General features: G+C 40.1%; 30 protein-coding genes, 3 long non-coding RNA genes and 1 other non-coding gene across 59 annotated transcripts in view; 18 read left to right on the forward strand and 16 right to left on the reverse strand.

The window, feature by feature from the left end:
* Positions 1-65,797, forward strand: part of jarid2b (jumonji, AT rich interactive domain 2b) — a 117,396-nt gene extending 51,599 nt beyond the window's left edge. For 2 of the 3 annotated variants that reach the window (XM_053638294.1, XM_053638296.1), the window contains exons 2-18: positions 6,317-6,452; positions 13,335-13,458; positions 30,141-30,310; positions 40,225-40,392; positions 44,792-44,985; positions 49,821-51,045; positions 52,357-52,832; positions 54,869-54,958; positions 55,132-55,250; positions 56,055-56,125; positions 56,258-56,372; positions 57,310-57,415; positions 60,165-60,347; positions 60,537-60,667; positions 60,966-61,143; positions 62,935-63,042; positions 63,558-65,797. In XM_053638294.1, the coding sequence (XP_053494269.1) occupies positions 6,317-6,452; positions 13,335-13,458; positions 30,141-30,310; positions 40,225-40,392; positions 44,792-44,985; positions 49,821-51,045; positions 52,357-52,832; positions 54,869-54,958; positions 55,132-55,250; positions 56,055-56,125; positions 56,258-56,372; positions 57,310-57,415; positions 60,165-60,347; positions 60,537-60,667; positions 60,966-61,143; positions 62,935-63,042; positions 63,558-63,734 (3,771 nt within the window). In that variant the 3' untranslated portion in view covers positions 63,735-65,797. Of the gene's footprint in view, positions 1-6,316; positions 6,453-11,657; positions 12,767-12,876; positions 13,459-30,140; positions 30,311-40,224; positions 40,393-44,791; positions 44,986-49,820; positions 51,046-52,356; positions 52,833-54,868; positions 54,959-55,131; positions 55,251-56,054; positions 56,126-56,257; positions 56,373-57,309; positions 57,416-60,164; positions 60,348-60,536; positions 60,668-60,965; positions 61,144-62,934; positions 63,043-63,557 lie in introns of those variants that run through there. The other variant, XM_053638295.1, reaches the window with a different exon arrangement.
* A 1,211-nt stretch (positions 65,798-67,008) lies between these two features.
* On the reverse strand, positions 67,009-108,983 carry dtnbp1b (dystrobrevin binding protein 1b). 3 transcript variants are annotated; one of them, XM_053638298.1, is made up of 4 exons: positions 108,849-108,983; positions 77,716-77,874; positions 70,519-70,653; positions 67,009-68,031 (listed from the first exon to the last, which is right to left on the reverse strand). In XM_053638298.1, the coding sequence occupies exons 1-4, from the start codon at positions 108,886-108,888 to the stop codon at positions 67,781-67,783; spliced, it is 585 nt and encodes a 194-aa protein (XP_053494273.1). In that variant the 5' UTR covers positions 108,889-108,983; the 3' UTR covers positions 67,009-67,780. The 3 variants fall into 3 exon arrangements, with proteins under 3 accessions (XP_053494273.1, XP_053494272.1, XP_053494274.1); XM_053638297.1 differs by having other exon boundaries at positions 70,519-70,662; XM_053638299.1 differs by lacking the exon at positions 108,849-108,983 and adding an exon at positions 81,347-82,992 and having other exon boundaries at positions 70,519-70,662.
* Positions 108,984-128,682: 19,699 nt separating this feature from the next.
* On the reverse strand, positions 128,683-133,458 carry LOC128616079 (tripartite motif-containing protein 16-like). 2 transcript variants are annotated; one of them, XM_053638579.1, is made up of 3 exons: positions 132,799-133,458; positions 130,740-130,793; positions 128,683-129,384 (listed from the first exon to the last, which is right to left on the reverse strand). In XM_053638579.1, the coding sequence occupies exons 2-3, from the start codon at positions 130,777-130,779 to the stop codon at positions 128,855-128,857; spliced, it is 570 nt and encodes a 189-aa protein (XP_053494554.1). In that variant the 5' UTR covers positions 130,780-130,793; positions 132,799-133,458; the 3' UTR covers positions 128,683-128,854. The 2 variants fall into 2 exon arrangements, with proteins under 2 accessions (XP_053494554.1, XP_053494555.1); XM_053638580.1 differs by lacking the exon at positions 132,799-133,458 and having other exon boundaries at positions 130,740-131,380.
* Positions 133,459-138,262: 4,804 nt separating this feature from the next.
* Positions 138,263-166,075, forward strand: LOC128616073 (NACHT, LRR and PYD domains-containing protein 12-like). Of its 2 annotated transcripts, XM_053638567.1 has the most exons (13): positions 138,263-138,522; positions 142,669-142,811; positions 143,348-143,464; positions 143,753-143,869; positions 145,022-145,075; positions 145,286-147,112; positions 147,396-147,611; positions 148,002-148,175; positions 149,750-149,923; positions 150,663-150,836; positions 155,906-156,079; positions 163,677-163,850; positions 164,741-166,075. In XM_053638567.1, exons 2-13 carry the CDS (start codon positions 142,759-142,761, stop codon positions 164,760-164,762), a joined length of 3,276 nt encoding a protein of 1,091 aa, XP_053494542.1. In that variant the 5' UTR covers positions 138,263-138,522; positions 142,669-142,758; the 3' UTR covers positions 164,763-166,075. The 2 variants fall into 2 exon arrangements, with proteins under 2 accessions (XP_053494542.1, XP_053494543.1); XM_053638568.1 differs by lacking the exon at positions 143,753-143,869.
* A 2,901-nt stretch (positions 166,076-168,976) lies between these two features.
* On the reverse strand, positions 168,977-175,144 carry LOC128616077 (tripartite motif-containing protein 16-like). The gene is made up of 6 exons (XM_053638576.1): positions 174,545-175,144; positions 174,037-174,132; positions 173,672-173,914; positions 172,196-172,382; positions 171,718-171,774; positions 168,977-169,635 (listed from the first exon to the last, which is right to left on the reverse strand). Exons 1-6 carry the CDS (start codon positions 175,142-175,144, stop codon positions 169,103-169,105), a joined length of 1,716 nt encoding a protein of 571 aa, XP_053494551.1. The 3' UTR covers positions 168,977-169,102.
* Positions 175,145-181,674: 6,530 nt separating this feature from the next.
* LOC128616071 (NACHT, LRR and PYD domains-containing protein 12-like) lies at positions 181,675-210,341 on the forward strand. 4 transcript variants are annotated; one of them, XM_053638563.1, is made up of 13 exons: positions 181,675-181,780; positions 185,963-186,811; positions 186,955-187,071; positions 188,309-188,362; positions 188,604-190,430; positions 190,802-190,996; positions 192,617-192,790; positions 200,210-200,383; positions 201,943-202,116; positions 203,546-203,719; positions 205,545-205,718; positions 207,180-207,353; positions 208,240-210,341. In XM_053638563.1, the coding sequence occupies exons 2-13, from the start codon at positions 186,780-186,782 to the stop codon at positions 208,247-208,249; spliced, it is 3,279 nt and encodes a 1,092-aa protein (XP_053494538.1). In that variant the 5' UTR covers positions 181,675-181,780; positions 185,963-186,779; the 3' UTR covers positions 208,250-210,341. The 4 variants fall into 4 exon arrangements, with proteins under 4 accessions (XP_053494538.1, XP_053494539.1, XP_053494540.1 ...); XM_053638564.1 differs by having other exon boundaries at positions 185,963-186,082; XM_053638565.1 differs by lacking the exon at positions 185,963-186,811.
* Positions 210,342-215,390: 5,049 nt separating this feature from the next.
* LOC128616081 (tripartite motif-containing protein 16-like) lies at positions 215,391-220,112 on the reverse strand. 2 transcript variants are annotated; one of them, XM_053638581.1, is made up of 3 exons: positions 219,463-220,112; positions 217,457-217,510; positions 215,391-216,092 (listed from the first exon to the last, which is right to left on the reverse strand). In XM_053638581.1, the coding sequence occupies exons 2-3, from the start codon at positions 217,494-217,496 to the stop codon at positions 215,563-215,565; spliced, it is 570 nt and encodes a 189-aa protein (XP_053494556.1). In that variant the 5' UTR covers positions 217,497-217,510; positions 219,463-220,112; the 3' UTR covers positions 215,391-215,562. The 2 variants fall into 2 exon arrangements, with proteins under 2 accessions (XP_053494556.1, XP_053494557.1); XM_053638582.1 differs by lacking the exon at positions 219,463-220,112 and having other exon boundaries at positions 217,457-218,254.
* Positions 220,113-224,928: 4,816 nt separating this feature from the next.
* Positions 224,929-292,741, forward strand: LOC128616074 (NACHT, LRR and PYD domains-containing protein 12). 4 transcript variants are annotated; one of them, XM_053638570.1, is made up of 15 exons: positions 265,789-265,951; positions 266,957-268,248; positions 268,360-268,536; positions 269,858-270,000; positions 271,135-271,251; positions 272,422-272,475; positions 272,717-274,498; positions 274,869-275,063; positions 276,602-276,775; positions 277,587-277,760; positions 279,319-279,492; positions 280,092-280,265; positions 283,321-283,494; positions 288,638-288,811; positions 289,686-292,741. In XM_053638570.1, the coding sequence occupies exons 4-15, from the start codon at positions 269,948-269,950 to the stop codon at positions 289,690-289,692; spliced, it is 3,252 nt and encodes a 1,083-aa protein (XP_053494545.1). In that variant the 5' UTR covers positions 265,789-265,951; positions 266,957-268,248; positions 268,360-268,536; positions 269,858-269,947; the 3' UTR covers positions 289,693-292,741. The 4 variants fall into 4 exon arrangements, with proteins under 4 accessions (XP_053494547.1, XP_053494545.1, XP_053494546.1 ...); XM_053638571.1 differs by lacking the exon at positions 266,957-268,248; XM_053638572.1 differs by lacking the exons at positions 265,789-265,951; positions 266,957-268,248; positions 268,360-268,536 and adding an exon at positions 224,929-225,169.
* LOC128616076 (NACHT, LRR and PYD domains-containing protein 12-like) lies at positions 225,176-253,217 on the forward strand. 2 transcript variants are annotated; one of them, XM_053638574.1, is made up of 11 exons: positions 225,176-229,511; positions 230,083-230,199; positions 231,449-231,502; positions 231,744-233,615; positions 233,900-234,115; positions 234,509-234,682; positions 236,866-237,039; positions 237,759-237,932; positions 239,648-239,821; positions 246,715-246,888; positions 247,775-253,217. In XM_053638574.1, the coding sequence occupies exons 1-11, from the start codon at positions 229,459-229,461 to the stop codon at positions 247,785-247,787; spliced, it is 3,195 nt and encodes a 1,064-aa protein (XP_053494549.1). In that variant the 5' UTR covers positions 225,176-229,458; the 3' UTR covers positions 247,788-253,217. The 2 variants fall into 2 exon arrangements, with proteins under 2 accessions (XP_053494549.1, XP_053494550.1); XM_053638575.1 differs by lacking the exon at positions 237,759-237,932 and having other exon boundaries at positions 247,775-253,216.
* LOC128616078 (C-type lectin domain family 6 member A-like) lies at positions 254,182-262,336 on the reverse strand. 2 transcript variants are annotated; one of them, XM_053638577.1, is made up of 5 exons: positions 259,283-259,384; positions 256,153-256,366; positions 255,435-255,589; positions 255,210-255,319; positions 254,182-255,004 (listed from the first exon to the last, which is right to left on the reverse strand). In XM_053638577.1, the coding sequence occupies exons 2-5, from the start codon at positions 256,325-256,327 to the stop codon at positions 254,848-254,850; spliced, it is 597 nt and encodes a 198-aa protein (XP_053494552.1). In that variant the 5' UTR covers positions 256,328-256,366; positions 259,283-259,384; the 3' UTR covers positions 254,182-254,847. The 2 variants fall into 2 exon arrangements, with proteins under 2 accessions (XP_053494552.1, XP_053494553.1); XM_053638578.1 differs by lacking the exons at positions 254,182-255,004; positions 255,210-255,319; positions 255,435-255,589 and adding exons at positions 259,567-259,665; positions 259,759-259,824; positions 259,934-262,336 and having other exon boundaries at positions 255,708-256,366; positions 259,283-259,372.
* Positions 292,742-294,284: 1,543 nt separating the features above from the next.
* On the reverse strand, positions 294,285-300,306 carry LOC128616351 (C-type lectin domain family 4 member E-like). Its single transcript, XM_053638957.1, has 10 exons — positions 299,867-300,306; positions 299,692-299,757; positions 299,500-299,598; positions 299,217-299,306; positions 296,326-296,388; positions 296,186-296,248; positions 296,035-296,106; positions 295,322-295,476; positions 295,124-295,236; positions 294,285-295,029 (listed from the first exon to the last, which is right to left on the reverse strand). The coding sequence occupies exons 1-10, from the start codon at positions 299,931-299,933 to the stop codon at positions 294,867-294,869; spliced, it is 951 nt and encodes a 316-aa protein (XP_053494932.1). The 5' UTR covers positions 299,934-300,306; the 3' UTR covers positions 294,285-294,866.
* Positions 300,307-315,988: 15,682 nt separating this feature from the next.
* On the forward strand, positions 315,989-323,141 carry LOC128616200 (C-type lectin domain family 4 member F-like). The gene is made up of 7 exons (XM_053638747.1): positions 315,989-316,408; positions 318,380-318,487; positions 320,571-320,660; positions 320,884-320,912; positions 321,584-321,646; positions 321,758-321,870; positions 321,965-323,141. Exons 1-7 carry the CDS (start codon positions 316,372-316,374, stop codon positions 322,107-322,109), a joined length of 585 nt encoding a protein of 194 aa, XP_053494722.1. The 5' UTR covers positions 315,989-316,371; the 3' UTR covers positions 322,110-323,141.
* A 153-nt stretch (positions 323,142-323,294) lies between these two features.
* On the forward strand, positions 323,295-329,956 carry LOC128616201 (C-type lectin domain family 4 member F-like). Its single transcript, XM_053638748.1, has 7 exons — positions 323,295-323,714; positions 325,680-325,787; positions 327,871-327,960; positions 328,184-328,212; positions 328,888-328,950; positions 329,062-329,174; positions 329,269-329,956. The coding sequence occupies exons 1-7, from the start codon at positions 323,678-323,680 to the stop codon at positions 329,411-329,413; spliced, it is 585 nt and encodes a 194-aa protein (XP_053494723.1). The 5' UTR covers positions 323,295-323,677; the 3' UTR covers positions 329,414-329,956.
* Positions 329,957-330,928: 972 nt separating this feature from the next.
* On the forward strand, positions 330,929-360,634 carry LOC128615917 (asialoglycoprotein receptor 2). 3 transcript variants are annotated; one of them, XM_053638318.1, is made up of 13 exons: positions 330,929-331,673; positions 331,916-332,038; positions 332,137-332,199; positions 332,540-332,638; positions 336,296-336,385; positions 355,575-355,658; positions 356,243-356,305; positions 357,667-357,729; positions 357,955-358,017; positions 358,785-358,847; positions 359,014-359,165; positions 359,269-359,381; positions 359,529-360,634. In XM_053638318.1, the coding sequence occupies exons 2-13, from the start codon at positions 331,963-331,965 to the stop codon at positions 359,689-359,691; spliced, it is 1,092 nt and encodes a 363-aa protein (XP_053494293.1). In that variant the 5' UTR covers positions 330,929-331,673; positions 331,916-331,962; the 3' UTR covers positions 359,692-360,634. The 3 variants fall into 3 exon arrangements, with proteins under 3 accessions (XP_053494293.1, XP_053494292.1, XP_053494294.1); XM_053638317.1 differs by lacking the exons at positions 330,929-331,673; positions 331,916-332,038; positions 332,137-332,199; positions 332,540-332,638; positions 336,296-336,385 and adding exons at positions 344,639-345,316; positions 352,939-353,061; positions 353,184-353,246; positions 353,479-353,586; positions 354,570-354,659; XM_053638319.1 differs by lacking the exons at positions 330,929-331,673; positions 331,916-332,038; positions 332,137-332,199; positions 332,540-332,638; positions 336,296-336,385 and adding exons at positions 353,074-353,246; positions 353,479-353,586; positions 354,570-354,659.
* LOC128615919 (C-type lectin domain family 6 member A-like) lies at positions 337,152-338,595 on the forward strand. The gene is made up of 3 exons (XM_053638322.1): positions 337,152-337,359; positions 337,463-337,575; positions 337,723-338,595. The coding sequence occupies exons 1-3, from the start codon at positions 337,159-337,161 to the stop codon at positions 337,883-337,885; spliced, it is 477 nt and encodes a 158-aa protein (XP_053494297.1). The 5' UTR covers positions 337,152-337,158; the 3' UTR covers positions 337,886-338,595.
* On the forward strand, positions 340,770-344,525 carry LOC128615920 (uncharacterized). The gene is made up of 3 exons (XR_008387316.1): positions 340,770-340,974; positions 342,016-342,077; positions 343,303-344,525. It is a non-coding gene; the product is annotated as an uncharacterized LOC128615920 (long non-coding RNA).
* On the forward strand, positions 345,307-350,124 carry LOC128615918 (CD209 antigen-like protein E). 2 transcript variants are annotated; one of them, XM_053638320.1, is made up of 9 exons: positions 345,307-345,681; positions 345,776-345,838; positions 346,212-346,310; positions 346,889-346,978; positions 347,464-347,526; positions 348,520-348,582; positions 348,736-348,887; positions 348,996-349,108; positions 349,263-350,124. In XM_053638320.1, the coding sequence occupies exons 1-9, from the start codon at positions 345,606-345,608 to the stop codon at positions 349,417-349,419; spliced, it is 876 nt and encodes a 291-aa protein (XP_053494295.1). In that variant the 5' UTR covers positions 345,307-345,605; the 3' UTR covers positions 349,420-350,124. The 2 variants fall into 2 exon arrangements, with proteins under 2 accessions (XP_053494295.1, XP_053494296.1); XM_053638321.1 differs by having other exon boundaries at positions 349,277-350,124.
* Positions 360,635-365,361: 4,727 nt separating the features above from the next.
* On the forward strand, positions 365,362-366,927 carry si:dkeyp-92c9.2 (uncharacterized protein LOC571482 homolog). Its single transcript, XM_053638827.1, has one exon. The coding sequence runs from the start codon at positions 365,386-365,388 to the stop codon at positions 366,346-366,348; it is 963 nt and encodes a 320-aa protein (XP_053494802.1). The 5' UTR covers positions 365,362-365,385; the 3' UTR covers positions 366,349-366,927.
* A 14,489-nt stretch (positions 366,928-381,416) lies between these two features.
* On the reverse strand, positions 381,417-423,758 carry myo1g (myosin IG). The gene is made up of 22 exons (XM_053638047.1): positions 423,024-423,758; positions 419,738-419,946; positions 418,728-418,821; positions 417,101-417,266; positions 416,338-416,391; positions 415,202-415,297; positions 414,329-414,445; positions 413,263-413,469; positions 412,385-412,530; positions 411,261-411,375; positions 410,773-410,943; positions 409,539-409,609; positions 403,546-403,620; positions 403,125-403,257; positions 402,215-402,381; positions 401,764-401,971; positions 400,732-400,955; positions 400,249-400,393; positions 398,087-398,191; positions 397,538-397,651; positions 394,982-395,139; positions 381,417-382,067 (listed from the first exon to the last, which is right to left on the reverse strand). Exons 1-22 carry the CDS (start codon positions 423,251-423,253, stop codon positions 381,908-381,910), a joined length of 3,165 nt encoding a protein of 1,054 aa, XP_053494022.1. The 5' UTR covers positions 423,254-423,758; the 3' UTR covers positions 381,417-381,907.
* A 3,564-nt stretch (positions 423,759-427,322) lies between these two features.
* On the reverse strand, positions 427,323-431,813 carry si:dkey-154b15.1 (uncharacterized). Of its 2 annotated transcripts, XM_053637564.1 has the most exons (4): positions 431,666-431,811; positions 429,821-430,011; positions 429,639-429,724; positions 427,323-429,525 (listed from the first exon to the last, which is right to left on the reverse strand). In XM_053637564.1, the coding sequence occupies exons 2-4, from the start codon at positions 429,996-429,998 to the stop codon at positions 427,783-427,785; spliced, it is 2,007 nt and encodes a 668-aa protein (XP_053493539.1). In that variant the 5' UTR covers positions 429,999-430,011; positions 431,666-431,811; the 3' UTR covers positions 427,323-427,782. The 2 variants fall into 2 exon arrangements, with proteins under 2 accessions (XP_053493539.1, XP_053493538.1); XM_053637563.1 differs by having other exon boundaries at positions 429,639-430,011; positions 431,666-431,813.
* A 727-nt stretch (positions 431,814-432,540) lies between these two features.
* On the reverse strand, positions 432,541-434,971 carry LOC128615455 (uncharacterized). The gene is made up of 6 exons (XR_008387204.1): positions 434,881-434,971; positions 434,617-434,770; positions 434,407-434,491; positions 433,994-434,087; positions 433,745-433,795; positions 432,541-432,716 (listed from the first exon to the last, which is right to left on the reverse strand). It is a non-coding gene; the product is annotated as an uncharacterized LOC128615455 (long non-coding RNA).
* Positions 432,792-432,925, reverse strand: LOC128616389 (small nucleolar RNA SNORA9). The gene has a single exon (XR_008387438.1). It is a non-coding gene; the product is annotated as a small nucleolar RNA SNORA9 (small nucleolar RNA).
* Positions 434,972-436,274: 1,303 nt separating the features above from the next.
* LOC128615452 (class I histocompatibility antigen, F10 alpha chain-like) lies at positions 436,275-443,321 on the forward strand. Of its 2 annotated transcripts, none has more exons than XM_053637568.1 (6): positions 436,275-436,813; positions 437,464-437,718; positions 438,269-438,556; positions 440,093-440,365; positions 442,050-442,154; positions 442,335-443,321. In XM_053637568.1, exons 1-6 carry the CDS (start codon positions 436,747-436,749, stop codon positions 442,370-442,372), a joined length of 1,026 nt encoding a protein of 341 aa, XP_053493543.1. In that variant the 5' UTR covers positions 436,275-436,746; the 3' UTR covers positions 442,373-443,321. The 2 variants fall into 2 exon arrangements, with proteins under 2 accessions (XP_053493543.1, XP_053493544.1); XM_053637569.1 differs by having other exon boundaries at positions 442,350-443,321.
* Positions 443,321-446,081, reverse strand: LOC128615456 (uncharacterized). The gene is made up of 4 exons (XR_008387205.1): positions 446,025-446,081; positions 444,753-444,796; positions 444,390-444,450; positions 443,321-444,156 (listed from the first exon to the last, which is right to left on the reverse strand). It is a non-coding gene; the product is annotated as an uncharacterized LOC128615456 (long non-coding RNA).
* A 1,665-nt stretch (positions 446,082-447,746) lies between these two features.
* LOC128615454 (mamu class I histocompatibility antigen, alpha chain F-like) lies at positions 447,747-452,554 on the forward strand. Its single transcript, XM_053637572.1, has 6 exons — positions 447,747-447,868; positions 448,651-448,799; positions 449,601-449,888; positions 450,591-450,863; positions 451,488-451,592; positions 451,907-452,554. Exons 2-6 carry the CDS (start codon positions 448,655-448,657, stop codon positions 451,918-451,920), a joined length of 825 nt encoding a protein of 274 aa, XP_053493547.1. The 5' UTR covers positions 447,747-447,868; positions 448,651-448,654; the 3' UTR covers positions 451,921-452,554.
* A 160-nt stretch (positions 452,555-452,714) lies between these two features.
* LOC128615453 (patr class I histocompatibility antigen, CH28 alpha chain-like) lies at positions 452,715-458,986 on the forward strand. The gene is made up of 6 exons (XM_053637571.1): positions 452,715-453,194; positions 455,078-455,332; positions 456,135-456,422; positions 457,040-457,312; positions 457,936-458,040; positions 458,355-458,986. Exons 1-6 carry the CDS (start codon positions 453,113-453,115, stop codon positions 458,366-458,368), a joined length of 1,017 nt encoding a protein of 338 aa, XP_053493546.1. The 5' UTR covers positions 452,715-453,112; the 3' UTR covers positions 458,369-458,986.
* Positions 458,987-459,093: 107 nt separating this feature from the next.
* On the forward strand, positions 459,094-466,391 carry LOC128615451 (class I histocompatibility antigen, F10 alpha chain). 3 transcript variants are annotated; one of them, XM_053637567.1, is made up of 6 exons: positions 459,094-459,631; positions 461,529-461,783; positions 462,571-462,858; positions 463,471-463,743; positions 465,428-465,532; positions 465,728-466,391. In XM_053637567.1, exons 1-6 carry the CDS (start codon positions 459,550-459,552, stop codon positions 465,748-465,750), a joined length of 1,026 nt encoding a protein of 341 aa, XP_053493542.1. In that variant the 5' UTR covers positions 459,094-459,549; the 3' UTR covers positions 465,751-466,391. The 3 variants fall into 3 exon arrangements, 2 of the variants coding, with proteins under 2 accessions (XP_053493542.1, XP_053493540.1); XM_053637565.1 differs by having other exon boundaries at positions 465,713-465,795; XR_008387203.1 differs by lacking the exon at positions 465,728-466,391 and having other exon boundaries at positions 463,471-464,078; positions 465,428-465,502.
* Positions 466,392-527,927: 61,536 nt separating this feature from the next.
* si:ch211-195b13.1 (STKc_SGK domain-containing protein) lies at positions 527,928-535,825 on the forward strand. The gene is made up of 13 exons (XM_053638151.1): positions 527,928-528,552; positions 529,915-529,990; positions 530,603-530,684; positions 531,016-531,059; positions 531,171-531,228; positions 531,318-531,401; positions 531,511-531,642; positions 531,753-531,865; positions 531,981-532,104; positions 532,205-532,300; positions 532,395-532,550; positions 533,479-533,568; positions 534,222-535,825. Exons 1-13 carry the CDS (start codon positions 528,483-528,485, stop codon positions 534,387-534,389), a joined length of 1,293 nt encoding a protein of 430 aa, XP_053494126.1. The 5' UTR covers positions 527,928-528,482; the 3' UTR covers positions 534,390-535,825.
* Positions 535,826-536,297: 472 nt separating this feature from the next.
* On the forward strand, positions 536,298-548,375 carry eya3 (EYA transcriptional coactivator and phosphatase 3). Of its 4 annotated transcripts, XM_053638016.1 has the most exons (20): positions 536,298-536,396; positions 538,873-538,954; positions 539,107-539,237; positions 539,370-539,419; positions 539,499-539,587; positions 539,698-539,769; positions 539,883-539,949; positions 541,441-541,550; positions 541,764-541,901; positions 542,971-543,050; positions 543,207-543,387; positions 544,902-545,035; positions 545,125-545,208; positions 545,412-545,501; positions 545,580-545,638; positions 545,781-545,941; positions 546,214-546,328; positions 546,432-546,553; positions 546,674-546,774; positions 547,573-548,375. In XM_053638016.1, exons 3-20 carry the CDS (start codon positions 539,205-539,207, stop codon positions 547,651-547,653), a joined length of 1,767 nt encoding a protein of 588 aa, XP_053493991.1. In that variant the 5' UTR covers positions 536,298-536,396; positions 538,873-538,954; positions 539,107-539,204; the 3' UTR covers positions 547,654-548,375. The 4 variants fall into 4 exon arrangements, with proteins under 4 accessions (XP_053493991.1, XP_053493989.1, XP_053493993.1 ...); XM_053638014.1 differs by having other exon boundaries at positions 541,441-541,901; XM_053638018.1 differs by lacking the exon at positions 541,764-541,901.
* A 2,842-nt stretch (positions 548,376-551,217) lies between these two features.
* Positions 551,218-556,317, reverse strand: LOC128615716 (XK-related protein 8-like). Its single transcript, XM_053638019.1, has 3 exons — positions 555,362-556,317; positions 553,511-553,701; positions 551,218-553,395 (listed from the first exon to the last, which is right to left on the reverse strand). Exons 1-3 carry the CDS (start codon positions 555,667-555,669, stop codon positions 552,656-552,658), a joined length of 1,239 nt encoding a protein of 412 aa, XP_053493994.1. The 5' UTR covers positions 555,670-556,317; the 3' UTR covers positions 551,218-552,655.
* A 59-nt stretch (positions 556,318-556,376) lies between these two features.
* Positions 556,377-558,178, reverse strand: LOC128615717 (XK-related protein 8-like). Its single transcript, XM_053638020.1, has 3 exons — positions 557,871-558,178; positions 557,403-557,593; positions 556,377-557,319 (listed from the first exon to the last, which is right to left on the reverse strand). The coding sequence occupies exons 1-3, from the start codon at positions 558,176-558,178 to the stop codon at positions 556,592-556,594; spliced, it is 1,227 nt and encodes a 408-aa protein (XP_053493995.1). The 3' UTR covers positions 556,377-556,591.
* A 3,493-nt stretch (positions 558,179-561,671) lies between these two features.
* LOC128615881 (XK-related protein 8-like) lies at positions 561,672-566,370 on the reverse strand. Its single transcript, XM_053638262.1, has 3 exons — positions 565,453-566,370; positions 564,218-564,408; positions 561,672-564,128 (listed from the first exon to the last, which is right to left on the reverse strand). The coding sequence occupies exons 1-3, from the start codon at positions 565,758-565,760 to the stop codon at positions 563,374-563,376; spliced, it is 1,254 nt and encodes a 417-aa protein (XP_053494237.1). The 5' UTR covers positions 565,761-566,370; the 3' UTR covers positions 561,672-563,373.
* A 1,810-nt stretch (positions 566,371-568,180) lies between these two features.
* LOC128616275 (XK-related protein 8-like) lies at positions 568,181-571,297 on the reverse strand. The gene is made up of 4 exons (XM_053638853.1): positions 570,833-571,297; positions 570,685-570,707; positions 570,104-570,361; positions 568,181-570,007 (listed from the first exon to the last, which is right to left on the reverse strand). Exons 1-4 carry the CDS (start codon positions 571,141-571,143, stop codon positions 569,187-569,189), a joined length of 1,413 nt encoding a protein of 470 aa, XP_053494828.1. The 5' UTR covers positions 571,144-571,297; the 3' UTR covers positions 568,181-569,186.
* A 713-nt stretch (positions 571,298-572,010) lies between these two features.
* The window catches only part of xkr8.3 (XK related 8, tandem duplicate 3), a 5,080-nt gene continuing 374 nt past the window's right edge, over positions 572,011-576,716 (reverse strand). Inside the window, exons 1-3 of the mRNA XM_053638263.1 lie at positions 576,141-576,716; positions 575,228-575,415; positions 572,011-574,500 (exon numbers count right to left, since the gene is read on the reverse strand). The exon at positions 576,141-576,716 is cut by the window's right edge and continues 374 nt beyond it. Coding sequence (XP_053494238.1) covers positions 573,767-574,500; positions 575,228-575,415; positions 576,141-576,469 — 1,251 coding nt within the window. The 5' untranslated portion in view covers positions 576,470-576,716 and the 3' untranslated portion in view covers positions 572,011-573,766. The remainder of the gene's footprint in view (positions 574,501-575,227; positions 575,416-576,140) is intronic.

The following is a 576,716-nucleotide window of genomic DNA, read 5'->3' on the forward strand; positions in this document are numbered from 1 at the left end:
TGTGTGTTCCTGCGTGCGTGTGCATCTCTCATAGGTGTTTATTGGTTCCATGCACACCTTCATTTAGAAGTAATTGAAGTCGATCGGAGGGTTTAACAGGTGTTGAGTTGGCTTTGTGTTTTGTGGAGGAAATGCCATTATTACACACATCACACACACACTTCTGGATAATGTACATCTAGTTATACTTCATTTGGTCCTTACGTGCCTGTGTAATATATCACATATGAACGACTCCAAACGTGGGTGTAATAGTTGCTTTATAAACCGATCAGTTCCGTGTTTATTCGAATCGTGTGCGATAACGTCAGGTATGTACATGTGTGTAACTAAACATCTACGCTTTAGCCAGTCCCTCAAGGGTCTAGCCATTTCCGCGTGCGATCGCAGACGATAACGCAAAATCAAGGAATCGAGGAAAGACGCCGTGTCGGGAGGAGCGCGTGGTTTTCTAACGTTTCGCATCCGGGCCGTCACGTGACGTCATCGCGACACGAAGGCCTCTTAGATTCACGCGCGCCGAACACGAGTACAGCTAAAAGGTCACGTTTACCCACAAAAACCACACAAAACTATCTTGGCCGCAGCGATCACAAAAAAAAAGCTCTGTGAAGTCCTGTACGGACTGGTTTAGCTGTAGCGTTGGCCTGTTGCTATGGCGATAAGGGGAAAACTATGATTTTTTTTTTTTTTGTTCAGATAAATCAGCAATCAGACTAAAGATGAATAAAATTCACATAGCAGGAACATAAAAACCGTCTAATTGCGGTTCCTCCTAACTTTATGTCGAATTCACAAGTTTTACGAGCCAATAGGAAACGAGTGGGCGGGGCTGTGGTCTCTTGCTAAAAGAATAGAGGTGCTGCTTATTATTAAAGTACTTTTGCCTCGCTGTTTTCTTACTTTTGTGGGGAAAAATTTTCTTGTTAGCGAATGTTAGAACTAATATGTTTGTGTGTGTGTGTGTGTGTGTGTGTGTGTGTGTGTGCGCGCGCTGTGGCTTCTATCAAAACCTCCCCTTCGTTCCTTCTGTGTGTTACACGAGATCGGAGTTTTAGCATCCTGGAGGACATCTTTTACGAAAGAGGCCGTGTTTGGATTTGCGAGTAGGATCTGCGGCTGAGCGCGAGAGAGTGGTCGCGAGGAGACATGATATGATTGATAAGATATTCACCGGGTTTTTGCGGATAATAATGTTGTTGTTTGTTGTTCAGGCCGAGCTCGGTGATTTCTCACAGAGGAAATGAACACGCTCGTACTCTCATCTTGGCAGCTTGCCAAAAAAGGAGAAAGCAAGACACTTGCACGCACTTTCCTGATCAGCTGCCAGAGTTCAGAGCAGATTGTGTGTGTGTGTGTGTGTGTGTGTGTGTGTGTGTGTGTGTGTGTGTGTGTGTGTGTGTGTGTGGTTTGCCCAGTGCCAGACCATAGTGTGGTGAGAGGGGGGTAGAGGAAGTGTGAGGTAATTGCTCCATACCTGCCAGCCTGCTGCACTATGCTCTGGGGATCCTGTCACAGCGTCACGCTTTCAAGGGTTTTGACACACACACACACACACACACACAATTATAACTGTCCTCTCAAGGCTCGTGCCATTCAGCATTAGAGCAACGTGGTCCATTCCAAAACCTGCCAGATTGTATTGATGCATATGCCATTGTGTGTGTGTGTGTGTGTGTGTGTGTGTGTGTTTGTTTGTTTGCGTGTGTGTGTGTGTGTGTATGTGTGTGTGTGCGCATGCCCATGGGGGTGTCTAATGAGAAGACCTGGTGGTTTTCACACTCCTTGCACCCAATCAGCTTCTGTCAGGTGCTCTGTGTGTGTGTGTACATGTCTGCATGTCTGCTGGGATATGTAAAGCTCACCTGTCAGTGTCACCCCCCCTCCCCCCCAACACACACACACACACACACACACACACACACACACACACACACACCTTTTGTTTGCCCAGACCCCTCCTTCATAACCCCCTCCACATATATAACAGTGAAACATGTCTGATGGCTCATAGTTTATTCAGTGCTTTGGCGCTGTTTGGAAATTTCTAGGCTGAATCTCAGTTCTGAGAGGGGTGTGTGTGCGTGTGTGTGTGTGTGTGTGTGTGTGTGTGTGTTGGACTATATAACTTTTTTCTATTTTTGGGAAACCAGTCTTATGTTCTCAGCACTGAACGTTTATCTAGCGTTATTGGAAGGAGTCTCCCGTGTCAGCACTTTAGAACAGTCAGACGTAAGTCTCAATTTTTTCAAACCTACCGCCGATTTCCCGCAGATTCGGCCCGAAAGCCCTCTTCGACTCACCTGTGTCGGACGCGAGTACAGCTAAAAGGTCTCGTTTACCGACAAACAATTCCGTGCGAGTTGCGAGTTCGCCAATGCGAAAAAAATCCACAAATTGCATCGCTAAATAAATAAATAAATAAAAATACAGCAAAATTGAGCAAAAAATAAAAACACAACACTGACTGTAACTATAAACGGATAAAAAGCATGCAGTGTTCTTATTTAATACATAAATGAGTGTGAATATTGGTAAGTTGCTGTGGTATATGAGGAATAAAACACTCCGGATGTTAACGCTTTACCTGCGAAATCCCCCTTATAATCATGCCATGACGATTACTCCACCCCTGCCGTGTCGTTTATTCCTTACATGGCACATCATCATTTGAATACTTTCTGCAAACGTTCAGAGATCATATCCAGGCTGTGCTTTATTACCCATGCTTTTTATTTTAAATGTAGTTGTTTTATTTTATGTATCTATTTATTTTAACGTGGCGTCTTTATTGTGAACAAGTGGCGGTTTATCCAATTTCTTATCCACCTATATGCTCGTATCCTGTGATCCCGACGTGCTAACCCCACGCGCAGGAAGCATGTCCGGATGTCTACGAGACGTTGTTTTAAGACTTAAAATACGGTGTCCGATTGTATTGGTACGTTCTCCACACGGCCTTCGTTTACAGTTTGTTCTCGCGTCTTTTTCGCGTCTGTCGATTCTAAGATTAATTCATCTTACGGCCGTCCCTCACGGCTTTTACCGCGTCCTTTATTGTGCGGATGGCAGGTTTAAAAGTAAATAATAAATTCTCTCTCGGTGGGATGTTACAGTTTGAGAGAAGGGTTGGGAAGTTTTGTAGAAAACAAAAGCGTCCCGTGTGCAGACCGCGGCGCGTCTTCGGGATATCGGTTTAGTCGGTCGAGTCGAGAACGTTAACGTCTGTCCTTTTCATCGTTCTCTTTGATGTTTTTTTTTCCGACACTACAAACCTCGCCAGCGTTTTCTACAAGACCTGGCAACTCTTTCGTGACGGGCCGAATATGAATCTCACTTACCATTTATTGCTCTTTTGAGTCCACACACACACACACACACACACACACACACACACACACGCTTAAATCTGTCTCAGATGTGTCTGCAAACTGCTGGCTCTTTTGCTCTCTGGACGATTTGAGTGTGTCAGAACGCTAACCGCTAATGAGGCTTGTTTAATCCTTGAGCTCATCAGTGCAGTGCCAGACCTGGCTGAAAGTGTGAGTGTGTGTGTGCGTGTGCGTGTGTCTCACACCTCTCTAATCTCCTTGAGCCCTGTCGAGTCTTCTGCTCTCTCCTTTCATTGCCAAACGTTCGTTTTCATGCTCGCTTTATGAGCCTGGCGCTTGCTAATAGATTCCTTGCACTGTTATCTCCACTGATAGCATGGCAGTAATTATTTTTACCCTGAGGTGAAAACCTTTTAGCTTGACTGAAGGGATTTATTATTATTATTATTATTATTATTATTATTATTATTTCTTTCTCACTACTGGAATCATTTAACTTGTGTCCCGAACACTAGAAAGTCATTTTTACTTAGCATTCTGACTAGAATGGCAGCCATTTTGAGAGACACAAACACTGGTACACAAACTCCAGTCTGTCCTTATTCATGTTAGTCTGTATTGTTTTTGTTTTTTTTTTGTAACATTAAGCTCAAAGTTTTTTGTTTATCATCCTACTGCCTTCTGTCAGGATTTAGCAGAGTAAACAGAACCGCTAGTCAGATGACTAGCGTGCTCTGAGCTAGCGTCTGAATAGTTTTTTTTCCTGTTCTAGAATATCTGTGTATGTTATGTTTGATTTATTTTAGTTTTCTTGCTCACATGCTCATATTTAATTATTAAAATAAAAAAAAAATTAACCAACCTACATGCCCGGCCCGTCGTACATCGAGCTCCAAAGCTAACAGACATGCTAAAGGATAGAATTTTTTTTTAAAAAAGACTCGTTTTGAAGAATGGCTATTCCACGTTGTCCTCTTTTATACCTCCAAAGTCGTCTTCATCGTCTTTTAAGATGTGTTTTCTCTTGGGACCCCATTTCTAGGATCATCATGACCGTAGTTATCTTCTTTAACTGCAGTACTATTGTTGGAGGATCTTCCTCGGGTATTCTGGTACGACTGTTATCGAGTTCAGCCAAGAATTTATTTGGATCATCGTGTACACCGTGAAAAGTAACTTCAGTAATCTTGAGAGCGCTGACGAAAAAAAATAAAAAAATAAATAAAAAAAATCATCACACCGTGTAAAACCAGCTTCAGTCTGACGGAGGCTTTAGGCGCACGTAGCTACGTCTTTCTGGTACAATCTGATTTTAGATCGGTCCGACACACACTGATGCCTTTGTGTTGACGTTTTTAGGTTGTTAACAGCTGTAGGTTAAAACCAGGCACTTCCTCTTGACACGTGTTTTTGTTTTGCCGTCGCTTTCTCACAAGCCACGATGAAATTATGTTCGCTTTATTAGCGGACATCTCAGTGCACGCTGCTTAATTAGCCTTGTGTTACGATGCTGGTGGAATTGCTACTTCTTGGAAGACGAAGTGATTATAAAGCTCCTGTTCATAGGTTTCAACACTTGGAAATGCATCAAAGATGTTATAAACGTCACCAGTTATTGGATCCCGTTCGTCAATGGTTTTATTTCAAGTCCAAAAAAAAAACCAAAAAAACATACATGACTGACTATCAGGAATTCAGAAAATACGACTCCTCTGGTGTCTCATGACCTTTAGTTAGAACGAATATAAACATATGGCTCCAAATGGCTTTTGACGTTAAATTAGATTAGAGTTTCAGTGCTTGCCAGTCATATTAGGCTCAAAGTAATGGACACCTTCAAAACAAACAAACATCAGACCCCAATTAGGCTATATCTTGGCTGATTGGCTATATTAGCTCAACAACCAAACTTGATATAAAAACCATCATGAACTTTCTTTTGCTTTCACTCTATCCGTTGTTACCCAGATGAGGACGGGTTCCCTTCTGAGTCTGGTTCCTCTCAAGGTTTCTTCCTCGTATCATCTTATGGAGTTTTTCCTCACCACCGTCGCCACCGTCTCGCTCAATAGGGATAAATTCACACACTTAAAATCCGTATCCTGTGTTTATATGTTTCTGTAAAGCTGCTTTGAGACAACGTCCATCGTTAAAAGCGCTACACAAATGAATAAAATAAAATTTTTGCTAAACTTTTACTTGCTGCATCGTATCCGCCGGAAACCCGTTTAAAAATACCCGAGGAAGTACCCTGACTCGTTGCTTCCTCAGATCTATGCTTGTTTTCCAAGTCGCGTTAGATTAGCCCATCTGTCAAACTGAACGACTCGAGTCATGGTAGCTGGATGCGACTTCATTTTACTCCATCTTTCGGTGATGATCTGTGTGTAACAGGAGCGCCAATCCGATGTTGGTAAACAGAGTCACCAGGTCGTGGCTTGCAGATTAAAGAGAAAAAAAAAACCGGTCTCGTTTCTCGTCGCGTAGCCGCTCCGTTAATGAAAGACACTTTGTACATGTAAACAAGTTGGGAGACATTTTTCCATGAACCGTGTGCCATATCGGCTCCGCCTCCTCTTGTTGAGCGCGATGACACGATCACGTGTTCATGTTCACGGCGTCTGTGGAAAACGCTTCATAGTGAGAATCTTTACGATCGCTGTCGTGGTGCTTGGAAAGGAAGTGTGTGTGTGTGTGCGTGCGTACAGATGGGAAGTTGGCATCAGGATTCTGTTCCCTTTTAGAAAATAATGTGTCACTTTTTATTTCTGTGATTTTTTCTTAAAAGAACAGAAAAAGGAATAATTATAATTCTATATAAAGTCTGCAGGGAAGCTGCCCAAAATGAAGCCATATTTGGTCATGTTTGGTATTAGACGGATGATTGGTTCAGAATATGTATGAAATCTGTTTACGCTTCTGATTCCAATTCTCCTTGACTGTTAACTAATTTATGGTCGGTTTTTGTTTTTGTTTGTTTGCAGGACGACAGCGATGGGATCCCCTGGTCGGAAGAGCGAGTGGTGCGGAAGGTCCTCTATCTGTCGCTGAAGGAGTTTAAGAGCGCGCAGAAACGCCAGCTCTGCGACGGCCTCAGCGATGGAGCCAAAAGCCCAAACGGTCAGCTGACGCTCCTGTCCAATCTCCCTACTATTATTATTCTCTAGAACTCTAAGATCGGACTCCCAATGCGATGGCGCTCGCTCCGTCGTTCGCGTAGTAAGAACGTACGAAATGTGCGTACACCGTTGAACGTTCGAGGAGACGTTTAGTTAGCGTGGGCTGGGGAGGGGGGGGGTGTTCTTTTCGTTTCTTTTCTTTGGGGAAGGCGTCGTTGTGTAACGTTGTGTAACGTTGAAGGTTTCCATCATGGGGAAATTCGTCAGACTTTTCTCTGTCTTGGTGATGTTAAATTCAAGAGAGGAAAAACTGAGGACCTAAGTGATATCAGGAACTATCTCGAGTCACTCCATGATGATGTTCCACCACATTAAACTGATACCAATAGCTATAAATGGGCTCTTCTTCCACACTCCAAAGTTTCATTCCTTACTGATTGCTTTCCTCCATTATCTTCATCGTCATATATTTACATGAAGCACATCAGACCGATAGAACTCCATCAGACTCCATATGAACGTTCAGCCTTATTATTATTGTCTTTATTTTCGCAGATCGTACGAATTACTGTTAATTAAATACACACGGCGGCGGTAGTGACGGTGCCGATGTGCTCGGCTCCATCAGTCAGCCACAACCAGGCGGCATCGTGTTAGCAGAGGATCAGTGTCAGATCTGATTTCCTCCCGTGTCGCCGTAGGCTAAGCCGCGGAAATATAATAACAGGGTTTCACCGAGATGTCCTCCCACTGCTCTCGCTACCGAGCGCGAGCGTGTGTTTAAGAGGGGGCGTGGCTCAGTGGCAGGGCGCAGACAGTGATCGACAGGCGCTCCCGTGTTGTGTTTTTTTTTTTTGTTTTTTTTTTGGCGAGAGTGGAGAGGAGCAAGTGCTACGGTGGCTGTCACTCTTCATTTCCGTTTTCACTGCGAGTCCTGCACTCGACCTGTAATCTCTTGGTCCTGCTCTGCCTCTCAGCACGTCTCTGTCTCGCTTCCCGTCCTACACATTCTAGCCATTATTTTTTTTTTTTTTTGCGACTTTCTCAAATCTGTTGTTCTTCTTTAGGGCTCTGTTTGACTCTCGTTCGATTTTTTCTCTTCCTGTTCTTCTTCCTCTTTCGGCAGAATTAATGCGGAAGTGTCTCAGTCGGTCAGTTTCTGCATTAGTGACCAGAAGGTTGTGAGTTCAAATGCCAAGACTGGTAGAAATCCTTCAGCTACTTGGATTAGCTTCCTCCTCATTTGGACAATAAAAACACCGCATCAAGTCACACTTGAACTAAATGTTTGTTGTTGTTGTTGTTGTTGTTGTTGTTGTTGTTGTTCCTCTCATCTAGACAGGTTAGGGTTATTGTGGTCTGAGCAACGTGGCGCTGGTTCTCATTCGAAAACAGTGTGAAGGACACAACAAATATAACTTGTTCTCGTTCTAGTACAACTTTCAACTCTTTCTTTTTTTTTTTTTTATTCTTTTAGGCCGCAGTGTTTTAAAAGATCGTTTGAAGCAGCCGTGTAGAAGAAAACATTTTTTATTATGAGCAAAACCACTTGTTTTAATGAGCCTGATTTAATTGTTTATTCCCTTGGCACAGGATTGTCAGAGAGCCGGTTTCTGGTTTTCAGTGGTAAGGTGTGTGCAAGTAGGGCTTGTGTAAGGATTGGCAGCGCTGACTGAGCAGTTAAACATGCACGTTCAGTTGCTCGAGCAAGCTCCTTGACCCTGAATTGCTCAGCTCTAAGCTCGGATTGCTGTGAATAAAAGGGTCTGTTGAATGAATAAATGACGAGGATGTATTCGGTTACCAGTGTGCAAAGCAATCAAGCCAAACGTAAACAATTTTAAAGGGTTTCCCTTGTGGGGTCAGCGTGGGTCCTCTAGCCGTCCTGGGGGTTGTATTTCTAAACCTTCCAATCACTAGCTGAGGACATGCACTGATCAGGCATACCATTAAAACCACATGCCTAATATTGTACAGACTGGTTGTCCTTCCTTGGAGCGCTTTTAGTAGGTAGTAACCACTGCATACTGAGAACACCCCTCAAGACCTGTGGTTTTGGAGATGTTCTGACCCAGTCGTCTAACCATCACAATCCGGCCCTTGTCGAAGTCGCTCAGATCCTTACGCTCGCCCGTTTTTCCTGCTTCCAACACGTCAACTTCGAGAACTGACTGTTCTCCTGCTGCCTAATAAATAAATCCCATGTGTTGACGGGTTCCATCGTACTGAGATAATCAACGGTATACACGTCACCGGGCAGTGTCTTACTCCTCTGTAATTGGCTAACAATGAGTAACGTGGCGAGGCCGATGTTCACTGGGCAAGGTTCCAGAACCTTCTGAAGCACTGAACACTCCCAAATGAACTACATAAATCCTCGACAGTGTATTGGGTTCACGTTCGAGACCGTGGTGGATCCTGAACCTGTCCTAGGAACACTGGGCATGAGACAAGGATAGTGATAATGAGTCTTTATTAATCACATATGCATTACATCCATCCATCCATCTTATATATCCTTCCTTCAGGGTCACGGGGGAACCTGGAGCCTATCCTAGGAAGCATCGGGCACAAGGCGGGGTACGCCCTGGACAGGGTGCCAATCCATCGCAGGGCACAATCTCTCACACACCCATTCATACACTACGGACACTTTAGACACGCCAATCAGCCTACCATGCATGTCTTTGGACTGGGGGAGGAAACCGGAGTACCCGGAGGAAACCCCCGCAGCACGGGGAGAACATGCAAAGTCCACACACGCAGGGCCACGGTGTCGAATCCCTGACCCTGGAGATGTGATGCGAACGCGCTAACCACTAAGCCACCGTGCGCACATATACGTTACGGTACAGTGAAATTATTTTCTTCGCGTATCCCAGCCTGGGATGAGGTTGGAGTCAGAGTGCAGGGTCAGACATGATACAGCGCCCCCTGGAGCAGAGAGGGTTAAGGGCCTTGCTTAAGGGCCCAACAGTGCCAGCTTAGCCCCAGAGCCCTAACTGCCAAGCCACCACTGCCCCGAATACACCCTGGATAGGACTCTAGGGTCCGTTTAGTGCACCAAGCACACACATTCACACCAAGGGCCAATCCACCATATCCAATTCACCGACTGGGATGTTACTGGGATGTTACTGGGATGTCAGAGGAAACCCACGCAGACATGGAGAACATACTAAACTCCACACAGGCACTCACTCGGTCAAACAGGAAGTGACTCTGGAAGTGTGCTTACACAAAAACGTAGGATGGATTTGCAATTTTGGTATACGGTTTAAAATAAATAAATAAATAAATCCAATGAACATGGAAGTGATTGACGTTGTTAGGTTATTTATTTTTGTATTTTTTTTTTTGCCTTGTAGAGTAAACGAGGTTAACAATAACATTTTAGTTCATGAGTAAGATTTATAAGATAAGATAAGATAATACTTTGTTAATCCCCAGAAGGAGAAATTAGGGATTATTTATAAAACGCATTCATTTATAAAACTCGCATTAATTCAAGTGCTGTACCTCGAATACAACGGTACAAGAAATAATATAACCTAACACAAAAAAATATAAAACGATAAAGCATTCAAAATAATGATTAAAAAAAAAAAAACCCACTACACACAAGCTAGCTGGATTTAGCGCAAAATGTTTTTGCACTTCACGACTTTTACACCCTCTGAACTCTCGTAACGTTTATTTATTTATTTATTTATTTATTTATTGTTAAAGACAATGGAAGCGTGGCAAAAATGTTCTTTGCTGGTCGTCCCATGCCACTGATCTAAAGCTAACAGCAAGGTTTAGTACAGTCAGCTCCACTCAAGCACTTCCTGCTCTAGAGCCAGAAATAAAATCTAGGATCAGTTTGAAAAAGCGAGACATAAATCTGAATTAGAGTGCCTTAAAGACTGGCTGACCTGCCGTCTTACAAATTTATACTCTTCCACTGTTTACAGTCGTAACCGCTCTCTCTCTCGCTCTCTCTCTCTCGCTGTCTCTCTCTCTCGCTCACACACACACACTCTCGCTCTCTCTCGCTCTCTCTCTCTCACTCTCTCTCTCTCTCGCGCTCTCTCGCTCTCTCTCTCACACACACTCTCTCTCTCTCTCTCTCTCTCGCTCACACACTCTCTCTCTCTCTCTCTCTCTCTCTCTCTCTCTCTCTCTCTCTCTTGCTCACACACACACTCTCTCTCTCGCTCACACTCTCTCTCTCTCTCTCTCGCTCACACATTCTCTCTCTCTCTCTCTCTCTCTCGCTCACACACACACACTCACTCACTCTCTCTCTCTCTCTCTCTCTCTCTCTCTCTTGCTCACACACACTCTCTCTCTCTCTCTCTCTCTCTCTCTCTCTCCACACTGACACTGTGCAGTCTGATATAAAAGCAGCTGGTGCAAGCGCTGTTCTGATTGTAAGGCATGCCCAAGTCTTTTTTTTTTTTTTTCCTCTCTCCTTTTCTTTGCTCGGTCTTTAGTAGGCATTTTGACTCGAGTGGTTGTGCTTTACTGCATGTTTAGCCGAAACGTTTTGTCCCCGGAGAGTGGAGAGCCGCTCCGGCCCGGTTTGAAGTGCGGCCGCGGTGGTCTCGTCTTTTTACAGCCTTTCATGGATGTTTTACAGAAAAGCTTAATGTGATCGCTCTCTTTGACTTGTTTGTTTAAAGGCTGACTGATGAGTTGAAAAAAGGACGGGGGGGAGGGGGAGGGGGGCTAAGTTTGGGTTGACTGAAGCGAACGCTAATCTCTTAGAAAAACACATCGGGTTGAGTGGTGATGACAAAATAAAGCCATTCGGATCTATGATTCATGTCCTCGTTCAGAGTGCTGAGAGTTCCTGTATATTTCACACACACGGGGCTTCGTATTTCTTTTGCCCGAAAACATCAACAAAATTGGACATGGAAAAAATATGAGCGTCGTGACGCTGAAGATGATACAGGCTGAAAGTGACACCGTTTCTTGCTAATGTAGATCGTGATATCGTTATGATGTGCAAAGTAGAATAAAGTTGACATCAAGCGGTCGTGTGTGTGTGTGTGTGTGTGTGTGTGTGTGTGTGTGTGTGTGTGTGTGTGTGGCCTCTAGAGACAATCGACACACTTTAGCTGATTCCATGAGCCAGATGCTATTATATGAAAGACCACAGTGATGACAGCCTTTAATGCGCATGTGTATGTGTATGTGTGTGTGTGTGTGTGTACGGGTGTGTCTGAAGCTCCAGAGACCCAACCTACCGCAGCGAGGTCCGGGTGTGTGTGAAGGCTCACGATGACACACTGCGGTTTTGCTCTCTTCGCAAACAGCCGGTTGTCTGGACTTGCTTCCTCCGCTCTTCTTTATTCTCTACAAACAGGTTCTCCGTCAAGGCGGCCGCTTAGAACGACCGACGCTGCCGTCCTGTCTGTCTCTCCCTCATCCTCTCCTGTTATTTACCTGCCATTTGCAGTCTCGTGGCTTTTGCTTCCTGCTTCCTGGTTCCTGTTGTCGTATCTTTGGTGTGTTGGTCACGGACTGGGCGTGGTGTTTCAGTGTCTGTCGATTCGAACGCCGACGCTGCCCCGAGGCTGCGTCCACGTGAATCCGGATAGATGTGAAAACGCATCTTTTTTCCCCTCTTGGTTTTGGCCTGGTTTTTTCGAAAACGCTCTCCCAAGCGGATACATTTGAAAACGCTGTTTTCCGTGGTGTCGCGTGGACCGAGAAAACGGAGATATTCCAAAACAACGATGTATTTGTAGTCACGTGATGCAGTCACGTGACCCGTTCAACTCGCAACGAACAAGATGGTGGACGGGGTAGTACTGCGGTTGTAGTGTAGCTTTGTTAAAGAATAATGTCACTACAATATACCACCTTCAGACCAGAGCTTCTAACGTTGTCTACGCATGCGCAGTAGACGGAGAGCGTTTTAAAGCGAAAACGCAGTTTATAGATCTATCCGGATTAACGTAGACATAACCTTAAATAGACACCTGCGGTACGTCATCGTCATCATCATCGTCATCAGCATCCACCGTCTTGTTTGTTCAGAGTTGAACGGGTCACGCGACTAAAAATACGTCGTCGTTTTTTGAACATCTTCGTCTTGTCGGTCCACGCGACACCACGAAAATAACGTTTTCAGTTATCCACTTGGGAGGGCGTTTCCGGAAAGCTCCGTTTTTTTCGCCGGACAAAACCGCCGTCTCGGTGTGCACGGAAGGACAAAACGTAGAGGTGCGTTTTGAGATTTATCCGGATTAACGTAGACGTGGCCTAAAAAACTCCAGTGCTTTTCCTCGATATCACCGCGTCAATTCAAACACACGGAAGGTAAATAAACGCCTACGCGTAGGAATAGGGATGCGAGCGTACTCGGACGTTTCTGCGTGGACGTGCGAATTTATTTATTTATTTGTTTGTTTGTTTATTTATTTGTTTAGCGCCAGCGTAGGCCGAGTGTGTTGAAATGAAAATGCAGTCTTCGGATCTATCCGGATTAACGTGGACGCCGCCTGAAGAGAGAAAGGAACAAACAAAAACCGAGGACATCAAGTGGTGTCTAAAAGTCACAGTTTGACAAGTTTCAGCTCCGCCCCTTTAACTTAAAAGGCAGCTTATGTTATCGGATCTCCTCCTGAAGACTTCCTGCATCAGTGTTCTGAAAAAAAGTTCTGACACTGGAGACTCCTTCCAAAACTGAACATCTCCTAACAGAAAACTTCGCCATGTCAATGAATACACACTTTTTTTTTATTGTTTTAATTTTATTTATTTTAATTTTTTTAAGTCAGTTTATGTGGAGAGTTCAGTGTACAAGTCCCTGTGTTGGATGTTATTCACCACCTTCTGTGGGGCTCTAAGGGCAGTTCTGTGACGCTCTCTGTCTCTCTTTCTGTAGGTTCTCTGTCGAGTGTCCAGCTCAATGGTTCTGGCTCTAAAGGAGGACGTAAAGAGGACGACTCTCGCTCACAGAGCACGGACGGAGGGAGCGAGTGCTGGGAGGATGGACCGGCCAAAAAGAGGTGAGAAAAGTCTCAACGCACACATACACGCCCAAATCAGACTGTATTCATACATCTACACCCCCCCTCCCCCCCATCTTTCTTTCTCAATGCGTGTCAAGTAGTGAGTGTATAAGAGCAGGGCGTGGAGTGTGTTACAGAACAAAGAGGAGTAGCGTGACGTGACGCGGATCAATCAGGCGATTAAATCAGTATCTTCACTATATAAAAGATACCGAGAATTAGCTCGTAAAATCCGAATCTCGTCGAGAAGGGAAAGCCGACAGCGAGGACGCGGGTCCTCGCCGTGTGACCCGTACGTTCCTCCCATAATTCCTTTCTTTCGTGGCGATCGGTTCTGATAGCCGTTTGGTACTGCGCACCGTGCTTATTAGCGAGATAATGATTACGCGACCGCTTCCACAATAGAGTTGTCATTTGGGTTGGGGCGGGTGGTGCTGGTGGTGGGGGGGAATCAGAGGGCTTTATAATAAGCACTCATTCTTTGAAATTAATTTTCGTTTCTTGTCACTTTTAATTAGTCTCTCTTAAGCCGTGCTTAGTATTTGTTTGAATTAATAATTAAAGAGGAAGGGAAATGAGATGTGATATGTACAGTGCGCAATTAACTCTTCGCCATGTTTAAATTATATATTTATTTATTTTTGTAGCGCAAATGCGCTAAGCCACTTAAAGGGGCGAAAGCAATTGCCTCAGACGAGACGTAGCGTGTTTTTCTTTCTTAATACCCACAGGCAAATAAACAACAAGCACTTTAGGTGTAGTGTGTCTTTAAAAAAAAAAAAAAAAAAAAACTTTTGGAAATCGTTTGGCCCGAGCACCGGGGCGATGCAGTCTCTATTCATTTTAATAGAGTTATTTTTCAACTCAATTGATCTTGATTTATTTCAAGCCATATCCCGTGCGACTTTTCAATGATTTGTGCGGTGTCGTGCTGTACAACCAGGATAGTGAAGCTGAACGTCTGAAATAGCTCAATGACAAATCCCCGGCTCAGAATTTCTCTCACGCTCAGGAACGTAATAAAATACGATGCTGACTTATGAAGCTTTCTTTCTTTATTTATTTATTTATTTATTTATTATGGCTGTGTTTGCAGATGACTTCCATTCAGATTCTCTCATTCAGCATTTACGCGTGTGTACACCCAGGTGTGGACTAATGAGGAGACATTTATTAGCTAACCCATCAGGCAAATGAAAGGTCCAATGTACCGCCCAGACTCATGTTGTGGTTGCCAGGCTAATACAATTTCACCCCAAACTACTTATCAGATTAAATCCATTAGTGTCAAATAATGAAAATCAGTCAGTACTCAAATTCCTGGTTCGAGGAATTACGTGTCGACGTGGTCCTCATACTCTGCTGATCATGCCTTGTTTTGTTTTTTTTTGACTAGAATGCGTCTTCACTTGACGCTTAGGGTAGTGCACTAGGTGGAGAGTACCACGCGATAGTAGTGTGTTGCTCCACGTATGAAATGACTTGAACGTATCCAAGACAGGTCACGGAGTGTAAATATCCAAACGAACTGACCCCCGAACACAACCGAGCCGTTGTCCTGTACGGAGCTACCCTGTGGAAAAGTCTATCCCTTTTTTCAAGGCTTATCCTTCATGCCCTTCATTCACACACCTGTGTTCGTCCTCACGTGCTACAAGAGCGGAACTGTAATATACACCAGGGTGTGTATATTAATGTGGTTCCCATGAAATCCTCAGAACGCTCAAAGAAATATCTTTCGATTCCTTTTTATGTGCTCGTCCTTACTTGCCGTAATGTAACTCAGAAGCCCAGTGGAGCTTTAGTTATCTTAGCTAGACCTGCATTGGAGGTAGTACAAAGTTCTTAAGGATGTATTCGCACCCTTCCTGGTCTTCAGGAACAGAAGGAGTTTTTCTTTGATCTGAGCTTGTGTACACTCGGGCACGCTTATCTCGGAGGAAAGCCCGTAGATGAAAAGAGTCGGCCTCATGAAGCACCCATTCATCCAGGACTCTCTGTATATCCACACTCACACACACACACGCACAAACACATGCAGCGAACACCCAGGCCCAGTGAAGTGCCAGCTCTCCCTCTGAAGAGGGCTGAATCGATCTCCAGAGGGGCTGCATAGGAACAAAAGTACCACAAACTGACACCGAATCAAAGGCAGCACTGGCCAAAACACACACAGCCGTCCAGACTGCAGCAGATGTCCAGTCCGGCCCCCTCCTGGAAATCCATTCACCACTGCTCTGTGTGAGTGTGGGTGCACTAGAGTCTATCAGGTAGCATGTACTTACTTGTGGGTATAAGCCAGGCAGTGTATACGGTTTGTCTGGGCGAGGATCAGCGTGCAACACCTGCCTGCAGTCTTACCTGTCATTTAATACAGCATGGCAATCTTTAATCATAGCTCTGCCCTCTAGACACCATCATTAAAACGGCGGTGAGAAGGAGAGACAGATCGAGAGGTGGGGAGAGGAAGAACGAGAGACGGAATGGGGAGGGAGAGAGAGAGAGCGAGCAACCGAGCTGGGATTTAAATAAGCACAAAGAGAGTGGGCCTCCATTGCCACACTGTCAACAACAGCGGCTTTTTGCTCTCGAGTTCCTTTCTCTGCCTTTCATTAGAGAGGCAGCTCTGCTCAGCCCTAATGAGAGACCCGCTCACTTGGCACCGTGCGCCCGTCTGTGCTTTTACCACTTTTTTTTTTTGTTGTTGTGGCCACCATGTGTTTGCTGCAGTTCTTCTTGGCTTGGCTGTGTCCGATTGAGGAGGTGCCAGCATCTCCTACACCTGGCCTGGGTGGTGAAAAAAAACAGGAAAGGGAGGAAAAGCGGGATGAAGAGAAGGGGAGTGGTGTGAGCACATCAAGGTCCAGGTGCCAGGGTACCAGGTTGCGGGGAAAGGCCAAGGCGAGGCGGATGAGATCAGCGCTGTGTTTGCGTTCCCAGGCTTCTAAGAGATGCAGATCTTGCAGAAACTTTAGTTTGTGCCAAAAGGCATAGCTGACATTGGACTCGGGGCACACGTGGTACCCATCGGACTGGCGGGAACCCTGCGCCAAGGGCTTCTTTTGTTTGTCCTCGCTAGTTTGTTTGCCCACTTGAAATTCCCTCTCATGGTGAACAGTACTGGTATGCTTGATCGCTTTCACCGTGTAGCCGGTGCCAAATCGTTTCCTAGTAGTTTGCCAATTCCAGCTCTCTTCCCTCTGTGTTCCTCCTCCTCAATTCTGCAGTTTGGTTTGTTTTTTGTCGATTCGATGCACCCGTTCAAGCAGGCGTGCAGCCATCGCCTGTTTCTATAGCTTCACAATGGCATTATTGATTTTGCCGATCAGTGCGTTGAACGGTGTCAGGAATCGATGCTGGCTACAAAGACAGCGATTAGGTGTGATTGCTCACTCTCAGTGGAGTAATGACTTGTGTGTTTAGCATGCAGTGGGTCTGCATGTAGCGGAAGAGGGAAGGGGGCAAGGGGTAGAGTGAGAAACTGAGATCCAGGTATGTTGTTTGATTCCACAATCCAGTTGAGTCATTGCCCAGGTACGGCTTTCTGGCTCCAGGGGATTGCTGAGTCACCGAGCAGAAATGTCCTTTGGTCGAGGGCTTAACTGAAGTGTTTGCTCTCGGGAGTCAAGGCTGCGGGGCGTGGCTGATCTTTATTGGATAAGGAGGGAGTGGAAAAGGGTGTATTTAAGATTGATATGACACTGACACACGAGGTCATTTCAAAAAGATTTTTTGGTTGGTTGAAGATACATGGACACCCAGTTGAAGAGGATTCTTGAGCAATAGAGATTAAAAAAAAAAAAAAACCCTTTCTTTGTCTTGGCGTTCTAATGGTATCTAAAGCTACCATATGCACAGGTTTAGTCACACCTGTATACGCTAAGCCTGACCAAATTTCTCCTTTTGAGTGGTAGGCGTATATACTTTGTGTAAAAGAAATCGAACATGGTTCCTTTGTTCAGTTCACAATCGGAGCAGGATGTGACTCATTTGGCACGATACAAATGTGTGATTTCCTTGTGTCATTGAAACGATTCCTTACTCTGTTTTGGTTGCAAACAGTATTGCATATGAATTGCTCACTAGTCTACAGCAGTCCAAGATCTCTCTTGGCACCTTTCTGTCGCGTTATTGTCCCGACAATGCGTGTGTTACACTCCCCAGGGCCTGGAAACACAGGGTAGCCTAGAGCTGGATCTTTGTCTGCTTGTGGAAGTTATTAGCTAGCTAGTGAATCTAGAGACAAGGCCAAGACTGAAAGGCTCGAGTGGTAGCACCTGTCTGATCTGTGGTGTCTCGTTTCATCATTAAAACACACAGTCTGTTCAGTCCATGGCCTATAAACAGTGATAGACATCTTAAAAGGGGACGGGGGGGATGGACACGGACGTTTATAGGCTTATTGGTATCTCTTGTGCTTTATTTTTCTCCTGTTCTGTCTGTTCTACAATCCCCCCCCCCCCAACCCCCACCTTTGTCATTCTCACAGCTCTAGGTACTGTTCCACAAAGTCAGCAAAACAAAATATGCATCTTTGTATGTTCCCAGCATCTACTGTTTTTTTTTTTTTTTGCACATGTTCAGAAGAGGGCACAACAAGATGATCTAATCAAAAGTGTGCTAGCCAAAAACACAGTTCTGGAGACACTGGAACGTGTACTCACTTAGGTCATCATTTATTTGAAAATATGAATCGTGTGTGAACCAAATGACAAAGACTTGCGTATGTTTGGAACAGCCATGCGAAAGTCTACAAGCATTCCCTGCCTCTGACTTCAGCTTGCCCTACCACTTTCCTTCCATCGTGGGTGAGGACACGGTGTAGGGGGAGTTACTGTGGGCCACCATATTTTATAAATGCAGGCACGAAGGCATGGCGGTGGTAAGATTGATCTTGTCCGAATAGGTGTGTTGATAAAACCAGCGTTCAAAGCCATTATTGAATAGTTGCTCGAATGCTTCTTTCCCCTACTCTTGGAACACATGGATAACACACATGGTCTTACACACCTGTAACGTTGAACAAGAGTGTGTGTGTGAAACCTGGCTGCTCAGTTTTGCTTGCTCTTTGTGCTCACCCCACCAATGTCCTAATATGTGGCAACGGGAGGGGGATGGGAAGTAAGGGGTCAAAAAAAATGGGGTCATCTCTGGTGGTCCCGTTTGCTCAGACAGACAGAAAAGCAATAAACACTTCAGCTCCGGCAGCTGTGTTTACATTAAGCATCCACAGTCGGGTTCTCCTTGGGGAATGGTGTTAAAGTCACACTTATTTATTTCCAAGCAGGAGGTCAGCCTTGCTTTCTGGCTTGTCATGACTGCATCAAGAAGAAATGTCTGTCCTGGGTCCTTCTCGGCACCCTTTTTCTCCGAGGCGTGGATTTGTGATCGCGACATCAATCGTTACTGCTTGTATTCATGCATTTTGTCTTTGTGGATCGTTTTGTTCTGTTCTGTGTCTTAGATAAATGCGTTGTACCCCACATTATCTTGAGGTTACTGAGCATAAAGCGCACATTACCGAGTCAGGGTTTTGGACCTTCATTATCCAGTACAGTGTTGGGTTTGCTGACCCTGCTGGACCAGCTTTGGGGGATTTTGACACCTTACAGAAGCAGGGATTTGGGTTTTCATGTCCCAGCACATGGTTGGTGGGTACTTTTAAACCAGCAACCTCATACCATGTTCGGCTAGCTGGCCTAATAATCTGCTCAGGGTTTTTAATTTTTTTTTTATTTGGACTTTAATGAGCAAGTACCATGTTCAAGTTTCTAGTCCATGCTGATTGATCCAAGAGTTCCAGGTTGTAGTTTTTTTTTGACATTCCTGCCCCTCTATAATGTTATCAGGATTCCCCAATGGAGTTCAGGGTCTTCTCTACCTCCCCAGCACTGAACTGCTCTGCACGTGTGTTTCTGGCTGTGTTTTGTGCTCCTATGAGCCAGCTGCTCTGTACTGGCAGGCAGTGCAGGGAGAGTTTATCATGAACATGTGGCCCATCTGGAGCTGTTTAGCGTTAAAGGGGGGGAAAAAGAAGGAAAGAAAGAGAGAAAAAGAAAGGCAGAGAAAATGAGAGCGAGAGCTTGACTGAGAACGTCAGCCAGTAGCCGTGAACAAAATTTGTCGCTCTCCGCACTCGGAGACGTTTGTTGTCTTTTGGCCAATCGCCTATACGATTAACTGGATGTCAGGACAAGTGTAAACAAATCTCTCGTTTTCCATAGTGATGGTGTATTTTAAACTGCACGCCAACACAGGCAAGCGAGCTGTATCAGGGACATGTCTTTCACGTGCTAGCATCATATTAACTATTCTCATGTGCATTTTAATAAGCTTCTTCTATATGACGCTTGTAACGTGATATTAATTGGTTTGCTGATACGTGCCGTGAGGATTAGAGATTCTTGGTCTGTTCTTTGATGATCATTTATTTCCAGAAGCTTCTTTACTAATACTACTACTATGTTTTGACCATGTTAATGACCAGGCTGACTTGGTACAGATGTGCAGTTTACCCCTTGTCCAGGATGCCTCAGATGGGTGCATGATCCTTGGGGTGGGGGGGGGAGAAGCAGCAGCTCATGTTAACACTGAAAAGAGGTTCGGCAATTCCCACAAAGAATTTAAGCCATTGCCAACCCTCCCTCTCTGAACCTCAAATAGCTTCACCCCCTAGGGTCGATCGGAGCCTGCTCTCTCTTCATCGCATCATCCATCTACTCGCTCCACTCATTCATCTCGCTCTCCCTCCCTCCGAGGCTCACCCCTGCTCCTCTCGTCTGCCGCTGAGATTAGGAGCGACTCCTGCCGATAAGGAATGCTTTGATACCCTGCGGCTGGCCTGGAAGGGTCACACTGTTTACTCATGGTGCCTAAGCCAAGCTTTTGTTTGCGGAAGCGCCCTTCCCCCCTTGCCCCTACCTCTATCTCATGCTCTTTTAGGCGAGTGTTAACCTCTGCCGATGACAGACGAGCACACTAGAGTACCTTTGTGTGATTCTCTCCATCCTGCAAGTGGAAAGCTTCAGAGAGAGATTACATTACCAGAGATTTTGAGGTCTCGCCAGGAACCTGCCCGTGACCCCTTCTATTGACCGGTAGGGGGTCAGTAGGGTTTGTTTGTGTGTTCTGAATGGAGAGATCACCTTTAACCCATTTAAAAAGGAACCAATAGAATGAAGAGTTAACCTCCACTACGTAGCAATTTTCAACAACACGTTTCTTCGTACACGCGTTTAAAAGCACGGGATTGTGCGTGTCTCGGTGTGCTAGTGATGTATACCGGTGCATGCGGTGAACCGGCTTTGGGGAAAACCTCAGATCACAGCAGCTGTTGCTTATAAAGCGAGGTAACGTGAAGGTTATGAAAGCATTTCCTCCTCCTCCCCTCCTATCCTGTGTTTTTTAGCCGAGCGAGTCTGGGCCGAGCCGCTGTAGTTTTCCGGCGGGACCGAACTCCTGCTTTTCGCTCCTGCCGCTACTCTCAGAGCTAATCAGTGATACAGAACAGCAACACGTGTAGAAACATCAGAGCGGCGGCACTTTGAAGGCTGAGGTGGAGGAGATTAGACCGGGATGAATAGGGACATCCTGTGGTAATCCCCCCTCCTCTGCAGGTGCTCACCCACCTCTCTCACGATTTTCCCTTTCTGTATTCATTCCCTTCTTTCTTTCTTTGTCAGAATATAAGGCCAGAAAGTTTCTTGTTCTTTGCTTCTCATTCTTTCTCTTCCCCTCCTCCTATCTTTCTGGAATCTTGGCCAGCTCTACTGAACTCCAGAGAGCGCCATTAGCCCTCTAACCCCATATCTCAGCCTCCCGATGATAAGGTTTTAGTCTTTTCAGCCTCAGCAGGACAAGATAGTGTGACGGCGGAAAAGTAACGAGTCAGGCATGTATACACTCGCAAGAGCACCTTTGTTTCCATTTCTCTGGTGTAGAAATGAGACCGGGCGCTCTCTCTTTCGCCGATCACTCGTTCTTCCCTGCTGTCTTTCACCCAGCACGGTCATTCTCCTCTGCTCTCTTTAACCCGGCGCTCTGCTTTTTCAGGACTGATTGGCGCGTCGGGGTAAGGGGATCGGCGCCCTTCCCTCCCCCCGTGATGATTTCAGCCTATTGTGGGTTTTTATCAGTGTTGAATAATGCATGGCCCTTGCCTCCCATTAAAACTCGCACCATTGTGAGAGCCACTATCTGCCCCATTAAGGAGCACACAGGCCAGGAAGCTCAGTGGGGTTATTGGGTTTCAGGATCTCTTGCTCAGGATGGAAGGGAGAGGAAAGCTCCGACGGAAGCGGGACGTCTCGAGGAGCCGGTCGTTGGCTCCTTTAGTTCCGCTTCAGGGCCGAGTGGGTGATAGAGGAGAGGAGTAGAGGATGTGGTCAATATGGAGTGCACCCTCCTCCTTTTTTTAGTCTGATTTATAACCATATTACCTCCAAGCAGAGCCAGAGCTCAGTCTTTGCAGCACTCCAGCAGCGTTCCCTGGCGGCTTAGCGTCGGTGCCGACTTACCATCTGCTGACCGAGCGCTGAGGAAAAAGCGCACACGGCTGATTCAGTTGAACTGTGTATGCCATGGTTGAACAGTTTGTGATTCATGAGCTTTTTAAACACTGCCAGAAAAACCAAAAAAAAAAAAAAAAAAAACCACATGCATGATTAACTCTGTGCAAAGAGTAATGGGTAAATAAGTAGGACTTCGACATGCCACCTGCATTTCAGGCCTGTGTGGAGTCAGCTGCGCTAATCTGTCAGAATCATCCGTACACTCCGAGCGCTTCATTTTTCTAGCGGTGAAAGGTGTGCCCTCGTACCGCTGCGTCTTCCAGCAACGCTCAGGTTTCTGTTTCTCAGCTTTTTCAGAGCTTCAGTTTGAAGCCAGTGGGGGTTTCTTGTTCCATCTGCTTTTAATACACTCTGCATACTCAGCGTTTGAGTCCCGTAGATGTGGTCCGGGGTCAGAGTTGGACGTCTTGGGGATATCCCTCCTCCTGTGACTTGTCTGCAGGTGCTTGCTTGCCCGTTTCTCTATTTCGGTATGTTTCCCAGTCTATCCGTGTTGCTGAATGCTTGAGAACCGCTTATCTATTCATCGCATCACTGCGATTACCACAACAATAATTTAACCACATGTGACCTGTTTACTTATAACTATAAACACAGCTAAAACCATTAACCTCTAACAATAAAGGCAACCATGGGAAGCTGTCCTTATGCGGTTCTTACTTTAATGTACGGTACGAAGTATTTCCACTCGCTTGCATCGTATCCCTGCGAGCTCAAATACCGTGAATGCGTGACCACAAATTCTTCAAACGTGTTACATATAGAGTTTGATGTATGAACTTTTTTTTTTTTTTTTTTTTTTTTAACTGAGGACTTACAAAAAGATGCGTTTTTGTGTAAACCTTGACTTCCTCGACAGCTCCCCTCGGAGTTCTGAGTAAAATCGGCTTCATTTTTTTTTTCGGTACAAGCAAACATTGCACGTTCACTACAGATGCAGTTGATGGAAATTGTGTTGAAACGACTCTAAACAAATACAGCAAAGGGTTCTGTCGTAGCGGACCATCACCGTCACCGTTTTATTTCATTTAACAGCTTTGTCCTGTCTCGTTCGGTTTGACGCTCGGTTCTTTTGATGTCCCTTGAGAAATTGCACGCGTTGCACCTTTTTTGCTTCTTGGACATGAAGCGTTGAATTAGATTTGAAACCATCGTGGATTGCAGTCTTAAATGTTGTTGAGATGGGTGATATTTTATTAAGGCGCATGGCCTCTGGCCCGGGTATGTGGGGATGATTTGTTTTGAAGTGTTTATATGTGTGTGTTGGCTTGCACTTCAGCTCAGCTCAGTTTCCCCAAAACGTCTCTGACATTGTGATGAACTGTCAGTCGGCGTGTAATCTCTTGTGAAAAATAGCTGCTGGCTTTGTCCCCAGGGAAGATTTCTCTTCTCTCTCCGCCATTTGTCCACATTCCAGTCTCTGTCAACAGCCCAGGATTCTTCACTTATCCAACCTGCACAGCTGTGAGTCTCTCTCTCGCGCTCTCTCTCTCTCTCTCTCTCTCGCTCGCTCTCTCTCTCTCTCGCTCTTTGTCACGTCGTCTCTATAACAAGGCAGCCGAACATATGAAGCAAGGCCTCCATTATCAGCTGGATGGAGACGCGGGATTCTGGGCTCTGTGTGGTTTCCGTCATCTCTTGCAGAATTCCCGAGCATGTTTTGACTTTAATTTGTGCTGGTCAATGCCGAGCCTGAGGCTCACGACGCCCTGCTGTGTTTGGGTGCTTCGCCCAGAGCGGTGTGTGAGCGGATTTTTCACAGTAAAAGTAATAGTCGGGAGGAATTTGGCATCTGGCAGGTGATAGAGGAAGGAATAAAGCTATAGAGCTGTGTGTGTGTGTGTGTGTGTGTGTGTGTGTGTGTGTGTGTGTGTGTGGCAGTACAGCTCGTTCAGGGATGCCACTTTATAAATGAAGCCGTGCAAAACCCTGGGTGTTTGTCTTCACAGAATTCTCTCTCTCTCTCTCTCTCTCTCTCTCTCTCTCTCTCTGACTTGGTTCAGTTTGTGAGGCTTTTTATTGCTTATGGTTGCCAAAGGAAAGAAAAATGGTAATTGCACAAATGAACCAAACAATACTATAACTAAACGTACATGATATAAATATACAGCGGGGGGAAATAAGTATCGGACGCGTCAACATTTTTTTTTTTTTTTTTTTCAGTAAATATATTTCCAATGAGGTTATTCACATGAAATTTTCACCAGACATCAGTATTCACTCAAGAAATCCGGATATATAAAGAATTCACAACATTAAAGTCCATAAATAAAGTTATGTGTAATAAAGCGGAATGACACGGGAAAAAAGTACCGATCACACTAACTGATAATACTTCGTGGAGAAGCCTTTGTTTGTAATGACAGCCTCGAGACACTTCCTGTATGAAGGAATGAATGGGCCGCAGTATTCAGGTGTGATTTTGGCCCGTTCTTCTTAACATATTGTCTTTTATACTTATTTCCCCCACTGTATATCCATAGAATCCTGGATAATAGATGATAACCTAATATAAAACACCATAAAATGTGCTCAATATGCAAATGTATAATAATGTATATATATTACGATAATAACGTATATACAAATTCACATTTATTTCATAGCTGTACGAACTAGCCAGGTGTTTATGCAATCGATGAAGCACAATGGAAAGTAATTAATGAAGGAGTTACAGATACCACCCTGAAGTGGATTATTTTCCTGTGATTGCATCGTCATGAAGTGTTTTACTGTTCTTACACCAGAGCAATTTTCCAAAGCTAATGTGTTGTGGGGTTTTTTTTTAATTTTATTTTTCTCCTCATTATTATTAAAGAAGGACACAATTTTTTTTTAATCCATTTATAGCCGCATTTAGTGTTGTGGAATATATGCGAATCCGATTTTACCACGTTATAGCAGCTATTCACTCTCCTACCTTAATTATTATTATTATTATTATTATTATTATTATTATTATTTTTATCTCTCCCAAGAAACTGCGAAGCCGGAAAACTTAGGAACGGCTTTACCGCTGACTATCCGGCCCTGTTTACACTAGTGCGTTTTCGTTTTAAAACGGCGTCCACGCTGTCATTTCCACTGCGTTTCAGAAACGATCTACACTACACGACCGAAAACGCATGTCACATGACCATTTGTGCACACTGGGCATGTGCATAGAAGTGTAAACAGGAAGTCGGATGCTAGTCCATCCCGGCGTTCCATGTAGGGCTTACGCCGCTTGAAATGAGCTTTGTTTTCGATCGCTCTAATCGTAGCTCGCCTCTTGCTCATGTAGGCAGCTGCAGTATTATAAAATACACAGTTGAACTGCACAGTGGCTGCTAAGAATTACGACAAAGCCAGCAAAGCTTGCGGTTCAGTCTCCGTGTTGTTGTGTGTACGGTCATGGTAGCGTAACGGTCATACGGTAGCGGCTTGACGAATCAGGGAAGGATACCCAATGATCCAGAAGACCCAATCAGGGGACGAATGTGGGCGGGGCCACGCCTTCGTTTTTGTTTATTTACACTGAAACGCGAGCCCGGTGTTTTCAAACTAAAGCGGGGTCTTCCGCGTTTCCGAAAGTCTCCACCGGAGTAGTGTAGACGGCAGGCGTAACCGTAGCAACAGTTATGTGTTTTAAAATGAAAACGCGCTAGGGCTTTAGAAAGTGCTCGCACTTAACATACCTTCCAAAGATTCCTCCGATTTCTCCTAAAAAAAAAAAAAAAACCCGATAGATTGCACGTTTTTAAATCCGTATTCGTGGAGTTTAAGTACAAGTAAGTAAATAAGTCTGTAAGTAAGGCGTTACTATAGAAACAACAGCGTATTCGAACGAAGACGTTATTATAAACCGTAAAGCTGGAACTACTGTCAGAGCTGCTGTTCTAGATAATTAATCAATGCCTTCTGACTAATCGGAGTAAAGAATTCGATAGCACTGTGCTATAAGGTGGTGTAATGTATAATAGAATATCTAATAAGCTCAAGTATTGATCCAGACAAGCACTTCCCTGATATATTCCCAGTAGTTCCTCCCCCCCCTCCCCCTTTCCATCATATTCTCCATTAGTGATCACAGACACTCTTTATCTCCCTCTGTCTCGGGCTCTTACTTCACCTCTGTCTATTTTCTGTTATTTACCGTCATTTAGTCGTACAGTCGCTCATCAAAGCCGAGCCACGTTTCACAGGGAGCGGTAGGTTTATAGCGGCACGTTCTTCTCATTTTCTGCCAGCGCAGGAAATGGCCTTTGCATATTTCATGCCGTTCTCTGATGTTCTAATATTCACACGCTTATTTATTTATTTATTTATTTATTTATTTTAAAAGCTTTTGGGGTGATGTGGCTTTCTTTCAGTGCTGCCTCTCAAGCACATCATGTGACCTCTCTATAGTGTAAATGGGCAGGCTGGATTGGAACAACGGTGCTGTTCACGGACACGCAGTTATGTATGCAGTTATACAGACCACGGTCGCGCGGAGTTTTCACCTTCCTGCGGGAAAAATGCCCTCGTTTACCGCCGTTTCATTCTGCTTGGGAAATCTTAACGCCTTCCTTCACGTGCAGAGGCAGCAGGAGGAAGCAGCATCCTGAGAGGATGGATGTGTCCGACGAAAGAACGGCGCTAGTCGGAATCGATTAGCGGTGCCGTCTCGCCGAGAAATCGCGCTAACGGGCGTCTGATTTTGAACGCGCGATTCATTTGTACGGCAGGAGGTCACGTTTGATCTTTTTCTCTTTCCCCTGCTTGTTCGGTGCGAAGCGCGCCTTAAGAGCCGAGGGCCGCGATCCACGTCGTGACGACGAAATGGTGCCGAAAAAATGAATACGTGCGCACAAAGGATGACGCTGTCCTGTTGTTACACAAGGGCGGCAAAATAGATACGGCACAAGTATATCGTCGGCGTATTTTTAAAAATGTCGAAAACAGTGTCAATGAAGGAGGCGTGGCCTCCATGCAGTTTGGTCAGTGAAAGGGGTGGAGCTTCGGTGCCTGTCGGTGTCAATGAAGGAGGCGTGGCCTCCATGCATGTTGGTTGGTGAAGGGGGTGGGGCTTCGGTGCCTGTCAGTGTCAACGAAGGAGGCGTGGCCTCCATGCATATTGATCGGTGAAAAGGGTGGAGCTTCGGTGGTATTGTGAAATTGCAAGTGGAAATTGCTAAATAAATAAATAAAATAAATAAATGAATCGATTTTAACATCTAATTGTTCGCTTTTTCGAGTGGATCAAATCGTATTGCTTTTTGGCTAGCCCTATACACTATTTGGCTAGCTTTAGTCTCTCTTTTACCTTTAGGACGCAAATATATGAAGATGACACGTCACTTCTGCTGATCTTTTCACCTCCTTCTGTTCCACTGCTGTAAATTGATTGATTGATTGATTGATTGATTTTTAAATAAAAAGGGCTGATCGGATCCTTTCCAGATTCACAGTGGTGTTATTATGGTCGCTAGGCAGAGACTTGAATTGTACACCATTTTAATATCCGGGATTATTTACTGCATTAGTTATTATTTAGGGCATTTTCTTTCTTTCTTTGTCTTCAGATTTCTGCGCTTTTTTCCCCCCCCAAGTACTGAATTTATAAGCGTTCTGACCGTCAGATCCGTCTTAGTAATTTATTTATTTCTTTTGCTCAACTTGGTGTGTCCTTGCCCTTGCTTCTCACGTTTATACCCTGCCGACATTTTAGCACTCGGTAATGAAACGTCATTGAGGTTTATTCACATCGAAGCGCCTTCCGTCCCGTGTTTTACGAGCATCATTCGAGTGAGAGCGAGTGAGAGCGACGCGAAGCAACCAAGGAGTGTGGGGAAAACGACCGAGTTCCGTGACTCGAAGCAGCGGACCAATCGGATCGTTCGTCTTCTGTGGTACAGGAGTCGTCGTGAGTGCCGCCATTTCAATGATGCGATATTTAACACAAAAAAACGCACATTTAACGCAACAGACGTGGATTCGGGATGTAGTTACGTTTCAGAAACCCGGGAAGAAAAAAAAAAAAGATGGCCGATTTTAATATGAGAAAAGCCAAATCCTGTCCCTTCACGTCACTGCAGTGTGAACTTTCTATTGATTTATTTATTTATTTTAGTAAAGTTGTCTAACATTTCCCATTTTGAGTAAGACTGTATGATTTTATTTTTTCTTCTTCTGTCTTACGCCATGGTATACTCGCCTCTTAAACCTCTAGACTCTCGCATATGAAACGACATCTGGAGAGTTCTGGAAAAGAATGGCGTGTATGACTGCTCCTCGTATTCACCAGCATGACCAGCAAGTTTCTAATCAGAATAAATATATATATATATTTTTAGAGAGGAAAAGGATAAAAGAGCAGAGGGTCCAGGAGAATCAAAGCTCCTAGCTTTAAAAAGTCTGCCTGCAATTTGATGCATCCTTTGTACTTCTTATCACTCCTCAGCTGCAGCAGACGCCTCGGCGGCGTTTAACCGAGAAACTTAATTACATTTCAGGGCCGTGACACGAATCAGGATTCGGTAATTACGAGGCAGCCGGACGGCAGCTGGCAGGTGCTGCTCTGGAACAGAGCGAGGGGGGAAAGCAGAGCACCCTCGGCCCTTCTCTCCGCTCTGACACTCCTTGGATAATAATTATACGAAGCCGGCGCCATGGCCCGGGCCGTGCCGATCCGATCCAGATTGACTGAATTAGTTGCAGCAACAGTGAGAGCCAGAGTCACGCTTTAACATTTCTGAGAGCAAGTACAGCGCGAGGAATTTATAGCCCTGTGTAGAGTTATTCGAGACGCACTGCTTAAGAGGGGGATTTGTTTTCATAATGTGGCCATAAAGACCAGAGTGTATATGTAATCCATGTAGTCTCTCTCGTGCGCTCTCTCTCTCTCGTGCGCTCTCTCTCTCACGCGTTCTCTCGCTCTTTGTTTTGGGGAATTTATTTTAGCTAACGGTAGCTTTTCTGACAAGACTGTATCGAGGAAAATATTACCAATAGAGGTATTTCAGGTATTTAAAAAAAAAATGATTCCTTTCACTGGCATGAGCACGAACAATTCATGAAAAGAATCTGAATCATCATGAAAACAATATCCAACCCGTTAGAGGTGAAGGGGCGTGGCCTCTGAGACTGTCGGTTCCAATAAAGAAGCGCGCATCCTCTGTGCCTGGGTGAAGGTGACTGGGGCATGGCCCATGTACCTGTTGCTTAAAGAAGGCGTGGCCTCGGTTCGTCTCACTCAGTGAAGGAGGTGGAGCCTCGGTGTCTGTCAGTTTCAGTGAAGTAGGCGTGGCGTTAGTGCATGTCACTCAGCGGAGGAGGTGCAGTCCCATTTGAAGGAGGTCGTGGCTGCTTTGGTGCATCTCTCAGTGAAGGAGGTGGAGCCTTTGTGTCAGTCTCAATGAAGAAGGTTTAAGGCTTTAGTCCATGTCACTCAATGAAAGTGGTGCGTGTCAGTCTCAGTGAAGGAGGCATGGCCTCCATGCATGTTGCTCAGAGAAGGGGGTGTGGTATCTGTGCATGTCAGTCTCAGTGAAGGAGGCATGGCCTCCATGCATGTTGCTCAGAGAAGGGGGTGGAGCTTCGGTGCCTGTCAGTCTCAGTGAAGGAGGCATGGCCTCCATGCATGTTGCTCAGTGAAGGGGGTGTGGTATCTGTGCATGTCAGTCTCAGTGAAGGAGGCGTGGCCTCCATGCATGTTGCTCAGAGAAGGGGGTGTGGTATCTGTGCATGTCAGTCTCAGTGAAGGCTTCTGTGTCTCGGTTTCTGTGAAGGAGGCGTGTCTACTGTCCACCTTAGTATATAAGCAGTATATACTTAGTATATACTAACACTTAGTATATAATTTCTCTTTTTCCTTAATTTTTTCCCCATTCCAGTAAAATATAAAAGGCATTACATATTATCATCTATATCACTTATATCATTTCTATATCACATAGAAATTCATTGCTAGCTTTGCATGTATGTGACGTGTCGGCTTGTCGATCGTCTCAGAAGGCACTCCATCCTTTCCCCGTACGGTGTGAGTGTATGGTCACGTCAGGGATCATCGGTGTTTGGTGCTACACATTTTGTAGTCAGTTTGTTCTAAATCCAGTTTTATTAATCGTGTTTCTTCATCTCTGTCAGACCCAGACTGCAGGCCCAGAGGAAATTTGCTCAGTCTCAGCCCAACTCTCCCAGCAGCACGCCGGTGAAGATGGCCGACGCGTCACTGCCCACGCCAGCCACGCAGATCACCGATCTCTCCAGACGCAAGCCCAAGACCGAGGACTTCCTCACGTTCCTCTGCCTCCGAGGTAGTGTTTTTAAATGTAATATCCTATGTATTTTACCTCACCTATATAAAGGAATCAGGTTTTAAGGATTCAGTGGAATTTATTTTCCTTCTGCAGTATATTCCTTCTTCTCAGGGTTTGGGATTTGAGTCTTGTTCTTGTCTTGATTCAACCCACAGTGGCTCTTTGTTTGATTTTATAGCTGAGGTGTGAGATTTGACCCCCGTGAGATACTGAAGGATAGTGTTGTAATCGAAGAAAAGCCGAGTGCAGTCACGCGGCACGCAAAGGCTTCTGGGACACAAACACAAATAGGTCCATTAGTCAGATTAGGTATTACTATTAACCCAGACCGGCCCTGTAAAGTGGGTTAAAAAGCAGTTCCAGAGCCACACAGGAAACAACAAAATCCGCCCTTAAGGGATGAGACACACACATACACACACACACACACACACACACACACACACACATATACACACACACACACAAACACACAGATACACTAAGGATCCAAAGGCCCAGCCCATCCTTCCATGCTCATCACACTTCATCACATGGTAATAAAAGTGACAGAGGGCCGTTTGGCAGCTCCTCTCTGTATCAAATGCATTTTCATAATGCACTTCTAAATGAGAGAGGCTGGGCCAACACACACACACACACACACACACACACACACACACACAATTTCAAACGATCTGTCTATCAGCCCAGGAGGTTAGCTATCCATTGTGTGTGTTTCTGCACGCTTGTCTGTCCTCCTCTGTCTGTCTCTATCTGTCTGCATGTCTCTATCCCTCTCTGTCTCTATCTGTCTGCATGTCTCTATCCCTCTCTGTCTCTATCTGTCTGCATGTCTCTATCCCTCTCTGTCTCTATCTGTCTGCATGTCTCTATCCCTCTCTGTCTCTATCTGTCTGCATGTCTCTGTCCCTCCCCGTCTCTATCTGTCTGCATGTCTCTATCCCTCTCTGTCTGCATGTCTCTATCCCTCTCTGTCTCTATCTGTCTGCATGTCTCTATCCCTCTCTGTCTGCATGTCTCTATCCCTCTCTGTCTCTATCTGTCTGCATGTCTCTATCCCTCTCTGTCTCTATCTGTCTGCATGTCTCTGTCCCTCCCCGTCTCTATCTGTCTGCATGTCTCTATCCCTCTCTGTCTCTATCTGTCTGCATGTCTCTATCCCTCTCTGTCTGCATGTCTCTATCCCTCTCTGTCTGCATGTCTCTATCCCTCTCCGTCTCTATCTGTCTGCATGTCTCTATCCCTCTCTGTCTCTATCTGTCTGCATGTCTCTATCCCTCTCTGTCTGCATGTCTCTGTCCCTCTCCGTCTCTATCTGTCTGCATGTCTCTATCCCTCTCTGTCTCTATCTGTCTGCATGTCTCTATCCCTCTCTGTCTCTATCTGTCTGCATGTCTCTATCCCTCTCTGTCTCTATCTGTCTGCATGTCTCTGTCCCTCTCTGTCTCTATCTGTCTGCATGTCTCTGTCCCTCTCTGTCTCTATCTGTCTGCATGTCTCTGTCCCTCTCTGTCTCTATCTGTCTGCATGTCTCTGTCCCTCTCTGTCTCTATCTGTCTGCATGTCTCTGTCCCTCTCTGTCTCTATCTGTCTGCATGTCTCTGTCCCTCTCCGTCTCTATCTGTCTGCATGTCTCTGTCCCTCTCTGTCTCTATCTGTCTGCATGTCTCTGTCCCTCTCCGTCTCTATCTGTCTGCATGTCTCTGTCCCTCTCTGTCTCTATCTGTCTGCATGTCTCTATCCCTCTCTGTCTCTATCTGTCTGCATGTCTCTGTCCCTCTCCGTCTCTATCTGTCTGCATGTCTCTGTCCCTCTCCGTCTCTATCTGTCTGCATGTCTCTGTCCCTCTCTGTCTCTATCTGTCTGCATGTCTCTGTCCCTCTCCGTCTCTATCTGTCTGCATGTCTGTCTGTCCATGTCTGTCCCTCTGTCTCTATCTGTCTTTGTCTGTCTCTATTTGTCTGCATGTCTGTCTATATCTATCTGCATGTCTGTCCCTATCTGTCTGTCTGCATGTCTGTCAGTCCGTCTCTCTCTATCTGTCTGTCTCTATCTGTCTGCATGTCTGTCTGTCCTTCTCTGTCTCTATCTGTCTGTCTGTCTCCATCTACACATCTGTCTGCCTGTCTTTTTGTTTGTGTCTATGTCTGTCTGGCTGCGTATCTGTCTCTGTCTGTCTCCTCGTGTCTCTGTATGTCTGTTGCTGTCTGACTCAGTCTCTATCTGCCTGTTTACTTCTGCCTGTCAGTGTGTCTCTGTTTCTGCACTCTGCTTTTCTGCTTTTTCCCCGTCTGTGTGTCTGTGTGTCTGTCTGTCTGCCTGTGTCTCTTTCATAATGGAGTAAGCTGTTGTAAAAGAGTCCGGGCTAAGCTCTGAGGTCTGCTCGAGGCGTCTGGGTGTTCACGGTCTCTCACTCGCACAGTCCTGTGTCTTTACTCCTACACACACACACCCAGATGCACTGCCCGCTCAGTCGGCAATACACTGGCACTATTATTTATAGATCAGACACTCCTGCTGAGATCAGCCCTGTGTGTGTGTGTGTGTGTGTGTGTGTGTGTGTGTGTGTGTGTGTGAGTGAAAACTCCCACATCTTATACAGCTGTAATGCCATTTTTATACAGCTCATGCCCGTGTGTAGTAAAATGAAGATGGACTAGTGTGTGTTTTAGGCTGGGTGTGTAACATGTACAGGGCAGTGCTTTAACTCTAAAGTATTTCTAGTGTGCACAAACCTCCAATTAGTATTTTATCCTTCCCATTTTAGTCTGCAGAGGTGTGGGTGTGTGTGTCTCAGAGCCGCTCTGATCTCTCGCTCCGGCTGTTGATTTTTCAGAGAAAGCGAGAGTGTGAGAGGCGGGTAAATGTTTTCTCCTTTCTGAAACGGATCGATGGTGTCCCGGCGAAGGCCGCCGAGGTCACGGGGCCGTGTGCGTGTGTACGGCGGCTCACGTCCGAGCCGAGCTTTAGCTTTATCTTCGAAATCCAGTTAGGCCAGACGGCCGTGTGTGGCACGAAAGCACCGCGCCGAGGCTTGTGCTTAACAGCGTTGCTGTAATCATTCACAGGAAGTGCAGGGAACAGCCACGAGGAGTTTCTGCACCAGCGGAGTTTCATCGTCCTGCTGTGATGAGCTCCGATTTTTAATCCTTAAACGTGGAATGGTTTTTAATCTCCTTGGGGAGAGCTTTAATTTATGATGCAACGTACAGTAATGTGACAGACACGCACACGAGCACCCGTGTACACTGCTTTATATTCAAGCTTGGGTGGGTATTTATAACCGTGATTGTGTGTGTGTGTGTGTGTGTGTGTGTGTGTGTGTGTGTGTGTGTGTGTGTGTGTGTGTGTATATGTGTTTTTATATCCTGGTGTGGATCAAATGTCCCCACAAGGATAGGAATATCTGACGCTTTCGGCTGGTCCTTAAGAGGGGGGGGGGGGGTACCGAGTGTATCAAGTTACTGCACTTTCCAGGAGGTCATTGTTAGTGATGTCTATTCTGCTTTATCACTGCATGCGCACACATATATATATATACACACACACACACACACACACACAGATAAAGTGGCAGTGTGTTACATAATACGCAGCTGTAACTATAGTCCCTTTGAGCAAGCGCTAAATTCTGCTTGAAATCGAATGTAAATGCGTGTGATCTGACGAACGTCACAAAAGGCTGATGTATTTTTGAGTCGCGTGAGAGTGTGCGCCATTAAAACTCATCCGAGGAACAAAGATGGCCGGTGTCAATTTAATTAAGTGCGTTGTCGTGTGATGTTACACCTCAGAGGTGCTTGCGTGAGCATGTGTGTGTGTGTGTGTGTGCACGTGTGTGTAGGCTGATTGAATTTGCCCAGTGAGTCCTCAGGCTCAGGGCAAACTGGGTTAATGGATTCGCAGACATTCAGGAATGTAAATTAGAGGAGATTTAATCCGTAATCCTGCCTCACTCTGCAGTAGAGATGATGGTATTAAAAGCCATCCCCCGCTTTCCATCCCCCTTCCCACCCCCCCGTTGTGACGGGAAGCGTGTGTGCACTTCACTCTCCGACATCTGCGGCCAGGACCTTTAACCCCGCCCGATAGGGGATCTATTAACCCGATGATCTCAGGTGTGTAATTGGCTCTTGGCGTATTATCCCGGGATTATTCATGTTTCATTTCTAATTATTTGTCATTACGTAGTTGCTCTGTTGTGTTAAGCCTCCGGAATACTTGGTTGTTGTTTTTTTTTTTGCACGTACGCTAGCACAGTCGTACACACAGCCTTTCAAAGTATACTCCAGTTGACATGTACACGTACACAGCCGGACAACTTGCACTACCCCTCCTGGCCTACAGGAGTCAGTACCGAGCATTTAGAGAATTTACTCCTACGCTTTGGATCAATGAATGATCCAAAGGAATGTAGGAATGATGTTTTTTTTTTTTTGTGGAATTCTGTGTTTGGTTTACTCCAGATGTAACGGGACTCCTGTCTTCCATACAGTTCCACTTTCGACTCATCAATCCACAGAACATTCTCCCAAAAGGTTTGAGGATCATCAAGGTGTGTTTTGGCAAAATTCAGACGAGTCTTAATGTTCTTCTGGGTTAGCAGTGGTTTTCACCTCACCACTCTTCCCTGGAGCCATTTTTGCCCAGAGTCTTTCTGATAGTGGAGTCATGAACAGTGACCTTTATTGACGCGAGAGAGGCCTGTAGGTCCTTTCATGTTGTCCTTGGCTCTCTTGTGACTTCCTGGATGAGTCGTCGCTGTGCTCTTGGAGGAATTTTGGAAGGTCGGCCACTTCTGGGAAGCTTCACTACTGTCCCGAGTTTTTCCATTTAGAGATAACGACTCTCGCTGTGGTTCTTTGGAGTCCCAGAGCCTTTGAAATAGCTTTGTAGCCCTTCCCAGACTGATGTATTGCATTCACATTCCTCATCATTTCTGGAATTTCTTTCAACTTTGCCATAGTGTGTTACTGGGTAAGACCTTTTAACCAACTTCATACTGTTAAAGAAGTTCTGTTTAAGTGTTGATATGATTGAACAGGGTTTGCAGTAATCAGGCCTGGTTGTGTCTAGTCCGGCTGAACCCCATCATCGATGCAGTTTCATAGATTTGAGGAATTAGTAACTACGGGCGCAAATACATTTTCACACAGGACCAGTTGGTATTGGAGAACTTTCGCTTCAATACATAACATTATCATTTAAAAACTGTATTTTGTGTTTACTCAGGCTGCCTCTCTTTTATCTTAGATGTTATTTTAATTTCTGAAACAGTTTAGTATGAGAGACAGACAAAAACAGAAGAAATCAGGACGGGGGCAAATACTTAATAAGGACAATATAATAATGTTGTTGGCACATTTATATACCCCAAAACATTTTCTTTTCTCTTCCTTTTATTTCCCTCCCTTGCAAGTAGTTTTCCAAGACGTAGCAGCAAATTAATTCGTCCACATGATCAAGAAATGTCATTAAATAATACACGTGACCTGGATTTGATTAGATTAGATTAGATTGGATTTTATCTGAAGTGGCTAGTGTTTTGATTCTTGCTTAATCCTCATTTCTTAATTTAAAAAAAAAAAATAAAATAATAATAATAAAAAATCCCCTAATGAAATGGGTTTCATATGTAAAGAGGCTATTTGTAGATCTGAGAGTTCAGACGCAGGGCAGACGCAGATCTCGATCAGCACTCTTTAGTCTGCGAGGCCTTGTTAAAACCCCGGCTTGGCCGTAATTAAGCCACAGAATCCATCCGCTAACCGCTTTTCGAGGCAACCGGCCAATCAGAGCGCGGGGTTTCTCCGGGCGCTCGTGCCGGATTGGCTGTTTAGCTCTGTTCAAATAAACCTCACTCGCTCCGTCTTGATCCCATAAAAAGAACAAGGCCTATAAGTAGACAGTTTTGCTTGTAATTATGTCTGCGCATGGTTTAAAACTGACGATCGTAATGAACGCCTTCACCCTTAATTATGATTTGCGTCAGCTCGAGCACAATATGAAAGCGTGTGTAATTGGAGCTCTGTTGGGGGGGCTGGGGGGAGGCCTGGCTTTTATTTTCCACTCCGTCTTGAAGATGACAGCGCCGCAGCCGGCGCCACAGACGGAGCGAGCCCAGGGTGGAGCAAACCGGAGCGAGAGGCGCTCGTAGATCTGGCCACGATGACACGAGGTGCTCTCGCGATCACAGTAGGGGATTGTCCTGCGCTCGGACGCTCTGCCTTCGAGGCTTTGACCTCTCACCTCGCTCCGAGGAGGAGGAGCTCGGCGTAATCGCAGCCATTTCCTCAATTAGCTGAGTCATTTGCTGCTGATTGCGAGTGGCCCTCGTTTGGTTTGTTTACTCTCTGTTCGCCCGTCGTTTGAGGAATTAAGTCGTTTGGGAAAGGGGAAAAGCTGATACAGATGTGCGCAGCTGTCGCGAGCCTGGTCGATGTCTCTCTGTCTCGCACGCGCGCACACACACACACACAGCCTGGAAGAACGGAGCTCTTGAGACGCAGTATTGTGTTGACTGGCTATTAAATCTATAGAGGAGTCGTATGTCCTTAAGCACATTCCACACCTGCACGTCTCTCCTTTTTTCTTCTTCTTCTTCTTCGTCTGATTTAGCACGAGGCATTTAAAGTATCAGATAGTCTGCGAGTGAGTGTTTTATTCAGCTACAGCGATCATCTTACTGCCTCTGTAAGGGTGTCTGTGCGAGCGTTTGATCTTTTAAGCCCACACTTAGACCGACATAACATTTTTATGTTTAGATTATTAGATTATATTTGATTTTTTTTTTTTTTTTTTTTTTTTTTCCAGGTCCAGACACGTGATGCATGCTCCTGACTGGCTTTGAACTTTTATTTACTTGTTTCTTTATTTATTTTTAATCCTGTGGCGGTTTTAAAGATCGGTTTAGTGAGGCTGAGATGGAGATCGGTGTTACTCGGTGTTACTCAGCCGCGTTGACGTCACGACGGAAAACTTCCCCGTCGAAAGCATTCACGCGTTGTACTTCTGTAGCGTTGTGTTTTTATCCGACGTTTGATCTAGTCAGTCGGACGTAGCGCAGATCGTGTTAACTGTTCGCGCATCTCGTCCTCGTTGTTAACAATGCGGAAGCCGAGCGTTTTGTTTATCGGTTCGTGATGTTGAACCAAATACAAACATCTTTTCAGGAAGTGGAAATTTTTATTATTGTTCAACCGCTTCTTATTATTATTATTATTATTATTATTATTATTATTATTTATATATTTTTTGTTTCGTTTCTATAATTGTTTTTAGTTTACTTTAGATTTTATTTTTAGGGGGCCAAGCACCGAAGGTCTGTCAGCATCCTATTGTTATTCTACCTTTTCTTATCATCTTTTATTAAGCGTAGTGTAGTTTTTATAGTTTTAGTTGATTTTAGCTTATATATAATTATATTTTTTATTTTATTTAAGTTTAGTGTAGTTTGTTTTTTTTTTCAGTTTATTTTGGCTTATATATTTTATTAATTTTTTTTTTTTAGTCTTAGTGTGGTTTATATTTTTTGTTTATTTTAGTTTATATATTTTATTGAGGTTGTGTATTTTAGCTTGTATATTATTTTATCTTTTATTTCATTAAGGTTTAGTGTGGTTTGTATATTTCTAGCTCATTAAATTCAGTTATTAATTAATCAATTAATTTATTATTATTGAGCTATTATTTAGTGAATTGCTTGTTTATTGTTCTCTAGCAGTTGCCGTGATTTATATAATTATCACACTGACTTAATTGTAATATTCCATTTGTGTGTGTGTGTGTGTTAATCCTTCTAGCTCACTCTATATTAGACCATACATAAGCTTTACAATGAGCTCTTTGTTTCCTGTGACCCTTCACCTTTAACCCCACAGACTAGGCTCTGACCTCTGCCCCTAGAGGTCATGCTGTGACACTGCACACTCTCGCTCTGAACTAATGTTCAAGCAGCTGCGCTCTTTATCGGCTCTGTTTGAATGAACAGAACCGTGAGGTCGTGTTAAAGGTCTCGTTCAGGTTCAGTGTACTGATGTTTGAAGAGAAACATGCTCTGTGATCATCCCGATCGCCGATGAGAACCTCTCGGACGTCGTGTTTATTTGTCGATGTGGTTTCAGGTCAGCCCTTTGTGATATCGAGGAGAGAATAAGAGAAAATGAAGCTGTGTTTGTGTGTGTGTGAGTTACAGTACAGGATTTTCTGCTCTGTTGCCCTTTAGCATGTGTTTATATATTGAAATGAAGCTTCTCTCCGTGTTATAAGCAGCAGATACGTGACTAAGGTAATTATTATGTTCATAAACTATCAGCGCTTTAGGTGAGATGTTCATACACGAGCTGCCACTGCACTGTACACACCCGATAAATGAATATGTCTGGGTTTATATGTGATGTGGACTGAGACACAATGCATGTCTTCGTTCGTTTGTTTGTTTGTTTTTTGTAAGCGAACAATCACTCCTCTGCAATTTCTAATCTAATCTGGGAAATAGTCGCTTTATTGTTCGGAAAACGTATTATATAATGTATTCGATCGTCTTTAAACCTACATGAAGATTTCTCCAACAGTTCCAACGTTTGTGTGGTTCAATTAATGTATTTCTTAAGTACTCGGTACCTTCGGACCAATCGGATTTGAGAGTTCAAAAGCGCTGATCAGAACACTTCGCAGCAGCAGTCTTGGTGCTTGGACCCCTACTCTTTCTTCCACCAGAATTAGAAGCGCTTCATACGGAGTAATCAGGAACCCAGTCTCTCCTTTCAGCCCCTCCTTCTCCCTCATCCCGTGTCTCTTTAACTCCTCTCTCGCGCTCCAATTAGCCGAGCAGATCCCAGACCTGCCAGTCCATATGCTGGGAGAAATGTCTCATTCCCTCTGTGATTCAGTTAGCGCCGCGAATCTGAAGCTGCCTCGGAGATATGCCCCTGAGATATGCCCAGGCGCTCGATCGGACGTTGCATTATTTGTGTCTGATGTTAATGTGCATCCTACATCCCTGATCTCTTATAGAGTCCATGTGTATGACACGCTTTTGTTTGTTATAGGCCATTTATGTGAGTCTGGTATCTTTTTAAACTGAACTGTGCACAACTCTGTACATCACCGATGTACTATAACGTGATGGGATTAAATCATTCGATGTTAACTGAAAAAAAAAAAAAAAAAAAGTTAGGCTTGAAGAGCAGGAGGCCACGCCTCTTTCACTGTGACCACGCCTCTTTTACCAGGACTAAAAGGTAGAAAGGCCGTGACTCCGTCAATGGGACCGACAGGAATGCAGACCTGTGTCTAAGGAGGTAGATTTGATCGTGTTTCTTTCAAAAAATGTGCACCACTTATTTATTAATTTATTTATTAATTAATTTATTTATTTATTTATAAGTCTCTCCAAGATTTTGCGAATCGCAGAAATGAATGCAAAATCATACAGTGTTCTGAGGAGCTTTCAATTATAAAAAAAAAATCAAAATTACCGCCGATATTCTGCAGATTTGGGCCGAGACGTGTCATGTGTAAGTGTAAGTAAGTATATGTAAATCGCTCTGGGTAATGGCGTCTGCCGAATACCGTGAACGTAAATGCGATTTCGCAGATTCGAGTAGTTCTCCACAAAAAAAGGCACGAAAAAAATGCGCAAATTGCATCGCAAATTAAAAAAAAAAAAGGCAGCAAAATCAAATCGATCATAAGTTTTTAGCGACAGTCAGGAAAAAAACACCACAAAAGTCCTGTAGGGACTGAAAGATTGCTGTGTGGTATCCGTTTGATTCAGGTGTAATTTTGAGGACAATTTTCTCAACCTTAGGTCTTTTAATCTTCTTATGTGTCTCTGAGCTAACTCTCCCTCTCTCTCTCTCTCTCTCTCTCTCTCTCTCTCTCTCTCTCTCTCTCTCTCTCTCTAGGCTCCCCGGCTTTACCCAGTAACATGGCCTACTTCGGCAGCTCTCAGGATGAGGACGAGCTGGAGGACGATGACGAATGCGAGGAGGAGAAGCCGCCCAGCGTGGCATCCACGTCATGCCAGTCCACACCACGGAAAGGCAAACCTCCCGGCAGACTCAACGGACAGGGTGAGACGAGAGCTCTGAGAGCCAGGGGCTACACAAATGTGTACGTTTTATTGTGTGGAAAGCTTTAGTGTGACGCAGTCAGGAACCACCTCAACCTGGGGGTCTAGTTTAACCTTCCAACAGATTTCAAATTTCCTCCATGATGATGACGGATATACAGATCCACACTGTGCAAAAAAATACATTTAAAAAAATTCAAATCGGCTCGCACTTCACTTATAAGCACCACGTAGGATCAGCTCGATGAGCGATTTCTGTTCCTTTCTGTCGTGGTGTAGAAACCGGCGTCCCGTCAGCATTGAACAACGATTTTACCCGTTAGTTTTAGGTACCAAATACATGGACCCTTTGGTACTTAATCTTAAAGCACAGATCAAGCTGTAGTACCGTGCAGTGGAAGAAAATATTGGTTGCGTTTTAACAGTATGAATGTAAAGGTAGGGGGGTGTGTGTGTGTGTGTGTGTGTGTGATCACTGGGGAACTCGCGTGGGAGCACGGTGCGACGCTTCATCTCTCCTCTCCAATTATCACTTAGTGGGAAAAGCGGTAACAAGGTGTTTATGTATTCAGCCGACAGCTGTGCAGAGGGGCGCTGTAGGCTCTACACACACCCCTGAGCACCTCCTACACACACACACACACACACACACACACACACACACACCTTACACATGCTGTCTCTTTGTCTCTGTTCTCTCTCACACCTGTGCGGTTTCTTTCTCTGCTGTCCGTCTTTCAGCACTACACGCTTGTGTGTGTGTGTGTACGTCGGTAGAGCCGGGTGACGCGTCAGGAGTGTGTATTAATGAAGCTCCGTGTTAAGAACGCACCAGCGTGTCAGTAGTAATGAACGTTACGAGCTGACAGGTCTGTTTAATTGCACCTCCGTGTTATCAGTGGCAGATGCCTCACATCGTGAAGTGTGTTTAGTAGCAATAAAAGCAGCACTTGGTGGGAAAGGCGGTTTGCCTCACGAGCGCACACTTTCAAATTCACACACAACATACACGAGCGCCCGTTTGCGTTACCGCCGCTGTAGGAGCTAAGACTCCGATCCCCGGGGTGATGCCGGATTCCAGCGGCGTGAAAACGCCGCGTTCCGATTGGCTGACGGGCGTCCGCCGATAACTGCTTCAATTGAGGACTGATCAATAGAAACAACTCTGAGGATTTGCATTTGAGGTACGGAATAAAACACTCGGAGGCACAGTACACCTTACTGAAGAATTTTCCTGTGTTGGGAAAACTTAAAGCGGAGACTCCTTCCAAAAACATCAGCAAGCTTCACCTTATCAACAGTTGCATGGTTTATATATATATATGTATATCTGTCTTCATCCATCCATCTTCTATACCGCTTATCCTTCTCAGGGTCACGGGGAACCTGGAGCCTATCCCAGGGAGCATGGGGCACAAGGCGGGGTACACCCTGGACACGGTGCCAATCCATTGCAGGGCACAATCACATACACACTCACACGCCCATTCATACACTACGGACACTTTAGACACGCCAATCAGCCTACCATGCATGTCTTTGGTCTGGGGGAGGAAACCAGAGTACTCGGAGGAAACCCCCACAGCACGGGGAGAACATGCAAACTCCGCACACTGTTCTCCGCACAGAGTTTGGAGAACATCCAAACCCTGACCCTGGTGGTGTGAGGTGAACGTGCTAACCACTGAGCCACTGTGCGCTATGTGTGTGTGTGTGTGTGTGTGTGTGTGTGTATATAATATATATATGTATGTGTGTATATATATACGTATGTATATATATGGAAATACAGGCAGAGTTGCTGTTCTAGAACATTAATCAACACCTTTTGACTAATCGGAATCAAGCACTTAAATTTAAACGTGTCAATTAACAACCCGTCCTCTCTAGTTTTCAGTATCGTTATCCTAAAACACTTTGCTATGCGAGTACACGCTGCACAATCATGACATTGTTGTGGATTTATAAATAAATAAATGAATGCAACAGGATGCACGAGCTTGTGCGCCGTGCACTCAAGGGCATGGACTCTGTTGCGGATTGGAGGTCGCACAATGCAATCGCATGGTATCGTTGCTCCGTATCGGGTCGCGGATCATATTGAACGACTGGCTGCTTCACGGCGTCTTTTAGTCATGGGATCGTGAATCATTGATCGAGATGGGCATTGTGTCGTCTCCGAAGGTGAGGCGCACACCTCTAGTGTGTAAGAACTTCTGCCGTGTCTGAATGCGTAACCGGGAGTAGAACCGGGCGTCTGGCCAGTCAGTCACCCGATCTTCGGTTCCCGCTGAAACCATCCGAGGTTTCGAGTTCCCTCGCTAGACCTCCACGCCGGGGTCAGGCACACGGCTGACGCTGGGCCGAGCTCGCTCCTGTGTAATTTTGTCTCCTGTTTCCTGCTCTTTATTTTCCTCATGTGCACACGGCTCCATTTTTTTTTCTTCCCCCCCCGTCTATTGATTGCTACATCGAGTTTAATTCCACTCACTTGCTCGAGGTGGATATCGGATCTTCGTCCTCTGCTCTCTCGTTCGCCTCGTCTCTCGCTCTCCCGAGCTCTGTCTCGAGCACGACACTTTACGATGGAAGCCATGTGTCTGCGAGTGTGTCTGTGTATAAGACCCCAGTGCTTAGCTTTCACGCTCTGTACCTCAGTAACCAAGCGGCGTGTTTACATTTCTAAATTAAACACTCTTTATTAATCCCAGGCCTCAGTAGCTACTCCAGACTCACTCCTGTGCCTGGAATCAAACCGAGCTCCAGCTGGCGCTTTCCCAACGACGTCAAGCCTGTTGGTATTAAAACCCTAGTTAAAATAAAGTCCGCCTGCCATCAATAAAGAGAGCAGGCCAAATATGTGTTAATTAGCATCAGTCGGGTTTGATTTAAGGGCAGAGGGTGATGTAGAGTAAAGTGAAACAGGACGATGATGAGAGCCGACTGGTTGGACTTGAGAGATCATGAGTAAGTCTATAGTAGCCTTAAATCTCGCCCATTTGTCTTGGCTGGTCGCTTTGTGTCCACCAACTGGGGCTTTTTCAATAAGGTACATAGTTTGGACTTGGTGAAGAATGTGGGCTGCTAGCACCCTGCAGACACCCCACTGTACTGTGACTCCAATTTCCAACTGAAGACTATTATTATAGGCACATTTCCCAACTCAAGAACTTTAGACACATCTACACCAAATGATTCTTTTCAGGTACTCAAGAACTTTAGGTACATTTACACCAAATGATTCTTTTCAGGAACTCAAGAACTTTAGGTACATTTACACCAAATGATTCTTTTCAGGAACTCAAGAACTTTAGGTACATCTACACCAAATGATTGTTTTCAGGAACTGGAAACTAGCATGAAGCTAGCATGAATTCCTTAAAGTCGATAATGGACGGGCAAAGCACGTAAAGTTCCTGTAAAGATTTCTGTGATGGAAACTTGCACGAGCTTCCCAAGTGTCTGCGAAGGTGTCTGTACTGGTGATTCAGCTCAAGTTTCGGAGCTCCTGAAACGATTCCTGGGATGGAAAATTTGCACAATGCTCCCTGGTTCCTGAAAAGGATCCTGCACTGGCAAAGTGCCTAAAGTTCTTGAGTTCCTGGAAAGGTTTCTGTGTTGGCACTGTGCCTAAAGTTCCTCAGACCCTGAAGAGGTTTCTGTGATGGAAATTTGCATGGCATTCATGAGATCCTAAAAAAAAAAAAAAAAGGTGTCTACAAGAGCCTAAAGTCCTTTAGTACAGAAACCTCTTCAGGAACTCAAGAACCTTAGGCACATTTCCACCATGTTGCATTTTGAGTAACCAGACACCTTTTGTGGAATATCATGCAATTTTCTTCCACTAGAACCTTTTCAGCATTCTCAGGTACTTTACACAAATTTCCAGTGTATGAACAAGAACTCTAGCTCCAGTCTTTTTCAAAAATGCACATTTCCACCTCAAAACTCTTTTTCAGGATATCTGGAACTCCATATACGCTTCCACCACAGGAACCTTTTCAGCAACTATGGAACATTTTAGGTACCTTTCCGCCACAGGAACAAGGGCCAGAATCCAGAACTATTTAGCTCCTCAAAAGTGAGAACACGTCCAGTGTAACCATAGAGTTGTGCAGTTGATGGTGAAAGGTCTTGCTGAAGAACCCACTGTTTCCATGACCGTCCTGGACATTAGTAGAGCTCAGGAACCATTGAGTCAGGACTGCCTAAAAGGAGTAATAAATTATTTATTAACTCTCTCACTGACCCAGGTGTTGACTTTCCTCTGAGAGTGTGTCCAAGGGTTAGGGGTTTAGGGTTTAGGGTTAGGGGTTTAGGGTTAGGGTATCCTGTATTTAGAGGTCACTTGTGTTACAAATGGAGTGGAATGACTCTCCCTTGTTCCCTTCTGTGTGCAGTGTTTAATGGCCACGCTAAGCTGATGAAGGAGAGGGAGAGCACGCTGAGGCCCAAACTCAGAGAGTCGTCAATCGGGAAGGAGCGCTCGGAGCGACTGGAGGAGTGGAGAGACGTCCCACAATCCACCACAAGCAGAACTCACACCTCCAATGGAGTCGGCATTAAAGGAACCACAGAGGAACTACGCAAGCAGGTAGGATAACATTCTTCTTCTCTTCTCGTCACGTCTCATCGTCCTCTCCTGTCCTCCTATTTTCTTCTTATCTACCTTTCTCCTCTCCTCTCCTCTCCACTTTCCTCACCTTTGTGGAGGAATGACTGTGCAGCACCCTCAGGCCTCAGGCTGTGTTTAAGGGCTTCATTAAAAGGAATGATTCTTTGCTGATCACAAAAAGGAAAGCGCAGGAAAGCGCAAAGACCCCAGATCGTCACAGCTTCTCATCCTTTGTTCCATCCTCTGCCTCTTGCTCTCTTCGATCTCGCTTACTTCTTACAGGAAATGGGCGTCTGTTACTTTCACGTCGAGTCGTTCTTCTGTAACATGAAGACAGCGGAAAATGCAGTCATGTACCTGTAGAATAAGCACAGGAAATGTGGGGTCTGAAGGGGGTAGGTTAAATGGATGAGGTATACGAGGTGTGGACGTGTGTGTTGTGTAGTTTTGTGCAAGAGTATTGCGTTAAGAGGGTGTGTGAGGGTGTGTGTGTGAGAGAGAGAGCAGCAGTGAGAGGGTTAATTTGGTTCATTTTTTATGAGCTGCTGTTCTGCAGACGCACTCGGTCAACGCTTCATGCCATTGTACAGCTGGCCTATAGCGACACATGATGTCATCTGGACACACACACTTAAAGCTCACACTGCACTTATCAAACTCTCTCTCTCTCTCTCTCTCTCTCTCTCTCTCTCTCTCTCTCTCTCTCCCTCCCTCTGATGTTTCCCCGTCTTTTTTTTCCCCTCAGCTCAGCTGTTTAACAAGTCTATCCTCAAACCTTCCATCAATCTTTGTGCTGTTGCATATTCCCTTTTGCTCTCTTTTCTTTTTTCCTCCGTCTCTCCCTTCTGCTCTCTAAATCTCTATCTGTCTCAATCGTTCCAGTCTTCTCTCTCCTGGCTGTTTTGCTCGGCTGGGCACAGTCTGGTGACAGGCAGTGCTGCTGTGGTGGCTTCTCTCTCGCTCTCTCTCTCTCTTACTCTCGCTCTCTTTCTTACTCTCGCTCGCTCGCTCTACTCCGCCTTCCTTCGCCGTCTCTTCAGGCAGACTAAACAATCCCAGACAGAGTGTGTTTGTTCTCACGTGCACAGCGCCTCAGGAGAATCTTGGTAACGGAGTCTGTGAGCCCTCTAGTGGCCGCATCACTCGCTGCAGGTGAAAGTTAATCCCAGGGTGCTGTACTCGGTGTGAACACACAGGCAAAGTACGCCAGGGAATGGACGCTAAGTGGGATTGGCATTGCACACACAGACACACACACACACACACACACAGCTGCGCTCTCGCAGCTTTCTGGCTGTCGGCCTTGTTTCAAATGGAGCACAGAGGATGGTGCTGTTTCGAAAGAAGCCTGGCACTTTAAATAGGCACGCGGGTGGGTGGAAGAAGGTGGTGCTGCTTTTAATGGAAGATGAATGTGAGAGGTTGGTGGATGGTAAAGGTCAATAGTTGAATGTGTCGATGAGACAGGGCGCACTTTTAGATGGAGGAAAGGCTGAGATGACGGTGCTGTTTTCAGCTGTTAGATAGGGGACCATGGAGAAGGCGATGCATTTGTAGGTGTTTCTTGAGGCCTGAGAAAGTGGTGGTGTCTTAATGGCTAGAGAGTGGTTTGAGATGGTGGTGCTGTTTCCAATAGAAGACAAGAGGGTGCTTGAGAGAAGCTGGTGCTGTGGCTAATGGAGACCAGAGGGTGGTGCTGGTTAATATGGTTAAAGGCTGTGTGGGAAATGGTTGCCCAGTGGAGGAGTTAGGATGTCCCCTCACTCAGGAATGAGAAGGTGGTGGTGTCTCATAGGCAAGAGAGTGTGGTGGAGAGGGTTGGTGCTGTTGTAGATAGAGGACTGCGAGTGGTTGTTGGAGGTGGTGCTGTGTTTCATTGGATTCCAGAGGGTGTTTTAACAGAAGGTGGTTCCATGTGGGTTTTGGAGGACAGAGGTTGGTGCAAGTCCGTAGCACATAAAGGCTGGATGGGAAACTGTGGTGTTCCCAGGTCGAGGAGGAAGAAGGGGTTTCTGGAGCTCAATTGGCTAGAGAGTAGACTGGAGATGGTGGTACAGTTTCAGATACAGGACAGAGGGTGGTTTAGCAGAAGGTGGTGCCATGTGGCTTTTTTGGAGGACAGAGACTGGTGCTTGTTCATATGGAAATGCTGGTGCTGTTTCAAACGAGGTATTGTTCGGGGACGTTTTGGTGTTTCAGGTGGTGGTTAGAGACAGTGTTGTCTTAATGGCTATAGAGTGGACTGGAGATGGTGATGCGGTTACACATAGAATACCGGGGGTGGTTTGGAGAAGGTGGTGCTGTGTCAACCGGAGACCAGAGGGTGGTGCTGGTTCATATGGATAAAAGGCAGGACGGGAAACGATGGTGCGCTTTCATCTGGACGACAGACGAAGAGTCATAACCGAGTCGCTTTACACCTGCTGTGCTACCTGCCGAGAGCATCGATCATCTGGGCCTCAGAGCTTTGTGTAGAAAGGGTCTAAATTTTCTCTCCCTCCTCCTGTGCCCTTCTTCCTCCCCTTCCCTCTGCTTCTCCTTGCGTGACGAGGGTGGAGCGACAGATGAAGGCGATCACATTTCACTCCCCCTTATCTTTTAATAGCCTCTCCTTGTGTTTGGCTGCGCCTGATAGGAATACAATACAGGCCGTGTCGACTGGCTCGGCACGCTGATGGATCGCCGAGGCTCAAGCACATTTCACTTAACATTACCGCCAGTGTGGAACACACACACACACGCACATGCACACATCTACATCCACATGCATGGGTACATAGAAACAGAATGGCTGACCATCCCCTGAAGGGTCTGCATGTTAGTGACCTCGAATCCACAGTCCATCCACACCTCTTAAGTTTCAGCTGTAAACTTTTTTTTTTTTTTTTAAATTTGATTTAATTTCCTGGTGCTCTTGTGAAACGATACCCGAGTCCGTAACAGAATACGTCAAGTAAAACGGAATAAAAGCGTTAGCCTATTGAGAAGAGACGACGCAGTCTAATATTCCCATAACTGCGCTTAACCCAGAAGAATTCGTGTAACCGAAACGTCGTCTGCTGCGGCAGGAACCCACAGGGGCTCTCCGATCCGCTGAGAAACACCAGACTTTTATTTGAAGCGTTTAGGCAGAATTACCGAGCTTAACGAGACCACTCCATATCAGACTGATTATAATGTGCTTTCGCTATAAACTATATTCCGGGAGTCATTTTACCACCAGTAGCTGGCACCGAGCGCCTTTCTCTCCATTAGTTCCTCTCTGTCTCTGTCTGTTCTCATTTTCCCTGAGTTAATTATGTCCTACTGTAGCTGCGGTTTCGGTTTTCCTGTCGAGATAATACATAATACAGATCAAGATAGCTGACGGAGGGCCGCTAACGGAGCCACGAATCCCAGGAAGTGTCACCGATAGATTTTGCGTTCGTTTATTTTTAAAGGTCTTTTTTTTTTTTTTTCCCCTTTCTGCAGAAATCAACGGATGTTTGATTTTTATTTATTTATTTTACCAGGAAGTCCCATTGAGATTGAATTATCTCTTTTTACAAGAGAGCCATGGCCAAGGTAAAAGCCGTGCAACCCGCAATAAAAAAAAAAAAAAAAAACACGACACGTACAACACGTATTTAAACACCGGAACATTTTACCAAAAACAATTACACATATAAGTGCATTCAGATTTAAATCTTTTTTTTTTTGTCTTCTGCAATTTATGTTTATCGATTTGGACTAGAAATAAACCCAAAGTCTTAACACCCGAGTCCATAATATACTGTTACCTGTAGTTACTAATGCACGTGTAAGTTAAATCAGGCTACGCTAGTGATTTGTTTGTTTGTTTGTTTGTTTGTTTGTTTGTTTGTTTGGGTTTTTTTTTTTTTTTTGCTAAACTAGCATAGCTATTGTTACCCAATTTGTCTAATAATTGTTGCAGAAACTCTAGACTTAAAGTACAGATTCGTGCATAGACTGTTAGTTACTGTTCCTAACTTTTAAAGCAACGAAATAAACTTTTTCCACGATAAGTATGGTGGCTAAGTGGTCCCACATGAGTCTCCAGCCATCTTGATCACTTTATTAACTGTGTATTAGGGATTGTAACCTAATACCAGTCCGTGTTCAGACTGAATAGATTATCTGTTCTCTGTATTGTTTTCAGACAGAAATAGGAAGCACTTTTTTGTGTGTGTGTGTGTTTTGTTTTGATTTTGGGGAGGTCAGAAAAGTTCAAAGGGCATGTGGTTGAGATAAAGGTCTCCATTCCATCCATCCATCCATCCATTTTCCATACTGCGTATCCTACACAGGGTCACGGGGAGCCTGTCCCAGGGGACTCGGGCACAGGGCAGGGGACACCATGGGTGGGGTGTCAACCCATCGCAGGACACGAGCTGGGACCCCGTGTGGTGCGATATAGATACACGAGCAGGAGGTTTTGATTTTCATTGAACTGTCAGAGCCCTCCTGTTTAGACCACGCATACACTTCAGATTTAAATCTGAATACTGATACAGAAATTTACAGCACTAGACAGATACTGATAGTAGCATCGTATTACACTCCTACTGTGTATATTTATGGATTAAAGCACATTTATTTCTTGTTTATGCTTAGAAGGTCTCGAAGTGAGCGTAGGTGTGTTAAAACAGCCGAGTCAGCATTGACACAGAGGCTTCAAAAGGGCGAGGTGGTATAAACACTGAGGTCACAAACTTGGATAGATTTTTAGATTGGAGTGGAATAGACTGAAAATGATCTACAAGATGTTTCTACTGGTTAATTTTGTCTTTTTCCTGATCTCTGCTTCTGTACAGGTCATTAAAGTGAATGGCTTTTCGCAGCCAGCTCCTGCGAACGTGGCCACTGCCAAAAAGTCAAAAGACTGCCGCCTACCCTCCAGAACTGTGAAGTACACGGCCACCGTGACCAAGGGCCACGTCACCTACACCAAAGCGAAAGGAGAACTGGTAAAGAAAGCCAAACTGAACCACAGCAAACATTCTGCTGCTGCTGCTGGCGGTAATCAGCATCCAGCCAGCAACGGGCATGGTGCCCAGCCCCCTCACTCAGGGAAAGCCCCAAGTGGCAATGCAAAAACCCGAAAACAGGTGCTGTTATCAAACGGGCTGCATGGTGCAGCCAATGGGGGCGCCAGTGTTCGCTTCAACGGGAAGGTCAATGGACTCCATGGCTCCAAGGAGGAAGAGTTGGAGAACGAAGGCCGGCAGGGGCGGCATGGTCTGCGCAATTCCAAACGCAGGATGGATACAGGATCGGAGGTTATGGAGCCGAAGTCCAAGGTCTTGTTCTCAGAGGCTAAAAAGCCTAAACTGGCGTCACTTCCTGTAGTGGAGACGCGCAGCAAGAAGGTGCTAAACCAGGACAAGGCTGCAGCTGCCCTTGCTAACGGGCACAGCATCACGGAAACAGCTGCCTCACCCACACCAAAAACAGGCCCCACCCCTGCTCCAGCCTCACCAGCTGCGCCAGGCTCCGCTCACCAGAGCCCAGCCAATCCGGAGCCGGCAAGGCAACGGCCCAAGCGTGCCACAGCCGGGAGGCTGATGTTCATCCATAGAGTGCAGCAGAGGACCAAGAGCTGGCACGCTAACTCTAATGCTAACACTACCTCAACCAGCAGGCTCTTGAGAGGGTCAGAGCCTCAGAGCACACCTCAGCGGGTGGAGCGGGAACGTGAGAGGGAAAAGGAGCGGGAAAAGGAGCGTGAGAGAAGCCGGGCAGGCCTGGCAGCGCTGTCTGAGGTTCCCGTATTGAGGCCCAACTCACGGGAGTTTCAGGATCCACTGGTGTACCTGGACTCGGTGCGAGAATGCGCAGAAGCGAGTGGGCTGTGCCGAGTGGTCCCGCCTCCCGACTGGCGTCCCGAGTGCAAGCTAAATGACGAGATGCGCTTCGTCACACAGGTGCAGCGGGTGCACAAGCTCGGCCGTCGCTGGGGCCCCAACGTCCAGAAACTCGCCTGCATCAAGAAACACCTCAAATCTCAGGGCATCAGCATGGAGGAGCCACCAGTCATCGGTGAGTTTTCCAAACTTATCCCGTGCTCTTAAATCGGTCCAAATGACCCAGCTGCTCCAGAAAAACAGGAACCAGGGCTTAATATTGACATTTCCTAAGTTAAAATAGTGTTATTCCTCTATACCACACGAACGGTACACCATATAAGGAACATCACAGGCTAATCACGTGACTTTACCTCAGTAACAGCACGTGCTAAGATACAAGACTGCTGTCAGCTCTTGTTAGGAAGCAGTAACTCACTTAAATTGCCTGCCTTTTTGGATTTACCCGTGGCATGGCTGCACGTTTATAGGCTCCAGAAAGCTGCCCATAGACTTTCGTTAATCAACTACCGTGTGTAGTTGCATGCTTTTGATATTTTTTTCAGGATTTCTTGGGCCTCCCGGTTATTTCATTTAGTTGACATAAGGAATAAAACTTTGGGGGTTTTTTTGGTTTTTTTTTTTAGAAAATCATTCAACCACATCAATTAACATGCAGTGACAATTTTTTTATTTGTTTAAAAAATGACACGTCTTATACCTTTTATCCATTTCTAGCTAGATTTAGCTTTGTGGAATGCATGGAAACAAGCTACTTCTGGTTATCGCTCGTTTTTTTTTTCTTTCTTTCTTTCTTTTTCCTTTTTCTTGAATTTAACAAGGATATCGATTGCGGCTCGTCATTTAACCGAGAAACCAGAAAGCCCTCTGTCCTGAAGAATTCGGGCGGAGGTTATAGGTTTACCTCTTGACCGTTTTACTGTTTTTGTATATGTGGTATGCGCGAATTGAAGTGTTTAAGATAGAGTCTAAAAATGTTTGAGTTGCGTTCTAGAGGGTTCTGTAGGGTTAATGTGTTTTCCTTGTATTGGTTTGTTCGAGTGATTAATATTAGCTGCTCATGAATAATGGGGGGGGGGGGAAACTCGCACATAATGAATGCTTAGCAGCAGTAAGTCAAGGTGACCACTTTTAATCATGAAGACGTTTTGCAGTAGGAGCTTCATTAATTGTGATGAGTACGGGTGTGCACTTAAAAAGAGTAAATCTGTGATGTAGGTTTTCAGTCAGGATCAGTTTCAAAAAGCTTATTAGTAATAGGAGGTCAGTCAGATTGGACTTGTCTATTATTATTATTATTATTATTATAAGATCATATCTTCAAGATTAATCTCTAAGTTCACTTTCTCTATAATTAAAGAAGAACACGATTGAAAAGAAACCCCTGCAAGGTTTAAAAAAAAATAAAAAGGGAAGGGGGGGGGCTTCATTTATAATGACCTGCATGATTAAACCCTCACACAAACGTCCTTCATTCCCTACACAGGAGGCTGTGAGGTGGACCTGGCACGCTTCTCTGAGCTGGTCAGCGACATGGGTGGCATGCAGCGGGTGATGGATCTGAAGAAGTGGAGCCGTTTGGCGGATCTGCTCCGGATCCCGAGGTCGGCCCAGGAACGGCTGGCCAAGCTCCAGGAGGCCTACCTGCAGTTCCTGCTGTCCTACGACCAGCTTTCTCCGCACGAGCAGCGACGCCTCGAGCATGAAGTGCTGGCCGAGAAGGAGACGCTGGAGCGCCGCCGGGGGCCCCTGGAGGGTCACTCGGAGAGCGGGAACGGCCACGCCCTGGCACTGCCACGATACGAGCCCAAGAATGGGCTCCACGGACCGGGCAAGGAGACGGAGACGCCGCGTAACCCCGGACGCCGTCGACTCTTCTCTCACGAGAAGAAAAAAGAGGGTCGAGTAGAAGAGGAAGGAAATGACGGGGTTCTCGGCGACCAACACAAGTGTATTTATAAGGTAAGAGTTAGTTCGCTAATTTAGTAAGTTTGTTCTGTTGGCTAAGTTTCTTTCCCGTTTTTGTTTTTTTAATTAATGTTCAAATATTTGAATAAAACTTTGTCCTCTTCCGTCTCTACAGTGTAAACAGTGGCGCTTGTGTGTCATGAATCATTTTACAAAGGCAGCTTTTTGATAAACTGGTGTTTGTTAGCTCCAGTAACACTGTATACACTGTATACACGTATATACGCATCACACACGCTACCATGTCACTGAATGCACACGATCCAAATACTATTCACTCAGTGGGGGTCGGTGTGTGTAGATATTTAATATAGTGGTGTGCGTGCGTGTGTCAGTGTCTCACAGACACACACACACACACACACACACACACACACACACACAACACATACACTCAAATACGTACCATACTGCTTTAGGAACCCACTGGGCTTTTATGTAGAGGTGTGTGTGTGTGTGTGTGTGTGTGTGTGTGTGTGTGCTCCCTCTACACTGTACCTGGCTTCCATTTTTAACTCCCTTTCCCCTGTTGTTCTAATTGAAACCGTATGCCTGCTGCACTTTCATACACCGAGTGACACACACACACACACACACACACATACACACAGGCAGCATTTACAGGGTTTTTATATCCAGCTCGAGTGCAGGCAGATTTATAGCGCCTTCTATTTTCCCCCGAGTGCGTCTCATGGAAGGTTTGTGTTAAGGGTGATCTCTCTCTGTCTGTGGGTCTGTCTCTCTCTCTCTCTCTCTCTCTCTCTCTCTCTCTCTCTCTCTCCCCCTCTCTCTCGCTCTCTCTGTTTCTGTCTCTCTCTCTCTCATTCTGTCTCTGTCTCTCTCTCTCTGTCTCGGTCTCTCTCTCTCTCTCTCTCTCTCTCTCTCTCTCTCTCGCTCTCATTCTGTCTCTGTCTCTCTCTCTCTGTCTCGGTCTCTCTCTCTCTCTCTCACTCTCTCTCTCTCTCTCTCTCTCTCTCTCTCGCTCTAATTCTGTCTCTGTCTCTCTCTCTCTGTCTCGGTCTCTCTCTCTCTCTCTCACTCTCTCTTTCTCTCTCTCTCTCTCACTCTCTCTCTCACACGCGCACACACACACACCCACTTGCGCATGATCGTGACTCCAGTTCTTAGGGCCCATGCTGGTTCCATCTGTTCCACTACTTCACTATCTGATCCATCTCACACGACACACTTCTCAAGTCCAGCATCATCAAACCTATGGATTAAAGACATGTGTAGACACTTCCACAGAAACAGAATGAGTTTTTTTTTTTCTCTTGCACTTAAACCCTTTGACCTAACCCTGGAAAAGAATTTAAATGAAGCCTTGTCTTTATTTATTTATTTATTTATTTATTTATTTTACCCCTATATAAATACACCTGAGATTAATATAGATCTCCTGTAACATGGATCTTATATGATTTGTGCAGCACTTAAATCCACACTAACGTAATCCCGGTCTCATTTATCGACAAAAATCCAGCATTCTTGGCCACAACGATCACAAGAAAACGCCGCAAAATCCTGTACGGACCGCTTTGGTTGTTGCGTATTACTGATTCGGTACTGCAGATGGCGCTATTAAATTTGATGAGGATTTCCGTGACTGAATGGAACAAGGTTTTTGAAGCGAATGGGCTTGGGAATGGCTCGTTTGTAATGACTATTCGGAGCCTTGGTGAGGAGGGTGCTGGTGGGCGGAGTTAGCCTCGGTGCGAAGACTCCACACGTCATCTGGTTGCTCTGATATTATTTCCTCTTGCTGAGTGATGGCAGTGTGATGATGTTACTCTCTGGACTTTTACCGCTGACGAAACGGTGGTCTGTCATGCGGCACTCGAAAGAGCCGAGCTTGGCTCCGATAGGTTCCCTGAGAACCAATCAGTGAGCCTTCTCTCTAAATTTATGCGAAGTGAAGAGAAATCTAAAAAAATCTATGTTTAAATGAGGAAGTGTTGCTCTGATGATGTATTCCTGACTGTGTGTGTGTGTGTGTGTGTGTGTGTGTGTGTGTGTGGCCGGCCTTCCAGGGGCGATCAGTGTCTTTGACCACCTTCTACAGAATAGCCCGGAACGCGATGATGTGCTTTAATAAGGAACCCGGAGCATCAGAAGTTGAGGTATTTTTGTTGTTGCATTTTTCAGTGATTCTGCGCGAGCTCTTAACGCGAGTAATTCTCTCTAATCCCGCTGTGCGTTTTATTACTGCAGAGTTAATTGTGTGATTATTGGATCGCACAAAATGTTTTTTCTGCTGTAGCTGCGTTTCAGTTTTTCCACTCCCCTCTTGTAGCAAGAGTACTGGCGAATAGTGGAGCAGAGGGACTGCCACGTAGCGGTGCATTATGGGAAAGTGGACACGAGCACGCACGGAAGCGGCTTTCCTGTGGGCAAGTCCGAGCCGTTCTCAAAGTAAGAGCCTTTCCACCATTACTGCCTGGTGATTCATCCTGGTAATGATCTGAAGAGAGAAACACACACACACACACATAGAAAGTCAGATGCACAGAGAAAGAGAGACATGCATAGAAAAAAAAAAAGAGACAGCAAGACAGAGACAGACTGAGAGTGAGATGCAGAGAGACAGTCTGAGAGAGAGACGCATACAGACTGAGACAGACTGAGTGTGGGATACAGAGAGAGACCGACTGAGAGAGAGACACATGCAGACAGAGGGACAGACTGAGAGAGACATGAACAGAGTGAGACAGACGAAGAGAGAGACAGTGAGACAAACTCGGAGAGACACATGGACAGAGAGAGAGACACATGCAGACAGAGGGAGACAGTGAGACAGACAGAGACACACACACACACCGACAGAGTCGGAGACAAACCGAGACAGTGAGACCGACTGAGATGCAGAGAGAGACAGACTGAGAGAGAGACATGCAGACAGAGAGGGAGAGAGAGAGAGACACCAACAGAGTGAGAGACAGACTGAGGGAGAGACACTGACCGAGTGAGAGAGACAGTGAGACAAACTCGGAGAGACACATGGACAGAGAGAGAGACATACAGACAGAGTGAGAGACCAGTGGAGACACTGAGACAGACTGAGAGTGAGATGCAGAGACATACAGACCGAGAGAGTGACATACAGAGAGAGAGAGACATACAGACGGACATAGAGGGAGAGACACAAAGAGAGAGAGACTCCACACTGGATTGGTATGTTTTGTGTCGCCTCTAAATTTTTCCCCCCTTTTTATTCAGACACGGATGGAACCTCACTGTCCTCCCTCACAACTCCGGCTCCATCCTGCGCCACCTCGGTGCCGTGCCCGGTGAGTCTGCATCTGCTGCTGCATGCCAGAGGACCAGGAGTGTGTTCACACCACAGACTATTTATCTGAATTTTCTCTCTCTCTCTCTCTCTCTCTCTCTCTCTCTCTCTCTCTCTCTGTCTCTCTGTGCAGGGGTGACTGTTCCCTGGCTGAACATTGGCATGGTCTTTTCTACCTCATGCTGGTCCCGAGACCAAAACCGCCTTCCATATATTGATTACTTACACACTGGTGCTGACTGCATTTGGTAAGTTCCAGCGTAAAGAGCAGATCAGAGAGGGGTTTTTGTAAATCTAGCACGAGCCATTAAAGGGTCGGTTTGTCATTTTTCGAGCCTTCCGCCATGTAGAGGGGGTTGAATTCCAGTTGCAGGGAAAATATCGGCACTCCTTCCTGTTCCCCAAAAACACTACCGTTTCGCCTGTTGAAACTCCTAAATGTGGTGTTAACGACCTTTTTAAGGAGCTCATTTCAGGGCCAGAATGAACATGAACCAGAAGCTTTATTGGAGGGGAAACTGTCCAGGAACCTTTCTGACCCCGAATTGCGAAATCACACTTCGTTATAGTGACCTTTTAAAACGATGTGAATGTTTCTGGTTTTGGGACACGGCTCAAACAATACAAACTGCACCTTTAATGTTGATATCTTAACAGTATTAGTATTACAGTGGTGCTAGAAAGTATGTGAACCCCTTTTTTTTCTTTTTATTTAATTTTTATATATATATATATATATATATATATATATATATATATATATATATATATATATATATATATATATATAAATAAATAACATCTGTAACCTGTGAAACTTGAAATGGAAATCGAATCATACTCGCGGTAGACGACGTTCGTTATGTGAAATTAGAGTTCTAGATTTGGTGTACGGGTTCAGCGGGACAGCTGTGTTGTGGATCGTTTATTATCGAGTCTAGCCTTGCTGAGGAACTGAGAGGAAGCAGGACTCGGTGTGAAAGTATAACTGATCACAGCATGTGCTGCTCCTGTGAGACTGTGTGTGTGTGTGTGTGTGTGTGAACTGACTCATCAAATAAATAAAATAAAAAAGCTAGTTGCTATGGTAGCACACAGCTGGCACAGGAGAGCCTTTTCTCTAGTGACTCGCGCACACACACTCTCGCACAGAGCTGACGTAGGGTTTCTCGCTGTGCTGTTCAGGTATTCGATTCCTGCTGAGGAGAAAGCTAAGCTTGATAATGTAGTGCACACGCTGCTGCAGGCCAACGGCACACCGGGACTCGAGATGCTGGAGAAGAACATAATGGTGAGAAAATCACACTCACACACACTCACACTATTTAATAATACAGACTACACACACACAGAGCAAAGATACAAATTTCAGAGAAGTGCAAGCAAACTCATAAATACCCAATTTTCCATCATTCTCTTGTTCCAAACACTCACACTCTGGTCCACACACTGTGTGTGTGTGTGTGTGTGTGTGTGTGTGTGTGTGTGTGTGTGTGTGTATATGTATGTATGTATGTATGTGTGTGTGTGTGTGTGTGTGTGTGTGTGTGTATGTATATATATATATATATATATATATATATATATATATATATATATATATATATATATATATATTACACATATACATACACACATATATACATATACATATATATATATATATATATATATATATATATATATATATATATACACACACATGTATATATGTATGTATATATATATATACACATATATATATATATATATATATATATATATATATGTGTGTATATATATATATATATATATATATATACACATATATATATATGTATGTGTATATATATATACACATATATATATGTGTGTATATATATAATGTGTGTATATATATATATGTATATGTATATGTATATGTATATATATATATATATATATATATGTATATATGTGTGTATGTATATGTGTGTATATATATATATATATATATATATATATATATATATATATATATATATATATATATAAAATGTGTGTGTGTGTGTGTATATGTGTGTGTGTGTGTGTTAATGTTGTTAATATTTTGTCTTCTGGGAGACATGTAACTGTTATTTAGCATCTGAAGGTCAGTACTAAAAAAAATAAAAAAAAGATCTTGAAACAAAATAATTTACACTGATCATCCTGTTCAAAAGTTTACACCCCCCTGGCTCTTAATGTAACGTGTTGCCTTCTTGAGTATCAGTGAACGTTTGCACCTTTTGTAATAGTTGTGTACGAGTCCCTCAGTTGTCCCCAGTGTGAAAAGATGGGTCTCGACATCATATAGTTAATGTTGGAAAGTAGTTAAATATGTAGAAGATGCTGGAAAAGTAAAGAACGTGCAGGACCTGGAGGATTTTTCTGGAGAACAGCGGGCAGTTTAACTGCTCAGGACAAACAAAGGACTCGTGAAAAACTATCACAACAAATAAACACAGTCGTTGATCATCCAGGTAACGACACACGGTATTAATAATCAAGCGTGTGTAAACTTTTAAATGGGGTAATTGTTTATAAATTCAGCTATTATCTTGTCTTGTGGACTATATGTAAACCTCTGTTATGTGAAATAGCTTCTTCAGGACAGGACTAAATAAACAACAACATGGGGATTTTTATGATCATTCTTATTTTGTTAACAGTATTAAGATGTAGCAGATTCTGCAAGGGGTGTGCAAACTTTTGGGCACAACTGTATATATTTAAGCAATATTAGTAGAAACAATAATAAACAAAATTCTATTACCATTATACAAATAATACAGTCTAAAAACTGTTCTTTATTATTTTTGTTAAACATTGACTAACCAAATGCCAATACCATCGTACTAATAACATACCTATAGACAGTCATATTCTGAGAAGTGTGTGTTTTTGTTTTGTTTTGTTTTTTATCCGGTTATAGTTACATTTAATGTTGTGAGTTAGTTCCTGTTACAAAATGCTGAAACTGGACATGCAGAAAACCTCCTCATATCGACATTAAAGAACAACACGCTTTATCACATTTAATGTTAAACGTATAGGATTGTACGGCGCTTCGGCCTTGCGTGTCGCTGTGCGAGTCGTTACTATAGAAACGATAACGTATTGGAACGAGCGACTGTGATTCGCCTTTTCATCAACGGCGCTGTGGTATACAATTACAATAGCTATATCCATAGACCGTAGTGATACGCTAATGCAAAAATATTATACCGATAGCAGTGCGAATATACTAATAAACAATATATTAGCAATGATACCCATAAATAGCTCTATGATAACTATTAACTTCTAAAAGACGTAAACAAAATAACGTAGCACCAGTACACAGTTTACACACACAAATAAATATGAATATTCCGTAACAATAAGAAATAATAACCATATACTAAACCGTACTAATATAATAATATTTAGTATTGTCATTGTTATGCATTTAAACATTAAAGAACCAAAAGCTCCATAAGCAATACAATAACAGTATGTATATTATCTTCTTCCTAAACAATATAGCGATTAAACCACTTAACAATATTAATACTACCGTACTAAAATATACTAATAAACATCATTTCCCCTTTCAAGTCTGACTTAGTATTCAGTGATTCCGTGTAAAGCTGGTTATTCAGCACCTCCTGTGAATAGTCTCCATAATATAAATAATTATACTATGCAACATCGATTATGCCGGACCTTCAAGCGGCGACGAACCGAGCCGTAATATTAATCTACTGACAAAAGACGATCTTTTACGAATGCACTTTATGAATATACAAAAATAGTAATGGTGGTATTAGAAATGGTATTGTTATGCTAATGATTAATAATACAGTATACAAAAAAAAAAAACAACAAACCAAACACGTGTAATAATATTTCACCACCAATGGATGTAAACAGTACTAAGTTTTCTGTAATGTTAATAATAAATAATCTTGGAAATGTGTGTGTGTGTGTGTGTGTGTGTGTGTGTGTGTGTGTGTGTGTGTGTGTGTGTGTGTGTGTGTGTGTGTGTGTGTGTGTGTAAGATCTCTCCGGAGGTGCTGAGTCGCGAGGGGATTAAAGTTCACCGCACGGTGCAGCAGAGCGGACAGTTCGTGGTGGTTTTTCCCGGCACATTCGTCTCCAGAGTGTGTTGTGGGTACAGTGTGTCGGAGACGGTGCACTTCGCCACGCCCCAGTGGATGAACCTGGGCTACGAGGCTGCCAAGGTGAGATGCGCATCTCTGCCCCTCTGCTGCCACCTTCTGGACTGATGGATTACAACTACAACAGTTTAACTTCCTGCTCTGTTTATTCATTATATTCACTCTTGCTCTTTGTGTGTGTGTGTGTGTGTGTGTGTGTGTTTGTTTGTGTGTGTGTGGATTTCTTATTTTCTTCCCCCCTTCCTGGATCAGGATCTGAAATGCAGGCGCATCGCTAAGCCCTTCTCCATGGAGAAGCTGCTGTACCAGATCGCCACGGCCGAGGCCAAACGAGAGAATGCACTTCTGCTGAGTACAATCTCCTCTCTTCTCAAAGATCTCAGGTCTGCACCTCACACACGTTCGTTTTGAACTCCCAGCTTGCGATCTGATTGGTCAGGAGGTTAACTGAGAAGTAATCATGGGAATGATGATGGGTGGGGGGAAAAAAGGAGACGTTTTGTAGAGACAGAGTGAAAAGTAGCCTTATTAAACTGACTTATTAGTACAATTTATTCAGTTTGTGTGAAAGAGGAAAGCTAGCGCATTGTCACACACCTCTGGTGACTAAAAGGTCGAGAGTTCCTGGTTTACACTTGTGGATAGTAGGACTGAAGTATGTGTGTTTTTGTTGTGTTGCAGGAACATAGAGATGAGGCAGAGGCAGGAGCTCTACGAGGCCGGTCTGCTCTCCTCCGCCCGCTACGGCACTCACGATAACGGGCTCGCAGACAACAGGAAGAAACCACGCAAGTGGCCGGCGCTTGAGTCGTCCGAGAGACGCTGCCAGATGTGCCAGCACCTCTGTTACCTGTCCATGGTGAGACCGCAGTCATATGTGTGTGTGTGTGTGTGTATATGTATATATCTACTTGAACAACACCTTCTACATGTTAGTGAAAAGGAATAGTATAATACATCTTAATAATAATAATAATAATAAAAACCCCTGTTTTGATTCAGACACGTATTATAAAACGATTCAGATTCTATGTACGAAGCCGCTTCTCAATGTATATTTTGAATAAATGATTAAGGACGCTGTACGTGATGAATTTAAGACCGAGAGCACCCTGTATTCGGACAGCAGATAATTCAGTAAGTCGAGAGAATTGAGTAAGTCGGTTATTATACACCGGCTGTTGGATTCTCGATTCTGATTGGTTGGAAGGTCTTGAGACACTTTCTGTGAAGGCAGCTCTGACGGTAGTCCCGGCTCAAGGCAGGTCACAGGATTATATTAATGCGCTCGTCCGACGGTGGACTAGCATGCTGTGAGTGACGGCTTACACAGGAAGTTGAAAGGAGTCTCGCGTGTCAGCGCTGGTGCTGTTCGTTTGGTAAATGAGACTCGTGTTCGACGCGTGTGAATCGAAGAGCGCTCCGGCTGAATCGTTGCGATGACGTCATATGACGCGTCTCGGCCCAAATCTCCTGAAAAAAATGCAAGCTGCTCCCTATATTAGAGTTTGTGTGATTTTTCAGTCATTTCTGCGATGACAAAAACACTAAATCCTAGTGCAGTGGTTCTCAACCCGGGGGGCGCAAATTATTTTCAAGGAAAAACACAGACAGGGAGTCATTTGGGTTCTCGGTGTATTTTATTGCTTTTCAAATAGAATGTGTGTAAATGAAAAACGCCACGTTCCCCCTCCCTCTGTATTTTATTTTTGCTAGGAAGAGGCGGAGCTTAGCCTGCCTTTTATCTAGCTGTCAGTGCAGACCAGTAATGCCAACTTAGCGACTTTTCAGACCCCTTTAGCGACTTTTCAGACCCCTTTAGCGACTTTTCAGACTTCTCAGACTCCTTTAGCAACGTTTTTGCGGAAAAAAAAAAAAAAAAAAAAAAAAAGGCTCCTTGTGACAAATCTAGCGACTCTTTTGGACAAACCTTACCGAATGTCGCCAGTACTGTCCTGCGAGCGCGAGGTCTTGCTTTCCCGCCGCACTCCCACCTCTCTCTGCGTCTGCTCTGTTCAGTGAGTGTCTGAGAGCCGGAGATTTAACCATGTCGTGGATAACGAGACGCGCCCTTCGTCCCAGTTTACATCGTTCGCACGCGAATGTCTTTAGAACGCAAGACGAACGAAATGCGACATGTTTTACATGTAAAACAGTTCACGTTATCACAGCCTAGTTCTCTTGTTCAGAGTAGTTACAGTGTTCAGAAACATTTTTAATCATTCATGTTCCACACCTGTCTGTTTATGTACTTTTATAAAAGTCATAAAAAGTAATTTAGCAGAAAATATCTATCTGTCAAAAACAGATTATAGATTATATACTCTCTCTATATATTTTTATATAGAATAGATCATCATTATACCTGGTCTCTTCCAATATTTGGGGGGGGGGGTGATTGGCAAGGCTTGGGGGAGGCTTTAGTTACAAAAGATTGAACCTCTGTCCTAGAGGGACTGATGATGATGATGATGATGATTATGTGAGTAGTGAAAGTGTACAGTGCATCATTTTAGTACAGTTTTAATGTTGCTCCCTTGTGCCCCTGGTCTCTAGAAATGAACCCCTGTGCTTTAATATACGTGCGTATGTGTGTATGTACACGGCCCGTATAGACGGAACTGAGGACTGAATGCCGTCTGTGTTTCAGGTGGTGCAGGAGAACGAGAACGTGGTGTTCTGTCTGGAGTGTGCACTGCGCTATGTGGAGAAACACAAATCCTGCCGTGGCCTGAAGATGATGTACCGCTACGACGAGGTAAGCCTCAGCAGTAATGCGCGTTGAGTTAAAGCGAGCCTGCAGGGGGCGCCACTGAGCCACGTTTGCCGCTCGTGACGCTGACTGTGCTCTTTGTGTTCCCTTCACGTCCTTTTGGCTTCAGGATGTCGGTTACATAACGACCGCCAAGATGTCACTCGTGTCTTTCCCTTTCAAATTCGGATTTGAAAAGAAAAAAAGAAAGAAAGAAAGAAACCGGAGCACTCGGTCATAAAGCGAAAGATTTTTCAGTGTATTAAGAAAGCAAACACGTCATCTCTGACCAAGCTAACGTGGAGAAAACGTTCTCTCATGCAGACGTGACCCGGATGTGACCGGCTGACACTCGGCACGCTTTCCGCTTTCCCCACTGAGAACAAAGTATTGGCACCCTCGGCATCGTTTTGGCCGCTTTCCACCGTTACTGCTACTTTTGCGTCTGGGCTCAAGTGTGTGATGATGACTTGCTCTCTTCTCTGTTCTTACATCCTGTGTTTCTCCTCATCTTCCTGCAGGAGCAGATCAACAGTTTGGTGAATCTGGTGTCCTGTAAAGCCATGAAGAGTTCAGCGGAAAGCTGTAACGGCTCCAGTCCTAACAAAACCCCGACCAAGCGCCGCCCGAGGAAGAGCGCCTCCTTAGAGCTGACTCTCACCCGCTTGGGCAAAAACGCCACCGTGGTCGTCTCATGAGAGAGAAAGAGAGAGAGAGAGAGAGAGACGTCCCGCTCTGAGCTCCTGAGATCTGCTTTTAACTAATCACCTCTCTCTCACCCTATCTCCGTCACGATGTCTCTCTCAGACACGGATCTTCTGCCTCCTACAGTACAGCGAAACTTGCTGTGTGCGAGCGAGCTGCCTTTTTTGCACTAGAGCGAAAGAAGGTTTTCTTTGGATTTGTTTTTTTTACATATATATTTTTTTATTTTAGTTAGCATTAAGCTCCATGCTCCCCAGTCTGATTACTGGAGCTAGACAGATGTCGTCCTCTCGCACGAACCCTTTTTTTTTTTCTTTTTTCTTTTTTCCTCCTCATCCTCGGCCCTGTCGACTGCATACACACTCAGCCTGAACTGTGAATTGAGACACGTTGGTGCTCCTCTTTTTGTTATTTTTTTATTTCTGTGTCAAGATTCCAGAGACGCAAATGCCGTTCGCTCGGCCTGGACTGCTTAGTTCTGTTTTTGTTTGTTTGTTTGTTTGTTTGTTTGTTTGTTTTTCTCTTTTTTTAAAAAAAACAACAAAAAAACAAAAACTGTTTTTAAACGACTGAGTTTGACCTCTTTGAGTTGGATGCAAAGGCGAGGTAACACTTGAAAGCGAGACTTGTTTTTATTTCGTTTTTTAAACATGGGATGGTTTTAATTCGACGGGTGGGGACGTGACGAGCTCCTGCGCTGACACTATCTTACCCGTGCCTGATCTTCAGCCGAGGAGCCTCCCGTCTGATTCTTTGGTGCTGTTTTATTTTTATTATTATTTTTATTCGTTTTTTTTTTTTTTTTTTTTTAACATCAATACACAAAGCAAAGGTAAATGAAAACGCTGCCTTCGGTGGCTTTCCACTTCGACATGTGCAATCGTGTTAACATTCCACACTTCCTGACTTATCATTTCATCTGCACCAGTTAACATTAATTATTATTATTATTATTATTATTATTATTATTATTATTATTATTATTACTGTAATTATTATTATTTGTGTTTTTTGACCATTATTTCTTCCACATTTTGGATGATCTCAAGTAGAGCCACTAGGCAAAGAGTGTATAATGTGAAATTGATTTTCTCTTCTTCTTCTTCTTCTTCTTCTTCTTCTTCTTATTTTTGTCTTATGAGTGATTTCTCAAAGGATCCCATAGACTTTTTTTTTTTTTTTTTGTACATAATCCTGTAAATGTCTTTAAATACTTGAGCCGCTGCGTCGAGGTGCCAGAAAGAGGAAACGAAACGAAAAACACGTGATGAAGAAACAGCCTTACCTTTCCGTTTCTTCATCCGACCGGTGTGTGTGTGTGTGTGTGTGTGTGTGTGTGTGTGTGTGTGAGTGTGAGAGAGAGAGAGAGAGACGCGTACAGGGTTCCTCTGGCATTGTGGAGAAAATCTGAAGTGCTGCTTATATCGCTGATAAATAAGATATGGAGTAGCGATGCCCCTCCCCCTCCCCCTCCCCTTCATCCCAGGTTACTTGGTTTTGTTTTTTAGCTTTACTTTTTTAAAGAAAAGGGAGAGAAAAAAAAAAACCTACAAAAAACAAAAAAAAAAAAAGGTTTTTACATTTTCATTACTGAAAATTCAATGATGATGTAGCTACTCATGTTGCACTGAGCTTGCCAGTGGTGACTGTCAAGGAAAAAAACAAAACAAAAACCCTATAATCCAGTTTGATGGTTGTCGTCCTTTCCAGAAGACTGAACTGTTTTAGGACTATTTAATGAAAACAAAGTCAGGTTTGTTTGTTTTTTCAACAGGAATAAAAACACGGTTGTTGAGTTTGTATGGCCTTACGATGTATTTTATTCACTTTTTTGCTGTTTGTTTTGGGGTTTTTTTGTTTTGTTTTTCCTGAAAGGTTGTATGAAAGATTTGCTAAGCGTCTGGCAAAGTTAATTTATTCTCACAGCGTCTCAGCCTTTCCACACACGGGAAGATTTCATGTTTGTTATATTGTTTATTTTGTTGTTTGTTTGTTTGGTTTTTTTTTTTTTACTTTTCAAGTTTGTACTCAAGGTTTAATAAAAACGTATGGAAAATCTGTAGGCTTTTCGATTTGTCTGTGGAATATTTGAACGGGATCTTTTCGTCTAGACTAAGACTTGCTTCTCCTAGGGTCATGGCTGTTTACGTTATATGTTTATCTGTAAGCAATTTTTTGTTGTTGTTGTTGTTTTTTTTAAACATCCATGAGTTAACTCCTATTTGCGAGGAGGTCTGGGGTGCGGTCGATGTTCCAGTTCATCCTGAAGGTGTTCAGTGGGGATGAGGTCAGGGCTCTGTGCAGGACACGCGAGTTCTTCCAGTGGAATCTTCACACACCGTGTCTTCGTGGAGCTCGCTTTGTGTATCGTCATGCTGGAACAGCTTTCAGACCTTCAGTTCCCGTGAAGGGAAACTGTAACGCTACAGAGCGTACAGACGATCTAGACGATCGTGTGCTTCCGACTTTCGAGAACAACCCACACGCGGTTGTGATACACAGGTGTCCACAAACTTTTGGCCGCGTCGCATATAAACGTCATAAAACAGTACAGGATTTCAGACTGGTTTTTTTTTTCTGTGCGTGATTGTTTTGAAAATGCTTGATTATGAAAAAAAAATGTGGGAAAGTACTCGACGCGGCGAAATCACAGGCGTTCGCAGCGATGTTTGTCGGTAAACGAGCCCTTTCAGCTGTACTCGTGTTCGCACGTGAATCGAACGCACGTCGTGATGACGTCACGCGACACATCTCCTCCCGAATCTTCGGGAAAATCTGCGTTGAGTTTGAAAAATTGCTCGGACCTCAGAATATTCCGGATCGTGAAATCCTGAATGGACTGATAAAATCCCACAAAATGGCAATCGTTACTAGCTACGTTCCACAACTCGAGCTGTTTGCCTTAAAGTCTCAACATCTAAACGACTCGAAAAGCTCTAGATGCGTCCCAACACTCTTCCTAGCGTACCTACCAGCGCTTAGGGTTTAGACCGATGAGGGTACAGTTCTGCCATGTGCTTTATTGTCCTGCTCCGGATGCTGATCGGACACCGTGAATCAATCCCAGTCAGTTATTTAAACGACTCTTCAATGTTATACAAACGAAGCTCTTTCTGTTCTGTAGAGCAAACGTGGGGTTTTTTTTCTTTTCTTTTCTTTTCTTTTCTTTTTTTTTGCGGCCATCGAATTGTAAAATGAATTCCATCGCCGTCCTTCAGCACGGATTTTAATCCGACTATTCAAATACGAGGCTTGTTAATTAAACGTGTACAATGGTATCCTGGTGCCGTGGAGCATTTTATTCCTCTGACGGAGCGGGTTATGTCCATGTTGACCGTACTAGTTTTTGAGTTTAGGATTTAACCCCGTGCAATTTAAAAGAACAATCGAACGGAGTAATAACTCTATAATAGGAGCTCCATTAATAAATATATTAATGACGATGTTGGGTTGGGATTTCCACCACTGAAATTTTTAAATCATAGACCCCTTGGAGATGCTTCGTGAACCCTGCTTTGAGAAGCATCGATTTTTAACAGCGTGTTTAAAAAGTAAATAAATAAATAAATAAATAAATAAAAACCCTGTTTTTATTTCTAGCACATTCCGTACAGATTTCACACAGATTTAAGTCTGTATAGTTCTTAAAAACCACCACCAAATGGGAGAAAATCGATACATTTTCACAATAGGATCTTTAAAGGTGCACTTCAGGGCTTCTGGTAAGTCCTGGGACTTCATGAGCAGGACACGAGGTCACACAAGCTGCAGTTTACCTTTACTTTTTTTTTTTTTTTAAATAATGAACGATGATGGAAGTCAGACTGACACAGCGCAGGTGATGGTAGCTTTATATAAACCGAACAGGTGGAGATATTGTTATAATAGGAGGACCGGATTGATGCTGCATGGCACGTAGCAGGGGATTTCTGTACAAAACCATCATGAGATCATAAATTACCGGTTACGAACAACACTTGACACGGTCACACACACCGAGGGCGGGGCGCACGGTTTTAAAAACCGTATACTCGTTCATCTATGTGGACGAGTCACGAGTTACACAGTTCTTGGACGACTGATCTTGTGCTGCTTGTACGTCAGCATGGTGCTTCTCCTTCTCGGCCCTGACTCCGCCCCTCTCGTCTTCATCCTCGCCCTCTTCTTCCTGGGTGTCCTGGCTGGCCGAGTCGGTGCAGGTGGAAGAAAGTGAGGCGAGTTTGTGCCTCAGCTCGGCCTGTGTCGGGACCTGCAGTGTGATCTCGGCTCCGAATGACTCCGTGTCCGCTTCTAGCACACGCAAGATAAATAAAAATAAAACAGAGAGAGAGAGAGAGAGAGAGAGAGAAAACTCGATTAAAAGAACGTCTAGCAGGAAGGACAGGAGTGCTTTTCGGTCGCGTGAGGCCATGTGGTCTTCTGTTAATCCCTTTATGTAATTAGTACTAATTGAAAAGCCTGTTTGTGCCTCCTCTCCCATCCTCCCATCCTCCCTCCCTGGAGCCGGATCTTCTCGGAGCATTGTAAATGTCAGCTCTGATTTAGAGGCTGAGAATGACGAACGTCAGCGCCGGTGCACCTTCAAGGATGTGAGGCATCAATAGAGAATATCTGAACTCGGCGCAAACGTGTGTTGTGCAGGTAGAGAATGCAGCAGGGTTTCATCGAGAAACCTAGGAGCTGCGTCTAACCTGCTAGAAGAAACACAAATAAATCAAGCGTAATGTGTGCTGCAGTGTGTGTGTGTGTGTGTGTGTTCTAGCCCAAACAGGTTATAGAGGTAATATGTACACCATTAGCTGTAGCTGTAGCCGATTGCAAGATATTTTCCTACAAATTCATTTTTAAATGAATTTTAGAAGTATTAGATACGTTCGCACGGTGGCTTAGTGATTAGCACGTTTGCCTTGCACCTCCAGGACTGGGAGTTCGAATCCTGCCTCCGCTCTGCGTGTGCGGAGTTTGCATGTTCTCCCCACGCTTCAGGGGTTTCCTCTGGGTTCTCCGGTTTCCTCCTCCAGTCCAAAGACATGAGTTGTAGGCTGATTGACATCTCTAAATTGTCCGTAATGTGTGAATGGGTGTGCGATCGGCCCCCCGTCCAGGGTGTCCCCCGCCTTAGTGCCGGGAGTTTCCCGGGATAGTCTCATGGCTCCCCCCACCGTGACCCCGTGTAGGATAAGTGGCACAGAAAATGAACAGATGGATGGATGGATGGATACATTTCACTTTAAAGTTGCAAACCACAATTAAAACACCTGGCAAAAAAAAAACATTAATTTTAAGATTAATTCCATGAGATTTCATTTCAGGGTTAAAGGAGCGGTTTGTAACTCTTTGGAGCCCTCTGCTGTCCGTAAGACAAACCGCAATCACGATGAATGAATGAATAATCCTTTCCTTTCTCCAGCTGAAAACAGCTGTCTCACAGCTGTTAACACTACATGCTTTTAACTAAAGAGGTAATACTAAACAGCTCTTTTTGAGATGAGGGTGGAGCTTATTTCAGGGTAAACTTAAAGTTCCATTTGAAAGAAAATCGCAAGATGTTGCTAATGAACCCCATTAGGAATAGGCATCATGTAAAAAAAAAAAAATTGTTTTAGAATAAATATTTCCATGGTACATCTGCATTATGACGTGTAGGTTTGCTAACAAAACAAGCCACAAATATATCTATTTTTGGGGGAAAAATCCCAGAGATTCTTGTTTTATATTAGTTTACTAAACCGAAGCTTATGAACTGATATATATATATATATATATATATATATATATATATATATATATATAAGATAGGCTATCTTTACCTTTATATGCCATATATTTTGCTCAATCTCTAATGTACACTGACAGTCATATGTTTGTGAACACCCTATTTTTCTAAATTTCAATGACCTAATTTACTCTCTAAATAATTATTCTGATATTCAAAAATCTAATCAAGGAATATTTATTGTTAATTAAGTGTGTGCTGAGCTGAATAGCATTCAGGAGTTGGTTTGGTGTCAGTAAAGAGTCGTTCAGGAGTCAGTAAGGAGTCGTTTGGGAGTCAGTCAGGAGTTGTTCCAGAGTCGGTCAGGAGTCATTCAGGAGTCAGACCAGAGTTGTTGAGGAGTCAGTCCTGAGTTGTTCAGGAGTCAGACCAGAGTCGTTGAGGAGTCAGTCTGGAGTCTTTCCCTTGTCAAGAGTCATTAGATAGTGAGATACTGTGATAGTATGTGTGTGTGTATATATATATATATATATATATATATATATATATATATATATATATATATATATATATATATATATATATATAATCAGTTCAAAAGCTTCGGTTTAGTAACCACAACCAGAAGACAATGCGTCTTTCACGTTTCCCTTTCCGTGAATCAGCTTTTCTGCACGGAGATTTTTGTTTACATTCGGTCTGACAGCTGCTTAAGCTGAAAAGAATAAAAGCATCATTTAAAGATGTTTAAATCACCTGCCAAACGCCATAAAATGTACATGTAAATGTACATTCACTATAGCAAGGGGTCGAACAATGTAACTGCGACGGCTAAACTGTACACGCCGGCACTTCTTTCACACGTGTATTACTTTGTGAAACCGTACGCTCTGACAACAACAAGGAGTAACATAATAACACAAAACCTAGACCACAGATGTGTAAAGGAGGTCAAATGTATGTTTTATTATTTAGAAATATCTGATATGACAAATTAGTGTGTGTGCGTGTGTACGTGTGTGCGTGTGTACGTGTGTGCGTGTGTACGTGTGTGCGTGTACCCAGTAAAGGGGAAGCCACGCTATTGTCCTCTGCTCCCGAGTTGAGGAAGACGTCCAGGGCCTCGTGGTCAGACATGTCCATCAGGTCCATCTGCTCGAGCATGTCCACATTCACCTCCATGGAAGACATGCTTCCTATTGGCTCTGCGAACCACAGGAAGGGTAAACATCATCATTTCCTCTTCTCTTTATTTTCAACTATCTCACCATTACACTTCCGCAAGAACAGTACGGGAGTCCAGTTATCATTTTGTTTAAAGTTATTTTTGTTGTTGTTATTTTTTTGTATTTTATTTAGTGCTACCCTTCCCAGAAGAAAAAATACTAACAATTTACACTGATCATCCTGTTCAAAAGTTTACACCCCCCTGGATCTTAATGTATCGTGTTGCCTTCTTGAGCATCAGTGAACGTTTGCACCGTTTGTAATAGTCGTGTACGAGTCCCTCAGTGGTCCTCAGTGTGAAAAGATGGGTCTCATCATCATACAGTTACTGCTGGAAAGCAGTTAAATATGCAGAAGATGCTGGAAAAGTAAAGAATGTGCAGGACCTGGAGGATTTTTCTGAAGAACAGTGGGCAGTTTAACTGCTCAGGATGAACAAGGGACTCATGAAGAACAATCACAAAACATAAACACAGTCGCTGATCATCCAGGTAACGACGCGGTATTAATAATCAAGCGTGTGTAAACTTTTGAACTGGTTCATTTGTGTACATTCAGTTATTATTGTATCTTGTGGAGGATGTGTAAACATCGGTTACGTGAAATATCTTATTCAGGACAGGAGTAAATAAAAAACTCGTACAGACGAGGCATTTTACTTTCTTTCTTTCAGTTAAATCATTGGTCTAGATGCCATCGAACACACAACTGCATGGAGTCCTCTTGGTGGAACTTTTACAAACATTCATGTAAAAAAAAAACAAGCAAAAACCTTTTACAATAGTTTTACCATTGTTAAAGAAGAATTAAAAATATCTCGAATCAGGCTGACATAATTCATGCATGAAAAGTAACATCCATTAGATGGTACATCACAGACAAATCATCTCAGTCCATCAGGTTTAAATTCAGTTAAATGAGTACCAGGTGTATTTTCAGTGCTAGTGAATTAGCTGACATTTCATAATCCGTATCAGATAATTTTTGTTATATATATATATATAAATATATATTTTTAGTAAATAGTTCATAACCAGGAGTCAAGGGAGCAAAATGGACAATGTTCCCTGGGTGGGAGGGACGACATACGGTCTCTCTGGAGCCTATCCCAGGGAACTCGGGGTACAAGGCAGGGGACACACTGGACAGGATGCCGACCCATCACAGGGCACAATCACACACACATTCACGCACACACAACGCAGACAATTTCGACACGCCAATCAGCCTACAACTCATGTCTTTGGACAGGGGGAGGAAACCGGAGTATCCGGAGGAAACCCCTGAAGCACAGAGAGAACATGCAAACTTCGTGCACACAGGGTGGAGGTGTGAATTAAAACCCCAACACCGGAGGTGCGAGGCAAACGTGTTAAACATTAAGTCAGCGTGCTCCCCTTAGTATCTGTATCTAGTATCAAAGCAACATAATGTAGGCTCAAGGATTAACTGTGTGGTCCTTAAGGTCAGAAGAAAATAACTTTTAACGGTTTCTTACATTCGTTTGTTCCCAAAAGACATGTTTGTACCTTGAAAGGTGCACGTTAGCACGTGGTAAATTGGGCCCAGAAGAAAAAAAAGCCTAGCTATGTTTTTAGTTTGCATTTGAGCACCATCTGATATGTGTGTTAACGGTTCCACACTGTCGGTATGACTACAGTTACAGTTATATAGTGCTTTTCTAGACAATCAAAGCACTTTACATTGTATGGGGGGGGGGGTGTCTCCTCAACCAGCACTAGTGTGTAGCATCCACCTGGATGATGTGATAGCAGCCACAGTGCACCAGAACACCCACCACACACCAGCTATTACTGTAGAGGAGAGAGTGATGTAGCCAATTCAGAGATGGAGATTATTATAGATGGGGGCCATGATAGAGAAGGGCCAATGGGGGAATTTCGCCAGGACACCAGGGTTACACCCTTACTCTTTACGAGAGGTGTCCTGGGATTTTTAATGAGCACTGAGAGTCAGGACCTCGGTTTAACATCTCAACGCATTAGGACCCACACAGACCACAGGGTGAGCGCCCCCTCCTGGCCTCACTAATACCACTTCCAGCAGCAAAGTTTTCCCTAGGAGGTCTCCCATCCAGGTACCGGTTAGCATCTTAGCTGCTTAGCTTCAGTGGGAAACCAGGCGAGAACTGCAGGGAGATATGGCTCTGGAATACGACTACCAGTATTGCTGTTAGTTAAGTTATGCTGTTAATGCAGACATCACATACATGAAGACGGATGACCATCGTGTGTATGTATGCGTGTGAGTGTGTGAGGGACGGAGACGGCGGCGGGGACAGCGCAGAGCTGCATACCTCAGGGATGAGTTAGATCAGGGCAGCAGGAGGAAGGCGGGGAAGGACAGCAGAGAGAAAGAGAGAAGGGAAATGTTAGCTAGGTTTACACACACGTGTGTTCCTCCACAGTGTGAGGTGTTCGGATTTAAAGAGCAGCTGCAGGTGCTTGACGTCAAGGCATGGCGATCTACAGGCTTCCAGAAGCTTCTCAGCATGACGTGACATGGCTGAGAGAAGCTTTCCACCGAGCTTTCCACTGACTCCCGATTATTTAAGCTCGGAAAATAAAGATACGGCAGTTCATAGCTACAAAATAAGCTTTCATTTTGGAAAGACATCATAAACATGTGGCTCAAAAGGACTGTTTGGAAAAGGAGCTCAATTATTATATTGTATGTTTAGCATTTTTTTGTTTTGTTTTGTTTACCTGTTATTGAATATTTTAGTTTGATTTGTTGAATTCTCCATTCTGATTGGTCAGAAGGTGTTGATTCATTTTCTGTAACAGCAGCTCTGACAGTAGTTTGGACTTTCAAGACAAAATCACAGGTTTCTAGTACTGCATATTAATGCGCTCCTTCTTATATGTTATTCTACGTGTAATTGGTGATATAGTTTTCTGTAAGCAGGCATTTATTTGCGATGATTGGAAGGAGTCTCTAGTGTCAGAGCTTCGTAACAGTCTATAAGGTAAGTGATAACAGGAATTAATTTGTTTCATGGACATTACATAAATATAAGTGTAAACCGATACATTATGGCATGTTCTTTAATTACTGAAAAATTGGGACACTATTTGGGCTTTATCTCTTGTAGTATATTACATTTCCAGAATGATGTATTGCTGCATGCCAGGTCCACCAGGAAGTGAAATCTTTTCAGCTATGGCCGAGTGAAATTTCAGTATCACCTGCTCCAGTTATTTCCTCTGAATGGTTTATATTGATTTTTGAAATACATTTTCTTGAGTGACCCTGTAACCTACAGTGCTGTGAAAAAGTATTTGACCCATCCTGATTTCTTCTGTTTTTGTGTGTATCTCATACTAAATTGTTTCAGAAATTAAAATAAAATCTAAGATAAAACAAAGGCAGCCTGAGTAAAAACAAAATACAGTTTGTAAATGATCATGTTATTTATTGAAGCAAAAAAGTTATCCAATACTAACTGGGCCTGTGTGAAAATGTATTTGACCCCATAATTACTAATTCCTCAAATCTATGAAGCTGCATTCATAATGAGGTTCAGCCGGACTAGACGCAACCAGGCCTGATAACTGCAAACCCTGTTCAATCACATCAACACTTAAATAGAACTTTTTAAACAGTATGAAGTTGGTTAAAAGGTCTTACCCAGTAACACACTACGTCAAAGTTGAAAGAAATTCCAGAAATGATGAGGAAGAAGGTGATTGTAATACATCAGTCTGGGAAGGGCTACAAAGCTATTTCAAAGGCTCTGGGACGCCAAAGAATCACAGAGAGAGCCGTTATCTCCAAATGGAAAAACTCTGCACAGTAGTGAACCTTCACAGAAGTGTCTGACCTTCCAAAATTCCTCCAAGAGCACAGCGACGACTCATCCAGGAAATCACAAAAGAGCCAAGGACAACATCAAAAAACCTACAGGCCTCTCTCGCGTCAATAAAGGTCACTGTTCATGACTCCACTATCAGAAAGACTCTGGGCAAAAATGGCATCCATGGAAGAGTGGTGAGGTGAAAACCACTGCTAACCCAGAAGAACATTAAGACTCGTCTGAATTTTGCCAAAACACACCTTGATGATCCTCAAACCTTTTGGGAGAATGTTCTGTGGACTGATGAGCTGAAAGTGGAACTGTTTAGAAGACAGGAGTCCCGTTACATCTGGAGTAAACCAAACACAGAATTCCACAAAAAGAACATCATATCTACGGTCAAGCATGGTGGTGGAAGTGTGATGGTGTGGGGATGCTTTGCTGCTTCAGGGCCTGGGCAACTTGAAATTCTGGGAAACATGAATTCTGCGCTCTATCAGAAAATCCTAAAGGAGAATGTCCGGTCCGTAAGTCCGTAAGTTGAAATTTAAGTGCAACTGGATTATGCAGCAAGACAATGATCCAAAGCATAGGAGTAAATTCTAGTCCAAGAAGTAAGTGAAAGACTGATCTCCAGTTATCGGAAGTGTTTGGTTGCAGTTATTGCTGTTGAAGGTGGCACAACCAGATTTGAGGTTTAAGGTTATCACATGGGTGAAAGGTGTTGGATATTTTTATTTATTTTTTTGCTTCAATAATAATAATAAAAAAACCTGTATTGTGTGTTTATTCAGATTGCCATTGTTTTATGTCGTATTTCATTTGAGGATCTAAAACTGTTTAGTATGAGATATACACAAAACCAGAAGAAATCAGGAAATACTTTTTCACAGCACTGTATTTTTCCCTCAAAAAACAAGCAGACAGGTTGCCTCGAACTGCAAGGTATAGAAGGTTTATTGAGCTGCTATGTTGTTATTTTCTCATTATTTCAAGATATGATCTTGTTATTTTAATTTCGTAACTCATTAATTCTTAGTAACTCATTATTATTCTGACTTAGGAACTTGTTATTTCGACATTATTCCGAGATAGTGTCTCATTATTTTGACTTAGAAACTTTTTTTCAAGGTATTATCTCATTGTTTTGACTTAGTAGCACATTAGTATGACTTATTAACTCATTTTTCTGACAATAAAAAAAAAAAAATTGGTTTACTAACTCAATATTTTGGCTTAGTAATTTGTAATTATTCTCTCACTGTACACCATGCCTTGTTTTCCAGCACTGACCTGTTCAGCTGCTTTCTTACACACAAGTGACAAGGGGAAAAGTGCACAAGTGACAAGGCAATGACACTCAAGACAGGGCCAGGATAAAGGGTTGTGCATCTTATTGACTTGCGTGCTGAGCTCCAGGCAAAACTCATTCTCAGTACTGGCAGCTAAGAGCTTTAGAGAGCAGTCTCTGAAGAGCAATCTTCCTGAAATATAACGAGTTCTTCTCATCCAAACATCTGGGTACACTACTGAGAAGTGTAATTTCATCAGTTATGAATATATTGTGAAATGCATTACTAATACAAGTCCCTTAATGACTGAAAGCACCGAGGACAATAACAAATAAGTCATAGAGATAAACAGTGAGTAATAGTCATTTTTAAGCAATGACATTGCTGTGTTCGAATTGTGTACACTGCCAGTCAAAAGATTTTTGCACCCCTGGAGTTTTATTACAGTTTAATCACTATTATTGCTATAGAACAACAACCAAAAAAAAATTCAGAATAGCAAATAACATTAAGCAATGAGGAAAGCTAAAGATTTGTGGAACTTATTAACTGGTCGCTCTCAAATCCCGATGTGACTCTACATGAGTGATTTATTAAAGGCATGGACGCTCGGTGAATAAACCTGTTTAACCTATAGGTAATAGACAGTGCTAATGTTAACGGTAAAACATAACTTGTGGTGTGTAATGCGCTCATGAAGAGTGATCAATATTTGGGCCTTTCTAACATTTCTCAATTTCTTCTCCACACAGAAACTCTACACAGACAGTAACCCAAGCTCAGGATCAGACTGGGGGCTGATCCTGTGAGGAGCTGTGAGTCTCTGAACTGTGAATCTCTAAGTCATTGTAAGTATGACATTAAAATATTTGATTATGGATTGAGGGTTCGACTGAAAAATATAGATCATTCCATGCACAACTCCAACCTTAGTAAAAATAACATCATACTAATAAGTGCACATCAAACATTGAGTCGCGAAATGATTCCTGACCAACTCCTTACTTAATCCCTTACTTAATCCAGACTGCTGACCAACTCCTCACTTACTCCAGAATGAATGCTGACCAACTTCTGAACGACTCGGTGCTGACTCCCGAATGACTCTTGACCGACTCCTGAATAACTCTAAACTGACTCCTGAATGACTCTTGACAAGGGAAAGACTCCTGACTGACTCTTGCTTGACCTCTGAACAACTCTGGACTGACTTCAGAGCGACTCCTGACTGACTCCTGAACAACTCAGGACTGACTCCTCAATGACTCTGGTCTGACTCCTGAATAGCTCAGGACGGACTCCTCAACAACTCTGGTCTGACTCCTGAATGACTCCTGACCGATCTGGAACAACTCCTGACTGACTCCCAAACGACTCCTTACTGACTCCTGAACGACTCTGGACTGACTCCTGAAAGACTCTTTACTGACGCCAAACCAACTCCTGAATGCTATTCAGTTCAGCACACACTTAATTAACAATAAATATTTCTTGATTCAGTTATACCTATTCCTTGATTAGATTTTTAAATATCAGAATAATTATTTAGAGAGTAAATTACGTCATTGAAATTTTGAAAAATAGGGTGTTCACATGACTGTCAGTGTACATTAGTGTTTCAGCTATATATATATATATATATATATATATATATATATATATATATATATATATATATATATATATATATATAAGGGTTTATTTCACTTTTGAGTTGAAAACAATGCATCCATGAGTGATAAACTATTACCTGAGTAGAATTTTGCATTCATTTGTCATTAAGTGGTGAAATAAACACAGTTTGTGGTAGTGGACTCTAACGTTTGGACCCTGTACAGCACATCTACAGTATAATATAATTAATAATTGTGTGTGGATTTTTTTTTCTCTCTCACTGCATTCCCTCTATATGTTTTGTTCACCTCTCCTCTCGGCAATCTGCAGGTAGCTGGTGGACAGGTAATGCTCCATGTCCTGCTGAAATGCCTCCTCGAAAAACTTCTGCCTGTCTTTCAACTTCACCTGCTGCTGTCCTGACTCCGCCTCTGGGACCTTCTGAGCATGCTCCGAGTCAAGCTCCGCTGTGATTGGAGGAAAGATGAATAAAGTGCAGAGGTAAAATAACACTGACAACAAACAACAAACAGCACAAAAGTGAAAGTTTCTGTCCATGAATCAAATAAACAAAAATATGTAAAATAATAATCTAAATAAATAAGAAAATAACTATATATATATATATATATATATATATATATATATATATATATATATATATATATATATATATATATATATATATAAAGCTATAAGTAACTATGAATTATCTACTATAGCAGCACCACAGAGGGTACTTTCATGGGGCTTTGGCATAGCTTACCATTCAATTTTGTAACAAAAGGTTTACATTCGAAGTTGTAATTAAAATGACATTTAATAGGAGAAAACATTTACATTAAATGTTAATAAAATGATAATTGTTGTGATACAAGAGAAGAAATGCACTTCAAGATGTGCTGTCATTGGGAAATAATCAACTTCATCATGTAACAGCTGGGCCACCCATGTCGTTGATTATTCCCCTAGAGCAGCGTTCCCCCCCAAATGATTTATCATTACATAGGACTACACTGGAGGGGAAAAAATCACTGTAAAGGTATAATGTACTTCAGTAATTTGCTGTTTATATACAGTGTATGTATAATGATAATGAGTATTGGTCACAGTACAGTGAAATTCTTTTCTTTGCATATCTCAGCATGTCAGGAAGCTGGGGTCAGCCATGATACAGCGCCACTGGAGCAGAGAGGGTTAAGGGCCTTGCTCAAGGGCCCAACAGTGGCAGCTTGGCAGTGCTGGGGCTTGAACCCCCGACCTTCCAATCAGTAACCCAGAGTCTTAACCACCAAGCCACTACTGTGATAAACGACAATAATTTATCCCAATCTTGAGGAAATATTAAATATTATCTGATATTTGCTGGAGTAGCATGTCTCCCAGAAAACACTAACATATGGGCATATTAGAATGATTAATTTATCCATTCTTCTTCATTTCATCCCGGTCATGATCATGGTGCAAGATAGGAATACACACTGGAGGGACGCTAGTGCATTACAGATACAGCATGAATGCAATAATAATGAGACGATAATGCAATTTACAATAATATAACCGTGATGAGAACACTGTACACATCACAGCACCAGCTGGAGAGCAAGGACGCAATGATACAGTGTTAAAGGCGGTCTCTAACTACCTCTGTACAGGATACAAAGCCTTGAGGGTTCATCACACCTCCAATTATGTCTAAGGCACACAACCTCTAATTAACACATTGTGCTGTGAGAAGGTGCAGAGCCTCAAAGGCAGTTTGCTTCTTCATACCACCTGAAGGCTAAGACAGCATAAGAGGCTGGACATGTGGTTACAGTCTGTAGACCTGCCTACAGACACACATAATCAATCACACACACACACACACAGTCACACAATATCAAATCTCAACACCACTCTGTCACTGATTACAGTCAGAGAACAGAGAGGACTGTGGAGGAAGATTGAATAACAGTACAGACAAGGAACAGTGAGCATCCTCATTCACAGTCTCCACACACACACACACACACACACAACTCTTATTCTCTCATCCTTTGTCCTCTAATCTCACTTTCCTCTCTCCTCCTGCTCCACTCTCTCCTCTCCATCTGTGTGGGCTACTGCGACTGCTCTAATACGTGACAGACCCGAGGGGCCGTCCGCCAATAGCCTCTGCGTGTGTGTTTTGTGCCTTAAATAAAACATCAGCAATTGGACTGAGCTCCATGTGGGTGGAAATGTGTGTGTGTGTGTATATATATGTATATATATTGTCATTTGGGCGAATGTGTATTAGATTACAGACAATCTCGCTTTTCCAATTTAGCGAGAATCAGATAGAAAAAAAACACAAGGATTTCCATCTGCCAGCTAAAAATGAAAAGATCCATTGTAGGTGAAACTAAATAACTGTATAAATAAATGCTCTACATGCTTGTAAGTATTAGAAGATATTGATTATCCCCTTCACGGCAATGGTATTCCCTAACGGCAGTGGCCTCTTTCAGCAGGATAATGCGCCCTGCCACACTGCAAAAAAAATAAAAGTTCAGGAACGGTTTGAGGAACATGGCAAAGAGTTCAAGTGTTGACTCGGCCTCCAAATTCCCCAGATCTCAATCCGATCCAGCGTCTGTGGGATGTTCTGGACAAACAAGTCTGATCCATGGAGGCCCCAACTCGCAACTTACAGGACTTAAAGGATGTGCTGATAACATCTTGGTGCCAGATACCACAGCACACCTTCAGAGGTCTTGTGGAGTCCATGCCTCGAAGAGTCAGAACTGTTTTGGTGGCACAAGGGAGAACTATACAATGTTAGGCAGGTGATTTTAATGTTATGGTTGATCGGTGTATATGTAAGACAAAAATATGTGATTATTGATTGATGCTTTTTTTGGAAATAAAGGTAGGTCATTCCATGTACAAGGTTGAACAAGGTTATCATACTGTAAGTAATAATCATAACCTTGGTAACAGTACAACAGTATCAAATCCTGAACAATTCCTAAATGACTCCTGAGTCCTGAGTGACTCCTGAATCTCCTAAATAACTTCTGACTGACAGGTGAATCACTCCAGAACGACTCATGATTGATTTCAGAACGACTCCTGAATGTTTAGTGAATGTCAGTTGTTTAGCAACACCTGAACAACACTGGATCAGATCCTGAACGACTCATTAACAACTAATGAATGACTCATGAAAGACGCCTGAATGACTCCTGAATAACTTTTGACCAGCTCCTGACCAACTCCTGACCAACTTCTGTTCAACTTCTGAATGACTCCTAAACGACTCCTGAATGTTTAGTGAATGTCAGTTGTTTAGCAACACCTGAACAACACTGGATCAGATCCTGAACGACTCATTAACAACTAATGAATGACTCATGAAAGACTCCTGAATGACTCCTGAATAACTTTTGACCGGCTCCTGTTCAACTCCTGTTCAACTCCTGAACGACTCCTAAATGGGACCCAGTGATTCCACTACTGCATGGTCCTAAGGCCCTGTCTTAAATAATACCCTAATCCCTGTAGTCCTCATCCAAGTCCAAACTTTAGTGAGGTTTCAAGGTTCAGACTTGTGATGGACAAATCCCAAAGGGTGCAAGGTGGACCATGACACATCTTACAGTATGCCATGGTACAACATGGTGCTTTTTATTCATTTATAGTTCCATTTAATGTTGTGGAACTGAACAGCAAATACAGTTAGTTCCTGTTGTCCTGCAAACACATAGTAGCAGCTATAAACATGTAAACAAATCACATTATTATTATTATTATTATTATTATTATTATTATTAGTAGTAGTAGTAGTAGTAATAATAGTAGTAGAGAATCTAGCTTTAAGACTAGCTCTTCCTGTGTAACTGACGACTTCTCAGCTTCTCTAGATTCATGCGAGAGGTGTGAAATGGCTAAAAGACAGCCTAAAACAGAAATTACCTGAATCTGTGTCTAAATGCATCCTGGTGTAGTAATGTAGAGTGAATCAGCACAAAGTCTGTGGAGTGTGTTTGGGAGAATCCAGACTATCCAGTGTGTGTGTGTGTGTGTGTGTGTGTGTGTGTGTGTGTGTTTGACTTGTCTGTGCTGTGTGTGCAAGGTTGGGATGTGCTCTGCTGTAGTAGAACACCCCCTGTCTTTCAGAGTTTTGTGGTTTTCATCGAAACTGTGTGTGAGTGTGTGTGTGTGTGAGTGTGAGTGTGTGTGGGCGTGTGGGCATGTGGGCTATAGATCTGCACTTCCTGTGCTGTACGCGGATGAGATACGTGAGCTGATGGACAAAAAAGATACTTTCATACAGAAAGAACCACCTACAGGAAAAACTATTCATAGCTCTGGAACAAAAAAAAAATAATAAAAAAAAAAAAAACAGACGGGAAAGCTTCCAGCCTGGTGCGTGGCTCAATTCAGTTGACTAAGTTTTCTGTCAAAGTTAAAGAAGGAGTCGAGACGGACACTAGGAGTGAACATCAGCCACTCTGACACATCAAATCGAAGAGTATTAATAGTAATAACACTACACGCGTGAAGTTATATGAAACAAGTATTCATTAAGCATTAACGGATGTTACAGAATAGAGGAATTATTAACGATGAGTCACTGAGTAGGGACGGGTGGGGGCAGAGGGCTTAGGCATATCCAGGGTTGGGGGTTTAAATCCCGCCCCCCACCCTGTGTGCAGAGCCTGCATGTTCTCTACATGCCTTAGGGGTCTCCTCCGGGAACTCTGGTTTCCTCCGGCAGTCCAAAGACATGAGTTGTAGGCTGATTTCCAAATTGTCTGTGTGTGATTGTGCTCCGTAATGGGTTGTGTCCCCCGCCTCATGCGCCGAGTCCCCTGGGATAGGCTCCGGGCTCCCAGTGACCCTGTGTAGGATAACCCTTACAGAAAATGGATATAATGGATGGCGTTAGTATGTTGCAAAGTGTTTTAGCAACGCTAATTGTTTGTATTTATTTATTTATTTTTAAATGACTCATCATACTTTTTTATCCATTTATAGATGTTATAGAATGGTGCGGAACCTTCGGGGAACTATTTATCACTTGCATTTGATCGGCTATGAACACCAGCCTCTTGTTTCTCTCTCTCTCTCTCTCTCTCTCTCTCTCTTGAAGGTAATAAAAAGAAAAAAAACATGCAGCTTGTCATGTTACCGAGAAAGAAAGAAAGAAAGAAAGAAAGAAAGAAAAAAAAACCCAGAAAGTCCTCTGTCCTTGAAGACTCCCCTGTGTCGGACAACGTTACAGCTTTGCCTCCGACTGACATTGGAGACTCCTTCCAAAAATACTGCCTATTAAGTATTATAGTAAATAATGAATGATAAATTCTTAATACACTGAATGTAGCAGTACAGTGCTCTGTATTTTGTCATCTATTCCTTCCAGTCACGCTAGAGGACGGTGTATAAGCAGTGTGTGTGTGTGTGTGTGTGTGTGTGTGTGTGTGTGTGTGTGTGAGTGTGTGTGGCACTACAAAGCCAACAATAATCTTCTTCTGCATGTGTGCATGTGTGCTTCTGCAAGTGAACTGATGCTGTGCCTAGAGCCAACTTGTCCCGGAGACATCTGGACTCTTCGTGTGTGTGTGTGTGTGTGTGTGTGTGTGTGAATGCTCATCTTGATTCATTCCAGCATTTCACTAAAAAGTGACCCACCCAGGTCGTGATGTTTTAAGCTGATTAAAACCGACTTTCTGGATAATAAGCTAAGATTTGCGTCTCACTCCGTCGTAACTCGGCACATTAATTGGCACGATGATGTCCACTAGCAAGCTCCTGCCAATCTAGAAAGTTCTTAGCATCCGACAGTTGCTGGAATTAGCTTCGGTAGTAAGCAGTGAGGCGTTTTATTTTAACGAAAAACAACCTCGTCTGCTCCCATTCTATCGGCAGAGTGCGAGAAAAGGCTTTCAGGCTTGAGACAGCAGGATGTAAATGCTTATTAGTGTGCATGTGGGGAGTACTGGGCCTGTTCATGTGTTAAAGAAGAAGTATATTTAGCTATTCAGCCAAGCCGCAAATAAACTATGGGGAAGCTGGTGTGTTATCAGTGTCAGAGTTTCCTCTCTTACCCACACCTGTGGACTTGTTGATGAAAAATCAAGAGTCTCCTAGCATGCACTTATTTTCGACAGTATGTTTTAGGTATTATTCTAGGTCTAGGTTTAAAAATGACTTTTTAAAAATTTTTTTTTTTAAATGACGCCACGCACTTATTATACATTTCGTTATCATGTATTGTCATCTTTCTGCTCTTTAATGCAGACTTACGCAGTCCACTACAAATCAGTGGACGGATAAAGAGATAAACCATCTCAACTTGACGCTGCCACCACCATGCTTCACTGCACAGATGTTTATATTAGTTCTGATTTATTTGGTGCCTTTTTTCAGGACAGTTTACGTAAGTCAGTGTTCCATCAGGCTCGTCAGACTAACGTCACACGCTGATTTGGCTCTATCCCTGTTTTTATGGTTATTTTCTTCTGTGTACATGCACAATCTATTAGCATTGTACAATAAGACGCTGCTATTAGACTCTTTTTTTAATCCAATTTTTTTTTCATATTTTTATGACCGCACTCAGATATACCTTCTGTTATCGTTTATCGTCACCTTTCTGTTCTTTTATGCGGACATTGTTAGTGAAACCAAAGGTAGACGGGCGCTTTTTAAATAAATACCAAGTTTTCCAAGTGAAGCATGAGTTGCAGCTCTTGTCTCACGGCTACATAGCATGCACATTTTGGCCAGCTGTTATCTCAGACGTCTGGTGGAGATACGGCTAAATGGACTTGGGTCCATAAGTCTGCGCCATATACATTTTTCATAAGCATACCTCTGTACACCACCAGAGTGGATTTGAAATGAAGCAAGCAAGATGGGATCGAAGTGTAGACGTTCAGCTTTAAGGGGTTCAAGGGGTTTAACGGAAATAAAAATTTCGCATTAACTGTTTATTAATAACAGCCATTTTCCGCGCCGTTTTTACAGGCTCAAACGTGATTGGACAAACTAACCTAATCGTGAATGTTAGGATTATCGTTAATACCTTGCAGTGAACGACTGCCCGAAGTCTGGAACCCATGGACAGCATCAAATTCTGCGTTTCCGCCCTTTGAGGTGCTTTGCCAGGCCTTTATTGCATCTTAAGGCGACTTGTGTCACTGTCCAAATACTTATGGACCTGACTGTAGCGTATATCTGAAGCAGCTAGAAGCCTTTGGGTATGACACGCCTAAAAAAATTCAACCCGCCGTGTAAAAGTAAAACAATCTGATCTTAACAGTCATCTTAAGTAAAGACACGACAGGGAGTGCTGTTATAGGAAAATGATCAACGATGGGATGGTGTGATGCGGATCGACTTAAAATGACCGTTACCGTTAGAGTTACTGCGGTCATTTTTCAATAACACCACACCCTGACATATTTTATACCACAAAGATTTGCCAATGATTACTTTGTATTTATTAAAGAATGACACGTGTTTTTTTTATTTTATTTTTTTTATCTGTTTATAGTTACATTTAATGATGTGGAGCAAGTTCCTATTTCACTATAAACATTAGTTCTCACCAGTCTCTCTCTTGAAATTAATAAGCCATAAGAAGCCATCAAACCCTCTATCTTCATGACTTTCCCAGGAAAAGGTACAACTAGCATGTCGCAACTAGCAACTACAACTAGCAGCTAGTGTGTTAGCGTGTTTTCCTCCGGCTTTTAGAAAGCACTGCGACTGGACACTCGTTCCAGAAATGCTCAATAAGTTGATAGTAAATGACTAAAAATGTTTCCATGCTTTGCCAACTGCAGCCACAATTCCACTGGCTGGAGCGCTGGTCTGACTGATGTCTGGGGTTAAGATCCAATCACCTGGGGGAGTCTGATCACCTGATCAAAGACCTGTTTTTAACTTCATCATCTCTGAAAGATAATAACAAATTTGGTCATATTCTTTACTCAAAAATGATTCCATCCTGACTTAGGAACAATGTTTTTTTTTTTTTTTTTAAATTCCTTGTATAATAATAATAATAATAATAATAATAATAATTCCTTAGATTTATATATCATTTTTATAAACACTCAAAGCACTTCACAGTGTATGGGGAGGGATTTCCTCAACCAGCACTAGTGTGTAGCATCCACCTGGATGATGTGATGGGAGCCACAGTGCACCAGAACACCCACCACACACCAGCTATTAGTGTAGAGGAGAGAGTGATGTAGTCAAATCAGAGATCGGGGACATGATAGAGAAGGGCCAATGGGGGAATTTCGCCAGGACACCGGGGTTATACCCAAGTGTCCTGGAATTTTTAATGAGCACAGAGAGTCAGGACCTCGGTTCTGACGTCTCAGCTGAAAGACGGTGCTGTTTTTACAGTATAGAGTCCCCATCACTATACTGGGCCATTAGAACCCACACAGACCACAGGGTGAGCGCCCCCTGCTGGCCTCACTAATACCACTTCCAGCAGCAACCTTAGTTTCCCCCAGGAGATCTCCCATCCAGGTGCTGGCCAGGCCCAACCCTGCTTATCTTCAGTAGGAAACCAGGCGAGAACAGCTAGGAGATATGACTCTTGCCATAGTTATGTTTAATTCTGTGAAAAATCAGTTTTCTCTTCAGGTTTAAACTTGCATCCTCAAAGATAATAGTTTTAATAACTATCATTAGACATGTAACAAAAAAAAACAACACCAAAACCCAAACCCCTCCGTCGAGCCGTTGAGACAATACGGAACATCTGACGGTGCACCTCTGAGCAGTGCTAATGACACGTAATAAAACACAAACAGACGTTCGTTTAGCGCAGGCGTGTGTAGTGCGTGTAACTGAGTGATTGAAACACTTCTCGCGGGGACAGCCGAGCTCGTTTACCGCCTTGCTGTTCTTACTTCAGTAATCGTGACTGTCTTTCTTCCTCCACAGCTCAGCGAGCTTCTTTTTTCTTTTTCTATTTTTTTCTACCACATGTCTGCAGATGGATCTGGAAAGTGTGTGGTGTGTGAGATATACAGAGTGATGGAGAGAGAAACGTCACCGTCAATTCATTCTCCCGAAATGAAATCGACTCAACTTTATTTTATTTTATTTTATTTTTTTGGCGAGCCTGACAAAATACAACATTGCCAAATGCTGAGAGGTGATAGCAGAGAACTGACTGAATATCTCTCTTTATCTTTCCCTCTCTCTCTCTCGCGCCGTCATATTTCTCTCGTAATGAAATGAAAATCTTGTAAATGTCCGAATTACGCTGATAAAGCCATGTTAATTCCATTAGGAGGGAAACAGGATCGTAAGAGAGACGGTGGGGGGGGGGGTGTACGATATTAAGTCAGTTCTCCATTAAAAACAAAACTGGAGCTACAGTGCCTTGCATAAGTATTCACCCCCTTGAACTTTCCCCACATTGTGTAGTGTTACAACCTGGAGCTGAAATGGATTTAATTGGGAGTACATGTCATTATTCTACACACATGATATAGTTATTTACAAAATCATTTCCATACGGAGTTCACCTGTGGGTGTGTGCAATTAAAGCGTTACACGATCTCAATATAAATGCACCTCGTTAGAGAACATGAACATGCATCATGAAGACCGAGGAGCTATCCATCACGGTGTGATTATAAAAATATCCCAAACATCCTGTGGAGCACTATTAAATCTGTTATTAAAAAACTGTAAGAATACGGCCACGAGCACATCTCTGCTTAGAGGAGGCCGTCAGCTAAAATCGGTGGACGGATAAAGAGGGGATTAGTCAGAAAAGCAACCGAGACAGCGTCTCAACATGATGCTACCACCACTATGCTTCACGTCACTGATGTATTTATTGATTTTATTTCATCCCTAATACTCGGTGACGCCTCCCTTTATGGTCTGCACTTATATAGCGCTTTTTAACCTTAGCGGTTCTACAATGTGCTTTACACTGGTTCTCATTCACACATTCACACACCAATGGGAACAGAGCTGCCATGTAAGGCGCTAGCTTGCCATCGGGAACAACTTGGGGTCTTGCCCAAGGGCACTTCGGCATGTGGAGTCATGTGGGCCGGGAATCGAACCGCCAACCCCTTACGATTAGTGGACAACCTGCTCTACCACCTGATCCACAGCCTTCCCAGCTTTACCTTAATAACAGTTTCAATCCAGCCACACAAAGATTTCACCAGTGTCTTGACATACTTCCTGTCGCTCTTTTACTGACTGGGTGTAATTCATCTGGAGTTGAGTTTGATATTCCACACGCAGTTCCAAATAATCCAACAAATCTTCTATGATATCCGAGTCATTTTTTTTCAGGACAGTTAATCCATCAGGCTCGTCAGACAATAGTCACACGCAGATTTGGCTCTGTCCATGAACACTGGCGTGTCGTTGTTGTGTTCTGCTTCCACCACCTGCCTTTATGGCCATTTACTTTCGTACACATGCACAACGCATTAGCATTGTACAATAAGGAGCTGCTATTAGTAGATGTCACTTTTGATTTTTTTTTCATCCAGGGTGCTTATATCATAGCAATATAAAGAGATTGAAGTGGTTTCTTATTTACTGTTTACTATTCTAGAAATTTCTCAGTATTTCAGTATTAAGGTTAAAGCTTCCTCCCAGAGTGCAGTGTGTACTTTATGAGTCGCAACCAAGGAAATGCATTATTCATTTATTCGGAGAATCTCCTTATCATATCTCTTTTTCGATTTACATTTTGGTAAAGAAGACGAGAAAATCTGCTTTATCTTGTACACTCTTAGGAGAAAAATTGCCATCTAGCACTCTTAAAGGTTCCTCTGGGGTTTTTTTTCCCCTTAAAATAAAGCCTAATTTCCTTTCAGGAAATGAAAATGATATTCAGCTATGATTTGAATGTTCCCCCCCCCCCATAGCATTTGGTATGAAGCCGTTAAACATTACAGGGGCTAGCACTTTTAGGATTTCATGGCAGTTCATATTGAATTGAAATCATTGTTTGGATTTTATTACTGATTTTGGATTAAAGTACAGTATGTAAAGGCCCAAATATGTAAGACTGCTTATATCTGTTTGTTAACAACTCTTGGAAATGTTTAAAGGAGCAGTGTGAAATTCTCAGCGCCCTCTGCTGCCCGTGCGGCAAATTGCAATTGAAATCAAACCACTGATAAGCCTTCACCTTTTTTATACTTTCTACATTTTATACTTTATACCAGATCATAATTTCTATCAGATTCATGGGCAGATTTTGTTTATTAATTTATATATTTATTAACTTTCTCTCTCTTTAATTGTCACCTCCTTCTCACTCTCAAAATGAAATTAGCATAACTGTAATGGCACGACTGTAATAAAATGCAGGAGAAAAACAATCACGTTAATTGATGGGATAATGGTAATAATCTCATATGAACTGAATAATCTCTCTCTCACAAACACCCACACACACACACCCACACACACACACACACCGCCCCCTTGTGCACCTTGTTTAATGTGATGAGTGTGTGTTGTCATGCGTTACACACTGTGATGAGCAGTGTAGGAGTGTGTATCTGTGGGTGGACTGAGTCACGCCGCCCCTGTCACTGCCATTCAGCATCCTGCGCTCACAAAATGGGTCATATTTACACACCACAACTCTCTCCGACCTCAAAACACACACACACACACACACACACACAGATGACTGACTCGGAAGACAACGCCTACAGTAAAGAATCCACTATCACCATCTATGTTCATTTTATCAGTTATTAGAAATCATTCTTACTTGGATGGTCGTTATTGGTCAAGAACATGAGAGAAATATTTTAGCTGTTCATGAAAAAAAAAAAATATATATATATTTTATGAAATTAAAATATGGCTGAATATCCAGATCACCATTTTCTTTGATTGTAGTGTGCCAGATATGTGTGGCGAAAAAAACCATCAGAGGTCGCTATGGCTAAATTCTGGAAAATGACCAAACCCAAAATTGGCTTACTATCCATGCATCCATCTTCTACACCGCTTATCCTTTTCAGGGTCACGGGGAACCTGGAGCCTATCCCAGGGAGCAGCAGGCAGAAGGCGGGGTACACCCTGGACAGGGTGCCAATTGGCTTACTATACTCTGACAGACAAATCTATTTTACCAAAATTATGTGGAAATATATATATATATATATATATATATATATATATATATATATATATATATATATATATATATATTAATTTAAGCTACTTTCTAGCCTTGTTTGTCATTTATAGCATGCATACAAAATATCATTTACCACATGAATACTTTCTATATACAGTGTCCTTCATTTGTTTTTGCTGTAGACTGAAGACATTTGGGTTTGAGATCAAAAGATGAATATGAGGAGAGATAGTTTAGAATTTCAGATTTCATTTCCTGATATTTATATACAGACGACATATATCAAACTGCCCAATTTGCAGGTGACAAAAATATTTTAACATGTGACTGACAGGTGTTTCTTGGTACCCAGGTGTGTCCTGTTAGACTGACTGTTTAAACAGTAAATAGCTCTGAACATCTACTCATGGTTTTAACCTTCAGTTTCACCTGTGAAGACTTCATTTGCTGTTAAAAAAAAAAAAGCTGTACTTTTGCTCGCCAAAAAATTGGGCGGTCTGTTACAAAATGTTCTATGTTCTATGTTGTTTAACACGTCTACGTGTAAATACCTGAAATCCTAAACTCTTGTCTCATCTCTGTCTTTTGATCTCAAATGCAAATGTCTTTGCTGTATACCACAAACAAATGAACTGGCCTCGCCGTTCCAATACTTCTGAAAGGGACTGTATTTATTTTTGCTCATTCTCATGAAGAGTGCCGATAATTCTGGAGCACCCTGAAAATATCATTAGACGTAACTGTCAAAAAGGCGTCGAGTTTTTGCGTGGATCCTTGTTCGATACTGACAACACTGAATATAGAAGTTCATTTGAGTTCAGATTGCAGTAGACGGAAATTAAAAGAAGCCAAAGAATCTCCACACAGGCGTTGTTGCCATGGTTTCCACCTCTTAACGCTGTTGGATGGTGGTTTGAAGGTACGAGTGGTACACAAACGCGTAGGGGAAGATGCATATACACCAAGCCAAACAAGCAAAGAACAGTGCACGAAGAGAGACGTGTGTGTGTGTGTGTTCCATGGCCTTCTCCACAACACTCTATCTCGTCATCCACCGTGCTCGCCTCCAGCTCTCTCACACAGGAACCAGACAGCTCTCAGACAGAACACACGCACACACACACACACACATACACACACACACACAAAAAAAACATTTCAATTAGCTGCAGTTACTGATATTGTGGATGATTGATCCATTTCATTTTCCAACAATATAAGGACATAAAATCCTGAAGGGGTTACAGAACGAACCTCACTGAAATCATGTCATGACATCATCAGTAAGTTCAAGACTTATATTTAAAAAAAAAAAAAAACATACAAAACTTACATACTTGTTGTCTTGTAGCATGCTAGCCTATCAGTTAGCAACTACAGTAGATAGCATTCTCAGCTACTGCAGAATCTTAAGCTAGTTATAGCTAATGCATGCAGGCAGGATGTGCTACATAAGGAATAAAACACGTCAGGACATGCTGTTACATATGATGCGGTGGTGCGATGTGTGAGTTGATTATTTTCAGCACATCCCAAAGTGTTTTATTACAATTTGCCAATGCTACATTTAGAATGACGTTTAATGTTGATGTCTGTGAAAAAAGTTAGTTAGTTCCTGTTATCAGGTACATTTTCTGCCCTGGTTTTCTCCATTATTTGGTCTTGGCCAGTTCCCATCCGAGTGAAGGCTAACACAGGAAGTTCCTCCACATAGAACTGCATCTTCTCATCTCATGTTACATCACTGAGGAAATCGCTTTCTACCCTCTTCCACAGACACGACCTCACCGACGCTCACGAATGTCTAGTATCGCTGTGATTGACAGGGGAGCGAGACAGAGAGATACTGTGTCTCACTTCGCCTACTTATACTATGCACTAAAAGTATGTACTCTTTTTGTGAAGAGCGTGTACCAAAAGAGAACGCACGTACCGGGACACGCTAACACGTCACGTCACGGAAGAGAACGTTGTTGCCTAGTTACGCACGCCGTCACCGTAAAGCGACTCCTCGTTGCATTTCGGCATTTCTTCATTCATTATTCCTTATATAACGTACGCTATATCGTTTCCTTTAACGTTCCCTTGGTTTATTTTCCCACGTTTCATTTACTCCTCTCTAAAACGCGTCCTTGAATTTTTGGCGAAGCAAACCGTCACAAAGCTCCTCCTCCTTTACGCAAGGATCATAGGCGAATTAGGATGCCGTTCCTCCCACCCAGAGAGCACTTCTTCATACAGTAGCAACAAATTTTCTTTAATATCTTTTATGTGGCGTATCTGCTATAGAAGCCCCAGTATAAGTTATGACACCATGTTAGAATGAGTGTATTAATATACTGTACATAAATCTGCGAATTGAACCGCAGCCGGAACTGCTGTCAGATCTGCTGATACAGACAATTAATCAAACATAGAACTTAGACTTTAGCAGCCCAGTGGAATAAGTCGCTTTATTATAGAATATTCTTGGACTATCGAGATTTCTAGCTGAACGCATTTAACTAAAAGATTCGCAAGTGTTCCTTAAAATCGCATTAGATCCGAGGGGAAAAAAGTGTTTCCTGAGTGGTGCACTATCGTCAGGAGATTGCGAGTTCCAAAAGTATGTGCACACCTGAGGACCACACTCATATGCAGATCTTAGCCAAATTGTTACCACGATGTTAGACTCAATGTTAGACAATGTTAAAGCTCACAACTGTATAGAATAGAGTCTTTGTATGCTGTAGCGTTACAGTTTCCCTTCATCGCAGCTAAGAAGCCCAAACCTGTTCCAGCATGACGATGCACAAAGCGAGCTCCGTGAAGACACGATGTGTTAAGATTGGACTGGGAGAACTTGAGAGCCCTGACCTCAACCCCACTGAAAACCTTTGGGATGAACTGGAACACCGACTGCACTCCAGACCTCCACACCTAACATCAGTGCCTGACCTCACTAATGCTCTTGTACAGTAGATGAATGAACACAAAGCACAAAATCTAGTGGAGAGCCTTCCCAAAAGAATGGAGGCTATTTTAATAGCTGGAATCAATCTGGAATGCGATGTCCAACAAGTGCAGATGGTCGCACTGGTGCGCACAAACTTTTGACCATACCATGTATGTAAAAGATTGAGGTTAATTTGAACAATGTTGTAGAATTCCTTTAAACATTCACGACTTTTGCGTACGAGGTGAATTTTTTTTTTGCTTGGGAATTTTTATGACATGACACCGGGTGCATATTACTGTTGAGATCTTATCTTCGTCTATGTAATTCAACACACAAGCATGTGTATATTAAACCAAATATGAATACGAATGGCGCCAGGGGTGTAATTTGCTGTAAAGCATATGAGTTAGCATTAAGTCGCAGAACAAATAATAGGACTAAAAAAAGAACATTGCTTGAGGGTGTATACATGAGTTTGTTTGGGTTTTTTTTTTTTTTTCCCTCCCTTCCATGTTCAGTTTTCAGTTATGATTAGCGCAGAAGTCACAGGAGCTGATCTGGCTTTTGTGTTGAGGTAAAATGAAAGCCTGGTGAACACGTGCTGGCTTCAGGGCAGCAGTCACATTTGCGCATGTCATCTTCTGAAATGTTTTCGTGCTCAGAACAGCAGGAGGTGGCTGCCTGCAGGAGGTCAGCTATAACCGACGCTCTTACATAGCTGTTCATATGGAAATTCTGCACTGTTGGTAATAACAGCATTATCATTTCTGACAGAAAGCTACTCACACACAAACACACACACACACTCATCAAACACCAGTATAAATATCTGCAAATAATTTATGAGCGTTTCAATCATCAGTAGCTCAAATTCGTCTCCGAACGCCTCATCGGTGCTTCCGTAAAGCCGATACCATCCACAAGACTGGAAACTGGACATGTAGTGATGGAGGAATTTGATCGGGCTGAGTTAAAGCTCTGTATTTAGAACGTGGTTATCTAATCATAGCTTTCTTTCTCTCAGACATGAACAGAATACTATAATTGTCCTCGTATCATATTTCCCGTGGTAGGAAAAGTGCTATTTATAAATTTATCAATAGAGCTGACACTGATAAGGAAGGCAGATTTACTATAATCTGTACATTCACACACTCCTATGTGGACACTGCAGTGTGTCCATAGCTCACAGGGTTTATAGTTAAAAAAAAAAAAAAGAAGAAGAAGAAGAAAAGATTACATTTTACGCAAACATAGATGTTAAGCAATCTAAAAGAGGCTCTTTTCCTGGGAATCATGAAACTGATGATGTTTATGTCTGTTTATTGTTGATTGAAAAGGTCTTGCAATGGCGGTGTTGGAAGCAGAGAACATAGGAGAAAGAACAACAGAAGTAAATACAATTACAGTAGGAACACATTAAAATAAATTCTATGTGACCTACATAGAAAATGGAACGGTATTTAAAAAGTTGCACTTTAAAGTGCACCTATTATGGTTTTTTCAAATATTACCGTTCGTGTAGTGCGTTATATATAGAGCTGTTTTTGAATGTAAAAAAGTCTGCAAAGTTTCAAAAATCAAAGCGCAGGACAAACGGAGTTATCGACACCCAAATGAAGGAACCGACTCTGAACAGCTGAATCGAGTCGTTAGTGATTCCAGACTTTACTTTCTGTACTAACCTACGTAGGTTTGTAACTAAAAAACCCCGCCTCTGGTCTTCATCGGCTGCTCTCGAACAGACGGAGCTGAAACTCGTTATGGTAGTGGACGTTTCCTGTTCGAAACATGCTGACAGCGGTAGACCATTCACAACAGACTGGGACATCTGACCAATCAGAGCAGAGTATGCTCTCCGAAAGGAGGAGTTTAGAACGAATCCTTTAGAACGAATCATTTAACGAGTCGTTTGTGACACTGGGGGGAAAAAAGTAACGCTGCAGTTTAAATTATGAGCACGTTAAAGTGTTTGTTGACCTCGGATGCACCTAAATCTAACGTATGAGACCTTTAAAACACAATTAGGTACGTTTCAAAACCATAATAGGTGCGCTTTAAAGACAGGAGAGACATTGGGAGTGAAGAATGAAGAGACAGCGGGCCTCAATTCTCATTGTATTTTTGCCTGATTGAAAAAAGTTTCGGAAACGCCGATTTTCTTCTTCTTGTCTAATGTTAATCAGCCGTAATGTGCGAAGAACCTTTTTGGCTCATTTGCATTTAGTGACCCCCCCCCAGCACCACCACCATCACCACCACCACCACCACCATCACCACCACAAAACTCCGTAAAAGGTCAAATGCACAGAAAGCTACGAGCACAAAACGAACAATCAGAGGCTGAAAGGCTGAAGTGGATGCTATTTTCATTGGTTAGTTTTATTTGTCTTAATTTTATTAATTCCAATAATATAAAACAGTGTAAAAATATGTGATGGTGCTCGTATATTTACACACCCTCAGAAACACAAGCGGGATATGAATGTTTTTCCAAATTTATGGAATTTTCATGAATGCCAAATTTCTTGGGTAAATTCTCCTAAGAATTATTTATGAATCTGTTCTTATCCAGTTTGATAAATGAGGTCCATTGTCAACACTTTCACATATGAATAAATGAAAACAGTAAATAAAATGAACCCTTGGATTATACATGATTTATAACTTTTATCTAGTATACTTTGGTTAATTATCTTCAATACTTTAAACACTGCACTCCAGCTCTACCCAGACTCCTACAAGTATTTCCATTAATTAACCTAAAAACAGGGTTGCCAGGTCTGTGTGACTGAATGACCCCAATGGTCAATATTTCCAAAACTCACAATCAGACCCACCCAAACCCTGTATTAAAACTCCAAAATCATACCGTCATCTCCAAACAGACTGCAATATTTACCAATCTAACACATACAATATACTTTTCTAATGAAACATCGTTAAACCGTGCAGTTTTCCTAAACAAATCTTTCATCGATGTCCTAAAACGGTCTTGATGGGATTATTACATATATTGTCATATTGTCATAAATAAGGAGGAGAATGGGAATTAGTCAATCGATTCACTGATGCACAGCAAGCACACGCACAGAGTAAAAGTAGTTTACTGTCTTTCTTTTCTAAGCTTAAAGAGCTGGATTCAGAGTTAAGTCTAAAAGTTACAAAAGGAAAGTGATTCGTATTCAGAGTCAGGTTACACAGCTCTTGAGTTTCTCGGCTCCTCGTTCAAATTATGCAAATTACCCGTGTGCAGTTAATGTCCCTGCCAGATTTTTCTTGGGTTGAGGCATCCGAGATGGAGTTTTTAAAAACCACCTTTAAAAACAACCAACTTGCCCTTAAGCCAGAAATATATATATATATATATATATATATATATATATATATATATATATATATATATATGTGTGTGTATTTGTTAAGCCAATGAGCTCTCCTGCTGACAGTTTGAAGGATAAGCTGACCAAGCAGCCATCTGTTACACTTACAACTCACTTCAATTTAGTCCATAACAATACTATTAAATGATTGTCATTTATTTAATATTATTTAATAATGATAATAATAATATTTTGGCAAAAAACAACCCTACGCACAAATCTCACACAACTGTCTGAGTTTAAGTTTGTAGTCAGCATTCTATTTTAAACATCTTGTTAATTACAGTCCTTGTAGCAGCCATTTTAAAGCCAAAGCTGTTGCAGAAGGTCTACACTATGTAATAAGACAGAATGTAAAATAAAAAAAGAAGAAGAAGACTTGCACATCACTTTAAATGTAAGTCAAAGGAATGATGCAACCTAGTGCAAGGACTGTGTAGAAGGTAATGTCATGGGGGGGGCGGGGGGTGGGGGGGGAGATAAAGAGAGCGAACAAAAGAACTTTACATTTCTCTTCTGTACATCAACAAACTCTTTTCAAAGGTCAACACAGTAGTGTTGTCAGTTTATAATTTCCCAGGGCTCAGCACTCTCATAACTATAAACCTTTCCAATTAGTTTTGCGGTGGTTACACAATCATTTACAGTTCTTAATTCAATTCAATTGAATTTTATTTGTGTAGCGCTTTTAACAATGGACGTTGTCTCAAAGCAGCTTTACAGAAACATATAAACACGGGATACGGATTTTAAGTGTGTGATTTTATCCCTATTGAGCGAGCCGGTGGCGACGGTGGTGAGGAAAAACTCCCTAAGATGATATGAGGAAGAAACCTTGAGAGGAACCAGACTCAGAAGGGAACCCGTCCTCATCTGGGTAACACCGAATAGAGTGAAAGTAAAAGAAAGTTCATGATGGTTTTTATATGAAGTCTGTTTGTTGAACTAGTCCACTGTTCACTAAAGGAGACCTGAGTGCAGAACTGTATGTGGTAATTGCAGTCCTAAGGCCATCGCAGCAACCGTAGTCCCAGCAACCACAGCGAGAATGTTCTTATGAAATAATACGCTTTGAGACAACCCATTGGATTAGCTCTGTTGGTGTTTTCTATAAGGTAAGCTCTTCAGGACAGAGGGGTTTGGCAGTTTCTCGGTATAATGACACAAACAGAGAACATTATGCGAATGTTTAGTAATGTATATGACAAAAAAGAAAAAGGCTGATCTGTGACGTTACAAAAAACTATTTTTAGAGTGTTGCTTACACAACATTTTATACACAGTTTAACAAAACAAGCATTAAAGCTGCAGTACTGAACTTTTGCCTCTCTATCACCATCTCTGTTTGAAACATAAAACTGCAAGTTACTTGCGTAGGTGTTTTTTTTTTTTTTTTTGTAACGTGGGTGGAGCTTCGGCACTGCCCCTCTGCGCGGATGAATCTGATGGTTTGAGGTGTTCGTACGTGTTGTATATTAGCTCCAATAGTTGACAACGGAGGTGGTGGCGGATACGGTTTTCTTGGAGTAGAGGAGAGTTGCTCTCTCTCATAGCTAGTAGAAAATAAGTGCAATTTACCACACTGACTATAGCAAAACAAAACAAAACAAAAACAACATAGGAAACTCCATACCTATCATACCGTATCAGATAACGTAGCAAGGTTAGCTAGCTCCTCTACAAACAAACATTATCTAGACTATTTATTTGACAAAACACAAAAAAAGACTCAAATTTATGAGTGTCTTTTACAAGGTCAGTGTCATTGTTTTATCATTGATGATGCTTGTTTTTTTGTTATTTATTATTTATGAACTGTTTTGACATGCTCTGAGGTGACAGATGGTAAGAAAATCTATTATTTACCTAGCTAGCTAGCATTCACAGCTGGTGATGAAACTGGGGAAATAGCTACATCTAAATATACATAATATGTAAACAAACAAGCGTACAAGTGTAAAATTGCTATCTAAACATACAAGTGTATTATTTATTTCTTGGGTTCGACGTAAGTGATGGGAAGCTAGGAAGCCATCAGTGTTCATAAATCAGTAGGTGAGAAATACCCGGATGACCTCCTGCTTCCGCCTTGATTGTGCAGTATGGAAGCACTGGACACTGCGGTTACTGTGCTATCCCATAAGACGACGAGACTGGTGCAGAAGACCTGTCAGAATCCGTGCAGCGTAGTACGTCCGGATTGTATTCATGCCTTCCACTTATACCGATCAGTACATACAGTACTGCATCAACGGCTGAGCAGCAGGTACTGAATCGAATGCAGTAGGTCCTGTCACAGTATGCGAGTTTTTGACGCAGCCACAGTATTAAAGATTTTACAAATGAGCTCTGCTTTTTTTAACTACACTAATGAATCCAATGTTACCAGTTTTTGATTAAAAACAACAACAACAACAAAAAACACCTTTACACACAGTGGCACAAGCCCTTTAATTCCAGTCCTCTTCAAACAGCTTAATTATGGCTCGATCTTTTGAATTTGGTGTTACAATACATGTACAGCCCTGCTATTATGTTATGGGTCAGTGTGACTCATTTCCACATGTATGATGTCTGAAATACTAGTTAATCTCTCTATTACTTTTTTAATTTTTTTTTTGACTTTCCTCCTTTAGGGTCATGAGCTTACATGCAAATATTTCTTCTTACGGCTCGTCTCGGACACGATGTAATAAAGGTTTACCGTTTTAAGCTGTTCTTTGCTGTTTTTTGATGTGCATATGTCATTTTGACCCCTAACATAATGGATGTAACTTTTCCCCCTCTGCATAATAGGAGGGTTAAATAAGGAGAGCTAGCCTTTTAAATTCCTGTCAGTGTGTAATCCATGCACCAAACTGTAAACTATATCCAAAAGAAAATTCGAGGGTCGCTTTAATTTGGTTGGTCTGGGGTAAAGGAATTTAAATGTGATGCTCCTTTACCAGTTTTTCTTCTAGTGTGTTCTAGGGTTTTCTGTGAGAGATTACATGTGAGTGATTATATAACTGGTGTATATAACCAAGTGCCTCTTCGGTTCGGATGTTAAATATTAAATCAAGATTTTGGAAAAACTTTATCGTATTATCTGATTGGCTGTAATGCGCACTTCATGAGCTTTAATTAGGGTTAGGGAATGGATCACTGAGTAATGACTCATTCCTGTGCACCTGCAAATAAGCTCCAGTCCGTTCATATTAGGCTCTGTGCGTGTCTGAAATGGCTGAGACTGCAGAGCTTGTGTGAGCAGATGTGTGCGTTGGATGTCCATGCGAGATAGGTATGCATGTAGAAGTTTGATTGGCAAGTGTGTATGTGTGTGGATTTGCAAATGCACGCTGGCAGAAAAGACACGCATGTCTAGGGTTGGTGCTGGTCTTTGGGTTTTAATGAGACAGTGAGAGATAATAAACATGTATCTGTGGAATTAATGATTAGGACCATTTTCTGAATGTCATGCCGTTGCTGGATTTCCAACGTCAATGACTAGAGTGTATTCTTTTTGTCACGGTTAAAACACTGTTCAGTTCCATAAATATGTTATATCAAATCTTATTTCCTGAATGTACAGCTAATTTGTGATGTTCACTAAACACATCTTAATATCGCTCCACTTTATTGATCAGAATCTCAGCATGTTTCTTTGTTGCACTTTCAAAGCTACACACAGCTACATACCATGTATGGTTAGTTGTGGGCGTGTCTGTATTTAAATGAGCAGTGATATGCACACACACAGCAGCTACGGACATTTTGTTCATTATTAAGCTCTGTTACTTGATATGCACGCTCACGTTCGAGGAATCCCAATTTGATTTAGCATACGAGACTTCAGAAACAATTTGACAAATAAGTGCAATCAAAAGGTGATAGCATCCTGTCTGTGTTGCCCCCCTTACCCCCCCCCCCCCCCCCCCCGAGGGCATATCAGTCACCACAGTGCTTCAGCCATAGCTCAATTATTAAGAGCACTGTTATCCTCAAGGCCCACCATTTTCTAAACAGAGAAGTGTGACATTGTGTGTGTGTGACAGTCTCATGAACAGTATTTCTTTGTTCTGAAGTCTCTGGCTCATCACACCGCTCCATGGTCAGTGAGTGGGCGAGGCGCAGGTGCTCATATCCATGTCTTTACACATTCTTATGACTCATTATCAACATTACAGCTCCCTGTTCACTTCCCTGAACTTTCTACATTCAGGTGGGAGGTTAATAATGGGGGGGTCGGTTGGGGGGGGGGGGCAGTATTGTTTTTCTGCTTCGTGGAGGTACAAAATGGCGATGATTTTATGAGACACTCAGCATGGTCATGATGTATTCAGCGCTATCTCAGGAGTTAAGTTCTGGCTAGTGATCAGGTTGTCAGGTCAAAGAGTTCGCTTGTACTCTACACATTGTTGGATTGGATTGTTGGATTTGTTTATTTGCAGACAAATAAATGTAAATGCATTCACGCATAACATTATTTAGAGTACATGCACAAGTGCTTCTTAAGCTAAATTACTAAAACATTACATGCTGTGCCAGTTGTTGATGCAGAACAACAGTAAAATTCTTCCTGCTGTTGTAGCACAAACAAAGACCTTGAAACCAGACCCACAGGGTGTGTTGTAAGAAGTGGCAGATATATGGATCTGAAGGATCTCAGCCTTGAACACTCATGTTTTTTATTTCATTTCAAGCGGTCAGTAAATCAGAAACTTCCCAGAGATTTTCTACTCTGCATAGCATCGATGTAGAGCAGATGAGCCTCTAAAGAGAGATGGAGGCTATCATTGGATGGAGGTTTTCTTATTTGTTTTGTTTTGCTTTACATTAATTTTGTTGTTTTTTTGCTTTTATATGCTTGACATTATCCTCTTAAATAACAAAAATAGTTAAAAGACCTGTATTATCCCAATATCTATTTACATTATATCTATTATATATATATAACAGCCATCCATCCAGCCATCCATCCAGCCAGACAGCCAGCCATCCAACCAGCCAGACAGCCAGCCATCCATCCATCTATCCAGCCATCCATCCAGCCAGCCACCCATCCATCCATCCAGCCAGCCATCCATCTATATCCATCCATCCTTCCATCCATGCATCTATTAATCCATCTATACATCTATGCAGCCATTCATTCACTCATCCATTAATCTGTCCAATCATCAATCCATCCATCCATGTACCCATTCATTCTACCACTGATCCACCCATCTGTCCATCCTTCCCATCCTCCCCTATGTCCATCTATACATCCATATATCCATCCTTTCATCAGCTATCATGACAGCTCATGTCCATTCATATCTATCCAAGCATCCATTTATTCATCCATCTTTTCATTCGTACACCTATCCACCTATGCATCCATTTATTCATTCATCCATCCACTCATCCATCCATTAATCCATATGTCCATCCATTCATTCATCAACCCATCTGTCGAGCCCCCCACCTGCCTATCCATCCATCCAGACATACATACATGCATCCACCACTCTTTCCTTACATCTATCCATCCATCCATCCAAGTTACTGTGACCGTCCTGGACTCTCCGTAATCAGTGACTAAAAATTGTTCCGCTGTTGAGCAATCAGGTATTTCACTGCAATTGTCAATTATTTTGAGAGAACCCTTTACCAAAAGTCCCAGTTCCTTAATTGTTGCCATACATGCACATACATGCACAGCAACACTAAATCAATATAGCAGGCGACTATTCATTTTCTGGTGACACTTGTGGATAATCAACACTGTATGAACTCAGTCAGACAGAAAGGAAGGAAATGGAAAAATTGAGGTAGAGAAAGACAGATGAGGACATCTATCTGTCTGTTTCAATTTTATGCATATTAGCAGTGATGCAGCAAGGCTATGACTCTAAATAGCTGGCTCCGGTAAATGGCACAGACCAGTGGTCTGGCCGGGGCTAAATTATGACTTCCTTTTTCATTCCCTTTTCATTTAGGTGGTTTGGTGCGTTAAAACTTCGTTTTTAATGGAGTCGATTTCACTGAATCTGAACAGAATGCCGGCCAGCTAATGATTAATTGTACTATTATTGATCAAACATTAAAAACTATGTATGATGTATGTATGTGTATATATAAAAATATCTGGAGTTACACAAGAGAAAAGGAGCTTACTAGATGTGTTCTGACCTGTGTGGGACTAATTTCCGGGCCAGAAAAGTGTAAACGGATTCCTGGAATGAATAAAGTAGCAAGATGCCTTTTTTTCTGAGATATCTTTGTAATAATATAATAATTACAGGTCTAGAAACACTTTAGAATATTACAAACTGCACCTTTAAACATGGAAATATTTACAAGTTAGTTAGATATTTATAAGTCAGTGCAAGGTAATCCATATAATACATCAATGAAGAAATCATGTGTGTGTGTGTGTGTGTGTGTGTGTGTGTGTGTGTGTGTGTGTGTGTACGTGTACATATGGTTAAGATGGTACATGTGTGACACGTCCAGGCTGAAATGTAACACACTAAATCTCATTAAACCGCACAATAGTTTTTGTACTTTACTGTCTCTCCCTTCTCACTACTGCTAATTGCGTTCTCGTCTTTAGTAAGACAACAAAGTGCAATTCGGCAGCCAATTAAGGTAATCGCAGGAAGGAAGGCAGATGCGTATCTGGCAACCCGGTGATGGATGAAGTACTGATGCTGCTCCAGTGTGTGCACTGCAGATGTATTCCCATGTCATCCTGTGAGTTCCCTCTTGCAGTTTTTCTTGGGTGGATAGCACCGAAAATGTGTCCTTAACAGTTTTTGGGTTAACCATGGTATGTTTTATTTGATCAAAGTGCTGGAAGGATCCTGAACTTCCCTTTGACCAGAAACACTACCCAATCTATCTTTCTTAGCGTTTTACAACCAGCTTATTTAAAATCAGCAAAACCAAAAACACAACAGCAAAATCAACATTAGCGAAATCGAAATCTAGTCTCTCAACACGCATGTGAATTTCAGTAAGGACCTGCCCTTTAATGCTGTGAGTTGACGTTGATGTGTTTTCGGATTTGTTGGTGCATTTTTTGCTTGTTAATGGGTTTTGCACTGTTTTTAAGGAGACTGACGACTCTATTATTGAATTACTGTGACATTAATGCAAGTACTCCATTTCCCAGAGTTCTCACCCAAACAGCCAACTACAAACCCAGTCACGATCGTCACATGATCCACTACCTCGGCCTACTTCCCCAGATTTCTGATTACAACCACCTGTTCCCAATTAGCACACTGCCCATAAATACCCCTGACTTTCTGTGACTCTTTGTTTTGCTACTAGCGCACCGCTATTGGCATTAATGGGCTGTTTATTTGTGTACATGCTTTTCTAGTATTGACCTTGTCTGTTTTGGTTGTTGAGTTTTGCCTAGCCTAGTTACATCTATCTGCTGATAGACGTACTTTGCCTGTCTATTGACGGATTAGTCTGTTTCTTCAAAAGAACCCTGCACTTGGCTTGAAACCCTCTCCAGGTCTGACAAACATTCAATCCTTAGTACATTGATTGCTCCTGACTGGTATAGCATTTCTGACGCCTTCATCTTTAGCCATGGTGGTCTAGTCTTTCCACCGCTGTTTACCAGGGGCCAGTGGTCAATCTCACACCAATGAACAGTAAGTTTACCTGTGTTAACATTGATGAATTAACCTACTGTACATATAGGTTCCATTTTTGCTCCTCAAACAAGCTAACAGTAAGCAAATCAGTTGGGACATATAGATTGGAATAACACGGAGGGCAAGTAAAGCATTGCAACGGAATACTGTTAATGTTTGTTTAGCAGATTTCAACTCATTCCTATAGCTAGCATTTAGTTTTTCTTTCTCTAGCATCAAAGCTGTGTTTGTGAGGTCAGCTGACACTATGGACCGTCTAGCTAGCTAGCTAACCTAATCACCAAGCCAACAAGCTACATTTACACACCATCTGATAAACTTTAATTAAAGGTAAGATTATCGCATATCATTACATGAATACGGACAGTTAACTCATGAGCGCTCTTAAAATCAACTTGACTTGAAGTGTTCATGAGTATTTATGTTTAGCATCAGATTCCACTATGGACAGTACACTGGGTGATTTTCTTTTCAGGATGAAGCATGACTAGCTCTTCCTTTTTTTTTCTTTTTTCTTTTATTCACTGTGGAAAAACTATTAGACATTATTGTTTCTGTGACACACTGACCATGAGTTTGGTCCCTACTGTCCGTCACGCCACACGTACAATCTAAAAACTGTCATTTGTACCCTCTCCGAGGTACTGAGAGTGCCAGAACACTCTTCCAGATCATTCTGGGTCACTTTAACCCCTGCTCGTGGCTACTTTTCATCTTTGTTAGTACACATCACTGCCAGCTCCTTATATATCTCAGTACTCGGCATTCTCCCAAAAGAGCGTTGTCTCATGCGCTCTCAACGTCGTCTCAAAGAGATCGCAGACTCTCCGTCTTTGCAAATGAACCGTGTATGTGATGTTCATATCCTCCTTCAAACATTAGTATGTTTAATAGCATGTCTGAATTACTGTAATTACCAGACGGCACCTCCGAGATTCAAAGCCGTTCATCTCTTCGGACTCTGAAATGAGTTGTTTCTATGGCAACACATGCACGCACACACACCAGCCAAAACACATGCTGATCAGAGACACTGATCACGATGATAGCCAGCAGTTAATGAAAATACAGTATGCAAGTATATTACACACTTAATATAATGAAAAATTGCTGTGAGCTAAAACAATAGGCTGCGGAGATATATTGTATTTATGACGAGGTAGTGAAGACTTCAACAACTCGATAAGTCCTCGTAGTAGTCGTTCAATTTTGGCCTTACCAATTCTTAGATGTTTATGCTTTTTAATGCATCAGTTTTGAAGATGAGTGCATTTTTGTTTTTGCTAGCAAACTTTCTAGCACCAGTGCTGAGGGGGGGATAAAAAATTAGAGAACAGTTCTGCTTGGAAGTACTCTTGGATTAAAAATGTCCAAAAAAAAAATAAAGTAATGCAAATATAACAAGGACCTTTTTAACATTTTATTGTTTAGTTGCTATTTTTATTTTTAATAAGTGATAGCTATGATTTGTGCTAAAGAGCTGCAGCATCAGCTAGCATTTCTGACTAGTTCATTTCCTGCTGTCTCTCTTTCATTTAAATTTTACTTCTACATTAAATCTAGTACCAGGGCTTTACTAGCCCCATATTGGCATTAGTACATATTTGCATAGCATAAACATTATAATGTGTGATAAAGTAACATTAACACAGTTTTTAATGTACAGAACAGACAGACTTTGAAGGAGAGGTGTGACTTCTAGGTCTCCATGTGGTCTGAGATTCAGGATTTTCCCTTCGATTTAATCCGATCCAAAGTAACTAGTAACTTGCTACTTGACTAGTCTTCTCATTGGATGCTTTATTACTCTTACTCAAGTAATTATTAACATTTACTACTTTTTCTAAGTACTTTTACTTGTGTCTACTCTACCCACCTCTGTCCACAGCGCCAGTGAATTCTTGATTCTGATTGGTCAGAAGCAGAAGGTGTTGACTTGATTTTCTATGATCTGCTTAAGGTCGTTCTTTCTGAATAAACCATTCCTATGGCACATGAAGAGAAAATTCTTTGTTCAAAATAATGTCTCATATTTTTGCAGAGACGTAACTGTTTTTTTTTTGTCCTTAAAAAATACCGTTTAACTAGTTTTAATCAAAATCGCTTCCTCTCATTTCTCCACAGACTCACCACTTGTCGTTTGTGTGCATGCACAAATTACGGGCCTCTGAGCGAAATTCATGCCCCCCGCTGTCAGCACTGTGAAATAATTACGGTGTGAAGAACACAGTGTAATGTAGGAGACCCAGATGGTTAGGAGAGTAAAAAACGAGACAAAGAAACTGAGAAAGAGCAGAGCAGATGACTCGGAATCCAGTCTCGATCCATGCAGTGCTCATGATGGGAATCGCTGCTGTCCACTAACTACAACATTATTAATATTTAAGACAAATCTGAATGAACTTGGCAATGCACGTGCTTTTATAAAGAAGACTCATCACAGTAATCGTTTCTCAGAGACTCTGGGAGAATGACAAGCTCCCATCTTTCCCAATCACTTACTTAGGGTCGAGCATCATGCATGAGGAAGCCAAGTACTGTGCTGACAAACGGTACTAATGACTGAAATGTTTCCTTGACCCCTGTATCATAACACTGACATAACCATGTACTGCCAGATTCCCTGACACGTCACAAGGTGTCATGATAGTTTACATCCAATAACACGAGTGACATGACATGAGTTGTCAATTGAAAATCATTTCATAACTTGTTGCCATGACTATTAAATCTCGTGACATTGATGTAATGTCATACTCTGTTATAAGCTGTCGTGTCATGAATAATTTCAAGTCATAACCTGTCATAGAATGTCAAGATATGCAGTGATATGATTATCATCACACACCCTGTCATGGCTTATCATGACATTTTATGTTCATGGATATAATAGTGTCCTGTCATACCCTGTCATGAGTCGTCATGACAGTTTATGTCATGGTATACCATGTCACAAATTGTCATGACTGTTTACATCCAGTGATAGGAGTGTCATGTCAGAACCTGTAATGAGTTGTCATGACTATTAAATCCAGTGAAATTAATGTAATGCCATACCATGTTATAAGCTGCCACGACTGTTTACATCCAGTTTACATTTAATGTCAAGTCCTAACCTGTCACAACAGTTTATATCCAATGATATGAGTGGCAATTCATACCCTGTCATTGGTTGCCATGACATTTTACATCCAATAAGTGTCATGCCACTCTTATTATTACTCTTATGTTATGAGTTGTGAGTAATCCACTACAGATTACTACATACTACTTTAAAATTGCAGTCTGATTACATTACTGATTACTGCATGTATTAATTCATCAGATTACTAATTACTTTACTTTCAAGTTACTTTCAAAACCTATCAAACCTGCAAAACTACACTACAAAGTGAAACTCGTAGTTATTTCAGTAATTTTAGCGCACGTTTTCAGGTGATTCATTAAAGCATGTACTCCTTGCTCATTAACTTACACAGCCGCCAGGGGCGTTAGATGGACTGTTAATCTTCCGGGGCTGAGCCCAGAGTCTTCTCCATGCATTTTTCCAGCTCTGCTAGTAGCCGAAATTTTGTTTTATGGACCTGAGGTAACTCGGCTGTCAATGTATGACATGATCAGTAAAAGGTGGATTTATCATAAAACTTGCCTCTTGCCTTCTAACTAGGCTAGTTTGGTGTCGCTAACCAAGGGGAGGCACAGCTAAGCTATCACTGTATGGGTTTAGCTGCTACAGCGCCATGCAGAGTACATTATCTTTACTTATGCTCTGCTCATATCATGTTCATGTAAACTGGAACTCATACAGACATTTACACATCTTGTTTTCCTGCTCAGCATCAGAGGATGTTACTGTTTCAGTTTCAACCCCTTTACTGGTTTAAATATATCAATTTTTCCTCACACTGTCTGTAGGAGCTAGCGTTTGGCAGAATTGACAGCTGTCAGCCAATAAGACATGAGTATTCCGACATAATTTCCTGTAAACCCTGTCTGATTGGCCTCGTTCACTGAAGATACAAAATGACAACACCGCCATCTTCTTACGTCTTACTGACGGTCCAACGTCTTACTGACATTCAGTTACGTAGTGACAGACCGCTTGACAAGTCACAAGTGGCAAGTGAAGAATTGTTCGGGGCTTAAGAAAAAAAACCAAAACAGGTTATGCCCCTATCAGCAGCACAAAAACGTGATTTAACTTAAAAATGCATTTTACTTAATATTGTTTTCTTAACAATAAATTTGTAAGGCAATTTTATTGACGTCAGTAACTGTAATCAAATTACATACATTTAAAATGTAATGCCTTACATTACTGCGTTATCAGAGAACGTCATTAGAATAGAGTAACGGTTACTTTGTAACATGTTACACCCGACTCCGGTCATGACAGGTTCAAATTCAGTGATATGAGCGTCATGCTATACTGTGATGAGTTGACATGTCAGTTTACATAACATCCAGGGATACAGGAGAGTCGTATCACACCCTGTCATGAGTTGTCATGACCGTTTATGTCCAAAGTGTTACGGTCATGAGTTGTCATTACAGTCCACTTCCAGTGATATGAGTGTCAGGTCATACCATGTCATTAGTTGTCATGACCGCTTACATCTAATAACATAAGAGTGTCATGTCACCCCCTGTTGCGAGTTGTCACGACAGTTGACATCACGTCCAGGGATATCGGAATGTCATATCGTACAGTGAAATGAGTGTCCGGTCATAACCTGTCATGAGACGTCATTACTCTTAAGTCCGGTGATATAACAGTGCAGCTTTCCATGACAGCTTTTGTCCAGTCAAATAGGAGTGTCAAGTCACACCCTGTTGTTAGCTGTCATGACAGTTTACATCCAGTGACGTAAGAGTGTCAGGTTGTCCCCTGTCACAGACTGTCGTGCACAAATGAAAGACCAGCCGACAACTGAAGCCATGGCTTCCTCCGTCATAATAAACGAGTAACGGACAGCAACTAGCTGGAAACTCGGGTTTCAGAACTTGTAATTAGGACTTTTAGGCTGGTGAACTTTACCGTAAATCTGCTGGCACGTGAAATCGGTGTAAGTTTTCACAGGGTGTGGTGATGTCACCGTTCTTGATGAGATTAAAACATTCAAAGCATCACAAGTAGCTATTAAACTGCAGTCTAACATCCTTATCACAAGTGTCTTAATCCCCCTCCCCCCCATGCACCCACACATCTATCACACCCAAAGAACACTTTACTGTGCTCAGACTGTACACACGATCCCACGTTCACACCCACACCCACCCACACACACACACACACACACGTGTTCAGCTGAGAGAGAAGTTACATGGAGGAGACACTTACAGGAATTCCTCTTGCTGCTGCTGGATCGTGGAGAAGACATGCGGCTGGAAGATGAAGCACGCCGAGCTCTCGATGAAGGGGTGTGCAGGGAATCCACTCACAGCACGACTCTGCTGCCGCTCATCCTGACACACACACTGGCTGACCACCACACACACGCCTTCCGTCAGGAAGCGATGCTGCAGTGAGAGGTGCTGTCAGAGACGGCGTGTCTGAGTGTGTGTGTGTGTGTTTGTGTGTGCTCAGCCTGTCTGATTGACTGGGAGGCAAACCTAAGAGTGTGTAGTAGCTGGGAACATACCACTCAGGATGATGGGGGGGTGTGGGTGATGAGTGAGGGGAGGTGTGGAGAGAGAGAGAGAGAGAGAGAGAATAGAGACAAGGAAACAGAGGAGAAGTGCAGAGCATAGGAGAGAGAGAGAAGATAGAATGGGGAAAGGGAGAGATGAGATCTCAGAGATGGAAAAAGATTTAGTGGGAAAAATTGAAAAAGAAGAATGAGAGAGAGAGAGAGAGAGAGAGAGAGAGAGAGAGAGTCATAAGTCACCATTTCCTAAATGTGTCATCACATATGTCATACGCTGTCATAACAGTCCGTGCCTGTTCCTATGGTAGTGTCATTAATATTACCAGTTATTGCTAATGCCAAACTGTCTGGTTTAAGTATTTCACAAAGTGCTGATCTCCTGATATTTTCACACACAACAGTCTCTAGAGTTTATACAGAATAGTGCAGAAAACAAAAACATCCAATGAGAGGTGTGGGTGAAAACACCATGTTGATGAAATCTCATTGGATGTTTGGAGGTCAGTGAAAAATGGCCGGTTAGTTTGAGCTGACAGAAGGCTACAGTAACTCAAATAACCACTTGTTACCACCGTGGTGAGCAGAAAAGCATCTCAGAACATGACAAACCTTGAGAAGGATTGGCTACAACAGCAGAAGAGTCACCAAAACTGGACAGCTGATAATGAAGAGTATGAACCTTATCTGAAGTTCTTGTTCTGTATCTGCGTTTGATGCATTGCGCTGGTGCCACATGATTTGCTGAAGAGATAATTGCATGAATGAGCGGGTGTACAGGTGTTCCTTTTAAAGTGAGTCTATGTGTAGCACACTAATAAGCCATAACATTAAAACCACCTGCCCAATATTGTGTAGGTGCCACAAAAACAGCTCTGACCCATCAAGGCATGGAAGCCACAGGGCCTCTGAAAGTGGTAAGTTGCGAGGTGGGGCCTCCATGGATCGGATTTGTTTGTCCAGCACATCCCACAGATGCTCGATCGGATTGAGATCTGGGGAATTTGGAGGCCGGGTCAACACCTTGAACTCTTTGTCATGTTCCTCAAACCATTCCTGAACTATTTTTGCAGTGTGGCAGCGCATTATCCTGCCATTAGGGAGTACCGTTGCCATGAAGGGGTGTACTCGGTCTGTTGTTAAACAATGTTTAGGTAGGTGGTACGTGTCAAAGTAACATCCACATGAGTGCCGGGACCCAAGTTTAGCAGCGGAACATTGCCCAGAGCATCACACTGCCTCTGCTGGCTTGCCTTCTTCCCAAAGTGCATCCTGGTCCCATCTCATCCTGAGGCAAGCGACACACACGCACCGAATCGTCCACATGATGTACAAGAAAACATTATTCATCAGACCAATCCACCTTCTTCCATTGCTCCATGCTCCAGTTCTGACGCTCATGTGTCCATTTGTAGGTGCTTTCAGTGGGGTACAGGGTTCAGTATGGGCATTCTGACCGGTCTGTGGCTACGCAGCCCCATAAGCAGCAAGCTGTGATGCACCATGTGTTCTCACACCTTTTTATCATAGACAGCATTAACTTTTTCAGCAATTTGTGCTACAGTAGCTGTTCTGTGGGATCGGACCAGATGGGCCTTCACTCCCCAGGTGCATCAATGAGTCGTGGACGCCCATGACCCTGTCGCTGGTTCCCTGGCTGTCCTTCCTTAGACTGCTTTTCGGAGGTACTAACCACTGCACAAGACCATCGTCTAGCCATCAAAATTTGCCCCACGTCATGTTATTCCCTTCGCCTGTCAGTGGTTTTAATGATATGGCTGATTGGCGTATATTTCTTTCTAGAAGTTTTATGTACATTCATAGTGATATTATCTTTTTGTATAAAATTGGATGAATAAATGGAAACGTCAACCATCAGCAAAATGCCGAACATAGCTCAAACGATGTTACGTGGAAAATAGGATTACAGTAAGAAGATAAAGAGATGGGGTTGGGGAGGCAGGCAATACAATTAATTGCACGCATTGGCTAATGAAGGTGAATAGTAAGGACAACACTAAGCTTCATACTCTAAACCTAGGCTCTGTATTTTATATATTGTCACTGTGTGACCATCATCATCATCATTACCACCAACCCAGTATGTCAGAAACATTGCCACAGAAGAATGATGCTGTTCTCATAAGGTGTTATTTAATAAGATAACCCCTAACGGCTTGGCTGTTGGGAATTTTGATTACCTATCTATTCTGGGTTAATGAATTTAAAAAATGCTTAGCAATTTGTGCTTAATTTGTTGGATTTCCTGGGAAACATACATTAACAGAACATTTATCTGCTTAATAACCATAGCAACCAATAATCAACTAATTGCTAATCCAAAGAGGATGATGCATTCTGGTGCTCTGTGGAGTTAATTGAAAATCATAGTGAGGATGTGGAGCCGGTCTGATTAAAATAGGATTACAGTCAGCATTTGGTGCTGCCTGTGTGCAACTATAAAACTCTAAGCACAGCAAATTCTTCAGTCCAGACCTCTACACACTCTCTATGTGCTCCATAATGTGTTCATAGGGCATAATACAGATTGTTGAAATCACTTATGGAAATCCATTACACTTTATAGCAATGTTTAATATATGTTGTGTAATTATGTATGTTACAGGAAATTAATGAATCAATAACAAGGTGGTGTGATTCAGCCTGAGACAAGTTACTGTTACCACACCAAAATTGATTACGTTCTAACAACAACATGTCCTGAAGTGTTTTATTCCTCTTATATAACAGCAATTTGCTGATGATTACACCCATCCTTTTATTTTTCATACCGCTTATCTTATCCTATCCAAGGAAAGTCGGGGCACGGGGGCAGGGAATACCCTTCACAACCCATTGCAGGGCATACTAACACAATTTAGATATGCCAAACAGCCTACAATGCCTGTGTTTGAAATGGTTAAGGGGACTGGAGTACCCGAAGGAAACCCCCGAAGCACGGGGAGAGCATGCAAGCTCCGCACACACAGGGTGGAGGCAGAAATCAAACCCCCCAACCTTGGAGATGCAAGGCAAACCTGTTAACCACTAAGCCACTGTGCCCCCAATAATTACAGTTAAAAAAAATGAAATAAAAATTTCATTTATAACGCTGTAAGCGCGACAAAGTCATTCCCTCATCAACGTCTCTGTTTTTTTAATAAGAAAAAGAAATGCAGCTTGTTACCAAGAAACTGCAACGCCCACTGTCCTGAAAACTTAACGTTACAGCTTCAGCTCTGGCTGTTACAAAGCACTGACACTGGAGACTCCTTCCAAAAAATGCAAAAAAAATCTCCTTATCGAAAACTATACAAAACCACCAAAAATGTATTACTCACTCGAAAATGTTTTTAAAAGTCTTTAAAGTTTTCTGTCACAGAGGAGTTTACACTTTGTGGTAACATGACAAGCTTTTGTCTTCAGAACTGTGTAGGATAAGCGGTACAGAAAAAGGCATGGACTTACACACATGTACACGTTTGTGTGGTTCTTATTCATGTTAATCACTGTGCTATTTCACTGAGGCTAGCATTATCAGGAGGGATACAGGCTTGTCCTGGCAATCAATCATCAAGTCAATACTAGCCTTGGTAACTCTCAGAGTAAACTCATGGACCCTTAATGGCCCTTCAATAAATTCAGCTGTGACTGCGTGGAGAGTGTCGTGAATCATTGAATCATTATGAATCATTTTTCACCAGACCTGAGTCTTTGAGCAAACACTAAACTGAACAAACACGTCAACAAAACTGATATATTGTGTTAATCACTGTGCACTTTACAGTAGAAAAGCTTGATCTGGATGGGAATGTGTTTATGTTAAATTAAAATGAAACTTCGAATGCTCGCCTATGATGTGTCATGCTGTTCACAGGCACCATTTACTAAAGGTAATGAGATTTAAAATGTCACCAATTTATTTATTATCCATATTTTATACCTGGATTTCATGAATATCTTAAGGCCATCCATCTCCCACCAGGATAGTCGAGTTGTGTATATCATATGGAGTGAAAGTAGCTAATCAACCCCACAGTGCCTCGAGGGAGAGCTCCAATGTCTCTGTACTCTAGATCTCATCGAGCTTTTAGTTTCAGGCAAACGAACCAACCTACAGCCTGAAGAAATCCCCTAAACACACTCTACACACCTGCTCTGACACTGAACACTCACACACTGGATCTGGATCTGTCGGTGTGGCTCGAAGCGATGGCCAGCTCTAAAAGAAGACGTGGGATAAAATCAATATAATGCGGAGATTAACCAGAATTGAGTCTTTTTCATTGCTCTGGGGAAAGATTATAACACACACGGATATGTAATCACAACTTTACGTATATATACACACCGATCAATCTGGAAGGAAAAGCAGACCTATTCAAAGCAATCTGTAAATCCTCTCTTTCTTATATGCATGAGTTGCTGGAACTTCAATTCGGATTGCATTATTGCAAGGCACATTCCTCCATTGAATTCCATCGGGGACTGAAAATAAATAGAGATTCTTGAAATATCATCAGCAGGAAGTAAGTATCTGACAAATTGCACTGTATTCAAATAATACAGGCTATAAACGTATAATAGTGAGGACTATAAAGTCTGTCTCTCTCACTGGAGATAAGGTCCGCTTCCGAATAAGCTGCTCCTATTATCTATATTACCACATTGACTTTAAAGCTTGTTCCTTAAAAAATAAAGCATAAAAAAAATAAATTTTTTTAAACGTTTTCCCAATGTAGCCTATGCAATAGCCTAGTGACTAAAGTAAATGCACATGTGGAGTGTGTGTCTATAATAAGTACACATGTGGAGGGTTTCTGTAATAAAAGCACATGACCGCAGCTAATATGTGCTTAAAAATTGAAGCTAATGAGCAGAAATAACTGCACACACACACATACACACACACACATTCATGCAGTGTGAGATCTGTCAAAACACAGCATACACACAACTAGTTTTGGGGCTTTCCGCTGATCTAAATGCTGTTTATTTGACTTGAGATCAAATCAAACAAAATCCGCAGGAAAAGCTTGCCACTCTGAGACAAGCTGACAAAGAGGTTTTTGATGTAGGTTTCAAAGAGTTGCACCGAGTGCTGGATTGATCTGAGAACAATACGGCCTCTCGCAAAACCCTGCCAAAAACCATTTTCAGGAGGTTATGACCGTTTTGCTTTGATTAAAATACTTCTCAAGCTGCCATCTTGTTTAGCCGTGTGTTCTTCTAGCTGCATACCACTGTGTACATAAATAGTAGGCCAGAGATTCATGGACCAATTTCAATCCAAGAAACATTTGATGTAGATCAATACAGCGTATTTGTATAGCAGCTCATGTAGAATATATTATAATGAAGCAAATCAAGACCCTTGAAGCACATGAAGCCCCTGCAATTCACATATCGTCCCAACCGCTCAACAGATGATGCCATCGCCACCACCCTACATCTGGCCCTGGACAAAAAGGACACCTACATTCAAATGCTGTTCATAGACTTCAGTTCAGCATTCAACACAATCATTCCTCAGCACCTGATTGGAAAGCTGAGCCTGCTGGGCTTGAACACCTCCCTCTGCAACTGGATCCTGGACTTCTTGACTGAAAGACCTCAGTCAGTCCGGATCGGGAACAGCATCTCCAGCACCATCACATTGAGCACGGGGGCCCCTCAGGGCCGTGTGCTCAGTCCACTGCTGTTCATTCTGCTGACTCACGACTGTGCAGCAATACACGGCTCCGATCACATCATCAAGTTCAAAGATGACACGACTGTGGTGGGTCTCATCAACAAGAACAATGAGTCAGCATACACAGAAGAGATGCAGCGGCTAACGGACTGGTACAGAGCCAACAACCTGCTAATAACAATGTGCACAAAACAAAACAGATGGTTGTTGACTTCAGGAGAGCACGGAGCAACCACTCTCACTCATTGAACATCGACAGCTCCTCCATGGAGATCGTCAAGAGCACCAAATTCCTTGGTGTTCACTAGCGGAGACCCTCACCTGGTCCCTCAAAACCAGCTCCATAACTAATAACGTCCAGCACAGTGTGTCTACTTTCTGCAAAGGCTGAAAAAAGCCCATCTCCCACCTCCCATGGAACTATTGAGAGCATCCCAGGCAGCTGCATGGCACTGCACCGTATCGGATCACAAGAACCTGCAGAGGATAGTGAGGACAGCTGAGAAGATCACTGGGGTCTCTCTACCCTTCATCATAGACATTTACACCACACACTGCATTCGTAAAGCCACCAGCATTGACCCCACACACCCCACACACAAACTCTTCACCCTCCTGCAATCTGATAAAAGTTATCGAAGCCTTCGAGCCCTCACGGTCAGACTGTCTAACAGTTTCTTCCCCCAAACCATCAGGCTCCTCAATACTCATAGACTGGACTGACACACACACACTCATACTGAGCTGAACACCATCCCACTCCCCTTGCAATTTTTACACATTTCTGTACTGACTACCTGTACTTTTGCTGCTACTGTACTTATACAAAATATTATGTTTAACTTCTTGTCACAATTAAACTCTTTACCTGGCTGCTCCCGCAAGAACTGCTATGTCCACATATGGTATAAGCTGAATACTATGTCACAGTATGTTGTGTTTATATTCACAGGATTTTTTGCACTACCTGTTATATCGGACACTTTCGCACTAGAACTGTGTACCGTTCGGCGCTACACTGTCACCTACTGTGCCTATTGTCCTGTTTTAGCAGTACTGTACTGTCTTGTGTTGTTAGCACATGTCTGCACGTGCACTTTATGTATAAATGTGTCAATCTTATTTAGTACCGTGTCGTCCCGTGTGGTTAGTGTGTTGTTTTACGTAGCACCGTGGTCCTGGATGAACGTTGTATTGTTTCACTGTGAACTATACCAGCTGTATATGGGTGAAATGACAATAAAAGCCACTTGACTCCTGTCAGCAGGAAAATAAAAACACACCTTTTAATTGGGTCCCACAGGATTCCAGCACTGATACACTCATCTACCTGATGATCTAATTTGGCCTTGCTTTCATTTTTTCTTCTTCTCCCCATCACTGTAAAATTTGATTCTGAAATGTACATGTGCACCCATTGTTTCAAGCCATAACACATATACTGTAGCATATTACGTTTACTTTATCTCTATCGAACGGACTTTTGCCATTTTGGAAGTTTAGAAACCCCAGGCTAGGAATTAGACAAAGGTTGAGAGGCGCCAAAAGATGAGAGGAAGCAACAGACAGGCGTCCCCGTGGAGTCCGCAACTTTCAGTTAAGCTAGCAGAAGGCTTTATATTATACTTGAGGTAGGAGGCTGTTGCTAGGTGATGGCAGGCTCCAGGCGGTATTCAGATTTTGTAGTGAATCGCAGCTCCTGTGGCCCTTCAATACAATCAAAGCTGTGTGTCCAAGGTCTCACAGACACTGCTGGAGGTAAAACTAGCACATTACGGAGAATGTATTGAGAGCAGGTATAACAAGTCGTGAAGCCTTGAACGGAACTGAGGCAACGTTGCTTTACACGAAGGACGATGATGTGTCTCCCATACATATAGTGTCGTCAGTCGGGATTACACTCTTTCTTCGTGACTGGAAGTGCTGTTTTTTTCAGACACACAACCTGATTTGAATAAATAACAGACATTGCTGGGGCAGAAAAAGAGCTGCTTAAGTTATTGGCATGATAATCTGTCTTTTCACAGTTTTTATTTATTTATTTATTTTTTATTATTCAGTGTAAGCTCAGCATAAAATACTGGTTCTACGTAGCTCCACAATAAAATCCCACAATGTTTGGTCAGAAGGCTGTTAATTCTCTATAACAGCAGCTCTGACTGTAATTTGGCTACGGGGAAAATCACAGGATTATAATAATGTGCTTATTTTTAACATATTATCATTCCTACACCAGCAGTCTCAGGGAAAAAAAAAGTTATTAAACTGTACCTTTTCTTGTCACTAGGGTAATACCTTCAACGGTGCATCTTTTGTACTTTTAATATTTATCTTTTACCTACAACGTTGTATACAATGTAGCTTTAAAGCTACTCAAAAAGCTAATTACGGTCCATTTATGTTAAATCTTTTCTAAAGGTGTACTACATCCACATCCAATAAACAAATGAAAAACATGTTATTTAATGAAGAAAAACATCAACGGTGACAACAGCTACGTGTCCATCTGAGGATTTTTGCCAAAAACTGATATAGCTGATGGAAATGCAAAATATCGATTGAAGTATCAATCTTTTCTTGCACATAGATTCTATGTCAATACTTCAAATGTTGCAACAAAAAAAAAATCATTTGGAAACAGTTTTTGTCACATGATAATTCATGGAAATTGATGGAAATCAGCTTTCGGGTCTTGGAACCGGTAGTCGGAGGCAACCTGCGATGTGTACAACGTCAGGACCAATTAATTGGCAAAGCATTCAATTCAATTCAATTCAAATTTTATTTGTATAGCACTTTTAACAACGGACATTGTCTCAAAGCAGCTTTACAGAAACATTTAAACACAGGATACGGATTTTAAGTGTGTGAATTTATCCCTATTGAGCGAGCCGGTGGTGACGGTGGTGAGGAAAAACTCCCAAAGAAGATATGAGGAAGAAACTTTGAGAGGAACCAGACTCAGAAGGGAACACGTCCTCATCTGGGTAACAACGGATAGTGTGAAAGTAAAAGAAAGCTCATTATGGTATCTCAAACATGGTCCATGACTTTCTAAAATGTTGCCGCCAGAGACTTTCTGTGAAGTGTCTCTCCACCACTATCTCCCAGACCCATGGGCTTCATCACATAAGGGCAGGCGCTCTATAAAATGAGCAACTGCTTCATTCTGAAGTCGTCTTCTGATATTTCGTGCAATTCTTTGTGAAATGAAAATGACTGTAAGGTAGTCAATTTCATTTAATTGTCTCGAAACTCTCTCCATTTTACAAAGATTTGAGGGCATGTGCGACGCAGATGGTACATAATTAGCGATTATACACAAAACTATGAATGGAAGCGGCGGAAGGGCAGATTTGTTTTGTGCCACAACAAAAGATGTTTTTTAAAGGATGATGTCATCACAGAGGAGATATTTGTTTATGGAAGGCGTCTCCAGTACAAGCACTTTGTAACAGTTAAAGGTAAAGCTGTAACTTTAAGTGTTCAGTTTCGCAGTAACATGACAAGTTTTGGGGGTTTGTTTGTCTTGTTAACTTCAAGAGAGAGAAAAAACGGAGGAACGACGCGAACGACTATTAATGCAAGTGAGAACTTGGTTTTTGGACATTTCACAACATTAAATGCAACTATAAGTGGATATGTGTTGTTCATTACATTCACGGCAATTGGCAGACGCCCTTATCCAGAGCGACTAACATTCTTCTCATTTGTACAACTGAGCAGTTGAGGGTTAAGGGCCTTGCACAAGGGCCCAACAGTGGAAGCTTGGCAGTGCTGGGGCTTGAACTCCTGACCTTCTGATCAGTAGTCCAACGTCTTAACCACTGCCCTATTAAAATATTAAAATGTTTTTATTTAAAAATGTCATCTTTGGCAAATTGCTGTTATATGAAAATATCCAACGTGGATTATTTTCCTATTACAGCATGCTCCCAGATATTTTTTTACTTCTTACTTATCTAAGGTACTTACACACTTCTTTTTTGTTTCTCCACACAGCTACATAAGAGCCACCTATAAGCAATTAACCATGCTAGATATATAGTATGAACATAAAATAAGTGCTTAAAATGACGGAGAGCTAATGAAGCGATAAACAATTAGCGAACCCACTTCCTCATTAGGATTGGCTGAGGATTAGTGATGTTATTATGGGTACCGATTGATTTATTTCAGATGTAATGTGCCGGAACACCATCTACAGTTCAAACTGTGTAAGTACTGTGTAGAAACATACTGAATGCTGCAGAAACAGAGAAAGAAAGCATGGATACAAGTGAAAAGAAATACATCTTGGACATGCAGCAGATGTTCCGTCTCATCGCCAGGTGTCTCATTTTCTCCAGATTTGGATTTTTTTTGGGGGGGGGGGGGGTGGGGGTGGGGTGGGTTATGTGGTTCTGGGTGTCCATCAAATAAAGTGTCCGTTTGAGTGTAAATATAGAAAAGCGTCTATGGAAAACAGGCACAGTAGGAGGCAGCAGGTGGGAGAGTCAGGTTAGCCTGATGTCAAGCGCTCAGCAGCAGGTGGTCACACTTCCTCAAGAAGTACTTGAGAAAGAATCAAACACACACACACACACACACACGCACACACACACACACACACACGTGCACATTTTCACTTGCTGCTTGTTGCCATATCTCTCATGCAGGCCATCTGTTCTTTTCCCGAGCCTCTTGAAGAGACACAGACATCGTGTCATTAAGAAGGCAATATGGTGCCCACATTCACCGCTGTGGCTCCAAATTTCAATTTGAAATGAGATGGTGGGTGAGCTAAACAACTTGTTTTAAAGCAGCTTCTGACGAGCTGGTGATTTCCAGTCGTGAAGAGTGAGAGAGAGAGAAAAAAAGATCTAACCGGATCTCACTGTAAATCCGTGTTAATTTTATAAGCTGTCAGGGTTGCCAGGTGTTAATAAATGCACATTTATTTTGAATGTGCTTTGTTTACGATCATTTCTGTACGTCAGGAAATACTCCGAAGCACACACTTGGACATCTTTAACGAAGTCATCTGTGTTTTTATTCTATTTCTATGTAAGACCTGAACCCTAATTATTAAAGTGCTGTGTAGTTATTTCCCCTTAATATCTCATTATTCCAACTTAATAAATTGTTATTTCAATTCATTCGACTTGGCGTCTTGGTAGTGCAAGATAGTACGTCATTATTTTAACTCGATGTCCTGTTTGACTTAGTGCATCATTGTTTCAAGTTACATCAAACACTTCCGGTTTGTATTTCATTATTTCGACTTGATTACTCATTATTCCAAGATGTGGGTACATTTATTTCAAGTTATCTCATTGTTTCAAGATATTATCTAGTTCTTTTTCAAGTCGAAGTAAGGACATGCCTTGAAATAACAAGATCACGTGAAATAATGGTGTAATATCTTGAAATAAGGAGATCATTTGAAATAATTGCACAACATCTTGATACAATGAGATAATAACATGGTAACAACTCGAAATAACGTAACATCTTCCAATAATGTGTTTGCTTGAAATAACGTCGAGATATCTTGGAATAACGAGATAATTGGAAATAATGGCACAATGAATAAGAAAATGATAGCTTGGAATTATGGGATAGTGTAACGAGAAGTAACCAAATAATAACGTAAAATAGTGGCAGATATTTTGAAATACAGAGGTGTTTTGAAATGATGGCATGGTGCCTTGGAATAATGCGATAATATGATAATAATAATTAGAAAGTATGACAAAGTAATGGAATAATCGCTTGAAATGACAAAATAATAATAAGATAATAGCTAAAAAAAATAATGGCATAATATCTTGACATAACAAAATATTTTAAAATAAAGGCATATAATCTTGAAATAACAAAATATTTTAAAATAATGGCATAATATCTTGACATAACAAAATATTTTAAAATAATGGCATAATATCTTGAAATGCCTAATTGTTAAGTCAGAATAATGACATAGCACTCTGTGAATCCACACACAGACAGACAGACAGACAGACAGACAGACATGACTACCTGTATTGTCCTCTGCATTCTGCACTGGTCCTATTCAGCTTCCTCTTAACAATTCCCTTAAATTGCAACCTACATTCTTAACCAGCTCAACTATACAACTTAAGAATCTCAATTATCTGTAACTCGATCACTGTCCTGATCGGTCTTTCAGCACATTAAACTTGTACAAGACTCTGCTTCCTTGAAGGAGTATGGTCGGTATCCATTTCTCAGGAACTCAGGAACACTCTGTAACAGCGTTTCCGGCTTTCAAAGCCCAAACCGATTTTCTCCTTTACTCAGTAATCTTCCACACTCCTCATAGATATATCTCACGTAATATCACGTATTACATTTGGTTGCATATTGCACGATTTTTCATTCAAGCGTTCTTGTTTAATGCTTTGTCATTTTGTCATGAAAACCTTTGCCTTGTATTTTTAGCAGCTTTTACTCTAAATCTGCCTTGGACAAGTTCTGGCTTATTAAAACATCATTCGACAGTAAAATCCCTAGTGTTAAATTAACACCCAGAGTGTTTATTTGTGTCCGATGGACTTATATAAACACTGTAGGGTGTAAATTCAACACTCTGGGTGTTACATCAACACTAGGGATTGTGCTGTGTACATGAGTAACAGAGATACTGTCGCTACCATGAAGTTGATTATTTTCCAATAGGATCATTGCCATGAAGTGTTTTATTCCTCTTATATCACAGTATATTAATAAAAACTGGATCTACTAACAGAGCTGCTGTTATAGAAAATTAATCAACCAGAATTGGGAATTCGACATCACTGTGGTATAAATACATATTAGTATTTGCATCATTGCAGATCTTACGACACGAGATGTGAACATAAAGTGCTCTTCTGAATTATCGACCTGTTGTGATGTGTTTTGTGAGATCATGTAACACTAATGCCCAGAGGGGGCGCACATTCTTAGTTTATGCCGAGCACGGTTTGGTGATTTCACTGGTTTAAAACACACCAACTAATCCTGGTTGAAAGAGCAAAACCTCACAGCACTGCACATGATTTAAGCTCTCTCTAACAGCTTAAACTGTATCAAAATATAATCTAAAGTATGTTATAGCAGAGAAAGATCATAAAGGTTAGGCCTTTAAGCCTCGAATGTTTCTGTTGCGTTGACTAGAACCTAATTAGAGGTTACAATGGATCAATTACATAATTTTTAAAAATTTTTATGGGGCAGTTAAAGTTAAGTCATACTGTCAGTCTCATAAATAGATGTCCAGATGTTGGGATCACTGAGAAAGGTCTTTCTTTTTGCTTGTCCAGCTGTGCTCTGAGGTTAAACAGTGGCTTTGCCCTGAGTAACTTTCATTTAATGACCTTTACTGGCAGGACTGGCTGAATTCACCCAATTTTTCCGACATCATAGGACTAATAAAAGTATTTTGCTTGCATGACAGTAGACCTATTATAAGTTTTCACTGAATCTTACTGCATAGATACAATATTTGCATATTGTAATATTATAAAGAAATGAAAGACAATCTTTAACCATGTATCGCAAAAAAAAAGTGCAACTTTCAGGTCAACGTTTAAGTCTTAAATACTGTATATGATGTGATACTTTGTTCATGAACTTGATTTCAACTCGCATCAATGGGTGCATTTAATATCTCCTATTTCCTCTCATAAAGGGGTTTACATGGGAAAAAAAGTTAACAAATAAACTGCAAATATGCTATTTAGAATGAAAGTTGTGGTAAGTTGAATACGCTAATAGTACAGAAACATAGAAAGTTAATAAGTAAAGACAATAAATCCATCTGTGTGGCATATTTTATGTCTCTGCAAGCCGCTCAGAGAACGCAGATCCAGAACTTTTGTTTGTTGGTGCTTGGGCCACTTTTTTTTTTGCCATTTGTCAGACATTAAGATGACTGGGTTGTTCTTTATCCTGGTCAGGATGGTGGATCCGGACTCCATCCCAGGAACACTGAGTGCAAGGAATGGGACGCCATTCCATCTGAGAAAACCAGTTCTTTAATAATATATTCACAAGAACCTTTGACCTATTTCAGAATTTTGTCTTTATTACTGAAGTGTACTGTAGTCCTTCCTGTAAATCAGTACATCAGCATGTGAGTGCCATCTAGTGGAGAGTGAGTGCTCTATCTAGCTACACATGTCTAGATTCATAAACTACTTATCTTATTTGAACATGTCTTAATCTGAAGTGACGTTCAGGCATTTTAAAAATAACGCAATGAGCCATTGAAGGAATAAAACCTATTACTGATAAAAAAAAATTATAAGTTTACAATGGAAAATGTGTTCTCACTTTGATTATCCATATCAGACTCTGTCTCATCATCTGAGGTAAAAGTTACTCCCAAACCTCATAGTTGTCTCTTCACTTGCTAACACTGGTGAGGAATTGTTGTATGATCAATACGTAAGCACTCTTCTCTGCTTTGATGATGTGATGGCACAGCGTAGACATTTTGTCAGGGGTTTTCTGATTACAACTTGAATTTATTTACCATTTTGCCACATGGCCCTACAACAACTTGATCACATCCTGAGGAAACCACACTTAGCTAGCAAGGTTTTATACCAGGGGTGTCCAATCTTATCCGGAAAGGGCCGGTGTGGGCGCAGGTTTTCATTCCAGCCAATCAGGAGCCACTCATGTCACCGAGGCATTGATTCCCCGTCGCACACTGCAGGTTATTCCAGGTGGAACACAGAAGTAAAAACAACAGTCCGCAGTATATAAAATGGCACCACTGCATCGCAACCACAGGGGCACTGAAAACAATATAACTTAAATAACGTTCTGTTATCTAAAACAATATGACTTAAACAAACAAACAAAACAAACAAAACGGTGACAGGAGCGGCAGCGAAACGTGTCATCGTACCCTGTCTCCGGAACCGGAGAAATGTAGCTGAAGAGAGGAAGCTCAAGTTTATGAGCTTTATTAATAGGCCCTGTTTCAAAGATGATCAAATGTTTGTTGTCCAAATATGTCAAAATAGCCAACAATTACCATTGGGTGTACTTATTTTATCACGACTGAATACACGTATATATTACACACAAATTTTTACATAGACACATACAAAGAAATGCTGTGAAGCAAAGATGCCTTCAAAAATAATAAAATTACACGTTTCTACATTTAAAAAAATATTATGAAGAGCAGTAAATAGTAATATACTAAACAAAGTCAGTATTTGGTGTGACGACCCTTTGCCTAAGGAAAAAAAAGTATTCTCAAGTACACTTGTTTAGTTTTATAATGAAATTTGCTGATAAGTTTCACTGAGCATCTTGGAGAATCCGCTGCAGTTCCTCTGACTGTCGCACTCATGCCTTTTTTTTTTTGCTAATGTAGAAGTCATAAAATACCTATACCTACATATACATATATGCATATATACACTGTACAGCGCTGTGCAAAGGTCATCAATAATTATTTAGCGGTAAAAATGATTATAAATGTACAGTACATTAATTCCAGTTTCAGTCAAACAGCCACACATGCAGGTAATATTAAAAATAAAATATTTATGATTTCATACTCTCTTAACTGTTCAGTAGTCTGTGATTTATGATCAGTAACAATAATGATGGAAAATTATATTCAACAGAAAGTCACACAGGTCTTCAACATTAAGAACGGGATGAATTTATTCCAACAGGAAGATCTTGTTTTAATGCCGCACACTGACACATGATGATGATGATGATGATGATGATGAAGATGATGAATAATGATTTCCTGTGAAGTAATTAACAGTGTATATAACACTCCCTCCAGGATTTCATTATTTTGTGATCACATTTTTTTCTTTCTGGATGATTTGAGTCTCATTCCAGTTACTGTAGTAATTAAACTCAACATTGCAAAGACAGAAAGATTCTTTTTCTTTGCGCAACACGTAGTTGAGTGTGAACTTTTCTTGTTGCTGGTATGTTTGCTGTTTTTTTAAAATTATTATTATTATTTAAATGATACAGACGTCCTTTTTTTCCTGGTCATCTTAACACATTTTTATCAGTAGGAAATAAATCTTGGGGAAAGTCAGGTTATTACAGACATGCTAAAGCTTTAGATGATGTAAGGTGTTAATTTTCGATGCACTTCTGGCCCCTAGTGGTAAAGAACACACTTTATATGACGGTTAATTTATAGACTCAGATTAACGATAATGTAAAGTATTATTATTTAAATATTTATACACTCATCGTCCTATTTATTAGGAACAATCATACACCTTCACATTCGTGCAATTATCCAATCACGTGTCAGCAGAACGATGCATAAAGTCATGCAGATGCAGGTCAAGAGCTTCTGTTAATGTTCACATCAAACATCAGAAGAAAAATCTGAGGAGAACTGTCTTATTTTTGCTTCATAGAGAATCGTATTGAGTCAATATAATGTTCCGTTTCTTTCCTGAAAGATATAACAAAGGTTTTAGGGTTTTGTTTTTTTTACAGGAAAACTTTTTGCCATTTAAAGAATAAAATGTATTATATAAACCTGACTGCGCTTGTCTCTACAGTTCTCCAAAAGACCAAATAATAAATGTTTCCATAACAACATAAATTGGCCATCAACATGCTTTGTAATAAAATCACAAACATTTTGCCAAAACGGTCTTACAAATAGGCAGAGTGCCAAAACTAATGCACCACCAGTACACTACAGTCTGGGAGGTCAGTTTTTGACTGCCCCGCATGCCTTAAGGCGGTGGTCACCAACCCTGTCCTTGGAGATCTACCTTCCTGAAAACCTAATTAATTAATTAATTAATTAATTAATTAGTGAACATTAGATCAGAATTTCATTTCCTGACATTTAGATCTAATCTGGTATAATCAGGAAAATAATCAGCGACAGGTTGATTTTATGTAAAGAGGACAGGTTGATTGTTTTTCTATAACAGCAGGTCTTGAATTTTTCTGGAGTCCTGAAGACCAAAACAGCTTTATCTATAACTGATCAACTGTTCAATAAATACAGCCATAACATTAAAACCACTGACAGGTGATGTGAAGAACATCGATTATCTGGCTACAAAGGCGCCTGTCAAAGGATGGGATTTATTTATTAGGCAGCAGGTGAACCGTCAGTTCTCGAAGTTGACGTGTTGGAAGCAGGAAAAATGGGCGAGCGTAAGGATCTGAGCGACTTCGACGAGGGCCGGATTGTGATGGTTAGACGACTGGGTCAGAACATCTCCAAAACCACAGGTCTTGAGGGGTGTTCTCAGTATGCAGAGGTTACTACCTACCAAAAGTGGTCCGAGTAAGGACTCGGACCTGAGGAAATGAGGTGGTTATTTCTAATCAGAAAGACGTGTAATGTAGTTTGACTATGTTTTTGGGGGGTTTTGTATTGAAGATCTGGTTGTTATTGGGTTGGTACACATTATTGTGAAGGGTGTTTAAGGAACTCTGTCTTTTTTTCCCTTCTAAGGATGACTTTGTAAAGTGGTTGCCGAGTGTTTTTTAGAAGTGCTGATGTACATGTTCAGATCGGAGTGAACATGACGACGGTGTCGACACATGAACCAGCTGAAAACACACACAATCACACACGTACAAGTAATGACTGTTAAAACAAACAAAAAAAAACAAGCAAACAATAACTATATCCATCATACGTAGTCTTAATAATTATACAGAAATGCTGATGTTAATGCATTACAGCAATATACTGTATATGATAAGAAACAATACCACCCTACAGCAATTTACACTCTAAATACTGCACCATACGTTCAATATTCATTCATTGTTTCGTCAAAAGTTCAGTTTACTGTTTTATTATTCCGTAAATGACCATCTTTATTTCATTATAAAAGCATCTTATAAAACCATGATAAAACCCCATGATATAGCCATAGTATTAAAACCATGAACGGTCCAGATGTGAAAAGTGTGTGAAACACAAGAAGATAAAGATTGAACCTACTTTTGACTAAATGTCTGATTAATTTTGATAGATAGATTGAAAATGTTTCAGTTTGATTCTAAATTCTGATTCTTTCGGATCCTGATTGATTCTGAATGAATATGATTCTGATTGGGTAATTCTGATTTTGATTGATTTTGTTTCTGATCCAGATTCTGATCTTGATTTATTATTTTGAGTGTGATTCTGACTCTGATTCCATTTGGCTACTTGGCAGTGGTAGTTCAGTGGTTAAGATGTTGGACTACTGATTAGAAGGTTGCGATCCCACTGCCATGATGCCACTGCTGGGCCCTTGAGCAAGGCCCTTAACCCTCAGCTTAACCCTCGTATCTATACTGCCCTCTATTGGTCAGGGTAGATTGATGCATTGATATCCGATCAGAAATTCTGTAGTCATAGTTTTGTAAAAGAATAAGGATTTTACTACATATTTAAGAGAAATAACAAGGTACTACATTTAAGAGGAGAAAAAACATGGCACTTCTGAATCATTGTTCCATTTATTGTTTGGGAGTGTGTACAGTTATTACAGTACAGTGTGTAACCATAAGAAGACATATATTCACAAACGAAATAATATTCTGATAGTTAAAAAAGAAAAATCACGTTTATAACATTAAAATCTCCTAAAAGAATTTATCTTCCAACAACATATCCTTTTATCTTCCTGATCCCAGCAGCCATTAATGCACACCTGAAAGAAACTGTGACCACAGGGGATAGTCCCTGGATCCTTCAGTAGATACAGACACACTGGACAGCTGAACTGATCCACTGAAAGCTGATCTACTGAAATACCGGCCTCGGCCATTTTCCTAAATTCACACACTGACAGAGGAAGAGAGAGAGAGAGAGAGAGAGAGAGAGAGAATGTATGTGGAGTGGCCTGCTCTCAATAACAGGCGAAAAAGGAAGGAAAACCATGTGAGCATGTCCACATCACTTGCAGTTGGGCTCAACACATGCTCTATGCTCACTCTGAGTTGAATAATTCCTACTAAGCTGTAAGATGTCCAGAGCACTAGCTCCACACTAGTCCTGTCTGAGCTGTATCACAGTGGCGTCATCTCAACAAACTCTCTCTTAACATCAGCAAAATGAAGGAAATGATAGCAGACTACAGGTAGTCCCAGTGGAAAGTACACCAAAGTTATTATCATTAACAAAAACTATGACAAAAACTAAAACTATCAGTGAGAAACCATTTGCGTTAACTGAAATAAAAACAAAAATGTATGTTTCCAAATAAACGAAAACTAAACTGCGACTATACCCTGCAATACATATGAAAACAAAATAGAATTTCAGAGAATAAAACTTTCATACTTGAATTGAATTAAGAACAGAGGTTGAACTGTGTGGATCCATGTTGCCCAATCGTAAATGACCAGTAGATGGCAGAGTAACGTGTATTTGAACTCCTTGGTACAGCAGTGATTTAGTAGCAGTGGAGCTCATAGGGGTGTAGTTTCCATGGGGGGATAAGGGGGAGGTAACCCACCCAATAATCAGAACTAGTAATCACACACACCCTTACACATCAACAGAGCTTGATGTGGACTTCAAGTTCCTCAATGTTCACTTCACCAATAACCTCACTTGGTTCTTCCACACCAAGAAGCTCATAAGGTCTGCCTGAAAGGGACTGCAGAAGCTGAAGAACTTGTGTCTGTACCGTAAAACCCTCACCTACGTCTACCACTATATCGTAGAGACCAACCTGACTGGGTGCATCACTGTGTGCTGGCAGTTGCTCCACCCACAGCTCAACAAATCAGCCTTCTTCCATCTTCACAATATTTTCCACCTCTGCTCCTCTCATTAAAGGGACAGAAACACTGGTTCATGTGTTCATTACATCACATCTCGATTAGTGTTAAACCTAGTGTTTTCGTTCCCACACACAAGCCTAGTACTTTCCTATCCTTTTTTCTATTTTAAAATAATACATACATATATATAATGTATAGATGAATAATCGGACAATATCTATGAATAGTTTAGCTTCTTAAGTTTAACCAGATTGCACCACAGATGCTTTATTTTGAGTCACATAACCTCACGGTTCCAGAATCCCAGATCCTGAACCCAGCATATAGGGGCTGAGTGAATGTGGTGTGGACTCTATAGAGGAACTTCATCGTGTCAGAGACACTGTAGAAGGACAGGGTTCCTGCACCATGATCCACATACACTCCTATTCTGGAGGATGGTGGACCTCCAAGATCAGTCTCCAAATTATTGTGCCAGAAAGATAGAGTGGAAGATGAACACACCAGAGTCCAGGACTGCTTGTTGCGTCCAAACAGGCACTCATTACCCCACCCCTTCCTGTTAATATCTTTATAAGAGACCGATATGTACACAGAGTCCTCACTTTTCCACTCCACCTCCCAGTAACAGCATCCACACACACTCTCCTTACTCAACACCTGAGCATAATTGTCAAATCTATCAGGATGATCAGAGATTCTCTGGGCTTTCTCATTACGCGTCACTACTCTGTTCTTCTCAGACAGAATAAGGGAACGGTGTCCTGTATTGGGATCCAATGTCAATGTACAGAAATCTGAGAAAGAAAAATGTGAACGTTAGACATGAAGCCAACTTGCGAACTCCATAATGCAATGATAATCATCATCAGTTGTTCTTATTTTCCATCATTCATCATTCATTTGCACATTCATTCACATCTAGGGTCAATTTAAAATAGCCAATGCCCCCGCCCCCCGCCCCCACCACCATCCATGTGAGATCTCTGCCCAGAACTGGGTTCTACAGTTTCCCAAAATCTTAGCTAAACTAAATTAGACCTCTGGCTGAACCTACCATCATGATTAAACAAGTTATTAAACAATAACTTAGGCTTAGTGGTTAGCACGTTCGCCTCACACCTCCAGGGTCGGGGGTTCGATTCCCACCGTGACCCCGTGTGTGTGGAGTTTGCATGTTCTCCCCGTGCTGCGGGGGTTTTCTCCGGGTACTCCAGTTTCCTCCCCCCGTCCAAAGACATGCATGGTAGGCTGATTGGCGTTTCCAAAATGTCCGTAGTGTATGAATGGGTGTGTGAGTGTGTATGTGATTGTGTGCCCTGCAATGGATCGGCACCCTGTCCAGGGTGTACCCCGCCTTGTGCCCCACGCTCCCTGGGATAGTCTCCAGGTTTCCCTGTGACCCTGAGAAGGATAAGCGGTATAGAAGATGGATGGATGGATGAATTCTGTAACATCAAGCCCAGACACTTCTCCTCTAGAACACAAGAGGGTGCTCTCTCCTGAATTCTAGGACACTTCCTTGGTTACTCCACACACTTCCTGTTTGTTAAACCACATGGACAGTTTGCTAGCTTTTTTTTTTATGGACCTCTTGTTTATGAATTAGTTTTGTCTAGTCACGTTTTTGATTTTTGCATTGTAATTTGTTGCTATCTTTGATTTCTGGTATTTTGACATTTTTTAAGATCACAATTTGGATCGGATATACCGAGACAGCTGACTGTTCTTGACGCCGAGTTTTTTAAATAAACCTTCTGCACATGGATCCTCACTTTGTCTCTGGCAGTTTGTGTCATATTTTGGGATTTCTCTTCCATGTGTTTAATGGGCATTCAATGGGTTAATTAGTCATCAAACGAAGAATAATTAATAATGTGTCTATAACAATTGTGCAGTTTATTGAGTTTTGAATAATAAAGTAATCTGAGAATTCTCCAGCTAACCTCAGAAGTCTGATTTTGTGCTGGGTAATTAGAAAAATACCATGAAATTAGCAATATGGTACCTTGGATAAATACATTTTCAAATAAAATTATCTTAAAACACACAGTGATGGTCCCTGAAAAAAACGACAAGGGATTATGCATTTTCCCAAAATACAAAAAAGTGTGTGTGTGTGTGTGTGTGTGTGTGTGTGTTTTACTCCTACACTTCAGCAAATCTTCTCTGCTCTGTGGGGGTAAGATCATCTGAACTACTGCAGCTGTGGAAACACAGAAACAAAAAAAATGTTGCTTATGTTTTTTGCTCAAGCCTTTATCACATATAAAAGTGTGTATTTTTTTTATAGCCCAATCTTCAAAGGTTTTTATTCTATGCTTTTTAAACAGTCAAACCGAAGAAGAAGAAAAAAAAACAACTTTTACCAGCAAAGAGAAAAGAGCAACAGTGAATTATCTGGGCAAGAAAGTCTTTCTATGTAAAGCAGTGTCATCTAATGGATTGCTGAAACACACATGCTGAATCAGGGCAAGGAAAATGGGCAAGGAAAGAACACACTGAAGAACATTTGTGATTGCATGTTGCAGCACGGCATTTTACCATTTCCATTGCACTCAAATATTCACTGTATTTCCAGTCCATTAAAAGACTGAGTCACTCCTTCTCCCATATTATTCACCATTCCAACAGTCTGTCTTTTTCTGACTAATAAAAATACTGATTTACGCCATGCATAAGTTTGAAAAACTGCCTTAAGTAACGCTTGCTTTGACTGTGTGCAAAAAAAATTAAAATAAAAATCACTCTAAAAAGTGTGCATGTAAAAACTTTACTACAGACCGTCAGAGATTGGAGATAGAGCAATTGTCATTGGATGCACAATCTCTGCAGCAATAAATCTCCTGGTCAATTCAGTTGAGAAACTGAGATGGGTAGCCGTACTTTCAGGGTCCGATCTGGGCTTTTATGGACGTCCTGACAATAACAGCAAGGTAGAAACCACAGAAGATGCTAGAATGGAATTGAAACCATTGAAATCCAGAAGTCCAGGACTTATCAGGCAAGAAGGTTCCAGGGAACGATGGCTATATGGCAGCAGTATTTTTATTGATCAAAATACTACATCATATTGTCACTTTGTTGAAGCTCTTGGCAAGCATGCACACACGCACAACAAATACATGTAGGTGAATTTCACCTCCCCTGAAGGGTATCCATTGATCATGGAACCACAGTTACATATGTAACGGTTGTTGCGTCGCCAGTTGTAGACAATCGTACAGGCAGGGTGAGTCTCCCATATTACATCATTGATCCCAGACTAGGAGGAGGAGAAGGAGGGCTAAAATGCTTCCTTTGACACACATAAAGCCAGCCATTACAGTTTTTCAATATGCTCCTCATGCAACATTACAGGCCAGCTAAACATGCTCGAAGGAGAACGTTAAACTCCCAGATGCACTGGGGGAAAAAAGTTTGTTGAAATCGCTTGATTCAAATGCATACATTGGTTTGACGTGACTGAATTGAGTTACGTTAATTTGTTCGCGCAGATCCAGCGTGATTTGATCATGTGTTTTCAAAGCCCAGAATAAAACTGAACTCTGCCCTCTCACCCAAACTGAGCACTAAACTCAGGTCTGTGTTGTTCTGCAAGAGCCATGTTACTGCTGTGCTCTTCTACCACACATGATTTAGCTATGTTAATTTTACACAATAGTCCCCGTCAGTGCAAACATCTTCACACGATTCCATAATGTAAATGTTTACATTAATACTGCATTAATTGGTCGTATGTGATCGGTTACTTATCTAAAATAAGCAATGAAATCCCATTTTGATGAGATACGTAATATGTGTATGTAAACTATACACAATAGATTCTCTTAAATCTGACTGACCACATATTCCCTTTTTACAGTATACCAATGACTTGACATGTCTTGACCATGCTCTGATCAACCAGTTTTTAGCCAATTATGCCCTTTTAACCTCCTTGCAATGGATGGTTGTGACATCATTATGTTTTAAACAAGGGGTGTCCAATCTTATCCGCAAAAAGGCCGGCGTGGGTGCATGTTTTCATTCCAATCAAGCAGGAGCCACACCTGATTCCACCTGTTTAATCAGTTGATCTTGGCTTTCAGTAGACTCCGGTTTGGCTTCTGCTTGGTTGGAATGAAAACCTGCACCCACACCGACCCTTTCTGGGAAGTTCATATGATTACTATGAAATCAGCCCAATGAAGCAGTATATTTTCTTTTACCATGTTCAGGGAGTTTGATGAATTCCTTCTGGCAGAATTTCTCGAGTCTCTTTTTCAAATCAGAGAGAGATTTCCTCACTCCATAGAATGTGAGATGTTAATTGACGGAGATGCTGGGTGAGTCGTCTTGTCCAGAAGCGGCACACAGAGACTGGAAACGCTACATAATGAAAGAAAAAAACACGGAGGAGGAGAATTTAAATTAGTCCAGTTTTGAAAAGTCCAGTAAATTTGTTCACGGACTCCAGCTAACAGAACGCACTGCTACAGTACAACATAGTCGAACAATCCAACTCCATTTCCCATCAGCACCGCAGACTACAAAACTCAATGAAACATGAAAAAGCTCAGTGGACTAAGTACCCAAACCTGTGCACAAACACTTTTAAACTATAAATAGCCTGTACTTTCATTCATGCTCCTAGCATTTTCACTAACGGTGATTCCAAGCCAGTTTAGCTGCTCTTCGTGTTTACCTTTGTTAAGCCTGTTTGGTGATCACCTGCCTGTATTTGACCTCTCTTATGAATTTGTGTTTTTAGATTATTTGCCTGGTTTAATAATAAAGAAAACTTACACTTGCATTCAACGCTGCTGTCTGCCTGACAATGACTGCGTTTACATGGACAACAATAATCCACTCTTAACCCGATTAAGACCATGTAAAACTACCATGTAAACAGCACTTTTTAATTACCTTAATCTGATTAAGGTCATACTTGAATTAAGCATTAATCGAATTAAGACAGGTGGAGTACTCCTGTTTTAGTTGCATTATGGACGTGTATTACAGACATGTAAACACCTTAATCACATTATTATCTTACTCACAGTAAGGTCAATAATTAGATTACTGCTGTCCATGTAAACGTACCAAATTAGATCGAAGACACAGTTGTGATTTTAGAGGGGGGCATATATTTTTGGGAATAGTCATCTCAGGACGTTTCTGAGGAACAGCTCACTCTGTAGAGTGTAGTGAGTATTACCTGGAGGAAATGGATGTGATCGTGTGTTTGTGAAAGCTGCTCCAGCTCAGTGACTCTCCTCTGAAGATCAGCGATCTCCTGCTCCAGTTGCTCCAGGAGTCGTTCAGCTCGACTCAGTTCAGCCTTCTCCTGAGCTCTGATCAGCTCCGTCACCTCCGAGCGCCTTTTCTCCATGGAGCTGATCATCTCAGTAAAGATCCTCTCACTGTCCTTCACTGCTGTCTGTGCACTGAGCTGTTATAACACACACACACACACACACACACACACACAGAAGCTCATCTATCATTCCGTCTCTTACTGGGCCTCTAAATGACTCGTTGTCCATGTTGTGTGTGTTTCTAGGAGCAGCTCTGTCTCTGCTAACTGCTCACCTTTATAGTGTTCACACTAGGTAATTAAAATTTGTCTCTTAGATCTGTGTAGTGAGCTAAAAAGGGAGCTGTCAAGTTACTAAAAGTATGTTTTATTCACGTTACTGTTTTTAGACAACAGCGCCGTGATTATTTCTGACGATGAATTTTCCGAGACATCTGATCGAGGCCTTTTGAATCTGGAGCTCTACTCGTAAGTCATAACATTAAATTATGAATGTTTCATGCTGTAAAGTCTTTCATACGTATATATATATATATATATATATATATATATATATATATATATATATATATATATATACATATATATATTTGTTTGTATCAAACGAATGCATTTCTAGTAGGTAATTAAAATTTGTCTCTTAGATCTGTGTAGCAAGCTAAAAGGGGGACTGTTAAGTTACTAATAGTATCTTTATTTGCTTTACTGTTTTTAAACAACTGCTTTGTGAATATTTCTGAAGCTGACCTTTTGAATCCGAGCCCCACAAGTAAGTCATCACATAAAATCGTGAATGTTTCATGCTGTAAAGTCTTTCATACGTAATTATAACTTTTTTTGTGTGTCATTTTCAGAAGTTGAGGGTGTCGTGACTATCAGTGCTTACGACGGAGATATTCCAGGTGAGATGACGTATGTTTTACCTCCTATTTACCCAGCACAAAATAAAAATAAAACAAAAAATAAAAACTCTTTCACGTGTTCTTTGACTTATAGATACGAGTGATGTCGAAAAATTTTGATTTACTGTACAACACACTTGAAAATTTGAATAGTTGCCTCACTGTGAACATAAAGTCGATGAGAAAATTGTACGATAGATATGGCGCAGAAACGACTGAAATGCAGTTCGGATACAGTGACTAAAAAAATGAGAGCCGAAAATTATCCATCACCGCATGATTTCTATTATGATGGAAACCAGAGTTCTTCAAATGGTCTGTTACATCATGATCCGTACACAACCTTTAACCCATGTTTAACTGAAGCGATCAATCGGCTGAATGAAAGTTTAATTCCGTCACACCAGGTTTGTTACGCCACGGCCAGCAGATGGCACTGCGGCACGGCTTCTGACTGGTCACGTGACTCTTTTGTTTTCGTTTGCTTCCTGCTTGGACATTGATTTAAGTCTGATCATGTCTCTGATTTGCCCCAGGTGTCCATGTTTTGGTTTGATTATGTTGACTATTTAAAACCCTCCGTGACTGCGCACTTGGCGCAGTATTATTTGGTTTACGTTTGTTATGTCGAGGAAATATGACGGTATGTGCTAACGTGTAGCATGCTAGCGGTCGTAGCTAGATGTCTAGAGTTTGTATGGTCAGTAGAGACCGCGCTCCCTGTGTTTTGCTTGTCTGCTAATTAATAAAGACTTTGACCTGCACCTGCATCCGCCTTCAGTCCCGTTTCGTAACAAGGTTGTTAGTGAGAGACCTAATCATTTTCCAAATTACGACGTATCAAACACCATACGCCATACGATATATTTTCTGAATTAAATCAATGTCTGCTAGAGTTACAAAATAACCTAAATGAACGCGGTCATTCGGTACAATTAAACCCTGATCTAATCGATGCAGTCAATCAGTTGAATGAAAATTTAAGATTGTCAGACCAGAGCAATACTCAAAATGAAAACCCCAGCTGAAATTCCAGTCAAGCTGTATCAAGTACGACGGTGATGTTGCACGACATGTTTTTCGAATTAAATCAGTGTCTGTTAGAGTTACAGAATAACCTAAGCGAACAAAGACAATCTATGCAGATAAATATATGTTTAATAGATGCGGTGAATCAACTTAATGAAAATATGGCATTATCTCCCGAACAGAATACCGTCTCAACTCCAGAAAACGCTCAGAAACCTAGACCGTTATCTACTAATGACATGATATACGAACTTAATCAAAGTCTTCTGCGGATAAAGGACAGTCTGGTTAACTTAATCGAAAACCCTGTCAATATTGCACAAAATTCGGAAAACGATAATGAGTACAACCGTCCGATGGAAAAACATGCAATCGCCGGAAAACTGGCTCAGAATCATAGTCTTTGCTTTTAGGTGGGGAAACAAGATGAGATATATCTTTAGATCTTTTTATGTCACATATTTTGCATCGAACACCTCCATTAGGTATTGCTGAAAAGGGTATATTTAGGTTGGCTACTGTCTGTAAGAACTCTGTCCAGCCTAAAGGCCTCCGTTCATCGGATACTCAATGAGGGGCCGTGAGCGGTTTCCTGCTCTCCTACTCCGTGGGTGTGTGTGTGTGTGTGTGTGTCACTGCATTCTGACTGAATACATTGTGTATGAGTTTAAAACACAAGTCATAAAATGTTATTGTTTGTCCTGATCACTGAGACTGAATTAGTGAATGTAAAAAAGAGCTGTGATTTAAATTCGAGACTGCCCGTGCATGTGTGTGTGTGTGTGTGTGTGTGTGTGTGTGTGCATGCGTGTGTGTGTCATGCAACAGTATGTGTTTCCAACATGTGATATCTCTAGCTGCGTGCAGAAATAAATAAAGTGTCTCTATTAAAGTGAAGTGAGTTCATTTGTTCAACACTATGTCATTTTTGATTGAAAAAAAAAAATCCAATTTAAGATTAATCTAAATGAGCACAGTCGGTTTGTTTCCTAAACGGCACATCACTGGTAGTGAATCAGTTTAACCGGAAGTGAACGAGTTTCTCTTTCCTTTGATTATGGTTGCCTGGCATATATGTTGTCATCACAATCAAATCTTAAAAAGCTTGATGTGGAACAGGCAAAAGCACTCTGGATCTGTACTAGAGCATTTAAATCATCACCAGTGACTGCATTACAGGTTGAGACAGGAGAGATGTTGTTGTGTATCAGGAGGGTTAAGATCATGCTGGCATATTGGGTAAACCTACAAGGGCATAGCAGGGTGAACCCCACGAAAGCCATCTTACAAGAATGCTCAGAGTTTTATAGGACTAACTTTAACAGTTTCGGGTGGTTAGGAAATGCAAAGGCACAAAATGCAGGTCTCAGTCAGCTACAAGTAAGCCCCATTGTGGCGATACCAACTGTACCGCCCTGGAGATTCATAAAACCATCTGTAGATACAAGATTACAACAAATATTAAAAGAGAAATCTAAAATAGCACCACAGTGGATAATAGTTCAAAACTATATGGACTAGTATCAGGATAAATTACTCATATATACAGATGGGTCAAAACAGCCTGAGACTGGCCGCACTGGTGCAGCTTTTTCCTTCCTCGTTATGAAGTAGCAGTCAAATAAAGAGCAACCGATCACTTATCAGTGTACACTGTAGAACTATTAGGAGTCCTATTGGCACTGCAGTGGTTGGAAAAAAAAATCATCAGAACCAAGATGTTGCTATAGCTTCTGAGAGTCTATCTGCTCTTTCAAATATACAGTCTGGGAAAACATCACGCAGACAAGACATTGTCTATCAAATATTTTATCTGCTTCTCTTACTCCATGGTAGGAGACTGAATGTTTCCTTCTTCTGGGTTCCTGCACATGTAGGGGTAGAAGGGAATGAAACTGTGGATGTACTGGTAAAAACAAGGATAAAGCATGAAACAGTCGATTTACAAGTACCATTAAGTAGAGCAGAGATCAAAACCATTATAAAGGGACACACACATAAAATATGGCAGGAATACTGGGACACAGCTGACACCAGACGACACCTATATACTATACAAAAACAAGTAGGCATGAGTGTAAGGCAGGGCAGAAACCCAAAGGAAAAGATGATAATTACGTGTCTTAGAATAGGTCATGCTGGCTTAAATCTAGCATTAAACAGGATAGGAAAAACAGCCCACTGGACTCTGCACACACTGCAGTACACAAGAGACAGTAAAACACATTCTGTTAGACTGCAAAAGGTATGAGGAGGAAAGAACTGAGCTAGAGATGCAGATTGGAAAGCAAAATATGACACCAGAGAACTTGCTGGGGAAAACATCTGGGAAAATGCACCTTCCCCTAATAAACTATCTAAAAATACTGGGATAAGTGAGAGACTTTAGTACTCTAGTATCAATATCTAGTATATAGTTATTTATCTTTGGTTATTTATGTATTATTTATTTATTTATTTATTTATTATTTTTTCCCCCTGCCGAGCTGCTGCCCGCACTCCAGTCCAGTAGGTGGCGGTAATGCACCTGAACTTGGTTTGCCGACCACCATTAAAACAAGAAGAAGAAGCAGAAGAGTTTCACTTTCAGTATCCAGTCCATTTTATCTCCTGTTGGAAAAGCAAACAAACAAACAAACAAACAAACTCAGCACCAGGCAGAAACGGTGACATTAATGTCACACAACATGGAGTGTTGACTAAACGTGAGTTATTTCTTTAACAGAAACGACTTTATATTTTATTGTCCTCGTGTAAAAACAGGAGTAAGAGAACCAGGCCCGGACTGGACTTCGGGAGGAGGACCACTGCCCTGCTGTTTGTTTGTTTTATTTATTTATTTACTTATTAATTTATTCGTTATTATTTTATATTATTGCATGTCCGTTGTACCCAAGTGATCCTTAACGAATTCGGCATTTGATAATAAACCATGAATCTGTTAGTTTTGACTTGCAGCCTTACCATTCTCCTCGGTTCCGGTTCCGGTTCTGAACAGAGCCAGTGCACAGAGAGAGAATGGAGAGGAAGCGGCCCGGTGAAATGACAGCATTATTTACTGTATAGTTATAATACTAAGTCATTTAGCAGACAAATATCAAACGTGCAGTACATTTAGGGAGCCCTCCATGTTGTTATTTTAAATGTTGAAGTAACAAATACAACAATACAACCAAACAACACTTTTCCAAGCTCTGAGTCATAAAAGGTAATCTCATGTTCAAGATTATGATTTTTCTTAATAGATATTGTCATGATGTAGTTAGTATTGTACTAACAGATATTTAGGCGATTTAGAAAATTATGTCTGTGCATTAGTGATGTGTCATTCATGAAAGATTCGTTCATTTGGAACGACTCTTTAATATGACTCTTGTACGAGTTGTCTCAGAGAGTGATTCGTTCATTTTTGACCGCGCATGCACCGCAACATCCGCATAAGTTCTGTACCGGCAGCAGAAATGATTAGTTCACATCTCGAGTCTTGGGGTGTGAGTAGTTCGTTGTTTTTTTATGGGAGACCATACTGTGTGTAATAAATTGAATTTTCAAGGAAAAATAGGGTTGTCAGTGGTTTAAAAATTTGTTGTGGGTCTATTGGGTGGCCTGGATGAGTGTGAGACTGAAATTATGTCCCAGTCCGGCCGTGAAGAAAACTGCGTCACGTCCCGGACCTGAAATCATCTTCCCTGTAAAGCTGCTGTTTATCAGCTGTGTGTTATATATTTTATATAACACATATTTTATATATAAGTTTCTCTCTTTGATTAACATTCAGTGTTTGGGGAATTTAGATTTATGTGTGGAACAAACATAATGTGTTTTAAGATCTGGCTTCTACGGAAAAGGCCATGATTATTTATTTTTTTTTCTGAGCTGTTATCTCCAGATCACAACTTAGTTTTCTTGAGCTGTCCCTACAAAATGTTTTCTTTAACATTTATTTTACTTTTCAGTTCCACACAGCCATCACCAAAATAGTGGGACAGTACGGAGGGGACGTGGTGGTGAAAAAAATATGATATAGGAGGAACTTTTATATTTTCATGCTTTTGCGTTGCGTTCTCTCTTTGTACAAACAGTACTTCCGGTTTAATTTCTCTCTGGCAGCAGGGCAGTGGTTCAGACATACCACGTTCACAGTGGAGCGGTTCGTAGAGTTTTATTTTGATCTTGGACTCAAATATAAAGAAATAAAGTCAGTGGTTAGTTGAAGGTTTTCACAGTGCAGTTAAGCAGCAGCTCATCCTGAATTCTCGGTTATTAGCCGCACGTCCTTTTTAGTTGCGCGGCTTTTAGACACTTAGCGGTAACAGCACCGAAAGCGGAAAACGAGCTCCTACACAACCAAAACAACTTCACTTTAAATACACAACAATCATTTTAAATAAATAAAAAACAAAACCAACACACAAGAGGGTTCATTTTTATATTTATGCTTTTACATTTAAAAAAAAAAGAGCAAAATTGATTAAGTATAAAGAGATGCTATAAAGAGATGCTATAAAGCAATGAGCCAAATAAAAATTCATTTTTTACTAAAAACATGATTTAAGAAACATTATTATCCATCCATCCATCCATCTTCTATACTGCAAGGCGGGGTACACCCTGGACGGGGTGCCAATCCATCACAGGGCACAATCACACACACATTCACCTACCAGGTACTCAGGTACTCTAGCATGGAAATTACTGCCAAATGTGTCTCCATGTGTTCTGTCTACTGTAGAAAAGGGTTCTATGGTACCACAGTGGTCAGCACAGAGCGGAGCCCAATGTTAGCGCAGGAAGTAAGATCCCTCTTGGTCAAAGGGGCCATTGAACATGTACCCCGTTCTCTGTGGGAGGGAGGTTTTTACAGACGTTATTTTCTGGTCCACAAAAAAACATGGGAGAATATGGCCAATTTTAGATCTGTGTCATCTGAACTGTACTCTGCGGACATACAGGTTCAAGATGCTGACACCCACACTTATCGTTCCACAGATTCAGTTTGCGGACTGGTTTGTGACGATAGATCTAAAAGATGTATATTTCCACATATATTGCCCTCTCGCAGGAAGTTCCTGAGGTTTGCGTTTGGAGGCAATGCGTACCAATATCGGGTTCTTTCCTTCAGGCTAGCTTTATCCCCTTACACCTTCACAAAGTGCATGGATGTCATTCTGGCTCCATTGTGACTCCAGGGCATCCGTGTACTAAACTACCTGGACGACTGGTTAATTCTAGCATGATCCAGGGAACTGGCGATTCACCATCGAGATGTTGTTCTCGCCCACATGAAGAGCTTGGGGCTCAGGTTGAACCTCAAGAAAAGTATGCTTTCTCCAGTGCAGTGGACAACTTTTCTAGAGGTTATAAGGATTCTACTACATTGAGGGCGTTTCTATCCCCAACATGCGTGGGGTGAATCCTACCAACATTGAGCAAGATAAAGCTGGATCTCGGCATCCCCTCCAGTCGCTACGAGAGACTGTTAAGGCATATGGCAGCAGCAGCTAACATCATACTGTTGGGCCTATTGCACAGGATATTGCACAGGGGTTTCATCTGAGGACGAAATCTCTGTGAGTAAGCAGTGTCACGCGGTGATGCCTATGTGCTCTGAGAATTTGGAGGTGTTCCCGGTTTCCAACCTCGGGTCACACTCTAGGGGTGTCTGCTTTTTGCAAGACGGTAATGACAGATACCTCTCTCACAGGCTGGGGCACGATCGTAGATGGCAGAACAGCTCACGGTCTCTGGAGCGGCCCTCATCTGGAGTGGTATATAAATCACCTAGAAATGCGGGCCGTGTTTCTAGCATCATGTGTTAGTTGTGACAGCCAGCACTGTTCTCGCAACTAATTCTTCGCTGGGCAGAGGAAAAGTTTTTGTCAGTGAGTGCAATGTATATTCTGGGCAACTGGAATGTGGGAGCAGACATCCGGTTGAGGCAGGGGCTGAGGCTCAGGAATTGGAGGCTCCATCCACAAAATGGCAGAGTCCATATGGCGGAGGTTTGGCCAAGCAGAAGTGGTTGTGTTCGCCTCCGAGGGGACAACGCATTGCCCACTGTGGTTTGCCCTCACTCCTCCCACACCATTGGGGCGGGAGGTCATGGTGCACACATGGCCAAAGTCACATCTGTACATTTTTCCCATGATCGCTCTGCTCCCACAAGCTCTAGTGAGAGTTCGCCAAGTCTGTCTATGTCGGCTGCTAGTAGCACCTTATTAGCCAGCTCGAATATGGTTCTCAGAGATAACATCCCTGCTGGACGGCACTCCTTGGGAGATTCCCATCCGCAGGGATCTACTGTCTCAAGCCAGAGGGCTGATTTATCACCCTCGGCCGGAACTATGGAAACTGTGGGTCTGGCCCCTGCGGGGCACCAGCTCATAGATTCTGGTCTCGCAACTGAGGTTGTAGAGACCATGTTGAACACTAGAGCACCATCCACAAGGAAGTTGCATGTGCTGAAGTGGTGACTTTTTGTCTCGTGGTGTGAGGAACGTCAGCTAAACCCACTGAACTTCACAATAGCTACAGTCCTGGAGTTCTTACAAGGATGTTTCACAGCAGGGTTGGCTCCTTCTACATCAGGGTCTACATGGCCACCATTTTGGCCAACCACTCCCCTATCGATGGAGCCTCTGTGGAGCAGCATCCTCTAACTTCGAGGTTTATGGGTGGTGTCAGGCAGTTGAGGCCCATCTGCAGACCATGCATACCTCCACACACACACACACACACACACACACACACACACCCAAGATTTTGTTTTAGGAGCAACATTTTCTTTAGTTGAGAGATGTGAAAGATTTTTTCCCCCAACTTTACCTGTGTGTTTGTTTTGTGTTTTCTAGGAGGGTAAGTAATTCCAGCAGAAGCCATCAGCATCTTCAGGACTCAGCTGTGTGTCCATGAGCTGTCTGTGTATACACTAATATTCAAACATGGAGACCCCTGACCTGGACACAGATGATGTGACTCCACCCTCAAAAAAACAGTAAGCTACCATGTCCTAGTATTTTAGTCATTAAATGTTCATATCTGAAATATGTAGTGAGTTTATATAAAATAATAATTGAACAAAAATTTATACTAAGCAGGAAAACTTAGCAGTCATCACTTGAAAAAACTGCTAGATTCTGTTGATTGTAAGTAAAATGATGTACTTAAAAGCTACACTTTGGACATCTGCTGTGAATTCTGGACAGTTTGAAAATGTTGAGCAGTAGTGTACTACGAGCCGTTTCAGCGTTATTTTTTCCAAGTTCACGCAGGCCAAATGAAACAAGGCTGTGTACTATTAAGTAAGCATGCTTCGAGGCAGTTAGGTTCCCACTCGTAAACTTCTTGCTCTGTATGCTACTACGTCTGCTGCTGCTGCCTAGTGTGTAAGGAGAGGTAGAGGTCATAACGAATATTAAACAGAAATATCATAATATACGATCTGATACAAAAATCTCTCACCTGTATTCTGTATCCTGATTATTGAGACAATGAAATTCTGTCTCATGCCCACTCTATAATGTTGTACAGTAAACTACAGAGAAAGAGATCAGACTCACCGGAACCCAGCTGTGTCTCCATGAAGAATGATGCGTCTATGGAGTCTCCATGGTACTTTAAAAATGGAAACCCCTCATCTGTACACAGGTAACATCTCATAGTTCTCATAGTTAAAGTCACTACAGAGAGAAAGGCCGTGTTACACATTCTTTTATCCAGTCCAGGGTCATTAGAAGCATTCTGATATTTATCGCATTATGCTGAATGTATTTTGATGTGACAATAAAAGTAATGGTAACCGCTAACAAAATAATTAAAACAACCAGTAAAGACTGTGCATTCTACTGTTCATTATTAGAGCAAATTACCTCAAATTAACAAGTCAGTCAAAATGGTAAAGGAGGTATATAAAGGACTTTCTATAATGTTGTACAGTAAACTACAGAGAAAGAGATCAGACTCACCGGAACCCAGCTGTGTCTCCATGAAGAGTGATGCGTCTATGGGTTTTCCTCATAACTTTAGAATTAGAGACTCCTCATCTGCACACAGGTAACATCTCATAGTTCTCATAGTTAAAGTCACAGTTAATAGCTGTGCTACACATTCATTAGCAGCTATTTTGATTTATATTTTAGTTTCTTGGTCTTTAGTGATACTACAGAACTTTATGAAGGTCAAAATGTCTTACAGGTAATGCCTTAAATGCAAAAGCAAGAAATGCTAATATAAGCAAAACAAACTATAGGAAACAATATGTAATGACACTAAAACTACTGCTACTAATACTATTACTAATAATAATAATAATACGTGGGGTCACGTGGGCCGGGAATCAAACCGCCAACCCTCCGATTACTGGAAAACCCACTCTACCACCTGAGCCGCAGCCACTAAAAATAATAATTGCTTGGATGTGTCTCCATGAAGAGTGATGTGTCTGAGTATTTCTGTAAAATATAATAGAAAATGGAGACTCTTTATATGAACACAGGCACTGATTATTTACCATAAATCATATAACTGACATTACATTATATATTAATAATAATAATAATAATCAAAATCAGCATTTTCCTCAATTTAAACATTTTACCTCCCAAAATCATGTCAGTAGGTCTACTGATAACTAAATTGTCCCTACAGGTGATGGACTGAATCTCATCCACAGTGTAGTATAATTCTGGATAGAGTTACAGATTTTTATACCTGTGAACCTTTCTAGCAGGTTTTTAAAAAAAATAATTATCTGTATGTGCATTTAGGACACATTATCTGTTCATTCTGAATGATGTCCTCATGTTCTGTTACAACCATAATGACCATATACAGTCCCCTCCACAAGTATTGGAACAGCGAGGCCAATTCTTGCACTTTTGCTATACACTGAAGACATTTGGGTTGGAGATAAAAGATGAATGAGACAATAGACCAGAATTTCAGCTTTCATTTCCTGAATGATAAGGTGCCATGTTCTAAGTTATTTAACACATCTAGATGTAAATAATATAGAAAACCTCAATTTAAAACGGACTCATTTTTTCTCCAGGTCCTCAATGTTGGTGTTGTTGTATTTAGCACTGTGTTTTCTAAATATTAATGCCCTTACTACAATTATTTTACTAGAATTAGGGCTAAAGTTTAGACTACAGTATTAAAGTGATGAAAGTTATTGCCTTTAACAGCTACAGTTTTTATTCCCAGTGTTCTACAGAAGTCAAGAGACAGAAGAGAAAAGAACGTCATCACAGCTACAGGGTAAGATCAAACCCAACATCATGACTGTGACACTGACCCGCTGGTATTATAAACATCTCTGCTGTTATTTCCTGCAGAGTGATTAGATTATAGAAAACATACCGTAGAATACGGCAAATACACAGTGAGAACATCATAAAGAATGGTTATCTGTGGTAACCAGTCAGAAAAAAATGTGATCTTAAACTGTGATCTTTCACCCTGTCACAGACACGACCCAGAACCTGCTGCTGTAAATGAATTCCAGAAAATGTTCAAATTAAATCTGATGAAGAAATTTCAGTGTTTAAATGGAGTGATGATAAACCCGGAAAAACGAACACTCCTGAATGAGATCTACACAGAGCTCTACATCACAGAGGGAGACAGTGGAGACGTCAATAAAGAACATGAGGTGAGACAGATCGAGGCAGCATCCAGGAGAACGACAACAGAGGAAACACCAATCAAATGCAATGACATCTTTAAGCCGTTATCTGATCAAGACAAACCCATCAGAACTGTGCAGACAAAGCCCTTATCTAAAAAAGACAAACCCATCAGAACTGTGCTGACAAAGGGAGTCGCTGGCATTGGAAAAACAGTCTCTGTGCAGAAGTTCATTCTGGACTGGGCTGAAGGGAAAGCAAATCAGGACATCCACCTCATATTTCCACTTCCTTTCAGAGAGCTGAATTTGATGAAGGACCAGAAACTGAGTCTGATGGATCTCCTTCATGTCTGTTTTAAGGAGACAAAAGAAACAGAAATGTCCAGTTTGGAAAAGGTTCTGTTCATTTTTGATGGATTGGACGAGTATCGTTTTCCTCTGGATTTCCAGAACACAGAGAGAGTGTGTGATGTAACTGAATCAGCATCAGTGCATGTGCTGCTGATAAACCTGATCAAAGGGAATCTGCTTCCCTCTGCTCTCATCTGGATCACCTCCCGACCCGCAGCAGCTGATCAAATCCCCTCTGAGTGTGTCCATCGAGTCACAGAGGTACGAGGGTTCAATGACCCACAAAAGGAGGATTACTTCAGGAAGAGGATCAGTGATCAGAGCCTGGCCAATAACATCATCACACACCTGAAGTCATTAAGAAGCCTCTACATCATGTGCCACATCCCAGTTTTCTGCTGGATTTCAGCCACTGTTCTAGAGAGAATGTTGGATGAAGCAGAGAGTGGAGAGATCCCCAAGACTCTGACTCAAATGTACACACATTTCTTCATCATTCAGACAAACATCATAAGAGACAAGTACTCAAAGAAGCAGGAGAGTGATGAAGAAATGCTTCTCAAACTGGGACGACTGGCTTTTCAGCAGCTGATGAAAGGCAACCTGATCTTCTATGAGGAAGACCTGAGAGGGTGTGGCATCGATGTGAGAGAAGCAGCAGTGTACTCAGGTGTGTGTACGCAGATCTTCAGAGAAGAGTTTGGACTTCACCAGAGTAAAGTGTACTGCTTTGTTCATCTGAGCATTCAGGAGCATCTCGCAGCTCTGTATGGGCACCTGACATTCATGATGGAAAAGAAAAATGTTCTTAATCAGTTCTCTGACCAGTTGACTGAAGAAATTACAATCTCAGCTGTCCACAAGAGTGCTGTAGATCAGGCCTTAAAGAATCAGACTGGACATCTGGATCTTTTCCTCCGGTTTCTTCTGGGTCTCTCACTGGAGTCCAATCAGAACCTCTTACATACCTTAGTAACACATACAGGAGGTAGCTCCCAGACAGAACAGAGGAACACAGTACAGTACATTAAGATGAAGATTAATGAAGATCTTCCTACAGAAAAATCCATCAATCTGTTCCACTGTCTGAATGAACTGGGGGACAATTCTCTAGTGGAGGAAATCCAACACTACCTGAAATCTGGAAAACAAAGTGAACTCTCTTCTTCACAGTGGTCTGCTCTGGTGTTTGTCTTACTGACATCAGCAGAGGAACTGGAGGAATTTGACCAGAGTAAATATATCTCTACAGATAAAATAAGAGAGGAGATTCTTGTGAAGGTGATGCCTGTGATTGCAGCATCCAGAAAAGCAATGTAAGTAAATCTTAATAGAACTCTTCTACTGTTACAGTGTTAAGAGAACAAATCAAATGTCTTAGCTGTTCAGATGAATCTAACTCTACAATGAATCTACAATGTGTGTGATGATGTACGCAGCTAAAAACTCCCACCAAGCCGAATCTGAACAGCTCTGACTGTGTGGGACTTTTGTCTAACGGATGTTTGTGCTTTTGAAACTGAGAAGTTGCAGTGAAGGTTTGAGGACTTGTTTGATAATTTGCATTACTGTTAATTCATTATGTATTTTTTCCTTCAGTATCAGGTGTGATACAATTCAAGAACGTGGTTGGTCAGCTCTGGCCTCAGTGCTCAGCTCAGAAACCTCCAATCTGAGAGAACTGCATCTGACTGTGGATACACTGCATCTGACTGGGAAGACACTGGATCTGACTGGGAATGATCTTGGAGACTCAGGAGTGAAGCGTCTCTCTGCTCTACTGGAGAATCCTCATTGTAAAGTAAAAAATGTGAAGTAAGATCATCTCTCTGAGAGACACAGTACCTCACTAAAAGCTGCAGTTAATAGTTGTGTGCAGTTCTGTTTTTTCAGTTAAATCAGTACAACATACAGAACAAATATATTAGTCATTAAACACATCACTTGTGCAATAATAGTAATAATTAAATGCACTTAGATATATGTATAAAAATACATTTAAACAGAGATTAAAAAAAAACCTGACTCATTACTTTTAGCATAAACCATCATTAGTTTTACACCATAATTGTCAGTGGTAATAATATCTTGTGATTGGACAAAAGAAGGGAGACAGTCCAACATAACAGACATATCATCTTTACAGTACGTTTTAAATCAAAATGAAAATGTGTTGATGAAGAGTGTGTCATTGTGTCTCTGCAGGTTGTGGGAGTGTGGTGTCTCAGATGAAGGCTGTGCTGCTCTGGCTTCAGCCCTGAGATCAAACCCCTCACACCTGAGAGAACTGGATCTGTCTGAGAATAATGTAGGAGACTCAGGAGTGAAGTGTCTCTCTGCTGGACTGGAGAATCCTCACTGTAAACTGGAGATACTGAAGTAAGATCATCTCTCTGAGAGTCACATGACCTGCTCCTCAGTAAGACACATTCTCTAATAGTGAGACTGAAGCAGAGGTTTTAGGTTCATCATCAATGTCCTGAGGAGGAACATTGTTTCTTTTCACTGCACACTGATGATCTGTCACAGAGTCTTTGGGTCAGATGTACGTATGTGAGAAGCTGCAGCACAAAACGTGACTTGATGCGACTGCAATGTGTCTAAAATTACTGTGAAATTTACTACAACGTTGTAACTAATCACACAAACTGCAGCTCAGACACAAACTAAATACACTGTGTGTGATGCAGGGTTTAAAAGCAGCAGGGAAATGGTGCAAATGATCTCAAAATAAAGAATTTTTAAATTAAAATGAGAAGTTAATGTTATAGAACAGAATGGTAAAAAAAAAATTATGAAACATTTGATTTTTAATTAAAAATGAGACACTATGAACAGGGTTGCCAGATCTGCTTTACAGAAGCAGCCTAATGGACTTCACTATAAATTTATCAGTCTCACACTTACTTACTTTTTTCCCTCTGGGGAACACAGGCCACTGACGACCTTCCACCATCTTTCACAGTTGTTCGCTAACCTCTCCAGTTGTTTTCACTCCTTTAGACCTATCAACGCCCAAAGTATTATTTTAATGACTTTGGGGGTCATTTTTCGATCTTTTAGTAAAGTTGTGTGTAAATGTTTGCGTGAGTCAAACCCAACTCAAATTTTCCACCAGACTTACAAAAGTCTCTGAAAGTCTGATTTTCTTCGCACTCGCTTTAATGATTAGTTTTTTTTGTCTTAATTTATGGTTTGTATTGGCTCACTTTTTTAATATTTTTTAAAAACTGTCAATAATATAAAACATCTGATATTCACAAATTTTCTCAGTGGTGCTCTTAGTCCCTGATCTAGTGAACTAGCATGAGGATGTGTTTTTGATAGAAACTCCAAAGCACTTCTATAAGTCGCTCTGGATAAAGGGGTCTGCTAAATGCTGTAAACATGTTTAAAATATTTTTATATTTTTAAAATTATAATTTATACTCAACAGAATATTCCAGATATAATATTAAAGTAATCCTTGCAGATTATAAATTAAGGCAAAATTATAATGGTTAAGTCTATGGGTTACTGATCAGAAGGTTGGGCGCATGAGCAAGGCCCTTAACCCTATCTGCTCCAGGGGCGCTGTATCATGGCTGATCCTGAGCTCTGACCCCATCTTCCTAAGAAGCTGGGAAATGTGAAGAAAAGAATTTCACTGTGCTGTAATGTATATGTGACAAATAAAGGTTTTTTCTTAAGTATAAATGTGCACACACTCAGGAGCACGAGTAGAATACGAATTAAGAGGATTTTCATGAATACCAAATTTCTTGTGTAAACGCTCGTACAAACGATTTACACACAAACCCGTTTATATCCAGTTTTATAAATGAGGCACATTGTTAATTAGAATAAACAGATGATATTAAATCCTCATGTCATTCTGAATAATAAAATCCCACACATCATCTTTAATGTAATGAAAATGTGTTGATGAAGAGTGTGTCATTGGGTCTCTGCAGGTTGAGTTATTGTGGTGTCTCAGATGAAGGCTGTGCTGCTCTGACTTCAGCTCTGAGATCAAACCCCTCACACCTGAGAGAACTGTATCTGTCTTCGAATAATCTAGGAGACTCAGGAATGAAGTGTCTCTCTGCTGTACTGGAGAATCCTCACTGTAAACTGGAGATACTGAAGTAAGATCATCTCTCTGAGAGTCACATGACCTGCTCCTCAGTAAGACACATTCTCTAATAGTGAGACTGAAGCAGAGGTTTTAGGTTCATCATCAATGTCCTGAGGAGGAAGATTGTTTCTTTTCACTGCACACTGATGATCTGTCACAGAGTCTTTGGGTCAATAAAGGGGTCTGCTAAACGCAGTAAACATGTTGAAAATAATCAATTTAAACTCACATGAATATTCCAGATATAATATTACAGTAATCCATGCAAATTATAAGTTAAGGCAAAATTATAATGGTTAAGTCTATGGGTTACTGATCAGAAGGTTGGGCCCTTGAGCAAGGCCCTTAACCCTATCTGCTCCAGGGGAACTGTATCATGGCTGATCCTGCACTCTGACCCAAACTTCCTAACAAGCTGGGAAATGTGAAGAAAAGAATTTCACTGTGCTGTAATGTATATGTGACAAATAAAGGTTTCTTCTTAAGTATAAATGTACACACACTCAGAAGCACGAGTACAATACGAATTAAGAGGATTTTCATTAATACCAAATTTCTTGTGTAAACGCTCGTACAAACGATTTACACACAAACCCGTTCATATCCAGTTTTATAAATGAGACACATTGTTAATTAGAATAAACAGATGATATTAAATCCTCGTGTCATTCTGAATAATAAAATCCCACACATCATCTTTAATGTAATGAAAATGTGTTGATGAAGAGTGTGTCATTGTGTCTCTGCAGGTTGGAGGAGTGTGATATCTCAGATGAAGGCTGTGCTGCTCTAACTTCAACTCTGAGATCAAACCCCTCACACCTGAGAGAACTGTATCTGTCTCTGAATAATCTAGGAGACTCAGGAGTGAAGTGTCTCTCTGCTGGACTGGAGAATCCTCACTGTAAACTGGAGATACTGAGGTAAGATCATCTCTCTGAGAGTAGTGAAAACACACACAATATGCACTATAATGCGTCAAAACTAGGGCTACTGTCACGAATCGTGACGGAGCAGACATAGGACGGATGCAAGTGCAGTATGAACGGTTGTTTATTGGAAAGAGAGACAGGCAGACAAATCCAAAACGTGATCCAAAACGTAATCCAGAAACATGCAAGAGGTCAGGCGATTGGCAAACAGGCATACACGGGGCAAGGCAGGAATCTAGGTCGATAAACAAAACAGAAACGAACTATGACGAGGGACTGGAAGCGGATAATCCAGCGCGAACTGACTTTAAACATAAACTGTGACTACGATACGAGCTAAACTAACGCTAACATATTATTAATCTTCCGCGCTGTGTGCTGGGAAGCGCGCGGTATATATGCGGACATAATCAGCGTCTAAACTGCTAGCAGCTGAGAGCAATACAGACCCACGTGAAATCCCAGCCAATGACAGAACAGGGAGGAGACATGACAGAAACATAAACAAAACACACGTGTCCAGATGTCATTACGGTCAACAACGGAAAAGCAGGTGCTCGCGCATTCGCGCTTAGAGCACACTGCTTAAAGGGGGAATCGTGACAGAACCCCCCCCCCCCCCAAAGGCACTCCTCCCGGAGTGCCATGAGTCATCCCATTTAATTGGGATTGAGACCTGGCCCCCTGGACTGAATGTCCCAGGCAGAGCCAGGAAACTGCACGGTGTTCTTGGCGGCGCAGGGAAGCGGAGCGACGTCCTCGGCGTAGCAGGGAAGCAGAGCGACATCCACAGCCGGGCAGGCAGGCTGAGCAAAGTCCTCGGTGGAGCATGAAGGCAGAGCGACAACCACAGCAGGGTAGGTGGGCTGAGCGAAGTCCTCGGCGGAGCCTGAAGGCAGAGCGACGTCCTCGGCGGAGCATGAAGGCAGAGCGACGTCCTCGGCGGAGCATGAAGGCAGAGCGACGTCCACAGCCGGGCAGGCGGGCTGAGCGACGACCACAGCCGAACAGGCGGGCTGAGCGACGTCCTCAGCTGAACAGGTGGGGTGAGCGACGTCCTCAGCTGAACAGGCGGGCTGAGCGACGTCCTCAGCTGAACAGGGAGGCTGAGGCTCTGAGGTCACCAGGTGAACCTTGGACACGGGCGGAGCTTGGCCGGCCGTGTCAGCAGACTCTGGCACAGGCGGAGCTTGGCTGGCCGTGTCAGCAGACTGTGGTGCGGGCGGAGCTTGGCTGGCCGTGTCAGCAGACTGGGGCGCGGGCGGAGCTTGGCTGGCCCTGTCAGCAGACTCGGGCACGGGCGGAGCTTGGCTGGCCGTGTCAGCAGTCTTGGGCGTGGGCTGAACTTGGGCGACCGGGTCGGTAGACTTGGGCGTGAGCAGCATTTGGTCATTAGGCGGAGATATTAGCAGAGCTTGGTCAACTGGATCAGCAGGCTTGGATGTGAGCTCAGGGACGTGAGACTTGGCTTGGCCCTCAGGGACGTGAGACTTGGCTTGGCCCTCAGGGACGTGAGACTTGGCTTGGCCCTCAGGGACGTGAGACTTGGCTTGGCCCTCAGGGACGTGAGACTTGGCTTGGACGTCAGAGCCTGGAGGCTTGGACGTCAGGGCCTGGAGGCTTGGACGTCAGGGCCTGGAGGCTTGGCTTGGGCGTCAGGGCCTGGAGGCTTGGCTTGGGCGTCAGGGCCTGGAGGCTTGGCTTGGGCGTCAGGGCCTGGAGGCTTGACTTGGGCTTCAGAGCCTGGAGGCTTGACTTGGGCTTCAGAGCCTGGAGGCGAGGCTTGACTTGGACCTCAGAGACTGTAGGCTTGACTTGGATCTCAGAGACTGGAGGCTTGACTTGGATCTCAGGGACTGGAGGCTTGACTTGGACCTCAGGGACTGGAGGCTTGACTTGGACCTCAGGGACTGGAGGCTTGACTTGGATCTCAGGGACTGGAGGCTTGACTTGGACCTCAGGGACTGGAGGCTTGACTTGGACCTCAGGGACTGGAGGCTTGACTTGGACTTGGACCTCAGGGACTTGAAACTGGACTTGGACTTCAGAAACTTGAGACTTGACTTGGACATCAGAGCCTGGTGTTGGTGCCTCCCCGATGACCTCCTGCTGGAGCTCGGCAGGTGAGCCCACCTCGTGGGGCTCAGGTTTGAGCTCTGAGGTCGCCAGGTTAACCTCCGGCTGGGGCTCTGGTGCTAGGACCTCCGACGGGCGCTCCGAGGTCACCCTGTCGATCCCGGGCTGGGTCTCTGCACGGGCTCTCCGGTGGAGTTTCTTATGCTCCCGCCAGCTGCTCTTGAAGCATTCCTGAGAGCAGAAGAAAGCTTCCTGGAGGCCCAGCTTCTTGCAGGTGGGACAAGCTGAGTCTCTCTCCCGCAGCCCTCGGTCATACATCTCGGAGATTTCGCCCCCGTGTTGGCCGGAAACTCAAGTGGATCGCTGGTTACTGCCCTGTCCATCTCCTCATAATAGAGGTTGAATGGTGGGTCCACCTGGGGCTGTCCATTGACTCTCCACCCCAGTAAATCAAGACCACGAAGTTGTCCAGGCTGTGAAAACTCCTCCATAAACAGCTCTGCAAACTGAGTGACATCATGGAGGGCTGGCGACCCAGCACTCACCAGCTGTTCCGCCCAGTCACGGGCCGGACCGCAAAACCTGGACACCAGGAACCCGATCCACTCTCTCTTAGTAGGCTTGGGAAACGCCAAGCTGCAGAAATACACCTGGCAGCTGAAGAGGAACTCCAGCCGGTAGCTCCCCAATCCCGCTGTCTCTAGCGGCAATTCAACGGCGTACCTTTGGGGAAATTGCACGGATGAAAAATGCGGCCAGTAATCCGAGCGTTCCTCGATGAGGTATTGTCCTACTATTTCCCTGGTTTCTGTGGCGTGACTTCTCTCTCGTCCTCGTGCTGCATCCATGTTTAGGGCGGAAGATTCTGTCACGAATCGTGACGGAGCAGACATAGGACGGATGCAAGTGCAGTATGAACGGTTGTTTATTGGAAAGAGAGACAGGCAGACAAATCCAATACGTGATCCAAAACGTAATCCAGAAACATGCAAGAGGTCAGGCGATTGGCAAACAGGCATACACGGGGCAAGGCAGGAATCTAGGTCGATAAACAAAACAAGAAACGAACTATGACGAGGGACTGGAAGCGGATAATCCAGCGTGAACTGACTTTAAACATAAACTGTGACTACGATACGAACTAAACTAACGCTAACATATTATTAATCTTCCGCGCTGTGTGCTGGGAAGCGCGCGGTATATATGCGGACATAATCAGCGTCTAAACTGCTAGCAGCTGAGAGCAACACAGACCCACGTGAAATCCCAGCCAATGACAGAACAGGGAGGAGACATGACAGAAACATAAACAAAACACACGTGTCCAGATGTCATTACAGTCAACAACGGAAAAGCAGGTGCTCGCGCATTCGCGCTTAGAGCACACTGCTTAAAGGGGGAATCGTGACAGCTACAACTAACGATTATTTTCATAATCGATTTGGTTGACTGATTATTTGTTTATTTATTTATTCATTCATTTATTTATTTATTCATTTATTTATTTATTGATTAATCGGATGGGCGGGGAAAACTTTCAGTACCATTATTTGGGGTTTATTTAAAATATAATCCACAAACTGAGTGTTACAAATATAAATTCAGACTAAAACTTTACACAGCTGTGTGTCCAAAACAGAAAAGAACCCAGTACACGCACACACACACACACACACACACACACACACACACACACACACACACACACACATCAGAATATATATTAATTTAGGACTGTAGTTTAATTCGCTGCTTTTTGTGCATCCATAAATAGTAATGCATGAATATTCTAAAATAATTTTTTTATATATTTATATATGTATAAAATTGTATAATATTTATGCATTACTTTTTATGGATGCACAAAAATCACCAAATTTAACTACAGTCCTAAATCAATAATATAAATTCACTTTCACTGCACCTTGTGGTTTCTGTTACTCGCTGTCTTTAGGCATATTATTTTACTTGTGTTTATTTTTGATCATAGTGTTTTAATTAGATATTACAGATCTTACTCGTGCATATAAAGCATATAATTACAATAAATATAAATTAAACTAAAGCTTCTAAGCAGCTTGCACCAGTTTCCCTGCCCCTTACACACAGTGGAACATTTTGGACATGAACATAACTTTGTGCTCGTGCAGCACTGTTTGATCTGCGCGGTGTTTAATATAAAATGCCCCCTGCATTAGAGGACGTTCTTCCTCAGTCATGTGATGATTTCTCCTCCTTCTGATGGAGACTGAGGTCATGTTGGGAATAAAAGGTAACGTTCACAAATAGTAAACTGAAGAAAGTCATTGTCCGTGACTCGGGTGTCTGCTAATGCTAGCATGCGTATGACGTCATGCGCTGTCGACTGGGAAGCGGATTATACTTCCGGTTAGTAAAATCCACTAGTGTTCTATTTGAGACGATATTACCTTTCTAAAATCCACACACTAGACGGTAGAGTACTCTGTGCATAGTGTAAGCGTATTGTACTTCATTTGGGACACAACTTTAGTATTTACTCTCCGAGGCGTGTTTTCGGAACAGAAGTAACATAGTGAGTAAATCTCCCCCATGCCACGCGCAGACCAACTAATCCATACTGAGATTCGTCCACAACGATTTTCATAATCGATTATTATCGATATTATCTATTAGTTGTTGCAGCTGTAGTCAAAACATTAAGTGTTTCATCATAAATAATGAGTGATTTTTAATATGATTTTACTTTGATAATAATAAAACAGGGTCTAGTGTTCTTCCAAGTCAATGGAATGTGTGTGTAAAATAACAAACACATTCTGCATAAATAAAACAGTCAGACTTGTCAGTACTGAATAAACCATTTAAACATTCACAGTATCTCTCTCTGTCTTTCTCTCTCTCTCACCCCCCCCCCCCCCCCCCCCCTCATTTCAAGATACGCAAAGTATGTCATGGTGTTCATAAACTGAGAGAGTGAAGAGTGTGTCATTGTGTCTCTGCAGGTTGTGTAGGTGTGGTGTCTCGGATGAAGGCTGTACTGCTCTGGCTTCAGCTCTGAGATCAAACCCCTCACACCTGAGAGAACTGCATCTGTCTTTGAATAATCTAGGAGACTCAGGAGTGAAGTGTCTCTCTGCTGTACTGGAGAATCCTCACTGTAAACTGGAGATACTGGGGTAAGATCATCTCTCTGAGAGTCACATGACCTGCTCCTCAGTAAGACACATTCTCTAATAGTGAGACTGAAGCAGAGGTTTTAGGTTCATCATCAATGTCCTGAGGAGGAAGATTGTTTCTTTTCACTGCACACTGATGATCTGTCACAGAGTCTTTGGGTCAGATGTACATATGCGAGAAGCTGCAGCACAAAACGTGACTTGATGCGACTGCATTGTGTCTAAAATTACTGTGAAATTTAATACAACACTGTAACTAATCACACAAACTGCAGCTCAGACACAAACTAAATACACTGTGTGTGATGCAGGGTGAAATTATTCCAGTAGAAATTTTGTACTGTTAGTGAGGATTCTTTCGGTACGTCTGCGTCTAGCTGTTATGTACAGGGTTGCCAGATCTGTGTTACAGAAGCAGCATTAAACTTATGTAGTTTTCCTCAGTAGTGAAAACACACACAATATGCATTAAAATACGTCAAAATTAGGGCTGCAACTAACGATTATTTTCATAATCCATTAGTTGACTGATTATTTTTTCACTTGATTGGATGGGCGGGGCAAACTTTCAGTACTCTTTTTTTGGGTTTATTTAAAATATAATCCACAAACTAAGTGTTACAAATATAAACTTCAGACTAAAACTTTACAGAACTGTTTGTCCAAAACAGAAAAGAACCCAATTCACACACACACACACACACACACACACACCAGAATATATATTAAGTTAGGATTGTAGCTTAATCCGGTGCTTTTTGTGCATTCATAAAAAGTAATGCATAAATATTATAAAAAAGATATTATATATATATATATATATATATATATATATATATATATATATATATATATATATGCATTACATTTTATGGATTCACAAAAAGCACAGAATTAAACTACAGTCCTAAATTAATAATAAAAACTCACTTTCACTGCACCTTGTGGTTTCTGTTACTCACTGCTTTTAGGAATATTATTTTACTTGTGTTTACTTGTGATCATAGTGTTTTAATTAGACATTACAGATCTTACTTGCGCTACACTGTGTATCAGCGCATCTACACTGCGCGTGATCAGCAACGCAGCCTCGTCACTAATAGATAACTTCCTTTACAATAAACGACAGAATTTACACTGCAAGTGCGCAAATACAGCATATAATGACAATAAACTTTTTTCCAGAATATTTTTTATTGAGAAAGAAAACAAACCTGTCACATAGCAACAATACCATTCTCATTTTTTTATACTTACATATACACACATACATACATAGTGTAGAAAAGGAAAACAAAATTAAAGAGTACAATCAAATAAACAACCCCCCACCCCACCCCGGCTCATCATGGCTAACCAATATCTATACCTGGTTATGTATATATTGTAAAACCCAACAACAGGCACATAAATTCAAATGGGAAGTGTCTGTAACTCCATAAAATATGAAATAAAGGGTTGCCATTTATAAAAAAAAAAAAAAAAAAAAAACTTGTCAGTACAACCCCTCATCGTATACTTTATTTTCTCGAGTTTAAAAAAAAAACATCATGTCCTTTAGCCACTGGGAGATGGACGGATATTTAGCAGACTTCCAATGCAACAATAGGGAACGTCTTGCTATTAGGGATGTGAACGCGATAATATCTTTTTGTACAGAGGGTAATGGAACTGAGGCATCAGGAATCCCAAATATAGGCAATATCCCAATATGGGCAAGGTTTTAAATCTACTCTGAGAATAGTGGACACGATAGTAAAGAAACCAGTGCAAAAACCATAGAGATCAGGGCAAAAGAAAAACATATGGCCAAGATGACAGGGAGAGCCATGGCATTTATCACACTTGTCCTCTACTTCTGGATATATTACAGAATGTCTCGACTTGGACAAATGGACCCTATGTAAAACTTTGAGCTGGATAAGTCCAAGACGAGCACAAGAAGTGGTAGACTGTGTCCTACCTATAGCACGTTCCCAACACTCTTCACTTATTTGTACTCCTAACTCCATTTCCCTTAATTTTGGTATTCGACTCACTACCTAACACCAGCGTAAAATCATAAATCTTAGAATTCATTCCTCTCTGATGTGGATTGTTTGAAAACAAGCTTTCCCAAGCCTGTTCAGGAAGCGCAGAGGGGAAATTAGGAAAACATCTGGAAACAAAATTTCGAATTTGAAAATAACGAAACAGGTGCCTCACAGGGAGGTCATAAGTAGATGACAGATTGGCAAAGCTATCAAAGACACCATCGGCATACAGATTTTTAACTTGTTTAATGCCCTTGTCATACCACACTGAAAATGTAGAGTCCAAACAAGATGGAGGAAATAAGTGGTTGTTGCTTAAAGGACCCAAAGAGGATGCACCTACAAACTTAAAGCGCCGTCTAAATTGGTACCAAATCTTAAGTGTGTTAAGGACAACTTCTTTATCAGTGTATAGAGAGAGCTTTGTAGGTAGAGAGGAATAAAGTAAAGCAGGTATAGAGGATTCCCTACAAGATGATAGTTCCAATTTACACCAAGAAGATCCAGGAGATTTAACCCAGTAGCAAAGTTTATGGATGTGCACAGCCCAGTAATAGAATTGAAAATTGGGTAATGCAAGTCCTCCACTAAGTCTGCATCCCTACAATAAAGTTTTACAAACCCTTGGTGGCTTCCCAACCCAAATAAAAGAACAAATTATTTTATCCAATGAATCAAAGAATGATTTTGGCAGAAAAAGAAGAACTTGCTGAAATAAGAAAAGAAACTTCGGAAATATATTCATTTTGATGACATTGATCCTGCCAATTAGAGAAAGGGGGAGGTTAACCCATCTTTTAATGTTGGATTTAACCTTTGAGATAAGGGGAGTGAAATTAGCTGATACAAGATTAGATAAAGAACGTGTCACATTGATACCTAGGTATTTAAACCCTGCCTAACTAAATCGAAAAGGTAGATCTGCCTGTTGGAGAGAAAATGCTGCAGTATTGACGGGAAAACAGTCGCTTTTGTCCAAATTTAATTTATAACCTGAGACAAAACTGAAGGTTTCCAGAACACCTAAGACAGCAGGCATAGAGGCAATAGGATCGGTTACATACAATAACAAATCATCAGCATATAGCGACAATTTGTATTGTACACCGTATCAAACTACTCCTTTAAACAAGTGGGAAGATCTTAATAAGATAAACAGAGGCTCGATAGTGACAGCAAAACGCAGAGGGGATAAAGGACAGCCTTGGCGACACCCTCGTCCGAGAGCAAAATAATCAGAATAAATATCGTTCGTTTGAAGCCTGGCTTTAGGGGATCAGTAAAGGAGGCGAATCCAAGACATAAATGTATCCCCGAATCCGAACTTCCTCAAAACTGCAAACAAATACTCCCACTCAACCCTGTCAAATGCTTTTTCAGCATCTAAAGTAATTACAATCTCAGGAAGCTCAGCTGAATACTTTGAATGAATTATATTAAAGAGTGTACGGGTATTGAAAAACAATTGACGTCCCTTTATAAAACTGTTCTGCTCTTCATATATATGATATAAGGGAGCACGTTCTCTAAACGAGATGCAATTACTTTTGCCAACACCTTTACATCTGCATTAAGCAGAGACAGCGGTCTATAAGAACCACAGGAGGTTGGATTTTTACTCTCCTTAAAACCCCTTTCGCCCCGACACTTGCGTTCATTCCGCCAGCGGAATGGAAAACGACTTATCTGTCATTTTCAATTAGTATAAACAAATGAATTATTTTATCGCCACAGTTCTGGTATAAGATTAGTCAGGACACTGGTGGCTTTCTTTGTGTGCAGTTTCATGACTGTGTGCTTAACTCCTGGTGAGCAGGGGGATGGGAAAGGGGCGGAGTTTGAGCTCCCTGCTGGACAAACAATTCACACCTCTCCATGAAAACATTGAGACAGAGATAAATCGGAGAGCACAACTAAAGCTTTTTTGATAGTAAAACACCGTATACAACTGCCACAATAAAATTATAACATTTAAACCAAAGATTGGACTTGTATCAACGTTTACTACCTTACATTACCTACATAGACGAAACTCCAGTTCGCTTGCGGTTTTGCAAATCATGCACGTTTCCATCGGTATAAAGTCCATCAGTTTTATTGAAGAAAACAAATGCAACGTTCCATATTTAGTCACAAATGTCCTCTTCAAAATGCATTAAGTGTTTTGATATCCCGCCCCTCTGGAATTTAGTAATTAGCCATAAACTGAACTGAAACACCATCTTAAAAAAAACGCTAACCTGCTTTGGCTATGCTGAACAACCCGCCTCCTAAATTTTAATCGGGCAGTCTAACTTGACTGGACCACTGGACTGGACCACTTGGACCAATTGTAGATACTTCTTGCTTTCAAACAAGCCCAAACTCGACATGATTGACCACTCAGAGGCTGAGAAAATCAAAAGCGTAATCAGCACAACCAAACCTTTTACGCGTGCATCCATTGGTCTTGAGTTGTGTGTCAGCGGGTACAGGCCAATCAGCAAAGCGCTATAGGGCCGTGCAGAGAAACTATCCGGAAATGGGAGCTCCGCTCTAACGCTCTTCCTGCAAAACTCATTTGAGCCATTCAGAGAGCAAGTTTTCATTCACTTGGGGCTCTGGCACTATTTTTAATAAACATTATATTTTATAAGTATGTTTCAGACTTTTTTGTGTGTGTGAAATTACACATTGTGTAACATAGTTCATGCTACTGCCATTTGTTTTCATGTTGTGCCATTTGGAGATGTTTGGTGCCTTTTGGAGACGTTTGGTGCCATTTGGAGAGGTTTGGTGCCTTTTGGAGAGGTTATTTTGTGCCTTAAAAAAAAAAGTTTGCTATTTCTAGAAGTCTGCAATTTTTAAAGGCTTTGTGCCATTTTTATAAGCTTTGTGCCATTTAGAGAGGTTTTATGTCATTTGGAGACGTTTGGTGCCATTTGGAGACGTTTGGTGCCATTTTGGAGAGGTTTTAACCTTTGTTTGGATAACCTTACACACAATTTTAGTGGTTAGAGTTAACTTCCTCATATTTTGGGTGTTCATGGACAAGTACTTGGGGCATCTTTGAGACCATTTGCTGTGAAGATATAACATTTGGATTAAAAGTAAATATATTTTTTTTATAATTAAAAAAAAAAAATCTGAATATATTGCCCCAGGTAGGCTAGGTCAAAGAAGAAATACTTGAAATACCTGCTAATTCTTAAAGTCTTAAGTGTCTACTTTCATATGAGCCATTAACCACTACTGTGGTGTGTGATATCACAAAACAAATCAATGCTGAACACAGGTACCCCCAAAACAGACAAAAATGCCATTTTTTGGCTACCAGTAAAAGAGGTTAAGAAGGAGAGCTATCGTGGCTTGTGTCAGAGTTGGAGGCAAAGACCCACATTCCAAGCATTCATTGAACATAGATAAAAGCAATGGAGCTAATTTTCCAATAAACATTTTAAAAATTCAATTGGAAACCCGTCTGGGCCAGGAGCTTTGTTAGATTGCATAGTTTTAACTGCATATAAAATTTGCTGTCGTAGGTGATGCAGCTCACCCAGATGTCAAGAATTTGACATAGTCCCCCACTTCTTCCGCTGAAACGAAGTCTTTCTGAACACCGTTATATGTAATGCGAAGCCGAGCTAGGTGAAGTATTCCATAGCGAGTGCCCTCAATGGCACGAAGTTGACGCCTAACCTTGTGAAAACACAGCCCGAGCTCGGGCTATCTTGGCTTTGTGGTCCGGGAAAACTGAAATGGTCAAATCCCTCACTTTAATCCTCTGGAGCTCTCTCGTACGGCGTAAAATGTCAACACAGTCACTGTGATAGTGGAATCTGCACACAATAGCTCATGGTCGTTCACCAGGCTTGGGCTTAGGCTGAAGGGTCGGTGGGACCGGTCCAAAACCGGCTCCTTCTCCAGACCACACGGTTCCTTTAACAAGGCCGCTACAGCAGCAGTTGTACAGGTGTCAGGGCCCTCTGGAACTCCCACTATCCTAATGTTATTGCGCCATGACCTAGACTCCAGATCCTCACATTTATTCTCTAATTTGGTTACGGTCACAGTGAGAGACTCGATAATAGTCTTCATCTGAGCTATGTCATCGGTGCAATCGGAGAGAGCGTGCTCCATTTCCCAAACAGAACCTTTCAGTGTTGATAAGGTAGCATCGGTAGCAACTTTATCACTAACCAGCTGTGTTTTCACGGCTTGCAGGTCAAGCTTGATAGTCGACAGTGCACCCCCGAGAGTCTCCTGGAGCTCCTTTTTAAAAATATTGGCAATGTCCTTCCTCAGTGAAGCCAGCAACTCGAGCCTGAGGGCGGCGAAGTCAGAATCACTGTGTGGCGAGGCGGATTCAGGGGAAGAAGGCAACTCGCTCACGGCGCACAGTAGGCCTCAATTGTGTCTGAATAGTACTACAGGCTTTCGTATTTTTTCCAGACGTTTTAATGTACCACAAAGTTAAAAGTGCAGACAAAAAATGGAGTAGAATAAGTCAAAATCTATTGTCTGACCGAAAAGCGCAAGTTCTTTACAATTTTAATCGAAATCAGCAGGAGCCTCCAACTTCATGTCCTACTCCATTGGCAGCTCAGCAGCGCCCCATGACAATAAACTTAAATTAAACTAAAGCTTCTAAGCAGCTTGCACCAGTTTCCCCTGCCCCTTACACACAGTGGAACATTTTGGACATAAACAAAACTTTGTGCTCGTGCAACACTGTTTGATCTCCGCTGTGTTTAATATAAAATGCTCCCTGCCTTAGAGGACGTTCTTCCTCAGTCACGTGATGATTTCTCCTCCGTCTGATGGAGACTGAGGTCATGTTGGGAATAAAAGGTAACATCCACAAATAGTAAACTGAAGAAAGTCATTGTCGGTGACTCGGGTGTCTGCTAATGCTAGCGTATGTATGACGTCATGTGCCGTCGACTGGGAAGCGGATTATACTTCCAGTTAGTAAAAAACCACTAGTGTTCTATTTGAGAAGATATTACCTTTCTAAAATCCACACATTAGATGGTAGAGTACATAATGCATAGTGTAAGTGTATTGTACTTCATTTGGGACACAACTTTAGTATTTACTCTCCAAGGCGTGTTTTCGGAACAGAAGTAACGTAGTGAGTAAATCTCCCCCGTGCCGGCGCAGACCAACTAATCCATACTGAGATTCGTCCACAACGATTTTCATAATCGATTATTATCGATATTATCTATTAGTTTTTGCAGCTGTAGTCAAAATTTAAGTATTTCATTATAAATAATGAGTGATTTTTAATATGATTTTACTTTGATAATAATAAAACAGGGTCTAGTGTTCTTCCAAGTCAATGGAATGTGTGTAAAATAACAGACACATTCTGCATAAATAAAACAGTCAGACTTGTTCTTGTCAGTACTGAATAAACCATTTAAACATTCACACTATCTCTCTGTCTTTCTCTCTCTCTCTCTCTCTCTCTTTCACACACACACACACACACACACACACCACTCATTTCAAGATACACAAAGTATGTCTTGGTGTTCATAAACTGAGAGAGTGAAGAGTGTGTCATTGTGTCTCTGCAGGTTGCGTTATTGTGGTGTCTCGGATGAAGGCTGTGCTGCTCTGGCTTCAGCTCTGAGATCAAACCCCTCACACCTGAGAGAACTGGATCTGTATGAGAATAAATTAGGAGACTCAGGAGTGAAGTGTCTCTCTGCTCTGAAGAATGATGAACATTACCAACTACAGACACTTGAGTGAGTAACGATATTTTTTAGATAAAAACTGAAACAAATGAAAAGACTGATTAACATTATTTTGTACATTAGTATTAGTTTGTACATTTCATTTTAGTTGCAGTAAATATCAGATTATCGGATACTGGGTTAAAATTTCACTATATTCGATTTAATCAGACTTTTTCTAACAATTAGCTTTGATGCTGTTTGGTATTGATTTAAAATTGATGTGAAAGCAGAAGACAGGGAGTCAGACAGAGTCTACAAAATGTCAGCACTGAGTGCATGAGAGTGATTGTAAATGAACACCTCGTCTCCTTGTGACACCCTGCTATCTTTGACTTCATACTGCTGCTTTTGTCTGAATCAGATGATCTCGGCTTCTCCCTGTTTCTGATCAGCAGCAGATTTTCTTCTCCACTCTCATAAAAGCGAATTAAAATCATCATCTTTTAGCCACACTGCTACAAATATTTAATTTAAGGAGTCACTTTACTCTGACACTCCTTCCAGCACTCCACCTCCACACCGTGTCTTCTGTCATTCCTGTAAAGTTCCCCTCCGCTTGTTCTTAACGTCTGCACTTAAATACACATGTAGAAGAAGAGATAAAACACACAGCAGTGATCACTGTTTTAAAAATAAAGCTCTACAGCCTGTGATTGTATAAGAGCAGTGATGTGATGGTAAATATCTGCTCATGTTCCTGTTAGATCTTGTGGAAGTTCTCATCTGTTCTAGCTAAATGTTCTAACAAATATATTCTATAAGAATGAAGAAATGTTGAATGATTATGAAGAGGAGATGATAATGTTTTCTTTGCAGCAGAGATGATTACATGCTGTAAATCATGAAGTACCACAGTTTTTGGTTATTAATTCAGATATCTGTCTTTTACATTTTACTAGACTACACACATCTCTGCACTGAGTAGAACGACCTGTGATCCCTGGACAAAATTTCCTCAATCCCAATGAAAACCTGAGGGATTATTTGGAACAGCAGGTGAAAAACCACACGAACTCCAGCTGGACCCAGTCAGTGGAAGACGGAGCTGAAATGGACAGGAACAGTTTCATGGCATTGGTGGGATTCTCACCTGACAGGATTAGCATCTGAGGAGTTTATGTGAAGAAGCCCCTGGGAGACTCACTACAAGTCACATTTATCACTCTGTCCTTTAGTTGGTATTTAATATAGTGTAGATTTTTTGGTTCCAGGATCAGATCTAATCTGTTCTTTATTTTCTCTGATATCTGATCCCCATTTCTTTGCTAGTATCAGCTGATCATACCCGGTATGGGATCAGTGCCATCACTATTACTTAAGTATACACTACTTGCAATATTTTGCGTAATTGTGTCAGTCAAATACAGTACATTTTGAAGAAGTGAATATGTTGTATCTTTGTATTAGACTACAACTTGAGAAGAATACAGTAGACACTCGGAGGTAAAGTTAACTCGTGTGTTAACCAGAGCAAGAGAGAAACATATCAATGCGCATGGCTAATTACCAATCAGAAATCAATGCTAAAGGGAGTGATTCCACTTAAAGAAATAGATCCTCTCTAAACACTACAGTCTTTAGTTCTGCTGGAACAACCCCAGATGGAAAATGATGGAAAGTGGGGAACGGACACAGAGCTTATGTTGAACTTCAGGTTATAAACCACAATAATGCCTCCGCCTCTGCCAGATAACCTCGGGAGAGCTAATACTCCAAATCCCGCTGGAGTGATCATTTTCTTTATGCCATGTTTCGGTTATAATCAACAAGTCCAGCTTTTTATCAGTAAGAAAATCCGATAAAAGCAGGGCCTTGTTATTCACGGACCGTGCACTGAATAAAATTTTTACATAGACACATACAAAGAAATGCTTTAAAGCAAAGATTTGCATTATTATATACAGAGCAGTAAATAGTAATTGAAAGGAAATTCTCTTATATCATGTACTCTTATATTATGAACTGTATTAAGACACCTTGGATACGGGGAATACTGGGTTATAGTTTCTGTTTGTGTGTCTCTCTGCTATCAAATACCTATGATGAATGTATACATTTAATTAGCTCTTTGAATAAGCTGCCATCCTTTAATATAGCTGAAACATGTAGACTTATTTTGTAGTATGACCCTGTGCGCTGTGTATTTTGTCTATCTGTCTGGCCCCTGCACCAGTAGAAACCCTCCACACACTGCTGTTATCAAAGTGGTATGTGTATAAATACTTCTGTTTTGAATGAATAAACCAGAATTCTCTGTGAACATTCGCATGTGTCAGTGTGTGTGTTCATTCGGACTCTCCAGGCCTGAACTCTGCGGTAAACCACACTTTCTAGCTCATAGCAGCACAGAACTAAAAGTTAATAGAGTAATGGTAGAACAGGCTGAAATGGCTGACGGAGGTCTGGAAGACATAATCTGAGATTTGAGGATTCCCGAGATACATGGAAATCCAACAGTAATAAATTAAACAAAGTCAGTATTTGGTGTGACGACCCTTTGTCTAAGGAAAAAAGTATTCTCAGGTACACTTGTTCAGTTTTATAATGAAATTTGCTGATAAGTTTCACTGAGCATCTTGGAGAATCCGCTGCAGTTCCTCTGACTGTCGTACTCATGCCTGTTTTTGTTGCTAATGTAGCTAGAAGTCATAAAATCTCTAACAAAATACAATTTGTACATATATGCATATATACACTGTACAGCGCTGTGCAAAGGTCATCAATAATTATTTAGCGGTAAAAATGATTATAAATGTACAGTACATTAATTCCATTTTCAGTCAAACAGCCACACATGCAGGTCAATATTAAAAATAAAATATTTATGATTTTATACTTAACTGTTCAGTAGTCTGTGATTTATGATCAGTAACAATAATGATGGAAAATTATATTCAACAGAAAGTCACACAGGTCTTCAACAGAAAGAACAGGATGAATTTATTCCAACAGGAAGATCTTGTTTTAATGCCGCATACTGACACACGATATCTATTTATCTTGCTCAAAGTAAGATAGGATCGGTCCTACACGTGTTGGGGATAGATACGCCCTTGTCGTAGTAGAATCCCATAAAACCCCTAGGAAAGTTGTCCACTGCACTGGAGAAAGCATACTTTTCTTGAGGTTCAACCTGAGCCCCAAGCTCCTCATGTGGGCGAGAACAACATCTCGATGTTGAACCACCTGTTCCCTGGATCATGTTAGAATACATTAGTCATCCAGGTAGTTTAGTACACGGATGCCCTGGTGTTGCAAGGGAGCCAGAGCAGCATCCATGCACTTTGTGAAGGTGCTAGGGGATAAAGCTAGCCCGAAGGGAAGAATCTGATATTGCTATGTGTGGTCTCCAAACGTAAACCTCAGGAACTTCCTGTCACTGGGCAATATTCCTATGTGGAAATCTTTCAGATCTATCATCACAAACCAGTCCTCGAACTGAATCTGTGGCGCAATAAGTTTGAGCATCAGCATCTTGAACCTGTATGTCCGAAGAGTACTGTTCAGATGACGCAGATCTAAAATTGGCCGCATACTCCCACTTTTTTTGCAGACCAGAAAATAACGGCTGTAAAAACCTCCCTCCCTTAGGGAATGGGGTACATATTCTATGGCCCCTTTGTCCAAGAGGGATCTTACTTCCTGCGCTAACGTCGGGCTCTGGTCTGTGCTGACTACTGTGGTGAGCACACCTCTGAACCGGGGGGGTCGAGCTATAAACTGGACCCAGTAACCCTTTTCTACGGTAGACAGAACCCATGGAGACACATTTGGCAGTAGTTTTCACGCTGCCCGATGGTCTTTTAGTGACGTTAACTATTCCACATTTTATTGGAGGGAAAGCATCAGATTTTCGTTGCCCTGTGACAGCTCGCTGATGAGAGAACACTGAAAACTTGGCTTGGGCAGGCCCTAAAGTAGCACTGGGGGCTACCTGCCCTAACAACCTCATGTCCCTGATACGTCCCTCCACGGTCCCTCAGGACCGCTCTTCTTTGCCTGCTTGGCCTTTATGACCATTCTCAGATCAGGCCTAGTAGCAGACCGCAACTGTGGCCACCCGGTTCCCCTGGCTGTCTGCGAGGGTTGGCGGGCTGCCATACTTGCCTTCTGGTTCTCCCTCGCACTAGTGCTGGCCCAGGATCCACTCATGGATGCCCGGGTGAGCTTGAGACAACAGGGAAGGAACTGGCTTTTTTGAATGCCACCATATGTCGAGCTCACTCAGCAGTTCTGCTTGGTATGCCTGCACCACAAGCAAAGCTACTACTGCATAGGCTTGCCCACATGGTGGTTTGGATGGCAAAGCCGGCCCCCCTAATTACCTGCCATCGATGGAGACAGGTAGCACGCAGGTGCCTCCTCCACCTTCAGCATAGCTAAATAGCCATTCCGTTCATTCCCCACAATGGCAGAATAATCCAATATCGTGGGGTTATAAATATGGTTTATGTATGGTTTTCCCCCAGAGGCCTGATATTTTGTCATGCACTTCTGAAAGAAAGGGAGTTTTCTGCAGTGTGAGGGATTTACTTTCACTGGGGAGAAAAAGGCTCATCCAGCCTTAGTAATCAATTCAAGCAGCTCTTTATATGCTGCTCTCAGTTTTTAGCACATCCTTCTGGGTCCTTGGAGTCAGAGAGGAATTATTACTATTGTTTTTGCGAAGTATTGTTTAAATATTTTGCCGCCTGAACGCTATTGAGACCTTTTTCTGTGTATTGATCCTAATTTTGTTCTTATTCTCTGTTATTCTCATATATGCCTAGTTTTTCCCGTTTACTGATCGCCTGACATGTTCTTGTTTTTTGCATTGAATTTTGGATCTGTCTGCCTGCCCTTTAAATAAAGCCTTTTATTGCATTTGCATCCTTCTCTCCCTGCTTCTCGTGACACAGAACATATTACTTTTATATATTCTTATTTCCTTTGAGATTATATTATATTAAATTAAACTGATGAAAGTGGAAAGTTGCGATTAATAATCTAATAATATTAATCAAAATTGGAAAGGAAAAAAAATCGGACACCAGCGATTATAGCAGTTATTTCATATTATACAGGTATTCACAAACAATAATACTTACATTTATATAATTCAAATCTCTTAAAAGACAGAGGAAAGAAGAAGTAATGGTACTATTTTAAAAAATGAAGAAATATAAAATAAGTTACTTATATTCCATCTCTGAGTGAGCTTGATTAATAAAATAAATTATGATATATTGAATATTTTAAATACAAATCACATTACTAATATTTTATTTTGTATCACATAATCTCACAGTTGATCCATAATGAGGAAGCCAGAATCCAGCGTACAGAGGCTGAGTGAATGTGGTGCGGACTCTGTGGAGGAGCTTCATCTTGTTAGAGACACTGTAGAAGGACAGAGTTCCTGCACTGTGATCCACATACACTCCTATTCTGGAGGATGATGGAACTCTGAGCTCAGTCTCAATGTAGTTGTGCCAGAAATAGAGAGAAGAAGAAGAACACTGCAGACTCCAGGACTGATTGTTGCGTCCAAACAAACACTCTTCATCCTCTCCTTTCCTGCTGATGTCTTTATATGAGGCTGATATGAACACCCATTTTTCACTGCTCCACTCCACCTCCCAGTAACAGCGTCCACACACACTCTCCTTACACAACACCTGTTCCCAGGAATCAAATCTCTCTGGATGATCAAAGTACCACTTCTTTGTCTCACAGCCTGTCACCACTCTGTTCTTCTCAGACAGAATGAGGTTATAATGTACTGTGTTGGGATCCAGAGTCAGATGACAGAAATCTAAACACATGACAAATGAGAACATGTTAGATATTAATCACAGGATTTATGTGGAAGATGAGACAAATATGGCTGTAATTATGTTGCAAAATGAGAATTTGTAGAACCTGACCTATCAAAATTTTATTTATTTAATTTATTACAAAAAAGCAAACAAACACACAAACAAACATCAAACTTAATCTGGACACCAAAATGCAGAAAAATGAGTTCTGGTTCCATCACACTAAAAGACCGTCCGACTGTAAGTTCAAATATCAACAACTTTTTGGTAATTGTTCAAATTTGCTAAAAGAAGTTTTTGTGTGTATGCTAAACTAAGTTCTTTTGATTGGTCATGAATTACATCTCAATGGCAATGCCCCTAGTTCTGATTTCTCAGTGAAGCATTTACAAGTGCACAAATCAATGTTAAAGAAGCTGTAGCACCAAATATGAATTCATGTACATATATACAGTGGTGTGAACCCTTTAGAATTTTCTATATCATTCTAGATAACGATCAGGTGTGAGTGAGTGAGCAATCTGTTTTATTTAAAGAACTGGGATCTATCAGAGTCTGATCTTCACAACATATGTTTGTGGAAGTGTATCATGGAATAAATAAAGGAGATTTCTGAAGACCTCAGAAAAAGAGTTGTTGAAGCTCATCAGGCTGGAAAAGGTTACAAAACCATCTCTAAAGAGATTGGATTCCACCAATCCACAGTCAGACAGATTGTGTACAAATGGAGGAAATTGAAGACTATTGTTACCCTCCCCATGAGTGCAGATCAACAAAGATCACTCCAAGAGCAAGACATGTAATACTCCATGAGGTCACAATGGAGCCCAGGGTAACTTCTTAGCAACTAAAGGCATCGCTCATGTTGGTTAATTTTAATGTTCATGAGTTTACCATCAGGAGAAGAACAATGGTGTGCATGGCAGGGTTCCAAGGAGAACGCACATTGCTGCCCATATGCTGTTTGCTAAAGATCACATGGACAAGCCAGAAGGCTACTGAAAAAATGTTTTGTGGACAGATGAGACCAAAATAGAATATTTGGTTTTAATGAGAAGCATTATGTTTGGAGAAAGGAAAACACTGCATAAGAACCTTATCCCATCTGTGAAACATGGTGGTGGTAGTATCATGGTTTGGGCCTGTTTTGCTGCATCTGGGCCAGGACGACTCGCCATCATTGATGGAACAATTCTGAATTATACTAGCAAATTCTAAAGGAAAATATCAGGACATCTGCAGCAAGACAACGACCCTAAACACACAACTCGTTCTACCAAAGAATGTTTAAAGAAGATTAAAGAAGAATATAATCCAATAGAAATGTTGTGGAAGGACCAGAAGGAAGCAGTTCATCCCAGAGTTGAAGCTGTTCTGTACTGACGAATGGGCTAAAATTCCTTCGAGCCGACATGCAGGACTGATAAGTAGTTACCACAAACATTTAGTTGCAGTTATTACTGCACAAGGGGCTCACACCAGAGTTTGCAAAGGTTCATATACTTTTGGCACTCACAGATATCTAATGTTGGATCATTATCCTCAATAAATAAATGACCAAGTGTAATATTTTTGTCTCATTGGTTTAATTGGGTTCTCTTTGTTTACTTTTAGGTTTGAGATTTAGGAAAATCTCAGATTTTCACAGACAGTCTGTGAAAAGTATAGAAGTATAGTTGTGAGAATATTTTGTGACTGAAATTTTGAACATAATGAGTCTTTACTGATCACATATACATGTGCACAGTGAAATTATTTTCTTCGCATACCCCAGCATGACAGGAAGTTGGGGTCAGAGCGTAGGGTCAGCCATGATACAGCACCCCTGGAGTAGAGAGGGTTAAGGGCCTTGCTCAAGGGCCCAGCAGCGGCAGCTTGGCAGTGCTGGGGCTTGAACCCCCAACCTTCTGATCAGTAACCCAGATCCTTAACTGCCAAGCCACCAATGCAAGTAAAGGTCTTTCATTCAAAATACAAGTCCACATTTTATGCTAAAAGTTCTCAGTTCAGGTACTACAAGTTTTGCAACATAATTACTTCCATATGCTTGTGTGTGTGTGTGTTTGTTGTAGACGTACATTTCAGAAACTCGACTCTGCTCTTTGGCTCTGAGAGTAACATCTGAACGTCCTCAACTGTGGAGACAGAAAATAAATGCTCTGACGGTAAAAACGATAAAATCAAACATTTGTGTAAATCATCACTTGTGTGTAGCTCAGAAATGTGTGCAGATCAGAAACGTGTGTAGATCAGAAACGCGTGTAGATCAGAAATGTATTAGATCAAAAACATGTTTAAATCAGAAACGTGTGTAGATCAGAAATGTGTATAGGTGCCACACTACAGTCTTGAAGCACCAGAGTGCAGAGTTTCTCAGCTTGAACACAAACTCATTCACATCAGCACTTCATCATCAAGACTGGAATCAGGCGAGTGTTAAAAACTCTAAACTGTGCAGAGCTTTGGTGCTCAGGAGTGAAGACTGACACCATGACATCACTCTGTCACAGAGCGAGTAAAGACTTCCCTCACTCCAGCAGGAACAGCTCCTCTTACCATGTTCAGGGATTTTGATGAGTTCCTCCTGGCAGAATTCCTCTAGTCCCTTTTTCAGAGCAGAGAGAGATTTCCTCACTTCATCAAATGAGAAATGTTTGACAGTGATGCTGCGTGAATCCTCACGGAGATCAGACTGAAAATTTGGTCTGTTAAATTGGGGAGAGCGACGGCCGGAGACTAAAACCTGCATACAGCAATTAATCATAAAATTAGGAGAACAAATTACAGCTACAGTTACTTTAAAATTGTGTTGTTTTTTTTCACATAGAATCACAGATTCCATTTCAAAAAGGTTTTCATGATCATTAACATAGAAAGAACCCTTTTGTATATCTGATGGTGTGTATCATCATCAGTATTAAATACAAAAAGCACTATTATAATCATAATGTATTTGATGATCCATTTGGAGTGTAGAGAACCAATTTCTTGCATTTTTGTAATATCACAGCAAACCAGCGACTACATTTCCCATCCTGCACGGCGGCCTACAAACATGGCCGCCATGGACTGCAATTCCCAGAACATTCACATTCACTCTAATCGCGCACACCTGCATCCTATTCACAGCACTCACAATCACGCTATATAAGAGACCTTTTGAAAACTATAACTTTGTGAAGTATTATTCTCAGTTACTTAGTGTCTGTCGTATTTCCAAGCTTTATCTCGTGGTTGCATTTCTGATTATAAACTTTGTTTACCCTGTTGACCTTGAGGCTCTGCTCTGCCTCGTTTAGCCTGTTTGCCTGATCGTTAGACCCTAGCCTGCCTTGGACTTGTTTTCTGCCTGATCCTTTGTGCTTCGTATTGTTTTATTAAACTGCCATACCTGCACTTGCTTCTGTCCTGTGCCTACTTATTTGACAATTTTACCACGTCTCAAAAACGAAGAATACTAAAATGTATATTTAATAAGTGGTTAATATGGTTTAGTGTGCCCCAAATTGCACAGTGAGAACCCCTGCTTGCTTACAGGATAAGTAAATGGACAGGTGGGGTTTATATATAGATGAAATAAAGGTTAAGGGACGTGTTTGGGTGTGATTTGTGCACATTGAAAACACAGCGGCAGGCGAGACTCTCCGTGATCTCCATGCTTTGAGGCTTGTGCTTGACCACCATGCCACTAGGTGGATTGGGTATGGGTGGGGCAGGTACAAGATGGAGTCAGAAAAAAGGCAGGAAAAATCAAAGAAAGGAGAGGCCAGAATAGCATACACAAACAAAGGAAACTTTTTACTAAATGAACACACTGTAAGGACAAATTAAATATCAAAAGAGGAATTATGTCCCACAACTTAAAATTCTTCAGAGGGTAGCTTTCATTTATATAATATGAGGGATATTTCTTAAGCTCTTTTATTCTGGGCAGCAGAGTTATCCTGAACGGCTTCCCTCACTGTGCCATCTGCTGGCTGTCGGCAGTATAGTGTGGCCTCTTACATTATGTATATTTAACCTTATATATACCTTTATTTCCTGGAGGAAGTGGAGGTGATCATCTGTGTGTGAAAGCTGCTCCAGCTCAGTGACTTTCCTCTGAAGATCAGTGATCTCCTGCTCCAGTTGCTCCAGGAGTCGTTCAGCTCGACTCAGTTCAGCCTTCTCCTGAGCTCTGATCAGCTCCATCACCTCCGAGCGCCTTTTCTCCATGGAGCTGATCATCTCAGTAAAAATCCTCTCACTGTCCTCCACTGCTATCTGTGCACTGCGCTGTTAGGAAACACACACACACAAGCTCATCTATCATGCCATCTCTTACTGGGCCTCTAAATGACTCATTGTCCATGTTGTGTGAGTTTCTAGGAGCAGCTCTGTCTCTGCTCACTGTGCACCTTTATAGTGTTCACAGTCTGTTTCAGTTCCTCCATCTTCTTCTGCTTCTCCTGGATTCTCTGCTGGGATTTAATCTGCTCCTCTTTTAACTCACTCTGAGGACAAATAAAATACATTTAACTGTGTGCATTATGAGATTATGAGCTCAGTGGGTGAATATTAACTGCAGATAAAGGATTATTCACTTGGTTTTTATGGAGCAGAACAGTGTAAATGACTGGATGATGAGTTCAAAGTACATTGAAGTTCAGTTGCAATTAAAACATGGACATATTGGCATAGTGTATGTGTACTTAGTGCAGAACAACAACATTCAATAGATTCCATATCATGATTTCGGTATTCCATTATAATGATTAGAAATAACTTGTGTATTTTTTTATTCTGCTGTCTGACACAGCTTAATTCTTATTTTATAGTCATAACAATGCCGGCCGTCACCATTTCCCTGAATACTCAATCTACCAACTATCTACAAATGACAAATTATACTTTAATTTTTCTCACCTGTTTTTCAGATGTATATGCTTTAATTGATACAGTATTGTGTCCTCTGTGTTTATCCGTCATACACAGATAACAGATGAAGCTTTGGTCAGTACGACAGTAGATCTCGATCACTTTATCATGCTCAGAGCAGATCTTCTCTTGTAGATTTCCAGAAGCTTCAACCAACTTGTGTTTTTTCAAAGCAGGAACTTCATAGTGAGGTTTGAGATGAGCTTCACAAAAGGAGGCCAGACACATCAGACAGGACTTGACGGCTTTGCGTTTTCTCCCGGTGCAGAAATCACACTCCACATCTCCAGGTCCAGCGTAACAGTGAGCAGGAGAAGCAGCTTGGACTTGAGTCTTCTTCAGTTTCTCCACCACTTCAGCCAGCATGTTGTTTCTGCGTAGAACAGGCCTTGGAGTGAAAGTGTCTCTGCAGTGAGGACAGCGGTACACTCCGCTCTTCTCTTCCTGATCCCAGCAGTCATTAATACACACATTACAGAAACTGTGACCACAGGGGATAGTCACCGGATCCTTCAGTAGATCCAGACAAACTGGACAGCTGAACTGATCCACTGAAAGCTGATCTGCTGAAATTCTGGCCTCGGCCATTTTCCTAAACTCACACACTGACAGAGAGAGAGAGTGACACTGAGTATAATTTTCTCTGAAATGAGGAATCACTTCCTGGTTGTGTGTGTGTGTGTGTGTGTGTGTGTGTGTGTGTGTGTGTGTGTGTGTGTGTGTGTGTGTGTGTGTGTGTGTGATGGAGAGAGAGAGAGAGAGAGAGAGAGAGAGAGAGAGAGAGAGAGAGATAGGAGGAGCACAAAGACAGAGTTAATGAACATTGGACACAATTTCTTCAGGGGCAAAATACAATATCCAAACTGCACCATATAACATTCTAGCTTGTGCATGCATATGTAAGCTTGTACACTTGTCTGTGCACAACTTACATACATTTTCCAAAGCATCTATTAACAATCTAAGGAAATTACCCCTATACTAAAAGTACAACTTTAAGAACATAGTTTTTTTTTATTATTATTTGATCCATCTTCATACATTTCAGATATGAGTTTTTGTAATAAATTGGCAAAAAAGAAATCACAAAATTTGTGAAATATGATTACAGGTACAGCACTGTGCAGAAGTCTTCAGCACATGAAGATACTTTCAAATGTAATAAAATGAAAATAGTATATACACCCAATCAGTATTTCTTTTGAGCACCGTTAGCCTTTAAAACTGCATCATTCTCTAATGTTCATTAGTGTGAAATTTTATTAGGAAATGGCTGGTTTCAAGAATCTTGGGGAACTTTACAACTTATAATAATAATAATAATAATAATAATAATAATAATAATAATAATAGGGGACATAGGGGTTAGCACATCCAGGGTTGGGGGTTGATTCGATGCTGCGGGAGTTTCCTCCAGTTACTCCGGTTTCCTCCCCCAGTCCAAAGACATGCATGGTAGGCTGATTGGCATGTCCAAAGTGTCCGAAGTGTATGAATGGGTGTTTGAATGTGTATGTGATTTTGCCCTGCGATGGATTGGTATCCCGTCCAGGGTGTACCCCACCTTGTGCCCCCCGCTCCATGGGATAGGCTCCAGGTTTCCCCGCAACCCAGTAAGGATAAACAGTATAGAAGATGGATGGATGGATGATAATAATATTAATATTTTGGGATGGACCTTCACTTTCTGTTCAGACCACAGTCTGCTCCAGTATCTACACTGTATGTACAGTAAGTGGCTGTTGTGTTGTGGAATTTCTCTCATCATGGAGGGAGACAGCAGCAAATCACTTATGTTACTTTTACGTCAAATACACTTTTAATCTACAATCCCATCAGAAACTACCCGAATGGCAAGGTAAATTCATTTTTTGTACTATACACCAATGACAGAACAAAAAGTTTTATGTTTTACAGTATCTCACAAAAGTGAGTACACCCCTCACATTTTTGTAAATATGTGATTATATCTTTTCATGTGACAACACTGAAGAAATGACACTTTGCTACAATGTAAAGTAGTGAGTGTACAGCTTGTGTAACAGTGTGAATTTGCTGTCCCCTCAAAATAACTCAACACACAGCCATTAATGTCTAAACCGCTGGCAACAAAAGTGAGTACACCCCTAAGTGAAAATGTCCCAGACAGAGTGCCAGACAGACTCTAATGCACAGATGAGAGTCCCACTCCAGACCTCTTTTACGCAGTAGAGATAACAAGCCTCAAAATTCCACCACAGGAAAGAAAGTATGTGATGCCAGCTTGCATAGTACGGACGATAGGCAATAAATGGAAGTAGTGATCGGATCTCAATCTGGGGTTCCCCGTTGTTACTGACCGTGTTCCAAGGTACACCCTTGGTAATTATTGTGTGTACAAACTCCCTTACACCCCTGTGCCTATATGCAACTATATGCTTTCGCTCACATTACACCGCTGCTGTCTCTTAGAGCTGTGGAAAATAATCATTTTTGCTATGCTGATGTGAATGATTTTGCACTGATGCATAAAAACAAAAGAATCTATTTTTTAAAAATGTAATTAAATAGGACTATCGTGCATATTAATATACTGTGAAGCATTCAAGTAAGAAATAATGCAGAAATTTAATAATCAAATGTATTATTTCTTGAATCTTTCTGTTAAATAGATGTCAAATGAAAATTAAAAAAAATAATAATTTGACTCTTTTTTTATATTTTATTTGTTCTACTGGTTATTTACGTTCTTTTTTTTTTGTTCTTTTGGTGCAAATAATGCAGCAAGAATCACTTTATAATCGAATAAATTGTTAGTATTTTGTCTTCTGGGAGACATGTAACATGTATCATATTTATCTTATATAGCATCTGAAATGCAGTTCTAAATGAAAAAAAAAGATCTTTAAACAAAATAATAACAATTTACACTGATCATCCTGTTCAAAAGTTTACATCCCCCTGGCTCTTAATGTATCGTGTTGCCTTCTTGAGCATCAGTGAGCATTTGCACCTTTTGTAAAACAATCACAAAAAAAAACAAACAAAAAAAAACCAATCGTGGATCATCCAGGTAATTACACACAGTATTAATAATCAAGGGTGTGTAAACTTTTGAACAGGGTAATTTTTTTTATAAATTCAGCTATAATCTTGTCTTGTGGACTATATGTAATCATTTGTTATGTGAAATAGCTTCTTCAGGACAGGACTAAATAAAAAAATAACATAGGATTTTTATGATCTGTCTAATTTTGTTAACAGTATTAAGATTTAGCAGATTCTGCAGAGGGTATGCAAACTTTTGGGCACAACTGTATATATATAAATTTCAAGTAAGCATAACATTTTCAATCAGAATTTTCTTTTTTCTTTTTCTTTTCCAGCAATTTCAGCATTGGACTCGTTTCCATCCGTTTTGGCCTCTCCTTCACTTGCTGTTTGGAAGTCATCGCTTGCATCTGATTCAGCAACTGTCATTCTGCATTTCTGTTTCGTTGCTTACATTTTGAACCCTTACCAATAATAAAAGATTTCCATTTGTGCATTCAAGTTTGTTTTCCCTTGATTTAATGTGCTTGTGTGGGTATTTGCTACGTGACAATTATTTATTTCACAGTATTTCATATATGGGAGTGTGCAAAGATTCTGCTATTTATAAACATTGTGTCATATTCATTACAGTTTTTAATCAGTTAATATAAAACTGCACAATGGTGAATTCTTTCACTATTGCATGAATATGTGCTCTGTGATTTAGATTATGAAGCACACATTAAATTGACAGTATTTAAATGTCATAGTAATGGTGGGGGAAAATGATTTAATGAAAAAAAAATGACAAGGTGTCAGATCTTTTTATTCATTTTAAATACAATAGAATTGTTATAGTACAAATATAAACAGGTTTAGTTGGATCTTTGTAATGTAATCAGTAATGGATCAGTATAAAGGCCATGTTTTACAGAATATTGAGTAGTTTCTAAACCAATGTTAAGAAAAATATTTGGTCCATAGTAGCTATTAATTACCTTTATTAGTAAAACCATAGCAACCACAAATGGACTTTTTATTTTTACCATGGTTTATTTACACTAAAACCATAGTAAAGTCAATCTGCAAAAAAAAAAAAAAAAAAAAAAAAAAATGGTTTCTGCATAAAATCCATTATCAAAGTTAATCTAAGGGATGTTTTTAAGGAATGACCACAATCCTTAAGGTTAAATCCATGGCTTTGTCTGCCAGCGAACGTTATAAACCGGACCAAATGCGGACCTAAGTGGATGTTCGCCATGTCCGGGGGACGTCCCCTGTTTGCTGGGATGGCGTCTCGCGTGGAGTTACTGAATGCTGAGGAAGAATTGTGTTTGTTGTTGATGATGTTTGTTAACAATACACTTCACTAAAACCCACAGTATGAAAAAAATAAGCGCAAAGAATCATATACGAATCACATAAAACCCAGTAAACCTTGAGATCATTAAAACAAAATACAGCTATAAATATGAGAACACATAAAACTGAACAACCTCAATTTTTTTTATTCATTTCCTTAAGATTTTTATTAAACATGGACATTTACTTTCATTAAATAGACGTATTATTTATTGTAGGCTCATTTTGTAAATGTTAGCAATTACTGTAGACATAAACAAAAAGTGGGAGCTTCCTACAAATGTCATTTCTCACATTTACAAAATTTTCATTATGGATTATTATCGATTAGTTGTTGCAGCTCTACAATAAAAAGTGAAAATACTTTGCCAGTCAGAAATTGACAATTGTGAAGTCTGTTATTGGGCATTGTGTTTTTGTTCCAGTCTGAAGATGGTAATAACTTTTTTCTCCCAGTCGGAATATAGGGTATTTTGTTTTTTCACACACAGAAAGTGGGAATTGTATTTTCTCCCAGTCTAAAGATAATAAGATTTTACACAGTTGGAATGTAGGAATTGCATTTTTCCATATTCAGGGGTAGAAATGACTTTTTCCCCAGTCTGAGGTGAATTGTATTTTTTTCTCCCAGAAGATGAGAATTATGATTTTCCCCAGCTGGAATGTCAGAAATGAAGTTTATTCCGAGACAGATGGTGGGAATTATGTTTTTATGAGGGGAAAGGTGGGTAGATGTTCATAGGCTATTTTTCTGTCATTTCTTAAGGAGCTAAAACACGCAATGCATTAATTATTGTAACAAAACACAGGGCTTTGGAGTCAGGAAGTAGGTGCAGGAGCAATGTGTTTATTAACAAAGTAAGCAAACAAAACACAGGGAACGCGGTCTTTACTGAACAAGACTACTAGATTAAACACGAGACTAAGGTCTAAGCATTACACAAGAACCGGACATGAAAACAAGACCGCTAGCATGCTACACGCATTCAAACATATGCGAGAACTCAGGAGACCTTCCGATAATACTGCGCAACAGGCGACGCAACACGAGCGGTTTAAATGACAAACACAATCAAACTAAACCACGGCCACCTGGGGCAAATTAAAGACATCCTCTAACATAAACCAATACTCAAGCAGGAACTTCCACTTCACCCAGTTCAGTCACTTGTCTGCGCGCCGCAGTGCCATCTGCCGGCGGTGGCGTAACAATTATTGTTTAACCTGGACTATGTTTTAATGGTTTTAAAATCAAACGCTTCGGGTTACTTTACATTCTATGAAAGGTTTATGTTGAATACAATTCTGTGAGAAAGGGACGAGTTTAATTTAATCCGTGGAATGAGACTGGTTATAGAGGTGTGTGTGTGTGTGTGTGTGTGTGTGTGTGTGTGTACATAATATATGCTATAATTGACATTAATAAAAAGGCTAATATTTTGAAACAAACAATTTAACTGCTTTCAGAACTAAATTTATTATTCCTATAAATTTATATATATATATATATATATATATATATATATATATATATATATATATATATATATATATATATTCCTATTATTCTATCATGAAAACACAATGTCCATTACAGAGGACACAAGTCAATGGGCGGGGTCTCAGGAGGATAAAGTGTTCGGTGCTAAAATGAAAAACAAAATACATTTTATTTCAAAGCGATAACATTAGTGTCATGAGACGTCCACGAATGAGATTTATAACAGTCATGACCTGCCCACAAGAAGAAAATTCACCAGGAACCTGTCACTTGCTAGCGTGAACTCGGCCTCAGACACTAGCGAGTCAAAGCGCTGAGGCGATTTTCTTTTTAACGTTCTGCTGAATTCTGTTTAATTTACAGCTGCAGTACTTTTGACTCTCTATCGCCATTTCTGTTTGAAACATAACTCTGCAAGTAACTTGCAATTTTATTATTATTATTGTTATTTTTATTTTTTTACATGGGTTGTGCTTTGGCACTGCTGTTCCGTGTGGATGAATCTGATGGTTTGAGTTATAGTTATCAGAATTGCCTGGTCTGCATATATTACGTGACTTGGGCTTCTTTTTTTCTGAAGTTGCTTGAAAAAATCATGAGTTGCGGTTTTCGGTTGTTTTTGGGCTTGTTTTAAAAAACATGGCTGCTTATTAGGAAAATCTGACAAGTGACTCTATTCATTCATTTATTTATTTATTTATTTATTTATTTATTTATGGTCTCTATTTTCCCCAATGCATTGACACTGTCTGATCACAGCCTCACAATAATAGCTGTAGTGCATTTCGCCCTCCAACAATTATTACAGGTTATAACAAACAAACAAAAAAACCAAGCATAACATACTCGTATATTCTAATAGTAGTTCTGATTCTAATGTAATCTCCATCTCTCTTCACATTCAGCTCGCAGGTGATCAGACATGAGTGGATCCTGCCTGTCCTCCCTATAAGCCATGTGATGGTTTTTCTTTAAGCAAATTCCGTTTTTGCTTTTCATACTGCGTGGTTTTAGTTTAATATTTTACAAGCTCATTTATTGTGTCTGTTTTACACTGAGACCGTAACAGGCTAAATATTTATTCTCGTTTTAGCACGGGCTCTGTCGCGTTCCCTTTTTCACTGCATTCTCTCCACAGTTCGAGGTTCCTTGGTTTTTAAATGAGCCGACTCAAAGAGTCGGTTCGTTTCCTAAACGGCACATCACTGGTAGTGAATCACTTTAACCGAAAGTGAAAGAGTTTCTCAGCGTCCGTTTTGTCGCTGTTGGAAAAGCAAAAAAACAAACAAACTCAGCACCAGGCAGAAACGGTGACATTAATGTCACACAACATGGACTGTTGACTAAACGTGAGTTGTTTCTTTAACAGAAACGACTTTATATTTTATTGTCCTCGTGTAAAAACAGGAGTAAGAGAACCAGGTCCGGACTGGACTTCGGGAGGAGGACCACTGCCCTGCTGTTTGTTTGTTTTATTTATTTATTTACTTACTAATTTATTCGTTATTATTTTATATTATTGCATGCCCGTTGTACCCAAGTGATCCTTAACGAATTCGGCATTTGATAATAATAATAATAATAAACCATGAATCTGTTAGTTTTGACTTGCAGCGCTACCATTCTCCTCGGTTCCGGTTCTGAACAGAGTCAGTGCACAGAGAGAGAATGGAGAGGAAGCGGCCCGGTGAAATGACAGCATTATTTACTGTATAGTTATAATACTAAGTCATTTAGCAGACAAATATCAAACGTGCAGTACATTTAGGGAGCCCTCCATGTTGTTATTTTAAATGTTGAAGTAACAAATACAACAATACAACCAAACAACACTTTTCCAAGCTCTGAGTCATAAAAGGTAATCTCATGTTCAAGATTATGATTTTTCTTAATAGATATTGTCATGATGTAGTTAGTATTGTACTAACAGATATTTAGGCGATTTAGAAAATTATGTCTGCGCATTAGTGATGTGTCATTCATGAAAGATTCGTTCATTTGGAACGACTCTTTAATATGACTCTTGTACGAGTTGTCTCAGAGAGTGATTCGTTCAGTTTTGACCGCGCATGCACCGCAACATCCGCATAAGTTCTGTACCGGAAGCAGAAATGATTAGTTCACATCTCGAGTCTTGGGGTGCGAGTAGTTCGTTGTTCCGGTGTTTTTTTTATGGGAGACCATACTGTGTGTAATAAATTGAATTTTCAAGGAAAAATAGGGTTGTCAGTGGTTTAAAAATTTGTTGTGGGTCTATTGGGTGGCCTGGATGAGTGTGAGACTGAAATTATGTCCCAGTCCGGCCGTGAAGAAAACTGCGTCACGTCCCGGACCTGAAATCATCTTCCCTGTAAAGCTGCTGTTTATCAGCTGTGTGTTATATATTTTATATAACACATATTTTATATATAAGTTTCTCTCTTTGATTAACATTCAGTGTTTGGGGAATTTAGATTTATGTGTGGAACAAACATAATGTGTTTTAAGATCTGGCTTCTACGGAAAAGGCCATGATTATTTATTTTTTTTCTGAGCTGTTATCTCCAGATCACAACTTAGTTTTCTTGAGATGTCCCTACAAAATGTTTTCTTTAACATTTATTTTACTTTTCAGTTCCACACAGCCATCACCAAAATAGTGGGACAGTACGGAGGGGACGTGGTGGTGAAAAAAATATGATATGGGAGGAACTTTTATATTTTCATGCTTTTGCGTTGCGTTCTCTCTTTGTACAAACAGTACTTCCGGTTTAATTTCTCTCTGGCAGCAGGGCAGTGGTTCAGACATACCACGTTCACAGTGGAGCGGTTCGTAGATTTTTATTTTGATCTTGGACTCAAATATAAAGAAATAAAGTCAGTGGTTAGTTGAAGGTTTTCACAGTGGAGTTAAGCACCAGCTCATCCTGAATTCTCGGTTATTAGCCGCACGTCATTTTTAGTTGCGCAGCTTTTAGACACTTAGCGGTAACAGCACCGAAAGCGGAAAACGAGCTCCTACACAACCAAAACAACTTCACTTTAAATACACAACAATCATTTTAAATAAATAAGAAACAAAACCAACACACAAGAGGGTTCATTTTTATATTTATGCTTTTACATTTAAAAAATGAGCAAAATTGATTAAGTTTAAAGAGATGCTATAAAGCATTAAGTCAAATAAAAATAATTTTTTACTAAAAACATGATTTAAGAGACATTATTATCCATCCATCCATCCATCTTCTATACTGCAAGGTGGGGTACACCCTGGACGGGGTGCCAGTCCATTACAGGGCACAATCACACACACATTCACACACCCATTCATACACTGTGGACTCTTTGGACTTGCAAATCAGCCTACCAGGTACTCAGGTACTCTAGCATGGAAATTACTGCCAAATGTGTCTCCCTGGGTTCTTTCTACTGTAGAAAAGGGTTCTATGGTACCACAGTGGTCAGCACAGAGCAGAGCCCAATGTTAGCGCAGGACGTAAGATCCCTCTTGGTCATAGGGGCCATAGAACATGTACCCCGTTCCCTGTGGGAGGGAGGTTTTTACAGCCATTATTTTCTGGTCCGCAAAAAAGATGGGAGAATATGGCCAATTTTAGATCTGCGTCATCTGAACTGTACTCTGCGGACATACAGGTTCAAGATGCTGACGCCCACACTTATCGTTCCACAGATTCAGTTTGCGGACTGGTTTGTGACGATAGATCTAAAAGATGCATATTTCCACATAGAAATATTGCCCTGTCACAGGAAGTTCCTGAGGTTTGCGTTTGGAGGCAATGCGTACCAATATCGGGTTCTTCCCTTCAGGCTAGCTTTATCCCCTTGCACCTTCATAAAGTGCATGGATGTCATTCTGGCTCCAATGCGACTCCAGGGCATTCGTGTACTAAACTACCTGGACGACTGGTTAATTCTAGCATGGTCCAGGGAACTGGTGAGTCAACATCGAGATGTTGTTCTCAACCACATTAAGAGCTTGGGGCTCAGGTTGAACCTCAAGAAAATGATGCTTTCTCCAGTGCAGTGGACAACTTCTCTAGAGGTTACAAGGATTCTACTACGTTGATGGCATGTCTATCCCCAACATGCATAGGGAAAATCCTATCAACATTGAGCAAGATAAAGCTGGATCTCGGCATCCCCTCCAGTCTCTTCGAGAAACTGTTAAGGTGTATGGCAGCAGCAGACAACGTCATACCATTGTCTACGATTGATGTCTACGTGCTCTGAGAATTTGGAGGTGTCCCCAGTCTCTAACCTTGGGTCACACTCTAGGGATGTCTCCTTATCGCAAGAAGGTAATGACAGATACCTCCCTCACTGGCTGGGGCACGGTCTTAGACAGCAGTCCAGCTCACGGTCTCTGGAGCGGCCCTCATCTGAAGCGGCTTATAAATCATCTAGAAATGTGGGCCGTGTTTCTGGCATCATGTGTTTTATATATATATATATATATATATATATATATATATATATATATATATATATATATATATATATATATATATTATATATATCAACCACCAGGGAGGATCATGTTCTCGCAACTAATTCTTCTCTGGGCAGAGGAAAAGTTTTTGTCAGCGAGTGCAATGTATATTCTGGGCAACTGGAATGTGGGGGCAGACATCCGGTTGAGGCAGGGGCTGAGGCTCAGGAATTGGAGGCTCCATCCACAAATGGTGGAGTCCATATGGCGGCGGTTTGGCCAAGCGGAAGTGGATGTGTTCACCTCCGAGGGGAAAACACATTGCCCGCTGTGGTTTGCCCTCACTCCTCCCACACCATTGGGGCTGGACGTCATGGTGCACACATGGCCAAGGTCATATCTGTACATTTTTCCCATGATCGCTCTGCTCCCACAAGCTCTAGAGAGAGTTCGCCAAGACTGTCTATGTCGGCTGCTAGTAGCACCTTATTAGCCAGCTCGAATATGGTTCTCAGAGATAACATCCCTGCTGGACGGTACTCCTTTGGAGATTCCCATCCGCGGAGATCTACTGTCTCAAGCCAGAGGGCTGATTTATCACCCTCGGCCGGAACTATGGAAACTGTGGGTCTGGTCCCTGGTCTCGCAACTGAGATCGTAGAGAACATGTTGAACGCTAGAGCACCATCCACGAGGAAGTTGCATGCGCTCAAGTGGCAACTTTTTGTCTCGTGGTGTGAGGAACATAAGCTAGACCAACTGAACGGCACAATAGCTACAGTCCTGGAGTTCTTACAAGGATGTTTCGCAGCAGTGGCTCCTTCTACATCAGGGTGTACGTGGCTGCCATTTTGGCCAACCACTCCCCTATTGATGGAGCCTCTGTGGAGCAGCATCCTCTAACTTCAAGGTTTATGCATGGTGTCAGGCAGTTGAGGCCCATCTTCAGACCATGCATACCTCCACACACACACAAACACACACACACACACACACACAAACACAAGATTTTGTTTTAGGAGCAACATTTTCTTTTCTTGAGAGATGTGAAAGATTTTTCCCCCCAACTTTACCTGTGTGTTTGTTTTGTGTTTTCTAGGAGTGTAAGTAATTCCAGCAGAAGCGATCAGCATCTTCAGGACTCAGCTGTGTGTCCATGAGCTGTCCGTGTATACACTAATATTCAAACATGGAGACCCCTGACCTGGACACAGATAATGTGACTCCACCCTCAAAAAACCATTAAGCTACCATGTCCTAGTATTTTAGTCATTAAATGTTCATATCTGAAATATGTAGTGAGTTTATATGAAAATAATAATTGAACCCAAATTTATACTAAGCAGGAAAACTTAGCAGTCATCACTTGAAAAAACTGCTAGATTCTGTTGATTGTAAGTAAAATGATGTCCTTATGAAAATTAACCATACAAAGCTGTAAAGCCATCGTAAAGCTAGTTCATGGCACCATTATAAATGTACAAAGATTGTAAATTGAGGAGCAAATTGTTTTCAGGGATAAAACACAGACAGGGCATCATTTGGGTACTCGGTGTATTTTATTTTGTATATTTCTTGATCAAGCTATTAATTTGTGGTTACGTGAGTGAGACTTACATCAAGTGCAGCACACAGGTGTTTATTTAACCTCATTTCAGACTGTGGTCAAGCCAAACCGTGATAGAAACTCCAGTGCACTCATACAAAGGTTTATGGTAACTACCTTCAGATGGCTACACTTTGAATATCTGCTGTGAATTCTGGACAGTTTGAAAATGTTGAGCAGTAGTGTACTATGAGCCGTTTCAGCGTTATTTTTTCCAAGTTCACGCAGGCCAAATGGAACAAGGCTGTGTACTATTAAGTAAGCATGCTTCGAGGCAGTTAGGTTCCCACTCGCAAACTTCCTGCTCTGTATGCTACGACCTCTGCTGCTGCTGCCTAGTGTGTAAGGAGAGGTAGAGGTCATAACAAATATTAAACAGAAATATCACAATGTACATTATGATACAAATTCTCTCACTGTATTCTGTATCCTGATTATTGAGACAATGAAATTCTGTCTCATGCCCACTCTATAATGTTGTACAGTAAACTACAGAGAAAGAGATCAGACTCACCGGAACCCAGCTGTGTCTCCATGAAGAGTGATGCGTCTATGGATTTTCCTCAGAACTTTAGAAATAGAGACTCCTCATCTGTACACAGGTAACATCTCATAGTTCTCATAGTTAAAGTCACAGTTAATGGCTGTGCTACACAATCATTAGCAGCTATTTTGATTTATATTTTAGTTTCTTGGTCTTTAGTGATACTACAGAACTTTATGAAGGTCAAAATGTCTTATAGGTAATGTCTTAAATGCTAAAGCAAGAAATGCTAATATAACCAAAACAAACTGTAGGAAACAATATGTAATGACACTAAAACTATTACTACTACTACTACTACTACTACTACTACTACTAATAATAATAATAATAATAATAATAATAATAATATGTGGAGTCATGTGGGCCTGGAATTGAACCGCCAAAACTACGATTAGTGGACAACCCGCTCTACCACCTGAGCCACAGCCACTAAAAATAATCATCATCATCATCATCATCATCATCATCATCATCATCACGACGACGGTTGCTTGGACGTGTCTCCATGAAGAGTGATGTGTCTGAGTATCTCTGTAAAATATAATAGAAAATGGAGACCCTTTATATGAACACAGGCACTGATTATTTACCATAAATCATATAACTGACATTACAGTATTTATTAATAATAATAATCAAAATCAGCATTTTCCTCAATTGAAACATTTTACCTCCCAAAATCATGTCAGTAGGTCTACTGATAACTAAATTGTCCCTACAGGTGATGGACTGAATCTCATCCACAGTGTAGTATAATTCTGGATAAAGTTACAGATTTTTATACCTGTGAACCTTTCTAGCAGGTTTTTATAATAATAATTATCTGTATTTGCATCATTTAGGACACATTATCTGTTCATTCTGAATGATGTCCTCATGTTCTGTTACAACCATAATGACCATATACAGTCCCCTCCACAAGTATTGGAACAGCGAGGCCAATTCTTGCACTTTTGCTATACACTGAAGACATTTGGGTTGGAGATAAAAGATAAATGATACAATAGACCAGAATTTCAGCTTTCATTTCCTGAATGATAAGGTGCCATGTTCTAAGTTATTTAACACATCTAGATGTAAATAATAGAAAAACAAAATCTAGAAAACCTCAAATTAAAATGGGTACATTTTTTCTCCAGGTTCACAATGTTGGTGATGATGTATTTAGCACTGTGTTTTCTAAATATTAATGCCCTTACTACAATTATTTGACTAAAATTAGGGCTAAAGTTTAGACTACAGTATTAAAGTGATGAAAGTTATTGTCTAACAGCTACAGTTTTTATTCCCAGTGTTCTACAGAAGTCAGGAGACAGAAGAGAAAAGAACGTCATCACAGCTACAGGGTAAGATCAAACCCAACAACATGACTGTGACACTGATGCGCTGATATTATAAACATCTCTGCTGTTATTTCCTGCAGAGTGATTAGATTATAGAAAACATACTGTAGAATAAGGCAAATACACAGTGAGAACATCATAAAGAACGGTTATCTGTGGTAACCACTCAGAAAAAAATGTGATCTTAAACTCTAATAATTACACCCCATATCTCACCATGTCTTTTTACTTCACCCTGTCACAGACACGACCCAGAACCTGCTGCTGTAAATGAATTCCAGGAAATGTTCAAATTAAATCTGATGAAGAAATTTCAGTGTTTAAATGGAGTGATGATAAACCCGGAAAACCGAACACTCCTGAATGAGATCTACACAGAGCTGTACATCACACAGGGAGACAGTGGAAACGTCAATAAAGAACATGAGGTGACACAGATCGAGGCAGCATCCAGGAGAACAACAACAGAGGAAACACCAATCAAATGCAATGACATCTTTAAGCCGTTATCTAATCAAGACAAACCCATCAAAACTGTGCTGAAAAAGCCCTTATCTAAAAAAGACAAACCCATCAGAACTGTGCTGACAAAGGGAGTCGCTGGCATCGGAAAAACAGTTTCTGTGCAGAAGTTCATTCTGGACTGGGCTGAAGGGAAAGCAAATCAAGATGTCCACCTCATTTTTCCACTTCCTTTCAGAGAGCTGAATTTGATGAAGGACCAGAAACTGAGTCTGATGGATCTCCTTCATTTCTGTTTTACGGAGACAAAAGAAACAGAAATGTCCAGTTTGGAAAAGGTTCTGTTCATTTTTGATGGATTGGACGAGTGTCGTTTTCCTCTGGATTTCCAGAACACAGAGAAAGTGTGTGATGTAACTGAATCAGCATCAGTGCATGTGCTGCTGATAAACCTGATCAAAGGGAATCTGCTTCCCTCTGCTCTCATCTGGATCACCTCCCGAACCGCAGCAGCTGATCAAATCCCCTCTGAGCGTGTCCATCGAGTCACAGAGGTACGAGGGTTCAATGACCCACAAAAGGAGGATTACTTCAGGAAGAGGATCAGTGATCAGAGCCTGGCCAATAACATCATCACACACCTGAAGTCATTAAGAAGTCTCTACATCATGTGCCACATCCCAGTCTTCTGCTGGATTTCAGCCACTGTTCTAGAGAGAATGTTGGATGAAGCAGAGAATGGAGAGATCCCCAAGACTCTGACTCAAATGTACACACATTTCCTCATCATTCAGACAAACATCATAAGAGAAAAGTACTCAAAGAAGCAGGAGAGTGATGAAGAAATGCTTCTCAAACTGGGACGACTGGCTTTTCAGCAGCTGAAGAAGGGCAACCTGATCTTCTATGACGAAGACTTGAGAGGGTGTGGCATTGATGTGAGAGAAGCAGCAGTGTACTCAGGTGTGTGTACGCAGATCTTCAGAGAAGAGTTTGGACTTCACCAGAGTAAAGTGTACTGCTTTGTTCATCTGAGCATTCAGGAGCATCTCGCAGCTCTGTATGTGCACATGACATTCATGATGGAAAAGAGAAATGTTCTTAAACAGTTCTCTGACCAGTTGACTGAAGAAATTACAATCTCAGATGTCCACAAGAGTGCTGTAAATCAGGCCTTAAAGAGTCAGACTGGACATCTGGATCTTTTCCTCCGCTTTCTTCTGGGTCTCTCACTGGAGTCCAATCAGAACCTCTTACATACCTTAGTAACACATACAGGAAGTAGCTCCCAGACAGGACAGTGGAATACAGTACAGTACATTAAGATGAACCTCGATAGAGATCTTCCTACAGAGAAATCCATCAATCTGTTCCAGTGTCTGAATGAACTGGGGGACAATTCTCTAGTGGAGGAAATCCAACTCTACCTGAAATCTGGAAAACAAAGTGAACTCTCTTCTTCACAGTGGTCTGCTCTGGTGTTTGTCTTACTGACATCAGCAGAGGATCTGGAGGAATTTGACCTGAATAAATATATTTCTACAGATAATATAAGAGATGGGATTCTTGTGAAGGTGATGCCTGTGATTGCAGCATCCAGAAAAGCAATGTAAGTAGAGCTGAATAGAACTGTTCTACTGTTACAGTGTTAAGAGAACAAATCAAATGTCTTAGCTGTTCAGATGAATCTAACTCTTCATGACATTTTAGACTTTCTTTTCTCCTCATATGAACATTTAAGATCAGACTCTTGCTTTCCCATTTGGTGTCCCGGATCTTATACTCCATGTTTATACAATGTGTGTGATGATGTACGCAGCTGAAAACTCCCACCAAGCCGAATCTGAACAGCTCTGACTGTGTGGGACTTTAGTCTAACGGATGTTTGTGCTTTTGAAACTGAGAAGTTGCAGTGAAAGCTTTGAGGACTTGTTTGATAATTTGCATTACTGTTAGTTCATTATGTATTATTTCCTTCAGTATTAGGTGTGATACAATTCAAAAAAGTGGTTGGTCAGCTCTGGCCTCAGTGCTCAGCTCAGAAACCTCCAATCTGAGAGAACTGCATCTGACTGTGGATACACTGGATCTGACTGGGAGTAAACTAGGAGACTCAGGAGTGAAGCGTCTCTCTGCTGTACTGGTGAATCCTCAGTGTAAAGTAAAAAATCTGAAGTAAGATCATCTCTCTGAGAGACACAGTACCTCACTAAAAGCTGCAGTTAATAGTTGTGTGCAGTTCTGTTTTTTCAGTTAAATCAGTACAACATACAGAACAAATATATTAGTCATTAAACATATCACTTGTGCAATAATAGTAATAATTAAATGCACTTAGATAGGTGTATAAAATACATTTAAACAGAGATTTAAAAAAAAAAACCTGACTCATTAATTTTAGCATAAACTATCAATAGTTTTACACCGTAATTGTCAGTGTTAATAATATCTTGTGATTGGACAAAAGAAGGGAGACAGTCCAACATAACAGACATATCATCTTTACAGTACGTTTTAAACCAAAATGAAAATGTGTTGATGAAGAGTGTGTCATTGTGTCTCTGCAGATAGTATGATTATGATATTTCAGATGAAGGCTGTGCTGCTCTGGCTTCAGCCCTTTTTACACTGTAACTAATCACAGAAACTGCAGCTCAGACACAAACTAAATACACTGTGTGTGAGCTGCAGGGTTTAAAAGCAGCAGGGAAATGGTGCAAATGATCTCAAAATAAAGAACTTTTAAATTAAAATGAGTTTGAGAACTTTTAAATTAAAATGAGAAGTTAATGTCATAGAACAGAAACGGTAAAAATATGATGCAACAGTCTCACACTTACTTACTTTTTTCCCTCTGGGGAACACGGGCCACTGACGACCTTCCACCATCTTTCACAGTTGTTCACTAACCTCTCCAGTTGTTTTCACTCCTTTAGACCTATCAACGCCCAAAGTATTATTTTAATGACTTTGGGGGTCATTTTTAGATCTTTAGTAAAGTTGTGTGTAAATGTTTGCGTGAGTCAAACCCAACTCGAATTTTCCACCAGATTTACAAAAGTCTCTGAAAGTCTGATTTTCTTCATACTTGCTTTAATGATTAGTTTTATTAGTCTTAATTTATGAGTTTGTATCGGCTCACTTTTTAAAATATATTTAAATAAATGTCAATAATATAATACATCTGATATTCACAAATTATCTCAGTGGTGCTCTTAGTCCCTGATCTAGTGAACTAGCATGAGGATGTGTTTTTGATAGAAACTCCAAATACGTCTATAAGTCGCTCTGGATAAAGGGGTCTGCTAAACGCTGTAAACATGTTTAAAATAAGCAATTTAAACTCAACAGAATATTATATATAAAATTACCATGTATACTATATAAATTTGCAGAAATCCATGCAAATTATATGATTTGAAGTTGATCAAGTCGAAGTTTACGTTCGTTAGTCTGGGGCTCAAGCTGGGAAATGTGAAGAAAAGAATTTCACTGTGCTGTAATGTATATGTGACAAATAAAGGTTTCTTCTCATGTAAAAATGTACACACACTCAGGAGTACGAGTAGAATACGAATGAACAGGATTTTTCATGAAAATTTCTTGTGTAAACGCTCGTACAAACGATTTACACACACACCCGTTCATATCCAGTTTTATAAATGAGTCACATTGTTAATTAGAATAAACAGATGATATTAAATCCTCATGACATTCTGAATAATAAAATCCCACACATCATCTTTAATGTAATGAAAATGTGTTGATGAAGAGTGTGTCATTGTGTCTCTGCAGGTTGCGTAGTTGTGATCTCTCAGATGAAGGCTGTGCTGCTCTGACTTCAGCTCTGAGATCAAACCCCTCACACCTGAGAGAACTGAATCTGTCTAGGAATAATCTAGGAGACTCAGGAGTGAAGTGTCTCTCTGCTGGACTGGAGAATCCTCACTGTAAACTGGAGATACTGAAGTAAGATCATCTCTCTGAGAGTCACATGACCTGCTCCTCAGTAAGACACATTCTCTAATAGTGAGACTGAAGCAGAGGTTTTAGGTTCATCATCAATGTCCTGAGGAGGAAGATTGTTTCTTTTCACTGCACACTGATGATCTGTCACAGAATCTTTGGGTCAGATGTACGTATGTGAGAAGCTGCAGTACAAAACGTGACTTGATGCGACGGCAATGTGTCTAAAATTACTGTGAAATTTACTACAACACTGTAACTAATCACACAAACTGCAGCTCAGACACAAACTAAATACACTGTGTGGGAGCTGCAGGGTTTAAAAGCAGCAGGGAAATGGTGCAAATGATCTCAAAATAAAGGATTTTTAATAAAATAAAATAAAAATTGGAAGTTAATGTCATAGAACTGAAAAGGTAAAAAAAAAAATGAAACATTTGATTTTTAATTAAAAATGAGTCACTATGAAAAGGGTTGCCAGATCTGCTTTACAGAAGCAGCCCAATGGACTTCATTATAAATTTATCAGTCTCAAACTTACTTACTTTTTTCCCTCCGGGGAACACAGACCACTGACGACCTTCCACCATCTATCACAGTTGTTCTCTAACCTCTCCATTTGTTCCCTTTCAAAGGGAACTTCGACATTGCATTTATCATAACAGTATGGGAAGCGCCTTGCGCGCCTGACCAGTATCTGAAGCACGTGTAAAATCATGCCTCTACTTCTAGGCCTGCCATGATCAGGTGACGTGGCAATTAAGCGTGTCACATGATATATATATGGCACCTGTGAACCACGCCTCCAGCCTTATTATCTTCAGCAAGACTGCATGTCTGATGTTTGTGTGACAAAAACGCTTCATTTCTAATCTATATTTTCTCAAAATCTCTAAACGTTTCTATCCCTTTTTTAGAAAAAAAAGAAAAGAAAAGAGAGGGAAGTAATGAGCGAGAAAGAATTCAGGAAGTGTGTTATGTCTTGCTCCCGTTTCATCACGGGGAATAGCGCACAATTTCTAGGTGAAGTGTTTAGGAGTGTAGCATGCGATGGCAGCCTCGAGAGGCTGCGCATGGTAATGCCTACATTAAGCAGCTCGGCTCGCGACTCAGGCTCTTCTCAGAAGCCAAAGCAAGTCGGGTTTCAGAGCCTCACGGATCTGGGGCGGCCGCTGCCGAGGCAGTTAGCCATCTCAGGTTCTGAGGATCTCTTACGGATCCAGAAGAGGAACTGAAGACAAGCACTGCTCTATCTCTTGCTCTGTCTTCCGCGTTCAGCTCTCCGCTGGATTTTGGAGCTTGCGTCGTGACTCCTCCTTCCCCTATGGAAAGCCAAAAGGGAAAAAAAAAGTGGGAAAAAAAACACACACAAAAATATTAGTAATAATTCCTCTCTGACTCCAAGGAGCCAGAAGGATGTGCTAAAAACTGAGAGCAACATATGAAGAGCTGCTTGAAGTGATTACTAAGGCTGGATGAGCCTTTTTTCTCCCCAGTGAAAGTAAATCCCTCACACTGCAAAAACTCCCCTTCCTTCCAGAAGTGCATGACAAAATATCAGGCTTCTGGGGGAAAACCATGCATAAGCCATATTTATAACCCCATGATGTTGGATTATTCGGCCATCGTGGGGAATGAACGGCATGGCTATTTAGCTATGCTGAAGGTGGAGGACGTGCTTGCGAGCTACCTCTCTCCATCGATGGCAGGTAATTAGGGGGGGCCGGCTTTGCCATCCAAACCACCGTGTAAGGCCACTGTGCCATTGGTGGGCAAGCCTATGCAGTAGTAGTCTTGCTTGTGGGTCACTGCAGACAATGACAGTGTTGTAGGCCTACAAAGCATACCTGCTGAGTGAGCTCGACATGTGGTGGCATTCAAAAAAGCCAGTTCCTTCCCTGTTGTCTCGAGCTCACCCGGGCATCCACGAGTGGAGCTCATCCATCGAGTGGAGTGGGCATCCACGAGTGGAGCCCGGGCCAGCACTAGTGCAAGGGAGACCCAGAAGGCAAGTATGGCAGCCTGCCAACCCCTGCAGACAGCCAGGGGAACCGGGCGGCCACAGTCATGGTCTGCTACTAGGCCTGATCTGAGAATGGTCATAAAGGCCAAGCAGGCAAAGAAGTGCCCCTGAGGGGCCGTGGGGGAACGTATCAGGGGAAATGAGGTTGTTAGGGCAGGTAGCCCCCAGTGCTACTGTAGGGCATCTTCTAGCCAAGGCGGTCCCCAAGTTTTCAGTGTTCTCTGGTCAGCGAGCTGTCACAGGGCAACAAAAATCTGATGCTTTCCCTCCAATAGAATGTGGAATAGTTAACATCACTAAAAGACCATCGGGCAGCGTGGAAACTACTGCCAAATGTGTCTCCATAGGTTCTGTCTACCGTAGAAAAGAGTTACCGGGTCCAATTTATAGCTCGACTCCTGCCCCCCCACCGGTTCAGAGGTGTGCTCACCACAGTAGTGAGCACAGACCAGAGCCCGATGTTAGCGCAGGAAGTAAGTTCCCTTTTGGACAATGGGGCCATAGGACATGTACCCCGTTCCCTAAGGGTGGGAGGTTTTTGCAGCCGCTATTTCCTGGTCCACCACTAAGATGGGAGTATGCGGCCAATTTTAGATCTGCGTCATCTGAACTGTACTCTTCAGACATACAGGTTCAAGATGCTGATGCTCAAACTTATCGTGCCACAGATTCAGTTCGAGGACTGGTTTGTGACAATAGACCTGAAAGATGCATATTTCCACACAGGAATATCGCCCAGCCACAGGAAGTTCCTGAGGTTTGCGTTTGGAGACAACACATACCAAATTCGGGTTCTTCCCTTTGGGCTAGCTTTGTCCCCTCGCACCTTCCAAAGTGCATGGATGCTGCTCTGGCTCCCTTGCGACTCCAGGGCATCCGTGTACTAAACTACCTGGATGACTAGTTAATTCTAGCATGTTCCAGGGAACAGGCGGTTCAACATCGAGATGTTCTCACCCACATGAGGAGCTTGGGGCTCAGGTTGAACCTCAAGAAAAGTATGCTTTCTCCAGTGCAGAGGACAACTTTTCTATAGGTTATATGGCATTCTACTACTATGAGGGCGTTTCTATCCCCAACATGCGTAGGATCGATCCTATCAACTTTGAGCAAGATAAAGCTAGGTCTGTGCATCCCCTCCAATCTCTACAAGAGACTGTTGCCTGATGGCAGCAGCAGCCAACGTCATACCATTGGGCCTATTGCACATGAGACCGTTTCAGTGGTGACTGAAAAGTCAGGGGTTTCATCTGAGGATGAAACCTCTGAGAGTAATCAGTGTCACATGGCAATGCCTACATGCTCTGAGTATTTGGAGGTGCTACCAGTTTCTAGCCTCGGGTCACACTCTAGGGGCGTCTCCTTACCACAAGACTGTAATGACAGACGCGTCCCTCATGGGCTGGGGTGCAGTCTTAAATGGCTGTCTAGCTCACGGTCTTTGGAGTGGCCCTCATCTGGAGTGGCAAATAAATTGCCTAGAGATGCGGGCCGTATTCCTAGCACTGAAATTCTTTCTTCCTCAGTTGAGAGGTCACCATGTGCTAGTTGTGTCAGACAACACAGCGGTGGTCTCATATATCAATGTTCACGCTCCCTGGCAGGCGCAACTAATCCTTCTCTGAGCAGAGGGAAAGTTATTGTCAGTGAGTGCAATGTACATTCCAGGCAGCCGAAAGGTAGGGGTAGACATCCTGTCGAGGCAGGGGCTGAGGCCCAAGGGTGGAGGCTCCAGACACAAGTGGTGGAGTCCATATGGCGGAGGTTCGGACAAGCGGAAGTGGATGTGTTCGCCTCCGAGGAAACAACACACTGCCTGCTGTGGTTCGCCCTCACTCTTCCTGCACCATTGGGGCTGGACGTCATAGTGCACCCGTGGCCGAGGTCTCGTCTATATGCTTTTCCCCCGATCGCTCTGCTACGACAAGTTCTAGCGAGAGTTCGCCAAGACCATCTACGTCTGCTGCTAGTAGCATCTTATTGGCCAGCTTGAACATGGTTCTCGGAGATAATTTCTCTGCTCGACGATACTCCTTGGGAGATTCCCATCCGCAGGGATCTACTGTCTCATGCCGGAGGGCTGATTTATTACCCTCGGCCAGAACTATGGAAACTGTGGGTCTGGCCCCTGAGGGGCACCAACTCATAGATTTTGGTCTCACAACTGAAGTTGAAGAGACCATGTTAAATGCTAGAGCATCCACAATAAAATTGTATGCGCTCAAGTGGCGGCTTTTTGTCTTGTGGTGTGAGGAACGTCAGCTAGACCCTGTGAACTGCGAAATAGCTACAGTCCTGGAGTTCTTACAAGAACGTTTCTCAGCAGGGTTGGCTCCTTCTACAATCGGGGTTACATGGCCGCTGTTTCGGCCAGCCACACCCCGGTTGATGGAGCCTCTGTGGGGCAACATCCTCTAACTTTGAGATTCATCCTTGGTGTCAGACGGCTGAGGCCCATCTGCAGGCCGCGCATATTTTCCTGGGACCTTTCTATGGTCTTGGAAAGTCTGTCAGGGGCCCCATTTGAGCCCTTAGAGTCAGCATCTGATTAGCTTCTGAATCTAAAGGTAACTTTTCTACTGGTCCTGACATCTCTCAAGCGAGTGGGAGGTCTACAAGCTCTCTCTGTTGCTCCTTCCTGCCTTGACTTTGAAACTGGATTAGCCAAGGCCTTCCTGTATTCTAGGCCAGATTAAATTCCTAAAGTGCCTACATCGGCTGCCCACCCTGTGGTGTTGCAGGCTTTCTGCCCTCCTCTGTTCCGCACACTGGAACAAGAGAGGATGCACCTGCTCTGTCCAGTAACGGCTCTCTGTACTTATGTCCACCGCTCCGGCCAGTGGTGTAAGTCGGAGAAGCTGCTGGTCTGCTTTGGCGGTGACAGTAAAGGTGTTGTTGTGTCAAAGCAACGCATCTCTAATTGGATAGTGGAAGCAATCTCTATGGCTTACGAGGCGCATGATCTCGCCATGCCTCTGGGCATAAGAGCTATTTCGACTAGGGCGGTCGCCTCCTGGAAGGCTTTGTCCAAAGGGGTATCCTTGCAGGATGTGTGTGCTGCTGCAGGATGGTCTACGCCACACACATTCGTTATTACAGCCTGGATATTCATTCCACCCCGGGCTCGAGTGACTTGCAGTGATCCTCGGGCTTGGGTCTTTTTGAACAGGTCGTACCCTTGGTATGACGGAGTGGGTATTCCCGTTCCCATAATGTAATAAATAATAATAATAAATAATAATAAATGCAACGTCGAAGTTCCCTTTGAAAGGGAACGTCGGGGTTACGTATGTAACCCTGTTCCCTGAGAAGGGAACGAGACGTTGCATAGCACTGTCATACCAGGGCAGGCCTGTGAATTGCATCTTTGTTTCAGATAATAGAGGTTGGCGGCGTGGTTCACAGGTGCCATATATATGTATGTATATGTATGTGTATGTATGTATATATATATATATATATATATATATATATATATATATATATATATATATATATATATATATATATTATATATATATATATAATCATGCGATGTGCTTAATTGCCACTTTACCTGATCATGGCAGGCCTATAAGTAGAGGCATAATTTTACACAAGCTTCAGATACTGGTCAGGCGCTCAAGGCGCTTCCCATACCGTTATGCTAGATGCAACATCTCGTTCCCTTCTCAGGGAACAGGGTTACATGCGTAACTCCGATATTTTCACTCCTTTAGACCTATTGACACGCAAACTATTATTTTAATGACTTTGGGGGTCATTTTTTAATCTTTTTGTAAAGTTGTGTGTAAATGTTTGCGTGAGTCAAACCCAACTCAAATTTTCCCCGGATTTACAAAAGTCTCTGAAAGTCTGATTTTCTTCGTACTTGCTTTAATTATTAGTTTTATTTGTCTTAATTTATTAGATTGTATTGCCTCACTTTTTAAATATTTTTAAATAAATGCCAATAATATAAAACATCAGATATTCACAAATTTTCTCAGTGGTGCTCTTAGTCCCTGATCTAGTGAACTAGCATGAGGATGTGTTTTTGATAGAAACTCCAAAGCACTTCTATAAGTCGCTCTGGATAAAGGGGTCTGCTAAACGCTATAAACATGTTTAAAATAAGCACTTTAAACTCAACAGAATATTATATATAAAATGACCATGTATACTATATAAATTTGCAGAAATCCATGCAAATTATATGATTTGAAGTTGATCAAGTCAAAGTTTACGTTTGTTAGTCTGGGGCTCAAGCTGGGAAATCTGAAGAAAAGAATTTCACTGTACTGTAATGTATATGTGACAAATAAAGGTTTCTTCTCATGTATAAATGTACACACCATGGGCGTAACCACGCACTCTTTGGGGGGGTCGGGTCCCCCCCAATGTTGAGGAAATACCAATCTGTCCCCCCCAATATACAAGAGAAAATATTTTCTATATATCCCGCTTTAATTTTCCCTGCCAACAGATCTGTCTTTTCTTCATCTATTCTGTTTATTTTATTTATCCATTTATTTATGTCTATTCTTTTTTTAATATATTTCCGTTTGTTAAGGAAAATTGGTGTATCCCCCTCCAATTGTACACTTGGTTTCACCCATACGCAACGCAAATTCGTTGATATATTTTAGCCGCTCAGTCTGTAAGAAATGGAGACAGCAGTCAAGTGTAGAAAAGTGCAGCAGAACATATGAGCTTTTTTCAGACAGTAAGTAACTAGATACCTAAATATCCAGGCTAATGTCAGTTCCAGTTTTTGACCATTAACGGTACATTCACGTGCACATCCTCCCGCCGAGTTCGTTGTGAACCCTCACATTGGGACAGACTGTTATAAATGTTATAAATGTTATAAATGCAAGTGAAAGTGAGGAAAGTTGCACAGCATTTCGTTCGCAGAGAATACATCTGCCCACAGGACGTCCACAGCACCCTACTATATCCCCATGCTGTGGGAGCTTCTATCACTCAGAAACCATGTGAATTCAAACAGTAACTGTAATCCTAAAACTATGTTCTAAATATGCAAATTTTCAGTATCAAACTTTGGAAGTTTAGTGGCGGGGGGGTTTGCGGGGCCGGCAGTATCTGGGGGGGCAGGGGTCTAGCGCTTGGACACCCCCAATGTCCATACCATGGTTACGCTCTTGGTACACACACTCTGGAGCACGAGTAGAACACGAATGAACAGGATTTTTCATGAAAATTTCTTGTGTAAACGCTCGTACAAACGATTTACACACAAACCCGTTCATATCTAGTTTTATAAATGAGGCACATTGTTAATTAGAATAAACAGATGATATTAAATCCTCATGTCTTTCTGAATAATAAAATCCCACACATCATCTTTAATGTAATGAAAATGTGTTGATGAAGAGTGTGTCATTGTGTCTCTGCAGGTTGTGGTGTTGTGATATCTCGGATGAAGGCTGTGCTGCTCTGACTTCAGCTCTGAGATCAAACCCCTCACACCTGAGAGAACTGTATCTGTCTGAGAATAATCTAGGAGACTCAGGAGTGAAGTGTCTCTCTGCTGGACTGGAGAATCCTCACTGTAAACTGGAGATACTGAAGTAAGATCATCTCTCTGAGAGTCACATGACCTGCTCCTCAGTACGACACATTCTCTAATAGTGAGACTGAAGCAGAGGTTTTAGGTTCATCATCAATGTCCTGAGGAGGAAGATTGTTTCTTTTCACTGCACACTGATGATCTGTCACAGAGTCTTTGGGTCAGATGTACGTATGTGAGAAGCTGCAGCACAAAACGTGACTTGATGCGACGGCAATGTGTCTAAAATTACTGTGAAATTTACTACAACATTGTAACTATTCACACACACTGCAGCTCAGACACAAACTAAATACACTGTGTGTGAGCTGCAGGGTTTAAAAGCAGCAGGGAAATGGTGCAAATGATCTCAAAATAAAGAATTTTTAAATTCAAATGAGAAGTTAATGTCATAGAACTGAAAAGGTCAAAAAAAGATAAAACATTACATTTTTAATTAAAAATGAGACACTATGAACAGGGTTGCCAGATCTGCTTTACAGAAGCAGCCTAATGGACTTCACTATAAATTTATCAGGCTCACACTTACTTACTTTTTTTCCCTCTGGGGAACACGGGCCACTGACGACCTTCCACCATCTTTCACAGTTGTTCACTAACCTCTCCAGTTGTTTTCTCTCCTTTAGACCTATCAACGCCCAAAGTATTATTTTAACGACTTTGGGGGTCGTTTATCGATCTTTTAGTAAAGTTGTGTGTCAATGTTTGCGTGAGTCAAACCCAACTCGAATTTTCCTCCGGATTTACAAAAGTCTCTGAAAGTCTGATTTTCTTCGTACTCGCTTTAATGATTAGTTTTATTTGTCTTAATTTATGGGTTTGTATCGGCTCACATTTTAAAATACATTTAAATAAATGTCAATAATATAAAACATCTGATATTCACAAATTATTTCAGTGGTGCTCTTAGTCCCTGATCTAGTGAACTAGCATGAGGATGTGTTTTTGATAGAAACTACAAAGCACTTCTATAAGTCTCTCTGGATAAAGGGGTCTGCTAAACGCTGTAAATGTGTTTAAAATAAGCAATTTAAACTCAACAGAATATTACAGATATAAGATTACAGTATTCCATGCAGATTACAAGTTAAGGCAAAATTATAATGGTTAAGTCTATGGGTTACTGATCAGAAGGTTGGGCCCTTGAGCAAGGCCCTTAACCCTATCTGCTCCAGGGGTGCTGTATCATGGCTGATCCTGCGCTCTGACCCAAACTTCCTAACAATCTAGGAAATGTGAAGAAAAGAATTTCACTGTGCTGTAATGTATAGGTGATAAATAAATGCTTCTTCTTATGTATAAATGTACACACACTCAGGAGCACGAGTAGAATACGAATTAAGAGGATTTTCATGAATACCAAATTTCTTGTGTAAATGCTCGTACAAACGATTTACACACAAACCCGTTCATATCCAGTTTTATAAATGAGGCACATTGTTAATTAGAATAAACAGATGATATTAAATCCTCATGTCATTCTGAATAATAAAATCCCACACATCATCTTTAATGTAATGAAAATGTGTTGATGAAGAGTGTGTCATTGTGTCTCTGCAGGTTGTATAGTTGTGATATTTCAGATGAAGGCTGTGCTGCTCTGGCTTCAGCTCTGAGATCAAACCCCTCACACCTGAGAGAACTGAATCTGTCTGGGAATAATCTAGGAGACTCAGGAGTGAAGTGTCTCTCTGCTGGACTGGAGAATCCTCACTGTAAACTGGAGATACTGGGGTAAGATCATCTCTCTGAGAGTCACATGACCTGCTCCTCAGTAAGACACATTCTCAAATAGTGAGACTGAAGCAGAGGTTTTAGGTTCATCATCAATGTCCTGAGGAGGAAGATTGTTTCTTTTCACTGCACACTGATGATCTGTCACAGAGTCTTTGGGTCAGATGTACGTATGTGAGAAGCTGCAGCACAAAACGTGACTTGATGCGACTGCAACGTGTCTAAAATTACTGTGAAATTTACTACAGGGTTGGTTGCTGCAGGGTTTAAAAGCAGCAGGGAAATGGTGCAAATGATCTCAAAATAAAGAATTTTTAAATTCAAATGAGAAGTTAATGTCATAGAACTGAAAAGGTCAAAAAAAGATGAAACATTAGATTTTTAATTAAAAATGAGTCACTATGAAAAGGGTTGCCAGATCTGCTTTACAGAAGCAGCCCAATGGACTTCACTGTAAATTTATCAGTCTCACACTTACTTTTTTCCCTCTGGGGAACACAGGCCACTGATGACCTTCCACCATCTTTCACAGTTGTTCGCTAACCTCTCCAGTTGTTTTCACTCCTTTAGACCTATCAACGCCTAAAGTATTATTTTAATGACTTTGGGGGTCATTTTTCGATCTTTTAGTAAAGTTGTGTGTAAGTGTTTGCGTGAGTCAAACCCAACTCGAATTTTCCACCAGATTTACAAAAGTCTCTGAAAGTCTGATTTTCTTCGTACTCGCTTTAATGATTAGTTTTATTTGTCTTAATTTATGGGTTTGTATTGGCTCACTTTTTCAATATTTTTAAATAAATGTCAATAATATTAAACATCTGTTATTCACAAATTTTCTCAGTGGTGCTCTTAGTCCCTGATCTAGTGAACTAGCATGAGGATGTGTTTTTGATAGAAACTCCAAAGCATTTCTATAAGTCGCTCTGGATAAAGGGGTCTGCTAAACGCTGTAAACATGTTAAAAATAAGCAATTTAAACTCAACAGAATATTATATATAAAATTACCATGTATACTATATAAATTTGCAGTAATCCATGCAACTTATATGATTTGAAGTTGATCAAATCAAGGTTTACATTCGTTAGTCTGGGGCTCAAGCTGGGAAATGTGAAGAAAAGAATTTCACTGTGCTGTAATGTATATGTGACAAATAAAGGTTTCTTCTCATGTATAAATGTACACACACTCAGGAGCACGAGTAGAATATGAATTAAGAGGATTTTCATTAAAAATTCTTTTTTAAACACTCGTGCAAACAATTTACACACAAACCCGTTCATATCCAGTTTTATAAATGAGGCACACTGTTAATTAGAATAAACAGATGATATTAAATCCTCATGTCATTCTGAATAATAAAATCCCACACATCATCTTTAATGTAATGAAAATGTGTTGATGAAGAGTGTGTCATTGTGTCTCTGCAGGTTGTGGTGTTGTGATATCTCAGATGAAGGCTGTACTGCTCTGGCTTCAGCTCTGAGATCAAACCCCTCACACCTGAGAGAACTGGATCTGTCTAGGAATAATCTAGGAGACTCAGGAGTGAAGTGTCTCTCTGCTGGACTGGAGAATCCTCACTGTAAACTGGAGATACTGAAGTAAGATCATCTCTCTGAGAGTCACATGACCTGCTCCTCAGTAAGACACATTCTCTAATAGTGAGACTGAAGCAGAGGTTTTAGGTTCATCATCAATGTCCTGAGGAGGAAGATTGTTTCTTTTCACTGCACACTGATGATCTGTCACAGAGTCTTTGGGTCAGATGTACGTATGTGAGAAGCTGCAGCACAAAACGTGACTTGATGCGACTGCAACGTGTCTAAAATTACTGTGAAATTTACTACAACACTGTAACTAATCACACAAACTGCAGCTCAGACACAAACTAAATACACTGTGTGTGATGCAGGGTTTAAAAGCAGCAGGGAAATGGTGCAAATGATCTCAAAATAAATATTTTTTTTAATTAAAATGAGAAGTTAATGTCATAGAACTGAAATTAAAAAAAAAAATGATGAAACATTTGATTTTTAAATAACAATGATTCACTATGAAAAGGGTTGCCAGATCTGCTTTACAGAAGCAGCCCAATGGACTTCACTATAAATTTATCAGTCTCAAACATGTTTAAAATAAGCACTTTAAACTCAACAGAATATTATATATAAAATTACCATGTATACTATATACATTTGCAGAAATCCATGCAAATTATATGATTTGAAGTTGATCATGTCAAAGTTTACGTTCGTTAGTCTGGGGCTCAAGCTGGGAAATGTGAAGAAAAGAATTTCACTGTACTGTAATGTATATGTGACAAATAAAGGTTTCTTCTCATGTATAAATGTACACACCATGGGCGTAACCACGCACTCTTTGGGGGGGTCGTGTCCCCCCAATGTTGAGGAAATACCAATCTGTCCCCCCCAATATACAAGAGAAAATATTTTCTATATATCCCGCTTTAATTTTCCCTGCCAACAGATCTGTCTTTTCTTCATCTATTCTGTTTATTTATCTATTTATTTATGTCTATTCTTTTTTTAATATATTTCCGTTTGTTAAGGAAAATTGGTGTATCCCCCTCCAATTGTACACTTGGTTTCACCCATACGCTACGCAAGTTCGTTGTTATATTTTAGCCGCTCAGTCTGTAAGAAATGGAGACAGCAGTCAAGTGTAGAAAAGTGCAGCAGAACATACGAGCTTTTTTCAGACAGTAAATAACTAGATACCTAAATATCCAGGCTAATGTCAGTTCCAGTTTTTGACCATTAACGGTACATTCACGTGCACATCCTCCCGCCGAGTTCGTTGTGAACCCTCACATTGGGACAGACTGTTATAAATGTTATAAATGTTATAAATGCGAGTGAAAGTGAGGAAAGTTGCACAGCATTTCGTTCGCAGAGAAAACATCTGCCCACAGGACGTCCACAGCACCCTACTATATCCCCATGCTGTGGGAGCTTCTATCACTCAGAAACCATGTGAATTCAAACAGTAACTGTAATCCTAAAACTATGTTCTAAATATGCAAATTTTCAGTATCAAACTTTGGAAGTTTAGTGGCGGGGGGGGGGGGGGGTGTTTGTGGGGGCGGCAGTATCTGGGGGGGCAGGGGTCTAGTGCTTGGACCCCCCCAATGTCCATACCATGGTTACGCTCTTGGTACACACACTCTGGAGCACGAGTAGAACACGAATGAACAGGATTTTTCATGAAAATTTCTTGTGTAAACGCTCGTACAAACGATTTACACACAAACCCGTTCATATCCAGTTTTATAAATGAGGCACATTGTTAATTAGAATAAACAGATGATATTAAATCCTCATGTCTTTCTGAATAATAAAATCCCACACATCATCTTTAATGTAATGAAAATGTGTTGATGAAGAATGTGTCATTGTGTCTCTGCAGGTTGTGGTGTTGTGATATCTCAGATGAAGCCTGTGCTGCTCTGACTTCAGCTCTGAGATCAAACCCCTCACACCTGAGAGAACTGAATCTGTCTGAGAATAATCTAGGAGACTCAGGAGTGAAGTGTCTCTCTGCTGGACTGGAGAATCCTCACTGTAAACTGGAGATACTGAAGTAAGATCACCTCTCTGAGAGTCACATGACCTGCTCCTCAGTACGACACATTCTCAAATAGTGAGACTGAAGCAGAGGTTTTAGGTTCATCATCAATGTCCTGAGGAGGAAGATTGTTTCTTTTCACTGCACACTGATGATCTGTCACAGAGTCTTGGGGTCAGATGTACGTATGCGAGAAGCTGCAGCACGAAACGTGACTTGATGCGACTGAAATTTGTCTAAAATTACTGTGAAATTTACTACAACACTGTAACTAATCACACAAACTGCAGCTCAGACACAAACTAAATACACTGTGTGTGATGCAGGGTGAAATTCTTCAAGTAGAAATTTTGTACTGTTAGTGTGGATTCAATCAGTCTGTGTCTAGCTGTTATGAACAGGGTTGCCAGATCTGTGTTACAGAAGCAGCCTTAAACTTATGTAGTTTTCCTCAGTAGTGAAAACACACACAATATGCACTAAAATGCGTCAAAACTAGGGTTGCAACTAACGATTATTTTCATAATCCATTAGTTGACCGATTATTTTTTCGATTAATCGGATGGGGCGGGGCAAACTTTTAGTATTTTTTTTTTGGATTTATTTAAAAATATAATCCACAAACTAAGTGTTACAAATATAAACTTCAAACTAAAACTTTACACAACTGTTTGTTCAAAACAGAAAAGAACCCAGTAAACACACACACACACACACACACACATACACCCCAGAATATATATTAATTTAGGACTGTAGTTTAATTCTGTGCTTTTTGTGCATCCATAAAAAGTAATGCATGTATGTATCGGTCTCTCTGTATCGCGTCTGCACCGCGCGTGATCAGCAACGTGGCCTCGTTACTAACACATCACTTCCGTTATAATAAACGACAGAATTTACACTGCAAGCGCGCAAATACAGCATATAATGACAATAAACTTAAATTAAACTTATCCTTTGAAGCAGCTTGCACCAGTTTCCCCTGCCCCTTACACACAGTGGAGCATTTTGGACATAAACATAACTTTAACATAACATAACATAAACATAACTTATTATTGACATTATCGATGAGTTGTTGCAGCTCTAGTCAAAACATTAAGTGTTTCATCATAAATAATGAGTGATTTTAAAAATGATTTCACTTTGATAATAATAAAACAGGGTCTAGTGTTCTTCCAAGTCAATGGAATGTGTGTAAAATAACAGACAAACACATTCTGCATAAATAAAACAGTCAGACTTGTTCTTGTCAGTACTGAATAAACCATTTAAACATTTACAGTATCTCTCTCTCTCTCTCTCTCTCTCTCTCTCTCTCTCTCGCTCTCTCTCTCTCTCTTTCTATGTCTCACACACACACACACACAAACACACACACATACACACACACACCACTCATTTCAAGATACACAAAGTATGTCTTGATGTTCATAAACTGAGAGAGTGAAGTGTGTCATTGTGTCTCTGCAGGTTGCGTTATTGTGGTGTCTCGGATGAAGGCTGTGCTGCTCTGGCTTCAGCTCTGAGATCAAACCCCTCACACCTGCGAGAACTGAATCTGTCTGAGAATAAAATAGGAGACTCAGGAGTGAAGTGTCTCTCTGCTCTGAAGAATGATGAACATTACAAACTACAGTCACTGGAGTGAGTAACGATATTTTTTAGATAATAACTGAAACAAAAGAAAAGACTGATTAGCATTATTTTGTACATTAGTATTAGTTTGTACATTTCATTTTTGTTGCAGTAAATATCAGATTATCGGATACTGGGTTCAAATTTCACTATATTCGATTTAATCAGACTTTTTCTAACAATTAGCTTTAATGCTGTTTGGTATTGATTTAAAATTGATGTGAAAGCAGAAGACAGGGAGTCAGACAGAGTCTACAAAATGTCAGCACTGAGTGCATGAGAGTGATTGTAAATGAGCACCTCGTCTCCTTGTGACACCCTGCTATCTCTGACTTCATACTGCTGCTTTTGTCTGAATAAGATGATCTCGGCTTCTCCCTGTTTCTGATCAGCAGCAGATTTTCTTCTCCACTCTCATAAAAGCGAATTAAAATCATCATCTTTTATGCCACACTGCTACAAATATTTTATTTAAGGAGTCACTTGACTCTGACACTTCTTCCAGCACTCCACCTCCACACCGTGTCTTCTGTCATTCCTGTAAAGTTCCCCTCCGCTTGTTCTTAACATCTGCACTTAAATACACGTGTAGAACAAGAGATAAAACACACAGCAGTGATCACTGTTTTAAAAATAAAGCTCTACAGCCTGTGATTGTATAAGAGCAGTGATGTGATGATAAATATCTGCTCATGTTCCTGTTAGATCTTGTGGAAGTTCTCATCTGTTCTAGCTAAATGTTCTAACAAGTGTATTCTATAAGAATGAAGGAATGTTGAATGATTATGAAGAGGAGATAATAATGTTTTCCTTGCAGCAGAGATGATTACATGCTGTTGATCATGAAGTACCACAGTCTAGATTTTGGTTATTAATTCAGATATCTGTCTTTTAGATTTTACTAGACGACACACATCTCTGCACTGAGTAGAACGACCTGTGATCCCTGGACAAAATTTCCTCAATTCCAATGAAAACCTGAGGGATTATTTGGAACAGCAGGTGAAAAACCACACGAACTCCAGCTGGACCCAGTCAGTGGAAGACGGAGTTGAAATGCACTGGAACAGGTTCATGGCATTATTGGGATTCTCACCTGACAGGATTAGCATCTGAGGAGTTTATGTGAAGCATGGGCGTAGCCATGCATTCTTTAGGGGGGGGGGTCGTGTCTCCCCCAATGTTGAGGAATTACCAATCTGTCCCCCCCAATATACAGTACAAAATATTTCTTTTATATCCCCATTTAATGAACCCTGCCAACAGATCTCTCTTTTCTTCATCTATTCTATTTATTTATGTCTATTCCTTTTTAATATATTTCCGTTTGTTAAGGAAAATCAGTGTATGCCCCTCCCTCCAATTCTACATTTGGTTGCGCCTATACTCAATGCAAGTTTGTTGATATATTTTAGTCACTCAGTCTGTAAGAAATGGAGACAGCAGCCAAGAAAAGTAGAAAAGTGCAGCAGAACATGCAAGCTTTTTTTCAGACAGTAAGTAACTAGATACCTAAATAGTAGGTAACCTTGGCTTAGCATAGAAGGCATCATACCATGGCTTGGTTTGTTCTGAAGAACGTCAATTAACTTTTCATCCACACAGTAGGCTAGGCTACCTTCCGTTCCAGTTTTTGACCTTTAACGTTACATTCACTTGCATATCCACCTGCCGAGTTCGTTGTACCCCCCAATGTCTATACCATGGTTATGCCCTTGATGTGAAGAAGCCCCTGGGAGACTCACTACAAGTCACATTTATCACTCTGTCCTTTAGTTGGTATTTAATATAGTGTAGATTTTTTGGTTACAGGATCAGATCTAATCTATTCTTTATTTTCTCTGATATCTGATCCCCATTTCTTTGCTAGTATCAGCTGATCATACCCGGTATGGGATCAGTGCCATCTCTATACTGTCATGATCTCACCCGCAGAGGGCGCTCTGGCGGCGATGTGCACGGAGAGCCAGAGGGCGCGTGTGCACGAACCAGAGCGAGCACATGCTCGCAAGTTGCATATGAACCATGGAGACTTTGTATACAATGGACATATACGTTTGTTTCTGTTTTGTTTCCGCCTTGTTTAGTTATTGGTGGAGCTGCGATGGCGCTTCTCAATTGTTACCAGCTATCAGTGCTTAAGGTAAATGACATAAGTTATTTAAACCCCTCACGTTGCTGCGCACTTCACGTAGTATCAGATGGAAAGAAGTTACATGTGTAACGGTGCCACGCGGTAATGTTTCCATGCCCTGCTCTGGTTTCATGTTTCACACCTTGGTCCTAGTTAATATGTAACTGTGTAAATGTGCTAAGCGGTAGCGTTTCCATGACTTGTTCTAGCTTCGTGTTCCATGCCTTAGTTCTAATTCGATGATAGATGAGTATATAAGTTTGAACGGTGCCACGTGGTAATGTTTCCATGCCCTGTTTAAGTTGCATGTTTCTTGCTTCAGTTCAAGTTTTATGTTTAGACGTTGTTTCCCGTTTTCTTGTACGCTGACTTTAGTTGTCAATAAACACGTGAACCTGCACTTGCTTCCGGTAAAGTCTCGTTACGTAACATATACACTACTTGTAATATTTTGCGTAATTGTGTCAGTCAAATACAGTACATTTTGAAGAAGTGAATATGTTGTATCTTTGTATTAGACTACAACTTGAGAAAGACACACACACGCACACAAAAAATAAAAATAAAAACCTGGAGGGTTTGTTATTACAAAACTTCTGAACAAGTCTGATTTAATTTTTAAATCAGTCAAAACGATGTCAACAATATGTTGTGTATGTCTTTTAAAAGTTGGGTATTCTGGGTATAAACAGATAATATAAATAAATAAATTCAGAAAACACGAATGCTTAATGTCATAAATAATGTGCAAATACATATTAAATGTAAAGAAATATAAATATGATTAGAATGCATTTTTTTCTGTCTGGATGATTTGAGTCTCATTGCAGTTACTGTAGTAATTAAACTCAACATTGCAAAGACAGAAAGATTCTTTTTCTTTGAGTAACACGTAGTTGAGTGTGAACTTTTATTGTTGCTGGTATGTTTGCTTTTTAAAAAAAAAATTATTTAAATGATACAGACTTCCTTTTTTCTGATCATACTAACACATTTTTATCAGTAGGAAAAAAATCTTTGGGAAAGTCAGGTTATTACAGCTCTAGAGCTAAAGCTCTAGATGATGTAAGGCAGTGGTTTTCAAAGTTGGGGGCCGCAACAATTTGGTAGTGAAAAATAATTAAATGTATGATTTCTCTTTCTCAATCTGACAACCACACACACACACACACACACACACACACACACACACACACACACACACACACGCACACACACAATCAATTCCTAATGTAATGATGTAAGATGTAATTATTAATAAAAAAAAGGGGGGATATATACAGAAGTCTGTATTTTTAATGTGTTTTAAAGACATCTTGCAAAATGGGGGCCTCGGTCAAATGTTAATGCCATTTGGGAGGCCTTGCCGTGGAAAAGTTTGGGAACCCCTGATGTAAGGTGTTAATTTTCGATGCACTTCTGCCCCCTAGTGGTAAAGAACACCCTTTATATGACAGTTCATTTATACACTCAGTTTAACAATAATGTATAGTTTTATTATTTAAATATTTATACACTCATCGTCGTATTGATTAGGAACAATCATACACCTTCACATTCGTGCAATTATCCAATCACGTGTCAGCAGAACAAAGCATAAAATCATGCAGATGCAGGTCAAGAGCTTCTGTTAATGTTCACATCAAACATCAGAATGAAGAAAAATCTGATCTCATTGAATTTATAATACTTTTATACAAATAGTGATAAATTAATTTAATGGAACTGGGTTATGCAGTGGCACACACACACACACACACACACACACCATTTCAATGACAAATTCAACTGCACTAACGTTTGAAAATTTGTGAGTTTTTACGAATCTTCAAAATGAAGATCCTCCTCATCGTCACCTTCTACCTGATCTCAGGTCAGTTATTCTACTTCAGGTCAGGTACTGTACTCATATGATACTGTAAGTGTATATATTATATATTTTATATGAATGCACTGATAACATTTCACTTGCATATCCTATTATACATCACGCTGCACAAAGTAACAACATTGTTAATAAGTTTATGTGCTGAATTTTAGTAGTGAGAGAATTTGGAGGGGTTTATCGTCAGAACATGGCCGCAGAGGGAGAGTAATTGACAAATCATTCATCATTCTCAAGAATAAGAAAACAGAATGTGCATAGCTTGTGGAGAACTGTCTTATTTTTGCTTCATAGAGAATCGTATTGAGTCAATATAATGTTCCGTTTCTTTCCTGAAAGATATAACAAAGGGTTTAGGGTTTTGTTTTTTTACTGGAAAACTTTTTGCCATTTAAAGAATAAAATGTATTATATAAACCTGACTGCGCATGTCTCTACAGTTCTCCAAAAGACCAAATAATAAATGTTTCCATGACAACATAAATTGGCCATCAACATGCTTTGTAATAAAATCACAAACATTTTGCCAAAACGGTCTTACAAATGGGCAGAGTGCCAAAACAAATGCACCACCAGTACACTACAGTCTGGGAGGTCAGTTTTTGACTGCCTCGCATGCCTTAAGGCGGTGGTCACCAACCCTGTCCTTGGAGATCTACCTTCCTGAAGACCTAATTAATTAATTAATTAATTAATTAATTAATTAGTGAACATTAGATCAGAATTTCATTTCCTGACATTTAGATCTAATCTGGTATAATCAGGAAAATAATCAGCGACAGGTTGATTTTATGTAAAGAGGACAGGTTGATTGTTTTTCTATAACAGCAGGTCTTGAATTTTTCTGGAGTCCTGAAGACCAAAACAGCTTTATCTATAACTGATCAACTGTTCAATAAATACAGCCATAACATTAAAACCACTGACAGGTGATGTGAAGAACATCGATTATCTGGCTACAAAGGCGCCTGTCAAAGGATGGGATTTATTTATTAGGCAGCAGGTGAACCGTCAGTTCTCGAAGTTGACGTGTTGGAAGCAGGAAAAATGGGCGAGCGTAAGGATCTGAGCGACTTCGACGAGGGCCAGATTGTGATGGTTAGACGACTGGGTCAGAACATCTCCAAAACCCCAGGTCTTGAGGGGTGTTCTCAGTATGCAGAGGTTACTACCTACCAAAAGTGGTCCGAGTAAGGACACCCGATGAACTGGTGACAGGAAGATGGTGGCCTGGTCTGATAAATCATGTTTTCATGTGTTCACTTACCTGGAGAAGAGATGGAGGAAAGCCAGCGGAGGCAGTGTGATGCTCTGGGCAATGTAGAAAATCAACATTGTTATCTTGCTTTATTTAAATCTGTTCATTACAAGGCTGTGAATGAGCTGTAATAATGTATGATAACAAGCGCATTCATATAAACCTGTGCTTTACAGCTGCTCTGTAGAGAGCTGCTGTTATAGATAATTAATAAACACCTTCTGACTTTAAGGGCTAAGGTGTAAACTGAGGAAATGAGGTGGTTATTTCTAATCAGAAAGACATGTAATGTAGTTTGACTATGTTTTTGGGGGGTTTTGTATTGAAGATCTGGTTGTTATTGGGTTGGTACACATTATTGTGAAGGGTGTTTAAGGAACTCTGTCTTTTTTTCCCTTCTAAGGATGACTTTGTAAAGTGGTTGGCGAGTGTTTTTTAGAAGTGCTGATGTACATGTTCAGATCGGAGTGAACATGACGACGGTGTCGACACATGAACCAGCTGAAAACACACACAATCACACACGTACAAGTAATGACTGTTAAAACAAACAAAAAAAAACAAGCAAACAATAACTATATCCATCATACGTAGTCTTAATAATTATACAGAAATGCTGATGTTAATGCATTACAGCAATATACTGTATATGGTTAGAAACAATACCACCCTACAGTAATTTACACTCTAAATACTGCACCATACGTTCAATATTCGTTCATTGTTTCGTCAAAAGTTCAGTTTACTGTTTTATTATTCCGTAAATGACCATCTTTATTTCATTATAAAAGCATCTTATAAAACCATGATAAAACCCCATGATATAGCCATAGTATTAAAACCATGAACGGTCCAGATGTGAAAAGTGTGTGAAACACAAGAAGATAAAGATTGAACCTACTTTTGACTAAATGTCTGATTAATTTTGATAGATAGATTGAAAATGTTTCAGTTTGATTCTAAATTCTGATTCTTTCGGATCCTGATTGATTCTGAATGAATATGATTCTGATTGGGTAATTCTGATTTTGATTGATTTTGTTTCTGATCCAGATTCTGATCTTGATTTATTATTTTGAGTGTGATTCTGACTCTGATTCCATTTGGCTACTTGGCAGTGGTAGTTCAGTGGTTAAGATGTTGGACTACTGATTAGAAGGTTGCGATCCCACTGCCATGATGCCACTGCTGGGCCCTTGAGCAAGGCCCTTAACCCTCAGCTTAACCCTCGTATCTATACTGCCCTCTATTGGTCAGGGTAGATTGATGCATTGATATCCGATCAGAAATTCTGTAGTCATAGTTTTGTAAAAGAATAAGGATTTTACTACATATTTAAGAGAAATAACAAGGTACTACATTTAAGAGGAGAAAAAACATGGCACTTCTGAATCATTGTTCCATTTATTGTTTGGGAGTGTGTACAGTTATTACAGTACAGTGTGTAACCATAAGAAGACATATATTCACAAACGAAATAATATTCTGATAGTTAAAAAAGAAAAATCACGTTTATAACATTAAAATCTCCTAAAAGAATTTATCTTCCAACAACATATCCTTTTATCTTCCTGATCCCAGCAGCCATTAATGCACACCTGAAAGAAACTGTGACCACAGGGGATAGTCACTGGATCCTTCAGTAGATACAGACACACTGGACAGCTGAACTGATCCACTGAAAGCTGATCTACTGAAATACCGGCCTCGGCCATTTTCCTAAATTCACACACTGACAGAGGAAGAGAGAGAGAGAGAGAGAGAGAGAGAGAATGTATGTGGAGTGGCCTGCTCTCAATAACAGGCGAAAAAGGAAGGAAAACCATGTGAGCATGTCCACATCACTTGCAGTTGGGCTCAACACATGCTCTATGCTCACTCTGAGTTGAATAATTCCTACTAAGCTGTAAGATGTCCAGAGCACTAGCTCCACACTAGTCCTGTCTGAGCTGTATCACAGTGGCGTCATCTCAACAAACTCTCTCTTAACATCAGCAAAATGAAGGAAATGATAGCAGACTACAGGTAGTCCCAGTGGAAAGTACACCAAAGTTATTATCATTAACAAAAACTATGACAAAAACTAAAACTATCAGTGAGAAACCATTTGCGTTAACTGAAATAAAAACAAAAATGTATGTTTCCAAATAAACGAAAACTAAACTGCGACTATACCCTGCAATACATATGAAAACAAAATAGAATTTCAGAGAATAAAACTTTCATACTTGAATTGAATTAAGAACAGAGGTTGAACTGTGTGGATCCATGTTGCCCAATCGTAAATGACCAGTAGATGGCAGAGTAACGTGTATTTGAACTCCTTGGTACAGCAGTGATTTAGTAGCAGTGGAGCTCATAGGGGTGTAGTTTCCATGGGGGGATAAGGGGGAGGTAACCCACCCAATAATCAGAACTAGTAATCACACACACCCTTACACATCAACAGAGCTTGATGTGGACTTCAAGTTCCTCAATGTTCACTTCACCAATAACCTCACTTGGTTCTTCCACACCAAGAAGCTCATAAGGTCTGCCTGAAAGGGACTGCAGAAGCTGAAGAACTTGTGTCTGTACCGTAAAACCCTCACCTACGTCTACCACTATATCGTAGAGACCAACCTGACTGGGTGCATCACTGTGTGCTGGCAGTTGCTCCACCCACAGCTCAACAAATCAGCCTTCTTCCATCTTCACAATATTTTCCACCTCTGCTCCTCTCATTAAAGGGACAGAAACACTGGTTCATGTGTTCATTACATCACATCTCGATTAGTGTTAAACCTAGTGTTTTCGTTCCCACACACAAGCCTAGTACTTTCCTATCCTTTTTTCTATTTTAAAATAATACATACATATATATAATGTATAGATGAATAATCGGACAATATCTATGAATAGTTTAGCTTCTTAAGTTTAACCAGATTGCACCACAGATGCTTTATTTTGAGTCACATAACCTCACGGTTCCAGAATCCCAGATCCTGAACCCAGCATATAGGGGCTGAGTGAATGTGGTGTGGACTCTATAGAGGAACTTCATCGTGTCAGAGACACTGTAGAAGGACAGGGTTCCTGCACCATGATCCACATACACTCCTATTCTGGAGGATGGTGGACCTCCAAGATCAGTCTCCAAATTATTGTGCCAGAAAGATAGAGTGGAAGACGAACACACCAGAGTCCAGGACTGCTTGTTGCGTCCAAACAGGCACTCATTACCCCACCCCTTCCTGTTAATATCTTTATAAGAGACCGATATGTACACAGAGTCCTCACTTTTCCACTCCACCTCCCAGTAACAGCATCCACACACACTCTCCTTACTCAACACCTGAGCATAATTGTCAAATCTAGCAGGATGATCAGAGATTCTCTGGGCTTTCTCATTGCGCGTCACTACTCTGTTCTTCTCAGACAGAATAAGGGAACGGTGTCCTGTATTGGGATCCAATGTCAATGTACAGAAATCTGAGAAAGAAAAATGTGAACGTTAGACATAAAGCCAACTTGCGAACTCCATAATGCAATGATAATCATCATCAGTTGTTCTTATTTTCCATCATTCATCATTCATTTGCACATTCATTCACATCTAGGGTCAATTTAAAATAGCCAATGCCCCCGCCCCCCCGCCCCCACCACCATCCATGTGAGATCTCTGCCCAGAACTGGGTTCTACAGTTTCCCAAAATCTTAGCTAAACTAAATTAGACCTCTGGCTGAACCTACCATCATGATTAAACAAGTTATTAAACAATAACTTAGGCTTAGTGGTTAGCACGTTCGCCTCACACCTCCAGGGTCAGGGGTTCGATTCCCACCGTGGCCCCGTGTGTGTGGAGTTTGCATGTTCTCCCCGTGCTGTGGGGGTTTTCTCCGGGTACTCCAGTTTCCTCCCCCCGTCCAAAGACATGCATGGTAGGCTGATTGGCGTTTCCAAAGTGTCCGTAGTGTATGAATGGGTGTGTGAATGTGTATGTGATTGTGCCCTGCAATGGATCGGCACCCTGTCCAGGGTGTACCCTGCCTTGTGCCCCACGCTCCCTGGGATAGTCTCCAGGTTTCCCCATGACCCTGAGAAGGATAAGCGGTATAGAAGATGGATGGATGGATGGATGGATGAATTCTGTAACATCAAGCCCAGACACTTCTCCTCTAGAACACAAGAGGGTGCTCTCTCCTGAATTCTAGGACACTTCCTTGGTTACTCCACACACTTCCTGTTTGTTAAACCACATGGACAGTTTGCTAGCTTTTTTTTTTATGGACCTCTTGTTTATGAATTAGTTTTGTCTAGTCACGTTTTTGATTTTTGCATTGTAATTTGTTGCTATCTTTGATTTCTGGTATTTTGACATTTTTTAAGATCACAATTTGGATCGGATATACCGAGACAGCTGACTGTTCTTGACGCCGAGTTTTTTAAATAAACCTTCTGCACATGGATCCTCACTTTGTCTCTGGCAGTTTGTGTCATATTTTGGGATTTCTCTTCCATGTGTTTAATGGGCATTCAATGGGTTAATTAGTCATCAAACGAAGAATAATTAATAATGTGTCTATAACAATTGTGCAGTTTATTGAGTTTTGAATAATAAAGTAATCTGAGAATTCTCCAGCTAACCTCAGAAGTCTGATTTTGTGCTGGGTAATTAGAAAAATACCATGAAATTAGCAATATGGTACCTTGGATAAATACATTTTCAAATAAAATTATCTTAAAACACACAGTGATGGTCCCTGAAAAAAAAGACAAGGGATTATGCATTTTCCCAAAATACAAAAAAGTGTGTGTGTGTGTGTGTGTGTGTGTGTATGTGTTTTACTCCTACACTTCAGCAAATCTTCTCTGCTCTGTGGGGGTAAGATCATCTGAACTACTGCAGCTGTGGAAAGACAGAAACAAAAAAAATGTTGCTTATGTTTTTTGCTCAAGCCTTTATCACATATAAAAGTGTGTATTTTTTTATAGCCCAATCTTCAAAGGTTTTTATTCTATGCTTTTTAAACAGTCAAACCGAAGAAGAAGAAAAAAAAAACAACTTTTACCAGCAAAGAGAAAAGAGCAACAGTGAATTGCTGAAACACACATGCTGAATCAGGGCAAGGAAAATGGGCAAGGAAAGAACACACTGAAGAACATTTGTGATTGCATGTTGCAGCACGGCATTTTACCATTTCCATTGCACTCAAATATTCACTGTATTTCCAGTCCATTAAAAGACTGAGTCACTCCTTCTCCCATATTATTCACCATTCCAACAGTCTGTCTTTTTCTGACTAATAAAAATACTGATTTACGCCATGCATAAGTTTGAAAAACTGCCTTAAGTAACGCTTGCTTTGACTGTGTGCAAAAAAAATTAAAATAAAAATCACTCTAAAAAGTGTGCATGTAAAAACTTTACTACAGACTGTCAGAGATTGGAGATAGAGCAATTGTCACTGGATGCACAATCTCTGCAGCAATAAATCTCCTGGTCAATTCAGTTGAGAAACTGAGATGGGTAGCCGTACTTTCAGGGTCCGATCTGGGCTTTTATGGACGTCCTGACAATAACAGCAAGGTAGAAACCACAGAAGAGGCTAGAATGGAATTGAAACCATTGAAATCCGGAAGTCCAGGACTTATCAGGCAAGAAGGTTCCAGGGAACGATGGCTGTATGGCAGCAGTATTTTTATTGATCAAAATACTACATCATATTGTCACTTTGTTGAAGCTCTTGGCAAGCATGCACACACGCACAACAAATACATGTAGGTGAATTTCACCTCCCCTGAAGGGTATCCATTGATCATGGAACCACAGTTACATATGTAACGGTTGTTGCGTCGCCAGTTGTAGACAATCGTACAGGCAGGGTGAGTCTCCCGTATTACATCATTGATCCCAGACTAGGAGGAGGAGAAGGAGGGCTAAAATGCTTCCTTTGACACACATAAAGCCAGCCATTACAGTTTTTCAATATGCTCCTCATGCAACATTACAGGCCAGCTAAACATGCTCGAAGGAGAACGTTAAACTCCCAGATGCAATGGGGAAAAAAGAGCTCATTGAATTCGCTTGATTCAAATGCATACATTGGTTTGACGTGACTGAATTGAGTTACGTTAATTTGTTCGCGCAGATCCAGCGTGATTTGATCATGTGTTTTCAAAGCCCAGAATAAAACTGAACTCTGCCCTCTCACCCAAACTGAGCACTAAACTCAGGTCTGTGTTGTTCTGCAACAACCACATTACTGCTGTGCTCTTCTACCACACATGATTTAGCTATGTTAATTTTACACAATAGTCCCCGTCAGTGCAAACATCTTCACACGATTCCATAATGTAAATGTTTACATTAATACTGCATTAATTGGTCATGTGTGATCGGTTACTTATCTAAAATAAACAATGAAATCCCATTTTGATGAGATACGTAATATGTGTATGTAAACTATACACAATAGATTCTCTTAAATCTGACTGACCACATATTCCCTTTTTACAGTATACCAATGACTTGACATGTCTTGACCATGCTCTGATCAACCAGTTTTTAGCCAATTATGCCCTTTTAACCTCCTTGCAATGGATGTGACATCATTATGTTTTAAACAAGGGGTGCCCAATCTTATCCGCAAAAGGCCGGCGTGGGTGCATGTTTTCATTCCAATCAAGCAGGAGCCACACCTGATTCCACCTGTTTAATCAGTTGATCTTGGCTTTCAGTAGACTCCGGTTTGGCTTCTGCTTGGTTGGAATGAAAACCTGCACCCACACCGACCCTTTCTGGGAAGTTCATATGATTACTATGAAATCAGCCCAATGAAGCAGTATATTTTCTTTTACCATGTTCAGGGAGTTTGATGAATTCCTTCTGGCAGAATTTCTCGAGTCTCTTTTTCAAATCAGAGAGAGATTTCCTCACTCCATAGAATGTGAGATGTTAATTGACGGAGATGCTGGGTGAGTCGTCTTGTCCAGAAGGGGCACACAGAGACTGGAAACGCTACATAATGAAAGAAAAAAACACGGAGGAGGAGAATTTAAATTAGTCCAGTTTTGAAAAGTCCAGTAAATTTGTTCACGGACTCCAGCTAACAGAACGCACTGCTACAGTACAACATAGTCGAACAATCCAACTCCATTTCCCATCAGCACCGCAGACTACAAAACTCAATGAAACATGAAAAAGCTCAGTGGACTAAGTACCCAAACCTGTGCACAAACACTTTTAAACTATAAATAGCCTGTACTTTCATTCATGCTCCTAGCATTTTCACTAACGGTGATTCCAAGCCAGTTTAGCTGCTCTTCGTGTTTACCTTTGTTAAGCCTGTTTGGTGATCACCTGCCTGTATTTGACCTCTCTTATGAATTTGTGTTTTTAGATTATTTGCCTGGTTTAATAATAAAGAAAACTTACACTTGCATTCAACGCTGCAGGTCTGTCTGACAATGACTGCGTTTACATGGACAACAATAATCCACTCTTAACCCGATTAAGACCATACTCTAATTAAGAAACTACCATGTAAACAGCACTTTTTAATTACCTTAATCTGATTAAGGTCATACTCGAATTAAGCATTAATCGAATTAAGACAGGTGGAGTACTCCTGTTTTAGTCGCATTATGGACGTGTATTACAGACATGTAAACACCTTAATCACATTATTATCTTACTCACAGTAAGGTCAATAATTAGATTACCGCTGTCCATGTAAACGTACCAAATTAGATCGAAGACACAGTTGTGATTTTAGAGGGGGGCATATATTTTTGGGAATAGTCATCTCAGGACGTTTCTGAGGAACAGCTCACTCTGTAGAGTGTAGTGAGTATTACCTGGAGGAAATGGATGTGATCGTGTGTTTGTGAAAGCTGCTCCAGCTCAGTGACTCTCCTCTGAAGATCAGCGATCTCCTGCTCCAGTTGCTCCAGGAGTCGTTCAGCTCGACTCAGTTCAGCCTTCTCCTGAGCTCTGATCAGCTCCGTCACCTCCGAGCGCCTTTTCTCCATGGAGCTGATCATCTCAGTAAAGATCCTCTCACTGTCCTTCACTGCTGTCTGTGCACTGAGCTGTTATAACACACACACACACACACACACACACAGAAGCTCATCTATCATTCCGTCTCTTACTGGGCCTCTAAATGACTCATTGTACATGTTGTGTGTGTTTCTAGGAGCAGCTCTGTCTCTGCTAACTGCTCACCTTTATAGTGTTCACACTAGGTAATTAAAATTTGTCTCTTAGATCTGTGTAGTGAGCTAAAAAGGGAGCTGTCAAGTTACTAAAAGTATGTTTTATTCACGTTACTGTTTTTAGACAACAGCGCCGTGATTATTTCTGACGATGAATTTTCCGAGACATCTGATCGAGGCCTTTTGAATCTGGAGCTCTACTCGTAAGTCATAACATTAAATTATGAATGTTTCATGCTGTAAAGTCTTTCATACGTATATATATATATATATATATATATATATATATATATATATATATATATATATATATATATATATATTTGTTTGTATCAAACGAATGCATTTCTAGTAGGTAATTAAAATTTGTCTCTTAGATCTGTGTAGCAAGCTAAAAGGGGGACTGTTAAGTTACTAATAGTATCTTTATTTGCTTTACTGTTTTTAAACAACTGCTTTGTGAATATTTCTGAAGCTGACCTTTTGAATCCGAGCCCCACAAGTAAGTCATCACATAAAATCGTGAATGTTTCATGCTGTAAAGTCTTTCATACGTAATTATAACTTTTTTTGTGTGTCATTTTCAGAAGTTGAGGGTGTCATGACTATCAGTGCTTACGACGGAGATATTCCAGGTGAGATGACGTATGTTTTACCTCCTATTTACCCAGCACAAAATAAAAATAAAACAAAAAATAAAAACTCTTTCACGTGTTCTTTGACTTATAGATACGAGTGATGTCGAAAAATTTTGATTTACTGTACAACACACTTGAAAATTTGAATAGTTGCCTCACTGTGAACATAAAGTCGATGAGAAAATTGTACGATAGATATGGTGCAGAAACGACTGAAATGCAGTTCGGATACAGTGACTAAAAAAATGAGAGCCGAAAATTATCCATCACCGCATGATTTCTATTATGATGGAAACCAGAGTTCTTCAAATGGTCTGTTACATCATGATCCGTACACAACCTTTAACCCATGTTTAACTGAAGCGATCAATCGGCTGAATGAAAGTTTAATTCCGTCACACCAGGTTTGTTACGCCACGGCCAGCAGATGGCACTGCGGCACGGCTTCTGACTGGTCACGTGACTCTTTTGTTTTCGTTTGCTTCCTGCTTGGACATTGATTTAAGTCTGATCATGTCTCTGATTTGCCCCAGGTGTCCATGTTTTGGTTTGATTATGTTGACTATTTAAAACCCTCCGTGACTGCGCACTTGGTGCAGTATTATTTGGTTTACGTTTGTTATGTCGAGGAAATATGACGGTATGTGCTAACGTGTAGCGTGCTAGCGGTCGTAGCTAGATGTCTAGAGTTTGTATGGTCAGTAGAGACCGCGCTCCCTGTGTTTTGTTTGTCTGCTAATTAATAAAGACTTTGACCTGCACCTGCATCCGCCTTCAGTCCCGTTTCGTAACAAGGTTGTTAGTGAGAGACCTAATCATTTTCCAAATTACGACGTATCAAACACCATACGCCATACGATATATTTTCTGAATTAAATCAATGTCTGCTAGAGTTACAAAATAACCTAAATGAACGCGGTCATTCGGTACAATTAAACCCTGATCTAATCGATGCAGTCAATCAGTTGAATGAAAATTTAAGATTGTCAGACCAGAGCAATACTCAAAATGAAAACCCCAGCTGAAATTCCAGTCAAGCTGTATCAAGTACGCCGGTGATGTTGCACGACATGTTTTTCGAATTAAATCAGTGTCTGTTAGAGTTACAGAATAACCTAAGCGAACAAAGACAATCTATGCAGATAAATATATGTTTAATAGATGCGGTGAATCAACTTAATGAAAATATGGCATTATCTCCCGAACAGAATACCGTCTCAACTCCAGAAAACGCTCAGAAACCTAGACCGTTATCTACTAATGACATGATATACGAACTTAATCAAAGTCTTCTGCGGATAAAGGACAGTCTGGTTAACTTAATCGAAAACCCTGTCAATATTCCACAAAATTCGGAAAACGATAATGAGTACAACCGTCCGATGGAAAAACATGCAATCGCCGGAAAACTGGCTCAGAATCATAGTCTTTGCTTTTAGGTGGGGAAACAAGATGAGATATATCTTTAGATCTTTTTATGTCACATATTTTGCATCGAACACCTCCATTAGGTATTGCTGAAAAGGGTATATTTAGGTTGGCTACTGTCTGTAAGAACTCTGTCCAGCCTAAAGGCCTCCGTTCATCGGATACTCAATGAGGGGCCGTGAGCGGTTTCCTGCTCTCCTACTCCGTGGGTGTGTGTGTGTGTGTGTGTGTGTGTGTCACTGCATTTTAACTGAATACAATGTGTATGAGTTTAAAACACAAGTCATAAAATGTTATTGTTTGTCCTGATCACTGAGACTGAATTAGTGAATGTAAAAAAGAGCTGTGATTTAAATTCGAGACTGCCCGTGCATGTGTGTGTGTGTGTGTGTGTGCATGCGTGTGTGTGTCATGCAACAGTATGTGTTTCCAACATGTGATCTCTCTAGCTGCGTGCAGAAATAAATAAAGTGTCTCTATTAAAGTGAAGTGAGTTCATTTGTTCAACACTATGTCATTTTTGATTGAGAAAAAAAAATCCAATTTAAGATTAATCTAAATGAGCACAGTCGGTTTGTTTCCTAAACGGCACATCACTGGTAGTGAATCAGTTTAACCGGCAGTGAACGAGTTTCTCTTTCCTTTGATTATGGTTGCCTGGCATATATGTCATCATCACAATCAAATCTTAAAAAGCTTGTTGTGGAACAGGCAAAAGCACTCTGGATCTGTACTAGAGCATTTAAATCATCACCAGTGACTGCATTACAGGTTGAGACAGGAGAGATGTTGTTGTGTATCAGGAGGGTTAAGATCATGCTGGCATATTGGGTAAACCTACAAGGGCATAGCAGGGTGAACCCCACGAAAGCCATCTTACAAGAATGCTCAGAGTTTTATAGGACTAACTTTAACAGTTTCGGGTGGTTGGGAAATGCAAAGGCACAAAATGCAGGTCTCAGTCAGCTACAAGTAAGCCCCATTGTGGCGATACCAACTGTACCGCCCTGGAGATTCATAAAACCATCTGTAGATACAAGATTACAACAAATATTAAAAGAGAAATCTAAAATAGCACCACAGTGGATAATAGTTCAAAACTATATGGACTAGTATCAGGATAAATTACTCATATATACAGATGGGTCAAAACAGCCTGAGACTGGCCGCACTGGTGCAGCTTTTTCCTTGCTCGTTATGAAGTAGCAGTCAAAAAAAGAGCAACCGATCACTTATCAGTGTACACTGTAGAACTATTAGGAGTCCTATTGGCACTGCAGTGGTTGGAAAAAAAAAATCATCAGAACCAAGATGTTGCTATAGCTTCTGAGAGTCTATCTGCTCTTTCAAATATACAGTCTGGGAAAACATCACGCAGACAAGACATTGTCTATCAAATACTTTATCTGCTTCTCTTACTCCATGGTAGGAGACTGAATGTTTCCTTCTTCTGGGTTCCTGCACATGTAGGGGTAGAAGGAAATGAAACTGTGGATGTACTGGTAAAAAGAAGGATAAAGCATGAAACAGTCGATTTACAAGTACCATTAAGTAGAGCAGAGATCAAAACCATTATAAAGGGACACACATAAAATATGGCAGGAATACTGGGACACAGCTGACACCAGACGACACCTATATACTACACAAAAACAAGTAGGCATGAGTGTAAGGCAGGGCAGAAACCCAAAGGAAAAGATGATAATTACATGTCTTAGAATAGGTCATGTTGGCTTAAATCTAGCATTAAACAGGACATGAAAAACAGCCCACTGGACTCTGCACACACTGCAGTACACAAGAGACAGTAAAACACATTCTGTTAGACTGCAAAAGGTATGAGGAGGAAAGAACTGATCTAGAGATGCAGATTGGAAAGCAAAACATGACACCAGAGAACTTGCTGGGGAAAACATCTGGGAAAATGCACCTTCCCCTAATAAACTATCTAAAAATACTGGGATAAGTGAGAGACTTTAGTACTCTAGTATGAATATCTAGTAAATAGTTATTTATTTATTTATTTATTTATTTATTTATTTATTTATTTTTCCCCCTGCCGAGCTGCTGCCCGCACTCCAGTCCAGTAGGTGGCGGTAATGCACCTGAAGTTGGTTTGCCGACCGCCATTAAAACAAGAAGAAGAAGCAGAAGCGTTTCACTTTCAGTATCCAGTCCATTTTATCTCTGTTGGAAAAGCAAACAAACAAACAAACAAACAAACTCAGCACCAGGCAGAAACGGTGACATTAATGTCACACAACATGGACTGTTGACTAAACGTGAGTTATTACTTTAACAGAAACGACTTTATATTTTATTGTCCTTGTGTAAAAACAGGAGAAAGAGAACCAGGCCCGGACTGGACTTCGGGAGGAGGACCACTGCCCTGCTGTTTGTTTGTTTTATTTATTTATTTACTTACTAATTTATTCGTTATTATTTTATATTATTGCATGTCCGTTGTATCCAAGTGATCCTTAACGAATTCGGCATTTGATAATAATAATAAACCATGAATCTGTTAGTTTTGACTTGCAGCGCTACCATTCTCCTCGGTTCCGGTTCCGGTTCTGAACAGAGTCAGTGCACAGAGAGAGAATGGAGAGGAAGCGGCCCGGTGAAATGACAGCATTATTTACTGTATAGTTATAATACTAAGTCATTTAGCAGACAAATATCAAACGTGCAGTACATTTAGGGAGCCCTCCATGTTGTTATTTTAAATGTTGAAGTAACAAATACAACAATACAACCAAACAACACTTTTCCAAGCTCTGAGTCATAAAAGGTAATCTCATGTTCAAGATCATGATTTTTCTTAATAGATATTGTCATGATGTAGTTAGTACTGTACTAACAGATATTTAGGCGATTTAGAAAATTATGTCTGCGCATTAGTGATGTGTCATTCATGAAAGATTCGTTCATTTGGAACGACTCTTTAATATGACTCTTGTACGAGTTGTCTCAGAGAGTGATTCGTTCATTTTTGACCGCGCATGCACCGCAACATCCGCATAAGTTCTGTACCGGAAGCAGAAATGATTAGTTCACATCTCGAGTCTTGGGGTGCGAGTAGTTCGTTGTTCCGGTGTTTTTTTTATGGGAGACCATACTGTGTGTAATAAATTGAATTTTCAAGGAAAAATAGGGTTGTCAGTGGTTTAAAAATTTGTTGTGGGTCTATTGGGTGGCCTGGATGAGTGTGAGACTGAAATTATGTCCCAGTCCGGCCGTGAAGAAAACTGCGTCACGTCCCGGACCTGAAATCATCTTCCCTGTAAAGCTGTTGTTTATCAGCTGTGTGTTATATATTTTATATAACACATATTTTATATATAAGTTTCTCTCTTTGATTAACATTCAGTGTTTGGGGAATTTAGATTTATGTGTGGAACAAACATAATGTGTTTTAAGATCTGGCTTCTACGGAAAAAGCCATGATTATTTATTTTTTTTCTGAGCTGTTATCTCCAGATCACAACTTAGTTTTCTTGAGATGTCCCTACAAAATGTTTTCTTTAACATTTATTTTACTTTTCAGTTCCACACAGCCATCACCAAAATAGTGGGACAGTACGGAGGGGACGTGGTGGTGAAAAAAATATGATATAGGAGGAACTTTTATATTATCATGCTTTTGCGTTGCGTTCTCTCTGTACAAACAGTACTTCCGGTTTAATTTCTCTCTGGCAGCAGGCCAGTGGTTCAGACATACCACGTTCACAGTGGAGCGGTTCGTAGAGTTTTATTTTGATCTTGGACTCAAAGATAAAGAAATAAAGTCAGTGGTTAGTTGAAGGTTTTCACAGTGGAGTTAAGCACCAGCTCATCCTGAATTCTCGGTTATTAGCCGCACGTCATTTTTAGTTGCGCAGCTTTTAGACACTTAGCGGTAACAGCACCGAAAGCGGAAAACGAGCTCCTACACAACCAAAACAACTTCACTTTAAATACACAACAGTCATTTTAAATAAATAAGAAACAAAACCAACACACAAGAGGGTTCATTTTTATATTTATGCTTTTACATTTAAAAAATGAGCAAAATTGATTAAGTTTAAAGAGATGCTATAAAGCATTAAGCCAAATAAAAATTCATTTTTACTAAAAACATGATTTAAGAAATATTATTATCCATCCATCCATCCATCTTCTATGCTGCAAGGTGGGGTACACCCTGGATGGGGTGCCAATCCATCACAGGGCACAATCACACACACATTCCCATTCACACACCCCCATTCACACACCCATTCATACACTGTGGACACTTTGGACTTGCAAATCAGCCTACCAGGTACTCAGGTACTCTAGCATGGAAATTACTGCCAAATGTGTCTCCATGGGTTCTCTCTACTGTAGAAAAGGGTTCTATGGTACCACAGGAGTCAACACAGAGCAGAGCCCAATGTTAGCGCAGGAAGTAAGATCCCTCTTGGTCAAAGGGGCCATTGAACATGTACCCCGTTCCCTGTGGGAGGGAGGTTTTTACAGACGTTATTTTCTGGTCGGCAAAAAAACATGGGAGAATGTGGCCAATTTTAGATCTGCGTCATCTGAACTGTACTCTGTGGACATACAGGTTCAAGATGCTGACACCCACACTTATCGTTCCACAGATTCAGTTTGCGGACTGGTTTGTGACGATAGATCTAAAAGATGTATATTTCCACATATATTGCCCTGTCACAGGAGGTTCCTGAGGTTTGCGTTTGGAGGCAATGCGTACCAATATCGGGTTCTTTCCTTCAGGCTAGCTTTATCCCCTTACACCTTCACAAAGTGCATGGATGTCATTCTGGCTCCATTGTGACTCCAGGGCATCCTTGTACTAAACTACCCGGACGACCGGTTAATTCTAGCATGGTCCAGGGAACTGGCGATTCAACATCGAGATGTTGTTCTCGCCCACATGAAGAGCTTGGGGCTCAGGTTGAACCTCAAGAAAAGTATGCTTTCTCCAGTGCAGTGGACAACTTTTCTAGAGGTTATAAGGATTCTACTACATTGAGGGCGTTTCTATCCCCAACATGCGTAGGGTAAATCCTGTCATCATTGAGCAAGATAAAGCTGGATCTCGGCATCCCCTCCAGTCTCTACGAGAGACTGTTAAGGTGTATGGCAGCAGCAGCTAACATCATACTGTTGGGCCTATTGCACAGGATATTGCACGGGGGTTTCATCTGAGGACGACATCTCTGTGAGTAAGCAGTGTCACGCGGTGATGCCTATGTGCTCTGAGAATTTGGAGGTGTTCCCGGTTTCCAACCTTGGGTCACACTCTAGGGGTGTCTCCTTTTTGCAAGACGGTAATGACAGATACCTCTCTCACAGGCTGGGGCACGATCGTAGATGGCAGAACAGCTCACGGTCTCTGGAGCGGCCCTCATCTGGAGTGGCATATAAATCACCTAGAAATGCGGGCCGTGTTTCTAGCATCATGTGTTAGTTGTGACAGCCAACACTGTTCTTGCAACTAATTCTTCGCTGGGCAGAGGAAAAGTTTTTGTCAGTGAGTGCAATGTATATTCTGGGCAACTGGAATGTGGGGGCAGACATCCGGTTGAGGCAGGGGCTGAGGCTCAAGAATTGGAGGCTCCATCCACAAAATGGCAGAGTCCATATGACGGAGGTTTGGCCAAGCAGAAGTGGTTGTGTTCGCCTCCGAGGGGACAACGCATTGCCCACTGTGGTTTGCCCTCACTCCTCCCACACCATTGGGGTTGGATGTCATGGTGCACATATGGCCAAAGTCACATCTGTACATTTTTCCCATGATCGCTCTGCTCCCACAAGCTCTAGTGAGAGTTCGCCAAGTCTGTCTATGTCAGCTGCTAGTAGCACCTTATTAGCCAGCTCGAATATGGTTCTCAGAGATAACATCCCTGCTGGAGGGCACTCCTTGGGAGATTCCCATCCACAGGGATCTACTGTCTCAAGCCAGAGGGCTGATTTATCACCCTCGGCCAGAACTATGGAAACTGTGGGTCTGGTCCCTGCGGGGCACCATCTCATAGATTCTGGTCTCGCAACTGACGTTGTAGAGACCATGTTGAACACTAGTGCACCATCCACGAGGAAGTTGCATATGCTGAAGTGGCGACTTTTTGTCTCGTGGTGTGAGGAACGTCAGCCAGACCCACTGAACTTCACAATAGCTACAGTCCTGGAATTCTTACAAAGATGTTTCGCAGCAGCGTTGGCTCCTTCTACATCAGGGTCTACGTGGCCACCCTTTTGGCCAACCACTCCCCTATCGATGGAGCCTCTGTGGAGCAGCATCCTCTAACTTCGAGGTTTATGCGTGGTGTCAGGCAGTTGAGGCCCATCTGCAGACCATGCATACCTCCACACACACAAACACACATACACACACACACAAGATTTTGTTTTAGGAGCAGCATTTTCTTTAGTTGAGAGATGTGAAAGATTTTTTCCCACAACTTTACCTGTATGTTTGTTTTGTGTTTTCTACGAGGGTAAGTAATTCCAGCAGAAGCGATCAGCATCTTCAGGACTCAGCTGTGTGTCCACGAGCTGTCTGTGTATACACTAATATTCAAACATGGAGACCCCTGACCTGGACACAGATAATGTGACTCCACCCTCAAAAAACCAGTAAGCTACCATGTCCTAGTATTTTAGTCATTAAATGTTCATATCTGAAATATGTAGTGAGTTTATATGAAAATAATAATTGAACAAAAATTTATACTAAGCAGGAAAACTTAGCAGTCATCACTTGAAAAAACTGCTAGATTCTGTTGATTGTAAGTAAAATGATGTACTTAAAAGCTACACTTTGGACATCTGCTGTGAATTCTGGACAGTTTGAAAATGTTGAGCAGTAGTGTACTACGAGCCGTTTCAGCGTTATTTTTTCCAAGTTCACGCAGGCCAAATGAAACAAGGCTGTGTACTATTAAGTAAGCATGCTTCGAGGCAGTTAGGTTCCCACTCGTAAACTTCCTGCTCTGTATGCTACGACCTCTGCTGCTGCTGCCTAGTGTGTAAGGAGAGGTAGAGGTCATAACGAATATTAAACAGAAATATCACGATATACGATCTGATACAAAAATCTCTCACCTGTATTCTGTATCCTGATTATTGAGACAATGAAATTCTGTCTCATGCCCACTCTAAAAATTGTAAAGGAGGTATATAAAGGACTTTCTATAATGTTGTACAGTAAACTCCAGAGAAAGAGATCAGACTCACCGGAACCCAGCTGTGTCTCCATGAAGAGTGATGCGTCTATGGAGTCTCCATGGTACTTTAAAAATGGAAACCCCTCATCTGTACACAGGTAACATCTCATAGTTCTCATAGTTAAAGTCACTGCAGAGAGAAAGGCCGTGTTACACATTCTTTTATCCAGTCCAGGGTCATTAGCAGCATTCTGATATTTATCGCATTATGTTGAATGTATCTTGATGTGACAATAAAAGTAATAGTAACCGCTAACAAAATAATTAAAACAACCAGTAAAGACTGTGCATTCTACTGTTCATTATTAGAGCAAATTAACTCAAATTAACAAGTCAGTCAAAATGGTAAAGGAGGTATATAAAGGACTTTCTATAATGTTGTACAGTAAACTACAGAGAAAGAGATCAGACTCACCGGAACCCAGCTGTGAAATCGAACCAACCCTACGATTATTGGAAAACCCACTCTACCACCTGAGCCACAGCCACTAAAAATAATAATAATAATAATCATCATCATCGTCATTATCATCATCATCACAGTTGCTTGGACATGTCACCATGAAGAGTGATGTGTCTTAGTATCTCTGTAAAATATAATAGAAAATGGAGACTCTTTATATGAACACAGGCACTGATTATTTACCATAAATCATATAACTGACATTACAGTATTTATTAATAATAATAATCAAAATCAGCATTTTCCTCAATTTAAACATTTTACCTCCCAAAATCATGTCAGTAGGTCTACTGATAACTAAATTGTCCCTACAGGTGATTTACTGAATCTCATCCACAGTGTAGTATAATTCTGGATAGAGTTACAGATTTTTATACCTGTGAACCTTTCTAGCAGGTTTTTAAAATAATAATTATCTGTATTTGCATTTAGGACACATTATCTGTTCATTCTGAATGATGTCCTCATGTTCTGTCACAACCATAATGACCATATACAGTCCCCTCCACAAGTATTGGAACAGCGAGGCCAATCCTTGCACTTTTGCTATACACTGAAGACATTTGGGTTGGAGATAAAAGATGAATGAGACAATAGACCAGAATTTCAGCTTTCATTTCCTGCATGATAAGGTGCCATGTTCTAAGTTATTTAACACATCTAGATGTAAATAATAGAAAAACAAAATCTAGAAAACCTACAATTAAAACGGGTACATTTTTTCTCCAGGTTCACAATGTTGGTGTTGTTGTATTTAGCACTGTGTTTTCTAAATATTAATGCCCTTACTACAGTTATTTGACTAAAATTAGGGCTAAAGTTTAGACTACAGTATTAAAGTGAAGAAAGTTATTGTCTTTAACAGCTACAGTTTTTATTCCCAGTGTTCTACAGAAGTCAAGAGACAGAAGAGAAAAGAACGTCATCACAGCTACAGGGTAAGATCAAACCCAACATCATGACTGTGACACTGACGCGCTGGTATTATAAACATCTCTGCTGTTATTTCCTGCAGAGTGATTAGATTATAGAAAACATACCGTAGAATACGGCAAATACACAGTGAGAACATCATAAAGAATAGTTATCTGTGGTAACCAGTCCGAAAAAAATGTGATCTTAAAGTCTAATAATTAGACCCCATATCTCACCATGTCTTTTTACTTCACCCTGTCACAGACACGACCCAGAACCTGCTGCTGTAAATGAATTCCAGAAAAAGTTCAAAGTAAATCTGATGAAGAAATTTCAGTGTTTAAATGGAGTGATGATAAACTCGGAAAACCGAACGCTCCTGAATGAGATCTACACAGAGCTCTACATCACAGAGGGAAACAGTGGAGACATCAATAAAGAACATGAGGTGAGACAGATCGAGGCAGCATCCAGGAGAACAACAACAGAGGAAACACCAATCAAATGCAATGAAATCTTTAAGCCTTTATCTGATCAAGACAAACCCATCAGAACTGTGCTGACAAAGCCCTTATCTAAAAAAGACAAACCCATCAGAACTGTGCTGAAAAAGCCCTTATCTAAAAAAGACAAACCCATCAGAACTGTGCTGACAAAGGGAGTCGCTGGCATTGGAAAAACAGTCTCTGTGCAGAAGTTCATTCTGGACTGGGCTGAAGGGAAAGCAAATCAGGATGTCCACCTCATTTTTCCACTTCCTTTCAGAGAGCTGAATTTGATGAAGGACCAGAAACTGAGTCTGATGGATCTCCTTCATGTCTGTTTTAAGGAGACAAAAGAAACAGAAATGTCCAGTTTGGAAAAGGTTCTGTTCATTTTTGATGGATTGGACGAGTATAGTTTTCCTCTGGATTTCCAGAACACAGAGAGAGTGTGTGATGTAACTGAATCAGCATCAGTGCATGTGCTGCTGATAAACCTGATCAAAGGGAATCTGCTTCCCTCTGCTCTCATCTGGATCACCTCCCGACCCGCAGCAGCTGATCAAATCCCCTCTGAGTGTGTCCATCGAGTCACAGAGGTACGAGGGTTCAATGACCCACAAAAGGAGGATTACTTCAGGAAGAGGATCAGTGATCAGAGCCTGGCCAATAACATCATCACACACCTGAAGTCATTAAGAAGTCTCTACATCATGTGCCACATCCCAGTCTTCTGCTGGATTTCAACCACTGTTCTAGAGAGAATGTTGGATGAAGCAGAGAATGGAGAGATCCCCAAGACTCTGACTCAAATGTACACACATTTCCTCATCATTCAGACAAACATCATAAGAGACAAGTACTCAAAGAAGCAGGAGAGTGATGAAGAAATGCTTCTCAAACTGGGACGACTGGCTTTTCAGCAGCTGAAGAAGGGCAACCTGATCTTCTATGAGGAAGACCTGAGAGGGTGTGGCATTGATGTGAGAGAAGCAGCAGTGTACTCAGGTGTGTGTACGCAGATCTTCAGAGAAGAGTTTGGACTTCACCAGAGTAAAGTGTACTGCTTTGTTCATCTGAGCATTCAGGAGCATCTCGCAGCTCTGTATGTGCACCTGACATTCATGATGGAAAAGAAAAATGTTCTTAATCAGTTCTCTGACCAGTTCACTGAAGAAATTACAATCTCAGCTGTCCACAAGAGTGCTGTAGATCAGGCTTTAAAGAATCAGTCTGGACAGCTGGATCTTTTCCTCCGGTTTCTTCTGGGTCTCTCACTGGAGTCCAATCAGAAACTCTTACATACCTTAGTAACACATACAGGAAGTAGCTCCCAGACAGGACAGAGGAACACAGTACAGTACATTAAGATGAAGATTAATGAAGATCTTCCTACAGAAAAATCCATCAATCTGTTCCACTGTCTGAATGAACTGGGGGACAATTCTCTAGTGGAGGAAATCCAACACTACCTGAAATCTGGAAAACAAAGTGAACTCTCTTCTTCACAGTGGTCTGCTCTGGTGTTTGTCTTACTGACATCAGCAGAGGAACTGGAGGAATTTGACCTGAATAAATATTTCTCTACAGATAAAATAAGAGAGGAGATTCTTGTGAAGGTGATGCCTGTGATTGCAGCATCCAGAAAAGCAATGTAAGTAAATCTGAATAGAACTGTTCTACTGTTACAGTGTTAAGAGAACAAATCAAATGTCTTAGCTGTTCAGATGAATCTAACTCTACAATGAATCTACAATGTGTGTGATGATGTACGCAGCTGAAAACTCCCACCAAGCCGAATCTGAACAGCTCTGACTGTGTGGGACTTTAGTCTAACGGATGTTTGTGCTTTTGAAACTGAGAAGTTGCAGTGAAAGCTTTGAGGACTTGTTTGATAATTTGTATTACTGTTAGTTCATTATGTATTATTTCCTTCAGTATCAGGTGTGATACAATTCAAGAACGTGGTTGGTCAGCTCTGGACTCAGTGCTCAGCTCAGAAACCTCCAATCTGAGAGAACTGCATCTGACTGTGGATACACTGGATCTGACTGGGAATACACTGGATCTGACTGAGAGTAATCTAGGAGACTCAGGAGTGAAGTGTCTCTCTGCTCTACTGGAGAATCCTCATTGTAAAGTAAAAAATGTGAAGTAAGATCATCTCTCTGAGAGACACAGTACCTCACTAAAAGCTGCAGTTAATAGTTGTGTGCAGTTCTGTTTTTTCAGTTAAATCAGTACAACATACAGAACAAATATATTAGTCATTAAACATATCACTTGTGCAATAATAGTAATAATTAAATGCACTTAAATGCATTTTATGTGTATAAAATACATTTAAACAGAGAATAAATAAAAAAAAACCTGACTCATTACTTTTAGCATAAACTGTCAATAGTTATACACCATAATTGTCAGTGGTAATAATATCTTGTGATTGGACAAAAGAAGGGACAACATAACAGACACATCATCTTTACAGTACGTTTTAAATCAAAATGAAAATGTGTTGATGAAGAGTGTGTCATTGTGTCTCTGCAGGTTGGAGTGTTGTGGTGTCTCAGATGAAGGCTGTGCTGCTCTGGCTTCAGCTCTGAGATCAAACCCCTCACACCTGAGAGAACTGGAGCTGTCTATGAATAAACTAGGAGACTCAGGAGTGAAGTGTTTCTCTGTTGTACTGGAGAATCCTCACTGTAATCTGGAGATACTGAAGTAAGATCATCTCTCTGAGAGTCACATGACCTGCTCCTCAGTAAGACACATTCTCTAATAGTGAGACTGAAGCAGAGGTTTTAGGTTCATCATCAATGTCCTGAGGAGGAAGATTGTTTCTTTTCACTGCACACTGATGATCTGTCACAGAGTCTTTGGGTCAGATGTACGTATGTGAGAAGCTGCAGCACAAAACGTGACTTGATCCGACTGCAATGTATCTAAAATTACTGTGAAATTTACTACAACGTTGTAACTAATCACACAAACTGCAGCTCAGACACAAACTAAATACACTGTGTGTGAGCTGCAGGGTTTAAAAGCAGCAGGGAAATGGTGCAAATGATCTCAAAATAAAGAATTTTTAAATTAAAATGAGAAGTTAATGTCATAGAACAGAAACGGTAAAAAAAAATTCTGAAACATTTGATTTTTAAATAAAAATGATTCACTATGAAAAGGGTTGCCAGATCTCCTTTACAGAAGCAGCCTAATGGACTTCACTATAAATTTTCAGTCTCACACTTACTTACTTTTTTCCCTCTGGGGAACACAGGCCACTGACGACCTTCCACCATCTTTCACAGTTGTTCTCTAACCTCTCCAGTTGTTTTCACTCCTTTAGACCTATCAACACCCAAAGTATTATTTTAATGACTTTGGGGGTCATTTTTCGATCTTTTAGTAAAGTTGTGTGTAAATGTTTACGTGAGTCAAACCCAACTCGAATTTTCCACCAGATTTACAAAAGTCTCTGAAAGTCTGATTTTCTTCGCACTCGCTTTAATGATTAGTTTTATTTGTCTTAATTTATGGTTTGTATTGGCTCACTTTTTTAATATTTTTAAATAAATGTCAATAATATAAAACATCTGATATTCACAAATTCTCAGTGGTGCTCTTAGTCCCTGATCTAGTGAACTAGCATGAGTGTCACGAATCGTGACGGAGCAGAGATAGGACGGATGCAAGTGCAGTATGAACGGTTGTTTATTAGAAAGAGAGACAGGCAGACAAATCCAAAACGTGATCCAAAACGTAATCCAAAAACATGCAAGAGGTCAGGCGATTGGCAAACAGGCATACACGGGGCAAGGCAGGAATCTAGGTTGATAAACAAAACAAGAAACGAACTATGACGAGGGACTGGAAGCAGATAATCCAGCGCGAACTAACTTATGACTATGACTATGACTATGACTATGACTATGACTATGACTATGACTATGACTATGACTATGACTATGACTATGACTATGACACGAACTAAACTAACGCTAACATATTATTATTAATCTTCCGCGTTGAGTGCTGGGAGGCGCGTGGTATATATGCGGACATAATCAGCGTCTAAACTGCTTGCAGCTGAGAGCAATACAGACCCACGTGAAATCCCAGCCAATGACAGAACAGGGAGGAGACATGACAGAAACATAAACAAAACACACGTGTCCAGATGTCATTACGGTCAACAACGGAAAAGCAGGTGCTCGCGCATTCGCGCTTAGAGCACACTGCTTCAAGGGGGAATCGTGACAATGAGGATGTGTTTTTGATAGAAACTCAAACACTTCTATAAGTCGCTCTGGATAAAGGGGTCTGATAGACGCTGTAAACATGTTTAAAATATTTTTATATTTTTAAAATGATAATTTATACTCAACAGAATATTCCAGATATAATATTAAAGTAATCCATGCAGATTATAAGTTAAGGCAAAATTATAATGGTTAAGTCTATGGGTTACTGATCAGAAGGTTGGGCGCTTGAACAAGGCCCTTAACCCTATCTGCTCCAGGGGCGCTGTATCATGGCTGATCCTGCACTCTGACCCCAACTTCCTAACAAGCTGGGAAATGTGAAGAAAAGAATTTCACTGTGCTGTAATGTATATGTGACAATTAAAGGTTTCTTCTTAAGTATAAATGTACACACACTCAGGAGCACGAGTAGAATACGAATTAAGAGGATTTTCATGAATACCAAATTTCTTGTGTAAACGCTCGTACAAACGATTTACACACAAACCCGTTCATATCCAGTTTTATAAATGAGGCACATTGTTAATTAGAATAAACAGATGATATTAAATCCTCATGTCATTCTGAATAATAAAATCCCACACATCATCTTTAATGTAATGAAAATGTGTTGATGAAGAGTGTGTCATTGTGTCTCTGCAGGTTGTGTGATTGTGATATCTCAGATGAAGGCTGTACTGCTCTGGCTTCAGCGCTGAGATCAAACCCCTCACACCTGAGAGAACTGCAGCTGTCTCTGAATAATGTAGGAGACTCAGGAGTGAAGTGTCTCTCTGCTGGACTGGAGAATCCTCACTGTAAACTGGAGATACTGAAGTAAGATCATCTCTCTGAGAGTCACATGACCTGCTCCTCAGTAAGACACATTCTCTAATAGTGAGACTGAAGCAGAGGTTTTAGGTTCATCATCAATGTCTTGAGGAGGAAGATTGTTTCTTTTCACTGCACACTGATGATCTGTCACAGAGTCTCTGGGTCAATAAAGGGGTCTGCTAAACGCAGTAAACATGTTGAAAATGATCAATTTAAACTCATATGAATATTCCAGATATAATATTACAGTAATCCATGCAATTTATAAGTTAAGGCAAAATTATAATGGTTAAGTCTATGGGTTACTGATCAGAAGGTTGGGCCCTTGAGCAAGGCCCTTAACCCTATCTGCTCCAGGGGCGCTGTATCATGGCTGATCCTGCACTCTGACCCAAACTTCCTAACAAGCTGGGAAATGTGAAGAAAAGAATTTCACTGTGCTGTAATGTATATGTGACAAATAAAGGTTTCTTCTTAAGTATAAATGTACACACACTCAGGAGCACGAGTAGAATACGAATTAAGAGGATTTTCATGAATACCAAATTTCTTGTGTAAACACTCGTACAAACGATTTACACACAAACCCGTTCATATCCAGTTTTATAAATGAGACACATTGTTAATTAACAGATGAATTATTCTGAATAATAAAATCCCACACATCCTCTTTAATGTAATGAAAATGTGTTGATGAAGAGTGTGTCATTGTGTCTCTGCAGGTTGGAGGAGTGTGATATCTCAGATGAAGGTTGTGCTGCTCTGACTTCAGCTCTGAGATCAAACCCCTCACACCTGAGAGAACTGGATCTGTCTCTGAATAATCTAGGAGACTCAGGAGTGAAGTGTCTCTCTGCTGTACTGGAGAATCCTCACTGTAAACTGGAGATACTGAGGTAAGATCATCTCTCTGAGAGTAGTGAAAACACACACAATATGCACTATAATGCGTCAAAACTAGGGATACAACTAACGATTATTTTCATAATCGATTTGGTTGACTGATTATTTGTTTATTTATTTATTTATTCATTTATTTATTTATTCATTTATTTATCTTTTGATTAATCGGATGGGCGGGGCAAACTTTCAGTACCCTTATTTGGGGTTTATTTAAAATATAATCCACAAACTGAGTGTTACAAATATAAATTCAGACTAAAACTTTACATAGCTGTGTGTCCAAAACAGAAAAGAACCCAGTACACACACACACACACACACACACACACACACACACACACACACACACACACACACACACACACCAGAATATATATTAATTTAGGACTGTAGTTTAATTCGGTGCTTTTTGTGCATCCATAAAAAGTAATGCATAAATATTCTAAAATATTTTTTTATATATTTATATATGTATAAAATTGTATAATATTTATGCATTACTTTTTATGGATGCACAAAAGCACTGAATTAAACTACAGTCCTAAATCAATAATATAAATTCACTTTCACTGCACCTTGTGGTTTCTGTTACTCGCTGTCTTTAGGAATATTATTTTACTTGTGTTTATTTTTGATCATAGTGTTTTAATTAGACATTACAGATCTTACTCGTGCATATAAAGCATATAATGACAATAAACTTAAATTAAACTAAAGCTTCTAAGCAGCTTGCACCAGTTTCCCTGCCCCTTACACACAGTGGAATATTTTGGACATAAACATAACTTTGTGCTCGTGCAGCACTGTTTGATCTGCGCGGTGTTTAATATAAAATGCCCCCTGCCTTAGAGGACGTTCTTCCTCAGTCATGTGATGATTTCTCCTCCTTCTGATGGAGACTGAGGTCATGTTGGGAATAAAAGGTAACGTTCACAAATAGTAAACTGAAGAAAGTCATTGTCGGTGACTCGGGTGTCTGCTAATGCTAGCGTGCGTATGACGTCATGCGCCGTCGACTGGGAAGCGGATTATACTTCCGGTTAGTAAAATCCACTAGTGTTCTATTTGAGATGATATTACCTTTCTAAAATCCACACACTAGACGGTAGAGTACTCTGTGCATAGTGTAAGTGTATTGTACTTCATTTGGGACACAACTTTAGTATTTACTCTCCGAGGCGTGTTTTCGGAACAGAAGTAACGTAGTGAGTAAATCTCCCCCGTGCCGCGCGCAGACCAACTAATCCATACTGAGATTCGTCCACAACGATTTTCATCATTGATTATTATCGATATTATCGATTAGTTGTTGCAGCTCTAGTCAAAACATTAAGTGTTTCATCATAAATAATGAGTGATTTTTAATATGATTTTACTTTGATAATAATAAAACAGGGTCTAGTGTTCTTCCAAGTCAATGGAATGTGTGTAAAATAACAAACACATTCTGCATAAATAAAACAGTCTCGTCAGTACTGAATAAACCATTTAAATATTCACAGTATCTCTCTCTCTGTCTGTCTCTCTCTCTCTCTCTCTCTCTCTCTCTCTCTCTCTCTCTCTCTCTCACACACACACACACACACACACACACACACACACACACACACACACACATACACACACCCCACTCATTTCAAGATACGCAAAGTATGTCTTGGTGTTCATAAACTGAGAGAGTGAAGAGTGTGTCATTGTGTCTCTGCAGGTTGAGTTATTGTGGTGTCTCAGATGAAGGCTGTACTGCTCTGGCTTCAGCTCTGAGATCAAACCCCTCACACCTGAGAGAACTGCATCTGTCTGGGAATAAACTAGGAGACTCAGGAGTGAAGTGTCTCTCTGCTGGACTGGAGAATCCTCACTGTAAACTGGAGATACTGGGGTAAGATCATCTCTCTGAGAGTCACATGACCTGCTCCTCAGTAAGACACATTCTCTAATAGTGAGACTGAAGCAGAGGCTTTAGGTTCATCATCAGTGTCCTGAGGAGGAAGATTGTTTCTTTTCACTGCACACTGATGATCTGTCACAGAGTCTTTGGGTCAGATGTACGTATGCGAGAAGCTGCAGCACAAAACGTGACTTGATGCGACTGCAATGTGTCTAAAATTACTGTGAAATTTACTACAACATTGTAACTAATCACACAAACTGCAGCTCTGACACAAACTAAATACACTGTGTGTGATGCAGGGTGAAATTATTCCAGTGGAAATTTTGTACTGTTAATTGAGGATTCTTTCGGTACGTCTGCGTCTAGCTGTTATGTACAGGGTTGCCAGATCTGTGTTACAGAAGCAGCATTAAACTTATGTAGTTTTCCTCAGTAGTGAAAACACACACAATATGCATTAAAATACGTCAAAATTAGGGCTGCAACTAACGATTATTTTCATAATACATTAGTTGACTGATTATTTTTTCGGTTGATTGGATGGGCGGGGCAAACTTTCAGTACTCTTTTTATGGGTTTATCTAAAATATAATCCACAAACTAAGTGTTACAAATATAAACTTCAGACTAAAACTTTACAGAACTGTTTGTCCAAAACAGAAAAGAACCCAATTCACACACACACACACACACACACACACACACACACACACACACACACCAGAATATATATTAATTTAGGATTGTAGCTTAATCCGGTGCTTTTTGTGCATTCATAAAAAGTAATGCATAAATATTATAAAATAAATTTTACTTTATTCTGTGCTTTTTGTGAATCCATAAAATGTAATGCATATATATATATATATATATATATATATATATATATATATATATATATATATATATATATATATATATGCACTACATTTTATGGATTCACAAAAAGCACAGAATTAAACTACAGTCCTAAATTAATAATAAAAACTCACTTTCACTGCACCTTGTGGTTTCTGTTACTCACTGCCTTTAGGAATATTATTTTACTTGTGTTTACTTGTGATCATAGTGTTTTAATTAGACATTACAGATCTTACTTGCGCTACACTGTGTATCAGCGCATCTACACTACGCGTGATCAGCAACGCGGCCTCGTCACTAATAGATAACTTCCTTTATAATAAACGACAGAATTTACACTGCAAGTGCGCAAATACAGCATATAATGACAATAAACTTTTTTCCAAAATATTTTTATTGAGAAAGAAAACAAACCTGTCACATAGCAACAATACCATTCTCATTTTTTTATACTTACATATACACACATACATAGATACATAGTGTAGAAAAGGAAAACAAAATTAAAGAGTACAATCAACTAAACAACCCCCCACCCCACCCCGGCTCATCATGGCTAACCAATATCTATACCTGGTTATGTATATATTGTAAAACCCAACAACAGGCACAAAAATTCAAATGGGAAGTGTCTGTAACTCCATAAAATATGAAATAAAGGGTTGCCATTTATAAAAAAAAACAAAAAAAAACTTGTCAGTACAACCCCTCATCGTATACATTATTTTCTCGAGTTAAAAAAAAAAACATCATGTCCTTTAGCCACTGGGAGATGGATGGATATTTAGCAGACTTCCAATGCAACAATAGGGAACGTCTTGCTATTAGGGATGTGAAAGCGATAATATCTTTTTGTACAGAGCGTAATGGAACTGAGGCATCAGGAATCCCAAATATAGGCAATATCCCAATATGGGCAAGGTTTTAAATCTACTCTGAGAATAGTGGACACGATAGTAAAGAAACCAGTGCAAAAACCATAGAGATCAGGGCAAAAGAAAAACATATGGCCAAGATGACAGGGAGAGCCATGGCATTTATCACACTTGTCCTCTACTTCTGGATATATTACAGAATGTCTCGACTTGGACAAATGGACCCTATGTAAAACTTTGTGCTGGATAAGTCCAAGATGAGCACAAGAAGTGGTAGACTGTGTCCTACCTATAGCACGTTCCCAACACTCTTCACTTATTTGTACTCCTAACTCCATTTCCCACGCATTCTTAATTTTGGTGCTCGCCTCACTACCTAACACCAGCGTAAAATCATAAATCTTAGAATTCATTCTTCTCTGATGTGGATTGTTTGAAAACAAGCTTTCCCAAGCCTGTTCAGGAAGCGCAGAGGGGAAATTAGGAAAACATCTGGAAACAAAATTTCGAATTTGAAAATAACGAAACAGATGCGTCACAGGGAGGTCATAAGTAGATGACAGATTGGCAAAGCTATCAAAGACACCATCGGCATACAGATTTTTAACTTGTTTAATGCCCTTGTCATACCACACTGAAAATGTAGAGTCCAAACAAGATGGAGGAAATAAGTGGTTGTTGCTTAAAGGACCCAAAGAGGATGCACCTACAAACTTAAAGCGCCGTCTAAATTGATGCCAAATCTTAAGTGTGTTAAGGACAACTTGATTATCAGTATATAGAGAGAGCTTTGTAGGTAGAGAGGAATAAAGTAAAGCAGGTATAGGGGATTCCCTACAAGATGATAGTTCCAATTTACACCAAGAAGATCCAGGAGATTTAACCCAGTAGCAAAGTTTATGGATGTGCACAGCCCAGTAATAGAATTGAAAATTGAGTAATGCAAGTCCTCCACTAAGTCTGCATCCCTGCAATAAAGTTTTACAAACCCTTGGTGGCTTCCCAACCCAAATAAAAGAACAAATTATTTTATCCAATGAATCAAAGAATGATTTTGGCAGAAAAAGAAGAACTTGCTGAAATAAGAAAAGAAACTTCGGAAATATATTCATTTTGAGGACATTGATCCTGCCAATTAGAGAAAGGGGGAGGTTAACCCATCTTTTAATGTTGGATTTAACCTTTGAGATAAGGGGAGTGAAATTAGCTGATACAAGATTAGATAAAGAACGTGTCACATTGATACCTAGGTATTTAAAACCTGCCTAACTAAATCGAAAAGGTAGATCTGCCTGTTGGAGAGAAAATGCTGCAGTATTGACGGGAAAACAGTCGCTTTTGTCCAAATTTAATTTATAACCTGAGACAAAACTGAAGGTTTCCAGAACACCTAAGACAGCAGGCATAGAGGCAATAGGATCCGTTACATACAATAACAAATCATCAGCATATAGTGACAATTTGTATTGTACACCGTATCGAACTACTCCTTTAAACAAGTGGGAAGATCTTAATAAGATAAACAGAGGCTCGATAGTGACAGCAAAAAGCAGAGGGGATAAAGGACAGCCTTGGCGACACCCTTGTCTGAGAGCAAAATAATCAGAATAAATGTCGTTCGTTTGAACCCTGGCTTTAGGGGATCAGTAAAGGAGGTGAATCCAAGACATAAATGTATCCCTGAATCCGAACTTCCTCAAAACTGCAAACAAATACTCCCACTCAACCCTCTCAAATGCTTTTCCAGCATCTAAAGAAATTACAATCTCAGGAAGCTCAGCTGAATACTTTGAATAAATTATATTAAAGAGTGTACGGGTATTGAAAAACAATTGACGTCCCTTTATAAAACCGTTCTGCTCTTCATATATGATATAAGGGAGCACGTTCTCTAAACGAGATGCAATTACTTTTGCCAACACCTTTACATCTGCATTAAGCAGAGACAGCGGTCTATAAGAACCACAGGAGGTTGGATTTTTACTCTCCTTAAAACCCCTTTCGCCCCGACACTTGCGTTCATTCCGCCAGCGGAATGGAAAACGACTTATCTGTCATTTTCAATTAGTATAAACAAATGAATTATTTTATCGCCACAGTTCTGGTATAAGATTAGTCAGGACACTGGTGGCTTTCTTTGTGTGCAGTTTCATGACTGTGTGCTTAACTCCTGGTGAGCAGGGGGATGGGAAAGGGGCGGAGTTTGAGCTCCCTGCTGGACAAACAATTCACACCTCTCCATGAAAACATTGAGACAGAGATAAATTGGAGAGTACAACTAAAGCTTTTTTGATAGTAAAACACCGTATACAACTGCCACAATAAAATTATAACATTTAAACCAAAGATCGGACTTGTATAAACGTTTACTACCTTACATTACCTACATAGACGAAAATCCAGTTCGCTTGCGGTTTTGCAAATCATGCACGTTTCCATCGGTATAAAGTCCATAAGTTTTATTGAAGAAAACAAATGCAAAGTTCCAGATTTAGTCACAAATGTCCTCTTCAAAATGCATTAAGTGTTTTGATATCCCGCCCCTCTGGAATTTAGTAATTAGCCATAAACTGAACTGAAACACCATCTTAAAAAAAACGCTAATCTGCTTTGGCTATGCTGAACAACCCGCCTCCTAAATTTTAATCGGGCAGTCTAACTTGACTGGACCACTTGACTGGACCACTTGGACCAATTGTAGATACTTCTAGCTTTCAAACAAGCCCAAACTCGACATGATTGACCACTCAGAGGCTGAGAAAATCAAAAGCGTGATCAGCACGACCAAACCTTTTACGCGTGCATCCATTGGTCTTGAGTTGTGTGTCAGCGGGTACAGGCCAATCAGCAAAGCGCTATAGGGCCGTGCACAGAAACTATACAGAAATGGCAGCTCCGCTCTAGCGCTCTTCCTGCAAAACTCATTTGAGCCATTCAGAGAGCAAGTGTTCATTCACTTGGGGCTCTGGCACTATTTTTAATAAACATTATATTTTGTAAGTATGTTTCAGACTTTTTTTGTGTGTGAAATTACACATTGTGTAACATAGTTCATGCTACTGCCATTTGTTTTCATGTTGTGCCATTTGGAGAGGTTTGGTGCCTTTTGGAGACGTTTGGTGCCATTTGGAGAGGTTTGGTGCCTTTTGGAGAGGTTATTTTGTGCCTTAAAAAAAAAGTTTGCTATTTCTAGAAGTCTGCAATTTTTAAAGGCTTTGTGCCATTTTTATAAGCTTTGTGCCATTTAGAGAGGTTTTATGTCATTTGGAGACATTTGGTGCCATTTGGAGATGTTTGGTGCCATTTTGGAGAGGTTTTAACCTTTGTTTGGATAACCTTACACACAATTTTAGTGCTTAGAGTTAACTTCCTCATATTTTGGATGTTCATGGACAAGTACTTGGGGCATCTTTGAGACCAGGAATGGGGTTGATATCAACATTTGCTGTGAAGATATAACATTTGGATTAAAAGTAAATAATTTTTTTTTACAATTAAAAAAAAAATCTGAATATATTGCCCCAGGTAGGCTAGGTAAAAAAAGAAATACTTGAAATAACTGCTAATTCTTAAAGTCTTAAGTGTCTACTTTCATATGAGCCATTAACCACTACTGTGGTGTGTGATATCACAAAACAAATCAATGCTGAACACAGGTACCCCCAAAACAGACAAAAATGCCATTTTTTGGCTACCAGTAAAAGAGGTTAAGAAGGAGAGCTATCGTGGCTTGTGTCAGAGTCGGAGGCAAAGACCCACATTCCAAGCATTCGTTGAACATAGATAAAAGCAATGGAACTAATTTTCCAATAAACATTTTAAAAATTCAGTTGGAAACCCGTCTGGGCCAGGAGCTTTTTTAGATTGCATAGTTTTAACTGCATATAAAATTTCTTCAAGAGAGAGTGGGGAGTCCAGTTGCATGGCAGTATATTGAATCAATAACAGGGTTACAAAGGTTTTGAAGAAATGCATTCAATTTAGTATTGTCTGTAGGAAATTCAGATTTATAAAGTGAATAGTAAAACGATTTAAAAGTAGCATTAATTTCCATGGGATCTGTAGTGACAATATTATAAGTGTTTTTAATACTAGGTATGAGACGGGAAGTGGCCTGTCGATGTAGCTGATGTGCCAGTAAACGACTTTGCTTGTCGCCATGTTCATAGTAAGAACCACGAGTATGTAACAACAAGCGTTCCGCCTCTTTAGTCGAAATAAGATTAAATTCTGCCTGCAAGTTAAGACACTGTTTAAGAAGTTCTGGAGAAGGGTTCAATGCACATCTTTGATCAAGGTTACTTGCTCCCTGCCTTAGAGGACGTTCTTCCTCAGTCACGTGATGATTTCTCCTCCGTCTGATGGAGACTGAGGTCATGTTGGGAATAAAAGGTAACGTTCACAAATAGTAAACTGAAGAAAGTCATTGTCGGTGACTCGGGTGTCTGCTAATGCTAGCGTGCGTATGACGTCATGCGCCGTCGACTGGGAAGCGGATTATACTTCCGGTTAGTAAAAAACCACTAGTGTTCTATTTGAGATGATATTACCTTTCTAAAATCCACACACCAGACGGTAGAGTACATAATGCATAGTGTAAGTGTATTGTACTTCATTTGGGACACAACTTCAGTATTTACTCTCCGAGGCGTGTTTTCGGAACAGAAGTAACGTAGTGAGTAAATCTCCCCCGTGCCGCGCGCAGACCAACTAATCCATAATGAGATTCGTCCACAACGATTTTCATCATCGATTATTATCGATCGATTATTATCGATGAGTTGTTGCAGCTCTAGTCAAAACATTAAGTGTTTCATCATAAATAATGAGTGATTTTAAAAATGATTTCACTTTGATAATAATAAAACAGGGTCTAGTGTTCTTCCAAGTCAATGGAATGTGTGTAAAATAACAGACAAACACATTCTGCATAAATAAAACAGTCAGATTTGTTCTTGTCAGTACTGAATAAACCATTTAAACATTCACACTATCTCTCTCTGTCTTTCTCTCTCTCTCTCTCTCTCTGTCTCTCTCTCTCTCTTTCACACACACACACACACCCCACTCATTTCAAGATACACAAAGTATGTCTTGGTGTTCATAAACTGAGAGAGTGAAGAGTGTGACATTGTGTCTCTGCAGGTTGAGTTATTGTGGTGTCTCGGATGAAGGCTGTACTGCTCTGGCTTCAGCTCTGAGATCAAACCCCTCACACCTGCGAGAACTGAATCTGTCTGAGAATAAAATAGGAGACTCAGGAGTGAAGTGTCTCTCTGCTCTGAAGAATGATGAACATTACAAACTACAGTCACTGGTGTGAGTAACGATATTTTTTAGATAAAAACTGAAACAAAAGAAAAGACTGATTAGCATTATTTTGTACATTAGTATTAGTTTGTACATTTCATTTTAGTTGCAGTAAATATCAGATTATCGGATACTGGGTTCAAATTTCACTATATTCGATACAATCAGACTTTTTCTAACAATTAGCTTTAATGCTGTTTGGTATTGATTTAAAATTGATGTGAAAGCAGAAGACAGGGAGTCAGACAGAGTCTACAAAATGTCAGCACTGAGTGCATGAGAGTGATTGTAAATGAGCACCTCGTCTCCTTGTGACACCCTGCTATCTCTGACTTCATACTGCTGCTTTTGTCTGAATCAGATGATCTCGGCTTCTCCCTGTTTCTGATCAGCAGCAGATTTTCTTCTCCACTCTCATAAAAGCGAATTAAAATCATCATCTTTTATGCCACACTGCTACAAATATTTTATTTAAGGAGTCACTTTACTCTGACACTCCTTCCAGCACTCCACCTCCACACTGTGTCTTCTGTCATTCCTGTAAAGTTCCCCTCCGCTTGTTCTTAACATCTGCACTTAAATACACATGTAGAACAAGAGATAAAACACACAGCAGTGATCACTGTTTTAAAAATAAAGCTCTACACCCTGTGATTGTATAAGAGCAGTGATGTGATGGTAAATATCTGCTCATGTTCCTGTTAGATCTTGTGGAAGTTCTCATCTGTTCTAGCTAAATGTTCTAACAAGTGTATTCTATAAGAATGAAGGAATGTTGAATGATTATGAACAGGAGATAATAATGTTTTCCTCGCAGCAGAGATGATTACATGCTGTAAATCATGAAGTACCACAGTCTAGATTTTGGTTATTAATTCAGATATCTGTCTTTTAGATTTGAATATTAAACGACACACATCTGATCACTGAGTAGAACGACCTGTGATCCCTGGACAAAATTTCCTCAATCCCAATGAAAACCTGAGGGATTATTTGGAACAGCAGGTGAAAAACCACACGAACTCCAGCTGGACCCAGTCAGTGGAAGACGGAGCTGAAATGGACAGGAACAGTTTCATGGCATTGGTGGGATTCTCACCTGACAGGATTAGCATCTGAGGAGTTTATGTGAAGAAGCCCCTGGGAGACTCACTACAAGTTACATTTATCACTCTGTCCTTTAGCTGGTATTTAATATAGTGTAGATTTTTTGGTTCCAGGATCAGATCTAATCTGTTCTTTATTTTCTCTGATATCTGATCCCCATTTCTTTGCTAGTATCAGCTGATCATACCCGGTATTTGATCAGTGCCATCTCTATTACTTAAGTATACGCTATTTGCAATATTTTGTGTAATTGTGTCAGTCAAATACAGTACATTTTGAAGAAGTGAATATGTTGTATCTTTGTATTAGACTACAACTTGAGAAGAATACAGTAAACACTCGGACGTAAAGTTAACTCGTGTTTTAACCAGAGCAAGAGAGAGAAACATATCAATGCGCATGGCTAATTACCAATCAGAAATCAATGCTAAAGGGAGTGATTCCACTTAAAGAAATAGATCCACTCTAAACACTACAGTCTTTAGTTCTGCTGGAACAACCCTAGATGGAAAATGATGGAAAGTGGGGAACGGACACAGAGCTTATGTTGAACTTCAGGTTATAAACCACAATAATGCCTCCACCTCCGCCAGATAACCTCGGGAGAGTTAATACTCCAAATCCCGCTGGAGTGATCTGTTTAAACAGAATCATTTTCTTTATGCCAGGTTTCGGTTACGAACAACAAGTCCAGCTTTTTATCTGTAAGAAAATCCGATAAAAGCAGTGCCTTGTTATTCACAGACCACGCATTGAATAATGCGGCATAAGCCAGGCTCTGAAGCGGCAGTGGTTTAATCTCCATGCGCGGAACCGATATTAAATTACTGTGATCAACACCAGTATGGAACAGTTTGTTGCTCTTACGTCGACCGGTAAAGATGTTAGGAGAGGATGAGACAGCAAAACTGCGTCTCAAATATGGACATATGGTTTAGGACGTAGCAGTCCAGCGTCTCAACAGAGTTTGTAAGAGTCTTTGGCTAGACAATAATAGCTCTGTTTTAAATTCAGAAGCTGGCGTGTAGTGTACCTTAAGGCCATGGTCATTAAGTGCACACTCACAGCCGGACCGAGGTGTTGATACTCCGGAGCGTACTATGAGCACAAAGTCGTACAATCCTCATACTCTGCCCGACTGAGGCGTTGATTCCCCGTTGCATGCTGCAGGTTATTCCAGGTGGAACACAGGAGTGAAAACAACCATGGGCATAACCACACATTCTTTGTCGTGTCGGGTCGTGTCCCCCCCAATGTTGAGGAAATACCAATCTGTCCCCCCAATATACAGGAGAAAATATTTTCTATGTCGCCCTTTAATGAACCCTGCCAACGTATCTGTCTTTTCTTCATCTATTCTATTTATTTATGTCTATTCCTTTTTAATATATTTCCAATTGTACACTTGGTTGCGCCCATACTCAACGCAAGTTCGTTGATATATTTTAGCAGCTCAGTCTGTAAGAAATGGAGACAGCAGCCAAGTGTAGAAAAGTGCAACAGAACATACAAGCTTTTTTCAGAGAGTAAGTAACTAGATACCTAAATAGTAGGTAACCTTAGCTTAGTATAGAAGGCATCATACCATGGCTTGGTTTGTTCTGAAGAGCGTCAATTAACTTTTGATATTTTCACACCCAGGAAGTAGGCTAGGCTAACGTCAGTTCCAGTTTTTGACCATTAATGTTACATTCACTTGCATATCCTCCTGCCGAGTTCGTTGTGAACCCTCACGTTGTGACAAACTGTTATAATTGCGAGTGAAAGTGAGGAAAGTTGCACAGCATTTTGTTCATTTACACTACATTTGGGCTAAGGACAACTAAGTGATTTTACAAATATAAGGCTCAGCATAATGCTGAGATGTGCTAGCTTGGCAACGAGAGATAGGGAACTATCGTCTGAGTTGTGGCCATATTGCAGTTATCCATTCAGAACTAGTTATGGGAGTTTGTCTTTAGAATTAAGAAAAGAAAACTCTGGTACCCTTTACATAGCTAACATTTCAGGTTACCACTATATATTGTTGTACACTTTGTACACTTATTACATAGCAAGCTAAACAGCATGATGACATTAACATAATAAATGACACCAGTTACACAAACAGAATATCCAGTTTATCAAATTAAAATAATCATCTAAGTCAGTCATTGCTCTTCTGGGAAAATAATGGTACCTGGTCACAATGCAGGCAGCACAGCATTGCTTAGAAGCATCCGTGGGGAAATTGTATTTACAACATACAGTATCTCATAAAAGTGAGTACACCCCTCACATTTTTGTAAATATTTGGTTATATCTTTTAATGTGACAACACTGAAGAAATGACACTTTGCTACAATGTAAAGTAGTGAGTGTACAGCTTGTATCACAGTGTAAATTTGCTTTTCCCTCAAAATAACTCAACACACAGCCATTAATGTCTAAACCGCTGGCAACAAAAGTGAGTACACCCCTAAGTGAAAATGTCCAAATTGGGCCCAATTAGCCATTTTCCCTCCCCGGTGTCATGTGACTTGTTAGTGTTACAAGGTCTCAGGTGTGAATGGGGAGCAGGTGTGTTAAATTTGGTGTCATCGCTCTCACACTCCCTCATACTGGTCACTGGAAGTTCAACATGGCACCTCATGGCAAAGAACTCTCTGAGGATCTGAAAAAAAGAATTGTTGCTCTACATAAAGATGGCCTAGGCTATAAGGCTATGGCCCAATGTCCATACCATGGTTACGAACTTGACCACCAGTACAGTACAGTACCATCTAGGAGGTCAGATTTTGACTGCCCCGTATGCCTTAAGGTAGTGGTCACCAAACCTGTTCAATAAAAACAGCATTTTGCTATTTTTGCTAAGACTAACCCTGGGTTTTATATGGCACAATAAGTTATATGTGTAATAAAAAGGTATATCATTAATAATATATATGCTATAAAAAAATAAACAAATACTTTATGCATACTGTATCCTAACACTGCAATAAACTAGATATCCTGTGTAGTAGAAGATTATACACTTAGTAGAATCTTATACAGTTGCCCAGGTCATGCACTTTTTAGACGGTCTCTTATTGACTCCGTTACTATAAAGCGCGGATGACCTGCGTTTCCGAAAAATTGGCTTCCACGGGCTTTAACCTGTGTTCGTAGTAGTAAGCCCAAGTGGTGAGAAAATGTATAGCCTACAGCTAAATAGTGAAATTAAATAATGCACTTATCAGTGTCTCAGGGTTAAACTGAACTCACTAAGGTCTTAAAATGATAGAAAGGAACTGTTGCGTGTGCTTGCTGATTTTTTTTCTGAAGTTCACAGAAAGCAAGTGAGTTTTTGATCAACTACAGGTAGTGAGGTTTGTGACGTGTTTAAAACGTCACCATTATTAAATACGTGGCCAATGAGCTATCTCCCTACCATAGTATATAAGCTTGTTGTTTATGCCTCATGGAGTGTGTCATGGTCAAAAATCAGCCCCTTCCTTTCGTTGCTATGGACTACGGAGGAATGTGTTTTTAGCTGTTTGATGTTAGTGTTGTCCAGTCATATCATGCGATGTACTTCTTTATTGTGACGTTGGGCTATCGTGTGTGTGTGTGTGTGTGTGCTGCTCACTCTCAGTGCGGTGTGCCATCAGGGCTCCCCCCTGTGCAGCATGGCAGTTTAAGTAGCCCAGGTCGGAGTACCAACTGTTGCAGTTGTAGCTATTAAAGAAGCTATCATATGATTTCTGTAAGTGCCGTCATGAGTATTATGTCATTGGGTCACTGTAGGTAAATTGTTATTTTTTTTAATAAGAGCTAAATGATCTCCTATGCTTCCCAAATTGAAATTGTAACATGTTGGTATTATTTTTTGTTCCTTTGCTTTATTTTTGTGGGCACAGCTTTGTGCTGGTTATTGTCACTAGCTCAGTTTTCTTGAGTACGACTGTGTTGTAACAGTCTTTATCAATCGTGCTGATACCACCATGTAGTGAGTTTGGTCAGCTGTTGCTGTCGTACTTGCCTGCCCTTCATACAGGAAGTCTCAGTCCTCCTATGACGATTATTGTTAATTCCTTCTTGTATTTTTTAATTCGACCAATGACTGTTGATTGTGTTGGTTTCTGGTTTTAAATCATTCTTGGCCAGTTTTTTTTCTTAGCTTTAGTAAAAAATATTTTTGTATGGAAACCCATGCCTCTTGCCTTTTCTAAGTGGATTATAGTTGTGTGCCTTTATTTGGGTTGTTTTCCCCGCTTCCTCAGGGTGACGTAGTCATTACAAGCGAGTCACTTGCTACATACATTTCAATGCAGCATTCACGTGGCAGTGGAGGGTGTGGTCAAGCTGTGACAGAGATGTAGACTGGGGTTCTACAAGTCATTTCACTCCATCAGCGCTGTGTATCATTTATCATTCATCTTTATTAAGTGCTTTATCCTGGTCAGGGTCATGGTGGACCTGGAGACTATTCCTGGAAAACTTTTGAACAATTGTATAATTCACAATAAACTTATCAATGCCCTCTTCGGTCCCAATGGACCTGTACATTGTCTTCCCATAAGCGGCAAGGAATTCCCAGGGATCTATGAGCCTACAGTATGACAGCTCCCACCACTCACATGCTCCCTCCAGACAGGGCATGAAATACAAGCACATGGCATTGTGGAGTGTAAATTATGAGGCACCAGTAAGGAGGGTGACGTCATAAATGTCAAACATTGAGTTGTACAAATATACAGCCACTGCAAGGTGCTAAAGGAAACAGGAAGCCCTTGAAACCCCTTACCCTTGGTCTTGTGGCCCTCATCAGTGTTGCTGTAACATTAGCATACTGCTCACTTAATATTTCATATGAGACCACTTTATTGTGATCTGTTGAGCAAGAATACACAGGGTTAAATGCAGATGTACATAAAAACTACATTTATAATAATGTATGTATAATTCCTGTATAATAAAATTCTTGTATATAAAATGTATAATAATTCTTCCATTCCTCTCAAACTCTTCCAGGTGGTACGTAGAATGTTGCTGTGACTTTGTAATTTTGCTCATTTCAAGTATTTAGATATAGAATAAAAGAGATCTGCCATTGAAATAATAATCCTTATGTTTGTTTTATAAAACTCTTATAATGGGACATATTACACTAATTTTCCTCTCTAAAATGTCTGCACTTACTAAGATCATAAAGCTGTGATTAGAAAAGAAAAGAAAAGAAAAAACCCTGTCCTTCTGTTATGTACTCCAACATTTACACAGGACATCTGGAGACAATCAGTAGAATGATCAGTCAAAGATGTATCTGTGGATTTTGTGTCCTGCGTATTCACGTAAACGTCATCCTCTGTTTCTGGTTATGAGCAGTGAAAACCCCTTGTCATTTTCAGTGCTTGTTCATGTAAACTATATCAAATTTACTCCATCAAAAATGTATTCAAATATATTTAAATGTATAAACATTACAGATGTCTGCCTGTTGGAGAATGACTTTTTAACTACTATGTATTTTGAGGTCAGAAATGCCATCTTTAATTTAATTTAATTTTTAATTTTCTAAACGCACTAGTGCTTCTAACTAGAGTCGTACCCTGCATTCACACCAGCAAGCACAAATCACTCATATCACATGTTTAACACTTGTTGGTGTGTAGCTTTCGCTACTGTTGTCACTTATATGTATGTGCAGTATCCAGCTTCCTTTCTTTAGCTGCAGTGAGAAATGGCAGGAGTAGAAATGTATGTCCCACAGTTAAGTAGTTAAATAATGCGCAAGTTAACACACGTTAAATAACTGCTGAGATAAGTGAAAATGAAAAGTCACTAGAGTCTGGAGATTAGCAGTATAATGAGTAAACAAATGTTTGAATCTGGTGCAGACTTTAATGCTGTGGTGTTTCTGTCAGTTTTAGTTTGAGCTAATGCAGTAATGCAGTAAGACTTGAAATTATTGACTCGCAACAAACTTTGCAAAACTCTAAAATAACCATTAACCTATATATATATATATATATATATATATATATATATATATATATATATATATATATATATATATATATATTTTAAAGTAGCAAATAAGTGTATCATAATTGACAAGTCGTGTAAGCTGTAGTCTACTAATAACCACTGAAAATATGAAACGGTGTGGGTTTTGCTGGTGGGAACCTCCGTCAGGTGACTGTAATCCTAAACTAAAGAAGCTCTCTTCTGTTTAGAGCTTTTTCTGTCCTTCATAACCCAATATTGCTGCATTAGTACTGAAATTCTCACTTAATGCAAATCATCTTCAACACACACATTATATTTTCACACACTTTTATTAATTATTATATTTTCCTTAATGCTATTCAGAGTATTTTAACATTACATCTAGTTAAAATAGACACAGCTCATTCATAAGTATACTGTGTAGAGATGGGTGTAAAATTAAAGGAAAAATCTGCTGCTCTGTTATTACGCTCTGGAGGTTTCCAACTGAGAGAATAACTTTTGAAAGAAAGTTACTGTTCATCCTTTCAGCACAATTTGAGAGACTTCCACAAGACAGCAGGAGAAAAACTACAGACATGATCTTACACCATGTTCTATTGATCTAGTGGTTAAGACAAGCTAAAAATACAACAATATTTTACAACGTGGAAGAAAATGAAATGTAATGGATTCTGTAAAAGATGCGCACGGTTCTTCTGTCAAAAAAAAAGCGCACAGCTATCTTGTATTTAAATTTAAAGCTGAAAGTGAATGTTTAATAATCACACTACAGGTAAATTTAATGTTAGCTGTTTTACAATATCAAATGTTCAGACTCATCGAGCTAAAATTATCCTACTTTCTTGAAAACACAGATATTTTCAGGCACAAATGCAAATAAAAAGCATTTCACTTTTCACAGATACACTTTTTTATCTGATTACAAGACGCATCAAACCATTTATGTATGTTACCATTTGCATCCCCCAGAGCAGCACAGTTCTCTCCAGAAGGGTCCTCTCTTTTCCAGTTGTCAGGCTGTTTTGGGTTGTTGCTAAACCAGAACCTTCACGGATACCAAAGACTGAATTCAGTTAATATTTTAAAGGAAAATTAAATGAGTTTGTACACCAGAAGTGTTCTAGTTATCAGGCTCATTTGGTCCCTCTGGAGCGCTTATATCAGAACCATAAAACAGTACATAAGAAACACTGTAAGCATTGTAGAGCTTTAAAAGGAACTGTAAAATGAGTTTAGAACACGGTTCTTACGTTACACCTGTCTTTACGGTCTGGTTGTTCACCCACATCCACTTTCCCTCAGTCTCCAAGTCATTCAGGCCAATCCAGTGTGTTTCTCCAATTTGTGAAGATACAAAATCCTAATGTAGAAAATAACAAGACACATAGCTTACACCTGTAACCAGTGCAAGTGGAATAGAAACAATATATATTTAAAAAATCATTGGAAAAGCTGGAGAGAACCACTACACTCACCTGTTCAGTTTGGCTGGTTATAATCACCAGGTGGCCTCCTTTCCCCACACAGTAATCTCGACTCTGCATCCAGTTCAGTTTCTCAGTGGAGAAGTAGTAACACTTTAAACCAAGAGACTTCCATCCTTCCTCACAAGGTTTACAGTTCTGATTAGCTTTTTTCAAGAACAGTTGAAAAAAAATAAATGAAATGAAACTTTGGAGAATTGTGCGTATATACTGTACACATTGCAAATCTTTTTACCATGCCAATGAAGCTACTTGAATCTCCAAAAGATCTGACAATTACAGGAAACATCCTGTTTCTCTGAAAACTATGTTACTGCCGTACACAGCATTTCCTAGATTTTTTATTTAAAACATACTGTACTTTACACAATGCATGATTTGACACTTGAGTTGAATAACAATAATAATGTGTTCCATTTATATATCACCTTACTAACATAAAAAGATCACTGTACAATTAAAAAACTATAAAGATTCAATTGATTCATTCACTTAATCCTAATTCTATCTTACTATCTATCTTTCTATCTATCTATCTATCTATCTATCTATCTTAGCCTGTTTTATAGTATTAAAAAAATACAAGTATAGCTACACCTATCATACATTATAAAGCCACTCTCCCCACCATAACCACTGCTAAGGCCACAATAAGATGTCTTGTGTGAGGGCTTTCCGGTGATGAGAGTACTGGGCGGGGGGGCCTTACCATTACATGCAGAGAGACGTTCATGAACATGCTGATACTTCATCTTCAGCATTTCATACAGTTGTTCTGTCTCTATACAAAAGAAAAGCGTTTCTGATCCAAAAGTGTTTTTTGATGATGGGAGAAAACGAGAGAAAAAGACCAAACCTACCATTACAGGCAGAGACGAGCTCATGATGCTTCACCTTCAGTTCTTTATACATTCTCTCTTTTTCTAATAAACAAGAAAAGAGAAGAGTTTGTTTTTTCAAGATTTCATTTCCTTTCTGCTTACTTAAAACTAATGTGTTAATGTAAAAAGGTTCTATTAAGCTTTTAATGAATCACCTGAGATCAAGTCTGATTTTAACTCATTAACCACAATAAAAAAAAACAGCATAAAGTGTGTACCGAATAAAAAATTAATATAACAGACAACAAATGCAATATTATATTAGATTAACAGTCAACTTGAATGTGATTATTTAATATATCATATATGGTGTTTAAAACAAAAACATGATCTTTTTACAAATCGGTAATCTAATGTCTACATGCCAACATTTTTCACTGTTGATCTGCTGCTTAAAATGTTTGAACATGTCTGAGTGCTGACCGGCATAGGAGAGAAAAAAAGGTGTTGGCAGGGGCATCAGTTTGAAAAGATGTGATGGTTGGGGTCTGGCCACTGTTAGGCCTCCAGTGTAGTTTGTTGTGCTCAAACCTCATGAAGTCAATTAAAAAAAATAAAAAACCCAAGTAATTTCACAAATGCCAGACACAACTTTGATATGACATTCAAGGCAAATGGAGTATGACATATGGTTTAGCTTGTCATGAACAGCAACTGAAATCTTATGAGCTGGTGGTGGCCATGCTGGTTGATTGGTCCAACTGTTGTTTTAGATGTAGAGAATAATGTCAATTAAAGCAAACCAAAATCCAACTTCCTTTGTTTAGCCACTGTGTGGTTATCAGCATTTTCAAATACAGCAAATGATTTTCATGAAATCTGGGAGATTAGATGCCTAAGAATGCCCTGTCTACTTTGTCCACCGAGTTTAATAAAAATCTGAGATCGTGTTCATGTCCATACAGGTGACACCATAAATTATATTAGACTGTGCAAAAGTCATAGACACATGCAAGGAAATGTTGTAGAGCAATGATACCTTCAAAAAATAATTAAATTAAATGTTTCTACATTAATATAAATATTCTAAAGAGCAGTAAACAGTAATAAATTAAACAAACTCGATATTTGGTGTGATGACCCTTTGCTTTAAAAAAAAAAAAATATATTAGTCTTAGGTACAGTTTGTGCCATTTTTTAAAAAAATGAGCTGTAAGTTTTACTGAACATCTTGCAGAACCAGCCACGGTTCTTCTGGAGACTTCAGCTGTTGCACTCGCTTCTTATTTTTGCAGCAAAAGACAGCAGCCTTCATAATGTTTTTTGTCTGAAAAGTGGTCTCTTACATAATACGCTGCCTTCTTTACTGACATACAAACGTTTTTCTGTAACATTTAATTTTGTGCTGGAAATCTAATGTTTTGAAACCTTCAACCCCAATTCCAAAAAACTTGGGACACTTTTCAGAAAAAATGAGGTAATTTTGAATTTGATGGTCGCGACACGTCTCAAAAAAGTTGGGACGGGGCAACAAAAGGCTGGAAAAGTAATTGTTACTAAAAAGAAACAGCTGGAGGTTAATTTTCAACAGGTCAGTAACGTGATTGGGTATGAAAAGAGTATCTTAGAGAGGTAGAGTCTTTCAGAAGTAAACATGGGCAGAGGTTCACCAATCTGTGAAAAACTGCATGTACAAAAGACTGAATATATCATCAAAAATATCTCATTAAAAACAGGCATGATTCTGTAATGGAAATCACTGCATGGGCTCAGAAACACCTCCAGGAACTCATTGTCTGTGAACACAGTTCACCGTGCCATCCACAAGTGCTGGTTAAAACTCTATCGTGCAAAGAAGAAGCCATATGTGAACATGATCCAGAAACGCTGCCGTCTTCTCTGGGCCAAAGCTCATTAAAATGGACTGAGGCAAAGTGGAAAACTGTTCTGTGGTCAGAAGAATCGAAATGTGAAACTCTTTTTGGAACCCATGGACGCTGCATCCTCTAAACTAAAGAGGACTAAAGAGGAGAGGGACTATCCAGCTTTTTATCAGCGCTCAGTTCAAAAGCCTGCATCTCTGATGGTAAGGAGGTGCATTAGTGCCTATAGAATGGGCAGCTTGAACATTTGGAAAGGCGACATCAATGCTGAAAGGTATATACAGGTTTAAGAGCAACATATTCTTCCATCCAGATTCCATCCCATCTTTGCTTCTGAGAGATTCCGCCTCTCTAAGATACTCTTTTTATACCCAATCATGTTACTGACCTGTTGCCAATTAACCTAATTAATTGCAAAATCTTCCTCGAGCTCTTTCTTTTTAGTAATACTAAACACTAAACACTTTTCCAGCCTTCTGTTGCCTCCGTCCCAATTTTTTGAGACGGTTTGCGGCCATCAAATTCAAAATTACCTTATTTTTCCCTTAAAATGGTACATTTCCTCAGTTTAAACATTTGATATGTTTTCTATGTTCTATTGTGAATAACATGGGTTTATTAGATTTGCAAATCATTGCATTCTGTTTTGTTTACATTTTACACAGCACCCCAACTTTTTTGGAATTAGGGTTGTAAACAGTTTTTTTCTGTTTTCGAAGTGCTTTGGGAAATGTTTTTTGTAGCTAACTGAGGTGATAGAATAAGCTGATAGAATGTGCAATCCATAAATGTTTCCCTTTGTGCTGAGAATACTGAAAACTATTAAGGTCATCATGCTATTATGTCGCTCTACCAGTGTGATCCATTACATAGGACTACCTATCAGCATTAAATATCGTTGGCTACGTGAATTGAGATACTGGAAGCACTTTTACATGTCTGTAAGTTCGAGGACCGGGACCTTTCGTGTACCTCCCGACCTACCGGATCACTACCCTCTTATTGTTCTGGGACCTGAACAGTTACGAATTAAGCACTGCATGTAAACTAATGCCTCTGGCCAGTGGCATTAATCCCACATATAAAACAACTGCAAGCTGCTGAAGCAAACAGGAAAACCTCAGAAGCTTCTTACCATTGGCTTTGTCTTCTAGCACCATCAGTGTGGCTGTGGCATTCTTATACTTCTCACTTAGTTTCTCACTGGAAACAACTTTTCTGTGATCTGTTAAACAAGAACACCAGAGCTAAAGTAATACATATATGAATAAAAGGTGCATAGGCATCCTATGTAATTATAGGTTTTTAGTCTAAATGGGTGGTACAGCGAATTCTTCTCACTTAACAATCAAATTAGGCAATTTATTGGGATTTGTTGAAATGAGAAGAACAAAGATTAAGATGACAAGCAATACTCACACAAGATCCCTATAGCACAGAGTGACGTTAAAGCACCAAGCATTAGGAGAAGACCAAGAACAAGTATAATGATCTTGTAGTCAAATCTGACTGATGAAGCTATATGATAAACACATTTGTTATCCATTCATGAAACATATTTTAGCTAAGTCAAACTGAGATAATCAGTATAATGATCAAGCAAACACATACCGGTGCATTGTCCTGGCTTTGGACGCCATTGCTGCGTATTCTCGTAATCATCCTCTGTTTCTTCGTCTGATAAGTGAAAACCTCTTATTTACAATGCTACCATATATCAAATTTCAACCATAACAAATTTAAATATTTACATATATTTAAACATATCAACATATATGATATCTACCTGTTGGAGAATTACGGTTTTCACTGTTATTCCTTTTGGAGAAGTCACAATTTTCATAAATGTCCATTTCCTTACCTCACTACTACTTTTCATTAGAGTCTTAACCTGTGTTCATAGTAGTAAGCCCAAGTGGTGAGAAAATATATAGCCAACAGCTAAAAAGTTCAATTAAATAATGCACTTATCAGTGTCTCAGGGTTAAACTGAACTCACTAAGGTCTGAAAATGATAGAAAGGAACTGTTGCATGTGCCTGCTGATATTTAAGTTCACAGAAAGGAAGTGGGCTTTTTATATTTCAATGCAGCATTCACGTGACAGTGGAGGGTGTGGTCAATTGTCAGATGTGATGGAGATGTGGACTGGGGTTCTACAATTCATTTCACTCCCTCAGCACTGTGTATCATTCATCATTCATATCTAGTAAGTGCTTTATCCTGATCAGGGTCACAGTGGATCTGGAGCCTATTCCAAGAAAACTTTCAAACAAAATACTGTATAATTGTATACCCTAATAAAGAACATCATATTTATAAGAAATGAAGTCAATGTCCAAAATGTAATTTTTTATTAGGCAAAGTATATGTTTTGACAGTTAAGTTCTTTCATCAAGGGAAAACTAAAACAGTTCCTGGTTTTGCTAGATGTATTTCTGTTGTGGTTTTTAACCCAGTATTGCTGCATTGGAAGTGAAATACGGGCATAATGCAAATCAATGTCTACAACAAACAACATTTCATTATTCTTGTTTTCCTTTATGGTATTTAAAGCAACATAACATTGCATCCAATTTTCTCTAATAGAAAATGCACACACCTCTGTCATATATCAAGGAGGTAACTCTGGATTTCATTTCCCAGCAGCCACTGCACCATATTACTGTCACATGATCACCTGCACCTGTATCACGTTTTTGTTTAACGAGCACTCACATGTATATATATAGTCACTATTTGCACTGCTTCTTTGTCTCACGTAATTGTCGATCCATGCTTTTGTCCACGCCTCGATGTTTAGTTTTGCCACAGTATTTTGCCTCATGTTACTGTGTCTTTGTTTTTTGTCTGTTTGTTCATTAAATGTTTGAAATCTGTGATTGCTTCCGCATCTACCTTTAGATAGGTGACAAATTATAGGAAGTCCCTGTTGCTCCATTATGCTCTGGGAGTATTCCACCCAAGAGAATAACTTTTGAAAGAGCGGTGTTTATCCTTATGCTGTGAGGTAAGGTCAACTAGCATGGCAGTGTGCAGCAGTGCTCAGCCAACAATAGAAGATTGTTTGGTTCAGTTGTGGTCAGTAATGTGATGTTCTTCTGTGTGTTTCATAGCTGTGGTAAATGATAAATATATAAATATGAATGACATGAATGACTCATCTTTGTAAGGTAACACCCCAGAGCGGCTGAGAGAAGCTTTCCTGAGCCGACCCAACCATGTTTTGAAGGCAGAAATTAAATTAGTTGAGGCAACACCGGCTTCAGAGCAGTCGTGTCCCTGCTCTGAGAAACAGAGGTGCTTTAGAGTGACCTAGTGTGAGTCCAGAAGGAGGGGGCTGAGAAATGTTTGGGTAGTCACAACTGGATACATAAGAGATGAGAACAACTGGAGTAAGGAACTTGATCAGGTAAAAAAAAAAAAAAAAAAAAAAAAGTAATAGCTGGAAATGTATTTTAATCTGTATTTTGGAAAAGTCAATGGTACGGGACTAACCCTGAAGCAAACACACCATAAAAATCCCAATCCTTAATTTATACAATTATTGATTGCTGTTGAAATATTCAAAATATTTACTGCATGATTTCTATTTTATCCTCCCTGTTCATGTGACTTGGATAAATAGATATGTATAACCTCAAACATAGGTTTAATTGCGCCTGGAAAACTATAGTTAGGATTTCCCCATACTAGATATATAGGATTCCTCCTTCAGGAGGAAACCTATTGTTATTGTTAGCATTCCTTTTCTACCTGTTAATATTATTCTCCTTATCTTCCTAAAGTGCCAAATAACTCACAATCTGAATGGTAAAAAGCTTTTAAATTTGGCACATTGATACTACAGGCCACGAGCAACTCCCACACCACAAATGGTCCACATGGACCTATAGGTGGCGTTACAGGCCACGCCTAAATCTACACCATTTCCACTCTGCGCCATAAGTCCAAAATATCTGAAAATTGGTATACATGCCTTATTTCTTATGGGGAACAAAAAATGCCATCGGGACCCATAAAATCACACTAAAACAGTGTACTGTTCGGCGCCACACTGTCACTTACTGTGCCTATTGTCCTGTTTTAGTAGTATTGTACTGTCCTGTGTTTTTAGCACACGTCTGCACGTGCACTTTATACAGAATGTGTAGATCTTATTTAGTTCTGTGTCGTCTCATGTGGTTAGTGTGTAGTTTTATGTAGCACCGTGGTCCTAGAGGAACATTGTTTCGTTTCACTGTGTACTGTACCAACTGTATTTGGTTGAAATGACAATAAAACCACTTGAACTTGAATTAGAGTTTTTAATCAGTTAATATATAACTGCACAATGGTGGATTCTTTCACTATTGCATGAATATGTGCTCTGTGATTTAGATTATGAAGCACACATTAAATTAAATTGACAGTATTTAAATGTCATAGTAATGGCGGGGGGAAATGATTTAATGAAAAAAAATGACAAGGTGTCAGATCTTTTTATTCATTTTAAATACAATAGAATTGTTATAGTACAAATATAAACAGGTTTAGTTGGATCTTTGTAATGTAATCAGTAATGGATCAATATAAAGGCCATGTTTTACAGAATATTGAGTAGTTTCTAAACCAATATTAAGAAAAATATTTGTTCCATAGTAGCTATTAATTATTTTTTATTAGTAAAACCATAGCAACCACAAATGGACTTTTTATTTTTACCATGGTTTATTTACACTAAAACCATAGTAAAGTCAATCTGCAAAAAAAAAAACAAAAAAAAAAAACATGGTTTCTGCATAAAATCCATTATCAAAGTTAATTTAAGGGATGTTTTTAAGGAGTAACCACAATCCTTAAGGTTAAATCCATGGCTTTGTCTGCGAGCGAACGTTATAAACCGGACCAAATGCGGACCTAAGTGGATGTTCGCCACGTCCGGGGGACGTCCCCTGTTTGCTGGGATGGCATCTCGCGTGGAGTTACTGAATGCTGAGGAAGAATTGTGTTTGTTGTTGATGATGTTTGTTAACAATACACTTCACTAAAACCCACAGTATGAAAAAAATAAGAGCAAAGAATCATATACGAATCACATAAAACCCAGTAAACCTTGAGATCATTACAACAAAATACAGCTATAAATATGAGAACACATAAAACTGAACAACCTCAATTTTTTTATTCATTTCCTTAAGATTTTTATTAAACATGGACATTTACTTTCATTAAATAGACGTATTATTTATTGTAGGCTCATTTTGTAAATGTTAGCAATTACTGTAAACATAAACTAAAAGTGGGAGCTTCCTACAAATGTCAATTCTCACATTTACAAAATTTTCATTATGGATTATTATCGATTAGTTGTTGCAGCTCTACAATAAAAAGTGAAAACACTTTGCCAGTCAGAAATTGACAATTGTGAAGTCTGGTATTGGGCATTGTGTTTTTGTTCCAGTCTGAAGATGGTAATAACTTTTTTCTCCCAGTTGGAATATAGGGTATTATGTTTTTTCACACACAGAAAGTGGGAATTGTATTTTCTTCCAGTCTAAAGATAAGATTTTACACAGTTGGAATGTAGGAATTGCATTTTTCCATATTCAGGGGTAGAAATGACTTTTTCCCCAGTCTGAGGTGAATTGTATTTTTTTCTTCCAGAAGATGAGAATTATGATTTTCCCCAGCTGGAATGTCAGAAATGAAGTTTATTCCAAGTCAGAAGGTGGGAATTATGTTTTTATGAGGGGAAAGGTGGGTAGATGTTCATAGGCTATTTTTCTGTCATTTCTTAAGGAGCTAAAACACGCAATGCATTAATTATCGTAACAAAACACAGGGCTTTGGAGTCAGGAAGTAGGTGCAGGAGCAATGTGTTTATTAACAAAGCAAGCAAACAAAACACAGGGAAAGCGGTCTTTACTGAACAAGACTACTAGATTAAACACGAGACTAAAGTCTAAGCATTACACAAGAACCGGACATGAAAACAAGACCGCTAGCATGCTACACGCATTCAAACATACGCGAGAACTCAGGAGACCTTCCAATGATACTGCACAACGGGGGCCACAACACGAGCGGTTTAAATGACAAACACAATCAAACTAAACCATGGCCACCTGGGGCAAATTAAAGACATCCTCTAACATAAACCAATACTCAAGCAGGAACTTCCACTTCACCCAGTTCAGTCACTAATCTGCGCGCCGCAGTGCCATCTGCCGGCGGTGGCGTAACAATTATTGTTTAACCTGGACTATGTTTTAATGGTTTTAAAATCAAACGCTTCGGGTTACTTTACATTCTATGAAAGGTTTAAGTTGAATACAATTCTGTGAGAAAGGGACGAGTTTAATTTAATCCGTGGAATGAGACTGGTTATAGAGGTGTGTGTGTGTGTGTACATAATATATACTATAATTGACATTAATAAAAAGGCTAATATTTTGAAACAAACAATTTAACTGCTTTCAGAACTAAATTTATTATTCCTATAAATTTATATATATATATATATTCCCATTATTCTATCATGAAAACACAATGTCCACTACAGAGGACACAAGTCAATGGGCGGGGTCTCAGGAGGATAAAGTGTTAGGTGCTAAAATTGAAAAACAAAATACATTTTATTTCAAAGCGATAACATTAGTGTCATGAGACGTCCACGAGTGAGATTAATAACAGTCATGACCTGCCCACAAGAAGAAAACTCACCAGGAACCTGTCGCATGCTAGCGTGAACTCGGCCTCAGACACGAGCGAGTCAAAGCGCTGAGGCGATTTTCTTTTTAACGTTCTGCTGAATTCTGTTTAACTTACAGCTGCAGTACTTTTGACTCTCTATCGCCATCTCTGTTTGAAACATAACTCTGCAAGTAACTTGCAATTTTATTATTATTATTGTTATTTTTATTTTTTTACATGGGTTGTGCTTTGGCACTGCTGTTCCGTGTGGATGAATCTGATGGTTTGAGTTATAGTTATCAGAATTGCCTGGTCTGCATATATTACGTGACTTTGGGCTTCTTTTTTTCTGAAGTTGCTTGAAAAAATCATGAGTTGCGGTTTTCGGTTGTTTTTGGGCTTGTTTTAAAAAACATGGCTGCTTATTAGGAAAATCTGACAAGTGACTCTATTCATTTATTTATTTATTTATTTATTTATTTATTTATGGTCTCTATTTTCCCCAATGCATTGACACTGTCTGATCACAGCCTCACAATAATAGCTGTAGTGCATTTCGCCCTCCCACAATTATTACAGGTTATAACAAACAAACAAAAAAACCAAGCATAACATACTCGTATATTCTAATTGTAGTTCTGATTCTAATGTAATCTCCATCTCTCTTCACATTCAGCTCGCAGGTGATCAGAGATGAGTGGATCGTGCCTGTCCTCCCTATAAGCCATGTGATGGTTTTTCTTTAAGTAAATTCTGTTGTTGCTTTTCATACTGCGTGGTTTTAGTTTAATATTTTACAGGCTCATTTATTGTGTCTGTTTTACACTGAGACCGTAACAGGCTAAATATTTATTTTCGTTTTAGCACGGGCTCTGTCGCGTTCCCTTTTTCACTGCATTCTCTCCACAGTTCGAGGTACCTTGGTTTTTAAATGAGCCGACTCAAAGAGTCGGTTCGTTTCCTAAACGGCACATCACTGGTAGTGAATCACTTTAACCGAAAGTGAAAGAGTTCTCAGCGTCTATTTTGTCGCTGTTGGAAAAGCAAAAAAAAAAAAAACAAACAAACAAACTCAGCACCAGGCAGAAACGGTGACATTAATGTCACACAACATGGACTGTAGACTAAACGTGAGTTATTTCTTTAACAGAAACGACTTTATATTTTATTGTCCTCGTGTAAAAACAGGACTAAGAGAACCAGGCCCGGACTGGACTTCGGGAGGAGGACCACTGCCCTGCTGTTTGTTTATTTATTAACACAACTTTTTATATATAAGTTTCTCTCTTTGATTAACATTCAGTGTTTGGGGAATTTAGATTTATTAGTGTGGAACAAACATAATGTGTTTTAAGATCTGGCTTCTACGGAAAAGGCCATGATTGTTTAATTTTTTCTGAGCTGTTATCTCCAGATCACAACTTAGTTTTCTTCTGATGTCCCTACAAAATGTTTTCTTTAACATTTATTTTACTTTTCAGTTCCACACAGCCATCATCAATATAGTGGGACAGTATGGAGGGGACTTGGTGGTGAAAAAATATGATATGGGAGGACCTTTTATATTTTCATGCTTTTGCGTTGCGTTCTCTCTTTGTACAAACAGTACTTCCGGTTTAATTTCTCTCTGGCAGCAGGGCAGTGGTTCAGACATACCACGTTCACAGTGGAGCGGTTCGTAGAGTTTTATTTTGATCTTGGACTCCAATATAAAGAAATAAAGGCAGTGGTTAGTTGAAGGTTTTCACAGTGCAGTTAAGCAGCAGCTTATCCTGAATTCTCGGTTATTATCCGCACGTCCTTTTTAGTTGCGCGGCTTTTAGACACTTAGCGGTAACAGCACCGAAAGCGGAAAACGAGCTCCTACACAACCAAAACAACTTCACTTTAAATACACAACAGTCATTTTAAATAAATAAGAAAGAAAACCAACACATAAGAGGGTTCATTTTTATATTTATGTTTTTACATTTAAAAAATGGGCAAAATCGATCAAGTTTAAAGAGATGCTATAAAGCATTAAGACAAATAAAAATACTTTTTTTTTTTTTTTTTTTTTTTACTAAAAACATGATTTAAGAAACATTATTATCCATCCATACATCCATCCATCTTCTATACTGCTTATCCTTCAGGGTCACGAGGAACCTGGAGCCTATCCCAGGGAGCATGGGGCACAAGGCGGGGTACACCCTGGACAGGGTGCCAATCCATCACAGGGCACAATCACACACACATACACATTCACACACCCATTTATACACTATGGACACTTTGGACATGCAAATCAGCCTACCAGGTACTCTAAAAGATGCATTTTTCCACATAGAAATATTGCCCTCTCACAGGAAGTCCCTGGGGTTTGCTTTTGGAGGCAATGCGTAAAAATATCGGGTTCTTTCCTTCAGGCTAGCTTTATCCCCTTACAAGTTCACAAAGTGCATGGATGTCATTCTGGTTCCATTGTGACTCCAGGACATCCGTGTACTAAACTACCTGGATGACTGGTTAATTCTAGCATGGTCCAGGGAACTGGCGATTCAACATCGAGATGTTGTTCTCAACCACATGAAGAGCTTGGGGTTCAGGTTGAACCTCAAGAAAAGTATGCTTTCTCCAGTGCAGTGGACAACTTTTCTATAGGTTATAAGGATTTTACTACGTTGAGGGCATTTCTATCCCCAACATGCATAGGGTCTATTGTATCAAAATTTGCCTATTACCCAAAGACAATTGATAAACAGATACTCACATACGTTAACCAGTTGAAGGACGAAAGTAAGACACCAGGCCCGTGAGTGAGGAGAGGCAAGGGTCCAAATTTATTGTTGCATGAGATCACACAGTTGAGACATCCTAAGGATGATCTAAAAAACCAGAGCTGATGCTCTTCTATTTTACAGTTTTCTTAGGGTCAGGATGACCCAGACATCAATATGTTTAGAGTTAGCTGTCCCAGGAACACCATTACGTACATCAATTGGCACTGTTGAGCGACCCTTATCACGCAGGTGCAGTTCCGGCTCCAAAATATATTTTGTCTTGTTCCACTCTTTTTAAAAATAACTTGATCTTGTCTGTGTCGCTTCATGACTGGATTTTCGTCGAGAAAGGACACTTTCAAACACACCATCTCTACATTATGAGTAAATTTTATGTTTGCTCTACATTTCTTTTTTTTTCTTTTTTATAGTGCTTGCATGTACATTACCCTATAATAGTTTTTCATGAAACAGAATATTAAACAGATTAATTTCTGTTTTCTGCATACACACCAGGCCTCTGTGTGTGTGTGTGTGTGTGTCTCTTAGTTGACCTTCTGCCTGCATGCAGACGTCCTCCACCTACGCTCTGAGGCCTACCGCACTAATCAAATACATGTATTGTTATCCCCCTGCGCCTTGCTTATCTGTGTGTTGTGTCTTAGGTGAACATCCGTTCTTACAGTCCACCAGCCCAGTGAATTCTCAGTAAGATTACATATTACTCATACTAGGTCTCCCTCGTGTTTATTTCATGTATATTTTATATACAACAGGTCAATCCTATCAACATTGAGCAAGATAATGCTGGATCTCGGCATCCCCTCCTGTTAAGGCGTATGGTAGCAGCCAACGTCATACCGTTGGGCCTATTGCACAGGATCCTATTGTACAGGATTCCGCTTCAGTGGTGGCTGAAAATTCGGGGGGTTTCATCCAAGGACGATACCTCTGTGAGTAATCAGTGTCACGCGGTGATGCCTACGTACTCTGAGAATTTGGAGGTGTCCTGGGTTTCTAACCTTGGGTCACACTCTAGGACTATTTCCTTTTCACAAGACGGTAATGACACATACCTCCCTCACGGGCTGGGGCACGGTCTTAGACGGCAGTCCAGCTCATGGTCTCTGGAGCGGCACTCATCTGGAGTGGCATATAAATCACCTAGAATTGCGGCCCGTGTTTCTAGGATCATGTGTTAGTTGTGACAGATAACACAGCGGAGGTTCTTGCAAATAATTCTTCTCTGGGCGGAAGGAAAAGTTTGTCAGTGACTACAATGTATATTCTAGGCAACTGGAATGTGGGGGCAGACATCCTGTTGAGGCAGGGGCTGATGCTCAGGAATTGGAGGCTCCATCCACAAATGGCGGAGTCCATATGGCAGAGGTTTGGCCACACGGAAGTGGATGTGTTCACGTCCGAGGGGACAACGTATTGCCCGCTGTGGTTTGCCCTCACTCCTCCCACACCATTGGGGCTGGACGTCATGGTGCACACATGGCCAAGGTCACATCTGTACATTTTCCCCGTGATCGCTCTGCTCCCACAAGCTCTAGAGAGAGTTCGCCAAGTCTGTCTATGTCGGCTGCTAGTAGCACCTTATTAGCCAGCTCGAATATGGTTCTCGGAGATAACATCCCTGCTGGAGGGCACTCCTTGGGAGATTCCCATCCGCAGGGATCTACTGTCTCAAGCCAGAGGGCTGATTTATCACCCTCGGCCGGAACTATGGAAACTGTGGGTCTGGCCCCTGCGGGGCACCAGCTCATAGATTCTGGACTTGCAATTGAGGTTGTAGAGTCCATGTTGAACACTAGAGCACCATCCATGAGGAAGTTGTATGCGCTCAAGTGGCGACTTTTTGTCTTATGTTGTGAGGAATGTCAGCTAGACCCACTGAATAATAGCTACAGTCTGCACAATAGCTACAGTCCTGGAACTTTTACAAGGACGTTTCGCAGCAGGGTTGACTCCTTCTACATCAGGGTCTATGTGGCCACCATTTTGGCCAACCACTCCCCTATCGATGGAGCCTCTGTGGAGCAGCATCCTCTAACCTCGAGGTTTATGCATGGTGTCAGGCAGTTGAGGCCCATCTGCAGACCATGCATACCTCCACACACACACACACACACACACACACACACACACACACACACACACACACACACACACAAAAGATTTTATTTTAGGAGCAACATTTTCTTTAGTTGAGAGATGTGAAAGATTTTTCCCCCAACTTTACCTGTGTGTTTGTTTTGTGTTTTCTAGGAGTGTAAGTAATTCCAGCAGAAGCCATCAGCATCTTCAGGACTCAGCTGTGTGTCCACGAGCTGTCTGTGTATACACTAATATTCAAACATGGAGACCCCTGACCTGGACACAGATGATGTGACTCCACCCTCAAAAAACCAGTAAGCTACCATGTCCTAGTATTTTAGTCATTAAATGTTCATATCTGAAATATGTAGTGAGTTTATATGAAAATAATAATTGAACAAAAATTTATACTAAGCAGGAAAACTTAGCAGTCATCACTTGAAAAAACTGCTAGATTCTGTTGATTGTAAGTAAAATGATGTCCTTATGAAAATTAAGCATACAGTCGAACAGTAAAGAGGCATGAGACAATTCACTAAAGCCACCATACGAGACATATCCCCATACAGGCTTCATAAGACGTTACTGACGAGACGGTGTTTACACAAATCAAACCACTGCAATATCAGTACAATAGGGGCGTTAAACTCAAATTCTGCCTGAGCCACTTCAGCATTTTTGTGAGACCCTGAAGGGCCATAATCAAAGATTATACATTTTTTCCTCACATTTATCATTTATTATATAAGGTGCAATTTGTCCCTTATTATTAACATGTAATCTTGATCTTTTTCAGTGAAGCTGTCATAAAGCTATTTCATGGCACCATTATAAATGTACAAAGATTGTAAATTGAGGAGCAAATTGTTTTCAGGGATAAAACACAGACAGGGCATCATTTGGGTACTCTGTGTATTTTATTTAGTATATTTCTTGATCAAGCTATTAATTTGTGGTTACGTGAGTGAGACTTACATCAAGTGCAGCACACAGGCGTTTATTTAACCCTCATTTCAGACTGTGGTCAAGCCAAACCGTGATAGAAACTCCAGTGCACTCATACAAAGGTTTATGAAAACTACCTTCAGATGGCTACACTTTGGACATCTGCTGTGAATTCTGGACAGTTTGAAAATGTTGAGCAGTAGTGTACTACGAGCCATTTCAGTGTTATTTTTTCCAAGTTCACGCAGGCCAAATGGAACAAGGCTGTGGACTATTAAGTAAGCATGCTTTGAGGCAGTTAGGTTTCCACTCACAAACTTCCTGCTCTGTATGCTACGACCTCTGCTGCTGCTGCCTAGTGTGTAAGGAGAGGTAGAGGTCATAACAAATATTAAACAGAAATATCACGATATACGTTATGATACAATCTCTCACTGTATTCTGTATCCTGATTATTGAGACAATGAAATTCTGTCTCATGTCCACTCTATAATGTTGTACAGTAAACTCCAGAGAAAGAGATCAGACTCACCGGAACCCAGCTGTGTCTCCATGAAGAGTGATGCGTCTATGGAGTCTCCATGGTACTTTAAAAATGGAAACCCCTCATCTGTACACAGGTAATATCTCATAGTTCTCATAGTTAAAGTCACAGTTAATAGCTGTGCTACACATTCATTAGCAGCTATTTTGATTTATATTTTAGTTTCTTGGTCTTTAGTGATACTACAGAACTTTATGAAGGTCAAAATGTCTTACAGGTAATGCCTTAAATGCAAAAGCAAGAAATGCTAATATAAGCAAAACAAACTATAAGAAACAATATGTAATGACACTAAAACTTACTACTACTACTACTACTAATAATAATAATAATAATATGTGGAGTCATGTGGGCCGGGAATCGAACCGCCAACCCTACGATTAGTGGAAAACCCGCTCTACCACCTGAGCCACAGCCACTAAAAATAATCATCATCATCGTCATCACCACCACGGTTGCTTGGACATGTCTCCATGAAGAATGATGTGTCTGAATATTTCTGTAAAATATAATAGAAAATGGAGACTCTTTATATGAACACAGGCACTGATTATTTACCATAAATCATATAACTAACATTACAGTATTTATTAATAATAATAATCAAAATCAGCATTTTCCTCAATTTAAACATTTTACCTCCAAAAATCATGTCAGTAGGTCTACTGATAACTAAATTGTCCCTACAGGTGATTTACTGAATCCCATCCACAGTGTAGTATAATTCTGGATAGAGTTACAGATTTTTATACCTGTGGACCTTTCTAGCAGGTTTTTAAAATAATAATTATCTGTATTTGCATTTAGGACACATTATCTGTTCATTCTGAATGATGTCCTCATGTTCTGTTACAACCATAATGACCATATACAGTCCCCTCCACAAGTATTGGAACAGCGAGGCCAATTCTTTCTCTTTTGCTATACACTGAAGACATTTGGGTTGGAGATAAAAGATGAATGAGACAATAGACCAGAATTTCAGCTTTCATTTCCTGCATGATAAGGTGCCATGTTCTAAGTTATTTAACACATCTAGATGTAAATAATATAGAAAACCTAAATTTAAAACGGACTCATTTTTTCTCCAGGTCCACAATGTTGGTGGTGTTGTATTTAGCACTGTGTTTTCTAAATATTAATGCTCTTACTACAGTTATTTGACTAAAATTAGGGCTAAAGTTTAGACTACAGTATTAAAGTGGTGAAAGTTATTGTCTTTAACAGCTACAGTTTTTATTCGCAGTGTTCTACAGAAGTCGGGAGACAGAAGAGAAAAGAACGTCATCACAGCTACAGGGTAAGATCAAAACCAGCAACATGACTGTGACACTGACGCGCTGGTATTATAAACATCTCTGCTGTTATTTCCTGCAGAGTGATTAGATTATAGAAAACATACCGTAGAATACGGCAAATACACAGTGAGAACATCATAAAGAACGGTTATCTGTGGTAACCAGTCCGAAAAAAATGTGATCTTAAACTCTAATAATTAGACCCCATGTCTCACCCTGTCTTTTTACTTCACCCTGTCACAGACACGACCCAGAACCTGCTGCTGTAAATGAGTTCCAGCAAAAGTTCAAATTAAATCTGAAGAAGAAATTTCAGTGTTTAAATGGAGTGATGATAAACCCGGAAAACCGAACACTCCTGAATGAGATCTACACAGAGCTCTACATCACAGAGGGAGACAGTGGAGACGTCAATAAAGAACATGAGGTGAGACAGATCGAGGCAGCATCCAGGAGAACAACAACAGAGGAAACACCAATCAAATGCAATGAAATCTTTAAGCCCTTACCTGATCAAGATGAACCCATCAGAACTGTGCTGACAAAGGGAGTCGCTGGCATTGGAAAAACAGTGTCTGTGCAGAAGTTCATTCTGGACTGGGCTGAAGGGAAAGCAAATCAGGATGTCCACCTCATTTTTCCACTTCCTTTCAGAGAGCTGAATTTGATGAAGGACCAGAAACTGAGTCTGATGGATCTCCTTCATTTCTGTTTTAAGGAGACAAAAGAAACAGAAATGTCCAGTTTGGAAAAGGTTCTGTTCATTTTTGATGGATTGGACGAGTATCGTTTTCCTCTGGATTTCCAGAACACCGAGAAAGTGTGTGATGTAACTGAATCAGCATCAGTGCATGTGCTGCTGATAAACCTGATCAAAGGGAATCTGCTTCCCTCTGCTCTCATCTGGATCACCTCCCGAACCGCAGCAGCTGCTCAAATCCCCTCTGAGTGTGTCCATCGAGTCACAGAGGTACGAGGGTTCAATGACCCACAAAAGGAGGATTACTTCAGGAAGAGGATCAGTGATCAGAGCCTGGCCAATAACATCATCACACACCTGAAGTCATTAAGAAGCCTCTACATCATGTGCCACATCCCAGTCTTCTGCTGGATTTCAACCGCTGTTCTAGAGAGAATGTTGGATGAAGCAGAGAATGGAGAGATCCCCAAGACTCTGACTCAAATGTACACACATTTCCTCATCATTCAGACAAACATCATAAGAGAAAAGTACTCAAAGAAGCAGGAGAGTGGTGAAGAAATTCTTCTCAAACTGGGACGACTGGCTTTTCAGCAGCTGATGAAAGGCAACCTGATCTTCTATGAGGAAGACCTGAGAGGGTGTGGCATCGATGTGAGAGAAGCAGCAGTGTACTCAGGTGTGTGTACGCAGATCTTCAGAGAAGAGTTTGGACTTCACCAGAGTAAAGTGTACTGCTTTGTTCATCTGAGCATTCAGGAGCATCTCGCAGCTCTGTATGTGCACCTGACATTCATGATGGAAAAGAGAAATGTTCTTAAACAGTCCTCTGACCAGTTGACTGAAGAAATTACAATCTCAGCTGTCCACAAGAGTGCTGTAAATCAGGCCTTAAAGAGTCAGACTGGACATCTGGATCTTTTCCTCCGGTTTCTTCTGGGTCTCTCGCTGGAGTCCATTCAGAAACTCTTACATAGCTTAGTATCACATACAGGAAGTAGCTCCCAGACAGGACAGAGGAACACAGTACAGTACATTAAGATGAAGATCAATAGAGATCTTCCTACAGAAAAATCCGTCAATCTGTTCCACTGTCTGAATGAACTGGGGGACAATTCTCTAGTGGAGGAAATCCAACTCTACCTGAAATCTGGAAAACAAAGTGAACTCTCTTCTTCACAGTGGTCTGCTCTGGTGTTTGTCTTACTGACATCAGCAGAGGATCTGGAGGAATTTGACCTGAGTAAATATATCTCTACAGATAAAATTAGAGATGAGATTCTTGTGAAGGTGATGCCTGTGATTGCAGCATCCAGAAAAGCAATGTAAGTAAATCTGAATAGAACTGTTCTACTGTTACAGTGTTAAGAGAACAAATCAAATGTCTTAGCTGTTCAGATGAATCTAACTCTTCATGACATTTTAGACTTTTTCTTATCTCCTCTTATGAACATTTAAGATCAGACTCTTGCTTTCCCATTTGGTGTCCCGGATCTTATACTCCATGTTTATACAATGTGTGTGATGTACGCAGCTGAAAACTCCCACCAAGCCGAATCTGAACAGCTCCGACTGTGTGGGACTTTAGTCTAACGGATCTTTGTGCTTTTGAAACTGAGAAGTTGCAGTGAAAGGTTTGAGGACTTGTTTGATAATTTGCATTACTGTTAGTTCATTACGTATTATTTCCTTCAGTATCAGGTGTGATACAATTCAAGAACGTGGTTGGTCAGCTCTGGCCTCAGTGCTCAGCTCAGAAACCTCCACTCTGAGAGAACTGCATCTGACTGTGGATACACTGCATCTGACAGGGAGTAAACTAGGAGACTCAGGAGTGAAGCGTCTCTCTGCTCTATTGGAGAATCCCCATTGTAAAGTAAAAAATCTGAAGTAAGATCATCTCTCTGAGAGACACAGTAACTCACTAAAAGCTGCAGTTAATAGTTGTGTGCAGTTCTGTTTTTTCAGTTAAATCAGTACAACATACAGAACAAATATATTAGTCATTAAACATATCACTTGTGCAATAATAGTAATAATTAAATGCACTTAGATATGTGTATAAAATACATTTAAACAGAGAATAAAAAAAAAAAACCTGACTCATTACTTTTAGCATAAACTGTCAATAGTTATACACCATAATTGGTCAGTAGGGATGCACCGAAATGAAAATTCTTGGCCGAAATTGAATATAATGAAAAACTTGTCAGAATACCGAACACGTTTTTTCATGTTTTTTCCATTTATTTTGCCATTTTTTTCACCATTGCATAAATTAAATAGTCAAAATGTGCTTTTTACTATTTTGTCTTGCTTTTCAAAGAAAGAAATCTATTACAAAAACTACAATTTCAAAATATTTATTTAACACTGAACATTTTTTTAAATTCCAGCAGGTATAGGCTATCAACAAGGCACAATATAACTTTAAATAAATAAATTAGTTAAATAAAAATATTTTGATGTGGTCATCTTTGAGCCCCCCTTGAATAGCCGATGTTAGGCCTGTAACTGACTGCTGAAAGAATGTAACAGTCTGTAGCCTACAACTAAAAAGTGCATTAAAAATGCATTGACGAGTGCAAAAAATGGTTCTATTCGGTTATATAGGGTTCAGGTCCCTGTACACCTCGCGGAGTATTATAGTAGATGTAGTATAGTTAGATACGTTGTTAATGTTATGTTCCTTGATAGATTTAATAGTTTAAACTATAGATTAGTTCATTTAGTCCCTGCTGGTTTTTCCGCTCCCAGTCCATAGTACTAGTTCATGTTTCTTGTTTTGTGTTGTGACCCTGTTTTCTGTGACCGCGACTTTGTTTCCTGCGACCGCGACTTTGTTTCCTGCTTTGCCCTGTTTATGCCTGTTTGCCGATAACCCGACCCTTTGCCTTTTTTTGCCAAAAGTTTTTTTGGTTTACGATTTGGATTTGTCTGCCTGCACTTAAATAAATATGTCTTTATCTGCTTCCGTACTCTACACCCTTATGTCTCGCGAAGTGACAGAAACGTGCTCCGGAACAGGATCAAAACAAACCCACGTGTCCACAGTAAACATCCAAAGAGCACATAGCTCGTGCACGTAGCTCGTGCATGCACGCGCCCCCTCATCGAGGTCGTGACATTCACGCACCTCACTCTGGCTGCTAGGCTATTTGGTCATCAAACACGTCATTGTTCGGTCAAATTTATTCTGCCTTTTCACTTATTTGGCCGAACACCGAAAATGCTTTTTTTGAAATTTTCAGCCGAATAATTCCGGTTGCCGAACATTCAGTGCATCCCTATTGGTCAGTATTAATAATATCTTGTGATTAGACAAAAGAAGGAAGACAGTCCAACATAACAGACACATCATCTTTACAGTAAGTTTTAAACCAAAATGAAAATGTGTTGATGAAGAGTGTGTCATTGTGTCTCTGCAGGTTGCAGTGTTGTCGTGTCTCAGATGAAGGCTGTGCTGCTCTGGCTTCAGCTCTGAGATCAAACCCCTCACACCTGAGAGAACTGTATCTGTCTGGGAATAATCTAGGAGACTCAGGAGTGAAGTGTCTCTCTGCTGTACTGGAGAATCCTCACTGTAAACTGGAGATACTGAGGTAAGATCATCTCTCTGAGAGTCACATGACCTGCTCCTCAGTAAGACACATTCTCTAATAGTGAGACTTATGGGTTTGTATTGGCTTACTTTTTCAAATATTTTTAAATAAATGGCAATAATATAAAACATCTGATATTCACAAATTTTCTCAGTGGTGCTCTTAGTCCCTGATCTAGTGAACTAGCATGAGGATGTGTTTTTGATAGAAACTCCAAAGCACTTCTATAAGTCACTCTGGATAAAGGGGTCTGATAAACGCAGTAAACATGTTTAAAATAAGCAATTTAAACTCAGCAGAATATTCCAGATATAATATTACAGTAATCCATGCAGATTATAAATTAAGGCAAAATTATAATGGTTAAGTCTATGGGTTACTGATCAGAAGGTTGGGCCCTTGAGCAAGGCCCTTAACCCTATCTGCTCCAGGGGAACTGTATCATGGCTGATCCTGCACTCTGACCCAAACTTCCTAACAAGCTGGGAAATGTGAAGAAAAGAATTTCACTGTGCTGTAATGTATATGTGACAAATAAAGGTTTCTTCTTATGTATAAATGTACACACACTCAGGAGCACGAGTAGAATAAGAATTAAGAGGATTTTCATGAAAATTTCTTGTGTAAACGCTCGTACAAACGATTTACACACAAACCCGTACATATCCAGTTTTATGAATGAGGCACATTGTTAATTAGAATAAACAGATGATATTAAATCCTCATGTCATTCTGAATAATAAAATCCCACACATCATCTTTAATGTAATGAAAATGTGTTGATGAAGAGTGTGTCATTGTGTCTCTGCAGGTTGGAGTGTCGTGGTGTCTCAGATGAAGGCTGTGCTGCTCTGACTTCAGCTCTGAGATCAAACCCCTCACACCTGAGAGAACTGGAGCTGTCTTATAATAAACTCGGAGACTCAGGAGTGAAGTGTCTCTCTGCTGGACTGGAGAATCCTCACTGTAATCTGGAGATACTGAAGTAAGATCATCTCTCTGAGAGTCACATGACCTGCTCCTCAGTAAGACACATTCTCTAATAGTGAGACTGAAGCAGAGGTTTTAGGTTCATCATCATTGTCCTGAGGAGGAAGATTGTTTCTTTTCACTGCACACTGATGATCTGTCACAGAGTCTTTGGGTCAGATGTACGTATGCGAGAAGCTGCAGCACAAAACGTGACTTGATGCGACTGCAATGTGTCTAAAATTACTGTGAAATTTACTACAACACTGTAACTAATCACACACACTGCAGCTCAGACACAAACTAAATACACTGTGTGTGAGCTGTAGGGTTTAAAAGTAGCAGGGAAATGGTGCAAATGATCTCAAAATAAAGAATTTTTAAATTCAAATGAGAAGTTAATGTCATAGAACATAAACGGTACAAAAAAAATGTAAATCAAACATTGGTTTTTAAATAAAAATGAGTCACTATGAAAAGGGTTGCCAGATCTGCTTTACAGAAGCAGTCCAATGGACTTCACTATAAATTTATCAGTCTCACACTTACTTACTTTTTTCCCTCTGGGGAACACAGGCCACTGACGACCTTCCACCATCTTTCACAGTTGTTCGCTAACCTCTCCAGTTGTTTTCACTCCTTTAGACCTATCAACACCCAAAGTATTATTTTAATGACTTTGGGGGTCATTTTTCGATCTTTTAGTAAAGTTGTGTGTAAATGTTTGCGTGAGTCAAACCCAACTCGAATTTTCCACCGGATTTACAAAAGTCTCTGAAACTCTGATTTTCTTCGCACTCGTTTTAATGATTAGTTTTATTTGTCTTAATTTATGGGTTTGTATTGGCTCACTTTTCCAAATATTTTTAAATAAATGCCAATAATATAAAACATCTGATATTCACAAATTTTCTCAGTTGTGCTCTTAGTCCCTGATCTAGTGAACTAGCATGAGGATGTGTTTTTGATAGAAACTCCAAAGCACTTCTATATGTCGCTCTGGATAAAGGGGTCTGCTAAACACTGTAAACATGTTTAAAATAAGCACTTTAAACTCAACAGAATATTCCAGATATACAATTGCAGTAATCCATGCAAATTATAAGTTAAGGCAAAATTATAATGGTTAAGTCTATGGGTTACTGATCAGAAGGTTGGGCCCTTGAGCAAGGCCCTTAACCCTATCTGCTCCAGGGGCGCTGTATCATGGCTGATCCTGCACTCTGACCCAAACTTCCTAACAAGCTGGGAAATGTGAAGAAAAGAATTTCACTGTGCTGTAATGTATATGTGACAAAGACAGGTTTCTTCTTATGTATAAATGTACATACACTCAGGAGCATGAGTAGAATACGAATTAAGAGGATTTTCATGAAAATTTCTTGTGTAAACGCTCGAACAAATGATTTACACACAAACCCGTTTATATCCAGTTTTATAAATGAGGCACATTGTTAATCAGAATAAACAGATGATATTAAATCCTTATGTCATTCTGAATAATAAAATCCCACACATCATCTTTAATGTAATGAAAATGTGTTGATGAAGAGTGTGTCATTGTGTCTCTGCAGGTTGGAGTGTCGTGGTGTCTCAGATGAAGGCTGTGCTGCTCTGGCTTCAGCTCTGAGATCAAACCCCTCACACCTGAGAGAACTGGATCTGTCTGGGAATAAACTCGGAGACTCAGGAGTGAAGTGTCTCTCTGCTGGACTGGAGAATCCTCACTGTAAACTGGAGATACTGAAGTAAGATCATCTCTCTGAGAGTCACATGACCTGCTCCTCAGTAAGACACATTCTCTAATAGTGAGACTGAAGCAGAGGTTTTAGGTTCATCATCAATGTCCTGAGGAGGAAGATTGTTTCTTTTCACTGCACACTGATGATCTGTCACAGAGTCTTTGGGTCAGATGTACGTATGCGAGAAGCTGCAGCACAAAACGTGAAAAACCCTATCTGCTCCAGGGGCGCTGTATCATGGCTGATCCTGCACTCTGACCCCAACTTCCTAACAAGCTGCGAAATGTGAAGAAAAGTATTTCACTGTGCTGTAATGTATATGTGACAAATAAAGGTTTCTTCTTATGTATAAATGTACACACACTCAGGAGCACGAGTAGAATAAGAATTAAGAGGATTTTCATGAAAATTTCTTGTGTAAACGCTCGTACAAATGATTTACACACACACCCGTTCATATCCAGTTTTATAAATGAGGCACATTGTTAATTAGAATAAACAGATGATATTAAATCCTCATGTCATTCTGAATAATAAAATCCCACACATCATCTTTAATGTAATGAAAATGTGTTGATGAAGAGAGTGTCATTGTGTCTCTGCAGGTTGTATAATTGTGATATCTCAGATGAAGGCTGTGCTGCTCTGACTTCAGCTCTGAGATCAAACCCCTCACACCTGAGAGAACTGGAGCTGTCTAGGAATAATCTAGGAGACTCAGGAGTGAAGTGTCTCTCTGCTGTCCTGGAGAATCCTCACTGTAAACTGGAGATACTGAGGTAAGATCATCTCTCTGAGAGTCACATGACCTGCTCCTCAGTAAGACACATTCTCTAATAGTGAGACTGAAGCAGAGGTTTTAGGTTCATCATCAATGTCCTGAGGAGGAAGATTGTTTCTTTTCACTGCACACTGATGATCTGTCACAGAGTCTTTGGGTCAGATGTACGTATGTGAGAAGGTGCAGCACAAAATGTGACTTGATGCGACTGCATTGTATCTAAAATTACTGTGAAATTTACTACAACACTGTAACTAATCACACACACTGCAGCTCAGACACAAACTAAATACACTGTGTGTGAGCTGTAGGGTTTAAAAGTAGCAGGGAAATGGTGCAAATGATCTCAAAATAAAGAATTTTTAAATTCAAATGAGAATTTAATGTCATAGAACATAAACGGTACAAAAAAATATGTAAATCAAACATTGGTTTTTAAATAAAAATGAGTCACTATGAAAAGGGTTGCCAGATCTGCTTTACAGAAGCAGCCTAATGGACTTCACTATAAATTTATCAGTCTCACACTTACTTACTTTTTTCCCTCTGGGGAACACAGGCCACTGACGACCTTCCACCATCTTTCACAGTTGTTCACTAACCTCTCCAGTTGTTTTCACTGCTTTAGACCTATCAATGCCCAAAGTATTATCTTAATGACTTTGGAGGTCACTTATTGATCTTTTAGTAAAGTTGTGTGTAAATGTTTGCGTGAGTCAAACCCAACTCGAATTTTCCACCGGATTTACAAAAGTCTCTGAAACTCTGATTTTCTTCGTACTCGTTTTAATGATTAGTTTTATTTGTTTTAATTTATGGGTTTGTATTGGCTCACTTTTTCAAATATTTTTAAATAAATGCCAATAATATAAAACATCTGATATTCACAAATTTTCTCAGTTGTGCTCTTAGTCCCTGATCTAGTGAACTAGCATGAGGATGTGTTTTTGATAGAAACTCCAAAACACTTCTATCAGGTGCTCTGGATAAAGGGGTCTGCTAAACGCTGTAAACATGTTAAAAATAAGCACTTTAAACTCAACAGAATATTCCAGATATAATATTACAGTAATCAATGCAAATTATAAGTTAAGGCAAAATTATAATGGTTAAGTCTATGTGTTACTGATCAGAATGTAAAGTAGTGAGTGTACAGCTTGTATAACAGTGTAAATTTGCTGTCCCCTCAAAATAACTCAACACACAGCCATTAATGTCTAAACCGCTGGCAACAAAAGTGAGTAAAAGTGAAAATGTCCAAATTGGGCCCAAAGTGTCAATATTTTGTGTGGCCACCATTATTTTTCAGCACTGCCTTAACCCTCTTGGGCATGGAGTTCACCAGAGCTTCACAGGTTACCACTGGAGTCCTCTTCCACTCCTCCATGATGACATCACGGAGCTGGTGGATGTTAGAGACCTTCCGTTTGAGGATGCCCCACAGATGCTCAATAGGGATTAGGTCTGGAGACATGCTTGGCCAGTCCATCACCTTCACCCTCAGCTTCTTTAGCAAGGCAGTGGTTGTCTTGGAGGTGTGTTTGGGGTCGTTATCATGCTGGAATACTGTACACTGATCATGCTCTGCTTCAGTATGTCACAGTACATGTTGGCATGGTTCCCTCAATGAACTGTAGCTCCCCAGTGTCGGCAGCACTCATGCAGCCCCAGACCATGACACTGCCACCACCATGCTTGACTGTAGGCAAGACACACTTGTCTTTGTACTCCTCACCTGGTTGCCGCCACACACGCTTGACACCATCTGAACCAAATAAGTTTATCTTGGTCTCATCAGTCCACAGGACATGGTTCCAGTAATCCATGTCCTTAGTCTGCTTGTCTTCAGCAAACTGTTTGTGGGCTTTCTTGTGCATCATCTTTAGAAGAGGCTTCCTTCTGGGACGACAGCCGTGCAGACCAATTTGATGCAGTGTGTGGCGTATGGTCTGAGCACTGACAGGCTGACCCCCCACCCCTCCAACCTGTGTAGCATTGCTGGCAGCACTCATACGTCTATTTCCCAAAGACAACATCTGGATATGACGCTGAGCACGTGCACTCAACTTCTTTGATCGACCACGGTGAGGCCTGTTCTGAGTGGAACCTGTCCTGTTAAACCGCCGTATGGTCTTGGCCACCGTGCTGCAGCTCAGTGTCGGGGTCTTGGCAATCTTCTTATAGCCTAGGCCATCTTTATGTAGAGCAACAATTCTTTTTTTCAGATCCTCAGAGAGTTCTTTGCCATGAGGTGCCATGTTGAACTTCCAGTGACTAGTAAGTATGAGGGAGTGTGAGAGCGATGACACCAAATTTAACACACCTGCTCCCCAGTCACATCTGAGACCTTGTAATACTAACAAGTCACATGACACCAGGGAGGGAAAATGGCTAACTGGGCCCAATTTGGACATTTTCACTTAGGGGTGTACTCACTTTGGTTGCCAGCGGTTTAGACATTAATGGCTGTGTGTTGAGTTATTTGTTATTTGTTATATGTGATAAATAAAGGTTTCTTATGTATAAATGTACACACACTCAGGAGCATGAGCAGAATACGAATGAACAGGATTTTTCATCTTGTGTAAAAGAACAATTTCTTGTGTACAAACCCATTCATAAAAGAGGCACATTGTTAATTAGAATGGTAAATGGCGCACTTATATAGCGAGTTTATCCAAAGCGCTTTACACTATGTCTCATTCATCCATTCACACACACACCAATGGTAGCAGAGTTGCCATGCAAGGCGCTAACTTGCCATCTGAACTTGGGGTTCAGCTAACTGAACTTGGGGCTCAGTGTCCTGCCCAAGGACACTTTGGCATGTGGAGTCATGTGGGCCGGGATTCGAGCCAACAACCCTACGATTAGTGGATTAGTGGACAACCCTCTCTACCAACTGAGCCACAGCCGCTCCATCTATATAAACGCTCAATATAATAAACGGATTATATTAAATCCTCATGTCATTCTAAATAATAAAATCTCACACATCATCTTTAAAGTAATGAAAATGTGTTGATGAAGAGTGTGTCATTGTGTCTCTGCAGGTTGTGGGATTGTGATATCTCAGGTGAAGGCTGTGCTGCTCTGGCTTCAGCTCTGAGATCAAACCCCTCACACCTGAGAGAACTGGATCTGTCTTGGAATAATCTAGGTGACTCAGGCCTGACGTGTCTCTCTGTGGTACTGGAGAATCCTCACTGTAAACTGGAGATACTGAAGTAAGATCATCTCTCTGAGAGTCACATGACCTGCTCCTCAGTAAGACACATTCTCTAATAGTGAGACTGAAGCAGAGGTTTTAGGTTCATCATCAATGTCCTGAGGAGGAAGATTCTTTCTTTTCACTGCACACTGATGATCTGTCACAGAGTCTCTGGGTCAGATGTACGTATGTGAGAAGCTGCAGCACAAAACGTGACTTGATGCGACTGCAATGTGTCTAAAATTACTGTGAAATTTACTACAACATTGTAACTAATCACACAAACTGCAGCTCAGACACAAACTAAATACACTGTGTGGGATGCAGGGTGAAATTATTCCAGTAGAAATTTTGTACTGTTAGTGAGGATTCTTTCTTTAGTCTGTGTCTAGCTGCTATGAACAGGGTTGCCAGATCTGTGTTACAGAAGCAGCTTTAAACTTGTGTAGTTTTCCTCAGTAGTGAAAACACACACAATATGGACTAAAATGCATCAAAACTAGGGCTGCAACTAACGATTATTTTCATAATCGATTAGTTGACCAATTATTTTCTGATTAATCGAATGGGAGCGGGGCAAACTTTCAGTGCCATTTTTTGGGGTTTACTTAAAATATTATCCACAAACTGAGTCTTACAAATATAAACTTAACAGACTAAAACTTTACACAACTGTTTGCCAAAACAGAAAAGAACCCAGTGCACACACACACACACACACACACCAGAATATATATTAATTTAGGACTGTAGTTTAATTTGGTGCTTTTTGTACATCCATAAAAAGTAATGCATAAATATACTAAAATAAATTTATATATATATATATATATATATATATATATATATATATATATATATATATATATTATAATGTATGTATATGTGAATATATATATATACAATTTTATAATATTTATGCATTACTTTTCATGCATGCACAAAAAGCACCAAATTAAACCACAGTCCTAAATTAATAATAAAAACTTACTTTCACTGCCCCTTGTGGTTTCTCTTCTCTGGGGAGTGTATGCGAGACAGGGCGTCGGCTTTTGCGTTCTTTGTTCCGGGCCGATAGGACAGAGTAAACTGGAACCGAGAGAAGAACAAGGACCCATGGGCCTGGTGGGACGTGAGATGCTTGGCAGTTCTCAGATACTCTAAATTCTTGTGGTCGGTGTAGATAATAAATGGATGTGCGGCTCCCTCCAGCCAGTGTCTCCACTCCTCTAGGGCTAACTTAACCGCCAGAAGTTCTCGGTTCCCTACGTCATAGTTGCGTTCAGCGGATGACAGCTTCCGAGAAAAGAATGCTACGGGGTGCAACTTTGGATTGTCTCTGAATCTTTTAGACAGGATGGCCACCACTCCCGCCTCAGACGCATCAACCTCTATGATGAACAGCCTGGGGGGATCTGGGTGCCTGAAGATGTGGGCTGTGGTAAAGGCCCGCTTAAGTTTCTCTAGAGCCTCCTGGGCGCTTGGGGTCCAGAGGAGTCGCCGAGGTTTACCTCTCAGGAGGAATGTCAGGGGTTGTGCCACCTTACTGAAATCCCGGATAAATCGTCGATAAAAATTTGCAAAGCCAAGAAAACGTTGCAAGTCCCTCACAGTTCAAGGAGTGGGCCATTCCACAACCGCTTGAGTTTTGCGCTGGTCCATGGTGACTCCCTTCGGGCTGATGATATAACCGAGAAATGAGATTGTGTGTTGGTGGAACTCACACTTCTCGGCTTTCACATAAAGCTGGTATCGCAATAGACGACACAAGATCTGCCGGACATGTTCAACGTGTTCCTCTAGGGACGTCGAATATACCAAAATGTCGTCGATATACGTGATGACAAACCTCCCCATCATGTCCCTCAGGATGTCATTTATTAAGTTCTGGAACCCGGAGGGAGCGTTAGCAAGCCCATACAGCATGACCAAGTATTCATAGTGCCCGGAGGTAGTACTGAAGGCGGTTTTCCACTCGTACCCCTCCCTAATGCGGATCAGATTGTACGCACTACGCAAGTCCAGCTTTGTAAAAATGGTCGCGGACCGTAGCTGTTCCAGGGCTGAGGGAACGAGAGGCAGGGGATATTTGTATTTCACTGTCACCTTGTTGAGCCCCCGATAATCTATACATGGACGGAGGCCCCCTCCTTTCTTCTCCACAAAGAAGAAGCCGGCCGACGGGGGAGACATGGAGGGTCGGATGTACCCCTGCTGGAGAGCCTCCTGGATGTATTCCTCTATGGCCCGCTGTTCCACTTGAGAGAGCAGGTACAAATGGCCCTGAGGTGGACTGGCCCCAGGTAGGATGTCGATGGCACAGTTGTAGGGTCGGTGAGGTGGAAGGTTACTGGCTCTCTTCTTACTGAACACCTCCTGGAGGTCACTATATTAAGGGGGGATATTAACCGGGACATGGGACAAGGGGCTCTCTACCGTCGTCGTGGCCACAGAGACTGTAGGGCCCCTCAGACAATTGTGTACGCAATACGGGGACCAGTGGGTAATTTGTTGGTCCGCCCAAGAGATTTGGGGGCTGTGCCGTGTTAGCCAGGGTAGGCTGAGAATGACGGGATGTCTGGTGGAAACAGTAAGGTATAAAACGATGGTTTCAGGGTGGAGGGCGCTGACTTGGATGTTAATGGGCCACGTGCTGTGGGATATCACAGTGGATTGCAGTTCTCGAGGTTGGAGCAGGGGACATACAGGGAGGCCGAGCTTCTGCGCAATCCTCTCATCTATAAAGTTTTCGGCCACTCTGGAGTCAACTAACGCTGAAAGAACAAAAGATTGGCCTGAGTGTACTAGCAATATAGATAACAAATGTCTGAACAGAATAACACTGGTTTAGACTCACCCGGCGATGCAGAGGTTGGCTGTCCTTACTCCTTTCGGTCGCTCGAGGCCTCTTGTGGGGGCACTGACGAATGACGTGGGTGTCCTCGCCACAATAGAAGCACTGCGATTCGCACCGGCGTCTCTCCCTCTCCTCCTCACGAGTCCGGGCACGCCCCAGCTGCATGAGTTTGGCTGGCGGAACCAGCTCTGTAGGCAGTGGATGACCCGGTGTGTAAAGGTTGGTACGGCGGAGATGGTCCAGCTGTATAGCTAGCTCTATGAGCTCATCGAGTGACATCTGTTCACCCCGACAGGCTAATTTTCGCACCAATTCCGGGTTCAGCCCCTAGGGCGTAATCCACCGCAACACGTGAGCCCTGTTTGATCCGCAGGAGCTCCTGGCTGGTCTCCCACCCATCGGGGGAATGATCAAAAGCTTGCTGGAAACAGGAGAGGAGTTCAGCTAGCGAGGGTCTGACACCACCTCCTCGCTCCCATTCCGCCGTAGCCCATGCCAGAGCGCGTCCGGTGAGCAACTCCATGAAATGAGTCAGCTTACGGCCTCTGGTATGTCCGGGTGACAGTCAAAGAACAGGGTGCACTGTAATAGGAAGCCTTTACAGCGCTCCGGCTCCCCAGCATATCTCTCTGGTGTAGGCAGCGGTGGTTGGTGCGCTGCCGACGTGACCAGAATGTGCGCAGCTGGCACAACTTGACCTGAAAACGCTGGAGCGGTCTGAAGTGGACGCATAGCTGTAGCAGACGGAAAAGTGGCAGCATTCAGATGGGAGACTTTCTTTAGTAAGTGCAATATCTGGTCCCGCTGCATCACGATCGCGCGATTCTGTTCATAAAACCTGCGTTGCCACTTGGGGGTGTCCGCTGCCTCCATAGTGGTCGAAGTAATCTGTAACGTTACCTGCTGGAGACAAGAACGGATGGGCAGGGTGGCGTGTACAGACGCAACGTTAGAAGAAACACAGGAAACGGGCAAAGTCAGGCGATCAGGCGAACAATCCAAATGGGACAGGGCAGGGAATCGTAATCGTAAATAACAGGCAGGAAAGTCCAAGTACCAGGAAAATCTAGACGAAAGCTAAAGGCTTGGTAACACAACTAAGTCACGGGAACTGAGTGTTTACTTCACGAGGGCGCGAAGGTTAACGAGGCCTTTTATAACTTATCAGCCGCACAGGTGTTGGTGATCAATACTCAAGTGAACTTGAGCGCGGGCATGGCTGGGAAGTGTAGTCCTTGTCCGCCATGTTTGTAAGCGGCGGCGCCATCTGAGTATTGTGGCCATGAGTTCGCGTGGTATAACATCTACACTGCGCGTGATCAGCAATGCGGCCTTGTTATTACACATCACTTCCATTATAATAAACGACAGGATTTACGCTGCAAGAGCACAAATACAGCATATAATGACAATTAACTTAAATTAAACTAAACCTTTTAAGCAGCTTGTACCAGTTTTCCCCTGCCCCTTACACACAGTGGAGCATTTTGGACATAAATATAACTTTGTGCTCATGCATCACTGTTTGATCTCTGCGGTTAATATAAAATGCCCCCTGCCTTAGAGGACGTTCTTCCTCAGTCACGTGATGATTTCTCCTCCGTGTGCTGGAGACTGTGGACATGTTGGGAATAAAAGGTAACGTTCACAAATAGTGAACTGAAGAAAGTCATTGTCTGTGACTTGGTGTGTGCTAATGCTAGCGTATGTATGACGTCATGCGCCGTCGACTAGGAAGCGGCTTATACTTCCGGTTAGTAAAAAAACCCGCTAGTGTTCTATTTGAGACGATATTACCTTTCTAAAATCCACACACTAGACGGTAGAGTGCATAGTGTAAGTGTATTGTACTTCATTTGGGACACAACTTTAGTATTTACTCTCCGAGGCGTGTTTTCAGAACAGAAGTAACGTAGTGAGTAAATCTCCCCCGTGCCGCACAGACCAACTAATCCATAATGAGAGATTTTTAAAATGATTTCACTTTGATAATAATAAAACAGGGTCTAGTGTTCTTCCAAGTCAATGGAATGTGTGTAAAATAACAGACAAACACATTCTGCATAAATAAAACAGTCAGATTTGTTCTTGTCAGTACTGAAAAAACCATTTAAACATTCACAGTATCTCTCTCTGTCTGTCTTTCTCTCTCTCTCTCTCACTCTCTCTCTCTCTCTCTCTCTCTCACACACACACACACACACACACACACACACACACCCCACTCATTTCAAGATACACAATGTATGTCTTGATGTTCATAAACTGAGAGAGTGAAGAGTGTGTCATTGTGTCTCTGCAGGTTGTGGAATTGTGGTGTCTCAGATGAAGGCTGTGCTGCTCTGGCTTCAGCTCTGAGATCAAACCCCTCACACCTCAGAGAACTAGTGCTGTATGAGAATAAATTAGGAGACTCAGGAGTGAAGTGTCTCTCTGCTCTGAAGAATGATGAACATTACCAACTACAGACACTGAGGTGAGTAACGATCTTTTTTAGATAAAAACTGAAACAAAAGAAAAGACTGATTAGCATTATTTTGTACATTAGTATTAGTTTGTACATTTCATTTTAGTTGCAGTAAATATCAGATTATCGGATACTGGGTTCAAATTTCACTATATTCGATTTAATCAGACTTTTTCTAACAATTAGCTTTAATGCTGTTTGGTATTGATTTAAAATTGATGTGAAAGCAGAAGACAGGGAGTCAGACAGAGTCTACAAAATGTCAGCACTGATCATGAGAGTGATTGTAAATGAACACCTCGTCTCCTTGTGACACCCTGCTATCTCTGACTTCATACTGCTGCTTTTGTCTGAATAAGATGATCTCGGCTTCTCCCTGTTTCTGATCAGCAGCAGATTTTCTTCTCCACTCTCATAAAAGCGAATTAAAATCATCATCTTTTAGCCACACTGCTACAAATATTTAATTTAAGGAGTCACTTTACTCCTTCCAGCACTCCACCTCCACACCGTGTCTTCTGTCATTCCTGTAAAGTTCCCCTCCGCTTGTTCTTAACGTCTGCACTTAATACACATGTAGAACAAGAGATAAAACACACAGCAGTGATCACTGTTTTAAAAATAAAGCTCTACAGCCTGTGATTGTATAAGAGCAGTGATGTGATGGTAAATATCTGCTCATGTTCCTGTTAGATCTTGTGGAAGTTCTCATCTGTTCTAGCTAAATGTTCTAACAAATGTATTCTATAAGAATGAAGAAATGTTGAATGATTATGAACAGGAGATAATAATGTTTTCCTTGCAGCAGAGATGATTACATGCTGTTGATCATGAAGTACCACAGTCTAGATTTTGGTTATTAATTCAGATATCTGTCTTTTAGATTTTAATAGACGACACACATCTCTGCACTGAGTAGAACGACCTGTGATCCCTGGACAAAATTTCCTCAATTCCAATGAAAACCTGAGGGATTATTTGGAACAGCAGGTGAAAAACCACACGAACGAAGCGAAACGAAGTGAAGCGCTGTGAATACTTTCCGGATGCGCTGTAACTGGAGACAATATTTTAGTACTCCACGTAGATCATAAACCAGTGAATTGTGTTGACCTATATAGCTTCAGTCAATCAATACATTCAAAATCAATACTCACGTTTTACATCTAGAAAACCTTTTAATAAATTTAAAAGGGACGACACAAAGGTGTAAGGCCGCAGCCCGAACATGGAGAAGCACGGAACGGACACGCAGTGGCTAATTTTCCTTTTGGTAGAGTATTCTAGACAAGGGTGTCAGTTATGATTTGGATCATTGGATCATTTGGATGTGGTGTTATAATCTTCTAAAATGCCTTTGTACACTTCTGAGTTCATGATACCAACAATAAACACAAGTTCACCAACACCACTGTAGAAAAAACAACCCCAGGCAGTTCAGTGCTTTATCGTACCCTCAGTGTAGTTTGGCTGGGATTCTTCTCCTGGCTTTCTCTACACAAACACTCGACTATCAGATCCATGCAAGTGCAGTTTGGATTCATCTGAAAATAAGACCGTTCTCCACAAGCTATGCATGTTCTTTTTCTTCTCTTTTGCAAAATAAAAAAGCATCATAAAAATGCTGTTTTTTATTTTAAAATTATAATAAAAGAAAAATGACTAAAAAATGAGATTTCAAATTCTATTTGCTGTACTTGATAGCAATAATAATCTGTATCATAATATGTTTGGTTTTACATTTGTAACTCCCATAAGCAACGTTATTGCATTTTTTTTTTTTTTAACAAAAAAACCCTTGATTATTTTCAAAATAGAGTTGTCTTTGATAAGAAGAATGGAGTATAATATAGTGTGAATGTTAAAAATTTAATTTCATTTATATTTATTTACTGGGTTTTATATGGCACAGTAAGTTTATATGTGTAATAATTTACTGGGTTTTATATGGAACAATAAGTTTATATGTGTAATAAAAAGGTAAATCATTAATAATGTACATGCTGTAAAAAAAAAAAAAAAAAAAAAAAAAGACAAATACGGAATCCATACTGCATCTTAACACTGCAATAAATGAGATATCCTGTGAAGTAGAGGACTATCATCTTGGTAGAATCTTATACAGTTGCCCAGGTCATGCACTTTTTAGACGGTCCCTTACTGATTCCGTTACTATAAAGCGCTGATTACCTGCGTTTCTGAAGATTGGCTTCCGCGAGCTTTAACGGGAGGGAAATAAAAAATATATATATCCAGTTTTACCTGGTTCTGTGTCCACTCCAGTGTAAGACAATACACATTTTGTGTGTTTATTTCTTGAGAAATAGAAGAGAGAAGCTCGAATGTGCATGTCCGATATAAACCCAACTTTACCGCTGTATTTCCTTACCTCACTACCACTTTTCATTAGTCTTAACCATGGAGGAATGTGTTTTTAGCTGTGTGATGCTAGTGCTGTCCAGTCATATCACGCGATTTACTTGTTTAGTGTGACGTTGGGCTATCGTGTGTGTGTGTGTGTGTGTGTGTGTGCTGCTCACTCTCAGTGCGGTGTGCCATCAGGGCTCCCTCCTGTGTAGCATGGCAGTTTAAGTAGCCCTGGTCGGAGCACCAGCTGTTGTTGTTGTAGCTATTAAAGAAGCTATCATATGATTTCTGTAAGTACCGTCATGAGTATTATGTCACCGTGTCAATGAAGGTACATTTATATATATATAAGAGCTAACGGATCTCATATGCTTCCCAAATTGAGGTTGTAAAATGTTTGTTGTTCTTAGGGTGCTTTATTTTTTTATTTTTTTTTATTTTGCATGTGTCTAATGCCCATGTGGGAGGGAAGGTTCCTCCCCTTTTCACTGTATTGGTATTAATTGTGTTCCTTTGATTTATTGTGCGGGCATAACTTTTTACTATCTGTAATCAGTTTGAGTTTGGGGTTATCTCTGTGCTTTTGTGACAGTAAGTGTTTTTTGGGGGGTTTGTGTGGGTTTTTTTTTTCTTTTGTATAGTTGGTGCTGTTGTACAAGCCTGCCCTTCATACAGGAAGTCTCAGTCCTACTATGACGATTATTGTTCATTCCTTCTTGTATTTTTTCATTCAACCAATGACTGATTGTGTTGGTTTCTGGTTTTAAATAATTCTTGGCCTTTATATATATATATATATATATATATATAATCTTTAATAAAAAATATTTTTGTATGGAAACCCATGCCTCTTGCCTTTTCTAAGTGGATTATAGTTGTGTGCCTTTATTTGGGTTGTTTTCCCCGCTTCCTCAGGGTGACGTAGTCATTACAAGCGAGTCACTTGCTACATACATTTCAATGCAGCATTCACGTGGCAGTGGAGGGTGTGGTCAAGCTGTGACGGAGATGTGGACTGGGGTTCTACAAGTCATTTCACTCCATCAGCGCTGTGTATCATTCATCTTTAATAATGGCTTTATCCTGGTCAGGGTCACGGTGGACCTGGAGACTATTCCTGGAAAACTTTTGAACAATTGTATAATTCACAATAAACTTATCAATGCCCTCTTCGGTCCCAATGGACCTGTACACAGTCATCCCATAAGCGGCAAGGAATTCCCAGGGATCTATGAGCCTACAGTATGACAGCTCCCACCACTCACATGCTCCCTCCAGACAGGGCATGAAATACAAGCACATGGCATTGTGGAGTGTAAATTTTGAGGAACCAGTAAGAAGGGTGATGTCATACATGTCAAACATTGAGTTGTACAAATATACAGCCACTGCAAGGTGCTAAAGGAAACAGGAAGCCCTTGAAACCACTTACCCTTGGCCTTGTGGCCCTCATCAGTGTTGCTGTAACATTAGCATACTGCTCACTTAATATCTCATATAAGACCACTTTATTGTGATCTGTTGAACAAGAATACACAGGGTTAAATGCAGATATACATCAATAAAAACCAAATTTATAATAATGTATGTATAAATTCTTGTATATAAAATGTATAATAATTCTTCCATTCCTCTCAAACTCTGTCAGGTGGTACGTAGAATGTTGCTGTGACTTTGTAATTTTGCTCATTTCAAGTATTTAGTTATAGAAAAAAAAGAGATCTGCCATTGAAAAAATAATCTTAGATTTGTTTTATAAAACTCTTATTATGGGACATATTACACCAATTTTCCTCTCTAAAATGTCTGCACTTACTAAGATCATAAAGCTGTGATTAGAAAAGAAAAGAAAAGAAAAAACCCTGTCCTTCTGTTATGTACTCCAACATTTACACAGGACATCTGGAGACAATCAGTAGAATGATCAGTGAAAGATGTATCTGTGGATTTTGTGTCCTGCGTATTCACGTAAACATCATCCTCTGTTTCTGGTTATGAGCAGTGAAAACCCCTCGTCATTTTCAGTGCTTGTTCGTGTAAACTATATCAAATTTACTCCATCAAAAATATATTCAAATATATTTAAATGTATAAACACTACAGATGTCTGCCTGTTGGAGAATGACTTTTTAACTACTATGTATTTTGAGGTCAGAAATGCCATCTTTAATTTAATTTAATTTTTCATTTTCTAACTGCACTAGTGCTTCTATTGCTTCTATTGTGCTTCTATTGAGTCTTACCCTGCATTCACACCAGCAAGCACAAATCACTCATATCACATGTCTAACACTTGTTGGTGTGTAGCTTCCGCTACTGTTGTCACTTATATGTGTGTGCAGTATCCAGCTTCCTTTCTTTAGCTGCAGTGAGAAATGGCAGGAGTAGAAATGTATGTCCCACAGTTAAGTAGTTAAATAATGCACAAGTTAACACACGTTAAATAACTGCTGTGATAAGTGAAAATGAAAAGTCACTAGAGTCTGGAGATTAGCAGTATAATGAGTAAACAAATGTTTGAATCTGGTGCAGACTTTAATACTGTGGTGTTTCTCAGTTTTAGTTTGAGCTAATGCAGTAATGCAGTAAGACTTGAAATTATTGACTCGCAACAAACTGCAAAACTCTAAATTAACCATTAACCTATATATATATATATATATATATATATATATATATATATATATATATATATATATATATATATATATTTTAAAGTAGCAAATAAGTGTATCATAATTGACAAGCCGTGTACGTCATAGTCTACTAATAACTTCACTGAAAATATGAAACGGTGTGGGGAAAGCTAATTCACTGTGCATTTGTTGTGCATCTCTCACAGCAATGACTGCTGCAACAACCTCGACTGATTGAACAAGCATGGCAGGCAAAGAATCCATTTCAAGCTGTAGTGTCAGATACCTGGCAGAGGGGAAAACTTTAAACTGACCCTGGATTAGGGTGTTTTGCTGGTGGGAACCTCCATCAGGTGACTGTAATCCTAAACTAAAGAAGCTCTCTTCTGTTTAGAGCTTTTTCTGTCCTTCATAACCCAATATTGCTGCATTAGAACTGAAATTCTCACTTAATGCAAATCATCTATAACACACACACATTCCATTTTCACACACTTTTATTAATTATTACATTTTCCTTAATGCTATTCAGAGTATTTTAACATTACATCTAGTTAAAATAGACACACTTCATTCATAAGTATACTGTGTAGAGATGGGTGTAAAATTAAAGGAAAAATCTGCTGCTCTGTTATTACACTCTGGAGGTTTCCAACTGAGAGAATAACTTTTGAAAGAAAGTTACTGTTCATCCCTTCTGCACAATTTGAGAGACTTCCACAAGACAGCAGGAGAAAAACTACAGACATGATCTCACACCATCTTCTATTGATCTAGTGGTTAAGACAAGCTAAAAATACAACGATATTTTACAACGTGGAAGAAAAGTGAAACATAATGGATTCTGAAAAAGATGCGCACAGTTCTTCTGTCAAAAAAAGTGCACAACTACCTTGCATTTAAATTTAAAGCTGAATGTGAACATGTTTAATAATCATACTACAGGTAAATTTAATGTTAGCTGTTTTACAATATCAAATGTTCAGACTCATCAAGCTAAAATTATCCTACTTTCTTGAAAACACAGATATTTTCAGGCACAAATGCAAATGAAAAGCATTTCACTTTTCACAGATACACTTTTTTATCTTTTTACAAGACGCATCAAACCATTTATGTATGTTACCACGTGCATCCCCCAGAGCAGCACAGTTCTCTCCAGAAGGGTCCTCCATTTTCCAGTTGTCAGGCTCATTTGGTCCCTCTGGAGCGCTATACCAGAACCTTTGTACATAACATAAACACTGTAAGCATTGTAGAGCTTTAAAAGGAACAGTAAAATGAGTTTATAGAGTGTGTGAGTGAACACGGGTCTTACATTACACCCGTCTCCTTTAAGGGCTGGTTGTTCACCCACATCCACTTTCCCTCAGTCTCCAAGTCATTCAGGCCAATCCAGTGTGTTTCTCCAATTTGTGAAGATACAAAATCCTAATGTAGAAAATAACAGGACACATAGCTTACACCTGTAACCAGTGCAAGTGAAATAGAGCCAAGAACTTTTATCTACACTCACCTGTTCAGTTTGGCTGGTTATAATCACCAGGTGACCTCCTTTCCCGACACAGTAATCTCGACTCCGTATCCAGTTCAGTTTCTCAGTGGAGAAGTAATAACACTTTAAACCAAGTGACTTCCATCCTTCCTCACAAGGTTTACAGTTCTGATTAGCTTTTTTCAGAAACAGTTGGGAAAAAAACAATTATGAAATGAAACTTTAGAGAATTGTGCATATATACTGTACACATTGCAAATCTTTTTACCATGCCAATGAAGCTACTTGAATCTCCAAAAGATCTGACAATTACAGGAAACATCCTGTTTCTCTGAAAACTTTGTTACTGCCGTACACAGCATTTCCTAGATTTTTTACTTATACCATACTGTACTTTACACAATGCATGATTTGACACTTGAGTTTAATAACAATAATAATGTGTTCCATTTATATATCACCTTCCTAACATAGCAAGATCACTGTACAATTAAAATAAACTATAAAGATTCAATTGATTAATTCACTTAATCCTAATTCATTGTATCTATCTATCTATCTATCTATCTATCTTAGCCTGTTTTATAGTATTAAAAAAATACAAGTATAGCTACACCTATCATACATTATGAAGCCACTCTCCCCACCATAACCACTGCTAAGGCCACAATAAGATGTCTTGTGTGAGGGCTTTCCGGTGATGGGTGATGAGAGTACTGGGGGGGGGGGCTTACCATTACATGCAGAGAGACGTTCATGAACTTGCTGATACTTCATCTTCAGCATTTCATACAGTTGTTCTGTCTCTATACAAAAGAAAAGCGTTTCTGATACAAAAGTGTTTTTTGATGATTGGAGAAAACGAGAGAAAAATATCAAACCTACCATTACAGGCAGAGACGAGCTCATGATGCTTCACCTTCAGTTCTTTATACGGTCTTTCTGTCTCTGTACAAAAGAGAAGAGTTTCTGATGCAAAATAACTTTTTAATGATTGGAGTAAACGAGAAAAAGACTAGTCTTACCATTGCAGGTAGAGACGAGCTCCTGATGCTTCACCTTCTGCATTTCATACATTCTCTCTTTTTCTAATAAACAAGAAAAGAGTTTATTTTTTCAAGATTTCATTTCCTTTCTGCTTACTTAAAACTAATGTGTTAATGTAGAAAGGTTCTATTAAGCTTTTAATGAATCACCTGAAATCAAGTCTGATTTTAACTCATTAACCACAATAAAAAAAACAGCATAAAGAATGTACCGAATAAAAAAATTAATATAACAAACAGCAAATGCAATATTATATTAGATTAACAGTCAACTTGAATGTGATCATTTAATATATCATATATGGCATTTACAGTAAAAAACAAAAACAAACAAAAACATCGGTTATCTAATGTCTACATGCCAACATTTTTCTCTGTTGATCTGCTGCTTAAAATGTTTGAACATGTCTGAGTGTTGACCGGCATAGGAGAAAAAAAGGGGGTTGGCAGAGCATCAGTTTGAAAAGATGTGATGGTTGGGGTCTTGGCCACTGTTAGGCCTCAGGTGTAGTTTGTTGTGCTCAAACCTCATGAAGTCAATTAAAAAAAATAAAAAACCCAAGTAATTTCACAAATGCCAGACACAACTTTGATATGACATTCAAGGCAAATGGAGTATGACATATGGTTTAGCTTGCATGAACAGCAACTGAAATCTGATGAGCTGGTGGTGGCCATGCTGGTTGATTGGTCCAACTGTTGTTTTAGATGTAGAGAATAATGTTGTAAAAAGCAAACCAAAATCCAACTTCCTTTGTTTAACCACTGTGTGGTTATCAGCATTTTCAAATACAGCAAATGTGTTCATGTCCATACAGGTGACACTATAAATTATATTAGTTTGTGCAAAAGTCATAGACACATGCAAAGAAATACTGTAGTGCAACGATGCCTTCAAAAGATAATGAAATTAAATGTTTCTACATTAATATAAATATTATAAAGAGCAGTAAACAGTAATAAATTAAACAAACTCGATATTTGGTGTGATGACCCTTTGCTTTAAAAAAAAAAAATATTAGTCTTAGGTACAGTTTGTGTCATTTTTTTAAAGAAATGAGTTGTAAGTTTTACTGAGCATGTTGTAGAACCAGCCACGGTTCTTCTGGAGACTTCAACTGTTGCACTCGCTTCTTATTTTTGCAGCAAAAGACAGCAGCCTTCATAATGTTTTTTGTCTGAAAAGTGGTCTCTTACATAATACGCTGCTTTCTTTACTGACATACAAACGTTTATCTGTAACATTTAATTTTGTGCTGGAAATCTAATGTTTTGAAATCTTCAACCCCAATTTCAAAAAAGTTGGGACACTTTTCAGAAAAAATTTGGTAATTTTGAATTTGATGGTCGTGACACGTCTCAAAAAAGTTGGGACGGGGCAACAAAAGGCTGGAAAAGTAATTGTTACTAAAAAGAAACAGCTGGAGGTTAATTTTCAACAGGTCAGTAATGTGATTGGGTAAGAAAAGAGTATCTTAGAGAGGTAGAGTCTTTCAGAAGTAAACATGGGCAGAGGTTCACCAATCTGTGAAAAACTGCATGTACAAAAGACTGAATATATCATCAAAAATATCTCATTAAAAACAGGCATGATTCTGTAATGGAAATCACTGTATGGGCTCAGAAACACCTCCAGGAACTCATTGTCTGTGAACACAGTTCACCGTGCCATCCACAAATGCTGGTTAAAACTCTATCGTGCAAAGAAGAAGCCATATGTGAACATGATCCAGAAACACTGCCATCTTCTCTGGGCCAAAGCTCATTAAAATGGACTGAGGCAAAGTGGAAAACTGTTCTGTGGTCAGAAGAATCGAAATGTGAAACTCTTTTTGGAAACCATGGATGCTGCATCCTCTAAACTAAAGAGGACTAAAGAAGAGAGGGACTATCCAGCTTTTTATCAGCGCTCAGTTCAAAAGTCTGCATCTCTGATGGTAAGGGGGTGCATTAGTGCCTATAGAATAGGCAGCTTGAACATTTGGAAAGGCGACATCAATGCTGAAAGGTATATACAGGTTTAAGAGCAACATATTCTTCCATCCAGATTCCATCCCATCTTTGCTTCTGAGAGACTCCGCCTGTCTAAGATACTCCTTTTATACCCAATCATGTTACTGACCTGTTGCCAATTAACCTAATTAGTTGCAAAATCTTCCTCGAGCTCTTTCTCTTTAGTAATACTAAACACTAAACACTTTTCCAGCCTTCTGTTGCCTCCGTCCCAATTTTTTGAGACGGTTTGCGGCCATCAAATTCAAAATTACCTTATTTTTCCCTTAAAATGGTACATTTCCTCAGTTTAAACATTTGATATGTTTTCTATGTTCTACTGTGAATAACATGGGTTTATTAGATTTGAAAATCATTGCATTCTGTTTTGTTTACATTTTACACAGCATCCCAACTTTTTTGGAATTAGGGTTGTAAATTGTTTTTTTCTGTTTTCGAAGTGCTTTGGGAAATGTTTTTTTGTAGCTAACTGAGGTGATAGAATAAGCCTATAGAATGTGCAATCCATAAATGTTTCCCTTTGTACTGAGAATACCGAAAACTATTAAGTTCATCATGCTATTATGTCACTGTACCAGTGTGATCCATTATATAGGCCTACCTATCAGCATTAAATATCGTTGGCTACGTGAATTGAGATACTGGAAGCACTTTTACATGTCTGTAAGTTCGAGGACCGGGACCTTTCGTGTACCTCCCGACCTACCGGATCACTACCCTCTTATTGTTCTGGGACCTGAACAGTTACGAATTAAGCACTGCATGTAACTTAATGCCTCTGGCCAGTGGTGTTAGTCCCACATATAAAACAACTGCAAGCTGCTGAAGCAAACAGGAAAACCTCAGAAACCTCTTACCATTGGCTTTGTCTTCTAGCACCATCAGTGTGGCTGTGGCATTCTTATACTTCTCACTTAGTTTCTCAATGGAAACAACTTTTCTGTGATCTGTTAAAAAGAACACCAGAGCTAAAGTAATACATAGATGAATAAAAGGTGCATAGGCATCCTATGTAATTATAGGTTTTTAGTCTAAATGGGTGGTACAGCGAATTCTTCTCACTTAACAGTCAAATTAGGCAATTTATTGGGATTTGTTGAAATGAGAAGAACAAAAATTAAGATGACAAGCAATACTCACACAAGATCCCTATAGCACAGAGTGACGTTAAAGCACCAAGCATTAGGAGAAGACCAAGAACAAGTATACTGATCTTGTAGTCAAATCTGTCTGATGAAGCTATATGATAAACACATCTGTTATCCATTCATGAAACATATTTTAGCTAAGCCAAACTGAGATAATCAGTATAATGATAAAGCAAACACATACCGGTGCATTGTTTGGGCTTTGGACGCCATTGCTGCGTATTCTCGTAATCATCCTCTGTTTCTGGGTCTGATAAGTGAAAACCTCTTATTTACAATGCTACCATATATCAAATTTCAACCATAACAAATTTAAATATTTACATATATTTAAACATATCAACATATATGATATCTACCTGTTGCAGAATTACGGTTTTCACTGTTATTCCTTTTGGAGAAGTCACAATTTTCATAAGTGTCCATTTCCTTACCTCACTACTACTTTTCATTAGAGTCTTAACCTGTGTTCATAGTAGTAAGCCCAAGTGGCAAGAAAATGTATAGCTCACAGCTAAATAGTGAAATTAAATAATGCACTTATCAGTGTCTCAGGGTTAAAGTGAACTCACTAAGGTCTTAAAATGATAGAAAGGAACTGTTGCGTGTGCCTGCTGATATTTAAGTTCACAGAAAGGAAGTGGGCTTTTTATATTTCAATGCAGCATTCACGTGACAGTGGAGGGTGTGGTCAATTGTCCGATGTGACGGAGATGTGGACTGGGGTTCTACAATTCATTTCACTCGCTCAGCACTGTGTATCATTCATCATTCATATCTAGTAAGTGCTTTATTCTGATCAGGGTCATGGTGGATCTGGAGCCTATTCCAAGAAAACTATTCCAAGAAAAATTTTGAACAAAATATTGTATAATTGTATACCCTTATAAAGAACATGATATTTATAAGAAATTAAGTCAATGTCCAAAATATAATTTTTTATTGGTGTTGTATCAAAATTTGCCTATTACCCAAAGACAATTAATATTTAACATAGAAACAGATACTCACATACATTAACCAGTTGAAGGACGAAAGTAAGACACCGGGCCCATGAGTGAGGAGAGGCAAGGGTCCAAATTTATTGTTGCATGAGATCACACAGTTGAGACGTCCCAAGGATGATCTAAAAAACCAGAGCTGAAGCTCTTCTATTTATACAGTTTTCTTAGGGTCAGGATGACCCAGACACCAATATGTTTTAGAAAGAGCCTTCCCACAATACCATTATTTTTTAGAAAGAGCCTTCCCCGAACACCATTAGGTTTTCGAAAGAGCCTTCCCATAATACCAATAGGTACGAGACTCAACATTTCGGAGAGACCTTGGTCTCACGGGGTCCGCTGTTCCCATCGACGGTTATCTCGTGGCCCTAGCCGTTCCCATCAACGGTTATCTCGCAGGTGCAACTTGGCTCAACTACCCTTATAAATGGCCCATCTTGGTTCTTTCACATTTTTCTGTATTTCTGTTTTATAATGCTTTTTTCCTTTCATATTTGCTCTACATTTCTGTTTTATATCTGGTTATACTGCTTGCAAGTATTTTACCCCCTTTTCTGTACTCCATACTTCACAATATCATTATAATATCCTTATAATCCTTATATTTTCCTTATAATATCCTAATACTCCTTTTATTATTCTTAAAATGCTCTGTTTTCCTTCTGTATGTGTGTGCGTGGCGGCATAGGCCTCTGTATATGTGTGTGTGTGTGTCTCTTAGTTGACCGTCCACCTACACTCTGAGGCCTGCCGCACTAATCAAATACATGTATGGTTTGCGCCTTGCTTATCTGCGTGTTGTGTCTTACGTGAACGTCAGCCCAGTGAATTTTCAATAAAATTACATACTACTCATACTAGGTCTCCCTCGTGTTTATTTCATGTATATTTTCTAAACAACATTAGGCAAAGTATATGTTTTGACAGTTAAGTTCGTTCATCAGGGGAAAACTAAAACAGTTCCTGGTTTTGCTAGATCTTTTCCTATTGCGGTTTATAACCCAGTATTGCTGCATTGGAAGTGAAATACTGGCATAATGCAAATCAATGTCTACAACAAACAACACTTTATTAATTCTTAAGTTTTCCTTTATGGTATTTAAAGCAACATAACATTACATCCAGTTTTTGCTAATATAAAATGCACACACTTTATTCATAAGTACATAGAGACGGGTGACAAATTATAGGAAGTCCCTGTTGCTTCATTATGCTCTGGGAGTATTCCACCCAAGAGAATAACTTTTGAAAGAGCGGTGTTTATCCTTATGCTGTGAGGTAAGGTTAACTAGTATGGCATTATGCAGCAGTGCTCAGCCAACAATAGAAGATTGTTTGGTTCAGTTGTGGTCAGCAATGTGATGTTCTTCTGTGTGTTTATTAGATGTGGTATATGAGAAAAATATCAATACGAATGACATCAGTGACTCATCTTTGTAAGGTAACACCCCAGGGTGGCAGAGAGAAGCTTTCCTGAGCAGACCCAACCATGGTTTGAAGGCAGAAATTAAATTAGTTGAGGCAACACCGGCTTCAGAGCAGTCGTGTCCCTGCTCTGAGAAACAGAGGTGCTTTAGAGTGACCTAGTGTGAGTCCAGAAGGAGGGGGCTGAGAAATGTTTGGGTAGTCACAGCTGGATATATAAGAGATGAGAACAACTGGAGTAAGGAACTTGATCAGGTAGCTGGAAATGTATTTTAATCAGGTTTTTGAAAAAGTCAACAATATGGGACTAACCCTCAAGCAATCACAGTATTAAAACCCCAATCATTAATTTAATTTATACAATTATTTATTGCTGTTGAAATATTTAAAATATTTACTGCATGATTTCTATTTTATCCTCCCTGTTCATGTGACTTGGATAAATAGATATGTATAACCTCAAACATAGGTTTAATTGCGCCTGGAAAACTTTAGTTAGGATTTCCCCATACTAGATATATAGGATTCCTCCATCTGGAGGAAACCTATTGTTATTGTTAGCATTCCTTTTCTTCCTGTTATTATTATTCTCCTTATCTTCCTAAAGTGCCAAATAACTCACAATCTGAATGGTAAAAAGCTTTTAAATTTGGCACATTGATACCACAGGCCACGAGTAACACCACAAATGGCCACATGGACCTATAGGTGGCATTACAGGCCACGCCCAAAGTCTACACCATTTCCACTCTGCGCCATAAGTCCAAAATATCTGAAAATTGGTATACATGCCTTATTTCTTATGGGGAACAAAAAATGCCATCGGGACCCATAAAATCACACTAAAACTGTGTACTGTTCGGCGCCACACTGTCACTTACTGTGCCTATTGTCCTGTTTTAGTAGTATTGTACTGTCCTGTGTTTTTAGCACACATCTGCACGTGCACTTTATATAGAATGTGTATGTGGCTGGGTAAGTGATTTGGCTGTCCTATCAGTTCTGCTTGGGATATGGGTTCAGCAGACCAATAGGATGAGAGCTACCCGATTATTTAAGGACACTTATTTTGGTATGCGTATAGGTGTCTTGGTGATTCCGAGTCCCTCGCTCCCTATGGCATTTCCGGTCCCCACTTCCGTTCAGGCACGTTCAGGCTCGTTCAGGCTCGTTCAGGCTTTGTCACGGCGTAATGGGGTGAACACCTCAAGGCTAATTTGTTGTTTTTAATAGTCTTAGAGCGGCGCTGGTGGCGCGTGCATTGAGGCGAATTGGCGCCGGAGATCGTAGCTGGCCTGCCTTATCCCTGCCAAGCCTGGGCCTGGAGAAGTTCTTAGTTTTAAAACCCTTATTGTGCTTCATGTGAAAGCGATTTTATATTTTCATGTCAAGTTTTAAATTATGCTGAAGTGTCATAATAAAACATAATGTTTTTATATTCGTACTCTCGTCTCACTCTCATGTTCCTTGCCCCGATTGGTGAAACTTATATGTGCCTTTTATTTGGGAGTATTTCCCTGGTTCTCCCACAGGGTGGCGTAGTTGGATTTAGTGAATTTGGGTTTGAGTTTTCCCTCCACTTGGGAATATTGCCACATGTAGATCTTATCTAGTTCTGTGTCGTCTCGTGTGGTTAGTGTGTTGTTTTATGTAGCACCGTGGTCCTAGAGGAACATAGTTTCGTTTCACTGTGGGAACTGTATATGGTTTAAAAAATAATAAAACCACTTCAACTTGAATTAGAGTTTTTAATCAGTTAATATATAACTGCACAATGGTGAATTCTTTCACTATTGCATGAATATGTGCTCTGTGATTTAGATTATGAATCACACATTAAATTGACAGTATTTAAATGTCATAGTAATGGTGAGGAAAATGATTTAATGAGAAAAATGACAAGGTGTCTTTTATTCATTTTAAATACAATAGAATTGTCATAGTACAAATATAAACAGGTTTAGTTGGATCTTTGTAATATAATCAGTAATGGATCAATATAAAGGCCATGTTTTACAGAATATTGAGTAGTTTCTAAACCAATATTAAGAAAATTATTTGTTTCATGGTAGCGTTTTTTTTTTTTATTAGTAAAACCATAGCAACCACAAATAGACTCCCCCCCCCCCCCCCAATTACCATGGTTTATTTGCACTAAAACCATAGTCAATCTGCAAAAAAAAAAAAAAACAAACAAAAAAAAAACATGGTTTATGCATAAAATCCATTATCAAAGTTAATTTAAGGGATGTTTTTAAGGAGTAACCACAATCCTTAAGGTTAAATCCATGGCTTTGTCTGCCAGTGAACGTTATAAACCGGACCAAATGCGAACCTAAGTGGATGTTCGCCACGTCTGGGGGACGTCCCCTGTTTGCTGGGATGGTGTCTCGCATGGAGTTACTGGATGCTGAGGAAGAATTGTGGTGTTTGTTGTTGACGATGTTTGTTTTCAATAAACTTCACTAAAACCCACAGTATGGGGGGAAAAGAGTAAAGAATCATATAAGAATCACATAAAACTCAGTAAACATTGAGATGATTACTTGTCACATTACAACAAAATATAGCTATAAATATGAGGACATGTATAAAACTGAACAACCTCAAGTTTTTTTATTCATTTCCTTAAGATTTTTATTAAACATGGACATTTACTTTCATTAAATAGACGTATTATTTATTGTAGGTTCATTTTGTAAATGTTAGCAATTACTGTAGACATAAACAAAAAGTGGGAGCTTCCTACAAATGTCATTTCTCACATTTACAAAATTTTCATTATGGATTATTATCGATTAGTTGTTGCAGCTCTACAATAAAGACTGAAAACACTTTGCCAGTCAGAAATTGACAGTTGTGAAGTCTGTTATTGGGCATTGTGTTTTTGTTCCAGTCTGAAGATGGTAATAACTTTTTTTTCTCCCAGTTGGAATATAGGGTATTATGTATTTTCTCCCAGTCCAAAGATAATAAGTAAGATTTTTCCCAGTTGAAATGTAGGAATTGCATTTTTCCATATTTAGGGGTAGAAATGACTTTTTTTTCTTTCTTTCTTTCTTTTTTTTTCTTTTCCAGTCTTTTCCAAAAAATTGCATTTTTTTCTCCCAGAAGATGAGAATGACAATTTTCCCCAGCAGGAGTGTCAGAAATGAGGTTTATTCCGAGTCAGAAGGTGGGAATTATGTTTTTATGAGGGGAAAGGTGGGTAAATGTTCATAGACTGTTTTTCTGTCATTTCAAGGAGCTAAAACGTGCAATGCATTAATTATTGTTTAACCTGGACTATGTTTTAATGGTTTTAAAATCAAACGCTTCGGGTTACTTTACATTCTATGAAATGTTTAAGTTGAATACAATTCTGTGAGAAAGGGACGAGTTTAATTTAATCAGTGTAATGAGACTGGTTATAGAGGTGTGTGTATAATATATACTATAATTGACATTAATAAAAAGGCTAATTTTTAAACAAACAATTTAACTGCTTTCAGAACTAAATGTATTATTCCTGACACTTTAATAAACAAGAATATATGTGATAATCATGGTAAAAAAAACAACCAAAAACAATAAAAAATACAATATTTTAGTTATCTTTTCTTCTTTCCGTAAAATGTGCTTGTTCCTATGCCAGCCATTTCAGATGCAGTGTAATAAGTTGTTCTTAGCATCCCAGCCTATAACATGACACATCACTAGAAAGTCCAAGATGTCCTCTGTATAGTACAGCAGAAATAGCTAGAGTAGCTCAAAACAGTCAAAGGGCATGCATGAAAACAAAATGTCCACTACAGAGGACACAAGTCAATGGGCGGGGTCTCAGGAGGATAAAGTGTTAGGTGCTAAAAATGAAAAACAAAATACATTTTATTTCAAAGCGATAACATTAGTGTCATGGGACGTCCACGAGTGAGATTTATAACAGTCATGACCTGCTCACAAGAAGAAAACTCACCAGGAACCTGTCGCATGCTAGCGTGAACTCGGCCTCAGACACGAGTCAAAGCGCTGAGGCAATTTTCTTTTTAACGTTCTGCTGAATTCTGTTTAACTTACAGCTGCAGTACTTTTGACTCTCTATCGCCATCTCTCTTTGAAACATAACTCTGCAAGTAACTTGCAATTTTATTATTTTTATATCTTTTTTTTTTTCATGGGTTGTGCTTCGGCGCTGCTCTTCTTTGTGGATGAATCTGATGGTTTGAGTTATAGTTATCAGAATTGCCTGGTCTGCATATATTACGTGACTTTGGGCTTCTTTTTTTCTGAAGTTGCTTGAACAAAATCATGAGTTGTGGGTTTCGGTTGTTTTTGGGCTTGTTTTAAAAAACATGGCTACTTATTAGGAAAATGTAACAAGTGACTCTATCTATCTATCTATCTATCTATCTATCTATCTATCTATCTATCTATTTATTTATTTATTTATTTATTTATTTATTTATGGTCTCTATTTTCGGGGCGCATTTTGGCTTAGTGGTTAGCACGTTCGCCTCACACCTCCAGGGTCCGGGATTCGAGTCCCGCCAGGGCCATGTGTGTGTGGACTTTGCATGTTCTCCCCGTGCTGCGGGGGTTTCCTCCGGGTACTCCGGTTTCCTCCCCCAGTACAAAGACATGCATGGTAGGCTGATTGGCGTGTTTAAAGTGTCCATAGGGTGTACCCCGCCTTGTGCCGATGCTCCCTGGGATAGGCTCCAGGTTCCCCGTGACCCTGAAAAGGAGTAAGCGGTAAAAGATGGATGGATGGATGAATGGTCTTTATTTTCCCCAATGCATTCACACTGTCTGATCACAGCCTCACAATAATATCAGTGCTGTAGTGCATTTTGCCCTCCCACAATTATTACAGGTTATAACAAACAAAAAAAAAAAAACCATAACATACTCGTATATTCTAATAGTAGTTCTGATTCTAATGTAATCTCCTTTTCCACCTCTCCATCTCTCTTCACATTCAGCTCGCAGGTGATCAGAGATGAGTGGGTCCTGCCTGTCCTCCCTATAAGCCATATGATCCCGTACCTACATGTTTGTTTAAACAGATTTGTCCAGGAGTAATTGAACCACTTCTAAATATAATCAATTCTTCCCTAAGCACTGGCTATGTACCTAAATCACTTAAATTAGCAGTTATTAAACCCTTGATTAAAAAACCTGATCTTGACCCGTCTCAATTGTCCAGCTTTAGACCAATATCAAATCTCCCCTTCATCTCTAAGATTTTAGAAAAGGTTGTAGCAAAGCAGTTATGCTCGTACTTAGATAGGAATAACATTCATGAAATGTATCAGTCAGGGTTTAGACCTCATCATAGCACAGAGACAGCATTAGTTAAAGTAGTAAATGACCTTCTACTGACCTACGATCAGGGTTGTGTCTCTCTGCTTGTGTTACTCGACCTTAGTGCAGCTTTTGATACTATAGATCACACTATTCTCCTTGATAGATTAGAAAATGTTGTTGGTATTAAGGGAACAGTCCTCTCCTGGCTCAGGTCTTATCTGACCGATCGTTATCAGTTCGTAGATGTAAATGGTGAATTCTCCATGCGTACTGAGGTTACTTTTGGAGTTCCACAGGGTTCTGTTTTAGGCCCACTGCTCTTTACTTTATATATGCTACCCCTAGGTCAAATGATTCGTAAACATGGAATTAGCTTCCACTGTTATGCTGATGATACACAGCTGTATGTTTCAGCGAAGCCAGAGGACAGACAGAAGCTTAGTAAAGCTGAGGATTGTGTAAAGGACATTAGACATTGGATGTTAACTAACTTCCTTCTACTTAATTCTGATAAAACCGAAATACCTTTATTAGGCCCACGTGTAGCTAGAAGTAATCTTTCTGATCACATGGTTACTCTGGATGGTCTTTCTGTTTCATCATGTGCAGCAGTTAAAGACCTTGGAGTGATTATTGACTCCAGCCTATCATTTGATGCTCATGTAGATAATATTACTAGGATAGCCTTCTTTCATCTCAGAAATATTTCTAAAATAAGAAACATATTGTCACTACATGATGCGGAAATACTAGTTCATGCATTCGTCACCTCTAGATTAGATTACTGTAATGCCTTACTGTCTGGATGTTCCAGTAGGAATATAAATAAGCTCCAGTTAGTCCAGAATAAAGCTGCTAGAGTCCTAACTAGAACTAGAAGGTACGACCATATCACACCGATATTATCAATACTGCATTGGCTCCCAGTAAAATCTCGCATTAACTATTAAATACTTTTATTAACCTATAAAGCACTAAATGGTCTCGCGCCACAATATCTAAGCGACCTTTTGGTTTTATATAATCCGCCACGCCTACTTAGATCAAAAGATGCAGGCTATTTGACGGTACCTCGAATAGTGAAGGCTACAGCAGGGGGAAGAGCTTTCTCTTATAGAGCCCCACTGTTATGGAACAGTCTTCCTATTAGTGTTCGGGACTCAGACACAGTCTCAGTGTTTAAGTCTAGGCTTAAAACGTATTTGTTTACTCAAGCCTACCCTGACTAGATTCTGTTCTACTACTTCGCAGTCATAATTATCTTTTTTCTCCCTCTCTCCTTTCGCTGAGCCCCACATGAATTTATGGAGATACTAGAGATCCAGATCCTTTCTGCCTCTGGATGGAGCTCAAATCTTCTCTAATTCCAGACTGCTGGGACTACGGCTGCTCCTAAGGCCATACAGACTTCATATAAATCCATAATGAACTTTTTCACACTATCTGTTGTTACCCAGATGAGGATGGGTTCCCTTCTGAGTCGGGTCCCTCTCAAGGTTTCTTCCTCTTAAAACATCTTAGGGAGTTTTTCCTTGCCACCGTCGCCACTCAGTGGCTTGCTCAGTTGGGATAAATTCGCACCTTTAATATCTGTATACCATGTTGATATTTCTGTAAAGCTGCTTTGAGACAAAGTCTATTGCAAAAAGCGCTATACAAATAAAATTGAATTGAATTGAATTGAATATGATGGTTTTTCTTTAAGTAAATTCTGTTTTTGCTTTTCATACTGCGTGGTTTTAGTTTAATATTTTACAGGCTCATTTATTGTGTCTGTTTTACACTGAGGCCGTAACAGGCTAAATATTTATTCTCGTTTTAGCACGGGCTCTGTCGCGTTCCCTTTTTCACTGCATTCTCTCCATAGTTCGAGGTTCCTTGGTTTTGACAGCACCTGTTTTCCCAGATGTCACTGATGATTGTGTTTAGAACGATCCTGATTAAAGCAGCCGTCTAGACGACAAGTTTAAATTCTAAGCAACTGTTGTAAGGAAAAGCTACAAACACTCCACCATCCTCAGCCCCCACACATGTGATATAGTACCTGGCTCTTCTTCTTTCTGTTTACGGCCGTGATGAAACCACGCAAAGGCGAATGACGTCACGAATGAAGTTTTGAACACTGATTTTTTTTTTTTAATGTACTTGCTCAATAATGTATTTATGTTCATTTTTAACCAAAAAAACCTTCCGTACTGCAGCTTTAAACAACATGTTTAATTGTATATGTCATGTTTACCAGACAAATGTGTTTTTATTTATTGATGTCATCGTGCAATACAGGTGTGTTTAATTGCTGTGTGTGTTTTATTGCTTTAGTGTTTTATTCCTCTTCAGATTGCAGTCCTGGTTTGTTATTACTAATGTTATTACTAATGTTATAACATACAATCAAACTGTAATAAACTAATAATAATATTTTGGCTCTTCACATTTACATACAGAGCAACCATGTGTGTGTGTGTGTGTCGCTGCATTCTGACTGTATACAGTGTGTATGAGTTTGAAAGATCAAAACTAGGACAGAAAACACGATGATCAATGGCTTGGTATACAGATGACACATGTAATACTTCGCAAAGACTAAGTGTTTGAACAGTCTCTTATATAGCGTGGACTGAGTGAGTATGAGATTGGCAACAGATGTGTGTGATTAGACAGGGGTACAAAGAAAAACAAAAAACCACTTACTGTCACAAAAGCACAGCGATAACCCCAAACTCAAACTGATTACAGATAGTAAGCTTGCAAAGACTGACCAAAACCACTACATGGTGGTATCAGCACGATTGATAAAGACTGTTACAACACAGTCAGACTCAAGAAAACTGAGATTACTGACAGTAACAACACAAAGTTATGTCCACACAAATAAAGCAAAGGAACAAAAATAATACCAATACAGAAAAAAGGGGGAGGAACCTTCCCACCCACATGGGCATTAGACGAATGCAAAAAAAAAAAAAAAAGGACCCTAAGAACAACAAACATTTTACAACCTCAATTTGGGAAGCATAGGAGATCATTTAGCTCTTATTTTAAAAAATAACAATTTACCTACAGTGACCCGATGACATAATACTCATGACGGCACTTACAGAAATCATTTGATAGCTTCTTTAATAGCTACAACTGCAACAGCTGGTACTCCGACCTGGGCTACTTAAACTGCCATGCTGCACAGATAGGAGATTTGATGGCACACCGCAGTGAGAGTGAGCAGTACACATGCACACACGCACATGCACCCACGCACACGCACATGCACACACGCACATGCACCCACACACATGCACATGCACACACAGTATCGATTGTCCAACATCACAATAAACAAGTACATCGCATGATATGACTGGACAACACTAGCATCAAACAGCTAAGCCACACAGCTAAAAACACATTCCTCCGTAGTCAATAGCAATGAAAAGAAGGGGCTGGTTTTCGACCATGACACACTCCATGAGGCATAAACAACAAGCTTATATACTGTGGTAGGGAGATAGCTCATTGGCCACGTATTTAATAATGCTGACATCACAAACCTCACTACCTGTAGTTGATCAAAAGCCCACTTCCTTTCTGTAAACTTAAATATCAGCAGGCACACGCAACAGTTCCTTTCTATCATTTTAAGACCTTAGTGAGTTCATTTTAACCCTGAGACACTGATAAGTGCATTATTTAATTTAACTTTTTAGCTGTTGGCTATATATTTTCTCACCACTTGGGCTTACTACTATGAACACAGGTTAAGACTCTAATGAAAAGTAGTAGTGAGGTAAGGAAATGGACACTTATGAAAATTGTGACTTCTCCAAAAGGAATAACATTGAAAATCGTAATTCTCCAACAGGTAGATATCATATATATTGATATGTTTAAATATATGTAAATATTAAAATTTGTTATGGTTAAAATTTGATATATGGTAGCATTGTTAATAAGAGGTTTTCACTTATCAGACCCAGAAACAGAGGATGATTACGAGAATACGCAGCAATGGCGTCCAAAGCCCAAACAATGCACCGGTATGTGTTTGCTTTATCATTATACTGATTATCTCAGTTTGGCTTAGCTAAAATATGTTTCATGAATGGATAACAAATGTGTTTATCATATAGCTTCACCAGTCAGATTTGACTACAAGATCAGTATACTTGGTCTTCTCCTAATGCTTGGTGCTTTAACGTCACTCTGTGCTATAGGGATCTTGTGTGAGTATTGCTTGTCATCTTAATCTTTGTTCTCATTTCAACAAATCCCAATAAATTGCCTAATTTGATTGTTAAGTGAGAAGAATTCGCTGTACCACCCATTTAGACTAAAAACCTATAATTGCATAGGATGCCTATGCACCTTTTATTCATCTATGTACTTTAGCTCTGGTGTTCTTGTTTAACAGATAACAGAAAAGTTGTTTCCAGTGAGAAACTAAGTGAGAAGTATAAGAATGCCACAGCCACACTGATGGTGCTAGAAGACAAAGCCAATGGTAAGATGCTTTTGAGGTTTTCCTGTTTGCTTCAGCAGCTTGCAGTTGTTTTATATGTGGGATTAACACCACTGGCCAGAGGCATTAAGTTACATGCAGTGCTTAATTCGTAACTCTTCAGGTCCGAGAACAATAAGAGGGTAGTGATCCGGTAGGTCGGGAGGTACGCGAAAGGTCCCGGTCCTCGAACTTACAGACATGTAAAAGTGCTTCCAATATCTCACATAGCCGACGATAATCAATGCTGATAGGTAGGCCTATATAATGGATCACACTGGTACAGCGACGTAATAGCATGATGAACTTAATAGTTTTCAGTATTCTCAGTACAAAGGGAAATCTTTATGGATTGCACATTCTATCAGCTTATTCTATCACCTCAGTTAGCTACAAAAAAACATTTCCCAAAGCACTTCAAAAATAAAACTATGATTCAAAGAGTAAGCCTACTTACAATAAACTAACATTACCTGCTCCACATAATCAAGAAAAATTTCATCTTATGCATATAAAAAGGTTCCGGAACGCAGGAACGCGGAACGGAATGCTATATTTTAAAGGTGCCAGATCCTGTTCCGGCAGGGTCAGGCTCAAATTAAGCTCTGGTTACATGATTGTATTTATTATTATTATTATTATTATTATTATTATTATCATCATCATCATTATTTATTATTATTATTATTATTACATGGGAGTAATACTTTCACATGGGAGTTAATGGCAGCACATAGAACTCTTGACACAGCAATGCTGGTGTACACCTAACAATAAACACACAATCATGATGAAAGTGGCACTATACAGTCATTCTTTTTACACCATGCCTTCTATCTCTACAATAAAGTAACAAATGTCAACAACTGTATGCCTCATGACTCTGGGGTATCTCTAAACTGCCTCTACCTTGCATGAAATTGTATATACAGTACTGTGCAAAAGTCTTAGGCACCCTATTTTGTTTAGTGCAAATTTTGTTACAGATTTTTATTTTATGACGTCTACATTATCGAGTCAAAAAACAAAAACATTTTACAACCCCAATTCCAAAAATGTTGGGACGCTGTGAAAAATGTTAATACAAAAATGGAATGCAATGATTTGCAAATCTCATGAACCCATATGTTATTCACAGTAGAACATAGAAAACATATCAAATGTTTAAATTGGGACCATTTGTCCCAACTTTTGTGGAATTAAGGCCAAGCCTTTGCTGTCACAGTCTAAGATAATTTATGGTGTTACCTGTATGGTTATTAACATGAACACAATGTCAGATTTTTATGAAACTTGGTAGACAAAGTAGACAGGGAATTTTTAGGCATCTAATCTCCCAGATTTCATGAAAATCATTTGCTGTATTTGAAAATGCTGATAACCACACAGTGGCTAAACAAAGGAAGTTGGATTTTGGTTTGCTTTTTACAACATTATTCTCTACATCTAAAACAACAGTTGGACCAATCAACCAGCATGGCCACCACCAGCTCATCAGATTTCAGTTGCTGTTCATTGCAAGCTAAACCATATGTCATACTCCATTTGCCTTGAATGTCATATCAAAGTTACACTCTTTAAGCTGTTTTTTTTTTATTGTGGTTAATGAGTTAAAATCAGACTTGATTTCAGGTGATTCATTAAAAGCTTAATAGAACCTTTCTACATTAACACATTAGTTTTAAGTAAGCAGAAAGGAAATGAAATCTTGAAAAAATAAACTCTTCTCTTGTTTATTAGAAAAAGAGAGAATGTGTGAAATGCAGAAGGTGAAGCATCAGGAGCTCGTCTCTACCTGCAATGGTAAGACTAGTCTTTTTCTCTTGTTTACTCCAATCATTAAAAAGTTATTTTGCATCAGAAACTCTTCTCTTTTGTACAGAGACAGAAAGACCGTATAAAGAACTGAAGGTGAAGCATCATGAGCTCGTCTCTGCCTGTAATGGTAGGTTTGGTCTTTTTCTCTCGTTTTCTCCCATCATCAAAAAACACTTTTGTATCAGAAACGCTTTTCTTTTGTATAGAGACAGAACAACTGTATGAAATGCTGAAGATGAAGTATCAGCAAGTTCATGAACGTCTCTCTGCATGTAATGGTAAGGCTTGATAATCTTTATAATAATCTAATGATAATCTTTATAGTTTATTTTAATTGTACAGTGATCTTGCTATGTTAGGAAGGTGATATATAAATGGAACACATTATTATTGTTATTCAACTCAAGTATCAAATCATGCATTGTGTAAAGTACAGTATGTTTTAAGTAAAAAATCTAGGAAATGCTGTGTACGGCAGTAATAACACAAAGTTTTCAGAGAAACAGGATGTTTCCTGTAATTGTCCAATCTTTTGGAGATTCAAGTAGCTTCATTGGCATGGTAAAAAGCTTTGCAATGTGTACAGTATATATGCACAGTTCTCCAAAGTTTCATTTCATAATTGTTTTTTTTCCCCAACTGTTCTTGAAAAAAGATAATCAGAACTGTAAACCTTGTGAGGAAGGATGGAAGTCTCTTGGTTTAAAGTGTTATCACTTCTCCACTGAGAAACTGAACTGGATGCAGAGTCGAGATTACTGTGTGGGGAAAGGAGGCCACCTGGTGATTATAACCAGCCAAACTGAACAGGTGAGTATAGTGGTTCTCTCCAGCTGTTCCAATGATTTTTTAAATATATATTGTTTCTATTCCACTTGCACTGGTTACAGGTGTAAGCTATGTGTCTTGTTATTTTCTACATTAGGATTTTGTATCTTCACAAATTGGAGAAACACACTGGATTGGCCTGAATGACTTGGAGACTGAGGGAAAGTGGATGTGGGTGAACAACCAGCCCTTAAAGGAGACGGGTGTAATGTAAGACCCGTGTTCACTCACACACTCTATAAACTCATTTTATTGTTTTAAAGCGCTACAATGCTTACAGTGTTTATGTTATGTATGAAGGTTCTGGTATAGCGCTCCAGAGGGACCAAATGAGCCTGACAACTGGAAAATGGAGGACCCTTCTGGAGAGAACTGTGCTGCTCTGGGGGATGCACGTGGTAACATATATAAATGGTTTGATGCGTCTTGCAATCAGATAAAAAAGTGTATCTGTGAAAAGTGAAATGCTTTTCACTTGCATTTGTGCCTGAAAATATTTGTGTTTTCGAGAAAGTAGGATAATTTTAGCTTGATGAGTCTGAACATTTGATATTGTAAAACAGCTAACATTAAATTTACTTGTAGTATGATTATTAAACATGTTCACATTCAGCTTTAAATTTAAATGCAAGGTAGTTGTGCACTTTTTTTGACAGAAGAACCGTCTGCATCTTTTACAGAATCCATTACATTTCATTTTCTTCCACGTTGTAAAATATCATTGTATTTTTAGCTTGTCTTAACCACTAGATCAATAGAACATGGTGTAAGATCATGTCTGTAGTTTTTCTCCTGCTGTCTTGTGGAAGTCTCTCAAATTGTGCAGAAGGGATGAACAGTAACTTTCTTTCAAAAGTTATTCTCTCAGTTGGAAACCTCCAGAGCATAATAACAGAGCAGCAGATTTTTCCTTTAATTTTACACCCATCTCTACACAGTATACTTATGAATGAGGTGTGTCTATTTTAACTAGATGTAATGTTAAAATACTTTGAATAGCATTAAGGAAAATTTTATAATTAATAAAAGTGTGTGAAAATGTAATGTGTGTGTGTTGTAGATGATTTGCATTAAGTGAGAATTTCAGTTCTAATGCAGCAATATTGGGTTATGAAGGACAGAAAAAGCTCTAAACAGAAGAGAGCTTCTTTAGTTTAGGATTACAGTCACCTGATGGAGGTTCCCACCAGCAAAACACCCTGATCCAGGGTCAGTTTAAAGTTTTCCCCTCTGCCAGGTATCTGACACTACAGTTTGAAATGGATTCTTTGCCTGCCATGCTTGTTCAGTCAGTCGAGGTTGTTGCAGCAGTCATTGCTGTGAGAGATGCACAACAAATGCACAGTGAATTAGCTTTCCCCACACCGTTTCATATTTTCAGTGAAGTTATTAGTAGACTACGACTTACACGACTTGTCAGTTATGATACACTTATTTGCTACTTTTTGAAGTGTTTTTCTATTTTTTAATGTTTAATACAGAGTTTTACAAAGTTTGTTGTCAATACTTTCAAGTCTTACTGCATTACTGCATAATAGATCAAACTAAAACTGACAAACACCACAGCATTAAAGTCTGCAACAGATTCAAACATTTGTTTATTTAAGGTTGAGGGTGCTTCACTCGGAACTCTGAATACATGCATATACTGTACAAAAAAATTTGCAGTTCTATATACACTTCTATATACACTTCTATATACACTTCTATATACACTTCCATATACACTGCTATTGCGCTGCAGTTTGTTTGATCAACATCTCACTTCCTTTCTGATTATAAATAGTGGGGGTAACAACATTTCCTGATATATACAGTTCAGTTTAAGACTGTACTGTGAGGCACAGGTTAGGACATGGGGAAAAAAGGTAATTATCCAACAGTAAACATCTGAAACTTTTATTATTGTAAATAAATATTTTTGATCTTTTAAATATGACATGTGATCAGCATCGTAAACGACAATTTTCAATCGTTAGGACCAAGAACAGAGGATGGCGAATATGTGAATATGCAGAACTCGCGTCCAAAGCACAAAACAACCCCAGGTACGTCTTGTTTTGATAATAAAATTTATACTAATTATAATTGTATCCATTTATAGTTACATTTAATTGTTGTGGAGACGTCCATGAGAAAAAAAAATACCTGTTTTTACTTACATTATAAGAGCTGTAAATAGTCAATCCCTCTCTTTCTTTCTGGATTTTTTAAGTAAATAAGACAAAAATGCAGGCTTGTCATGCACCTGGAGACTTCCCATAACAGTGAACCTACTGAACGTTACAGCACTGACACCTGAGACTCATTTCATTAATGCTACATAAATATTTCCTTGCAGAAAACTTCACCACATCAGCAATTCTGGATTCGTCTTTGATAAACAATACAGTTTTTAATCCATTTAATATTAGCCTTAGATTATGTGGAGCGTTCACCATACAAGTCCCTGTGAATGACTTGCTGTAGAAAAAATATTGTATTAGAATGATTAATACTCACATTAATATAAATCTAATATAAATTGATATAAATCGATTTTACAGCCGGCACTACTGTCAGAGATGCTTTTAGAGAAAATTAACCCACGCTTTCTGACCAAAAGACTTGAGAATGCAACATTTTGGGGTTTTCCTGGTTAAAAAAATAGTTTACCCATTACTTTGTTTACTACACGGCAGAAAATGACATCTTAGCAACTGATATCCTGAATAAAGGAAAAGTCTAATGGCGTTCATCATGAGATTATTGTATAACAATTATAAGAGCATTTAGCCTATTTGTTGAGATATTTATTAATTCCAAGCTTAAAGTTGTTTTATTCTATTGGCCGATGTCTTTGCTTCTTTCTAAAAACAAACACATGATATGAGCAACATTATCTACTAAATGAATAAGAAAATTTTACGCTTCAAATTAACTATAAATAAAAACAACCGGAAATGGGTTTAATGATCTCATATTTGTTTAAAAACAATCTAATAAAAATAAATATTCTTTGAATTTTCCTATATTCCAGATGTTTTTACTTGCTATCATTTTATGCAGTGTAATTAGCTCAATTTGTCAGATTTGATTAGCAGTTTTGACTAACAGTGTTTATTTATTAATTAAGAAGTATATATAGAATAATACTAAGAATATATATATATATATATATATATTTTTTATCAATTACGGATTATTTCTACGCTTAAAAACATTTTTGTCTTTCCAAGATTTGGAGAAGGTTATTCATGCTTTTATCACTTTGCGCTTAGATTATTGTAATTCATTGTACTTGGAACTTCCTCAGTCGTCTCTTGCTCGTCTCCAGATGGTTCAGAATGCAGCTGCAAGGCTGTTGACCAAGGCAAAGATATTTGATCACGTCACCCCAATTTTAGCCTCGCTTCATTGGCTCCCGCTCCAGTTTAGGATCCAGTTTAAGATTTTGTTGTTTGTCTTTAAAACTCTTTAATGATCAAGCTCCTTCTTATCTCAAAGATCTTCTTACACTACATTCATGCAGCAGATTTCAAAGATCTGCTAATAGGATTCTTCTGTATGTCCCTCGATCCTGCTTAAAAACTAAGGTGGATAGAGCTTTTTCAGTCGCTGCCCCTAGTTTATGGAATCAATTGCCACTGGACATCGGCCTTGCACCTTCTGTTATCATTTTTAAAAAGAGGCCGAAAGCGCATCTCTTCTCCCAGGCGTTTTAATCTCATTGAAGAAAAAATCTATTGTCTGTCTTTATTTTGGTTTTATTCTGTTTTCTATTTTACTTTTCTTTACTCTGTTCAGTGCTTTGGTCAGCTTTGCTGTGTTAAATGTGGTTTATAAATAAAATTTACTTACTTACTGACTTACTAAATATGAACACATGAAGATGGCAGTGAGCTCAGCTAATTTTTAAGCCTCGTGTGTTGGGAGAAGGAAAATCCTGAGACGGTGCAGGGCAGTGGGTCTGAAGGACTGGAGTTAGGAATCTCTCTATAGGACAAAGATTTATGAAATATCTAATCCCTCTCTCTCAGATATCTCCGGCCGCACTGAGTTGAAAACACGAAAGACCTTTATATCTGCTCTTGGTCTCCTCCTAATGCTTGGTGCTTTATCAACACTCTGTGCTGTAGGAATCTTGTGTGAGTATTCCTTATCATCTTTATCTTTGTTTTTCTTATTTACAGAATCACAAGAAAGTGCCTCATTTGATAAATGAAGTGGGCTGCATTCCTGGTCGTGTCATACTTATATAGACTTTTCAATGTTTGTTTCATTCCAGCTTATTTAAAACCTATGATGATTCAGTTGCAAGTTACAGAACCAGTGTTAAATTCCCCCTCAGTGGATGTTTTTCCATTGTGAAGTAACACCAGGAAATTTAGTTTTCTCCTGCCTCTCTTTTCTCTTGAAGTGAATGAGAAACTAAAATGCAAAATGTCTTCTATCCTGGACTTTCCTTGAGCAGAACACTTACAGTGAGGGAAAAAAGTATTTGATCCCCTGCTGATTTTGTACGTTTGCCCACTGACAAAGAAATGATCAGTCTATAATTTTAATGGTAGATTTATTTGAACAGTGAGAGACAGAATAACAACAAAAAAATCCAGAAAAACGCATGTCAAAAATTTTATAAATTAATTTGCATTTTAATGAGGGAAATAAGTATTTGACCCCCTCTCAATCAGAAAGATTTCTGGCTCCCAGGTGTCTTTTATACAGGTAACGAGCTGAGATTAGGAGCACACTCTTAAAGGGAGTGCTCCTAATATCAGTTTGTTACCTGTATAAAAGACACCTGTCCACAGAAGCAATCAATCAATCAGATTCCAAACTCTCCACCATGGTCAAGACCAAAGAGCTCTCCAAGGATGTCAGGGACAAGATTGTAGACCTACACAAGTCTGGAATGGGCTACAAGACCATTGCCAAGCAGCTTGGTGAGAAGGGGACAACAGTTGGTGCGATTATTCGCAAATGGAAGAAGCACAAAAGAACTGTCAGTCTCCCTCGGCCTGGGGCTCCATGCAAGATCTCACCTCGTGGAGTTGCAATGATCATGAGAACAGTGAGGAATCAGCTCAGAACTACATGGGAGGATCTTGTCAATGATCTCAAGGCAGCTGGGACCATAGTCACCAAGAAAACAATTGGTAACACACTACGCCGTGAAGGACTGAAATCCTACAGCGCGCGCAAGGTCCGCTGCTCAAGAAAGCACATATACATGCCCGTCTGAAGTTTGCCAATGAACATCTGAATGATTCAGAGGACAACTGGGTGAAAGTGTTGAGGTCAGATGAGACCAAAATGGAGCTCTTTGGCATCAACTCAACTCGCCGTGTTTGGAGGAGGAGGAATGCTGCCTATGACCCCTGGAACACCATCCCCACCGTCAAACATGGAGGTGGAAACATTATGCTTTGGGGGTGTTTTTCTGCTAAGGGGACAGGACAACTTCACCGCATCAAAGGGACGATGGACGGGGCATGTACCGTCAAATCTTGGGTGAAAACCTCCTTCCCTCAGACAGGGCATTGAAAATGAGTCGTGGATGGATATTCCAGCATGACAATGACCCAAAACACACGGCCAAGGCAACAAAGGAGTGGCTCAAGAAGAAGCACATTAAGGTCCTGGAGTGACCTAGGCAGTCTCCAGACCTTAATCCCATAGAAAATCTGTGGAGAGAGCTGAAGGTTCGAGTTGCCAAACGTCAGCCTCGAAACCTTAATGATTTGGAGAAGATCTGCAAAGAGGAGTGGGACAAAATCCCTCCTGAGATGTGTGCAAACCTGGTGGCCAACTACAAGAAACGTCTGACCTCTGTGATTGCCAACAAGGGTTTTTAAACCAAGTACTAAGTCATGTTTTGCAGAGGGGTCAAATACTTATTTCCCTTATTAAAATGCAAATCAATTTATGACATTTTTGACATGCGTTTTTCTGGATTTTTTTGTTGTTATTCTGTCTCTCACTGTTCAAATAAATCTACCATTAAAGTTATAGACGGATCATTTCTTTGTCAGTGGGCAAACGTACAAAATCAGCAGGGGATCAAATACTTTTTTCCCCTCACTGTACATACTGCTACAAAGCACACTGGAGGCTCTTGCTGTCGTCCTAGCATGAAAACATACAGTACATTTCTATACATAAATTATGATCCATTTAGTTTTTGATGATGTATAAATGAATGTAACACTGTGTCTTCTTCTTCAACAGATCACAATAAAGTGGTTTCATATGAGATATTAAGTAAACAGTATGCTAATTTTACAGCTACACTGATCACGCAAGAAAAGAAAGCCAAGGGTAAGTGGTTTCAAGAGCTTCCTGTTTCCATTAGCAGCTTGCAGTTTCTGTTTTGTACTGTATATGTATGTTAAAACTCAATGTTTGACATTTTTGACATTACCCTCCTCACTGGTGCTTCTATTGTTTGAATTTGCCCATATTAATATTATTATTATTATTATTATTATTATTATTATTATTATGTATTTTTTCTGGTATTTATTTACCTCTATTGCCGTAGAGACAGAAAGACTGTATGAAGCGCTGAAGGTGAATCACCAGCAAGTTCAGGAAGATTTTTTTGCACGCAAGGGTTAGACTCCACACATCACAACCCCCCTTGCCCTGTACTCTCATTAACAAATAAAAAGGCCTCACACAAGAAGCCTCACCATGATCTATTTCTATGATGATTGTAGCTAAACTTGATTTTTTTTTTTAATACTATTAAAACAGGCTTAGATAGATAGATAGATAGATAGATAGATAGATAGATAGATAGATAGATAGATATATTGCCGTATTTGGCAAATCTGTCATATTGGTAATTTGGGAAAACATGTTTCCTATTTAGGGTTTAGACCTGGTTTAGGTCTTTACTTGCTGATTTGGGACATCTTGGGGGAAAAATTTATTATAATCATCTGTAAAAAAAAATGTTTTAAATCTGGATTTATACTTATTTTGCAGTAGTGCATCATTTAAATGCATCATGAATATGTGGAATATATTAGTCATGACAATTTTATAGCTATATAAAAACAAAATCTACAAGCCAATGTCATGTTATAGTTAATATATATATATATATATAGATAGAAGATTTTTTTCTTCATTTCGTCTTGGCAAAAGCAAATCAGAACAGCAGATGTGAGGTAGGATGGAAGACTCTTGGTTTAAAGTATTACTACTTCTCTGCTTTTAAACTGAACTGGACACAGAGTCGAGATTACTGTGTGGGGAAAGGAGGCCACCTGGTGATTATAACCAGCCAAACTGAACAGGTGAGTGTAGTGGTTCTTTTCTTTTCCCTTTTTCAGATAAAAGTTTTTGGCTCTATTCCACTTGCACTGGTTACAGGTGTAAGCTATGTGTCCTGTTATTTTCTACATTAGGATTTTGGATCTTCGCAAATTGGAGAAACACACTGGATTGGCCTGAATGACTTGGAGACTGAGGGAAAGTGGATGTGGGTGAACAACCAGCCCTTAAAGGAGACGGATGTAATGTAAGACCCGTGTTCACTCACACACTCTATAAACTCAGTTTACTGTTCCTTTTAAAGCTCTACAATGCTTACAGTGTTTATGTTGTGTACGAAGGTTCTGGTATAGCGGTCCAGGAGAACACAGTGAGCCTGACAACTGGAAAAGAGAGGACCCTTCAGGAGAGAACTGTGCTGCTCTGGGGGATGCACGTGGTAACATACATAAATGGTTTGATGCGTCTTGTAAAAAGATTTTTTAAAAAGTGTATCTTTCTAAAATGAAATGCTTTTTATTTGCATTTGTGCCTGAAAATATTTGTGTTTTCAAGAAAGTAGGATAATTTTAGCTTGATGAGTCTGAACATTTGATATTGTAAAACAGCTAACATTAAATTTACCTGTAGTGTGATTATTAAACATGTTCACATTCAGCTTTAAATCTAAATACAAGATAGCTGTGTGCTTTTTTTATCAGAAGAATCATGTACCTCTTTTACAGAATCCATTACGTTTCATTTTCTTCCACGTTGTAAAATATCATTGTATTTTTAGCTTGTCTTAACCTCTAGATCAATAGAACATGGTGTGAGATCATGTCTGTAGTTTTTCTCCTGCTGTATTGTGGAAGTCTCTCAAATTGTGCTGAAGGGATGAACAGTAACTTTCTTTCAAAAGTTATTCTCTCAGTTGGAAACCTCCAGAGCGTAATAACAGAGCAGCAGATTTTTCCTTTAATTTTACACCCATCTCTACACAGTATACTTATGAATGAAGTGTGTCTATTTTAACTAGATGTAATGTTAAAATACTCTGAATAGCATTAAGGAAAATTTAATAATTAATAAAAGTGTGTGAAAATGTAATGTGTGTGTTGTAGATGATTTGCATTAAGTGAGAATTTCAGTTCTAATGCAGCAATATTGGGTTATGAAGGACAGAAAAAGCTCTAAACAGAAGAGAGCTTCTTTAGTTTAGGATTACAGTCACCTGATGGAGGTTCCCACCAGCAAAACACCCTGATCCAGGGTCAGTTTAAAGTTTTCCCCTCTGCCAGGTATCTGACACTACAGTTTGAAATGGATTCTTTGCCTGCCATGCTTGTTCAGTCAGTCGAGGTTGTTGCAGCAGTCATTGCTGTGAGAGATGCACAACAAATGCACAGTGAATTAGCTTTCCCCACACCGTTTCATATTTTCAGTGAAGTTATTAGTAGACTACGACTTACACGACTTGTCAGTTATGATACACTTATTTGCTACTTTTTGAAGTGTTTTTCTATTTTTTAATGTTTAATACAGAGTTTTACAAAGTTTGTTGTCAATACTTTCAAGTCTTACTGCATTACTGCATAATAGATCAAACTAAAACTGACAAACACCACAGCATTAAAGTCTGCAACAGATTCAAACATTTGTTTATTTAAGGTTGAGGGTGCTTCACTCGGAACTCTGAATACATGCATATACTGTACAAAAAAATTTGCAGTTCTATATACACTTCTATATACACTTCTATATACACTTCTATATACACTTCCATATACACTGCTATTGCGCTGCAGTTTGTTTGATCAACATCTCACTTCCTTTCTGATTATAAATAGTGGGGGTAACAACATTTCCTGATATATACAGTTCAGTTTAAGACTGTACTGTGAGGCACAGGTTAGGACATGGGGAAAAAAGGTAATTATCCAACAGTAAACATCTGAAACTTTTATTATTGTAAATAAATATTTTTGATCTTTTAAATATGACATGTGATCAGCATCGTAAACGACAATTTTCAATCGTTAGGACCAAGAACAGAGGATGGCGAATATGTGAATATGCAGAACTCGCGTCCAAAGCACAAAACAACCCCAGGTACGTCTTGTTTTGATAATAAAATTTATACTAATTATAATTGTATCCATTTATAGTTACATTTAATTGTTGTGGAGACGTCCATGAGAAAAAAAAATACCTGTTTTTACTTACATTATAAGAGCTGTAAATAGTCAATCCCTCTCTTTCTTTCTGGATTTTTTAAGTAAATAAGACAAAAATGCAGGCTTGTCATGCACCTGGAGACTTCCCATAACAGTGAACCTACTGAACGTTACAGCACTGACACCTGAGACTCATTTCATTAATGCTACATAAATATTTCCTTGCAGAAAACTTCACCACATCAGCAATTCTGGATTCGTCTTTGATAAACAATACAGTTTTTAATCCATTTAATATTAGCCTTAGATTATGTGGAGCGTTCACCATACAAGTCCCTGTGAATGACTTGCTGTAGAAAAAATATTGTATTAGAATGATTAATACTCACATTAATATAAATCTAATATAAATTGATATAAATCGATTTTACAGCCGGCACTACTGTCAGAGATGCTTTTAGAGAAAATTAACCCACGCTTTCTGACCAAAAGATTTGAGAATGCAACATTTTGGGGTTTTCCTGGTTAAAAAAATAGTTTACCCATTACTTTGTTTACTACACGGCAGAAAATGACATCTTAGCAACTGATATCCTGAATAAAGGAAAAGTCTAATGGCGTTCATCATGAGATTATTGTATAACAATTATAAGAGCATTTAGCCTATTTGTTGAGATATTTATTAATTCCAAGCTTAAAGTTGTTTTATTCTATTGGCCGATGTCTTTGCTTCTTTCTAAAAACAAACACATGATATGAGCAACATTATCTACTAAATGAATAAGAAAATTTTACGCTTCAAATTAACTATAAAAAAACAACCGGAAATGGGTTTAATGATCTCATATTTGTTTAAAAACAATCTAATAAAAATAAATATTCTTTGAATTTTCCTATATTCCAGATGTTTTTACTTGCTATCATTTTATGCAGTGTAATTAGCTCAATTTGTCAGATTTGATTAGCAGTTTTGACTAACAGTGTTTATTTATTAATTAAGAAGTATATATAGAATAATACTAAGAATATATATATATATATATATTTTTTATCAATTACGGATTATTTCTACGCTTAAAAACATTTTTGTCTTTCCAAGATTTGGAGAAGGTTATTCATGCTTTTATCACTTCGCGCTTAGATTATTGTAATTCATTGTACTTGGAACTTCCTCAGTCGTCTCTTGCTCGTCTCCAGATGGTTCAGAATGCAGCTGCAAGGCTGTTGACCAAGGCAAAGATATTTGATCACGTCACCCCAATTTTAGCCTCGCTTCATTGGCTCCCGCTCCAGTTTAGGATCCAGTTTAAGATTTTGTTGTTTGTCTTTAAAACTCTTTAATGATCAAGCTCCTTCTTATCTCAAAGATCTTCTTACACTACATTCATGCAGCAGATTTCAAAGATCTGCTAATAGGATTCTTCTGTATGTCCCTCGATCCTGTTTAAAAACTAAGGTGGATAGAGCTTTTTCAGTCGCTGCCCCTAGTTTATGGAATCAATTGCCACTGGACATCGGCCTTGCACCTTCTGTTATCATTTTTAAAAAGAGGCCGAAAGCGCATCTCTTCTCCCAGGCGTTTTAATCTCATTGAAGAAAAAATCTATTGTCTGTCTTTATTTTGGTTTTATTCTGTTTTCTATTTTACTTTTCTTTACTCTGTTCAGTGCTTTGGTCAGCTTTGCTGTGTTAAATGTGGTTTATAAATAAAATTTACTTACTTACTGACTTACTAAATATGAACACATGAAGATGGCAGTGAGCTCAGCTAATTTTTAAGCCTCGTGTGTTGGGAGAAGGAAAATCCTGAGACGGTGCAGGGCAGTGGGTCTGAAGGACTGGAGTTAGGAATCTCTCTATAGGACAAAGATTTATGAAATATCTAATCCCTCTCTCTCAGATATCTCCGGCCGCACTGAGTTGAAAACACGAAAGACCTTTATATCTGCTCTTGGTCTCCTCCTAATGCTTGGTGCTTTATCAACACTCTGTGCTGTAGGAATCTTGTGTGAGTATTCCTTATCATCTTTATCTTTGTTTTTCTTATTTACAGAATCACAAGAAAGTGCCTCATTTGATAAATGAAGTGGGCTGCATTCCTGGTCGTGTCATACTTATATAGACTTTTCAATGTTTGTTTCATTCCAGCTTATTTAAAACCTATGATGATTCAGTTGCAAGTTACAGAACCAGTGTTAAATTCCCCCTCAGTGGATGTTTTTCCATTGTGAAGTAACACCAGGAAATTTAGTTTTCTCCTGCCTCTCTTTTCTCTTGAAGTGAATGAGAAACTAAAATGCAAAATGTCTTCTATCCTGGACTTTCCTTGAGCAGAACACTTACAGTGAGGGAAAAAAGTATTTGATCCCCTGCTGATTTTGTACGTTTGCCCACTGACAAAGAAATGATCAGTCTATAATTTTAATGGTAGATTTATTTGAACAGTGAGAGACAGAATAACAACAAAAAAATCCAGAAAAACGCATGTCAAAAATTTTATAAATTAATTTGCATTTTAATGAGGGAAATAAGTATTTGACCCCCTCTCAATCAGAAAGATTTCTGGCTCCCAGGTGTCTTTTATACAGGTAACGAGCTGAGATTAGGAGCACACTCTTAAAGGGAGTGCTCCTAATATCAGTTTGTTACCTGTATAAAAGACACCTGTCCACAGAAGCAATCAATCAATCAGATTCCAAACTCTCCACCATGGTCAAGACCAAAGAGCTCTCCAAGGATGTCAGGGACAAGATTGTAGACCTACACAAGTCTGGAATGGGCTACAAGACCATTGCCAAGCAGCTTGGTGAGAAGGGGACAACAGTTGGTGCGATTATTCGCAAATGGAAGAAGCACAAAAGAACTGTCAGTCTCCCTCGGCCTGGGGCTCCATGCAAGATCTCACCTCGTGGAGTTGCAATGATCATGAGAACAGTGAGGAATCAGCTCAGAACTACATGGGAGGATCTTGTCAATGATCTCAAGGCAGCTGGGACCATAGTCACCAAGAAAACAATTGGTAACACACTACGCCGTGAAGGACTGAAATCCTACAGCGCGCGCAAGGTCCGCTGCTCAAGAAAGCACATATACATGCCCGTCTGAAGTTTGCCAATGAACATCTGAATGATTCAGAGGACAACTGGGTGAAAGTGTTGAGGTCAGATGAGACCAAAATGGAGCTCTTTGGCATCAACTCAACTCGCCGTGTTTGGAGGAGGAGGAATGCTGCCTATGACCCCTGGAACACCATCCCCACCGTCAAACATGGAGGTGGAAACATTATGCTTTGGGGGTGTTTTTCTGCTAAGGGGACAGGACAACTTCACCGCATCAAAGGGACGATGGACGGGGCATGTACCGTCAAATCTTGGGTGAAAACCTCCTTCCCTCAGACAGGGCATTGAAAATGAGTCGTGGATGGATATTCCAGCATGACAATGACCCAAAACACACGGCCAAGGCAACAAAGGAGTGGCTCAAGAAGACGCACATTAAGGTCCTGGAGTGACCTAGGCAGTCTCCAGACCTAAATCCCATAGAAAATCTGTGGAGAGAGCTGAAGGTTCGAGTTGCCAAACGTCAGCCTCGAAACCTTAATGATTTGGAGAAGATCTGCAAAGAGGAGTGGGACAAAATCCCTCCTGAGATGTGTGCAAACCTGGTGGCCAACTACAAGAAACGTCTGACCTCTGTGATTGCCAACAAGGGTTTTTAAACCAAGTACTAAGTCATGTTTTGCAGAGGGGTCAAATACTTATTTCCCTTATTAAAATGCAAATCAATTTATGACATTTTTGACATGCGTTTTTCTGGATTTTTTTGTTGTTATTCTGTCTCTCACTGTTCAAATAAATCTACCATTAAAGTTATAGACGGATCATTTCTTTGTCAGTGGGCAAACGTACAAAATCAGCAGGGGATCAAATACTTTTTTCCCCTCACTGTACATACTGCTACAAAGCACACTGGAGGCTCTTGCTGTCGTCCTAGCATGAAAACATACAGTACATTTCTATACATAAATTATGATCCATTTAGTTTTTGATGATGTATAAATGAATGTAACACTGTGTCTTCTTCTTCAACAGATCACAATAAAGTGGTTTCATATGAGATATTAAGTAAACAGTATGCTAATTTTACAGCTACACTGATCACGCAAGAAAAGAAAGCCAAGGGTAAGTGGTTTCAAGAGCTTCCTGTTTCCATTAGCAGCTTGCAGTTTCTGTTTTGTACTGTATATGTATGTTAAAACTCAATGTTTGACATTTTTGACATTACCCTCCTCACTGGTGCTTCTATTGTTTGAATTTGCCCATATTAATATTATTATTATTATTATTATTATTATTATTATTATTATGTATTTTTTCTGGTATTTATTTACCTCTATTGCCGTAGAGACAGAAAGACTGTATGAAGCGCTGAAGGTGAATCACCAGCAAGTTCAGGAAGATTTTTTTGCACGCAAGGGTTAGACTCCACACATCACAACCCCCCTTGCCCTGTACTCTCATTAACAAATAAAAAGGCCTCACACAAGAAGCCTCACCATGATCTATTTCTATGATGATTGTAGCTAAACTTGATTTTTTTTTTTAATACTATTAAAACAGGCTTAGATAGATAGATAGATAGATAGATAGATAGATAGATAGATAGATAGATAGATAGATATATTGCCGTATTTGGCAAATCTGTCATATTGGTAATTTGGGAAAACATGTTTCCTATTTAGGGTTTAGACCTGGTTTAGGTCTTTACTTGCTGATTTGGGACATCTTGGGGGAAAAATTTATTATAATCATCTGTAAAAAAAAATGTTTTAAATCTGGATTTATACTTATTTTGCAGTAGTGCATCATTTAAATGCATCATGAATATGTGGAATATATTAGTCATGACAATTTTATAGCTATATAAAAACAAAATCTACAAGCCAATGTCATGTTATAGTTAATATATATATATATATATAGATAGAAGATTTTTTTCTTCATTTCGTCTTGGCAAAAGCAAATCAGAACAGCAGATGTGAGGTAGGATGGAAGACTCTTGGTTTAAAGTATTACTACTTCTCTGCTTTTAAACTGAACTGGACACAGAGTCGAGATTACTGTGTGGGGAAAGGAGGCCACCTGGTGATTATAACCAGCCAAACTGAACAGGTGAGTGTAGTGGTTCTTTTCTTTTCCCTTTTTCAGATAAAAGTTTTTGGCTCTATTCCACTTGCACTGGTTACAGGTGTAAGCTATGTGTCCTGTTATTTTCTACATTAGGATTTTGGATCTTCGCAAATTGGAGAAACACACTGGATTGGCCTGAATGACTTGGAGACTGAGGGAAAGTGGATGTGGGTGAACAACCAGCCCTTAAAGGAGACGGATGTAATGTAAGACCCGTGTTCACTCACACACTCTATAAACTCAGTTTACTGTTCCTTTTAAAGCTCTACAATGCTTACAGTGTTTATGTTGTGTACGAAGGTTCTGGTATAGCGGTCCAGGAGAACACAGTGAGCCTGACAACTGGAAAAGAGAGGACCCTTCAGGAGAGAACTGTGCTGCTCTGGGGGATGCACGTGGTAACATACATAAATGGTTTGATGCGTCTTGTAAAAAGATTTTTTAAAAAGTGTATCTTTCTAAAATGAAATGCTTTTTATTTGCATTTGTGCCTGAAAATATTTGTGTTTTCAAGAAAGTAGGATAATTTTAGCTTGATGAGTCTGAACATTTGATATTGTAAAACAGCTAACATTAAATTTACCTGTAGTGTGATTATTAAACATGTTCACATTCAGCTTTAAATCTAAATACAAGATAGCTGTGTGCTTTTTTTATCAGAAGAATCATGTACCTCTTTTACAGAATCCATTACGTTTCATTTTCTTCCACGTTGTAAAATATCATTGTATTTTTAGCTTGTCTTAACCTCTAGATCAATAGAACATGGTGTGAGATCATGTCTGTAGTTTTTCTCCTGCTGTATTGTGGAAGTCTCTCAAATTGTGCTGAAGGGATGAACAGTAACTTTCTTTCAAAAGTTATTCTCTCAGTTGGAAACCTCCAGAGCGTAATAACAGAGCAGCAGATTTTTCCTTTAATTTTACACCCATCTCTACACAGTATACTTATGAATGAAGTGTGTCTATTTTAACTAGATGTAATGTTAAAATACTCTGAATAGCATTAAGGAAAATTTAATAATTAATAAAAGTGTGTGAAAATGTAATGTGTGTGTTGTAGATGATTTGCATTAAGTGAGAATTTCAGTTCTAATGCAGCAATATTGGGTTATGAAGGACAGAAAAAGCTCTAAACAGAAGAGAGCTTCTTTAGTTTAGGATTACAGTCACCTGATGGAGGTTCCCACCAGCAAAACACCCTAATCCAGGGTCAGTTTAAAATTTTTCCCTCTGCCAGGTCTGTATCTGACACTACAGTTTGAAATGGATTCTTTGCCTGCCATGCTTGTTCAATCAGTCGAGGTTGTTGCAGCAGTCATTGCAGTGAGAGATGCACAACAAATGCACAGCTTTCCCCACACCGTTTCATATTTTCAGTGAAGTTATTAGTAGACTATGACTTACACAGCTTGTCAGTTATGATACACTTATTTGCTACTTAAAAAAAAAAAAAAAAAAAAAAAAAAAATTATATATATATATATATATATATATATATATATATATATATATATATATATATATATATATATATATATTATCTATATATTGGTTAATGGTTAATTTAGAGTTTTGCAGTTTGTTGCGAGTCAATAATTTCAAGTCTTACTGCATTACTGCATTAGCTCAAACTAAAACTGACAGAAACACCACAGCACTAAAGTCTGCAACAGATTCAAACATTTGTTTACTCATTATACTGCTAATCTCCAGACTCTTAGTGACTTTTCATTTTCACTTATCACAGCAGTTATTTAACGTGTGTTAACTTGTGCATTATTTAACTACTTAACTGTGGGACATACATTTCTACTCCTGCCATTTCTCACTGCAACTAAAGAAAGGAAGCTGGATACTGCACACACATATAAGTGACAACAGTAGCGGAAGCTACACACCAACAAGTGTTAAACAGTATGTGATATGAGTGACTTGTGCTTGCTGGTGTGAATGCAGGGTACTACTCTAGTTAGAAGCACTAGTGCGTTTAGAAAATGAAAAATTAAATTAAATTAAAGATGGCATTTCTGACCTCAAAATACATAGTAGTTAAAAATGTCCTTCTCCAACAGGCAGACATCTGTAGTGTTTATACATTTAAATATATTTGAATACATTTTTGATGGAGTAAATTTGATATAGTTTACATGAACAAGCACTGAAAATGACAAGGGGTTTTCACTGCTCATAACCAGAAACAGAGGATGACGTTTACGTGAATACGCAGGACACAAAATCCACAGATACATCTTTGACTGATCATTCTACTGATTGTCTCCAGATGTCCTGTGTAAATGTTGGAGTACATAACAGAAGGATTTTCTTTTCTTTTCTTTCTTTTTCAAACACAACTTTATAACGACAAGGAATTTTCAGTTGTTAGGACCAAGAACCGAGGATGGCGAATATTTGAATATGCAGAACTCATTTTGAGTTTTTTTCCAATCCATTTGTATGCGTTTTTAGGTATTTTCTGAAGCCCATTATGTTTAGATTTTTCTTATTTTGAAGGCCTATTGTGTTTAATTTTTCTTATTTTTGAGGCCCATAATGATTGCTTTTCTTATTTTCGATTCCCTTGTTTCCAAGTGGTTTTGGTTCCCTTTTTTTTTTAAATAATGACCTTAGGTCATTATTAATCTGACCGTTAACAAGTGAGGACCTCCCCCATCTCTTTTAATCTTCCTTTGCTTTTTACTGTGGGTAAGTGTATAAACTCTGTTTAATTCTTTTAATCATCTTTACCTCATTTGTCTAGCGTGTTTACATATCTCCTGTGTGTATGTGTGTTACAAAGTTAGTGAGTGTTAGTAACTTATTATCTTAACCTGTGTACCCTTTTTCTTTAATATACCTTTATTTCTGCACAGTTGTCTCCCTCGTGTTTTATTTTTGTCATAATTTTCAGCCAACATGAAGTCATGAGTGTTTTCTGCTTGCTTGAGTGAACGCAGGTTAAGAATCTAGTGTGAAGCCCTACTGGGGTTTGGAAATGCAAGCCATCAGTGGAAATATCGGTTTTGACCTCTGTAAAATGGAGAGTAGTGAAAATTATCATTCTCCAACAGGTAGACATTTGAAAGATTTCTTTTGATGGTTTAAATTCAATATAGGTTAAATGAAGGAAAACTGTAACTGATAAGGATTTTTCACTGTTTTCAACCAGAAACAGAAGATGATGTTTATTTGAATACACAAGACTGCCGTCCAAAGCCCAGAAAACCCACAGGTATGTGTTTGTTTGACGATTATCCCACTTCTGCTTTGCTGAAATATGTTTTATGAATGAATAACAATTAGGTTTATCATTTATCATCATCTGTCAGATATGATTACTATTTGATTTTGACTTGCATTATGTGTGAGTCAACATAGCTGTTTTAACTGAGATCTATGGCAGAGTTTCTTAACTCCAGTCCAGTCCTCAACAAATCTGATGCAGATGCACTTATTATTAAGCTTTTCTTATGTTAGGAATATGAAAATCCTGAACCTGTGCAGGGCAGCGGGTCCCCAGGACTATAGTCCGGGGACAAATGTTTATGAAATAACTATGTCTTTCCTCCCAGATATCTTCATCCAGAAAAAAGTAAAGATCTGCATATCTGTTCTTGGTCTTCTCCTACTGCTCGGTGCTTTAATGGCACGCTGTGCTGTAGGGATCTTGTGTGAGTATTCCTTATCATATTTATCTTTGTTGTTCTCATTCAACAAATCACAATTAATTGTTTCATTTGATATGATAAGTGAGCAGTATATCATTCATTGTTTTATTGTAAATAATTTAAAAGCTGTATGAGAATGTAGTTAGGTGTCACGGTTTCCCCTTTAAGCAGCGTGCTGGAGAGCATGTGGGCACACGTGCACAAGCAAGGTGCGCGAGCAGCCGCTCTTTGTATGTTGACAATTGTGACAGTGTTTACTATGGACACGCGCTTTTGTTATGTTTCTGTTATGTCTCCTCCCTGTTCTGTCATTGGCTATTGTTTTAGCGTGTGTCTAGATTGGTGTTAGCGGTCAGCAATTAACACACTGATTATGTTTGTATACATACCACGCATCTCCCAGCACACGGCGGGGAGTATTAGATAAGATACTATACGTTAGATTAGATTAGTTTAGATACGATACGATAGTTATTCACAGTCATAGTCTTAGTTATTGTCCATGTTATGTTTTATTGTTAGATTAGTTCATTTAGTCCACGCTGGTTTTCTGCTCGCAGTTCCTAGTCATAGTTTATGTTTCTTGTTTTGTATCTCGACCCTGTTTTCCGTGACCACGACCTTGATTTCTGCTTTGCCCAGTTTATGCCTGTCTGCCGATAGCCAGACCTTTGCATGTTTTTGGATTACATTTTTGGATTATGATTTGGATTTACCTGCCTGTGTCTCTCTTTAATAAAACTGTCTACTACACTTGCATCTGTTCTAATCTCCTTTACGTCACGAAACATGACAGAATACTTCACCTATCATGGATGGAGCAGGAGGATGAGAGAGACTTCATGCTACGCAAACCATCCCCGCCTTGGATTCGATCCAGTTTCTGCAAGAGACTTTCGTGGATCTTCCAGATCAGTTTGATGGGTTCTTTGGCTACCCGGGCTATTTTCTGGTTGACTGCCAGACATAGTTTTCGAGCTTAACGGACACTAAGCCCAGCAAGAGGCAATGATAAGGTTCATGGTGTCCCGGTTTTTTGGCCCAACTCGCCATTGGGCGCAGCATCTAGCAGCCATGGGATCCCGGGGACTGGAGAACAGTAAGCAGTTTATGGAACAATTTTTAAAGGATTTTGGGGATCCAGGGCAGAGCTACGACCTGGATAAACTGTTGAAGGGAGTCAATGTGGCGAACAAGGCTGACCTGCCATTCCACATGTATTACAAGTGGGAGTCTGTGGTCGGGGCTAGTACCATCTCCCACCCTCCCTCCCCTATAATGGATCTAGTTCGGCAAATGGAGTCAGCGGAGAACGAAAGTCAGCCGAAAGTTCAGCTGAGGACGTCGCTCTGCCTTCCTGCCCAGCTGAGGACGTCGCTCTGCTTTCCTGATCCGCTGAATATTCCGCTCTGTTTGCCTGCCTGGCTGAGGACCTCGCTCCACTTTCCTGCTTGGCTGAGGACGTCGCTCTGCCTTCCTGCTCGGCTGAGGTTGTTGCTCTGCCTTCCTGCTCGGCTGAGGTCATCGATCTGCCATCCTGCTTCACTGAGGACGTCGCTCTGCCTCCATATTCCGCTGAAGACGTCGTTCCTCTTCTTTGCTGTCACTCCCCCTTCCTGCTCCACGGAGGACATAGTTCCCCCCTCATGCTTCGCGGAGAGCATCGTTCCTCCCTTAGGCCTCGCGGAGAACCTCGCTCCTCTCCCTGTCCTCGCGGAGAACATCGCTCCACTCTCCTATCCTGCGGAGGAAGTTGTCCCGCTGTCCTGCCACGCAGACATCGCTCTGCTTTCCTGTTCCACCGAGGACATCGCTCAGTTTTCCTGTTCCGCCAAGGACGTTGCTCTGCTTACCTGCTCCGCCGAGAACGTCGCTCCGCTTTTCTGCTCCGCCGAGAACGTCGCTCTGCTTTTCTGCTCCGCCGAGTACGGTGCTCTGCTTTCCTGCTCCGCCGAGGACGTCGCTCTGCTTTCCGTTTTTGCTGAGGACGTCGCTCCGCTTTCCGTTTCCACTAAGAACGCCGTATGGTCTCCTGGTTCAGCTAGGGACATTTTGCCCAGGGGGCCGGGACCGCCAATGGAGATGGATGTTTCATGGATGGATGTTTCCTTGCTTTCCCCTTTAAGCAGCGCGCTGGAGAGCATGTGGGTGAGCGTGCCCGCTCTTCGTATGTTGACAATCCTGACAATGTTTACTATGGACATGTGCTTTTGTTATGTTTCTGTTATTAGCGAGTTGCCTCGCATATAAACAGAGACATGCAGAATCAACACCAGATCAACCCCTGTTTTATATATATATATATATATATATATATATATATATATATATATATATATATATATATATATATATATATATACACACACACACACACACACACAATATATATATATATATATATATATATATATATATATATATATATATATATATATATATATATATATAAACATATAAACATACAGAGTGCATCCGGAAAGTATTAACAGAGCTTCAATTTTTCGACATTTTGTTATGTTACAGCCTTATTCCAAAATGGATTAAATTCATTATTTTCCTCAAAATTCTAAATTTTCCTCCACCTGTGGTAAATCCAGTTGATTGGACATGATTTGGAAAGGCACACACCTGTCTATATAAGGTCCCACAGTTAACAATGCATGGCAGAGCACAAACCAATCCATGAAGTCCAAGGAATTGTCTGTAGACCTCCGAGACAGGATTGTATCGAGGCACAGATCTGGGGAAGGGTAACATTTCTGTAGCATTGATGGTCCCAGTGAGCACAGTGGCCTCCATCATCCATAAATGGAAGAAGTTTGGAACCACCGGGACTGTACCTAGAGCTGGCTGCCCGGCCAAACTGAGCGATCGGGGAGAAGGACCTTAGTCGGGGAGGTGACCAAAAACCCGATGGTCACTCTGACAGAGCTCCAGCATGTCTCTGTGGAGAGAGGAGAACCTTCCAGAAGAACAATCATCTCTCCTGCACTCCACCAATCAGGCCTGTATGGTAGAGTGGCCAGACGGAAGCCACTCCTCAGTAAAAGGCGCATGAAAGCCTGCCTGGAGTTTGCCAAAAGGCACCTGAAGGATTTCTAAGCACTCTGACAATCATTACACAATAATACAGTTCTTTAGTCATTTATGTTATGCGGTCACATGGATTCCAGTCCACATCCAAAAGTGGTTTGAGTGATTGGATCACAATCCATCTCTGGGACACATTTACACCTGTACTTACAATCAGATTGCTCTGTACGCATGCTAATGTCAGGTATGAATAAATTAACGAATGAATAAATATGAATAAACTGAAATCCACCAAAACCTGTATTCTATTGCAATGTTTTATTTGCCTTCAAATGTTCTTCCAAGTGATTATATCCCAGTTGATTTGCAGCAGAACCCCTCACTGCACTCCCCTGAGACAAAGAAAGTGGGCTTTTTTATTTTGTAATAATTCTGTTATGTGTGGCTTGAGATCTAACTGAACTCCTTCTCGATCACTGTCAGAGTTCCACTACCATCCACATCCAACTTTAAACTCTGTCTACATCCCAGTATTATAAACACACATTTCCAATTCTAAATTTCTAGGAATTCAATTCATATTTATCTATGTATGACTTTAACCCTGGTGTTTTTGTTCAGCAGATCACAATGAAGTTGTCTCTTTTGAGATTTCACGTGAGCAGTATGAGAATGCTACAGCTACACTGATGATGCAAGAAAACAAAGTCAAGGGTAAGTGGTTTCAAGAGAATAGTACAATCATATTCAAAGAATTGTAAGCAGTACAGTCAAAATTCTTTTTTTTCCTTTACTCCTTGGCAAAAGATGATAATAGAGTGCAACTTAAATAGACTAAATGACAAATATTGTATGACCATCAGTAGTGGAGTATTAAAAAACACACTGACTTGAGTAAAAATATGGCTACTGTAGTAATAATTCACTTGAGTGAAAGTAAAAGTAGTCATCAAGAAAATTACTCAAGAAACACTAAGTAAGTCATCTGAAGGGAGAAAACTACTTGAGAAATGATTTTACTTTACTTTTACTTACTTCTCCTCATGTATACAATTTACACAACTTCTCAAAATGTTCTATTTTCAACTGTCTGCTCATGTTAACTAGTGAACTATGCTGAAGTGAACACCTTGATTATCTTCCAAGCATGAATCTACTTTGCCTGAAATTTTGGAAACAACATTATGAGAACATAAAAGGTCTTGATATAAAAAGATGCTCAAAGAACCTGGTAAACAGTGGAATGGGGGAGTATGAAAAGTAGGAAAGACTAATGAACTCAAACCTGAAAAAACAAATTGTTCTTTTGTGTATCAGAAAAAGAGGGAATGTATGAAGCGCTGGAGGCGAAGTATCAGGAACTCTACTTATTATGCAGCAGTAAGACTGGTCTTTTATTCTGGTGTACTTCCATCAATAAAAAAAAAACCTTATTTACAATAGATGTAACTATACTTGGGTTTTTTATATATATATAGAATTACAGTATGCATAAATATTCTACAAAGTTTTATTTCTTACTGTTCTTAACAAAAGTAAATCAAAGCAGCAGATGTGAGGAAGGATGGAAGTCTCTTGGTTTAAAGTGTTACTACTTCTCCACTGAGAAACTGAACTGGATGCAGAGTCGAGATTACTGTGTGGGGAAAGGAGGCCACCTGGTGATTATAACCAGCCAAACTGAACAGGTGAGTGTAGTGGCTCTTTTCTTTCCATTTTGAATTTTGATATTGACATTAATTCCACTTGTGTACAGGTGTAAGTTATTTATTATGTTATTTTCTACATTAGAATTTTGCTTCTTCACAAATTGGAGAAACACACTGGATTGGCCTGAATGACTTGGAGACTGAGGGAAAGTGGATGTGGGTGAACAACCAGCCCTTAAAGGAGACGGGTGTAAAGTAAGAACCATGTTCACTCACACACTTGGTGTAAACTACTCTTATTGTAGCTTCAAAGATATACAGCACACACAAACTTATACAAATTTCTGTGTAATATAATTAAATTGTACAGCAAATTGACTGCAGTCTCTCTTATCTATGAAGGTTCTGGTTTAGCAATCCAGGGGGATCAAGTGAGCCTGATAACTGGAAAAAAGAGGACCCTTCTGGAGAGGACTGTGCTGCGCTGGGGCATGAGATTGGTAACATAAATAAATGGTTTGACGCTTCTTGCCTTAAGCGGAAACGATTCATCTGTGAAAAGTAAAACACCACTTTTTTCACTTTTTGCATTTTTATGTGATTATCTAAGCTTGTTCAAACCTCTAGACCATTAGAATATGGTATGAGATCATGTATGTGGCTTTTCTCCTGCTGCCTTGTAGAAATTTTAACATTTGACAAGTTTGACGATCATGAATCTCCAGTGTTTATTTCCTTGAAGACATGTTATAAACAAAGTGACTGAACCGTTATAACCTTGAGGTTTGGTAGTTCCTCTCCAGTTCTGAGTAGTGTGAAAGTCAGAGCTAATTATATCTTATTCAGAAAAGTCAGAGGTAATTATATCTCAGTCACCTTGACTTAATACTGGACATTTCAAAATGACCTTGAATCCTGAAAATCTTCATTAGTTCTTAATTTCGTGTACTGTAATTTTGTATTCAATAAATATACAGCCGGTGACAAATTAAAGGAAAACATGATTCACAAGAAGAGCTTCAGTGAACCTCGCCATAAATTCTATAAGTCTTCTAAACTGTACTGAACGGATGAACACCGGTTTTCCAAAAGATATTCCTCCAGTTTAGCATAACAGAGCAACAGGTTCTCCTTTCATTTGCCATTCATCTGTAAGTACTAATGCTGTGTATATTTACTGTTGATTGAGTAGTGTGCATTTTATGTTAGCTAAAACTGGATGTAATGTGAAGTTGCTTTGAATAACCATTAAAGAAAATGTAACAATTAATAAAACATTACATGGCTTGAAAATATAGTGTGTATTTATTATAGATGATGGTTTGAATTATGGCAGTGTTTTACTTCCAGTGCAGCAATATTGGGTTTCTTTGGTTTACTGTCAGTTGATAATGATAATGATAATGAGTCTTTATGGATCACATATACATTACAGCACAGTGAATTTATTTTCTTCGCATACCCCAGCATGTCAGGGAGTTGTGGTCAGAGCACAGGGTCAGAGTCATGATACAGCGCCCCCTGGAGCAGAGAGGGTTAAGGGCCTTGCTCACGGGCCCAACAGTGGCAGCTTGGCAGTGCTGGGGCTTGAACCCCTGACCTTCCGATCAGTAACCCAGAGCGTGGCAGTGCTGGGGCTTACTTTCACTGCAAAATGCAACCTTTTGAAATGCATAGATGTAGCGACTGATTTTACAATGTGGAGAGAAATAAATATTTTCATCAGTGTGCAGTCCTGGTCTTGTGTGTTGTGTACGGTCAATATATTCAAGTACTTTGCTCTAACATTATCTCTGAAAAAATCAAACCCAGACTATATAATAAGAAAAGTTAAAAGTGTTTTAGATTGATCACAGCAATGTGTAACTGGTTCAAACAGAATCAGATCGTATGAACCATACGGTGTCAAAATTGGGTTTTTGTAAATTATTGTATAGTTTTGAATGAAGTGTTTCATGAAGTGTTCTGCTACTTGTGTGTGTGTGTGTGTGTGTGTGGTTCTGCACACTTTTTTGTGCAAATACTAGGACTATGTTACTCTATTGGTTACTCTAATTTACACCTGAGTAATAAGGAGTGTGTGAATGTGTGGTGCCCTGTGATGGACTGGGTATTAAGGTTATATCTCTGCTTCACTCCCACTGTTCCTGAGAATAAAGAGCTTATCTAATATAAACACTGAATGCACTGCAAGATGATTGATCAATCGGTCACTTTCTAGCTGTGAATATAAATAACAGGGGGCACATGCACCATTTCCTGGTATAATTTTCAGCCTCAACTTAAATTTTCACACCGATCAGTGTTATTTAATTCGTGTTTAACTAGTTAGCTCTAGTTACCTCTAGCTCTGGCTGGAGATTGTAAACCTTCCACAGCCATGCCGAAAAAAAACCTCCTCAGTGGGGTTAAGGAAGGGAGAGCATGGTGGGAGGTATTGGAGTTAAAATTGTGGATGATGATGAGTCCAGTTCTGGACCAGAGCAGATCAGTAGAAAGATGCATTGTCCCAGATGACAATTTATCTAATCTTCTCTGCATGCCTTTGGTCTTCTGCTGTGATGATGTTATGTAGTCGGTCTAAAAATGTGAGTATGTGGGCCATGTTGTAAGGACCTAATCTGGCATGGCGGTGAAGGACCCCATTCTGTGTAATTGCAGCGCACATTGTGATGTTACCACCACGTTGGCCCGGGACATTCAAAGTAGTTCTGTGGCCAATGATGTTACTCAATATTCTTCTTCCTTTTGTCAGGTTAAACCCTGCCTCATCTATGAATATAAATTCATGTCGGATTGCATCAGCTAAATTAGTAAAACTCTCTGAAAAAATAGAGAACACTGTGTAGTTCAATACAGGTGTACTATAAATACAGGTGTACTATAAATTTACATGTAAAATGGTTCTGTGTGCAGTGCACAATACTGAACTGTACATTACTTACCTGCACATATTCATGCCGCAGGTCTTTTACTCTTTCAGTAGTTCTTTCAAATGGCTATACAACTATCAAGCGTTTTTTAAGGCTGTACTTCAAAAAAGGTGAGTGTAATGTTCATTCCCATAAGTGACGACAGTATCACACAATACACACCCACAAAGAACAAACTACAAGTCATGAGTGATTTCTGCTTGCTTGAGTGAACGCAGGTTAAGAATCTAGTGTGAAGCACTACTGGGGTTTGGAAATGCAAGCCATCAGTGGAAATAACAGTTTTGACCTCTGCAAAATGGATAGTAGTGAAAACTATCATTCTCCAACAGGTAGGCATTTGAAAGGTTTATACATTTAACTATAATTGAATATATTTTTGATGGTTTAATTTCAATATAGCTTACATGAGAAGAATTGTAAATGATAAGGGATTTTCACTGCTCACAACCAGAAACAGAAGATGTCAGATTTGGTCAGATGTCAGATTTGATTACCATTTGATTTTGACTTGGATTATAGACCGACATGTGAACATGGCTGTTTTAAGTGGGTACGCAGGACTATAGTCCGGGGACAACGGTGTAGGAATTAACTAAATCTTTTCTCCCAGATATCTTCGTCCTCAGAGAGTTGAAAAAAGTAAAGTTCTGCATATCTGCTCTTGGTCTTCTCCTACTGCTCGGTGCTTTAATGGCACTCTGTGCTGTAGGGATCTTGTGTGAGTATTCCTTATCATATTTATCTTTGTTCTTCTCATTCAACAAATCACAATAAATTGTTTCATTTGATATGGTAAGTGAGCAGCATTTCATTCATGGTTTTATTGTAAATTAATTAAAAGCTGTATGAGAATGTAGTTATAAAGGCATAAAAGACAAGTTGTTCAGTGACAAAATCAATGGAAATTTCCCCCTTCAGCTGTATATATTGGACCATTTTGAGTGAGTTGCCTCTCATGTAAACTATATTTCGGATGTCAAATAATCAAAAGTCCAACAGAGACGTGCAGAATCAGCACCTAAACAACCCCTGTTATCTATCTGTCTATCTATCTATCTATCTATCTATCTATCTATATGTCTATATAAAAAACTTATGGGATCACCACACTTACTCAGACAAAACTCACAATACTCACTCCGTTTTTTACTTCACAGGAAATAAACAAATTGCAGATATGACACAAAACAATTTTTGTTTAATAGTGATACCTCAAACAAATGATAATAAATTGTTTTAATTAATGGCATTTTTTTTTTTTCCGGTCAAGTTGAGGAAAAAATTATGGAATCATCAACAAAAAAAAATCAGTTTAATAATTTGTTGCTCCTCCTCTGACTTTTATGACGGCCTGAATTCTTTGAGGCACATCACTAATGAAAAACAATAATCTCCATCAAGCTTATTCCACCGAAATCTGTATTGTAACGCAATGTTTCATTTGCCTTCCATGTTCTCCCAAGTGATATATCCCAGTCGATTTGCAACAGTACCTCACTGCACTCCCCTGAGGCATAATTCTGTATTTTTTTTCTGTGTGGCTTGAGATTTAATTGAATCTGTCAATGGGATAAATTCAGTTCTTGTTTATATACAGTATGTATCACTCTAACCCTGGTGTTCTTTTTCTTCTTTTTTCTTTTTTTTCCAGTTTCATTTTTATTGAACATTTCTGCTGTACATTTCTGCTGTACATTATTTGCTGAACATTTCTGCTGAACTAAACATTTCTGCTGAACATTGTGTTCTTTTTCAACAGATCACAATAAAGTTGTCTCCTTTGAGATTTTGCATGAGCAGAATGAGAATACAAAGCCAAGGGTAAGTGGTTTCAAGCGAATAATATGTTCATGTTTGATGAAATGTAAGTAGTACAGTCAAAATGAATTTTTTGCACTTTATATATTTCAGTGTTGTCAGATTCTGGGTTACCATGCTCAATCTATTTTAATCCCACTGTGCGTGTTTTTTTTTTTTTTTTTTTTTTTTTTAGCAAGTTCTAAATTTCAGGAGACATGTGATCAAAGTGCATTTATTAAACAGAGGGCAAGAAAAATAAATTTTGTGACCAAAATATAGTTGCTCAGCATTTGATATTGTCCAGGATTCAGAAACAAGAATGTTCTGGTGGTTGAAAATTGTATAAAATGCACGTTATCTATCAATCTAATGCGTTCACTCATCTTCTAATGATATCAACTTTAAAAACCTTTGTATGGGAATAACTGCACAAGCAATAACAGTTTTAGCAAAGTTCTCCTTTTTTGCTTGTGAAAGTTCTGCATCCATGCTGAATGTCAATATTAAATGCTGATCCGACTTTACTAAGATCAGTTTACATCCTGCAAATGTTACTTCAGTACTAATCTAACCTCACAAGCATTTGAAATAGAATAAAAACAGTAACTTTAAGTGTGTTTCCTGACAGGACCACTTTATTGCACTAGGAAAGCATCATGACTCCAATACATGCACAGAACACACACACTGACTCTGTCAGTAAAAGTAATCACACAGATGAAGGTCTACATGGCAGTTTCTTCCATTTAATGGATTATTAAAATGATTATCCACCTCAATAGTTTGGACAGAATATCTTTCAGTAATTTGTAGCTGTGTGGTAAGTACGTGGTAACCGTGTGGTAACTGTGTGGTAAGACGTTGGACTGCTGATCGGAAGGTCATGAGTTTAAATCCCAGCACCGCCAAGCTGCCACTGCTGGGCGCTTGAGCAAGACCCTTAACTCTCAAATGCTCAGTTGTATAAATGAGAGAAATGTAAGTCGCTCTGGGTAAGGGCGTCTGCCAAATGCTGTAAATGTAAATGATATGTGGATTCTATGTGTAGCTTGAGCTCTAATTGAACTCCTTCTCGATCACTGTCAGAGTTCCACTACAACCCAACTTTAACCTCTGTCTACATCCTAGTATTAAGAACATACATTTCCAATTCTAAATTTCTATGAATTCAGTTCATATTTTTCTATGTATGACTTTATTCCTGGAGTTCTTGTTCAACAGATAAAGTTTTGCTTCTTCTTTCTAGGGTGTTTTGTGACAGAAAATAAAAAGGAACTTCAAAACTCACGAGCATGCGTAGAGACACACACACACACACACACACACACACACACACACACACACACACTTCAGCGCTTCTCTCTCTCTCTTTTCTTCACACACACACACACACACACACACACACACACATTTATCATCCATACAGTGTGTCCGCTTTTCCACAGTGGGTTTTGACCATTCAGCCCTTACGCTGTTCAGCGGTGACCCAGACCTGGGCCCTGAGTTGAGCCTCTCACTCTCTTCTCCAGCAGCTGTATCACAGGTCTCTATATTCCTTTTACTTGTTCAACACACACACAGTTCAGTTCACAAACACAATAACCACAATTTAACCACACTCCTTAGTTAGTTACTCACATCAGCCAGTTCTCTTCTACAATGTCTAATTTCTATTACTTTTCTCACCCACTATGGTTCCCTTAGAATTTTGTAATTTTTTTTTTAAATGTTCAAGCATTCATCCAGGTTCTTTTGGAGACCAATTTCGTCCTCCCTCAGTCTCCGGGGCTCCCCTCTCCTGGGAGCAGATTAACTAAAGCAAAACTTCGGTCAAACAGGTGTCTGCTTTACCTTTGTCCTATATGGCCTGTCTGCTGCCCACAGAGCGGTGAAGTCACAAGAAAGGGGATCAGATTTCTGGCCTAAATCAGACCCATCTGGGGTGGCAAATGTTGGCCTGAAAAATTATTAACATTAGCTACTATTATTTAAAGTCTATACTTACATCAGCTAGACCAATTTGTGGATGAAGAAATACACAAGAACACAGCGGGTGAGAGAAGCAAGGGTCCAAGTTTATTACCAACCACCACAAGATCCCAACAGTGACTACGTTTACATGGACAGCAGTAATCTAATTATTGACCTTACTCTGAGTAAGATAATAATGTGATTAAGGTGTTTACATGAGTCGCTTTTAGAATACTCCTGTCATGTACCCGTTTTACATGTTATAGAACATAATTAGATTAACGGCACATGTCATTACGTCACCGTGCCACGCCGTCCGACGTCCCTCCAGAATTTCACGTATCAACATACAGTTCATCTTCGTTATGGGACCGTATACATTTTTCGGTGTTTTTATTAAAAAATTTTTACGAACTCTTTAAGTGCGGTTAATTATTTGTCATGCTGTACGTGCTAATAGATGACTGCTTGAAGCCGTGGGCTGCGTCCCAAACCGCGTACTTACCGTCTGTATACTAGCCGAGATACATGTATTTTTCCCCACTACAGGGCTATAGTAGGCAAGTATGCGGTTTGGGACGAGGCCGTACTCTCTTTTTCGCCGTAAAATGTTGAGCACTGCCGTGTGTGATCGTGTCCTGTCGCAAAACGCGGTGAAAACTCTCACACGATGTTCATAATGTGATTAAGGTGTTTACATGTCTGTAATACACGTCCATAATGTGACTAAAACAGGAGTACTCCACATGTCTTAATTTGATTAGTGCTTACTTCAAGTATGACCTTAATCAGATTAAGGTAATTAAAAATTGCTGTTTACATGGTAGTTTCTTAATCAAAGTATCATCTTAATCGGGTTAAGAGTGGATTATTGTTGTCCATGTAAACGCACTGACTGAGATGTCCAAAAGCGATCTGATCTCGCAAGAGTTGGGGCTTCTCTTTTATTCAGTTTGCTATCCCCTGTGTTCACCCCTAGCTCACTCTTGTCCAATATGTTTATTTTTTTAGGTTTTTTCCAATCCCTTTTTGTCCGTTTTTAGGTATTTTCTGAAGCCCATTTCGTTTTGATTTTTCTTATTTTTTAGGCCAATTATGGTTGCTTTTCTTATTTTCGATTCCCTTATTTCCAACTGGTTTTGGTTCCTTTTTTTAAAAATAATAATCATAAAAAAAACAACTTCAGCTCCTTAGGTCATTATTAATCTGACAATAAGTGAGGATGTCAAGTGAGGACAAGTGAGCACCTCACCAATCTCTTTTAATCTTCCTTTTTATTTTTACTGTGGGTAAGTGTATAAACTCTGTTTATTTCTTTTAATCATCTTTACCTCATTTGTCTAGCGTGTTTACATATCTACTGTGTGTATGTGTGTTACAAAGTTAGTGAGTGTTAGTAACTTATTATCTTAACCTGTGTACCCTTTTTCCTTAATAAACTCTTATTTTCGCACAGTCGTCTCCCTCGTGTTTTATTTTTGTCATAATTTTCATCCATCATGAAGTCATGAGTGTTTTCTGCTTGCTTGAGTGAACGCAGGTTAAGAATCTAGTGTGAAGCCCTACTGGGGTTTGGAAATGCAAGCCATCAGTGGAAATATCGGTTTTGACCTCTGTAAAATGGAGAGTAGTGAAAATTATCATTCGCCACTAGGTAGGCATTTGAAAGATTTCTGTTGATAGTTTAAATTCAATATAGTTTGAAGAAAAACAGTAAATGATAAGGAATTTTCACTGTTTTCAACCAGAAACAGAAGATGATGTTTATTTGACTACACAAAACTGCTGTCCAAAGTCCAGAAAATACACAGGTATGTTTTTGCTTGACAATTTTACTGATTATCTGACTTCTACTTTGCTAAAATATGTTTTATGAATGAATAACAATTAGGTTTATCATTTATCATCATCTGTCAGATATGATTACTATTTGATTTTGACTTGGATTATATACCAACATATGAGCAAATGAATATCTAAGTGAACATGGCTGTTTTAACTGAGATCTATGGCAGAGTTTCTTAACTCCAGTTCAGTCCTCAACAAATATGATGCAGATGCACTTATTATTAAGCTTTTCTTATGTTAGGAATATGAAAACCCTGAACCTGTGCAGGGCAGGGTGTTCCCAGGACTATAGTCCGGGGACAAAGGTTTATGAAATAACTATGTCTTTTCTCCCAGATATCTTCATCCAGAAGAAAGTAAAGTTCTGCATATCTGCTCTTGGTCTTCTCCTACTGCTCGGTGCTTTAATGGCACTCTGTGCTGTAGGGATCTTGTGTGAGTATTCCTTAACATATTTATTTTTGTTCTTCTCATTCAACAAATCACAATGATTTTTTTCATTTGATATGTTAAGTGAGCAGAATTTCATTCATTGTTTTATTGTAAATTATTTAAAAGCTGTATGAGAATATAGTTATAAAGGCATAAAAGACAAGTTGATCAGTGACAAAACCAATGGAAATGTCCCCCTTTCAGCTGTTTATATTGGACCAAAATAAAGTTGCTCAGCATTTGATATTTGCCCAGGAGTCAGGCACAATGATGCTCTGGCGGTTGCAAATAGTATAAATTGCATACATTATCTATCAATCTAATACCTTTACTAATCTTCTAATGATGCCATTGTATGGGAATAACCGCACAAAATATAATGGTTTTAGCAAAGTTCTGCATCCTCGCTGAATGTCAATATTAAATGCTGAGCCAGCTTTACTAAAGTCACTTTACATCAGGTTACATCCTTTAGGTCTACATCCTAATATTAAAAACATACATTTCCAGTTCTGATTTTCTATGAATTCAATTCATATTTATCTATGTATGACTCTAACCCTGGTGTTCTTGTTCAACAGATCACAATAAAGTTGTCTCCTTTGAGATTTTACATGAGCAGTATGAGAACGCTACAGTTACACTGATGATGCAAGAAAACAAAGCCAAAGGTACGTGGGTTCAAGAGAATAATACGCTCATATTTAATGAAATGTAAGCAGTACAGTCAAAATTCTTTTTTTCCTTCACTCCTTGGCAAAAGATGATAATAGACTGCAACTTAAATCAACTAGAAACAACTCAAGAAACACTAAGTAAGTCATCTGAAAGGAGAAAACTACTTGAGAAATGACTTGACTTTACTTTTAATTACTTCTCCTCATGTATACAATTTACACAACTTCTCAAAATGTTCTATTTTCTACTCTCTTCTCATGCTAACTAGTGAACTATGCTGAAGTGAACACCTTGATTATCTTCCAAGCATGAATCTAGTTTGCCTGAAATTTTGGAAACAACATTATGAGAACATAAAAGGTCTTGATATAAAAAGATGCTCAAAGAACTTGGTAAACAGTGGAATGGGGGAGTAGGAAAAGTAGGAAAGACTAATGAACTCAATCCTGAAAAAACAAATTGTTCTTTTGTGTATCAGAAAAAGAGGGAATGTATGAAGCGCTGGAGGCGAAGTTTCTGGAACTCAACTTATCATGCAGCAGTAAGACTGGTCTTTTATTCTGGTTTACTTCCATCAGTGAAACAAAAACTTTATTTACAATAGATGTAACTATACTTGTTTTTTTTATGTTTTATATTCGAACAGGCTAAATTATAGATAGATATTATTAATAAAATTGTAGATAGGTAAGTTTACTTTGACATATTACTTTTCCTTATGTATACAATTTACACAACATCTCAATGTTCTATTTTCTACTCTCTTCTCATGGTAAATTGTGAACTATGCTGAAGTGAACAGCTTGATTATCTTGAATCTACTTTGCATGAAATTTTGGAAGCAACATTGTGAGATCAAACAATTGTTGAACTAAGTTGTCAGAATAAGAAGATCCTCAAAAAAACTTGGTAAACAGAGCCATGTGGATAAGACATTGTTATGTAATTCCTTACTGTAATGCGATTTCATTTTATGCAATATAAAATAATATAATTTATATTGAGTAACTAACATTCAAGACATAATATGGCCAAATATTTAGTTTTTTGGCTCCATCAATGGAAATAGTTTCCAAAGAAGCTACAGCTGGATAGAGCGTTGAAAGTTCAGACTAACTGACAGCCTGTAGAATAGGAATTTTATATAACAAACACAGACAAGTGTTTACACAGTGAAATGTACTAGTGCTGTTATACTAAGCATCAGCACTCATAGAACACCACTTGTCCAATCAAATTAATCAACCAGAACTAACTTTTGTATAATTCAATTCAATGCAATTCAGTTTTATTTGTGTAGTGCATTTCACAATGGACTTTGACACAAAGCCAGAGCAAGCCAGAGGCGACGGTGACTAGTAAAAACTCCCTGAGATAATATGAGGAAGAAATGTTTGCTTTCAAATTGACTATTAGTGTAATACAATACTGTGTTTACTGTTTTTGTATTCATGCTTGATTCTTTATATGACTGACTGAAGTCAACCCTAATGAAGGCAATACTGAAAAAATAAATTGTTCATTTGTGTATCAGAAAAAGAGGGAATGTATGAAGTGCTGGAGGTGAAGTATCAGGAACTCGACTTTGCATGCAACAGTAAGACTGGTCTTTTATTCTGGTTTATTTCCATCAATGAAAAAAAAAACCCTTATTTACAATAGGTGTAACTATACTTGTTTTTTTTTTCATAGTATTATAGGCTGCATAAATATTCTGCAAAGTTTTTTTTCTTACTGTTCTTAACAAAAGTAAATCAAAGCAGAAGATGTGAGGAAGGATGGAAGTCTCTTGGTTTAAAGTGTTACTACTTCTCCACTGAGAAACTGAACTGGATACGGAGTCGAGATTACTGTGTGGGGAAAGGAAGTCACCTGGTGATTATAACCAGCCAAACTGAACAGGTGAGTGTAGTGGCTCGTTTCTTTCCATTCTGAATTTTGATATTGACATTAATTCCACTTGCATTGGTTACAGGTGTAAGCTATGTGTCCTGTTATTTTCTACATTAGAATTTTGTATCTTCACAAATTGGAGAAACACACTGGATTGGCCTGAATGACTTGGAGACTGAGGGAAAGTGGATGTGGGTGAACAACCAGCCCTTAAAGGAGACGGGTGTAAAGTAAGAACCGTGTTCACTCACACACTCTATAAACTCATTTTACAGTTTTAAAGCTCTGCAATGCTCTAGCATGCATAAATATTATTCACATGTCTGTATAATATAAATAAATTGTAGAGCATACTGATTGCAGTCTTTTTTTTTATCTATGAAGGTTCTGGTTTACAGGGGGACCGAATGAGCCTGATAACTGGAAAAAAGAGGACCCTTCTGGAGAGGACTGTGCTGCGCTGGGGCATGAGGAAGGTGTACTGCATAAATGGTTTGACGCTTCTTGCCTTAAGCGGAAACGATTCATCTGTGAAAAGTAAAACACCACTCTTTTCACTTGCATTTCTTTATGTGATTATCTAAGCTTGTGCAAACCTCAAGACCATTAGAAGATGGTATGAGATCATGAAATTTTTACATTTGACAACAGTTTGACTATCATGAATCTCCAGTGTGTATTTCCTTAGAGACATGTTAAAAACAAATCGACTGAACTGTTATAACCTTGAGGTTTAGTAGTTCCTCTCCAGTTCTGAGTAGTGTGAAAGTCAGAGGTAATTATATCTTATTCAGAAAAGTCAGAGGTAATTATATCTCAGTCACCTTGACTTAATACTGGACATTTTAAAATGACATTGAATCCTGAAAATCTTCATTAGTTCTTAATTTCGTATACTGTAATTTTGTATTCAATAAATATACAGCCGGTGACAAATTAAAGGAAAACCTGATTCACAAGAAGAGCTTCAGTGAACCTCGCCATAAATTCTATAAGTCTTCTAAACTGTACTGAACGGATGAACACCGGTCTCCCAAAAGATATTCCTCCAGTTTAGCATAACAGAGCAACAGGTTCTCTTTTCATTTGCCATTCATCTGTAAGTACTAATGCTGTGTATATTTACTGATGATTGAGTAGTGTGCATTTTATGTTAGCTAAAACTGGATGTAATGTGAAGTTGCTTTGAATAACCATTAAAGAAAATGTAAGAATTAATAAAAAAACAAATTACATGGCTTGAAAATATAGTGTGTGTTATTTATTATAAATGATGGTTTGCATTATGGCAGTGTTTTACTTCCAGTACAGCAATAGTGGGTTATCTTTGGTTTACTGTCACTTGATGGAGGTTTCCCCTCGCAGAAGATCCAACAAGAAACTGTTACAGTTTACTATTATAGATTACCTGTTAAATAATAAGAGTCTTGAGCTTATCTTTAGAGAAAGCGGACACATCTGGAAATTGAAACCTCTTACTTGTGCTGCCCCTTTCTCTAGACTGCAGGTTACAGTTTTTTTACGATTGCTTACACACTCAAATTAAAAATAACACAGTTAATGAAACTTCACCCTCAAGGAGCAAAACCTCAGCGCAGATCCTCACAACTATAAGCACACAGCCTCACACTTTTTGCAAAATGCTAAAGACCCTTCTCTACATTAGAAACAAATCTAACACAATGTCACTTCTTTGCAATTTCAAGGCAATGCTTTCCAATATACCGCACCTACTAACCAACTGATCAAACACAGCCATCAGGTGTACAGACACTCGGGCGATTAATTGTCAATCAATTGTCAATCGGGCGTAGCACTATAAAAGGCAGCAGGTGAGTTTACCTGTCTTCAACAAAAAAGGAAGGCAACATTGCAGAACTTGCAGTAAGATGGGGGAAGAGGGGTCGGAAGAGGTAGACATGGAGGAGGACATGGACAAAGAAGACGAGGACCAAATTTTTATCTGATGAGAATCGAGCAACACTGGTTGCCCATGTTGTAAACCATAGGTTGACATTGAGAGAGGCTGGACAGAGAGTGCTGTCCAATCTCAGCAGATATACTGTTTCAACAGTAATTCTGACATTTCAACAAGAGCACAGGAAAAAAAAAAAAAAAAAACCTTTTCTCTACTGTCTACAGTAAAATCAGTACAATGTAGCCTACTATGTGCACTACATCAGTACTTTTTGGTACCCATTCACTGCATTCCATGTTTGAAACAATGCCTTTTATGCTGTCCTGTGATATTTTTTTTTTTTTTACATGTATTTTGATTGATCTACGTAGGATCGAGGGTCAAGAACGTCAAGGAGGTGTCACGAACCTCGAATCGGCACAGAAGCAGGAGCGGGCGGCAGGTGTAGAGCGTGGTATCGGGAAGTACAAGAAACATAGTCGTAAGACAGGCAAAGGTCAAGTGATCGGACGAGCAGCACAAACGGGATCAGGCAGAGAGCGTAGTCGAAACCGGACACAAGGGTTGAGGATCACAAGAAGACAAACTAACTAGAACGGCTTGGTAACGCAGAGAAACGAGTTGACATCCCTAAGTACTAGCGGTGAGAGTGTGTGTGTGTGTGTGTGTGTGATTGGTGCCAGGTGTGTCTGATCAGAACTCCGGGGATGGTGAGCGCATGCGTGCATGAGAAGTGAGTGTTGCATCTTGGGAATTTGAGTTCTGATCTGACGGAGCTGTGACAGGAGGAAGGAGCCCCATATTCTCAGAGGAACAAGAGAGAGCTATTGTAAACATAGTTTTGGCCAATAATGCGATACATCTCCAAGAAATTCAAACAAACATCCTCAATGATCACACAATTTTCAATAATGTCCATCAGGTCTTTCTATCAACACTGGAGCAAAATCCTTTAAAAACACTTGATAGTTGAATAGCCATTTTAAAGAACTTCTGAGAGAGTAAAAGACCTGCGGCATGAATATGTGCCAATTTTGACACCGTATGGCACGCGCATGGTTCATACGATCTGATTCTGTTTGAACCAGTTACACGCTGCTGTGCTCAATCTAAAACACTTTTAACTTTTCTTATTATATAGTCTGGGTTAGATTTTTTCAGAGATATTGTTAGAGTAAAGTACTTGAATATATTGACCGTACACAACACACAAGACCAGGACTGCACACTGATGAAAATATTTATTTCTCTCCACATTGTAAAAAGTCATCCATCCTTGCACAGACCCTACATCAATTAGGTCGCAGGTTGTAGGTCTCCTCCATGGCTTGAATGAGGGGTATCCTGACAATCCTGGAGATTGTAAACCTTCCACCGCCATGCCGAAATAAAACCCTCCTCAGTGGGGTTAAGGAAGGGAGAGCATGGTGGGAGGTATTGGAGTTAAAATTGTGGATGATGATGAATCCAGTTCTGGACCAGAGCAGATTGGTAGAAAGATGCATTGTCCCAGATGACAATGTATCTCATCTTCTCTGCACGCCTTTGGTCTTCTGCTGTGATGATGTTATGTAGTCGGTCTAAAAATGTGAGTATGTGGGCCATGTTGTAAGGACCTAATTTGGCATGGCGGTGAAGGACCCCATTTTGCGTGACTGCAGCGCTCATTGTGATGTTACCACCACGTTGGCCCGGGACATTCAAAGTAGCTCTGTGGCCAATGATGTTTCTCAATCTTCTTCTTCCTTTTGTCAGGTTAAACCCTGCCTCATCTATGAATATAAATTCATGTCGGATTGCATCAGCTAAATTAGTAAAACTCTCTGAAAAAATAGAGAACACTGTGTAGTTCAATACAGGCGTACTATAAATACAGGTGTACTATAAATTTACATGTAAAAAGGTTCTGTGTGCAGTGCACAACACTGAAGTGTACATTACTTACCTGCACATATTCATGCCGCAGGTCTTTTACTCTCTCAGTAGTTCTTTCAAATGGCTATTCAACTATGAAGCGTTTTTTAAGGCTGTACTTCAAAAAAGGTGAGTGTAATGTTCATTCCCATAAGTGACGACAGTATCACACAATACACACCCACAAAAAACAAACTACAAGTCATGAGTGATTTCTGCTTGCTTGAGTGAACGCAGGTTAAGAATCTAGTGTGAAGCACTACTGGGGTTTGGAAATGCAAGCCATCAGTGGAAATAACAGTTTTGACCTCTGCAAAATGGATAGTAGTGAAAACTATCATTCTCCAACAGGTAGGCATTTGAAAGGTTTATACAGTTAACTATAATTGAATATATTTTTGATGGTTTAATTTCAATATAGCTTACATGAGAAGAATTGTAAATGATAAGGGATTTTCACTGCTCACAACCAGAAACAGAAGATGATGTTTATTTGAATACACAATACTGGCGTCCAAAGCCCAAAAAATACACAGGTATGTTTTTGCTTGACAATTTTACTGATTATCTGACTTCTACTTTGCTAAAATATGTTTTATGAATGAGTAACAAGTAGGTTTATCACTTATCATCATCTGTCAGATTTGATTACCAATTGATTTTGACTTGGATTATATACCGACATGTGAACATGGCTGTTTTAAGTGGGTACGCAGGACTATAGTCCAGGGACAACGGTGTAGGAATTAACTAAATCTTTTCTCCCAGATATCTTCGTCCTCAGAGAGTTGAAAAAAGTAAAGTTCTGCATATCTGCTCTTGGTCTTCTCTTACTGCTCGGTGCTTTAATGGCACTCTGTGCTGTAGGGATCTTGTGTGAGTATTCCTTATCATATTTATCTTTGTTCTTCTCATTCAACAAATCACAATAAATTGTTTCATTTGATATGGTAAGTGAGCAGCATTTCATTCATGGTTTTATTGTAAATTATTTAAAAGCTGTATGAGAATGTAGTTACAAAGGCGTAAAAGACAAGTTGTTCAGTGACAAAATCAATGGAAATTTCCCCCTTCAGCTGTATATATTGGACCATTTTGAGTGAGTTGCCTCTCATATAAACTATATTTCAGATGTCAAGTAATCAAAAGTCCAACAGAGACGTGCAGAATCAGCACCTAAACAACCCTTGTTATCTATCTGTCTATCTATCTATCTATCTATCTATCTATCTATATGTCTATATAAAAAAAACTTATGGGATCACCACATGTTTTTTTACTTCACAGGAAATAAACAAATTGCAGATATGACACAAAACAATTTTTGTTTAATAGTGATACCTCAAACAAATGATAATAAATTGTTTTAATTAATGGCTTTTTTTTTTTTCCGGTCAAGTTGAGGAAAAAATTATGGAATCATCAACAAAAAAAAAATCAGTTTAATAATTTGTTGCTCCTCCTCTGGCTTTTATGACGGCCTGAATTCTTTGAGGCACATCACTAATGAAAAACAATAATCTCCATCAAGCTGGTTCCACCGAAATCTGTATTGTAACGCAATGTTTCATTTGCCTTCCATGTTCTCCCAAGTGATATATCCCAGTCGATTTGCAACAGTACCTCACTGCACTCCCCTGAGGCAACAAAACTGGGGTTTCTTATTTTTAAATAATGCTGTCATTTTTTTTCTGTGTGGCTTGAGATGTAACTGAACTCCTTCTCGATCACTGTCAGAGCTCCACTACCTTCCAAATCCAACTTTAACCTCCGTATACATCCTAGTATTAAAAACATACATTTCCAATTCAAAATGTATTCATATGTATGACTCTAACCCTGGTGTTCTTGTTCAACAGATCACAATAAAGTTGTCTCCTTTGAGATTTTACATGAGCAGAGTGAGAACGCTACAGTTACACTGATGATGCAAGAAAACAAAGCCAAGGGTAAGTGGTTTCAAGAGATAAACATGTTTACTTAAATCGCATGTTATCTATCAATCTAATGCGTTCACTCTTCTTCTAATGATATCAACTTTAAAAACCTTTGTATGGGAATAACTGCACAAGCAATAACAGTTTTAGCAAGTTCTCCTTTTTTGCTTGTGAAAGTTCTGCATCCATGCTGAATGTCAATATTAAATGCTGATCCGACTTTACTAAGATCAGTTTACATCCTGCAAATGTTACTTCAGTACTAATCTAACCTCACAAGCATTTGAAATAGAATAAAAACAGTAACTTTAAGTGTGTTTCCTGACAGGACCACTTTATTGCACTAGGAAAGCATCATGACTCCAATACATGCACAGAACACACACACTGACTCTGTCAGTAAAAGTAATCACACAGATGAAGGTCTACATGGCAGTTTCTTCCATTTAATAGATTATTAAAATGATTATCCACCTCATTTGATTGGGCAGAATATCTTTCAGTAATTTGTAGCTGTGTGGTAAGTACGTGGTAACCGTGTGGTAACTGTGTGGTAAGACGTTGGACTGCTGATCGGAAGGTCATGAGTTTAAATCCCAGCACCGCCAAGCTGCCACTGCTGGGCGCTTGAGCAAGACCCTTAACTCTCAAATGCTCAGTTGTATAAATGAGAGAAATGTAAGTCGCTCTGGGTAAGGGCGTCTGCCAAATGCTGTAAATGTAAATGATATGTGGATTCTATGTGTAGCTTGAGCTCTAATTGAACTCCTTCTCGATCACTGTCAGAGTTCCACTACAATCCAAATCCCACTTTAACCTCTGTCTACATCCCAATATTAAGAACATACATTTCCAATTCTAAATTTCTATGAATTCAGTTCATATTCATCTGTGTATAACTTTAACCCTGGTGTTCTTGTTCAACAGATAAAGATGTCTCTTTTGAGATTTTACGTGAGCAGTATGAGAATGCTACAGCTACACTGATGATGCAAGAAAACAAAGCCAAGGGTAAGTGGTTTCAAGAGAATCGTACGCTCATGTTTAATGAAATGTAAGCAGTACAGTCAAAATTTATTTTTTCCTTGACTCCTTGGCAAAATATGATAATAGAGTGTAACTTAAATAGACTGAATGACAAATATTGTATGACCACCAGTGGTGAAAAGACTATAAAACACACTGACTTGAGTAAAAGTAAAAGTAGTCATCAAGAAAATTACTCAAGAAACACTATATAAGTTATCGGGGGGGGGGGGGGGGGGCGACATAATAAATGACTTTACTAATTACTTTTCCTCAAAATGTTCTATTTTCTACTCTCTTCTCATGTTAACTAGTGAACTATGCTGAAGTGAACACCTTGATTATCTTCCAAGCATGAATCTAGTTTGCATGAAATTTTGGAAACAATATTGTGAGAACAAAAAAAGTTGTCAGAATAAAGAGTTGCTCAAAAAACTTGGTAAACAATGTAATAGGGGTGTAGGAAAAGTAGGAAAGACTCTAAGCACATAAACAACATTTCTGACTGACTGAAGTCAATCCTAATGAATTCAGTACTGAAAAACATTCATCTTTCTTTTGTTTATCAGAAAAAGAGGGAATGTATGATGCACTGGAGGTGAAGTATCAGGAACTCAACGTATCATACAACAGTAAGACTGGTCTTTTATTCTGGTGTACTTCCATCAGTGAAACAAAACCCTTATTTACAATAGGTGTAACTACAGGTGCATCTCAAAAAACTTAGAACATTGTGGAAAAGTACATTTTTCTGTAATTTAATTCAAAAAGTGGAACTTTCACATATTCTAGATTCATTACACATGAAGTGAAATATTTCGAGCCTTTTTTTTGTTTTAATCTCGATGATTACGGCTTACAGCTCACGGAAATCAGAAATCCGGTATCTCAAAATGTTCAAATAAAGAATTTATAATACAGAAATGTTGACCTTGTGAAAAGTATGTTAATTTATGTACTGATACTCGGTGAGGGATTTAATACTTTTACACAAATTACTTCATCGATGCGGCGTGGCATGGAGGCGATCAGCCTGTGGCACTGCTGAGGTGTTCTGGAAGCCCAGGTTGCTTTGATAGCGGTCTTCAGCTCGTCTGTATTGTTGGGTCTGGTGTCTCTCATAGATTCTCTATGGGGTTCGGGTCAGGCGAGTTGGCTGGACAATCAAGCACAGTAATACCACGGTCAGTAAACCAGTTACTAGTAGTTTTGGCACTGTGGGCAGGTTCAAGTCCTGCTGGAAAAGGAAAAAGCTCGTCAGCAGATGGAAGAATTAAGTGCTCTAAAATCTCCTGGTAGATGGCTATACATTATGTGTAGCTTGAGCTCTAATTGAACTCCTTCTCAATCACTGTCAGAGTTCCACTACCATCCAAATCCCACTTTAACCTCTGTCTACATCATAGTATTAAAAATAATATGCACATATTCAAAGAATTGTAAGCAGTACAGTCAAAATTTCTTTTTTCTTTGACTCCTTGGCAATAGATGATAATAAAGTGCAACTAAAATAGACTAAATGACAAATATTGTATGACCATCAGTGGTGAATAGAGTATATAACAATATGTTGAGTAGAAATATAGCTACTGTAGTAATAATTTACTTGAGTGAATGTGAAAGTTGTCGTTAAGAAAATTTCTCAAGAAACACTAAATAAGTCATCTGGGTGGGAAAAAACTACTTGAGAAATCACTTTACAAATTACTTTTCCTTGTGTATACAATTTACACAACTTCTCAAAACGTTCTATTTTCTACCCTCTTCTCATGTTAACTAGTGAACTATGCTGAAGTGAACACCTTGATTATCTTCCAAGCATGAATCTAGTTTGCCTGAAATTTTGGAAACAACATTGTGAGAACAAAACAAAAGTTTTGACATAAAAAGTTGCTCAAAAGAACTTGGTAAACAGTGGAATGGGGGAGTAGGAAAAGTAGGAAAGACTAATGAATTCAATCCTGAAAAAACAAATTCTTCTTTTGTGTATCAGAAAAAGAGGGAATGTATGAAGCGCTGGAGGAGAAGTATCAGGAACTCAACGTATCATACAACAGTAAGACTGGTCTTTTATTCTGGTGTACTTCCATCAGTGAAAAAAAAAAAAAACCTTTTTTACTTTGCCTGAAATTTTGGAAACAACATTGTGAGAGCAAAAAAAAAGTCTTGATATAAATAGTTGCTCAAAAGAAACAGTAAACAGTGGAATGGGGAAGTAGGAAAAGTAGGAAAGACTAATGAATTCAATACTGTAAAAACAAATTGTTCTTTTGTGTATCAGAAAAAGAGGGAATGTATGAAGCGCTGGAGGCGAAGTATCGGGAACTCAACGTATCATGCAGCAGTAAGACTGGTCTTTTATTCTGGTTTACTTCCATCATTTCTGCATAAATATGGCCTAAAACATCATCAGATGTCCTAAAAGTCCGCAAGGAGAACCCACTTAAGCAAATTAGACAAAAATATTATGCTGTATTTTTTAAGGTCATTTATTTATTCAGGGAAATGATCCAATATTACATATCTGTGACTGGCAAAAGGATGTGAACCTCCAGGATTAGCAGTTAACTTGAAGGTGGAATTGAAGTCAGGTGTTTTCACTCAATGTGATTGTTTTATTTAAAGAACAGGGATCTATCAAAGTCTAATCTTCACAACACATGTTTGTGGAAGGTGTATCATGGCATGAACAAAGGAGATTTCTGAGGAAAAGAGTTACTGATGTTCATGAGGCTGGAAAAGGTTACAAAACTATCTCTAAAGGATTTGGACTCCACCAATCCACAGTCAGACAGATTGTGCACAAATGGAGGAAATTTAAAACCATTGTTAATTATGTAACAAACACAGACAAGCGGCGTGATACACACAGTGAAATCTACTAGTGCTGTTAGACTAAGCATCAGCACTCTTGGAACACCACTTGTCCAATCAAATTAATCAACTAGACCTAACTTTTATATAAAGAATTTCACTTTCAAACTGACTATTAGTGTAAAACAATACCATGTTTACTGTTTTTGTATTCATGCTGGAATCTTTATATGACTGACTCAAGGCAATCCTAATGAACGCAATCCTGAAAAAATAAAATCTTCTTTTGTGTATCAGACAAAGAAGGAATGTATGAAGCACTTAAGGAGAAGTATCAGAAACTCAACTTATCATGCAGCAGTAAGACTGGTCTTTTATTCTGGTTTACTTCCATCAATGAAAAAAAAAACTTATTTACAATAGGTGTAACTATACTTGTTTTTTTTGTTGTTGTTGTTGTATTAATAGTATTACAGGATGCATAAATATTCTACAAAGTTTTATTTCTTACTGTTCTTAACAAAAGTAAATCAAGGCAGCAGATGTGAGGAAGGATGGAAGTCTCTTGGTTTAAAGTGTTACTACTTCTCCACTGAGAAACTGAACTGGATGCAGAGTCGAGATTACTGTGTGGGGAAAGGAGGCCACCTGGTGATTATAACCAGCCAAACTGAACAGGTGAGTGTAGTGGCTCTTTTCTTTCCATTTTGAATTTTGATATTGACATTAATTCCACTTGTGTACAGGTGTAAGTTATTTATTATGTTATTTTCTACATTAGAATTTTGCTTCTTCACAAATTGGAGAAACACACTGGATTGGCCTGAATGACTTGGAGACTGAGGGAAAGTGGATGTGGGTGAACAACCAGCCCTTAAAGGAGACGGATGTAAAGTAAGAACCGTGTTCACTCACAAACTTGGTGTAAACTACTCTTATTGTAGCTTCAAAGATATACAGCACACACAAACTTATACAAATTTCTGTGTAATATAATTAAATTGTACAGCAAATTGACTGCAGTCTCTCTTATCTATGAAGGTTCTGGTTTAGCAATCCAGGGGGATCAAGTGAGCCTGATAACTGGAAAAAAGAGGACCCTTCTGGAGAGGACTGTGCTGCGCTGGGGCATGAGATTGGTAACATAAATAAATGGTTTGACGCTTCTTGCCTTAAGCGGAAACGATTCATCTGTGAAAAGTAAAACACCACTTTTTTCACTTTTTGCATTTTTATGTGATTATCTAAGCTTGTTCAAACCTCTAGACCATTAGAAACTGGTATGAGATCATGTATGTGGCTTTTCTCCTGCTGCCTTGTAGAAATTTTAACATTTGACAAGTTTGACGATCATGAATCTCCAGTGTTTATTTCCTTGAAGACATGTTATAAACAAAGTGACTGAACCGTTATAACCTTGAGGTTTAGTAGTTCCTCTTCAGTTCTGAGTAGTGTGAAAGTCAGAGGTAATTATATCTCATTCAGAAAAGTCAGAGGTAATTATATCTCAGTCACCTTGACTTAATACTGGACATTTTAAAATGACCTTGAATCCTGAAAATCTTCATTAGTTCTTAATTTCGTGTACTGTAATTTTGTATTCAATAAATATACAGCCGGTGACAAATTAAAGGAAAACCTGATTCACAAGAAGAGCTTCAGTGAACCTCGCCATAAATTCTATAAGTCTTCTAAACTGTACTGAACGGATGAACACCGGTCTCCCAAAAGATATTCCTCCAGTTTAGCATAACAGAGCAACAGGTTCTCCTTTCATTTGTCATTCATCTGTAAGTACTAATGCTGTGTATATTTACTGATGATTGAGTAGTGTGCATTTTATGTTAGCTAAAACTGGATGTAATGTGAAGTTGCTTTGACTAACCATTAAAGAAAAATTTGAATCAGAAGATCCAGCAAGAAACTGTTACAGTTTACTATTATAGATTACCTGTTAAATAATAAAACAGTCTTGAGCTTACCTTTAGAGAAAGCAGACAGATCTGGAAATTGAAACCTCTTACTTGTGCTGCCCCTTTCTCTAGTATCAGGTCCCGCAGACGGCAGATTAAAACAACTGGCCATTGACTTACAGTCTAGCATACTGTACCGGGCATCTGATGCTAAATGTTGAAATAAATTTTATTTCTAACCTTGCCCCAGCATCTTCCTGCAAAGATCATGTTGGGTAAAATAAATAAATAAATAAATAAATAAATAAATATAATTGCACAGTGTTCAAAAAGGTAGAGAGTGCAGAAAATGTTTTAAAATGATATTCTTTTTAAATATAATGTTCCTTAGATGAATCTATTATGCAGCTATTTTCTACTGTTTACTACAGACAAGGTTTATTGTTAATGTCAATAATCTCAAGTCTTACTGCATTACTAAACAATAGCTCAGACAAAACCGGACAGAAACACCTCAGCGTAAAAGACTGCAACAGACCCAAACGTTTAAAGTTAATTACATTTAAGTGCTCAGCAGTCTTGGCAGTCAAGGGCAACAAAACCCCCTGGCAAGCATGGAATTTAAACTCATAATTGTAGATCAGTAACCCATAACCTTAATCTAGCTTGATCGCTCTTGTGGTAACTCAGTGGTTAAGCTGTTGGACCACTGATCAGAAGGTTGTTAGTGTGAGTCCCAGCACTGCCAAGATGCCACTGCTGGGCCCTTGAGCAAGGCCCTTAACCCTCATCTGTTCAGTTGAATAAATGAGATAAATGTAAGTCACTCTGTATGCCTCTCTGGATGAGGGCGTATGCCAAATATTTTAATGTGGTGAATCCTATGGAGTTACCAGGGTCTTTGCATTGGTTATTCTTAAAAAGTGGTCCACCAAATGTTTCCTGTATCTGCTTATAAGACTGAGACAATGATGATGATGAATTTTGGATCATTTCCCAATTTCATACAAATGTTTCAGTTCATTGATATTTTTTGGCTGTCTCGATTGAACAGGTCATGCCACAGCATCTCAGTTGGGTTAAGGCCAGGACACCAAAAACATAAATTTACTTCTTTTCAGCCGTTCTTTACTTGATTTACCGTACGTGTGTGCATTGCATCAGCCAGCCTCTCTTAAGTGTAACAGGTTTGTAACCATACTTTGTGTGTCTTTATTTCAAGGGCAAAGCGCATGTACCACCCACACTTCCAATCTCATTGCCTTAATTGAAACAACTGACTCCAATTAGCTTTTTGAGAAGTTATTAGCACAAAGGTTCACTTATTTTTCCAGCCTGCACTGGGGAATGGTTACTCAATATGCTTAAAAAAGACCTGAACTTTTGTCTATAGTTGTGATTTAGATGAAGATCAGAACACATTTTATGAGCAATCAATAAACTTTGGTAATTCCAAAGGGTTCACAAACTTTTTTTCTTGCTACTGCATTTCCATTAAAACAGGATGTTTCACACCGTCCTTAATCTGCTGTGCATTACTTTTCATGCATCCGGTTTCTCTGGATACTTTGCAATAGCTGAACTTTAAATACATCTGCTATTAGGGAAGTACACTACACTGGATTCTTTTTCTCTCACACACACAGACACACTCTCTCTCTCTCTCTCTCTCTCTCTCTCTCTCTCTCTCTCTCTCTCTATATATATATATATATATATATATATATATATATATATATATATATATATATAGACAAACAATAGCTTTGAAAAAATTATGACATGAAATATTTTGAAAGCAGGTGCAAATGTTTCCACTAGATGGCAGCAATGAGGCAAACTTCCTGTTTTAAAATACATATTTTATATTCTTATGTCAATACTAAAAAGAGCTGCAGGAGGTAATAATCCACAACTTTTTTGCTATTTGCTGAGGGAGATGTGTAAAATTATAATAACCATTTTCTTCTGTGTACGCAGATACTATACAATGGGAAAATACTAATAAAACATGACTTTGCTTTATCCAAGTAATAGTAGTAGTAGTGGTATAATAATTATTATTATTAGCAGTAGTAGCAGTAGCGGGATTAGTATTATTATTATTATTAGTAGTAGTAGTAGTAGTAGTAGTAGTAGTGGTATTATTATTAGTAGTAGTAGTATTAATGGTGGTGGTATTATTATTATTATTAGTAGTAGTAGTAGTAGTAGTAGTAGTAGTAGTAGTAGTAGTGGTATTATTGTTAGTAGTAGTAGTATTAATGGTGGTGGGATTATTATTATTATTAGTAGTAGTAGTAGTAGTAGTAGTGGTATTATTATTATTAGTAATAGTAGTATTAATGGTGGTGGTATTATTATTAGTAGCAGTAGTAGTAGTAGTAGTAGTAGTAGTAGTAGTAGTAGTGGTATTATTATTAGTAGTAATAGTAGTATTAATGGTGGTGGTATTATTATTATTATTATTAGTAGCAGTAGTAGTAGTAGTAGTAGTGGTATTATTATTATTAGTAGTAGTAGTAGTAGTAGTAGTAGTAGTGGTATTATTAGTAGTAGTAGTAGTGGTGGTATTATTGTTAGTAATAGTAGTATTAATGGTGGTGGTATTATTATTATCAGTAGTAGTAGTAGTAGTAGTGGTATTATTATTAGTAGTAGTAGTATTAATGGTGGTGGTATTATTATTATTAGTAGTAGTAGTAGTAGTAGTAGTAGTGCTATTATTAGTAGTAGTAGTAGTAGTATTAATGGTGGTGGTATTATTATTAGTAGTAGTAGTAGTGGTGGTATTATTGTTAGTAATAGTAGTATTAATGGTGGTGGTATTATTAGAATCAGTAGTAGTAGTAGTAGTGGTATTATTATTAGTAGTAGTAGTATTAATGGTGGTGGTATTATTATTATTATTATTAGTAGTAGTGGTGGTATTATTATTAGAAGTAGTAGTATTAATGGTGGTGGTATTATTATTATTAGTAGTAGTAGTAGTAGTAGTAGTAGTGGTATTATTGTTAGTAGTAGAAGTATTAATGGTGGTGGGATTATTATTAGTAGTAGTAGTAGTAGTAGTAGTAGTAGTGGTGGTATTATTGTTAGTAATAGTAGTATTAATGGTGGTGGTATTATTATTATTATTAGTAGTAGTAGTGGTGGTATTATTATTAGAAGTAGTAGTATTAATGGTGGTGGTATTATTATTATTATTAGTAGTAGTAGTAGTAGTGGTATTATTGTTAGTAGTAGTAGTATTAATGGTGGTGGGATTATTATTATTAGTAGTAGTAGTAGTAGTAGTGGTGGTATTATTGTTAGTAATAGTAGTATTAATGGTGGTGGTATTATTAGTAGTAGTAGTAGTATTAATGGTGGTGGTATTATTATTATTAGTAGTAGTAGTAGTAGTAGTGGTGGTATTATTGTTAGTAATAGTAGTATTAATGGTGGTGGTATTATTGTTAGTAGTAGTAGTATTAATGGTGGTATTATTATTATTAACAGTAGTAGTAGATTTACATTTTATTGCATTTGGCAGACGCCCTTATCCAGAGCGACTTACATTTGTCTCATTTGTACAACTGAGCAGTTGAGGGTTAAGGGCCTTGCACGAGGGCCCAACAGTGGTAGCTTAGCGGTGCTGGGGCTTGAACTCCTGACCTTCTGATCAGTAACACAGAGCCTTTAACCACTGAGCCACCACTGCCCCAGTAATAATAAAAGTGGTATTATTATTATTATTATTATTATTATTATTATTATTATTATTATTATTATTATTATTATTATTATTATTATTATTATTATTATTATCGTTGTTGTTAGTAGTAGTAGTATTTAGTAGTATTGATTCACGTTTTACCTGCTGCAGTATATTAATTGGAAGCGTGCATTATAAACTTTGTACCATTACCGGCCAGTCGGTGGCGCGCGTGCATGAATTTCAGCACCGGGAGCGCGCGCCTTCAGATGCGCGCAGTTCAGTCTGGTGTCTGCACGGAGGGATGTAGGAGTGCAGGACCAAGTTCGCGTCCTCGGAACATGGACTTCTCCTGCGGTTTAATTATTTATTTATTTATTTATTTATTTTTAATTAACTAAATAAATAAATCAATGAGTGCTGCAGGGGCGTTTCTTCTGAAAGCTTCATTTCTGTCCTTGGAAATGAAATACGCGTCTGCGCAGCTGGATTTTATCAAGCCTATAACTTCAAAAGTGGAACAACTGTTACGTTCGGGTTCACGTCCAGTGAAGAGATTCTTTTTACTGAGTTGCTCATGATTGGCAGAATTTATCAGGAGCTCCGTCTTCAGTGCAGAAGTAGGAGTGTGTGTAAGTCTCAGTGACTGGACATTATCAGGGTAAGTGAGCATCATATTTAAGTCCACATCAGTTTAGTAACAAACAGTTCTTCTTTTCAGACATAAATAGTATAGAAATGATTCAAGATGTTTAGAGACGACATGTTTTACACTACATGCAGACTATTAAAAGCATCAGCGTTATCATATTATATCGTGTAGTTAGTTTGATGTGGTTTATGATGCCAAAGTGGGTCCTGAATTTGCTGAAATTTCTGGGTCTGTGCTAAAAAACTATAGGTTTATACACAGACGTCTACACACACACACACACACACACACACCGATAAATTTATACACGTACTGTAGGTGTGTGTATAAACACAGGCTTGAGAAATTGCATTTATTAACATTGACTGTTGTCTTGAGTCAGACATGAGAGCAGTGAGATTCAGCACTTTTATTTATAAAGTAACAGAGTAGCCACTTTCTCCTAGTAATATTTATTTTAACTCGTATTAGCTGACTAATTTAAATTTACGTATGATTTTCTTAAGGTCCGTCCATGTCATTTACCTCCCCTGAGTGGACATCATGGACTTCAACCATTGAAGGAAAAACTGCTTGACATCAGAACTCGTCCTGTGTGACCCCCATCACTCAGTTCAGTGTGTCAGTTTTCTCATCATGGGCACCGCTTTGTCCCTCTCTCCGGGTCCCCAAAAATCTGATTACTATGATGACCGGCCTAACTCCCTCAGCCGCTACCCGAGCTTGAGCAGCCGGTCTTTGACCACTCAGAAGGAGCACGGGCTCAAATCACGAGGACAGTCTATCTTCCTGCCTGCTCTCACCTGGAAACGTTTGGTGGCCTCCACTAAGAAACGGAGTACCTCCAAGAAAGGGTTTCCCACCAGCCAAGGTGCCATTGGAGCTCCACTTCGCAACAACAACCACATCTTCCAGAAGGACCCTGTCTTACACCTGAACCGGGAGAATGTAAAAAAGTCCCTCTCATGTGCAAACCTTTCTAGCTATGAAGGTCCAGCAGGTCTGGGCTTGGGAATGGGGTTGAACTTGGGCTATGTTAAACAACAGCAGCTTTCCTCAGTCAAAAAGGTTTCTCACGGAAACTCTTCACCGAAACGTGTGATTGTCCAAGCGTCTACAAGCGAGCTGTTGCGATGTTTGGGCGAATTTCTATGCGGACGATGTTATCGGCTCAAGCTCCTTTCCCCCTCCGATCCGGTTCTGTGGCTGCGTGCTGTAGATCGCTCACTTCTGCTCCAGGGCTGGCAGGACCAAGCCTTTGTGACGCCAGCGAATGTAGTGTTTATCTATATGTTGTGCCGAGACGTGGTGGATGGCGAGGTTGTGTCCTCAGAACATGAACTCCAAGCTGTCCTTCTCACCTGCCTCTACCTGTCCTACTCATACATGGGCAATGAGATCTCTTACCCACTCAAGCCCTTCCTGGTGGAGGCAGCTAAGGAGGCATTTTGGGACCGATGCCTGACCATCATCAATGCCATGAGTGCCAAGATGCTGCGCATCAATGCGGACCCGCATTTTTTCACTCAGGTATTTGCGGAACTGAAAAGCGAAGGTGGATGCGGACTGCAGGATTATGGACGATTGCTGGATCGGTGAGTGAAGAGGGAGAACTTCCTCCTTCACTGCATCCCCAGTAGTAACCTTTGTGTTCTTCTCCAAGTCCTGCTGTGAAGAATCTCTTAATACCTCTGTGGTGTAAAGATCTGTAGGGTCACTCTAAATCAGTCCATCACCATTGGGTCACAGTGTGTCGGGCACTTGACCTCGTTTCAACACTGATATTGACTTCGTAGATGTTAAAACTGGAAAGCGGATCTGTTTTCATTTTCAGACAGACGTGAACGTGCCGTGAACGTGAAGTATGTTTTTGCAAATCCCTCTGCATTTCGACACATAGATTGGAAGCAGTTTTCGCCAACTGCAACGGATCCTAATACAGTTTTGGGATCCTGCGGTTTTTTCCCCCTCCTTTTTTTCTCAAGGGGAAGCACTGGATTAGAGATGAAACTGTGTGATGTTAAAGAAGTCAGGCTGCTCACCTTTGACACAAGCCTACAAATCTGCCACCTGAGCCCTTTTTAACCCTAAATCTATGTCTAAAACTATCCACATAACGAATGGCACATGCCTGATAATACTTGACCGATGGGTAGTCCATGCAGAGTGTTGGGATGCTGTCCATCTTTACAGAAGAACCACTAAGTAGTCCACCTATCCCATGGTAAAATGTTAGCAGACACAATGTTTTCTGGAAACATTTAGAGGACAAGACCAATGGAGAAAACTTATATATATATATATATATATATATATATATATATATATATATATAATTCAAAATTGAAAATGACTTTTCTTATAACTAAATTGACAATTTTGGAAAGTTGATACAGAATTAGCATATTATGATTAATTCATCAGGAGAGAGTGGTGTACACTTATCAGCTGTTTAATGTGACTGTTCTGTAAGAGAATCCAAGTGGAAGCATTGTGTGTGTGTGTGTGTGTGTGTGTGTGTGTGTGTGTTTCCGTTAGCACTTTGGTACTGTGTTGTCTTTCCTTTTGTTTTATGAGTCCAGATTTAGGATGCTGTGGCATTAATAAGATTAACAGATTACCCCCACACACAGATACACAGCACTTGTTCTTATTGCCAGGCTATCCTGCTTGCAGGGCTAATCCATACCGCTTGGCCGGTATGTTTGTTCCAAGCCTTTCTGCGTCACATGTCTGTTCTCTCCTGCAATACCTAACTGAAGCTGGTGGTCAGCGAAAATCTGTGTGTGTGTGTGTGTGTGTGTTTTTGACAGGACATGCTTTAGGGAGGAAGGAAGTGTATTTTAGGTGAAGGAAATTTGAAGAGATGAGTTCAGGCATTTCTAAAAGCTGTCAGGTCACAGTGGTCACGCACAGCTGACTCTTCTCCAGGTGTGTGTCCTGACGGAGAGGACACGGGGATTTTCAGGGACGCAGAGTAGTGTTTTTTTGTCTTTGTCCCCTCCTCGGTAGAAATTCTTACAGACGAGCCCCTGTGACATTTCAGTTTCTTGAATAGAGCAGGACGTAATTTTTTAAGCATAGAAATCGAAAACGATCTAAAAAAAAAAAAAAGAAAGAAATGACAGGTGTCCAAAAGTTCCTTTAAAGACTTCTCTCAACTTTCGTTCGAAGCATACTTTTTATTATTATTATTTTTAATAGAAAGTAATTATATATAAACTACATCTACTATAAGCTGTAGCTTTTGAGTTATGGGTCAGATCATGAATTTGAGACAGTGGCACGTGGCTTTGCAGTTAACCGTTAATCTGATTGTGTTTTACTGCAGTGCTACAGGAGGCATCGTCCTCTACCCAGCCTACTCATGCACACAGAAATGCAAATAAATAAATAAATAAACAATCATAAACTCCAGGCATTTCACGCATGCAATAGTTTTAGATGAGCACTCATACAGAAACACGTATACACACATGCAGACGCACACACACACACACACACACACACACACACACGGTGATAATCTGTTAATCCGTTTCTACCCCAGTCAAGAACAAAACGATGAAAATGCAGCAAATATGTGAGTCAGATCAGCAGAGATTTCTGTTTGTTCTCTCTCCTGTTCTGCCTCGGTCATCAGCACCGCCGCCTGCTCCGACACACACTTATTCTCGATCCGATGCCTAGCAGTGCAGTTATATAATATCCATATGAACTGCCAACACTTCAAAAGCAGCAGATGACTAAAAACAATCAGCGAAGTTTTGCTGTATAACATGTTATCAGATATCAATGCGAGAGTCTTGAGAATGGATTATGCTTATATTTACAGCACTTGGAAGACGCCCTTACCCAGAGCGACTTACATTTCTCTCATTTATAGACCTGAGCAGTTGAGGGTTAAGGACCTTGCCCAAGGGCCCAACAGTGGAAGCTTGGCAGTGAACTCCTGACCTTCTGATCAGTAACCCATAGAATTTAACCACTGAGCTACCACTAACCCTGCCACCGATGCTTATTTCGAACAAATTTCCTAAGCCTGAAAAAGCAACTCAGGTTGGGATGGGGGTTGGGTTATAGTAAGGGGAGGTCATTTGGAAATATCAAATCATTTTAAGCAGAAATATCCGGATATTCCACACACCTCCACTGCAGTCGGCCAATGCTTACTGTGCATGACAAGAAGGGGCTCGCCGATCGCAGCACAGCTGAAAATACAGCACCAACCAACAAATTAGCACCAGAATCTCTAAGCACAACACACATTTTACCACTATAAACATATTTCACATGCGTAGATCTTCACTATACAGCATCAATAATGAATGATGGACATAACTCTTGTGTAAAGCCTGAGGACCTGGTTTAGCTCAGCGCGCTCGTGTACTGTACATTATTTTAGGTTTCTAAGAGACAAATGCCTAAAGGAAGAGGAGAGAGAGAATGAAAGGGTTCAGCAGTCAGGAATAGACTGTGATGACTCATACAGTTTATACAAAACAACTTACAATACTGTTTATACTGTTATATCCATGTTTATGGTATGTGTTCGAAACCTCGGGTGTTCTGCTGCCACTCTGTTGCGTTCTATCCGTCTAACCACTTTTCACGTTCTTTCTCCAAACACACGCTTCTTGTCTAAACTGATTCAAAATCAGCCCCATTGTGCAGGGAGAGGACAGACGGAGAGGTGTTCGTGCTCGGCTTGATATGCGAAGGCCCTCTATAAGAGCTGTATATAGGGCTCTGTTAGGGAACGCTGAATCTGCAATGACTTCTGCTTCTGCTTGGATTCTCATGTCTGGTTAGCATTACTTCTGGTATGGTCTGGGGTTTATCTTTGCCTTAAAATTGTTTATTCACTCACTTTATCTATTCCACACAGCAGTTCTGTAGACGTTTGGGTATTTAGCTGTGTACACAGGACGTCTGAGTGTAAAGACCACCGGATAAAATATTATAAGCTAGCGCCTGCTTATGTCTTGTCATGGGGGAAAAAAAAAATCAAACATCTGGTCCTTTAGCTATCGTTTCCGTGACGTTCATGAGCCGTTTCCTCTGTACTCATAGCGGAACGGTGATGATCACGCAACTGGATCAACAATCATAATTTAACGGCAATTAAAAACGGTCCAATCATGTACCCTTGTGGAATGCCTATCACACCTTAATCCTATCTTTTAAAAGTTTAATAGTACCAGAGACTTCATAAATTTTAAAGACACTCGAGCAAATGGATTCAAAGACTACTGAAGGGTCAAAGGCAGGGCGGGGCTATTAAAGAGCACATCTTTGGATAAACTCCAGGACATTCTGCTCCACGCTACGGCTGTTCTTCAAGCACAAATACGTCTGGCCTCAGCGAGAGACTCAGGATTTATGTTGTATTTAAGGTCAACTCCGCATTGCAAGGTGCCATTACTCCATGAGTTGTGGTCACATCGATGTTTTCACTGCTGCTACATATTTATGTGCATAAATCAGTAGAATTAAATAGGACACTGTGTAGAGTGTCTGTCCGTGCAGACCAGTAGAAATGAAATGTAAATATGTCACTATGTAGCAAAAAAAGAAAAAGAAAAAAGTGTACATACGATATGAATTGTGTACTGCTACTGTGATGGTGCCGATGCCGGCTTGATAGTTCCTTTTTTAATTATTTTGTTGTTGTTGTTGTTGTTGTTGTTTTAAAGTATGTTAACTTAAAATTATGTCTATCCCAGTTCTTGGAGAACTGCAGTATTCGTGTTGATTTATAGATCATTCGGTTGATTAATAATAATGTTTAAAAAAGGTATCTCAGACTCATTTGGGTTTTTTTTTCCTCCCATGTGTTTGTTGTGTACGCGAAACACGAAGCACATTTGTAACTGAGGTGCCTGTGTGTCTCGAAGGTTGGAAGCTCAAAAAAGGAAGTGCCATAATTGTTGCGTTTCTCACTTCCTTTAACCTTTCTGAAATAGCGTTAAGAAATACAAGTTCCGAGACGAGACATTTACACGCACACTCACACACACACACACACACACACACACACGCACATTAACCACTGCATCTGTTTAAGACACGTCCTGTATTTCTAAAACACCTCCTCATCTGCAAAAGTAACCCTAGACTTCCGAATATAAAGCACCGAATGTATCATGGTTTTGGTGGTCGTCAATTCTTTCTCATTACATTTCAATTCTAATTCGTGTAGCCACTGAGAAACAATATTACAGGGTCTGGAAGGTCAACACATCTGGTGCTACAGTGCTTAATTAAAGTAAGGAAGAAGATACTTGGGGTGTGCTTTTGTAGGAAAATAAATCAGTTTGTTTACACGGACAACAAGAATCCGATATGAACCCGATTAAGACGATACTCAGATTAAGAAACTGGCATGTAAACAGCGGTTATTGATGACCTTAATCTGATTAAAGTCATACTCGCAGTAAACACAAACGGAATTAAGACGTGTGGAGTATTCCTGTTTTAGTCGCATTATCGACGTGCGTTACAGACATGTACACACCTTAATCACACTATTAACGTCGTGTGAGAGTTTTCACCGCAATTTGCGACAGGACACGTACACACACGGCAGCGCTCGACCGTTTGACGGCAAACAAGAGAGCACGGCTGCGTCCCAAACCGCGTACTTACCTGCTATATAGTATAGTATGCACGTATTTCGGCTACTATGTAGTAGCCGAAATACATGTATGTACATGCATCGGATGCAGCCCACGGCTTCAAGCAGCCGTCTATTTGCACGTACAGCATGACAAATAATTAACCGCACTTGAAACTTTCATCAAATTAAAAATGAAACACCCGAAACTGTATACGGTCCCATAACGGAGAACAACTGTATGTCGATACGTGAAATTCTGGATTGAACGTCGGACGACGTGGCGTGGGGACATAATGACGTGTGCTGTTAATCCATCTATGTTCTATAACATGTAAAACCTGAACATGAAAGGAGTATTCTAAAAGCGACTCATGTACACACCTTAATCACAATATTATACGTCTTATTCAGAATAAGGTCAATAATTAGATTACCGCTGTCCGTGTAAATGTAGTCAGTGACGGTGTGGTGTTTTGCAGCCAGACACAAAGTGGAGTTACTTTTACAGCTGCGAATCTGGTTATTTTCCTATAACAGCACGTGTATAACATGTCCTTGTTGGTCAGCAGTTATACAGGGAGTGTATGCCGTATGAGTCCCTGTGTAAGTTACTCTACTACAGAAACAACAGCATATTAGAACGAGCTCGTACTATAAACCCAATATATGTATATATATATATATGGTTCAGCTGGAACTGCTGTCAAAGCTGTGCTATTCTAGAAATTTCAACACCTTCTGACCAATCAGCATCGAGAATTCAACAGTGCCATGGGATAATTATATAACAAAACCAGGAATGGCTGTTTGTCTCAGACGAACGGTAACCGAATGATCTTTATCTACAATGTATCATGAAATTGTTTGTCAAGACTGTATATATTGTGAAGTGTTTGGATGTTCAGGGTTCAGAGTCACTGCCGCAAAGGCTTTTTCATTTTGCTTTGTTCCTGCTTCTTTCTTCTTTACAGTATGATGTTGTGTGTGAAGCCCTACAAAGCCTTTTTGTGAAAGGGAAATGTATCATTAGATTATATCCCATATATAAAATAAATTCTTATGTGCTCTACAACCGCTGGGCGAGTCTAATAAAGCAGCCTTAAACATTACTCGTAAAGTCAACTACTATAGCAACCTGATACGGGCCTGAAAAGCGAATTGTCATTACAATACCCCCGCCATTATTTAATGAAGTACAAAAATGTGTGACAGGTTTTCTTCCTGTGTCTCATTAAGGATAACTGGCTCATAATTGGTAATAAATCATCAGTTCCTCATTGTATCATGTTAACTGTATGTATAGTAAAAGTAACCTCTACTTATGCACTATTTCAGTCATTGTTCCACCAGTTACATCATGTTTGTTAGAACAGCTGGCACTCATCTCTCCTCAGTGGATGAACAGAGTGTAAACTTAGATAAAATTTTTAAAAAATCTGATGAGGAGGTTTGTAAAGCTAACTGTGCAAACTCATTCTTCAGTTTTGCCAAGCACATTGTAGAGAGAACTGGTCAACTCAAGTAGATGTCATTTTGAACAATTGTGCCTCCGGGACCATCATGTAAAACACAAATCCAGGAAACAAGGAGATCACTATTTTTCAGCTCACTTACCACGTCTTGCTCTGCTTCTTTTTAGTGCGTTCAAATTTATGCTTTTTTTTCCTTCGTGATCATAAACATGGTCAAACGAGCGTAGAGTAATAATAGTCAAAATCAAATTCAAAAATCTAATCAAAATGAAATTAATTTAAAGGGTTTTTTTTTACCTCCTCGTTCTAAATTTGGCAAACATTCCTTTACTTTCATATACGTTTTGGATTTCTGTTTCCGTGAAAGGATCGAACGATAAAGTACAGCACTGTTCTCTTCCTAAATTGGTTGAATAATTGTGATATACTATAGGAAAATAATATGCAGCCTCAAAGTTGATTATTTTCTTATAACAGTATGTCGCCAAGTGTTTTATTCCTCTTATTCCACAGCATTTTGACAAACATTTGTTACATTTATTAAATAACAACCGATTATACTTTTTAAAATTCCATTTTATAGTTACATATACAGTACTGTATATGTGTATGTGTTGATGTCCACAAAACAAGTTTGTTCCTTTACCTCTGATTGTTAAAAAGATCTGACACTGGAGACTCCTTCAAAAAATGCTACATAAACAACTCACAGTAACAAATTTTTTTAAATTTGTTGATGTGGATAAACCTTGCAGCTAAAGAAGAAGAAGAAGAAGCATTTATTTGTTACATACACATTATAGCACAGCAAAATACTTTTTCTACATTTCCCAGCTTGTTAGGGTCAGCCATGATACAGCACCCCCTAGAGCAGAGAGGGTTAAGGGCCTTGCTCAAGGGCCCAACAGTGGCAGCTTGGTTGTGCTGGGGCTTGAACCCTGACTTTCTTATCAGTAACCCAGAGCATTAACCATTGAGCCACCACTAAACCATCAGACCAATATTATTAATATGCAGTATGCAGTTCGGTTTCAAATTGAATTAGAGCTTTTAATATGCAGCACAGACACACAAACATCCGTTTGTCACTTTATTAAACAACGAGTATTTGTCTGCGTTTTTAAGTTATAGAACATGACTGATAAGGGAACAACGCTTTATTCTCTACAGCGAGTCCCAGCTGCACACCTGTTAGCTGGGCTTATTGTTTGCACTCTAAAGCCCCACTCTCTTCAACATGTGTGAAACACACACTGCTATTGTGTCCCTGGAACACTAACACACACACTCACACACACACACTCAGACACCCAGAGGCCGGCCGTCTGTGTGAGCAGCACAGGCCCTGCACTGTAAATCTGCACTAGACGAAAAGCTGGTTGGATCCGCAGGGCCACACGCTACAGATGGCCATTTTCTTTAACATGTTTTGAATCCAAACACGTCTCTCGACTCTCAAAGGCCGCTTTTTATTGCTCTGTGTGTAATGGCTTAGGCAAGGGACAGCACTCTGATTTCTTTAAAGTTTAAAATGAGGTCAGAGTCTAATACATTAAGGAGTTAATTTATGGTGGGAGCTGGATTAGGCTAAATAAAAATGACTGCTAACACTCTCTTTGATGTCTGTAACCACAAATCATTATTATTTACTTTGTATTCTTTGGAAATTACTAACATTGCCTTGTACATTTAGTACTGTCTTCTAAAGTGCCAATTTATTCAGTGATATGTGAACATTTATACCACAGCGCTGTTGAATGCTCGATTCTGATTGGTCTTTCTATCAAAAGCTCTCACACGTTTATGTAGGTGCTTTTGTTCTTACGCAGGGACTTGGCAGATGCGCCACACAAATGGATTTTTAAAAATGTAGGGGAAAAAACTGTGTAAATGTTGATGGTGAATGTGTTTGTTTAGCATTGTTGGAAAGGGCCTGCAGTGTCACCAGTCAGAGCTAGTAACTAGAACGAACAACAGGAACTAACTTGTTTTGCAGTCATTCCACCACATGAAATGTAACTATAACCAATGTACGATGTGACATTCATTCATTTATAAAGGAGAAATTGTTGCCATTGGCAAATTGCTGTGATATAAGAGCAATAAAACACCTTGGGATGTGCTGTTATTGGAAAATAATAAAATCAGGGTGGTGAAAATAACTCCGCTTCCCAACTGGCCGCATCACACCACCCCATCACTGATTATTTTCCTCTAACAGCACGCACAGGTGTTCTACTTCTCATCATAAGTATCATTTTAACCTTAACTGTATTTGTAGCTGCCATATTTCCAGTAGGCTTCATACTGGTTGTTTCAAATAAAAGAATGTGTTTCGGGTAGATACACTTCACTATCTTATTCCATGCGCAGCTTCCTCTTCTGGAGTGAGAAAGCAAAACACGCTACTGTGAAACCAGAAGCACGTTCAGAGTTTTGTCTGAAGGACGCGGTGGAACAAAAATGACAGGTAAAAATAAATCAGGAAGCAAAGCTTTGAGAACTCCGTCTGGTCACACCAGTTTTTAGTGTGTCACATTAGTGAATGAAGACAAAACCATGCGTCGCTGGATCGTAAAGTACAAATTGGTGAGAAGGAGCAGGAGGTGTGATGAAGGAAATGAAGAGCTGAGGTTTGGTGCAGCTGGTCAGGCTGTCCTCCTTAATGCTAACTCTTAACGCTGTCCTCCCTCCTCTTTTATCTAATGAACACAAATCACCTCAGCAGTGTGTGCCCATGTTGTCTTTTGTTGTCTGGTCTAAAGGGCCTCCTGATAGAAACTTCCACAGTGTCAGAATTGTAAAGGATGCGAATAGCCTGACCTTTCTATCGCTACAAAGGCTTGGGATGATGTTACTACTTATACCACAGTGCTGCTGAATCCTTGATTCTGATTGGTATTGATTTATTTTCTATAACAGTAGCTCTGGGAGCAAGACACATCACTGGTTTATATTAATAATGTAGATTAATTAAATCATCATGACTTATATGGTATGGTGTATGACTTATTTGGTGACTTATATGGTGTAATAGAAACATGATGATCCCACTATGAGAAAGTCCAGGTGAATGTCAATTAGGGGCAGATGGTTAAGGATCTGGTTACTGATCAGAAGGTCAGGAGTTCAAACCCCAACACTGCCAAGCTGCCACTGTTGGGCCCTTGAGCAAGGCCCTTAACCCTCTCTGCTCCGGGAGTGCTGTATCATGGCTGACCCTGCACTCTGACCCCGCACTCTGACCCCAATCTCCTAACATGCTGGGATATCTGTAGAAAAATGAATTTCACTGAGCTGTAATGTATATGTGACCAATAAGGACTCATTCATTATTATTAACGTTGCAAGGTGATGATACTAAAAGAGACATGAAAGCAGACCATCACATCTCCCCAAAAAAGAAACCCAAACTATTCAAGACCATGAAGACATGAGCCACAAGAAGGAATACAGGAAGCTAAAGAAGTACCAGGTACTGAAAGAGGAACTAGACAGAGCGTAAAAGGCTCTGTCAAGGTGCTCTAAAAAATAATAATAATATGGGAACTTCACGCTGTGATGTTAAATAACAGGATCGATGCTAGTTTTCTAAATATGAACTACTGCGGCTCTTGTAGCAGAATTTATTTTGTTGTCTGATCCAATCACATGACATTTATGTAAATTATTTAGCTGAGGGATAGCTACATGAGGCTAGCTACATGAAAACAATGTTTGTGTCTAATCTGTTTAGAGTCCATAGCGCTGGTCAAAAGTAGACATGTGAACCACCAGTAACACTATGGAACAAAACAGAAGCACTGCAATTAACGGTCACGTGTCAGTCATGTCAGTCACTTCTACCTCTGTACCTTTGTACAGATTAGTTCACATGAATACCCTTGGTGAATGGACTGTGTATAAAAAAGGTCCCTATGAAATAACTCAACGTCAGTTAATATTAATGTGAATACTCTTGAATTGAAACGTGAGGTTGGTGTGTGGTGTGTAGTTGTAGTATACCAGCGATTAGGAACAGGTGTGTATGATTAGAAGGCAAGGTCATGTGACTGATCAGGTGATAAGGTCATGTGACTGACCAGGTGATATGATTCTGGGTAATGGAGTTTGTGTTTACAGACTAAATGCAGCATGACTTTTTTTTCTTTTCTTTTTTTTTTTTTTTGCATGACAGTTTTATCTCAATTGCTTTGTCACAGTCCTCAAATGGAACTTTATAGCAAATGTTAAATACAGTTGTGCACAGTTGATACGGTGAAGCATTGTGTAAGCCTTGGTGCTCAAACCTCATACCAATGCTTTTCTATTGAACTAGAATACTCTCATTCTCACACTGATCACTATGATCAATCTTTACATGCACGATAGTACAGCCAATACTGTGAAATACATATAATGCATAAACATAAGTAATCTGGTTTTGCGAATGTGAATGATAGGGAGCTGGACAGCAACGACTTATATGTAAAAATATGTAGTAGTAGTCTGAGACAATGTTATCTTTCACCATGCAAACCTAATCAGGGAATGGTTTATCACACAATTTCCACAGTTTTTGGAGTAGGGGATTCATCCTCTACTTCCCTTCCCTCAAGCCCAGAGAGGAATTATTCTCTACCTGGAGATGGAAAGTTTATGACCATCAGCCGTATTTCAACACGTCGTTGTTGGAAGCAATGGATGTAGAGGGTGGTTGCATAATGCAAAATGACCTTTCCTACTTTGTATAGTATGAGACAGAACATTAGGTGTGAAGGGGATGAAATGCTTTGTCCAGACCTGCAAGAATATCAGGATAAAGTACAGGATGAAACATAATTGTCAGTTAGTGTATTTTACTGTAATTTCCAAGTAGTCAATATCCAGTTATTGTTCCATACATTACTGTAATTTTGTTTAAATACGTTTAAAAATGTTAATATATTTGTTTACAAATGCATGGCTTTTGATTTGCTATACTATTGTAATCAAGTGAATAAAGATAAATTCATCTTCCTAGTACAGTCTTGTCAATGGCAAGCAAGATAAACAAACTTTCATTGAAAACTGTCACGCTAAAACAATAATAAAGTGGGGTTTGATGTTGGTGGCGCTGATGAGTTCGTTGCGTGGTTTAACTATGTTAAATGGCAATGCATTGAAAGATTTGATCGTTTTAAGAATGTTTCCAGAAATGTAGCCCAAGCAATTAAGGATAAACATTTTCCAACATGAAACTTTATGTGCAGTGAATGTGAAGAAATCATTGACGCATTCGAAAACTAGTAGTCTGAAAACATTTCTATGTGCTGAACAAGGCAAAATAACTTGTGGTACAAAAAGCAAGTGATGATGTAGGAAAGGAGTGTTTTCTCCCAGCACTGATAGCACTCCCACAGCTGTGTGTAGCATCTGTGAGTTCACCCGGAGAACAAGGAGCCTGTTATAAGACACAGCCGAGGTTTTTCACTCAGCAAGCCCTGCCATTGGACGTGCTGTCACGGCTGACACTCGATTGACTGAACAAGAAATCCCAAAAATAAACGGCTGATTGTTTAGACGTTGACAGAGGCACATTATTGATCAGAGGAATCGAAACTGACTGATATTGCGTTCGGAATCAGCAGCAGGACACCGCGGCTGCAAGAACAGCAATTAACCGAGAAAAACTGAAAGAGAGAAAGAAAGAAAGAAAGAGACAAAAAGGAGGTGGTCTCTGTGTCTGTCAGTCCTAGTGAAGGAGGTGTGGTCTCTGTGTCTGTCAGTCCCAGTGAAGGAGGTGTGTCCTCTGTTCCTGCCAGTCCCAGTGAAGGAGGTGTGTCCTCTGTGTGTGTCTGTCAGTCCCAGTGAAGGAGGTGTGGCCTCTGTGTCTGTCAGTCCCAGTGATGGAGGTGTGTCCTCTGTTCCTGCCAGTCCCAGTGAAGGAGGTGTGTCCTCTGTGTGTGTCTGTCAGTCCCAGTGAAGGAGGTGTGGCCTCTGTGTGTGTCTGTCAGTCCCAGTGAAGGAGGTGTGGCCTCTGTGTCTGTCAGTCCCAGTGATGGAGGTGTGGTCTCTGTATCTGTCAGTCCCAGTGAAGGAGGTGTGGTCTCTGTATCTGCCAGTCACAGTGAAGTAGGTGTGGCCTCTGTTCCTGCCAGTCCCAGTGAAGGAGGTTTGGCCTCTGTGTCTGTCAGTCCCAGTGAAGGAGGTGTGGCCTCTGTGTCTGTCAGTCCCAGTGATGGAGGTGTGGCCTCTGTGTCTGTCAGTCCCAGTGATGGAGGTGTGGTCTCTGTATTTGTCAGTCCCAGTGAAGGAGGTGTGGTCTCTGTATCTGTCAGTCCCAGTGAAGCAGGTGTGGCCTCTGTTCCTTCCAGTCTCAGTGAAGGAGACATGGCCTCTGTGTCCATCAGTCCCAGTTAACTGAGGAAAACTCTTAACTTTTACTCACACACACTGTCACATGGAAGAATATGGATGCTGAAGATCGTGGCCAGAAAAGTGTACATAAGATATCAGAAGCAGAAACTAGAGAACAGGCAGCATAAACAAAAGACTAAATCCAGACCAGGATTCACACATGCAGGGCTGAAACCTGTGATCCAGCCCCCTTCATAGATGAGTCATATTTTGGGTAGCTGGTGTTAAAGTGTTGATGCCGAGGGAAGATTTATTCCTGGCTGCGCAGCTGTTTGCTACAGAAAAGAGAGAATGAATTCTGATCTGATCTGATACTGAATAAGTTCAAACTACAGGTCAGACAAGCTACATGTACCAAGTGAGGACAATAATGCAGGTTTTCTGTTTCTCTACACTCCCTGATGACCCAGGAGATAAAAGCATAAGGAAGGAAAAGGTAGAATTAAAACACAAGTCAATGGAGGTGAGAGACCTTGTGCAAAGCACAAAGACCATACAAGACACAACACACATATTAAGACTAGTGATGTAAAAGATAAATGAATCATGCACTTCTTTAAGTCTTTATCGTACATCTGCCCTGATTCAAAACATCATGTGAATGGACTTTACTGATAAATAGATGTCTCAACTGTATGCACAGTATCCGGATGTGTCTGTAACAATAAAGTCTGAATCACAGTTTCGTTATAACTTTCATTATTATTAGTTAGCACTGTTACTTTCTCAATGAAGGTGGTATGGCCTCCGTTCTTGCCAGTCACAGTGAAGGAGGCGTGGCCTCTGTGTCCGTCAGTTCCAGTGAAAGAGGTGTGGCCTCTGTGTCTGTCAGTCCTAATGGAGAAGGTGTGGCCTCTATGTCTCTCAGTCCCAGTGTAGGAGGTGTAGCCTCTGTGTCTGTCAGTCCCATTGAAGGAGGTGTGGCCTCTGTGTCTGTCAGTTCCAGTGAAGGAGGCGTGGCCTCTGTGTCTGTCAGTTCCAGTGAAGGAGGCGTGGCCTCTGTGTCTGTCAGTCCCAGTGAAAGAGGTGTGGTCTCTGTGTCTGTCAGTCCTAGTGGAGAAGGTGTGGCTCTGTGTCTGTCAGTACCATTGAAGGAGGTGTGGCCTCTGTGTCTGTCAGTCCCAGTGAAGGAGGTGTGGCCTCTGTGTCTGTCAGTTCCAGTGAAGGAGGCGTGGCCTCTGTGTCTGTCAGTCCCAGTGAAAGAGGTGTGGTCTCTGTGTCTGTCAGTCCTAGTGGAGAAGGTGTGGCTCTATGTCTGTCAGTCCCAGTGAAGGAGGTATGGCCTCTGTGTCTGTCATTGTCCTGCACCAAAACATGTATAGTCTTATAATTTAAATTTCATTGTAAGTGAAATCTTACTTGGCCAATAAAATTCTTTCTGATCATCAAATGGTATATTATTTACTCTCTAAGTTCTTTTGAGGGTCACAAACTGTGGCAACTCAGTCATATCAGTAATTAGTTTAGCTCTTTGTGCATCTTGTGATTTTTTTCCCCCCACATTTCAAACAATGACAACATAAAAAAATTGGTGGAATACACTTTCAGTTCAACTGTCAAAGGAGTGTTAATTAAGGAATGACACACTTGGAGGAGTGCTGTTTTCGGGAAAACAATAAATGATGGGGTGGTGTGATGCAGCCCTTGGTTAATATAGAAACAATAACATTAGAATGAGCACATTAATACAAACCTGTGATTTGAATGATAACTGTCATTACTGTCAGAGCTGCTGTAATGGAAATTTAACCAACACCTTCTGACCACCTCCTCACACCTCCAGGGTTGGGGGTTTGATTTCCGCCATGGCCCTGTGTGTGCAGAGTTTGCATGTTCTCCCCGTGCTACGGGGTTTCTTCCGGGTACTCCGGTTTCCTCCCCCAGTCCAAAGACATGCAGTGTAGGCCGATTGCCATGTCCAAAATGTCCGTAGTGTATGAATGGGTGTGTGAATGTGCCCTGCGATGAATTGGTACCCTGTCCAGGGCGTACTGATGCTCCCTGGGATAGGCTCCAGGTTCCCCGCCACCCAGTAGGATAAGCGGTATAAAAAATGGATGAATGGATGGATGGATGGACCTTCTGACCAATCAGATTCGAGAATTCAGCAACACTATGGTTTAACAGTTTGCAACTATTCATGAGAGTTCCAAATTGCTCTACAGCTCTCTTTTATAAAATTATGATGAATGACAGTAACCCCATTAATCTTTTAATACTTGATGTTAATGTTTAAAAACAGTATGTGATCATTTATCAGTATATACAAATACAGTGCACAAAAATATATCCCTATATATAAATGTTGCTCCAATCACCTTAAGAACATCCAATATCATGGCATCCTATAGCAATGCTTTAAATAGGCAAGTACTAATGGCACAGTAAGCGCAATGAAGTACTAATATCTTTTTTTCATACAGTTATGAAAATCTTTCAGTCTTAAAAACATCAATAATACTGAAACAATATGAACATGTATACTTATTAAATGTTATAAACACATCTACTAATAAAAATGTATTAATATGCGTATAAAAAGTGCAACCTTTGGGATTTTAAATAAAGGCTTATCTTATGAGAGTCTTGATTTCAGCAGGCAGTTTTTCTCACCGAGAGAAGACATTTTCCCTGATACTTTAATGATAGCATACATCATGGTCATTCTGACCAATCAGGTGCTGTTTCACTAAGGAGGAAGCAGTAAAGTAAATCCTGAGCGACTTTTCTTGAAGTCGACCATGGTTTGTCCGGGCCTCGTCTCCACCGTCACGGTTTTGGCTTTACCGCACAGGTGCACTTGGACGCCAGTGGAGCACACCTTAACTGTCAGAGGAGTGTTTCTCACCCTGTAACACACAAGCATACAAATACACACTTCATTAATAACAACAAAAATCATTTAATATTTTTGAAGTAATGCATATAATTTCCATTTATGGCATTTTGGCAGACGCCCTTATCCAGAGCGACTTACATTTATCTCATTTATACAACTGAGCAATTGAAGGTCAAGGGCCTTGCTCAACGGCCCAACAGTTGTAGCCTGGCAGTTTTGGGGCTTGAACTCCTGACCTTCTGATCAGTAATGCAGAGCTTTTAACCACTGAGCCACCACTGCCCCCTATATATCTATATGGCCAAAAGTTTGTGGACACCCTACTATCACACCCCCACATGTGCTTATTGAACATCTCATTCGAGATTTAGTCCCACTTTGCTGTTATCATAAGCTCCACTCTTCTGGGAAGGCTTTCCACTAGATTTTGGAGCGTGACTGTGGGGATTTGTGATCATTCAGCTACAAGAACATTAGTGAGGTCAGGCGCTGATGTTGGGTGCGATGGCTCCAGTTCGAGTTCATCCTAAAGATATACAGTGGGGATGAGGTCAGGGCTCTGTGCAGAACACTCAAGTTCTTCCAGTCTAACCTTAACACACCATGTCTTCATGGAGCTCGCTTTGTGCACAGGGGCATCGCCATTATTTGGGTGATATTTGTGTTGCGTGGATATTTCTCTTTTTTAAATATGTCTGTAAAGGAATGTAAAGATATTTTAAATATATGTAAATTGTCCTCCATGGCAACCTACAGTGATAATTTCAGATAAATAACTCCATTTAAAAAACTTAGAAAACTGTTCCAGTCTACAATAACTACACAGTACCATGAAATTTAAACATTAAAATGCATTAAAAAGTGTTTGAATCCATTTAACGCCTCGTGCCCGAAACATCCGTATACATATTTTGTCGATTATAGGTTCTAAAATAAATCATGCATTTTAATGCCACAACATTCACTCACTAAGGGTTAACCTTAGATAGATTGATTGATTGATTGATTGTTGGCATTGCAAAGCCTTATGAAGCCTATTCTCACCTGTGAGTTTTCAAATCAAATGTCCTTACATAAGCGGCCTATTTTTCATAGTATAATTCTTTCATATTTTTTTTATAATGCAAGAATAAGGCACATAGAACAATTTGTGGGGGGTGGGGGGTGGAGGGGTGTTAATGCTGTGTGATGCTGCAACTGACAGACAATGTAAACGTTTTACAATGTATGGTTTCTTGTATTTCACTTTCCTTTCTTTTTGAATCATATTTCACTGTAACATCCAGCACGTCTCAAAAATATTTCTGTAATTTGGTTGCACCTGGGCTTTATTTTCGATTGCAAAAATATCCTGATGGCCATTTAGAGGCTGCTGCTGGTTGTAGTACTCCCACACGCACACAAAATCACACACACACACACACACACACACACAGAGAGAGAGAGAGAGAGAGAGAGAGAGAGAGAGAGAGAGAGAGAGAGAGTGATTGTAGCTCTATGCATCTGAAAATCATCCTACTGCAGTAACACACTGTCTAAAAATGACTCAATCCTGCCTTCTTCCTGTTTTCCTGTTCCCGCTACCAATGGGCAGGTCTTCATCAGTTCTTTTTTCACTCCGTGTATTCTCACTCTGAGCAAAACCACAATTTAATTCACCTTTTCAGAACAAAAACATTAATATTATTATATAATATTAAATAATTATATATATATATATATATATATATATATATATATATATATATATATATATATATATATATATATATACACTTATGAGAGAAGATGTTTTTATAAGGATTAACCACATTAAGTCACTAGTACATCGTATAATAGTGTGAGTGTGTGAGTGCATATGGCTGTTATGTAAGTGTTTCACATAGCTTAATGTGGGGCTGAAAATGTCCCATTTGATGCAGGCAAAAATAATATGACATTTAGGCCAGAAAAGGCAAATTAGGACACTGGGTGTCAGTGCGTGTCCCCATTTCCTAAAAGCACTACTCACTTTATCATAGTTGCTGGATACTGGGGAAAACGCAGCAGGTTTTTTGTTGGTCTGAAGTATGTGAAGCAAAGTGTATTGTAAAAGCAGATTCCCTGTCACAAGCAGATTCCCTGTCTGATGTTTCTTTATTCATAGTTGAGGTGTGGACAAGTAGGTTCAACAACCAGAGAAAGAGAATAAACCCTACTTCCTACTAACTTTTGCAAAGCAAAAACATATATATTGCCTGTAGCTATGTTTAAGCGTACACATCTTGATGCTGTAACTATAGCTCATGTTTCTGAATCCCACCACCTGCTGCACTACACACATCGTTTCAGGATCAGTGTGGGAATACTTGATGAAATCAAGCCAGCATAACACACAGTCAGTGTGTGGATACTGAGATATAGTACTGAGTACCATACTGAGAGAAAGTAAAGATACTAGCCGGGCTGAAATAATATATTTTACATGCCATGTGAGGAGAGATACACAGTTTATAGCCTAAATGTTAGCAAACAACTTGCTGAGTTTTGTGGGGTTGCAAAACCTCAATGTGCTCTACATCAAAAACATTGTCAGGAGATAATAAGGACTACGACTACACCGCCGTCTCCTCCCTGGGAATTTATATGCTAGTTTGTTTTCCAGTATTAATGCACTTAACTAGCTAAGTATCTAATTAACTAATGTTATTACAGTATATTCACTATTACTTTTCAGCCTAATCAATTAGCTTTCCAAGCAATCAAAACATGGGACTAGAGGTTTGCATGGGACTGTTTTTATTGTTATTATTATTATTATTATTATTATTATTATTATTATTATTATCCCAATCCCACCAAAGGAATAATGCTGCAATCCAATGTACTTGGAAAATCCTGACCTCCAACGCAGAAAATTAGAATGGTCATAATTAGAATAGAACAGAATTCCCTTTGCATTAATTTCAACTGGATAAAATTAGATTTGACTTGATATATAGTTTTCTGTGAAAAGGGGTTTTAACAGCTTTGCAAGTTTAGATGTGTGATGTAATTCCAGCCCAAATTTACTAACAAGATAAGACAATTGTAATGGATGTTTTTTTTTATGAGGAAAGATGGGTAAGTAAGCCTATTAACCTACATTATACATCCTTTCTTTTCATTAATTACTTAGAAATCATTAATGCAGGTCTTATTCATGTGTTTATCAAATTCAGAGACTGGGCATCCAAATATGACCTTGCTCTGGGCATTCATGATTTTCCGAGTCAAAGTACTAGAACACTTTTAGATCAGAACCAGACTTGGATGTTTCCAAGTTATGAGTACACTGGATTGCAGCATTATTCCCAAAGGAATCATGACCATTCCTGCCTGCTCCCACGGTTATTATTGTTTGCACCTGCAGACGATATTTTCTGACGCACATATTTGGCTCTGTTTCTCAAAATATAAACAATTTAGTAATTGAATCCACCGGGGCCCTGAACGGAATAACTCGGTTACTGATGATGGATGAATGAAAGCAGTAAAGACATCACACAGCGCCACACCAAAACCAAATAGACGCTCATGTTAATGAACATAGACTTTCTTTGACCTCAAACTGCCAGGAGGTATTAAAAATAAATAAATAAATAAATAAATAAATAAATAAAAGCAGACTATTTCATGACAATTGTTGGAAGATAAAAAACGTGCCAGAAATGTAGGATAATAAATCAGAACCTCAGAGAAATAAAGGAAAATAAAATAAAAAGAATATGCAGTGTGTTTGCCATCAAACACTACCAGACTTATGATTAACTATTTAAAACAAACCCACAGTTATAATTAATCAAACTGAGAAGCTCAATCCTGTGCCGCTGTTTCACTCTTTCAAGTTCTCATATGACCTCATTAGCAGGTGGACTGCGGTGCACAATCCGGGAAGAAAAAAAACCTATGATGCCGGCAATCCCACTATCCTCTGCTCTACACTTTCCTCTGCTGCTCCGTACTCACTACCCACTGTCCTTGTTCTCACTATGTATACTCATGTCAAACACTCAACCAGTCAGAAAATTCACCAACTTGACATCAGTGATCTGGCTGATATTGGCTTCCGTCTGAGGCTCGACGTGAAAATGCTGTTCTCAGATCTGCTGTGTCGTATTTAAGACACGAGCACTACAGATTTATTATTTTTTTCCAAGGCAGCACGTCTGCGTTTCTTTTGACCTGCTTTTCCTCATTTGCATCGCTGAGATATGGTGTTCATTAGCCAATGAGAGGCTGCATGCGCCACTGGTAGGCGCACAAACAGAATTGGGACACAGCCATAATTCATTACCATGTCATCCTTCTGCCCTTTCTCTCTTACCTTGTCTTTACAATACATTCTCTTGTCTGGCAACATGAGCACGTGGCTCTGGTGCCTTATTCCAAATAAGGGGCAATTTTCTCCTTATTCACCTCCAGTGAGATAATGTCATGCTCTGTTTTCTCTGCCTCTGCTTTTTGGACCACACCATGAGCTCAGCTGTTGTGGTTTCAGCTGTCAGTCTGAAAATCCACTCAGAGACTGGCAGAGCTATAGCAGACATCATCCTGGGGCCCTGCTGTCAACACGAAGTCATCAGTGCGCCTCATCGTGGCGTGTGTTTTTGTGTTCTCATAGGAGTCTGCGTATGATGTTGTAGTCTCTTAGGTGTCTGCGTTTTATGGTTGATGAATTTTTCCTGCAGTGCTATAAAAATGAAATAAAAACTAAGTGCATCCAGGGAAACAGCGTGGAGATGTGAAAGAGTGATAAACGGATGGTGAAAATCAAGGATGTACTGCGATGTAGTAAAAGAGAAATGCCCTTTTTTGGAACTGCTTTACTCAAGGGCTAAGATTACGCTGCCATTTTGAAGCCAAAGTTTATTCACTACCCGTTTCTGCAGGTCTGATGTTGTTAATCAAAATGGTCTGGGGAGTCACCACTAAAAACTGCCCTTGGAGATGAAGCAATTCCTCTCTGTGACGTTAGAGAAAAGAGAACAAGAGGGCAGACGAGAGGAGAGGAGAGGAAAGACGTTCTTCTTTCCCGTCAAAAAAAAAAAACCTCTCTAATCAGCATGTCCTGTCCAAACCCGGCATCCCTCTCTCGCTCTGAAGCTTACTGAAAGGACAACTGGCTTTCAGGAGATGATCTACCAGCATGAAGTTGTGAAGGCAGTGAATGGACTGGAAGCGAATTTGCAACCTCTAACTAACAAGAGCGTAAAAGTGAGATGATGAAAGAGATACTTATGTGAAAGAGCATAACAGGCAACAAGTGAGAGTGAGAGAGTGTGTGTGTATGGCAGAGTGAGGGGAGCGGGGGGAACTCGTCATCAAATGATGACGGGGTGGCACAGCAGGCGAGGTGGGGGAAGAGAGCGAGGAGCAGGAAAGGAAAGGGCAATGCTGAGTAACAGATGTCTGACTTGTCCTGGTAGTGACACAGGATGAGGTGAAGAAGTGAGTGAGTGAAAGGGAGAGAAAGAGATGATGCTGGAATATGCTCCATGAGAGACAGATGATCTTGGACCAGTTTCGGTTGAGTTTATGCATTCGGGGGCCAGTTGTGGCCGATGCACAGTATACTCCTGGCCTAAACTACATCTACGGCTTTCGGTGCATTTAGAATTTGAGAAAAATATACAAATCAAACCAAATGTAACACTTTTTAATTGTAGCTCACAAATGGCCCGACTGTCAGATCTGATCCATATCATACCTAAGATTTGGTCTCATTGAGGTTGATTTTGGTTGTGTTCCGGCAGCCAGATTCGGACGAGTTCATCTCTGTTGTGTCCATCAATCCCGCCCAATATTATCCTTACAAAAGGACCCGTTAAAGAACCCATCCAAGTTACAGTGTTGAGCTAGCTAGCATCAAGGTTATGTAAGTAATGATATTTAGTGAAGTGATAACCTTTCATGGTAACTGCAGATTTCAGTGTGACCAATAAAGAGACCAATCCATATTCAAGCCTTAGATGGCGAGCCAGTAGGCAAATGGGTCACTGCATTGACCCTAGTGTCTTACACAGTGATTTGTCCTTCCTCCGTGATACCAAGTCTGCTAATTACTCCATTGTGTTAGGATTTGCCAGAGCTACGACACCAAAACCATAAAATCACCTGGTCAGGATGGAAAATCCTCAACTGGTCTCCAAATTCTTATGGTTTTTGCATTTATTTTCCTACTGGTACTATATCATTGACCTCTGCTACTCCAAATATCAGGATGTCTTCAGCAAAGCTAAGCTGCTTTCCCTTCTGACAGATCTTATGCTTGTTCCACTGATTTGCTGTCTAACAAAACACTCTCTAAATCATCCCTTGCCGAGAACAAAGCCATGGAAGTGTATATAGCCGACGCCCTCGAACAATGCTATATCATACACTCCATATCCCCAGTTTCTTCCAGAGAAGAAGGATATGGCTTTTGGCATATACAGACCAGGTACTATGGTCAGGTACTACGAATACATAGTAACGCTATATGGCTTGAAAAATGCGCCTTTCACATTTCCTGGGTTTACCAGAACCTTTACATGCTGTAAGAACATAATGAGACAACTGAAAATGGTGCATCTAAGAAACGTTTTGTCACAAAGTTCAAACCAAGCCAGCATGAAAAGTGCCAGCTAAAACCATTTACATATGACTGTGTGTGAAAGGTTAGGTTATCTAACAAACCCTTAAAAACAACTCCTAAAACTAAAAAAACAGCCAGTGTTGTGGTCGTGAATAAAGCTGCTCTTTATATGTCAAGACCGAAACCCCCTAAAGGATCTTAACATTCATAGGAGTCCAGAAGGACGCATTAAAGTTGGCCAAGATTCAGCATCAAACATACACACACTGCCTCACACGCTCATACACAGTACACCCAATCTTCGCCCTAATTAACACTTCCTGAGGTGCCAAGCAACCGCTGCCTGGGATGCAGGAACATCTGCGACCTCCTCAGGAGAGTAGCCTGTGTGAATCTGGTTTGTGTGTGTCAGGGAAGTAGGGATGAGCCTCTAGGACAAAATGGCTTATCATGTGGTGTTTCTGATGGAAAAAAAAAAAAAAAAAAACAACCCCAGAATGTTATTTTTATCTTAAGTACAGAGCGACAAATTACAAATGAAAGGAAATGAAAACATAAAAAGTTTGGGCTACCATGGACTTCCAGGGCAGCTTTAACACCCCTTCTACAAGTCTTCTTTGTAACTTTACTGGAAGGATTTAAAGCAATGTGACACCAGTGATCAGATGAAGGTCATGAAGGTCATGTAACAGGTCTTTAATTTCTCTAGGAGCATTATGCCTGCACACACACACACACACACACACGTAGAGATGCCAAACACCACCTAAGCCACGGGGGCTGATGTCAAGCACAGCAACAAAAGAGCTGATTATTCCGATCACCGTGGCTGCACATACCAACAACACAAACAACACACACACACACACACACACACACACACACACACACACACACACACACACACAGAAACAGAATCACCCATAGTGCAGCACATATCACATGCGCTCCCTAAGGTTCAACAGTGCAGAGGGGGGAAAGGTCCTCCCAGAAATGATCCATGTATTTTTAACGGCTGATGTTCACGCACAAGAACTGATAAAATTTTTTTAAAAATTAAAGGGTAACAGCAACGTCTTTGCGTCAGAGTCTCAACAAACTACTAGAGTCAGTGTATGAGGGGGTGTATCCAACCAATCCAAAAAAATATCATCATTCCTGTCTTTAAGCCTTTGACTGCTGACCTCCTGATCTTCTCAGGATTGACATTTCATTATTATTTCCTTTAAGTTACATCGCATCACGTTTGACAGCAAAAATAACAAACGAGATCTCTTGAAGAAATGAAACCGCCTTCGGTCCGCATTTTCTACCCTCTTTATTTAAAAAAAAAAAATATATATATATATATATATATATATATATATATATATATATATATATATATATATATATATAGATTTTAAAGGCAAGTGCTTGTGGTGTAGCCGCTATTGAAAACCCCTGTTTGGACACCTCTCAAGAAAAATCCAGCAACCTCAGAGACACAAACTATATATAGAAAGGGAAGAAAATCAACTTAAGTGCCTGCTTAACCCGACTCTGAATACGAGTAACTTTCCCAGCGTAAATATTAACATATTTGTCTTTAACATAAGTCGCTAGCTGTAGATGTCACTACTGTACTAGGAATGTGCACCACCCAAATAATACCTGCTCAGTGGAGGTCCTATGTGACGGTTTCGTTTCTTTGTGCATAGCAACAAATGGAGCTACAGTCAGTAACTGTACACTACAAAGTGACATATATGCTACGTGAACTGTACCTTTCATCATGTTTTGGCATCCCTGCGATTTTATCTCATCCTCCTCCATTCTGCTTTTGCTCTTTGCCCTCTCTACTTCTCCTTCCACTTCGTCCTTTGCCTGGTAGCGATGTATTTATTTACATGGTCTGTACTATCAATTGCTGCTTGTATCTGACAGGTTATCAAATACACGTTTTTCTGCTTACTACTAATACTTATTTAAAACTGAGAGAAATGTATTTATTTATTTATTTTTGCAATAATTTCAGGATTATTTGTGATAAATATTTGGATATGGAACCTGAAGTTACAGCATGTTTGTTAATGACTACTATCTAATACTGATTCAGTCCTCTGTGCATGATACAATATGTCCTTACTGCTTTTTTGCTTAAAACATGCTTTAAAAAATGTATTGAATCTTGGGTTTGTTTGGTTTTTTTTAAAATTAATAACATAATGTCCTTTCTAACGAAGCAAGAGCTTATCGTGAGCCTCTTTGTAAAAATGTCTAAAAACAAGCACTACTGTATTTGATGTAGCCGACTCTTTATTTTTGGATGCACATTTTATTAAACCAGTGCTAATGAAAAGCGATGATTGAGTGAGTGTGGGCTTTGAGAAAGTGCGTCACACCGCATATGGTGCATCACAGACCATCACACCAACAACTAACACATGTCATTATGATACATTCGTCATTATACGGCTTTTACTGCTCTGAAACTTCAGACTCAATTTCCCCTAACAGGGCCACGTGGAGAAGAGAAGAGAAGAGAAGAGAAGAGACATTTCCAGTGCAAATGTGGAAGACATGTATGTGAGGTTGCACAACAACATGTATTGTATGACATCTTCTTCAGTATGTGTGGGAATACACCCTGGATGGGGTGCAAGTCCATCGCAAGGCACCATACACACACTTAATACATACATACAGCAACAAAGCAACTGAGAGCTGGTGGCTTCCGGCGACATGAGCGACAGCGACCGTCGGCGACTAGATGTGGGCGTGTCCAGTGACGAGACAGCCTGCGAGTCCGGAGTGTTTCGTGGACTGAGACAGTCCGGCGCGTGATCTCAACAGCAAAGAGCACACACTGCTTCTCCTTCATCTCGTACGATATGATGCATATATACGCTGGTCAATTTTATACACAAACAGAATGTTTCAAAAACTTTTGGTTTGTTGTCAAAAGTCGTGCATAGATAAATGTTACTATGGAAACCAGTAGTAGGAACGCCTACTGATGATTTCATAGTACAGCGACTGGCAATTTGAAGCAATAAAATCGTTGTGTGTGAACAATTTCAGAGCAATTTTGCATATCCGGTCCACATGCTGGTACATTTTTATGATGTAGGAGAAGACCAGAGAACCCAGAGTACCCATGCAGACATTGGGTCGCATTTAAAATTCCACACAGAGCCACTTCAAATTTTAAAAAGTGACATCGAAACATAAAAATGATTGAAAACATACACGATCCTAAAGGCGATCAATGGACCATCGGCTTATATCTGTCAAATAACAACATTTTTAAATCAGTGGTGACTCAACACATTTGTATTTCAGCTGAGTTTAAAATGCAGGACTTTAGATTTAGATGGATATTTGTCGATGAGTCGCCACTGTTTCACTTTCTAACTCTCTCAGAATTTCTACAGTGTACATTCGATCTAACCTTAAAGTATAGTCCTTGTTGAGCTGTAGTTGTAAATTTAAGTTACTTTAGAGTTTGGTTAGCAGGAATGTCAAAACTTTGATAAAAACATATAAGACTAAGGCCATGATGTGACGAAATTCTTGTCTGTGCTAATCACACACGGCAGCTGTTGGTCACCGTGTTTCGTATCGGGTGAAGAAGTCCATTTCCTCACGCTCATCCTAACACACTAACTTTATCTGGAGCTAGAAAACTGCTGAAACTTCATCCCAAGACCGATCAACATACACACACACACACACACACACACACAAACACACACACGCACACACACACACACACAAACCTGTTTCTCTCTCTCTCTCTCCACACACACACACACACACACACACACACACACACATACCCGTCTCAGCAGATGGCCAGAATGTGACTCTATAAACTCACCCAAAACACACAGACATGCTTTGATTAGTATGTCTCTGTGTGTCCCAGGTGAGACACCTAGCTTACTGTCAGAGAGGGCATGCAAAGGTGTGAAGAGAGAAACAGTAGAATAACATGACAATGAAGGAGAAAATAATGATGGTGAGGTGATTAGCCTGAGGGCTGGTTAGCTAGCCTAGCGTTAATTCTGACTCAAAAAGAGAAGAGAAGAGAAGAGCTCACAGCCATTTTGTAGTGCTGATGTTTAAGACGCTAAATCATCTCATCTTCATGCTAAATCGTTTTTTTATTTTTTGCGAACTTAAAACACTGTTAACTTTGTAGCAAGGATGGTCGCTAAATTAGATAACCTTTCATCTCGTTGCCTTTAACCACATATTGCCTTTGCTAGTTTAGTGAGTTTAAAATATGCCGTTTAAGCTAGGTTACTATACGGCTAGTTGTTTTGTGTGTGTTAGCATGTTTACTGCAATGCTAGTTTGTGCGTTACTTTCTCTCGTCACTTTCTTTATTTATATATTTTGGTTTAAGGTTGAAAGATAAGGACAAAAATAGTGTCAGCAACCTAAGCTGATACAGAACACACACTCTCTCTCTCTCTCTCTCTCTCTCTCTCTCTCGCTCTCTCTTTCACACATACACACACACACACACACACACACACATATACACATACACACACACGTAAATCTGTATGAGAATAGTGCTGACTAGTGAAGGGCTACTGTGCCGCCTGACTCAGGGGGTTTGAGAAGACAGGCCCTGTGTGTGTGTGTGTGTGTGTGTGTGTGTATGTGTGTGTGTGTGTATGTGAGCTGTCAGGAGGTCAGATGACAATACACACACACACACTTCACCTCCCTCCACACTTCCACAGTCCCCATCTCCTTTTGATGATGTCGTATAGTGGTCGTGACCCCTGGCGCTTGCCCGCAGATGGTGGCACAATAGATTGTGAATAAACGTTAAGGAACAGTGATTAAGTACACACACTAAATCCTACATAGCCCACAGCTGTTCCACACACACACACACACACACACACACACACACACACTCCGGCTGCCGGCTGCCCAAAGAACTAATATATATCACTCCTTGGGGATCGGCTGTGAAAGAATGTTTAAAGCCAAGGAATGCTGCTATATGTGACATGGAGACACACATGTCTGAACTTAATACAGTGATTTAGTTTGTGTAACCACACACACACACACACACACACACACACACAAATCTCAGCAATACAAAATATTCTAAATGCACATATTGCTCATCCTATTTAAAGCTAACCTGCTGTATGTCTTTACAAACAGAGGACTGTGTGAGGCCTTGTAAGACTGTTTGTGAGTAAAATATGAGTAAATGTATGTATTCACAATAATTCAATGATTCACTGAACCTTGGATTTGCTATCTTTTAAGGATAAATTAAATCTCTCTGATTAAGGTCAAAATAAGCCCTAAAGTTCTGCCAAGCTACAGTAATCGTCCTAATCCACATGAAGCACAAGTTGGTTCACCTAGGACGTATTAATTACACTTAACTGTAACTGATGTATCTCTAAAGTTCGCTAAAATCTCTAAAGCTGTGTATTAAATGTGCTCTTTAACGATTCTGAGCTTTAATCGACATCACTGAAAGAAAACTGGTGCCTCACAGTGATATGTCATTCACAAATGGGTCGGCTATTTGAGTCGACTCTGAGTCGAATCTTTGAGTTGAGTCGGATCATATGTATGAATCTTTTCTCTTTTTGCCCCTCTTCATTTTCATAGATGTAGGCAATACTATGTAATTTCATCAAAATGCTTCCATGGACACATCTTGTCACCTTCTGAGCTGTTCATTAGTGTGAACGGTGAGCCGTGTGTGTTTGACTCTCAGGTGTGTGTTTGACTGTCAGGTGTGTGTATGAAGCAGCATGACGATGTAGTGCATATAGACAGTGTGTGTGATCAGGATCAATCACGATAAATGCAAAAGAATCTTCCTAACGAGTCGCAGACACTGCAGCACCATAACATGAAATCAGTGATGTGTTTTGTAGTGTCTCACCGAATTCACATTCGATTTGATTTGATAGATGTGATCAAGTGTAATGTTTTGTTATTTAGAAGGTAGAGAGTAGGATTTCAGTAATCTCAGACCTGGTTAGGTCTGGTTAGAACAACTCGTCAAAATGTCAAAGTACGTTTGGCAGTGAGCCTCTTGGGAACCGAAAGAGTCGACTCTTATCAGTGAACTGAATCAAATGATTTGACTCTGTCTGAAAAGAGACAGAACTGATATCACTCATGCCTCAAATGTGTATTTTACGATGTATACAGTTGAACAGACATGTATAGAGCTGAAGGAATATCCACAGAGTCGCTGCAACGCACTTGAGAGTGACGCTCTTGCTTAAGGACGGCCTAGCTGAGCTGTGATTGCACTGACCGTTTAAGACGAGTCTGAATGAACTCACCGTGTGAAATGATCACACAACGTCCCGACCAGTTCCCCAATGCGGTCCTGCTTTGTCGCCAGCTGACCCCTCTGCAGGTGCAGCAACACGTCATCGTGAGACACAGTGTGTAGCACCACCATCTGGTCCGCTCCACTTGTTACACTTAAACCGGTGACCTGGAGTAAGCAGTAAGGAGGAAGTTCAAATAATCGTATACAAATCTTAAACGTTAAAACTGATGAAGAAAAAAAAAAAAAGTTATGAAACTGTAAAATGTTAAAGTTGCAATATATTATTTTTCTCTTAAACATAGTAAGACCTGTAATAGTCATCTCATTTGAATATTAACAGAAAACGTTCAATGCAGTGCGAATTCTTGCGAATTTCTACTTTTAAGCTTCTGTTGACATTTTTCTGGCCCGTAAATGAGCTCCACCCCCAGACAATACACAGCTTCTCAGCTCTGTTTGAAAATACACTAGGGAATACAGCATGCATTGCCTTGCATTGTACTACTTCAGAACTAACTCAAAGCCTAACCTGCTTAAATGCTTGAATCATTTTCCCCTTCGGTGCAACAGCATACAGTAGAAATAGAAATAATTCCTTTCGTACAAAACAGGTTATATAACCTAATTATTTTAAATATGCCAAGCTATCCTCCCACTTGAGCTGATGCATTAGGTTCCCTCCGAAATAAGCCTGTGTGTTAATCGCTCGGTGTGTCAGGCCATGTTGCAACGTGCTTAATTCGGAACACACTCTGTCATCACGAGACTCGGCCGATGCTAATATTTTAGTCTGCGACGCAGGAAATCCAGACGGTCTGTTCTACTTCCTCTGGAACACGCGGCCTCGTGAACTTACAGAGATTATCAGGTGGAAATCTCTGCTTTATATCGTAGTGCTCTATATTTTTAGCTCTTATAAGCAGTTCATACTGTTCACACACGTCAGTATATTATTATACACTTCTGATATCACTGATGATTATAATGGAACACGTATACTGTATTTTGGTCATATTCATGTAGCAATGTAATTAATACAGTATATTGCATCATTTTAGTTCATTTTGTTTTAATCATTGCTCTTCATGTTATCTGAGTTTGAGTTTCCACAGTTCGTGCTGCACGTTTAAAGTGCACCTATTACGGTTTTTCGAATATTCCCTTTCATGTAGTGTGTTATATATGTAGCTGTTTGTGAATGTAAAAAGTCCACAAAGATTAAAAAATCAAAGCGCACGACAAACTGGGTTATCGACTCCCAAAAGAAGGAACCGATTCTGAACAGCTGAATCGAGTCGTTAGTGATTCCAGACTTTACTTCCTGTACTAACCTACGTAGGTTTATAACAAAAAGCCCCGCCTCTGGTCTTCATCGGCTGCTCGTGAACAGACTGAGCTGAAACTCGTTATGGTAGTGGGCGTTTCCTTTTTGACACACCCTGACAGCGTTAGACCAATCACAACTGACTGGAGCATCTGATCAATCAGAGCAGAGTATGCTCTCTGAAAGGAGGAGTTTAGAACGGATCATTTAACGAGTCGTTTGTGACACTGGAGGGAAAAAGGTAACGCTGCAGTTTAAATCATGAGCACGTTAAAGTGTTTTTTGACCTCGGATGCACCTAAATCTATCGTATGAGACCTTAGGTACATTTCAAAACCATAATAGGTGGTAAAAATATTGTAATTCCGATTCCAATTCCAAATCTAATTTTGATTCCGATCGACTCGTGCTGACTTGATTCTTCTTTTGAATCAAAATTAGACTTCAAATCCAAATTCTGATTAAGATTTTTTTATTCAAGTTTCTAATTCTGATTTAAATTCAAAATCAAATTATGGTTCTAGTTCTGATGTGGTGTATCCAGGGTTTCTCCCAGGAACACTGTGCGTGTGACAGGAATACACCCTGAATGGGATGCCAGTCCAGCACAGGACACCACACACACACACACACACACACACACACACACATTCGCACACTCAATCACACGTAATTCTGTTCCATTTTGAAATCTAATTTTGATTCTGATACTAATTCTGATTCGCTTCTCGTGTTGAATCTGATTCTGAGTCTGGTTATAATTCTAGCAAAGGGATGCCTGTATTCTCTGAACAACATCATGAGTCTTCTCAGGCTCTCTGTCCCTTGCATGAAGATCTGATCCTGTTAGGGCTAGAGATGTGTGAAGTATACACACCAAAAGTGTGCGTGTGTGTGTGTGTGTGTGTGTGTGTGTGTGTGTGTGTGTGTGTGTGTGTGTGTGTGGGACAGCCAGCCAGTCAACTCTGGCACTGCTGTCAGTGTGACCAAATCCTTCTTGCACATTGTGGCACCATTCTGCTCACGGGGCTAACACAATGTAGGTCAGACACCACACACACACACACACACACACACACACACACACACAGTGGTTGAGTTCACACAGTCAGGTACAGGCCTGATTGATAGTTAATCTCCTCTTGAAATGGGACTCTAAAATGAAGGATGTGGTTATACTAGTATTGCATGTGTGTGTGTGTGTGTGTGTGAGAGAGAGAGAGAGAGAGATGTACTTACAGTTTCTATTGCTATTCGTTTCTGCACTTTAAAGTGCTTCTTGGGCTCTAGTCTGTAGATGTGCTTGTCCGTAATGAGAAGAGCTCTGTCCTTTGTGTTATTGAACCAGTTCAGCTAGAAAGAGAGAGAGAGAGAGACAGAGAGAGAGAGAGTTTATAGAGTATTAATAGCCAGACCTGCTGGAAAAAAAAACACACACTCAATGAGACAGCCAATTTTTCAAGGAACACTTCCTCAGTAAGCTCGTCGTCTGATTTCTGTGTGAAGTCACAGCTAAGAAAGACGCCTCTATATATAAACAGTCCATAAACAGTCATTATTTCCATCTGATTAGCTTGTTATCACCTTGGTAGCCTATCTACATTCACATACGCACTCAAACACACAGTCACACAATCACATGCTCTCCACCTGACCAATACGGGCGTACCCGTCGCATCCGGAGGCTAAATTGAACTTGTGCATGTGAGAGATGGAGACACTGACTGTGTGAGAATGAGAGACAGAATGTGTGACAGAGAAGGAACCAGAGAAACAGAGGTTGCCTACCATCCTGACGAAGCTAGAGAAGAGGACTTGGCTGTACTGGTCTTTGTTCTTCAGTTCTTTGGTGATTCGCACAAAATTGGAGCTGGTTAATGGAGAGTCTTTTGCCTGTTAGGGAATGTGGTACACTTAGATACAGAGTGTTGACGTGACTAATAAAATGAAAAATGTGTGAAAATAAATGACCAAAAATAAAAGTTTATAATATATACATATAAAATAAAATACGGTCCAGCTGCAAATAGTACTCCAGTTTTGTCCCCCAGTTTGTAACCCAGTTAAATAAGATATTAGTCCACTTCACAATTATCCCAAAACAGCTCTAAATCACCACTAACCCAAGTACACAACTAATATACAGTCCCCTCCAAAACTATTGGAACGGCAAGACCAATTCAATTGTCTTGTGCTCTACACCAAAGACATTTGGGTTTGAGATCAAAAGATGGATATGAGACGAGAGTTTAGGATTCCCGCTTTTATTTCCTGATATTTACATCTAGATGTTTTAAACAGCATAACCCATACAATCTTTTATATCAGACCACTCAATTTTTAGGTGAGCAAAAGTACAGGAACAGATAAGTCTTGAAGTCTTTTTAACTACAAATGCAGTCTACACAGGTGAAACTGAAGACTAAAAGCAAGAGGAGATGTTCAGAGCTGGTAGTTGTTTAAACAACCAATCTAACAGGACACACCTGGGTAACAAGAAACACCTGTCAGTCGCATGTTCCAATATTTTTGCACACCTACAAATTGGGTGGTCTGATACAAAATGTGCTGTGTTCTATGTCGTTTAACACGTCTACATATAAATAGCAGGGAATGAAAGCTGGAATTCTTCTCATGTTCATCTTTTCATCTCAATCCCAAATGTCTTCAGTCTACAGCAAAAACCACTGAATTGGCCTTGCCGTCCCAGTAGTTTCGGACGGGACTGAATCACATTACTCCTAGCCTTCGAGCCTCAACTACTCACTCTATCACTTCCCCACCTGGAGCAATACTATGTTCTTAACCCTCCTATAACCCAGTAGCCCACCTAAACTATCTAGCTAACCGTCACCTCATTTGCTTCATTCATTTCTTCTAAACGACCTGTAAAACTGCTGCAACCGTAACTTAACACTTAACTCTTTTTTTTTTTCCCAAGTACATTTTCCAGACCCCCCGACCCCTCCCCCAAATCTTTTCACCTACCGTCAGCTAACCTCTGAAAGTGAAGCCACTTTCATCAAAACATATGAAGCTAACTACAGTGCTCAATTCTGATGAGTTCGAAGGTGTTGATTCATTCGTGTTGATTTATTTTTCTATAGTAACAGTTTACACAGGGACATGTATGGAGGGTGCTTAAAACAAACAAAGTTTTTGAAAAAATGTTTGTAATGTGTGATTATTTTTGGCAAGGAAATTTTTATTTATCGTTTTTGAAAGGAGTCTCCAGTGCAAGCACTTTTTAAGAGTCAGAGGTTTTCTAACATCGGAAAGTCTTCAGGACAGATGCAATTTCACACACATTTTTTGCTGTATTAAAGAAAAAATAGAGGCTGGTGAGGGAACGGCCATGTTTAGAGGGGTAGAGGGGTAAAAAAAAATATATAATTAATTAATAAAAGAAAATTGTAATTGTCAAATTGTGGTGGTATATGAGGAATAAATCACTGTGGTACAATGCTGTTATTGGGGGAAAATTTACATTTGGGTGGTACTAGTAACGCCGCTTTGTGTCAGGCCGCATCACACCACCTCATCGTTGATTATTTTCCTATAACAGCACACCACCAAGTGTTTTATTAGCTCAGAAACAATCACCTGTGATTGGCAAGCCTTTCTAGAGAATAAGGGTTAGAAAGCCGTATTGATTATAACTCTATGACTTATGTAATTCACTGAACACTTAACTCTAACCCTAAGATCTAACCAAATCCCATAACTCTAACCCCTGGGCCATAAAACCGTATACTGTACATATCAGAACCTCAGTGATGAAACCTGCCGTATAAGCATGCAGGGATTTTTTTTATATATACCTGTATGCAGTGATTTCTTATTTAACAACCAGAGCAGAAAAGTAGGCCACAGTGTCCTCAAAGCCGCCAGGTGTGTAGGCAGCTTCCCAAAAGCACACTACAGTGTGAACGGAGTGTTTAGGGACTCACGTTGGCTAGGTAGTCTCTCTCCCAGGCTCGGCTGTGTCCCCAATCCACTCTCTCTCCACTCAGAGCGCTCATAGCCGCCACCTTCGCCCGCACCTCCGCCATATCGGATGGAGGGATGTTCTTTACGATCCGTCTCGCTCTCCATCTGAGGGAAGAGAAAGATAGAAGGCAAAGAGAGAGAGAAAGAGCGAGAATACTTTCATTTCAGGAGAGTTGAATCAGCTAAATGTTTGCACCATTGTCTGTGTGTGTGTCTAATATTTTTTGCTGAATCAAAACTACGTGCTCCCAACTATGCTGTAGTTACCAAATGCTCAAGAGAAATCATTTATTAATGCCTCTTCAGAACAAAACAGCTAACGATAGCATTAATTTTCCACAGCCCCTGCTGTTCATTAATGATATGATGTGTAATTTCAGTGTGTGTGTGTGTGTGTGTGTGCATGTGTGTGTGCATGTGTGTGATTTGAGAGGCAAGCGCACCTGCGATGTAGGTGTTGTGTGATTTGGTGGAACTGTAGCAGAGAAGCAGGTGGAGTCGGCCACTCCACGCTCTTCCCGTAGTCTTCCATGTTGCGCACGTTAGCGAAGCGTCTCTCCACCTCCCAGAAGTGTGCCTTTACTTTGTACCGCTTATAGCAGCCCATTATGGTGTAGATCGCCCGCATGCGCCGGCATCGCATCCGTGCCAAGGCACCACGCCACACCTACGCTCGCCACAGAGGGCCGGGAGGGAGAGAGGAAAATTGGAGAGGAAGAAAGAAGTCAGACTTAACAAGCAAAGAAATGGTCACTTGGGTCAATAGGTGTAAGGAAATATCAAATCGTTCATAAAATAACGATAACGAGTCTTTATTGATCACGTATACATTATAGCCCTGTGAAATTATTTTCTTCACATACCCCAGCATGTTAGGAAGCTGGGGTCATTGTGCAGGGTCAGCCATGATACAGCGCCCCCTGGAGCAGAGAGGGTTAAGGGCCTTTGCTCAAGGACCCAACAGCGGCAGCTTGGCAGTGCTGGGGCTTGAACCCCCGACCTTCTGATCAGTAACACAGAGCCTTTACCACCAAGCCACCACTGCCCTATGAAACCAATTCAAAACATTTTGTACTTTTTGTAACTCTAAGTTCTATTACATGTAGCATTTTACAACCCTAGGCTATATTGGTTGTTTATTGTTTTCAGTAGTGGAGTGTGAGGTTTTTGCTGGAGTTGAAAAAAAAAGGAGCAAAACAATTCGAATGGCACCTCATGCTTTTAACAGGTAATCACGTGAGAACACTGTTACCAGGCAACCGAAAAAATATATATATATACCAAGCAAGGAAGAGTCAACAATCTTGGAATATTGCTAAGGAAAGACTCTGAGGTTGATGGTAAAGTGACAGTATCACAAAGAGTCTTTTTACATTTGAAGCCGCACTGGCTTTAAGGTTTAAATGGGTGCTTCAGAACATTTCGACATGAAAGAAAAGGCATGAGAAAGAAATTCAACCAACAACGCCTGTCACCTTCTGCAGGAAGAGGACGAGGATGGGAATGAGTGCAGCTCTCTCCTGCTCCAGAGTGAAGAGTGAGCGAGGAGTCCGTACGAACAGTTTGGTGTGTCCGTACGCCACGTCTTCCTCAAAGCCGTGCTGGACGATTATTGACTCCACGGCCTCGCGATCGCTTGCCATCAGGTGATTAGGCCACGTGTACTCGCATGTCATCTTGTACCTAATGAGATGCAGTGAAAGGTTCAGTTAGAATCTCCCTATGACAGATAATGACTGATTTTTTTATTGTCAGTAAAGACAAGGAAATACCAACCAAGTCATTTTCACGTGCTTGTCATTAAGATACTAACATTTTTCTAGAGTTATTGGTAAAGGATGTTTATAGATTAGCCTTATAACTAGCCGTTAAGCTGTTTTTTTCACAATATGTGCAATATTGTCGAACGAGTTTGTGACCTCTGACCTCTGCAGGAAGCGTTCATAGGGTTGTCTGTAGGCGAAGCCTGCTCTGCGAACACGAACGTTCTCCAGCAGGCCGAGGTAGGCCACCTGATGACGGCACCGAGCCTCATCGAACAGCATTGGAGACTTCATCTCATTGGGTTTAATGCAGCGCACGTAGTACGGTTCCTGCAAATACAACACACACTTTACACACACTGTGTGCACACGTCATGAGCCATTGCTGGAGCTGATCAAACTGGGGTTCTCTACCAATTAAACGTCAGTCTTCACTGATCAGACTGGCTCCCTCATGACATTTTTAAACAGTGTTTTTCTGTCCCCTAATCGCAAGTCCAGAAATGTCACCTCACATGAAAACAATGACACATGGAGCAGGTAAAAGTGGAAGTATAGATCGTCTCCTGCTCAGATTATAGCCTCCTTCAGGCATTACCACACATACATGACAAAGAGTAAAAGACAGAGGGATGAGTAAGGAGGCTGAGCCGGTCCGATTCAGGACAGGTGTCCCCAGTGGACCAAAAGGAAAGCAACCAGTGTTCAACTGTGACCCAAAAACACTGCGAGACTATTGTAGAAAATAGCTCAGGAAAGGTTACAAGATATATATATACAATTTTTTTTTTTTAAACTTAAAAAACATTTTTTAAATCAATCACCATGAATTAGAAAGAAATCAACATTCTTATATCAGTTTATTTAAATCCAATGAGAGTCAGTCAAACACTTGGAAACATACCCCATGCAGTGTAGCCCAATGAGTCAATGAGAACTGATTGGGCATTCCTAATCGGGTCCTAACCAATAGGAGAGCTCGCTTTTCTGTATCCACACAGACACTGCGGTATACCCGAATGGATCATCTTCCCTCGCTACAACTGACTATATTTCAAAGATTTCTTCCTCACCTTGCAGGCCAGTTTATCAATCAGGGCGATGATGGAGTTTTTGAAGAGCGTCGCAGCAGTCAGTGGCCGCTTGGTCACCTCCGTAATGCTCAGCTTCCCTTCAGGCCACATGTCCTTAAGCACCGGGTCTGAACTGATGACACAGGACAGCAAAATTCAGAACGGTCACAGTGATTGTAATACAAAGGGGTAAGATAAGGATATTGAAGGAAGAGTGTCCTCTGTGTCTGTATATATCGAAGCAGGCGTGTCCTCTTTATCTATAAGATATAGTGTAGGAGGCGTGTCCTTTATGCCTGTATATACTGAAACGGCTGTGTTCACCTCCTCAACGAGTATATATTTTAAACATAGTAATATGAAATATACAGGGACTTGTTGATTATGCACAAAAAGAACTTCATAGAAAGTGACACTATACCTGTTATACATCAAACGTTTAAAATCCTGGAAGAGTGGATCCTTGTTCTTGTCCAGAAATCCTTCAACTGAGTACCTGTGAAAGAGAAGAAGATCACTGCGTGTAAGTGCAGACCGGTAAAAGCTCTGCTGGCTGACTCAGAGTTTAGAGAAGCACATAAAGAATAAAGCAAGCTCCTGAAATGTGACTCATTCTCGACTGGAACAGCGAGACCTCACACACAAAGAGCAGGTAAACACCGGCCTAAACATAAAGCCCCGCCGCATCAACACTGAGGAAATATAACACACAGCGTAGAACCTAATGAATCTACTGAACAATGGCTTTCTCCTCCTTTTCACAACCGCAGCCGGGAATGGAATTATCAGGAAGCATAATTACGTAAGTGCACTTCAGTTACCCGGTGCTGTGAAAACATGATCATCCATGTTAAAACACAAATAAACACAGCAGGCAGTGTTAGGTGCTGGTTATGTAGAGTGTTGCAGTAAAATACAAAACACACACACACACACACACACACACACACACACACATATGCGTTTATCTTGCTTGTTCCTGTTCTTTCTCTCTCTGTCTGTCTCTGCCTCTATCAGTCTTTCTGTGTGTCTGTCTCTGTCTTTGTCTCTCTCTGTTTCTCTCTCTCTCTCTCTCTCTGTCTCTGTGTCTGTCTCTGTCTCTCCCTCTCTCTCTCTCTCTCTGTTTCTCTCTCTCTCTCTCTCTCTCTCTGTCTCTGTGTCTGTCTCTGTCTCTGCCTCTCTCTCTCCCTCTCTCTCTGTCTCTCTCTGTGTCTGTCTCTGTCTTTGTCTCTCTCTGTCTCTGTCTCTTTCTGTCTCTCTCTCTGTCTCTCTCTGTCTCTGTCTGTCTGTCTCTCTCTCTCTGTCTCTCTCTGTGTCTGTCTCTGTCTTTGTCTCTCTCTGTTTCTCTCTGTCTCGCCCTCTCTCTCTGTCTCTCTCTCTCTGTTTCTGTCTCTTTTTGTCTCTCTCGCTGTCTGTCTCTCTCTGTCTCTCTCTCTGTCTCTTTCTGTCTCTCTCTGTCTCTGTCTCTCTCTCTCTCTCTCTGTCACTCTCTCTCTCTGTCACAGTCACACACTCACATACAGGTTCACATACAGTTCAGAGTCAACAGTTTTTTTTTTTTTTTATCAAAATTCATCCATCTCAGTCACTGCCACCGTGTGTGACAGGCGTGACATTCAGTGATGTAAAAGAGTGTGAGGCAGCGCAAAACCAAATCAACTAAAGCACTGCTACTAAACCAAACAAGCTGACTAAACAATGGGAAAAAACATGTAGCATAATGTAGGAAATGTAACAGAAATGTAAATGGTTAGCTTTTACAGATTTGCATAAGAGGGAAGAACTAGTGTCACAAATTTCAATGGGGGGGCAAACTGGAGGGGCACGGAGTCTTAGAGGGTAGTACGTTCGCCTCACACCTCTGAAGTTGGGGGTTCGAATCCCGCCTCTGCTCTGTGAGCGCGAGGTTTGCATATTCTCCCAGTGCGTCACGGGTTTCCTCCGGGTCCTCCGGTTTCCTCCTCCAGTCCAAAGACATGCGCTGTAGTCCGATTGGCGTGTCCAAATCGTCCGTAATGTGTGAATGGGTGTGATATTGTCGTGTGATGTGTTGGCACCCTGTCTGGCGTGTCCCCTGCCTTGTGCCCCGCCACCCTGTGTAGGATAAGCGGTATGGAAGATGGATGGATATTCAAGATGTTGCGCAATTTCTAGAACGTTATTGAAATGTACGCAAATTTGTGATATAGATATGTTAACTCCTTTGTACAAAAGATCAGACTTTTGGGCAGTGTTAGCTCACTGACGTTAGACGTTGGACTACTGATCGGAAGGTCGTGAGTTCAGAAGCTTGCCAGTGTTGGGCCCTTGAGTAAGGCCCTTAACTCTCAACTGCTCAGTTGTATTTAAAAAATCATCGCTCTGGATGATAAGGGCGTCTGTCAAATGCCATAAAAGTAAACGCCGTAAATGAGTCCTCGACCAACTGGATGAACAAAGCACACTATCCACCCACCTCTGCTAATGAATAGCATGTTTTAAACAGGTGGTTCCATGTTTGCGGCACGATTTTTTTTAAACAAACAAACAAAAACAAATTCATTTACACAATTGTGAACAACGAAATCATATTTTTTAAAAAACGTAAAAAAAAGTACAAATAAATAAATAAATAAGCGAGAGAGATATTGTTTTCCTGAATGAATGTTTGCTTGGACTCCGTGTTATTAAATGTTTTAAAAATAAAAGTTTTGTGGCACCTAAATGGCACATGGGTGATGGAAACACCCAGTAACGGCATCATTTACTACTTTATTTGACTTTTTATCAGAATTCTCGAGTCATATTCTCGATCTCGTGTGATTTTGCTCTCACTGACTGCATTATGGTTTTCGTTAAAGACGCATAATGAGGCGGGAACGATGGAGGACGTTAATTGGAATTGGAGAGAAAGAGAAAGAGGGAGAGGGAGAGGTGGAGAAAATGAATGGATGAAGAGTTATGAAGCCAGAAAGCGGAGAAGTGATGAAGTAGGTCAGAGTCGGATCAGAGAGGAGGGTCTGGACGAGGGTATATTTAGCGAGAGAAAAGGAAGAACGGCCTGCTTCACTAGAGCCTTAGGGATGCTGCAGTGTGTGTGTGTGTGTGTGTGTGTGTGTGTGTGTTTTGAGGGAAGGTTGACAACTACGTTCCGACAGCTTTGATCCCTCAGGGACGTTTTTGTGTAGTGGGTGTGGGAGGTAGAGATGTGCGTCTATTAGGTGTGTGTGTGTGTGTGTGTGTGTGTGTGTGTGTATAAATTCTACAGAAGTAATCTCATTTAGTATGACATATTTTTGTGCACATCTGACCCAATTACAAATGACGTTGTGAGTGACCGGCTACTGTTTGTGCTGATACGCAGACGTCTGGATTTAGCCGCCTTCACATCTGCTCGTCCTGATCCTGCGTTAATGTGGCAAACACACAAAAACACACCTTCATACCCCTTTCTTCGGTCTCTCGTCATAGTCATAATAAAGCAGGGGAGAAAATGAGGTGAAAAATGTGTCGTCTATTTTCAGTGCTAAGCTTTCCACTCTGATCTCTCTCTTCCTTCCTCTGTGAAGAAGAAGGAAAAAAAAAGTCCTCCTAGATCCCAAATTAGGACAGAGCCCATGAGTTATAGAGTTGCAGAAAATTCCAGCACTGGCAGCAACTTTGCTTGCGGTGCTTTCGTAGGCATCGGGTCTCTTTATAGCGTCGTGAAGGAATGAGTTTTGTCAATTCGAAGGGTTGTTGATGGAAGTGGACGTGTTTCTCACACACTCTCATCGTACACTCACTTTTCTTTCGACTGGAATCTCTTGCTAGTTCACAGCTGGATAAAAGCATAAGATATACCGTATACCGGGACTATATCAGAGACGTCGACAGTAAAGGTGGGACGATACGATATGTGGCTCTCAGTTCAACAGACTGCATAATACATCAAATATTCTTTATGTATTCGACATAAAATACCACATATTTTTAATTCAGAGAATTTTTTTTTTTAAAGTTCTCTGAAGACTTTAGCTGGTTATTTTGGATTGCGAGTTCATTTTCATTTATTTGGCGGAGTCTGTATTAGAAGCTAACATTTGCCTCACACTATTGGGGTTAGGGCTTCGAATCCTGTCTCCACCCTTACTCCAGGGGTTTCCACTGGGTACTCCGGTTTCCTCCCCCAGTCTGCAGGCTGATGGGCATCTCTAAATTGTCTGTAGTGTGTGAATGCGTGTGTGATTGTGCAGTGCAATAGGTTGGCGCCCCGTCCATGGTGTCCCCCCGCCTTGTGCCCCGAGTTCCCTGGGATAGGCTTCACGCTTCCCGGTGACCCTGTATAGGATAAGCAGCATGGATAATGGATGGATATTCAAGATGTTGCACAATTGCTAGAACATTACTGAAATGTAAGCACATTTGTCATGGTAAATGGTCTGCACTTATATAGCGCTTTGCAGTTCCAAAGCACTTTAAACTGGTTCTCATTCACCCATTCACACACACACACACTCACACACCAATGGTAGCAGAGCCGACATGCAAGGCGCTAACTTCCCATCGGGAGCAATTTGGGGTTCAGTGTCTCGCCCAAGGACACTTCAGCATGTGGAGTCACGTGGGCCGGGAATCGAACCGCCAACACTATGATTAATGGACAACCCGCTCTACCACCTGATCCACAGCCGCCATATTGACCATGTTAACTCCTTTCTACAAAAGGTCAGATTTCCCCCCAGAGTCTTCTCTTTTCTATTAAAGCGCGTGTTCAGATGACAAAATCTTCTGGATTTGATCTATCATCGAACCTCATCATGTGGAGTCCGTGCCAGCTCGAGTGCACGCTGTCATTAAAGCAAAAAGGAGACATGCCAAATACTAAGAAACTCTGAAAGTCATGGAAATATTTCAAAGATTCTACTTTTCACAAGTTGTTGCTGATAATATCATCTGTTAATGTTTTTAACCTTAAAAAATAAAAAATAAAAAAGAATGCCAAACAGAAACACCTTCTCTAGTGCGCGCAGACTTTTGGACCGCACTGGGTATATTCTTGGCGACTGTTATGTATCTTAAAGAAAAGAAAAAAAAAAGACCTTTCGAAATGCAGTAAAAACGAACACAAGTCTAAAAGGCGCACTTATTTATGAGGAGTCAGCGCTTTTCAGCTCTTTAATAGACATACCGAATAATTAAAGCTAAATCTAGGCTGCGCTTGTCAGCTCGCACGAGGTAGAGCTGTAGGACTCAGGGGACGTCATGACAACATCCGAGATGGAAAAAGCAAGTCAGTCAAGGCGAGGGCGATTTATTTTATTCGTCACTGGCTGAAATGGAGCTGAGGACATCTTCTGGAAATGTTTTTGACGTGCATCCGTTTGTTCATCTTGTTCGTTGCGAGCCTAATCATCGTCGTGTAGCGTTCGCTCTCCCAGCGGCCCGTTGGCACAGGAGGTAAAATGGGGGATTTCCATTCGCACTTATGTACCAACCAATTCTCCGAGTCCCACGACCACGTGTCATGTTTACACTCTGGGAATAAAGCGCCATTCTCCCAGTCACAGCTGCTGAGGGAGGCGACTGCAAACATGAACCAGGCGCCTTTTAATCACGCCTTATATCGGAGTGTATAGCGAAGCCATTTTGGCTGTTCTAACTGCCGGCTCTTTAAAACCACGCATGCAAATGGATGTTCTTTGCTTACCTATATTTACACCGCAGCTCTGTTGTTACATTCTCGGTTCTGATTGGTCAGAAACTGTTGATTCGTTTTTTATAACAGCAAAATTGGAACGTTTTATCTTAATGCTCTCGTTCTAATATGTCTGCATTTCTATCGTAAGAACTTGTGCAGGGACTGATACAGCCGAGACATCACATAAACAAGTCTAAAACAAACAAACAAACAAACAAACAAAAAAAGCGCAGGTGAAATTTTCTCTGAGGAGAAGGAGTCTCCAGTGCAAGCATTTCTCTAAAGGTTGTAAGTGATAACAGGAACTACGTTGTTTCACGGATGTTCCACAAGACTAAAGGTAACTATAAACGGATAAAAAGTACAATATGTAATTCATTTCAATGGTGTAAGAGGAATAAAACCGTTTGGAATGTGCTGGGTTTTTGTGCTTTTCTTCTTCATGTCACATCACATGACCCTGTCGTTGATTATTTTCCTGTCGTCCCTAAGGCTTTTCTTCCTTACTTATTATTTCTTGTGTTCAATGTATAAAAGTAACGGCTACCGTTAGGATTACTTTTTTTTGATTATTGAATGCATATGCACTGTTTGTTAAAGTAACTAATAGGCTTAATTTTCTATATTTAATGTACAGTTATATGTAGCAACCTTGTTGCCAAAGTACTCTGGCTTTTCACAGATGATTTTCTCATTTGGATTATTTCAAACTGAAAGTTAACGGACGTACAGTAAGTAAAGAACCCAAGACTCACGTGACGTCGCCGGCGTAGTGTCGGATGCGGAAATGACGATTAAACTCCATGCTCTTGTCAGTGGGACACAGCTAGGAGAAAGACAGGACAGACTAAATGTAATGAACATGACCGCTATAGCACAAATACTCAAATTAACAAAGTGCAAAGAGGACACAATGAGAAGTCAGGTATGTGAGAGTGGAAATATTGCGTGATTTGTGTGTAGTGGACATGGTTTATCAGTTTTCCACAGCTGGAAAGATATTATTTAGATGTATTCTCTTTTTGTTGGCCCGGAATTGTCTGGCTGTGTGTGATTTTGTGTGAGAATGTCGCTCTCTGTTGGCCAGCCTGTTAAACTGCAGCAGCATTCGATTTTAAAAAGACCACACAAAGCATCTTCACGTTTATTATGGTGACACTCACACACTCACACACTCAGACACTCACACACTCACTCACACACTCACTCACTCACATACTCACACACTCACACACTCACACACTCTCAGACTCTCACACACTCACACACTCACTCACACACTCACTCACTCACACACACTCAGACACACACACACTCGCTCACTCAGACACACACACTCACACACTCACACACACTCACACACTCAGACACTCACACACTCAGACACTCAGACACTCAAACACTCACACACTCACACTCACACACTCACTCACTCACACACTCACACACTCACTCACACACTCACTCACATACTCGGACACTCACACACTCATGCACACATCCTCTTAAAAACATTGTAAAATGTAAAATGTAAAAATGATTGTAATGTTACTGAATATGTGTATTCCTGCATTTGTGTGCTCCATTATTTTTGTGTAAATATTTAAATGTGGAAATTAATATTTGGTTAATATAAAACGTCTATTTTTAATAACTATATTGTGGATCGTTATTTGCCTTTATATCCTCTTTCATATCCTCTAAGCAGCTTTTAGATCCTCTCAGCTTCCTTCCTTCTCCATGATAAGTCTGTTATGACGTTCCCGCTGTACACTTCTCTCTTTGCTCACTTTGCCGTGTTTAATGCTTTTCGCTGCTAACAAGTTCACATGGTAGTTTATATATAGACGTTACAGTACGTATAGCATCCCAACAACACCATGCTACCACCACCATGCTTCTCTGTGGGGGAGGTTTACTCTCCGGATGGCGAGCAATGCTGGCTTTCCACGACATGTAACACTTTGTGCCAAGCTGATACGCGCGTACCTTGCGGGACGTGTAGTGAGGGTGCTGGCCGAGCTTGTTGTTCATGCTCTCCAGGCAGACGGTGTCCGTGACTTTTCCGACAGTGAGACAGGCCTCGTCCAGAATGGAGATGATGCCCTTATGTGCCTGCTCCACTAGATCCACGATGATCTGGTTATTGAAGTAGTCGATCTGTGCAAGAGGACAACAGGATTGGCATTACTGAGATTAACTGCATCAGTGGGCCTGGGCTTATTAAAAAGAAATCAAGCGTGTAAGTGTGAAAAATGTGCTATAGGATGTGATGATGTAAATGTGATGATGACACACACATGGCCTTTTGTCCTCTCACAACCGTATATGGTAACGCTGCAGTCTAAAAGGGAGAAATGAAACTGTGTGTGTGTGTGTGTGTGTGTGTGTGTGTGTGCACTCATGAGTATGTAAGATGTTATCAACTTATATACAGTATTTGGTGGTTTGTGTATATACATGTCTGCTGTGCTCACATGTTGCCAGGTGATGCCTTCTCTGTTGTACTCCTCCTGCTCCTGTCTCAGGATGAGCTCAATGAAAAGCTGCTGCAGCTTCTCGTTACAGTAGTTAATGCAGAACTGCTCAAAACTGCAGGAGAACATTACAGCACACAGCGAAATAATACCCCAGCAGAAATAACGTGCGTTTGGTAAAACAGCCCACAATCATATTCCACACTGATCTCGGCTAAGAGCTAAGATTCAGGTTGTAAAATCTAATATCGAAACAAATTTGCTAAACGACAAATTGGTCTATTTTTATTCGCGTGAACGCGTACGTAAGTGGCACAGCGAGCTGATCTTAAGGTTAGGCGTAAATCAATATTTTTGGCGTACAGCCACATTACACTTTCCTCCCCTATTCGACTGCGGTGAATGTCTTTTCTTTAAAACGTTAAGCATTCTTTTCTAGTGAAACGTGACAAAACTTCACAGCTTCCAGTTGGCTTTCCCTCATTAGGATTGCTTGCCTTATTAGCTATGACTCGCTGCATTGTTCGCTATCGATAAACTTGCTCTGTCTTGTTGCTTAGTAAGCAGCAAATACTGTTTATTCTTGCTAGTGGGATATAATAATGATAATGAGTCTTTATTGGTCACATATACATGGAAGTTGGGGTCAGAGTGCAGGGTCGGCCATGATACAGCGCCCCTGGAGCAGAGAGGGTTAAGGGCCTTGCTCAAGGGCCCAACAGTGGCAGCTTGGCAGTGCTGGGGCTCGAACCCCTGACCTTCTGATCAGTAACCCAGAGCCTTAACTGCTAAGCTACTACTGCCCGGGTTGCAGAATCAAATTCTTTTTTTCACATACTCCAGCATGCTAGGAAGCTGGGGTCAGAGATGATACAACGCCCCTGGAGCAGAGAGGGTTAAGGGCCTTGTTCAAGGGCCCAACAGCTTGGGTTTGAACCCCCGACCTTATGATCATTAACCCAGAGCCTTTACCACTTCCCCCTTGGTGTTATTTATCTCTTTATTTATTTTTTTGTGTTTGTGTAATAATTTAGAAAATGAAGCCTTAAGTAACAAGCTTTGTTATTACAAAAAACGACACTTGTCAATTATAACAGCTAAAACCAGCTAGGAACAAAACTCACCTGTTGTTGTCAAAGATTTCAAAGCCGTAAATATCCAGCACTCCGATCACCGTGTTTTTGCCGTGCAGAGCCGCGTTGTAGTTCTTCACCTCGATCACAGTGTTAATTCGACCAACAATCCAACCAAACAACCTCTCATATAAAGCCTACAGGAAGAGAAGCAGAGACCTAAAGTGATGCACTGGAGTGATTCCACTTCCAGAAGCTAATTTCAATTTATCAGTTATAAAAAAAAAAAAAAAATGTGCTATATTTTATCGCTAAACCAGTATTACGGCGTTCATCCAAACAGTGTGTTTGTACTGACTCAAAGCAGTAGGAATTATAACACGTACTGTAACAGACGCTGTGACGTCAAATGTAAATAATATAAAGACATTGTGTTTGAACGGGAAATTCTGAAATATTTCAGTTTCAGACAAGGATATTTTAGTTAAAAAACAAATACTATATTTATTACAATTACTATAGTATATTGTAATATTACATAGTATTTGAGTAAAGTATTGCATTAGTTTTTTGGGGTTTTTTTTCCATAAAGTGACATATTTCACAGCTAAGGGTTGGGAGGTTAAAACAAGATATTATATTTGGGGGTTAATATTATTTTTCTTTGCCTGTAATTCATAGTAATGTAATCTAAAACTATAAGATGTTTAGAGATGAGCAGATAAACTGTAATGACAGACTATAGACAAAAGTTTTGTTTATTTAGTCATTAATAATGACGTGATACGGACTACCAAGGTTATTAAGATCAGCTCTCGAATTCAGATTGTCTTTAAAATACTGATGGTTAGCAGTGTCATTTTATTCACATTCTATAAACGAAGTCAGATTCAGACACTTCCTGTTTGTACAGGAAAGGAATGGAGCACCTTGGCGAAAGCGTCTCGGCCGTAGCTGGCCTCCTGCTCGCTGTGCCCCTTTGAGATGACCTCGCCGCCCCCCGTGGCCACCGTACGATACAGCAGCGCTTTATACACACTCTCGTCCTCAGAGGTTGTGAGCTCAGCGATGTGTTTCACCGTGTCTCCTCCGACCAACTCCACGTTCTCTCCATCACTCACAAACTGCAGGTTCCCCTGAGAACGACAAGGAAAAAAGCACAGGCACACGGTACAATCAGAAATAATATGCTTTATTACATTTGTGTGATTGTAAAATTAAGAAATAAAACTGACTTTATTATTAAGATTATGTTAATTATCTAGTTATAAGTAAATAGTATTATTTTATTAAATAGTGTTATATCATCATATTACACTTAGATATATTTCTATTTTATAAAACGAATTGAAAAAGTACATTAAAATATTTTAGAACTAAATAACAAAATGGGTAAAATAAATTCATTCAATATGATAATGTAAATTTACATATTTGAGTTAAAGTGTGTATGTATATATATATATATATATATATATATATATATATATATATATATATATATTAGTTAATAAAAATAGAACTAAATAGCAAAGTGGGTAAAATAAATAAATTCAATATGATAATGTAAATGTATATATATGTATATATAAAATAAAATGTAAGAATAATATATATTAATTTAAATAGTTACTAAAAATCTACTAATTACATACATAAATAATTCTAAACTAAATAAAGAAAATTTGTGTTATGTAAATTATACTGATTACTTATAAATGACACTCAGTAATACTTATATTTACATTTAATTATTGTTTCTTTCATTTATGTATTTCTTGTAAATTTATTAAGTAAATAAATGTATTAAGATGTATTAAGTAATAAAAATTGTATTATTGAGTAATAGAAATAATTACATGTATTATTTTGCTTTTATTTAACTGATAAGCAGATTGAACAGTTTTAATTATACGAGATCCACTCCAGCAGCCAGAGGGATCGTTTTTCTTCTGGATCTCAGTGATGTGTTTGATTTGTGATGCTTTATCGTACCAGGAGGAGGATGGTGGCCAGGATTTTACAGATGGAGTTGATCTCCTCCTGACTGAAGCCAATCACCTGCAGCGCACTCATCACCTCCCTGTGACAACGCCCGTCATCAGTGGAAGACTGAGAGAGAGAGAGAGAGAATGAGAGCATGTCAGAGAGAGAGAGTGTATGAGGGTGTGCCTGCTCACTCAAAGAAAGTTAAATGGGAACTAATGGGAACTAATACAAATAATATGTGAGTATTAGTGTAAATGTTGATTATCATATTGGTTCAGATTGATAAGACAGATAAAGTGGTGCTTGAAAGTTTGTGAACCCTTTACAATTGTCTTCATAAATATGACTTAAAACATCATCAGATTTTATAGTAACTGCAACTAAACGTTTCCTTTAATTGTTGATGAGTCCTGCACATCGGCTTGGAGGAATTTTATCCCGTTCCTCAGTACAGAACGGCTTCATCTCTGGGATGTTGGTGGGTTTCCTCACATGAACTGCCTGCTTCAGGTCCTTCTACAACATTTCTATTGGATTAAGGGACTTTGACTTGGCCGTTCCAAAACATTAACTTTATTCTTCTTTAACTGTTCTTTGGTAGAACGACTTGTGTGCTTAGGGTCGTTGTCTTGCTGCATGACCCACTTTCTCACATGGACAGATGTCCTGACATTTTCCTTTAGAGATGGTATAATTCAGAATTCATTGTTCCATCGGTGATGGTAAGCCGTCCTGGTACAGATGCAGCCAAACAGCCCCAAACCATGATACTACCACCACCATGTTTCACAGATGAGTTTAGGTCATAGTTATGCAGATATATAGAAAATTTCAAGCACCACTATATAATTAGATAAAGGTGGAACAGGTAGAGCTTACAGTGACCAAGGAGCCCTGCTTGGTGTACAAGTACTCTGAAGGATCTTTGTTAAGATGGAGGGACTTCAGCAGGTCAACAGAGCCTCCTCGTAACAACTGGACACACACACACCCACACACACACACACACACACAATAGCATCACAATGATATACACTCGCCCCATGTTTTAGAAGACACACATGTAGAAATCAGCTTTTACTGCTTGATCGTGTGTACAGAAGATTCCACCATGTGTCCAACTGTCCCAACATTACTCCGTGTATTTGTCTCATCAATAACATTTTATTACAAGTCACGAGAACAGCTCAAACTAAACTACCTGCTTTGGTCTTCAATAAAAAATATTTTATTGATTTATTTATGTTTTGTTTTTACACTGTTTTTCTGTCATCCTTAGCCAAGAAGACGGTTTCTGCATAATGCTCTGTTTCTGGGCAACAGTTCTGACTTCTGAGGGGGGCGGGGGGATGGGGGGTTAATGCTGTTATTAAATACGAGCAATTAAACATTGGACAGACTGAAAAAGAGGAGAGGAAATGCCGGCTCTGTCGGCATGCTGTGTGAATTCTCCTCACACAGTTCTCCTCACCTCATCGCTCGAGCTTATAATCGATCTCAGCTAGAGACCGGACAGCAGGACTGTTCATGTAATCCCGTTCGTTGGGGTCATTCGTTTTTGTTAGTACCTACCTGCAGTATTTTCTAATGAATTTAGTTGTATCTCCCAAAATATACACAAACTAGCTGTCTTGTGCAGCGCTTGCTCGGCCCGGTGAGCGTCAAATCTTAACACCTTTCTCACGCCCACATGAAACTAAAAACCGCATGCAAGAGAGGTAAGTTATTTTTAATTGTCTGTGGTAGCTCAGACTTGATACACCTCATACCTCTAGTCTCAAACAGGTTTTAAAAAAAATAACATAAAAACTGTTGCATGTGTTCTAATCCGACGTGTATTTTTATCCATTCAGAGCACATTATCCGTTCGATCTGAATAACGGTTTAATCCGGATCCAGTTAGGTCCCTAATATCTAACGGATTTCTTCATCTCAAAAGCAGCGTACCTTGAGAAACCCAATCTCAGTCCACATTTGACTGCATTCATACATTTATATCCTAAAGTATGTCTCACCTGGTAGAACGAGTGGAAGTTCCTCTCTCCCTCTTGCTGTTGGATGACCCTTGACTAAACAGGATTTTTTTTTTAAAAAAATGAACACGTGGGAGATAATTCAGTTAAGCAATGTAAATACGAGAAGACATAAATAGACAGACAGCTCTATATTAAAAGCTCATGCACTCAGGCGTGCGAGTGTGAGAGTAAGTCGTAGACAGGACAGTTTACTGCCCATTTCTCACATCTATGTTTCAACACCTTCACAGTTAAAACCACACTTAAGACGGCGTTTATAGAGAAAGTCAAACATGAAGCTGACGCAACTGAAAGTAATTACTCACCACATCAGCAGCTACATAAGTGCTTGAACATATATATATATATATATATATATATATATATATATATATATATATATATATATGTGTGTGTGTGTGTGTGTGTACTTTCAGGATGTTAAATATAAGCACTGACTAACAGTAGATGATTGGTCATGAATATTGAATGGTAAGGCGCCTGTATTTATGTAATGTAAACTGTGAATATTATGATTAATCTTTATAGCACAAAATCTCAGCAAAGATATTAACCAATTACACATAGACACAGGAAGACACACATTGAGCGGAAGAAAGAAGGGCAGCACTGTTCATGCTTGGTTTTTTTCTTCAAGGCAGTGATCATGTCAGGTCTCTTACAAATAGTAAACAAGGTGAATTAAATTAAAAGGGTGAGAAAGATGGTAATTTCAAGTTCCAACTTCTGAGTTAACTCTCACCTTCTCCAGCAGGTAGTTGTTGATGTGTCCTCCTGTCGGGTCTCCATTGAAGTTAAAGTTAATGTCCATGTACTTCCCGAATCGGCTCGAGTTGTCGTTGCGGTTGGTCTTGGCGTTCCCGAAAGCCTCCAGCACACAGTTGGATTTCAGGAGCACGTTCTTCACACTGAAAGATAGAAGTATTCAATAAGGGAAGCCAGTGGAGCAACGGGGAGCTGAGATGGAAAAACCTTTAGTTCAACCGCATTGAGTTCATCTTTTAAAATATATAAGGAATAAAACCCATCGAGGCATGCTGTTATAGTAAAATAAGCAGCGAGGGCGTGGTGTGGTGTGATGTATACTGCAAACCGAGTCACTCTTACATCCCAAACTTGATTATTTTCCAATAACACCATGTTTTATTCCTCTTATATCACAGCAATTTGCCAACACTAAAGAACAACCTGTTGTACTTTTTATCAGTATACACTTTTTACACAGTATACACAAAGTTACATTTAATATTGTGGAACATCTGGAAAATAAGTCAGTTCCTGTTATCATGTACATTATACCAGCTATAAATAGTTGTTCCCTCATAAACTTCTCTTTCTTTCTCTTTTTTAAACTTAACAGGCGAAAAAAAAAAATTCAGCTTGTCATGTTATAGAGTATAGAATATATCCAGAAAGCGCAAACTTTTTTTTTTTGAAGGACTTTCTAGACAACTTCAAAGCTCTGACACTGGAGACTCCTTCCATAGATGTTCAATAAAGGTCTCCTTACACAAACCGTATATGTTTTTTGTTCGTTAAATAATGGATTTTTTTTTTAATTGCTCATTAGTGTTCGATTAGTGGAGTGTCCGCCATTCGAGTCCCTGGGATTTTGCTGTTACTGCTGTTATAGGAACGATTTGCCTTGCGGCTGTAGCTGCCGTCAGAGACGCTGTTATAGAAAATTAATCAACACCTTCTTACCAACAAGAATTGAACATTAAGCAGCACTGTGCTATACCTTATACCTTAATATTCATAAAATAGTCAATTGTGGAAAGCAAAAATCTGAATCAAATGAAAAGCAACAACAAACAAGGAAACTAGACAATATGGATTTAGTTCCATATTTAGTTTTCCCACTTAAGTGTAATTTAGACCAAACATGTGTATTGTTTTTTTTATGTGCTTCTATTCTGTACTATTAGGCAGGTGGTATTTGTTTAATACGCTGATGGAAGTTTACCAGATGGTTCTACCATTTGAATTAGAAATAAATGATTAATTTAAAGTTACAGTACTGCTCTGCAAAGTCTTTTGAGTGATTTATGCTGCTTATTTTCCAGTTGGTAAATACAACTATCAGTCACAGTTTATTAGGTGTTTAACTGATTTCTTTACAGCTGTGAGCCAAGAATAAAGACACACAGAAAACTGTTACAACTCTTTGGTGAAACACACATACCAAAATATTAAGCTAGAAAAATAATAGACCAGAATCTTTCCAGTTTCATAATAAGTTCATAATAAATAATAATAATGATTTTTTTTTTAATCCTGCCACGTACAGAACTTTGGGTTGGAACTAAATACAATAACACTAATGATTATTTGCAGATTAAGAGCTGTGACTTTGTTTATGTTCTCACCTCTCGACCTCTTCCCTTTGGCTGGGGTTGGTGATCGCTGCGATGTACTGCATGATGTATTTGCTGGCTTCCGTCTTCCCTGCTCCACTTTCACCTGGGAAACACACAGATTGGTGTTAAACAGCATCCTCTATTGTTTACTTCATAAACTCGATCTTGAACCTGTATGTCTGTAACCAAAACATTGCTACATCCATTATATTTTGACTCTGGAAAAGCAATTTCAGTAGTATGTTGCTGATTGTTGGTTATTAAGAGTTATTCGTTGTACTCAAGTATGGAATAAAGTGCGTCCTGTTATAGAGAAACGATCAACGATGAGGTGATATAATATGGCTTTCCAAGGACATCCCGAAGTGTTTTATTCCTCTTAAACTACAGCAATTTGCCAAAAGTATTAATCAACGACACGTCGTCCTTTTTATCCTTTTATTGTAGCTTTTAATGTTGTGACATGTCTGTGAGTCAAGTTAGTTTTTCTTATCACTTACATTATGACAGCTATAAACAGTTCTTCCCTCACCATCGTTCTCACATCTTTTTTCTTTCTTAGACACAAAAAACAGCTCGTCAAGTCAGCATGTAAACTTACTCAGCAACCGCAATGGCGACTCCGTCCATGTGAAATAAAAGTCTCCTCACCCTGTCAGTGATTTTCTTTGTTGAGTTACAACCCGTTTTTAATCTGTTTAATGGTAATCTATGTGGAGTGTCTGCCATACAGGTCCCTGTGAATTAGCTGACCAATCGGATTCAGCGGCGCTATGGTATAATAAAGCATTAATAAAGTGTAACTCTGGTCTCCAGGTGTAAATATTGAAACTTGCCGTTCAGGTATTGTTCATGTTGGTGATTATGATTGAGGTGAAAGATTCATCTGATTTGTGCTGTCGGTTTCTATAGCATAACCTAAACAGTCCAGCGTTTGTTGACAGTGAAGTTACTTCCCTTTTCAAGCTCGTCTCTCCTCAACCCAACCCCTAATTATCTAAAACGTTTTTGTTTATGACCTGAAATGACAATGCAGGTGTCTTTCGCTCTTCTCTTCATGGCTTTGTAGGCCGCATCGGCTACTGCGTAGAGATGAGGCGGATTTTCATACAGCTCTCTCCCTCTGTACGCATCAATGGCCTCCTTCCCGTAGATGTCCATCTGCCTGTAGGGATTCACCGACACCACCACCTCGCCGATAAACGTGTAGATTCGGGCCTTCTCGAACCTGAAAACACAACAATCAGTCTAGCAGCATAAACAAAACAAAACGTTCACTGTCTGTGAAGGCATTAAGAAGGAAACGTATGTAGAAGTTTTCACCCATTATTTATACATCATATACTGTATGTTTTGCCCTACAGAGTATTTTATTTGTAAGAAATGTGCATGTTAATGTACTTTAATCTTCCGTAGGGGGGAAAAAAAAAACAAAATAACATATAAATAGCTAAGTTTTTTTTTCCACACTAGTCAAATATTTCAATATTTTAGCACTACACAAACGTTCCAATCATCCACGTGCTTTTCTATCGTGAGAATACAAACACTCAAATCAATCAACTTAAAGCTAATATCTGCGCAACAGTCAGAGTCAAGTCTTCCGCTGTCTTTTAAGTTTTTCTGGATAACTTTGCACTTTTATACGGTTTCTCGGTATCATGACACTTTGGTTTTATACTGTCTTATTAACAAGAGGTAGAAAAAGGAGAGTTTATAGCTGCTGTAACGCAAACGATATCAGGAACTGACTTTTTTTTTTCTCGGACATTACAAAACATTAAACGTAACTATAAACGGATTAAAAGTGCAACACTGATCGTTAACGACTAAAATTGTCAATGTTGGCAAATCTCTTCGATTTAAGAGGAATTAGACACTTTGGGAGGTGCTGATTATTCTCCTATAACAGCACATTCCCACTGTTACAGCGTTACAAAAAGGAAGCAGTGTATAAATACAGTTTAAGTGGTTAATCATGAGAAGTCACTGTTGCTGGGCTTATTAATGTTTGTGGCACATTTGTTTACCCAAGCACATGATTAGATATGTACCATGAACTTTATGGTTTAAGTCTTTTATATGGACAATATACATAATGTCATAGTGACAGTGGAAACAACACAAGACCATTAATATTACCACTTCTCTCATCGAGTGCATTCTCGATCAGTAATAAAATTCTCTCATCGAGTGCAAACTTTCACAGGTTACACAGAAAGGTCAGCATTGAGTCACAATTTGGACTTTGGAAATACCAGGAAATCACATAGAGTCTTGTTGTAAATACAATGAACATGACCCAGTTTGAATGTAGGATGATATTCAAAGAAATGGCCTATATTCGGTTTTCCAGAATTAAACTTTGCGACTAAAAATGCCGACAACTGTAATTGAACAAATTAAAGGAATAAGGTTTAATCATTTGTATTTAAGTGGTTTATTATTGTTTATTTAACGTGCTTTTCTTGGTATCGTTTAAATGGAAAAAAAACCCTTTATAGCCATGGTTCTCAAACTGGGGTCTATGAAGCCTAGCCAGGTCCACGGTTTTCTACTTCGGTTACAATGGCGGAAACTTCAACCTACCTTTATCAAAATTATTACACCGGTAAATAACGTCAAAAGGAATCAAATGACAATTTCAATAAAAATTCCAACAAAATTTTATTGTACTCGTTTAAATAATGCACCTGCATTTGTAAATAGTTTGTTTTTGAAACCAGTCTCTGAGGAGGTCCATATTTTATTTTATGTTATTTTTTTTACAGTTAAAGCGGACGCTCTTCTTAGCTTAAGAGCTATGCAGAGACAACAGTAAGAATATTAATAGATGAATGAATAAGAGTAGTAAATCAATTCAGTCACATAAACCTCACAATAGCACTACACAGTAAAATCCTTAGTGTTGAATTAACACCCAGAGTGTTCATTTGTGTCCAGTGGACTTATATAAACACTGTAGGGTGTGCATTCAGCACTCCGGGTGTTAAATCAACACTGGGGATTTTGCTGTGTATGAACATTACCAACACCACTTAGAACTTAGTGCACCTGTGGCTTATTTCTTAAACGAACAACGGAGCTTGACATGAATTTCAACGATCAGTTAAACCAGAAGCTATGTAGCATTGAGTGTCTGTCAGAGTGACATAAACTACACCCACATTTGACAGGAAGTGATATGAAGGTGGGAAGTGAGAACAGGAAGTGCGACACATGGCTCGAGATGACTGGTCTTTTCTGTTTCATAAAAACCGAATGACTGGGTGTGTTTGGTCAGACATGGCAGACGTTTTTGTTCGGCTTATCTCACACTCATATTACAATCTTTATCAACATTTAAATATGTTTGAATAATACAGGAATCTTATTCAAATAGGAGACAGTAAAGTCTGACCCGTATGTAACACAGTGTTGTAATTAAGAATTTAGAAATTGCAGAAATGTAATATGTAGCTCATTTCTTTTTAATGGTACATTATTATATCCAGGAATGTGTGATATACATTATGTAGCTTCACAGAGGATTATAACACTTGCTGTAAATGCATAGCAGTGAAGCAGCGTCTATATAAACCGTGTATATTAGGTGCTCCTGTATTATGAATCTACTGTATAATTTGCCCTGTATATAATTATTTGTATTACTTGTAATTCTCATCCACTGTGGTGTAAGGCCTCGTCACAAATTGAGATAAGAAACGTCATAAATGTTGCCGTTACCATGAAACCCATCTTCCCGAGTTGTCATGGAAACACTGAAAAACACAACGCAAAATGCGTAGAGAGGGAGACGTGTGGTTTTGACTCAAAACTCATAAACAGATGAATCAGACTAAGACACACGATGTCAGAGAAAGCTCTCTGAGAGCAATTAAAGAATTGAAGGTGCTTAGGTTGCATCACCGTCTTAAGACGGTGACTAGAGTTAATGTTTGTTTTGGTTCACTTTAATAATGTATACGCAGTACACACACAGTGCAAAGCGATGTCCCGCCAGTGCTGAATTGTGTAAGCCAGACATTAGTCACACCCGAAGCATCGTACATATCGTTCACCACCCCCCATACCAAAAGGGAGTGGTCAGAAAGTACCATACACATTGGTTAGCCTTTAAAATAGCAGGTTTTTCAGTCATCATTTTAACAAAAAAACACAAATCAACATCTTTTAAGATGATGAAGGTGAATTTGAGTTTGAAACTAAGTCGGTTTTGAGGTCTTTGTAGATCTTCTCAGCGTTTCTACAACACGCTAGTTTTATTATTCCTTTCATTGGCATATTTTGCTCATGTCCTCTTACCTGAGCTTCAGGTTCTCCAGGAACTGCTCCATGGTCACTTCGTCCAGGAGCACGAAGTCCGACTTGCCAAACTCGAAGCCTTCCAATTCCGCCATCCCTGCAGTGGATGGAGAAACGAGTGGATGATGACAGGAACGACAGAGAAAGAGAGAGGGAAGTAGCACAAGCCGGTAGAGGAGGCTGAAGCAGAATGAGTGGGTGTGGCGTAAAGCAGCCTTCTTTTGGTTCATCTGCGGCTACATTTAGGAAAGAGCTGTGGTTTGTACGCTACAGCACGTCATCCTGTGTGTGTGTGTGTGTGTGTGTGTGTGTATAGAGTATCGCATGAGTAGTTCTTCCTTAACATGTCTCTCTATATGCATGTCTTTTTCTCACACACACATTAAATACAATGTGTGTGTTGATGTTTAGTGGTACAGGAGCTGTGACGCTGCACTGGAATTTTATCTTTTGGGAATAAACACAGCATTTCCTGCTTTGAGATCAGTCCTCCAGATGTGTGCATATAAAGCTCGTGGGAAACCGCTTTACATTTTGTGTAGGTTTCTTTATCTAAAGCCCGTTACTAAAAGCTAACAGAGGAAAGACCAGACATCACAGTGAAGTCCAACTTCCATCATCACCGAAAACAGGAAGATGACTGGAACTCCACATATGGAAGAACAAACAGAGAAGTTCTTCTTCCACATAAAGGTCACCCGGTGGAATCCATAACTAGGACTAATGGTGTGGTTGGGGCTTATGAGTGTTTTCATTGCAATTTTGTTTTACAGGCAGTAGATGGCTGTAAAATTTACAATACTAAATTACCAGAAATAATTCATCTGGTATATGTTGAGGTGTATATTGGTGGATTTTGGTTATTAAGGCAAATATGAGAGAAAATTTTACTTGTTTCATACTAGCTCCTGAAGAAAACTCAGGTCAAAGATAAGAGTCTGGGGTCCCTAAGCTCATCAGGCTGGAAAAGGTCACAAAACCATCTCTAAAGAGTTTGCACTCGACCAATACACAGTCAGGCAGATTGTGTACAAATGGAGGAAATTTATGATCATTGTTACCATCCACAAAAATCACTCCAAGAGCAAGATGTATAATAGCCACAAAGGAACCCAGAGTAACTTCGAAGCAACTAAAGGCCTCTCTCACATTGGATAATCTTAATGTTCACCATCAGGAGAACACTGAACAACAATGGAGTACATGGCAGGGTTGCAAGGAGAGAGCTACTGCTTCCAAAAAAGCACACTGCTGCCGGTCTGCATTTGCTAAAGATCACGTGGACAAGCCAGAAGGCTATTGGAAAAATGTTTTGTGAATGGATGAGGTCAAAATAGACCTTTTTTGATTTAAATTAAGCTTTATGTTTGGAGAAAGGAAAACACTGCATTCCAGCATTATCTGCATTCCTTGCATCTGCAAGGAAAACACTGCATTCCCCCTTAGCCAGAGTCATATCAACCTGAAGTTCTTGCCTAGTGTCCCAGTAAAACTCAGTAGGGTTGAGTCTGGGTAATACCTGGATGGGAGACCTCCTGGGAGAAAAGCTAAGGTTGCTGCTGGAAGTAGTATTAGTGAGGCCAGCAGGGGGTGCTCTCATGTGGGGTCTAATGCACCAGTATTCTGACAGGGACCGCATACTGTAAAAACAGCACCATCTTTTGCATGAGACGTTAAACCGAGGTCCTGACTCATTAAAAATCCCAGGACACTACTCATAAAGAGCAGAGGTATAACCCCTATTTTGTCCTGGCGAAATTCCCCCATTGGCCTTTCTCTATCATTCCCCGCTAAAAATTTGCACTTTAACATTCTTTAATATTCAAATATTTAGTATTACAGTACTACGTGGCATACTTAATGTGGTGTACTGTAAAGTAGCAAAATAAACCAGCAGACAATGCATTTACTGTGAACAAGTTAACCACTTTAATTGCTTTTGGTTTAAAAAAAATAAAATAAAATTACAATGTGCAAAAGTGCAGAAGAATCAACTACAAATAAATTAACTCAAAATAAACAGTATATCCTTTTATAAAATAATTAATGTAAATGTACAGAAACGGACAATATTAAATTAAAATTTTCATAAAGGCATAAAATGAACTCTTAATCTATAACTAGTTAATTGATGCATAATAATATTGGAATATTATAGCAAAGACAACAAAATGGTAGGTTAATGTAAATAATGTTAAGCTGATATCAGTGCCAAGTTTATGGAACAGAAGCTTATTTTTTATTACAAAAATATATACCCAGGAACACGTTATTTTTACACAGAAGACAAAAACCTTTATCTAAAACGATCTAATTAATATATTGTATTATAATATATTAAGATTTCAAGGATATTTATGGATGTTTAATCAAACGTGAACTTTCTTAAAACAAGAAGACATGCTACCCAGGCTATGTTAACTAACTAGCCAACCAGCTAATGTTAGCTCGCAACACAGCCTAGCTACTTAAAAATAAATGAATAAATCTAATTAAATGAATTTTGAAAACCTATTTATACATTTATCTCGCTGTTTTTTCTCTTCTCCTGTTTTCTTCTTTTTTTTTCCTTTTCTCTGCACCAGAGGGATGTGTCCTTTTTTGTGACATGTTTTGTGGCTGTTTTGTTTTGTTGGGGTGGAAACCTCGTATCTTCATACTGTATTTCGTCTTTTTTTATTTGATTTTTTTTATATATATAAATCAATGCTATTGGTCCGCCTTTATGTCTGTGTCTGGATTTTAGAGATGTTTAACCAGTGAGAAGTACTAAAAGAGCTTGTGACTTGTAACTCTAATGGATCTTTAAACTGTCAGTAGGCCTCATAGCTCCATCTTGACTGAACAGCTGCGCACACCATAGACAGTTCACAAATACTGATCTTAAGGGTAAATAAAGAACTGGTTGCTTGAATAAGTACAGTGTTTTCAATACTCGAGAGAAACACTATGTCTAAAAGGTTAAACTGCGACATATTGCGTTTGATATAATATATAAAAACTTTTTTTTTTTTTTAATCAAGATGTCATTTCATGTGCTCTTGGGGGCCCCCTGGTGGTCACACAGGGCCCTAAGCAGCCGCTTAGTTCGCTTGTCCCTTGGTGTGGATCTGATTATGACTTTGGAGGATGGTGTTGTATTTTTGTGGGTTTTTCAGGTCAGGTTAGTTGGGACTGTCTTAATAAGTGGAAAGTGGAAAAGTGAAGGGATATAATGGATGCATGAAACACACCACAGCTTAAAATGGGTTAAAATGATGCATCGATGGATTTTATCTGCATTAAATGGTGCTTTCATCAAGCATCTTAATAATCAGGGGAATAATATAGACTGAGAAATATAGAACGTTACTCAAGGCTACTACTGACTATGCAGAGAGTTTTACTTAGTGTACTGTGTTCATATCATTTACTAAATTTATGCTTATGTTTTATTTTAAATTCCAATTTTTATTTTAAATAAAATGTAGAAAATGGCATTTAAAAATTGCATCTGCATGTGATCGGCACACGGATTTTTCTGTGAAATTTTGCTCAATTTGAGAAATTCACTGTAGGACTCAAATCAGTGTTATGAGTGTTTGGGTTTTTTGTGGGTTTTTTTTGTTTTTTTTTTGTAAATAAATGTTAAATTTAATAAAGCTATTGTTTCCAATCTTTACATTTTATTTTACAAATAATTCTGCTGAATAATGTGCATCAGATATGATGCTGCAGGATTTAAGTATGTCACATCATTCTCCATGCATTGCGTAGAAATGTAATGTTTTAAATAATAACTTGACGAGATGTCGACTTAGAAAATGTAGCATTCATGATGTTATTTTACATATATGTTTAAATATACATATTAAACAAAACATTCATTAATTTTAATTAAAATAATATTATTATACCATTGTGTTATTTATTATTTTGTATTTTTAAAAAGTTCAATCTGATATGAAACTAGTATACACTAAAATAAATATTTTTATTTAGAATTATTCATAATTATATATAAATATTTACTGATAGTGTTTTTATCAGTAAATATTTTTATATAATTATGAATCATTCTAAATAAATATGAATCTTTATATATAAATATTTACTGATAAATAAAACTATTTGCTTTAGTAATTTCAATATGTTGTGTCAAACTATTAACGCTATGAAAGAGAAACAATGGTTAAAATTCTGAGGGGGAAAATAAGGTTAAAAAGGCCGTAAAAGACAGAAAATTACAAACCCAAAGACCTGACCTATCAAATATAATCCAAAAAAAAGTTTGCAAATTGAAAATGAGATTTGTTGCTGTTGTTTTTTTTTTTTTAATGAGAATGATTGTCATGTGTCAGGATTTATATAGGGTTAGAGATATTTTGGATTCATGGTGCCAGAAGAATTACACACGATCTTTAAGTGGGGCATACAGACCAACAGTTACAGCAAATAGGTCACAGGAAGTCCATCATTTTACGTGACTTTACATTTTTTTTATTCCAGAAAGAATAAATCAATCAGTGCTGGTTAGTTATTGTAGGATACATTGTTCAAAACCATGTAATGTAGTTTATTTATCGTTTAACATTTAAAGGCGCTTTATAAAATAAAGTTGTTTATTATTATTATTATTATTAACATTACAAATATCTTGATTATAAAAATAAAAAATGAAATAAATCACCTAAAATGCACATGAAGTGTGTACTGAAGATCATAGAATACATTTTGCTGACTTTTTATATATCAGCAAATATAATCAGTAAACAGCAATTTAGTCAGGTTTTTTGGTTGTAGAATTAAGTTTTTTAAGCTTAGACTTTATATAATCAAGATTTTTAGAATGTGTATTCAATGGTTTTAGGAGTTTATGGCTCTGCTCTTTTGGGGACTTCTTTCCTCGACCTGGCGACTCTAACTCCACTTGAGGTAACGCCTGCTCCTTGGTTGTCCTGTTTTTGTCTCGAGACTCTGAATTGCTGCGTGTCCGTTGGGTCTTCTTGGCTGTAGTCTGTTCAGGGCCTTGAACAATCTGCTGAGCTTTTCCTTCATCTGATTTCTCTTGATAATGTGAAGGAGAGTATTTGCTTGCAGCACTTGCCTGATTTTCAGGAGTGGTAACACGGGCATTGGCAGCCATCTTATACTGTCTGGGTAGAGAAGAGCTTCTCCTGGATTTTGAGCCCCTCTCCATGGCCCTTCCTCTATGAGAGGCATCATTGTGTCCTAGTAGCTTTTGCATCATCTCAAAGCTTCCTCTTGAGTCTCCCACCAGCTTTACAACATCATCAGTGTGTGTGATCGAAACACCCGAGTCTTTATTACCTTCGATTCTCTCAAGGATCTGCTTTTTTTTAACACTGTCATATTCCTTCAGATGTATTTCTTGGGTGCGCAGTGAAGGTCCGATCTCCTCAATGATATTCAGAAGACATGCTTCAGCTTTCTCACTGTTCTTTCCCAAAAACGTGACTGTTGTAAAGCCAACACCATCTTTTATATTCATCTCAGTACCGTAGTCCTTCTTAATCCCCTTAAGATCATTCTGCCGTTGGGTGAGTATAAAGTTTATGATATCTGTGTCCACTGGAAAGCTTGCCATTCCTAAACTGGAGGATGAGGGACTGGTGTGAGTGGACCTGGCCCTAGTATCATCTTGGAAGTTCCTAAGAGATCCATTTGAGGGTGAATATCTATAAGATGTGTGGTGTTGCATTGTGGGGCTGTATGTAGAGGTTTTTGACGAGGATGGAACATCAACAAGGTGGCTCCTTCTATGAGCAAGCATTTCATTGCTCATGACGTTTTGCTGTTGCGTGTGCACATAGTTTGGGATATCAGTGTCCACTTTATAGCTAGTACTTCCAATAGATGAGTAGTAGCTGCTGTGAAGACTCCTGGGGTATCCACCTGAGGCTGAATCATTATACAATGGAGATGTGTGGTGTAGCAATGTGAGACTAGATGGAGAATTTGCTGAGAATGATGATGCACCATCAGCATGGGGGCTCCGTCTCTGAGCAAGCAGTTCATTGCTGTCCAGTCTTTGAAATTTTTGAACAGCAGCATCCATTGGGCTGCTTGCATTTCTTTCAGTGTAGGATGAATGTCTGCTTTGAAGACTCCTGGGGGATCCACCAGATGCCGAATCTCTATATGAAGATGACGGTGCATTATCAAGTAACTGCTGCTGACTGACAGCATCCATTTTATCCATATTCCTCGATGTGGACTTGGAAACAAATCTGGGATCCAAACTCTTACGCTCCATGTCATACCCCAAAGAGGAGCCATTGTGAATAGCAGATGGAGATTTACTATGGGAGTGATGTTCGTGACCCTGAAGCTGTATGAGTTCACTGTGTATAAGCTTTAGTTTCAAGAAGGAGCCCTTCAACTGGACATGACATGAACTGGATTCTGTTACGTTAAAGCCATAATTGTTAAGGAGCTTCAAGACTGATTCTGGCTTTGGGAACATCCTCAAGTCCAGCACGGTCTTAACTTTCATGTCCACCTGAAACAACACACAGAACTTTAGGCAAAGATGTGGTTTATAATTTGGATAATGTTTCGGAAATCTGGGACTCTTGGGACTGGAATTTATGTGGGGGGGGGAAACAGTTTTACCTCAGACAAATGAGCTTTCTTTACGTGTATTGGATAAAATCTGTTGTCTACATCTAGAACATGAGTATGCGCCAAGACTCCAGGAACTAAAACAAAAGGAAGACAAGATGGTAATCCAAAGGTTTTAGACATTGCTCTCTCAAGACTGTAACTAACAGTGAGTGTGTAACGATCTTCCATACCTTCAGTTGATTCAAATATGACATATGCCTGGCCTGGAGCAGAAGTTGGATAAATCACTGTTAAAACATCACCACCACTATTCTTCCGCTTCAGGAAGTGTATCTTTAACTGATCAACCATCCGGTCATGAGGAGGAATGCAGGGAACTCCATGAACTTCAATAACCATTGGGTCCATGATGACGTCAATGCTAAAAGAAAAATGATGAAAAGTGGACTGTTAAATAACAATATCAAAACATGTCTGCCAGTCTAATGTTTATAAAAGCCTGGAGTTTTGTTACAATTTAGTTTACCATATCTCTTTATGCCCATGAACCCCATAGATCAGCACATTTACCCAAGAGAAAAGCTATTTAACAAAATGCCCAAACAAATAAACAAATAGGTTTTCAACCTAGACTTAAAGAAGATTGAGACTGTTTGAGTCCCGAACATTAATCAGAAGGCTGTTCTATAGCTGGGGGGCTTAGTAGGAAAAAGCTCTTCCGTGTTCTGTAGTCTTCATTATTCTAGGTACTAATAAAGACCCACCCTGAAACTTTTGATTGAACAGGTAAGACCTGTAGATAGACCATAATAGACCAAAAGTAACCCCCCCCCCCCAATATTTATACCGTGATCAACTGAACATTATTAGTGTTACGAATCGATTGTGAGTTTTTTTTAATAAATCAGATAAAAAATACCAAGAGCCCCCCTCCATTGTGCAAGCTGGAATCACCCAACTATTGCCTCTCAACACAACCCTTCATCTGCCATTTGACTGCAAGAGGGCACAGGTAACTTTGAAGATGAAGAGAAGCACTGCCCAGCAGACTGCTTCGCATTGCTGGTAGGCTAATATAGTGTAATCTAGCCAACGGCACTCCACATATATTGTAGCTAGCTAGCTAATTCATTGCAATTTAGCCATAACTATCAATATATAGTATATATTACATATACTATCAATAAAGTCAGCGAAAAACTGCATTTTATTTTAATAGTTCCCATTCTTATCAACTAAATGATGTGTATAAGTTTTACTCAGTTACAGTGTGCGTTCATTTGGACTGTTATTACACCCTGTGTAATTTGTTTTAATGAAAGAACCATTTGATCAGAAATGCTTGTGAATGATACACAGATTAGACAGATAGAGGGATGGATGGGTAGATAGACAGAAAGATAGATAAACCGAGGATGACTATGTAATGACACTGCAGATATAACAGCTGATTTTCCCAAAATTTATTCTTTTTTTATTATTATTATTTAATTCAAAATATCAGGAAGCATACCTATTCACACGTAAACCCCCAAATGACACCATATCAACGACCTGTTTTTAAACCCTGTTAGTCTTAGATTACGTGGAGCGACCACCATACAAGTATAAATTGTTACTCTAGAAATGGTAATGTTTACAGTCAGAAGTACTGTTATAGAAAATGAATGAACACCTTCTGACTAATCAGAGCTGAAGCTTCAACAGGGCTGTGGTTATAAATGATAATAATTATCATTATCAAGCAGGTAGAATCAGTTCCTTTAAAAACATATGCATGGTTTTTAACTAAAGAACAATTTTGGTAAATCAGTTTGTTCCAGGACGCCTTAATATTTTCTGAAGCCAACTTCCGGGTGAGTCAATTAAAAGAATCCCAACTTTGAAAGAATTTCGCTTACTTCGAAAGAATCGAATCACTAAAGTGACTCATTATGGGCATAGTCCAGGTGGCAACAGGAGTTTAGCGACAACTCTAATACCGTTTTAAACTTAGAAACAATCATTACAGCTCACTAAAGCAGGAAGTCACGCACAGTTTGTGATTTTAAAAGTGATAAAGTACAAAAACTTACCTGAATTAATCGGTGTTAAACGCGTGACACCTGCGCATTCAGCCAGGCGTAAACAGTAACGCAGAATCTGGTAAAACTGAACTGAAAGCAAAAGTCAACAAGAGACTACGTCACTAGTGTACGTGTTGTACCGTAGTCTGCACAAGCCCCAAATCGTGTCGCTTCCTGTATTGATCCGAATGGATGATTCAAAATCAACGGCTCTCGGAGGACCCATTTAGGTGTACATTTAAGTGCCTGACTTTGGGCAGAATTTCGTTGGTAAACTTGTTTGAATGAAATGAACAGCTAAATAAATAGAAATAAATTAATGAAAGCACTATATTATACAAAGCAGGCCAAATAGTTATCTGTAATGTCTGACATGTTACTGGAAAGTAGCTTACAGTGAATGAGCAAAACTTTTACCTTAAACTTTTGGATCGTTGTATTAATTTTAGCACAAACTAAATAACATTTGGAAATAAGTTGTCTTAAGATTGTTTCATTTAAAATAAGTTTAACAGTCACTGCGCAATGGCAATCGTGATTTTATTATATTTATAATCAGGCATAAGATGGATACCAACCAAAGGGTCCTAGAGACACGGTGTGAGGATGGTGCACTGTGTGGTAGCACGTGGCTCATATCGCTAGCCATAAAAGACACCACAGACATGCTTCTGTGCATATTTGTTAGAACATATTTAAAATCTCAATGTGACAGTGTTCCAACATAAAAAGCCTCATAATTTAGCAACCATTATTAAATGTGTCTTCAATTCTTTAATCAAACAAAAAGTCAGTTGTGAGGTATTTTTAACAGTACAAACACACTACATTCAAAATTATTGATCAGAAAAATCAGAGCAACAAAAATCACACTCAGCCCTAAGTGGTTAGAATTTCAGTAATTTTAATGTAGTAATTTAATAAACATGGACATAAGATCAGAAGAATGTGTAGTGCAGTAACATCCACAGAATCACACAAACATAACAGCCTCCTACGCCACAGCCCACTGGAGCTCGAGTTTACAAAATCCAACACCTCTCCAACAGATCTTGACCTTCTGCAAGACAAAACAGAAAAATTAGTGCACCGGTTCTCAAAGGGCGTGCCGCCGAACATCAGCGTCAACACATTCTTTTGTACAAGGTTTCTATAACCTGACAGCGAAGGGAATGCTGTCAGGCCTCAAACCACCCCGAGTTTCTCTAGCAGACATACAGGAAAGGACAGTGTCACATGTTAGACCCAGCCTTGCTGAACAGCCTGCAGCTCACAAGAAAGGACAAACCACATACCAAAATTGCTAAATTAACATTGGTGTTTAACCGGTTATGCTTCCTGCACTGTAGAATCGCTTCTAAAAGGTGCAGGTTGTAATGTCGAAGTGTTTGTGGACCCTTAACCATAAAGGTCTTAAACATCTGTATTTGAAGTCACAAAATATGGCCAATTTAATTTTTGCCTCCTATTTCAGGCTCTATTTACATAATGTTTTACTTCAATGAATCTCAGAGCTAAAAATTGTTACTTTGAGCACATTACAGCTTCTCAATAACAGGACATGCTGTATTTAATCTAATTATTTAAAGGGGGGAAAAAAAGGGAGGTTGGTGAGGGAATTACTATATTAGTTGTGAGTGAGAACAGGAAGTTATTTCATGGACATTGCATAACATGGAACAACTACATATTGATTAAAAAAAAAAACATAAGACGTCATTATTTAATAAATTAGAAACTGCTGGCATTGACGAATTATGGTGTAAGAGGAATAAATACTTCAGGATGATGTGCCTGTAAAGGAAAACGCACGACTGTCCTGAGGGAACAGTAACTCTGCATCATACCACTAAGTCACTGAATATTTTCCACCATCACCCCAGTGTTTTATTCCTCAAACAATACAATCAATCAATCACCACCTTAACATCCAGCTTTACACTGAAGATGAAATTCTAATTTAATGCATTCCTGATGTACCACACCATTTGAATTATAAATAGATAAACAGGTCAAAGATAACAGCAATGTTCCTGATACATCATGAGCAAAGCAGTTAACATCTGCACAAATAAAGTCATCGCTTACCGAGAATCCCAAGCAGTCAGGGACTCTGGGGGATTACGGAGAGGGGGCAATCTGTAAATAAGATAATATACAAATTAAATACTGAAACCATTATATATTTACATATATATATATATATACACACAAATAGCTTACAATCTATAAACAAACGTGTGAGGTTTCTACAGCATCGATGTATAGAAGACTATAAGCCTCTCTAGTAGATATAAAGAAAAAGGACAAGGCCATGACGGTCACGATTACACTCACCTCAGTCAATGCAGACTTTTCTTTTCCTTAAGATTCGAACGATCTCAGATCTCTTTTGAAACACCATGAATTGGTGTGCAGTAAAAAGATTAACCTGAAAAATAAATTGGACACAATAGCACATTACACCAGTTCAAAAGGTATACATTCCATATTCAGTCATGTATGCCACTTAGACATTTTAGCCAAACTAACCTCTAAATTAAACCACATGGATAAGACAGTTAGATTGGTAGACACTGAGTACATTTCAAAATGGCTTCCTGAACATGCAGTACTGAAAAACTCTAAACTTCTACTGCCTTGAATTCAGAGTAAACATTATACATATTATATAGTGACCACTTGGGGGGTTTGAATTGTTGTTGTTTTTTTTCCTTTTCCCATAAATATTTTTTATTTATAATCCTTACCTTCCACCTTTTCTTCATCTCTTCACCTCCAAGCGCGTGCTCGTCTGCAGTACTGCAGTCTGACTTTACGCAGATCAGGAAACATCTGGAGATAATAATTGTAATATGAAGAACTGAATTAAGAAACAGGTTTTACAATCAGAATCTGGAAACACTGAATTTTTTTTTCTTTCTTATTAACGCGAATGGCTTTTTCAGTAAGTACAATACCTTTTCTCTAAGCACAGACATTCCCACGTGCCGTCTGAAGAATATACAGCTTCTGCGCATGCGTGTTCTTTTCTACTGCTTCTTCTTCTTCTTCTTTGAATTGGGGCGGTTCTCGGGTTCTTGTGGTGTATTTAGCGCCACCTGGCGGTATGGACTAGTATAAACGAGGGCGTTTCCGAGAAACACCGTATATAAGTGTGATTACTTACAAAAACAATAACTTCTGTAAATAAGTTAACTTATTTAACACATGGGAGTACATACGAGATTCTCTCTTCTACTGTTGCCCCTCCTGCTGCTGCTCCTCTTCGTCTTCTTCTTCTTCTTCTTCTGAATTGAGGCGGTGTGACAACTAAAGTTATGGTGTGTTACCGCCACCTAATGGACAAGAGAGTGAGTGCACGCGTCAATACATCCATCCATCCATCCGCATTCTACCGCTTACTCCTTTTCAGGGTCACCGGGAACCTGGAGCCTATCCCAGGAAGCGCGTCAATACATTTACTTTTCAAATGGATCAAACAAACAAACAAACAAATAAATAAAACCAGACCTTTCCCTATACTCACACTGCCATTATCGCCACCTAGTGGTTGTAGAAAGTTACAGCAAAACAAAACGTTCATTTTGTTTTATAATTTTGTTCTATATCTACTTTTTTATAATTTTGTTCTATATCTACTAGAGAAATACTGTAATTTTTATGCATGTTATATTAAGGATATTCACTTCTAATGTATACATTTGATGTAATTTGAGTAATTATAGTCCTCATCCAGAGTAACTTACAGAACTGCTTTATGGTCTCCAGTGAAAACATAACTTCATGCTGGTATATACTGTGCAACGACTAGCAATAACATTAAAACCACCTGTCTAATATTGTGTAGGTCCCCCCTGTGAAAGAAAAAAAAAACCCTTCCTTGGACCACATTTGGAAAGTATTAAACCACTGCATACCAGGAACACTCTACAAGACCTGCCGTTTTTGGAGATGTTCTGACCCGGTCATCTATCCGTCACAATTTGGCCCTTGTCAAAGTCGCTCAGATCCTTACACTTGCCCATTTTTCTTGCTTCCAACACACCGACTTTGAGAACTGACTGTTCACTTGCCTAATAAATCCCACCTCTTCACAGGTACCACTGTAATGAAATAATCAATGTTATTCACTTGACCTGTCTGTGGTTTTTACGTTATGGCTGATGGGTGTATACTGTAGGTCAGGATATAATAATAATAATAATAATAATAATAATAATAATAATAATAATAATAATAATACTATCAAGCTAAAACCCTGTTAGAGAGTAGTTAGTACAGCAACTGTTATATTGCTGTATTTATAGTACTGTTGCTGGATATTAAGTGATCTTTTCTATTTTTATCTGCTTGCCATACACTTACAGTTTCATTTTTGCACATAATAAAATACAGTATGAAACTATAAAACCATGTGTAAGGCTTTACTAAGTGCATACAAGTGTTATAATTAAACATTAAAAGTCTGTATTCTTCGATTTCAATGATTCGTTTGTAATAGGTTCAAATTCACTTAATTTGGCCTATTTTACCATTTGAAAGGTATTTCTGATAATTTATGTTTTGCTGTCTGCTTATATTTAAATATGAGAGATGGCTTCTCCCTGCACACTTTAGCAACACTGTACATACACGGGAGGGGAGGGGAGGGGACGGGACCCACACTATACTACTAAAGCTACACGTCCCATGAGTACAAACTCTCCAGCCAGGCTAGCATTAGCATTATTTTAAAATATAAGTAACATATACGTTTGCTGAAGTGATGTACATTTTTCTTTTCCAAGATGAAATGGCTGTACCTGATTGGTCCAAATTAACTACAGCAAAAATAAGCGTGTTTTACTTTAACATTTTGACATGTTATTTAAAGTTTCAACACTCTACAGAATGTAATATTTGTAGACAATTTTTGTGTATATATATATTTTTTTCTCTCCCTCTCTTTTTTTTTTTTTTTTAAAAATCAGAGAGAATGCTTTTACAAAGCGTTAGCCAGTAAACAAAAACGCCTCACTTTCACTTTCATTTTTCCAGTGTTGGAACCAGTTTTATCGACAAAAACACAATCAAATATATGCTTAAATATGAAAGAAAGGAAAACCCTTTTCATTTTACTTTTTTTCTTACATCCTGTCCAGCTGTTTGGTGATGGTGAGTGTTAGGTTGTGAACGTTTTGTGAATTGCTTCCTCTTTAACTCCTCGGTTTGTGTGAACATGACACTGTTATGTATTAAAACTGTTAGTGGAAACATTTAACATTTAGCTTAAAGGCTAAATTTATATTGTTACTATTACAATTATTGGTTCCCGGAAGGTTCTAGGAACGTTTTTGGTTCCTGAAACCCCCCTGAGAACAGATTTCTATTTAGTCCACTTTTCAGGAAAGTTTTCCTGATGGAAATATGTGTTTGTTTGTTTGCATTATGTTTCAGAGAACATTCCCCTAACATTCATATAACTTTTTAAAAACCTTGTAGGTCCGAAGAAAGTTACTGTTAAGTTAAACTGAAAGTTAACTGAAAGTTAACATTCTGGTAACCTTGAAACTATTTGAGCCTCTCAGGAACCTTGCACTAATCTGAGAAGGTTTGGAGAATATTTCTCTTATGTCTTGGTAACCTTTAAATAATATAAACCTTTCAGAAGCCTTGCACTAACAAGGAGTGGTTCGGAGAACATTTCCCTAATATTAGGGGAACATTCTCTGAACAATCCCTATACAGACCCCTTACAAACATTCTCAGAAGGTCACCTTGCAGTTATAAAAAATAGTCCCTAAAACCCATTCTCTATTTCACAGATGTCCATTCCATTAGTGGCTTTTTCATCAGTTCTCAAGGCCTAAGCCTGCCCAATTATATGGAAAGAATCACTGTGAATGATGTTACCATCTTTTACCATGACAGTGGGAAAAACGTCATAGCGCCATGTCCCAAATGGCTCAACACCACCACCGGCCAGCAGCACTGGGAAGACATCAGAGTTATATCACAACACAACAAACAGATGATAGCTACAGCTATCGAATCAGCCATACAACAGTTCAATCTAACAGGTAATTCATCTTAAAAACACTGACGCAGTGGACACCTGCCTTTAAATTCATTTCTCAAAATACATGAATAATAAAGTCGGCTTTTCCCCATATTTCTACTAGCCCTAGCTCTGTAACCAGTGGAACCTCAATGTGCTCTAGAGATCAGTTTTTATTCCAGGGACCTAAAACCATGCTGAGCTGAGATACTGAGGTTTCTGTAAACAGTTGCATAACCACAATTTGTTGTGTGCCATGACACAAAGATGGCCGTCATTTATAAAAAAAAAAAAAATTAAATAAAAAAACACACAAAAAAGCCAATAATTTGGAAAATTAAAAATGGTCAAGCCCATAGTACCACTTGAGACGGAATGACCCTCCACCAAAAAACTGGTATTTGCAATATTTAGCTTGGAAATAAGCTCCACCCCCAGCCTGAATTTGTAGCATATGTAATTTGAGCAGTGGAGGTCGATTGGGAGAATTGAAGGGCTTGTTCTCATTACCATTGCACTGTGTGTTGCAGGGGCACTAAAAATGACTCGCTTTGTTCTGTATTGAATTACAGGTTCACATGCGGACATTAACATATACCAAGGCTACAGTCGCTGTGACCTCTATACAAATGGCACCATCAAGGCATCGTTAGCCCATGCTTTCAACGGGAAGGACTTCTTAAGTTTAGATTTTGACAGTAAGACATTCATCGCTTCTGTTCCTCAAGCCCTGAAATATAAAAGGCTGAGGGAGCAAAATTCAGAGTTGTTTGGAATCACTGTGTCTTTCTACCAAAAGACCTGTTTTGATCGCTTGAAGATGTTCTTAAAGCATGCCCCTGGAGTCAAAATGCAGAAGGGTAAGATGTGTGTCAGGGGGACATACAGTGGTGCTTGAAAGTTGGTGAACCCTTTCGAATTTTCTATATATCTGTATAAATATGACCTAAAACATCATCAGATTTTCACACAAGTCCTAAAAGTAGACAAAGAGAACCCAATATTATACTTGATCATTTATTATTGAGGAAAATGATCCAATATTACATATCTGTGAGTGGGAAAAGTTTGTGAACCTTTGCTTTCAGTATCTGGTGTGACCCCCTTGTGCAGCAATAACTGCAACTAATGGTTTGTGGTAACTGTTGATCAGTCCTGCACATCGGCTTGGAGGAGTTTTAGCCTGTTCCTCAGTACAGAACAGCTTCAACTCTGGGATTTTGGTGGGTTTCCTCATGTGAACTGCTTGCTTCAGGTTCTTCCACAACATTTCTACTGGATTAAGGTCAGGACTTTGACTTGGCCATTCCAAGTCCATTGACACACACACATTGTGTGTCCTGCTGCATGACCCACTTTCTCTTGAGATTCAGTTCATGGACAGATATCCTGACATTTTCCTTTGGAATTCACTGGTATAATTCAGAATTCATTGTTAGATCAATGATGGCAAGCCATCCCAGCCCAGATGCAGCAAAACTGGCCCAAACCATGATACTACCACCACCATGTTTCACAGATGGGATAAGGTTCTTGTGCTAGAATGCAGTGTTTTCCTTTCTCCAAACATAACACTTCTCATTTAAACCAAAAAATCTATTTTGGCCTCATCCATCCACAAAACATTTTTCCAATAGCCTTCTAGCTTGTCCACATGATTTTTGAACTGCAGACAGGCAGTAGTGTTCTTTTCGGAGAGCAGTGGTTTTCTCCTTGCAACACTTCCATGCACACAATTGTTGTTCAGTGTTCTCCTGATGGTGGACTCATGAACATTAAAATTAGCCAATGTGAGAGAGGCCTTTAGTTGCTTAGAAGTTAACCTGGTCTTGAATTAACAATGGTCTTGAATTTCCTCCATTTGTACACAACCTCTCTTACTGTAGATTGGTGAAGTCCAAACTCTTTAGAGATGGTTTTGTAACCTTTTCCAGCCTGAGGAGCAACTACTTTTAGGACTTGTGTGAAACTCGGATGATGTTTTAGGTCATATTTATGGAGATATATCGAAAAGACTAAAGGGTTCGCAAACTTCCAAGCGCCACTGTAATAGTTATAGAAGTTGTGCATCAGCATGCTCTGCATGTTTATATACATAATATGACAGTCCATCATTATGTCTATACACAAATCATTAGGTCTACATTGTATAAAATGTTTATATAAAACATAATCATTATATATGTATACTGTGGATATATACTGTAAGTCCTTATTAACTTAAAATTATAGATATACAATACAATACAATGTAACTAAATGCAACATGCATATTCATGTATTATAACCTCTGTGAAGCTATACATACCCATATTATTAAATCCCCTGATAAACATTTATTTACTAATTATCTACCAATTAACAATTTCAAAATTCCTACTTCCTAATTCCTCCAGAACCGAAGGTCAGGCTTTTCGAGAGGCAGGGCGCTGGTTCCACGCTCCTCACATGTCATGTGACTGGGTTTTACCCCAGAGCAGTGCAGGTGAAGTGGATTGGGGCAGATTTACAGCTGGTGGATGACGAGATGAATGATGTGCTGCCTAATGGTGACGGCACGTTTCAGACCAGAAGCAGTGTGATCAGACCTGAGGAGAACACAGGAGATCAGCACTACAGCTGTGTAGTGCATCACAGCAGCCTAGAGGGAAATATTACAGTCACCTGGGGTATGAAGTTACACATTTACACATCAATTATGTCTTAAATAACAATATTTCCACAATTCATTTGCTCTTTAGGAATATTATCACATGTTTATTCCAATGGATGGGATCCAGCACTGCTCCTCTGGGCCATACCCCTCCCAGTCTAGTAGATATTCGAGGCTACGTCTGGAGTTCAGGATGTCACGGACGCGGTAGGCTGGGCGGCCCTCGATCTCTAGCGTTTCCGGTGGGGAGTCTTCCGGCACCGCCGTGGTCAAGGGGCCCGGTATCACTGCTTTGAGGAGAGAGACATGGAAAGACGGGGCGATGCGGCTTTGCTTTGCTAGGTCCAGGCGGTACATGTCTTTGTTAATTTGCTTCAAGACTCGGAAGGGGCCGATATATTTAGGTTGGAGTTTTTTGCCCGGGAGGGGTGACTTTAGATCTCTGTGGAAAGCCACACCCTGTCACCGGCTTGATAATTGGGGTGATCCCTCCGGCGCCGGTCTGCCTTTCATTTGGCGGTGCGGAAGGCCTGCACTAGCTGTTGGTAGGCACGTTCCCAGACCTGTTCACTCCGGCGGAACCACTCATCTACCGCTGGTGAGTCAGTGGGGGAGGCGTTCCAGGGGAACAATGGCGACTGGTAGCCCAAGACACACTGAAATGGGGTGAGCTTGGTGGCGGAATGCCGTAGCGAGTTCTGTGCATATTCCGCCCACAGTAGGAAGTGGCTCCAGTCCCCTGGATTGGTGGCGCAGAAGGTTCGGAGGAACCGTATGATCTCTTGGTTGGCCCGTTCTGCCTGTGCGTTGGCCTGGGTGTGGTACCCGGAAGTGAGATTAACGGTGACCCCCATCTTCTCCATGAAACTGGCCCAGATGCGAGACGTGAACTGTGGACCCCTGTCACTCACAATCTCTTCTGGGATGCCGAAGTATCTAAACACATGTTGGAAAAGTAGTTCGGCTGTGGTAAAGGCAGATGGGATGGCCAGTAGTGGAATTAGGCGATGGATTTCGAAAACTGATAAACAATCACCAGTATCACGGTATTACCTTTCGACTCCTGCAAGTCCGTTATGAAATCTAGGGCCAGGTGGGACCAGCGTGGACGAACAGTCTAGAGTGCGCGGGTCAGACGAAAGACGAAGTACGGAAGGGAATCAAGGTCAGGCGATCGGGCAAACGGGCAGTACTAGGCTTAGGCAGAATCGTAGTCAACAAACAATGCAAATATCAGAACCAGTTTGGCGGATACGGAAATTAATGCTCGGTACACAACAGAGACGAGGCTGCTGAGCGTTTACTTCACGAGACGCTGAAGTTAACGAGGCCTTTTATAACTTATGGTGCAGCACAGGTGTTCGTACTCAATACTCCGGCGAACTCAAGCGCGGGCATGGCTGGGAAGTGTAGTCCTCGTCCGCCATGTTTGTAGGCGGCACTGTATGCTGAGAACTGCAGCCTCGAGTTCGCCATGGCGTAACAATACGTCGATATCATATTATTTCTCTTTTCCCAGGGATATGATGTTGGATGTTGTCCAGTTTGTTTATTATATTATATTCATTTAATAATATGTTCAGGTAAATTGTACAGATGCTATATTTGTGTGTGTTTTTTTCCCCTGGAAGAACTGTTGTACAGTAGACATTTTCTTTCTGTGTCTTAGACTGACCACATTTACATTTTCTTACTTGTAGGTAAGGAAGAGAAACCCTTCAGACTTTATGTTTGGATTACACTAGGCTGCGTTTTCATCGCCGCTGTAGTCGGGCTTGTAATACGAGGCTTCTGTTATAATAAAGGTGAGCAATGTACCCTAATGATCAGCCGATACATATGATCAGTGTGGAAGTTTAAAAATCATTGCTTCTCTTTTGTTTCCTTTTTCAGAAGACACTGAAACTGAATATACGAGTTATAAAGTTACTTGCAATCTTCCACAATGAATTATTGTACATGTTAAAACCTTATTCAGGTCTTAGCTTTTGTTGTTGCAGGTCAATTCATTCTCCTCTCCTGAGAAGATCGAGCTGTCTATCCTCAACCTCAAACTCCTACAGCCCCATGTCCTCAGGTCTAGCTGTTTCTTCTCGGATATTTGCACACGTCTCGTCTTCACTCAAGTCAAGTCAATATTTACGTATTGTGTTTAAGTTCTGTCATGGGTTTTAGTTTGTTTCTGTGTCTAGCGTGTTCGTTTGCGTTCTTTCACCCATGAACTCCTTGTGTTTCATTTGTTAAACACTGACTACTGTCTGTTTTTATTGTTTTTGTTTTGTGTGTGAAATTTAAACACCTGTTTATCAGGTAGGTTTTATTTAACTTCATGTTTGTGTTATTTTTTTATTTTCTTAGGCATGATTTTACGCTGAATTATTAGAAGTCCAAGCACACAGTGCTACTGTGGAAGACTAGTTTTTGTTAAGATGTTGTAGGGGTCCAGGCTCCTACTGTAGTGTTCATTCCCTTAAATAAAGGCTGATTAGTTACGAGTAGCCTGTTTTTTACTCAGTAAAGCTAAAGTAAACTTTCTTTTCTTCTTAAACATGCTGTGCTCACTTAGATGTACTTTTATTTTACTATGTTTTTTACGAAGGTTGTAAAATTATAAAATAATTGATTTTAAAAAATGACAGTTAAATCCTTTTATTAAAATGCAATTATTGTTTTTTTGTTGTTGTTGAAAGCTTAAATAGCTTAGTGCTAAAGCGTTTTTTGGTGTTTTGTTACAGTATTAATTAATAAATTGAAAACTTTATTAAAAAATGTAAATTACTGTAAAATTATTGCAATGTTCCCCATTTTACAAGTTCTCTCTGTAAACAGGAAGAGAAACATGACGTGCAGCAGCAGTAGTACTTTTGCACGCCACCTTGCATGTGTTCTCACTAGTAAATGGAAGAAAAAAAACAGAATGAGGAACAGAGTTTGTTTGTTTTTTGTTTGTTTTTTTTTTTTAATCCAAGTAGCAGTATGAGCTGCTTTAAAAAAAAAAAACGGTTTATGAACAGGCCGATTACTTACAAAAACAATAACTTCTGTAAATAAGTTAACTTATTTAATACACGGGAGTACATACGAGATTTTCTCTTCTACTGTTGCCCCTCCTGCTCTTCTTCATTTTGAATTGAGGCGGTTTGACAACTAAAGTTATTGTGTTACCCACCTAATGGACAAGTGTCGATACTTTTACTTTTCAAATGAATCAAATAAATAAACAAACCTTTCCCTACACTCACACTGCCATTATCGCCACCTAGTGGTTGTACAAAGATAAAGCAAAACTAAATGTTAATTTTGTTTTATAATTTTGTTCTATATCTACTTGTGTAGAACAACATGCATAAATACTGTCATTTTTATGCATGTTATATTAAGGATATTCACTTCAATCTATACATTTGATGTAATCCATTAACACTTACAATTTGAGCAATTTTAGCCCTCATTCAGAGCGACATACAGAATTGCTTTATGGTCTCCAGTGAAAACATAACTTCATGCTGGTATATACTGTACACCGACTAGCAAAAACATTAAAACCATCTGTCTAAAATTGCGTAGGTCCCCCTTGTGAAAAAAAATCCTTCCTTGGACCACTTTTGGAAGGTATTAACCACTGCATACCGGGAACACTCTACAAGACCTGCCGTTATTTGGAGATGCTCTGACCGTCACAATTTAGCCCTTGTCAAAGTCGCTCAAATCCTTAAACTTGCCCATTTTTCTTGCTTCCAACACACAAACTTTGAGAACTGACTGTTCATTTGCTGCCTAATAAATCCCATCTCTTCACAGGTACCCCTGTAATGAAATAATCAATGTTATTCACTTCACCTGTATGTGGTTTTAGCGTTATGGTTGATGGGTGTGTACTGTAGGTCAGGATATAATAATAATAATAATAATAATAATAATAATACCACCATCAAGCTTAAACCTTGTTAGAGAGGAGTTAGTACAGTAACTGTTTTTAAACTTAATACACACATTTAGAATACTGTTGCTGGATGTTAAGTGATCTTTTCTATTTTTACCTGCTTTCCATACCTGTCACGATATGGAGGCGCAGACAGAAGCAAATGCAGGTATGGCAGTCTAATAAAACAAGTCCAAAGGATAAGGCAGAAGGTCAATAATCAAGAACAGGCAGAGGTATGAGATATGAATATGAGATGGCTTTTCCCTTTATACTTTAGCAACACTGTACATACACGGTACATTATATATATATATATATATATATATATATATATATATATATATATATATATATATATATATATAATCACACACACACTTTTTTAACTTGTTTTAACTACGACGGCCATCTTTGTGGCACACAACAAATTTTATTAAAAATAGTTTTAAAACTAAATAAAAACTAAATAAAGCCTTACCTCACTCACAGACATGTGTCCCCTAGATAAATGTTGACGATCATCTAACAGAGATGTAGAGTAAGAAGTTGTAGTGAGTGTAAGACATGTGTCTGACTCTTCTCCACGTGACTGAAACTGGACAAGGGTCCGACTCACATTAATGCAGTTATGATTGCCATGCAGTATGTAAAACCTCGTTCTTACATTTATTTAAATAGATGTTCTGACACACGGGCTCTCAAACGTAACAGCAACAACCACTACAAGAGAAAACTGCATGTGTGTGCACAATTTCCTCTGCACTGAGAAATACCTTGAAGTTGTGGTTTTAAAAACACAAATAATACAGAAAGCCTTTATGCTTCGTGTTTTTCATGACGTTCTCCTCATTAATATTCAATTTAGCTCACGTGATTTTATATACCCTAAATACGTCATCAGAACGCGGAAGTGCGCAGGTCATTGCCTTTTGGTTTCTTTTGAGAGAAACTCTCCTGAAGATGAACCTTCTCTAGGCTACTTAAACTATGAGACATTGCCTAAATATAAACAAAGCAACGATTATTCATACTTTAGTCTTGTTCTTACATCTCCAGCAGTCGCGTTGTGGTAAGTGCTGCTTTTGTGGAGACTTTTTTTTTATTATAGCTTTCTATTTTGGAAAGATGTGGCACCTAAGGGTGGGTTGCACCAATAAGGATTTAATTTAAACACAGTTTAGAGCTAGTCTAGGATTTCTTGATCTGGACTTTATTTTAAATCGAGTTGTGTTGCACCACTTCACTTTAAACACAGATGAACAAATCGGGGATTAGAACTCTAACCTGTGATTAAAACCTCCATCTACGATTCATGTTCTCCACCTTTGACAACATTGTGACAGCGCATGCGCGTTTCATAAACATGGCAATATCTGAATTCTCCAGTGTAACTAAACAGCAACAATTGTAACTCTTTCTTTCTTGAGTGACTACAAAGGGCTCGTGAACTTTATAATGTGAATGAAACAGAAACAACTGCCGTTATTAACCGCTCAATCACATAACAGAGACTCTGAGAAAATGGCGCAGTGTGTTAGAAGCTCAAATTTTACAAGCCATGAGACATTTATTAAATCAATTGGTGGAGCAATATGGAACAAAAATCGAAGACAAAAGGACAGATAACATGACAATTAAATAGAAAGAAGATGCCTGGGTCCAGCTCTCCGCTGATTTCAGTGCTTCTGTGGGGATTAAAGACAATTGAGATGTTAATAATGTGAAAGGAGAGGAGGGACACATTTCTCACCAGTGGTGTTGCGAAACAGCTTTCCATTGGACTGGAATAAAGTTGGCTTGATGTTCGATATTCGCGGATATGAGGAAATTAAGGGACCGTCTCTAAAGTTACATACGACATTGTTAAACACGTTTCTAACTTCAATAGCATTTGAAGGGAATGACTTAAAGCCATATAACCAACTGTACAGTGTTCATCTAGCTGTCAGGTATAACGCACACCTCTTAGATTTTTTTTAGATATATAATATATATATATATATATATATATATATATATATATATATATATATATATATATAAATATATAAAATATATAATGTGTGTGTATGTGTGTGTGTATATATATATATAGATATAGATATAGATATATATATATATATAAATATATATATATATATATATATATATATATAATATAGATATATATATCTGTGTGTGTGTGTATATATATATATATATATATATATATATATATATATATATATATAATATATATCTGTGTGTATGTGTATATATATATATATATATATGTATATATGTGTGTGTGTGTGTGTGTATGTATGTGTATGTATATGGGCTTATTCAGTAATGAAATATATGTCAAATTTAAATGTGATTTAAGTTTATTTTAACAAATATCAAAAATGTAAAAGGTGTGCCTTATACCTGACATCTAGATGAACACTTTACAGTTGGCTTCATGATTGTACGTCACTCCCTTCAAATCCTATTCAGCTTTAAATTATTATATATTTTGTGTATGGGCCTATTCAGTAATGAAATACATGTCAAATTTAAATGTGATTTAATAGCTTAATTTAATAAATATCAGAAATCTAAAAGGTGTGCGTCATACCTGACACCTAGATGAACACTGTACAGTTGGTTGTGTGACTGTATGTCTTCCCTTCAAATGCTATTGAAGTTAGAATCGTGTTTAACAATGTCATATGTAACTTTAAAGACGGTCCCTTAATTTCCGCATATCTGCGAAAATCTAACGTCCCACTTCAAACCAACTTTATTCCAGTCTCCATTGTCTCCACCTGGGTTTGAATGGGAATGCGAGTACAGTCACTTGCTCCTATAACTCCTGGAAAACCAGCTCTTCTATAAAATCCAGCAGATGTTTCTCCTGTTAGGGAAAATCTTATAAATGGATTTTTCAAGGCTGCAATTGCCCCGATAATCTTCCAACAATTCTGCTCACAGTTGATTTATGTACTCCAAAGAGGTCCCCATCCACCATTAGGAAACAACCAGTAGTGCAAAAGTGCAAGGCTGTTAAAAGCTGGGGCACGGGTGGTATGGCTGCATTCGGTCACTGCCAGGTCTAATTGCAGGTTCTGTGTTTTATTTTACCTAATCAGTTTCCGTGCTGAATCGGTACCTGTTCAGCACCATCCTAAAACTCAACAGGGTGGAGACAGTTGCTTATTTTTCTGCGAGGATCTCTTTCATTTTTAAACAAGGTTTAAAGTTTGGTGCAACAGAATTATTAGATAAAACTTGATTTAATGCTAGATTTATGATTAATCCTTATTGGTGCATCTCACCCATACAGTTGCAATCAAAATTATTCAACTCCCATTGTAATTCAGGTTTACTGTCAAACAGACTTTCAGCAGTTTGCGATGAACAAATCAGACAAAGGCAATTGAAATCGTTCAACACGACGAATGTTTCGAGTGGTTTCCCCAAATTCAACTGAAATGCTATTAATGACTTCTCCAGTCTCAAAATTATTCAACCCCCTGAACAGAATCCCTCACAACAGCACAAATACACAAAACAGGTGTTGTCTCAAGCACACCTGAATCAACTAATCAAGGGCTTCTTTAATTACACCAGGTATGTATGAGCTGGAACACATGAAATACCTGAACTGGCTCGTTTAAATCTCCATTTAAAAAAAAATTACTCCTTGCACAATTATACTGGAAGATAGGGTGATTTTGAAAATTAAAAAAATAAAATACTTTAAAAGTCAACAGTTAAATTAATTGATCTTCACTGTGAGCATAGAGTTGGTCCTTATGAACTGATCTGAGTTGGTTTGATTGTCTACCTATTTGAAATGTCCATTTTATAGTGGATTAAAAAGTGCCTCCTGGCTCAAACATATTGACAGATCCAATGAGTTTGAATAGCATTTACTTTAATTTTCGCTTCAGTCATTTCACATTGCAAACGTAATTGATTCTGTCGTTACAGCTTGTAACTATCCAAAAGCTTGTTCGAATCAGGAGAAAAGCACACTTTACCTAGGAAAGTGTTAGACACCATTAGACAGCTCAACTGTTTTTTTTTATCAGTGTGTTGGTTAAACTAGCTTCTTACACAATGTGATCTCTGTAGGCAGACACCAATACCTACATTATTTTCTTAACATATATATGTCAAAGTATGTAATAGGCTGAAAAACCTTTGGACGAAGTCCACATTTTTCTTCCAGACTTTTGAATCTGAGTTGACCGTATCTGCAAACTCAGATGATCCATAACTGCTTTCTTTTTCTATTTTACAGATGTTCAATCTTTCAGTTTATATTTACTTCGCTCTGAAGGCCTCGGCCTTCCCCGTTACACACAGAGTGTCACTGTGAATGATGTGACCCTATATTCCTTTGACAGCAACATGAAGTCGACAGGGCCATGTCCCGAATGGCTCAACACTACAGCTGGTCAGCAACTCTGGAAAGAGGCCAGTTTTTTCTTTCACCGCAACATGGCAACTATAGATTTAGCACTTCAAACAGCCATATCGCAGTTCAACCTCACAGGTATCTCACTTTTTTTTGTAATATAATGACAACTATAGGCTTTGTTCATCATCATTGCTTTTTGACAAAAAATACGAACATTACAAGTTCAACACATAAAAATATATTCAACATACAATTTGCTTTTCCTTATAGAAAGTTTAATGAATTGCATTTTATCTTAAATTCCATGCACTGTCTAGTCCAGAAATATTCAGGGTTTGGAGGGAGGGTGAGGGGTGAGATGAAGTAATAGCAAAGATAAATATTTTAAAGCCTGTATCAGACCTGCCAAACTTTACACATTTCAACACTGAGTATGCCGGAACATTCACACTTTATACTAACTGACGCTCTGTGGAGGGGCCCGCCCCCTCCCTCCATCTCACACTAGTAATACAGTATGTTATCCTGTGCTCATGCTGCTTGAAAAGTGGGCCTCAATGGGAGAAGGTTTTAAAAATGTCTGCTCTAGTCAGTTTCTCATTATCAGTGTATTCTGTAGGTGCCGTGTGGATGTCTCGAAAGAGCTGACTATCGTGCAGCGTTTAAATACTTCTTAAGTGAGAAATATCTGAATACACTTCTAAGAGCAATAATTGGCGATTAACATTTCATCATTTAATCAGAACTTTAAGCTTGTTTGATATTGTAGTTAAAAATATGTCCAGTAGGTAGCAGCATGCTTTTATTACATTATTTATCATGTTTTCTAGTAATATATACAGATGCAAACTTGCACTGACAACATCTGCCCTTTTATTTTCTTCTGTATTGCAGGGGCACTAAACATGACCTGCTTTCTTCTGTATTGAATTACAGGTTCACATGCGGACATTAACGTTTACCAAGGCTACAGTCACTGTGACCTCTATCCAGATGGCACCACCAAGTCATCGTTAACCCATGCCTTCAATGGGAAGGACTTCATAAGTTTAGATATGGACAGTAAGACGTACATTGCTTCTGTTCCTCAAGCCCTCATATATAAAAGTATTAGGGACAAGGATATAATCTGGCTTGAATCCGTGGTGTCTTACTACAAAAAGACCTGTTTTGACCACCTTAGGATGTTTTTAGAGCTTGCTCCTGGTGTCAGAAATAAGAAAGGTAAGATATGTGTCCGAGAAATTTAATACTTAAGTTGTGCATCAATATCGCCATCAATTGTGTCTACATTTTTTTCCTAACAGAGCTCGCTCTCTCTCTCTCTCTCTCTCTCTCTCTCTCTCTCTCTCTCTCTCTATATATATATATATATATATATATATATATATATATATATATAATATCTATTTTGTCTGTACAGTGAGGAGAAATAAGTATTCAGACATTTTTCTTTGTTGTTTAATAAACTTCCAGTACAAATAGCCACTTCAAATTTACACACAATGTCTTTTTTGCTTTGTACTTATAAATACGAACAAACAAAAAAAAGGCTGTAATTGTATATATTTTATGGTATTTGGCAGACACCCTTATCCAGAGCAACTTACAATGATCTCGTTACAATTGAGCAGTTAAGGTTTAAGGGCCTTGCTCACTGGCCCAGCAGTGGCAGCTCTGTGGTGCTGGGATTTGAACTCATGACCTTCCAATCCAGCGTCCTAACCACTCACTCACTGAGCTACCACTCAAGATAACATATCTTTGTTTATACGTCCGAATACATACATTTTTGTTCATATTTACATGTACAAATGTACATTTTATATATATATATATATATATATAATGTATGTATATGTATATATGTAGACTACATGCTGTATGTATGAAGTCTAAGTGGTTTTTTTTATTGTTTTTGTTTAGCTCCACAGGTCAGGCTTTTCGAGAGGCAGAGCGCTGGTTTCACGCTCCTCACATGTCAAGTGACTGGGTTTTACCCCAGAGCAGTGCAGGTGAAGTGGATTGGGGCAGATTTACAGCTGGTGCAGGACGAGATGAATCATGTGCTGCCTAATGGTGATGGCACGTTTCAGACCAGAAGCAGTGTGATCAGACCTGAGGAGAACACAGGAGATCAGCGCTACAGCTGTGTAGTGCATCACAGCAGCCTAGAGGGAAATATTACAGTCACCTGGGGTATGAAGTTACACATTTACACATCAATTAGGTCTTAAATAACAATATTTCCATAATTAATTTGCTCTTTAGGAATATTATCACATGTTTATTCTAATCGGTGATTAAGGGAATTGTGTTATATATGTAATATATAATCTAATGTCATTTATTACATGTTTATATAATGAATGTGATTTATGACTCATGGTGTGATATTACTTCTTTACATTTATTCTATGGCCTGAGGCGTGATATTCAAGATGTATTCTAATATCCGATCTAGAGTAAAATCTATAATCTGGGATAATATGCTATATACAGTAAAGATTATTACACTGTAAATTACACCTGGACGTTATAAAGATATTGGTCTAATCCTGTCCTGGTGTGTGATATTTCATATTTGTTATCTCATTACGTAGACAGTAAATACGTTGATATGATATTATTTCTCTTTTCCCAGGGATATGATGTTAGATGTTGTCCAGTTTGTTTATTATATTATATTCATTTAATAATATGTTCAGGTAAATTGTACAGCTGCTATATTTGTGTGTGTTTTTTCCCTGGAAGAACTGTTGTACAGTAGACATTTTCTTTCTGTGTTTTAGACTGACCACATTTATATTTTCTTACTTGTAGATAAAGAAGAGAAACCCTTCAGACTTTATGTTTGGATTACACTAGGCTGCATTTTCATCGTCACTATAATCGGGCTTGTAATCAGATGCATCTTAAAAAGTAAAGGTGAGTAAACAAACCCTTGTGTTTGGCTAATACCAGTGACTGGTGTAGAATTGAGAAAGTCTCATTGTTGTCTCTCATTTCTCAAGACTCTGCTCACAAGACGCAAACATTAACTATATAACAATGACTTGTAATGCTGTGTAAATTCTGCTATTTTACCAATCACTTTGTCTTTTGGTTAAATCATTCATTCAATCAATCAATCAACTTGTTACAGCTTAATTTAACCTATTTTTAAACAGTGGCAAAAAATTTTTTAAAAATTAACATTATGAATTTAATCGTTAATTGTTTTCCCTGTTGTGTCCTTACAGATGCTGGGAGTTGAAGTTACCTCTCATGTGAAGATGTATTCAGTTTCTCAGTTTCAGTCATTCAGAACATCCTTGTTTGACATCATTACAGTTTAAACGTCCTTCTTCTACCTCCGATACCTCAGGCTCAGTCAGAGCACAGTGTTATCAGACCTAGATGTTCTCGCAGAATCAGTTGATTATATAGTTTTGATTCGTCACCTTTTTGACCTCAGAATACCCCACAGAACCGAGTACACAGTTATACGCAATGTTGCACGCCACATTTAAAAAATGATCAAAGCTGCTAATGCTAAACATGTAACTCACACTAACATCAGGCCTGGAGTTTGTGTTGCAGATGATGCACAATGTAAGTAGAACTACAAAAATCAATACTCCTTTTTATTTCTTATCATCAGTCATACCCATTTCAATAAAGAGCTTTTGATTATAAACAACATCTGTGGTAATATATGTCATATTTAATCAGTGATTCAAACTCTTTAGCTACATCCTCGTTCTGTCGTTCTCTTCATATGGATGATATTTTAGGGCCATTAAGAATGTATTGCGTTAACGTATTTGTATTTTCCACTTGTTCTCAATGTGTTTCTATTCTACACGTCTTCAATAAACTAACTAAAGCCTTACCTCACTCACAGACATGTGTCCCCTAGATAAATGTTGACGATCATCTAACAGAGATGTAGAGTAAGAAGTTGTAGTGAGTGTAAGACATGTGTCTGACTCTTCTCTACGTGACTGAAACTGGGCAAGGGTCCGACTCACATTAATGCAGTTATGATTGCCATGCAGTATGTAAAACCTCGTTCTTACATTTATTTAAATAGATATTCTGACACACGGGCTCTCAAACGTTTTGCAGCCAGGGACCGCTTTAACTATCAAATTAATTACACAGAACTGCTTAGTAGCCTACAGATTTACTTTATGAACATATCCCAACTATTTAAATATTAAAGTATAATAATATTCAGTTTTTTTTTTTTGTTTCTTTGTTTTGTTTTTGTTGGTGGTTTTTTTTTTGTTGGTTTTGTTGGGAAGCAAGAGCAAGTGTAAGAGAAAACCGCATATGGGTATGAACCATTTCCTCTGATACTGTCATGTTTCTACAAGTGCATCATCAGAACGCCGAAGTGCGCAGGTAATTTTATTTTGAGAGAAACTCTCCTGCAGATCAACTTTCTCTAGGCTACTTAAACTATGAGACATCGCCTAAACATGAACAAAGCAACGATTATTCATACTTTAGTCTTGTTCTTACATCTCCAGCAGTCGCGTTGTGGTAAGTGCTGCTTTTGTGCAGACTTTTTTTTATTATAGCTTTCTATTTTGGAAAGATGTGGCACCTAAACACAGTTTAGAGCTCAACACAGTTTAGAGCTAGTCTAGGATTTCTTGATCTGGACTTTATTTTAAATCGAGTTGTGTTGCACCACTTCACTTTAAACACAGATGAACAAATCGGGGATTAGAACTACGATTCATGTGACCACACTGCGACACTTAAAAGCTGGAGCATGGGTGGTATGGCTGCATTCGGTCACTGCCAGGTCTAATTGCAGGTTCTGTGTTTTATTTTACCTAATCAGTTTCCGTGCTGAATCGGTACCTGTTCAGCACCATCCTAAAACTCAACAGGGTTGAGACAGTCCCTTATTTTACTGCGAGGATCTTTTTCATCTTCTCCAATCCACCAAATAAATGCTGCCATTTTGACAATTTAAACCAATAGCAGGTTTAAATTGAATCCCTAACTGAAATTTAAATCTGAGTTTAAAGTGATGGAGCAACAAGATTATAGTTAATCCAGGTTTATTGTGAGATTAAATCCAGGATTACAGTGATGGTTTAAATGTAAGTCTGTTTATTTTTAAACAAGGTTTAAAGTTTGGTGCAACAGAATTATTAGATAAAACTTGATTTAATCTAGATTTATGATTAATCCTTATTGGTGCATCTCACCCATACAGTTGAAATCAAAATTATTCAACTCCCATTGTAAATCAGGTTTACTGTCAAACAGACTTTCAGATTTTTGTGAACAAATCAGACAAAAGCCACTGAAATCGTTCAACACGACGAACGCTTCGAGTGGTTTCCCCAAATTCAACTGAAATGCTAATAATGACTTCTCCAGTCTCAAAATTATTCAACCCCCTGAACAGAATCACTCACAACAGCACAAATATGTAAAACAGGTGTTGTCTCAAGCACGCCTGAATGTGTGCTTGAGCTGGAACACATGAAATACCTGAACTGGCTCGTTTAAATCTCCATTTTAAAAAAATTACTCCTTGCACAATTATACTGGAAGATCAGGTGATTTTGAAGACTTTAAAAATAAAATACTTTAAAAGTCAACAGTAAAATTAATTGATAAATGGCACACTTATATACCATATAAGCACCACTTATATACCATACCATTATATAGCGCTTTTATCCAAAGCACTTTACACTGTGTCTCATTCACCCATACACAATGGTAGCAGAGCTGCCATGTAAGGCGCTAACTTGCCATCGGGAGCAACTTGGGGTTCAGTGTCTTGCCCAAGGACACTTCGGCATGTGGAGTCACGTGGGCCAGGAATCGAACCGCCAAGCTTACGATTAGTGGATAACCCGCTCTACCACCTGATCCACAGCCGCCCAATTGAGCTTCACTGTGAGCATAGAGTCTGTCTGTCTGGGTTTGATTGTCTATCTATTTGAAATGTCCATTTTATAATGGATTAAAAGTGCCTCCTGGCTCAAACATATTGACAGATCCAATGAGTTTGAATAGCATTTACGTTCATTTTCGCTTCAGTCATTTGCCATTGCAAACGTAATTGATTCTGTCGTTACAGCATGTAACTATCCAAAAGCGTGATCGAATCATGAGAAAAGCAAACTTTACCTAGGAAAGTGTTAGACACCATTAGACAGCTTAACTGTTTTTTTTTTTTATCAGTGTGTTGGTTAAACTAGCTTCTTACACAATGTGATCTCTGTAGGCAGACACCAATACCTACATTATTTTCTTAAAGTATATATGTCAAAGTATGTAATAGGCTGAAAAACCTTTGGACGAAGTCCACATTTTTTTTCCAGACTTTTGAATCTGAGTTGACCGTATCTGCAAACTCAGATGATCCATAACTGCTTTCTTTTTCTATTTCGCAGATGTTCAATCTATCAGTTTATATTCCCTTGGCTCTGAAGGCCTCACCCTTCCCCGTTACACACAGAGTGTCACTGTGAATGATGTGACCCTATATTCCTTTGACAGCAACATGAAGTCGACAGGGCCATGTCCCGAATGGCTCAACACTACAGTTGGTCAGCAACTCTGGAAAGAGGCCAGTTTTTTATTTCACCGCAACATGGCAAGTATGGATTTAGCACTCCAAACAGCTATGTCACAGTTCAACCTCACAGGTATTTCACTTTTTTTTGTAATATAATGACAACTATAGGCTTTGTTCATCATCATTGTTTATTTGACAAAAAATACGAACAATACAAGTTCAACACACAAAAATATATTCAACACACAATTTGCTTTTCCTTATAGAAAGTTTAATGAATTGCATTTTATCTTAAGTTCCATGCACTGTCTAGTCCAGAAATATTCAGGGTTTGGAGGGAGGGTGAGGGGTGAGATGAAGTAATAGCAAAGATAAATATTTAAAAGCCTGTATCAGACCTGCCAACCTTTACGCATTTCAACACTGAGTATGCTGGAACATTCACACTTTATACTAACTGACGCTCTGTGGAGGGGCCCGCCCCCTCCCTCCATCTCACACTAGTAATACAGTATGTTATCCTGTGCTCATGATGCTTGAAAAGTGGGCCTCAATGGGAGAAGGTTTTAAAAATGTCTGCTCTAGTCAGTTTCTCATTAGCAGCGTGTTCTGTAGGTGCCGTGTGGATGTCTCGAAAGAGCTGACTATCGTGCAGCGTTTAAATACTTCTTAAGTGAGAAATATCTGAATACACTTCTAATAGCAATAATTGGCGATTAACATTTCATCATTTAATCAGAACTTTAAGCTTGTTTGATATTGTAGTTAAAAATATGTCCAGTAGGTAGCAGCATGCTTTTATTACATTATTTATCATGTTTTCTAGTAATATATACAGATGCAAACTCGCACTGACAACATCTGCCCTTTTATTTTCTTCTGTATTGCAGGGGCACTAAACATGACCTGCTTTCTTCTGTACTGAATTACAGGTTCACATGCGGACATTAACGTATACCAAGGCTACAGTCGCTGTGACCTCTATCCAGATGGCACCACCAAGTCATCGTTAACCCATGCCTTCAATGGGAAGGACTTCTTAAGTTTAGATATGGACAGTAAGACGTTCATCGCTTCTGTTCCTCAAGCCCTCATATATAAAAGTATTAGGGAGAAGGATATAATCTGGCTTGAAACCGTGGTGTCTTTCTACAAAAAGACCTGTTTTGACCACCTTAGGATGTTTTTAGAGCATGCTCCTGGTGTCAGAAATAAGAAAGGTAAGATATGTGTCTGAGAAATTTAATACTTAAGTTGTGCATCAATATCGCCATCAATTGTGTCTACATTTTTTTCCTAACAGAGCTCTCTATATATATATATAATATCTATTTTGTCTGTACAGTGAGGAGAAATAAGTATTCAGACATTTTTCTTTGTTGTTTAATAAACTTCCAGTACAAATAGCCACTTCAAATTTACACACAATGTCTTTTTTGCTTTGTACTTATAAATACGAACAAAAAAAGGCTGTAATTGTATATATTTTATGGTATTTGGCAGACACCCTTATCCAGAGCAACTTACAATGATCTCGTTACAACTGAGCAGTTAAGGTTTAAGGGCCTTGCTCACGGGCCCAGCAGTGGCAGCTCTGTGGTGCTGGGATTTGAACTCATGACCTTCCAATCCAGCGTCCTAACCACTCACTCACTGAGCTACCACTCAAGATAACATATCTTTGTTTATACGTCCGAATACATACATTTTTGTTCATATTTACATGTACAAATGTACATTTTATATATATATATATATATAATATTATATATGTGTAGACTACATGCTGTATGTATGAAGTCTAAGTGGTTTTGTTTTACCGTTTTTTTTTTTTTAGCTCCAGAGGTCAGGCTTTTTAAGAGGCAGAGCGCTGGTTTCACGCTCCTCACGTGTCATGTGACTGGGTTTTACCCCAGAGCAGTGCAGGTGAAGTGGATTGGGGCAGATTTACAGCTGGTGCAGGACGAGATGAATCATGTGCTGCCTAATGGTGATGGCACGTTTCAGACCAGAAGCAGTGTGATCAGACCTGAGGAGAACACAGGAGATCAGCGCTACAGCTGTGTAGTGCATCACAGCAGCCTAGAGGGAAATATTACAGTCACCTGGGGTATGAAGTTACACATTTACACATCAATTAGGTCTTAAATAACAATATTTCCATAATTAATTTGCTCTTTAGGAATATTATCACATGTTTATTCTAATCGGTGATTAAGGGAATTGTGATATATATGTAATATATAATCTAATGTCATTTATTACATGTTTATATAATGAATGTGATTTATGACTCATGGTGTGATATTACTTCTTTACATTTATTCTATGGCCTGAGGCGTGATATTCAAGATGTATTCTAATATCCGATCTAGAGTAAAATCTATAATCTGGGATAATATGCTATATACAGTAAAGATTATTACACTGTAAATTACACCTGGACGTTATAAAGATATTGGTCTAATCCTGTCCTGGTGTGTGATATTTCATATTTGTTATCTCATTACGTAGACAGTAAATACGTTTATATGATATTATTTCTCTTTTCCCAGGGATATGATGTTAGATGTTGTCCAGTTTGTTTATTATATTATATTCATTTAATAATATGTTCAGGTAAATTGTACAGCTGCTATATTTGTGCGTTTTTTCCCCTGGAAGAACTGTTGTACAGTAGACATTTTCTTTCTGTGTCTTAGACTGAACACATTTACATTTTCTTACTTGTAGATAAAGAAGAGAAACCCTTCAGACTTTATGTTTGGATTACACTAGGCTGCATTTTCATCGTCACTATAATCGGGCTTGTAATCAGATGCATCTTAAAAAGTAAAGGTGAGTAAACAAACCCTTGTGTTTGGCTAATACCAGTGACTGGTGTAGAATTGAGAAAGTCTCATTGTTGTCTCTCATTTCTCAAGACTCTGCTCACAAGACGCAAACATTAACTATATAACAATGACTTGTAATGCTGTGTAAATTCTGCTATTTTACCAATCACTTTGTCTTTTGGTTAAATCATTCATTCAATCAATCAATCAACTTGTTACAGCTTAATTTAACCTATTTTTAAACAGTGGCAAAAAATTTTTTAAAAATTAACATTATGAATTTAATCGTTAATTGTTTTCCCTGTTGTGTCCTTACAGATGCTGGGAGTTGAAGTTACCTCTCATGTGAAGATGTATTCAGTTTCTCAGTTTCAGTCATTCAGAACATCCTTGTTTGACATCATTACAGTTTAAACGTCCTTCTTCTACCTCCGATACCTCAGGCTCAGTCAGAGCACAGTGTTATCAGACCTAGATGTTCTCGCAGAATCAGTTGATTATATAGTTTTGATTCGTCACCTTTTTGACCTCAGAATACCCCACAGAACCGAGTACACAGTTATACGCAATGTTGCACGCCACATTTAAAAAATGATCAAAGCTGCTAATGCTAAACATGTAACTCACACTAACATCAGGCCTGGAGTTTGTGTTGCAGATGATGCACAATGTAAGTAGAACTACAAAAATCAATACTCCTTTTTATTTCTTATCATCAGTCATACCCATTTCAATAAAGAGCTTTTGATTATAAACAACATCTGTGGTAATATATGTCATATTTAATCAGTGATTCAAACTCTTTAGCTACATCCTCGTTCTGTCGTTCTCTTCATATGGATGATATTTTAGGGCCATTAAGAATGTATTGCGTTAACGTATTTGTATTTTCCACTTGTTCTCAATGTGTTTCTATTCTACACGTCTTCAATAAACTAAATAAAGCCTTACCTCACTCACAGACATGTGTCCCCTAGATAAATGTTGACGATCATCTAACAGAGATGTAGAGTAAGAAGTTGTAGTGAGTGTAAGACATGTGTCTGACTCTTCTCCACGTGACTGAAACTGGGCAAGGGTCCGACTCACATTAATGCAGTTATGATTGCCATGCAGTATGTAAAACCTCGTTCTTACATTTATTTAAATAGATATTCTGACACACGGGCTCTCAAACGTTTTGCAGCCAGGGACCGCTTTAACTATCAAATTAATTACACAGAACTGCTTAGTAGCCTACAGATTTACTTTATGAACATATCCCAACTATTTAAATATTAAAGTACAATAATATTCAGGTTTTTTGTTGTTGTTGTTGTTTTTGTTGTTTTTTTTTTTGTTGGTTTTGTTGGGGGGCAAGAGCAAGTGCAAGAGAAAACTGCATGGGTATGAACCATTTCCTCTGATACTGTCATGTTTCTACAAGTGCGTCATCATAACGCCGAAGTGCGCAGGTCATTTTCTTTTGAGAGAAACTCTCCTGCAGATCAACTTTCTCTAGGCTACTTAAACTATGAGACATCGCCTAAACATGAACAAAGCAACGATTATTCATACTTTAGTCTTGTTCTTACATCTCCAGCAGTCGCGTTGTGGTAAGTGCTGCTTTTGTGCAGACTTTTTTTTATTATAGCTTTCTATTTTGGAAAGATGTGGCACCTAAACACAGTTTAGCGCTAAACACAGTTTAGAGCTAGTCTAGGATTTCTTGATCTGGACTTTATTTTAAATCGAGTTGTGTTGCACCACTTCACTTTAAACACAGATGAACAAATCGGGGATTAGAACTACGATTCATGTGACCACACTGCGACACTTAAAAGCTGGAGCATGGGTGGTATGGCTGCATTCGGTCACTGCCAGGTCTAATTGCAGGTTCTGTGTTTTATTTTACCTAATCAGTTTCCGTGCTGAATCGGTACCTGTTCAGCACCATCCTAAAACTCAACAGGGTTGAGACAGTCCCTTATTTTACTGCGAGGATCTTTTTCATCTTCTCCAATCCACCAAATAAGTGCTGCCATTTTGACAATTTAAACCAATAGCAGGTTTAAATTGAATCCCTAACTGAAATTTAAATCTGTGTTTAAAGTGATGGAGCAACAAGATTATAGTTAATCCAGGTTTATTATGAGATTAAATCCAGGATTACAGTGATGGTTTAAATGTAAGTCTGTTTATTTTTAAACAAGGTTTAAAGTTTGGTGCAACAGAATTATTAGATAAAACTTGATTTAATCTAGATTTATGATTAATCCTTATTGGTGCATCTCACCCATACAGTTGCAATCAAAATTATTCAACTCCCATTGCAAATCAGGTTTACTGTCAAACAGACTTTCAGCTTTTTGTGAACAAATCAGACAAAAGCCACTGAAATAGTTCAACACGACGAACGCTTCGAGTGGTTTCCCCAAATTCAACTGAAATGCTAATAATGACTTCTCCAGTCTCAAAATTATTCAACCCCCTGAACAGAATCCCTCACAACAGCACAAATACGCAAAACAGGTGTTGTCTCCAGCACAACTGAATCAACTAATCAAGTGCTTCTTTAATTGCACCAGGTGTGTATGAGCTGGAACACATGAAATACCTGAACTGGCTCATTTAAATCTCCATTTTAAAAAATTACTCCTTGCACAATTATACTGGAAGATCAGGTGATTTTGAAGACTTTAAAAATAAAATACTTTAAAAGTCAACAGTAAAATTAATTGATAAATGGCACACTTATATAGCGCTTTTATCCAAAGCACTTTACACTGTGTCTCATTCACCCATTCAAACACACACCAATGGTAGCAGAGCTGCCACGTAAGGCACTAACTTGCCATCGGGAGCAACTTGGCGTTCAGTGTCTTGCACAAGGAGACTTCGGCATGTGGAGTCACGTGGGCCAGGAATCGAACCACCAAGCTTACGATTAGTGGATAACCCGCTCTACCACATGAGCCACAGCCGCCCAATTGAGCTTCACTGTGAGAATAGAGTCTGTCTGTCTGGGTTTGATTGTCTACCTATTTGATATGTCCATTTTATAATGGATTAAAAGTGCCTCCTGGCTCAAACATATTGACAGATCCAATGAGTTTGAATAGCATTTACTTAAATTTTCTGTGTAAGCACGCTTCAGTCATTTGCCATTGCAAACGTAATTGATTCTGTCGTTACAGCTTGTAACTATCCAAAAGCGTGATCGAATCAGGAGAAAAGCAAACTTTACCTAGGAAAGTTTTAGACACCATTAGACAGCTTAACTGTTTTTTTTTTTTATCAGTGTGTTGGTTAAACTAGCTTCTTACACAATGGGATCTCTGTAGGCAGACACCAATACCTACATTATTTTCTTAACGTATATATGTCAAAGTATGTAATAGGCTGAAAAACCTTTGGACGAAGTCCACATTTTTTTTCCAGACTTTTGAATCTGAGTTGACCGTATCTGCAAACTCAGATGATCCATAACTGCTTTCTATTTCTATTTTGCAGATGTTCAATCTATCAGTTGGAATTTCCTTCGCTCTGAAGGCCTCGGCCTTCCCCATTACACAGAGAGTGGCACTGTGAATGATGTGACCCTATATTCCTTTGACAGCAACATGAAGTCGACAGCTCCATGTCCCGAATGGTTCAACACTACAGCTGGTCAGCAACACTGGAAAGAGGCCAGATTTTTATTTCACCGCAACATGGCAACTATGGATTTAGCACTCCAAACAGCTATGTCACAGTTCAACCTCACAGGTATTTCACTTTTTTGTAATATAATGACAACTATAGGCTTTGTTCATCATCATTGCTTATTTGCCAAAAAATACGAACATTACAAGTTCAACACATAAAAATATATTCAACATACAATTTGCTTTTCCTTATAGAAAGTTTAATGAATTGCATTTTATCTTAAATTCCATGCACTGTCTAGTCCAGAAATATTCAGGGTTTGGAGGGAGGGTGAGGGGTGAGATGAAGTAATAGCAAAGATAAATATTTAAAAGCCTGTATCAGACCTGCCAACCTTTACGCATTTCAACACTGAGTATGCTGGAACATTCTCACTTATACTGACGCTCTGTGGAGGGGCCCGCCCCCTCCCTCCATCTCACACTAGTAATACAGTTTCCTGTGCTCATGCTGCTTGAAAAGTGGGCCTCAATGGGAGGTTTTTAAAATGTCTGCTCTAGTCAGTTTCTCATTAGCAGTGTATTCTGTAGGTGCCGTGTGGATGTCTCGAAAGAGCTGACTATCGTGCAGCGTTTAAATACTTCTTAAGTGAGAAATATCTGAATACCCTTCTAATAGCAATAATTGGCGATTAACATTTCATCATTTAATCAGAACTTTAAGCTTGTTTGATATTGTAGTTAAAAATATGTCCAGTAGGTAGCAGCATGGTTTTATTACATTATTTATCATGTTTTCTAGTAATATATACAGATGCAAACTCGCACTGACAACATCTGCCCTTTTATTTTCTTCTGTATTGCAGGGGCACTAAACATGACCTGCTTTCTTCTGTACTGAATTACAGGTCCACATGCGGACATTAACGTTTACCAAGCCTACAGTCACTGTGACCTCTATCCAGATGGCACCACCAAGTCATCGTTAACCCATGCCTTCAATGGGAAGGACTTCTTAAGTTTAGATATGGACAGTAAGACGTTCATCGCTTCTGTTCCTCAAGCCCTCATATATAAAAGGGTTAGGGAGAAGGATATAATCTGGCTTGAAACCTTGGTGTCTTACTACAAAAAGACCTGTTTTGACCGCCTTAGGATGTTCTTAGAGCATGCTTCTAGTGTCAGAAATAAGAAAGGTAAGATATGTGTCCGAGAAATTTAATACTTAAGTTGTGCATCAATATCGCCATCAATTGTGTCTACATTTTTTTCCTAACAGAGCTCTCTCTATATATATATATATAATATCTATTTTGTCTGTACAGTGAGGAGAAATAAGTATTCAGACCTTTTTTCTTTGTTGTTTAATAAACTTCCAGTACAAATAGCCACTTCAAATTTACACACAATGTCTTTTTTGCTTTGTACTTATAAATACGAACAAAAAAAAAGGCTGTAATTGTATATATTTTATGGTATTTGGCAGACACCCTTATCCAGAGCAACTTACAATGATCTCGTTACAACTGAGCAGTTAAGGTTTAAGGGCCTTGCTCACGGGCCCAGCAGTGGCAGCTCGGTGGTGCTGGGATTTGAACTCATGACCTTCCAATCCAGCGTCCTAACCACTCACTCACTGAGCTACCACTCAAGATAACATATCTTTGTTTATACCTCCGAATACATACATTTTTGTTCATATTTACATGTACAAATGTACATTTTATATATATATATATATATAAAAACGTAGACTACATGCTGTATGTATGAAGTCTAAGTGGTTTTGTTTTACTGTTTTTGTTTAGCTCCAGAGGTCAGGCTTTTCAAGAGGCAGAGCGCTGGTTCCACGCTCCTCACGTGTCATGTGACTGGGTTTTACCCCAGAGCAGTGCAGGTGAAGTGGATTGGGGCAGATTTACAGCTGGTGGATGACGAGATGAATGATGTGCTGCCTAATGGTGATGGCACGTTTCAGACCAGAAGCAGTGTGATCAGACCTGAGGAGAACACAGGAGATCAGCGCTACAGCTGTGTAGTGCATCACAGCAGCCTAGAGGGAAATATTACAGTCACCTGGGGTATGAAGTTACACATTTACACATCAATTATGTCTTAAATAACAATATTTCCACAATTCATTTGCTCTTTAGGAATATTATCACATGTTTATTCCAATGGATGGGATCCAGCACTGCTCCTCTGGGCCATACCCCTCCCAGTCTAGTAGATATTCGAGGCTACGTCTGGAGTTCAGGATGTCACGGACGCGGTAGGCTGGGCGGCCCTCGATCTCTAGCGTTTCCGGTGGGGAGTCTTCCGGCACCGCCGTGGTCAAGGGGCCCGGTATCACTGCTTTGAGGAGAGAGACATGGAAAGACGGGGCGATGCGGCTTTGCTTTGCTAGGTCCAGGCGGTACATGTCTTTGTTAATTTGCTTCAAGACTCGGAAGGGGCCGATATATTTAGGTTGGAGTTTTTTGCCCGGGAGGGGTGACTTTAGATCTCTGTGGAAAGCCACACCCTGTCACCGGCTTGATAATTGGGGTGATCCCTCCGGCGCCGGTCTGCCTTTCATTTGGCGGTGCGGAAGGCCTGCACTAGCTGTTGGTAGGCGCATTCCCAGACCTGTTCACTCCGGCGGAACCACTCATCTACCGCTGGTGAGTCAGTGGGGGAGGCGTTCCAGGGGAACAATGGCGACTGGTAGCCCAAGACACACTGAAATGGGGTGAGCTTGGTGGCGGAATGCCGTAGCGAGTTCTGTGCATATTCCGCCCACAGTAGGAAGTGGCTCCAGTCCCCTGGATTGGTGGCGCAGAAGGTTCGGAGGAACCGTATGATCTCTTGGTTGGCCCGTTCTGCCTGTGCGTTGGCCTGGGTGTGGTACCCGGAAGTGAGATTAACGGTGACCCCCATCTTCTCCATGAAACTGGCCCAGATGCGAGACGTGAACTGTGGACCCCTGTCACTCACAATCTCTTCTGGGATGCCGAAGTATCTAAACACATGTTGGAAAAGTAGTTCGGCTGTGGTAAAGGCAGATGGGATGGCCAGTAGTGGAATTAGGCGATGGATTTCGAAAACTGATAAACAATCACCAGTATCACGGTATTACCTTTCGACTCCTGCAAGTCCGTTATGAAATCTAGGGCCAGGTGGGACCAGCGTGGACGAACAGTCTAGAGTGCGTGGGTCAGACGAAAGACGAAGTACGGAAGGGAATCAAGGTCAGGCGATCGGGCAAACGGGCAGTACTAGGCTTAGGCAGAATCGTAGTCAACAAACAATGCAAATATCAGAACCAGTTTGGCGGATACGGAAATTAATGCTCGGTACACAACAGAGACAAGGCTGCTGAGCGTTTACTTCACGAGACGCTGAAGTTAACGAGGCCTTTTATAACTTATGGTGCAGCACAGGTGTTCGTACTCAATACTCCGGCGAACTCAAGCGCGGGCATGGCTGGGAAGTGTAGTCCTCGTCCGCCATGTTTGTAGGCGGCACTGTATGCTGAGAACTGCAGCCTCGAGTTCGCCATGGCGTAACAATACGTCGATATCATATTATTTCTCTTTTCCCAGGGATATGATGTTAGATGTTGTCCAGTTTGTTTATTATATTATATTCATTTAATAATATGTTCAGGTAAATTGTACAGATGCTATATTTGTGTGTGTTTTTTTCCCCTGGAAGAACTGTTGTACAGTAGACATTTTCTTTCTGTGTCTTAGACTGACCACATTTACATTTTCTTACTTGTAGGTAAGGAAGAGAAACCCTTCAGACTTTATGTTTGGATTACACTAGGCTGCGTTTTCATCGCCGCTGTAGTCGGGCTTGTAATACGAAGCTTCTGTTATAAAAAAGGTGAGCAATGTACCCTAATGATCAGCCGATACATATGATCGGTGTGGAAGTTTAAAAATCATTGCTTCTCTTTTGTTTCCTTTTTCAGAAGACACTGAAACTGAATATACGAGTTATAAAGTTACTTGCAATCTTCCACAATGAATTATTGTACATGTTAAAACCTTATTCAGGTCTTAGCTTTTGTTGTTGCAGGTCAATTCATTCTCCTCTCCTGAGAAGATCGAGCTGTCTATCCTCAACCTCAAACTCCTACAGCCCTCAGGTCTAGCTGTTTCTTCTCGGATATTTGCACACGTCTCGTCTTCACTCAAGTCAATCTAAATGAAGAAAGAGCATTTCTCAGGCTCAGTCTGAACCACAAATAAGCTTGATTAAAAATCCGTTTGTCACTTAACCCTTCACGTTAACCTTAATTCTCAAAGTGTTACATAGTTTTGCACAACGTCAGTATAATTAACAAACTTTTTTTTTTGCGTTATTACATTTAGTTTTACAATAGCAGATGTATTACCTTTTCATTTGAACTCTTTTTTACCAGGTGCCCAGGTTCAGCGTTGAATTTATTTGCGATGTCACACTCCACAGTAGTGCTTAATAGCTCATATGAATGTAGACATTCAAGGCTTTAACAATTAGCAGTTTTTCACAAGTATTTCTGTTTTGACCTAGCCACCTAGGGGCAATATATTTAGAGAAAAGGGTTTTTTTTTCACACAAATGTTTATTTCTTATTCCTATTCCTATTCCTGCTCTCTGAGATGCCACAAGTGCCAATTAATATATAAGAGCATCAATTAATATAGTTTGTTTGGTTTTCATGATGTGTTGAAAAAAAAAAAAAAAAAAAAAAGGTGGGGGGTGGGTTTGTTTTCGGTGTTTGTACTTTTTAATTTTATTTTCCTTTGTTAGTATAAAAAGAAAAAAAAACTGTGAATGATTGTTGCTGTGTGTCAGTCGGTTTGTTTTTCTTCTCAATAAAATATCTGGTGGGAAAAAATGTATAATTTGCTCCTTTGATGTAATTTATTATCTTTTACTTAGTACAATTCAGTTATGAACAAATGTTTTGTAACTGTCACGTTGTGAACAGTGTGCTGTCTGTGCTTTGTGATTGGTGGTGGGTGTCTGGTTGAGAGATTTCACATCACACCCTTGTGATGTGACTCAGAGTAAATCGTCAGATAACAATACAGCCTACTGACAAGGAGAGAGAGAGAGAAGGAGAGAGAGCGGGGGTGGGGGGGGGCTGTTGGTTTAACATTCACCCTGATCAACACCCGCATTGTCAGCCTGCACATGCTCATGATGGATTTCTGTGTTGGCAGGAACACCACCTGTGTCTGTTGTAAAGAATTATTTGCCAACTGACTTAGATGAAGATGAGAGTAACGTTCTCATCGCACCACTTCCTCAGGAAGTGTGCCTCTGTTTTTGTTTTCTCCTTCATGTTCAGTCTTTGTTGTTTTCTTCACCCGTTATTCTTATCACCCGTGTCTAGTGAACGCTTGTGTGTATATTTACGTATTGTGTTTAAGTTCTGTCATGGGTTTTAGTTTGTTTCTGTGTCTAGCGTGTTCGTTTGCGTTCTTTCACCCATGAACTCCTTGTGTTTCATTTGTTAAACACTGCCTACTGTCTGTTTTTATTGTTTTTGTTTTGTGTGTGAAATTTAAACACCTGTTTATCAGGTAGGTTTTATTTAACTCCATGTTTGTGTTATTTTTTTATTTTCTTAGGCATGATTTTACGCTGAAGTATTAGAAGTCCAAGCACACAGTGCTACTGTGGAAGAGTAGTTTTTGTTAAGATGTTGTAGGGGTCCAGGCTCCTACTGTAGTGTTCGTTCCCTTAAATAAAGGCTGATTAGTTACGAGTAGCCTGTTTTTTACTCAGTAAAGCTAAAGTAAACTTTCTTTTCTTCTTAAACGTGCTGTGTTCACTTAGATGTACTTTTAGTTTACTATGTTTTTTACGAAGGTTGTAAAATTGCAAAATAATTGATTAAAAAAATGACAGTTAAATCCTTTTATTAAAATGAATTATTGTATTTTTTTTTGTTGAAAGCTTAAGTAGCTTAGTGCTATGGTGTTTTTGGTGGGGTTTTTTTTACAGTATTAATTAATAAATTAAAAACTATATTAAAAAAAATGTAAATTACTGTAAAATTATTCCAATCTTCCCCATTTTACAAGTTCTCTGTGTCAATTTTCTATACTGTAAATTCCTGTACTTTAATGAGCACTCTTGGTGTCAGTCTTTCGAACTTTTCGGAGGATTTTGTCCCAGGTTTGGTGTGTGGTGTGCAGGTAAAGCAGACTCTCCTACCCTCCCAGTTCTGAATCTCCTTCCCTCCCAGCTCAAACAGTGATTGGTAAAGTGTAGGTTTGGGTTAATGGGACTGCTTCCTCCATGTAAACAGGAAGAGAAGCATGATGTGCAGCAGCAGTAGTAATTTTGCACGCCACCTTGCATGCGTCTTTCACCACTGAATGGAAAAAAACATTGAGGTTCAGAGCGGAAGTTATTTTATCCAAGCAGCAGTATGAGCTGCTTCTTTTTTTTTTTTTTAGCAAGGTTTATGAACAGGCCACCTTCTGTCATTCTTATGTAAGGCTGACGGCAGAACTAATGAGTTGGACTAACACTGATTAAATGATTACTACACTGACCTACAGAAACAGCTACAGCATTTCTATGTGTCCTGAGAGACATGCAGTGAAAATCAATTGACTTAATTACACACGATGCACCAGTATGATCTGATCTCACATACATCAGGGGTTAAGACAGATCTATGTATTTTTCCCCCCTCAATGTGAATGTAGTGTGGTTACATAAATCCGTAAGCTGGACTAAGCTCAGAGATGAATGACGCCTTTGTGCGAAAGCAACTCCCTCATCATCAGCTGCACACAGGGACAGGCACGGACTGTTCATAACAGGCCAATTACTTAACCTTGTATAATTTGTTTCAAAATGTTGCTACTATTTTGTAAAAAAAAAAATAAAAAAAAAATACCATGTCCATGATCGTGGTGCCATTTTTCAACTTTGAAATAAAACAAAGAAAACATTGAATTTAAGAAAATATTCACTTTAACATTCAAAAATGTGTTAACTCATCTCAGGCAACAATGTTTCATTTTGTTACTAGGTTTCTCTGCTGACAACGGCTTGAGTTTTTAAAATTGACCTAGCTAATACACACAAAAAATGTTCAACTAGCATTCATATCCAGGGGAATGGCATGAAAGGACAGTAAGGACATTCTAATGATGTAATTAATTGTTAAAATGAACAATTTGCTTTCAAACTATAATGTGACTAACAGGATTGCACTTTCAAAGTGATCTCACCAGTCAATATAACACCATATAATTGAGAATACTTAATGTCCTTTACAAATAAACATCACAGTCTCATGATATTTAGTTACAAACAACTGACAGTCCCCTGTTTAGCCACCAGAGGTCATCGTCTCCTGAATGCTGATTTGTTACCCATGATCGTTTTCACCTCACATGGTACTTTGCATGCAGGATGCACCCAGTTCTACCTCACACTCCTTATGAAGTGGCACTTTTGTTGAGTATCACTCAAGTTTTCCAACGGCGGAAAACCTGAAGTTACGACTTTACCTCTGACCGTTACAAAGCGCTGACACTGGAGACTCCTTCCAAAACGTCATGTAGATGCATTTATTAGTCTTGGATTATGTGACGCGTCCACCGTGCGAGGCGCTGTGAATGAGCCGTTACGGTAGAAATGATAACGTATTAGAAAGAGCGTGTTAATATGGACCTGTGACTTGCCTCAAAGCTTGCACTACAACTGATGTAGAAAATGAATCAACAACTTCTGACCAATCAGATTTCAACAGCGCTGTGGTGTAAACATTTAAATCATAATGTTCGAATTTAGTAAACATTTATCTGTCATCCAAAAAAAAAAAAACCCCAAAAATCACAAACAAACCAACGGTTTAAAATCTCTGCTTTGGAGATTGGAGAACCAAAGCCAAGTGAAGCTGCTAATTCCTGGAGCAATTTAGAACATTATGGGGCTCAGTCTAAACATGCTGATGAATAGCTACAGTGTTCAGCCTGCGACACACCAAACCAAAGCAAAGTTTGCGAAACACAAAGGTCTTCTGAGGTCTGGACGAGGACACGATGCAAACTAGGTATGTTGATACACACATCATTACACTGTATATAAAATACCGCCACATAGAGTCTGTTTTCGGGTTCGTCAAATGTTCTCTTTAAAGGGAAACCGTCTGTTGTACGTTTCTCACAGACTGACAAGCTGAAGAATCCTTATGGCAGGGGTCATTAACTGGCAATCTTCATCCAGCAAAGTATTTCAGTGGATTGAATTGAGCCCTTGGAAAATACTGCAGTAATAATACCAAAGAACATATGGGGGGGGGGACCATAAACCAACCCTGTAGGAGATCCTTTCTCATGGCCAATCACATGCATTTATGCAAATTATTTTAGCTGAATTGTGGCATGCGTATAGAAGCGCAAGTGTGTGAAAAACATACTGGTTTTTATTGAGTGAGAACTATGAATCATCATCAAAGACCAGAGCAAACATGCAGGAATCATCAAAATGGGAACATCCATCCATCCATCCTCTTTACCGCTTTATCCTTTTCAGGGTCACGGGGAAACCTGGAGACTATCCCAGGGAGCATGGGGCACAAGGCGGGGTACACCCTGGACAGGGTGCCAGTCCATCGCAGGGCACACAATCACACACACACTCACACACCCATTCATACACTACGGACATTTTGGACACGCCACTCAGCCTACCATGCATGTCTTTGGACTGGGAGAGGAAACCGGAGTACCCGGAGGAAACCCCCGCAGCACGGGGAGAACATGCAAACTCCACACACACAGGGCCACGGTGGGAATCGAACGTGGGGCGAACGTGCTAACCACTAAGCCACCGTGAGCCCAAAATGGGAACATCCATAATCACAAACAAAAACAAAACCAGACCCGAGGGTCAAAACTAGGAAATACTGAACATGAATAAGACTTTGCCAAGGCACATAGAAACATGATGGTATAAAAATGGACAAACTAATTAGGAACTAAACAGGTAACAAGATGACATACATATGGCAGTCAAGGGGTGGAGACAGGACCAGGAAGTGAAAATAAAGAATGTCAATAAGGTATGCAGATGGTGCAGATAAAGGTTTTGAGAGGCTTTGTGACATGACGGCAGCTCATAGAGAAAAGGAAAGTGTTTCCACAAGCTTATAGTTACGTTTATTTATTTATTTATTTATGTTATTTACCCTCTCTGGTCAGGTGATGACAATGTCTAAAGATGATTTGACAGAGAACTATATGTTTATTCTGCGCTTCCAAATCATAACAGACACCTCATCCGTCCATGGCACAAGTCAAAATTGGTCATGTGAGAGGCTCCAGTGTGAAATAAAACAATTATTATATCATCTTATCATGTTAGTTGCATATCCAGACTTTTACACAGCTGGACGTTGACGTATTTTGAGTGTATTGCGAGACTCAACATATTCAAATGTTATGAAATTATTGTGATTTTAAATTGTAATGCCCCAGCATACCAAACTAGACGTTCAGTCAAGACACATAATCCGCTTCCCACCACATTGGCCTGTAGGATAATCGTTCTCAGTGCCAGTCCTGAGAAACGCCTGCAGTGTTTTCCCTGCAATCTCACACCTGATTCAACCCGTGAGCTTCTTATCGGCGTCTGTGTGGGAAAACAAATCAGTCAGTGCTCACGACTACTCTCACAACGTGCCCTGCTGTTATGAGACACACAGATCATGTACACTCAATACTGGAATAGTTCAGCTCATCTCCTGCAGCTTTTTCTGTTCAGGCTTTGATTGGATTATAAATCATTTTAACACTTTAAATGTGAGGTGGTTTAGCCAGAGGGGCAGTCACAGATTCAATTGGAGTGGAGCTCACCTAACTTTTTTTTTTTTTTTTTTTTTTTTTAATATAGGTTTATAGTTTCTGTACATTTAATTCTGCTTCCTGTTAGCACTTACATTATAGCAGCTGTAAGCTTTCACAGAAAATTTTAAGTTAAAGCTTTACCTCTGACTGTTACAAAGCTCTGACGCTGGAGACTCCTTCAATGAATAAACATAATCATGATAATGAGTCTTTATTGGTCACACATACATTACAGCAGTCTGTAATGTAAACTGTCACTGAGCCTTTGTTAGGCATTTGAGCAAAAATCCTTAATGTTCAACAGCTCTTGGAAGAGACGTTGAATGAAAGTGTCTGGATACGTGTAGATATCTTAAAAGTCTTTATTTTCATCCGAGTATGTGCATAATGTCTGTCAAAGTCTTTAAACCGGTCGCGTGTAGAGCATCGTATTCTCCCTACTTCCTGTCACTGTTTGTCTCTACAGCTGTTGAACTCCTAATTCAGTTCTTGACCTCATAATATCACCATGCGCTGACTGTTTTGTATTGCTCTCTTTTCTGCTCGCTCTGTCTGTTCCCACGACCTTGGATGATGCACAAGCAGAGAACGTTTTTGACCCAGTAAGTCTATCGTATTTTACCCAAAGGCAGAGATTTCAGTACAATGAGAGTGAAGGATTGGGCTTTATGTATTCATCTATCTAGAAATACTTCACTAGATACTGTGAATTTATTTCACTTTGCCATTTCACTTTCCAGTGTACCAACTGTTGGTTCATTCTGCGTAATTTAAATAATGCTTGTGCGTTTCTAGGCAACTCTGTGAGATGTAGTGTTATTAATAGCCTGATGCTGTAGAAACGCCGGAAAACAATGAAGTTGGGTTGTGGCATAGCGGAAGGGGCGGAGCTATCAGAGGGAACTCCTGTTTGAAAGTTTCAAAATGGCCGACACTTTAATCACGTTTTCAGAATGAAGTCCTTAAAGATGGCGGTCTTCGATCAATTTCTGGGTCACAGACAGTAGAATGTAACATAATGGAAGGTGCAGAGCAATCAAAGGCCACTGTAGTTTGAAATGGCATTTTCAGAACTGGTACATCCAATGTACATTTAAGATGGTGGACTTTGATCGATTTCTGGGTCACAGATTGTAGGATTGTTGAGGCATCGATTAGAGTATTGGGATAGACCTCTTAAGTGGGTACAAAATACCCATAATGCACGTTATCATTTGTAGAAAACGGGGATTTGTGCACTTTTTTGGACACAGGAGGTACTTCTCAATACTGTAATGAACGTTTCTTCGTTTCCTCGCTCCTCCGTCCTCCAGCCCGTGACCTGGAAATCGATCAAACTCAGCCATCTTGAAGGAAATTACTAATTACACTGAGAGGAGGCGAGGAACAAGGAGTGAGGACGCTTCCAGAGGAGCTAGGAGCAAGGAAATGCAGGTGTATCCTATGAGGAAAAAACCTGACGCACGTATAAATTCCCCTCCTCCTTTACATCTCAAACAGTGGTGTGAACTCTAACTCATAAATATAAGCATGCTGCATAAGTCTAGTGTATATGTAGACTTAATCCTAATCCTTTTAGAGCATTTCTAGCATGTTTTGGGTTTTTTTATTTTAATGTAGTGGAGCTATTAACTCTAACTCAAATATGTGTTTAACTTTAAATTTACTGCTTTCATTTTTTTTTTTAATCCCGTAAGCACAGTGAGGTCATCCAGCTCAGCACAGTCATCATTAATTGACGTCGCTTTGAAGTGATGCTTGAGAGAGCGATTATATTCCATTTGACTTGCTTCGATTCCTCTCTCCTCGCATCTCATCCTTACATCCTTCCCTCGCATCTTAAGGGGGTGGAGCTAAGACCCGAGGAAAGGAAACGAGGATGCACGATTAAGAAACGACACGCACCCAGGGATATCCATGCGTTTACTATTCACTTCCTGTATTCCTATTGGTCACATGCCCAGCTTAGCCAATCAGAATACATCAGGTGGATTTAGTGATTAAGTGAACCAGCAGATTCCACACATCAGTGACTGCTTTTATGCTATGAAATGATTTTATAGCATTAACTATTTAAATAGTATGCATGTGAATTTACATTTCACAATTTACATTGCATGTGAATTTACATTTACAACGATTAGAACAAAGTCTTTATTTTATTTTGAAATAGTTATACCTATAATTATATATAGTATATCACCCTAATGGTGATCAGAGCATGATCAGTGAAGCTAAACGGTCGTGTCAGCTGTATCGTCTCCACGCTCGGTTAATTATCCTTTACAGTCCAGATCTGTCCACTCATCTCTCTCATGGCCTGGTGGTGATGACTCAGGGCTTCTGCATGTCCTGCAAGCAGCTTTCCGATGCAGCGGCACCGTCTAATCCTTAACTTCCTTCTGCTTATTTTTATTTTACCACCTGAATCTTTCCACTCCCTCCCGCCCTCCCTTCTTCCCTTCCACCACTCATTCACTCATTCATCCGTCTCTTCTGCTTCTTGCGCTCAGGTGAGCTTTCGGCTAAGCTTTCAGGGTTATTTCTGCACCTGAGATCCTTGAGCCGTCGGACTAAATCCAGGTTATTTCCAGGATTTAGATCCTGGGCTAATAGTTTCAACACAATGCACGCTGTACTGTGACTGAGCATGGTTCCTTCAGGCGAAACCACACAGCACGTGAACAAACTGCTTTTTCATTTTAATGAATGTTACGTACTGTTCGGCGCTAATTCTTTTCATTTTTAATTACTGGAAATCAAACAAACGTTCTTTGCAGCAAGTAACCGTGCAATTATTTATGTAAGTAAATACTCTAGTAAAAGTACAAGTACGGCTTCCAGTAGAAATATAAAACTCTTTTTTACTTAAAGTATGAAAGTAAAAGGACAAGAAAGGGTTAGGGTGAGCGTGTGACTCAAATCACACTCATATTTGACTTACCAGTGGTAAATTAGGGCCTTTTTCATTAAGGAACCAAGACAGCTAAAGCTAACAAGCAACTGCTCATGTCTAAACTGGTAGCTAGCATAATAACTCTGACCATACAGACTACACGAATGCTAATAACTATCTGTCTCAGTACAATCTGCAGTAATAAATATAAAGTTTATGTAGCAGCAGATAGATTATGTTTGTTAGGGATTTAAATCAATTCCTTGAAGCTCTCTGAAGATAAAAATTCACCTTATGATTTTATAAATATATGAATGTAGCGGTGTTTGGAAATGAACATGTAGTGAGTAGAAATAATGAAAAATTACCTTCAATCACCAAAATGACTAACAACTGATATAGATTTATGGATTTATGATCTATTAGCCATGACATCCCCATAACATCATGAGATTGACGTTAGCACTGGGGTGTGGAAGTGGCAATTGGTGTGAAACTGCTGGAGTAAACATATGGGCACCTCTGCAGCTTTATGATGACTTGGTGTATCCGATCCACCCCCTGCCTTCAGCTATGGTTTGTTCCAGTTTGAAATGACTGGTCTTTTTTTTACTCCTCTTTTAAACTGGCCCAGAAAACATAGTAATGTCCTGTTTGTTTCAGACGTACACGAGGTTTTACAGTAAAAGAAAAAAAATGATATATTAGCTACTCCAAATATCAATTTATCATGAGAAATATGAGGTTATTAAACCTATTTCTGGACATTTTTACATTTTATGTTACTTTTTTTTTTTTGCTAATAATATAATAGTAAATGCTAATAGTTGTAGTAGTAGTAGTAGGAGGAGTAGTAGTTCATATCATTACTTTTTCTACATTATATAATGTATAGTTACATTGTACGGTATAATGTATTATATAACGTAACTACCACTACTCATTTATCATCATTATTATTATTCATCATAACGATATCTGCCAATTGAGTAAGATGCTCCAATTTGTGAAGAAATGGCCGTAATAGTCTCATTTTTGTTTCATAAAAAAGAGCATATACTTATTCATGTATTTTTTTTAAATCACAGTTACAGGTTTGGACCGTTCTATATGAATTCTGTAAGACCAGGTTTTATTCGACATGACAGCGTTTACTGCGGACGTTTGCTGCTTTCATCAGGCCACGTCAAGAATGCTCTGTCCTCTAGCACTTCAGAGGCAGAGACCTAGTAGCTCATTAAAGTTTCACAATTCGCTCTTTCCACACATCCTGCAGGGACAGAGTGTGTTTGTTGCGTAAGAACTAGTAAAAGAAGACATATTGTGAAGTCACAGGATTAAGTGTCAAATGAAGTGTTTAACCTCTACAGTCACTCTCTGTGTACACTACAAGACTGTAAGGTTTAGTGACATAACTCACACACACCGTGTGAGCATAGAAATGTCAGGAATGCAGCCGGTTCGTGTTCTTCTTCGGTCCTGTCATGTGTTCATTTACAAAGTTTACAAGACCTTGTAACAGGATTAACTGAATATCAGCTTGCATTGTTAAAACAAGTTAGATATGTTAGATCTTATATTTCACATAGATTCGGTTTGAGTTTGGTTTACTGCTTAGAGATGCTCTCTCTCTCTCTCTCTCTCTCTCTCTCAGGACATCTATTTAGATATTTTAGCCAACAAATTATATTCTAGCAAGTGGAAATTTCTTAAAGAAATGCAAATTTATCTAGCATGTCTCATTGTTAACATATTACAAAACAGATCTTTAAAAGATTCGTCTAAACACTTTAATACTGAATACATTTTATAAGCTCATCTTTATTTTATATCTCATAGACTCATAATGATAGTTTAATTCATTTATCATAATATAAACAAGCATTTATATTAATAATCATTTATAATCTCATAAAGGGAAATATTAGATATTAGGCACAAGAGCTGGAGAATTGGGACGGCCTTAGCATCGCTTTTTAGTTTTTAATTCACAAAGAGGACCATTTTAAATAGGAATTTTAGAGTTATTAACATACTTGTTGTTTCTCTATTGGGAAAAATGACCTAAACATCACCTCTGTAGTATAATTAAAATTATAGTGTTAATTAAAAATGACACTTCAGTTCAAGGAAGAAATATTTTCCCCATCGCCATCACCTTTTGGTTTAGCGTCGATGATTTACACCCAAAGAGCACATAACAGTTATGTCCATCCTGAACTACATAAATTTGACCACATAACAAAGAAGGAAACAGTGAATACACGACAAGCAGAGCATATCTGGAAATGAACCTTCTCCGTGAACTTGAAAGTTCCATGCTGTGAAGCACATGACTCATTACAAACCAACAGTAAAGTCACGCTGCTTTACAGCAGCCTGCCCATGTGAGTTCACTCTCCCACTGAGAACTCATTTCCATTAGCCAAGTGGCTTCAGCTCTTTAAATAGATGCATGATGGGACGAGCATGTCTCTAGCATGACATTGGGCAGGTATTTAGCAGGTCCCTATGGTTAAAAAAGGAAAATCTTCCCATGTGTCAGTGTTAGATCATGTGACCTGTGCCAGGTCTTCTGCTGTATTGAGGCTGATGATACAAGCAGAGCGGGTGGGCAGGGCAAGGGGGTGGTTATGATGTGACAGTCTCGGTCATTAGGGACTTAACATGCACTAATGATGATACAGATATGAAGAGACAGGTTTAAGACGGTCCTGAGCTCCTGTACACACTGTACCAGTCAGACTGAGCCAGAAAAAGCCTCAAAATCACCCGACATTTTAATAACGGCTCACTCTTAAAGGAGTATTTCTTAGTAAATTAAAGCTACGATTTCAGTATTTAATTCACTATATTCAAAAGCATGGATCAATGTTTTCACTAATTTAAAATCCACTTTCTTATAGATAGATAGATAGATAGATAGATACATACATACATACATACATACATATATACATTCATACATACATATGGATGGATGGAGGGAAAGATAAAAACAGTCTGGTTGATGCATGGATAGATAAACAGACACATGGAGGGATACACAGATGGATGGATGGATGGATGGATGGATGGACAGACAGATGGATGGGTGGAAAGACAGACAGACAGACTGACTGATTGACTGGTGGATGCATGGATAGACAAACAGACACATGGATGGAGAAATAAATAGACAGACAGATGGATGGACGGACAGATGGATGGATGAAAAGACAGACAGACAGACAGACTGATTGGCTGACTAGTGGATGCATGGATAGACAAACAGGCACATGGGTGGAGAAATAGATCGACTGACAGACAGATGGACAGACAGACAGACAGATAGGTAAATACACTACTACGGTCTTTATGAAGTAAAGAGTGCTCTCAGTAGTAGCTGTCCTGCTATGATTGTGGAGAACCAGTAACTCTGCGAAAGTAACCACTGGTGAGTAATTAGGATAAATATTTGCTTACCGTAAAGGTGAAAATACCCAGTTGGTTAATAATAACACAGAATGTGCTGGGGTGAAGATGTTTTGTCTCCGGTCCTATAAAACAAGCTGACTATAACTGCAAGGTGGTTACGACTCATTTACAGTTAAATCAATAACAAATGAGTCATAAGTCATTTCCTGGTGCTTATGTTATCAGATGATCTGCTTTATGACTTTATGAGTGTAAAACACAACACCTTCTTTTAAAAGAAACTGAACTTAGTGCAAGATATTACAGCTATGGTGCGATGGCTCTCAATACAGGTGCTTGTTTGTTCTTGTGATCTCATGAATACAAATCCCCCCCCCCCCCCAAAAAAAAAAACACAACGGATGGTTAAAATGCCTGAAATTCTTGAACTTATCTCAAATATCTAAGATGAAGATCTGTAAACTGTTAACATCAAAGATCTAAAAACTTTGTAACTGCTACGGTAGATGAGGCGATTGAGTTCTCACTATTTTTGTTTGTGTAAACTGTGCCATAAATGTGATTCATATGGGAGTTATATCTGATTTTGCTTCTTCAGGAGGAGGCTCCGGTTAGCTAAGTTAATTAGCTTGCTAGCAACCTCCTGTGGGAACTGTATTGCTAACTAGCTAAGTTTTAATAATATTGATAAGTGGATGATATAATCAGTATAATCCAGTGAAAAGTATCTGAAGTAAATGTGTTCTTAGTGGACTATTTTAATATTTATATATTGAATAATTAGCCCGAGAGGTTGATCAGTGAGCTGGAGTGTTCTCAGAGCAGTTACATTTTTGGGACTCTTATTAGTGAAGAATTTCAGTTTGTCATCAGTTGCTCAACATATATCGATAAAAACGTTCATCCTAGAAGGTCATTGGTCACATTCTTGGCTGGGTCAAATTTTTCAAATCCTCCTAATTTGCTTGATCATACCACAATATTGTCAATGTCATAAGGACTGCTAATGCATGTCAAACCTTCAATATGCATACTATATATACTTATCTAAAATATGTATCTGTATACACACTGTATAATGGATCATGGATAATCAGATACTATCAACTATATCTGTTCTGATCCTTTTAGAGGTCTTCTAGAGAAGTTCCCAGCCCTGGCCAAATAGGCTTCAAGTGTATGTCTGCTTCAGGGTCATGTTCGACTTTTGAGCCGTCGAGTGTGTACCAGAGCACACATGGGATTCGGGTTAATGAGGGATCATAGTGTTGTTGCTAAGCATGTTAGCAAGAGTTGAACCAGGTGTAACGTTGGTGGAGATTTTACACTTGACTGTGCTTTGTGTTCAGTCTGCTGCCACCACCACGCGCACACCCACACACACCCACACACCCACACACACACACACACACACACACACAGCTTCCTGGACTGCAGTCTAAAGGTTACAGAAAATCAATCTGATGTTGATTTGAGTAATTAAAAGACTAAATTAAAAATGTATATATGACAATTCTGGCACCTGGGAGTGCTACTAAATTGCTCTATATGCTCTATTCCCCTGAAATACACACACACACACACACACACACACACACACACACACGCACGCATACACATAGTGTTTCTGAAACAGAACAAAGTTTTCTGTAACTCAAATAAACAAATAAAATGTGTTTATTGTAGTAACAGGCTATCTAAAGTTACCACAGGAGGTTGCTAGCTAGCTAACTTAGCTAACCAGAGCCTTGTCCTGAAGGAGGAAAGCAAACCCAAGGAAAGATGAAACCCGAATGAGAGCATTGTTTGGAAGAAAGAGGTGTTTATGCAGAAAATAACTCCTCATTTCTTACTTTCCTTCTTCAGGAGGAAGCTCTGGTTAGCTAAGTTAGCTAGCTAGCTAGCAACAGTCTCCTGAGGTAACTTTAGCTAGGCTAGGTTCAAATTTCTTACTGAAAGTCAGATGTTAGCATCTTTGTTAACAAGTAAAAGATATCCAGAGTAAATACTATATATGCTAATGATCTTGGCGGACTTTTTCATCATTTCAATGACTTATGTCATACTAATTAGCCTTGAATGCTAGCTAGCAAGCTGGAGTGAGCTTCCCTGAGGAGCTCCATTTTTTTTTAGGACTTTTATTAGTGAAGAAATATAAATAAAATAAAAAAGAATTCAGTTGAAACTGATTAAATAAAAGCACTTTGTAGTGGACTCAACTGTGTGTTGAGATTAAACGTACCTTCATATGTGTTTCTACACTCAGAAACACTTTGGCTGCTAGCACTTGAACAGATGCAAATCAGCAGGTTGTACCCTGCGGAAAAAACCCAATAGAAACCTTCATAGAATTTGTAATGGTTTTAACAGTTATAAAGGGAATTGTATTGGTTTTAATGGAAACTGTAATGGTCCCTGTGGGTCTCTACTGGTAATTTGTTGGCTTCTTTTGGTGGCGTGTTATGCCTAGTGGATACCATTATGGACCAATAATGGTAATGGTTTTGGTTTTATGGTAATGGTTTTTATGGATAACAGGTGATGGTTTGTAATGGTATTTGTAGTGGAAACCATTCGAATTTCTGTGACCGCTTCTATTCTACAGTTGTACAATAGCATGCTCGTACCATCTGAACAAACCAGAGAAAACGTGTGCACGTGTGCATGCATGCACACACACACACACACACACACACACACACACACACACACACAAGGACACACAAATGGCAAAAAACAAACAAAACAAAGAGCTTACAGTAAACAAGCAGCGCACAGCATTCACAACACCAGCTGTGTAAAGTGTTCCCTGCATGAGTCGAGCTATTCTTAGTGAAGCAAATGTAGAAAACCATGGGACATAAAGCGCAGGTCATTACTCACACATTCAGGGCTTCAAAACACACGGCACAAAACAAAAAACACGACCGGAACTTCTATTTTAGCAAAACCATATGAGGAATCACAGCTGTCGTGAGATGAAGTCAGGTTGTGTCTCTTTGCTGAACTGAAATGAACTGAGTGAAGACAGTAGAGCGCACGTGATCCGTTGCCTCCCATGCTCGCTAGCAGAAGTAACGCCATTGCGGCAATCTGCAATTAGCTTCACTTAGCTTAGCTTATGGTGTTAGCATGTTTAAAGCAAAATAATAATCATCATAATCATTGTAATGGGCGCACTGGGGCTTAGTTGTTAGCACGTTCGCCACACACCTCCAGGGTTGGGGGTTCGATTCCCACCACTGCTCTGAACATGAAGTGTCCTGACAGGCAACAAATGCAGCTTGCTAGCTAGCTAGCTACTTAATTACTTATATACTGTAGCTATGCAAGTCAGCTTGGTCTTTGCTACAGTTAGCTTACTGTGACATAATATCAACATCTGCCTACTATTGCACACTGTATATCCTTTCTGAGTAGAAATGATAGTCCGGAACGTCCTGAATATTCTCGTCTCAGGCCGGTGCTCTTGTATACAGATGTATTTGTTACTTCTATCGCAGAAGGAATGCGTTCTCGGACGTGTTCTCGCCGCCTCATAGCCTTTACAATGTAACAGCGCCAGAGTCTAATCCCACTGCTGTTTCTGTTTTTGTGAATGAAGCCTTTGTCCAGAGATTAATATCTGCGACAGTGATAAAATAATCTGCGTAAATCTTGTTTTTGTGGCATTTATAATCCAAACACAAAGCATTTTCATCATGCAATGAACTTAAACAGTTTTGCATACATATGTATCGTTTAATGCGAGAAATAACATTAATATTACGCAAAGAAAAAAGTATTTAAGTGTGTAATGGAGTGGGTGTTTGTCTTGAATCCAGTATAAAATCTCCTGCGACAGAGGAATGCTCACTGTCTCACGTACAGGGTTTCTGCAGCATGGGTTCAAACACATGTTCCTCTCTCTCTCTCTCTCTCTCTCTCTGTCTCTCGTCTCAGCATGCTGCTCGAGTGGAAAAACCTCACCTGACTTCCCATGCACGTAACACAGGGGTTATATTAACACAGCGAACACTAAATATTATCAGTGTTATCCGATTCCATCTTTCTCATCTGAAGGAATTTGAGCCTGTTCTGCCCAACACGTTTATTTAAATGACATCCCTGCACCCTGAGTTCACACAGTAGAGATCATAGGCTGTACTACCAGTTTAACAGCCCGCCTTTTCAGTGTAATTACGCTGAATTCTTTCGTACCACAGCGCTGTATGGAATTGAATTTGTGCCAGAAGTGTCTTCAAATAAACAGCATTAATCGTTAACCGTTTCCTAAGCTTCTTTTTCGCTAATCGTCCTCATCAAGTTGCCGTTTACGCTCCGCAAGTCAACAGCGACCTACTCCCGTCGGCTAGTGAGGTTCGGATCGACAGCTCCCTGACCTGGACGTAAAGAAGACTTCAGTGGTGCGTTCTGGATGCGGTTATCGGTATAGTTAGAGTGTTTGTATTGTGTAATGGAAATGATTTACTTATTTAGTCAGTATATTTGTTCGTAATGAATATTTAAGGTTTGGGTAGTCTGATACGACTAGTTTTTTTTCGAGATGAGCGATCGGGAGCGGCACGGATCGTCATCGTCGTCATCCTCCTCCTCCTCCTCCTCCTCCTCCTCAGCTGGACACTTGAACTGTCAATCCAAATCTCACTAGCCAATGAGGGTAAAGCGCTGTTAAGCCCCACCCACACAAGAGGTTTGTGGCAGATTGGCGAACGTAAACTTGCGGAGCGTAAACAAAAAACTCTGGCAGAAAACTGTTAACAAAGAATGCTCTTTATTTCAAGACCATGTTCAATTTTCGCCACTGGGTTTGTTGTTTGTTTGTTTTTTTAGTTCCAGAGGGTTATTCTTCTTTCTTATTTTGTATTTTTTGTTCATTTCTTGGAAAGTTACATTCAATACTTTTGGCACAAATTTAATCCCACAGTGCTGTTGAATGCTCAAATCTGATTGGTCAGAAGGTGTTGTTTGATTTGATCAAATCTGTTGCTAGGAGCCAAAGAAAACATCTTCACAAGCTGCTACTTGATGATCCCAGGTCTACCGTGTGTATCTACAGACTCAATGTACTAAATATGACTATAATTTCATTACCCGATATGATATAATAACGGAAACCAAGTTGTAGTGCTTGTAGTATCTTTCAAAATGTGATGCTTTCTCCCATTACCTTCCATATGCCAATGAGGCTGAGCTGAAATACAATACACTTAGTACATACTACCGATGCGAGTGAATGTAAAGTGGCACCTCCAAGAGTCGCTTTTAAATTAGTGCTGAGTTTCCACAGGTGTCGAGTTTCAGTCCGGCTAGCCGGCATTGCTGTGATCAGCTGAGAGTAGCTAACGTTTCCACTGTCTGGCTGACACATATTTTAGGTAGCACTCTTTACAGTGCGGCTAAATCTATGTTTAAACAGGTTGTGCAAGACAGAAGACTTGTTGCTCCGGTAGCAATCCGTCTGATTGTCATTTTTGCCTGATGGTTGTGCGTGTCTACTGTTTAAAAATTTTAAAAAATGTAATGTGCCTCTGATATGTAGATAGCTACACCTTCAGAATAACCCAATTCGGGTACAGAATGTGTTGATTTAACCCAGAGGGGTTGGGTTAGGATGTTTTAACCTATTAACAACTATTAATGTCTTTTAGACACCCAAGCTGGGTTTGAACATCTAAACCAGACCTCCATATTTAAATCGTCATTTTTATCTAGCTAGAGGTAACATTGATCGTTATGTAACAGAGCAAAATTAGGTCAATTAGCATCAACTGTAAATATAAATATGTAGAAATCTTTAAAATAGTCATCATCATGAAATCATAAAAAGTTGTCTTATTTATTCCACTAAATCCCCATCCCCTCCCCCCCCAAAAAAATAATGTGAGCTAGCATACTACTCAACAAGCTAACATGTCATGTTATTAAGTTAATGCGCACGTATTGAATAGTTAATACAGAAATATAATTGTGCAGTTCAATGAAATTACGACGTGAGCTCGATGTGAACAAAAACCTTTCTTACAGTTGTCGCCTGTTTCTTTTACTTCACATTTTCCTGGTTGTCGCTCTGTCTCCGCAGATGAATTGGAAGATTGCAGAAAAAATTATTTTGGTGCTTGTTCGTTCAGGTTCGGATCGGATCTCCTAACCAACTTTTGCGTCAATCAACCCGACGACCCGATCCGATAAGCTGAATCCAGTTACTGAGTTGTAAAAATAGCAACATTTTTAAGAGTGTAGCTATTAGCTAGCATGAAACACACAGCTAATCTCTACTGCTAGCCACACACTGCTAATGTGTTGCAAACTACTACAGTCTATTTTTTTTAAAAAGCATACTTATGTCAAAGATCGAGAATTCACATAGTTTTTTTTTTTTTCTCTCAGTGCAATTTATATTTACCTCTCAAACCGCTAACAACTCCAACCGAACTAGAAACGAGTTAGCTACTCGGCTAATCCGCTTCAATCATCAGTTTATCAAATAAATCATTTTAATAAATGCAACAGTTTGCGATTTGTATCTTTTCAATTTAGCTTCACCTAAAACAATCCCCGAAACTTATCCCAACCAAAAGTTTGTTTGTTTTTATATACCGCTTATCTAATATTTAAAATAATAATAATAATAATTCTGTCACTCCATTTTGAAGAAACCGAAGCACACATGCACAAATGTTAATAATTTGGTATTCGAATAATAAGAATAATAAGAAACTAGCAATACATACTAGCAAACGGATAAAACATTACACATTAGCGTGTGAGATTGACGTCACTGTGATTTACATCAATTACACGTGCGTCCAGTTCTTAACCTTCAAAACAAATCTACTGGTCATGAACCCACTCTAGCCTAACACTCTTCCGTTGCTCTTTCTTTCTTCATTATTTTTATTTTTTATTTCGTTTCTTGTCATGTGAGGTGTGTGCAGCTGCGCCTATGCTTGACTTGGCTCGGCTTAGAACGGATCAACTTTCTGCAGCTTTGAGGAGGGTTTAACTGTACTTCTCCCTGAAAACTCAAAAGTGCTGTTGATTCAAAGCTAATCAGTCCTTTGCTGCACTTTAAACACACTCCAGTAGTCTAATATTACATAATGTGCGAATTATACAAGGCCGGTTGCTAGGAGACACTCGTATTCCAAAACATTTCTTTCATAGGTACACAATACAAAGCGTTAAAAAAAAGCTTTTACCTTTTGAGCTGATTCCGTAATCGGGGTGTTATTAGTGGCCCGTTGATTTTATATTTACACAGCAAATATGTGTGTAAAGTAAAGGTAAAAGACATTTGAAACCCAGGTAAAGTGTTCTTCACAGTAACCTATGTGCAAAAAAAAAAAAAAAACCTGTCTCAACCCACTGTAATTACACGTATTATTTTTGCATTAATGAGTGAATCTGTTTAACATCTCATGCTTGAAACATCATTCACCCCTATAAAAGATTTGAAATATTCCACAAGTCACATGTTCACGAGGAAGTTTAAACATCTGAATTTCTCTCAATCTTTCTTCTTTATTTTCAAAGGTCACTTTGAAAAAAATACAATCCTGTTGCTCACATGACTGATTGAATGTAAAATATAGATTACAAAAGGGAAATTTTAAATATGTCATTTTAAGTACATACAGTGAAGGTCATACGTTTATATACACATTGCAGAATCTGCAAAATGTTAAAGTGCACCTATTATGGTTTTTCAAATACTCCCTTTCATGTAGTGTGTTATATACGGAGCGGTTTGTGAATGTAAAAACATCTGCAAAGTTTCAAAAATCAAAGCGCACGACAAACAGGGTTATCGACTCCCAAAAGAAGGAACCGATTCTGAACAGCTGAATCGAGTCGATAGTGATTCCGGACTTTACTTCCTGTACTCACCTAGGTAGGTTCGTAACAAAAAGCCCCGCCTCTGGTCTTCATCGGCTGCTCGCTGACAGCGGTAGACCAATCACGACAGACTGGGACGTCTGACCAATCAGAGCAGAGTATGCTCTCTGAAAGGAGGAGTTTAGAATGAATCATTTAACGAGTCGTTTGTGACACTGGGGGGGAAAAACGGTAATACTGCGGTTCAAATTATGAGCACGTTAAAATGTTTTTTCACCTCGGATGCACGTAAATCTATGATATGAGATCTTTAAAACAAAATTAGGCACGTTTCAAAACCATAACAGGTGCACTTTAATAATTTAATAAATAAATAAATGAATAAATGAGAGGGATCGTAAAAATGGCATTTTATTTTTTATTTACTACTTCCCTGAATAAGCTACTTCACATAACAGATGTTTACATACACTGATCAGCCATAACATTAAAACCACTAAGAGGTAAGGTGTTCCCGGTTTGCAGTGCTTCATACCTAGCAGAAGTAGTCCACATTTTTCACAATTTAGACACTTTATTATTGGTAAATCAGTTCATACATTGAAGTGCTGATGGATTAAAAGACACAGCACAATGTGAACTAAACAGACCAAATCGTCTATTCGTGTGTCACACATCTTACACACTGCTATCAAAACCAGCTGGGCCTTGAAACGCTACGTCAGCACCGGAGCTAATTTTAACTAGCGACGACTGATTCCAGTGTAGTTTCAATGCAAGATGGGCAAGCTACAGCTGCTATTTTAGAGCTTCGTCTTTATGTGAGTGTGTATAAATAACCTGGCGTGACTTATCAAACTTGTCACTCTTTATGTTTGAAAGGACATGTTTGCACAAGCATTGAATGTGTACTGCATGTGTTTAAAACAATAGAGCTCCACAGGTCTAGAGAAGAATGTGTGAGTCACTGAAAAACCACTCGAGACACGTCAGCTCCTCGAGAAGTTATGACGGCTGAGACGTGTGTTCTTTTGGACTGGAGAATACGTACACGTATCTGAGGAAGTACATGTGCCAGCAGTTTAGAGGAGTGTAGGTTGAACGGACAAACTCGGCTTTGTTCTGCCATCTGAAAATAGATAGATAAATAAATAGATAAATAAATAAATAAATAAACCGTGTGCTGTGTCTGGGCCGCAAAACAATCCACGAAAAATGGACATTCTTCTGAGAAAAATCCATTCAAAGCTGAGAGATGAGTCGATTTCAGTGCCTCGGGACCAAATGTCAATCAGAATCAAGTGCAGGATAGTGAGGGTAAGCATGAGAATTAGACCAAAACCGAGATCGACCCACAAAAATTCCAGAAATCCCACATGCATGACTTTTGGTTTCAAGATGAGATACTGGTCTGTAAAAAAGAAAAAGTACAGTCAGAAAAGCTATAGATGTTAGATTAAGAGATGGTGAGAATAGAATACCACAGAATACCTTTATTGTCAGTGTCACTAGTGAAATGATTTGCGTATCCTGTTGTTGGAATAATAGTATCTTGTACATAAGTTTGAAAATGCCATTGTAACGAGATACTCAATGTTATGCACCTCACCTGTCAGTGGTTTTAAGTTTGAAAGTATTGACTGATTGGATCGGTATGGCTACACAGTGGGGGAAGTAAGTATTGAGCGCGTCAACATTTTTTTCAGTAAATATATTTCCTATTAGTGAGGCTTATCACATGAAATTTTCACCAGACGTCAGTGTTAACTCAAGAAATCCGCAAATATAAAGAATTCACAACATTAAAGTCCATAAATAAAGTTATGTGTAATAAAGTGGAATGACACGGGAAAAAAGTATTGAACACGTTAAGAAAAAGCCGTTCTCCAAGGCACGGTAAGGCAAGACACCAGCTGAAATCTGTAGGTAATTATGATTAATTATGTATTATAATTATAGAAAATATATATAGTGTCCTCCTCCACTAATATTGGCACCCTTGGTAAATATGAGTAATATTTAAAAGGCTGTGAAAGACTGTATTTTCTCTTTAATCATTTGACCTTTTGTTTAAAAAAAAAATCATAAAAATATTCTGCTCTCATGGACATCAAACAATTACAAACACAACACAGGGTTTATCCAAAAAAACAAACAAACAAACAAAAAAAACATATCTTTGTTAAATGTGCGCGTGCCACAATTATTGGCACCTCGATGAATTCAATAGAGAAAAATATATTTGAAGTATATTCCCATTATTTATTTATTTTATTTTTAAAGATTCATCTGGGTGACTAGAAACAGGAATTTGTTCAACCATGATTTCCTGTTTCACAGGGGTATAAATATGAGGTAACACATAGGCCAAATTCCTTTAGTCATCCATAACAATGGGTAAGACCAAGGAATATAGCTGTGATGTGCGGCAAAAGGTTGTTGAGCCTCACAAAATGGGGCGTGGCTATAAGAAAACAGCACAAGCATTGAAAATGCCCATTTCCACCATCAGGGATGCTCCATTATCATTATTACCTATTAATGCACCTATTATCTGTCTTTTGTCTACTCTCTTGCACCAGAGAAGTAGCCTGAGTGTTTTTGTTATACTGTACAACCCTTGTATTGGTAAAATGATAATCCAATAAAGTTGTTTTGAATTTAATTTATTACGTTACATTAGCTACCACTTGTTTGTTTTTGTTTCTTTGGCTTAGTCAGTTAAGTTTCCAGGCGAACAAAACTCAGGACTGGGCAGCACTCTGGCGCTTTTACTTACTAGGTAATAAATATATAAATAAATCTGTCAACCCATTTGGTCTGACAGCATCCTAAAAGGTTCTGGGATGTAAACTTGGCATGTGTGGCGGTTTAAACAGCCGTATGCAAACTCTTAGCGGCGTTTGTTTTTAAACACAGGTTGCCAGATTTACATTTTGCAGATTTATCACTCTATCTAACAGCACATTTATTTCCACTCTTCCTATAAAAGGAAAGCAGGCCAAGCAGGTTGTACACTCTGTCATAATTCCAGCTCACTTTTTAGGATCCTAAAAAGTATTTGGTCCTTCTCTTTTCTGCATTTTTCCCAGTGCTCTTTGTCTTTTCTGTATTTGAATGTTCAGGCACAGATGTGTGAATTAGAGCGGCAACAGATTGAAAAAAAAAAAAAAACATCTGAGAAGTATACAAGGTACACTTTGTCTCGAACGTCTCCGATGCACAATCAAACCTGGGCCAGTTTGGTCGAGTTTAAACTTCTGGATGCCTCCTGGCTCATTTATGTTTTCCGAAAAACAGGAAGTTCTTGGTTGTTTTCAGGATTTACTGTACTTGTGTCTGTACAAACTAAACGGTTGCACAATTTGGCGTACAGCAGCTTTCGTTCTCACAGCAGAGACATCAAAAGAAAAAGTAGTGTCACGTAATACACTGTAAATCTGTAATGAGCTCAGCTACAAAATCATAGCTTAGATTCATTACACATATTCTTCAAAACAAATGAATCTGCTACACTACCAGCTACAATCAGAACCGCCACTGGTTTATTCCTCTTATACCACAACAATTTGCTAACAATTAATGTTTTTTTTTTATTACGTAAAGAAAGACACACTGTAATGTTTATGTTGTTTGTGATGTAATGTAATGTTGAGGAACATTTACAAAATAAGAATGTTAGTTATGACTCGTTACAATTCTGTCATAAAGGATGCTAGTCTGATTGGACTGAAATAAGGCGTGGTGTCCATATCAAGTCTTACAAAAAACAGTCTGTGTAAGGTTTTTACTAGAGAAACAGTGTAAGTACGTATAAGAAACCGGTGACTTGTCTTGCAGCTGAAACTATTATAAAATTATAAACACCTTCCGATTAATCAGATTTGAGAAATCGTTATTATCCTATACCGCCTCGCCATTGGGAAATGGAGATATGCTTCTTGTAGCAGTGCTACTGCCCAACCCCACATCTCAAACAACCATTCACGCCAAGTTCCATCCTTTCACGTGCTTCATTCCCTGACCTTACGAAGGACTTAAACGTCTGTTCTAGAGGAAACACAAACCAGCCGTATGCAGTCACAAACTCCTCTATTAAATCTGTAATACATCTGCATTCCCAGCTAAATTACTCTAATGGTTTCCATTACCTGTTAAATCTCTACCACTGTCAAATTCTAATGGAAGCCATTAGTTTCTTAATTGATTTTTTTTTTAAGAAACCAACAAGTCTACAATGAGCACAAGATTTGTTGGTGTTTTGTAAATAAAAGATGAATCCTTTTTTTTTTTTTTGGAAAATGGGGTCATGGTTGAGATTAATGAACAAATCCCACAACACACACATAAATAACACACTCATAGATGAGTCTCGTAGATTTTCTTGATGCACTGAGATGTCCATATCCAGAAAAGATAAAGACCGAATTGTTCTTTTTAGTCTAATAACTGGATTGAGAGTTATATAATGCAGACCAGCACAAGTTCAGGCAGAGTGTACAACGTCCTCAGTCTTGTTTCCTTTTATAGGAAGTAAATATTCCAGCGAGGGCAGAAATGCTGAGTGCTCTCGATGTAGACATGGAAACTGTTAATCCTGCAACACCTGCCTTGGAAAGTAAACAGCGACGGCAGTTGGCATCAGACCGTTCAAACACTCGCACAAACCACGTAAGAGTTTTAGACACGGACACACTCTGAGCCGCGTCCAGAACTTTACTTTGGGGAAGTGGTAGCTCAGCGGTTAAGACTTCTGATAGGACGGTTGTGAGTTCAAATCCCAATTTGGCCCTTGAGCAAAGCCCTCAACTGCTCAGTTGTATAAATGAGATAAATGTAAGTTGCTCTGGATAAGGGCGTCTGCCAAATAATGTAACGTAATGTCTTTTCACACCTTCACGGCTTTACTGACCTCCACATTAACACCTCGTGGCTGTCTCTGGAGCAGTTACTCTCACTAACTTTCAAATAAAATCTCATTTTAGTAATATACTAGTGGTCGGTTGTATTAACAAAAACAACAGCACATCATAGTCTGTGGATATAAAGCAGGACGTTTTGGTCATTCATATGTATTTCACAAATCGTAAAGCATTCATGCAACAGTATAATGTGAAATTTATGATCGAATAGTAAAGAACTTGAAGTAAACAGCATAACAGTACACGCAGCTCGACTCGGCCTTCATGTCACCGGTGCTATAATGTCAGTTAATTCATTAACTGACATATTAATTCATTGTAGCAGTGCGATCTGTATAACAGCAGTGCGTGTAAGTGAAGCTCTTACACCGTACCCGTCATTACACCTTCTCTTATTATTGCACGTGATTAGTATATCGCATTGCATGTACAGTACGTCAGTCTCACTTTACGTTACAGAGAGCAAGAGCTGAGTCACATTTCATCGCTGTGGCTGTGTTCCAAACAGCAACGCTTCTTTTTATATATCACCAATCATGAATAAGAAGGTCAGAATATTTAAGTATAGGTGTGTTTGTGGGTGTGCGTGTGCGTGTGTGTGTGTGCACGTGCAGAGGAAATATTTAACACACACGCACGATGTTCTCTCTGCAGCGTCCAAAACTGCATACAAACTGGGTTTTCCTGTCTAACTCCTGAACTCTAAGAAACCGCTCACGTGTTTCACGGAAATGGCGTGAAAATGTTTTTATTATTTTATTTATGTACTTTCTAACCATGCCTTGGCGTCTTCCTGCAAAGGTCATCGTGTTTAAGGAGCCAGTTTATCAAACGCAGCGACAGACCGCGCTAGCTGACCCACAGTGAATGTCACGATTTGATCAAGTTGTTGGATAGTTATGTGAAAACCAGCATTCAGAACCGTATATATATATATATAGTTGTTTATTTAGTCCTGTCCTGAATAATCTATTTCACATAACAGATGTTTACATATAGTCCACGAGACAAGATAATAGCTGAATTTATAAAAATTACCCCGTTCAAAAGTTTACACACCCTTGATGATTAATCCCGCGTGTCGTTACCTGGATGACCCGCGACTGTGTTTATGTTTTGTGAGAGTTCTTCACGAGTCCCTTGTTTGTCCTGAGCAGTTAAACTGCCCGCTGTTCTTCAGAAAAATCCTCCAGGTCCTGCACATTCTTTACTTTTCCAGCATCTTCTGCATATTTGAGTCCTTTCCAACAGCGACTATATGATGTCGAGATCCATCTTTTCACACTGAGGACGACTGAGGGACTCGTACACGACTATTACAAAAGGTGCAAACGTTCACTGATGCTCAAGAAGGCAACACGATATATTAAGAAGCGGGGGGGTGTAAACTTTTGAACAGGAGTGTAAGTATTTTGTCTTCTGGGAGACATGTAACTATCTTGTTTAGCATATATATAGCCCTCAGCATGTATATATATATATATATTTATATATATATACAGTATTATGTATGACATTAGTGAGAAAAAACAACATTTTGTACACTTTAAAGGACGATGCTATTAATTACTGAATAAAAAAAGTCCAAGTTCAGAATCACACATAGCTGAAACGTGCCTCTGTTCTACACCAACTCCACCCCGATTGCACAACTCTCATAACGTCCGAATAGCGCTTACGTTTGGAGCTACGTCTGAGATGTGAATGATGATGTGCACGGTTACAGCTTTCACTTAAACTCTGAATCGTGACGACAAATGCAATGCTAATCCAAAACTCATTAAAGAGCATTCTGTGTTCGGCGCTTCGTCAGCTAGCTAGCTAACGTTAGTCACGTTTCGACGTAGCTAACATGTAGATGTCATTTCCCGCTAGTCGCTCAAACTACAGGTGGTTTAACTACAGTTGTGTCGTTTGAGAAGAGTGTGTGTCCATGCTTGAAATCACTTCTATTTAATGAAGCGCGATGAGGATGTCCTGCAGCATGGACGCAATTGCAGCGACGTACTGCTCGTATTTATCTCGACCGTTATGTTGTTTATTTACATGAATATATGTTTTGCACTCAGCTAGCTATCTAATGGTGCCACGGCACCTCTTTTAAAACACGGGGCATTGCCCAAAACTCTCAGTGACGTATAATAAGAATTATATATCATTTAGATCCTACATAAATGACTGTGTCAGTGTTGTCGAAATGACGTTGACACTTCTACGAAAAACGCTATGCACCCGATGGCGGTCCGGGAAATCTACGCTCGTCTGGTCTTGTTATTTTGTTTTTGTTTTGTTTGGGTTTTTTCCGTACAGATATTATTGTTCGAATCCTGCGAACAGACTGAGATCATTTCAATCTCGCTATTAGTTTCCAGAAACGATCTCCATAAGTAATTGAGAAAATCAGTACAATGTATTGCACCATGACTCGCAGTTAAAGCGTATTAAGAAAGCATCCCCTATGAGTTTTGAACACGGGACCGTATTAGATTATCGTTACATTGTTATTGTGGGGGGTCATATCATTATTCCGTGCTTGTCCTAAGTGTATATATATTTCCCACGCTCGTGCAGTGATGATATCAGATGTATTTCCTGAGGCAGTCTGAGTTCATGCCACTGATGCATCAGATAAAGCAGCACCAGAACACAGGCGGAGAAACAGGATATTGCAGGACATTATCCACATTATCCCCTCTCTTTTATTTCGGAAATGAGTTCAGGGAGGCACAGGATATTTGAACTTTGTAGACAGAGAATTGTTGAATAATGTGTTGAGGCAAGGCCCGCAGGCAAAAAAAAAGGTGGCTTCCAACGGCGCATTTTAAGATATTTGAATGGTTTGATTTGAAATCTAGCGCGAAATGTCAAATAAATTGTCCGTTTTAGTGAGTGTAAAAAATATTTCTCGTGTTTTATGATCATATTGGTTAGTATTTGTATTCACTTTCCTAGACAGATGGTCTCAGCATGAGGTGTGTGTGTGTGTGTGTGTGTCCCTTACAGTGTCACAGTGGTTCTGCTTCCATAAATGTTGAATTGCTAGGACTTTAGAGTCTATAAATAGCAGCGAGAATCAATAAATGTGTGTGTGTGTGTGTGTGTGTGTGTGTGTGTGTGAAACTGGCACACAGTTTTTCCACCATTGATCCTTTCGCAAGACGTGTCAAGTTAAAGACCAGAGTGGACGATCGATGTCCGATAGTGATGACAAACACCAACGCTGGTCTTCTTTTTGACGTGTCCTTCTCGTTTTGGATTTTGAACGATCGTTTGATAGCATTAAGCTCCTAAACATTTACGTCTCCCATCACTCCATCTCACGCTCTATCGAGACGGTCCTCTCGGTTTTGTCTCTGATCGTGTGGACGTCTGGACGTTTATTCGGTTTTAACGCAACATTATGGCCAAGCAAGCAATAACCTGGGGAACACACAGGAAGGTGGGAATTGAACCCGCAACGGTAGAAGTGCGAGGCAAGCATGCTATAAAGCATGGTGTAAGAGGAATTCAGAAACTTTGCGACGTGTTGTGCTTGGGAAATATTCAACATTGGGGTGTTAACGTTCCTCGTTGATTATTTTCCTATAACAACACGCCCCAAGAACTGACTGAATTGTGTGGTGTCAGTAATTTTGATACTGTGTGTGGGAGAGAGTTTATATTAGAGGAAACCTGCAATCAAGTGGCGTGAGATCAGAGGATTTGGGTGAGATTACGAGTGAATTAAGGTGAACACTGAAGACTGCAAATCAGGAGCTGGCAGTAATGCAGGTCGGTTAGAGGAGATTAACTATGGCTGCATTCAAACTGAGTCTGAAATAGTCTGTTTCAATGTGTGAGTGTGTGTGTGTTTGTGGACGTGGGTGTGTGTGTGTACATGTGGGTGTGTGAGGTTTGGTTTGTAATTACTGAACATCACACTCTTCGTTTAATGACTCATTAAGACGTAGCGAGAGTGTCAGATTTAGAACCTTGTGGTCTTGAAACAAAGCCGAACGTCCTACGTCAAGGGCGTGTTCAAAGGTCGTCCTGAATATTCGAGCCAGAACATTCAGTAGTATAATGTGTAAATGAGGAATGTAAATAGACAAGGGTGTGGAGATGAATTCGCATCGCACACGGCAATGACTGGAGATAAAAATATGAAAGCCGTACCAAGAATATTTTCAGAATGCGTACAGGGGTGCTTGAAAGCTTGCGAAGCCTTGAGAATTTTCTATATTTCTGAACAAATATGAACTAAAACATCGTCAGATTTTGACACAGATACTAATAGGAGATAAAGAGAAGCCAATTAAACAAATGAGATAAAAATATTATACTTGGTCATTTATTTATTGAGGGAAATGATGTAATATTACATGTCTGTGAGTGGGAAAAGTATGTGAACCTTTGCGTTCAGTATGTGGTGTGACCCCCTTGTGCAGTAATAACTGCAGATAAACGTTCGGGGTAACTGTTGATCCGTCCTGCACATCGGCTTGGAGGAGTTTTATCCCGTTCCTCAGTACAGAACGGCTTCATCTCTGGGATGTTGGTGGGTTTCCTCACATGAACTGCTTGCTTCAGGTCCTTCCACAACATTTCTATTGGATTAAGGTCGGGACTTTGACTTGACCGTTCCAAAACATTCACTTTATTCTTCTTTAACCGTTCTTTAGTAGAATAACTTGTGTGCTTAGGGTCTTGTTGCATGACCCACTTTCTCTTGAGATTCAGATCATGAACAAATGTCCTGACATTTTCCTTCAGAATGCACCGGTATCATTCATAATTCATATTTATGGCAAACCATTCTGGCCCAGATGCAGCAAAAAAAAGGCCCAAACCATGATACTACCACCACCATGTTTCACAAATGGTATAAGGTACTTGTGCTGGAATGCAGTGTTTTCCTTTCTCCAAACATAACGCTTCTCATTTAAACCAATAATTCTATTTTGGTCCCATCTATCAACAAAACATTTTTCAAATATCTTTCTGGCTTGTCCACGTGATCGTTAGCAAACTGCAGAAGCGCAGCATTGTTCTTTTTGGAGAGTGGTGGCTTTCTCCTTGCAATCCTGTCATGTACACCATTGTTGTTCAGTGTTCTCCTGATGGTGGACTCATGAACATTAGCCAATGTGAGAGAGGCCTTTAGTTGCTTCGAAGTTACCCGGGGTTCCTTTGTGACCTCGTGGACTATTACACGGCTTGCTCTCGGAGTGATCTTTGTCGGTCTCCGCTCCTGGGAGGGGAACAACAGTCTTGGATTTCCTCCATTTGTACACAATCTATCTGACTGTGGATTGGTGAAGCCCAAACTCTTTAGAGATGGTTTTGTAACCTTTTCCAGCCTGATGAGCATCAATTAACTCTTTTTCTGAGGTCCTCAGAAATCTCCTTTGTTCGTGCCATGATACACTTCCACAAACATGTGATAGATCCCTGTTCTTTAAATAAAACAGGGCGCTCACTCACACCTGATTGTCATCCCATTGATTGAAAACACCTGACTCGAATTCCACCTTCAAATTAAACTGCTAATCCTAGACGTTTACATACTTTTGCCACTCACAGATGTGTAATACTGGATCACTTTCTTCAATAAATACATGACCAAGTATAATACTTTTGTCTCATTTGTTTAATCGGGTTCTCCTCGTCTACTTTTAGGACTTGTGTGAAAATCTGAAGAGGTTTCAGGTCATATTTAAAATTCTAAAGGGTTCACAAACATTCAAGCACCACTGTATATAATTTTCTAAACGGCATGTTCCATGACTCTAATAAACCACAGTACATTAGAGACTGTTCAGCAAAAAATAAAAATGAAAAAAAGATCGGTGAGGATCTTGTATGTGCAATACAATAACGACAATAGAAACCTTCCAGCTTTACCTCTGACACTGGAGACTCCTTCCATAAACGTTAAATAAACATCACACCGAAAGCTTCACCATTTCAATGATTGCACATGAGTTTATACAAGTCTCTGCGTAAAGCGTTAATTAATCATCAGAATAAAGAATATGAGTGTTAATAATCAGAAACATTCGCCGTCATAACTGTAATTTATATAAACAGGGCAGTAGTGGTTCAGCGGTTCAGTGGTTAAGGCTCTGGGTTCCTGAGCAGAAGGTCGGGGGTTCAAGCCCCAGCACTGCCAAGCTGCCACTGTTGGGCCCTTGAGCAAGGCCCTTAACCCTCTGTACTCCAGGGGGCGCTGTATCATGGCTCTGACCCCAACTTCCTAACATGCTCTGGTGTGCGAAGAAAAGATTTTCACTGTGCTGTAATGTATACGTGACCAATAAAGACTCATTATCATTATCGTCCGATGACGTGCTGTAGTTACACTTTACATTTTGTACAAATGTTACATTCTCATAACAGTACTCACATCTACTTGTGTGTATCAGAATTTAAAATAAAAAATAAATAAATAAATAAATAAATAAATAAATAAATAAAGAGCTCCATGCAGCGCTTTTTCGCCCCAAATTAGTGCCTTGTGTTTAATTCAATAGCCATCCTCTAAAACCGGGGACTGGAAACAGCAGTGATTGATGGGAAATCGGTCTCTTTTTCCTACTCCAAGCTGGAACAAAATGTGAATTTGGGTGCAGAAGTCCTATTTAATGGAAAGAGACACAATGGACAGACTTTCTGCAGCCGGTAAACTCGGGTTTGTCCTTCAGCAACATGAAGAAATCATTAAATGTCCCATTATGTTGTTGAACGTCCAGCTACAATCTCCCTCACCGGCGTCTTTGCTATATTTTTCTGCAGATATTTCCTGCGTACAGTGAGTCTTTTTCTCCTTGTGCCCTTAATTGATACAAAGAAATACTATCTAATTATGCATTAATGCATTTCAGCGTGCTTAAGATGACCTGTCTCGGTACTTACCTTGTCTTTCTGTACCTGAGTGGACCGTAAAAGGACACGATTTCCGGGTTAGTAACGTAGAGAAGTGAAGAATCAGCTGTGGTCTGTTTAATGTGGAAGATTAGATTAGAGAGGGTTATAAAAGATGAAGATTTACTGGACAGAGAGAGACACGGAGAGAAATAAAGAGGGGTCAGGGGAAAAAGAGAGAGAGAGAGACTATTCTACTGATTTATTATGTTTTATTGCATGTTTTAACATAAAAGCTTTCTTTGAACTGATATATAAGCTGGGATGTCACAGAGATGAAAAGAAGAGAGGGAAGATGGAAATATACAGGGAGAGGTAGAAGGAAAGAGAGTGTGAGAGAGAATCTAAGTATAAGCAGTTATTCCTAACCTAATAACCTGGCATTAAATCAGTGAGCATTTCATAGCTGAGTGATTAATCAGATGTGTCTCACTGTGCTGGCACACACACACACACACACACACACACACCTAACACACATACCTGCCCTCACCAGCATCATCCTAACCTCCTTCCTCATCTTCCTCTTCTTATATAACACAATCATATGAGAGAAACAGCAGGAGCAGGAGGCTGGCTCTGTCCTATTACACAAGGTTCACACGGCATCCTATAACACACACGCATACACACACACGCACAGCTGCTCCTGCCACTCTAACAGCAGCTCGCACTCAGTCATTAAAGCACGAACTGAACCGCAGAAGAGCTAGGACTGGTTGTCGTCTGACATTTTGTTTGATTTAAAATACATTTTCCAACATAAAACCTTGTGTTCAGCTCAGATTCTGGAATAAATTTACTTTGATGTTCACTCCTAAACGACCCTCAGCTATGTATTTATTGATTCGTTTTGCTTTTTGTTTAGTCATGTGCATATTCAGTGTGAAACTAAACCAAATCAAATTGCAAAAGAATCCCTGATTCAGACTAATGCCCTCTGGATTGGGGGCGGAGTCATCCTGGAAGAGGCCACGCCCATCAGGACAGAAAGGTTTCATCACAGGATAAGCATGATCACTCAGAATGACTGTATGGATTTGCAGTGACGCAAATCTTTCTACCAGAGGCAACCATGTCAGCAAAAATAAACGCGCCCGGCTCTTTAATTCGTCTGTATTTCGTGTAGATATGATTCTATTCAGTTCAATTCAGTTCAGTTCATTGCAAATCATTTGAAAGGAATTGAATATAGAAAGGATCTACACTCAGGTAAAATGTATTACTGACACGCAAGAGTTATACAACACCCGGGGACGTGCGGTTATACCGGACAGCAGGAAAACCATCGACGACACGATGGAGTCACGCGACGTTGATTCTTTTTCAATAACAGCAGGTTCAAAAGTGTTCTAATTCCCTCGCACAATAGGAATTTCCCAAACTTTACACGTTTAAAGAACGTGTCAAACTTTTTACAAAGTTACATTAAGGGTGTTTTCACAGCCAGTTCGTCTGAGCCCTCCAAACACTCTCGGAGAGGTTCAGCGTGTATATATGAACAAACCGAGTGATCTCAGACCCCACTAAAAGGACCCCAAAGCGAACCGTACTCAGACCACCTCCGGAGATTCGTTCGTGGGTCCGTTTGTGGTTGGATTTCTTCGTGATATGTGAAAGCAACGAGGTCCCGGTCCGCCTTGCGTTTCATTTCGACATGTGTACCCGGAGGCTTCCCGTACCAGCAGCCATGTTCCGTCACCGCTGAAAACAACACAAAACTTTTCACCACGTCAGGTCTCGGAGTCGCGTGCTCTCAGGAGGAGAGCTGTGCACTTCTTGAAATTTGGAAAGAGGATTGCTTAAACGGCAATTATCCTCCACGCATAAGAACATAAAAGTGTTGCTTTTGTTTTCTCAAAAAATGAAGGAAAGAGGCTATAATGACGGGTACATTAGCGCCCGTGATAAAACGCGCCAAAGTGGAGAGTCCACTGAAATGAAGGATTCCTGTCCCTTCTATGATGACGATTTGGATGAAATTTTTGGTGCAAGCTCGGGTCTGAGTGCTTATGAAGCTGTGCTGTGAACAAGAAAGGGTCTGAGATCGCTTCTGAAGAGGACCAAAAAAAGAACCGGGTTCTCTGAACACCAAAAGGACTGAGGTCACGTTCGGCCACTTCCCTTTCCGGTTCACTTTAAGTCAGCTGGGTTTTTTGGGTTCTTTTAAAACGAACTATATATGAAAACACCCTCCATAGTCACTTCCTGTTTCACTTACATTACAGCAGCTATATAGTCGTTCCCGCACCAGCCTCGGGTTTTCTCTCTCACTCTCACAAGAAATCATAATGAGCAAAAATAAAATAAAAAATCCATCCAGTCATGTTACCGAGAAACTGGAACATGTAAAGTCCTGAAGATTTACAGCTCTGACTGTCACGAACTTCTTCCCAAAAACTACAGCAAAGAAAACGCCACCGGAAAACGCCACCGTATCAACGACTACACGCGTACTTTTTAAAATCTGTTTAAGTAGAACGTCCGACATACGTTACTTCTAAGTCTTCGTATACGTTAGAGGTCAGTCTAGAAACGATAACGTATTCAAACGGGTTTATTAATATAACAATTTCAGCTGGAACTATGATCAGATAGTGAATAAGACTTGAGTATAATATTGTGTTGGTATCAAATCCTGTAAGAACAAGCAAGGAGGTGTGTATTGTATACAGGTACAGGTTGTGTGAGTACACAGTGAGTCTCGCTGTATTGTACGCTGTGTGTTATGTAAAGCCGTGTGAGGTAAATGAACTCAACACAAAAGGTCTATTTAGTACCCTATGCGTAGGGCTGAATCTCCTGACCAGTGGAGGAATGTGTGTGTGTGTGTGTGTGTGTGTGTGTGTGTGAGAGAGAGTTTATGTGTGATCACTTCCACAGCCCTGAGCAGTCAGGACGTGTGGTGTTTTGTCCATCGGTGACGTGAGCAGCCGAGTCGCACAGGGGAGTTTCAGGGGCCTGAAGTGTTCTCACACACTCATCTGTTTTGAGAAAGAGGGAAGAGAACATCGGATGGAGGGGGCGAGGGGTGTTTGAGAGTTATCACGCAATTATCACGCTACTCTTCCTGATTAATTAAGAAGCGTCTGAGCTTTCTGTCAGAAGGTTCTGGAAAGCACACTCCATATATCCTGTATCTGCTATACTGTAGTGCTCGTCTCGCTAATTCTTACAAACCGAGACGTCGAAGTGAGCTCTGGGACGTTCAGTATGACCGCGCAACTCACGCCTGCTCTCCGGGAAGTGTTCAATCTGCTCTATAACCCTTACAACGGCTCCTGATTTTCCTGACGCAACAGTCGCTCCTTATCGCGCTCCTAATCCCACCCAAACCCCACTGACGTCAGCCGGCTTGCTCCTTTACTTTTAAATGAACACACTGAGCCAAGCGCAAAGCACAAGAGGCTGGATGAAACACCGATACCTCTAGAGAAAGGTGTTCTCCGGTTCCCCATCACACTATTTTCCCTTCCTGAATAATGTAGACCACAACCCGGGCCTGCACTCAGAAGGTTCTGGAAAGTAAATAGCATGTCTTTTTCATTTTTTCGCCTGCAGAACGGGAATAATCGAGTTGTACACGAGACTAGGCCAAAATAAACAAAACTTAGGTCTCAGGCCTCGCATTTTAACACTTTTCATGTTTGCAATTTAATTCCGTTAGTTTTTAAGTTTCTTAATGTTAATTCACTTTAGGGATTTTGACCTGTTGAGTATCGTAGCTCTTTCTTTACCTTCTAGAAGGTACAATATCTATTCTCTGCTTTTCCCAGACATCTAAAAGTACCAAAATACTTTAATACTATAATAATAATCATTACATAATTATAATAATATTTTATTACATGGCACTTCTCATTTTGACTTCAACATTTTATATATTTATACATATATATATATATATATATATATATATATACACATAAAAAAAAACACATTACTGAACCAATCTACAGTCAGTAATACATTGAAACAAAGGATGCAGGAACTATTAATAGGACAACCTTTTAAAACCTGGATTTAAAGGAACGTTTCGAGGGTTTTCTTGATCACTAATCTAGAGGTTGTACTATCCAGTGCCTAGTTGTGTTCACAGCATTTCTATGACACATTTCTGAGCTTCCAAAATAAAACCTGTCCCAGTCCCTGCCCTCTAGGGGTGTAACCAAATACGAATATATTGTTCAGAATGAACTGATAATGTGTGCTATACGAATACAAATACTGATACAAATACTAGAATGGCAGGCTTTTTTGTTGTTGTTGTAAAGTTTACCAGAAGGGTTGAGACTAGAGATGTGCACCGGGTCTGAGATCTCATGGGACGCCAATAAATACGTTTGGGAATGAAGCTCTTGGGACAACGAAAGGCCATATTCTTTAACATGAATGTGCGATGCTGTGTGATGTGTGAGTCATGGTGGGTTAAATTAAACTACTAGTTTGTTCATATTTTGAGAAATAGAACCCCAGTGTTCCCAGGATAGGCTCTGGATCCACCCCTGGTCAATATTTTATCACCCTAAGGCCTTTAAAGCGCACTTATTATGGTTTTGAAACGTGCCTAATTTTGTTTAAAAGGTCTCATATGATAGATTTACGTGCATCCGAGGTCAAATAACACGTTAACGTGCTCATAATTTAAATTGAACATTACCTTTTTCCCCCAGTGTCACAAACGACTCGTTAAATGATCCGTTCTAAAGGATTCGTTCTAAACTCCTCCTTCCAGAGAGTATACTCTGCTCTGATTGGTCAGATGTCCCAGTCTGTCGTGATTGGTCTACCGCTGTCAGCGAGCAGCCGATGAAGACCAGAGGTGGGGCTTTTTGTTACGAACCTACGTAGGTTAGTACAGGAAGTAAAGTCTGGAATCACTAACGACTCGATTCAGCTGTTCAGAATCGGTTCCTTCTTTTGGGAGTCGATAACCCCGTTTGTCGTGCGCTTTGATTTTTTAAACTTTGCAGATGTTTTTACATTCACAAACAGATATGTATATAACACACTACATGAAAGGGAATATTTGAAAAACCATAATAGGTGCACTTTAATGTGAGAGTGTATTGGTTTTAGAGTTAAAATCGTGTTGCGTAAGTTCTCAGTTAATGCCACAAGTGCCCTTAGGCTTCCATTCTAAATGATTTGTGCGTAAATAGGTCTTCTGTTTTTTTTCGCTTCAGTGCAGGGAAACGTCAAACTTCTCGTCTGTGGTAATCACACACACTTTACAGACACGGTGGATGGAGATTACATTATATTTTTACATAACGTAGTAAAGAAGGGACTGTGCAGCGCAGTGTGTCTTCATCATTTGGTCTGTCAGTCTTCACTCTCACTGTTTACCTCTTTTCATAATCATTCCTGCCCCGTGGGCAGACTGAAGGAACAGTGTGTTTTGATGGGAGCGTACACACACGTTAGAGTCAGCTAGAACTGCACGCAGCCAGACGAGGACTAAGGCACAGTAAACATACTTCAGATGTACAGTACGTGTCGGTGTTGTGTGTTTGCTGGAAGAGAATGTGGTGTGTGGGAGAGGCAGAGAGTGTGTACATTGTGAGAAAGCAAAACAACCACACGAAAAGAAAAAAAAAAGAAAGAAAGAGCAAACGGAACAGAGAAGGAAGAAAACTTGAAAGTTATTTTATGAAATGTGTTTATAAAGTGTAGGCCAGGCTACAGGAAACGGAGCCGAAGGACGTGAAACTGAGTCATTGCACACGTCCCATAAGAGTATAGTATGCCATCGTGTGTAGAGTTTTCACAGACTTAGTGTTGCAGCTCGGCCTGACTTTCTCAGACTTTCCACTTGACGAACACACTCCAAGACTATTACCTAGGCTACTCAAAATACACACCGGCCTTTAGTAGGATGTGAAGTATTTACCGGTGTGAGGTTGCACACGGTGGTTACTGGACATTAGTGGCAAGCCCATGTTTCCATAGTTTAGTGGGTTTGTCTCGCACCTCCAGGGTCGGGGGTTCGAATCCCGCCTCTGCTCTGTGTGCGTGGAGTTTGCATGTTCTCCCCGTGCTTCGAGGGTTTCCTCCAGGTGCTCCGGTTTCCTCCCCGAGTCCGATTGGTATTTCCAAATTGTCTGTAGTGTGTGAATGGGTGTGCGATGGTGGCCTGCGATGGGTTGGCACCACTTCCGCGGGGTATGTTCCCTGGACTCCTCCTGACCCTGGATAAGCGTTACGGAAAATGAATGAATGGATAGATTTAAATAAATATAGTATAAAAGATTCCCCATTCCATAAATGTTCAAACTAACGACCAGATTCAAGAACATGTTTATGGGTAAATAAACACTGAACTCAACTGTAGTTGTGTAACACTTTTTACAAAAGATATTGACACAAAGCAGATGAACAGAACTCCAGAGGCAGATTTCTATTTAGATCCATCACGAGCAAGACAGAGGTGACAGTGGTGAAGGGAAATCTCCCTGAGACGATATGAGGAGGAATTGTGGCTCCAAAGGGAAAGTGTTCTCTTCTGGGTGACAGCGGATAGTGGGATTCTAACTCATTACAGTGTACAGCTGTAGAAGAGTAAAGACAAACAGTACTAGGCACGTTGAAAGGATGTTCAGTATCAGCAGATTGTGTCAGAGTAGGTGTCCTGGGATGAGCTTCAGGGCAGTCTCTGTGATTACAGCAGCAGTTTTTAGGTACAAATCTACAGTATGTAGATCAGATTGTCCTCTGAGACATGGGCATAGGGAAGTGCACAGCTTTAGGATATCCATATGGGACCATCCAAATCAGCAGAAAGCGAGTCACGTGTGCAGAAGTAGAGTTAGGAATTAGGCTACTCTGTCATCTGATCCGTCATATAGTAAATGCGCCGCAAATTCAGCACGAGGATGTAAACCAGACTGCAGAATTATGCAACAAAGAGAGAGAGCGCGAGAAAGTGAAAGTAATTAATTAAGAAACTTCCAGAATATCTTCAGTTGGTCTTCAAATCAGCATTGCTCACGTCTCTTCTCGGGTTCCCCGTTTCATTCGGTGTAAGCATTTAGCCATCTATAAATAAATTCCCTAAAGGTGCTAAGTCACACACTTGGAATCCTTCACATTGCTGAAAGCAACATCAGATTTCAGCATCACTGAATATCTGAAAACACCAGTCGTCTAGCCTCAAACAATAAACCTCAGGACACAGGATTTCATATATGCGAAAATATGCAGGATATTTCACATGGCACAGTCTTAAAAACTGGCAAAGTGATTCAGGAATTCATATTCAAGAATCAACAAATATGTTGTTGTTGTTGTTGTTGTTGTTGTTTACAGTGGCATGCTTTGTACTGTGAATAGTTTAATGTATGCAGCTGAAATGTAAAACGAGGGGGCGGTGGTTTGTCTTGGCAGGCGGATAGAGGGTGAGAGTAGGGGCAGATATCTCTTATTACAGAGTCTGAGCCCTTCCTGTGCTTTATAATATTTGGGCACAGAAGCCTGACCCTGCTCTAGTGGACTATACAGATGGGCAGTTTTATTAGCTAATAGGTTCTGGTCTAGTATCTGCTAATGCCATGTGGGAGAATTTGGGAGGACGGGGTAAAAATATCCCATTCTTCAAACTCGGAAGTGTTCACACATTGCCATTTTGTTAACTAGCTAAATACAACGATATTGGGTAGTTTTATCTCATCGTTATCTAGTATTAGCTTACAGCCGTGATCTGGTTAGAAACTAACGCAATCATTTTCCTAATCTTTAACAGACCTGAAGCATGTGGTGAAATTTCTCGAAGCTCGAATGTCTCACCATTGTTGACGTAGGCAGCTGCTTCACATCCTGTTTCACGCAGGCTTTCACCAAATGTCTCCAGATGGAACTCCAGTTATCCACCCCCCCTCCCCCCCACCCCAGTGGAAAGTAGGACTTGTGGGTGGGTTTTTTTTTTTTTCTTCTTCTTCTTTTTTTTTCCCGAATGTGTTAACTGCAGCATATTGGATGCATCTATTGGAAATTTAGTCCAACTCTATGAGGAAATTTTCATAATCTCATGCTAATTACCTAACTACTATAGCTAGTCTATTTCATTTAGCGCTAACTAGCACACGGTATGTGAGTCAAAGCGACACTCGTTTATTAAACATTTTAGAAATGTATAAAATTCCCGGTAAATTGTTCCAAATTGTCCTAAGGTTATGCTGGTTTATTTCCGGCTAGCGAACTTGTGTTAGCGTGTCCTTTGAGCAAGGCGAAACAGACTTTTATTGTGTGCAATACAGCAGATTTTATTCAGTAGCTTGTATTCGAAATGCAGTGAATTGAATTAGAAAGCTGGCAGCGATTTTGAAAGGGAAACGCTTAAAAGACACGCAGTAAACAGTTAGCCAGATCAGGGCGGTTCAGTTTCATCAACAATGTTGGTCTGTTCTCTCTCTCTCTCTCTCTCTCACACACACACACACACACACACATTTGTACATGATGACGCGTAATTGTAAAGAAACCAACCAGTGCACACAGCTTGTGAACCAGCTTTATGATGCATTTTTTAAAAAATGCTAAAAAATAAGTTAATAAACAAACAAAACATGTAGTTTTAGTATACTATAATAGTCATTCTGTACAGTCAGTAAATTTTTACACCTTGAGATAACATTATGGTTTAGGGGCTTTGCTAATGCAGCTGTTGAGCGAGCTGTAAAAGCCTCCCTTATATTAGCATTCATTCGATTTTATCCTCTATTCAAATGACAGGAATTGGAAGTTTACATCGTTCAAAAGCTTTAGAGAAATCGAGTGCAGGGTAAATTATGACCGGCAGACTCAGACGCAGGGACATTTATTAGCACTACATCAGCTGAGTCAGCGTCCTCAGCTTCTAAATGCACTGCAGCGGTTTCAGATATCTGCAACATCTGATAGCTTCATGACATGCAGATAGCATCAGGCATCTACATGCCTGTACGGTGCGTGGGTTGTGAAGCTGTGCTGTGGTTTTTTAAGCTTCGACTGATCTAATCTGATTACATAGTGTAGATATATACATACGCATATACATTTATACCGTACCTGTACTGCACATATATTCAGTGGGGTCCAGAAGTCTGGGAGCACTATTGAAAACGCTTCGATTCTGCATCCTTTTCTACTCGATCACGACAACTTTCATGACAAATGATAGTAACGACAATGACGTGAGCGGAAAAAGTCGAATCTTTGAAATATTCGCATGGATTTCAGAGTTCCTTCGTATTTGCTTCGTCCCTCTTTTTTTTTTTTTTTGCTTTATTGACCGTCTGCACTCGAGCTGGACCGGACTCCACACGTTCGTGCAACACCTCATGATCCGTTTGAGATGAAATCCATCTGATCGCAGGCTTCACTGAAAGAGATTAGACATGAGGACAATCTGACCTTTTGTACAAAGCAGTTAACATTGATCGACATTTGTTTACATTTATATCGGGACCTAAAATAGCGCATTAGACATATTAAATATTGACGATATTGAGCAATGACGTACTTTGTTTGAAATATTTCTCAATTCTGTACACACACACACACACACGTTTGCCTGACTATCCTTGTGAGAACTGTGACCCTGACCGGAATAAAGCGCTTACTGAAGTTGAATAAGTAAGAAATGAAATAATAATTGTTGTAACAATGATCCGTACAATTCTTCTTACTTTTCTGTCCTTTAGCCCGTCATGCCTTTTTTCTTCACCTTATACCCATTTTGTTTTATATACCCACGTGTCATAATTGTACAGTATAAAGCGTTATAACGTTCGAACCTCTTGATGTCGAAAAGTGTTCCAGAAATCACCACAGGTTACTCAGGTTAGTTCATAACAGCCCCACAGTACGCACTATTTACCTTCCCGTTTGTACACACTCACAGAACATACAAAGCATGGCTCTACACATACCGCTGATAAGACCGGCTCATTCGAGAAGGAGGAGGGAGGGATGTTTATGGGAAAGGCGGGAAAGTCACAGAACAGCGTGAGCGAAAAAGATTTCGCAATAGAGAAAAACACATGGGCGGGAGCCGATGTACTAGCAGTGTGAGCGCTGCGTAATCCGGATCAGAGCGGTCGACGGCAGCACGTTTCGCACAGACTTCCCAAAAAAAACACAACGTCCCCCATCCATATACACACCTGCAGGCATGACAGTCTGTGTCTCGAGAACATTTGTGCATCACAGTGAAGAAACCAATCCAAACACGCTGCCTGTGGACGTCTGCCATGTGTTTTTAACCTTCTTCCCGAACATGCAGCTACTGCGGAGCCAAGAAGAACAGATTGGTACTGAAATCATGAAAACACAGACAGATATTGACTTTCGAGATATATCACGCAGGCCGGAACTGTTTTATCTCACGTCAGAAAGTGAGACGTCCCAGTCAGACCAGCTCGCAGATGCGAACGTTCATAATGAAACTGAATGAATCTCGAGATTAATATGTGGAGCTTGTTTTTAAATTGTCTGAGTCAGACTGAGAACAATCACTAGACTCGTGATCACGGTGCTCTTTTCAGGGGGAAGTAGCTAATGCGTGCTCAAAAGGTCTTGCTCAAAATGTCGATTTTTACTGCTCTCCTGTTGAAGGAAACGTACATATACCTGATTAATGGCGGCAGCTGACTGCAGAAGGTTCACTTCAGGCAGAAAACTGTGGCCAGGATGGCTAATGTGAGTTCTTGTTTCATCATTTGCTCTGGTTATCAAACGCCTCCTTGGGCTTTCTTCACATTCGCTGTGTCACTTCTAACGAAACGGCCCACGCACTCTGCACTCGATATCCGGAGCCGATCAGCACGGGCTGTTTAGTGTCATGTGTATTGACTAGAAAGAAGTTTCATTTTAGATCAGAGTATAAATAAATCACTTTTCACCAAAGCTATGTGATGTTTATCGAGTCTGCTGTAAATGTTGCTCTGCATATTCTCTTATCGTGGAAAATGGCTGATCTTTAGGACAAATTCTTTTCTAGGGACTGTCTGAAATGACTCCCTTTTTCCATCTGCATTCCATTATACATACTCAAACACCCTCACATTCGTCACCCTCCTGCTGTGTGGAAAAAGGCGCCGGAGCATTCGGGCCCTCACAGCCAGACGGTGTAACAGCTTCTTCCCCCAAGCCCTCAGACTCCTCAATACTCAGAGCCTGGACTGACACACACACACACTCACACTCTGAACTGAACACCATCCCACTCCCATTGCAATATTTGCACATTCCTGCATCATATTATAAAAATATAGTATTTAATTTCTTGTCACTATTATACATCACAATAACTGCTATGTCCATGTTTGGTATAATCTAATCTGCTGAATACTCAGTCTTAGCATGTTATGTTTACATTTATACCATTTTTACATTATATTGTTACTCCTTGGCACCTATCTTCTGCACTAGCTGTTATATCGGACACTTCCACACTAGAACTGTGTACCGTTCGGCGCTACACGGTCCCTCACTGTGTCTATTGTCCCGTTTTAGTAGTACCGTACTGTCCTGTGTTGTTAGCGCACGTTTTCACGTGCACTTTGTGTAGAATGTTTGTAGATCTTATTTAGTACCGTGTCGTCTCGTGTGGTTAGTGTGTTGTTTTATGTAGCGCCGTGGTCCTGGAGGAACGTTGTATTGTTTCACTGTGTACTGTATATGGGTGAAATGACAATAAAAGCCACTTGAACTTCAACTTGAACTTGAAACACTAATCTAAACACTAATCTAGGCCTTCTAGCCACTGTTCCGGGTCTGTGGGGACTTTTAAACGCACCCTAGACTCTGTCAGATGTATTATTTAATGCTCTAACTGGTTCAAAAGGACATACATTATAGAAGAGACAAAGTTCAAGGCTAAAGATGCAGAGAGACTCAAAAGAGGATGAAAAGATCTGCAGAGTTATATAACACAGGCTTTAAACTCGTATTACGATGGCTGTGCTCCAAATCACTAGTTCACTGCAGACTGTACAGTACAGCTTGTCTCTCCAGTCATCCATGCAGTGGAGTTTTATCCTGAAATTTCCTTGCAGGCTGCTTGCTTAGTGAAAATCTAAAATAGCTCAGGGCCAACATGATGAGCAGGTTTAAGGTTTGGTTAAAGCAGGTTTTACAGTGCGATTGCTGATGTCTTTTATTTGAGATCATTATTTGCCGTAGTGTACGAGGCAATCCCAATAAAATCTTGTCGGAATTCTATAACGGACTGAGCGATAACATGTGCTCCATGTCAAACCAACATACCTTTTGGAATTGGTCTCGTCAGACTATAACGCATTCTGTCACGTGGTTTGGGGTGATTTAGTTGAGCTTGGATGTTTTTTTGTGAGAAAGGGCTTCCGTCTAGCCACCCTACCCCAAAGCCCAGACATGTGAAGAATACGAGAGATTGTTGTCACATGCAGAGAGTAATCAGGACTTGTCAGATATTCCTGCAGCTCCATTAAGGATAATGATAATGATAATGAGACTTTATTAGTCATGTATACATTACAGCACAGTGAAATTCTTTTCTTCACATACCCCAGCATGTTAGGAAGTTGGGGTCAGAGAGCAGGGTCGGCCATGATACAGCGCCCCCTGGAGCAGAGAGGGTTAAGGGCCTTGCTCAAGGGCCCAACAGTGGCAGCTTGGCAGTGCTGGGGCTTGAACCACCGACCTTCTGATCAGTAACCCAGAGCCTTAACTGCCAAGCCACCACTGCCCCTAATGTTGCCGTAGGTCTCTTGGCAGCCTCCCTGGTAAGTTTGTTTCTTGTCCTTTGATAAATTTTGGAGGGACGTCCTGTTCTTGGTGATGTCACTGTGGTGCTCCATTTTCTCTGTTTGTTGATGATGGCCTTTACATTGTTCCATAGTACACCTAATTTTTTATACCTATCTCCGGATCGATACGTTTCAACACGTGAGATACCATGCATGCTTTGTAAGCTCTCTGGAGACCATGGCTTCAGCATTGGGATGAAAGCAAACAGCTGTGAAGCAAATCCTACAGAAACAGCTGGTCTTTATTTGGGGTTAATCAGAATCATGTCATTAACGACAGCCGTGTGATAATTACTTTTGAAAATGAGACCGAATGTGATCGGTTCGTTCTGAACATGGCCACGCCCCCGATTATGAAAGGGTGTGCGCACTTATGCAACAAGGCAACTGTAACGTTTTTATTTTTTCCTATTTTCCCTCAAATGTTTCCATAAAAAAAAATGTTTGTTTTCCAAAACAAGACTTTTGAAATCCACTGTATTCTGCAGCGATATGATTCTTCTTAAGAAAGTCTTAAGATAACTGTGTTTATTAATGCAATATTGGTGTCTTCTTTACTCCCGAGTCAGCAGTCAACCTGAGAAGAGACAGCGCAAATAGATGACAATACGGGTCGTTTAAACGTGTCACCTTGGCGTTCTTAAATAGGTGGTGTGTGAAATAGACAGAAGGTTTTACCCATGGGCAGTGTATAGAACAGACCCTATTGTTTCTCAACATGAAACCACCCTTGGGTTTGACACGCACCCTTAACACTCTTATGCTGTATTATATATAAATAATTATTCATCTGATATGAAATAAGTCCTGTGGATATGATTTATTAAGAAGGGAGACACAATAAACCCGCATGTCTTGCCTTAGAGCTTTCCACCGTGGGATATACCTGAAATAGCCACACACACACACACACACATGCACACACACACACACACACACACACGCACACACACACACACACGCACACATTGCTCATTTTTGAAAATGGAGAATGTGGTTAAGTGATAGCTAGTTCCGGTTCCACGGTGAAATAACACTCTGACCTATTTTGGTTTGTTGTGCAAACAGCACTTCATGCAAATCCTCTGGCCACCGAAACTTTCCATGCTCTAATGACTCCATGCAAATCCTGATAGAGCCGTGGTGATGTCCTAGTGCCTGCTTCCTCCATGCACTCACCACCATCTGGGTTCCTTTCATCCATCCTTTCATCTTCTGTCTGGATCTCCCCCTTTCCCCCGCTCAGTCGCTGTCTCTGGCCCATCCTCTCTGTACTGTAGCTCCTTCAATCTCTTCTCTTCTGTAGTTCCCTCTCTCCTGTCCACTGAGTAACTGCCTCTGTCCAATTCTCTCTGCAGCTGCCTCTGTCCAGTTCTCTCTGTAACTGCCGCTGTCCCGTTATTTCTGTAACTGCCTCTGTCTCTTCCTTTCTGTAGCTGCCTCTGTCTCTTCCTTTCTGTAGCTGCCTCTGTCTCTTCCTCTCTGTAGCTGCCTCTGTCTCTTCTTCTCTGTAACTGCCTCTGTCTCTTCTTCTCTGTAACTGCCTCTGTCCCGTTATTTCTGTAACTGCCTCTGTCTCTTCCTTTCTGTAGCTGCCTCTGTCTCTTCCTTTCTGTAGCTGCCTCTGTCTCTTCCTCTCTGTAACTGCCTCTGTCTCTTCCTCTCTGTAACTGCCTCTGTGCAATTCTCTCTGTAGCTGCCTCTGTCCAATACTCTCTGCCGCTGCCTCTGTCCAGCTCTTTCTGTAACTGCCTCTGTCCAGTTTTTTCTGTAACTGCCTCTGTCCAGTTCTTCTGTAACTGCCTCTGTCCAGCTCTTTCTGTAACTGCCTCTGTCCAGCTCTTTCTGTAACTGCCTCTGTCCAGTTCTTTCTGTAACTGCCTCTGTCCAGCTCTTTCTGTAACTGCCTCTGTCCAGTTCTTTCTGTAACTGCCTCTGTCCAGTTTTTTCTGTAACTGCCTCTGTCCAGTTCTTTCTATAACTGCCTCTGTCTCTTCCTCTCTGTAACTGCCTCTGTCTCTTTCTTTCTGTAACTGCCTCTGTCCAGTTTTTTCTGTAACTGCCTCTGTCTCTTCTTCTCTGTAACTGCCTCTGTCTCTCCCTCTCTGTAACTGCCTCTGTCTCTTCCTTTCTGTAGCTGCCTCTGTCCAATACTCTCTGCCGCTGCCTCTGTCCAGTTTTTCTGTAACTGCCTCTGTCCAGTTCTTTCTGTAACTGCCTCTGTCCAGTTTTTTCTGTAACTGCCTCTGTCCAGTTCTTTCTGTAACTGCCTCTGTCTCTTCCTCTCTGTAACTGCCTCTGTCTCTTTCTTTCTGTAACTTCTGTTGTCCAGTTCTATCTGTATCTGCTTCTGTCCAGTTCTTTCTATAACTGCCTCTGTCTCTTCCTTTCTGTAGCTGCCGCTGTACTGTCCTCTCTGTAACGGCGTCTGTCCTGTCCTCTCAGTAGTTGCCTCTGTACTGTCCTTTCTGCAGCTGCCTCTATCATGTCCTCCCTGTAGCTGCCTCCATCTTGTCTGCTTCTTAGCTGCCTCTGTCCTCTCTGAAACTGCGTCTGTCTCATCCACGGTGTAAACCCTCACATCCCCTTCTGTAGATTGCTAGATTGCTACAGTATATTTTGCACCATTCCTTCCTTTCTGTATTCACCAAACTATTGGACGACCCCCATGCTCCTCTCTAACTCACACAGATCTTTATATTGTTGTATAACCGCCCTCTCACATCATATCTAGGCGTGACACAGGGCAGATTTCATAAAAGTAACAGTGCTATTCTTTTCATCAGTAACGCACCGGAATCTGAGATAGCACAAATTAATCATTTGTGCAATTATTTGATTAATTATTTGAGTAAATATATTTACATGATAAATATATTTACAAATTTCAGTCAGGCTATAATTCTTCTGAGAACTGTACACATATGGCTGAGATACTGGGGCTATTTTCATGCAACAATTTCAGTGCAGTGCTGATGACATTTGCATCGATGAGATCTCGGTTCGTCATCATCATTCAAACACAGCAGAAGGAGTTCGAGGACGACGCTGTTTCACAAAACTCGTCACTCCTGCGCCTCGTCACTCGCGTGCTAATCTTGGTACCACACGCCTCCGGTTCTGTATCAACATCTGCTTAGCGGAAAACTTTATTCTCAGAATTCGACCGAGTGGTATCTTCTTGGATGCATTTTACACAACGCGTCCTGTGTGAAAGGTCTATACGACCCTACAAACAGTATGTCCCTCTTCCAGAAAAGTCTCCGAGTAAAGCCGGTTTAGAAACCTACAACAGTTTACCATCCATACGACCCTTTAGGAAGGGTATTTATCTATAAGGCGCTCTTTCTAGAGAGTGTTTCTCTTTTTTGATGGAGTATTAATCTACATTCTTTCAGCGTTTCTTTACAACTGTTACTTGTTTGAAAATTTATTCTAGCAAGAACTCTTCGGTCTAATGCTAATTTGGGATACACCGATAGTGGTCACAGGTATGAGCGGAATTTCGGTTCCTGCATTAGAGGAGCGGGTTTGCTGGAGATGCCTCTTGTCGATCGTCTTCTGCGTAGACTCGCATGCTGAATGTGTTCCACTTCAAAAGGGGGTGTACCCCCAAACATGGACGCATATACTGCAAGTTTGGTAGCGAGGCTTTGACTAAGAGCGGCGGTACCGTGGGCGGAAACGCCTAACGTGCGGTTGCAGTCACAATCTCTTCTTTTATTTCATCTGTTTATTTTACCCAAAGATATACGAATCATGAGTATCACCGTAACCGTGAAGACAGAATTTGCGTGCTATTTTGAAATATTACTCGGGGTCACGCTGCACTAGCGTAGGAGTTGGTCGACGAATTTTCCCATCCGTCTACTTGTACCTCGGCTTGTTCCTCAAAAACATCGTCTGACTCTGACTCAGTGGAACAACAGAAGTCAAGAAAACCAACACGAAGCAGGCTGGACATTCATTATGGGTTGTTCGCTCAAAACGTTTGAGAATCCCTGGTGTAGTACAATGACAGGAAACATGGCGGACAAAAGCTTTCTCTCTCTCTCTCACTCTCACTCTCTCACTCTCACTCTCTCTTTCGCTACGGATGTCACAGCGCCGTATCACTTCTCCTTGAAGAAACCTCAATGCTTCAGCGCACAAACAAATTTCCTCGACCTGTTCTTCTATAGTTAGTGCCCCGTCTTTCATATCTTCTTATCTGCGTACAAGGAAACAACAAACCCTCACTGTGGAGTTTCCTTTAAGTATCTGCACACGCATAAATCGACGTTAATTCCAGAAAATCCTCATTTACCGTCAGATGAAGAGAAAAGACCAATTTCGTTTCCTGTATCACATCGTTTCATGTTATAGAATAAAATAGTACAGTTATTACTCGTTTTGTAAAATTGACTGAGATCAAATCCCTTCCAAAGGTTGCGGCTACTCTCACACTTTGGAGAAGCCGCTTGGTGTGTTAAAGAAAAAAATATTCCAAAAATGTTAAACTCCAAAAAGTGATTCAAGAAATGTTTATTTTCAGTTGTTGTCATCGATTTATTTTATTGGAACCTTCTAGACTGAATAGACCATTTCTTTTTTGTCAATCTCTTAATGCGGAGCGTCCGCCGTACAAGTCCCTCGGAATGAGCTGTTACTATAGAAACGATAACGTATTAGAACCATTGTCAGCTATAAAAAAAAAATAAATAAATAAATAAAACAATTTATCAACACTTTCTGAGCAATCAGAATGGAGAATCATTTTTTTTATACTATATAGTTTCTATAATATAATATAATATAATATAATAAAAATGCATCGAGCTGGAAATACATACACACTGGATGTAGACTTAGATACTGAACCCACTTCTGCCGCGATGTCAGTTTACATTTACGTTTATTCGTTTAGCAGATGCGTTTATCCGAAGCGACTGACAAATGAGGAAATACAAGCACAGCGATATATCAAGCGGAGAACAATACAAGTAGTGCTACTGTACGAGATTTCTAATCGAGTTCTAGAGAAGCAAAGTGCGCAGAGTCGAGGTGTGAGAGCCAGAGTACGTTTTTTTGTTTGTTTGTTTGTTTGTTTTGTTTTGTTTTTTTGTGGGGGTTGGCGTTATAGGGGTTAGTTAGGTGTTCACGGAAGAGGTGGGTCTTTAGATGTTTCTTGAAGATACTGACATATCCTGCGGTCCGGATTGAGGTTGGAAGTTCATTCCAGCTCTGAGGGACAGATAGTGTGAAGGTTCTGGAAAGGGACCTTGGGCTACGCTGAGTAGGCACTACTCAGCATCGTTGGTTAACCGATCGCAGATTGCGTGAGGGAACGTAAGCCTTCAGGAGAGAGTTGAGGTAGGAGGGAGCTTTTCCAGACAAGGTCTTGTACGTGAGCATCAAGGCCTTGAATTTGATACGGGCGGCTACAGGAAGCCAGTGGAGGGAGATGAAGAGATGAATTTAAAAATATGTTCATTATAAAAGCTCCAGGTGTTCATAGGGGATTACCACACTTACTGTATGATAAAGTAAGCAGATAACTAAAGTAATTCCTTCTGCTTCTTATGCAAATACTGTAATAAGACGGCAGTCGATCACAGACTAAAATATCGGTGAAAATGTTGTAGTCATCCTGAAACAGCGGGAAGTGTAATGAAATAAAGGTCATGTGCGATACAAAAACTCCACCAGTTTTACTTCCTCATTAGTTGTGAAATGAATCGTGACCACTCGGGATTTTTTTAACAGTGGTCAAGTATCTATGAGAGGTGGAAATCACACACACACACACACACACACACACACACACACACACTGACTTCTGACATGTAAACACAGTCACTATGCGATTGAATAAACTCTAAACTCTGTACTCTTACTGTATGAATGATCACATGACTCACAGGTCAATTTAAATTGAGCGTTTGAGACACCTAACGTTTCTCACATTCTTTTGTGTTTTTTATTTCACGTGACTTTTTTTCCTCACAGGATTTTTTTTTCACGTTAATTTTATAAATTAATAAATAAAATTAATTTGATCAATTTTATCAATTTCAAGTGATTTTTTTGGGGATTAATAAATTTTCACATATGATCCCCCCCCCCCCGCATGATTATTTGTTTATTGTCACACATGGTTCATTCCAAATGATTCATTTGCTATATTTTCACTTGTATTTTTTCCCCCACTTGATTCATACATTTCAAGTGATTTTTTTCACATAATTCATTTTTCATGTTATATTTTTCCAGATACTTCCTTTATTTGTAGATGTCATTCTTTTTTACCAAATAACTTTACTTGTAGATGTGATTCTTGTTTACCAAATGATTCCTTTATTTTTAGATGTGACTTATTTTACCAAATGATTCCTTTATTTGTAGATGTGATTTTTTTTTTTAACGAATGGTTTTATTTTTAGATGTGATTCTTTTACCGAATGATTTTATTTTTAGATGTGATTCTTTTACCGAATGATTTTATTTTTAGATTTGATTCTTTTTTTACCAAATGGTTTTATTTTTAGATGTGATTCTTTTACCGAATGATTTTATTTTTAGATTTGATTCTTTTTTACCAAATGGTTTTATTTTTAGATGTGATTCTTTTACCGAATGATTTTATTTTTAGATTTGATTCTTTTTTACCAAATGGTTTTATTTTTAGATGTGATTCTTTTACCAAATGATTTTATTTTTAGATTTGATTCTTTTTTACCAAATGGTTTTATTTTTAGATGTGATTCTTTTACCAAATGGTTTTATTTTTAGATGTGATTCTTTTACCAAATGATTTTATTTTTAGATGTGATTCTTTTACCAAATGATTTTATTTTTAGATGTGATTCTTTTTTACCAAATGGTTTTATTTTTAGATTTGATTCTTTTTTACCAAATGATTTTATTTTTAGATGTGATTCTTTTACCAAATGATTTTATTTTTAGATTTGATTCTTTTTTACCAAATGGTTTTATTTTTAAATGTGATTCTTTTACCAAATGGTTTTATTTTTAGATGTGATTCTTTTACCAAATGATTTTATTTTTAGATGTGATTCTTTTTTACCAAATGGTTTTATTTTTAGATGTGATTCTTTTACCAAATGATTTTATTTTTAGATGTGATTCTTTTTTACCAAATGGTTTTATTTTTAGATGTGATTCTTTTACCGAATGATTTTATTTTTAGATGTGATTCTTTTACCAAATGGTTTTATTTTTAGATTTGATTCTTTTTTACCAAATGGTTTTATTTTTAGATTTGATTCTTTTACCAAATGGTTTTATTTTTAGATGTGATTCTTTTACCAAATGATTTTATTTTTAGATGTGATTCTTTTTTACCAAATGGTTTTATTTTTAGATGTGATTCTTTTACCAAATGGTTTTATTTTTAGATGTGATTCTTTTTTTTACACCAAATGGTTTTATTTTTAGATGTGATTCTTTTACCATATGATTTTATTTTTAGATGTGATTCTTTTTTACCAAATGATTCCTTTATTTTTAGATGGAATTTTACCCCCACGTGATTCATTAAATTTCACATGTATGTGATTTTTTTCCCCACATGATTAATTTATTTTCAGATGTGGTTTTTTTTCCATTTTTTTTTTTTTTACATGAATTCTTCACTTGCTGATTGATTTATTTTCATGTCATTTTTTTCAGATGGTTCACTTATTTTCTTATTTCTTATTCTTACACGTTCATTAATGTATCGGTATGGGTATGTGGAATTTTGTTTCCACATTGTTCATTCATATTTTATGCGATTGTTTTTCCCACAATTCTTTTTTTTTTCCACGTGCGTTTTATCACGGTTAATTTTTCACGCCACTTTCTTTCCCCACGACTCGTTTATTTTCACGTTATCTCATATTGTTCACGTGATGTCACATGGGTATATATGAGTTCACTTGTGCCAGATCGTACCTTCACCTTCACACGTTTCCTTCCTGAAAAACCTCTGCTCACTAATAAACTGTATGTGATTTATTTTTGTTTCCATATGAGAACACAGTGTGCACAGCACACTCACATCCTCCATTAAAGCATTGGATTATGATTGGAATCGGATTTATTAGAGGCACTGCTACTGCTGCAGGAATTGATGAAGAGGCCATGAAGCCGCAGTTGTTTTTGTGCTGATTAGACGCCTGTGTGAAATGTGGAAGGTAATAAATAGCGAAGTGGCCTTGGAGTTAGGTGATAATATAATAATAGCTATAATGGAGCAGCGGTTCATTAAAGCTCCCATGAAGCCATTACACAAGCTCTCTCCCATCGCTTTTTATCACTGATGTGTGGCTGTTATTTTCCACGACCCAGCAGAAGCTATTTTCACCTACTGCACAAGGTGGAAACTCTCCATTAACCAGGGCCATTAAAAATCCAGCCATTAAAATCCGCAGGCAGTGTAATCAGAATGTGATCGTTTCTCATGAAGCGAGTGTGAAATCTGGATGAGGAGCAAATCTGTTTAGGTTTTTTTTTGTTGTTTTTTTAATTGAACATGTTTTTTTTTTCTAATTGAACATGTTTTAGCACAACATTGTGCCATGTTCTCTGTTTTGGTTCAAATACTAGCTTCAAACATGAAATAATGCATAATGTAATACATAATCCTGGTGAGGGTCACGGTGGATCCGGAGTCTATCCCAGGAGCAGGAATACACCCCGGACGAGACACCAGTCCATTCACACGTTCAAACACACCTATAATTTGGCAATTTAGAGTAGCCAGTTCTGCGACTAGTATGTTTTTGGAGGGTTGGAGGAAACTGGAGAACCCAGAGGAAACCCATATGGACAGCGGGAGATCATGTGACACGACACACAGGCAGTAACCCAAGCTTAAGTTAACGCTTTCCTACATCACCCATGTAGGGTAATACGTCCGATTAGTGCGGAGGAATTTAGCCCTCGCTTCATGTCTGCTGATGCCGAGAGTGACGATGAGTGCGATGCAGCGGCACTTTAGTACTTTATCTGTCCGGCTCAAACAGATCCGCTTCCAAAGCTTCGACTTTTATGCTCGTCGCACTTGTCTTCTCGTAGAACTCTAACCAGCCGTGCCGATTCTCTGCCGTAACTCGTCGTATACTGTGGCTGCATGGCGTTCAGGGTCTTTGCGTCCAGCATTTGCACCCGTGCTTCCACTACTTCTACACTGGACATCGCTGGAAAACGGAGAGAGGAAAGAAGCTCTTTTGTTTTTAGGAGCTGACCGCGAAACCTGATCGTCATCCCTTATGTTTTTCTCCGATTAAACTCCATCATAACTGCGCTAGCGAGAACAACATCCCCTTTGTGATGTGAGAGTGGCTGCTAAGTTCGTCCAGGAATACGAAGTGGCGCAGTGGTTAGCACGTTTGCCTCGCACCTCTTTGGTTGTGGAGTGTTCATGGTCTCCCTGTGTTTCAGGGGTTTCCTCTGCTAGTCCAAAGACATGTGTTATATTCTGATTAGCATCGCTAAATTTTCCGTAGTGTGTGTGTGCGATTGAGTTCCTAGGGATGGGCTCCATGCAACCCTGTGTAGGATAAGCGCTAGAAAGAATGGATGGATTTGTATCCATTATTGATCACCTCTGAGATGGAGAAAGGATTTAGTGGATATTTTAAAATAAACGTGACACTTCTATTGATTAATGCGGCCAAATCACCACAATGTACGTCGAGTACAGATACTCAGAGTTAAAACAAATGCCCATGTGAATATCTATTTATAAAAAAATTTTTAAAAAGAAGCAAACAAAAAATAAATCCAGCATCCTCATCCACTGTGATCTTTTGCACGTCATTAGTGACCCGTTTGCTCTGCCTCTGGAGCGAGTGCAGGTGCGCACACAATTTGCCTGCCATGGAAATGCTGAGTCCCAGCAAAAAGATGCTGTAGGATGCCAAAGGAGCCACGTCGTTGTTTTCTTCGTCCGTCCACAGCTCCCAAAGAGAACCAGAGGAGGACTGGGGACGTTGTAACAGTCGATGGTGCAATCAGAGGGTGATATTCAGGACCCGTGGGTGTAATCGGTGTAACCTAGACACCGGTTTTCCCAGGGTGCGAGAGGGATGCTCATGAGACGGCGTGTTACCTGACACCTGGTGCTTTTGTTTCGTCCGTGCACCTGAGGAACAAGAACAAGAGGTGAGGACAGGTACGGGGCCGTGCTGCCGCTTTCATTAGCGCCGACGCTGAAAGACTGACAGTGTGAGGGAAACGTGATGAAGATACAGACGCGCTGAAACTGCAGCCAGGAGGATGGAGACGTAGGAAACTTCACGGCTTCACCTACAACCTGCTTTTACTCCTTACACACGCTCACACAAAGAGGGACTCACTCTGTCACACACACACCTATGCAGATATGAAGCCTGGCAAGAAATCCTTCATAGGTAAGAACCGTTTTATCATTGAAGTGAAGAAACATTGCTGATCGTGTAGACTTGTAGATTTAGGAATGCTATCAAATGCATCGTGACGGGAAAATATTCAAGGATTTCTTTTAAAGAGGACCGCATTTAACGAAGGTTCAGTGATTCACTTAACCAACTGTTAGTATATTGCTGAAAGCTGTTCATCATTAGCCTTCTGGTGTGTGTGTTTTTTTTTTTTTAATCAGTTTATTTAGTTTGTACGTCTGCCATTTTCATGCAAAACACAGGCTGTTATTTATTTATTTATTTTTTTAAAGGGGTAGTTTGTAACTTGCTTCCAAACCTATATTAGTAATAAAAATGTAAAAATGGCATGGGGGGAAAAAAACAAAGCATGATTTACAGCTTTTCCATGCAGTGGATCTGCCTAGGTTCTTTCATTTCGGGCTTCTGGAGATATCTTTCCAGCCCTGAAATTAACTCCGCCCACAGGAGGAGCTGGAGCATTTCAGCGTCGATCGATCTTTTTTCCTAAAAAGGCAACTCACGAGGCGTGCGTAGGTTTAACCGGATACGGTTGGGATTAGTTGAGGGGAAGGGAAAGGTTTGTAATTTCCCTTGTTTTTTTTGTTTTTTTTAAATCTTGTAGAATAATTTAAGCAGCACAAAGCAATTGTACTGGTGTACTGGTGAATCGTAACGTTAATGGGTACGTTTATTCAGATCGTTGATACGTGACAGCGCCACACCTGTAAATATTGTAAATAGTCTGCCATAAATCCGTTTGAACATCCTCCGTGATTTCTCCTCTCTACTATTCTGTCCATTTCTCTGACGTCTGCTTCACAGTTAACTATTCGCTATTACATATTCATGAACTCTCACTATCTCGTTTTACTTTGTACAACTACATTGCGATATTTCTTTCCCTTCACAAACCATATTACCTGCTTTACTGGTGTTCTTTCAGAGCCATAGCTCACTCTCTCTCTCTCTCTCTCTCTCTCTCTCTCTCTCTCTCTCTCTCTCGCTGTGCTTCATTTCATCTATAATCTATAATAATAACGGACAGCCAGCCGTCTGTCTCTCTGTCTCAGACCAATACAGACAGATGATGTTGTGCTACTCTCTGCTCTCTGATCTTCTCTCTCTCTCTCACACACACACACACACACACAATCTCTCTTTTATAGCCAGAAGCTATACTAACCTACAACTCAGGAATAAATCAAAATATCTTAGTGCTATTCCATCGCTTGGATCTGTTTTCCTCCTGCGACGAGGAACTGATCCGGTTCCTGTCGTTTAAGTAAGAGGAAGTGAATTTTCTCCTCCACTCCTTTCTCTAGATATATAAGGGAACGTTCTGCACGGATGTAACGCCTTTATTAAGATACTGCGTGCTTTACTGGAACACCGCAGAAGCTTGCGTGTGCGTTTGGAAAAGACACAATCCCTAAACAGCTGGACGAATGAATGAGGTCGTGTGTGATTTATGACCTGTCGAAACAAAATAAAAACGAACCGGGTCTCGGTAGTTGTTCGGCTAAAACGATCTACAGCCTCAGGAGCGTGCTGCGTACGCAGCCGATGAGGGACTTTTGTCCGATACGTCCTGTTTGGAAAAATTTGTGCACTTCAGTTCATTTTACTACACCTAATATTAATAATGAAGGACAATGGAGTTACTTCCTGCAATCAGAAATCGCTGTGATCTAGAGAAGAAAATAAAAGAGAAAAAAAACATTATAGTAAGCTGAAAATAGCTATTCGTTTATTTTACTGTTTTTTGTTTGTTTTTTTTTTTAAATAGCCAGCACAGGATTCTAATTAAAATCCTTTCTGGAGTTATTTTAAGGAAGAACACATGTTTTCCAGCTTCTAACTAACCCCATCCTACCTCGCCGTTACTAATGACGCTAATTGCAGTACGGCAAACCTTGCTGCTAGCACAGTTGCTATCTGTGTCATTTTTAAGTAGTTAGGTAAGCAGTTGATTTAAGCTGGATGTGTGTTTTTAGTTTGCTCGCTATAATGCTAGTTTCTGTGTTAGCATGATTCGCTTATGGGTAAGTATTTTTACTTTAGCACAAGTTGGTGTATTAGCATGTTTCATCAGTTAGCTAAGTCAATCTGGAGTTGGTTTTAGTTTGCTTATTACGCTAGTTCCTGTGTAAGCATGTTTCCTATATGGCTAATGTAGTTTGAATGTAAGTTACTTGTTAGCCTGTAAGTAAACATGGAGGGTTAAATGTTTAAGCTCGATGTGTATTTTTAGTTTGCTTACTACAATGCTAGTTTCTGTGTTAGCATGATTCTCCTAGTGATAATTTAGTTGATGTGTAAGTTGATAGGATAACCTGTATCACTAGTTAGGTAAGTTGAGCTAACCTGTGTGTGTGTGTGTGTGTGTGTGTGTGTGTGTGTGTGTGTTGGATGCTTTTTCTTTACTATTATGCTAATTTCTGTGTTAGCATGTTTAATATGTTTAAATGTTAGCCACTAGTTGGAGGTTTGGCCTGTATCCTATACTCTTTGAGAATTTAAAAAAAAAAAAGGCTTGCATATCATGCTTTAGCGGCTGAATGATCAGATAAATGATTAACGAAAGCTCAAGAATAAATTACATCATCGAATGTCACAAATCAGTCGGACTCCCCAATAGAGTAGTGCGAAGGACTCATGTAAAGGATGTGAAGATACCATTTAGCCGTCAGCCATTACACCAGGCACTACTGTACCATAGGGAGAAACGCAGTTTTGAGCAGAATCCTAGCTACAAGGACCACTGGGACCCTTCCCATGAGGCAGAGCTGTACAGACTGTTCAGTCAGGGAACTCTGTTGAAGTCGCCTTATCACCCGAGCAGCAGGTGTATTCGGAGAGCGGCGTGCAGAGTGCTGAATGACTCAGTGTTGCCGACCAGCCTTCTCGAGCGTGGCAGACAGGAACTCGACCCAGCGACACACTTCCTGTAATGCAAATATTCACACACATACTCAAATGAGCTCGAGATGGCTGTCTCCATGACAACGGAGCCTGAGTTACATGGCAGATTCGCTTAGAAGGGTGTCGAGTCTCTTAACGGAAGTGAGGTCTCTTGGTATGGCCACTTGGCATGTAGGAAAGAGCATGGGGCCCATCGTACTAAAAATATGCCACCGGAAAGGGGATAGCGAGATGGAAAACGAGTCGAGGTGGCTCAGATGTAGCCCGAGACAAGGTCTACATGGTTATCTAATCCCTGTAAATGGACACTCTCGCAGTGAACGTGAATGATTAAAGCTTTCAGTTAGGGGGAATACCTCTTCTCCATGATCAGTTTACAATCATTTATTTATCTACTATTAGGATTCATTGTCAAGCAGACGAGCAGTGTAACCTGTTTTGTTTTGTTTTGTTTTCTGTCGCTAATATGGTTCTTGGGATCTGTTTCTAGGGGGGTGTCCTGTACTTTCTGACTGGAAATCCCTCAGAATTTTATGTAAACTACAACCGAAACAGGAAGCGTTGTAGAGGAACTTCCTCGTCCTCCGCCTTGTGAACTCTCGACTTGACGGTTATGAGTGATTGGACCCGGGTGTGATGAATCTGAAAGTGTGAAATCACATTCCTTGATTCTGCTGCCATATAAACAGACAGCTCACCATCATCAGCTTAATCAAATTATAGAATCACCGGGTTATATGGATAGTACTGAACTCATGTTTAAAATAAAAATGAAACCCCTCCGTCGACTGAAAGTTTTCAGATCGGCTGTAAAATAATGTTCAGAACAGCAAGACATCCTTAACGTTGTGTGTTCTAGATAGTTATATTCATATAAACAATTCTATTTTTTTATAGGAGGGGCAGTGGTGGCTTGGCGGTTAAGGCTCTGGGTTACTGATCAGAAGGTCGGGGGTTCAAGCTCTCATCTAGCAAGCTGCCACTGTTGGGCCCTTGAGCAAGGCCCTTAACCCTCTATGATCCAGGGGGCGCTGTATCATCTCTGACCCCAACTCCCTGACATTAACCGTTCAGATCTCATTTTTAGAATGAACAGGGGTGAAAGTAAGAGGGCTTTACTTTTGTGTAGAATTAACAAATACACAAAACGTGGTTAACTAGTATCCGTGCTAATGAAACGAGGACATCAAGGACGTTCTGATGATTTACTCGACGATTTGGATTTATATGTTTAAAGTAGTCTCGTCAGCAAGTATCACGATATCATTGAAAAGGAAGCAAAACAAATAAGAGACGACACTTTTCTTCTTCTCGTGATCTTCAGGAAAAAAACGCTGTTCAACACGACAAGTATTCCAGTATTCCAAATATTTCATAGGGGTGAATGTATTCAGGTTACAGGGTTGAGTGAATGCCGTGGAATTAAAATCCCCTAAAATGGACGACTCATGGAAAAGGATGTTTAAAGAATTACATGCTAAATGGATTTGCACATCCATGCAAAAATGGTACGGTTTTTAAACTATTGTAACAATTATATTCAGGATAAAGTGTAGTTATAGTGTGACAGGAACAGCAAAAAAATGTTGGTTTTTTTTTTATTCTTAATGTAAAATGATTTATCTGAAACACGATTGTATGTTTGATATGTCGTTTACATTTCCATCACACGCATATCTGTAAACGTGATATCGTTCGGACACGTATGGCACCGCAGTCATGCAATAGAAATCGGAAAGGACCATCATTAGATATTATTACATATCATTAGACACAGTTACATAACGACCGAGCTCGTAATTTTCGGCAGCGGAGCATCAGCTTGACCTCGGACTCCATCGGTAGAAATGAGGAGTAGATTAAGAAATTGAGCGTAAATCGATTTAAAATGGGATTTACGTCTCTGGAGCAGGTCAGGGATGTAAGCTGTGATTCTGTATGTGTGTGGGTCCAGCAACGTTTGGTGTTTGGTGATTTTCCTGCGCTGACAGAAGAGTTACGTAATGGAGTTACATCAGCTGTCATGTAGGCCTAGAAATGGAGTAGTTGGCTCTGTAAAATCCCACAAACATCAAATCAAATATTATACTTATCATCTTAGGTGTTTGATTGATCTAATAGTGTATTTGCTTTATATATATATAAAATTCATACATACACACACATATATATATATATATATATATATATATATATATATATATATATATATATATAGGGTTTTTTTTACATTTGAACATACATATTTATTTATTTATTTATTTATTTCACATGAAGAAAAAAAAATGCCTTGTCATGCCTTCTGGCTTATTTATTGAAGTCTGATAAAGTGACCAACGCTTCATTTTTTTTTTTTTAGACATTAAAAATACAAAATGCACTCAATTCATATGAAGAGTCCTGAATGTTTTTATTAGTAAAAAATGTCATTATTTCTATCCAACCACATCGCCCTCAGTCGTTTAAATTCGTGCACGTTTTTCATGAGTTCAGGACAGATGGAAATCCACGCTTCAATTCTGAGTTCAATTCTTTTGAGGTTTAAACTTCTGCCATCCACAATTTGGTCTGGTTGCAATTGGTAAACTTTTCAAGTGTTTCCTAGATTACCCACAATGCCGTTCAACTACCTGTAGATAGTGGCGCAGGGGGATTTAGGTCTCGCGGTACTGCTATGAACTCATTTAAAAGTGGAGTAGAGGACTTTACACTGTTTGAAGTGTGAGAGCGGCCATGTCGATCTGACGTCGCTCTGTGAACAGGGAAAGAACTGCTAGTTGAGAGGACTGCCCTACGTTGACGAGTTGACATTTCAAGCTGAGGGGGTGGGGGGTTCCATGGATTTTACCGGATGGAGGCCGGGAATGACAAGCAGCATAACTGCGTCGTATAGCCGTGTTGCATTCTGGGACTTTGAGTCCAGGGTTTGACACTACTTCTACTGTGGATTTCTCCTTAACATGACGAACATGTTGAGTGAGAAAGAAGCTCTTTTGGTTTTTAGGAGCTAAGAGCGAAGCCTGATTGTTATCCCGTATGTCTGAGATGCATGTAATAACAGTGTCACCCTGGTTGCATCAAAGATGACCCTTTGATGACCCACTTACATCTACTTTTAGAAGTGACCCATATCCGATATCTGCATTTACACTATACACTTCGTGAAACAACCCGAGGTAGACGTCACCGGAAGCTTAAGATAAGAGAAGAGAGGCCTTGTTGAGAGTTGTGTCCACACGAGTTGACATCTTTCGCCACCGTCGCTTTTTCAATGACGTACGACTCGATATCGACAGGGGAATATCCGATCTGTCCGTTTACACGGCAGACGCGAACGCACGTGTCCGATTCATGTCAGATCTGATAATAAGAATAGCTGAGAATATGGGAATCCATGTGATTGTTGCCTGCACATATTTTAATGTGAACTTCAGTGTGATTCAGCGTGGAGAGTTCCTTTAAGCTGCCATTTTGAAACGAGAAGCTGATGTACACACATGATTATATAGTGCGCTAATTTACATGAGTTTTACCTCGGAACTTTTTCATTTGAATAAAATGTTTCTTAGGAAAACTTCCTGAGAGAGAGAGAGAGAGAGACAGAGGGAGAGAGAGAACGAGAGAGCGAAAGAGACTGGAATAAAGTTGGTTTGAAGTTGGAGGTTCGATATTCGCGGATATGAGGAAATTAAGGGACCGTCTCTAAAGTTACATACGACATTGTTAAACACGTTTCTAACTTCAATAGCATTTGAAGGGAATGACTTACAGTCATATAACCAACCTTACAGTGTTCATGTAGGTGTCAGGTATAACGCACACCTCTTAGATTTGTGATATTTTTCAAAATAAGCTATTAAATCATCTATAAATTAGACATGTATTTCACTGCGGAATGGGCTCATACACAAAATATACCATAATTTAAAGCTCAATAGCATTTGAAGGGAATGATGTACAGTCACACATCCAACTGGAAAGTGTTCGAATAGGTGTCAGGTATGATTTGATTTGGTATGAAGGTATGACCTTTTAGATTTTTGATATTTAACCCTACAATGCATGAACCAAAACCCTTCACGAATGCATAAAGGGGGTCAGAATGACCCGTACTGGATTGAGTGGTTTTCTTCAAAAAATAGATGTCCTATTAATGAAATAATTTTTATATACATATATACATAATTCCCTTCAAATGCTATTGAGCTTTAAATTATGGTATATTTTGTGTATGGGCCCATTCTGCAGTGAAATACATATCTAATTTACATGTGATTTAATAGCTTATTTTAATAAATATAAAAAATCTAAGAGGTGTGCATTATACCTGACACCTACATGAACACTTTCCAGTTGGTTATATGGCTGTAAGTCATTCCCTTCAAATGCTATTGAAGTTAGAATCGTGTATAACAATGTCGTCTGTAACTTTAGAGACGGTCCCTTAATTTCCTCATATCCGCGAATATCGAACCTCCAACCAACTTTATTCCAGTGCGCGCGCGCGAGAGAGAGAGAGAGAGAGAGAGAGTGAGAGAGACTTCCCCCAGAGACCCAGAGCGGATCCTCGCGCTGTAATAAAGGGAGCCTTCCCGCGACGTCACGGGTCCACAGTTGCCTTGGTTACGCGAGTGACGACGTCGCCGCCGCGCCTCCCTGTCAAACAGAACCCCACGTGTTCGGTATAAAAGGAGCAGCGCGCGAGCGGGACGCAGTGAGACAGACAGGACCGGGGAGCAGTGAAACCGGTGTTTGTGTATATATATTTATTTATACATAGATATATATATGTGTGTGTGTGTGCGCGCGCGCTCCACATCCGGTCGACTCATTCCAGTCAGTATTAGTTATTAGTTATTAGTTTGCTCCAGTGTCGCGCGCGGACTGATCAGTAAAAATGGATGTAACAGAGAGCCGCTGTGATCTGACTTACTGCAAGATGAGGGGGATCGTTTCCGTGCTCACCGGTACGTACTGAAACTTTTAAACATCTTAAACTCATTCATAATTCACCAATAAACAATAAGCATGGGTTTATGCTATAATTTAAACCGTTTACACCTAATAGCAATCATAATTGTTTGTTTATTTTGTATTTATTTATTTACTTACTTACTTATTTTAGTATCATTGACTACTGAAAAATTGCAACCTATAACACTTGGTACCACCCAGGCTTCTTTTGTACCCCGCTCCCCCAAAATATATGTTCATATATTCAAGGGCGTAGGTTTGGTCTCAGTATTGGTAGGGACACCCACCCCGGGAAATAAAAAAAAAAAAAAAGGACGGTTTAATGTTGACAAGAAAATGGTTTATTAAACTATAACATCTATATTTACATTAAGATCTGTATTTACATTTAAATACAAATGATACAAAGCAACAGATCAAAGACTAAAAGATTTTACGTTCTAGAATTCTAAAAAATATTGGTAGGGACATGTCCCTACCGTCCATATGCAAATCTACACCCTTGCATATATTCATTTAAGATGAATTCCAGGCGCATATAAATGGACCATAAGTACCACCGACCTAAAGGTACAACCGGACAGGTACTAGATGCATATTAGAGATACCCTCGATGGTACCACCCCAGTGACAAGGAGACCAGACTTTTCAGTTTTCAGTTCATTTCATTGGCTGAATGGAAATGAAATCAAAGGAAAATCTCTTGTGCTAGGTCTATTAGTATGTACTTTTTTTTTTAAAGTACTCTAATAAGACCTGAAAGAAATATGCATGCACCTTTACATCAGCCCAAGTACATACTGAAAATAAAAAATCATGTACCCCGGAAAAAAAACAACAAGACCGTGGCACGTTTATTTCTTCATGCGCTAAGCACCATGTGTGTTGAAGACGTGTGAGTCGTAACCCAGTAAGAGAAGAGACAATCGTGACTGTAGGAGAAAAAATATTTTGACTTGATATCTGCGAAGGGGTTTCTGTCCCCACCTTCACGCCTGTATGTTCATGATAGACATGTGTTCAAATAGCGCTCGTGTAAACGTGGCCTTGTCTGAGTCAGTGTGTGTGGGTGTGTGGGTGTGTGTGTGTGTGTGTTCAAGTCACACCATTGGTTCTGATGATTCAGGCCTTTTGTGTTTTAATCATGGTGAGAATTCAGAGCTCGTTTTTTTTGTATTTCAGCATCGTATAAGCTCTGAGGCAGAGCGCTAGATGGCAATGTCAATCATCGACCCGCTTAAATAATGGAAAATTGTGTTTGTGTGGCCTCGGTTGATTTGGTTAGCTGATGCTTCTCTGACATAACGATATAAAATAAACAACAACAACAACAACCTCCTCTGTTTCTGTTCCAGCCTTCATCAAAGAAAGGAAGATGGGCTTAAACGACTTCATTCAGAAGCTGGTCTCCAACCCTCACATCTGCCAACAGTAAGTGTTTAAAAGACTGTCCATATGACGTGTTTAGATAGCGAACCTCACAAGGGCTCCGTTAGTTCATTCATCCGTCCGTTCATTCATCGTAGCTGTTCCGTTCATCCGACTGAACTGAGGTCAGCGTAAATTAGTGCAGTAATCCCATCGGTCCCAGGGTTCGGCTGTACCTTCCCTTAATAGCATAATCTCCGTGTTGCACCATAAAGCCAGAATAATCTTTTCAGCCTGCCTACCTTCTAGCGTCTAGGCTGCTGTAAGCATCTTTGGGTAAATCCGGCATGTCCCCTAGACGAGGATAATAGTCTAATTCCATTACGCACGAATAGGGCTGGCTCGTTTGTGTCATCCTGTGAGCACTGAGGTTCATCTGAGAACTCATCTGTCACTTCAGAGGTGGTTATTTTTTTTTTTTTTTAAAAACCTGAAAGAATTTCGGTCTCGTCCGAACTTTAAAGACTCCGAAGAATGCCCCCCCCCCCCCCCAAAAAAAAAAGAATGTTAAATGTCACTGATCTTATCGGTGCGTCTCCAGAAACCTGTCTTGCCTGTGCAGAACACAGATCTAGTGCCATCTAGTGGTTTCAGTCATGTTCTCCTCTTTCACAGCTCTCAAGTAGACCATTTCACGAAGATTGACGAGAACCAGAACGAGGAAACGGGAAGAGACGGCGAAATCGACTCACCCCAGGTATAGGCACGAGTAGAAAATACCGTTTGTGCCAAAATGTCCTCTATTTATACCAGAGCAACGGCTCATGAACTCCCTTCAAATGCCAATAGTGAGTTTTCCCGTGGATATTTGGAGACAAAATTCCAAGAAGATTGAATTTTTTTGGCTTAAGCGCTGGATGCAATCCATTGGATTATCAATTTCATTTCAATAGCTTTTTAAAAAAAAAAAATATTTCATTTTGGCACAAATGGTATCTTGTATATACGCCTGCTTTTGGTATAATCTGTTATTTAATGCCTAAACGCTTCAAATAACATCATTTCCTTTCGACGTCTTCCTGATCCAGATGTGCCTGACCTCCCCAAGGGGCTCGCTAGCCGAGGACATTCAGTAAGTGCATTTCCGTTTATTTTATTTCATCGAGTCCAGCAGTCAGTCCCTTGTGTTTATCTCGGCGTCTCTAGTTCCTAATCGGCTCCTTTCTTTCCGCGTGTCTGACAGGATAAAACCCTGCGACTTTGACTACCTGAGGATCATCGGCAAGGGGAGTTTTGGGAAAGTGAGTGGAGTTTATTCGGGATGGGGTCGGGATTTTTCTCACGGTCCGTGTAACACCTCTTGAGTAAACGTCAAACGTTTATTTTCTAGGTTCTGCTGGCCAGACACAAAGAAACGGAACAGTACTACGCTGTGAAGGTGCTCCAGAAGAAGATCGTTCTGAAGAAGAAAGAGGTGAGAAACTGTCGAGAACCTGAACGACCGACTGTTCTTCTCATTTTCCTGTGGTAAAACGTCACAATATGGATTCATAACTCTTGGTTTGGTTTTTTTTTTCACCCAGCAAAAGCATATCATGGCTGAGCGCAGCGTTCTGCTGAAGAACATCAAACACCCGTTCCTGGTGGGGCTTCATTACTCCTTCCAGACCACCGACAAGCTCTACTTTGTGCTGGACTACGTCAATGGAGGCGAGGTAATGATCGTATTTTCTGGAATATAAATGGTCGGCTTTAACGTTTGTATTTGTGTGACGATATCAGTCGGGACGTTGACCTTTTGCTCTTCTCTGATTTCCTCGTGTAGTTGTTCTACCACCTCCAGCGAGAGAGGATTTTCCTGGAACCCAGAGCTCGGTTCTACGCTGCTGAGATCGCCAGCGCTCTTGGCTACCTCCATTCCCTGCATGTCGTTTACAGGTGTGCGCTCGTGCTGCCCCCTAGTGGTCATCATGCAAACAAACAAGCAAACCAACCAACCAAGCAGGTCGAACGATCATCTAATCCTGTTTTTAAATGATTCGTTTCTTTACAGAGATCTCAAGCCGGAGAACATCCTCCTGGACTCTCAGGGCCACATTGTACTCACTGATTTTGGCTTGTGTAAGGAGGGACTGGAACCCGACGACACCACCAGTACATTCTGTGGCACTCCAGAGGTAGGCGAAGAACATCCTACGCCCTCTTCGAGTCGTGTTTGATTAAAGATTTCGAATTTGTGTCGCATTTTGGGTCTGATTGTATGTTTTGTACGTGCAGTATTTGGCACCGGAGGTCCTGCAGAAGCAAGCGTATGACCGCACGGTGGATTGGTGGTGCCTCGGGTCTGTCCTTTATGAGATGCTTTACGGATTGGTAAGTCAAAATTCGCCACTACTGTAAGCTACCAGTATTTTAAATACGCTTAAAGTCTAAACTAGAACCTCTCTCTCTCTCTCTCTCTCTCTAGCCACCTTTCTACAGTCGCAACACAGCTGAGATGTACAACAACATCCTGCACAAGTCTCTGGTGCTGAAGCCGAACGTGTCCAACGCTGGGCGCGAGCTGCTCGAGGGGCTTCTACAAAAGGACCGCACCAAGAGGCTGGGAGTGAAGGATGACTTTGTAAGTGTTTGTGTTCAAATCGCACCTCTCTCTATCACATTCCCAGGACTGAAAGACCTCTTTTGGCTTCCTTAGCGTTGCTATGACTACAGCTATTTTTTTAATACGTACAATGAACCATCTTACACACTGAGCCCTAAACGTAGTCCACCTCTTAACCTAGACAAACCCTAGTCTGGTTCTTAACCTAGTCCAGCTCTAACCCTAGTCCAACTCCTATCTAGTCCAGCTCTAACCCTAGTCCAACTCTTACCTAGTCCAGCTCTAACCCTAGTCCAACTCTAACCCTAGTCCAGCTCTTATCTGGTCCAGCTCTAACCCTAGTCCAACTCCTGTCTAGTCCAGCTCTAACCCTAGTCCAACTCTAATCCTAGTCCAACTCTAACCCTAGTCCAGCTCTAACCCTAGTCCAACTCCTATCTAGTCCAGCTCTAACCCTAGTCCAGCTCTAACCCTAGTCCAGCTTTAATCCTAGTCCAGCTCTTATCTGGTCCAGCTCTAACCCTAGTCCAACTCCTATCTAGTCCAGCTCTAACCCTAGTCCAGCTTTAATCCTAGTCCAGCTCTTATCTGGTCCAGCTCTAACCCTAGTCCAACTCCTATCTAGTCCAGCTCTAACCCTAGTCCAACTCTAACCCTAGTCCAGCTCTAACCCTAGTCCAACTCCTATCTAGTCCAGCTCTAACCCTAGTCCAGCTTTAATCCTAGTCCAGCTTTAATCCTAGTCCAGCTCTAATCCTAGTCCAGCTCTAACCCTAGTCCAGCTCTAACCCTAGTCCAACTCTTATCTAGTCCAGCTCTAACCCTAGTCATATTTTAACCTAGTCCAGCTCTTAACCTAGTCTAACCCTAGTCCATCCCTGTACAGATTTCTATGTGTGATTTAAAAGCTCAGGGTTCTAATGTACTATTATAATGCTCTCTTTAGCTGGAACTCAAGAACCACAGCTTCTTCTCACCCATCAACTGGGACGACCTGATGGCCAGGAAGATCACGCCTCCTTTTATTCCCTCAGTGGTAAGCGAAAGATAACCCCTCATAATGATAAGCCACATTTATTTAAATGCATCAGATTTTAAACCCAGCCTAAATCATTTTCATTCAATTCAAGTTCAATGAAATAATAAATATCAAAAGTGCCCTCCAATAATATTGGCACCCTTGGTAAATATGAAGAAAGAACGCTGTGAAAAATTGTCTTTATTGTTTAACCTTTCGATCGTTTGTTCACAAAATTCACAAAAATACTCTGCTCTCATGGACATCAAACACTTGCAAACACAACACAAGTGCATCCAAAAAAAATCTTTATGAAACATAGGTCTGCAACAATTATTGGCACCCCTATGAATTCATATGAGAAAAATATATTTGAAGTATACTCCCATTGATATTTTACAGAATTTACTACACCTGGGTGACTAAGAACAGGAAATTGTTCAACCATGACTTCCTGTTCCACAGGTTTATAGATATGAGGTAACACACAGGCCAAATTCCCTTAGTCATTCATAACAATGGGTAAGACCAAGGAATATCAAAAGGTGAAACAATAAAGACAATTTTTCACAGCCTTCTTTGCTCATATTTATCAAGGGTGCCAATATCAGTGGAGCGCACTGTATATTTTTTAACATATTAAAATATCCTGTCTTTATTGTATTTTGCAGTCGGGTCCCACAGACCTCCGGCACTTTGACCCTGAGTTCACCCACTTGCCTGTCTCCACTTCCGTGTCCAACTCCGACAACCTGCACTTGACTAGCAGCGTCCGAGAGGCAGCCGGCGCTTTCCCAGGCTTTTCATATGGCCCTCCAGCCGACTTCGCCTTCCAGTAGTCTCTTCCAGTCCCCCAGAGTCCCCACAATTCAGACCAAAAACCTGCAACACAGGATACATGCTCGGCACACACGAGGGACCATAATGGAGTTAGGACGACTGACTCACCGTGGACGGTTGTGATCGTCCGTGTGAGATTTATGGAACTCGAGAGTCACGACTTTGCAAAAAATGGACTACACCCCTGAAGCACCCCTGTGCCAAGTGTCTGGATGAGGAAATTCCTTATCTGGGGGAGGTTAAGAAGTGCCTGGGCATTTTAAAGAGTTAATGACTAGAATGGCCAGGCTTTTGGATAAAGCTCATGGTACTGAATTAGATGCCTTTCGGATTTGCATACGATCAAACTTTGCAGACGGAAAGTTATATGGTATAAATGGTACTTTAATGCAATATTGCACATGAGGAGGACAAAAAAGTATGATGGAAACTGTTCGTATCTGATAGCTAGAGATTTTCACTGTAAAAATGGTGACCTTTGTAATTGGACATGTTTATACGCATTACACAAACACCTAGAAATTAAAATTTCCTAATTCTGCATCACTAAGATAACTCCAGGGTTTACTTGGTGTTGTCGCCCCCCCCCCCCCCAAAGTATCTGATTATATCCATCTCCAAAATCTCTTAGCTGTTATTCAGTAGATATCTCGAATGTTGTGTCTTACAAGGACTTCCTTCTTGTTTCTCTTCAAAGCCAGCACTTTCATACTGTGATGTGTGCTTATGGAATTTGCTTGTTAATATAAATATCATGAAATGAGAAAGGCTTTATTTTAATACTAGAAAGAAAATAAAATTGAAAATAAAAATTGCATCACGCTCAGTCAGATGGATGTCATATATATATATATATATATATATATATATATATATATATATATATATATATATACGTGTATGTATATGTATGTATGTATGTATGTATATGTTCTAGGTCAAGCACTGAAGGAACCTCGAATCTTTCGATTCACAAACATCGCCTGTTTGAATATTTTACACACACTGTGACCGGAGTGTGTTTTTGCCCTCCCTCCCATCACTCTCTTATAAATCTTTCCTACTGTGCAATGAAATTTGACTTCACGCTGAACAGCAGATGATTAGAAATATTAGTAGCTGCTTCTAGACTACTTCTCAGATAAAAGATAAAACCGCGGTAAATTTCGACAGGCCTTTCATAATTTGATAAATGAAAAGGTGCGTATGTTTGTACTGTTGGACCAATCTAACCTTCTGTAGAAACATAAGTTTATTTTCTTCCACATTTGGAAGTTTATCGCTTTATTTTGTACATTTTCATGTATATTTATTTTACATGGCATTCTGTACCATATTTTAGAATTTATTCAATATTTAACTGTGATGTTTATTAAATGTTAAATAAATCCAATAAAGAAAACTCTTATTTGGGTGATTAAAATACGTTCCTGTCATTTTATTCGTTTTTTTTTTATTCTCTTCAATGCGAATTAAAATGATTCCGGAGAAACCGGAGTACCCGGAGGAAACCCCCGAAGCACATGCAAACTCCATGTACACACAGGGCGGGAGCGGGAATCGAACCCTCAACCCCGGAGGCATGAGCCAAATATTTAATATAGTATATAGTATTATAGTATTACTAATTATTAATATATTATTACATATATATATATATATACTTGTAATAATATATTAATAATTAGTAATTATATATATATATATATATACTTGTAATAATATATTAATAATTAGTAATTATATATATATATATATATATATATGTAAGTATATATATATAATCTTACCACAATTTAAAGTGTAAAATTTGATTAAAACCATTTTACAGTAAAAGCAGTAATAACCGGACGCTGTACGCTCGCTATTGCGCATGCGCGTGCTGCACTTCCTGCCAAATAGTTGTCCCTAACAACCCAAGAGCTTCACTATAGTGTAAAATTTCAGCCCGGAGGATATTTAGCTTAGCTTAGCTAACGCCTCGACTCGAGCGACGCAGTATAATGGTAAGGATTGATTTATCCTATATGTATATATTAATATTATATATCGAGTTTAATTCTCACTCTTAGCGGTATTTTAAGGTCATGGAGTAACCATCCGGTGAGCTAAGCTAAATAATACACGCTAGCTTAACGACGTGGCTAGCTTGCTAAGCTAACGCTAGTTTAGGTTTGGTCTGAGGTTTGTTTTTTTTAAAAAAAAAAAAAAACATGCAGAGTCGAACTGTGTATTTAGTTCCAAGTATTCGTATAACTGCTTTTTAAAATAAAAATAATTTAACCTATTATATGTGCACACTTGAGTCCAGGTTCTGCTTTGTGCACACAACACACGTCTCGCTATTACCGTTAGCTTTAGCTAATGTGTTCACTCGCGGATTGTTTTTTCCTTTTAACTCAAATTCAGGGCATTCTTATTTACTTATTTATTTATTTATAAAGTCGCCCAAAACCGTGTTCGTGGCAAACAAATTCTCAGAAATAAAGCCAGCTAGTTTCGTTTATATTTTATTTTTAAAGAGGTTTAAAAAAAAAAAAAAAAAGCCAGCGCTTTAAATTAGGATAACACACGGGACGCGTCCCAAATAGCCGCGTACTCCCTATAAAGTGAATAATACAGCGCGCGTGAAGAATGGTCTCTACGCCCTTTTCTAGTGCACTCGGGAGTGAGGACGCGGCAATTTGGGATGCGGATGTGAATGTCTCTGTATGGCAGATGGATTGAGCTTCACCTTCAGCACAGACGCGCTCGCCCTTGATGTAAACACGCAGCCGCTGCAGATTTTAATTTTAACTCCTAGATAAAGGCTGGGACAAGCTTCATCCTGACTCTTTTAACTCAGTAAGTCACCCTGCAGGGGTGGTAAGGGTTAGGCAAAAAATAAATAATAATAAAGAAAGAAATAAAACCCTGGCACATCAGAGTCAGGGAGGAGCTGTGGATCAGAGATGGGATGTGAGAAGCTTTGTGATGAGCCATTCCTTAATCAAGGGTTGAAGAACACATACACATGTGCGCACACACACAACCGCCGTTTCCTGTTTATAAATCACTGCCTAAAATATTCTCTATCTGTTACTCTTTATTGAGTACATAAACACAGTGTGGCTTATTCGCTCCTTCAGTCCTGTTTTGTGCGCACATAATAAATAAGTCTTCCCTACTAAATGCAGGACGCGTTACCGGTCTCCTGAACCCATGACAGTACACCGATAACTAAGTCGGGTGGTACCTACCTCCCGATAACCGATTAGTCAACCGATGGTTTTTAAAACTGTTACCGAATGAAAACGTAACACTCGGAGTAAAATATTTCTGAACGTTAGTTCAAAAATGAACAGTACTGACTGCACTGTGAAAATGTACTGTAGTTTTTTTTTTAATGAAATAAATATTAATATATATTAACTGTTAGTAAATATTAACGTATGTAAAAGATGTACATCCAAACTGAACCAAAGTGTAATGCTCCACATAACAAATAAAAATAGAGATGTCAATAATAAAAAAATAAAACACTTCAAATAACACGACAAAATTAGTCAGTTGTAGGTTGTTATTTCTCCTCTAGAGGCCGCTCTCGTACTGTATAACGACAGTGTACGCTTCTCAGCCACTCCCACAACTGACACAAATATCGCTGTGGATTTTTTTCCCCGATAACCGATAGCTCGTTTATCGGTGCCGATTAATCGGCAAAACCGATCGCTCAGTCGAGCTCTAAAGTGTAACGTAAAGCCAGCACAACTTTTCATTTTTACCAGTCGACCTGTAAAAATTGTATATGTAAACATCTGTAATGTGAAATAGTGTTTTCAGGGCAGAACTAAATAAACACAAAATACCATTTATATCATCCCTATTATTATTATTATGGACATTTTGCAGATTCTGCAAGACGTTTATAAATGTACGACCTCGGCTGTATAAAGCATTACAGAAATAACATCTGCTGTTATGTAAATTGTAAATATTCTGTAGAAGTTTTCATTTGTTCAGGTGAAGTATCAGGTTTCCTGATGATGATGATAATTCATGCTTGGAAGCATCTGAAACCGACTCGGGAAAGCCCTGAGCGTTAGGAAGATTTTATCTGTCCATCGTCCAAGGGAGAGGTAGTAAACCCGCAAAGGAGCGGCGTGTAAAACAAAGCACAGACTCTCGCCCCGGTCTACGGGGAAACAAACAGCGGTGTGATGTGTAACAGTTTTCTATATTTTCAAAGATCCTGCTTAACAAGAAGTACCTAAACACTGTGGTAGAGAGAAGCGTCTTGAAATGAGCAGTCCTGCTGACTGGAAGTGTTATTCAGTCATGATGTGTTGTGACTCATCGGCAAGGCTGTAAACAGATCTAAGGAATAATGGAAAATCCCTGATATACCGTTTGACCTTAGGATGCTGTGTGCGCGGTTATGATGTCACAGGTGTGACTCAGACACAGTGGTTAAATTTCCGGGGATTTCCATTTATTCATTAGATCTTCTGAAGCTTCTCGGGTGGCGGGGAAACAATATGGATGACCGCATGATCACTGAGACGTACGCCTTCGCGTACTAAAGGTGTGAAGTTAACTCAAACTAGTTTTTCTCTCACACACACACACACACACACACACAGCTGATCTTCTTATAGCTCTCTGTTACACAGTGTCATGATTACAGAGGTAGGAGTAATATGTGTAAAAGTGTATGTGTTTGTGTGTGTGATTCAGGGCCTGCACAGGGCCAGGAGCAGCAGTAGAGTGTGAGCAACCGGACACGTCAGGACACACAGTGCCGTCCTCACACACACACACACACACACACCATCATGGAGGAGTCACAGGAGGCGGCAGAGCTCCCGGTCAGTCCACCGTTAATGAGCTTTATTTATTTACACACTTCTCAACGCACTAATATCTCTGAGATCATTTACACCGATCCTGATACGAGAACCTTCTGACCAGAAATGTGTCCGTGTGTGTTGATTGAACAGGCAAAGAAAGCGAGGCATGACCCAGAAGTCAGTCAGGAAGAAGATGCGAGGTAATTTTGATATATATATATATAATGGACATTTTGCATTTCCTATATCTCGAGTACCTAATAGATGTTGTTCTTATAGAGGCACGGTTGCTCATAACAACAGAGCAGACGTTTTAGGCTCTGAGGTCACCACTTACCGTCCATCATCCGCTGTTCGCCTAGATTCTGGTCCGTATACTTCATCCTTCTTTAGCCTCACTACTACTACTAGAAGCTCATGGTACCATCAGCTTGATCAGTTACTTTGTATTTTAAATATACTTTGCGGTGTCTATCAGTTCCAGGGAATCAAGAACGTTCAAATCAACACATATCATCAGGCTGTGACTCAGATCGCTCTTATACTAAAGGTATTATTATTATTATTATTATTATTATTATTATTATCATCTCAAAGGCCCTGTGTCGTGACTGGTATTAAAGTAATGTTTATATATATTTTTTTATTTTATTTGTCTTTCAGTTGAGACATGCAAAGAACTCGCAGCTACAGAATCTGAATATACCTCACACATCTACCAAGGAAACAAGTAAGAGCTCAGTGCCGTTGTTAAGGGAGATTTATCCTGAATAGAGCTACAAGAACTAATCCATAATAATCGATTATGAAAATCGTTGTCAACGAATCTCGTTATCGGTTATTCGGTCTGCGCACGGTACATTTACTCATTACGTTAGTTCTGTTCCGGAAACGCACTTCGGAGAGTAAATACTAAAGTTGTGTTCCAAATGAAGTACTGTACACTTACACTATACACTATGTACTCTAGTACATAGTGCAGTCTTTCCGCTGCCCCCTAGTGGTCAGTGGTGTAATTGCAGGGAGTCCATAAGAAAGTTTTTAAAATGTTTAAATATTATTATTTATTTTTGTTAAATGTATCAAAATATCTTCAAATGAGATGTTTTACAATTACTCACTTGGGTTGTTCATGTGCATTCACATATATCTGGTTAGCTGAGCTGACGATTGTTCATTGATTATTTATTTTAAATTTATTTACAAATGAAATGATAAGTTCAAGTGTCGCATTGATGGAGAAAATGAACAAAAGATGATTCAAGAGTCAAATTAAATGTCACACCAACAATAATATGTAATTGAACCTTGTATTTGAACCAATCCCTGGGGAATGACAGGTTCTACCAATCAACTAGGGATTGCTAGGACTGTGGAATTCAGTGCTTTTTGTGCATCCAAAAAAAGTAATGCATAAATACTTATATATATATATAATGTATATGTATGTATATGTATGTATGTGTGTGTGTGTGTATGCATGTATATATTTATATGTATTACTTTTTGTTGATGGGGGGAAAAAGCACGGAATTAAACTAGTCCTAAATGAATATGTATTCTGGTGTGTGTGTGTGTATTGGGTTCTTTTCAGTCTTATATAATTGGACAAATATTTGAGCAAAGTATGTCTTAAGTTTATGTTTGTAACACTCAGATTGCGTACACACCTCCATGTACACACTAACATGGATAAATAAATAAAAAAATGCATCCCATCACTTTTGCCCGCTCATCCACACTTTTAAAACAACACTTTTGACCTCCAGAATTGCATTTTTTAAAAATCCGCTTTCCAGTGTGGCCAAATTTAGTGTGGATAAGATAAACGTAGCCTTTCAAAAAAGCTGGCGTGGAGAACACGAGTCAAGCAATTCGTGGAGGCCTGAGCACATTTTCGATGCGTGCTTGTGTATTAGGCATTTTTCAAACTTTATTTTTGAACGTTTTATATAGTACGCGAGTGACTCTGTTCACACAAATGCAGCATCAAAATAAAGGAAAATGATATAAAAGTAACAGGTCTGACACCTAACGCGCATGCCTGGCATACTGGGGGGTTTTCCTAACACCTTCACACTTTTTTTTATTGTGCATGGGGATATTTTCGAAAATGTGGCCAAAGCAAAGAATTGCAGGAACTAACTTATTGTGTAGAGTTACTCGCTTACATGATGATATTCTCTCTCTCTCTCTCTTTCTCCCTCTCTCTGTATCGTAGCCCTGCAGTTACCACATACGACAGCCAGGTGGCGTTTTCTTCTCTGGGTCAGTCAGCAGCGTACAGCACCTTCAGCCAGACGGGCCAAACCTACGGCCTGCCTCCGTTCGGTCTGTCCCAGCCTGGAGCTTTACTTCATACCACTTTACCACTCGTGCTGTCACTGCATTTAAAGCACCAGTCACTGCACACGCAGCTTCCATTCGCATTCACATTTCCACTCACGTCCGCTTCATCTCATTCTCTTTTCTCTGCGTTCTCTTTCTTGTGTACGTGTGTCCTCTTTTTGCTCCATGCCTCCACCCACACCCGCGTGGCCGTAGGTGCCATGTGGCCGGGCATTAAGAGCGAGCCCAGGCTGCAGGACGTGCCCGCTGCTGGCCAGACGCCGTTTCTCAGCTTCAGCACAGCTTATACTTCGACGCAGCCGTGCCAGACCCACTACTCGTACCCCAGCCAAGGCAAGGCGGCTCCTTTCCTCCCTCCCTCACTCACTCACTCACTCACTCACTCACTCTCTTGTCCTCCTTCTGCACTTCCTACAAATGCTAAGCTTCTCATGCGCTGTTTTTGTTGTAGACTTTAAGCAGCCACATGTATTACTCTGTATGCGAAGTACAGGACTCCATGATTTTCCGACTGTGTGAAGTGCAGAGCAGTATTAGTGCTCGGTTAAAAATAAGCGCAAGGGGCAGCGAATTTCAATTTGACTCATGAGCAAAGCGTAGACCCGAAGCCCGCGCTGCTCTACTCTCGCAAATGTCCTTCGCGTGCATGAAGTCTTCGCGCTTTGCATTCCATGCTTACGGATACTGCTCAGCCCTCCTCGCGCTCCTGATTTCAAGATGCCACTTAAAAGCCGTAACATGTTTTTTTTTTTGGTCATAACATTTGCTTTAATCGTCGTGAAAAAACATGTCATCTTATGTCGTTTGTCATCACGCGTTCCACAACATCTGGAACTTGTCGCTCTTCCCGTAAACCTTGAGCTCCAGTGAGCCCCCTGACTTAACAGTAACCCGACTGTCCTCTCTCTCTCTCTCTCTCTCTCTCTCTCTCGCTCTCTAACCTCAGAGGGACGTACGTACAGCGTATACATTAACTAAATTTAATGTAAATATTCAAATGGTATAAATAAAATACTAACCAGAGAGAATCAGGATTAAGATTTCATTAAGATTTCAATCAGTAATGTAGCCTGTTAATTACATAAATTGGGGCAGGGGGGGTAGTTGTTTTTTTTTTCTCGAAATAAACATTAATACATATCATTTATTAATAATCATTTTGCAATAAATGTGGCAGATGAAATCCACGAAGTCTCGTCCACAGAGTTTAACGTACAGCTACGTGCTCGTGTTTTACCGAACAATGTAAACTCAACCCGCATTTTCAGTCATTTCTCATAAAACGACACAAACATTTCCATTTTTCTTTCGTGTTTTAATTTGATCTCCTCTGATCATTTTGCTCATATGGTCTCCTATTTGCTTTTTATTATTATTATTATTATTATTATTATTGCTTCAGGTTCCTGCTTCACTACGTCCAGTGTGTACTCCAACATCCCCACAGCCCCCGCTGTCACCACAGCTACCGCTACACATCAAGTGAGCTTCAACAGACCCCACGTTAATTTCATTTAAAAGAAAGGAAAACAGCTGTAGTAAAACTTAAACCTTCCATCAGGATAAATGTCATCTCAAAACTCTGGCCATTGCGGTGAAGATTGCGTGCTCTTACTTATTTTCTTCTCTAACCTGCAGGAGTTCTCCAGTTATAACTCACTGGGACAGAACCAGTTCTCCCAGTATTATGTCCCTCCCAACAGTTACCTCCCACCCGCACCCCCCAGCAGCGAAGCGGACGGAGACGACGTCTCGGTGCCGCCTTACACGCCTGTAAAGACCGAGACTAGTGCCTCCACAGGACTGCCCAGCTCCACAGGTTCCTCACGCCTATCACGATCACGCAGGACTTTCAGAAAGCGACCGTCCCGTACTCGATGGTTTTTAAACGCCGTTCGTTTATCGCTTGCGTGAAATGGTCTCGTTGTTCGAAGACGTTATGTGTTTTCCCGTGTAAGGAGTATACAGGTGCATCTCGAAAACATTCGGATGTCGTAGAAAAGTTCATTTGTTTCCGTAATTTAATTCAAAAACTGGAGCTTTCATATATTCTAGATGCGTTACACATGAAGTGAAATATTTCGAGCCTTTTTTGTTTTAATCTCGACGATTACGGCTTACAGCTCACGGAAATCAAAAATCCAGTATCTCAAAATATTGGAATAAAGAATTTATTATACAGAAATGTCGACCTGAGACGACTCTAATCAGGTAATTAAATCAAAACACCTGCAAAGGTTTCCTGAGGCTTTAATCTCTCAGTCTGGTTCAGTACACAAGCACAATCACGGGGAAGATGGAAGTAAACGTTGCATTTCATTTGGAAATCAAGGTTCCAGAGTCGAGGAAGAGTGGAGAGGAACAGAATCCAAGCTGCTTGAAGTCCAGTGTGAAGTTTCCACAGTCAGTGATGGTTTGAGGTGCCATGTCATCTGCTGGTGTCGGTCCAGTGTGTTTTCTCAAGTCGAGAGTCGATGCAGTGTCTACCAGGAGATTTTAGATCACGTCATGCTTCCATCTGCTGACGAGCTTTATGGAGATGCTGATTTCCTTTTCCAGCAGGACTTGAACCTGCCCACAGTGCCAAAACTTCTAGTAACTGGTTTACTGACTGTGGTGTTACTGTGTTTGATCGTCCAGCCAACTCGCCTGACCCGAACCCCATAGAGAATCTATGAGAGACACCAGACCTGACAATACAGACGAGCTGAAGGCCGCTATCAAAGCAACCTGGGCTTCCAGAACACCTCAGCAGTGCCACAGGCTGATCGCCTCCATGACACGCCGCACTGATGCAGTAATTCATTCAAAAGGATTAAAGCCCTGACTGAGTATCAGCGTATAAATTAACATACTTCTCACAAGGTCGACATTTCTGTGTTATAAATACTTTATTCTAATATTTCGAGATGCTGGATTGTTGATTTTCATGAGCTATAAGCCGTAATCATCGAGATAAAAAAAAAAAGGGCTTGAAATATTTCACTTTATCTGTAATGAATCCATTTTTTAAATTAAATTACGGGACCAAAAAAATGTACTTTTCCGTGATATTAACATTTTTTGTGGTGCACTTGTACATTGGCTTTCTGTCATGTCGTGTTGTACCACAGTGCACAGTCGAATACTTGATTCTGATTGGTCACGATTAATTTTCCGTAACGGTAGTCTCGGGTACGCACTTTCATCGTATGTAAGGTTTCCACTTCAAGTCCTATTGGGGAAAAGTGTTTATATTTCTCATTCATTTTAGGTATTAGAGTTAATCATAAATAAAAGAAAAACACGTTTATTTTTCTGTACGTCTGTGTGTGTGTGTCTCTCTCTTCTTAGCTGCGTCTCCAGCCAGCGTGACCCTCCCCCCGGGCGCGGCTCAGGACGAAGCCGCCCGCAGAAACGCTCCGCCCAAAGCGAAAGGCAAAGGAAAGAAATCCGACAGCGGCCAGTCGACAGACAACGACCTGGAGGTAGAGACGATGTGGCGTCACCCGAGTCTAAGCGCTCTTACAATACCGGTTTGTTTCGAACCTCACTTCATCTCTCCTGTGTTTCTCAGCGAGTCTTCTTGTGGGATTTGGATGAAACCATCATCATTTTCCACTCTCTTCTCACGGGGTCGTTTGCACAAAAGTTCGGCAAGGTACCGCAAATACATAAAGGGTGGCGAAATATTAAACACCAGGCGTTGGCTTTGGATATGTAATATACGTTGAATTTATACGTACAGTACAGTGTACACTGTTCTTCCCTTCTGTGGTTAAAATATCTGCTGTTCTGTAATACAAAGGCTTCATAGTGCACGTTTATACCGACGTATCCGAGTTTTGCGTTCTCTTCCTCCAGGATCCCGCTACGGTGCTTAATCTGGGCCTGCAGATGGAGGAGCTGATCTTTGAGCTCGCAGACACGCACCTGTTCTTCAACGATCTGGAGGTGAGCCGCTTTTCTCGTTTCGCCGTTTCTCCTGGATCCGTGTGGGGAAATCTAAGTCTGCGATCTGTTTGTGTTTAGGAGTGCGATCAAGTCCACGTTGAGGACGTGTCCTCTGATGACAACGGGCAAGATTTGAGGTAATGCGGGAATAGAGTGCAGTATTAAAAGATACATTTTGCCAGTTGTAGCTTCGCTGTTAAACATGTACTAGTCCTATTTCAGCTTTTAATTACATAATAATGGATAAAAGTGCAACTGTAGGTTTGTCTTCTCCTCCAGCAACTATAACTTTTCGAACGATGGGTTCAGTGGAACGGGTGGAGCAGGAGGGCAAAGCTCCAACCCAGCAGTGCAAGGTGGAGTGGACTGGATGCGCAAGCTGGCCTTTCGGTACCGCCGCCTTAAAGAGATCTACAATGGATACAAAGGGAATGTAGGAGGTAAGCTTTATGCTACGCTAACTCTTGATTTGGATTAGAGATAGACAGACAATCGGTTTTACAGATGATATTTTCCCCCATATTGAAGCATTTTTCCATAATGGGTTATCGGTTTTGTAATATCGGATCCATATTGCTAAACCTGAGTGACGACGCTGATGAACCGAAGAAGGCGGGGAGCCTAATGAAGTGTTTAAGCATTGTTAGATTAGCGGTGAAATGAAAGATGTCTTGGCCGTAACAGGCTTAATAAGGCCGTTCTGTCCGTGCAGCTCTGCTGAGTCCCCTGAAGAGGGAGCTGCTGCTGCGAGTGCGCAGTGACATCGAGACCGTGACGGACAGCTGGCTCAGCACTGCCGTCAAATCCCTCCTGCTGATCCAGTCCAGGTCAAGATCGCGACCTATGACCTTTCTCATGGCTGCCACGTGTAGAATTTGCTCGGACAGGTTTATCCATGGCTCGTGATGATGATGTTTGATTTGATTGCAGGGGCAGATGTATGAATGTTCTGGTCACCACCACTCAGCTGGTTCCTGCTCTGGCTAAAGTGCTCCTGTACGGACTCGGGGACGTTTTCCCCGTCAACAACATCTACAGCGCCACCAAGATCGGTAACGATCCATTTTCTCGCTCCTTATTCAAGATTGATTTTTGTATCAAAGAGCTGTGGTTTTTTTTTTTATAGTGTTTTGGTTTGTTATGGCATGTCAGATGTTTGTGTTGATTGACAGGAAAGGAAAGCTGCTTCGAGCGCATCGTGTCACGTTTTGGAAAGAAGGTGACCTACGTGGTTATAGGAGACGGCCGGGAGGAGGAGTTCGCAGCTAAGCAGGTAAGACAAGGATATCATAGAGGGATACAGTACCGCATCGATCCTTGAGAGAAATTCAGTTGTAGCAGTACAGTAAACAACAACAACAACAACAAAAAACACACAGCAGTAAGTTAAATAAATAAATAAAAGTCAAAGAAATTAAAAATAAAATGTTAAGTAGCCAGAAAAAAAAAATTATACTAAATTTGATGTGATAAATTGTCACAATAGGTTTTTTTCTGAAATATCATGAATAGCTTATTATATATATATATTTTTTTGAATAATTATAAACTAACTGTTGTGATAAACGTTTGTGCTTTATTAATATTTTTTATATTTAAAAAAAAAATTTGTTTAAATAAGAGTGCTATTGTTTTATTTAAAAAAAATTTAAGTTATTGAGGCATTACGTAAAATTTGGTTTGTTTATTTGTTTGTTTTATTTGTATTATTTTGTGTGCCACGTCTTGATGCTTATAGCATATTGTAGATTTTTTAACATTTTTTTGGAGAAACACGATGATTTCTCCAAAAATTAGCCGTAACAGCTGATTTTTAGTACTTTTTACAAATCGTTTATTTTTCCAAGATCCAAATGTTTGAGGTGCCGTGAGGATTGTTTTTGTTTATTAATTTATTGTCAATAATTAACTCCAGAATACGAGACAGTCATCGTTATTGCTACAGCGTACGATTGACATATTTTACATGTTCTGTAAAGGCCAGTGTTGCTGTAGTTTAAGTGTGTTATCTCTACACTCGAATGTAACGAATATCTAACGTGTGTGTGTGTGTGTGTGTGTGTGTGTGTAGCACAACATGCCTTTCTGGCGAATCTCTACTCTCGGTGACCTGGTGTCTCTACACCAAGCTCTGGAGCTGGACTTCTTATAGAGCGCACACCCAGGCTCTTTCTCACACACACACACACACACACACACACACACACACACACACACACACACACACACACACTGAGTGTTGGACACCCGATGAGGCTGGGAGAACAGAAGAAGGCTTCGAGCCTGCAGGGAATCCTTCCACTACCTTTAAGGCAGCTAAATACCCGGGCATATACGAGCGTGGAACTGCGAGAACATCTTCAGACGTACACAAGGATGGCGAGAAAGATCCAGACCTGGCCCTCGTACTGCCGGCCCGCCGCACAAAGCACTGCGTGTTTTTATGAGCATTTCTGTTCAAACTGGATTCACCAAAGGAAAGACCAAAGCCCTGCTCTGGTGTAAGATTTTGGAATTTTTTTTTTTTTCTTTCGTCGATTTCTTTCTTTCTTTGGTTTTCTAGTTTGTGTTCCTGATCCTGATTTTAATTTCTGCTGGACGTGGACGTGTTTTTCTGTTTTGCACTCGTATCGGACTGGACTGACGGCAGAGCCCGAACGCGGATACGGAACAGCCGATTGGGTTTCTCTCTGACCCGTTCGACTCGTTAATACGCCGCATTCACATTTCACCAAAACACGTCCATCAGGTGATCTACAGTAACGATATTCACTTCCCCTGCACGTATATTTCATCACTCTCACTCCCATAATCCTCTGCAAGAACCCTTCACTTTGCTGTAACGAGAGCGCTTCATAAATCTGTTAATGGCAACCTTTTTTTTTTTTTCTTTCTTTTTTAATACCTGTGTTCACACGGTACTCCAATTTGTTTCCTGTGACTTTTACATGAGCCGCGTGTGCGTGTGTGTGTGTGTGTGTGATCAGATCTTCAGTATCAAACCCCGTGGCTTCATAAGCATACTAGGAAATGATTTGGCTCTCGGTGTATTTTAATGGCAGGCCATTAAAGGAATACTGTAGTGTTTCTCATCTCTGTCCGTTTAATCAAAAATGAACCCTCGGTACTCGCTCATCATTGAAAAATAAATAAATAAAGTCAAGGGTGGTTTAGGAGTTGCGCTAATAATTTGTGAAAACGTAACGCAAATGAGACGGAAATTCAGTAAAGGTTCGCGGACGTGAAAGTTCCTTACGGATATTTCAGCCGTCTTTGGGGTTTTGTCATATCCGTAGCCTTCTTCTGTTTGTGTTTATGAACAATCATTACGTAAGGAGTACAACACAACAGAGCATGCAGTTACAGAGAAATAATCAACTGTTACCATATTATTGATGCGGAGTCTTTCCAATAACAGCACTTCCTGTTATTCTTATCATACGCCACGGCGATTAGCCAACCATTACATCGCTTTATTAATTAAAGAGCGACTCGGATACTTTCTATCCAGGTACAGTTACATGCACAAGTTCAGTGAGTTCCTGTTCTCGCTTACGTTCTGTTAAACAGCCATCGCGACCTGGCCTGTTAACGAGAAAGCTGTTGACGCAAAGGCTTCTCCTGTCTGAAAACTTCGCGAGAGCTCCGCTGTTTTCAAGCAAAAGCACCGACACTGGAGACTCCTTCCGTAAGCGTTAAATCTCCTCGCGGGAATCCAGAACGAGCGCAGCCGGAACCACCGTCGGAGCCGCCTGCCGCTATAGAAAATTCATGAACGCCTCTCCGACCAATCAGGAGAGAGAATCCGACCCCGTTCGTCGAAGCGCTCTAGAGAACTCGGCGTAAAATGTTCACGTAAAAGCGCTTTTCTGTTCTTTTCTCCGAACGGAGAACCCGAGCGTCAGTGAAGACGAGGTGTAAAAAAAAACGCCGGAGTATTCCTTTAACGTCGGCTTTCTCAGCAAGTACGCCGAGGCTCCGAGCGCATCACGGCAACGAAATATGCAGCTACCACGCGAGACCGACCTTCTGCTGCCGTCCCCTTTCTGCTTCCCGATTTTTTTATTATTATTATTTTATTTTTTTTAATCGAAGCATATACGAATTAAAGGGGAACTGATCTAGTGGCAGAGAAACACCATCCCTTTAAGTCCAGTTCTCGTCGGCTCGGAGTCGGTCAGCGTTCTAAACTTACTCACGATGTCCTTAAAAAGCGTGTCGTGATGAATGATGACGCAATATTGATGTTATATGTATAAATATAAATAACGCCCAGCATTATCCCAGTGCTTGATTCGTAACGCTGGTAAAACCACACATTTTGGGAAGAGGGGAACTCGATATGTGCAATATGTTTTCGGTCAGTGATCTGAACTATGAAGAAGAAGAAGAAGAAGAAGAAGAAGAGGATGATGGGAGTTCTGGACGTCGTGGGTGCTGTGAGATTCGACTGAACAGTGCTGAGCCTGAAGAAGAATACGAATAAATTGGAAAAATCATACAAGCAGCTTCGACTGAATTACGAATGTCTTGTTTTTTCCTGTACTTATTTATATCGTGCCTTTTTAACTATAAACCTTACAGTGTATCATCTTAAAAGGATTTGCTGTAATACTGCAAATGTTTAGATGTTTTTTTGTGGTGTTTTTATTACGTCTTCGTTTTATCAAACATGTCTACGAGGAGGAGGATGTGTGTTTTTTTGTTTTTTTGTTTTTTAACTTGATTCTGAAGCCCAGTCGTGCTCACGCCTTTACGACGACCGCGACGTTATCGAGCGCTTCTGCTTCTGCTCGCAGTGTAGTGCCGGTTCGTGTGTAATTAACAGCGTTTGTCGGAGATCGCTCGACGTGCACCGCGTCGTTCTTTCAGCCCCGTCGGCACGTGCCTCGGTCAGTTTTTCCCTTCGCGTTTTCGTTCTGGTGCACAGAGCGAAGTGGGCGGAGTCTTGTCTGTTTCTGTGCTTCGCTGATCACTTTGAGACTTCAACTGCATGGACAATCAAGGACACGATAACGGATCTACAGATTCAGCGTTTTATGGATCGCGTGAAAAAAGCGGTTCACGCTCCAAAAATGTACTTTTTGTTGATGTACAGCATATGTGATGATCTCTCTCTCTCTCTCTCTCTCTCTCTCTCTCTCTCTCTCCACTATTCTGTCATCCTGTTTTTATTTTTATTTCATCATCTCCCATGCTTGCTTTTTTTTTTTTTTTGTGAGCAGCGTGTAATTATATTTGAGCCAATGCTCCGCCTCTGATGATAAAGCAGCTATGACAAATCATTTAGCCCAGTAATTCTAATTATAGAGTGTGTGTGTGTGTGTGTGTGTGTGTGTGTGTGTGTGTGTGTTGCGCAAGTATGAATGGTTTCTTTGGCAAGTACTCTACTCCTGATGTGACTTGACTACATGTTACATAGGAAATAGTTTATTAATTGTACTCTGATGCAATTTCTTTTATTTTTTTATGTTATTTGATGATTTTTTTTTTTTTTTTTGGTGACCGGAATACTGTTTTGTTTTTGTTTTTTTTGGCCCGGATAAGTTTTCCTGTGTATTATAATACTATTTGTGGCAGCATAAATAAAAGGTTTTGAAACTCAATCGGATGGTGTCACTCCACCGCGGCGAAAATACTTCTTATTCATTTGTACTGAAGTTTAACGCCGCTTATTTTTAACGTGCTTTATCCTGGGGCCATTTTAACATAATCATCATTACAGATATAAATGAATACTCCGCATGTAAGGTAACCGTGGGAATATGAATATCCCATTTTACACAATAAATTAAAGACAAGACGCTGAGTGGAAAGAGCACGAATCAGTGGAACGAGTAATTGATCTGATTTGTTTATAAAACAATAAAATAGTATCAAAATGTAAAATTCACATTCATATATTCTACATATACACCGATCAGCCATAACATTAAAACCACCTGCCTAATATGGTGTAGGTCCTGCTTGTGCCACCAAAACAGCTCTGACTCGTCGAGTCCATGCCTCGACTCGACGAGACCTCTGAAGGCGTGCTGTTGTATCTGGCACAAAGGCGTTAGCAGCAGATCCTTTAAGTCCTGTAAGTTGCGAGGTCGGGCCTCCGTGGATCGGACTTGTTTGTACAGAACGTCCCACAGACGCTGGATCGGATTGAGATCTGGGGAATTCGGATGCCGAGTCAACACCGTGAACTCTTTGTCGTGTTCCTCAAACTGTTCCTGAAGAGTTTTTGCAGTGTGTCAGGACGCATTATCCTGCTGAAAGAAACGACTGCCGCTTGTACTCGGTCTGCAGCAATGTTTAGGCGGGTGGTACGTGTAAAAGTAACATCCACATGGACCCGAGGTTTCCCAGCAGAACATTGCCCAGAGCATCACATTTCCTCCACCGGCTTTCCTTCTTCCCATAATGCATCCTGGTCCCATCTCCCATCACACACACACCCAGCCTCCAGATGATGTAAAAGAAAACGTGATTCATCAGACCAGGCCGCCTTTTTCCATTGCTCCATAATAGAGTTCTGATGCTCACATGCCCATTGTAGGTGTTTTCGGCGGTGGACAGGGGTCAGCATGGGCACTCGGACCGGTCTGCAGCTACGCAGCTCCATACGCAGCAAGCTGTGCTGCACTGTGTTCTGCAACCTTTCTATCAGAGCCAGCATTAAAGTTCACAGCAGTTTGTGCTACAGTAGCTCTTCTGTGTGACCGGACCAGACGGGATAGCCTTCGCTCCCCACACACATCGATCACCCTGTCTCCGGTTCACCGGTTCTTCATTAGACCACTTTTGGTAGGTACTAACCACTGCATACTGAGAACACCCCCCGAGACAATTATGGAGACGCTCCGACCCAGTCGTCTAACCGTCACAATCCGATCCTTGTCAAAGTCTCCCAGATCCTTCCGCTTGCCCATTTTTCCCGCTTCCAACACGTCAACTTTGAGAACTGACTGTTCACTTGCTGCCTAATAAAATATATCCCACCTGTTAAAAGGTGCCATTGTAACCAGATAATCAATGTTGCTCACTTCACCTGTCAGCGGTTTTAATGTTATTTAGCATATAAATAATGATAGTACGTACAGTATATTTACATATTGTGTACATTATGTTCATACTAGTAAGGTTTTTCTGACCTAAAATCCAGATTAGTAGTAGAAATTGACAGCCATGTTTTTCATCCTTTTGTGGACGCCAGTTACGATCCTTTGATTTGGAGGTTCAGGCGTCTCACACGAGTCTGTCTCTACATTATAGTCTAGACTGTGTAGTATTAGCTGGGGATCCCTCTCTGGCTTCTCATCTTTCTCATCCAACTGTAAGTCTGGTTGTTTGGGATGAAATTTACAGTAATAAACCAGTTTCAGTAGGACTCCTATAATGTAGATGATGATTAACATGACAATAAGTAGGTAGGGATTAATAGGTAGTGGACCAAGACGAGCTGATTCCACAGATCTCCTCCACCACCATAATCCTAACAGGAGCATCGTGTCCACCCCTATAACCATGTGGTAGATGATTCCTCTGAGTTTCGTATTTCCTTCCGCTACATTAAACCAGCTGAAGTACCAGATGAGGGCTACGGTGGCCCGGTACAGCCATTCTCCAGCTTTAGTGTCCATGAAGTCTGTCTTCTGCCACCAGGCCCAGAGGACCAGCAGCGTCCACAGGGACAGGAAGTGTGCGGCGATGTAGCAGGGCAGGACGGAGGCGAAGAGGGACACACACACCACACGTGGGCCAATCAGGAACAGGTTCCACAGGAAGTAGATTACAGAGGAAGACCATCCCATCTTTTGCTTCTCAGGGACGAATGCACGCATGTTGCGATGGTAGGACAACATGGTGAAGGAGAGGGAGGAAAGAGACCCGACAATTTTAACGACTGAAAAGAAAGAAAATAGAATAATATCAGATCGTATCCAATCCACGTCCAAGCCAAAAGGTCCAGAGAGAGACTGTATGACGTTGGGGGTTTTTACGATTTAGTTTTGTCTCACCTGTAAAGATATGGAGTTCCGGCATCTCCATGATGAGAGCCGTCATCAAGACGAGCTGTGGGGCGCTTTCAGAGAACGCCTCGAACAGACGCAACATGCTGAGATCGTGATTCAGGTACACCGCGATCCCTGTATGGCGAAGGTCGCTCTGTTTAAAACTGCGACTTGAGATCTCCATTACAGCTGCGAACCTTCAGATCAAAAGAAGGAAATGAAGTAATGTGATCATTCTAAAAAAAAAATCTAAATGAAGATACACATATATGGCCAAATGTATGTGGACACCTGACCATCACACCCATATGTGCTTCTTCCTCAAACTGGTGCTACATCACATGGAGGCGCATGATTGTCTAGAACAGGGGTGTCCAATCTCATCCGGAAAGGGCCGGTGTGCGTGCAGGTTTTCATTCCAACCAATCAGGAGCCACACCTGATTCCACCTGTTTAATCAGTTGATCTTGGCTTTCAGTTGACTCAGGTGTGGCTTCTGCTTGGTTGGAATGAAAACCTGTACCAACCCTTTCCAGATAAGATTGCCCACCCCTGGTCTAGAATGTCTTTACAATTTCCCTTCACTGGAACTAAGAGGCGCAAACCTGTCCCCCCCGCCCTCCACACTCACAGACAACCTGAAGACACGTGAGAGTACTGAGGATGGTACCGCTTAAAAACCTTCAAATGAAGGTATCTTTAGGACCGCAATGGCCACAAACAGTTTTGCACTCAAGTCTCCATCAGTGACCAGTTGATAACTTCATGTTAAAACTGTAATGAACTTCCTGGTTACACAATCGCACTATTTGACCACGTAGTGCGCGGTTACAGAAGGGAACTATTTATAATTACACTATCCGTGTCACACGGATGAGGACAGGTTCCCTTTTGGGGTCTGGTTCCTCTCGAGGTTTCTTCCTCATATTGTCTCAGGGAGTTTTGTTCTCACCATCGTCACCTCTGGCTCGCTCATTAGGGATAAATTTATTCAAATTTGCATCCTGAATTTGTATATATGTATAATTCTGTAAAGCCGCTTTGTGACCGATGTCCATTGTTCAAAATAAAATCGAATTGAATTGTTCCAGCATGACGATGCGCCTGTACACAGAGCGAGCTCCATGAAGACGCGGTGTGTTAAGTGTTAAATTTGGAAGAAGGTGGAAGAACTCGAGAGTCCTGCACAGATCCCTGACCTCAACCCCACTGAACACCTTTGGGATGAACTGGAACTGGAGTCTCCTCAACATCCCAACATCAGCACCTGTCCTCATCCTCACTTACGCTCTTGTAGCTCCCCACATCCACGCCCCAAAATCTATTGAAAAGCCTTCCCGGAAGAGCGAGTGGGGCGCGTCATAACAGCAAAGATGGAATCAATCTGGAACGGGATTTTCAGCAGGCACATACGGGTATGATGGTGATGGTCAGGTGTCCACAAACTTTTAGCCATATTGCATCTCGATTAATTATTAATGAATCATTTTTTTTTTTAATCAATACACCAGTACATAGCTAGATCTATAAAGCGTGTGGCTTTTCTGCGTATTGGATCACATAAGAAACAGCAAACTGTACTAGGTCAGTGAATATTAACACTGTTTGTTAAACTGACACTTCTATCTGTTTGGGTCCAAAGGTCCAACGCCCAAGAACTGATAATACACACTGCATTAATGGTTGACCTCAAGAGGTTTAGAGATAGAATTATGGACTCGGTGTTAACTGATCAAATAAAATAAAAACAGGTTACGGTAATGGACGTAGAACTTTCATCGAGCTGTATTTCTATTGCGTTTGTTTGTCAGGATCCCTCCCATTGATTTATCTCAGCTATATAGAAGGAAAACAAACCTGAGGAAGACTCCGAGCTGGCAGATGTGCACCGGAGCCAGTAAACCGTGTCTGCTGACGAAACGCTCTACTTTGGTCTCCTGGTTTTTGGAGGAATCGGAGTACCAGAGCCAGCTGAAGATCTGTAGGAGAAGCGAGGAAGCGAGCAGAAGAGAGATCAGCAATCCCATGGAGAAGTATTTCTGCTCTTGGTAGAGGGACACTATGGCCCACAGGTCCAGCACCACGTCCGCCAGGAAAAGCAGCAGAGACAGCACCGAAAACAAGACGTCTGAGAGCAGTAAATTAAAAGGAAATCCTTCCTCCATGGCAAGACCTCGACTGTTTTCTGAGAAGCCAAGCGCAGCTTTGGGGTATGAAATGAAATCAAAACCATCTTTTGTACTTTGTGGGAGTGTACTGTGTTGCGTCACTCGGCCGCGTGTAAACTTGGGGAATGATTCATCGGAATGTTACGGCAGGCAGTAAAACAGAACATCTGAATAAAGGAAGTGATATACAGGACTGTGCAAAAGTTTTGCCCCCCCCCTTTTTTTTCTTTCTGTTTCTTTTTTTTTTCTTTTTTCTTTTTTTTAAGTACAAACTTTGCTTTAGATTTTTTTTTTTGAAGATTTCTACATTATCGAGTCTGTACAAAAAAAAAAAAAAAAACATTTTAGATTCCCAAACATTAGATTTCCAGCACAAAATGAAACGCTACAGAAAAATGTGTGTGTGTGTGTCAGTAAAGAAAGCAGAGTATTAAGAGGTAAGAGACACTTTTCAGAGAAGTAAACATAAAGAACGAAGGCTGCCGGGTTTCGCTGCGGAAATAAGACGCGAGTGAGACGGTCGAAGTCTCCAGAAGAACCGTGTCTGGTTCTGTAAGACTCTCAGTAACACTTACAGCTCGTTTCATTATAAAACCGCACTGATACTACCTCGGACTACTCTTTTTATCCGACCAAATATTGACTTTGTTTCATTTACTGTTTACCGCTCTTTACGTTTGTTTGGGTTTTTTTTTTTTAAATGTAGGCATCTTTGCATGTGCATAAAACCTTTGCACAGTCCTGTACATTTCCCACGTACAACAAGAAAATTACAGAAAGAGTGTTCACATGCATCATTTCATACACTTCACAACGAATCTGGGATTTAACAGCGGTACAGTTGGAAAATAGAGATGGAATGCCATGTTGTATGTTATATAGCCGACATTCTGTACATTTTCATGATCTCAAATCCAGTTTAGCTGTAGAAACTCACAGCCATGTTTCTTATCCTCTTGTGAATGCCAGTTCCGAGTTGTCGAGTTGGCTCACGTGCCGAGGCACAGGCAGATTCAAGGTCCTCAATCATGTCCGTCTCAATACCAAAACGTTCTGCATCCCCTTCTGGTGTCATCTGTAAGTCTGGTTGTTTAGGATGAAACTTCCAGTAATAAACCAGTTTCAGTAGGACTCCTATAATGTAGATGATGATTAACATGACAATAAGTAGGTAGGGATTAATAGGTAGTGGACCAAGACGAGCTGATTCCACAGATCTCCTCCACCACCATAATCCTAACAGGAGCATCGTGTCCACCCCTATAACCATGTGGTAGATGATTCCTCTGAGTTTCGTATTTCCTTCCGCTACATTAAACCAGCTGAAGTACCAGATGAGGGCTACGGTGGCCCGGTACAGCCATTCTCCAGCTTTAGTGTCCATGAAGTCCGTCTTCTGCCACCAGGCCCAGAGGACCAGCAGCGTCCACAGGGACAGGAAGTGTGCGGCGATGAGGCAGGGCAGGACGGAGGCGAAGAGGGACACACACACCACACGTGGGCCAATCAGGAACAGGTTCCACAGGAAGTAGATTACAGAGGAAGACCATCCCATCTTTTGCGTCTCAGGGACGAATGCACGCATGCTGTGATGGTAGGACAACATGGTGAAGGTGAGGCCGGAAAGAGAGCCGATGATTTTAAGGACTGGGGGGAGAAAATAATATTGTATACAATTCAAAATGTACCCAAATAAGCCAAAAGGTTCTGATATTTTTTCTTTGTCTGACCTGTGAAGGACTGCAGCTCCGGCATCTCCATGATGAGATCCGTCATCAGGACGATCTGTGGAGCGCTTTCGGAGAACGCCTCGAACAGACGCAACATGCTGAGGTCATGAGTCATGTACTTGGTGACCCCCTTTATGAAAAGGTCGCTCTGTTTTAATCTGCAGACTGAGATCTCCATTACGGCTGCAAACCTTCAAAACAGAAATAAATCCTAGTGCACTAGACACCACGCACACACTCGTTCAAACCTGGGGCGATTTAGCGTAACCATCAATTTACTGTAAATTATCCATGAATTCAGCACATCTCAGAACAGACCTGTAGAGATAGGATTTAGACTCAGGACTCACCTGTTGCTAATTCATGACTTAAAAACAGGTTCTGTTAGTGGACCTGTATTTCTACTTTATTTGTTTTATGTCGCAATTCCTCCCACAGATTTATCTCTGCTATATAAAAAGCGCAAACCTGAGGAAGACTCCAAGCTGGCAGATGTGCACCAGAGCCAGTAAACCGTGTCTCCTGACGAATCTCTCCACTTTGGTCTCCAGGGTTATGGAGGAATCGGAGTACCAGAGCCAGCTGAAGATATGCAGGACAACCGAGGAACCGAGCAGAAGAAATATCAACAATCCCATGGAGAAGTATTTCCTTTCTTCATAAAGGCACTCTACGGCCCACAGGTCCAGCACCACGTCCGCCAGGAAAAACAGCAGAGACAGCACCGAAAACAAGACGTTTAAGAGCACTACATTGAATGGAAATCCTTCCTCCATGGCACGAGCTTGGATGTTTTCTGAGTATTCAAGCACGAGCTTGGGAGCATGAAATGAAAACCGATCCAGGTTTTAATTATACCTGAGGCTGTGTGAGAGACACCTCCCTCTATTGCGTAACATCGCCGTGATTGTTGAGAATGAATCATGCGGTGGGGGGGGGGTGTGGCGTCTGGGAGGGGGTGTCACAAGGTAAAAGAACTGACACACATTAAATACACACAACAACCAGACTATATTATATATAACCAGACTATGAAACTATATATTGGCATACATACTCGAGAGTGTACACATGCATTACTTTTTAAATAATCTAGGATTGAACAGCAGTAAAACTGGAAATTCACATTCATAGGTCCCACCCACCTCCAGGAGAGGAATGTGCACGCCGATGGACGCGACAAAGGGAACAAGACAGAGCAGGAACTTTTTTGACTACCCCATTATCTTTTCCCCCACACTGCTGCTGAATGCTCAAACTGGTCAGAAGGAATTATATTTTTTCTATAACTGCAGCTCTGACTAGTTTTGGCTGTAATTCCACTCTAAGGTTAAAAATAAATGGCATTTAAACCGTGGTGTTGTTTTGCACAGAAAACCATGTCTCTTTTTTTTGTGCTCTGTTAGGAGAGGTTTGTTTGACGTTTAGGGAAGAACTCTCCGGTGTCAGGGCTTTGTAACAGTCAGTAAGTGTTCCACCGAGGGAAAGTCTTCAAGTCTTTGAGGACCTGGATAAACCTGCCAGTCCATCCTGTAGTGTACAGTGCGACAACACTGTTTGGCTGCAATCTGGGCCAGGACGGCTTGCCATCACTGACATATAGAAAATTCTAAAGGGTTCACAAACTTTCAAGCACCCCTGTAATTGTTTATATTAGCAGATGGTTTGCTAATCGCGTTTGAAAGAAAAACAGAAAGCCTTTATCTGTAATATATACTTTGCAGTATTTTCTTTGCTTATCCCAGCTTGTTACGAGGTTTCGTCTGCAATAATAGTTTATTTCTCAGTCATTTCCACTCGCAGTAGAAGTTCACCGCCATGTTCCTCGTCCTCTTGTGGACGCCGCTTGTGATTCTTTGAGGTAGGGCTGAAGCTGTGAGGACAGAGTCAGAGTCTGTTTCGGGCTTCTCTCCAACGTCCACCGTATCCGACTTCTCATCTTTCTCATCCGTCTGTAAGTCTGGTTCCGGTAATAAACCAGTTCCAGTAGGACTCCTATAATGTAGATGATCGTTAACATAGCAATAAGCAGGTAGGGATTAATAGGCGGATTGGCACCCTGTCCAGGGTGTACCCCGCCTTGTGCCCGATGCTCCCTGGGATAGGCTCCAGGTTTCCCCGTGACCCTGAAAAGGATAAAGCGGTATAGAAGATGGATGGATGGATAAATAGGCAGTTTACTACCTGGGTACTAGCTCCTCATCACCTTTAATATGTTGTAGTAGAGATAATCAAATTCATCCGGGGGGGAGGAGAGTAGCATGCTAGACAGGTTTCTTCAGTGTTTATTTCTTATGCCAAGATATGTGTGCTTTGTCATATAGGCCTACCTCTGAGCTAAAGACAAACCATGATTAACTTGCAGCTTGCTAAGGCAGCCATGGCCTGGCAACAAGAAAAAAAAAATAACTAAAAACTAATCACAACCCCGAGGAAGACTCCAAGCTGCAGGATGTGCACCAGAGCGAGTAATCCATGTCTGTTCATAAACCTCTCTACTTTGGTGTCCAGTTTTTTAGAGGAATCGGAGTACCAGAGACAGCTAAAGATCTGCAGTAGCACTGAGGAACTGAGGATTAGGAATATAAACACCCCCATGGAGATGTATTTCTGGTCCTGATAAAAAAATATACCAATGTCCACACGTTCGCTGCCACGTTCCAGAAGAAAAGTCGTTCTTCATGGCATGAGCTCGGATCAAGCCCCGTCGAGACTGAAATGTTCTGAAAAGAAACGAGCCTTGGGTGTGAGTGCGATGTAAGACTAAACAGGCTTCTGAAAAGTGTGCGTGCCATTTACACCTCGTCTAAACGCTCCTGTTTGATGCCACACCCCTCTCTTTAGAACCACTACTGTTTGCTGTTCTCCGTAGTCATTGAAAGGAATTCAGTGGCATGCGGAAAAGACAAAAGAAACGTGATCATACTGACCATTCTTCGCTGCTGGTGTCGTAGAGTCAAGAGCACACCATTTGTACCTGTAATATTTAGATTTTGCATATAAAGGTGCATATATTGGGCGTTTAAAGTTTTACTCAAGCAGCGATACATGTTTCCAGGTGTGTCCTCAGTGCAGGACACTCGAGTTCTTCCACTCCAGCCTTGGCAAACCTTGTCCTCATGGAGCTCACTTTGTGCACATGGGCATTGGGGTCTCTTAGTTCCGGTGAAGGGAAATTGTAATTCTACAACATACAGAAACATTCTATGAAATCATTTGCATCCAATTTTGTGTATCGGTTTGGGGACGAATCACATAATGGTGTGATGGTCAGGTGTCCACATACATTTGGCCATACATACAACCTAATCCCATTGAAGGATTCGTACTAAATTGCTAAGTAACATGCAAAGGAAATGGTGGTACCCTAACCCTAACCTTAAACTTTCAAAACTTATTAATACGAATTAGCTGAATGCTAATGAATTAGCACGCATGAGACTTTGTTGACAGTGATGAATAAAACCTAATACTTACAAATAGATGGTCAATGACGCTATTAACGTTGCGCAATGCATTATATCATGAGGCGTTGATGGCATAATAAGACTGATGTTGGGAAGTGAGAATTTGATGTTGGTCCAGATTGGAATTCTTAAAAAAAAAAATACAGGGATGAGCTACAAAAGATCTGGAACCAAGATTAAGCTCGACCAAAGTTTTGAGAAAGAAAGGATTTGCTCATGATCCAAAACATACAAGCTCATCTGTCAAGCGTGGTGGGGGTAGTGTCATGGCTGGGGCTTGTATGGATGCTCCTGGAACATTCTCACTAATCTTTATTGATGATGGAGCGCGTGATGGCAGCAGAATGAATTCAGAAGTCTACATGAACACTTTGGTTTCCGCTTTACAGAGAAATGCAGCCAATCTAATTGGGAGGAACTTCATCATGCAGCAAGAAAATGACTGAAAACACACTGCCAACTCAGCAAAGGACTTCATCAGGACGGGAAAAAGTGGAAGAAATAGGTAAAAAGTGGTCGGGTCAATCACCAGACCTTGACTCAATTAATCAGCATTTCACCTCCTAAAGAGGAAACTGCCCCATGACCCGGTAGGATAAGCGGTATAGAAAATGGATGGATGGATGGAAGAGGAAACCGACGGGAGAAACCCCTCCCCAAAACAAACACCAGCTGACAGAAGCTGTGTTACGAGCCTAGAAAAGCATCACAAAAGAAGAACGCAACAGTTTGGTGATGTCAATGAGTCGCAGGCTTGATGCAGTTATTGCAAGGGACACGCAACCAAATATTAAGCCTTATTTACTTTGACACTCTCTGTTCCATTACTTTTGCTCACCTAAAAATGGGATGATCGGTCACCAAAGGTACCATTTTCTAAGCTGTTTAACACATCTAGATGTAAAATTCCATCTTTATATTCATCTCAAACCTACAGCAAAAACAAAAGACCCGGCCTTGACGTTCTCATACTTAAACGTGAAACTTATTCAAGTTTATTTCTCATGTGCACAGAACGTCAGCGATGACTGTACACTGAAACGCTTGCTGTGAGGCTCGTTCTCTGCGGTCAGAGTTGACCGGAATGAGCGAGCACATTTATGACACGAGACACTTAAGGGATCATGTGTGTGTTGACCTGCTGCAAGCGTGTGACGCAACGCTCGACGCTCTTCTTGGAACCTGGATTCGCTCAAACCATGTCGATTACAGAAGCTTAAGAAGCTTCCGTGTGTATATATTTTTTTCTAAACAGTCACGGATATGCGCCAATCTGACTACAGCTGACCTTCACTAAAGATATTTCCTCACTTCTGCTTTCTGTCTATTGTTTACGGACCTCGCGGAGTCTAGTCTTCCTCCACGTGCTTCCTGCAGGGAATAGCGGAAGATAACGTCAGCAGGAACTTAGGACTGGCAGGTGAAGCGGAAATTCTGAGACAAAAGAGCACATTGAACTAGAAATGGTGTATAAAGGGATTTTAATAAATTAAACAGGGTGGACATTTTATTTTTTAAATAATCAAAATTCACATAAATCGTATAATTTAAAAAAAAAAATGGATTTAGTAGTAAACAAACAACATCATAAAAAAATCAACAAGATTGGAAAAGGTTTTAAGAATTCAATCGTTTCCGTTATTCTTACACACAGGACGTTAAATATAACGGACAAAGCGTACATCATTCAACATATTCACCATGGTTACAATATATTAAAATTCCGTGTAATATACCACAGCGTTGCTGAATTCTCAAATCTGATTGGTCAACAAGTGTTGATTAGTTAGCTATAACAGCAGTTCGGATAATAATCCAGATCACAGGTCTATATTAATGCGCTCGAGTGTCCTGAACAGAGCCCTGACCTCAACCCCACTGAACACCTTCGGGATGAACTGGAACTGGAGCCTCCTCGACATCCCAACATCAGCACCTGTCCTCATCCTCACTTACGCTCTTGTAGCTGAATGATCACAAATCCCCACAGCCACGAAACAAACGAAAAACTATATTCATCTTCACTAACTGTTTTATTCCAGTCAGGGCCATGGTGGCTCTGGAGCTTATCCTGGGAACGCTGGGAATTAGGCAGGAATACACCAGTCCATCACAGGGCACCATGTACAGACACATTCAAATTCTCATTCGCACCTAGAGGCAAATTTGCATAGCCAGTCAACCTCACAAGCATTTTTTGGGAAACGAGATGAAACAAGAGAACACTGTGGAAAGTCTCCTGGATGCAAAGCGAACGTGGCACTGCACACGGAGTGTAACCCAAGCTCAGGATCGAAGTGGGGATCCTGGAGCTGTGAGGCAGCCACCCATGAACTACATCTAATTGTTTATATTAGCAGATGGTTTGCTAATCGCATTTGAAAGAAAAACAGAAAGCCTTTATCTGTAATATATACTTTGCAGTACAGTGAAATTATTTTCTTTGCTTATCCCAGCTTGTTACGAGGTTTCGTCTGCAATAATAGTTTATTGCTCAGTCATTTTCACTCGCAGTAGAAGTTCACCACCATGTTCCTCGTCCTCTTGTGGACGCCGCTTGTGATTCTTTGAGGTAGGGCTGAAGCTGTGAGGACCAAGTCAGAGTCTTCAGGCTTCTCTCCGACGTCCACCGTATCATTACGTGGCGCCTGTGGATTCATCTCTGACTTCTCATCTTTCTCATCCATCTGTAAGTCTGGTTGTTTAGAATGAAATTTCCAGTAATAAACCAGTTTCAGTAGGACTCCTATAATGTAGATGATGATTAACATGACAATAAGTAGGTAGGGATTAATAGGTAGTGGACCAAGACGAGCTGATTCCACAGATCTCCTCCACCACCATAATCCTAACAGGAGCATCGTGTCCACCCCTATAACCATGTGGTAGATGATTCCTCTGAGTTTCATACTTCTACTCGCTACATTAAACCAGCTGAAGTACCAGATGAGGGCTACGGTGGCCCGGTACAGCCATTCTCCAGCTTTAGTGTCCATGAAGTCTGTCTTCTGCCACCAGGCCCAGAGGACCAGCAGCGTCCACAGGGACAGGAAGTGTGCGGCGATGTAGCAGGGCAGGACGGAGGCGAAGAGGGACACACACACCACACGTGGGCCAATCAGGAACAGGTTCCACAGGAAGTAGATTACAGAGGAAGACCATCCCATCTTTTGCTTCTCAGGGGCGAATGCACACATGTTGCGATGGTAGGACAACATGGTGAAGGAGAGGGAGGAAAGAGACCCGACAATTTTAACGACTGAAAAGAATTGTAATACTGGATTATTATTATTATTCAGTATGAAAAAGTGAACAGACGAAGTTTAAAATTCAAATGTTCCTTCTGACCTGTAAAGAACTGAAAGTCCTGCATCTGGATGATGTTGGTCACTATTAGTACGATCTGTGGAGCACTTTCAGAGAACGCCTGGAACAGACCGAGAGTGCTGAGATCTGAATTTAGCCTCTCAGTGACCCAGTTTTGGGAAGTGTCCTTCCGTTCAAAGCTGCTGATTGAAAGTTCCAACATACCTAAACACCTACAGGACAAAAACAAATAAATAAATAGACCGACAGAGAGAGAGGGAGAGAGAGTGGCATGAGTTTGAATACCAAAGGCGTCACACCCATCGGTGCCCAGGAGCCACAGGAGCAAAATTGGCCGTTCTCTCTGGGTGGGAGGGGCATACCCTTTCTCCCCTGTCAATCACCAGGACACTAGACAATTCTATGAGCTCATGTATGCGGAAGACAGTTGATAGCACTTCCCTCCCAGAGTGCTACACTGGCCTGAGATGCAGCACGAGCAGCAGTTTTAAACAGACGTTTTTGTTTGGCTTCACGTGTCTCAGAGGAAGCACGTGTCCTGTATGACAGGGGAGACCTGGTGTGTGGGTGGGAATTGGCAGGTGATCAAATTGGGAAGGAAATAATGAAAAACAAAAACATTTAAAAAAAAAAAAAAAAAAAGTAAAGAATAAAACACTCTGGGACATGTCATATTTATAGATTCTACCTACAGGCAAACTGGCGTTGGCCCAAAGTCTATTTCTGGTGGCTGTATCGGCTCTCCCTGTACAACGTTGTGCCAAAATTCCATTAAAGGAGCCATAAAACCGCCACGCCAATGTTGGTCCAAAGGAATGGCTGATGTTGACCCCGTTTACTACAGGGGTACTAGCTCTTCATCCCCTTTAATATGTTGTAGCAGAAGTATTCAAGTTCAGCCACGTTCTGACTCATAAAGAGGTGGGGAGGAGAGAAGCATGCTAGACAGGTTTCGTCAGTGTATGCATGCATTGCCGAGCTCTGACCTAACAACAAACCATGCTATAGCAAATTTGCAGTTAACACAGATTATTGTCCTGTTACAGCACTTGACTAAAAAAACCTAGATAGATATAATAAAAAGTCATCTAGCTATTAACTAAAGACAACCCTCACTAATATACAGCAATCTAACAATCAGAAAGAAAGAATTGAAAAAAAAGTTCATACAAAATGAAACAGTTTTAGCACATGATTAACTTGCAGCCATGGCCAGGCAACAACAACAACAACAACAACAACAATTAATCACAAACCTGAGGAAGACTCCAAGCTGCAGGATGTGCACCAGAGCGAGTAATCCATGTCTTTTCATAAACCTCTCTACTTTGGTGTCCAGTTTTTTAGAGGAACCGGAGTACCAGAGCCAGCTAAAGATCTGCAGTAGCACTGAGGAACTGAGGATTAGGAATATAAACACCCCCATGGAGATGTATTTCTGGTCCTGATAAAAAGATATCACTGTCCACACGTTCGCTGCCACGTTCCAGAAGAAAAGAAGCAAGGACAGCAAAGACGCGAGGACGTCTGAGACGCCGGACCAAAAAGAAACGTCGTTCTTCATGGCATGAGCTCGGATCAATCCCTGTCGAGACTGTAGCTGAAATGCTCTGAAAAGAAACGAGCCTTGTGTTTGAGTGCGATGCAAGACTAAACAGGCTTCTGAAAAGTGTACGCGCCATTTACACCTCGTCTAAACGCTCCTGTTTGATGCCACACCCCTTCCTTTAGAACCACTACTGTTTGCTGTTCTCCGTAGTGATTGAAAGGAATACAATGGCTTCCGGAAAAACTAAATGAAACATGTAATCGTACACTCTCAGAAAGGGTACTGACTATTCTTCGTCGCTGGTGTGGTATTCTTCGTCTTTTGTGTTTAGATTTTGCCCATAAAGGCGCATATATTGGGCTTTTAAAGTTTTTCCTCAAACAGGTCTATAACACATTTTGTATCAGACCTCCCAATCTGTAGGGGAGCAAAAATACTGGAACATGTGACTGCCAGGTGTTTCTTGTTAGATTGATTGTTTAATCAATATTAAATAGCTCTGAACATCTACACTTGGTTTTAGCCTTCAGTTTCACCTCTGTAGACTGCATTTGTTGTTAAAAAAAAAAAAAAAAAAAGATAAACCAACATGAATTCAATGCAATTCAGGTCAATTTTATTTGTATAGCGCTTTTAACAATGGGCATTGTCCCAAATCAGCTTTACAGAAATATGTAAATTCAGGATATATATATTTAAATGTATGAATTTATCCCTAATGAGCAAGGCAGGGGCGACTCTGAAGATCAGGGAGCTGTCTATGGGAGACAAGCAAGCCATTTTCAAGCTGAGAAAAGAGGGAAAATAAATCAGAGGCATTATACAAACACTGGGTGTAGCCAATACAACAATTCGGAACTTCCTGAATGAGAAAGAAACCAGTGGTGTGCTGAGCGGCAGACACCGAGTGGGTCGGCCAAGGAAAACAACAACAGCTGATGACAAACCCAACAACGGCAGTCAGTGACATCACCAACAACAGGGCAGGAGTGAAGGTGTCACAATCCAGCATTCAAAGAAGAATTCAAGTGCAGACATATAGAAGCCATACCATTATCAGCAGTAAGAATTGGAAAGCCAGATTTGACTTTGCAAAGAATTACAGAGATCAGCCACACAAGTTCTGGAACCACGATTAAGCTCTACCAAAGTGATGGAAAGACCAAAGTGTTGAGAAAGAAAGGGTCTGCTCATGATCCAAAACATACAAGCTCACATGTGAAACGTGGTGGCGGTAGTGTCATGGCTTGGGCTCGCATGGCTGCTTCTGGAACATTCTCACTAATCTTTATTGATGATGGAACTCATGATGGCAGCAGCAGAATGAATAGCAAAGTGATTCAATGTTGAAATTCCATCAGAATCATCCTTTTGGTTGAGGTTGGATATTCAGTGCTAAATAATATCGAATCGTTGTTGATAAGTCATTGCTTTTCAGTGTTGAAAAGACAAAGAGTGAATCAATGGTGAGATTTGGTCAGCTTCATTTCCCCACTGGCGGGGCTTAGATTTAATGTCAATCTAATCGTCCCCTCATTCAACACAACGCATATCACCTGACCTCAGTGGGTTCTTTGGTGGTCCAGTGGCTAAGGCTCCTATGCTCTCACTGCCATGGTTTGGGTTCAGTTCTTGGGTGGGTACTCAATGCCGATCCCAAGCCCGGATAAAATGGGAGGGTTGCATCAAGAAGGGCATCTAGAGTAAGACCTGTGCCGAATCAAATATGCAGACCAATGAACATATATTTTTTTGTCCATGTTGATCTATTTTTCCTCATTGAAATAACATTATTTCAATTTTCAACATTGATTCAATGATAGTTTGGTTGATGCAACATTGATTCAGTGTTGGTTCAGTGTTGATTCAGTGTTGATTCAGTGTTGGTTCAGTGTTGGTTCAGTGTTGGTTCAGTGTTGATTCAGTGTTGGTCTGCTATCTGGGATGTGACCTCTGTCTGGTCTCTTCCTGAGTTTCTGTGTTTGACCGTTGCCCTTGCTTTGGCTCAGATTTTGGATTCTGTCTTGGGTTTTGTAAATGGATTCTCCTGAGTCGTGTCAGTTGCATCAGTTGATTGGGCTTGGGGAATTTGGTGAGTCTCATGGAGAGGAGGCCGTCTCTTACCAAAGGTTCCAGTCTCATGACTGTGTTATCTATGACCCTCCCCTGACTATAAGGAAAAAGGCAGGCGCTTAATTGAGCTCTTTTTGGAGCAGTAGACTAAGGCCTGATTTGCTCTACAGCTTTGCAGACCTTTGACACCGCTTACAACAGGCGAAATGAAATCTAAATAAGGCTGGGTGACTTTTTTAAGAGAAATAAGGAGATCGATTTTGATTCTTCTCCCTAATCTTCTGCAAAAGGGAAAATGTAACTGAACCATCAGGCTCGGGTTCACCAATCAGAGGAAGTGATCTCAAGACAGATATTATCTTCACAATAGGAAGTGGAGTTCTCAGTGTGAAACTCTGTTTAGCAGGATCAGCTGACGTCTCATCTTGTCTCATGAGTGTCCCCGTGGTCTGAGCTGATTGTGTCGTGATCGAGCACGTCGCTGACATGAGACTCCGGCACTCAGGGCATCGTGTGTATGTTGACCTGCTGCATAACAAACAGCTGATGTGGTCTTGCTTCAAGGTGCGTTCTGTCCATGAATCCGACACAGAGGGACACGTTCAGCTCTCTTTCAAACGTCACGATAAGGTTCAATTTTTTTTGGCACCCACATCAGATTTTTGGATGTTTGTGGAACCAAACGCAACAGCACCACCAACAGTCGTAAGAAAAATAGACAGACGGGTATAAAACAACACCATGCAAAAAGTCTTACACGGAGTTTTCGAGATAATAATTCAACATTTCATTATGCAATCTTTTTTCTTCTTCTTCTTCCTGCCCGGCACAAATTCGCTTCCACGGATATATATATAGAGGCTGCGTAGAAAGTGTTAAATCGGGACTGTTTGCTTTAAACAAACAAAGAAAGAAATAAAACATCGAGCACACACTGTAAAATTTCCGTGACACTTGACGCTAGGAGATATGCGAAGTTATACATTAACAACATGTTCTCGGTTCTTGTGTGTAAGCATGTTCATAAACTCAGTAAAGTTGAGCCTTGCTTCCCAAAAAGATATTTCCTCCCAAAAAATAATAATGGATTTGTGAAGATATTTTTTAAAAAATCTGTCAGTCCAGAAAAGCAGCCAGCTTGTAGAGAGGTTAGGATACAATAAGAAAAAAAAAAACGTTTTCTGATAACTGTAATAGCACTTGTTGTGGGATTATTTTTTTTATATACTATTTTGACTGGTTCACCTTGAGTTTGTGTTTTATTGCGATTGCTGTTTATGATGTACACGATCTGTAGGAGCACAAAAGAAGGGTAATCTTTGGGATGGGGAAAAAAAGACAGGGAAAAACCAAAAGGTCTAACACACCCTAAATGTCTGGTATACGTCTAGTTCTAGACTCGTAGCAATAGAAATTATCAACCATTTTTCTTCTTCTCTCTTGGACACCAGTACTTTGGGGCAGAACTAGACTTCTGTCATATTCAGGTACAGTTATGGGTTTAGATATCTCAGTGACTACTCTCATACCTTCAGAATTGATCACTTCAATACATGTCTCAGTATGATGTACGTCTGCTAGGAAAACTAATGACTTCTCTGTTTTCTTGTCTAACGGTAAACCTTGATCTGGATTAAACTTCCAGTAATAAACCAGTTTCAGTAGGACTCCTATAATGTAGATGATGATTAACATGACAATAAGTAGGTAGGGATTAATAGGTAGTGGACCAAGACGAGCTGATTCCACAGATCTCCTCCACCACCATAATCCTAACAGGAGCATCGTGTCCACCCCTATAACCATGTGGTAGATGATTCCTCTGAGTTTCGTATTTCCTTCCGCTACATTAAACCAGCTGAAGTACCAGATGAGGGCTACGGTGGCCCGGTACAGCCATTCTCCAGCTTTAGTGCCCATGTAGTCCGTCTTCTGCCACCAGGCCCAGAGGACCAGCAGCGTCCACAGGGACAGGAAGTGTGCGGCGATGTAGCAGGGCAGGACGGAGGCGAAGAGGGACACACACACCACACGTGGGCCAATCAGGAACAGGTTCCACAGGAAGTAGAGGACAGTAGGTGAAGAAAAGCATCCTATCTTAAGCTCCTTGGAGACATGCTCACGCATATTGCGATGAAAGGACAACATGGAGAATGCCATGCAGCTAAGAGAGCCGATGATTTTAACAACTGAAAAGACAAACAATGTTTTATTAACTCTGTAAAATGTCTGGACTGAGAGAGTGTAAGGCAGCTTCTTAATTGATTGATTTATTTTTGTCTGACCTGTGAAGAGGTGCAGCTCTGGCGTCTGCATAATGAGAACCGTCATCAGGACGATCTGTGGAACACTTTCGGTGAACATCTCGAACATCTTCAGCATGCTGAAGTCATCGATCGAGTCCAGGGTGAGCTTCGTCTTGTGTTTCGAGTTGTAGATTGAGACATCCACCACAGCTAAAATTCTACACAATAATACTACACGATAATAATAAAAATCATCATCATCATCATCATTATCATCCTCAGTGGTCGTGGTGTTGCCTCACAGCTCGTTCCTGAGCTCAAGTTACTATCTGAATTTCAAATGTTCTCCCCCATGTTCACGTTTCCTCTAGGCTCACTGGTATTCTCCTACCTTCCACCATGGCAGGATGTGTCCCTAAGTGTAAATGAGTGTGTGAAAGTGTGTGTGCTGCAATGGACTGGCATCTCATCCCACCTAAACAAGTATCCTTTGAGGAGAAATTTTGTTTGAAATTCATTCATGCCAATCCCAGGAACATTGTGAGCAATGTGGGAGAATTCCCCCCAGATAGGATGCTTGTCCATTGCACACACACACACACACACACACATATTCAGACCTAGGGGTAATTTAGCATAGCCACTTCACCTACCAGGAGAAGACCCACACAAAAACAAGAACATCATATGAAACTCAAAACAGACAGTAACCTGAGCTCAGTCGATTTTTTTTTTTAAACCTAACTATACGTTCAGATTGATCTCGGCTATCTAAGATAAACCACAAACCTGAGGAAGACCCCAAGCTGCAAGATGTGCACCACGGGGAGTAACTTGTGCTCCTTGACGAAACACTCTACTCTGGTCTCAGGGTCATCAGTGTACCAAAGCCAGCTGAAGATCTGCAGGAGAACCGAGGAGGCGAGCAGAATAAATACCATCAATCCCATGGGGATGTATTTCTCTTCTTCATAGAGGGACACTATGGTCCACAGGTCCCCCACCACATCAAAAATGAAAATGAGTGGAGACAGCAAAGAAAAGATGTCCAGGTAAGAACAACAACTGCTTTTCTCCATGAGTGCAGCTCACACACAGGCTTCCTAGATGCATACAGTGAAAGCAGATCGTTTTATACAGTCTTTTAAACCGGTGCAAACACGTCCCAAACAACCCTTCGGGGCACCGGTTGACAGGCACACGACAGGTTGTTCGGGTGTTTTTTCTTATCTGTTCTCCAATCCTCTTCATCGAGGAGTAAATGACTAAGTGTAATAAAATGTTTTGCCGTTTACACTGAACTTCTAACTAAAAGCAAATTGGCAGAAAGAATATATTGGAGGATGGCATTGTTCCCAGAAATGCTAGTACACTAAGCGTAAGACTGATGGGCAGGATTGTGCCCTGAAGCTTTTATCTTGAATGTTGATGACACATTCTATAGAATTACTCCAGTACATTGCATAAGGAAAGTGTTTGTGTGTGTGTGTCCTCCGGGTACTCCGGTTTCCTCCCCCAGTCCAAAGACATGCATGGTACTCTGATTGGCGTGTCCAAAGTGTCCGTAGTGTATGAATGGGTGTGTGAGTGTGTATGTGCCCTGCGATGGATTGGCACCCTGTCCAGGGTGTACCCCGCCTTGTGCCCGATGCTCCCTGGGATAGGCTCCAGGTTCCCCGTGACCCTGAAGGAAGGATAAGTGGTATAGAAGATGGATGGATGGATGGATGGATTTTTCAGAAGAAGCCTAATGAATGAACCATGACAGATTGAAATGCCTAAATGTCATAGGGTGAAATTTATTTGGGGGGGGAAGCAGCCCACAACAGAACACATACACACACACACACACACACAAACACTTCCTCTGATGGTATTTAAACAGGCACCATGAGACCGCCAATGCAAAAACAAATAAATAAATAAATAAAAAACCCACACAAGTGAACTGTGCAATTATTTTACTATTACAGATGCTTTGCAATGCATTACATTTATATTTAACAATAATATAATTGCTAATAAGTGACATAATTGGCAATTACTGTACTGAACATGAATGATATTAACACGAGTCTTTAACGTGTACCAGACCGTCCGACATATCGCAAATAACTTTTAATAAATACGAAAACATACAGCAGCATACATTTATTAACCGCGCGTAATACACTGTAACATTTTTGGCGAGTCAAACCAAACAACCAGTGTGGAAAATGGCTTTAAACGTGGTTAAATAACTTCCACATAAAAACAGGATATTGGTGTTCGGTCTTTCGCATGGAAGAACAGGAGGAATTAAACAAGGCATTCAACAAATATTGAATAAAATACAAACAAACAAAAACATAGTCCTGACATTCAGATACGTGAAATGTAGATTCTTTCACCTTTACGTACATGTTGTAACCATGACGCCGGATAAAATCCACCGATCGTCTACGTTTCTTCAGGCGTCGTCGCGCCATTGTTAATCACGAGACGTCTTCCCGAGCTGGTACGGCTCGGCTTGTCAAGTGTGTGTTTCGCGAAGCTGTACGAAAGCTAGGTTTGTGAGCTAGATACAACGAGGTATAGTGCGTCGTCTGGTGAAATATCAAAATGGACAGGATTCCAAACATGCATTCAAAAAGCACTGCTTTTTATAAAAATAAAAAAAAACATTTTTAAAAACGTAAACAATTGTCGTAACACCAGAGACGGACTCCGGTCGTGAAATCTTTTCCTACACGTCTTATTTAAGGGTCTTGAAATGAAGGATTGGTTGAATTAGTACAGCGCCCATAACATGACCCTGAACCAATACAGCGAGAAAGATTTCTCAATTCTTAGTGCTTCTATAGTGCTTTATTCTGGACTAAACCCGACTGATAATTAATCTGTAAAGTGGTCTGGTACAGGATTACGCATGTGCTGATTACTGGGTACTCCATATGCAAGGAATAAAACAATAGAGGGCATGCTGTTACGGGAAAATAAATCAATAACCAGCATGTCCTGAAGTCTTTTATTCCTCTTATACAACAACAAGTTTGCCAATTATTACAATTTCTTTTATTTATTATTCGACCATTCTTTTACAGTACTTTTGTTTGTTTTTTTTTAAATCCATTTACAGCTACGTTTTATGTTGTGGAATGTCTGCGATGCGGGCAAGTTCGTCTTGAAACGTACGCTGAAGCCGAGGTCGTTCCCTCACCGGACCTCGTGAGGTTCGACAAACAAAATAAATAAAACTAAGCAGCTCGTCGTGTTAAGGCACAGACGTTCTCCAGCTTAAACTTAAAGTTACAGCTCTACGTCTGACCGTTACAAAGTGCGAACACTGGAGACTCCTTCCGAAAATGTTAAACAAACGTCTCCACCATGCTTGTCGACAGCATAGATGAAGATACAGCTAAACCTTTAGAGTATTTGAAACCGATTTACGATCATAACCCGATAAAGGGTTAGCTGATTGATTGTTATGATATTGAAGTTTTTGTTTTTTTTTTAAATATGAGCACATGCCCGTACAAGGAAAAATAACTAATCTGTGTAAACAAGGTCTCCAGGCGAACCACGGACTCACAATGGCACTTTCATTTAAAAAGCTCACAATTACAGGTGTTTTTAACACCAACCAGCTTATTTTTGGTTCTTGTTGAAAATACGTCTTCGTTTTCTTCATCAAATCACGCCAACTTCCACATTCTCATATCCTCAGATAACCCCAGCGTCCTGTCGTCCCTTCGAGCGTGTCCTCGTGCTGTTGTAGAAGTTAGCGGCGTGTCTGGCCATTCTCTTGTTCAAGACCTCCGATTTACAAGAGTCCGTCTCAATAACCATGCACAGAGTCACCGGCCCATCATCAGGCACATCTGGAACCGTCTTCAAGGCCTGGGTCTTCCCCAGCTTGGGGTGAAAGCAGCAGTAGTAGAGCATTTTAACCAACAGACCTGTCAGGTAGGAAAGCGGGATGAGGATGAGGAGAATAAGGGAATAGGATTGGCTCGTTTCTAGATCTCTGTAGCACCACCACGTGACCGTTAGGATTGCACTGTCGGTCACGACAAACATGTGGTAGATTGCGCTCCTGCCTCTGGTCCTACCTTCCACGACATTAAACCAGCTGAAGTACCAGATGACGCCTACAGTTGCCCGGTAGAGCCACTCTCCAGCTTTGCTGTCCATGAATTTGGTGTCCTGGAGGGAGGCCCAGAGCACAAACACGAGCCAAAGTGACAGGAAGTGAGCAAAAACGTAACAGGACAGGACGGAGGTGAAGAGGGACACGCACACTACGCGTGGGCCGATCAGCAACAGGTTCCACAGGAAGTAGACGGCAGAGGACAGCCATGTCTGCTTGGTCTTCTCAGGGAGGAAGAAACGCAGCGCGCGGTGGTAGTCCACCACCATCCACGCTACTGAAATGGTAGACGCGACTGCGCTCACATCTGCATGAGAAACACATCACATACATTCTTTTATTTATTTCACACCGCAAACATTATATACTGTAGAATTGCAACGAGTGCTGTTAAAGGAGAATAATAAACGACACGATGGTGGGAAGTTACCGTTACTACCCTGAAGACTCACATTCACTCTCTCACTCTCTCTCTCTCTCAACAGGATATAAAAAATGTCCTCCGTCCAGAAGGTTTTCCCCGTCTCGGAAAACTCGGAAAGTTACGGCTTTCCCTTACACTGTTACGTAAAGCACTGATACTGGAGACTCCTTGCATAAACATCTCACAGAAGACGTTACCATAGAAACAATTATACGTTGCTATTATTAGTTAAATAACAACGCATGTTCTTTTTGAGTTAGATTATTAATTTGTGCATTATTTGAGTTGGGTTATTTGGAGTCCCGTCATACAAGTCACTGTGTACGTAGTAGCTATAGAAACGAAAATGCATTAGAAACCGCGCATTGATATAAACCTTACCGAAAATTTACCAACACCTCCTGACCAATTCGATTGGAGACTTTAAAAGTCTCTGCGATTTAACAGCTAAAATGAACCGTCAGCGTACGGTATATTTTCTCAGTACGTTACTACTAGCCAGGTCACTTCCTCTGAAAGTTCCTCAATCTCATCACGCATTCATCACTCAATCAGCCAGACTGTTATGCATGGAAGTCACATGAAGGTTAAAACAGAAGTGGTTCCTCACACTGGATGGTTCTGGCGTGATTACTGTGGATCATGATGTAGATCATAAGCGAGAGCTGTGGTATGCTCTCACAGAACGTCTCGATCAGCCGCAGCATGCTGAGGTCGTGGGTCAGGTAGGCGGCGTACTCTGAACCCCGTTCTCCTCGCCACCACACGCAGAAGCCCTGCCAGATTGCCGATACGTGCCTGCGGATCAACATCAGAGTATTGGCGCACATTTGATTTCCAGTCCTGAATCGTAACGGACAGGATTAAAACTAAAGAACACAGACAATGGTTTAAAAAAGCCCGTGTTCATCAAAAGATGGTTTAATCCGACCATCTTACAAGCGATTACATCTCTGGGTACTAGCTCTCGAGCGAACGTGAATGAGACTGTAATGAAAGAAAGAGTCTAAGAGAGAATAATGTTTTTTGACGTGGACATTTTTGTCCTCTATGGACCGGTGTGTAACTGTTTTTTTTTTTTTCACTGACTCACAAGGGTTAAAAACGTGATTTATGCTAAAACTTTCCCTCAGGTTATGAGGGATAACCTTCAGGGAAGTCCCTAATTTTCAGAAGTGCAGTCAGAAATTGTGAAGGGGAAGGGTTTCCCCAGGTCTCATGTTTCTTTTAGTAAAAAACAACAACAACAACAACAACAACTTATATTTATATAACTTATAAAAAATATATATATATAATTTTTTTTTTTTTTTAAAGTATTAAAAAATGAAAGGAACATTTCTGAATGAAGGTAAACATCAGGTGTGTGAGATACAATCGAGCTTTCAATGTCCAGAAAGTGAGCAAAGTCTAAAGAGAAAGGCCAGGTGAGTTCATCCCCCCTCAGGTTAGCTTCCACACCAGAGCCTGCGCGTGAACATGAAACCCAGGTGTGCTAAGAGCGCGCGCGCGCGAGTGCTTACCTGAAGAAGAATCCGAGCTGAAACACGTGCAGGAAGCACGTGAGTCTCAGACGCCTTTCGCTGCCGAAAAGGATCATGTGCTTGTGTGTTGTCTGGAAGGTTTTGAGCTCCAGGTCATATTTAAGCCAGAACCAGCTGAACATCTGGACCGTCACGGATGACGTCAGCATGAACCCGATCAGCAAGCCGAACCAGAAGAAATGCCCGTGGCGGAGAAACTCCTGCGCGAGCCACAGGTCCGAGCCCACATCAAACACATAGGTACACACACCGATTACCGTGAACACGAAATCCAGCCACGAGTACCTGGGGAACATCGAGGTGTCCATGGCGAAGACGAGCTGCAGTCAGACCGTGTCTCTGAACGCTACATACTTCCCTTCCTTCTTCTACACGAGAGCAGAAGTTTGGCTGCTTTAAAAAGGAAGCTTGAAAAAGTTCCAGAAAAACCCAATTGCGTAGTTCCGGTAGCAGTAACATTACTTAACGCCTCAATGTTGCTTAACTAAGTTTTTTACACAGTATTAGGAATACATTCATGTATTATAACATTGCACATACACTGCTAAAGTAACT

Source organism: Ictalurus furcatus, chromosome 12 (genome assembly GCF_023375685.1).
Source record: "Ictalurus furcatus strain D&B chromosome 12, Billie_1.0, whole genome shotgun sequence".
Lineage (NCBI taxonomy): Eukaryota > Metazoa > Chordata > Actinopteri > Siluriformes > Ictaluridae > Ictalurus > Ictalurus furcatus.

Excerpts from the sequence above, each read along its gene's own strand:
- LOC128616074 (XM_053638572.1), top strand. The coding sequence starts at position 269,948 with ATGGAGACCCCTGACCTGGACACAGATGATGTGACTCCACCCTCAAAA. Across the intron at positions 274,499-274,868 it reads GCAGCATCCAGAAAAGCAAT|TATCAGGTGTGATACAATTC; the intron begins GTAAGTAAATCT and ends TATTTCCTTCAG. Across the intron at positions 276,776-277,586 it reads TGTAAACTGGAGATACTGAG|GTTGGAGTGTCGTGGTGTCT; the intron begins GTAAGATCATCT and ends GTGTCTCTGCAG.
- LOC128616200 (XM_053638747.1), top strand. The coding sequence starts at position 316,372 with ATGCAGAACTCGCGTCCAAAGCACAAAACAACCCCAG. Across the intron at positions 318,488-320,570 it reads CTGTGCTGTAGGAATCTTGT|ATCACAATAAAGTGGTTTCA; the intron begins GTGAGTATTCCT and ends CTTCTTCAACAG. Across the intron at positions 321,871-321,964 it reads TTAAAGGAGACGGATGTAAT|GTTCTGGTATAGCGGTCCAG; the intron begins GTAAGACCCGTG and ends TTGTGTACGAAG.
- LOC128616201 (XM_053638748.1), top strand. The coding sequence starts at position 323,678 with ATGCAGAACTCGCGTCCAAAGCACAAAACAACCCCAG. Across the intron at positions 327,961-328,183 it reads GCAAGAAAAGAAAGCCAAGG|AGACAGAAAGACTGTATGAA; the intron begins GTAAGTGGTTTC and ends CTATTGCCGTAG. Across the intron at positions 328,213-328,887 it reads GACTGTATGAAGCGCTGAAG|AGTCGAGATTACTGTGTGGG; the intron begins GTGAATCACCAG and ends AACTGGACACAG.
- eya3 (XM_053638014.1), top strand. The coding sequence starts at position 539,205 with ATGGAGGAGTCACAGGAGGCGGCAGAGCTCCCG. Across the intron at positions 545,036-545,124 it reads CGACAGACAACGACCTGGAG|CGAGTCTTCTTGTGGGATTT; the intron begins GTAGAGACGATG and ends TGTGTTTCTCAG. Across the intron at positions 546,775-547,572 it reads AGGAGTTCGCAGCTAAGCAG|CACAACATGCCTTTCTGGCG; the intron begins GTAAGACAAGGA and ends GTGTGTGTGTAG.
- LOC128616073 (XM_053638567.1), top strand. The coding sequence starts at position 142,759 with ATGGAGACCCCTGACCTGGACACAGATGATGTGACTCCACCCTCAAAA. Across the intron at positions 143,465-143,752 it reads AACCCCTCATCTGTACACAG|TAAACTACAGAGAAAGAGAT; the intron begins GTAACATCTCAT and ends AATGTTGTACAG. Across the intron at positions 163,851-164,740 it reads TACCAACTACAGACACTTGA|ACTACACACATCTCTGCACT; the intron begins GTGAGTAACGAT and ends ACATTTTACTAG.
- LOC128615454 (XM_053637572.1), top strand. The coding sequence starts at position 448,655 with ATGAAGTCGACAGGGCCATGTCCCGAATGGCTCAACACTACAGCTGGT. Across the intron at positions 448,800-449,600 it reads ATCGCAGTTCAACCTCACAG|GTTCACATGCGGACATTAAC; the intron begins GTATCTCACTTT and ends ATTGAATTACAG. Across the intron at positions 449,889-450,590 it reads TGGTGTCAGAAATAAGAAAG|CTCCACAGGTCAGGCTTTTC; the intron begins GTAAGATATGTG and ends GTTTTTGTTTAG.
- LOC128615919 (XM_053638322.1), top strand. The coding sequence starts at position 337,159 with ATGCATAAATATTCTACAAAGTTTTATTTCTTACTGTTCTTAACAAAA. Across the intron at positions 337,360-337,462 it reads TAACCAGCCAAACTGAACAG|AATTTTGCTTCTTCACAAAT; the intron begins GTGAGTGTAGTG and ends TTTCTACATTAG. Across the intron at positions 337,576-337,722 it reads TTAAAGGAGACGGGTGTAAA|GTTCTGGTTTAGCAATCCAG; the intron begins GTAAGAACCATG and ends TTATCTATGAAG.
- LOC128616077 (XM_053638576.1), bottom strand. The coding sequence starts at position 175,144 with ATGGCCGAGGCCAGAATTTCAGCAGATCAGCTTTCAGTGGATCAGTTC. Across the intron at positions 174,133-174,544 it reads CATATACATCTGAAAAACAG|AGTGAGTTAAAAGAGGAGCA; the intron begins GTGAGAAAAATT and ends ATTTGTCCTCAG. Across the intron at positions 173,915-174,036 it reads AGACTGTGAACACTATAAAG|CGCAGTGCACAGATAGCAGT; the intron begins GTGCACAGTGAG and ends GTTTCCTAACAG.
- LOC128615452 (XM_053637568.1), top strand. The coding sequence starts at position 436,747 with ATGAAAGAAAGGAAAACCCTTTTCATTTTACTTTTTTTCTTACATCCT. Across the intron at positions 436,814-437,463 it reads TGTCCAGCTGTTTGGTGATG|ATGTCCATTCCATTAGTGGC; the intron begins GTGAGTGTTAGG and ends TCTATTTCACAG. Across the intron at positions 437,719-438,268 it reads ACAACAGTTCAATCTAACAG|GTTCACATGCGGACATTAAC; the intron begins GTAATTCATCTT and ends ATTGAATTACAG.
- LOC128616071 (XM_053638563.1), top strand. The coding sequence starts at position 186,780 with ATGCTACGACCTCTGCTGCTGCTGCCTAGTGT. Across the intron at positions 190,431-190,801 it reads GCAGCATCCAGAAAAGCAAT|TATTAGGTGTGATACAATTC; the intron begins GTAAGTAGAGCT and ends TATTTCCTTCAG. Across the intron at positions 202,117-203,545 it reads TGTAAACTGGAGATACTGGG|GTTGTGGTGTTGTGATATCT; the intron begins GTAAGATCATCT and ends GTGTCTCTGCAG.
- LOC128615918 (XM_053638320.1), top strand. The coding sequence starts at position 345,606 with ATGCAAGCCATCAGTGGAAATATCGGTTTTGACCTCTGTAAAATGGAG. Across the intron at positions 345,839-346,211 it reads AAAGTCCAGAAAATACACAG|ATATCTTCATCCAGAAGAAA; the intron begins GTATGTTTTTGC and ends CTTTTCTCCCAG. Across the intron at positions 348,583-348,735 it reads ACTCGACTTTGCATGCAACA|TAAATCAAAGCAGAAGATGT; the intron begins GTAAGACTGGTC and ends TCTTAACAAAAG.
- LOC128616076 (XM_053638574.1), top strand. The coding sequence starts at position 229,459 with ATGGAGACCCCTGACCTGGACACAGATAATGTGACTCCACCCTCAAAA. Across the intron at positions 231,503-231,743 it reads AACGTCATCACAGCTACAGG|ACACGACCCAGAACCTGCTG; the intron begins GTAAGATCAAAC and ends ACCCTGTCACAG. Across the intron at positions 237,933-239,647 it reads TGTAAACTGGAGATACTGAG|GTTGAGTTATTGTGGTGTCT; the intron begins GTAAGATCATCT and ends GTGTCTCTGCAG.
- LOC128616275 (XM_053638853.1), bottom strand. The coding sequence starts at position 571,143 with ATGGAGAAAAGCAGTTGTTGTTCTTACCTGGACATCTTTTCTTTGCTG. Across the intron at positions 570,708-570,832 it reads TTTGTGGTTTATCTTAGATA|TGGCTATGCTAAATTACCCC; the intron begins GCCGAGATCAAT and ends TGGTAGGTGAAG. Across the intron at positions 570,362-570,684 it reads CTATGCTAAATTACCCCTAG|GCAACACCACGACCACTGAG; the intron begins GTCTGAATATGT and ends ACGAGCTGTGAG.
- LOC128616078 (XM_053638577.1), bottom strand. The coding sequence starts at position 256,327 with ATGAGCTCGTCTCTGCCTGTAATGGTAGGTTTGGTCTTTTTCTCTCGT. Across the intron at positions 255,590-256,152 it reads ACGTCTCTCTGCATGTAATG|CTAATCAGAACTGTAAACCT; the intron begins GTAAGGCCCCCC and ends TCTTGAAAAAAG. Across the intron at positions 255,005-255,209 it reads ACCGTAAAGACAGGTGTAAC|GTTCTGGTTTAGCAACAACC; the intron begins GTAAGAACCGTG and ends GTATCCGTGAAG.
- dtnbp1b (XM_053638297.1), bottom strand. The coding sequence starts at position 108,888 with ATGTCTTCTCCACGATCCAGCAGCAGCAAGAGGAATTCCT. Across the intron at positions 70,663-77,715 it reads GCAGATTGCCGAGAGGAGAG|AGCCAATAGGAAGCATGTCT; the intron begins GTGAACAAAACA and ends TGTGGTTCGCAG. Across the intron at positions 68,032-70,518 it reads CGTGGCTTCCCCTTTACTGG|AAGCGGACACGGAGTCATTC; the intron begins GTACACGCACAC and ends TGCGTGTGCTAG.
- LOC128615717 (XM_053638020.1), bottom strand. The coding sequence starts at position 558,178 with ATGGAGGAAGGATTTCCATTCAATGTAGTGCTCTTAAACGTCTTGTTT. Across the intron at positions 557,594-557,870 it reads CAGCTTGGAGTCTTCCTCAG|GTTTGCAGCCGTAATGGAGA; the intron begins GTTTGCGCTTTT and ends TCTGTTTTGAAG. Across the intron at positions 557,320-557,402 it reads GGAGCTGCAGTCCTTCACAG|TCCTTAAAATCATCGGCTCT; the intron begins GTCAGACAAAGA and ends TTCTCCCCCCAG.
- si:ch211-195b13.1 (XM_053638151.1), top strand. The coding sequence starts at position 528,483 with ATGGATGTAACAGAGAGCCGCTGTGATCTGACTTACTGCAAGATGAGG. Across the intron at positions 531,060-531,170 it reads TCGCTAGCCGAGGACATTCA|GATAAAACCCTGCGACTTTG; the intron begins GTAAGTGCATTT and ends CGTGTCTGACAG. Across the intron at positions 531,402-531,510 it reads TCGTTCTGAAGAAGAAAGAG|CAAAAGCATATCATGGCTGA; the intron begins GTGAGAAACTGT and ends TTTTTCACCCAG.
- LOC128615453 (XM_053637571.1), top strand. The coding sequence starts at position 453,113 with ATGAGACATCGCCTAAACATGAACAAAGCAACGATTATTCATACTTTA. Across the intron at positions 456,423-457,039 it reads TGGTGTCAGAAATAAGAAAG|CTCCAGAGGTCAGGCTTTTT; the intron begins GTAAGATATGTG and ends TTTTTTTTTTAG. Across the intron at positions 457,313-457,935 it reads AAATATTACAGTCACCTGGG|ATAAAGAAGAGAAACCCTTC; the intron begins GTATGAAGTTAC and ends TCTTACTTGTAG.
- LOC128615917 (XM_053638317.1), top strand. The coding sequence starts at position 352,986 with ATGCAAGCCATCAGTGGAAATAACAGTTTTGACCTCTGCAAAATGGAT. Across the intron at positions 353,587-354,569 it reads CTGTGCTGTAGGGATCTTGT|ATCACAATAAAGTTGTCTCC; the intron begins GTGAGTATTCCT and ends CTTGTTCAACAG. Across the intron at positions 355,659-356,242 it reads GCAAGAAAACAAAGCCAAGG|AAAAAGAGGGAATGTATGAT; the intron begins GTAAGTGGTTTC and ends TTTGTTTATCAG.
- LOC128615716 (XM_053638019.1), bottom strand. The coding sequence starts at position 555,669 with ATGGAGGAAGGATTTCCTTTTAATTTACTGCTCTCAGACGTCTTGTTT. Across the intron at positions 553,702-555,361 it reads CAGCTCGGAGTCTTCCTCAG|GTTCGCAGCTGTAATGGAGA; the intron begins GTTTGTTTTCCT and ends TTTGATCTGAAG. Across the intron at positions 553,396-553,510 it reads GGAACTCCATATCTTTACAG|TCGTTAAAATTGTCGGGTCT; the intron begins GTGAGACAAAAC and ends CTTTCTTTTCAG.
- LOC128615881 (XM_053638262.1), bottom strand. The coding sequence starts at position 565,760 with ATGAAGAACGACGTTTCTTTTTGGTCCGGCGTCTCAGACGTCCTCGCG. Across the intron at positions 564,409-565,452 it reads CAGCTTGGAGTCTTCCTCAG|GTGTTTAGGTATGTTGGAAC; the intron begins GTTTGTGATTAA and ends TTTGTCCTGTAG. Across the intron at positions 564,129-564,217 it reads GGACTTTCAGTTCTTTACAG|TCGTTAAAATTGTCGGGTCT; the intron begins GTCAGAAGGAAC and ends AATTCTTTTCAG.
- si:dkey-154b15.1 (XM_053637563.1), bottom strand. The coding sequence starts at position 429,998 with ATGGACCCAATGGTTATTGAAGTTCATGGAGTTCCCTGCATTCCTCCT. Across the intron at positions 429,526-429,638 it reads AGAAAGCTCATTTGTCTGAG|GTGGACATGAAAGTTAAGAC; the intron begins GTAAAACTGTTT and ends GTGTTGTTTCAG.
- LOC128616351 (XM_053638957.1), bottom strand. The coding sequence starts at position 299,933 with ATGGACACTTATGAAAATTGTGACTTCTCCAAAAGGAATAACAGTGAA. Across the intron at positions 299,758-299,866 it reads AAACCGTAATTCTGCAACAG|ACCCAGAAACAGAGGATGAT; the intron begins GTAGATATCATA and ends TTCACTTATCAG. Across the intron at positions 296,249-296,325 it reads GCTCGTCTCTACCTGCAATG|AGACAGAAAGACCGTATAAA; the intron begins GTAAGACTAGTC and ends TCTTTTGTACAG.
- LOC128616081 (XM_053638581.1), bottom strand. The coding sequence starts at position 217,496 with ATGATCTTACCCCCACAGAGCAGAGAAGATTTGCTGAAGT. Across the intron at positions 216,093-217,456 it reads CAGAGAAGATTTGCTGAAGT|ATTTCTGTACATTGACATTG; the intron begins GTAGGAGTAAAA and ends TTTCTTTCTCAG.
- myo1g (XM_053638047.1), bottom strand. The coding sequence starts at position 423,253 with ATGAACCAAAAGAAGGCTGCTTTACGCCACACCCACTCATTCTGCTTC. Across the intron at positions 419,947-423,023 it reads CTGGAGAACCTGAAGCTCAG|GTTCGAGAAGGCCCGAATCT; the intron begins GTAAGAGGACAT and ends TTGTGTTTTCAG. Across the intron at positions 410,944-411,260 it reads AAGGCATCACCTGGCAACAT|ATCGACTACTTCAATAACCA; the intron begins GTGAGCACAGCA and ends CCTCTTGCACAG.
- LOC128615451 (XM_053637565.1), top strand. The coding sequence starts at position 459,550 with ATGAGACATCGCCTAAACATGAACAAAGCAACGATTATTCATACTTTA. Across the intron at positions 461,784-462,570 it reads GTCACAGTTCAACCTCACAG|GTCCACATGCGGACATTAAC; the intron begins GTATTTCACTTT and ends ACTGAATTACAG. Across the intron at positions 463,744-465,427 it reads AAATATTACAGTCACCTGGG|GTAAGGAAGAGAAACCCTTC; the intron begins GTATGAAGTTAC and ends TCTTACTTGTAG.
- si:dkeyp-92c9.2 (XM_053638827.1), top strand. The coding sequence starts at position 365,386 with ATGGGCACCGCTTTGTCCCTCTCTCCGGGTCCCCAAAAATCTGATTAC.
- LOC128616079 (XM_053638579.1), bottom strand. The coding sequence starts at position 130,779 with ATGATCTTACCCCCACAGAGCAGAGAAGATTTGCTGAAGT. Across the intron at positions 129,385-130,739 it reads CAGAGAAGATTTGCTGAAGT|ATTTCTGTACATTGACATTG; the intron begins GTAGGAGTAAAA and ends TTTCTTTCTCAG.